At 46.3% G+C, this 576,716-nt stretch overlaps 1 protein-coding gene and 1 non-coding gene across 2 annotated transcripts; both read left to right on the top strand.

Moving 5' to 3' along the window:
* Nucleotides 1-42,463: 42,463 nt before the first annotated feature.
* On the top strand, nucleotides 42,464-433,094 carry LOC140691186 (protein sidekick-1-like). Its single transcript, XM_072954110.1, has 19 exons — nucleotides 42,464-42,614; nucleotides 43,712-43,853; nucleotides 107,020-107,187; nucleotides 119,281-119,387; nucleotides 121,471-121,618; nucleotides 245,255-245,388; nucleotides 351,657-351,768; nucleotides 352,400-352,590; nucleotides 359,620-359,703; nucleotides 362,830-363,024; nucleotides 365,094-365,210; nucleotides 366,317-366,484; nucleotides 367,315-367,417; nucleotides 369,295-369,471; nucleotides 377,796-377,932; nucleotides 394,776-394,923; nucleotides 395,805-395,945; nucleotides 400,418-400,599; nucleotides 433,027-433,094. Exons 1-19 carry the CDS (start codon nucleotides 42,596-42,598, stop codon nucleotides 433,038-433,040), a joined length of 2,487 nt encoding a protein of 828 aa, XP_072810211.1. The 5' UTR covers nucleotides 42,464-42,595; the 3' UTR covers nucleotides 433,041-433,094.
* Nucleotides 433,095-532,294: 99,200 nt separating this feature from the next.
* On the top strand, nucleotides 532,295-532,368 carry TRNAL-UAG (transfer RNA leucine (anticodon UAG)). Its single transcript has one exon. It is a non-coding gene; the product is annotated as a tRNA-Leu (tRNA).
* The last annotated feature ends 44,348 nt before the right edge of the window (nucleotides 532,369-576,716 follow it).

Genomic DNA, 576,716 nt, shown 5'->3' on the forward strand with positions numbered 1-576,716 from the left:
TGAGCTATGCCTGCTGAGAGCAGTGGGAGAATGCGGCTGCTATGGTAGGGTGACACCTCTTCCTTAGTGTGCATGTTAACAAATAGACCTACCCATTGTCCACTGAAACCCAAGTTTCAGCAACCAGCCACTGGGCACACCATCAGGTGCTTGTCTGGGGTTGGGAAATGGAGTGAGGTGGAACAGACTGTGCTATTCTGTCTCTGTCCTACCTGCTGCATATTGGTTGTGGCACCCTCCTCTGAGCCTCCTTGTCTGTAACTGGCTGACCTCTCGGTCAGTGAAGGGGGTTCCCAGGGTGAGGAAACCGTTCCCCTTTCGCAGTTCCCTCTTTCCCCAGGGGTGCAAGTCCCACTCTGATTCCTTTTGTTGTTGTTGTTGTTCCTATCATCCATCACGCTCTTTCTTGCAGCTTTGGTTGTATGAGATCTTCTGCCTGCGTTCAGGCAGAAAATTCTGCATGTAGACGTATTTTTGATGTGTTTGTGGGAGGAGGTAAGTTCTATGTTCATCTGTCTGTCATCTTGATCGCCAGTTGATAAAGTAGTTTTATTTTTACATTTTGTGAAATTTCCAACAAATAAACATATTTCTCCTGACAATTAAGTCTTATGGACAATGAGGTTTATACGGCATGTCTAGAAAGGTATTAGCATTTCATTTTGCATTTACCTTGGTTGAGCAGAACCAAAATTCTTATAACAATAGTTTATATTTGTTAGTTATTAAATGTTTCAAATTATTATTTAAGCAAAAATCTGTGAAAGTCCAACAGTTAAATTTCATGAAAACATTTTGCATATTTATTAATTTTTTCTCTATTAATAGCACTCTTTTATAGAAGTAATTCTCTTTTACATGCACCTCCCAATTTTTCCTCTGAAAGCACAGTAAACATCTTTGGTCCTTTATCTCTTTTGCCTCATTGCCTGTTTTCTCTGGGTAAAGTTCTCTTGGCTGCTCCTAAGGCCTACCGTGAATACATTTTCTCATTCATTCGTGGGATCATTACTTGCTAGCAGTCCGCACTTTGCTATATAGCATTTATATAATTTTCTTCCTGGTTCAAGGGTAGAAATTTGTAACAGTGTTGTAAAATCGCATTTTCAAATATGGATATACTATGAATTTACTTTAGTTGAGTAAAACAAAATTGCATTGAGATATGTTTGAGAAATACAGGTATCCCCTGCTTGCTGAAAGCTTGCTTTATGCCTCTTCGCATTTACAAAGGAACTATATTAGTACCTATTTTCACTAATTGAAAGAAATCCAAAGAGGATTTTCAGTTTTATAAAAACAGGCAATTACTTTTTTGCTTCATGCCATTTTGGCTTAAGAAAGATTTTATAGGAATGCTCTGTCTGCTCTACTTTTGGATAGTGAGGGAAACGTGTAATTAAAATTAAATTAAAATACATTTCCATTTGTGTCCAAGGTTATGATTCTAAAGGAACAAATCTACTAAACACAAACACTTTTTAAAAATTGGATCATAAGCCTTGCATGTCTTCTAATCATATACCTAATTGATATTTAAATTTAGTATGAGTCATCAGTAAAAGTTGAATTATACTTGATATAGTCTATTTACTAAGGCAGAATTACGTGCTAGATCTAAGATTTTTATCAGATAATGTTAAAATGAATATTTTCGGCAGCTGGAAAATTCTCTCCTCTGAAACAGTGCATTTGGTCTTGATAGACAAAGTTGGTGTTTTGATCAGATTCTTCTGTGCATTCTCATGTGAACCACAGAACTCACGCAGTATGAGGCATATCATTTAACACGGCCCTTGTTGATTCAAAAGAATCAGTGACACCAGAAGTGTTATTCTTTAAAACAAATGTGGTTTGATAAATCTTACTCATCTTTTTAAAAAATAATCATTATTTTTCTACATTTTTTATGAGAGTATAGTTGACATACAATCTTATCTTTGTTTCAGATGTACAACATAGTGATTCGGCATGTATATACATTACAAACTGATCACCATGTTAAATCTACTCTCTTGTCACCATACAAAGCTTCTACAACATTATTGACTATATTCCTTGTGCTGTGCCTAACATTTCTGTGACTTACTTATTTGATAATTGGAAGTTTGTCCTCCTTAATCCTTTAGCCACTTTTTCCATCCCCTACACTCTGCCCTCTGGCAACCACTGGTTTGCTCTCTGTATCTATGGGTCTGTTTCAGGTTTGTTTTGTTTTTTAGATTCCACATATAAGTGAAATTATATGGTAATTGTCTTTCTCTGTCTGACTTATTTCACGAAGCATAATACTCTCTAGGTCATTCACGTTGTTGCATAATGACAAGATTTCACTCTTTTCATAGCTGAGTAATATTACATTGTATATATACACCGTGTCTTCTTTGTGTGATACATTAATATTTCCCCACTTTCAAGATGTCAATATTAAGTCAGTATGATTGAAAAAGGACTTTGAGGTCCATGTAAACACTCTGTATAACAAGGGTATTGGAATTCAAATACAAGTCTTCTTAACACCAAGGCCAATATATTCTACCAGGTTAGGCTGTCTTTTTGACAGGGTGATCTCATGTTCTGTTTTCCCTGGGAGGGTCCCAGTTTACACGTGTCATCCTGTAATAATTACCAATAGGAGCCCCATTTCCCCTATAATTTTCTGTTTTGGGAGATAACTTATGTAGGTAGTCACTCTGTTTCTCAACCATTCAGTTATAGATTCAACCTTTTATAATAAACACATAACAGCACGTATTAAAATTATGAACATCTATATTTTCAGTGCCTGTTCTTCATCTCTGTGTCTAAAACTTGTGTTGCATTGCCATCCTTTTAGTACTTGCTGTATATACTGCTGCTGAAACTTTTAATGAATTTAACTTTTTCAGAAAATTAAGGCAAAGAAAAACAAAACACCTTTTTGCTTATTTTAGATATTAAATTTTTTTTGTGGTCCAAGTCCTAGTCTTCTGACTTCCCCTCGTTGGAGGAAAGTATTTCTCTTAGCATAGGAATTATGAGGTTTCCCTTAATAAAAGGGTGGGGAGGGTACCATTTGGCTGGAATAGTAAACACTTCATCATCTGTGTCTTTCTCGTGGGCACTAAATTCTACTGACATGAATGGGAAATACGGTATTGTGGGTTGAGGGTCTGATGGCACGTGGTCAATCAATTTAAGTTTATAAGAAAGAGATAGTAGGTCTACGATGGTCCTCCAGGGAAGCTAGATACTGCATTAATGTGCAGAACCAGGAGACAAGGAAAGAAAATGCCACCTGAGCTCCCACACTCTGGAAGCTAATAGCAGTTTCAGAAACTTTCATTATACTGTGATTTTGTCAAATTACCATGCCAACTGACAAAAAGAAAAGCCCCGAGGAACTGTTTCTAAGACTGATAACACCAGAGTTTGTTTGCCAGGTGGAATTCTGTCACAGAAGCTACGTGGGGCCAATACAGTTACTGGTTACCAGACTCCATTTTCTGAGTATATGTGCTTTGCTGGAGATGGGCAGCTTGGATCTGGATCTTACTTGCAAATGAGGATGCTGCTATGTTTATTTTGGGCAGTGGATGCTGATCATTGTGTGTATTACTTTAGTATTTATAAAAGAAGGTAAGAGGTTTATGTTATTTCATGATTGAAATGAGTGATGCACACTCATTACAATAAATTCAGAATAGAAAGGTACATTTCAAAAAGTGAAACTCTGCCAAATCCGTCTTTCCTCAGCATACCAGCCAATTATATGGACATAACCACTTAATATTTTAAAGTGTATCTTTCCAGAGATTTTCTAGGCGTATTTAATATATTAATAAATGAACATTTACCACCACTAAGATAAAATTTTAAAACATACTCTTTTCAACAATTTGCTGGGTCTTATTTTTGGTTGAGATTATATCAAGGGCTTTTCCGTGTCAGTATACACACACCTCTGTTGGTATTTTTAACAGCTGCACATTATTTCTTTGTTTGAATGTACTAGCATGTATATAACCAGGTCTTTTTCCTTTTAGGTTGATTTGTAGTTTTTTCCTTTTATAAACAGTTCTGTCTTGAACTCCTTGGTATATGTCTCTTTGCACACATAGACAGCACACATAGAGAGTGCATTGGATTGATCTTGCCAAACTGGCCTTCTGTTTACACTCCTGTCTACATTGTATGCAGTTTCTATCTGTCAGCCTTTGCAACTGTGTTAGTTTGACTTGAATTGTGGTACCCATTTTTGTTTACTTTACATTTTTCATTGTGGAAATGTGGTCAACCTTTTCTTGTATTCATTGCTCTTAGAAAAATGTTGAATGATGGTTCAGTGTTTAGACTTTGAAGCTGGATTGTATGAATCTCAACTCCACCATAAAATAGCAGCATGACTATTAACATGACTAGTAACTTCCCTGCACCTCACTTTTCTCCTCTATTAAGTAGAATGATAGTGATACTATTTACTTCCTGTTATTGTGAGGAATAAAGAGGGTAAAATATGTAAATCATTTATAATACTTTTATGATATAATAAACACATTATAAACATTTGCCATTATTAAATGTGGTTTTTAAGGGAATTGCATATTTTGTTTTTCTTTTTGCTCATTGTTTTCTGTTCAGTTATTTAATCTTTTTATGTAAGAGTTTGTTTGAAATGAGTTCTCCATCTCCCTTGCTTCTTGTAAATTTTAATTTCCTTAAGCAAGGATTATATCTTTCTGGATTTTAGATAACCAGCATATTTAAGTATTTTAGAAAAACTTCCATTTATTCGTTAATTAGAAATTTATTGATCCAGAACATTCATTTTTCAAAAATAAGATACCATTGCGAATACAGAAGTAAAAAAAAAATAAAAATAAGTCATCTTTGCTTCCCTGAAGGTGTAGAGTGGAGAGAGAATGAAGTTATTGCTATCTTGAAACAATGCAGTGAGTGCTATAATAGAACTAATGGAAGTAACAAAATGTTTGGGTGGGCCGAAGAATATATTATTTCAATGAAATTAGGGCATGGATAACATTCCAGTAAGATGGTAGGGTGTTTTTTGGAGGTATAACATTATTCTCTGATGATGATAGGAAAAACTCTCCGTTTGGCCATCTGGAATAAAATGTTTCGGTAGGACTCGATCCAGGGTTATTTTTATGTTCCCATGGACTCATATCTCTGAAGCACAAAAACTCTGACATCATTACTTGATGAAATATGGTCACAGAAACTAAAACCCCCTCAGGAAAGTGAGGACAAGGTAGTAATTAACTCCATGAGAACTTAAAATCACCAAGATCTGTAAAACTTCTTCCTGTAATCCTTTCAGGTATGGAGTTGATGGGATGTTTGTATGAACATTAGAGTTTTCTTAGCTTTTGGTGGCATTATTTTATTGATGGTTTTCATAGTCTGTCATCACCAGTTTTTACCATGATTTCTAGCAGTTTAGTTTTCTAAAAAGAAAAATAACATCCAAATTAGTGTGTATGCAGTTTATTTAAATCACTAAACACTTAAATTTTTGTACTACGTCAATATGGGTATAAACTCTCTTTCCTCAGTCTTGAAAAGTCTTTCTTAGGCTTGTAGTCTCTGTAAGCAGTGTTCTGCATGAGGTTAGAGATACATCTATTTTTTCTACCATTGTCTGAGAACTGTCTGACATAGTTCTCGGTAGTTTAACTTAGAATAACCCAGAATTAAAATATCTTAGGATCAAGTCTTCTTACACTTGGAAAGATAAAAAATGATGGTCAAATATATAATAAATGTTGTGATTTACAGAGTGTGTAACAAATAACTATACAAATAGAGAACTTAAATAGTAAATTTATACATACACACACACGCACGCACACATACAGATTTCTACATCCTTTTGTTTGGAATATTCTTTTGTTGTTGAGAATATTGTCTTCTCTTAGTCATATAATAATAAATTCACTTGCAGATTTCTATGTCTCAGAGGGGCCTCCATAAAATTACTTTACCTTATAACATTTCAGGAGATACAATGTATGTATCATCAAGGATATATTCCTATGAATGTTTTCAGTTAACTGAAAAATCCGGCTATCTCACTGCTGTGTTCTTCCAAAATGAGCTTTTTTGGAATGTCCTCTACTTCTTATCTACTAAAGGGAAGGAAAAGAAAAAAAAATCTCCATAAATTTGTCACAGGAATGAAGAAATGCAAGGTGACAGTCCAATATACAGCTTTAGCACTCTAGTCTTTGTTAGCTTTTAATTCATTTTGGTTCACAGCATGGCTGTCGACACCTCAACAATTCTTAAATTTCTCTTCTAGACCCTTATTTTCCAACATTAGATTCTCAGCACTCAAGGAGACTGCTCCTTGTTTCGAGTTTTGTAGTACTTATTTTTTTCCTGTATGTTGGGTACCATTATGTACCAGTTAACTTTCTGCAGTATGTGATTTCTGCTTGAGCACTCAAGGTAGGAGGACCAGAGGACACAAGGCTTCACAATGTTCCCAGTTCTGTCCTCTGATAAGTTATGGTAAGAAAAGTTATGACCAGATACCAAACAACAAAGTTGCAGAACTATTAATACAATTAATATGTTACAGGCTATGAAATCATTTATTGTCTGCCTAACTTTGTAAGAATTTTATAGAGAAACCATGATAGAATTTTGCTTACAGAAGTGCATGTTGGCCCTCCAATATATAAAAATATCAATTTTATACAAAGCATAAAGCATAAAATAGTATGTATTTTAGAAGAAAATCTAGAAGGTATTTTTATGTCCTTGTGAATAGGCAAAGATGGATAAAGTGATTGTGATGAGTTTATACAGAGAAATACTGAACAGCAATGCAAAAGAATTAACTATGGCTACATGCAACAACATGGACAAGTCTTAGAGACATTTTTGAGCAAAACAAGCCTGATACAAAAGTATATCTTTTATAATTCTGCTTATTTTGAAGCTTAAGAATAGGAAAAATTTGTCTGTGATGATAGCACTCATAATAGTAGTTACCTTTTAGGTATTACAGATGTGGAGTGACATAAGGATAGATTTTAAGGTGTTGGTAGATACTCCATTTCTTGATTCAGAGGATGTTACGTGGAGCCATCTACCTCATAAAAATTTCCCAAGCAGTGCAGACTCATGCTTTGTGCACTCTTCTTCATGTGTGTTCCAAAAATAAAATCACTTTGCAGTCTTCTTTTATTTTCAGCCTCCTTTTCCTTAAGTATGGAACTACATTTGTCTGCATGAGAAATAAGAAGTCTGTTAGAGAAAATTCCTTCTATGTTCAGGCCTGCTTGTAAGACTGTGCCTCCTATGTGACCGTGAGCATTAAATACCCCATTCCAGACCTGGTGAGAGCTATGCACTTTTGTGGCATAAAGCACTAGAACATCCAGTCCCAAAGATGAATTTACTGTCCTTTCCCTAAACTTCCTCTTTTTAAAACTACGTTAAGCCTTTTCACTTGTAATTCTGAGAGTTTCAGCTAACTCTTTTGGGTGATGCAGCATTGCCTTGCCTGACAAGCAATAAATTGGCTTTCCTTCCCCCCTCCCAGCTCCAGTGGTCTTAGCCTTTTGTTTGGCTCACACATTGAGGTTCCAAAAACTTCTTGTGGATCAGAGATTTTCCTTAAATCATTTTTAGTCACTGACACAAGATACCCAGAACTTTTTTTGAGGTACTGATTTAATAAGCTAAGATTGATGAAGTCATTTGATGAGCTTCTTTTTCTTCAGGCACAGTTTGGAGAAAGTAAACATCTTATCAGATGTTTTAGTATTGGAAAATACTCAATAGTACCTGTTTACAAACTTAGAATGGCTTTAATATTGTTACATACACTACCAATAGTTGATGTAACATGATTAATATATAGTAGTCACCAGTACAAGTCTTATAATTTATACCATTGCAAAATTGTTATACAAAATTTAATGTTTTCCTTAATATTGATACATTCTTCTTATGCCAGGACCACAAAGACATGCACACATACACACACACAACTAGTGTAAGAGTAATAGTATTGCTGATTGTGACCACATTCTTACTCAAAAACGGTGCTAGCTATGAAAAAATTTTGAGAATCCTGTTAATAAAAATTCATAAGGAATGAAAGATTTGCTTAATTTAAAGACATTTTCTATAATTTAGATTTCAATGGCATATTGGCTTGCTTCTTTTGAAGTTGTGCCAAGAGCCTGCATTAACATATTATCTGAGCCCAACAACAGCAACAAAAGTTAAAGATGAAAAGAGTCAGTAGAGTAATTGTTTAATCCTCAAAAAAGTTAATTTGCGTTTTTATATAACATATTGCTAATATAAAACAATTGATTGTCTACATTGACAATACCTTACAGCCAAGCCCTTGGCTTTAGTTCACGGCAATTACGAAGAAATAAAGCTTCAATCACAATGGTTTAAATTCACTGGAATCAGTTAAGAGGTGTACATTATTTTTAAATATGTTATTATCCCTGTGGTGTCAAATAACTAAAACAATTCTTGTTATTGTATTTGAATGTCACCTAATTTTAATGCTGTAGAACAACTGCACATATCAGTGAGAATTTTTCTCCATTGAATAATCCCATATTAATTAATGTAACATCATGATATTTTTCAAAATCCAAATCTCCCACAAAATGCATAAACAGGATATGTTGCAGGATAAAGAAACACTTAGTTTACACAATCAATGGTGTTGTTTTAAAAACATTACCATCGGAAATATTTATGTCATAAGAAGAAATATTTTCACCAAAATAACTCTACAACATTGAAGACCCCTCCAGTAATTTCACATAAATTTTTCTGATAAACCTTCATGAAAATGCTTATATCAAATTGTAGGGTCCCTGACCTCTTCTAAATCAAACAGTGTTAATTATTTGTGAACCATTGAGCTTCCTGAAGGTATTTCTTGGAAGAGTCATGCTTTTTGCTTTGTTTTGTAGTTAACATTTCAAATCACTCAGTTGTTACAGAAATAAATGTTCCTTATATTGCACAAAGACTATATGTGAATTCTGGACACATTTCAAAAAAATGATAAGTACATTCAATGTGGTCTATTCCTGTAAAGTAGATTTGTCGTAGTTTCTTTATTAACAGAGGCAGAAACTCCTGTTCAGTGGAGTTATATCAGTCTTTAAATATTGAGTGACAGTGGCCGTTTCACTAAGACCTAGCTCCAACATACAAGCTGAGTAACTTATCAGCAATTATACTTAGAAATAGTTTTCTACCTGATCTCACCTGTGCCAAAGTGAGTTATTACTATGCTGAGAACTGTGGAAAAGCTCAGTGATCTTAAGATAACTGTGTTGTCAAAAAGAAAAAGGAAACTCTGAAATTTGGAAAAGCCAGACAGTTGATGTCAAAATTTTACTCATAGGAAGAAACATACTTTCTTGTTTCAAACTCATAAACCCCCAATATATTTTTCCTCTCAAATTACCTTAAAATTATAACTTGAAAAATTAAAAATTATTTGGGAGAAAACCCAACTAATTAATAATAAATTTATATTAAAAGGAATCTTCCTGTAAGAATGAAAGTAAATCTTACAGGCTGAGATAATGTCAGTCATGTATACCTTAATGTGAATTTTCTCCAATCAGATGATTTTTCTCTTAAAATTGGTAGCATGTCCACTCTGTGTTCTTAATGTGGCCACATGGGGCACAGCATCTTTATTCCTTTTACTTTCAGTGTCACATGTTTCTCTGCTTCTAACAGTAAAAAACAAATATACAATAATTATGATGGTTAATACATATCTGATATATATAATATAGTATGTATTATATAATTATAATTATCTATAATTATATAATAATATATAATATAGTGTATATATATAACTATATAATATAGTTAAACTCTTTTTGAGTTAAAAAAAGGCAATGTTCCATTATCTGCAACTTAGCTTTTACAAATGAAGATTTTACAAGACCTACAGCTTGTTGAAAATCACATGTTTAAGGAAAGGGTTGCATCTGTGTAAGTATTTTATTCAAAACTGTTTTGGGGGGCACATACACCATAACAAAAACAAATGTATGCAAAGATGAGAAAATTAATTTTATTAGATGATACTCATTGTATTTACCTAATGATTTTACCTCCATCTGTTTTAAATGAAAGTTTGAAGATACTTGAAGAGAAAATTTAGATGCTTATGTTTAATGCATACATTTGCTTAAAATTCCTAAAGAGTTTGTGGTAGGCATTAATAATACTTTCAGATACTCAATTTTTTATTTTTGGAGAAAGATTACACTTGCTCACTCCTAAAGTTAAGTGTGTCCTGTATTTATTTTCAGTTAATATGGAAGAGTTTCATTTCAAAAGAGCAGGGGAAGCAGTCAAAATACTCAGAAATTTTTAGTCCAGTTCCTTAAATAACAAAATACTGCATCTATAACAATAGGGAATAGTCCTGTGCTATAAGTCTAATGTTCCAACAGTAAAATTTATGTAAAATACAATAGTTTAATAGTTACATGTTATTACTTTAAAAAATCTTAATATTTTATATCCACCGAGTTTCCATTGCCATGAATTCAATTAAAATATCAACAAAATATATTGTAAGCACAATGGAAAAATCACTAGTATTGAGACTTTGTCACTTAAATGAGAGAGAAACCATGGGCTATTTACAAAATAGCTGGCTGATCCTAAATTTATAGCTACTCTAAGATGGAATTAATAACTTGCCTCACATCTTGTTTGGAGGATAAAAACAGATAATGCATATGTGAGGCCTTGTATACTGTGAAGCATTATTATAGAAGTGTGAGGTCTTGTTTTCACCACTATTATACAGCTGTTTCAAGTGTTAAAATTAACATTGTTAATATAGTTTATTAGTGTAAGTTCAACTATTATCAGACATGCTTTTTAGATATTTTGCAGCACTTTCTACTTCTTTAAATAAATTGTGCATAAATTTACAGAAAAGAGGTAAAAATATAAAGACATCTGTCATCACTTTGAGGTAATTTTCAGCTTTTTTCAGCAGGTTTTTCCCTTACATGTGATTGTTCTGAGTATAATAGCAGGATTCTTCTGCTTAGATGTGTAGTTACTGAAAACAGCATTTGTTTTCTTAATTGAGATCTCCATCCAAAAAATGTTAGCACTTCTAGAAATAAGACCTTTTGTTTTGCTCTTAATCATGTAGCTGAATAAGTTAATTGTTCATGTTAGATGGGAGATAGGTGAATAATGTCTTTGGTAATAAGTATGTGTTTCTAACATAACCACACAATGAATACAAGAATTTGGGGCGTATCCCAATACACAATTCCATTCTGCTGTCTCAAAAGATGCTGATTTTGTTCTGAAGGTTTTTTGGTTTATCTTACATTCTCTTTTCCTCACTATCCCTCCTCTTCCTTTTCACTTTGTGGAAAAATGAGTGTGGCAGACTTTTCCTTAATAAGAAGAGTTACTTGAATATTGAGTCATCACAGCAACACTTACCTATTAACAGCCACAAGAGCATGGAATCCTGCTGTTAAAAAGTCTTCTCATTCTAGCTGTCACTCAAGAGATAAAAAGCCTTAGGAGATGTTTGATTTGTTTGAGACTGTTATGAGTCCGACAGATCTTTATGCTGTTGTTTTTTAAGTTACCAGAAGCTTCTTTAACAATAGAAATAATTGCTTTATGACCAGGAAATAACATAGGAAAACTTGGGGGAATTTGGATTATATTAGGAACAGAATATGGAATAGAATGTATATTTTATATTTTGCTCTGATGTTTTTATCAGGACTTTTTCCTGCATTGTCAGGTATTTTCTGAAGAAAGTTTGAAATAATAAAGAGTTGGAGTTTTTATGCTACTCATGTAAGTATGTGAATGTGATGTAGTGCAGTACACACACACACACACACACACACAAACACAAACACTCAGTAGGCAAAAGCCAAAAGCAGCTTTTGTTTTGGTGCTTTTTGTGAATTTTACAAAATAATAAACTCAAAACAACATTGATAATGTGAACTGGTATCATCAGTACCTTGTAAGAAGAGACTAGAGCATATTATTTGGGGCAGCGATGACCGTTAATACTGACACTGGAAGACAGGAACGTGAGGGCCACAATCAGTGTTTTAATGTTGGAATTGCCTGTTCACCTTTCACACAATTATTTTCCAAACGTAAGAAAGTATATAATATGTTAGGTTAAGAAAATACTTTTAAACAGGTTTCTGAGTAGATAGTATCATATTGATGCCACCAATTTTCTACCCTTCTTATTATCACTATCATTATCAATATTATAAACTTCTTCTAATTCATTTGACTTGTGATATGTCACCAAGATTTGTTTTGTACTATGTTTTCCAGATGACTTGAATATCAGTGAAGTTTAAGAACGGCATGCGAAGAAGTTAATGAGTTTATCCTGTAGTTTCATGTTGTACTACTATTGACTAGGAAGTTTACTTTTGGGTGGAATACATATTTGTGTTTATATGATAACAGTACCTGAAAGTTATTTGTGTTTTAATCTTCTAAACTGTGATATGCTAATATAATAAATATTACGAATTACCTAGACTTAAAGACAGAGTTAGTAGAATATGAGGAAAATCAAAGTACTCATGTTTTTCACTATGATGGAAGTCTCAGTTCTTCCCATTCTGCACTCTTTTCAGGAGTTCTGTGATATGCATGGTTATTTGACAATCTCAGGATTTCTGAATTTATGATGTGTCATCTGTGCACCATTTTGTTTGAATAACCCTCTTACCATATCATCAGACCTTCACAATAACATTCCAGGTGATTTGGAGTTGGAGTAAAGATGATTTATTTGACAGACGCTCGAGTTGATAATAAATACCTATAATTACTCAAAGATTGGCTGTTTGGCCAGTGCAAGTTTGAGGGTTGCTAGAGATGCTGAGATGAAGAGAGTAAAAGCAGAGAAGAAATGCAACTACGCCGGTCTCAAAGCAAGAGTATAAAATGTCAGGTTAGGAAAATAGGGCTTCTACAATAGTTTCCACATCAACCAGCTGAAATGTGACTGTTCAATGTTGAGTCTGTTAATACTTATTAAAATAAAAAGTTCAGTTCCTTGGTCATGCTAGCCACATTCCAAGTGCTCAGTGCCTTGGTAGTCATCAGACTAGTAGCTAACACAGTGAACAGCACAGCTGTAGACCATTGCCACCAAAACAAAATCTGTAAGACAGTGCTGGCAGAAATGAACCACTCATGCAGAATAAGAAACAGCTAGGATGATAGTCTTTCTAGCCCAGTTGCCTTTGTTACTGATCTGTAGTTCAATTAGAAAATTTAATTAAGTTCATTTGAATGTCAATAACAGTTTGAAATCTAACAGTGAATAGTTTTAAAATGATGATAATGATAATAATGATGATAAAAATAGTAGTAACAATATGATCATGTTTTATATTTTTAGATTTTTATTATATTACTGATTTATTTTATCTACACACTTAACGTATTTGCAATAATGTTTTTCATCACTCTATAATGTAATAATTATTCTAATGTCAATAGACGGTCAGATTAGTGATAATGTGATAATCTGGGCTGAAATTAAGTGTATGTAAAAAGAAAGAATATGCATAAGAATGCTAGAGTAACTACATTACAGTCAGACAAAATAGACATGAGAAAAATAATTACCAAAGATAATGAGAGAAATTACATAATGATAGTGGACAATTTAGGAGAAAGATATGTCACTCATAATTTTTATGCACCTCATTACAGAGCTTCAAACATGGGAAGCAAATATTTTTAGAATTAAAGGAAGAAATAGACAATCCCACAGTCATAGCTGTAGGATTTAGTACCCATTTCAGAGCAACTGATAGAAAAATTTGTCAAACAATCAGAAAAAAATGGAATATTTGAAGAGTACTATCAACCCCTCTATCTCTAATTGATATTTAGAGACCAAATGTAGAATTTATGTTATCTTCATGTGCACAATACGCATATGTGCATTTTCAACAATATGGAACATCTGCTGGCCATAATACAAGTCTTAATAAATTTTAAAAGGTTATTAAAATTATTTAAAGTATGTTTTATAATCATAACAGAAATAAACTGGAAATCAATCATAATATTTCTGGAAAAATAACCCCAAAATGGACAATTTTTTGAGACCTTTTATCAATCCAGTCTTTTGCAGAACCATTATACATAAACATTTAAAGCAAGCTTTTTCAATCAGAGATAGGGGATAGTTAAGAATAATTCCTGTTCCCTCTGTTATTTCCTCCCATGTGCTGACATGCAGGCATCTCTGGGACTCCTAAGATGATGCCAAACATCATTTTAAAACAATTTTAATGATTATTGTCATTTCAGTGCCTCATTTTCTCCAAAATATGCTCTTATGTTTTCATTCATCTTAGGGAAACCTTTGAAAACTTAGGCTTTGTATTTCTACTTTATATATCTCTAAACATGTAAATTTTCATGTTCAGTAAACATAAAACTGGTATGTATGTGTGTATACATATGTATAAACATCTGTACATTTTTCATGGATAAGGGGAAAACGTGACATCTGAAATAGTGACATATTACCCACAAAGGATTTTCTTAGAAATAGAAAATATTACTCTCCTCTGTTGAACTTCTCTTCAGGGATTGTAGTCCTCGGAGTTTGGGAACAAAATCGGAGAATCTTTGCATTGCATATTTTTTTTAAAAATAACTATTTTGGCATCGTAAGTGTTGCGTGATTTGTGCTTTTATCGTTAAGTCTTCATTGGGGGAATACTGTACACAACTGAATGCTTATGGAAAGGCCAGCAAATCCTGCACTTTAATATCTTGGATAATCTGTTTTCCATTGAGAAAATAGTTTCATATTCTTCCTTTTGTAATTGTACTATTCATTTTCTCTCATGCCCCTGACAGAAAGAAATCAAGAAGCAGTAACAACCTTAATTAAATACATTTTAAACGTAACTCTAAAAACTAGAGAGCACTGTTGAAGGTTTTCTTTCCTTTGACTTTCTCCTAGCATGCAACAAACAAGCAAGCAACTCTGAGAAACCAATCTTATGACTCAGTAATGAGAATCATTTTCAAATTTAAAATGTAGAACCACATTGTATACAGTAGTTTATACAACCATTCACCTCTGCACTTAGAAAATCCCCCTTTGTTAAAGATTTCACTTTTAAAAGTTGTATGTGTCAACCAAGTCTTCCTTACTTCATGGTATATGGGTCAGGCAAAGTGTTGCCTCCCACAGACTCTTAAAATGCTGAGATTACTGCCTATAACAATTTTCCAATTTTTCTCAAGCTTCCTGATTGCTGACTGACGCTGACTGACATTTTTGTCCCCTGACCTCCACTGCTGATATTTGCCTGCATTTCTTCTCTGACATCCTCTTTTCCCAAATTTAAAGCCTTTGTATTTTCAGCTCTATGCCTTTCCTCTCCCCCAATTAAAAAAACAATTGAAATCTCACTTTACTAAGGGAAGTATCCACGTGGGCCTCTTCTTCTTCCTTGGTTTTGAAATATTGGCAAAACTGTTTCTTCCCTTTTACCATGAAACTCTTACAGTTTCCCGCTTTTCACACTTTTAAACCATATTGAAGGAGACATACATGATTGTCAATCATATTTCTTTTATTTTTTAAATAATTGTCTCTTCATTTATATTCATCTTCTTAGAAACTAACTTGTAAATACTGTTAGATGAAAATATATAGAATAAAATGTCCTCCTGCTTTGCTCTCATTTGCTAATGTTTTCCTTTTGCTAAAATAGAATCTTAGAATGTTGAGTTGGAAGGCCATTTAAATATTACATTAGCTTTCCAGGTTATCTTCTAAAAGAGGAGCTGAAGCACAGGGCAGTTGGGCAAGTTGCTCAAGACTCTATAATTCTGGTTTCCTGAGCATAGATTTAAAATTCTCCTAATTTCCAAAAGGGACAGGGCCAAATGTGTGTCATCTAAATTATAATAACTAGAGCCTGACAAGAAAAAGGGGGCCTGGTATAGCTGAAAGGCCTCTTGGTTCTACCACTGACCCAGTGGATAACCATAGAAAACATAGTGTACTTTGCTAAGCTTCAATTTCTCTATCTTTAAAACAGAGTGATACCTACCTCACTGAAAGTAATAACTACTATGTGATGTAATGAAAGTGAAAATTCCTCACATGTAAGTTTTTCATAACTCATTCATAAATGGCGTAACTGGAAACATGATTTCTGAGTAATTATAATTGAATTTATTGTCACCTGATTAATTTAAACCTAAAATAGTATCTAAATGGATTTGACTAAGTGTCTTTGAAAATAGATTATTTGCTTTCTGCTGTTAGGCAGAAACCACATATATTCAAAAGCTACAAATTGAATTTTGGGAAAAAGAGATTTAGGTTGGTGTGTGCTGTTTGTTTAATAGCTGCATTATGAGGATGGTGTGACCTATACACCTAGTATACGTGGCCAGTATCCACAGTTCTAAGAATGAACATGAGGTGTTTACACCAGGCTCAGCCTAGACCAGAGTTACAAAGCAGAGTTATCTTGAGGCAATAGCTGTTACTCTGTGAAAAAGAGTTGTGCTGAAATCTGTAGAGCTTCAGCTGAGTTATAGAAAAAGAAATACCTTTATTGTATACTTGATATTTTGTCTCTGTCTTTGTTTTTGAAGTGCCTGGGAAACTCATGGGGAGCAACTGAAGTGGTGGTTCGTTGGAGTATGAACTGGTACGACAATTTTGGAAAACAATTTGGCAGTTTCTTAAAATGTTAAATATACGTCAACCACATGACACAGCCATTCCACTCATACATATTTACTCAAGAGAAATGAAAACATGCACCTACACAAAGCTTTTTAAACAAATATTTATAGAAGCTTTATTCAAAATAGCCAAAATAGAAAAAAAATAGGAAACAATTTAAATATGCATAAACAGGTGAATGCATAAACATGTTATGGTACTTTCATGCAATCGACTGATACTCAGCAATAAAAGTAAACAAATTATTGATAGATTCAACTACATAGCTGAATCTCAAAACTTTTAATATATGTATGTTCATGTATAACTCAAAAATTGTGCTGTACATTGGAAATTGACACAACATTGTAAAATGACTATAACTCAATAAAAAATGTTAAAAATTTTTCTAGGCTAAGCATAAGATGCAAGACAAAACAAAATAAATACTACATGATTCTATTTATTAAAACTTTAAACACTGCCAACTAATCTGTAGCAACAGAAAACAGATCAGTAGTTGCATAAGGACTGGGGGGATCTTACGAGGAGAGTTGATAAGGAGAGGAACAGGGAAACTTTGGGGAGTAACAGACTTCATTGTCTTTAGGATGGTTATGGTTTCAAATGAGTATATGTGTTTCAGAACTGATCAAATTGTTTACTTTAAATATATGCACTGTATTGTATATCAGTTATACTACAATCGAATACTGATACAAAAGCAAAAGTGAAGTGAAGATTTTTTTAAAGCATACAGAATATTATGAAGGGCCTTTCAAGTTGTTTTAAGCAATTTAGATTTTATCCTTGGAGAATGATAGAATCATTTAATTGAGAAGGCTGTTTTAGGTGTCTGGGTAAGAGTTAAGGTTGGCCTTGATTAGGGTAATAATGAGAGTGAAAATGAAGTAAAGCAGATATAAGCAAGATACTGCTTTCTATATTATTTTATCTTACCTTTATTTTTGGGAATATATCTTCAAAAAAGTCCTGGTCTTCACTTCCTAAAACACAGATAATTTGTAAGATTGTGTGTTACATTGTACTGCTTGTTAAATAATAAAGGTTTTTTTTTTTTCTGTTCGGGAACTGGTACAAAGATTATCTTGGAGTTCTCTGAATTATTTATTTTGCTATCTTTGACATGCTTCTTCATTATTAATATCTCTTGATCTCAGTGTCAATATTGATTTAGCTTTTTCTAGAATTCTATCATGTTTATTAGTGTCTTTTCTCAGTCATACTATTTTTATAATGTACACTGACATTCAATAAGTCTTAGCCATATAGTAATGTATCATGAAATTCCATGTTCAGAACTTATCATTGTATTTCACTATATTGTTATTCATACATGTGTACATGTATATGTATATATAATTTCCATGATACAGAAGTTATCAGCAGGGTTTTTTTCCTAAGTACTTATGTGTGTACAATATTTGCATGAAGCAATGAATTTTTAAAAATATGAATACCTTATTTTACTCCCTTATGCATTACCTTCTGATTGACTAGTATCTTCTGTAAATGCACACTTTCCTACTTTTTCACGTACTAACTAATCGAGGAAATGGAAAACCTGCCTAGATATTGCAGGCACATTAAGTCTTACCAAGAAGAAATGTCTCAAGCATCTCTCTGAATGAGAAAGCTCTCTGTTAGAGACAGCCATGCATACAAGTGATAAGAAATGGAAACTCTTGAAATTATGAATATATAAACTTCTCAGTTTTGTTGCCATGAGAGATTGAACTTAGTGTTTTCTGAACTCCACTTTCATATGGAACACCCAGAATTAGAAGATTGATTTAGATCATCTTAATCTCTTACATGTGTTACACAACTCTGCTTCCTTCTTCTTGTTTTCCACTCTGTAACCAGAGAATCCTTTCTACAGTACTTTGTGACTGTGTCCTTCCTGTGTAAATGTCTTCAATTCTTCTTTATTTTCTCAGAAAAATAGTCCAAATTCAGTATAAATGGATTCATTATCTACTCAGTCTCTTTTTCTGATTCCTTGTCACTCCTCTCCTCCAAGCTTTCTCCATTTGTAGTAGATGCTATAGTTGTGCTTGACGGTGCCCGAGGGCTTCATGCTTTCTTTCCCATTTCTCCAAGCCTTTTTCAAGGTTGTTTCCTCTTCATTTCTGCATGGATTAGTCTTTGTTTAAATTCAATTTGGGTGTTTTCATCTACTTAAAATACACTACCTTCAGGAGCTTTCTTTGACCCTTCTCATAAGACTGAATTGGATACCACTCTGTGCTCTCCCAAAGTCGTTTAGAAATAAATACTTATACTGTCTTTAAGTTGACTGTCAATTTATTGATCTTTCATAGACTATCACTTCCTTGAAAACTGAACTCTGGCTCAATAACCCAGTAACCATTTTTGATGCTTATTGGAACACACAGCATGTATAATTTAAGTTCTTTCTATTCACTTTTTCTTACGGTTTCTCATTATTCTTATTAATGCTGCCTCTCTTAAATTCCATATAATGAAATATTATTTTTGCTCTGCTAGCTGCTTTGATGAGTAATTTGCTTTGCATAGTTTTTGTCACCTCTTTATTTTCAAATTTTTTGTGTAGTTTTGTTTTGTGGATCTTTGTTAGCAGTATGTATCTGTATTAGTTATTTCTGCTTTCTGCTTGCTGAGTTGTTTTACTTGTTTGTTTAATCTAAGGCTGTTTTTAAAAATGATTTTCATCTATTTATATTTTTGATTCTACTAATATATTTTGATGTATGACTTTAATGTTATTTTATGCTTTATAATTACCACAATTTGCTTTGCTTCCTTTTCCTTTCCTTTATCTTACTGAATTTGTAAAGTTTCATATATTCTCCTTTCTGTACAGTGACAATATGGAAGCTGTGTACTATAGTTATGTTTTTCATGTATTTTTTAAAGTAATAACTAAAGGTACAAAGTTTTATATAGCTTCAGGGTTAGAGTAACATTAAATGGTTCTTACCTCAGCTCTCTACTTAATGATGCTTAAGAAGCCTAAAGCAGATGATTAGATTTTTGTATAGGTGCTATAAAAAGTGAACGTGTATTTCCATTTCTTAGCAAACAAAAGGAAAGCTAAAACATATTTAGGTTGATACATTTAATTATATGTGCTTTGATTAAACTGTTTAGGTTTTATACTGATAGTAGTTTGAATTTATTCGCTCTTTAATGGATAATTTTATTTATTGTAGAAAGCCCATGCGTAGAGCCATTTCCTTTTTGTTCTTTTTTCCCCCAAAGTGCTATAAACTCATACAGAATCTTGTAAACAACTCATGATTTGACAAGTCATATATTATAGTTTCTTTTATCCAAGCTGTTTTATTATATTAATGTGTCAGTTTCTTAATTCTGAATAAAGAAAAAGGAATCAAGTTTGAGAGCAGCATGTGGTATATTAAAAAGATTGTGAAACTTAGAAGTACAAAATACATTGTCCAAGGTTAAAAAACACACCCTTGCCAGAGCTGGAACATGAATCTAGCTCTTCCTGACTCTGTGTGCTAAACTTCATAAGCATTCTATGTATCCGTGGTTGTCTCTTCAAGTATATTGCAAAATTTCTTGTAAGTCGTGGCGGATTTTGTTGATCTATTAATTTGATCTTCAGGTACAAAGGATACGCATAACATGCTGCTTACACATACTATGTACTTATGCTCTTCTTCCATCTGTGTTTGTATATTTACTGACAACAAGCACAAGTAACAACAACTAGTGCTATTATTGCTAAGTATATTTATATGATAACACATCCTAGGGCTGAAATCAGTGCAATTAGGTAGGTACAAAGAAAAAAACTTCTATAATATTCTGTTGCTTGAATACATGCTGTTGAATAGCCTACTCTTCACTGCTTTGCCAGTGCCAACTTGTTTCTTTACTGGCAATGAAAACTGATAATGCTGCTGTTTGTAAAGCTTAAATAAGGATTATAATTAAGCTTTCAATATAATACATTATAATTTATAAAGTGCATTGAAATAGCTTATCTGTTCCACCCTCAACATCTAAAGACTATATAGAGCTACTAATTTTATTCTCATTTTACAAATATGCAAATAAGTTTCAAGAAACATTAAAACCTTATCAAGGTTATGTGACTGGAGAATGGCAGATCCTGGATGAACTCTTTTGGCACCCATGTCAGAATCCTTTTAATTTTTTTTAATTCTTCAGGAGAAATTAAAGTTAGTGATTTTTAATATGATATTAATATTGGATATTTTTAGAAACTTTATGAATCGCCATAGGTGAAAACATACTACTTTTTATTTAAATATTTTCTTGTTTTTTTCTTAGTAGAAACTCTGCTGAGACGAAGTTGACTTTACTCCCACATCAGGGCTAAGTTTTAATCTTGAATTAGCTTTTTGAATTAAATTATATTTAAAAGTGGCAGTGGTAAAATTTTGGTTAATAATTAATGAGAAAATTGTCCAGCAGGTGGGAGGTATTTGGTGTATAATTTACTCACATCTAAAATCAGATATACAAGGTGAAACAGCTTCTTTAAAGTAATGTTGTGTCCAAATATAATGCTTTAAACTTCTGAATCTTGTGATGATGACAGGCAGTCTGACCATTCAGGATAAAACTTTGGTTTTCAACTGTGTCTTTGAGTCCTCAGATTAACCAATCCTGTATTAACCGTACCTTGGAATCTGTGTTATGTGAGATTAGAGGCAGCCCTTACTGTTTTAGTCAGTTTGTGTCATAATTTCTCTCTAGAAATAAAGTAGTTATTGGGGGGAGAAAAAGATCAATGAGCCCTATGCAGCTGGAATAGTTCCTAAAAGTAAAATTTAATTTACTTTAAAGATTATCTACATAAGTTCAGTAATATTAATTATTGTTTATTGACAGAAGCTTCAATACTGTTACATTAATATCACTTGCCATAGCTAGTTTCCTCTTTCTAGGTGGTCGTACAATTACTATATTTAATTTTAGTTTGGTCTCTTAAAGTGCAAAATGTAAGGGAACCCAGGGATGAGATACTAAGAGTATTTGAATGGTATTTATCATTTATGTGACCAAAATATCTATATGTAAACCATATTAGATTGACAGTCATCTTCCTTAAAATATAGTTAGTTATGAAAACCTGAGAGAAAAAAGGAAGCACGTTTGAAAAATTATATTTGTTTCAACTCCCCAGAATTCTAATTTTAATTTACAGTTTGGTTCAAATTTGAAAGAATTGTTAGAGTCAAGTCTTCCAGTCTTGGCAGGTTTTTTTTTTTTCCCCTGACACATTTGGACTGAATTGATTGCAATTAGATTGCTAGTTAAAATGTTTTTCCATTGATTTTTAATGTGTGGGAGTGTATGTGGAAGCTAAACTTCTATTAAAGGAACTGAGAGGTGAAGGGGAGTGGGTGGGAAGTTAAAAGGAATTTTTCACTGTATGTTGAAGTTGGCAGCACTTAGAAGGTGTGGCTTTTAGTTTCACATACAATCTGGTACTCAGGAATGTTGCTGAAGATACATGCCTAATTTCTCTGTGAAGCCTTATGTATTTTAACCATTACTTTCTACTTTTTGTGCCCCTTGGATAATTAATTGTGATTTCATTCTTTATTTAATAACAAACTAAAGACATTATTTTCAAAGTTTGTGGATATTATTTGGTGTTACCATAATTTATGCCATCTATATATCCTTATTTCATACCAGCTTACCAGATTTTTCTGTCTCTGTTCATCTTTCCTTCTATGTGTTATGGTCATTTTTACTAAGGTTTTTATCTAAGTCTTATCCATTTATTGAAATTTTTAAATTATCTGGTTGTTTCTTTTGCTGTGTAGAAGCTTTTTAGTTTGATGTAGTCCCACTTGTCTATTTTTGCTTATTGGAGGAGGTCATTGAGAGGACGTGACAGATGAGTGACCCATGCAATTGGAGGCTCCTTACCTCTTCACTTGTCCTTGGAATGTGTGTTCCACCCACTGTTCCCACACTAGGAGCTGTTTCAAGGACATAGCACTGGAAGAGTAAGGTGTTGTTTAGACCACCTGAACTGAGTACATGACTGAACCCAGTTAAGGCTTCTGTATAAACTTTTAAGGTTCTGGTAAGCAGATGCAGAGATCTACTCATCTTGTGTCCATCCAAGCCCAAGCCTCTTATGTAAGTTCCCTTGCTCATTAAAACTGCTACCTACCAATCTGGAGTGGTCTGCCTTTTCCCTCAGTCTCCCTTTGCTCTCCATGTACAGGGGCTAGTCTGCAAAACAACATTACTTTTGTTGCTTTTGTTTTTGATGTCATACCCAAAAAAATCTTTGCCAAGACCAATGTCAAAGAAATTTTTCCCTATGTTTTCTTCTAGGGTTTTAAAGATTTCAGGTCTTATGTTTTAAGTCTTTAATATATTCTGAGTTAATTTTTGAGTGGTATCAAATAGGGGTCTAGTTTCAGTCTTCTGTGTGTGATTACTAGTTTACCCAACACCATTTGTTGAAGAGACTATTCTTCCCGCATTCAGGGTTCTTGGCTCCCTTAGCAAATATTAGCTGACTGTATATGTGAGGCAACCTATGGAATGGGAGAAGATGTTTGCAAACCATATATATTTTTTAAAAAATTGAAATACAGCCAATTACAATTTGTTACTTTCTAGTGCACAGCACAATGTCCCAGTCATGCATACAGATACATATATTTGTTTTCATTTTTTAAATGAAAGGCAAAACCCATCTATTTGATAAGGAGTTAATATCCAAAATTTATTAAAAACTCACACACTCAATAGCAGAAAGCAAACAGTTGGGTTAAAAAATGGGCAGAGGACCTGAATAGGCATTTTTCCAAAGAAGACATACAGACAGCCAACAGGTACAAGAAAAGTTGCTCAGCATCACTGATCATCAAGGAAATGCAAATCAAACCCACAAGTAGGTATCACTTTATACCTGGTAAATGACTGTTGTCAAAAAGACAAGTGATAACAAACTTTTGGAGAGAATGTGGGGAGAGAGCACCCTTGCGCACTCTTGGTGGGAATCTAAATTGGTATAGCCACTATAGAAAACAGTATGGAGGTAGAGATTCCTTACAGATTACCAGTAGAACCACCATATGGTCAGCACTCTCACTTCTGGGTGTATACTGGAAGGAAAAGAAAATTATTCACAATGGCCATGTGACTATGTGTCCATGTAAAGATGACTAGATTATACATATTTATAACACTGATATTTTATATATTGAATCTCTGAATGTACATATGCAATAGAGTATATTATTCAATCATGAGGAAGGAAATCATGCCATTTGTGACAATATAGGTGGATCTTGAGGGCATTATGCCCAGTGAAATAAGTCAAACATTATCTCACATACATCTCAGCAATGTTCTCCTAGGGCAGTCTACCCAAGCAATAGAGATAAAACCAAGAATAAACAAATGGGACCTAATTAAACTTAGAAGCTTTTGCATAGCAAATGAAACCATAAGCGAAACAAAATGACAACCTATGGAATGAGAGAAAATTTTTGTAAAAGATGAAACTGATAAGGGCCTGATCTCCAGAATATATAAGCAGCTCATACGACTTAATAAGAAAAAAAAACCCAATCCAAAAATGGGCAGAAGACCTAAACAAGCAATTCTACAGTGAAGACATGAATGATCAATAGGCACATGAAAAAATGCTCAGTAGCACTAATTATCAGAGAAATGCAAATCAGAACTACAATGAGGTATCACCTCACACCAGTCAGAATGGCCATCATTCAAAAGTCCACAAATGACTAATGCTGGAGAGGCTGTGGAGAAAAGGGAATCCTCCTACACTGCTGGTGGGAATGCAGTTTGGTGCAACCATTAAGAAAAACAGTATGGAGATTCCTCAAAAGACTAGGAATACACGTACATATGGTGCAGTAATTCTGCTCCTGGGCATATATCCAGAAGGAACTCTACTTCAAAAAGACACTACACCCCAGTGTTCATAGCAGCACTATTTACAACAGCCAAGATGTGGATACAGCCTTAATGTCCATCAACAGATGACTGGATAAAGAAGAAGTCATACATTTATACAGTGGAATACTATTCAGCCATAAAAACCGACAACATAACGCCATTTGCAGCAACATGGATGCTCCTGGAGAATGTCATTCTAAGTGAAGTAAGCCAGAAAGAGAAAGAAAAATACCATATGAGATTGCTTATATGGGGAATCTAAAAAAAAACAAAACCAGAAAACAAAAATACAAAACAGACAGACTCATGATGTACTGGTCTTAATTATTGTGCGTGTGTTCCAATCCCTCTGATTGTTTATAAGTTCCCTTAAGAGCAGAATGCATTTCTGATTCGTTCCCTAAAGGGTCCTCAGGGAGCAGATTTAATTTATTAAGTTAACGCAGGCACCAACATGATGTGGAATGACGGAGACTTGGGATTTGCATTTGAAAAAGTCACTGGAGTGGGGACTGGAGACCTGCGACAATCAGACAGTAAAGTCTGAGAGACAAAGAGGCACTAATGAGAAATGCAGTGGACATAGTTATGCCAACAAGGATTCCTTGCAACCCCTCAAAGGGCTACTGACCAGTCCTCTGATCCCCATCCTCACTGAACCTCATTTCTCTCCGCGTTTGTAAAATGGGAGGTTAGTGACAAAGTTCTGATCTCATTGGGAACAGAATTTGGATCATGTATGTAAAGCACATAACAGATTGCTTGACACGTGGTGAATTCTAAGTCAGTCTTTCCCTGTCCCCATTTTAATTCAGCTGAACTGAGAACCAAACATTGTAGGTGCTTTGTGATGGGGGGCATACAGACCCACGACATTTGCATTGAATAATTTCTCTCCATCTTTTCTAAGAAGAGAATCTGAGGTAATTTGAAATATAAGAGGTCGGTCCAAAAGAAAAGGAAAAGAAAACCTTTAGCAGTTCAATCGTAATTGTAAACAAAACTCTCCAGTGAGCAGATGCTTGTCAAAAAATTTCTGGAGTTCAGGGCGAATGAGGAAATGGCTAAGAAATGTCTTGAGAAATCACAATGAGAGGAAGGAGGAAAATGCTAGTTTTGTTCAGCCAAGCAAAGAGGAGATTCAGAAAGAAGTTTCACATGAGACACCTTTTGCAGGGTCATGGAGTCACATGGTGGAGGATGTTTATTCCATAAACAGAATTGTGTCTCGCAGCAATAAACACGAATAAACATTGCAGGCATGACCACGAAATTCAATTCACTGAAGGTCATGTTCCCTGATCCTCTCTCTCATTTGAAAACGTCTCCTCCTCTAAATGAACGTCCTCTCTCCTTAATGTGCACGTGGTCCCCTGGTGCACGGGGCTCTGTGCGGGATGCATGCTGCGGTGATTTATTCATGACTTACTTATGCATCATTCTCTGTAGATTATGAAGGGAGGACCATCTTGCTAACTTCTTTTTTTTTTAACCTTTTTAAAATTGAAGTATAATTGATTTACAATGTTGTGTTAGTTTCAGGTATATAGCAAAGTGATTCAGTTATCTATCTGTCTATCTATCCATCTACTTATCCATCCATCTATCTATCCATCCATTTATCTATCTCTCTCTCTCTCTCTCTCTCTCTCTCTCTCTCTCTATCTCTCTCTATCTATCCACCCATCCATTCATCTTATCTATCTACCTATCTATCATCTATTATTTTTTGGACTCTTTTCCACTATAGGTTATTATAAGACATTGGATGTAGTTCCCTGTGTTGTACAGTAAGTCTTTGTTGTTTATCTCTTTTATGTACAGTATTGTGCACATGTTAATCCCCAACTCCTAACTTATTCCTCCCCGCCTCACCTGGCTGTATTCAGTGTCACTGTTGTTCGTAGAGGTCACAGGCACACAGGAGGCAGCTGTGAATGAGTGAACACTGCTTCCCTGATCTGGCCACACTCCAGACTTCTCTGGGGAGCGTCTATATTGTGCGGATGCCCCGAGGCTTCCCCTGGAGGTTCTGATTTAATTGGCTTGGGTGGAAGAGCTGTCACATGGACTTTGACCAACTGTTCCAGTGATTTAAATGCATAGTTGGAGCTAAGGACCGATAAGATGCATTCTATAAATATACTATTCCATTGAACTACATTATTGCATCCTTTTAACCAATGACTACATTAAAGTAGGGAGTGTGCTAGGTATCAAAATGAGGAAGCACAGTCTTTGCCCTCGAAAAACTAACAATTTGGTAACAAGAGATCGGACAGTCATTCAATAACCACATTGTCGCACGATGATGGCAGACACACGTTCTCTCAAATATGCGCTGTGTGCCTGCCCCTGAGCCCCTGACAATTTTTATCGCACTTAACCCCTAAGAGCCCCCATGAAAAAGGCATGATGATGTTTATACCCATTTACAAGATGAGGACATTGAGGCTGAGTGAATGCAAGAGTTTGGACTTGACTTAAAAATTCTCTTAACACCTGGCCTTTTAATCTGGGGGGATACAAGCTTCCAAGTTTCCTTTTTAGAGTCTAAAGTACCACAGAAAGAGAAAGCAAATTAAGACAGTGATGGGGAAAGTCCTAACTGCGCTGGGTGTCTGCCCGGGACGAGGGGGAGCAGCGGTGTCTGGCTGGCAGCGTGATGGGCTGAGCGGGGCTGGAAGGGAGGAGGGGATGCGGACCCCGAGTCTGAGCTGGAACACACCGTGTTTCACAACAGAGGGAGGTGAGGGGCCAGAGTTTAAGAGCTTTGGTCTAGGATGAACGACCGGCAGAGAGTGACCCCCACTGAGGGCTTCCTGTGTGCTGTGCCCTGTTTTAAGCACTTTATGGGTACTGACCCAGTCCTCATAAAACCCTGTGAGGATGGAACCATGACCTCCATTTTACTGTTGACAAAACAGAAGGGGCGCCGTGGAGTAACTCGCCCAAGCCACCGTCGGTGAACCCAAGTGTGCATCCAGGCGGTGCTTTCTGGGCTGGCCTGGTTGGACGTGATTCAGGCAGGTCCCCAAAGCGAGCCGGGCCTATGTTTTGATATTTGGTGAACTGATGCTACGATGAAGGTCCCTCCTCTGAACCCGGAGCCGTCCTCAGTGTGGTGTTTGGTGGGCAGCAAGGTATTCTGGCTCCCCCTCCCTAAACACCGCCCTGCAGCCTTGTCCTCAGAAACTGAGTTTCTGACTGCAAAAAATTTTAAGAGATTTTAGAGACAGACATTACGTAAACGGCCAAAGTAGCAGCGGCTTGTTTCACTGTGTCTCCCTCCTACACAGAACTCCTGCCTCTGGGCTGTTCCCTTAGCACACCTCTGCGCCGCAGAGTGAAAGGGTCACAGCCTTCAGACGGTTGAGTTCCAGTCCCTTCCACCTGGGCAGACTTCCTTCTCACATGCACACACCACACACATGCACGCACACACAGCATGCACACCACACACGTGTGCACATGCATGAACAGACATACATACATCATGCACAGACACCACACACATGCAATGCATGCACATGCACGTAGACACACCACACACACGTGCAAATGCATGAACACATATGCACGAACACATATGCACAACCACATGTCGCACACCATGCACACACCACACACGCACATGTGTGCACATGCATGCACACACACACCACACAACACAACACACACATGCACACACATTTACAACACACACACATACACACTCCATGCAATGTACACACGTACACACCACACACACGCATGAACACACACTCACGCATGCACACACACACCATGCACACCACACACGTGCACATGCATGCACAGACATGCACACAAACCACACGCGCGCCATGCACACACACCACACATACCACACACATGCACATGTGTACACATGCATGCACAAACTTGCACACACTGCACAACAGACACGTACACATCACACACATGCACACACACCACTTACATGCACACACACACATGCACACAGTTTTTTTTCCTTCTCTTCCCCCTTCAACCACATGTAAGTGTGAACAAGTGTCCTCGTCGGGTACCCACCAACGTTCGTAGAAGAGTGGGTCTGGAAAACACTTCACCACAAGGTCCAGCAGAGGAGGGACTGGGGGTGGCTCGTTGACACTTATCACCCAGCAGAAGGTTACAGGAGGCGTGTCATGTGTGGCCCACTGCGGGGGCAGCATTTGGACTGGTTGTCTGGTCCACCTTCTCCTCTCCAGTGCGTCTTTATAAGGGGCTGCTGTCTGCCAGCCTCCCAGCACTGGTCTAGAGCCTTAGGGTAAAAAAGCAAAAAACAAAAAACCAAAAAAACCCCCAGCCATCTAAAGGTTTACAGGCGAGCAGGGGAGAGATTTTGAAAGGCAGAGATCTGCATATACAATTTCCTGACAGCTTTCTACGCTATGATCCTGGGACCATATTGTGGAATATTGTCAAAAGAACTCTTGAAGAAGCCAAACGGAAGGCATGCGTCCCTGGAAACCCCAGACAGGGAAAGTATGAAGGGGGTGTCAGGGAGCCCCATCCCCATTCAGTTTAGTTTGCTCAGCGGGTGCGGGGGTGGGGTGGTGACCACTCGCGTCTCTGCCATGAGACTTGGCCGCGTGTGAATTCCAGGAGCCCAAGTTCAAGCTGGGACCAACCTTGAACTTGGCAATGATGTGCTCAGAGCCACTAAGGAGATGAAACTAGAGAGGCGGGGGGTGAGCTCAGAAGTCCGTCTGAGCCGGCTCTCACCTCTGTACCCTGGAGGGCTGGAGCCCTGGTCTGCGAGGCTAGATTAGATTCTGCTGCTGCCTCTGGATCTTTCCAGAGCAGCCCATCTGCAGAAAGTCTTACTGATCTCCCTCCATCACATAGCACTTCACGCAACCAGGGTGATCGTCTCCTCTGACTCTTATCGCAAGCTCCCAGCTCAGTGACTCCCTTCTGGAGACCCATTCTTCTTGAACTGTCCAACCGCTGATGTGGTGAGTGTTGGCTGGAGCAGTCTGCAAGGTCCACATTTCTCCCTTCTCTGGAGGACCATGTGATTTCCATGTTGTCGATGACTTATCTATTTAAGCCTCCTCCCCCGTTGGTTCCAGAATGGACTTAAGACAGTTTTCACAAAGGAGAGGAGCTAAGAATGAAATTAGGAAATGGTACCACGGAAGCCAAGTGCAAACCAGAGGGGGAGATGTCAGGTCAGGTACTGGCCTGGAAATGCAGGCTCGTGGCTCTGTGGGTTTGCTCAGAGGAGTCCCAGAGTTGGTGCTAAGCTCCCGGGAGCAGCGTGTCTACGCTGCTGTCTAGGTGGTTGGTGGAAACGGGCACTGAGCCAGCTTAGGGCCATGGTAACCACACAGGACCGTGATGGAAACGCACACAAATGCCCTTACAGCTCTTCCTCCGTCACAACATCCTCCTTTTCACGAGTCAGCATCATTCTCCGAACATCTCCGTTCATCAGCCCCTTGCTTTATTTACATTCCCTTCCCTCCCCACGCAGATCCCTGATGATGCATTCCCCTCCCCGGTTCTGTATGGTGGAAATGGGCTCATACTGTGGATCCTTTTCTTCCCAATATTACCTTTGCTAGATTAATTCACGGGATGGTGCATTGTTCATTTGCTGTCATTGCTCTGTATTATTTCATTGTATGAACATAACACAATTTACTTCTCCACTTTCATGCCATGATAAAATAGGTGGGCAACTTTCCATTTGTGGATGCTTTGAATGCTACCTTGAACATATTTGTCCCTAACTCCCAGCAGTGATCTGGTCCCTGCACTGTATTTTATTAGATTCTGTGAGCCCCTGGGACAGGGGCAAAACTGTCTTATTATCTTTGAATTCCAGCACATAGCTCAGGGATTGACACTTCATAGACACTCAAAAACCCTTTGCTGAAATATCAAAGCTGAGAGGACAGCACGATATGGTGAGGAGTGATGTTAAATTTGGAGGCAAGAGCTTGGCGTTGAAGACCATCCTCCAGGGCTTTGCAGCCCAGAAGCCTCAGACAAGTCCTGATCAAAGGAAAAATCAGTGGTATTTCTTCCAGATTTTCACAAAGCTCCTTTCTGGCGAGGATGGCGTGAACTTGATCTTGGGAATATTTCCTAGGAGGCTCGCAGAAACTCATCTGAAAAACCTAACAGAGAGACAGAGAGAAGGGGGTGCAGATTCTTGGAGGTGGAGCATCTTGCTTTGACAGCTGGCAAACTTGTCTTGATGTTTCCTCTTGCAAAGCTCCCGTGCTTGGTGTCATCACTCCAGTGGAATCGTGATCAGAACAGTCACCCAGAGGCCCTTGCAGGGCGAGCACTGGGACCCTGGCAGGGGCTGGTGGTTCAAGCTATTCCGTGAGTCTTTGTTTCATAACTGACCATATCTGCCCTAAGGGTCTGGTGTTATGCCTGTTGAGTTCTGCTGGCTATTGTGAGTGAATTGGAGGGAATCAAGATGAGTTCTTCCCCACATTTCATATTCTTCTGGCTAACTTAGTGGCCATCTCCAGAAGGAGGCTGGACGGGATGATCTGTGGGTCTCTGTGGGCATCTCATTGCTCCAGCTCAAGTCTGCATCTGCCATGACGAATTCTGAGTAAACATTTGGCCAGTGCTGGTAAACCAAGTGGCACGTAGTGATGGGTTACCATCAGAGCCGGGCACCCGAGGACCCACTCACAGAGCAGAGCTGAGGCCCAGGCGGACAGTCCCTTCTCAATTTGCTTACACACTCCCAGGAGAGAGGAGCCAGTCCTGTCAGCTCAGTTTCCTTGGGCCAGTTGAAGTGAAACCAAGAATGGTCCACTTACCTCAGTCATTAAGGCACAAGAAGATCCACGCATTTGCCCGGGTTGGCTTCCAAATGCAAGCCATGATTGTCTCTGGTTTTTAATTCATCACGGGTTGTCCAGTCACTTCTGAGTCACTGTAGGACGGCTGAAGAACATTTCAGAAAACTGTTATACACTGAGCGGCATGGCAGCCCGTGGTTTGCTAAATTCTTATTCTTAAAGCATGACTTCATTCATGATGGCCAGGCTGGTGGATTCAAATACAAGTCTAGCATGTCTGCTCTAACAGCTTAAGGGGATGAAATGTGGAAACCCGTTTTGGCCTTTTGTCTCCATCACTTGCACAGAGCCCCTTCCTGGGGAGGACCGATCTCTGGGGATTTTCCCAGAATGCAGTGCTACTTGGCCCTTCAGGGATGGGGCACGAAGACTGTGGCATTCCTGGTGAACCACATGTGTGCTGTGGCACCGCAGAGGCACACCAGTGAGGAAAATCCTGCTAAACACACACAGAGCCCTGCTTCTTCCTGCCAAAATTCCAAGATTCATAAATGAAAAATACAGAGGGGTCCATTATCCTTAGTGTATTCACGACGTTAGAAGCGAGCTTCAGCCATCATCAGCTGTATCAGCTGGAAAAACAAACTCCAAAAGGTCACAGGCAGGTGGACTTTTCCAGAAAGTTTATGACTGTATTTAAGAGCTCCTGAAATTGACCCTAACTGCCAAGCTTGGAAAGGCGCGCTTGTCGAGAGCCCTCACTGCGTTCAAACAAAGCTTTTAAAAGGCACCTTGTAAGGTGCATGGAAAACTTGCAGGAGAAATGCCAACAGGCCTCCCAGAAGCCTTGGATTAAATGCCAATAATAAAGCAAAAAAAAAAAAGGGGGGGGAGCACACCTCTGTGGCCATGGGGGACTTGTAGCCAGAGGAGGAAAAGTTATGCTGCCTCGTCTTTGGCTAAAAGGAGCAAACACCAGTGGACGGGAAACAGGCAGATGGAAATGTGCAAATAAATGGAGAGGGAGGCAGACACTGGGAAGGCTGCATGGCCAGCTGTCCCCTGAAAGGGTGAGGAGGGAGCACGTGGAAAGGGGACTGGCCTCCTTTAGCGCTAATGGGCTCCTAAGGGGCAGACATGTGGGTAGACTGGAGGCCTCGTAATGCACAGAGCAGCTTTTTAGCCTCCTTGGTGGCTGTCACTCATTTTTAGTAATAAGCTGGTTTTCTGAGGCTCTGGGGTGCCTGCCAGTGTGAAGGGGGCTTCAAGGACCCAGGGGATGGCAAAAGCACATGGTCGCCAAACATGGAAAGGTGGCTTTTCCTCCAGCTACATCCCTCACTCCTTCAACTCTTCCAGGATATCCATGACCCAGTGGGCACAGCCCAGATCCCATAGGAATATGGGCAGAGAGGACCAGCATGGGGACAGGGTGACATCACAGGAGAGCCAAGGACAGAGCGCAACGTGGAATCTCAGGGGGGTTTCTGAGAAGAAGTGGTGTAACTTTGAAAGGCTCTACGCTGAGAAATTGGGTGGATATATTCACTGGCTACTTGACTTCTGCTTTTGTCTGTACACTCGGTGTTTCTTTCAGGCAAGATCTCCAGCTCCACAATGTGGGCACATTCCTGGGGGAAAGGGCAGAGCTGTGCAGAGCTCCGGGAAGAAGCCAACAGCAAGTACAGGATGGCACAGCCCAGCAGCAGGAAGGATGTCTTGTCACCTCCAGTGCATCCTGGGGAGGGTGGCAGGGGCCGTCCCGGGGTCTCCTCCACACCGTTGACATGAAGGGAGCTGGAGAGACGATTCCAAGACGAGCGTTAGATACCTCGTGGTTCTTCCAAATGCTCAGAATTTGTTTCCACAAGGCTCCGGAAGGTTCTGACTCTTAGAGGGAAGACAGGCAAGCCACTGACCTGCTACAAACATGTCAAAATCATGTGACATGGTGCTAACCCTGAAACTGGAACAAAGCTTTGACTTCCTCAGTGCCCCAGTTCAGTGGGTCTTTTGTGACTCATTGCTGGTGTGTGTTGACCTGGCCCAGTGTGACAGGGGAGCCCTGGGGGCAGGTACTGTGTCGGGACGGCTGCTCATCCTTCCCGGGAAGCGCTGGCCTTTTTCAGATCCCTCCAACCACATGGGGGAGGCTGGTGCCTGTTCGGGTTGACCTGCTTCGCACAAACTCCCTTGTTGCCTGGGGTAGGGGGCGCCATTCTGTTCGTTGGATTGTTAAATGAACCTGTGTAATTTGACAGAGCTGCCTTTGGCTGCCTCCAGCCAGCAGTTACGCCCACAAGCTAACTGCATCCCATGTTAGCGGGAAACCAGGAGAGCATCTGAGACGACAACTTTCCTGAACAACCCTTAATGCATGTCATTTTGCATCAGCATCCATTTACCACGCTTTCTGGTCCCCTGGACTGAAGCCCTGCTCCCTCCTGCCTCCCTCCTGGGAACCGAAAACCCTACTTGGGAAGACAGTTTCATTTGCTTTGGAGATTTCTGGAGAGGGGATTTCTGAAGTTCTTGTTATTTACTGTATAAGACTTTTTGCTTTTGCTTTGAGGAAAGGTAAGCCATGTTTCTCTTGTGTTAGGGGATTTATAGAACAGGGTATTTTTGTTTCCCTTTCCCCCCCCCCCAAAAGGGAGGCATGAGCCCTGCTCAGCTTCCAGGTAGACAAGCTGGTGTTAAAAAGAAAAAAAAAATCCTGCAATCTGACTAGAAAAGGATCTCATTTTTAAAATCGCCAGCCCTGAGTTAAGGCTCCAGGACCAAGGACAGAGGCATAACCTTCCAGGAATCCTGGCTACTTAGTGAGCAGTAGTTTTGGGAGGCAGAGGCCGAGGTCGGCCTGTCTTCTGGCTGGGAGGTGGGTGCAGCGCCAGAGAGCTGACAGCCCATGCAGGTGGCAGACATTTCACTGGCTCAGCTGATGCCTTGAGGTCAGCCTTGACCCCTCGGGTTTCCACAGAGAGCAAAGAGCCAACTCTTGCTCAAAGGGTCTAGCCTCATTCACTCTTAATAAATAAGTCCAAAGAGTGAATCTTCTTAAGCTTAAGGACCAGGTAGGACTAGGGTTTCCCTTTTGGAACCTCTTCCAGTAACCAGGGCCCCTCCACAATTCTGCTTTGAGTCTCAGGCATGTGTAGGACTTAAGGCCTGGAATCAAGCAGGTAGGAGAGATGGACTAGGACATACATGAGTTTATTCAACAACAGGCACTCTCTGATGGCCTCCTGCTTTACACATCATTTTTGTGAGAAGTAAAGTTTGATGATATGGGACATTACCCTTTGCAGCTGTGGTATGATCACTTAGAAACTGTTGGGGAAAAAATGATGATAATCCACTAATTATTTCAACAACTAATAAATTAAGTTGCATGAACATTTTCACGAGGATCTTTTGGCCCTCGTTGTTCTCTATCTAGGAAGGTCTACAAAAAAGATACGGTAAAAGGTGCCAATTTTCTTCAAAATACTCCTGAACTTTCATACAAACCCTTTAAATGGTAGATTTAAGGTCTTGTGCAAATTGCAAAGATTTAGAAACACAACAGAAAGGAACGTTTTCTGGCATGGTAATGTAAACAGAAGTGCAAAGTGGAAAATTCTAGCTCACTGAGCCCATTCATTTTTCTTTTTCTCTTTCCCTAAATAAAGGCCACAAATGCCTGCACTTTTTAATGCTTTATCCTTATGAAAGTGTCTCTCTACTTCTATCTTATTTCACGGATGTATTCATAAATTCCAAGAGAATGACATTAAGAGGGGTTATTAAAATCTCCACAGGACTGATGATTGAGCTGAGATCCAGAAATGTCAAGGAGATCGGCAAGGTGAAATAGTCAGTTGGTAAAAGGGCTGGGATGGCCACCTGTTGAGAAGATGGAGGTGACAAGAAAGCATGTGCTGGGAGAAGTTGTTTTTCACTTTGGAGTCACTATGTGTCCATCTGGGGCTTCTGGTTGCAAGCTATATAAATGGGCTCTGGTTTTGTTTCTTAAACATCACCAGAAGAATTCTGAGTTGCCCACAAAATTTGAGTAAAGAGCTGAATAACTTGGCCATAGGAAGGACAAACAAACAAACAAACAAAAAAGGAGAACAATAAAAAAAAAAAGCTTGTGTGGTCTTGGGAAAGGCAGGTTTTACAGAACCTCAAAGGCAAGGAGAGACTTTACTTAGGCTCTTAGGTAAGTGACATGATCTGGGCACCATCTCTCAGGGACATTCCTGCCTGCAGTGTGGATAACTGACTTGGGGACACACTCCTGGCACTATTTGAATAGTCTGAGTGAGAGACGTTGAGGGCTCTGGCTTCAGCAGTGGGGATGTGGAGAGGGGTGATGTCTTGGATTAAGGAGGGCACTTCAAGAAGGAAATAAGTGTCTGGAAACCACGAGACAGAATTCAAGCAGGGCTCTTGCCACCTCTCTATCCCCTGAGATGATGCCAAGCACAATTCCGATTTTGCACAGACACCTTCCTTGCTTGTGCCTAAGGTGGGGAATTCTTTGCACAGCCATAAGGTGAGGATTTATTTGCACAGCCGCAGGACGTCCTGCTTGGTGGCTGAAGGTCTGGAGATCAAGAATTGGGTCTTCTGCCACTTTGAGCTCTGGGGGCAGAACGAGAGCAGTGTGAGGGGTTGGGAGGAGATGCCCTGACACCCTATGTCTTTCTGCTTCTGGCAGATGGGGTGGACTTGTGGCTGACCCTCGGTACAACCCTCTCACCTCATCTGGGGCAAGGTTCTTTTTCTCCACTAGTCTAGAAGAAGCACCACAAACACTGTTAAAGTTTCAGAGAGGCTTTGAAAAGAGATCCTCCTGTGTTATGGCTTCTTTTTCCTTAGCGTAGGTCTATTTGATGGAAAAGGGACACGTGGCCCTTGATGCCACTTACTTGAACAGAATAAAGATAGTAACAGTTCTTAAAATTCAATCTACCTCCAAAGGGAAAGGAACAAAGTTATGTGGTGTTACTCAAGGTCCTCAGAAATTTCCCAAGGGTTCCCATGAAAGAGAAGAGGTGGGAGAGGTGGACCAGGGAGCTGGATTCTGACAACAGAAGAACTTAGAACATATTTTGGAGGACTCAGTTATAAGTACCCAAGAGGAGGAAGTGGTCACAAGGAGATAGTCACCAGTCAGAGCATAGGTTGGCTTGGAGATCCGTTGTTCTACTGTGTTTTCTACTATTTTCACAAAGCATGAAGGAGAACATTGGTGTTTGACTTTGGAAGTGCACGATGACTTACTCATTTGCTCACATGGTGTGTCCAGGTCCTCCTCTGCACTGCACCCTGTACTTGGAGCTTGGTTTGGAGCCTAAACCATGCTGGGGTCTGCTTGCATGGCACTTATGGTGCATTTGCATGATGACTTATTTTTAACATATTTCTAGGGAATTTAAGTTATAAAGTGTGTAACCCTTCAGTAGCTTTGTGACAAAATCAAAACCCAAGATGGCCAAGTAAGTGTCTAATTTCCCCACCACACCTGGGCATCTTGGCAGCCTTGCAAACCTCCATCTGTGATCTCTGCTCAGACTCAGCTTGTCCTTTGACTCTGCCCCAATGGGGCAGAAGGATGCAGAATCTTGTGTTCTTCTGCTTGAGTTGTCCACTCACTCCACTGCCCACCAGGCCCTCCCACCGTGTCACACAAACTCACCCCCTGTTGTGTCTCTGAGTGGCCCTCGGGTCCAGCCTCCTGGGAGGGAGTCACCTCTTGAACAGACGGGGCTCTTCTGCCGAGCGCCACCGGAGCCGTGCTGTGATTGGCCCATGGAAAGGGCAGGGGAGGCTGACTGGTCAGTGTGAGGATGGTGCTGTTCTTGGCCTGTAGAGGGCTATCTCCTAGCTGTATCCTCACCTGGTGGGGACAGAGAGAGAGAGAAAGAGACAAAGCTTTCTTGTGTCTTAAAATTTTTTTTTTTTTACAATTTTTAAAGGTTACTTTCCATTTACAGTAATAATGAAACATTGGCTACATTCCCTGTGTTGTACAATTCATTCTTGAGCTTATTTATACCCAATAGTTTACACCTCCCCCCCTCTCCCCGCTGGTAACCACTTGTTTATTCTCCATATCTGTGAGTCTGCTTCTTTTCTGTTACACTCACTAGTTTGTTGTCTTTTTTAGATTCCACCTAGAAGTGATATCCTATAGTATTTGCCTTTCTCTGTCTGACTTATTTCATTTAGCAGGATGCCCTCCAGGTCCATGCATGTTTCTGCAAATGGCATGCGTTCATTCTTTTTCAAGGCTGAGAAGTATTCCATCGTGAAAATATATACCACTTCTTCTTTATCCAGTCATCTGGATAAATGATAGTCATGCCTCTCCTTGTAAAGGCACCAATCCCAGTGAAGAGGGATACATCCTCGTGACCCAGTTACCTTCCAAAAACCCCACCTGATACTATCACACTGGAGATGTACATTTCAACACATGCATTTAGGGGGAATATGAACACTCGGTCCACAGCCTCCACCAACGGATTCACTACCAGAGCCACCCAGTACAAGTACTACAAGTCAGTGCTGGGGTGATTCGGATGCATCTGGTGAAGCAGTTGAAGGCATTACCGAGCAGGCAGGGATGTATTTTGGGGATAGACGATCCTTCTGACCTGCCCCAAACCACTGAAAATGATTGGAAGCAAAGCCTATCAAACAAGAGGTATATTTCTTGAAATTTCCTTTGAGGCCAATGTTAACCTTTGTGTTATTCCTTAATTCTTACGTGGCCATCTTGCTTTGGAGGAAGTTGGATAACCAGCATCTGTGCGGTGAATTTCAGAATGATGTCCCACGGGGCAAGGAGGTTCCTCTGCGGTGTACGAAGGAGTTTGGACCACGTTACGTGTCTCCTCTCGTTCTATCTAAACCCGGATCATTACCCACGACGAAGTGACCCTCACAAAAGGTGTGCTGTCAGCTTTCCCAATTAGTGTGTCCTTCTGCTTTTGTTTTTGAATTAAACTCTGCCGATGGTGGCACACGTACAGCAGAAGGTCCCTTTCTGGACTCCTCTGTTTCCCTTGATTGACAGTTTTCTTAGTTCAGTATGTGCATAGTGAAGATGAGAAACAGAGTGATGTCTGGTGCTAGTCTTAACAAGGGAGGCTTTGAGAGTTATTTTGATGGCTCCCTGAACTCTGTGAGATGTGCAGTTAAACTAGAAACAGTAATTGGTTAAAAAAAAAAAAAAAGAGCAAAGTGCCTGCTGCTACAGAAAATCTGGATTAGATTTCCTTCCATTATCTCACGGAAATCTCCCCTCAGCCCCACGGGTCATGTCTGGCCATTTTTGTTTATTAGAGAAGGGAGTTGATTCATTGAACCAGCCCTCAGAAACGTCAGTCTTTGTGCATGTAGGTGGTGTGTGCACATGCCTGGGTTCACACGCACATGCATGTGTGTGTGTGTGTGTTCAAGTGCATGCATGCACGTGTGCATTGTGCATGTAGGTGAGTGTATGTGTATATGGGTGTGCATGTATGTGCCCTAGTGTGTGTGTGTGTGTGTGTGCATGGGTGTATACCTATGGGAAAGAAAATGGTGCACAGGGACCTGTTGCCATTTTCCAATAAGGATATTTCCCCGCTGTGTTAAAAGAAAAAAAGAGATATCTTTGGGAGAACCCATATTGGACTCAATCTTGAACTGTAAGTCATCATTTAAAGGTCGGGACCCAGGTGGAAATCCAGCAAAGCTAAGAAGCAGCGGGTTTGGAGGGAGATTGGAGGTGGAATGTTTCCTTGGGTTCAGGAGCATCTATCACATGGCACATGTGTGAAGGGTCACTGAGGAGACCCCTGGGGAAAGGGGGGTGTGATACAGGCTTTGGAAGAGGAGGGGGCCCCTCAGAACTGGCCCTTCCACCCCTGTTAAGTGACTCGGGAGCCCCAGGGAACTGGGCAGTGAGTGATGGGGGCAGTGATGGAGCAATGGGGACACGCTTCACACCTGCCTATCAGGTGGACAGATGCTCGTTCCAGCAAGGTCACAGGCGCTAGGGGCCTCCATCCCTACCTGCCTTCCTCAGATCACAGCAGTGCGGCTGCTGACACCCCAGCGCTGCACTGAGATGCTTCAAGCATCCCCTGCTGAAAAGCCATCAAGTCCTCATTTACAAAGCAAGTTCTGGCAGTATTAGGAAATTGGGTCCCTCCCAGGAATCCAGACTTCATCAGTTCTCCGCTGGGGTCCTGTGCGAAGAATCTCGCCCTGGGCTCGCTGTGTTCCCGGGGATCTGGTGTTAGCTGATATCCGTATGAGCAGCAGTCCTGAGATCTCACAAAACCCCGTGGATCCCTGGTGCTTTCGAGCAGATAAATATAATGAAGAAAGATGTTTCTGCATGGCCAGGCAGCTTGGAAAAATGTTTACCCGCCCTTCAACACTTCAGCCTCCCTGGCCTGATTCTTGCTGTCTGAGCAACCGTGTGTCAGAGGCTTTGTCTCGGAGCTGGACAGGGAACCACTCAGGGCTGATTTTTTTGGCTTTTGTATATTCCTTTTCTTCTGTCTCATGTCTTCATGTCACGCTGGAAGACTAACAGTTCTCCCTGGAGATGGGGAGGCCTTGATGGGGTTTCAGGAGCAAATCCAAGACACAAAACGTCCAGTTTGAAGCATCTGGATAGTCGCTCGGGGTGTCCGCCGTGAGGGAGGAAGATGCAGGAGGTGGTGGGCTGTCCCCGCCACTCACCAGTCTGGGGACAGGGCTCTGAGTGCCAATCGTCATCTCAGATCTCACGAGAGCCACGTGGGTTACCTCTGTCCCACAGACCAGGGGACCGAGCATGGTCCCCCGTCCTTCTGTAACTCACCAGGGCCACACTTTTGCGTGCAAGTCCACTGAGCCCACAGCGGAGGTCACTGCCTGATGTGCGCTGGGCCCTGAAAACCCGGAGGAGGCAAGTCCTGTCCTAAGGGCTGACCCACATCCCGGCTCCTCGGCAGGTGGCTCGTCCGCTGGAAGGCACCTGGGATGCTGCGGGGCCGCGGACCAACATGAGCCAGACAGGGCAGGACCCGTTCCAGGGTAAAGGTGTGTTTTAAATCCTCAACGTCACAAACTGACACTCGGGATGTTCTATAAAACGTGTCAGAAAAGAAGAGAAATCCACAGACGCTGCATGTCCCTCTGGGCCAACGGTCCAGGAGAATGACCGGGCTAGGGTCATTTTGGCTATGCCTGCTTCAGCAAGATCCCATTTGGGGCTCTTTCAGCCTGTTTCCCCGGCCTCGGTTCTGCCAGAGATCTTTCTAGCTCGGAGCCGCAAGGGCAGGTTTTCGGTATCAGAGGACAATGACTGTAAGGTTGATACACTTCTACGCCTACCTCAAACCCCGGCCGAGGCCCGGAGCCTGGCCGTGACTCTAACCCACAGACACGGTGTGCACGTCCGGGCTGCAGGAACCCTCACACAGAGAGCCACGTCCTGCGATGGTGCTGGCGCATCCCTCCCTCTGGCCTTTCCAGCAGGAGGAACTCACGGAGGCTACAAGTGTTTGCCTACAACTCTTCCCACAGAGTGAAGGGGGAAGGATGCTCAGAGGTGCCCCCCCCCCACCAGGCACTTCTTCACAAGGGTCTGCAGACATCACGGCGACCCCGATGGCAGAGCCCAGGGAGCTGAACAAGACTACTCCTTCCAGGATGGGATCAGAGGGCCCACTGAGCAGTTGATGATGAAGATGGAAGGGTTCCCTCCACCCTCTCTAGAGGAAGGATGCAGGACTTACAGGCTCCACCAAGGAGGACCCCCTTCCATGGGGGGAGGACATGCCTGATGAAACCACCTGGACCACCTGTGCCCCACAAGGAATGGAAACAGCCAGAATGTCCATCCACCGGAGGGACTGGCTGTGTGGTCCTCAGGGCATCCACGCCGGGGGCACCCAGCATCCGTGAACAGCAACGGGGCAGCCTTTTAGGGGCTGATGTCTAGAGTCTCTCAGGAACGTTGTCAAAGCGATGAACCGGACATGAGCAGGTCGGCGTGTGCAGCCTGTGCTCTGCTCTTGTCAACCACGCACAAGTGCAGATAGGCACACGCGTCCCCACATGCTCCCGGTGACACTGTGGCCCCGGGAGGGCAGCATGATGACGGGGAAGGATGCAAGGTCACACCCCACTGCTTTGCCATTTGCACAGTGTGCAGGGAGCACCTACGGGAAGGCTCCGTCCTCTCTTTCCTTAGGCATTTTGCTCACGGATGCTTCTCCCTGGGAACGAGGAAGATGCAGGGAGGAGGGTGAGTGGGGCGCCGCGGTTAGGGCTTCAAGTCCTTGGATTGCAAGGAGGGACACCAAAACAACCCTTTTTAGGAAAAAACAAAACAAAACAAAACAGCAGCATCTCCTGGGAAAAATCGTCTTAATGAAATAGTCAAGCAAAATCACTTTTCAGGGACAGGTTGAGCTCAAGTGGCAGATCGCCTGTTTAACATACCAGAGGGCCTGGGTTCAATCCCCAGTACTGCCTCTTAAAATAAATAAATCTAATTACCTCCCTCCACCGCCACCAAAATAAAAAAAATTAAATAATACAATAACAAAGAAATAGTAAAAAAAGAAAAAAAGAAGAAGAGGCAAATTTTAGGGGGAAGGTAGAGCTCATGTAGTAAAGTGCATGCTTAGCATGCACGAGGTCCTGTGTTCAATCCCCAGGACCTCCGTTAACAACCACCGCAAAATATAAAATTTGTTTCTTATGGAGGATCACTTCAGAGCTGCGAGGGTTTAAAATCACTGGATTGAAACTTCTTTTCTAGAGGAACACAGCCAGCGCCGTGGGGCTGCGTTTCTTCAGGCGGCGCGGAGGGCAGCCTGACCCGGGGTCCTTGGAGCGGGCGCGGTGGCCACGCCCACTTCCTGGGGCGGGCCCTGCCTTATTCCAGTGGCTTCCAGAGAGGACGTACGCCGAAGGGGAGCGGAGCGGTGAGCGCTCTGTGTTCTCCAGGTCTTTCAGGGAACGTGGAGTGGCTCCTGGGGCCCCATGCAGGCGGAGTCACAAGAAAGGGGGTGTTGGAGCCATCGAGGGCATGGGTACTGCTCGAAAAGGTAGGCCCTGCGAACGGCTCCACGAAGCGGCGGCGGCGGCGGGCGGCGGCGGGCGGCGGCGGGCGGCGGCGGGCAGCGGCGGGCGGCGGCGGCGGGCGGCGGCGGCGGCGGCGGCACCCAGCGCGCTGCTGGCATCGCTGGGAAGGAACAAGGGCCCGGTTCCCGGCGCGCAGAGCGGGAGCGCTTCCTGACACGTGTCAGGGAAGTGGTCGGAGAAAGAGGGAAGGCAGAGGGGGCTCCGGTAAGGCGCCAGCCTGCCGTGGGCGGCGGCGGGCGGCGGCGGCGGCGGGCGGCGGCACCCAGCGCGCTGCTGGCATCGCTGGGAAGGAACAAGGGCCCGGTTCCCGGCGCGAGGAGCGGGAGCGCTTCCTGACACGTGTCAGGGAAGTGGTCGGAGAAAGAGGGAAGGCAGAGGGGGCTCCGGTAAGGCGCCAGCCTGCCGCGGGCGGCGGCGGGCGATGGCGGCGGGCGGCGGCGGCGGCGGCGGCACCCAGCGCGCTGCTGGCATCGCTGGGAAGGAACAAGGGCCCGGTTCCCGGCGCGCGGAGCGGGAGCGCTTCCTGACACGTGTCAGGGAAGTGGTCGGAGAAAGAGGGAAGGCAGAGGGGGCTCCGGTAAGGCGCCAGCCTGCCGCGGGCGGCGGTGGCGGCGGCGGGCGGCGGCGGCGGGCGGCGGCGGCGGCACCGGCACCCAGCGCGCTGCTGGCATCGCTGGGAAGGAACAAGGGCCCGGTTCCCGGCGCGCGGAGCGGGAGCGCTTCCTGACACGTGTCAGGGAAGTGGTCGGAGAAAGAGGGAAGGCAGAGGGGGCTCCGGTAAGGCGCCAGCCTGCCGCGGGCGGCGGCGGCGGCGGGCGGCGGCGGCGGCACCCAGCGCGCTGCTGGCATCGCTGGGAAGGAACAAGGGCCCGGTTCCCGGCGCGCGGAGCGGGAGCGCTTCCTGACACGTGTCAGGGAAGTGGTCGGAGAAAGAGGGAAGGCAGAGGGGGCTCCGGTAAGGCTCCGGCCTGCCGCGGCCAGAGGTGGGCCGCGTGAGAGCTGAGGGGAAGGAGCCAGCCCCGCGGAAACCCTGTGAATTCATGGCCCGATGGGTGTAAAGAAAGAAAAGACTTGCGAGGGGCGGCCGAAGTGCCCTGTTTCCGGAGGTGCCGTTCCCGAGGAAGCCTGAGTCAGCGGTCGTCGCCAGGAGCTGGCCTTCCCGGACGGACGAGGGGACAGAGCACCTTAAGAACCAGGGCCCGGTAAGGTTCCGTCCCCCCGGGGGGCTCAGAGCCGGGAGAGCGGGGCGGAGGGGGCTGAGGAGCAGGCAGGGCAGGATCATGAAAGATCTGCTGTATACTTGGCTGCTTTGCTGTTTGCCAAAGTTATGAGGGGTGACAAACTTTCTGAAAAGGGCCAGATAGTAAATATTTCAGACCTGTCAGGGAACATACATCTCTGCCAAATATTCCTTTTTTATTTTTATTTTTTTACAGTTCTTTCTTTAATTGAAGTAGAGTTGATTTGCAGTGTTGTGTTAATTTCTAGTGTACAGCATAGTGATTCGGATATATATATTCTTTTTTGTATTCTTTTCCATTATGGTTTATTACAAGACTTTGAATATAGTACTCTTGCTCTGCAGTGGACCTTCTTGCTTATCTATTTTATATATAGTAGTTTGTATCTGCAAATCCCGAACTCCTAATTTATTTCTCCCTTCCCCCTTCCCCCTTTGGTAACCATAAGTTTGTTTTCTATGTCTGTGAGCCTGTTTCTGTTTTATAAAGAAGTTCACTTGTCATATTTTAGATTCCACATATAAGTGATAGCATATATTTTTCTTTGACTTCACTTAGTATAGATAATCTCTGGGCCCATCTATGTTGCTGCAGATGGCATTATTTCCTTCTTTTTTATGGCTGAGTAGTATTCCAGTATTATTATTATTATTAATTATTAATTATTACAGATCTTTAAACACATTAAACCCATTTGTCACTTGCAGGCTGGATTTGGTCCACAGGTCAGCTTGCTAACCGCTGAAGAGAGTGGGAGGCATTGTAGACATTTAAGCAGGAAAGGACGTTATCAGATTTGTGCATTGGAAAGCGTACTCTGGTGGCAAGCAGTGTGGCAGAGATTTGGTGGGGCTGAGGTGTAGGGAGAGTTAGGTCAGAAGGGATGTGTAGAAGAAGACTCTAATCATGATGGTCCAGGGAGAAATAATGAGGGCCAGGACCAGAGTGGTGGCAGTGATGCCAGTGACTTCTTCATAGGTGGGCTGGATCACACATGCAGGAGTGAACGGGCATGTCGTAGTGCTACCTTTCTCTCTTCCTCCTTCCCAACTCCAGAAGACATCTTCTTGTCCACCTAGGGTGTGAGTGACAAGCAGAGGAAGGATACCTTAGCTTAAGTCCTGCTGTGTCCAGGCATAGCTTCACCCTGGGGGATGTGCCCATCCCTTTCCTGTGGACCCCACATGCCAGGTTCTCCCTCCAGCTGGTGGCAGCCATAGGAGGGCAGCTCCCATCCCTCCTTCCCCCTCCTCAGGCTTCACACTGGGCTATGCCTAGTCTCCTCTTCTTTGAGACCAAAGTCTCATTTTTCTCTTGAAAATAAGCATTTCCCCAGAATACCTCACTGTATGTGCTGCCTCCACTTTATTCTAATTGCCCTCAGTGCCAGGCAGCTCAAACCTGACACTTCTCACCCCGCTTCTTCTGTTTACTTCCAAGAAGAGTTTCCTGTTTCAGGTGTAAAAGATAGGACTAGGGCAGAGGGACCCCGGGCAGGGTGGAATCACATCTTATCCTTTTGCTCGGTGCCAATGACAGTGGCCCTCCTTGTGGGAACCGGGCTGTCTCCCAGCAGACAATTTGTGTACGTGGTCTTTGCATGTTTTTTGTCACTTAGATTTCTGAAGCTCCTCACCGATATGGGTCCCTTTTATCCCAGGCCCCATCTCGCCTCCCCTTACCTGCTAGTCCTCCTTTTCTCTGTAAGTGCCTCTTTCATCTCTTCAGGGTTAGCTTTCTCCCCCCAGGACATGAACACATTGTTTCCAGATTTTCTCTCTGTTCCCAGGGTAGAACTCTTGCCCTTTTTACTTGTGTTTTCTTCTCAAATACTTTCTTGCAATTTCTTGAATTATGTTTTAAATGGTGAGTTGCTCATTCTGGTCGGATTTGTTTTCAAATACTTCAAATATCTGTGACAACAGGTCACGTTTTCACTTTCCCCTTTTCTGCTTTTTTACTTGATAAAACTTTGCTGTTGTCTTTGGAGCTACAAGCGGCTCCCCTTCAGCAGTGCTTGGTAGGGGTGCAGGTCTCATTGTATTGACTCTGATCCTTGTTTATGTAACTTCGTTTTGAGCATAAGTACCCTCACTGATAGATCACTGAGCAATGTTTCCACAGAGGATGTCTTCTCCTTTTGCACAGCTCTCTGGGCTTTTCTTTATTATTATTAAACTCACGAAGCAGAGCTGTTACATTTAGCGCAAGTGTCCTCTGTTGTAGCTGAAGACATTCCCCTGTTCTGGATTCTTTGGAGGTCGCCTACCTCCCCTGTTCCACAATCAACCTCGGGACAGAACACATTTTCTTGGTTGCTTCCTGATGGAGACTGGATTTAAGGGGTAGAATCAGAGGAGCTGTGGTTTGTGCAGGCTGAGAATCCAGAAGTGGGTTCTCTTTCTCCATCCATGTGAAGCTGGGTCAGGCAGGAGGAGGCTGTAAGCGGCCTGCCTCTCCCCTCCCAACCTCTGGAGCTGACGCTGGGCTGAATCACGGTGGGCTGTGGGCCGGGAAGTACAGCTCTGGCTTTCCCTGAACTTTCCTTGTCCTGCTGAAAGATTGGGTTTGAGGCCTGCTGATTAGGGACTGTGGTTTTGCTGGTGATTTTTCTTTTCCAGGAAAGACCTCCAAGCTAAGGAGAAAGTGTGAACACTAGCTTTGCTTGGATGTGGTACTTTTCAGTGAAAATCAGAGCATTTCATCTTAGTATTTGCACCCTTTGCTCCCTCAGCCCCAGAGCAGCCCCTGCCTAAATTTCAGGCGTTCCCCAGGACAGCCGAGCCCCTGGGCACCCAGTGTGGGAATCTGAGAGACAGCCTGTGGGCTGCTTAGAAGACAGGGAAAAGGTATCCTGGGGCTTTGTAGCTTCAGAACTCTCTGCAGGGCTGCAGGGGTTTAAATTGAAAATCCAGTCCCTTACAGGACAATATGCATTTCAAGCAGAAAGGGGATTTCAGAGATCATCAAATCTAATGTCTGTTTCATAGATGTGGAAATAGAAACCCAGAGGGATTAAGTTGTTCGAGGTCATATGTTGGATGACCCCCAGAGCAGGACTTGAAACCTGGGTCTCCTGACTCCCAACCTAGTGTTTTTCTCGTGGAGGCATTCATATAGCATGTTTATATTTTGGTTTTTTAAATTATTATTTTTTATTGAAGCACAGTTGCTGTACAGTATTATATAAGTTATAGGTGTACACTATGGTTATTAACAGTTTTTAAAGGTTATACTCCACTTACAGTTATTTTAAAATACTGGCCTCTATTCCCGTGGTGTACCATATATCCTTGTGGCTTATTTTATATCTGATAGTTTGTACTTCTTAGTCCCCTACCCCTGTATTGCCCCTCCACCTTTCCTCTCCCCATCGCTAACCACTAGTTTGTTCTTTGTATCTGTGAGTCTGCATTTTTGTTATGTTCACTAGTTTGTTGTATTTTTTAGATTGCACATGTAAGTGATACCATGTAGTATTTGTCTCATATACTGCTGTTTAGATTGGCCCCTCTTTTTGTTCATGGAATAATTCATTTGTCTATACATTTTTGGGGGACTATCCCCTATATCCTATTGCTGTTCCAGACATCAGCTGTGACATCTTTGTGAGGTCACTTGTCATTAGCTGTATTTACTGGTGTTTCTGGTTTCATAGGTAACTTGAAGCACTAGAACCATAGTCTTTCCCAATTAGAACTTTTTATAATGGGAAAATGTAATTTAAAAAAGGTTTACATTTTAGTTCTAGTTCTGTTAGAAACTGCTCAATTTCAGATGCATTTCCAGGGGGCTTTCTTTCCCTGTTTACTGAGAAACATAAACTGTGCTGGGGGCATGATGGTCCTTGAGCTGTAGCTGTCAGGGTCTTCGCTGTCTACCCTCTGAATGACATGCTGTCTCTTGGGCTGCACGGAATGATCGAGGTGAGGTTGCTAGTGGGTGACCTGCTGGTCTGAAGCTGTTCCCTCCCACCTGCCTACTTTCAAGGGCTTTCCCAGATCACAAGAGCGTATCAGCCATCTGCTGGTCTAATCTGCTTCTATTCTGAGTTTAGGGAAACAAACAGAAGGCAGAAGGTGTAGGACCTGCAATGGAAGGTAATATTTTGGGTGGTGTCATAGTTAGGGGGTTGGGTTTACTATGAGTTAAAAGGCGACATGCATGCAGGGCTAGCTGATCACTCACCATCATGCAGTCTTGGCCTAAAGGCCTTTTCCTTGCCCGGTGCTGCATATGAAGGCATTTGCCCGTGGAGCATCTGGGACTTGGGTTTGCTGGGGTTGGCTCCTGGAATGTGGAGGTGCATGAGAAGCTAGCTGAAAGCCTAATGAATGGATTTCAGGAATTTCCAGGAATACATGTTCAATATGCCAGTTTGGTTGAAAAATGAATAAATACAACTTGTGGGAATGAATGAAACCGTTAGCAGAGCGTTTCTCTGTTGGCAGAGAATTTGCAGCGTATTTGCGCTTGGAGCCTTTGGGAAATAACAGAAACAAGGAGCGCCTTGTTAAGCACCCAGAACGTGCTGGGATTCTTTCTGTGTATCACACTAGCCTCTGCTTCACCACTCTGGATGCAGCACATAGATTGTTTCATTTCCAGTTTGTTGTTGTTTTTAACTCGACATAGTCCTTTGACTTGATTTTAGACCTGTTTCATGGCCAAAGCGTACATCCTGGAGGAATAGTTACCTTTTCTTTCCCTAAAACAAGGACAACAACAGTATACTGGCTGCATCTTGTATTTATAAAGTGACATTTCCACATCTGCCCTGTGCATTTCTGTTAGTCAAGTGGTTGTAAAGAAGGGAAAGATAAAAATGAAAGAAACGGGAGTAATTTAAGGAAAGAATAACTTCCTTTTTATTAGGTTGAACATGAAACCAGGTATCATATTTGTATAAATACTATGGAAAATATTTAACCTATTCATACAGCTTAAGTAACTAGCTGATAAGCTTTGTAGGAAAAGTCTGTTTAAATGCTCTCGTTAAATCATGCCAGGCAGTTTTTCAGATTCTCAAATATATAACCATTAGGAAGCTGAGGGACAGAAAGAATTTCTGGTAGACAAATACACTTGTTCATTGTAGAAATTGTTGCTCCTTTATATATCAGAGAGTGCAAAGCAAGTCAAAAAGTCAAAATAACAAGGTTTAGATGGAAGCCTTAATGATGCAATTTAGTCTTCGGTGAAGGCAAAGGTAAATTCCTTCAGCTGTTGGCTAGAGGGAATCGAAGGGCAGGATCTTTTAGGTTGGTCTCTGTCTATAAATAATACGTGAAATGATTAGACAGCAAAGGCTGAGGGGCCTGGGGAATGCAAACAGAACTTCTGGGAGACTGGCCAAACTGTGTATTAGGATAGAATTTAGCAGTGTTACATTTGTAGATTTCATCTTTGAGTGGCGTGATCTTATAGTTTATGCCCCAACCAGGAAACTTTGAGAGTGAAAGTGGACAGTTTGAATAACTATGGCAGGACAGTGTGTGCAACCCAGGACCAGCATGGGACACCCAGCACGTGTGGTCACCTTTCCTTTGAACCTTCCTTTATAGTGAATGATTTAAACACAGAGAATTAAATAGGCCATTATCTTTTTTTGGAGGGGCTAGGAGATCTTACGTACAATTTAAAGGGCTTGTACTGTTTCTGTTGTATCGAAGAAAAAATGTTTGTAAAACCATCAGACCATAAAATGTATAGCTTCATGTTATATTGTGTTATACATATTATATTATAAAATGTTAAAACCTTATTTGCATTTACCAAGAAGTGAAAGACTGAATACAACCTCATCCCCCACAGACAACCATTACTGCCTTTTTATCTACCAGTGTGGATTTTTCTTTATTAGGTAATCTATCGTCTGTCTACATACCTACCTGTCTGTCTATCTACCTTCCTATCTGTATTTTAACATAAAAGGGATCCTGCTCTACAAGTTGTTTAATAGCCTGATTTTTAGTCACTTTAATATTGTTAACTTGTTAACATTATTAATAGTATGGCTATCTTTCCTTTCAATAAGTGTTATTCTTAGTAGCTGTATAGTTTTTCATTAATTCAAAAAGTATTGGAATTTATTTAACCAGTCCCCTATTTATGTACATTTGTTTCCAATGTAGTATACACAATACTATGTTAAATGTTTGGGGCATATATACATTTTTTTGTACTTATTTGATTATTTCCTTAGAATTTATTCCTAGAAGTGAAATTGCTGGATTAGAGAGCATACACACACACACACACACACACAATATTATATATACCCATAATATATATATGTATATGTAAATATTATATATTATATTTATGTGTATTTTTCCAAGCATTAGTAATTAATTTCCCATTTAGTATGATTTTATAAATTTACCCATCCACCCTAAGAGAGTAAGAATTCCTGTTTAATCATATCAGGGCTAACAGTGGATATTAATAATTAAAAATTTTTTGCCAATCTGAAAGATACAAAAGAGCATTTTGATTTAATACCCATTTCTGTGATTATTAGTGAAGTGAAACATCTTTGAAACTGTTTATTGGACATCAGCATTTCTTATGTCAATTGCTTGTATCAGTCCTTTAGGCATGTCTGATTTTCATAGGCCTCAAAGAAAAGAATGCAAATCACAGCCCTTTAAGTCAGTTCTTCTCCGCATGTCCTGCTTATTAGCAGCATCACCTGCTCAGAGTTGGCCTTCACGTCTCTCAACTTCTCCATCCACTTGGACACCCAGTTATGGTTTATTTAACTTCTGAAATGTTTCTCAGATAGGTTCCTCTTCTCCATTTCTTCAATCACTGATCTAGTCCAGCATCCTTTCTTACTTTACTTTTGTCGGCTCTGAACTGGTAACCAAAGGCCACGGATTCCAATGCATCCGGAGGCAGAGCCCTGAGGCCAGGGGTCAAGTTTCCCCAGGTCCCATAAAAGTCATCATGATTAGACTGGCTGGGTTATTACTCATCTTTGTATCCCTGGTGCCTGACACATAGTAAGTACTTGACAAAGGATGAAATTGCTTTTCTCATCTCTGGTTTTTCTCATCTTCTGGATTGTTATCAGCATTCTCTCTTCAAAACACAAACATGATTGCCATTCTCTCCTCTTAAGAATTGTTGCTTGTGCCCCATTTACTGTAGCTGGATTTCTGAATCACAGTACTGTTTACATTTGTTCCAGATAATTCTTTAATGTAGGGGGATGTCCTTTGCCCTGTAGGGTGTTTAGCAGCATCCTTGGCCTCTACCTACAGATGTCAGTGGTACTCCTCCCCCGCTTTGGTGTAACAACCAAAAATGGCTCCGGACATTGACAAATGTTCCCTGGGAGACGGGAGTGCTGTACCAGATCACCCCTGGTTGAGAACCACAGGCCTGTGGGAAGAAGCCAGCACTGAGCATGTGTGTCATTGTGCTCTGCTACCTTTCCAGCCTTATGTACTGCCTCTCCTGAGCTTCCTGGCACATGCCGATCCCTTAACCCCTGTGCAGCTTCTCATGTGCTGGGTTGTCCGCCCTTCAGCGGTGAGCGAGCCCAACTGCCACAACAGACAGGGAAATGCGTGTTGGATCAGATGTGACAGTTTACTTTTGCTACAGCACTGTGGGGTTGAACACGTTGGGGAAGCAGCCTTCCATCTGTCAGTCCTTCAGAACCTAGAGGGGCTGAGGCTCTGCCATCCTTGAGACGCAGCTTCCAAGACAGCCCTGGGATCATCTCCATCCTACCTGACAAAAGAAGAAAAGAACACTGGGGAGTCCATGAAAGAGATGCTTATGGCCAGGATTGAAAATGGTACACATGCCCTCCACTCCCATTCAGTTGGCTTGAACTCAGTCACATGGCCACCCTTAAGTGCAAGGGAGGCTGGGACATGTAGTCTAGCAGATCGTGGATTTTCAGATCTGCCAGCACTTTCTGCCACAATCAGCTTACCAGTTCAGCAAAACCTTGATGGCCCAGCTCAACTTATAATTATGAGTTATGATCTCCCCATGATCTGTTTTATACAGTTTGCTTATACTAGTGTAGATTATAGTATGATTGGCATGGCCTAAAAATCATTTTTTCTCATTAACAACTAGGATAGTTCCTGGTACATGGTGGGTATATATCTGTTAAAAAAAGCAAATGGATGATATTGATCTATATAGTGTTTCATGGGAATGCCTCCACCACTCACTGGGGTTTTTTGTTTGTTTTCTGATCTCTGTTCCAGGAATCTGAAATACTACTACAGTTGTCTCACTAATAAAAAGGTGAGACAAGCTGATTTGCAATTTCTGGCAGAAAATTCAGCATCACTTGAGGCCTAGGAAAAGTGGAATGAAAGTCTGTCTTTCCTGCATGCCTCTTCTCCTGGTCTCCCCAGACCCCTTGTGCTATCTACAGACCACTTTTCCACCAGCTCCCCCATACTGTCCCCAGCCCCCTTCCATCCAGTTCCTGGGGCTCAGTGACTTAATCCTCCTACCAGAGATTTGCATTTAAAAAGGAGTGATTGTTAATCCTGAGGAATCATTGACTGATGAGTTAGTTATATTGGGAAAGAACTTGGGATCCTGATTCTGAAAGGCTACCTTTTTTTTTTAATCTACATTTGTAATTTGGCATTTTCCTAGGAAGCACAAGCTATAGTTAAAGGGAGAAAAATGCCTACCATGTATAATTCTAGAAAGATTTTTTACAAATGGGAATTTTGTACCTTAGAAGTAAACAAGTCTTCTTTTGAACACTGGCTGTGTAATTGCCAAGGTAAGCAGGAGTCAAGCCCTATGTGCCTGTGATGCCTGCCGTTCTTACTAACTAAAATGGGGTAGGAATGGAAGCATTTCTGCAATGAATGTTCAGGGGATTTGAGCACCCATTTAAGGCTGTAACCAGGCCAGAATTTCCTTTTTGAGGCCAAGCAGAATCTGGTCCAAAAACATGAGCACAACAGGACTGTTTCTGGTCATTTTTCTCAAATCCACCAGAGGGTTCCCACCAAATAGTCTGACAAACTTAGCCTGTATACTGCATCTGCAGGACAAGGGAGCATTTATGTAAAATGTACCCCCCAACCCCAAGTTACTTTGACAGTTGCAACCCTCACTTTGTTCTCTGCTCGGATTGACATCTGAGAAGGGAGACCACAACTGAATACCATTTTATAGATCCGTGTGATTAAAACCAGTTCTCCCTATAGGTCACATCGTGTATGAGAGGCACGGTTTTTGTCAAGAGACCAGCTACCAGCAGAAAGGGTTTTGATGCTATTGCTAGTAAGAAATTAGTAATTAGAGCCTAGGTCTGTTTTAAGCCAGCTTTATAATTATACTGCTTCTGCGGTAAGCCAGAACTTTGAGCCAAGGGTAATTTAGAAATTCTAGATCTGTATTCTTCTTCCCTGTTTCTTTAATGTTCATCTTTGCTGTCTCTCCATCTTCTGCCTTCAAACATACAATTTTCCTCCATTCCTTCCTCACCCCTGGCTCCTTGTTTCTGTGACCCTCTGTCACGAAAGGATGCATTCTGTTCCCCCTCATCCTGGGAGATCACGGGCAACAGTCAAGGCTGTGTATGAACACATCTAATTCTGAAACGTTTGCCACTTTTTGAGGGTGTCACCAGCTCAGGCTCCTAGTTTGCCTCTGGGATTGGAGGTTAAACTGGGGCCTTATCCTGTGTGCCCATGCAGTAACCTGTCTTCAAAGACTAGGACTACGCTGGAAATGACTTTCTCCATCTCTTGAGCTCTTCTTGGTTCTGTAAACTTTTTGTACTCAGAGCTCTTTTGATATAGAAAGTTTTATTAAATACTCAAAGTGAAAACCAGGGCTTCCCTGGGGAAAATTTTGTATCTCACTTGTGTTTTCCATCGTATTCTTTCTCCCAATTTTCTCCCTAAACCCTCCTTTCTCTCTCTTTTTTTTTTTTTTTGTGATTGTTTTTCTACACTTTTAAGCTTCATTTTGGGATGGTTAAAAAACAAAACAACACCTCTCGTAAGTACACCCTGAAAGCCTAAGTTTTCACTTCAGCTGAAAATCATCCAAAGCACATGCATCTCAGCTGAACGCTCCTCCAGCTGGCCTCGTTCTGCCAAAGACCCTTTTTCATACCTGACCGAATTTCTTTTGAGTATGGCTAGAATTATTATCTTTAGGAGATCACTGTCACCAAATTCCAGACCGTTCTTTTGCATGGCCAGAGAGGTTCCTTTGTAACTAAACTTGATCGCGTTTTTTCCTCCAGAATTGCCTTCTTCCTTCTTTGTTTCTTCCTTTGCTCTTTCTCAGTCCACCTTTGCACTCCTCCCAGGTAGCCTGATCAGCACTTAGCCTGTCTTTCCATCTCCGTGTGTCTCTGTCTCGCTTGTCCTAATCCTCAGCCGCCCGTGGTACAGAGGGGCAGCCAGTTTCCTTCGGAGGCAGCTGTTTCCCATTTCAGGAGGCTCAGCTCTGTGGCTCTGTTGATTGTCTTCTCACCTCTAGGTTCGGTCTGGCTTGTAGCGAAAACACAACTAGCCATTTTTGCTAAGACCTCCAGGGCCAGCGCCTGCACTGTCAGCTGCAGGCCCTCTGCGAGAGCATCCTGCCATGCAGATGCCACCGAAGTCCCCACAAGCCACACACCGCCCCCCGACCCGGGGGGAAATGACGGCAGTTTCCCTGAGGCCCGCTGGCAAGGAAACTGGTTGAGCGAGTTATTTCTAAGTGGCTTCTCAAATCTTCTCCTTGTTCTGGGGAAGGGAGTTAGATTGTCAGGGCCTGGCCCCTTGCCCGCAGACAAAGCCACACCCACAGGAATCCTGAGTGGAGAGGCTTGGAGGCTATTCCTTGGAAAACCCACAAGGCCCAGCTCAGCAGGGCTGTGCCTTGGTGCTGAATGCAACCAATTCTTGCCTGTTTTAAGTGAAAACATCCTGGGATGGGGAAGTGTGTTTTGAGAGTGGAATGTTTCGTAGTTCCTTGTACTTGGGGGGCAGCATGGTGTGTTAGTAAATGAGAGTGCGCCTTAAAAGTCTGCTCCTTTCGGCTCCCAGGCTGTGTCTGCTCAGGGAGCCCAGTGATAAAGATCATTGATATTTTTTCTGTAAGTAACTGAATCAAAGGGAAGCTTCCTTATCTGCATTGTCTGGATGCCAAATTAGGTTGCATACTTATTAACTCGTTGATAGTCTCAGCTGCCAGAGAGCCTTTTGCGTAAACACACATGTATATTTATACGGACTCGCATATATACACATATGTACGTATGCACACAAATATATAGGGAAGTTGTAAATATGCAGTCTTCCCCTTTTATATATATAAAAATGAAATCTTGTGTATGTCCGTCTGCCTGCATATTTAACCTGGCTCCATCATATCTGTACAATGGTGGATGTGTCATGTAACGTCTCTACATCCAGTTTGTCCATCTGTGAAATAAAGTAGTTGAGGTTTTTGTTTTTAAGCTGGTGTCTTTGGTAGGGCAGTTCTTCCACTGTAATCCAGCACAGTTCTGGGCATATGGTGACGCTCAGGGCAAAATGACATGCTGGTGTGTAACAGGAAATGTCCACTTCCTAACGTAGTGTTGAGTCCTAACATTCCATTATTCTGATATTTTTAGGGAGTTTTGTCGGGTCCTGGCAGCAAGAGGAGGGAAATGATCATCAGATCCTCATGCTTACATATGCTAAGAGTCAAGATAGAATACTGGGGATGGCAACTCAGCTGGCTTTACAAACAAGACCCGGTCAGGTGAGCTTCTTTTCCTGGAGACCTAGGTTGGCCTGCTAGGTTAAAGGCAGTGGACAGACTTCATCTGGCTTGACAGTGAGACTTTCGGCTCAGTCTTGGGCAACATGCTTATCAATAAACCTCAGTGGCAGGCCCCTTCGCCTCAAACCCAGGTTGCTGTGTTCACTGACCCCTGTGCACCATCAGCGTCTTCAGACACACGGCTGTTAGCTCACACATCTTCAATGTCACTCTCCACTTTAAATTCCAAGAGTGGCCTCTCAATTGCCTTTCTGCCGATTTTCAGGGCCCTCAGCTTAGCATTCAGGCTTCACTGGGTTTTTGGTCACCTTTTCCTTCCAGCTTTATCTCTAGGACAGACCCATCTCTCCAGTGAAAAGTCTTCTAGTTGTTTCACTCCTCCCTGTGACACTCCCGCTCCACCCTACATTAGTTCTGTGCTAGGGTTGCTGTGTGGCAAAGCTGGAACACTTCTCATGCAAAGCCAGTGTCTCCTCTGCCCCATCCTGACCACCCCTTTGAAGCCCAGATCGGGACCTGCCCCCTCCATTGAGGTGTTCCTGGTGGGCTTGCAGCAAGGGAACCTGCCTTCCTTGGATTTGTCCACCTTGGATTTGTCAAGGCATTTGTAGTCTGCATGACACTGTTCGCCCTTGTCCTCAAAACCTGGTCCCTTCAGAGCCCTCCTGGAGGAGCCTGGCAGAACCTGGAGGGTGTTGGAGGGACCCAGGGTGGGAATAAGAGGCTGGAGCCCGAGATGGCTGGGAGGGCTTAGAAGAAGTAGAGCTGCTTCACTTGAAGGAGAAAAAACAGAAGCTAATTTCATAAAAGTCTAAATATGTGATTAAGTATCCAGTCTGCATGTCCACTAACAGTGAGGGTAGGAAGACAGACGTGGTGTGCGAGGGGAGGCCACGAAACTTCCTCAGCGGCAGTGTCTTTAAGGTTGGCTCTGATGGTGTTGGTCAGACCAGAGACAGAAACTGGAAAATGTGCCTCACTCTCATGGTCCATTGTAGCCCAGAGACTTAAAGTTTTTAAATGTCAGGCGGATATTTGACTTGATAAAGTGAAAATTAAAAAACAAAAACATACTGGTATTTAGAAGTCATTTTCATAATCCCATGGAAATTTTCCTATGTTTCTCTTAAGCTGGGAAATGGAAGCAGTCTTCAAATTTGCATAGTTAACAGATCGTGTGTGAGTGTATAGTTGTTTATGGAATTAGTTATAAAAATGGAGAAGTAGAAGGACTGGACAAAGTTAAGATCTTTTATTATTAGAAATCACCTTTTTTGACTTGAGTTTTCTGTAACTTGACCATCAGGCAAATGACAGTCTTTGTAACCAGAGGGTAAGTTGGGCTGCGGGTCTCATTTCAAAGTGATTCCCCCTTCCTTTCCCTCTGCTTGTCTCTAGTCAAGGGTCATTGACCTAAATCTTCCATTCTGGCAGGGGTCCTTCTAACCCATCGGACTGGATTCTTGGGTAAAGTTTTTCTCCACCTCAGTTACTTTGCTTCCTTTTATAGGGAGCTCTCCTCTGAGATCAAAGGCAATCTATAGCAATTTATGAGAAGCAAAGGAAGTGGGAGAGGATGCTAAACTATTTTAAGTGGGGGTGGGGTCTGAAACGGTGAATCTGTCAGAATATCTGGCCTCTGCTGTGTCTGAGAGCTGGGACGAGGCGCAGCTTCTAGGTGTGTGGGGAGGGACATGCGAGTTTGCCCTGTGGAACTGGTTTTCACACCATCTGATCAGCGTCCCCAATGCTGACTGCATCCCCAGGTCACCTGAGCTCCTCTTGAATGAAGCAGATGACTGGGCCTTACTTAAATGATTTAACAGGTCCGCAGCAAGTCCAGTGCCTTACAGGTGTCCTGACAGCATGGACCCAAACAGCACGGACAGCCATTGGCCCAGGTCCCTGATACTCAGTGGGTTTCTTTGTTCCTCTTCCCGCCAAATGCACTTACATTTTTCAAAGGGCTCCAAGACAAGAACCTGATTAATCCTGACTCCAGTACATTCACTGGAGAAGAATAAAGGGGAAATTTACAAAAATGAGAAAGCTTCAGAATAAGACTACATTAATTATTTTGGAGACGGTTTTTCCTTCTTGTACAATTTTCAGAGGGATTTTGTAACACACGTGCACACACAGTCAGGGAGATGAGTAAACAGGAAAGAAAAGATTGACTTTTATTACTTGCTGGTTTAAACTTAAAATTTTTTTCTTTATATTTTGAGTTCTCCTTTTTTCCCCTTAGAAGATATCAAGCTGTTTTCAGGAAGAATAGGTGTTTGGTTTGGGGGGACGATGAAAAGCATGACATCACCATGCTATTTTGACAGAGTGAGAGAAATATGCCAGTTTTCCGGCAGATTCATTTGGTTCTGTGTACAGAGGAGCTGAATTGTGTCTTTTTTGAATTTGGCTTCACTTGGGGCTACAGCTCTTCATGGGAAGGATAACATTTATTCAGAGCTAATTTGTAAACTTCATTTTCAGTTTAAGGTCTAGAATCTAAACTGCTGTTCTGTCCTTACAGGCGGCAGCCCAGAGGCTCTGTGAGCATTTCAAAGAGGGTCAGATTTCCAGGATTCTGCCATTGGGCCCCAGTCTCTCCCAGCCCCCAGTTGTCTGCTTGATTTAGGGTGAACTGTAGGCTACCAGTTTGGAAAGCAAATCCTTAACCTGGAGTTTGTTGGACCAGAGATGGCCTGCTGAATGTGTCCAGCATGGACGGCTGGATAGCCAATGACGGGTAAGATCCTCAGAGGAGGACAACCTAAGACAGGCACAGCTGGCTGGACAAGAGATGGCCTACTCAGTGTGTCCAGCATGGACGGCTGGATAGCCAGTGACGGGTAAGATCCTCAGAGGAGGACAACCTAAGACAGGCACAGCCGGCTGGACAAGAGATGGCCTACTCAGTGTGTCCAGCATGGACGGCTGGATAGCCAGTGACGGGTAAGATCCTCAGAGGAGGACAACCTAAGACAGGCACAGCCGGCTGGACAAGAGATGGCCTACTCAGTGTGTCCAGCATGGACGGCTGGATAGCCAGTGACGGGTAAGATCCTCAGAGGAGGACAACCTAAGACAGGCACAGCCGGCTGGACAAGAGGTGGCCTACTCAGTGTGTCCAGCATGGACGGCTGGATAGCCAGTGACGGGTAAGATCCTCAGAGGAGGACAACCTAAGACAGGCACAGCCGGCTGGAGAAAAGGTGGCCTACTCAGTGTGTGCAGTTTGGACTTGGAATTGGAGAAAGAAGGCATCGCTCGGTCCTTGAGGCTGTATGAAGTGGCCTTAAGCTAAGTGAATGAAAAAGGAGCGAGGGAGGGAGAGAAAAGAAGGAAGGAGGGATGGTAGTGAGGGGAAGGAGGAAGATGTGCTTAAATAACTCATGAGTCTGAAGTCTGAGGTGGCTTGAGTGTTCAAAGCGGGCAACATTGGGCATTTAGGACAACAAGACAGAAATCACACCACAGGGCAGAGGCTGGCTTGGTGGGCAGTGACGGGCAGCCATACCTTTCTGTGTTGGTATTAAATGCTATCTTAGGATTGGCGCCATCACCCACTGGACTCCCGTCCCTAGGGACTCTGATTCCACTAGAGCCTGTCCTGGACGTTAACAGATGTTCCAGGGCCGTTTTCCCAGCTACTGGTGTTTGATTTGGGAAGCGAAGTTTACGTCTGGCACAGAAGAGAAGTCACACTCGCACAACGGAAGATAGCATTCCAGCTGGCAAAGCCCTTATGGAATGGAACCTTTGACTATGAGAACTATGACATCAACCCACTGGATCCCAGAGAGTGCAACCCGGTCATCCCCAGGTACCACGTGGCTCACAGCAGCCTCAGCTCCATCTGCACCACCAGGAACTGAACACATTGCTTCAGCCATGGCCAGGCTGGCCCTGTGCTGGCCAGCTCGTCCTGCTCTCTGCTCACTGTGTTGACCCCACAGCAGCCCAGGACCACCAGCACATGGAGCCGACCGCAGAGCTCACAGGCAGCCTGAGAGCAGTCAGTAAGTAGCCTTCTCTTTCGTGTGTTGCTGTTAAACCACATTCTCCCCGTCCTTGCTTCCCACAGCGGATAGCAGATTTATGGAAACAGTACACTTGAAAACACAAACAGCTTTGAAAATGATTCAGACAACCTCATGGTTGAGAGGCTCGTAATGGCTGATTATGGTAAAGTGGGATGTTCCGTCGCTCACTTCTTTCTCTTGCAGCTGATGACGGAGAGTAACTGTCTTGCATGAGATGGTTTCTGAGGCCCCTTCCAGCTCTCAAATTTTGTGATTCTTGGTCCTTCCACCAAATGTTCTTTGGTGCCACTGTTGGTCCCAGAATGATGCCAACTGGGCCAGGAGGCTGACTCAGTTGTGATGGTTTTTGAGAGGGAAAAAAGGTAGAGGAAAGAGAAAGGATGCAGCTGTAGCAAGATGCAGCATGACTGAAAATTCCCAGTGTCTCCCAGTGTGAGTTGGACAAATGCTGTTCGTGCCTCATGTGGGAGGCGAGGGCTGCTAATACCACCTCCACATCAAAACATAACTTGGTTTAGTTTACTTGTTATTTTAATGTGAAACGTATTCAGCCTAGAGTTCTTAGAATTTTTAATGAATGAGTTACCTATGACCAGCATTAACATTTTGCTGCATTTTCCCCTAATCCTTTTTTAATGTCTATCTGTCTTTAGAACCACCCATCCATCCGCTCACCCTTCCATCCATCCATCCATCCATCCATCGCATATGGCAACAGAAAAAGTGTTTATTTACGATGTAATTCCTAGTTTCCATAGCTGTTTTTTTCCCTTCCATGGTATAGTGCTTTTCAGAGTACTTGTGCAATATATAAAATTCTTAGCTATGAGCAGGATGAGTTTATAATACCTTACAGTGCAAATCACAACCAGGAAATAGAGTAGTGGTAAAGTATTACTAGAAAAATAACATTTTATTTACACGAGCGCATGAATAAACCATTCCCAGAGGGAGTGGGTTTCCAAGGATGCAACTTTGTGATTTATGTCTTTGTACAATCATGGTTTTACTGCTAATTTTTTTAAATTTAGCATTTAGCTCCGCTATAGCTGTGATGATATGCAGAACATAAAAGAAAACATGGCTCTTACCCTGCAGCATTTTATGTAACACCTTTAAAAGGAGGAGACACACGAGTTTACAAACATTGAACATATTTATATAGTTTCTGGCCAAAGGTGTTTTTACTTTATGAGGAATTTGTTTTATTTTTCACCTTGTAGGCATGTGCCCTTTTTCTAAGTGTGTTGTCTTGGCTCTTCTGAGGGTTTTTTCTTTCTTAGAGAAGACTCTCTTGGTTGCAAACTAGAAACTCAGCCTGAGCTGCTTAAGAAAAAGGGGATTTCATTGGCGACATCTTGGGATATCACACAAGAATGATACCTTGAAACTTGGCAAACTGAGGAATCGGCTCCAGGTCAGGAATAACGAGAGCCAAGTATTGGGAACCCCTCAGGTGCTGTCCTCTTTGTCATCATCTGTGTGCTTCCATTTCTATGCTCAGGTCCTCTTCCTCCTCCTCCTTTTTCTTTGTTTTACATCTGGATGGATTTTCTCTCTCTCTCTTTTTTTAATGTCCTACTTGATTCTCAATGAGATCGCCTTTCTCTTTGTATCTGAAACTCTGCTATCACCAGTCTTTGCACTCCTATTGCTTGTGAAATTTGTAGAATGGTCAGGTTTGTATTTTAAAAGCACAGTCTTAAGAAGAAAAAAGCATTTTGTTTGCAAAATTTCAAATAGTTTGGGAGAAACCAGAAGGAATGACTGTAGACGAGTTCGACTGTATCGGCAGTTGGGGTAAAAGGAAGAAGTAGCTTGGGCCAGGGTGGTAGTGTTGGAGATGGAGAGGGCAGAAGTAGACACACAGGGACAGAACTCGGTTGGATATTGAGGGTGAGTGAGGATATGTCTAAGGCGATGTCCTGGTTTCTGCCTTGCATGACGGGTTGATTAGGGCGGTCATTCACCGAGGTTAGACCACCTCGGTTTGGGCGGTATGATTGTGATTTTGCTTTTGAATGTATGAATGGGAGGTACCTTTGAGGCATCCGGACAGAGCTGTTAAGATGGTGTTTAGACATGAGTTTTGCAATCAGAGGAGAGTTTTTGGCTTTTGGTATAAACATTTGTACAGGTACTGTAGCATGTTGTTTAAGAGGATGGGCTTGGCATCAAATAAAGCTGACTCATAAAAGCTTGCTGTGCTTCCCTTGGGTTGGCTACTTAACCTTTAAGTGTTATTTCTCATCCCTGAAGCATAATTGTACAATTGTACCTACTCCATAGTTGTACCTACTTCACACAGCTGCGTGAGGATCAATTGATAAGATCACAGATCAGGTGTTCAGTACCTTAGCAAGTACACGGTATGCATCCAGTAAGTGCTAGGCGGTGGTATTGTTTACACTTCTGTGAACAGGAATCGTGCCTCGTTCACTTTGCCTTTTCTCATAATACTAGGTATTAATGAGCCACTGTAGGAAGGAATGGGAAGTGCAAACAGTGTGAACAGTTGTCGTGACTACAGTATGGTAATATTAACGTGGCATGAATTGAAGAAGGAAGAGGTTGGGTTGGTGGGAGTGAATTTAATATGAGGACCAAGAAAAGGCCATTGGATTTGTTGACTAGGTGGGAAATGTTAATCTTCTTGAGTATAATTGGACTAAAGTTGTAGGACTATGAAGCAGATTGAAGCTGATTGCAGAATGAACGGGTAGGGAGAAAGTGGAGTCAACAGGTGCGTTTTTCTCATACTGTTAAAATTCTCGAGCAAGAAAAGAACTATGAAAACATTTGAAGTGTGTAGTGTGTAGTAGAAAACAAGTGAAGTGTGTAGACAAAATGATCTTAAAATGCCTTGGGAGTGTTTATTTTTTCCAATTTGAAAACTGTTCTCAAGACTGAAAAAAAACAGGCTGTTGTCATCTGGCAAGATGGTAAGTAATCATCACAATTCTCTGAAGTGATCATTTCACACTTTCATATTTTGTGACTACTGGAGGCTTCTAGAAACACTGCTGCCAGAGCTGATGCAGAGGACTTCTACTCCCACCCTTGCTGCAGACACATCGAAACTGAGAACAAAAATCTAGCAAGGACAATGGCATTCCTGAGTGGGATAAACCAGGGGGTCCCAAGTGCCAGAAGTGAAGAGAGAATTCAAAGTGAAGGTATAATTGGGAGCTCAAGGCCTGTGGCGGTTTCAGATCTGGACGTAGACCCCAAGAGCTTGGTCCTGAAGGTCTCATGAAGGAACATGGCTTTAGGTCTTTATGCAAAGAAGGAAGATGGAGTTGAGGTCCTCCTGCGTAAAAACCTCAAAGGGTGTCTTATCTGTGAAAAGACTAGAAGAACCTTGTACACTGGGCTGAGGATGTGCAAAAAAAATGCTCTCTTCTTCATTCCCAAGCTGTATAAAAAACATGTTTTGTACTAAGTCTTACTCTTATGTTTGGTTATCTTTCATGCATAAAGTTCTTTTTGATGGAATCTAGAATTTACTGAATTAATTCTGAAGGCCATGAAATGTAATTTCTGTGAGTCCTACTCTTCCTGTGAGGATGCATTCTCTTTGTGGAAGCTGCTGCAGGGTTGATACAGTATTATTTATTTTCTTCCATGCACTTTTTGTACCTCTGTCTATAACCAACGAGAGAGAGTTGAAATAATGACATCTCACCAATTACTTGACTCCCACCAATAACCTAAGAATTGTGTGTTGCCATTTTACATAAAATTTAAAAATTAAAAAAAATATTGGGCTAAATATTATCCCTTCTGCCTAAGGATAAGGAATTTCTTTTCAGAGGAGGGAGGTTTAATGTCTTACAGGACTCAGTGTGAAATAGGATGGAGATGTGCCATCAGTCACAGTGCACACCAGACTGAGCTCAGGGCGCCTGCATCCTCTGCTCAGAGTTACCTGGTTTCCATGCACTGAGGGGATTTGGTTTTCACTTTACTTGTTAGCACACACTTAGACTGTCGTACTACAAATAAGTGAGAATTATAGGACTTGTTTAAGTTGGCCCTAACAGTAACACTGTCATCTTTCTGTGAATGGCTTTATTAGTGCATGTAAAGGTACTGCTTTTTACTCCTGTCCTGTTTACTGCAAACAAATTAATATGTGAACAGAGTTCTGAGTCATGACTCATTTTTCCTGGCATAGACCGATTCTCTCCTTAAGCCAAATTTAGCCAGAAAGGAAAAGCATCCTATTTCGGTGCATGCAGCAGTGAATTAAAGCAGTGCGTCTTCACTTACAGTCTCCTTAGACCTACTTGGAGACATTACATACCACACACATGACGTACTGTTAGTCATCAGCACAGCTGTCACAGCCATCACGGCATCTGTAAGGTCAATGTGAGTTTTCAGCTTTGCATGTAAGTATGTATACATACACATTCTTACCTATATATTACAATATAAAATTTTATGTATTTTTGTGTATCTCAATGTATATGTGTATCTCAATATATCTGTATATATATAGAGAGAGATGATACAGATAACAAATGATTTATTAAAGAGTTTGCAGATTTTAGGTTTCTTGTGCTGTTTAAATAAACCTACAATCTTTCAGTGCCTGGAACTTTTTTAACCTTTATGTTTTAGTAATGTGCATTTTCTTCCCTTTTCTAATAGAGCCTTCAGGTCAATGAATATACTAAAAATCAACGTATTATTGCAAAGTGAAAATTATGAGTGTGGCGCACATTATGAAGGATGGGGTCAGAGTCGTCCTCATGGCCACTTGGGTAAAGCTTTTATCTCACCCCCTCTCTGTCTTTAAAACCTTTCCTTGGTTATCACTGGATGCTTGTTATTCCTTCTCTGATTTTATTGGAATAGTATTATTTGAAATACTTCTTTGCCTGTCTATCATGTGTTTGGTTTTTCTCCGTCCTTAACACTTGATGGATGACGACTAAGAGTGAACCTTTGGAACGTGCAGGAATTCTCTTGTGCTGATCATGTCCATTTGACATGTGCTTTCTGAAACTCTCTTGTGGTCATTAAAATGTGAAGTAAAATTTGAAGTGCTTTGTGTGATATTAATATTGTTACTATGACAAGTAATAGTTTAAGAAAATATTTCTGGTAGAAACTCATGTTTCCTTCTATTTTCATGTTTTGGTATTTCTAGGAAATGTTTTCCTCTATTAAAGATCAGCTATTTATAATTTTTTTGCAATTCTGCTCTGGAGCCTAGTTGAAATGCACATACTAGCTTATTTTAAACCTTCCTCTATCATTCGTGATTGTTAAGTGAAAAGCTTAAAATAAATTGTGTAAGTGTTGGGTGGACTCAACCAGCTTTTAGTACTTTTGTTAGCAGGGTAGCAAAAAGAATAGCCTGTTTAAGGACCTTGCCTACTTTTTTTTAAATTGAAGTCTAGTCAGTTACTGGTGTGCAGGTCCTTACCTACTTTTAAATCATGCAAACTGAATTTTCTTTTTTGTTTAAAGAGCCTTTCCTTTTCATTCATTTGTATTTCATTTATTGTAACAATTGTTTGCCAGGAGTAGATGTTTTCAGGAGTTACATCCCAGCGAAAAAGAAAGTGCACGTCTATGTTTATAATGCAATATTTATTAATATAGGTCATATTACTTTAATGTATCAGTACCTGACGGGTATGTGAATTATTTAAAATAAGCATCTGTGTATTATTTTATGGTATTTGAAATAAAAGAAATGTTTAATGTCGATATGTAATACGATCTGCCAAGATTACCCTGGTCAGAGTTCTCAGATCCAAATGGGGGATCAGCTGCAGTGTTTCTGCCTTGTGTTATAGGTCAGGCAAGCCTGGAGTTGGACTCAGCCTTCAGTGACGTTTCCCTGCTTTTCGATGGCTTAATTATGTACATATTTATACACGATTATGTTAATAATTTTTGAGTCAGTTAAACTTCGAGCTCACTTTCATGCCTCCCCAGTCTCTCTCTTTTTTTTTTTTTTCCTGGAATTAAAGCTATCCAAAGCCCTCCCCCAGAAACATCAATTTAGCTGACCTCACTTCCCCCTGAATTTATTTGTTTTATATAATGGATAACCTTAAAAGAAAATTTTTCTTAAGGGAATTATTTAGACCTAGAAGTTGTGACTTCTGTTATCAATCTTTAAAAAACTGGTTTTATCAAGGTTTCAGTGTGATACAACTCCTAAATGTAGGATCTTACCCTTTCGGATCCTCCTGGTCCTGGAAGCTGAGGTCCCAGGCCCTCACAGGTGTTTGTTGAAGGAATGGTCACTGAGCAACTCCGCTGCCCCTGTTGGCCAGGCTGCTGCCTACCACTTCTCCCTTGCATCCAGGCTGACACAGTCTGAAAGGAAGGCAGAATTTGCTAATATGTCAGTTTTGTGATACACCTTTTTTCTTTGAAAGTAATTATTTTCACTTCATTCCCTGAGTCACATTTTAGACAGCTCCTTCCTGGTCCGTTGATTCCGAGCCATGTTTCTGAGCTGGGCTGACCACAGAGCAGGACCCCACCTCCCTCGTGGCTGTGTGTCACTGGTCTCAGCACTCATGCAGGTTGCTAATTAAGTCACTGCAGGGGTTGAGGGAAGTGAAAGACTTTGAAATAATCATCACATTCTCAGAACAAAGCAGCAGTGGTTAAATGAGCTTGAATAATTTTATTCTGATTGCTTACAAACCCAGAAATGAAAGGTAAGTTTGGATCTTACTGTTCCATTCATGATCTTCCTCATTTATTTGAAGGTGGTGAAGAAAGTATTTAATATAAGAATAAGGGATAAAATAAAGATTTAGTTTATGCTTATTTTAAAAAAGTATCATCAAACTAAAACATGTTAATTATAGAACATTTGGAAAATACAGAGAAATATGCAAGAAGGAAATTTAAAGGTACCCATGACCCTACCATCTAGAGGTATAGTTAATGGATTTCCTCTGGCCTTTTCCATTCATATTTTTTTCACAATTTATTGCTTTATATTTTGTAAAAGTAGCTGACATTTTCTGAGTGCTTATTTCATAGAAGGCAGTGAATTGAGATTGAGAGCTTTACTTGTGGAATGTATTTAATGTTCACTACAATCTATGAGACAGTTTTTTTTTTTTTTAGTGATGGATTGATTGGAGACTTAGATTTTATTCAGTGTCGTAACTAGAAACTTGAGAATCCCAGTCTCTCCAAGATGGCACAGATATGGTTCTCCCTTCCCCTCCCCACTAAATACCACTATAAGCCTTAGAAATAGTGCAAAAGGCTTAAAAGGAGGCCTCTGAAAGGTGGTGAGAAGCAGGCAAGCTGGTTGGGTCCTCTGGACTGGAGGAACCATATGATGGTAGGTGTATTGCATTCCCCAGCCAACACAAGAACCAGCGAGACCTGCGTTTTCTGATCCCTTCAACTAGCAACAGAGGCAGCTCAGGTAGGCATCTTCCTTTCCCAAATCAAACAGGAGCAAGCCTGACACCACTGGCAAGGGGGATCAGTAGAAGCCCCTCCAGGAGTCATCGGTCAGTCTCCTTCCTGTCAGGCCTGAGACAGTCCCTGTCACTGAGAGATACCTGAGCACTTAGCAGCTCCTGCAACAAGAGTTCTGCCACAACAAATGTCCCAACCAAGTAGCTGCTTTGTCCTCATGGACCTAAGATTACCCTTCCCTGCTCAGAGACATGAGCCAGCCGGGACACAGGTGAGGGGGTCCTGTGACAGGGAGACATGGTCTCAGGATGCTTCTTCCAGCCTCAGGACAAAGCACTCTCCTTCTCCCACTGAGAGACACCAGGTGGCTGGGCCTGGGGAAGCCCCTTCCATCCTCTTAGGAGGCTCCAATGGGAGCCTGTTGGCAAAGATAATGAAGCAGATCAAAGAACACTGCAGAGGCCCTGAAAATTATACTGTCATTGGAACCACAGCCCACAAACCTAGATGGGGTGACTGCCTAGAGAGAAAATCAGCAAGGATGTGGAAGGGCTGGACAGCACGATTGGCCAGCAGCCTGATGGCATTTCTAGAACATTCCACCCACAGTGGCAGACCACGGATTTCTCAAGAGATGGGGCGTTTGTCAAAATGGAGCATATCCTAGGCCTTAGATCAGACCTCGGCACATTTAAAACAACTGAACTCATGAAGAATGTGTTCTCTGACCACAGTAAAGTAAAACAAGGAATCCGTAGCAGAAAGACAACAGGTGGACCTCCAGACTGGTGAAAATGAGACAACATACTTCCAAGTAATACATGGGTCAAAGAGATCTTAAAGGAAATAAAAATAATAGAACTGAATGGGAATAAAAACACAGCTTATGAAAATATGCGGGATGCAGGTAATGCACTTTTGAGAGGGAAATTTATAGCACTAAAATTGTACATCAAAAATGAGGACTGGTCTCAAAAATAATCTAAGTTCCTACCTCAAGAAATTAGAAAGAGAGAAAAAATAAAAGAAACCCAAAGCAAGCAAAAGGAAGAAAATAATGGAGAGTACAAGTCAATGAAATTGAAAATAGAACAGCAGTGAAGCAAAAAGCTGGCTCTTTATTTAAAAAATCAACAAAATTGGTTAACCTTTAGCAAGACAGAAAGAAAAAAAGGGAGAAGACACAAATCACTCATATGAAGAATGAAACAAAGGGTAACACTACAGATCTGGAAGCCATTGAAACAATAAAGGACAGCTTTACGCCCATAAATTTGCCAACTAAGAAGAAAGAGACCAATTTGTCAAAAACTATAAGCCACCAAAATTCAGTCAAGAAGAAAGAGATAATTTGAAGAGTTTTATAACCATTGAGGACATTGATAGAGGATAGTGGCTGTGTTTACAAAAGGGAAACACCAGGAATCCTTGCGGTAATGGAAATGTTCTGTATTGGCTGTGGTGATGGACACATAAGCCTACACGTGTGCTGAAGTTGTAGAATTACACACACAGACACACAAGCACAAGTTTAACAGGGGACATCTAAGAGCCATTGGAATATGTCCATATCAAATCCTGACCCCAGTATCCTATAGTTTGGCAAGATATGGCTGTTGCAGAAAACCCGAGTAAAGGGTACTCAGAATATCTATAATTTCTTACGACTGTGTGTGAATCTATAAGCATCTCAATAAAATTTTCAATAAAAAATTTTGAGAACTTGTTACTTTGAGCTGGACCCTGACAGTGTGATTCCAGAACCTGTGTTCCCAGCGATCTGCTCTTCCACGTGATTCTGAGACACTGCATTGCTGGTAGTTTTACTCAGCACATGGGATTCATGCTGTGTGTAAATTTAAAAGCATGTGTGTACGTATGTCTGTATATCTTGTTTACCAGCAATGATCAATTTTAGGTAATAAAGTTTTTTTTTTCCTGTTTCTGTCACATGGTTTGAAAGTCTCATTCAGTACTGGCAGTTTAGTCCCAGCGACTCTTTAGGTTCCAAATGACATAAACTGGACGTGACCTGTCAGTTGTAACCAATTGAAGTTGCCAGTGGCCAATGGATGAGACCATTTTTGATTTACAGAAATGGGGATTTCATATAGCTCAAAGAAATTACTGGAGCACAAAGGATTTCTTGGAAGGATCTTGGAGTAGGTAATAGAGTCAAAGGAACTGTGGGGGTCTCCAAGGCTGGAACCTGGGACACAGTCCTCTTACGCATTTCTTATCTTTTTTTCTTAAACTTTGGGTCCTGCTGGAGCTGAGAATTCTCCGTACTGCCTGTGGTGGGATCATGGCAGCCTCTGGGTCTCATCCTGGCAGTCCGGAGGAAAGGGGACCTCCCTCTTGGATGACTTGTTTGAAAGGATCCCAGGGAAGGATGAGGTTAGCCTGGTTTGGGTCACATTCCCAAACCTTTCCCAGTCAGTGGGGTGGGGGCAGTGACAGGCACGGCCCAGCAGTGTGGACAGAGGCACAGAGTGTTGCTGTTGGTGGGGGGACCCAGACTCGGCTGTTAGAGTGACCACTGGGAACCAGGGGCTGCTGCAGGCCATGGCGGTAGTTATCAGAGCAAGATAGCTAAATAATAGTTAAATTGTGAATTTGGGAACAATTTAAAGTTATGCTTAGTTGTTACAGCTTTTGAGTTCAGTAGGTTTTTTCCCCTTCTGTTAACAACAAACCAATCTATATTAGAAGCAGTTGAAAATATTTTTAAAATAATATTTAAACAAGGAATAATATTTGTATGCTTCTCATATGCATTTTTATTAGGCAAATATGCATTCCACTATAAATTCATATAATCAGTTTTTGTTACTGTAGTTGAGGTCACATATCTAAGACTGTTTGAAAGCAGGCTTCTGATTAATGAGTGTTAGAACAATGGCTGAATGTTTTGAAGTTTTCTGTTATACACAGGATGCATTCTTTTCAAAATGCAAGAGTGAAAACAGAAAGCATGCCCTCTCCGGCTGAAGGTTCTCTCTGAAGCCTTGAGTCTGTTACACAGATGCTGGATGGAACTGTGATAGATACGTAGTTACTTTTATTAGTATTGCAAAAGTCAGCAGGGTGTACTTGGAAACAGACTCCCAAACGGTACAGAATAATGATTTTTGCAATTGAGTAATTTATTGTTATTACACAGTCCGACTTGTTAGCTCATCGGCACAAGAAGTGTCGGTTTGAACAATGCAGTCGTCTCCTTTGTAACATGGTAGTGGATGGCCTTGTCCACTCCGTTACCAGCATGGCTTCCATGAAGACCACTGTGAACCCTGGAAGAATATTTTCCATTTCCTGGAAACATTTTCTCTGCCAATGAATTTTTGTGTTTCTTTTGCTAGGAAACAAAAAGATGCACACTTTAAGTTTTTCTTTAGTGCCAGGACACGTTGGGGATCAATTTCGTGCCCAGATGTAGTCATTGGAGTCCTCCAATGTTAGCCATTCATTTGTACTCTTCCCTGATCCACTCCTGAGCATCTTGTGATAGCTTTTTCTTATCTGTCTGAAGCCCTGCTGTAAAAGCTGTGTCGTGTAAATTCACCTGTGTATCTGTTAACAATTTCTAAACTATTTAACAATCATAAATACTTGAACCTCCAAAGTAACCTGCAAAGTTTAAATAGAGATGACACTGTGTTTTTCTCCCTTTAAAAACTCACCTAAACAAAACAATCACAGACGTACTGAAATATCATCAACATAGATTGTAGAATTCACAAGGGAGGGGACTCTTGCTTTGTTCAGGCTGTATCCTAGGTCCCAGGGTGGTGCTCGACACTCAATAAATGTTTCAGGAAGACTGAAGCTGAATAGACTTAGAAGGTATCGAGCTCCTCAGAACTTGGAAGAACACAGAGAAGAGTTGTCTTGGCAGAAGAGAGAAGCACAGCCCCTGGAGAGCAGTGTGCAGCTCAAAGCCACCCACCACAATCTCGCTCCTTTGAAGCCTGGTGTTTTATCTTAAAAGCTCATACACACTTTAAATCCTACTTCATATTAGGAATGTTTGTTTTAGCACAAAATTATTTTAAATGTTATTTACCATAAAATAATATCATCCTTCTGAAAAATGCTCTGTGTGTCTCCTGAACACCCCTGACAAACCCGTCTCTGGGGTACTTGTCTTGCTGCTGAGATACACAGATATCCGGTTAATTACATTCTGTGTAAGCACTACCTGTGTGCTGATGACACTCGGATGTATGTCTTCTGGCTCTCCCCCTCAGTTCATCATCTTATTTATCAGCAACTCTGTCCATCCAGCTGGCTGGGCAGAAAGGTTGTCGAGTCATTCGTGGCTTGTTTCTTTCTCCTACAGTTTGCATCCATTCCATCAGAGATCACTGTTGGCTCTGCCTTGAGAACATGTTCTGAATCAGAGCACTGAACCACCCTGGCTACTACTACCAGACTGGCACCGTCACCTCTTAAATTAATCACACAAGGAGTCTGTTAGACTAGGTGGCTCTAATGTTGGTGGCCTCAGTAAGCAGACCAAAACCGAAGCCTGTGAATGCATCAGGGTGACAAAATCAAAATCAAAACACTAAGGGCAGCCAATCACAAATGGCCAGCTTGGCTTTGTTGTAGCCAGTCAAGTGGTGTCCCTGTGTCTGCCCCCCGGCCCATTCTCCACTTGGCAGGTTAGGTTGTGGTCTCACTCTGCACATCCCACCCATGTAAGCACAGTGAAGGCCGAGTCCTCTCTAGGCCCTGCAGGGCCCTGCTCGTACCTCACCATGACCTCACTCCTCCTGGCTTCCCGTTCCCGCCGCTCTGGCCTCCGCCCTGCTCCTCCAGTGCCTGAATTGCTACTTCAGTCCTTTGCATTTGTCAGACCTGCTCTTACCCCGGACATCTGGAGGGCTGGCTCCTACACTTGGCTCTTTACTCAGAAGTCACGTTTGTGGTGTCATCCTTCCTGTCTAAAACTTCACACCTGCCACCAAGCGTATCCCCCTTCCCCGCTTTATTTTTTTCTTGATACTTATCACATCTACATGCTATATATTTTACATGTTGAAGGTGTTTGTTGTCTCTCCCACCCTGTGACCCCTCCCCTGCAGAATACGCCCCTGGGTGTAAGCACGGTGAGGGTGGGGGAGGATGGTGTCTGCTCCAGAGCAGGCATGCTGGGAAGCCTTCATTGCTCCTGATCTGTCTCCAGAGTTACAGGACCCTCCCTCTTCACTCTCCCTCGCACTTGTTAGGGTCAGATCCCTAGCACACCCCTCACGGTGCAAAGCCTGCGTCCTGCCTTTAGGACACCAGGCTGCCTTAGTGTCGGGACACTTCTGGGCCGCCTCCCGGTGGCTTCTGCTGTCTTCAGGCATCGGGGGGAGCTTCTGGGGAGGAGAGAAGGACACCGTCTCCTTTCCGCTCACTTATTTACTCCCGTGTCTCAGGCGTGGGTCCACATGTCAGAGACCAGGCAGGGCTGTGGGACTTGGAAGTCGTGGGAGGACGACGCTCTGGCGATGACTGCGCTTCCCCCAGGCAGACGGCTCCTGCAGACACTTACTCATCGGGGTGTGCCAGCGTTTGTTTTCCTGAGTGGTAGTTATTGGCCCGGCATAATGCTTAGCACATAGTAAGTGCTCAGTAAATCATTTAAATCATTTATGAATCAAGACTGGGCCCCTGGATTTGAATTTGATGGCTTTGGTTCCTCCCTGTACAGTTTACACATAGCCTTCACACTTTATATTTTGAAGCAGCAGTAGATGTTATCAGAGGCCAAGCTACAAGGAGCCTGTGTTTCCTTGCAGAACACATTGTTTCTAACAAGAATGCTAAGTAGGTTTTCTGAATATGGGTTTAAACAAGATTCATTATAGGGCTGGCCTTGCATGTGGAACATATTTTTATAAGGAACCTGTAAGTTATGAGTATTTCACTGTCTTTTCAAAGTTTTCTTTTTAAGTTCATGTTTGCTTTCATTTTTCCCATTAAAATGGATTGAGAAAGATTAATATAACCAAAAAAATGCCAGTGGGGGAAATACAGAGAAACTGTGCAGTCGTAATAAATATTTTAGGTCTCCGGTTCTTAACAGCCTGCAGCTGTATTTACAGTGTTGGTCCAGGACGGGACGCGGTGCTGTGTCTAGCACGCTGCCTCTGGCCGCCATTCACCGGGGAGCAGAACTTGGATGCCGGGGAGCTGCACAGCGCCCTCCTGGGAGATGGTCCTAGCGTGAGGCAGAGCCTCTCGCAGGATTTCTGACCCTGTTGTATAGTTTCTAAAAATAGCTTGCCGTGATCAGCTTTGACCCTGACCTTTAAAGGAACATTTTCTGTTTATTCAAGTGAAACATGCTCATTGGAGAAAATACTTTGGTACATTCTTCTTTAGGTTTTACATGTGGAAAGTGGTATGTGAGCTCTCAGTCCCGGCCAAGATGGTAGACTAGCCTAGACTGCTGACTTCCTAGTCCCAGGACTCTGAGGAAGGAAGGACAGAAGCCCGGGGTGATGGGGCACTGGGAGCTAGCAGGGAAATGCGAGGCTCCCCTGCAGATCCTGAGGCTGCTCCATCTTTTGTGTGGCTGGGGAGAAGGTGGCTGTGCCCCGTGGGGGAGGTAACCAGAGGTGTCATGAGGGTCTGGAGGACAGCAGTTTTTAGTTATTCCTTTTAATTGTGCTAAAATCTGTGTAACGTAAAATCGACCATTTTAACCATATTTTAGCATACAGTTCACTGGCCTGAAGCGCATTCACACTAAGTTCTGCTTTCCCCTTTCCCACTCCTTAAACTTTATTTTCAGCCAAATTGTCACACGAGTAAGTATCTTCAGCAGTTCAAGGCCTTATAAAGCTTTCTGGGTGAAGACCCACCCTGAGATGTGTTGGGAGAAGCATTTAGGTGCGCAGGGTAATGAGCACACGGCAGCCTGAGCGGTGAGGGGAGCCTGGAGGAGCACACCCCTGGGCAAGCCTGGCAGTGCTACAGAGGACAAGAAAAGATACGATAATTTACTAGCGAGTTTGAGATCCTTTACTCAAGAGAAGACAGTCCATGGACTCAGGGAGCACAGTGGCTCACAAGCGGGGAGCATCATTGCTGAGGGCTCTGGGGCAAGAGGCGGGTTTATGGAACATTAGATGGAGCAAGAGGGAAAAAAGGCAGGGTTGACAAGGAAGCTGGAGGGTCCCTGGGAGGCTGGTGGGTCCTCATTTCTGGGGTCAGGTGAGTTAGCCAGGCTGGGTGGAGGACTGTGATTGGTGTGTGAGTTTCCTCGATAGGCATTCCTGTAAGGCATGATGACTCAGGTTTTGGTTTGTGATGTGGGCTGGGCCAAAATCAAGGACCAAAACAATAACTAAGTAAAAAGGATAGAGAGAGAATCTCTATAGACAAAATGACCCAGGACTAAAATTCTAGGCATTATCTGCATTATTGAGTTAAGGGGAAACCAGAGGGACTTGACAGTGGAGATAAATGAACGTTAGCACAGATTGAAAAAGCAGCCAGTGTGTGTACAGAAAACTAGCAGAAGAAAACGTGATCTCTCCAATCAAAAATAGGAAAGGTGGGTGGGATGGGGAAGAAAACAAAAAGTACATTAAATGGAAAATGTGAAAAAAGTGACCAGAATCTGCTAGGATAGTAATTTTGGTAAATGTTACTGGCTTGTCCATTATAAAGAGAAGCACTCAGGCTAGATGGAAAATCCAGATGCAAAAGTGAGTTATCTACATGAAATATACTTCAACAGAGAGGCAGAGAAAGGTTGAAAATAAAAGGATGGAAAGGAGATAGACCACACAAATAGGATCCAAGAGAAAGTAGCAGTAACTTAAAGCAAATATATTATAAGGGAAAAAGAGGAATTGTTAGAAAGAGATAAAAAGAACATGAGAACAGCAGGAACACAGGGAAGGTGCAGTCGCCAGAACGCAGGTGTCTAACACACAGCCCGAAAATACACCAAGCAACAGCGGACAGCGCTGCAGGGAGAGCGGAAATCAGCGACCGTACTGAAGGTTGTTAATACACTGCTCTCAGGAACATAGATCCTGCAGTCAGAAAGTAAACAGACATGGAGAAGACCTGAGCAACACAATTAAAAATCTTGCACTGTTAGAAATATGCCTAGAACTGTACACTCAGCAAGCAGAGAATGTGGCTTTTGGGGTCTCATGTGGAATAGGTATGTATTCTGCCAAAAAGGACCCTCAGTGATTCCCGAGGATGAAAGTGATGCATGTTAGGTTCTCTCCGTGCTGCGCAGTGGAGTCAGAAGTTACTAACAAAAAAGGGAGTGCCCCCACCAACAAAAGCCCCTGTGGTTACAGATTAAATAACACATTTCTAAATAACCCTTGGGTTAAAAAGGAAATTTTAAAATGAAATGGTACATTTAGAATTGAAAGACAGTGAAAACACTGAATGTCAGAACTGTGGGGTATAGTTCAAGCAGTGCTTGAAGGGGTTTTATCAGTAAACAAGAAAGGGTAAAAAATAAATGAGCCACACATTCAAGTCAAAAGTTGGTTTAAAAAAAAAACAACAAAACAAAATTCAAGGAAACCAGAAAGAGGGGAATAATAAAGGCAAGTACCTAAAGCAATAAAGCACAGAACAAAATAATAATAAATGATAAAGAATGTTGAGAAAATAAAAAACTAGACCTTTGAAAGACAGACCTTTGATAGACTGAACAGGAGGAAAGAATAAATGCGAGCAGGAGATGAGGAAACAGCTACAGAGCAAAAACATTTCCAATGAAAACAGAATTGAAACAAATATAAATAAATTTGCGGGGCAGGGATGGAAACTAAACAAAATTAATACCTTTTCAGGAAAAATATAAAATCTCAAAATTGTCATGAGAAGAAATAGAGAACATGGTTAGACCAATATATGCTTAAACCAATCAGGGAAGTAGTAGTGAAAGACTTTTTTCCCCAAAATCTCTATGGAAAATGGTATAGGTGATTTCTGGTAAAATTTAAGGAACAGTCACTTTTGATCTTTTACAAGTTGTCCCTGAAAACAGAAGGTAGAGAAGAAAATGCGCAGCGCATTTTATGAAGCTACTGAAATCATTATCAGAAAGTTTATTTCCTGGTTTCCTAGCTTCTTTCCAGAAGAAACGGTGTTCCCTCTTAGCGCTTCATACCCCTCTGTGCCTCTGTCTCAGCGATCATCTCGTTCTTCCTTGTATACAAGGTGCATACATTTTTTCCCTCACTAGAATTCAGATTCTTCTGACTATGGATGTTTCATCTTTGATCCCTAAAATGGTTAACATTCGAGGAGTTTTTGGTGAGGTGAATTGTGGCCATCCCCATTGGAATCCTTCAGGCTTCTTTCTGGTAAATATTCAGGATGTCCCTCAAGGGTATTCATTACCATGTTCCCAAGGGCCTCAGAAGCAATTTGCACCTGCAGTCTGTGGCAGAGAGCAGGCCCTTGGCAGACAGGGCCTGTTTTATAATTTATGACTCCACCTTTGGCGACATATGGATGTGGCCTTTGGCGGGCTCCCTGACATGAAATGCTTTTTTCCTAAATTGGCCTCATCTTGGAGTACCTGTGATGAGTAGTGCTGGTCACCAGAACCCTGCAAACTCCCTTCACATTCCAGCGAGTTTTGCTCGTACGCAGGAGCAGATATCCATTTTCTGTTGTTAATAAAATAGAAAATATTTTCCCCAAGGAATCACAAGCTGATTTATTATCATTTTTCACTATGCAAATAAACATGTATTCTTAGTTTCACTTGTCCAGTTTATTACCGAAGATTTAGCATGGCATGTGTTTTGTCTAGTACCATGTTACTACTGGCAGTTCTTTGGACCTTAATTTTCCCACTTGTAAAATGAATGAGTTTGTGTTTTTCATATTTGTTTACTTATTTAAAATGTATATGTTGCTTAGTTCTAAAATGCATTTAAAGTTGGTGAAAAGGATACAGAGAGTACAAAAACAAATGTGTCAGTTAGAAGTGAGGAAAACAAGGAAGAAGAAAAGTAGGCCCGCGGGCAAGAAGTGGGTGTGAGCTGACAGGACACAGAGCCTGGGCATGCGCTGGGGCTGTGCCCGATTTTAGCCATTTGCTGTGTATACAGCAGCCGACAGGGAAAGGGAATCCCAGCCAGTTGCCTGGTTCCCAAGGCTCATTGGATAAAGCAAGTTCTTTGTTTCAAAGAAGCATAGCGATCCATGATGCTAGGATGTTTTTTGGGTATGTTTTTTGAGAAGTTTGTTTGGGGGGACATTGTGGTTTAGTGAGCAGTGTCTCAGTGGCATCATTATGAAGCCTTAAGATGAGTCCCAAGGGAACCCAGTGTGGTCTCTCTCCACCTGGGCCATGAGGTTGCCCTAGGTGACCTCTCAGGCCTGGCAGTTCTCTGTGATCCGTTGATGAAGAGACCAGGGTGTTTGTGCACCCAGGACCATTGGCTCCTGCTTTGCATTTACTGAAGGAAATTTTCGCTCTGCCAACATGCATTACAAATTTGTTACTTTGGAGGAAGAATTTGACCTTAAACTTATTAGGGTCTGTTCTGTTCTTTGTGACATACAGTTGACACTTGGTTTACTTTTTGATGGGAACTGTGTCCCCTGGTGTGCCCTATGTGTGATAAACCAGCATCTTCCCTCGATGCTGCCTCCTTGAGGCTCAGAGAGCCCTTCTCTGCCTTTGACCTTGGGACCATCATTTTCTTCTGTCACTGCCTTGTCTTTACAATCCTGAATCATGGACAAAGGCTCCATCAGTTGAGAGAGGCGGGGGCAGAAACCATTGGCTCATCAGTCTCTGTGGCACTAGCTTCCACTTCATCCATTTGGTTTGGGAGAAGCCGTAGGCTGTTTCTTTCCTGCTTTGTTTTGTTTTTTTTTCTTTTTCGGTATCGCTTAATTAATGGTTCTGTTTCCCCAAACTCCTCTCTGTGTCTCCCGGGATGGTGAGGATTGCCATTTAATCCATCGCTCTGTGGAGGATCTCTCATGTTCCATCTTATCTGGGGGTAGTTCTTGTTTTCTAATGATACTTATATTTATAACAACATGGTCATTAACTTATGTCACAGTCACAGATGGCAGTGGCCTGGCTGTGTCCCGCAGCATGGCACACCCAGACTCGTGAGAGCTGTGCAATTTACTGCACCAGTGGGACCCCAGAGGCATTTCAACCTTTGCTCCACAAAGTGCTTTATTTCAATACAGAGTAATGTTCTTTATTTTGTTTGGTGATTTTTGTCAATACAGAAATGCTTAGAATTCATTATAATCCCAGTTTGCTTGCTAACTTTTCATGCATGCTTCTTTAATCTATGGTGATTTATATGTTTACCATCTCTAGTATGAATTTCTCTGTCAGAATGTGTACTGAGATATTTGTACTTACAGTACACTCATTTGTTTTACATTTTCCCAGGGAGCAAATACTTTATATTTTTCATATATATATATATTTAATGGAATTAGAATCCTCCTTTGAAATATTTATTTTAAAAATTCCAATTAAGTATTCTGTGTTATGCAATTTAATTTTGAGTTGGATTATTTACGTAAATGTAATTGCTGGAACATATCTCTCTCTCTGGACATAGAGGCATAAACTTATTTTTGGTACTTTATCCTACCGAGCTGCAAAATCTTGGTTTGGTGCTATTGTTACTGCAGGCTATCTTTTTTGTTAACAAAGTAGCTTTTTGTTCTAGAGTTTGTTATGAGGGAATTCCCAAGTTCATAGCTTTTGAAAATTGTTATTAGCTCATCAAAACCTCTTTTTTAAATAATCAGCTTTCCGAAATGCAAGGAGCCCACTGAACATAGCGTTCTTGGTAATAAGAGAACGGGATTAAATTTTTACCTTGGACAAGCAGTTCTAGTGTGAGTTATGAGGAAGTGTAAAATGACCTGTTTTCTTAATGTTGAGCTAAATCTGCTGTCTTTCTTTTAAGCTAATGGGTAGCCCTCTGCCTAGCCCTCAAAAAGCCACCAGTCTTTCTCTCTTCTCATATTATCCCCTGCTCTTGCCCAAGTAACTCCCATGCTATCCTAGGAAAATCTTTGAAACCTACTTATTGAGCGTCTGAGTACCGAGGATTTATTGGCTAACTGCCAATGCCTAACCATCAGAGAAAGGGCCCTCAACCCATTAAGCTGAACTTTCAGATAGCAAGAAGTGACTAGTATTTTTTATTCAGTTCAGCAAACATTTCCTGGGTACTTACTGTGTTCAAAAGACTGTGATAATAGGTGGACTAATAAGTCAGTAGCTCCTAATTTCAAGTGACTTTCATTCTTGCTTTTTTCTATTGCTTCACTAGACCTTGCTGACCTAAAACAACAAAGCAGCCTGTTACTTTACCAGCAGAATGGGTTTATTCAGTAACAGCAAAGAATTGTAATTCAGGACATGCGATCTAAGGCGAGCCACAGGCAGGTCTGGAGGACAAAGGAGAGGAACATTTTTAGAGGAGAAGAGGGGAGCTGGGAGGGGCCGTTACAAACAAAAAGTCCACCGGAGGAGACTGGGAGTTTCCACTGGCTGAGTCGTGAGTCTCTCATTGGCTGGACTGTTGCCCGGCAGGAAGGAATTCTCCCTTCCTCCTGCTGGGTAGTAAGGTAATAAAGTTCTCCCTGCTGGGATGCAAACATACATCTCCTGTTGTTTCTGTGATTGCTGTCGAGAAGTAGGGTGCCAGAGGTCTCCCTCCTGGTCTCCTGGCTCCAATTTAAATGACGTTTCTGTTTACTAGTTTGTTTAGTGGTATTTCATGTATTTTTGTAAAGAAGAGACTTTTAACAGATGACAGTCCTAGGCAAAATCCCTCAGTGGAGAGGACGTGGAGCCCATTTGGGATTAGACCCTCTAGACCCTCAGGGCTGACTGTGGAGGTGGCATTCCTGATGGACATCGAGACTTGGGTTTAGGGTCTGCATAACGTCTGGCTGGACTTAAGTAATTTCCCTCTGTATGTTCAATAAAGTGCAAAGACCACTGGCTGAGCATGGGATGGGGAGTGGCAGCTGGAATGTGTAGAAAGAGTGCAGATTAAATGAGCCAAACCTATGAAGGAGGGCATGTTGCTCATGGTGTTGAGCCCAGTGCCTGGCGGCTTCTGTACTCATGCTGCCACTGTGTTCCTCTCCTGTGAACTTTGCTCAGTGGAGGTGGATGGTCATGAGCCTATGGCTCCTCATGGAGCACCTGTCAGTGATGGGCAGGCACCAGGTGCACAGTGTTTCACTGTGAACTGGTCAGACCAATTCATTGCCCCCCAGAATATTAAGTTATGTGGGGGATTCAGACAAATGCAGGTGAAAGAGTGTGAGTGTGACAGTGGTGAAGAAGCATTCCCAGGAAGGGGTGTTTCAGCTGGAAGGTGGGTGGGAGCTGGTGAGAGCAGGAGGTGAAGCGGGCTGTGTTTCAGCAGAGGCTGCCCCCATGTGACCACTTGGAAGCAAAGGAGAGGGCAGAGCACCCTGGGCACAGGTACCTGCAGCCTGGATCAGCTGGGTAGGTCCTGCTGGGGCAGTGACCCCAGCTTGGCTGAAGGAGCCTGGGTTTCATTCCAGAGCAGTGAAGGAGCTGTAGCTTAATTCAAGTATCACTGGGGTCTGACTAAATACTCAGGGAAATTTCTCTGGCCTCAGAGTGGAGAGTGGCTTGGATTGGTGGAGTTGCTGCTGGAGAACCAGGAGGGGCAAAAGAGTGACATGAGCATGGACAGTGGGCTAAGTAGACAGTCAGAAAAGGTTGAGCCGAGGGCCATTCTCTGTTGGGCCAGTCGTGGGGATCTGTATTCTCTTCAGCAACAGGAAATGGGGTGGGCCCAGGGAGGGATAGGCATTAGGGAGCCAGTGTCACCGGACAACAGTAGGTCAGCTGTCCCCTGGAGAGCAGGAGCATTCACTGTGTGCAGCCGGGAAGAGGTGCAGCCACGCAAGGCTTTCAGTCCCACCCAGCACCTGGTGAATGAGTGTTTCTTCCAGGGCCAGACTTTGAGCAGGAAGAACAGTGGTCCAGTGCCCCTCTCCCCAGGGCTGGGCACCTTATCGTGATTAGTGCAGGACCAAAGCTAACGGAAACACTGAGTGCTTTCTGGGAACCGGCTGCCTGGTAGTTGCTGTGGCCACAAAACACTCTGATTTCTGTTCTTCCTTTTTCCTAAGGCAGCCAAGGACTCGAAGCCCCCCCCCCCCCGTTCTCTCCATTTTCCACCTCTTGTTCCAGTGCTTGTTACGAAGGGGAAAAAGAGAGAAACAGAGAAAGAGAGAGAAGATAGAAAAGGAAAGGAAAGGAAAAGAAATCTGACTGTATGTTATCAGGTCAAAGCTAGACACTGTGTGTTTTGTCTTTTTTGTGTGTGGCAGATTCATTAATTCTACATGCATTTATTGAACATTTACTAAAGGCAGGCTGTATTTTAGGTGTCATTTTCTGCAGATTTAGCATTCTGAAAATAGGTGTGTTGCAGGATTCCTAACAGTTTACTCTGATGAGTGGGTAGACTTGGCTTCACACTGAGGGCTCAGCTGTCCTTCTGAAGCAGACTCTGTTGGTCCTTGGGTTGATCTGGTCTGTGAATTACCATTTCTGCTGTTAACTGATGCCTGAACCGGGGTTTCAGGTAACCACTGGGGCCAGCATGCTTGCTGCTGGGAGTACATGGACCCAGGAAGGTTCCCAGTCTCCTTCCCACACCCTTGACCCTTGTCAGTGCTGGATGCAGGGTCCTACCACTTGCAAAGCATGACCTCCATTCCCCTTTGTACCATCCCCTCCCCTCCTTACTATCCCCTCTGCACACAAATTGCACGCAGCTAAAGCAGCTTCTAAGGTAGTTGGTGCAACACTGTATGGCCTGGCTTCATGAAAACCTGAAGGAAAACACTTCACTTAAAGTTATGAAACAAACCAGTGACTAAACCAAGCAAAGGGCTAAAGGGACACGTGTTAAAAAAAAAATGAAAGAAAGTTGGAAAGTTTGCTGAGATGAGTAGTTAGAGTTCTAGGATTAAGAGGAGAAGCAGTTATAAGGCTCACAAATTAATAATGTGAAAGGCACTTTCTCTGAAATAATTCAGACGTTTCCATAAAGAAAATGTCTGAGTGTGAGCTGTCATGTTGGAGCTACTTGGTACCTCATCGAGCAGGGGCATTATTTTCTGAGTTTCTGCTTTCAACCCCTTCCTAGTTGTTTGAAAGATCACTGCTTTGTACTCATGAGGAGCCCAAAGAATGTCTCCTTTGCTTCTTGGAGGACACAGCCTTTCGTCTGGATTGACGTTTGGCTTGTTAGGCTCTGGCTGCCACTGCAACATGCGACAGACTGGGAGGCTTAAACAAATGAAATTTATCTCTCACAGTTCTGGAGCCTAGAAACCCAAGATCAAGGTGTTGGCCAGTTCAGTTCCCAGGGACCATTCTCTTCCTGGCTGCAGATGGCTGGCCAACTTCTCAAGCAAGAAAGGAGAAGCACAGGCTCTCAGGTGTCTCTTCTTGTAAGGACACCTCGCACCATGGGAGCTCCCCACTCCCAGCTGAATCTGACCCTGATCACCTCCCAGAGACCTCACATGGAATTCCATCACACTGCGGGTAGGGCTTCAGCATACGATTTGTTTTAGAGGGAACAGAATCATTCAGCCCATATCAACATCTCATTTAATGTTTTTACTTAGGCTAAAAGAATACTATACATTTTCTGGAGAAAAAAAAAAACCCACAAAGGCTATAAATGGTGATTTCAGCCAGCTTTTGATTTTTCAAGATCAAGAAAAATAGATTTAGTGATAAACAATAAAATCCATTAAGAAAGAGCTTCAAAGGGACCATCTTAGGAGAGGCAATAACTGTCTTTAGAGAAGGTTTGGGGGCTCGACTTATTAATAGCAGTCAACCCCATCAAGCTTTCTTTGTTCTTTAAAGTTGTGGGAGTGAATTAAAGAGAAGCTTCCCAGTCTGTCAGGTGTCACTGATACCCAAAACACAATAGCATTTGTCTTGTTACAAACCAGGAGGCTGCAAATCTATTATTTATTTTTTAGTAAAAGTGCAGGCTCCAGAGTGAGGCCTGTGAATAGCCAAGAGAAACAGGAAATGCAGCCTTTCATCTCTGCTCTGTTCCTCCCCATGTGACCCCAGTCAGCGGCAATTCAGTGTGCCCGCTCCTCTTATGAATGTGTTTGTTTACCTGGACTGTGTTCAAAGGTAAAGAGAAGAGAAAGAGAAAAAAGGAAAATCACGAGTCTGACTTTACATTTCAGAGCAGAGTTAAAGCTGTCATTAGAGAAGGCTGCTTATCGTCTCCAGCTCTGGACAGAATTTTCCATCAAATCAGGTGTTCTTTGGGTCTCCCATAGGCCATTATGAATCATGTAGAATGATAATGCCGTGCTACCCAGACTTCTCTTTCATGTCCCTTGCCCCCAGGTAGGTCCCTTGGGGTCACCATTGTTTACAGAGCAGGCAGTGGCCTGTTCCAGGTGAAGGCGTCTGAGAGCACACCAGACACCCCAGTCTGACTCTGACCCAGTGCGGAGAATCCGGAGCAGGTACACTGCACACCACCTGCTTCTTCCTCAGGGGACTGAGCATAGAAGCCCCGGTGTGTGGCCGGGTGGCGGTGGTGACACGCAGAGATCCCTGGTCTTAGTACGGTGGTGTTTGAAGGAACTGATCCCGTGCATGTGTGCCATGCCATCAGCTCTCCAGCAGACACTTTTTTTCCTTGAATGTTTTTGTTGCTCTTTGTGAACTGCCTTACCAGCTTTCTCCAGTGGAGGTGACATCGCTCACCCCGGTGTGAGTTACACACGTCCTGTATGTGGCTGTGTTGTGTCTGCAGGAAGCCCACGTGTACGAACTAAAAGTAGCATTTCTTCATGGCCCGGAAACTAGAGCGTCTATGTTTATTTCCAGATGTTTACTTGACTCAGGAGGAAGGTGGGTCCTTGAATTGTACCCAGAGTCTGCAAAGCCAAAGCCCGCTGCCGTTTGCTGGGGCTGACTAAGCCTGCCTTTGGGAACCAGCACCTTAATTTCCCTGGTCGCTGCTGGGTGTCTGAGTGACGGGGAGACGTGGAGTGCATCCATTCGCATTTCCACACCTCAGACGGGCTTCCTGACTTTCCCCGGTGCCTTGACAGCCGCCTCTGACTTGAGTCCTGCTGTCTAGTCCGCCTCACAGAAACGGGGCCACACGTGTGTCCCCTGGAGCTGGTGGCACTGGGCCCCTCCACATTAAGTCCAGGCTCTTCCCCTGGGAACCCCAGGCCCCCTGCACACCTGCAGCCTAGCTTTACATTTCCCTTCCTTACACTCATCTACACATCCTCCTCTAGTCCCAGGAACATCACAGCCGGTCCTGTTATCTGAGCCATCTTACACACAAGGAAAAGCAGACGAGGGGAGACGGGTGCCTGGCCCCGGGTCCCCAGCCAGCAGGTCCTGGTGTCTGCTGGTCACCAGCTGTGGGACCTGGGCACCGTGCAGCCCTGCTGGGGCTTGGGGGTCCCCCAGGGTCCCTGTGTGCAGGAGTGGGACTCCACACTCCCCTGGCTCTGCCTCAGGTGGCCCATTCTGTGCAGTAGGCCCTCTTGGAGGATTCCCTCCCTCCGTGTGACCCCTGGAAGTCTTTCATTTTCTTGCTATTTACCCAAATCTATCTGCGTCGAACCCTGTGCCAAGAGCTTTCCATGTCTGCTCAGTCAAATTAAAGTGAAATAAACAGGATTTCCTTCCTGCAGTGGCCCTATGAGGACAGCAGTCTCTGTCACGAATGAGGAGACTGGCTTGCATGAAGTTTTTGTTTCGTACATCGTCCCTCCGCCTTGTTATAAGCTGCTTGAGGGCAGACAGTGGGATTTCCTCCTTTTCTGTGTGCCTAGGCGATGCAGAGGCCTGCGACGGCTGCCTTGGCTGATTCTGCTTGGAGGAGCACGGGAGCTGTTAGAGAAACGGGCAGAGGGAGGATGGGCCGAGGGCTGAGCGGGTCCCTCTGACGCGCCTCACGCTGGGGGTCGGGGGGGCTCCTTGCTCTTCCTGTGCCTCCCTTTCCTGGATGCATGTTAGAGCTTCCCCTTTGGCTATCAGTTTTCCCAAAAGGGGGCTTTATGAAAGAGCCGTCGGGTCAAGGCTCCACACCGACTCTGCTGGCAAGGAGGGAGGCAGAGTCCCTTTGGTCTCTGGTGGGCCTTCAGGCTTCCCCAGCCCAGCCTCCCTCCTGTTTCTCCAGCTTCTCTCCCCAGTTAGCTCTGTGGCCTGTGTGTGGCAAGGACTTCATCATCAAGGAGCCGTGTGGTGCCAGAGAGAATGACACACAGTGGGAGGGTTGTGGCAGATGATAAAGGACTCACATAGGCTACAGGTGTACACCCAGCGATTCCCAAGCCTGAGGGAACCTGCATTCCCAGGGTCCCACTGCTGTGACTCAGACGAAAGGTGACAGTGGGGGTGGGGTCATGGGGAAAAGACATTTTGATAAAGAAACAAATTGTAGATTGTGGACAAATTGGTGTAAACATTCTCCCAGCCTCGGGTTGTTCCTTCCATTTAGGCCCCGGCTACAGCCATGCGACCCGTGTATCAGCACGACCTTGTTTACAGCTCTCAGCCTAATGAGGATTACCATTTATGCCCAAGAGTATGTAAATTTGGCAGTTCTTGCTCTAAAATAACGTCCTCCATCTTTCCGGGAGTAAACTGCTTTCTTAGTAAACAAATTTTCAGTTTATTATGTTACCATTTTGAAACTTTCCTCTTCTTGTGCCAAATTGCTCTTAAAGGTGACTGATTCGTAAAGAATATTTTATTTACCTTGAAATCAGATTCTGTTTAAAACAGGTTTAAAACACGAGGAGAGCCGGCAATCTATTTCTGGAAACATGCGAGGAGCTGAAATGCTGGTGTCCACGTCCGTACTTATGTCTTCAACAGGTTGTTTCTATCCCGTTCATCGCACTTACTTCCAATTCATTCACTGAGGTGCTACTATGTGCGGACCCATCACTTAGGGCTCTCCCTGAGACACAGAAATGAATTTGCTGGCCTTTGAGCCTCTACAGTGTGAAAGGGAAATACTAAATAGGAGGTGGGGGGTCCTCAGTGCCGTCTGAGAGGTGTGGCGTGCAGAGGAGGACACAGGCGAGAAGACCATGGCCACCTGCAAGGTCGGAGGGAGCGGCGCAGAGGAGGTGGCATCTGGGGCAGCAGGTCTGGGCAGCAGCAGGTCAACAGAGGAGCACTCAGGTCCTGTGGAGCCCTGGGGGTCAGTCTGGTTGGAGTGAAGGCTAGACTTCAGCACTTTGTTAGGAAGTAGGCTGGAACCCCAGTCTGGGGTCAGAGAGCAGCCATCCTTCCCTGTCCCGGGAGGAACCAGGTGCCAGCGTGAAGTGGTTGATGATGGAGACATTGCTAAAGTTTGCACAGCAAGGGAAGTACATTGCTGTGAATAATTTTTTCAGAGTATGTTTTTATGAACCTAGTTTGGGGTGTTGGGAGAAGAAAAGGGTTCTGTGCTTGAAATTAGGTTTGGGAAATACATAGGTCTTCATTGTAAGACTTCTTAGAGACTTTAGTATGCTCTGTGGCTTTCTGGACAGGGGATGTATTTTGCACCATTTCAAACGTACGTGACATAGAACTTGAGTGGGACACAGACCAGGTGGGACCCTTGGCCTCGCCTTCTGTCTCAGGTGCTGCTGGCCCAGTTTAACCCGCGGCTGCAGCCCCGCTGGCCCTTCTGCCCAGCTCCACTCTGAGCTAGTCCCCGCTCCGCTTCTGGACTTGGGTGAAAGGCCCTGAGGTAGTGCTCCCTGGGGTGACTGAGGGGTGGGTGATGCAGCCTGGGCCTCCTGGGGCACTTAGCTTCTCAGAGGCGACCCTCGACCATGGGGGTTGGGAGCGAGCAGAGCAGGTCATTTTCCCATCTTTTCTCCCTCTGCAGTTTGCTCCAAGGTATGCTTTCTTCTGAGAACTTCTCAGAGAAGTTGCACGTGCCTGTACACATCCACCAGGTGCGCTGATGTGTCTCTGAGTCTGTGCCGTCACCACCACCTTGATGACTCTGCATCTTTCCTTGCCTCATATCTCTCTGTACTCTGCCCTGGCTCGCACTTCCCCAGAATGGCAGCATTTAATCCTTGCCTCAGGCTCTTCTTCCTGGAGGACCTGGGCAAAGGCAGAATCCCATGTTCACTGAGCTTTTGAGAACAGGGTTGCATTGGGCTCACTTTGAGAAACAGTCTGATGGTGCCGGGCTTGGGGCACCGAGCACTGGAAAGGACAGCTTCCCGGTAGCCCAGACAGGAGGGAGAACAGGCTGAGAGGAAGTGCCCAGTGGGAAGCTAAGGAGGTGACTCAGAACCAGGAGTAGCAGAGCCAGAGGTGAGGGCTGGGGGCGATCTTTCAGAGACGAGGGGTGAGAGGTTGGTGCTGTAGCCTGCATATGGTGGGGCAGGGGTTAAGCAGAAAAAGATAAGGGATAGGATGTCTTGGCATGGAAAGGAAGAGGAGGAGGGCTCTTGAGAGTGAGGACTGGCCCCAGAAGCAGGAGTGGACTGTGGAGCCACCGAGGCCACTTGAGGGAGTGGCTCGAGACCCCTGTTGTTAAATACGTGGACTCTGGGGAGTGGCAGGACTGCCATGGCACAGTGGTGCTGCCTCAGATGGCGTTACGATGGGGAGGCTGGTGGGGGCGGGTGGCTAGAAGGTGCATCCAGCTTGAGGAAAGTGTAAGATGGACAAAACAGGGAAGAAAGAAAACTGACAGCAAAACAGATTATAGCCACTCTTGCCTCTAAAGATGTGGTATAATGTTTGTTATCGGGGAAATGTCTGTTTTTCTCTTCTGCCTTCAGAGATTGGTGGCAGAGGGGTCAGAGGGAAGGCGGCCATTTCAGCAGAGCGCCGTTTCTTTGCTGCTAAAGGAAACAGAGTTTGAGGCTCTTTGTTCTCCAGGAAACAAGGAGGCAGCTTTGGATATGCAGATATGAGCACAGAGCGGATTGGGTGGGACTGGCCTGGAAAAAGGGCCCCCAGAGTAGAACACTGGCAGGTGTGCAGAGTCCTTAGGGAGGGCGAGGGCAGGGCCATGGCTCTGTTGCCCTGTCAGTGAAGTATGTCACGCATGGAAACACTTTGGACCAATGTTTTGGGCAGAATGGAGCAGAGAGAGAAAGAATTTGTCATGCCAAAAAAGAGGGGTGCCTTAAGTTCTGCTGGGTCAGCATGGACCACAGGACACAGGAGATGCAGCTGTGGGCCAGTAGCCATGAGCGGGACCAAGTATGCCTCGCTGATGCGACCTTGAGAACCTGCCTCTCGGGGACTAGCAGCAAAACTGAGGAGCGATTTGGACTTCCCACAGTATGTGGGCGAGGACGGCAGAAGCACTTGTATTACAGTGTCCAAGGACACAGTCACCTTTACTGTCATCTGGATGTTCCAGGGGATCTCCTCATGTTTGTGTAGGCAAGGGGAAGGCACTCAGTGGAGGCAGAGAGGCTGCCACTTCTGCAGAGAGGGGGTATGTGCCAGAGAATTTGTGAGAGAGTCAGTGTGATAAGGATTCCATAAGAGATTGTTTTTTTTTTTAAGCAACTGAGGGTCTGAATAGGGTTAGCTGGCATTGTAGCAAAGCAGTCAGCAGAGCTGCCTGGTGTGGTAGGAGGAAAAGGAGGACAAGGGAAGGACAGCAGGGCACAGTGCGCAGGCCAGGGCACTGGCGTGGTGGGCGTGGCTGAGCTTCTCCAGGGGGTTCTTGGGCATGTGTGAGGTTGTGATATGGGCCCAGACACAACTAAGTCCTGAAGCAAACTGCTCCTGGACCTAGGAAAGGAGTGTTTGAGAATTTAGCAGTCACACTGATGCCAGAGACCGAGAAGTGATGGAGTGGAGGAAGAAGATGGCCAGGACTGAGGGTCAGAGGTGGGTTAGAGAGTTTGAGATTTTCAGCATCTGCTGCTTGTATTAGAGCTCTCCAGGGAAACAGAACCGATGGGATGCAACAGTGGGAGAGGGAAAGGCAGAGACAAAGAGACAGAGGCAGAAACATAGATGGAAGAGGAGGAGGAGGAGGAGGAGAGAGACGTGAACATGGAGGCAGAGAAGTCCCACACTCTGCCATCTGCTGGCCGGATTCCCAGGAGAGCCAGTGGTGTATTTTGAGAGTCTGCCAGCCTCTGGGACTGTGGTGTAGATTCCAGTCTGAGTCTTAAGGCCTGAGAACCAGGAGTGCAGAGGAGAGAGGATCAGTGTCCCAGCTCTGCAGTCAGGTGGGGCAGGGGGCGAATCCAAACCTCCTCTTCCTTTTTGTTCTGTTCAGGCTCTCTAGGGACTGGATGACCTCCACCCACAGTGAGAAGGGCCATCTTTACTCAGTCCACTGGCTCAACTGCTGATCTCTTCCCCAAAGAGCCTCCCAGACACACCCAGAAACAGCATTTAGCCAGCTGTCCGGGCATCCTTTGGCCCCGTAAAGGTGACACATGAAATTAACCATGAGGCTCCTCCGTGACCTTCCTTGAATGGTCACCTACTTTTCCATGTCTGCACACCTGTTCTCCACATCCCAGTTATGCATGAGCTCCTCTGTGTTCTCTGTAGCTGACACAATGCATTCCATGTACTAAATGTTCAATAAAAATGTGTTGGATGGTTCATTGATCCAAAAAACTTATGTCTATGCCAATATACAGTTGCTCTTGAAAAGCTGTGGGTAGATCAATTCTTTGTAAATTGAATCCTATTTCAGGTGTACCAGGGAACTTCAGTATTTTGAGGAACCCTAGGTCAGTCTTTTGGGAACGCAGAGTCCTTTACTCTGTTATTCTCATTTTATAGATAAGGAAGCTGGTTTGCAGAGAAATTAAGTGACTTGTCACAATCTGATTTGCTGGCCAAATACAGGGTTCCATAAAGCTAAGTATACGTGTTATTTAGGTGGAGAGTGACTTGGTGAAAAGTCTGACTGTGGGGTTTACAGCATTGGATTAATAACATCATATTTTCAGCAGTACTTATCTTCAGTCCACAGAGACTTAGCAGATTTAGGTTAAATCATTATTTCAGGATGACACTAATGAATAAAGTCCATCCTGAACAGTTTTGCATTTTATGGCAGGTTAATAAATAAAAACAAAGAACAAAGGAACATTCAAACAGGAAAAGCCTCTGGCCGAGAAATTGCGCCCGTGAAAGACCCCTGACTCAAAGCACGGAGTTCTTCTTGGGCGACCTGTGTGAGGAGAGTGTGCGTGATGGACAGGTCCCAAGGCTGGGGTCCTGGGGGTGCTCCTGGATTCATTGCTGAGGTGAGGAAAGTCTTCTCAGCCATGACTTAATGCCAAGTGTGAGAAAGATGTTGAAAAAGATTTAATGAAGCCTTTTGGACACCTCACTGGTGATTGAATTATTAATTTTCACTTGATCGGGGCTTATCAGTATCTGGATCAGGCTGATTTCATTTCTTCTTGCTGTGTTCTAGAGTAAAGTAATTTATTAGATGAGGGAAACTCGAGACAAAAGCAAGATACTTTGGGTCGTTACTGTGGATGATCCAGCAAAGAAATAAAAGAGTCAAAGCATGCATTTGGTTTGCTCTCCTGTCTCCATGGTTCTTTTCACATGGCGTCTGCCTGTCAGAAGTGATTTTGAAGTTGTCATTTACTACAAAAGGAGCTGCCTTTTCATTTGGGACTTTAGTTTCCTGACATGGAACAGTGAGTCGGACATGAAGGGCAGGAGTTAATTTGTACTGATATTAGTTAACAGCTGTTGTACGGATACCAACGCGTTTAATATTCACAACAATGCGGGCAGGATTATGACCCCCATCCTGCAGATCCTGGGACTCAGAGGGGCAAACAGACTTGCTCACACAGTCAGTGTGGCCCTGGGCCACCAGGGCCTGGACTCTTCTTGGCCATCACCACCGTCTCCACAGCCGGAACGTCTCCTTCCGGTTCTTACAGGTGTTAACTACCGCCAGCTGCGGTGACCACTCTTCTTGGAAGACCATGTGATGTTATTCGCATGATGAGCCCTTGAATAGCTGTGCTATTTGAGTAATACGGAAAGTGTGGATAAATCGAATCTTTAGCTTCTCCAAATTCTCAGTCTTTGTGCTGATCAGAGTCTCCACTTTTCTGGAAGTATATGCTTCTTGATTTAATTATGTGGTGCTGTGCTGGGATGCACACAAAAGCGACAGTGAGTGGAAAGGCTGACTTCATGTTGGCAGAAGTATAAATACATCTTGGGGCGGAGGGGAAACGAGCCGTGCGTGGGCTGACACAGGTGCCGGCTGGAGCTGACCTGTGTGGCTTGCAGCAGGGAGAGGTTCTGCTTCGGGGGGACCTGACCAGTTCCCCACCTGTCTGAGTACTCCTGGGTGAAGCTGAACTTTAGCAGATTTGAAGCAGAAACGTATAGTCTTTCTGAATTCTAGTTGGTTCAACCTTTTAAAAAATGAGTAGATTTAGACTTTTCATCTTCTCTGTTTTCGTTTCCTTTGCCTTTCTTTTGATTGAAGTGTGAATGAATAATGCTAAAGACAAAACACAACAGAGAAGGCAGATTACGGGAAAATTGGAAAATCAAACTCTGTGGAACAAAGACTCTTTTTAAATTACGTAACAAATTTAACGAAATTTAATGAAGCAAATGAACAAATTTAATGAAGAAGTGAATTGACTATTTAAAATATTCTGTTTAGCTTCTAAAAAATGAATACTATTAGGTTTGAAGTCACTAAGTCACAGTGATTTCTTGCTTTAGGCAAGAGTTCTATTAATTAAAATGGAAAGTCTGAACATATTTAGGGGAAGATTGCTCATGTCAGATAACCGTGCGTGGTTATCTTTAGTTCCCTTAAATGGTTCTCAGCCTTAGCGGCACAATGAAATCACAAGGGAAGCTTGAAAAATACTGATACCTGGGCCCCAGCCCCAGACACTCAGATTTAATTGGTCTAGGGGGTGGCCTGGGTTTTAGCATTTTTTTATAACTCTCCAGAGATTCTAGTGTGCTTCCAAAGCTAAGAACCACAGCTATAATCACTCCTTAGTCACATCTGCTTGTTTCTTAAAAGGTAGGTTGGAGTATTTTCACATTTTACCTTTGGAGCTGTAAAATCCCGAGCAGGCGGCTCAGACCAACTTACTGGCAGTTCAGTGCTGCCCTTTATCTTCAAAGCCTTTGTGCTTTAGACAGCAGTTGCTGTAAAGATTTCCCTTCTCATTTGCAGCATCATAATACTGAGTGCCAGGACCTAAGGTTTTGAAATCTCCCAATTTTAAGCCATTCTGAGCCTGCAGGGCATGGCAGGACCAGGCTGTTAATTCTGCGCTTTCATCTGACTGACGGGGAGGATCACCGGCCACCTAGGGGAGGCCTGGCCATTATTAATTCCTTTCTGGACGTCCTTTATGTGCTTGCCCAGGGGCCTTGGCATTGGACATGTTGTGAAGGTCATAAAACTAAAGTATTTTGCACTGATTGCTTGTACTGACATTCAGAAAAAGAAATCACAGTGAAGGCTGGGGCTTCCTCCTTTGAAAGAGCATGCACTGAATGACTTTCCGGTGTCTGTTTCTTGGTGGAATTTGCTCTGGGCCTACTCTGCCCTGCTGGGTGAAAAAGGGTTAATGAGCATGCTGGGGCCACAGCTGCTGGAAGCTGTTGGTGATCTTTGCACATGGAAGTGTTGGGATGTACTTACATTGATGGCTTTTTTTTTTTTTGTATTTCAAACATGAAACTCATTTTTTTAAATGTTTGCAAAATTTGTGCAAAGAGAGGAAAATCTTTAAATGAGTGATTCTTAAACTTTAGTAAGCATATCAGGATGGGATTTAGTAAGCGGAGGATGGGGTCCAAAGTTTGAAAAGCACCGATTTAAATAAATTTCCCCCTAGGCTATTTTTCTCAGACACCCTGTCACAGATCACAAACAACTCTATTGATGGTGTTACGGAAATGACAGGCTAGTCAAGAAACAGGCACCACTCGGAGGGTTGGAGTACTCAGATGTATTACGCCAGCGGGCTCAGAGCGACTTCTGCTCGGAAGCTCTGAGCACCTCCAAGACGTGCGCATGAGGTTTTATAGGGTAAAGTACAAGCTTGGGGTATTTGGCCAATAGGCATGGAGCAGCTTTAGCAGCATTATCATCACAAAAGTGGAGGCAGGAAGGCAGCAAACCAACATTCCAGAGCCAGATATTTATCTTTGAAAACCCAGCTGGCTAGCAAGAAAACATAAAGAGCAAATCAACACTAATTAACTTAGATTTACAAGTTAGTACAGCAGAACTCAGATCAGTATTCCAATACTTAGACTTGTGAGTTATCTTGTTAGCCCAGCCCAGCTTTTCTTTCACAGTGGTTTCATGCAGAAACAAATGAATGTATTTTTACCATTTGTGGAAATTATAGTTTTGAAATTGGGAAGGACTGCATATTACTGTCGGCTCTATTTTTAGAAGTAATGGCGGAAATATTTCAACCTGATTACTGCCTGTGGAGTGAGGAATTTCTTAGTATTTGACTGATCACCTGCTGATACTTTATTTCCTTAGAGCTCCTTAAGTCATTATAAGAATCACCCAACAGTTTGAAATCAAAATGATGTCTTGCTGTAAAATGTCAGCTGTCATAAAAAGATTGCATGCCGTTTTGAATATAATTGCCAGTCCCTCTTACATGCAGACGTTTCAGAACAACAGAATCCTTGGAAAATGAGGAGGTTTTACCCAAGTTTCAAGCTTTGCAGATCTGAGGAACTGCCTTCTCTTTTTAGGCCTTTTAATAGTCCGGGTACTTGTAACTCCGCTCACTGCCCTTTTCTTCCTTCCTACCTCCTGGTCATCCTTGTGACATTTTAATGATGCTGTTTGTGTGTGGCTGCTGATGATTCTGCCCAGTGAAGCTTATTTATTTATTTTTTCCTAAGCTGGGGTTTTATCCTCTGTTTGCTTATCTTGGTGTTCTGGTTCCTTTCTGAGCCTCGACCAGACATTCCTTTCCAGGCCATTGTGTGGTGCACAGCAGGCTGCTGGAGCTGGGGGGCTCCTGCTGTGGAAGCCCTGTTTAGGTAAATGTCACTGCTCTTAGACGAAAAAGAACTTGGCTAAGTCACAACTTCAGAAGCAGCTGAGATGGCCTCATCTTAAATGTTTTATCTGGCAATTTGAAAGCATATGTTTGCTGTATGCTTTTGGAACACTGGCTCGTATGGCCCAGGGTTTTTTAACTCATTGCTTATCAGTATACTTGGGGTGGAGGTGAAAAGTAGCCGAGGGGGGAATGAGTAATCCAGAGTTGGTGCCCTCCCGCCCCTCTTCCCCCCACAGGCAGGCAGGGAGTGGAGGCAGGCAGTGGGGAGAGAGCTCATCCCAGCATGGTCGCTGCACCAACACTTGTTCTTACTTGTCTTTTTGATTATAGCCATTGCAGTGGGTGGCCTGGAACAGGTCTTCTCATTATGATTCTGATTTTCATTTTCCTAATGACAGATGCTGCTGAACATGTTTCATGTGCTTATTAGCTTAAATAAACTGTTGAGTGTAAGGACAAGTTCTTACTGTTACAGAGATAACACAGCTATTAGAAATGTCAGTTCTTGCTTTTATAAAGTTTGCAACCATGGCGAGAGAGGAGTTTTTAAGTCAAGCATACTTAATGAATGATACGTGATTCTCATTAACAGTAAGAAAATGTAATTTGAGATAAAGCAAAGTCATCTTTGCTTTAGAGTTTAGAATTTCATCGTTTCCTAATAGGTTTATGTGTAGAGAGATCATTTTGTTTGATTTCATCTGTACTTGCTTTAGTTTGAAAAACTGGTGGTTAGTAACACGGAAAATACCTTTTTTGCCACCACAGTGAGTTGCAATTTGTTCTCAGCAACTCGCAGAAGATTGGAGTCAGATGCAGCCAATTTTCTCCCAGTTGTGTTTTGTTTTGTTTGTTTTTTCATCTTGCCTGAATGATGTAAGCTTTCAATCAGCTACATAATAGTGGTTTTTCTGTAGGATAGGTGAGCTTATGTAATTTGTGTTATGGGAAATTGTATATACTCATTTTGATACCTCAGTTGGCCCTGTGCACTGGACGCTCCCTGCAGGAAGCATCTGGCTACGGCACTGATGATCTTTGACTGCTGTTGTGTGAATGCTTTCCTGCACGTAGCTTCGTCTGGGGTGAGGGGCATGTTTGTGTGTACATTTTATGGATTTTGAAACAGAAACATGAGCCACTCTGCCTGATGTAAAGCTTGCCAGCCCTAAGGTTGACGTTTAATCATGCAACTATATTTCTATCCACTTTTGGTTTCCATTGGAACCAGAAGGGCAGTGAGCCAACTGTATGGTGGTGGAATTAGTTAGGGACAGTGGTATTTGACTTTAACCATACCAATTACTATGTGATCTAGACTGAGTTACCTAACCACATTCTGTCTCAGTTTTTTTCACCTGTATAATGGGCGTTTAAAATTATGACCCATCTGATGGGGTTGTTGTGGGGATATCTGAGATATTATTTGTTCAGACATTCCTTCCTTGGTACGCAGTAGATGCTCTGTCATTGTCAGGTAGGTAGAGTACTGGCAGCATGAATAGAAGCTATCACCTTGTTGACTCCATGTGATTGGGAAGTAAGACACGTAAAGGGTTAAACAGCAATGGGAGAACTGGAAATTCAAGAGCTCTAGGCAATCTCATTAGCATGGCAGTGCAGGAGGGTGTGCCTTAGAGTGCTGGTGACCCCCAGAGTGGCCATCAGTCATTGCCTTAAAGCAGTTAGAGGCAGTAACTGAGAAAGAATTGTCTCTATTTCTGAGATGATGGATAGATGGCTGCCTTAAGGACTTTTGAGGTAAAATTTATAAATTCACACATATTAAGTGTACAATTTGGTGAGTCTTGACAGATGTATAACCTCATGCCACCACCACCTCAGTCTGGAACTGGAACGTTTCTGTCACCATATCAAATTTCCTTAGGTCCATTCCAGTCAGTCTCCATCCCTGTAAGCAACCATTTTTCTGATTTCTTTGCACATAGATTGATTTTACCTGTGCTTAAATTTCATAGTAAGGGAATCATATAATATGGGCAATTTTGTGTCTGGCTTCTTTCACCCAGCATAATGTCTGAAACTCCTCCACGGTGTTGACTTTACCGATTTGTTCGTTTTCGGTGATGTGCATCTCTGTTGTTTCCAGTTTAGGGTGTTATAATTAACCTTACTGTGACTGTCCATGTAAAATTACTCATGTGGACATTTGCTTTCTTTTCTCTTGAATAAATATCTAGACCTGGAATCTCTGGGTCATTGAGGTGTTTACTTTTGTAAGAAATTGCCAAACCTTCTTCCCAGGTGGCTGTGCTGGTTTTGCACTCTGACCAGTGAGGAGGGGGAGGGTTGCAGTTGTGACACATCTGTCCACGTTTGGTGTCTGTCTTTTCAGTTTGGCCATTATAGTTCCTACTGTCGGATGACATTACACACTTTCCTGTCTGCTCGTTAGCTATTCGTATTTCTTCCTCTGTGAAGTGCGTTTCAAGTCTTTTGTTCATTTTATTTATACCTTTTCATCTTATCATTGAGTAGTAGGCATTCCTTATATAATCTGGCTGTAAGTCTCTTCATGTATGTCACCAGAATATTTCCTCTTACTTTGTGGCTTTCATAGTCATTATCTTAACAGAGGATTTGTTTTAATCAATTTTTTGGATTTTGAGGTAATTATAGATTCACATGGAGTTCTTACACATCATACAGAGAGGAGCTGGGGGCCCTGTACCGTTGACTCAGGAGTAATATGTTGCAGAGTTATTGTTCTCTGTTACAGCCGGGTTCTGACGCCGATGCCACCAAGACAGAACATTTACATCATGACAAAGGTCCCTCATGTTGCCCTTTCATTGCCAAATCCCTGACCCTGGGAACCACTAATTTGTTTTCCCTTTGTATAGTTTTGTCATTTCAAGAATGTTGTATAAATGGATCATATGTGACCGCTGGGGATTAGATTATTTTCATTTGGCAGAATTCTCTGGGATTCATCCAGGTTGTGGTGCGTATGCATAGTGTGTTCCTTTTTATTACCAAGTAGTGTGCCAGGACAGACGACGGTTTGCAAAACCGTTCACTTTTTGAAGAACATCTGGATGGTATCCAGTTTTTGGCTGTTATCACTAGAGTGCTGTTAACATCTCGTACAGGTTTTTGTGTGACTGTCTTCATTTCTTTGGAATGAACGCTCAAGAGTGCAGTTACTGGGTTACACGGTAGTTATACGTTTAATTTTTAGCAGAAACCGCCAAATTGTTTTCTGGAGTGGCTGTATTACTTTGTTTCTACAGCAATGGTTGAGTGAGTCAGTTTTTTTTTTTTTTTACATCATCAGCATTTAGTGTTGTCACAGTTTTTGAATTTAGCTGTTTTGACAGATGTGTACTGATAACTCACTGTGGTTTTAGTTTGCATTTTTCTGATGGTTAATGATGTTGAATTTCTTCACGTGCATGCTTGTCATCTGTAGACCCTCTTCAGTGAAATATCTGTTCATATCTTTTGCCCAGTTTCTATTTGGATTGTTTGTTTTGTACTGTTGACTTTTTAGGGTTCTTTATATGTGTTAGATACTAGTCCTTTTTCATGTACATGGTTTGGACATATTTTCTCCTACGGTGTGCACATGTTTTCATCCTCTGCACAGGGACTTTTGCAGAATGAAAGTTTTCAATTTTCATAAGGTTCAATTTGTCTTTTTTTTTTCTTTTCTGTGTTGTGCTTTTGGTGTCATGTGTAAGACTCTCTGCCTAACTCTAGATTTTAAAGATTTTGTCCTTTAAAGAGTTTTATAGTTTTACACCTAAATTCATGATCCATTTTGAGTTAATTTTTACTGTAACATGTGAAGGTTGAGTAGAGGTTCATCTTTTTGTCTCTGGATGTTTAGTTTCTCCATCACCACTTGTTTAAAGGTTCCAGTTTCAGTTGCTCCATGGAATTTATTTTTCACCTTTGTCAAAAACCGGTTGGCTGTGCTTTGTGCTCGGCTTTTCCTAGGTCCTCCTGCCATTCCTGGGACACACCAGGCTCACTCGCACGTCAAGCCTTTGTTCTCGCTTTTCCTGCTGCCTGGAATGCTCTCTGTTGCCAAGTGCGTGACTCCCTTCCTTAGCTCCTTCTGATCCTCACCCAGTGCCACCTTCACCATGAAAGCTCCCTTATCTTCCTTGTAAAACTGCAGCCTCTTCCTCCAATTCTCTCCTCTCATATTTTTTCTATAGCATTTCTTATTTTTTCTTATTATTCCATATATGTGATCCTGGAAAATTCCTATGTTCTGTAAAATTGTACACTAATATAACAGAACCCAGGAGATCACCCAAAACCTATTGAACATTGCAGCCAGGACACTCAGGCAAAATAATGTTCCTAGTAACTTTCTTCATCAATTGGCTATTTTGATAAAAAGGAAGAAGCTGCCCAAGTTTATTTATCTGCACTTGCAGCTTCTCTGAATAGTGTGAAGTAGTGAGAGGCGAGGGGGTGTGCAGCAGCCATTGTGCACGCTAAACTAAGGAAAGCACTTCTTTAATTTTAGGGTAGTCTTGTTTATTGTTACTGTTGTTGCTAATTGTTTCCGTATAGTTTGAAGCCTTACTCTTTAGTAAGTGAAAAAGATGGTCTCTGATCACATTCCTCATTGCAACTCACCCTTCTGAAACTACCACTCATTCAGTTGTGGTGCAATATCAAGAAGAGTCACAATTACCTGAAAAGGCTGCTAAAACACTCCCTTTTCCAACTACTCATCTGTGGGAGGCTGGATTTTTTCATATCCCTCAATTTGAAACAACATAATTGCAAGAGACTAAATGCAAAAGCATATCTGAGAATCTAGTTTTGTTTTATTAAGCCAGACATTGGAGAAATTTGGAAAAAATATGAAACAATGCCACTCTTTGCAGTAATATTTTTGGTTCGGAATAATAAAGTTATTTTTCAAAAATATGTTTTTTATGATAACATATAATAACTTTAATGTTATTATTTTAAGTTATTAAATATATGAAAAGTTCTCAGTTTTGCTTTCTAATATGATGAATATAGGAAGCTGTAACTCACATAAACAAGAATTTTGGGGTTATCATGAATTTTTTTGTAAGTTGTAAAGGGGTTCTGAGACCAGAAGTTCTGAGAACCACTGCTCTAAAAAAAGCTGGTTTTGTTATTTTGTTGATTGGGAAACGCAAGTGTAGGAGGTTGAGATACCCAAGGCCACAGAGCTGGTCCGGGTGGAGCTGGGGCGAAGCCGGCAGTCTGGCTCCGGTGCCCTTGCTCTGAGCTGCTGGGATGCACGGGCACTTCTCTGAGAAACCCCGATGGTTCGTCGTAGCTTTGCTCATATCAGTGGGCCTTCTCTATCTGAATTTAGATATCCTTCAGAAGTTCTTTTCCCATGTAATTTTCTTGGTTTAAATGAAACCTTTACCGTTTAGGGATCTTTTGAGTCCCAGTATTTATGACAGTGCACATGTGACAGAGACTCACCCGTCACCATTGATCAGGGAAAGATAAATCTCATCTGAGTTTCTTTTCTTGGACATTATGGCCTTTTATTTAATAAGTTGGGTTTTTAGGATTATATGAAAGAAATACTGTACCATATTCAATAAAAAGATTGGTTATTTCTGATAACTCTTCTCTTATTTCGGTCAGTCATGCTTTTTCACTACAAACCATAGAAACGACAATTTAGTGCAATTCTACTTTGAAGTAAAATATTGAGAGCTGGGAGCTTATTTCAGTTTGGAGAAATAGGGGAATTGTTTTTATCCCACTGCCTCTTATTATTAATTTATATGCTGAAATAGATTAGCAGAGCGCAGGATCAAACCAGTACATAAATACAACCATTTATTGTTTCTCCCATCAGCTTCACTGTCGATTAATCTCTCTGAAAGCTTGAATGGTTTCTTAGGGGAAGATATTGGAAGGGCAGTTTTACCCCATGAGTTCCCTTAAATATGCTGTTAATTCGCATTGATTTTAGGGAAAACAGAGATAATCAGTTTGACTTCCCCCTGACTGAATGCATCGGCAAGCTGTTCACAGTACTGTTTAATGGAAATCTCCGGGACCCCTCCTGCTTTCCTGTTTTCACACGCACAGGCCCGAGTATCAGGAGAACATGCAGACAACTGCTCTACTCGGAGGAAATCCCACACTTGGCAGACGAACTTTTGAGTCCAGAATGATGAGATCTAGGCATGCACAGTGCCTGCTTTCCTCCGCCTCCTCCCTCTGACTACAGCGCCCCCCAGAGGACAGTGGGAAGAGGAGCGAAGAAGAGAGTCTTTTCCTTCCGCTCACCGTGTACTCAGGTGTCCTGGCCCCTGGCCCCTAGACTCTGTCCCCAGCCAAGCATAGCCGTCGCTGCCGCCCCCCAGGCCGTTGCTCACGTCAGAGGCCTCGGGTCCTGCTCCCTTTTCACAGCTGGGCCCGGGCACACACACACACACAGTTGTATCGGCTCATGAAAGTTCCCTCTGAGCTGGGATGAGGAGCGCATTTATCTAAAAAAATTCTCATCTGTACAAGGAGAGGGGCAGTTCTTTAACAAGACTTCCAAAGCCTTTGGCAGCCACCGTGTGGCTGCAGCAGCATGTGGAGTGATGTTGTAAGGCTGGAGCCCCAGCCCCGTGAGCCTGGGCCTGTCAGCATGCCCTGGGCTCCCTGGGCGCAGGAGCCCCTGCAGCGTCTGCCCCGGCTGCCACGCGGACCCCTCCGCCAGGGCCCCCTGAGCCCCTTCAGCGGCCATCTCAGACCTTTCGTGCTCTCACCTCCTGCAGTGCGAGTGGCCAGCCTCTTGCTCCCTGGGCCATGACTCCCCAGGGCAGGGACTGGCTGCATCCCCAGAGCCACCAGGAGACATCAGCGAACCGTAACCCTAACCCTGACCCTGACCCTAACCTTGAGGGTGATGAAGTACCTTTGTATTGTGGGGCAGGAGCTGCTGTGCACCTGTCTCATGCCTCCTCTTCAGCAGACACTGGGAAGATGTGAGGGTCAGAGATGCTGCAGGGCAGGGTGGTGACCCGACTCACAGACTTCCAGTCCTGCCCCGTCAGAGGTGCCTGAGGGAGGGGAGCAGTATGAGAACACCCTTCTGCTTATAGTCATCCTGGTAGGTCAGCTCTACTGTGTTTGACACCAGATCTAGATATTTTCATTCATTGTAGCCATCTTTCGCCCTGAAATTTCTGATACTCATTTATTTCACAAGGCAGCCATCGCAATCTATAAAGTGACATACAGAGAAGCTGGCTAATTTTTTTAAGACCCCTAGAATATGATGGGACATCCTACTATATTTGGAAATCTATCACTGGAAAATATTTGTAAGTGTTTCTGATAAGCGAGAAGACTGAAGCCTGAGAATTAGCTGGGATGATACAGCCGCTGTCTCCTCCCTTCCTCCTCCATCTCCTCCTCCTCCATCTCCTCCTCCCCCTCCTTCTCCTCCTCCCCCTCCTTCTCCTCTTCTTCCTCCTTCTCCTTTCTCCTCCTTTCCTGCTTCGTTTCAGCTTAACCAGCAAAGGGTTTACGTGGGTGGTCCCAGAAAGTGCAGACTGAACCAGCACGTCCTAAAGCACACGGAGGACTTTGTCCTAGGACAGTTATCTTAGAGGATCACCTTCAGCATGGCAGGGTCACCTTGCCATACTTGCATATTTAACTGTAGAAGAACATATCTGATCATATATTTAAATTTTGCCTCGGAAATCACGTTTGAAATGCACAACAGTTGTTTTAAAAAGATTAATACTACTACTGTGAGAAAAAGCAGCACCTCCTGTGAGATTGAGCTCCTGGCCTCAGTCGGTGCACGTAATGACCCGCCGGCAGCTGAAATCTGAACAACTGTATTTACCAGGAAAGGATCTCCTACCCACATTTTTCAGAATAGTGGTTCACAAATGATACATTATGCCTGGTGCTTTTGTTTCTCACTGGGGTTTGAAAAATAAAAACTTTCCCTTAGTGGTAAATTCATAAGCTTGGAGCATGAAAATGTTTGAATTTGATATAAAAGAAGTTTTGAAAGGAAGATTAGTGGCTTAGACCAGACGATTAGTCGCCCTGGGAAATTCAGCTGTCGAGAGAGCAGAGTCGAGTGATAAAGGGTCCCGCCCCAGCCGACTGCTCCCCTCACCCTGCGATTCCCGTCCCCCCAGCTGGAGCCGTGCCTGGTCCACATAAGTCTCACCCATCCTCCTCGGAGCGCGGGGGGCTCCCCGCTTCCACGCCCCCATCTGTGGTACAGTCGATTCTTATTATTTCCTTATTCACTGTCACTTTAAAATAGGGGAGAAGGGGAAGTCACCAAACAGATCACGATTGTCTGTTGTCCTGGCTGAAGCTCTCTCGTGGGCAGCATCACAAGAATCACTTGAAGTTTGACTTCCTTGGCACCTAATAGTTGATTCCTGTCTCTTCTGCCATGAAAGAGTGTCTGGTAAGACATCCTCCCGTTCCACTGGGAGCAGGTGGTTCAGACCCATGGAAGGAGAGCTGGGAGCCGAGGGGCCCGGTTCTGCTAAGGGACTTCTTGTCCCCCTGCTTCCCCGTGGGTGTGACTTGTCCTGTGGCAAGGGGCTCATGGCTCCATGCTAGGTGAGCAGGAGATTGTGCTCGTATTGGGCAGTAAAGTCCATCCACACTATGTCTGAAAACCTTAGAAGCCCATTTAGGGAAGAGACTTCTCCATCATGAAATTATGACGTCTTGCGAGAACGTTAAGTCCATTTCTCCCCGTTGGATGGACCTTAAATCTGTATTATCCAGACAGAGGAGACTCACTCTCTCATAAATGATTTTATGTTCTTTTTAAAAAGTATGTGAAAATGGAAATTCCACAGGTTTTCTCAGTAATTCAGTCAAGGTCTTATACTGTTCTTTGCGATAATACAGAAGCATACTTAATCTCTGCTCGCTCTTCCTGAGGAAGGGAAGCTCGTCAGTTATTATTTGGGAAAACACCCCACCCCCCGCCCGCCTCAGAGGGCGTCAGGGGGACCGTTGGCTCTTCCCCAGGTCAGCGTCTGATAATCCTGTCTCGGAGGTAACTCAGTTATCTCTGTCTTCAGGGATCCTTTCGGACTCTTTTCTGTTCCGTTTAAGGTATGTAAGATCACATGCCTTTGTAGGAGTGTGTGCAGACCTGAGTACTAATCCTTCTGTCTCCCTTTCTCTCCGCCAAAGCTCTTATGTTTTGTTACCTTTAAGCCCTCTTTTTTTCAGTGCCTACTCTGTGTGTTCCAGTGGTAAGCAGTGCTGGGCTCAGAGCGAGAACTCCGTTGTCCTCCCGCACACTGGCGAATCTATGATAAAACGCTTGTGCTGGTGATTTTAACGTGGACACTGAGGGTCCTCCCTTCTCCCTCCAGTAAATGGTAGTGTCTGTGCTAACCCTATTTCTGCAGGCATTGAGATCACGAGGAATTGGCTTGCCAACTATGCGAAACTATTCTTTAAGAAAAACTTTCTTCCTCCTCGATCGCACTGCCTGGCGTAGTTCGTACACGGTATAGGCATGTTTAGTGAACTGTGAAATCTGTGAAGATGGAATTATTACGGTGTCACTTATATTCCAGACTGGCATATATTAAATCGCTGGTGATCTGTCAGTTGTAAAACCAAATTCAAATTCTTGGGCGCCAATCGTGAAGCTTTTTTCTTTCAAAAGATGTATTTCTGACGACTCATTCTTGTAGGACGCTGGGACCATAGGAAGTAGCACTTCCTCTTCTACGGCTGAAGCTAGTACAAATGGCAGGGCATTAATACAGCTTGGACCTCAGTCAGTCCCAAGGTACCAAAGCTGTATCCACTGCAGTGCAGCTTTGCAGACTGTCTGGGCCATAAGCGCGGGTGGCTTTAGCTGAAGTGCACAGCAAAATGGGAAACTGGGCACACAGTTGACCATCCAAATCTGAGAATAATTCTGCTGAACTGTAACTTAGAGTGGCTGATGTGTGGCAGGAGCAGGTGGGACTTTTGGGACGGGACAGGGTTGACTGCTCCTGCCTTTGTGTTACATACTTGGGTCACAGCACCTGACACTTCACCATTTCTGCTTCCACGCCAGACCTAGCCTGTGACCTCTGTGGGGCACCAGCTGTCTTATCCTCGTGTTCCCAGTGCTGATAACAGCATCAGTGTGTGTTTGTTGAACAGAAAATTGTGTGGGTCAGACATCTGAGACTCCTTGACACCTCTTTCCCCTTCACTCCCACCTTCAGTCCATCATGAGATCTTTTCTGCCACCACCACTGTTTGGAGCATTTTCCTGAGTTTACTGCAGTGACCTCCTGACTGGTCCCCTCCCACTACTCTGGCCCCTCTGAATTCCTGCTCTATGCTGCAGCCAGAATGAGCTTTTAACTACACAGCCCCTTCAAAGGCTTTCTGCTGTCCTGTAGCAATAATAGTTCATCATCATCGTCGTAATTGTACTGACAGCACCTTTGACCAAGGCCTATAAATAGTGTGGTCATACAATTTAACATCTGCATGAGAACACTTTCAAATGTGCAGTGGGCACCGCTGAAACTCACACGGGGATGATGTGGAGATGAGATGAGTGTTTGCCTTGCCTGCGAGGCCCTGTGCCGTCTGGGCCCTGCTCACCCTGCTTCCATCCGCTCTCTCTAAACCTGCAAAACTCCTTGCTTCTCGGTCTTCTGTATTTCCCAAGCTTACACATCATGTTTGCTAACACCACAGGGCCTCTGCACGTGTTAGTGTCTGAGTATTTGTTACCTACTGAACTTTTAGCTCTTAGCTCCTGAGTGGCATCTCATTGACTAGGTCAAACCTCCTTATTATAGGCTCTTACTACACTCACAGATGCAATTTAACCATTTTTATTTGGATAAATACCAGTAAGAGACTGGTAATATTGTATTACCAGTATATCAGTTATGGAAGACAGTGATCAACACAATGGCAAATAAACTCTACATATTTAAATTCTATATATTCAGTACAGAAGAAACCAGCTATATGTCCAACAGTTTAACCTAAAAATATAGTCTCGATTTTACCACTAATACGCTATTTGATGCTTTATTTGCTGAAAAAAAAACCCAGTAATTTAATTTAAAAGTCCAGGTTAGTAATTCCACAAATTTATCAAAAATTGGAAGCTTGGATTCTTGAGGGAAAAACGTTTCTCTATTGAGAAACCTGTGGCATTTAGACCATAATATGTAGAAGGACTGGATTCTGGAACAGAGTATCTGGGGTTAAATCATCATTTCACCACTGCTGTCTGTGTGGCCTTGAGCAGGTTAGTTTCCCTGGGCCCCTCTTTGCCTGTTTGTGAGCTGGGTATGAAGATGGCATCTATTTTTAGGGCTTTTGTGAGAGTTCAGTAAGGTAACACCGGTAAAGCACTTGGACCGGTTTCCAGCACAGCGGACCCTCGGTGAATACTAGCTATGGCTGTTGTGTAATTGTTTCTGTATTTATTCATCCAACAAATAGACGTTCAGCTTCTCCCTTGTACCTGGCATTGGTGTAGGAATTCAGGAGCCATCAGGACGGGGCGTGGGGGCGTGCTGGGGGGAAGAGCCCTGTGGGCTGAAGGCTGGGAATGAGCGAGCTTTCTGGGAGCTGGGGCGGAGCGCCCTGGTGGGAAAGGGCCCCGAGCCAGGGAAGGGCTTAGCCTGGCTCAGAGTTGAAAGCAGAGCGAGCTGGAGTGTTTCTACCCGAGTAGAGAGGGTAGGAGGCCTGACAGGAAGCAGATTATGCAGGTGTGCCCTGGGCGTTTTATTAGAAAAATTAGAAGTCACCTAATTCTGTTTATTTTACTGATGAAGAAACAGAAACCCACGTGTCCTGATCGGGGTCATGTTGAGAATTTGTGAGGGAACTAGACCTGGAAGTAAGTCTCTTGTGTTCATACATTTTTTTAAAAAATTAAGGACACATCATGCAAAAATCGCACAAGGCAGACGTGGGATGACTTTCTGTGAATTTTCATGCTGTGAAGGTGCCCGTGGAACCGGATCGAGACAGAGATCTTGACCTGTTCTCCGTGAGCCACCCCCAAACTGATCCCCCACCACGCCTCCCCCCGGAGGTGACGCCCACCCGGGCTGGCTGCTGACACCACACGCTGGTGGTGCCTGGTTTTGCACCTGTGTGAACTTGTGGCTGGGAGCCCATGCTGTGAGCAGCCCCCCCCCCCCCCCCGTCTGGTTGCCTTCACTGCACGTGTCTGTGAGGTCCTCCTAGTGGGTGGTGGTGTGTGGGCAGCAGCTGCTTCTCTCCGTGCCTGCATGGTTTCCTCGCTGCGAATCCGTGGCTTCCCTGGGCGATAATCCCTGAAAGTCACTGAGAGAGACAGTGTGCGTAGAGTGGGAGCTGGACTGCGGTTCAGGGCACTTAGCATGTCTGCTCGTCTTGCGAGTCCCAGTTGCCGCCTCTCGCTAAGTGAAGCTTACACGAGGAAATGTCTCTGTCAGAGCCGAGGTACATACGCCCGACCGTTACTCTGAGAATACAGTGCCTGGTTGAAACCAAGGCTGGCACCAGCAGGGACTGCCCTGTACGCAGCAAACACGTGTTACTCACGAGTGGAAACGGCTTGGGTGGGTTGCCAGGCGCTTTCAGACGGTCCGCCAAGGAGCGCTCAGCCTTTTCAATGCTGTCTAAGGGACTGTACATTTCTAGGGGGTCAAGGATAATTTGCTACTTAATTGGGCCAAATGGCCGTCATTTCTACTTTTTAAAATTAGGTCTGTTTAAATAAGTGATTGATTGGGTGAATGCCATTCTCATGTGTATTTCATTCAATTTTTTTCTTTCTCTTTTTTCTTCAGTATTTCAGATGACGTTGTGCCATATTTTAAAACAGAGCCAGGCCTACCGCAGATTCACCTGGAAGGGAACCGCCTGGTTCTCACCTGCCTGGCTGAAGGGAGCTGGCCGCTGGAGTTCAAGTGGACACACAATGACAGTGAGCTCACCACCTACAGCAGCGAATATAAGTAATTGCTCGCTTAAGAATAAGATTCCGTTTCAGGCTGATGTGTTTAGAATACTTGCCTTACTGGCCATGATAGCCCAAGGGGGGAAATAGTGGGTTGAATCTGGAATGCATTAAGGATAAAGGAATGGGTCTGAACAGGTAATCAGCGTGTGCCTCGCTGTTCTGGTGCAGACTGTACGTACACTTAGGGTCTGTCCTTATATTTGCGGAAGTAGGCCCGCTAGTGAAGTCACCGGACCCAAAGCCGCTGCGGTCACGGAGCAGCGCGAACGGCGGCTGCTGCGCGGCACGTCTGCGCTCCGCGGCAGCAGCCCCGCCCGCCGGCGCTGTTCTGTCTGCAGAGCGTGGACGTTAAACGGCGCTCTTCAGGCCAGCGGCTCCTGGAGCTCTGATTAGTCCACAGAACGCTTTCCTGCCCAACTGTCAGGCTCGGGCTGGGAAAAGAGGGAACTTGGGAGGATGGGCACGAAGCTAGCATCGCTTTCAGCAGCAGCAGTGACCACTGACCCAGCACCTGACGTGAGCGAGGCACTGGGGACAGGACTGCATGCGGCGGGGGGCCCAGTGCAGGGGACTGAGGCGGGGGAAGCGGAAGATCGGGTTCCGGAGGGGGTGCAGCTTCGCCCAGGGAGCGTCAGGGCTGGCTTGCGAGCCTCTGCGTCTCCTTGCGGCGCTGGCGGCCTTTCCGCTTTGGTACCTGTTTGCCTCCTGTCTCTGCGAGGACTGTGCCCGAGGCTCAGCTCTGAGTGGGATGGAGACTTAGTGACTGCCTAACAGTCCAAGAGGCACAAACCAGCAACACCAAGCGCTCATTTAAATGAAATAAGAAAGAATTGGCCGTCTAGGGGTATTTTTAGGAGTAATGAGCCTCTCAACTTGGGGCATAGCTCACCATGCACTCTCTTCACTCAGAAGTTAGAACATGGGTGTGCACGGACCACATTCAGCCTGCTCAGAATGTGTATGTGTGTGTGGAGGGTGGTATTTTAAGGATCAGCTTAAAAACATACGTGGATGTATGCACAGTGTACGTTAACTGATTGCCAGCATTTAACACTTGTAAGGTTTCATATAAAAATCTGCTTTCTGGCTCCTTTGAGCAGTCAGAAGGCCTGGCCACCTGGGCCTGCAGCCCCACCCAGAAGTAGGCACCGGGCAGTGCTGCCCTTGGGTGAAGGCCCGGACACCCCAGTTCTCAGCTCTCCCTGCCGCCCCTCATAATGCCCTGCTGGATCTGCCCAGTTCCAGGCTGCACCTGCCCTTTGCAGACAGAGGAGCCGTGACCTCCCCTCTCATCCTGAGGCCCGCGCTGTCAGAGTGCCTACTGCTGTGGGAGCAGTTTATGCCAACGGTGACCAGCACGTTGAAATCAAACAGACCTTGGTTGGAGTCTCAGCTCACCACCAGTTAGCGTTAGCGCTGTGACCTGGGGAAAACCACTTTTAGCCCTACATGCAGTATCTGCAGAGTGGAGTGATCACACTTCATTCGTGGTGGTGTGAGCATGGAAAGGCTCTAATCTATGTAAAACAGAGTATTTTCTGGCCCACAAGCAATCTGTTAATAAATTCTAGGCAAGGTCATATTTTATTGTAATGTGACATGGGGCTCGGTTTGTCAGAATGGGTATAAAGAAAGCAAAAAGTGAACTTACAGATGAGAACCGTGATGAGCAGTGGGCTTTGATGGCAGACGACTTGAGTTCAGTATTTCTATTCAATTTATCATCTCCTTGACTTTGGGCAAGTTATCTGACCAGTTTGATCTTACTTTTGCCATCTGTAAAATGGGTGTACTAAAACCCACCTTAGGGGGTTCTCATGAAAATTAAATGATGTAATGTTTTATATGCCCCTGGAAGAAAGGTTTCAAAAGAATCCATATTGTTCTTCCTCATAAAAAGGAGTAGTGATGTGGGTGGTCTCTAACGGGGGTCTTAACCCTGGAGTACGTGGCCATGGATGGTGGCAAAGGGATTGTTTTCTCGATCTCCACTTTCCACGGGCATGTTTCTGAGATGGAGCTCCCTGACAACAGGCCTTGGTGTTGACACCTGCCGGTTCTCTTTTCACACCCGCTTTGTGTTGTTTCTTCCACTTCACAAAAGAAGGGCATGCCCTTCGCAGTTCAAGCCTTCCGTGGAACAGCGTGTGCAGGGTGCCAGGGCTTGGAGAGACCTGTCGTCCCGGAGAAGGGCTTCCTGCCTTCACTCCACCCACACTTCTTTTAAGGGCAGAGCCACACCAGACAGGGGTCTTTTGAGCAGTCCTGGGATTTTCTTAACTCAGATTGTTGTGTAGGTGGGCGGCAAGAGCCGCGCCGCTTTTTGTGAACCCCCTCATCTCTTCTTCTCCAGTATCATCAGAGTATATATTGTGCCTCAAGAAACGTTTTTGGGAACAAAGCCAAGAGGCGCTGACAAGAAATACCACAGGCGAGCACCTTGTTTTCTCCAGGTTGCAAGGGTGACGCCCCATGGCTTTCACCCACTTACACAGAGTAGAGTTAGAGTTTTCAAGATTTGTTAGAAAAGAGAAGCCAGTAGAGAGATGCTCTTCTCTGAAGCACCCTGGGCTCCGGCTCACCTGCCCAGGTGAGAAGGGCTTGGCGCGACTTCAGTGCAGATCCCAAGGTGGGGGGGGGGGTGGAAAGTTCTGTTATTTTCATCAGACCAGTGGTCTGTCTTGATGTAGGTGGAACATGCGCTACAGCAAAGTTTCTGCTTTGTGTTTTCTCATTCGTTCAGAAGACACTTTCATTAACGTTTGCAAAAAGATATTATTTGATATTCTAAATCCCCGGCCATTTTTATTACTTCAGTGTGTTTTGCTTGCTGGCTCGCGCCAGCCTCTTCTCTCCTTGTTTATTCATTTCTTCCGTGTACACATTAGATTTAAATGAACTGTATGCAGATATGTGATCAATACCTCCTCTTCTTTTTGTTGTTAATTCCTGTCCAGTTCTGTTCATTCTAATAGTAGATAACTTTCCATTCAGTAAAATGTAAAATAATTGGGGAAAAAAGCCACTTTCACTCCAGAGACATATTTCCTTTCTAAGTTTTTAATGTTTAATAATTAGTTTCCAAAACTTATAATACATCTATGTTGTTTTGATTAACTGTGTACTAATAATAATTACAATTGACATGTAATTCCAGAAGAAGAATTTTTAAGCTGTTAGAATCTTTTGGTCAAAGGAAATTCTTTTTAAATTGTTATTTTTTTTTCCCAGAGAGGTATGTTGGGTGATAACTATCTTCCAGACATAAAAATATATTACATTAGAATCAAATTCTGTGGGGCAAATTGATTGAATATGCAGCTTCAAAGAGTGAAAAGGAACAATATGAAAGTTCCATCTGTCAGAGAGTTTACTTTTAAAAATATATAATGTGAATATCAAAATAACTATATTATTTTGATTCCATTGGATACATTTAAAACAGTGGTGTGACTGCCTCATTTTAAAATGCCAAAACATACACTATACCATTATTATATATGCGACTACTCAAGCTTATGATAGAACAATTTTGGTGTCAACTTAAAAATAAGCAAGGAGATGGGGCTCTTTTTGTGTGGCTCTTTGCGCTGGTAGATTTCCCTGTTAACGTGACGCACCCTGGGTAATTCTCAGGAAGACAGAGCGTAGTTGGTTGCATTGAAGTGGGCTCGAGGAGGTGGTTTATTATAGACGGACCATGAAAATAAGGTAGACGCTCCACTACCATTTCACTAGAAACTCGTTAAGGAGAAATGGGTTATTCTGAAGCACAAATGGCCTGGGTTAGATGTGATAAATTATATTCCGTTCGCTGAAGGCTTCAGACAGTGAGATGGGTTATCAAGGGTCCATTGTATTTTGTCATCGTTTTTTTCAAGATATAAAACCTGTCTGAAAATCTCATGCTGTTTTTTCAAATTACTCTTTCATCTGCGTCCTTGCAATAAGCACCTTCAGCTGTCATATGTCAGCCTTCATGGGACTGCCGTCGGTCTCAGGCTGAAAACATGGACGCTTCATGAAAATGGTAGCTGTTTCCTCCCTGCAGCTGAGTGCCTGCTTCTCCCCTGCCCCACCCCCACCAGCCTTTGGTGTCAGTTATGAAAGTGCGAGCCCTAGAAAAAAGCAAATAGTATAAATTCAGCTTTTCCTTCTTTGACTAAAAAATAGCATTTCCTTTGCTGCCTGTGTTACAAACTGCACAGTGATTTTTGGTGAGTCTCGTCAAACGTTATGATGTCCACATTGGTGCTTATAGCCATGTTGAGGCCCGGGTGGCCATGCTGGGAAGGTGACAGTGGTTCAGTAATATAAACAAAGCTGTGTAGGCGTCATGGGCAGATGTGTATCCTTTTTTTTTTTTTTAAGAGAAACTACTTGCTCTCAATTATTTTCTACTTTGGGATTAAAAATGTTTTATAATTATATTCGAAGTATGTATATCTAAGCCAGGAATTTCTAGGACTTCATTGTTACAACAGAAGGAACAATCGGACACTCTAAACTGTTGAAAATCTTATGATCTCCTTATGTGGTCTGTCTCTGTGGCTCAGTTTCTACTGCAGTATAAATAGTAGAAATTTGATGGGTGTTTATTCTTTTTATTTTAGTTAAAAAAAGGAATAGTTAAGGGAAAAGTTACTTTTTCTTATGTCCTATAAAAAGACCAACATTCTACAGTATCAAAGTTTATTAAATGCCTGGGAATATAACCTTTATAAGAAACAAGCAGACCATGCATGAAGGAAAGTAGAAAACATCACTGAGAGGAATAAAGGAGAATTTAGACAGGAAATCTAAGCAACCATGAAACCAGGCAAAGTGTGTGCAACAAGGTTTGTACGAGGCAGGACATCAGGCAGCAAAGGTGTGCTGGCTGAGAGATGGAGGCCAAGGAGGTGAGTCCTGTGACTGCCCGCTCACTGCCCTCAGAGCATTTCCAGGCTGCGGCACAGAGAGGGAGGGCACAGGTGGGACCTGGGGGAGCCCCGGAGCTGGAGAGGGCCGAGGGTTCAGGGAGACCGAGGGCAGGGTATTGGCGAGGAGAGAGCTGCAGAGAGAGAGCGTGGGGCTCTGCAGAGGCTCTCTTGGGAGTGCTTAGCAAGTTATGCATCAGTTCATTCACGTGAGGCTACCCAAGGCCAGAAAGATCTGCCCGAGAGGTGGCGGCACTAGACCCCCACACTCACCTGGGCTCAGCAGCCAAACTGAAAAACCTCGTAACCCATGAAGTTGTTGGGTACGGTGTACAGGCGTGTCTGGAGTCTGTAGTGGGGGCTTATTAACCCTGGACCAAATAGGACTCTGGTCCTGCCTCAGACATCTTAAAAGCAAGATTGGAGAAGATCAGAAACTATTTCCAAGTATCTTTGCAGCATCAGAGAACAAAGCTCAGGAACATTTATAGAAATATGGAAGTAATCCAGCACCAAACAGGGTAAAATTCACAATGTCTAGAATCTAATCAGAGATGAGCAGGCATATAAGGAGGCAGGAAAGCATGACCTATAATGGAGAGAAAAATCAACTAATAGAAACCAAACCAAAGCTGACACAGATGTTAGAATTAGCAGAGAAAGGCAATGAAACCTTGTAACTGTATCCCACGTGATCAAAGTTAGAGACGTGAAAGATACTGAAGGGCAGAAAGCAGACTTCTAAGGATGAAGCCTGTGATGTCTGAGATGAAAAGCACGTTGGATGGGACTCTAAGCAGGTTAGACATTGCAGAAGAGAACATTAGTAAACTTAAAGATACAGCAAATGAAAGGCAAATAGAAAAAAAAGAGGAAACACCATTAGTGGATAACAGCACAGCTTCAGATGGCCTAACAAGTGGGTAGGTGGAATCCCAAAGGAGGCAGGGCTGGAAAAATATTTGAAGAAATACTGAGCAGTTTTCTCACTGATGAAAAAAGGACAAACCCGCAACCTGAGAAGCTTGGCAGATCCCAGTGGTGCAGTTACTAGCCAGTGCAAGAAGAAAAGAAAGAAGGAATAAAAGGCATCTAGATGTAAGAGAAGATGTAACAATGTCTTCCATTGAAGGTGGCATGATTGTCTATGTAGAAAACGTGACATCTTTTAAAAAGCTGCTAAATTAGTGTATGTTTAGCAATGTGATAGGGTACAAGATGAACATACAAAAATCAGTTATATTTCTGTATACTAGGAAAGTAAGCTGCAACTTATATTTACTTATATACAATTTATGTAACTATATGTGTGTGTAATTGTTTAAATAGCTTCAAAACTCAGAGATAATTCTGACACGGAATTTGTAATATTTTTACACTAAAAACTATAAAACAAAAACAAGCAAAAAACTAAAAAAGATTGCCTAAGAAAATAAAAGCAGACCTAAATGAATGGTCAGATATCCTGTGTTTAGATGTCTGCACACTCAGTATCACTGCCGCGTGGATCCCTCGGCCGTATCCTTTAGGCTTGAGACCCCAAGACAAAGCAGTTGCTTACACTTTGTCACTACGCCATGGGTTCAACTCCTCTACGTGGTTTTTGTTTCGTCTCGTTTTTAATCTGCTGAGCCCCCTACTTGTCAAGAAGGAAAGTCTGTTTAGCTGAGAACCCTTTTCTTAAGTGAAATGGAGCTGGCTGGTTTCATCGTCAGCCGGCCCGTGTGACTCCCACCTTGGTCTCCAGCCTTCCTGGCCTTCCTTAGGATTCTGCTCGCTGCCTCGCTCTCCATCGGTCCTGTCCTCTGGGAGCTCTGAGCTCACGACACCACCAGCAACAGGTTACGTTTCGGCTCGAATGAACTGGTCTTGCCCGTTTTGGCTACAGTAAGCAGAGTTCTTTATAGGCCCGAGCTGCTTACGGCTCAGGGTAGCTTTCTCTTCCTAGTGGCCAAGATCTGAATGGTTGGGACAAGGAGCGTGAAACTTAGAACTGAATTTTGGCCTTTCTTCTGTATCACATAGTTATATTTAGGAGCCCTGGAATTAGGAATTTCTCCTTCCTGAGGCGTCAGGTTCTTTTGTCTCTGTTTATAAGGAAGGGGGAAATAAACTGTTGAAGATAAAAGGGGATGGACTGTTCTCACCTCATTCCAAGTCAAAGTTTCCAGCACTGACTTCCAGGGCTTGTGTGGGAGGACTCCGTGGGATTGCATTTGACTTTGATCTCTGGTATTAGGACGGTGTGTCCCAATGCTTATATCCCTTCTACACAGTTGCAAGCTTTTTGTATTTGTATCTGAATTTAATTGACTATCTTTTTGACTCCATGTGGTTATAGCAGATATGATTGTTTCTGGAGAATTTCAGAAGGGGAATTAGCATTGAGCTTTTAAAAGTTCTTATTGGAGATGATTTGAATTTAGAGACTTAATTTCCATGTGATTCATTTGTCTAGGGATGATTGTGGAATCTAAGTGAAAAACTTTAGGCAGAATGACCAAACAATTTTGCAATGTAATTGCCGACAAATGCTTCCATATGAGACAAGTGAAAGCTTTTTAATTTGTTTCTAATTCATTTATGCTAATATTGTAATTCTGAATAGTTTAGGCCCTCTTTCCATTGTGTTTTGGTGTGGATAATTTTAACTGCGTGGAAACTAACATTTCCCCTGATACTTTGACCCTTCACAGAGTGGTCCTAAACGTTTTTTTAATGTCTCTAGAGAACCTGGCAATATAAGGAATTAAGTAACAGAGATGGAATAAAGGATTTTTACCTCTAAAAAATCAACGTCTTTCCCAAGGATTTTCTGCAGCTCCGTTCTCACTGACTGGAGAGAGCATTTTCCTCTGATGACAGATCTAGCAGACTAGTTCCAGTCGTGACCTCACGTTTCCTGAATTGTGAATTTCTCCTATTCTGCCCCTGACTTGATAATAGAAGGTAGGAACGAATTAAGAATGAATGACCCCAAACATTGTTCGTGCTGGAGAAAATCGTTTAAACCACAATCCCTGAAGGGTCTTAGGAACACTTCAGTGGCAACTCTTGAGATTCTGGATCGACTTTTGTGACTAGGAGTGAAGATAAAATTTAAAAGTGGTTACTCATGGTATATGGATAGCAGCCTCCACTTGATCCCTGGGGGCCTTGTAGCCCCCAGGTTTATATCCCCAGACACCTGTGACAGGTGCCACAGGTGCTGAGTCCACTCCCAGCAGGAGCCTGCTTATTGTCTCTTTCAATCTAATATACATTTTTTAGGCAAATAAAATACAGATTAAAGAACTTTTGCAAATACGATGTTCCCATCGGCTAACTTCCGTGTTTATCACATTGTTTTCTTTAACTTCATGCTAACTACTTTAACTCTTTTGAAAGGATTCAAAACATAGCCCTCAGCCCACCCAGCGTCTAGAAGCTGTTAGTGAGCTGGACACACCTTCAGAATGTTGTGCCTGTCTCTTTCTTAGTACGTTTCAGTCTACATCTTTTCATGTCACTCTCTGCTTGAGAAAACTGCCGGCTGTGGACACATAAGCTTTTGATTGTTGGCCACATTTTAAATTTCATATAGGAAATTTGTAATAATAAAACTGAAGATACAATTATTTATAATCTGGTTTTCAATAAAAAAGAATTGAAGTAGTTCCCAGAAGGATATGAACAGCTTAATTTTGTATTTTTTAACTCTTTTTTCACTTTAAAGATATGAGTGGGCTTTGGGCCGAGATATGAAAGTGTATTATAGAAAACAGATATTTTTATACCCACAAACAAAATGAAACTTGTGGGGAATTGCCTTACCTGGAGTAACACAAAATGAAGACGCCCACTAAACAAAAAATGCTTATATCTCATTTTAGTAGGTGTGAAAATTCTTTCTCCTGACTTGAGCTATGTTCCTGGCCCTCCTCCCCTCGAGGGAGAGGCTCCCCTTCTGGACCGAGGATGTGGTTTCGTCATCCTGAGCCACGGCAGGTGTCTGCAGACCTGCGTGCTCAGCCACGTGTCTCAGTCTTGTTGAGAAGAACTACATGACAGTAACTGTTCTAAAACCAGGTGCTATTTTGTCAGACGCTTTCTAAAACTTCCGTGGCTCACATCTGGAATGCTCCTTAGAGGAGGTTAGTTAGTCTCAGTTTGGGGTACTATTTATCATCCAGTGATTCTTAGAGGTTAACCAGGAGGCCATGATTTTTTTTAAAACAAGATGATTCAGTGAGGCATGATTTAGGTTTTTCTGTGACCATGGTGAGTACCTAGTAACTTCAGAAGTTTTTTTTCAACCAAAATTGTTTTGACTATGTTCCGGGGAGTTCTAGGACAAACTAAACAAACCGTCTCTTCTGGAAACAAAAAAGGGAGTTGTTGCCTGGACACTGGGTTCCTCCTAAATCACTGGGCTGACTGGACGGTGGGCAGGAACAGGGGGAGCTGAGCCCACCAGAGCTAGATCAGCCCTGATCAGTCCAGGAGCCCCAGGAGGTTCTGCTGCTGGTACCACTGGACCCTGGGTGCCGCTGCCTGAGCCACTGCCGCGTTCCCCTGAGCCAGGGCTCCCTGGGCCCCACCATCCCTGCTGTTGGACAGACTCTCCTGTGCATTACCAGCCCCAGGTCCCCAAATCCAGTGTGTGTGTCCGTGGTCACGGAGTGCCTTGTACCTGTGCCCTGGGGATGCAGGGGTCCGCCTCCACCAACACTCGTAGTGGAGAGTTCTCGGCACATGGTGGAGACCCCAGGCAGGCTGACGATGTCAGGTGTCCTCTCCGTGCACAGCTGCTCAAGCAGGTGTCTGTGGGCTGAAGTGGGCAGAAAGCTGCTTCCCAGACACGTTCTGGGGTCGCTCCCATGGCCCCTTCCGAGTGGCAGGTCAGGAGAGGATTTCTTCTACGTAGCAGAAATGGACGTTTAAACTGTTGGTTTTGTTGTGATTTTGTGTTCTGTTTTCTTGAATTTGCTATTCCTGATGATGAACTAGCTCTGGAAAACGTCCTGTTGGTCTGTCTTGATACAGTGAATTCAAACATTCCCTGCTGTGCTTATTTGAAATAGGAGCAGGCATTTTCTATATTTTAGTGGCATATGGTGCTAAGATTTTTATCATACTCTCTTACAAAGAGCCAGGAAACTTTCTCTGCTTAAAAATATGTGTTTATAAACAATCGGCTTGTAGTGAATAATCCCATCTGTTGGGTGAATATAATTTGTGTAGGAATTCCTGCGATAGGTGGAGTACTTTGCAGCTTTCGTGTGTGTGTTCTCCTTGGTGAGACATTAGACTACGGAGACAGCGCCGGGCAGCATAGACCTGATCTTCAGCTTTGTTTGTTTCTCCCTGTTGAGAGCAGAGCCGTTTTGTTAGAAGTGCGCGGGATTACCGTCGAAATGCGTAAGAATTTAAAATCTGTTCAGGGCACTGCAAGAAAAGACAAACGGAACGAAGAGCAATCACATAACTATCGTTATGGTGCAGTGATGAAACTGTGCCTGTAGTTTGTCAGATATGTGTTCCAGTAACTTGTGTTATTTCTTTTCCAAAAACTTTTGTTGACTTTGTTTTAACCTAGTCTCAAAACTCCTCCTCATTATCATCACAGTATATAATAATCAAAGCTGCTCATCCTTCTAGTCTTGATTGGTAATTTAAATAAATGGCATTGACTCTGTGTTTTCAGTTTAGTATTGTTCTGATTGTCTCTACCAATTAATGTTTTTGTTTGAGATGAGCCATTCCTCAGAATAGAATACAATTTTGAAGAATGAAACTCAGCAGTATTTTTTTCAGAAAACATTTTATTAATCTTGCCGTAGGATCTCAAGATGGTTATCAGATTATTATTTGCTGAATATTGAATGACCTGTATTCTCCAAATGTTTTATTCATTTAAAATGTTTATGCCGATGAGCTCCTTTTTCTGGTTGACCTATTGGATATACTTAAGTTAAAAGATGAGCAATTAGTTGAATGTAAGTGATTTCCAGGTACGCCTGGGGGCTGAGCAAATACAGCACACCACACTTGGGGCCTTTTGCTTGATTTTGTTTTAAGTCTCTCTGGTTATACTTTATAAGAGGAAGTATTTTTAAATTGAAGATATCTGACACCAGAGCACACTTTTCATAAAGGATAGCATCACTATGTTTTCTCTTTTTCAGAAGACAGTTATGGTTCTTTTTTTCTTTCTTAGGATAGACAGCCTCCCATGTGTGAACAGTATCCAGGACTCAAGCTTTATTCCTGATTTTTGAAGAACATTGTCTAGAAACCAATTAATGTGCTCTCCTAAGCAGTGTCGAAGGTTTGAGCTTCAGAGCTGTGGGACTTGCTTCAAGGGGTCCTTGCTTGTATCTCCTGATTGTTTATGGGTTTAAAAATATCCTGCATTATAAAACTAACAGGAAACCTAAACCAGCGCTTTTATGGGAACTGTGTCTTCTAACTACCCCTTTTTTCCCCTATAAAGTTTTACTGAAGTTTTTTAGAAAGGCATTAATTTGAGGAATGGTTACTTATGGTCACAGGAAAATGGCAAGTACAAATGAAATGACCTTTCAGTCATTCAGAAAAGTTTGTAAAGTTAATGTCAGGCCATACGTGGAGTAGGATGGGAAAGCACGTGGGCTGTTTTGGGCGCTGCCTGTGCCCTGCTGTGGGTGGAGAGGGGAGCTGTGCCGGGCAGTTGCTGCTTGCTCTGCCTTAGCGTCCTGTGTCTTGTCCTGCATTGTTGGCACTTTTATGCACAGTGGCACAACATAGTATGTGAAGGTTGCTTCCAGTTCTAGAAATAATTTTTAGAAAATTATGAGAGGTAGAATTATAAAAAAAATTGAAAGATCTAATTTTTAAGAGTAACGACATTTAGCTATTTAACATTTCTCATCCATTCAAGCAGTCATAAGTGACACCTGCTCCGTGCCTGACACAGTGGTACAGTGATGAACAAGGCAGGTCCAGGACCTAGCTTCACGTCATATTTGCAGCCTAGTTGGAGAGACAGACAGCAGTTAATAAATTGCAGTTGCAGTAATTGTGTTGGTCAGGGAAGGGCCACATAGATACTGATTACCGAAAATAAAATATTTGTTGAGCACCTACTGGCGAGATGCCAGCGCTGTCCAGATACGGAACCATTAACACTGCTTTTTGGTGTTTGGCAGGTATATTATTCCGTCTTTACAGAGGCTGGATGCTGGGTTTTACCGCTGTGTGGTTCGGAACAGAATGGGAGCGCTCTTACAAAGAAGATCAGAAGTTTACGTCGCATGTACGTGCACACTGGAGAACTCTGCAAGCGTTAAGTAGCAGGCAGCGTCTGTGGGTGCTGGCCAGTCGCCTTCCCCGTCCGTGGTGGGGACTGAGTTTCTGTCTCGGGTTCTACTGGGGTTAGGATAATCGCTAAAACTGATCGAAAGATAAGTAAATAGTCCATGTCCAGTGAAGATGAGGTAAAGGCCGCTGCTCCCAGTCCAGTGGATCCAGGGCCCGGTAAGGCACTGTGAGGATAAAAAAAGTGGACAGGATGCCTTCTGGCTTAGGAATTAGCTGCTCTTAGCTTTTATTTTTTTTCCGAATGTTTTTAAAATGAAAAATTAAGCCCAACTAGGTAAATCAGTTCACAATCAGTTACTTCCAGTTTTGCCTAGAAAGCCTTGCGCTGCACAGCAGAAGTGCGCGGACAGCGGCAGCCGCGCTGTCGGGCCGGGTCAGCGCTCCGCTCCGGGCCGGCGGTGGAGGGCGAAGCTCTGCACGGTGGCCGGGGGGCTCTCGGCGGGCGGGGGCTTGGGCCTGCCGGTGCTCTGTGGCGCGCGGGAGGGCAGGGGCCGGCCCGCAGGGCGCTCGGTGCCTGGGCAGCCCGGAATCCCTGCCGGGCGGGGCCCGCCGGGTGCGGCCTGTGGGCTTCGTTACGTTGTGAAACCGCCAGCAAAGCGGCTCTTCACTTAGAAGAAAGTGAAACGCGGTAGGAAAGGTTGAATCACACATGGCTCTGTCGCAGTGGATTTCGGGGGGCTCTAAAGAGCTCCGAAAGTGGGCCGCGCCGACAGCGGTGACAGTGCTTTCCCCGGGGCTGCGTCTGACCCCAGCTGAGGCCGCTGCGGCAGCGAAGCAGCCCCGGGCGGGCGCGGAGGCGCGGGCTGAATCACCAGGAAGGCGTAGCTTTCTGAAGGGCGGTGGTGAGGTCGCTCAGGTGAACTTGTCTGCAGAGGAATTCAGAACTTTCATTCAGCTGAGTAATTGAAAACATAACTCACAGATAAAAAATTACGGTCAATACCCAAAACATTTGAATACACTTAGACTTTATTACAATGCATTAAATTCTAGTTTTTAAAACTTGGACTTTGTCGTCCTTCATTACGCTTTCCTTGTTCCATCCTTTATCTCTAGTGCTAGGTTTTCCTCTCTCTTTTCTCCTCCTTGGTAACAGATTCCCCTTAATTTAAAATAGCCATGAACGTTTTCCTAATCTGTTTCATTTGTTTGTTTCATCTTTTTCCTAGAATATTAAACGCTGCTTGTAACATAGGAAATAATTTCTTTTGAATCACAAATCCATTGATAATAGAGATCTTTTATGGACTATACCAAATTTGCTTGAATTCAGACAAAAATACAGCACATATGCCACATTGGTGTGTGTATGCATGTATCTGTACCTGTCATAATGTGAAAATTTTCCAGAAATTTCACACAGTACTAATTTTTAAATTGGCCACTTATACCCACACTCTGATGGCTGGGTTTTCCCCTGAGATCCCAGTTTTTGAATGTTGTAAACCGGTAGCACAAAGACTGGGAGAAACCTACCTGCCCCAAGTTAAGTCAGTAGTGTGGGGTTTGGAGAACCCTCTAAAAACGAATCAATGGTTAAAAAGTATTTCTCCCAGAAGATCTCTTGGGGTCGTTCACCCCAGAAACGAGGAGGAGGCGCTGAGCAGGACAGTGGTGCCTGGGTGGCAGCCCCTGAGGAGGGTGGGAGCCGGGAGAGGCCTGAAAACGTTGTTACCACTTCTGAGAATGCTTCCTGTGGCGTGAGGATGCTTTTCAGCAATTTTCGTCACTGTTAGAATCAGTTGCAAACGTTTCACTGTATTGTTGCAGCAACACAGAGCCCAGGAGGTTCTGCTGAGTCACACGTGTGGGGGCCACTTTGGGGGCACGTGGCTCTGCCTCGCGTCCACCCCCCCCCAGAGCCGCCCGCACCAGCACTGTCGCTCGTCCCTCGTCCCGCTGCTTAATTACAGCAACAGCGGTGACTGTGCAGTAACATGCAGTTGCTTCCATCCTTGACCTCCCTCCCCCTCAAAAAGAGTTTTCTAGAACTTTAAAGGTCTGATTTTTCTCTGCAGATATGGGGAATTTCAAGGATACAGACCAGAGAAAAATGGTCTCACAAGGACAGGCAGCCGTTCTCAACCTCCTGCCCCTCGCCAGCTTCCCCAGGCCTCAAGTGACTTGGTTCCGAGAAGGACACAAGATTATCCCAAGCAACCGAATGTAAGTTGCTCCCTGCATTTACATTTAATACACAACTCACTGTGCTTGTTGACACCATTTACATGTTAAGCATATCAATTAAGCTTTGGAAAGAATGACCAAGCCTGGGAGACCTACCCCGATCCTTAGTAAAAGGCTATTTTCAGACTGGCTTGGAAACTTTTAAGCCCTTTAAGAAAATCGTCATGTAATGTTGCTATTCAGTTTGCTGCAGGCCCAACTAAGGCGCCCTGGAGACCTACCCCGATCCTTAGTAAAAGGCTATTTTCAGACTGGCTTGGAAACTTTTAAGCCCTTTAAGAAAATCGTCATGTAATGTTGCTATTCAGTTTGCTGCAGGCCCAACTAAGGCGCCCTCGCTCTTGCCGGCGCGGTCTTTTCCTCCTCCGAGCGCGCTTTCTGGGAGGTCGCTGTCATCCTGAGCTGGGTTAGCGCCATGCGCTAGTTTAATGAGCGCTGGTATTTACTTGCAGGGCTGTGGGTTCTTCCCTCTCTTTACTGAGCCGTGTTCGATACTTTCTTTGACAATAAAGCAGTGATGACTGCTTGCTTCTCTTTATCCTCTTACCCCACCGTGACAGTTTTATTTCCCTTTGTCTAATTAGTGGCTCGCCCACCTAGAGCAGAGTAGTCGCTTTGTGATTAGTTTAGCATTATTTCAAGGTGTTCTTGTCTGTGTTCTTGCCTGTCTCACATTCAAGGTATTATCTAAGGCCAAACAGTTTCTTCTTTTGGAGCTCTAAGTGATTGAAAAGAACATTTGATATATATTTCATAAGTGGACATTTTGCAATGTAATTTAAAGACAGTATGCCAGATGTAAAGGGTTCCAGGTTGGACATTGCTGAAAGAACCGTGAAATGCTGCAAGCTTGGGCAGAAAGTCAGATGCTTATGCCATCAGACAGTTGCACTCAAAAAAATATTCATGAAAAGAAAATGCTTTTGTTTTTGCTTTTTTCCCCAAAAAGATATGTGTAAGAATTTGCTGAATAGATTTTCAATGTACTTTCTCCCTGGCCTGAGCATCTATGCGGTTCCCTCTCTAAGCCCAATATGCCCACGCGTTCACTCAGGCATCCGAACCCTGCTTGAGCCAAGACGATTCTTAAGCTTATTTAGCAGGCGTTTCTACTTTGGTTATTGGAAACAGGAAAAGTATTGAAACATATAAACGCCATGTTTTAAAAATCTAACGAAAATACCAGTTACCTTCGAAAATGGGATGACTTCTATCCTTTTTCTTTATTTTATTAAAAGTTTCTGAGGTATCCACCTTTACATTGATTCCAATTACAGCAGATGCCTCTGGGGTTGGGGTGAGACAAAGATGAGGGATCAGTTTCTCGTTCTCATCGAAGACCGTTAGGCTGAAAGAAAAGGCAGCTGAGATGGGTTCTTGTGAAATATTCTGGAGGGCCTAGTGTCAGCCCGGGCGGCTGGGCAGCGTCAGGCTGAATTCGGGGGAAGAGTCACTCCTGGGGGCGGGGGGGTGGGCTGACTTAGGGCTTCTCTCAAACCCTGGAGTTTCTAATCAGTGTCAGTGTGGAAGAATTACTTTAACTCAGCAACAGATAACTATGTAGTAATTCACTTGTTGACTTGTAGTCTAGCTATATTCGTTAGGCAACATTTATTCAAGATGTTACAAAAGGATACAGACTGAAATAACAACTCTTAATTTTGCAAGCTTTGCGTTTTTTATTGGCAGATGCTTGCTGAAGACTGTTGACTTCCTGGTGAGCTAGTAACGCGGAGGGGCCGGCGGCGCTTTCCCTCAGTGTCGCACCACACAAGTGGGCCGCTTGCGGCGTGAAGCTACTGCGTTGATAGATCTCCAATCTCAGTAGAATAATATGCCGGTATAGGCTCTTTTAAGGGTTGAGATGAGGCTGCTTATGGATATTTACACGTTTTCAAGGCCCTTTAGTTTCATATTTTCCACCTCATCATCACCCCCACGTCTATTAAGTACCTGCCATGCAAAGTATCATAAATCAGGACTCACGTAGTTTTCTCAAGTTTATACATAAGTCAAAGGTACACTCCTTTCCACTTCTAGAAGTTCAGCGTTGGACCTCAGATAGGGGGCGTTTATGCGTTGCCCCCTCCCAGGCGGCTGGCAGACAAAAGTCGGACAGCGTTGGAGCACCTGCACCAGCAGAGGGATCATGTACAAGTGGAACGTCTGACTCAGCGTTCCACACCTGTTGAAACAGGTCAAGCCTCGCCACCGGCTGTTAACCTGGCGCTCTGAGGTCGGTCCCCTAACACAGGGGAGAGATGGAACTTGTCTTCGGGAGGGGGAACCTCATCTTGCCATCCCAACTCCCCTGTTTTTAAATATTATCCCATAACCTTAAAAATGTGACCTTTAGGCTCACAATTAAATGATTTTTTTTTCATTTTCAAGGAAACATTAAGTCTAATGTTCCTCAACTTGAGAAATTGGCTGAACAGCCTATTAACAATTGTAACTCCAGCTATGACTTCCTGAGCACCACTTTAAACACATCTCCTCTAACCTTCACAGTCGCCTTCCAAGGCAGGTGTAATTAGCCATCAGAATGAGGATCGGAGGTGTTAAGTGACCCAGCCAGGGGCACACAGCTGGCAGGTGGCCGAGCTGGGACTCAGACTGGGTCTGCCTGACTCTAAATCGCATGCTCTCCTCCGCATCCGGCTAATTCTTCTCTTCACTTTGTTTTGGGGAAACTTCTTCGTGCTTTTGATTTATTTTTTCCTTACACTACTTTCATCTTTTTTCTCCTTTTGGGGGCACCAGCTTTCAATCTGAAACACTATAGGTCAGCCTGGATTTGCCACGAGCCACATTCTTGCAGAGACACACGCCTGCGTCAGCGCCGAGCACGCCTGTGTGCGCCTTGTTTGTCCCTTCTGTGCTCACCCCTAACTCCAGGAGTTGTTGACAAAGGGAGGGCAGTGTGACCTTCCAGTTAAGGCAGGACTTAATGGAAGTCCCAGGCCTGGTGGGAGGAGGACACGGAGATGATCCCTGCACGGCGATCACAGGTGCCTTAGCGCGGGGCGAGGGGCAACGAGGGGTGTTGGGGAGACGACCATGCTCAGAACCCGCCCCCTCCCCGACAGCCTCCGTTCCTGAGCTGCGTGTTGTTGGATGACGAATAGACTGTGTCGGGAAAACAGCTGAACTCTGTCATTCCCAGGAAGGGAGTTGAAGTGAACGTCCCAGTGGTGGTCCCGAGCTGCTCCACATTCGCGAGGGAGAGGCTGAGTGGAACCCTGGCAGAGCTCTGACTGCAGCTTGGGCGCCTGCCTCAGTCACCCACGAAGCCTTTGTGGAGGGCACGCTGTGTGCAGATGCCGTCCTAGGTGGTGAACCAAGGATCCCTGTCCTCAGGGAACTGACATCCACCTGGAGGGAGGGAGGCGCCGGCCTGGCGTGCGGCGGTGCCGGCGGAGGCTGCGGGGCCGGGGCAGGAGGGCAGCGGGGCGCAGTAGGGAGGGGCGGCTATTTTAGACATGGAGCCCACGCAGACCGCTCGGACACTAAACCTGCGTGGATCCAGGGAGCGGGGTGGGGCGGGGCGCACACTGGTGAGGAGGGCACGTGTGGACGCTCAAGGTGGGCACGTGCCTGTGGTGTCTGAGGAGCGGCACGGAGGCCAGTGGGGCCGCTGTGGACCAGGGAGGGGCAGGAGACGAGGTCGTCCAGGTCCCTGGGGCCAGATTCCTGGGAGCAGGTTACTTGGCCAGGGTGAGGACTTGGGCGTCCGCGCTGGGCACCGGAGCGGAGCAGCGCCCAGCCCCACTCAGGGCTCTCCGTGGAGGGCTGTGTTAACAGTCAACTGTAGGGCGACAGAATGGGAAACCAGGAGCCCGGTAGGGGCTGCTGCAAGGACTCGGGGGCTCAGATCGGGGTGCTGGGGGCCGGGGGAGAGACTGGCCGGATGCTGGTGCATTGTGGAAGCAGAAACAGCCAGATTTCCTGCTGGACTGGACGTGACGTGTGAGAGGAGAGAAGCACCGGTAATTCCAGGAGCTTGGGGCTGAGCGACTGGCGGGATGCAGTTACCGTCTCCTGAAATGGGGAGACGATGTGGGGGGCGTGGGGGTCGGTGGTGGTGTCTGAAGTTTGTTTGGGCATGTCAAGTGCGATATGCCAGGAGACGGCCGAGAGGATCCAGTTGTGGGACAGTTGTGTGTATGTCAGACTGAGTGCTAGCAGAGAGGTCGTGGTTAGACTCGGGGGCTGCTGCTGTGTTGGTATTTGCAGGTCTTCAAGCTCTGGCGGGACTGTCTGAGCTGGTAAGTGAGGCCCGGAGGGTTCCATTGTATCAGGGAGGAGGCCCGTGGCTGCACGTCACACGGGACAACTGTGGGTAGGCAGGAAGGGAATGTGTGAGAGTGTTTCGAGAATTGCAGAACCAAGCCAGGAGAAGGGGAGGACTGGGCGGTGACCAGGAAGCAGGCCGACACTTGCTAGCCTCCCGGGGCCGTCCAGGCCCTGAGTCCTGGGACTCTTGGATGTTAGGGGACGTGTGACATGGCAAAAGGGTGAAGTGGCAGGAGCAATAGGGAGCTAGTGAGGTGGGAAGGGGGCACAGGAGGAAGACAGAGTCTCAGGACTGGAGCAGGTGACTCTAGGGTCTGTACCCGTGATCCGCACGTGCCAGCCTCCCTTCAGACTTCGGCTGGTGGCCGTCACCACCGAGCGCCGTGACAGCAGGCCCTGCCCCCCAAGCAGCCCTCGCCGCCCCTGGGTACTGACCGTCGAAAGCGTCCTTGTTTCTGTAACTCTGCCTGGCCTGGTGCTGTGCAGAGCAGGCCCGCAGCACTGGAAGGGCTCAATGACGAACTGAGCGAGTGTGAAGAAAAGGTGTGTGACACCTGTAAGCTCCCCACCAAGGAGGGGAAAAGGCGTGACGGGCCTCAGGAGAAAACGCCGCTGACGGACGAGAGATGCGTCTGAGACAGGCAGACGGCGCTGGAAGAACTGAGAGTAAGTCGTCCTCAGAACTCTGAGTAGGTAACTACAGGTTTTATTTATCTGAGAAGATGGAAAAAAATGCGTGTTTCTTTTTCTGGTTTGCTGAATCTGAGCAGTCGGTTTGCTGTCTTCGCACATCAAAGCTGGGAGTAGCCTTGTCTTATAAGCATAGTCTAGTTTGATAGTAAAATTGTTCTGGGTTGTTTCAGTTAAGATGCATGTTCTTTGTTTCCTTTTATTTCTCAAAATATGAAACGTGAATGTTATGTCGTGCGGCGTTTCTCTTACCTCCAGGAGGTAATTTATGTCGGCAGTTATCAGATTAGGACGCAGAAACTTGTTCTGTGCAATGCCATTCTTCTGCTTAATTGCCGGTTTCTGTGCTCAAACGGCACCGTGCAGCCGACCTGACAGGAATGCGTGGGCATGAGTGTGCTGGCCTGTGCTTCCCTGGGAAGGCGAGGTTTACAGATTAAACATTTCAAACCTCCAGCCAGCTTTGAGGGATGACTTGCCAGGAATGATCTGAATTGTGAAGTATGGGCAGTAAACAGCATGCCAGGTGACTAGAAACAGTCTGACTCGTAATTGTCCATGCTTAAATACCTGAACATCCATTACCGTATTACCAGTTCATTTCTACTGCTGCAAGAAAGATTTGTTTAAATGAGCACTTATATTGGAAGTCACAACCTAATGCTTGAAAGAAGGATGTCTGGTTGTAATAATATTTTTATAGTTAACTGGGCTTTCAAAACTATGCTTTTAAAATTTTTATATTATGTTTTATAGGCATTTTGTGACTGTTTATAGAGTATGTCTATACGTGTGAATTGAGCCATATTTGGTATAAGTGAGAAAGACTGGGATGTGTGGGCTCAGACCTGCTTCCACCGTTAATTCTGACCTTGGGCAGGATCACCCCGTGCTTTGCCTCCATTTCCTCCTGTCAGAATTGAGGAAGGTCAAGTGAATGGCCCCTGAGGTCCCTTCTGGTGTTCACACTCAGCGGTGCTCGGGAAGGTGCCCGTGGCCCCCCTTCTTCCTTCGCGCACCAGGGGTACTTGGTGAGTGCCTATTCTGTGCCAAGCACTGTTTAGCTGCCAGGGTCAGAAAGGGAATGAGGCTTCAAAGCTCCTGCCCTCCCCACGTTATGGTCCAGTGTGGGATTCTTTCAGGGATGGTGAAAGCCACAAGGGAGAGGAGCAGGGAGGGAGACAGGAGAGGGCTGAGTGGGAGGTGGCCCTCGACCTCGAGGGGCCAGGGACAGCCTCTCTTTGCAGCTGATGTTTGAAAACCACTTTATTGGGTTGTGATTTAGGTGCAGCACAATGCACAGAGCACACACACAGGTTGATGAACTTTAACAAGTGTGTTCACGGATGCCATTAGCACCCTAATCAAGCTCCCCGGTGCGGTTGTTACCCCGTGCCCTGCCCCACCCCCCCGCCCACTAGTCTAGTTTCTGCTACCGTAGGTTAGTTCACTTGTCCTAGAACCTTTTACAGAAGATGAAATCTTCTGTTCCTGCCCTCTTTCATTCAACACAATTCCTGTGATATGATCAAGGTGATATTTAATACTAAGAACTATTAATATTTTTGAGCAGGTGACACTGTTTTAAGTGTTTTCTCTATACCAATTCATTTAATGCTGCCAGCAGCCCAGCGAGTCTTGCTGTTACGACCCTCACTTTGCCGAGAGGCACAAGGACAGGAGGCGGGCGGCCAGTCAGCGTGAGCGCCTCTGGCCCCTGGGCCCACCCTGCGCAGCGCTGCGCTCTCAGGCTGACGCCTGACAGGTGAGGAGCCAGTGCTGCCCAGCCCTGGGGGTGAGCATTCTGAGCAGCTGGGCCACGTCCACACAAAAGCAGGAAAGAGCTTGCTGTACTTGCTGGACTGAGGGCCTGTGGTGGTCAGGGCATGGGGGAAAGTGGCAGAAAGAGTGGAAAGAGAAGAAGCCTGCAAAGGAAACAGATCCTGGAGGTGCCAGAATCTGGAAAGAAACCTGGATTTTATTCCATATACAGTGGGATGTTTTGGAAGTGTTTGTGGTTTGTTTGGGTTGTTTTTATTTTTTGTTTGAAATTTTTTGCAACTGTCGTAAAATATGCGTAACATAGAATTTACCATCTTAACTATTTTTCAGTGTAATTAGTGCATTAAGTGCATTCACACTGTTGTGCAGCCGTCACCACCATTCATCTTAGCACTCCTTCACCTTGCTTGCCAAACTGAAACTCTGTCCCCACTAAATAATAACCCCCCACTGCCCCAGCCCCGGCACTCCTCTCCTGCTTTCGGTCCCTGTGAGTGTGAAGCTGGTAGGTCCCTCACATAAGTGGAATCACAGTATTTATTTGCCCCCCACTTTTAATTAAACAGCATTTTGAGTTCATTGTGGGTTCCCCTGCAGTTGTCAGGGAGGCAGCACGCCCTTTGCCCAGTTCCCCCACAGGCTGAGCGCTTGCGGGCCTGCAGCACAGCTCGCGGCCAGGACGTCCATGTTGACGCATCGAAGCCCGGAGCACCTCCGTTCCCCCAGGACCCCTCACGTTGCCCATTTACTGCCACAGCACCTTCCTCAGCCCTCAGCCCCACCCAAAGCCCTGGCAGTCATAATCTGCTCTCCGTTTCTATGATGTTATCACTTGAGACAGTTCTGTAAGTGGAGCCATGCCGTCTTTAGCCTTTGAGGGTTGGCTTTTTCCACCCGGTGTGGTTCCCTGGCTTGCTCAGGTCGCGCTTCCTCCACTGTGTCATGTCGTTGTCCGTGGTGCTGACGCACCACGGCTTGTGTCTCCGTCCACCTGTTGAAGGACATCTGGGTTGGGTCCAGTTTTCCACCCTGTTATTAAAGCTGCTGTAAACGTCCATGTATGTGTTCTGTATGAGCATGTCTTCATTTCTCTGGGATGGATGCCCATGAGAGCAGTGACTGGCTGTGTGGTAGTTGCATGTTTAGTTGTTTTAGGAAAATGCCAGGCTGTTTCCAGAGTGACTGCACCGTTTTATGTTCCTGCCAGCAGTGTGAGTGGCCCAGTTTCTCTGCTTCCTCACTAGCATTTGGTGTTGTCACTGTTTTTTATTTTAGCCATCCTGATGGGTGTGTAGTTATAACTCATTGTTTTTAATTTACATTTCCCTAGTGGCTAATGATGTTGAACGTCTTTTAATGTGCTGATTTTAAAAAGGACCAAATAGGGAAAAGCTCAACTTCTTGAAGTGAAAAATACAATCATTTATTTAAAAAGTCCGTTGAATGGGTGAAGGAGCAGACAGTGTGCAGCTGAAGTGAGAAATATTGTTCTGGTGTGTCTGAGGAAATGCTCCGAATAAAGCACAGAGACAGAAGATGGAAAATACGGGGGGACAGGCAGGAGACAGGGGTGGCAGAGTGCCCAGCAGAAATCCCAGGAGAGCCCCAGCAAGAAGGAACAGAGAGGGCGGGGTCACGCTCACAGACGGAATTGTTGTGATGCTTCCTGCCAAGACGGGTCTGCAGAGCCACAGAGCAGAATGAGCTGCAAGTAGGAGAAATAAAAATAAACCCAAATCTAAGCTTCTTATAGTGTAAGTGTAGAACCTCAAAGACAAGAAGTCTTCAAAGCACCTGCACCTGTAAGCCAGGGCTCCTCAGCGAGCAGCAGTCAGATGACAGTTGACAGCAACAACAGAGAAGACGACAGCGGAGAGGATCCGGAATGCTGTCTTCACCACGCTGGGGCACAGCTGTCGCGGGGAGCGTCACATCCAGCGTGACTGCTGTCCAGTCGTGAAGGAGAAAGGAGGACATTTTCAGACTGAGAATTTACATTTCTGAGAACTTTGCTGGAAGACGTATTGAGAATGGGCTTGAGGAAAGAGAGTGCTGAGTCTAGAAGGAGACAGAGCGTTGGAAAGGTTGGTCTGCACTTTATTGTTTTCTCTCGTTAGGAAATCCTTGGTAACTGCAGTTTTAATATACTTAAAGAACAGAGAAGGAAGTGGCGACAGCGGGATGAGGTATCTCCGGGAACTTTATCGAGACTGGCTGCAGAGAAGTGGTGAGTCCCTGCTGTCAGGGGTTGCGTTTCTGTCAAGGTGGGAAATCACAGGATTCAGGCAGACAGAGTGGAGGTCGCTGGGCACGTTCCGGAAGCTGACCTCGTGCCTACTGCTTTGGGACAAAGGGTACATCACAGCCGGAGATCCGTTTCTAAGCAGAGGCAGGAGCCTGTGGAGCGGGGGTGGGCATCTTACAATTACTTGGTTCCATTTGAGTTGGCAATGTACTGTTTAACTGTAATGACAAGAGTTTAATATTCTATGTACCAATTTTTCATTTGAAAATAAAATACCACTTCATTTTACATGGGCAGATCCAGTGACAATAATGCATTTCTTCACAAATATGAGCCTATTACACACCTTAAGTCAGTTGTACATAATTGCATTCCACCAACTCTACATAATACTTTAATTAAAACTAGGATAATTAAAATACAGTTTTAATGAACAATAAATTCTGAACTTGCCAAGCCTGGAATGTGTTAGTGGAATCATACCTTGCTCTTTCTTTGCCCTTAAATCTGTATCCACACTGTGTCTTGAAATGGCAACAGTCATGAGCAAGAGGCATTTTTAATGCATTTATCAGTTTGTGCTAGTGAATAATGTGCTTCTTTATGACCGCCATGTATCTGTCTACCCTCCTTGCATGTAGTCAGTTGTTTGCTAATAATTATACCTAATCTGTAGAAGCAGAGAAAGGTTTCCTTTGTCTCCCCACGCCAGTTTTACTGAGCTATAATTGACATATAACATTGTTTTATTTGAGGTATACAACATAATGATTTGATACATGCGTATACCACAAAATTACTACCACGATAAGTTTAGTTAATATTCCTCACAACACATAGTTACAGTCTTTTTTCTTGTGATGAGAACCTTTAAGATCTCCTCCCTTAACTTCCTCTCGTACAGTACGGGTATTCAAGGCACCACGCTGCACGCCTCGTCCCCAGGACTTGGTACAAGGGGAAGTTTGCACCTTTGACACCTTCACCCGTTTTCCTCCCGTCCCCCGCCTCTTGCAGCTGCCAGTCTCTCCTGTTTCTGTGAGTGCAGTTTTTTTAGATTCCACGTATAAATGAGGTCATACAGTGTTTGTCTTCCTCTCGCTGACTTATTTGCCTTAGCACAGTTCCCTCAAGTTTCCCTTCTTTTTTGTGGCTGAATAATACTCATATAAACATTCATCAGTTGCTGGACAGTTATGTTGTTTCCACGTCTGAACTACTGTAAATAGTGCTGCAATGAATGTTGGGGGTACAGATATCTTTTTGAGATATTGATTCCATTTCCTTTGGATATATATTCAGAGGTGGAATTTCTGAGTCAAAAATATCTGTTCAAACTTTTGAGGAGCCCGCATACTGTCTTCCCCAGTGGCTGCACCAGTTTGCATTCCCACCAGCAGTGCAGGGGGCCCTTCCCTCCACGGCCTCACCACCACTTGCTGTCTCTCATTTGGTAGCAGCCATTGTAGCAGATGTGCTGTGATGTCTCGTGGTACTTTTGATTTGCATTTTCCTGACGATTAGTAATTTTAAGCCTCTTTTCATGTACCTGACTGGTTATTTGAATATCTTCTTCGGAAAAATGTCTGTTTAGGTTCTTTGCCCATTTTTAATTGAATTATCTCTTTGTCTTGAAGGCCCAGCACCTTAGCACAGTGCTTGGCCATACTACATAATTAATGTTCATTGGATGAAGAGAAAAGTATTTCTTGGGCGAATGGATAGATAGTACTTGGTTCATCCTGGGGAGAAGGTTTCGGACTGTGTACACAAGACTGAGACTCAGGAAATAAAGATCTGAGTCTCAGCTCTGTCTCTTAGTAGCTGCTTGACCTTGGGCAAGTCCTTGAACTGTCCCCAACAGCGGTGGTATGATGGGCTATCTCAAGTGGAGATCATGGTACCCACCCTACCAAGCGCTCGGAATTAGTGGTGCCTTGCAGGAGCGAACACGGGACAATGTGAGGCTCCCTCCGCTTCCCCTCCCCCTCCCTTCCTCCCCAGGTGAAAGCGTCCTTGGGGGTTTAAGCCGGTCTTCGCCCTGGCTGGGTAGGTAGGGAGGCGTTTCCACCTGTGCATCTAACGTATGCTTCATCACGCAGTCAGGTACCAGTGCCTTTTATGAGCTTCAGTGTCAGTGCTGCTCTCCCCAAATACAGGAAGTCATTCATTCATTCATTCACTCATCTGTTCGCTTAACAAGCACGTCACTGCACTGGTGTCACCCACGGAAGTCACTCCTGAAGCACCAGATTCCCTGTGAAGGAAATATGCTTTGGGCTGCGGCCACGGGGACACTGCTGGAGTGAGCAAGTCAAGAAGACGGCGCAGCACTTCCACCCGTGCCCTGGGCGTGGGCGTGGCCCTGAAGGGCAGCTCCTGGCGGCACTCCAGGAGGCTCCCGCACGTCTGTGGAGAGCCGGCGGGCAGGGTGGGACCCGGCGTGTGTGTGTGCTCTGGGAACTATCATGGCAAGCCTGGTCTCGTCTGGTCCTACCCCAGGGTGCTTACGCAGAAATCTTGGATACCAGTGTGAAGTTCTCCCGCACAGAGAAGAAAGGAAGAGGGAACCCCGGGAAGGAAGGGATGTGCTTAGATCTTGGAGAAGGTCACGGGGTGTCCCATTCCAGGGCATGCATGCACTTTGGGGTTGGGGCCGTGATGAGCTGTGAATGGGAGAGAGCTAAGGCAGTGGGGTCTGGGGCGGATCAGAGGAGGTCAGACAGATGGCAGGTGGCCAACTGAACTTGGCAGAAGTGCGGTAGAGTTGGCAGCCTCCTCCACGTGGTGCTCTCTTTGTGGGAAGAGGGCGGCCTTTCCGGGGGTGCAGTGCGCCGTGAAAAGTCCTGGAGATCACGTGTAGGGAGGCGGTCGGGGACCATAAGCAGGAGAGGTCCTGTATGCATGCCGCGTGTCTGAGGCGTGGATGGGCTTTGAGAGCCCGCGGGGCGTGGGAGAAGAGCTGCCTCGGAGAACCAGCTGTGCTCTCTCTGGTCATTTTCCGATTTGGGGCAGGTCTAACTTCCTGCTTGCGGGACTCAGCTTTTTCACATGTAAAATGGGGTGAAACCAGTCCTGTGGGGGTCTTGTGTGAGAACGCTTTGCTGGTTTGTTGGCTGGGGCTCTCGTGAGAGGAGGGAGCTGGCTGTCCGTGGGAGCACGGTGGTCCGTGGGGCAGGCACGTGATGTGCAGCCAGTGCAGACTCTGTGGGGAGACCTGCATTGCTCTGTCTTTCTGCAAGACTGCTCTAAATCTTCCTGGCATTCCAGTAAAGAAAGCAGAGGACGTCTTATCAGACCAATTTTGTGGATGACTGCGTGGTGGAAGAAAGTGGCTGCGTGATTTAAGGTCAAATCTCTGTTAGTGATAGAGCCAGGGATGGCGCTCGGCCCCTGAATAATGCCTTTCTGTTGTTTTTGTGAATGTTTATGACGAAGTTGATATCAGCTTGCCCCCAAGGGGGGTGATTTGGCAAAAGGGGCCCCCCGTGGGCATTTGCCACTGTTAGCCAGGTGCCCTAGGGCAAGCCTTTCACTTCTGTGGGACTCCTTTTCTTCATCTGGAAAGTAGAGGTGGTGGTAAACCAGCCTGCCTGCCTCAGGGACATTTATTTTCATGTGTAATTTTCAAATATGGTAACAGATACAGTAGCCTTCTGTAAATTACAAAGTGACATGTCTGTGTGACACAGAATCATTTTCTCATGAGGGCCCATTCTTCGCTGTAATCAGATCTGACCAAAGCCTGGTCAGATCTAATCGCTGGAGAATTTGCATCCAAATGACAGTTCCTAATGTCAGCATCATCAATCGTCCACTCAGCCTGTCAGTCAGTGGCTCTGGGGGTAGAAGGATCGATACAGCGATTCTGGCTCAGAAGGGCTCACCGTCTCATGAATGGATTGTAGCTAACTCACCGTAGCTCATCTTGTGTAGTTTTTTTTTTTAATAATAGCTTTATTAAGATGTAACACACCTATCATAAATTCTTTTCAAAGAATGTATCATTTGAACTGTGTAGTTAATTTGGTGTCTTAGTCTACAGTTGACCTTTGAACAGTACAGGGTTAATCCACATCGAACTTGCAGTTGACCCTCTGTATCCCCGGTTCCTCTGCACCTGGAGGTGCAGCCAACTCTGGACCCCAGGTAACGCTGTAGTATTTACTATTGAGAAATATCCACCTGCAAGTGGACCCACACAGTTCACACCTGCAAGGCTCAAGGGTCCAGCCTGCTCACAGAGTTGTGCAGTCGTCCCCACTAACAGAACACCTCCATTGCTCCGAAAGGAAACCCCGCACCCAGGAGCAGGGCTGCTCACCACCCCTTCCCCCACCCAGACCCTGACGACCGCTGATCCGTGTTCTGTCTCTAGGAATTTGTCCTGGACACTTCGCATGAAAGGAATCGTATATTATGTGGCCTTCTGACACCTTGTATGGTCTTTACTCAGTTGGCTTTTTTTCTTTTTTTGCCTTTTTTATGTTTCACTGATCATCGTTAAATATTTCATTGACTCTTTTTTCTTTTTTGCCTTTCACCAGTCACCATTAAATATTTCATTGGATTTTTTTTTGGGTAACTTTCTTGAGCTAAGTTCCACGTGGGTAAAGGAAAGACACTCCTTCATTCCTTTAAGAAATGCCTCCGTTGTGTCAGACAGTCTGGCAGGTACTGGTCTGATGCCACGAGGGTCCCTTTCTCTCAGAATTTACAGTCAGGTAAGGCTAAACAGGTGGAAAATGGGCGAACAAACAAACATACCAAGAGCCTCAGCCCTGGTCAAGGATTTGAGGATTAGGCCGAAATTTGAAGAGAAGGAGCCAGTGACATGCAGCCGTGGGGCTGGACGTTCTGGGTCGCGCACTGGCCAAGAGGCTGAAGTGAGGAGGAGCCTGGCGGTCTGAGACCTGAAAGAGAGCCGCGTGGGGACGGCGGGGGGCACACCCCAGTGACAGCAGGGCCGCGGCCACGTGGCTGTGGAGAAGCGGATGGGCTTTGTTCCGAGTGCAGTGGAAAGACACGAGGGTGCCGTGATCTGATTTGCTGCGAGAAAAATCCAGCTGCTTTGTGAAGAACGGACAGTAAGGGGCAACAGTGGAAACAGAATCCTCACCAGGTTTCTGCCAACATCTTGCCTGGCACTCGAGGTGCTGATAGCTCGGGTTAAGATGGGGCAGAGAAATGGAGAAAAGTGGCCAAACTAGAGTGTGGGTTAAAAGTAGAACCCAAGTTGCGGCACGCGTGGGTAATGCCAAGGCGAGGGTTGAGAGAAGTAGGCTCAGCAGGGCCTGCAGATGGACTGGGCGTGCAGTGGAGTCGGGCTTCTCATTTCTGATCTGAGCCCTGGGTACATACTTACCAAAATAGTGACAGCCTGGTAAGAGTGGGTTTGGGGTCCGTGCAGTCTGAGAGAGATGCGTCTGCACAGGAGGGCTGACTGGACAATTGATGTGCATGGGTCTGCAGCTCAGAGGAGAGACCTGGGCTTGGGGTACAGGGTTCGGGATCATCGGTACACAGGTGGCATTTAGAACCGTGAGAAGGGGTGAGCTCTTCTGGAGAGAGAGATTTCAGACAGAAGAGAAGCCAGCTCTGAGAACTCCAGCAGTTAGAGAAGGCCGAGAAATAAGATGCCCACAGAAGAACACAGACAGCCAGGAAGGGAGGAGGCAGCCAGGAGGGTCTGAGGCCATGGGCTCCCCCAGAAGAGAGCGTTTTACCTGATTCCAGCCCCACGTGGTCCGAGTCAACAAAACTCGCATTCCGAGACAAAGGAAATAAGGAGAAAGAGGGGGTGTGGGGAGAAAGAGGAAGAGATCATAGGAAAAGCCCTAGCAGGGCGGAGGAGGAGAAAAGGAGGTGTGAGGCAGAAAGGGGGCAAGTCGGCGGGGGGAGCCTGTCATTTTCTACCTTTGGGGTAAAACCCGCACATAATAGACTCCGTTCTGCAGCCTGGTTGGGAAGAGGTCCAGCTTTCCTCTCTGCCACAGCCATAAATTAGAAGGCCCTCTGGAAAAAATGTGCTGTGGACAGATTAGAAAGTTTGGGATCAAACAGCCGTAACAGCCTCGTTCATGCTTCAGCCAGGATGATTCTTCTTCATGTTTTAGCGCCTGGTCTTTATCACCGCTGACGGAATTGCACTGTTTTACCTTGGAAGGTTACAAATGGGGAGGAATCCTGAGAACTTACTTATCTTCGAGAGCATGAATCTTTTCCTTCTTCAGTCTAGACGTGCCCATTCATTATCAGACGAGGTAAATCATTATATCCAAGAGATAATTGATGTCCCTTGGTTTTATGTACAATGTATACTTTATTTTTATGGGCAGAGTCTCTAGTTTAATGCAGGAAACAGTTCTGCAAACTACCTGTGTTGCACGGTCTTAGGGGTTTCGATGTTGCCTGCGTGAAGTCTACCCAGTGCAACCCACTCCTTGCTCTCAGTGCGGTCGCTGGGAAATGCTCCCTGCCTGCCCCGACGGTCCAGGTCACCGATCGCCTGTGCTCGTGGGGCTCCGTCTTCCGTCTGAAACCTGAGTCAGCCAGGCGGTCTGCACCGCTGCTTCACCCTCAATAGTCTTACTGACTTTTTCTTACTTTAAGACTGGGTGTATATGGAGAGATCATAGTCCGTTTCGAAGCTGCTGTGTATGGGTTAATGTTACTGAATTAAATTTTAGTTAAATTTAAGAATTTGGTCTGTGGAGATGAATGTGAAACAGTACTTGTGCTAATTAAAGTCGGAGGGAAAGGGGGGTTGGCAGCCTGCCGATGGCTTGTCCCCGGCCGTTGGCTGTGAGTGGAACGTCCAGCTGTTTAGCGCCTGGCTTTCATCTGCCACACTCTGTATGAATTCAGATAAATTGTAAATGCCCCAGATAAGGTTTAGTCATTTCTTTGATCTTAGGATGAATTAAGGAATTGTGGCAATCATGAAAATTTTGAAAAGCATCTCATGGTTAAAATTTTAAAAAAACACTGCTTCTAAATATGTAGTGGAAAATGTCCTTGTTTAGCATTTCCTGTCATCTTGCTGTCCTCCCGAGTGTGGTTAGGAAGGGTGACACACACAGCCTGCGAAGAAGCCGTGTGAAATGGCGGCTGAGAGGCCGAACCCCGAAGTCAGACGGCCTGGTGCCACCGCTCAGTGGTGTGTGACCTCGGACCCGTCACTTGGTTTCCCTGTGACTCCACTCCATCTGCCGTGTGGCTGGTGTGATAATACCTGCCTTACCGAAGGGTAAGGAGCGCTTGTGCGAGGCTCGGGCGGGCCCCCGGCACGCCAGGGGCACCGTGACTGCTAGTGGTGCTCACCGCCTCGTCACTGTTCCTTATCCAAGTGGTTCAAACAGAGGGAGAGGCAGCGGTTGCATTATGCTCTTGGTGTCGGTTCCCTTCAAGGAAACCTTGCAAAGCAAGGTTGCATTTTGTATTTCTGGAGGTGTGAAAATTACTTCCTCAACCCTTCGTGTGAACAAAAGTCCAAGTGCACGGCAGTAGGTAAGAAGGAGCTAACGGAGCAGCAGTGGGATGGCTGCTGTGGGTGAGCTGTGGCCACGCTGTGCAGGCTTTGAGGGTGTGGTCGGATGCATCGCCGTACTCTTCAAGGAGATACCCTCTTTGGCTTCAGGAAGTAGGAAGCCCCAGAACGTGTCACGGGGTGAGACTCGGAGTTGGGGGCACATTTTTCCCATAGCTCCCTTGCCATGCTTTGTGCTTTAGTCCTAAAAGGAACGAACTGCTGACAACTCCCTAAGATTCCATTTGTCCATTTCAAGACCCTGTTGTAGCACGATGGTGACAGTGCCAGGAGCCGCTGTCCTCCCTGTGCCCGGAGGAAGAAGGGCGCCGACCAGGATGCCTGGGGTGGGAAACCCTCAGGCCCGGGGCTGAGGAGCTGAGAGCGGGCACAGCAGCGGGAGCTGTTTAGGACTTCGTGTCCCGCGGGGTCTCACAAGTGCAGTCACGGGGGCACGCATCCACACACATGTGCATGCTCACATGCGCACATCTAGGGAGACGTGTGTGTAAAATAAAACATAACATCTGTAAACACATCTGTGCGTGGTAGCCTAGATATGTTTGTGTGTGTGCATAACATCTGTCTCACACGTGGGTCAGGTAGACACCACACAGCTTGCACACATGTTTGATTTCACCTTGGACTTTGAAGGAATGCAGAATTAGATTATTTTAATTCAAATTAGCATTAATTAATATTCTCAAACTAAATAAAGTTGAGTCGAATGTTTCCATATTTTAAAGTCTGTGACAGTGGTGAGCAGGTTTGGGTTGGCCGCGTTTGAAGGGAGTGAGATTGGGATACTGGCTTTTGGAGCAAGACTTGTGGTGCTAACAGAACATCCTGGAGCAGAAGAGCGAGCATCCACATCCCTGTCCTCACGTGGTTCTCTTAGGGGGGTTATACAAAATGTAAGCTTACTTCATGCACAAAGTTTTCTTTTCCTCTTCTGAGTTTTTAACTAGATAAAGTATTTAGGGAAATTGAACTCATGCTTGTAACGTAGCTACTTGATTTGGGGCTCCTTCTCATGGTTCTGTTTGTTTATTTTCTGTGAAGTTCCCTTCTTAGAGGTTTATTCTGGAATTTGTTGTTTGTCAAAAACTACAACAAAACATTGGGTGAGTTAAGAGAATAAAGATTCCGTTTAGACCACACGTCTGGTGAAAGAGTGTGTGTAGGGTCACCCTCGTTCTGGTTTGCCCAGGACTGTTCCGATCTTCGCACTGGAAGTCCCCGAGTCCCCGGCAAACTAAGATGGTGGCTCACCCGACCTGTGGCTTATGGCTACCGAGGGTACAGAGTTCGCCATATAATTCTTACAGGTTTTCCCTGCTGGTGACAAGACTCTGCATCTATAGGGAAGCACAGAAAATAGAACAATAAATCTAACGTTAGCTAACTATCCTGTAAATATTAAGCAAGGCTTATTTGCATGTACAGAACGTAATTTATTTTCCAAGTAATAGATCATCGCCACCCCAGGAAGAACCTGGCATGCTTCCACAGGATGCTGGGCATCGTCACTCTGAGAAAAACTAACAGCAAGGTAGTCCCTCCCGGCCCCAGCACCTCGTCTTCGTCTCACAGAACGACAAAATGACCGCTCCACCGGCATCCTGGCTTATCTCCCCCTTCGTCTCTGTCTGCACATCCGTGCTCACTGAGACGTACCTGTTGATGTTAGCTCAGGGAACATTTCCCAGTTTGCCGCAGGGAGCCATTTTTCTTTCATCTTGGTGGAATGCTCGTGAAAAACACACATGCCTTGAAGGGGATGTAAAATACGAGGCGCGTCAGAGGGGGCCCGCCAGCCGCATCGCTGGGATGCTCTGAGTCATGGCAATTGTCATCATGAGAAATGCCAGCCTATTAACTGCCCCCACGGCTCAGGCAACTCCAGCCACAGCGTGGCCGTGGCGTGAAGAAGTGTAAGGAGAAAACGGACCACGTGTGTTCTTCTCTGGCGTGCACGTTGGATTCTGGTCGTCTTAGCGCCTTTACGCCTGTGCTTATAAGTCTGAAGGACAGAGGTGGGGTCATCCAGCTCCTGGGATGCTTGTCTGTCCTTCTGAGGAGACTTTTGTTTTTCGTTTCCTGAAATCCGCCCAAGTTCTCAAGTCTTGGCATCTTGCTTGTGGCTCTCAAAGGAACACTGCCTCCAAGAAACAGAAAGTGTTACTTTCCTATCTTCATGTTTGGAAAATGGCAACAATGTTGAAGGACCGTGTATTGTTTCCAGGAAGAACAGATGTGAGCCGTGACAGCAGCAGAATGATTTGGACCCTTGGAAGCTGGAGTAGGTTCTTTTGCCTAACCTGGAGATCTTTGAATTTCCATGGAAGGAGAGGAATGAATGAATGATCTGATTCACTGAGGAAAAGCACACCTTCTCTCTGACCGCTGCTGTTTCTCTCAGGCCTGCGGAAACTTGTGGACCGGCCCTTCCTCTGGGAAGCAGCTCCCGGCGTGAGTCCTCTGTTCTTCCCCAGCTCGTGTCTGGGTGCACGGACCCCCTTTCTGTGCCCACAAAGGCATCCACCCCATCTGCTCCTTATAATGATGCCCAGACCCCCTTTTCACCACGCTCACGACTGACGCCTGGCCTATGGGAACGCTTCGAGCAAGTTCTGCATGCTTTCTGTGCCAGAAGGAATAACTCACGTGAATTTGCACGTGATTAAAGTGGCGGCTAATTCTGCTTTTACTTTTGTCCCAACCCCTCCTGCCGTAAGTCAAGCCAGGAGGAAACCCTCTGCGGGCGGGACTGAGTTCCCTGCACTCCGTGTCTCCTGCACACAACACAGCGCACCCCGTGTGCAGGCACGCAGGGGTGTCTGCCAGCTGGATGAGTGAGTGGTGAAGGAATGAAGCTCGTCCTGTGTGTGACAGCCCAGAGGCAGCACATCTGTCTCCCTTCCTGGACACATGCTTCAGCAAAAGGCAGCACAAGGTGGTGCTCTGAGGTTACTCGGTTTGGGCGGTGCGATCCTTGGAGAAGTGGCCCTTGTCTGACGCTGACACCCCGGCCATCTGCAGTCTGTTCAGGGCCCTCTGGAGTCAGAGAGGAAGATGGTAAATGGTTTATTCCCAGTTCAAGTATTGAGTGTTGTTTGTGCTGTTTCCTCCCTCGAGTAACAGATTTAGATTGAGTTTTTTCAAATTCTTTTTTTAATTGAAGTATAGTCAGTTTATTACGTGTCAGTTTCTGGTGTACAGCGTACAGTTTCATAGCGTACAGTCTTACACATACACACACACTTCTCATACTCTTCTTCATTGTGGGTTACTACAAAATACTGAATATAGTAAGCCAGAAAGAGAAGGAAAAATGCCATATGATGTCACCTATATGTGAAATCTAAAAAAAAGACATAAATGAACGTGTTTACAAAACAGAAACAGACGTGCAGACGCAGGCTGAGATTTAGTGATGAAGGCAGTTCATCCGTTGGTTTCGCTAGGGAAGGGGCAGAGCAACTTGGGACACTTTCTGCCATCTCCCCAGAACTCCTCCCGCACCTCACCTGGTCATAAAGTTCGCCTTCTCACGGCCACCCCCTTCCTTCAGGCCACTGGCATGTGCTGCTGAGATCCCTGCAAAGCTCCAAACTGGTGTCCAGGTGTCCAGCTTTGTCCACCGTGGGCCCCCGGTTCAGTCTCTGCCCTGGAGGCTCAGGGCTCTCTCTGCAGGTTACGTGCCATCCCCGGCACTCCCACCTTAAGTGGTTTCCGTGGTCTTCAGGATGAAGGTAGGGTCCTCCTGGCAGGCTGCCGCCTGCCCCTGGCCTCCTCCCGCGTCTCCTGTCCCTCGACCAGACAGCCACGCGGACACCTTCCCCAGCTGCACTCGGCCCTCCTTGCCGCAGGACCCTTGCACATGCTGTTCTGCCGCCTAGAATGCCATTCTGCTGACTGGTTTCTACTTTTGGCTTCTGATTCCTCTTCCTCTGAGAGCACTTCCCAGGCTGCCTTTCTCAGCCCAGCTGTCCCACTGAGACCAGGTCAGTGAGATCTGTGTGTTCTGGCGGCCCCTGTGCTTACCTCTGTGGTCCGTCCTGTCAGCTGTAAGCTGTGATGGCCTGTTTGTTGGTTTCTGTCTACATCATGAGCTCCTTGACAATGCAGACCATGTCTGAGCCTCAGCTGTGTATCCTCAGGCCCGAAAGTAGCACCTGCTGTATAGTCAGTAACTGGTATTGGAGTGAAGGAATTGGTTGATTTATGACTAATGTTAATTTTCCATTCATACTTACCTGCCTGTTGAAGTACGTGTGTGGAGATAAAAAAAAAAATCAAAGAGCGAGAGCGTGCTTGGATGATGTCCGTGGGAGGTGCGCTGGTTTACTGTTCCCGGCTCCGGTCTTGTGGGCGAGATGAGGGGAAGTGCTCCCCTGCAGCCTGTCTGGTGGTGGTGACGGGTGCAGTCGCATCGCTCTTGTTCTTGAACTTGGAATGGAAATGGGTTTTTAATTTACTTTTCTCTTTGAGGACCCATGCTTTGTTACTTTGGGGTGCTCTTGTAGTTTGGGGAATTGTGTGGTGGGGATTTGTTTTTCCCATGAAGTGCTCCTAGAAGAAAAAGAAATGATAAAAGGAACAAAACTCCCTGTGAATTATGACACATGCAATTTCTTGTGCATGTCTCTCTACCCTCCAGGTTATTCTGACCTAACCGGAGGTGAACTCTCATTGGAGAAATACTTATCCATGAAGTCTGTACAGCTGTTCAAGCATAATTTTATTATAACTATATTATTATAAAAATGCATCTTTGGGACTCCGTAGCTTCTATTTTTTCCATTATTAAAATGATAGCATCTTTTTTTTTAAATGTGTAATACGTAGAACAGCGTTTTGGCCTTGAATGATATTTTAAAGGTAGTTTTTGAAAAACTGGGGCTAAATGAAGGACTGTAAGTCACTGACTCTCGAGAACTGGTGGTGCTGGTACCACAGGTGGGACGAGTGGAAGTGTCCCTGGCGGTGTGACAGCCGCTCACCCTGCCTCGGCTCTGGGGTGTTCCACACAAGTAAAGGTAGTTTAAGTTTTAACGTTCCAACAAGCTAAAAATCCATTACTCTCATTATTACTTTTTCAACTCAGATATAAAGGCACAGCGCATTGAGAGTTTAACAATCAACATATGTAAAGTGTCCCTTACCTGCTTTGTTTTATATGACCTAATTTGTTTCAGAAAAGCATCTCTGAAATCAAGATAAACGCAATACAGCAATATTAAGAGAAAAAATTAAACATGTGAGCTTTCCACTGTGACTCTCAGAGCTACGTCTGTGTTTCTCCTTAGACATTTCTGAATATCAACAAATATTTTACAAAATAAACCACTGTCCCCTTAAACCTGTTACTCTAAAATCTGCCTTCTTTCCCAGCCCAGCTCTACTATTAATGTCCGTGTTTTAACTGATGCCACCATATTTAATTATGAAATATACATAAATATGGGAAAGTGCACAAAACATAAATGTACAGAATAAAACATGACTATAAAACAGACACCCCCGCGACCACCTCTCATCCAACCTGAACACAACCGTGCCCCTCCCGAGGGCCCCTGTCCAGTCCCTGTCCCCCACCTCCCAGAAGACGTGACCTTGATGGCAGCCCCTTCTCGTGCTTTAGCTTTACTTTCTTCATGTTTTGCTTCTTTGTGGGGGGGTTATACAAATGGAATCAAACAGAATATATTCTCTTGTGTCTTGTTTCTTCAGTTTAACATTGTTTTTGAGATTCATCCACATCGTCGTTTGTGACTGTATCTGGCTCACACTCATTGCTGCATGGTTCTGTTGTACGATGGTGCCACGACCTAGCATTCTGTGGTTAACGGTCATTAATCGTCTTTGCAGTGATGGCTACAGCGAGCAACCCTGCTGTGAATGCAGGAGTCCCCCCTCATCTGCCGTTTCACTTACCCACGGTCCACAGAGGTCTGAAAGGATTAAATGGAAAACTCCAGAAATAAACCACTCGTGAGTTTTAAACTGCACGCTGTTCCGAGCTGTGTCTCAGTTCCGAGGTGAAATCTCTCACTGTCCTGCTCCCTCCCCCCCGCCCGGGATCCCCGGCTCCTGACACTCACTCCCTGACATCGTCGCGGCTGGGTGGTCCGGGACCACCCCAGGCAGATGACTGCCCTCCTGCTGTGCTGTCGGGGTCAGCAGTAGCCCGATGCCGCCCCCGGTGCCCTCCTCGTCCGCCTCCCTTCACCTCGGCGTGCAGGCTTCCGTGGTCTCACGCCGCCCAGGAAGAAGGCGGAGCTCCGCGCGGCGAGACGCTTTCAGAGACCGAGACACCACGCGTACATCACTCTTTACTGCAGCATGCGGTTACATCGTTTTATTTTATCTCTAGTTATCGCTGTTAATCTCGTGCTGTCCCTCGTGTGTAAGGCACGCTTTGCCGCAGGTATGTCTGCGTAGGAGGACGCGCACTGCGTGTAGGATGTGTCCGCGCGTTGAGGCGTCACTGCGGGTCTCGGACCCTCTGCCTGGCTGAAAGGGCAGCACCATTCTCGCGCGCGCCCCCTGGTGTGCGGGGCCGGCGGGGCACAGGCTGCGCCTGTCTTCAACCCCACCGGACACTTGGAACCGTTTTCAAAGTGGTTGAATAGTTTATGTTCCTGCCACCATCGCAGGAGTTAAAAGCTCCAACTCTTCGTCGGTTTTCAGATTTTAAACTATTTTGAAGCGTTCTCCAGCCTAGTGGGTGTATGGCCGCACTCACAGTGGCTTTACTTGCCATTCCCCTGACACTTAAGGAGGTCAGGGATGTTTCTGTATGTTTATCGTTGCATTTCCTCCCTGGAAGGAGCCTGCTTGAGTCTTCATACCTTTTGCCCATTCTCTCTCCTGGGTCGGCCACCTTTTCCTTACTGATTTGTGGGAGTTCTTCAGGGACACTGGGCGCCAGTCCTTTGCTTGCTGTATTTTCCACGTCTCTGGGGCTGGCCTTTTCACTCCCTTTACGGCGTCTGCTGATGAGAAGCTCTAGCTTTTACTGCAATTACGTTCATCAGTCTTTCCTCTACGGCACGTGCCTTTTGAGTCCCATTGAAGATGCCTGTCTCTGCTCTACAGCGTGAAGATACGCCTTTACGTTATTTTATGAAAGCCTTTGGTTTCGCCTCTTACACTTGCGTCCCAGCCTGTGGACCGCTGGCTTTGTCTGTGGAGTGAAGGGAAACCCCACAGTTTCTTCTTCCCTCCGCGGCCCTTTCTTCCTGTGCCCGCGTCATCCCCAGCTCTTATCACCTTACGACTGTCTGTGCCTCCACCGCCCAGTTCATGCTGCATTCTAGCTCACTCTGGTGACTGTATGTTCAATTAACCGCCCCCTCTGACAGTGTCACTTATTTCCTATGTGATTAGTTTTTGTCTATTTTTCTGGTATTCAAAGCTCCTCAAAAAAATCTGCTGTTGCAGTTTTAGCAAGAAGAGATAGCATCTCATCGGTTAAGATCAGCTGGCTCTCACGGTGACTCAGCACCACGTCCAGAAGGAGCTCCTCAGCTCTGCACATGCCAAACTGGGTTTTGGGGGGGGGGTTGTGGTTTGTTTTTCAGGTCTGAATTCTTGGAATTGATCCTGCCCAGAGGACTGGGACTGATGTAGGCGCCAGACACGCGCTTGCAGCGAGGACCAGCACATTCCAGCGACCATTGTGCTCATGTCTGTTTCCCAGGCCACCCCACTCCCATTGCCAGCGTATCCAGGAAGCCAAGCTGGTGTGACAGAATTGCGTTCTGTGCAGACAAAAGCAGCTAGACCACTTTAACAAATATTTATTCTGAGCTGTGGTGAGGCTAGACACTGTCCTATCTTCACAGCTGCCTACCTGGGTTTTTTTTTATAGGCATCCAGGTCATTGTCTTATTCTCTTTTGAACCGGACCTGAGAAATCCAGCCAAGTCTTTTTGTTCTTTCAACTTTTCTTTCCAGGCTACTTGCTGACCCAGCCTGGTGCTCCCCCCACCCCCAGGACTGCTCCCTCATCAGGAAGAGCAGAGTCCAGCTGGGTCAGATTTTACCACTATCATTATGAAAGTAGCTTTCTCCCCCAAGCTATTCTGTGTCCCATTGTCCCTGCAGCCCCTGCCCCGACCATGGATGTGTCTCCTACCTGCACCCGTCCGGCCTGTGTGTCATTGTCCCTGCAGCCCCTGCCCCCACCGTGGGCGTGTCTCCTACCTGCGCTGGCCCAGCCTGGGTCTCTTTAATCCTGCAAAACCCCTGGTGCTTTCGGCAGAGCAGGCCACTTGCTATTTTTGAAACACATCTGTGGTTTCTCAGTTCTTTACCTTTGGTTAATTATGTCATTTCTCTGCGTTACCCTGTTTCTAGGTCCATTAAATCTATAACTTAAAAAAAAAATCCTATCTGGAGTTTGAAACTTTCCAGTTCATTCCTTCTTCTCCAAGAAATGTCTCGCAGTGACACTTCTTGCCGAAGGGCAGAACCCGGGGACCACGTCTGAACCACACGGTTCCTTCCTCTGACCACAGCTGATTTCAGATCAGAGGTGACAGAGAAGTTAATCCATTGACTGATCCTTAGCTAATCAAAATCTTTGAAGAGAGCTGTGCTGAGAAAGCCAGACACTACGAGCCTGTAGATTGTTTCTGGAAAAAGCCACACATCGGGTGAAGTGGTGGGTCACAGAGGGCCGCAGTAAACAGAGGGAGCTGTTCTGCAAAGGGGGACGTGGGACAGGAGCTATCAGGACAGGGGACATGCATCATCAAGAGGACAGGACGTCACCTGGAGAAGAGAGATGAGTGGAAGCCGGCGCCCAGGTCAGCCTAGCAGTAGTCCCCGCCTGGGCCCTGGCGCTGCCTCCGTGAAGGTGTGGTGACGCGCGCAGACTGAGCGGCTCCCCGCGGGCGTGGGGTGCACGCGCGCCCACACAGGCCCCCATCCCGAGGGTGCGCGGTGAGCTGGGGGCCGGGGTCTATTCCAACTATTGAAACGGTGAAACATTTTCTAGGGGCGTCTTTCAGTATTTCTTTGAAGGAGTCCAAATGATTCCCTCCACATCTGCTTTTTTCTTTTTTAAAGGCTAAACATCTTTTTTTGAACTCCTTTTGGCTACGGGTCAGCTCCTGCTGACAGTAAATGAGCACTTTAGTACTGAGACGCTTTCTGGTAGCATCGGACCAGTTTGAAAGGTAGCGGGTCCCAGATCTCGGCGATGCACCAAGCTTTCCAGAAAACGAGTTCCCAAGGGGACCGCTGCTCTCCGCGCGCGCGCCCTGCAGACGGACGCCGACTGCGCCTGCTGGGCTGGCGGGCGGGACGAGAAGGGGCGTCGCCCGGACAGGCCCCGTGGGAGCGGAGCGCGGGCAGCGGGAGGGCTCTCAGCCGGAGGGCCGTGGGGAGGAAGCACGAGGAGAAGGAGGCTGCCCGGCGGAGGCGCCAGCCTTCGGCCTGGAGTCACGTGCGCCGGGGCGGCGCCTCCTTTCAGCCTGCCTTCCTCTCCGGGTGGTTCGCCCGCGCACATCAGAGCCTTGAGCTCCCGGTAACTTGTAACCGCAGGCTTAACGGGTCGGCACGAACAATGCTGGCGTGTTGCCGTCTGAGCGGTCCCACGTCGCCGTGAGAGGCCCTGGGACGGCCTTGCTCTTTCACCCCGGCTCCCGGCGCTCCGCCCGCTCGTCCTCCTGACGCGGCGGGAGCCCGCGTCGTACCCGGGGCCGCGCGGCGCTCCCGTCCGGGCCGCGTGCCCTGCGGCTGCGGCGCCGCCTCGGCACGCGGCGTTCGCTCCGGGGGAGGAGGACCCCAGTGCGGGCGCCGCTTGAGAACTAGGTCATGAAACTGGGTTCTAAGTCCCTCCCCTTGAGTATTAATACTATTGTTGATAAAACGATTATAGATTATTCTTAGAAACAAGAATAAAGCAATTTTTATCTTGTTAAAACTCAGAATCAAAATGTTATAAAGAATAAGGGATCATTTCAAGGAGCTTTTAAAGAGGTAACAACAGGGAAATTTGTTTGATCATAGTGTTTTTAAGTACTTCTGAAGGTGGGAAATCCATTAAGGCGCAGAAGAAAGAACAAGGAAGTATTTCTGGAAAGCACAGGCTGATCACATGCTGATTGAAGGGCTATCTGTGTACACACTGTGAGGTAAGAGACACATCACGCAGAAGTCCTGGAGAGGCAGCACCGGAAATCCACCACGACGACGAAGGGAGACGGGAACTGGAGTCCGGGGCGGACGGAACTGGGAGTGGCTGTTTACTCAGGTCAGAGCTGCTGTTTGGGGCGATGGACAAGTTCTGCAAATAGTGGTGACGGCTGCACAACTTTGTGAATGTACTTAATGCTATTAAACTGCAAACTTAAAAATGGTTAAAATGATGCATTATATATGTATTTTACCACAATTTTAAGGAAACAATTCAATGGAGGAAGAATCTTTTCAACAAGCAGTGCTTCAGCAATTAGACATCTGCAGGCCGCAAATGAACTTCTACCTGAATCTCACACCAAAAAAAAAAAAAAAAAAAAAAGGAAAAGAAAGAAAAATGCCCTGAAAGCACACCATGGCTGTGGCCGTGAAGTACAGCCTATAAGCTCCTAGGAGAAAGTCTCCAGGACTTAAGGGGTCGTGAAGGATTCTGAGACATGGCACCAAAAGCATGATTCATAAATGAAGAAAATCGATACATTGAGTTTCATCAAAACCGAAACCCTTTGCTCTGCGAGTGATGCTGGGAGGAGGATGACAAGGTAATCTGCAGGAAGTACTTGCAAACCACGTATCTTTTTAAGGACTTGTGTCTGGAATATAGAAAGAATTCACAAAATTCAGCAGTTAAAAAATCCATCTACAAAGTGAGCAAAAGAAATGATTAGACATTTCACCAAAGAGGATATTCAGATGTCAAATAAGCATATCAAAATATTTTCAGCATTATTAGCCATTAGGGAAATGCAAATTCAAACCACAATGAGATTTCACTGCACACCTATCAGAACAGCTAAAACCAGAAGTAGTGACTGCAATACCAAATGCTGTCAAGACAGGGAGAAACTGAACCAGTTCTGCATTGCTGGGGGACCGGCAAACCAGCTCAGCCCCCGGGAAAAACATACCCCTACCAGAGGCCCCCACAACCCCTGGCACTTCTTGGCACTTTTTCCAGAGAAATGAAGACCTGTGTTCAAGCAAATCTGTGTCCTCAGACATTAATTGCAACTTCGCCATGGCCAAATTTTAGAAATTTATTTGTAATTAGTTAAAAATTTGACACAAAACCAGTTCTTCAGGGGTGAATGATTAAACCAACTGTGGTGTATCTGTCACCATAGAACGTGACTCTGCACAAAGAAGAAATGAGCTCTTAAGTCAGGCCTTGACTTGAGTGGCTCTCAAGGACATTATGCGGACTGAGAAGCATCCGGTCTCAGGGTTATCAGCCGTATGATTCCATTTACGTAACATCCCCCATATGACACAGCCATGGAGATGGAGAGGAGACGAGGGGCTGCCGGGAGTTAAGAGACCCAGGAGGTCTGGGAGGGCAGAGGAGGGGAGAGGCGTGGGTGTGAATGCGGAGGCTAGCACGGGGGCCTGGCGGTGATGGATCAGCTCTGCTTCTAGACTCTGGTGGTGGTCACACAAATGATGCACACGGGCTAGGCCTGCACGAGACCAGTGAGGTCTCAAACTCAATAAGGTCTGGAAGTTGTGCCAGTGGCTTTTCTGAGAGTGTAGGATGGTTGTATCAGGTTTTACCTTTGGGAAAACTGGGCAAAGGGTACCTGAGACCTTTCTCTACTGTGTTTGTATCTTCCTATGAATCTGTTGTGGATTAAAGCCCATGGTTTTAAAACATGGCTGTGCAACTTAGTGAAGTATTACAAAGCAAATATTTGCAGAAGCAATGCCAATAAATGGAACGTCGCAGCCTCTGAGAAGCCCTGGGTCTGCCCTCGCCCGGTCTGACCCCCTCCCCTTAAAGGTGACAGCCATCCTGGCTCGTAAGTATGTCGAGCAGTTTGTAGTTCTTTATGCCACCTGAGTGTGCCCCCTACATGCTGTGATTTAGTTTTCAGACTTTACATGAATGAAGTCTTATTGTTTACATACTTTTTGTGTCTGCTCTCTTTCACTCAATGTTATTTTTATGAAATCCATGCTTGTTCTAGAAAGTAAACATTCATTTCCATTACCTTTTAATCATCCATTGTCTGCACACAGCACAGCGTGTTCATTCTAGTGTGAAGACTTTCGAGCTGTCTCCTGATGAGACTGTTGTAACCCATACTTATGAAAGTTCCCTGGTTTGCACACGTTTCTGGTGGGTGGGTTTTGCCTAGGGATGGAATTGCTCTGTCAAAAAAGAAATTTTCTCACGTTCATGAGGAACTGCTTGTTTTTCAGAATGTTCCTGTCTGGTCATCCAGTTTTTCCTCGAATGGCTTTTAACTTATTTTACTTATTTATAACATTTATGTATGACTTCCATCATTAGAACATAAGCTCTCAGAGTATTGTTTTGTCTTTTTTTTTTCTATTTTGTATTCCCAGTGTCTATAAAAAAAGCCTGAGACATAGCAGGCTGAACAAATACAGTGGAGTGTTTGTTGAATGAATAAATTGAATCCATGGGTGTTACATCCACCCCTCCCTTCACTTGAAGAAGGTTAAGACAAGTAGAGGTCCTCCATGTTTCTTTCAGCCTCCTGAGATCAGATGTAACTCGGAATTCAGAGCTTTCCGTTTTTGTATTTTGGAAAGCTGATACAGTTCATACACTGTACATCACCTACCAGCCCAAGTGCGACTCTGGGAACATTGCATAATCAAACGTTATCAGCGTCTCTGCACCTAAACTGACAAACCGCGGCGGGTAAGACCAGACTCTGAGCAGCCTCATGGCAGCTACAGTGATCGTTTGATGAGCAGAATGTTTAAGAATCTGCCTGTCAGACCACCTGAGGAAGCTCGTGGTGCTGAGAAGTACACGTCAAAATTTACAGAACTGTTTTCCCTTTCATTACAACTCTGTGGGGTGCTGGGTCACGAGGATACGATGACACTCACCTCACTGAGGAGGTCAGGTCGCCAGCAACGAGGCGCTTGCTCCAAGGGCCCTGAACAGCAGGGCAGAAGCACAAGCCTCGCCTTCTGGCGCTGATAGTTTTTCAAAGATGCTGATGCCGCAGCTACTTCTCGTTAAAGCGGCAGTTTTTGTGATTCATAAATTAGCATTTGCAGACGGGAAAAAGCTCCTTCATAATGAAGCTGTCATAAAGCACAGCGCTGTGCTGAGATTTGGAACAGCACTGATGGCCGCGCGCCCACCGAGGCCCAGGCGTGCGCCGGCCTGGCCGGGGTCGGCGTTCATTCTTGGCCGCAGGCAGCGCGCTGGCCCTGCGCTCGCCAGCGCCGCCCTCGGCCCTCTCGCCCTGCGCTCTCCTCCCCTCCGTCCGCCCCGCTCCCGCTCCCGCTGCCCCGGGCCGCCCAGCACGCCCAGCCCGCGCTCCCCGCAGGTCAGAAGAGGGTCTGAAATCCGCAGTCTGGGAGTCAGGTGCTCAACAGCAGATTTTCCTGGGAGTGATTTTCAGGCAAGGGGGCTACGGGTGAGGCACTGACCTTGACTGAGCTGCGCGAACGGACGAATGCAGATTTCAGTCTTGCCCTGGCTGGTGCTGCCTGTGCTGCCTGTCCCTCCGGCGAGGGCGAGGGGGGCCGTGTCCGGCGGTGCTTTTCCTCTCTGTGCTCTGCTGCTTTCCCAGCTCCTGAGGCAGCGCCCAGCACACCTCTGCCCTCGCCAAACGTCTGCTTAATAAACAAGTAACCATTCACTCCTTTTATCTTCAAGACGTATCTGCCTTTGAGCTCTGTTAAAAACAATTTCAGGCTGGAAGAAGCAGAAAGGGGGATTTTTGTGGAGTAGGTAGATTTTGACATGCCCTATGGGAGCATTTGTCATAAATTATTGTCATGATTTTTGTGTAATCCTTCCATTAAGGTTTAGGGAGCTTCACGAGGACAGGAAACTCAGCTGTGCCTGGCACAGGATAGTAATTCAGAGAATATTTACTTCAGGTTCTGCCAGGATGGAGTGGCCCCGCCGCCCCAGGTCCTTCCTCCACAGCTCAGAGTCCCTGGACGTGACACAACAAGCAAGCACAGGGCCCTCTGAAGGTGGAGAGAGGACTTTGGCACTTAAGGCTCAAGGTGTTGGTGAGCCCCTGAGTCTTTGAACTGTTGCCCATGTGTCCCGGACAGGGAGCTGCAGGAACTCTGATCTGAACCAGCAACACACGTGCACGCGCACACAAAGCCCTAAAGAAAGAAAAGGCTCTCTCTTCTAGCCAGAGGACAAGGAAAAGGGTGGCCTCCCGAAGTAAAGGGCAAAGTGACCTGTCATGCTCTAGCCAGACAGGAATAGGAAACCCCCCACCGGCCCTCCTCATGGGAAGGTTGGGGCTCCACCCCGGCCCCTCCCCACCCGGATAGGCAGGTGCTCTGACCTGCCCGTTAGGTGGTGCTGGCAGGACAGGGTAGGAAGCTGACCCTCCATCCTCTGCCCAGAGGACACAGGTGGTGCTGACAAAATGGCAAATGTAAATGCTAACGTATCAATAATTGTATTAAATGTAAAGGGTCTAAGACATAGATCTGTAGAGTGAACACTAAAAATATCCAACTGTTTATTGCCTACAGGAAGCTCCCTTCCAATGCAATGACACGGGTGGGCTGAAGGTAACAGAACAGGAAACCATCCGTGACGGAAAAGCAGGAGTGTCTATATTAACATAAACAGGGCAGTTGTGTTAGGTTCCAAGGACTACTGTAAGAAAGTACCACAAACCAGGCGGCTTAAAACAACAGAAAGTTATTTTCTTATGATGTGGAGACCAAAAGCCTGAAATCAAGGTACTGACACATCCCTGCTTCTTTAAAAACTGTAGGGGAGTCTCTCATTGCCTCTTCCTAACAGCACGACTGACAACGAAGAGAGAAAAGATACGCAGCACCAATATCAGAAATGAAAAGTCTTCAAGAATCAAAATGATAATAAGGAATAATGTGAGCAAGTCTATACATGTATATTTGATGACTGAAACAAAATGGACCTATTCCTCAAAAGGGAGAAAAAAGTCAGAAGTCAACCAAGATGAAATAGATAACCTGAATGGTCCAAAAACCATTAAGGAAATCAAATTTGCAATTAAAAACTTCTGAAAAAGAAACTTCCACGCAATCTCTAATGTCATTGCATTTGAAGTGAGTTTTATTGGAGAATTTAGCCAAACTTTTAAAGAGTTAACACCAATTTTACACAACCTCTTACAAAGAAAAGAGAACACTTTCCAGTTCATTTTATGAGGATAGTATTACTTTGATACCAAAACCAAATAAAGACAGTACCAAAGCAAACAAACAAACAGAAGCAACTAGACACCAATACCTCCCATACACTTAGTCACAAAGATTCTTCAACAAAATATCAGCAAGTCAATTTCAGTAGTGTATAAAAAGAATTATATATCATGACTAGGATTTATTCCAAGTTCCAGCATTTGAAAATCAGTCTATGTAATCCATCTCATCAGTAGGCTAAGGAAGAAAAATGTATCATTTATCAATTTATGCAGAAAGAGCTTCTGACAGAATTCAGCACCTATGTATTCCCGGTAAAATACTCATCAGACTAGGACTAGAGGGGGACTTGTAACTTCCTCAGATTGATCAAAGCATCAGAAAAAGAAACAAACAAAAAAACGCCCTGTTGCTCATCCGTACATCGCCGATGGGGATGTAAATGGCACAGACACTGCGGGAATACTTAGGCAGTTCTTTATAAATTTAAACATACAATTACATAAAGCCTGTCAAAGGCACTCTTGGGCTGCCTGAGAAAGATTCAGAGATCCCATTCATGGCAAGACGCCACGTGCTGACCCTGGCTTGGTGACAGGCAGAACTGATCATCACTCACCCCTCCAAAGGAGAAGGCCTCCTAGGAACGGTAGCCGAGGATGGGGCAGCAGCTTGTGTGTGGCAGGCAGGCTGAGGTTAGCCAGGTTTCTTGGGCTCCTTGTGGGCTGGCTACTTTGAATAATTTCAGTGGGCTCCAGGGCCTAGGGACCATCCGTGGCTGGCTGGTGGATGGCCCTGGAGCAGTTAGGGTGAGTGCAGAGTGGTCTGGAGTGTGAGAGCCCCATAGGAGAGGTGGTGGAGTGTGGACTTATCACTGCTCAAGAAATGGGAACTGACCGGCCTCTCGCCAGGTCCTCAAAACTAGGTCAAGATAGCATTTTTTAAAAAGAAAATGACTTCATATGGACATTTTTCCATAGAAACAAAAAATTATTTTCTCCTAAAAATCAGTACATGAATAGGCATAATCATCAAAAATTGAAAAACAAATGTCCCAGGACGGGATAATGAATGATTAAGCTGTGATATATCCATAATGTGGAATACTATGCAGCAGGGGAAAAGGAATGCACTATTGATATGTGCAGTGACTTGGACAAATCTTTAAGGAATTGGGTGATAAAAAGATTCAATCCCCAAAGGTCACATTTATATGACCATTATTGAAATGACAAAATTAATGGAATGGAGAACAGATCAGAGGTTGCCAGGTGTCCATGAATTAGGGAGGGGAAAGAGGCAGGCGTCACTGTAAAAGGGCCACTTGGGTGATGGAAATGCTCTGTATCTGGATGGTGTCCATACCTGGCCCAATTGCGAGGTTGGACTGTGGCTTTGCAAGCTGTCGCCCTGGGGGAAGTTGGGTGAAAGATACCAGGGCTCTCTCTGTATCATTTCTTACAACTGCATGGGAATCTGCAATTATCTCAAAATAAAAAGGTTAATTTAGATCAATACTTATGGTATAAATAAAGGAAGAAATGCTCATAGAACATTCCTCAAGGTATGTGTTGAACTCAGTTTGTATGCAGTGTCTTGGGGCAAGCCATCAGAAGGCTACAGGAAGGCATTCTGCCTCATAGATGCCTCTCCTGTCCCTTGGGGACAAAAAAGAGTTGGAGTCGTTTTCTTGTCCTTCTCAACGTGGATCGGGAGAAAGGAAAAATAGTAATTACAGTTTCTAACTTCAAATGCTTTGAAAATTCTGCAGAGACCACATCTTCCTTCTATGAACTGGGGTCAACACATTCAAACGCCCAGAAGAGCTTTGAGGAAGGGGATGAGAGGGGGCTGCGGCACCTTGGAAGATTAGCAGAGGAGGTTTTCCTTCCAAAGGTTAGATGACTTCCAAAAGGAAACTGCTCTGGAAACTGTTTTTAACTGCCTCAGGGCAGCCCGTGTACTAAGAGCTTTGAGACGATCAGTGCTCAGTGCGGTAATGATGGGGCCACTTGCCAGCTCCTTATGAGTGCTGTGTACACAAAGCTAATTGTATTATTACTACTTCAGAACAACTGAGGTTTTCTACATCTTTCTTAGGAGCGTTACAAACCTTAAAATCCTGGAGAGCAGTGCGGTTCACGGGCGGCTCCAGTTGGCGCAGCCTAGTGGTTTGAGAATCGGACCCGGATTCTCATCCTGGCTCTGCCAGTCCTGCTCGCATGGCCTTTGGCTCGCGGGTTAACCTTGGCTTCAGTTCTTTCGTGGAGAGTGAGGACTGAGCGGAGATGGTTGTATCCCTGCTGAAGGGGCCCTGTGCAGGGTGGACGCGGTGCTTGAGGACCAGCCGGCCGGCGGCGCTCTGCACGCAGGGCTCACTGCCGCTGCCGCAGCCTCCACGAGAAGCAGGAGCAGTCGTGGCGGAGCTGCATGCACAGACACGCTTCACCTCCGCTTCGGGCCCACGGCGTGACTTCTGGAAAGTCACTGAACTTCGCAGACCTTAGGTTCCTCTTCTAGAGTCTTTGCAGGGTGCAGTAGAGAATATGCAAAGTATCCTCCAGTCTTCACCTTCCTGGGTTCTAGGTGAGCTTGTGCGAGATAAAACGATAAAAATGACGTAGTGGTTAAAAAAAAACAGCAGCTGAAAGCAGCGACTGTGGACTCCTCCAGGCTAGACCCGAGCCCTGCCTCTGTTCCGTGTTTCACTCCTTGCGGCCCCACCGCCGGCCTTCCTGTGTGCGCCCCGCCCTGACCTGAGCTGTGATGGCTCTGAGACAGGTCTGCAAGCGGCAGCCAGCCCAGGGCGCAGATCCGGGTCCCCCACCGCCCCCAGCCTGTTCTGCATTTCTGTAAATAAGGCTTTGTGGGAATGTTGCCTCCTGTTCATCTGTGCGTTGTCTGGGGTCCTTTTCCAAACGTGTGAGCAGGGCTGGTCCTGGCGTCCGGGCACGCGTGGCCTGCAGACCCTCAGCTGCTTCCCGTCCGGCGCTTTATGGAAGATGGTGCCAGCCCTCCCCTAGGGCAGCCGTGCTGCTCCGTCCCCGGGCCCAGCCCCCCTTGTGGAAGGACAGAGGGGCAGGGATCCTGAGGACGCCGCGGACCCGCTGTGCTCGTCAGGACCCGCTTCCTCTCGTTCTCTTGTTATATGAGAAAGTAAATCTCATTTTAAAATGTCTTTTGCAGTTGTTAACGTGCTTGCCTGTGGCTCCGCGCAGTCCAACACTAGAGGCTTTCACTGTTTGTGAAACTTTGGACAAATTACTTAACTTCTCCAGGCCTCGGATTTCTTATGTTTCTCACATTTAATAGTAACAAGGATGAAGTCAGGTGCTAAGTGGAAGGCTTTTGCTCAGCCTCTTCCGCAGAAAAAGGAAGTAATTGAAGGGCATATTTTTATTTCCTGATGAATCCATACATAATTTTAAATTGCTTTAAGTCTGTGTCTATGCAGGCACACATTTGCCAAAATAAATACCTCTTACAAAAATCATGTTTTATTTTGAAATGTTTTGACAGCCAGAACATGTGTTTCTATTGCAAACAAAAATATTTCCAGTTTAGAAGTACTTGTTTTGATCATCTGTGTGGCAATGAATGTTTTTGCATTTGAGTTAAGCTACAAAAATGTTTTTGCCAAATGCTATTGCAAATATATTTGTCCATTTCTTAGAATATTACCTTGGAGAAGCACCCAGTGGCAATTATGCTCTTAGGGGAGATTTGCAGTTTATCACCCGCAGCAGATCCAACCTTTCGAAAAAGGAGGGAATGGCAGCTGGGGCGGACAGCCTGGTTGCGTCGTCTTGGCCGAGGCTCCAGTGGTATCCCCAGTGCCAGCTGGGTGAACTTGTGCGTGGTGATCGCCCAGGACCCAGAATTAAATGACATGTTATACTTCTGTCTCAAGCATCATACAATATTGATTTTTCTTTACTGTCACTGTAATGTTTTTCTTTGAAGGCCATGAGCAAATAACATTTTTTTGCCAAAATTATAATAATTCAGTGAGAGTGGCAAGGGTTTATCCTTTTATAATTCTCACATCGTTTCTCTTCCAAATTTTACATGTAGTGAATGAAAAAGTAGGCCCACTGGATAGCCCGTGTCTTTCGCTGGCATTTAGGATAAAAAGAAACCCAATAAATCATGTGTCGAGCAGTTCTACCCATATTGGGTTATGAGATCAGCATGTAACTTTTACAGATAAATCACCAGGCAGATGTCACACGATCGATCTTGTTGAGAAAGTGAGAAAGCACTTCTTCGTTTTAAGAGTCCATGTTAGTTTTAACCCCATATAACATACCAATATTTTTTCAAGTTGATTAGATTCTCCACTGCAAGGTCAAGATAAACTTTACATTAATAAAAGCCATAGGACTTGTCTTTGAGTTCCAAGAAAATTTAATTTAAAAGTAATACTTTGCATTTATCTAACACCTCTCATAATATGTAGTCTCAAAACACTTCAGAAATAAAATACACTAATATTTTAGCCTAGATTTATAGGCAATTCGGTGGGCTAGTGTTTCCTTACAAGACTGTGTGACCCACCAGAAATACTCAAATATAGTGGTTTGTCCCTGTCAGATGACTTTGTTCTTCAAGGAAAATTATCTGGAAGAAAATTTCTTCAACTTATGATAGAGAAATGCTTCTCTCATTTTCTTATCATTTAGCAGGAAGCTCACCAATTTCTCTCAGACAATTATACCAGTGTTTCAAACCTTAGAATTACCTATCAACATGAATAAATTCAAACATATTTGAAAACCAGGTAGAAATTCCTGAATTTCAGACGTGTGAGGGACCAAAAAACGGCTGAAAATTTTCTTTTAAGTTTTATGATCATCACAAAGCGGAGTGGAAATGTTGCAGAATCACAGTGTCTCGGGCTGTGGAGAGGTCAGGCTATTCCTTGGCGTGCAAACTGAATCACAGGCTTAACTGCGACCGCTTGGTCCACTCCAGCTGTGAAACCCACGAACAACGGTTTCCCAGCACTGCCAAGTGCCGGAAATGCCTCCAAACACAGGAGACCCTCTCCTCTCTTCAGGGCCCGTGTAAGGAGGCAGCAGTATTCACAATAGAGAGTGGAAGATAGATGGTCTCTGGTGGTGTAGTATTTTAAAAAGAAATAACAAGATTATTATCTGACGTGATCCATGTGAACTGATCTTATTGATTTTCCTGCCGTGACCTTGGTCATCAGACACCAGCACAAACACACATCTGTTACTGTCAGGTCTGCTCTCCGTTGTGGTCAGAATGTGTCAGAGAAGAAAAAATAGGGGCTGGTCGTGTTTGTTCTTGCCTTAATTAAGCAGTAAATCTTGGTTGTCTCCTTACTCATTCTTTTGACATGTGTTTAGCATGTGTTACAAGCCAGGTGACATGCTTGGCCATGGGGACGTCCTTGAGAAGTTGATGGTTAGAGGGGTTCCTCGTCTGCCAGGTTCACCAGGACCTGGCTTCTCCTTTCCTTCCTTCCTTCTTTCCTCCCTTCCTTCCTCCCTCCCTCCCTCCCCAGATCTCTCCCTCCCCCCTTACTTTTCTTTCATTTATTCGTTCACTCATCAGTACTTTTTCAGTTCCTACAATGTGCTAGGCACTCAGACTCTAGCTGTGAACACAGTAGTTTTGGGTCCTACTCTAATTTAACGTGTAATTGAGTGGGGAGACAGACGTTAAATAAATAATTGTATAGGTCAGTTTTGTTGCAATTTAATTCCTCTTCAGAGACTCCAAATAATTTCTGGCTTCCTTTTTTTTCTTAAAAATTTATTCCTGATTTTAAAACTTTATAGACAACTTAGAAAATTTAAGAATAGATCAAGAAAAATAACCTAAAATAACCCACCAACCCTAACAAAAGAACAAAGTAACTGTTCTTCACATTTTGATGTATTTCCTTCCGTTATTTCTTTCTCTTTGCGTGTGTGTGTGCGCGTTTTTACGTGCCCACATACATGCGCTGGGGATCACACTATACATTCAGTTTTGCTATTTCCTTTAAATGATGATTCAATAGTCAGAATTTCTCATAGTATTGAATACTCTTTTAAAAATGTATTTTAGAATTGCTGAACAATTTTTTCTTTTATTTATATACCCTGAATTATTTAGCTCTTTTTCTTTGGATTCATTTCAATTTTGTCCTCCCAATTTTTGTGTTATTTTAACTGATGCACTGATGAAAGTGTGAATCCTTGTGTCACTTCTGGTTACCAGCCCAGGACAGAATCTGGAACTGGAATTACTGGGTCAAAGGGAATACATCTGTGATGTAGCGTGTATCTACCGAGTGACATCATTGGTGACCCGCACCCCACCACCCCGTCTGTGCCTGCTCCCACCCCCACCCGCCCCCAGGCTGCCTGGCCCCTTCGTCTGCCCTGCCTGCAGCCAGTCACCGCTTCCTCTAGATCTTTGCAGCGTTCTGTTTATACCTTTCTGGGAGTATTTTTCATATTCGGTCTTGAATGAATTATGTGTATGCCTCCCCTTGCCCTCCGGGACTAGGGGGTCCGGAAGCCGAAGTCTGGCTGTCGCGTCAGTGTTTCACGTCAGGCAGGTGTGGTTTAGCACAACGCTGTCCCCCTGTGGACACTCTCAGCTAGACTGGACCAGTGGGTGGCCAACCCAGGCAAGCAGGGCTTAGCAGCTGAGTCCCGGAGACGGTGAGGTATGCGCAGCAGGAGGGCTGCCAGGTGCGCAAGTTTGAAATTACAGCCAAAGACCTGGGGATCTCTGCTTGTCACTGGCACTTTTAACATCGGTCTGGAAAGGGCGTGTGTATATTGATGAGTTGCAAAGGAAAAAAATCTGAATTTGGGAAAGTCCACGATTCTCTAGATGCTCTAAAGCACTCTCAGGAAAATAATACTCAGATCCCAGTGTGCTTGGCGTCCTGGGGAACTTTTTAAAGCTGCAGGCTTCTAGGCCACGCGTCCTGAGATTCTGCCTCCGCAGATCAGGCCCAGGAGGCTACAAGTTCACACGCGTCCTTGGTGATCGGCATCATCGGCACGTTTGTAAAGCCGCGCTCGGGGGAGCACCAGGACCCTTACTAGTGATGCCCAGACCATCTCTTCTGTGAACGAGAGGTTAAACACATGCACAGACACATGAGCGCACACCCCGCAAGAGAGGCATCTCGTGCTCTGGTGCTTCTCTGTGTGTCTTCCTATTGTTTCACCAAATTCTGAAATACTTTTAGTGCATAAACACTCTGCCCAAGAAAGCACATGCGGAGCTGGACACGTTAGAGACGAGGAGTGGTCATGCTGCACAGGTCTTCTGCGTAACTCACACCTCACTGATTACTAAGAGTACTTACCAGCACGTAATCTCAGCGTTCTGCTAAGGCAGCTGTCCTTTAAGGCAGCGTGGTCTACATTAGCTTTTCGCAGCAAATTAAACAGGTGTTTCTTTCTGAGAACTTGCACACCAAACGTCCTTATGGAAGTTGATTCTGTCATTATAATAGGATTTAATTATTTCTTTTCATGATTTAAAAAATTACACAAAACACATGCTCATTGTCACGTATTTGGTAAGTACAGAAGAGTATGAAGAAGCAGAGCAAGTCACCGGTGATCTTGTTTTCTGCAGGCAGTTACAGGCATTTGTTATGTTTCCATGTTCTTTTATGTGTGTTTTTCACTATAGAAATCTGCCTGGGTAAACTGTTTTGTAAACACTTTAAAACTTATATCATAGACATTTTCATTCATCAAGAACTTTTGTAAAAACTCATTTTAATGGTTGTGTGATGGTTTGTCACACTTAGACGTGGGATGCCACACTTGGATGTGAACATTCACACAAAATCAGAAATATCACACTTGGAGAGATGCACTGTCAGTGCAGTAAGTGTTTCAGCTAAATAACTTAATTAGCTGGGATTTATATCGTGTGTGCATTTTCCTTGTAAAATGGATTGGCTTATGTGAGTAATTCAGAGTCCTGAAAGGAGACAGAGCAGACAGGACCCAGGGCCAGCGGAGCCGGGGCGAGGGGGGCGCCTGGAAGACACAGGGGCGCGGCCGTCGTCAGCGCTCGGGGCAGCTCCCGCCCCTGACTCCGCTTTGCTCTCCAGCCTCCTGACGCGCTTCTCTGGCCTCCCTCAACCCTGCCCTTCCCTGTTGCTCCCTCTGACCTGCGCTTTCTCCTGGGGCCGCAGGGCTGTCGTTTCTGTGCATCCTCTGCCGGGCCCTCCTTTCCGTCCCTTCAGCCACCTCCCCGGGGGGTTCCTCTGGCTCCCCTGCTTTATCTGCCTCCGAGCGAGCGCTGGCCCCCGGCGTCCCGGCTGCGTTCCTCCCTCGGCCTCGGGGCTCGCGCCTGCCTTCGCTGCGGCCCTGGCTCAGCCCGCCCCCTCTGTGTGCCCCTCACGTCCCCGTGGCCGACCAGTGTGGAGAGAAGCCTGCGCTCATCTGTCTGCCTAGTTCTCATTGTCCTTGCCCGGGACTCGATGATGGTGCTCTGAAATGTATGTCCAGCTTTCTCCTTCTCTTCTCCCTCTTCCTTTGAATCGTCATCTATATTTAAGTTTATTCCAAAAGCAACAATAACTACATTTCTAATTCTTTGTAGGTGCTAACTTCTAGAATGGTGTTAAGAAAATTAAAGAATGAAAGAAAGAATATATTCAATTATTTTCTAATTTATTGATTCTCTAATTTTTTTATAATAGTATATTGAATTTAGAGGCTAAAATGTAATTATAAGAAAGTGATTGACTGTAAAGGAAGGACACTTCATTGTTTCTGACTTCCTAGGTGTCCAGCACTAGGACACCTCTAATGTTCACCATTGTAATTTCTTAAAGGAAACATAAATAACACAGTGTATGTGATAAATTAATTTCATATACAGGATAGCAGTGCTGAGTGAAGCTTCCGTTTAGAAATCCTTTGAAGACGCTGAAAGGGATATACATCCTCAGGCCCCTCAGTCTAAGAGCTGGAATGGGAAAGAAGTCTCTTGTTTTCCAGCTTTCCCTCATCTAGCTGTCTCTGACCAGTTCTTACAATAAAGTTGGATGGAGTGAAGGAAGGGGATTTAAACCATCCCTCGCTAGATCTGCTTTTGCTGTTACCTTTGGAAAATAACAGGAGAGATTGTGTGCAGGGCTGTGGATTTTAAATTGCTCGTCTGCTAATTATAAGAAAAGCCAAGATGCTGAAATTTGTGTCATGCTAATTACCCGTCCCTCCCTCCCACTGTGATTTACGGCGTGTCTTCGGGATGTCAGTTGCTGATCTGGAGCTTCTGCTTCTGCCTTTTCCTCAGCAATTAGGTTTCATCTTCAACTAATGGAATCGGGCAACGTGTGGCTAACATTATGGAGAATCTCTCTTCTGCTCTGCTTCATTAAGAGTTGACATGAGACCTTAAAAAAGGTTTTCTGGTTTTTTGTTCCTAAGGCCATGTGTATTAATGTAACTTTAATCCTTCCTTTTCTTAAATTATTATTGTCTTCTTACTCTTTGCCCCATAGAAGTTTTGACCATCTCCAAGTCATTATCTTTTGCCCTAAGCAAAACAGACGAGGCCCTTGTTTTCACTGCTGAACTTGGTGTGCAGTTCATCGTGTATCCATTTCTTCTTCCCACTTCACTCCCTAGTAGCTTTTCTGTTGTTGTTCCTCCGGCATTTCTATGTGCTAATGATCCTTGAATCCTATTTTGCTGGTCGTCAATCTGTGGAAGAGAAAGACGGACTGTTTAAAGAATCTTCCCAACTCATGCTCCTGGAGAGATGGAGAAGATGTACTTTCCTTATTTTTCCTGCTAAGTGCAGCGAACATCTGTGAACATTTTATATGAAAACCCTGAAAGGTGGAGAGGAGAAGCAGGTTGCCTGGGGGCCCTGAGGTTCAACGAATGACACATGGTGGATTCTCCGGGCTTTCTGCCTGCCTCGTATGTGTCGGACTGGGTGCCAGAGAAGCGGAAAAGCCAGATGCCAGTGGGCACAGACGGAAAAGCCTTCAAGAAGCCCTGCCCTTTCTAGGGGAAGGAAAAGAGGGGCGACCTTGCAGGATGAAAAACGTGTACACAACCACCCCTTTGCTCCGGCCAAACACAGCAGGAAGCACTGTGGGCACTCTCTAATGCCACCAGCAACGCCGAGCGGGGAGCCCAGGCTCCCGACCTCGCCGGGCTGGCATGGGACGCTTCACTCCCCGCCCCCGGGCCAGAGCGGTAGGGACGAGGGCTAAGTGTGTAGCCAAGACTTGCATCCCTTCTGAACAGTGATGAGTTCCCTCCTTGTGTTCCAGGGAGATCACCTGGGGAGTGGACTTCTGTCCCCGCCTGGTGCTGCTAAGGTGCTCCTCACTCCTCTGGGTAAAGTCGGAGGGGGCCTTGTTGGGAAGTTGGGATGTGCACTTCCATCAGTGGTAGCAAGGCACCCTTCCCCGACAGGGTCACTGGAGGCTCTGTAAGGAGCGGCAGGGAGGTATCAGCAGAGACCTGGTGGGGAGCAGTAATGAGGAGCCCTCCACCCCAACTCCCAGGTGTCAGTAGAGGCCAAGTGGGAGTCCTGGACTTCCACACACACGGGCACTAGCGAGGGGGAGAGCTACCCTTCCTCTACCAGAGCAGTGTTAGAAGAAGCCTGCATAAATAGATTTAAGCAACGTCCAGAATCTCATGGCATGAGATGCAGTGCCCAGGTTTCAGCTGAAAATAATTTGCTGTAACAAGAGCCGAGGATGTCTCAGCTTGAATGAGAAGGGACAACCAACACACACCAACACCAGCCTAACGCAGATGTTAGGAACTGACCAGCACTTTAAAGCAACAGTCATAAAAATGCTTCAGTGGGCAGTTATTAACACACTGGAAACAAATGAGGGAAAAAGAGAACATCTCATGGAAGAAATAGAAATCTCAGTGAAGGGAGAGAGGTAAATCACTACCGAACTGAAATTTTAGAACTGAAAAATACAACAGCTGAAATAAAAAATCTCAGTGGATGGGCTCAACAGCAGATGGGGAAGAGAGAAAAGAATCCATGAAGTTAAAGTTGGAACAATGGAAATTAGTTAATTTGAACAATAGAGAAATAGACTGAAAAAAAGAAAAGCAAAACCAGAGCCTCGCAGACTTCTGGGACTGTGACAAAAGACCTAACAATTGTGTCATCCCAGTCCCAGAGCAGAGAAGGAGGTGGTGGTAGAAAGAATTTTCAAATTTAGCAAAGCACATAAACCTACAATCCAAGAAGCTGAGTACATCCCAAACAGCATGGATCTAAAGAAATGTACATGTAATAAGAAATGTTTATAGTCAAACTTCTGAAACTCATGACAAAAAAAACTTAAGAGCAGCCAGACAGAAGAGCCCCTTACCTATAAGGGGAAAACAATTTGCATGTCATCAGATTTCTTATCAGAAATGATGGAGACCACAAGATTTCAGAACGTGTTTCACTTACTAAAAGAAAATGACTGTCAACCAATAATTCTGTACCTGGTGAAACTGTATGTGAGGAATGAAGGGGAAATTGAGACATTCTTAGATGGAGGGAAACCATGAGTATGTGTTGTTATAATACCTACCCTTGAAGAATGGCTAAAGGAAACACTTCAAAATCCAGAAATGATGAAGAAAAAAAAATACGAGGGATATTTTGAAACATCGGGAAGAAAGAACAACAGAGAGAGCACAAATAAGGATAAACAATAGACTTTTCTTTATGAATTTTCCAAATTACGTTTGATGGTTGAAGCAAAAAGTATAACCCTATAGAATGTTCACAGTGAATGTAGAAGAAATATTTAAGACAATCATATTTTACATGGGGGTAGGGTAAGGGGTTTAGAGACAGTGAGGTTTCTACACTTTACTCAAACTGGTAAAATGCTGACAGTAGCACACCATGATAAAGTTATAAAGATAAAATTTAATGCCTAGAGCAACCAATAAAAAGCTATGCAAAAAGATATATTCAAAAGCACTGAATACACCCAAATAGAATTGCAGAAAATTTCAAATAACAATCAGGAAGGCAGAAAAAGAAATCACAGAAATCAAAGATACAGAGAAAACCAAGAGCAAACACAAAATAAATGATAGACTTAAGCCCTCAAATATTCATGTTTACAATAACTGTAAATGGCTTAAATACACCAGAAAAAAGAGATTGGTAGGGTAGATTAAAAAATATCATAACCCAATTATATACTGTTTATAAAAAACGAATTTCAAAATAATGATATAGTTACACTGAAAGTAAAAAGATGTAAAAGATATGCCATGCAAACATACATCAAAAGAATTCAGGACTTGCTGTATTAACATCAGATAACATGGACTTCAGAGCAAAGAAAATTACTACAGACACAGAGGAACATAATGGAAAAGGGTCGGTCTACCAAGACGATATGGCAATCCTAAATGTATATCAAACAACAGAGCCATAGAATACATGATGTGAACACTAACGGAAATGAAAGGAAATACGTACGAATCCACATTTGTAGCTGGAAACTTAAACACCCCTCTCCTGATATTTGATAGAACAGATAGGCAGAAAATCAGCAAGGAGTTGAAGAACTCAGCCATTAACCAGCAGAATGTAATTGACATTTATAGGACATTTTAGCCCGAAACAGCAGGATACACGTTCTTTTTAGCACGCATTGAACATATACCAAGGTGGGCATTATCCTGGGCTACAAAAGAAACCTTAACAAATTTGAAAGAGTAGAAATCATACAGCATGCGACCACAATGGAATTCAATTAGACATTGATAACAGGAAAATATCCAAAGACTTGGAAGCAACACATTTGACCTGTAAATACCCATGGGTCAAAGAAATCTCATAAAAACAATAGAAAACATTTTCAATGAAAACTAAAATGCAACATATTATAATCTGAGGGACACAGCAGGCTTTAAAGCAGGCTGAAAGGGAATTTACAGCACTGAACGCTTCCCTTACAAATGAAGGAACGTTTCGAACCCACCCAAGCTCCAGCATTAAGGTAATAGAAAAACAAGAGCAAAAGAAACCCAAAGCAAGCAGAAGGTGGAAAATGACAAAGAAGAAACCACAACTGAAAACAGAAAAACAGAGGAAATCAATGAAAAATAACTAATTTTTTAAAAAAATTAATAAAGTGGACAAATCTCTGAAAGGACCGACAAAGGAAAATAAGGGCACCAATGACCAATATCTGGAGTGGAACGGGGTGTCACTGCAGGCATCAGAGGAAAATGACGGTGTACTCTGAGCAACTACGGCCATTTAGGTGAAACGAACCAATTCCTCGACAAGCACAAACCACCACAGCTCACCCAATATGAAACAATTTGAAAAACCCTATAACTAATATAGACATTGATTTCATAATTTTGAACCTTTTTAAAAAGAAATCTTCAGGCCCAGATAGTTGCACTGGAGAGCTGTACCGAACTTTAAACACACACCCCTCCCCCCAATTGTACCCAGTCTCTTCTAGGAAATCAAGAGGGTGAAACGCTTCTCAATGTTATGAAGTCAACATTACTTTAATACCAAGACCAGAAAACACACCCAAACACAAGAAAATTACAGGCCAATATTCCTAATAAATATGAACGAGAAAGCCCTAACAAATATAATTATGCTTTGTATTAAAAAGAATTATGCATCATGATGACATGGGATTTATTCCAGTTATGCAAGGCTGATTCAGGACGCAAAAACCAGTCCATGCAATCAGACTAACAGTCTACAGAAGAAAACTCGTACAATCATATGGGAGATGCAGGAAAATAATTTGACAAATAATTTTTTATGACAAAGTAGCAGCCATTCCAGGTCAAAACTACCAGTAAATCAGGAATAGAACCACTTCAACCTGAGAAGCACACACAGAAAACCTCCCGCTGACACTGTACTTAGTGGGGACACACTGAATGCCCTCCTGCGGGCTTGGTAGCAAGACGAGTGTGTCCATTCTCACCCCTCTTCTTCAACATGGTGCTGGAGTTTCTGGCCAGCTCGTAATGCGGAAGAGGAAATGAAGGCACACAGACAGGAAAGGAGGAAAAATAACAGTTCCTGTTTGTGGTTGGCATGATGATCTACATGAAAACAGCCCAAGGAATCTGTTTTTTTAAAGCTCATAGAATAAGTAAATTTAGCAAGGTCACAGGGTACAAGATCCACACACAGGTATCAACTGCTTTTCTATACAGTAGTGATGAACATATGGAAATTAAAATTTAAAATACAATACTTTTTACAATTACTTAAAAAAAGAATGCTTAGGTATAAATTTAACAAAACACATTTAGGACCTGATGCTGAAAACTATAAAATATAGCAGTGAAATCAAAGATTTAAGTATATGTTCCGTGATTTGAAAGAAGTCCGTTTTCTTCAAATTGATGTATAGGTTTAATGCAATTTCTGTCAAAATCCTGTTTTTTTTTCTGTAAGTATAGTAAAGATTGTTCTAAAGTATATGTGGAAAATCAAAGAAGTTGAAATACTTTTGAAAGAGAAGGATGAAGTGGGAGGAATCACTTTATCCAATTTGAATTCTTACTATACAGCTAAAGCAGTAAAAACGCTGTGGTGTCGCGCAGGGATGGACACATCCATCCATGGAGCAGAACAGGGAGCCCAGAAACGGACTGTCAGAAGTACAGCCGACGGATTTGTGACAAAGGCAGAAAGCAGTTCAGTGGAGGAAGAACAGTCTCTTCATCAAGTGGTGCTGGGAAAAAAAAAATTAAACCTTCACCTACACCCTACTCCTTATAAAAATATTAACTCCAGTGTGTTGGATGAAATGTTAAAAGTAAAACTATTAAACTTTCAGAAGAAAACATAGGAGGAAATCTCTGGGCTTTAGAATTAAGGGAAGAGATCCTAAACATGACACCAAAGGCAAAGTTCATAAAGGCAAAAATAAAAAACCCAATACATGGAATTCTTCAAATTTCAAGTTTTGCTCTTCATATTTCAAAACTTTTGCTCTGTTCAGGGAATGAAAAGACAAGCTGTGGACTGTAATAAAATGTTTGAAAGCCACATATTCTCTAGAATACATAGAGAATGCTCAAAACTCTATAATAAAAAATCTAATTATAAAATGGGCAAAAGACACGAAGAGACATTTCAAGAAAGAGGCTATGTGGACGGCAAATAAGCACATGGAAAGATACTCAGCACGGCTGGCCTTTAGAGAGATGCAAATTAAACCATGATGGGATGTCACTGAGGAGCTGCTGGAACAGCTAAAAGAAAAGGTGGGGGCAACACTGAATGCTTCCCAGGGTCTGGAGAAACTCGGATTGCTCGTGCACTGCAGGTGGCAAGGTAAAAGGATCCAGCCACTCTGGAAAGCAGTTCAGCAGTTTCACAGAAAAAAAATTAAACATACACTGACGGGAAGACTTAGGAATTGCACTACCAAGCATTCATCTCAGAGGAAAAAAAACTGTGTCCACACAAGATGTACGCCTGGATGTTCATAGAAACTTTACTTGTAATGGCCAAAGTTTAGAAATGGCCCCTGTGTTCTTCAGGGGCTGAATGGTTAAACAAAGCATGATACAGCCGTGCCATAGAGCACTTGCTCAGCGCTGTTAAGGCATGGACCATGGACAGTCGCAGCAGCTTGGATGGACCTCAGGGGAGCTGTCCTGAAGGAAGAAAAGCCTATCTCAGGAGGTTATATACTGCACGGCTGTTTATAGAATATTCTTGAAATGACAAAATTAGATACTTGAAGAACCGGTTAGTAAGTGTCAGGTTCGGGATGGTGTGGGGAAGGGGGTCCATGTCAGGGCTGTTGATGGTGATGGACTAGCCCTGCATCTTGGTTGTGGTGGCGGTGAAACCGGTGCTCATGTGTGAGTGGTACAGAGCTGCTCTCACCGGCTGCACAGTGTCCATTTCCTGGGTTTTCATGGCATTATATTTAGAGGTATTTGCTAAGAGACTCCAGGTGAAGGGTGCACGGCTTTCTTGTATTATCTTTACAACTTCCTCTGAATCTATAATTATTCCAAAAAATTTAAGGGAGCCTTCTCAGGTGTCCTTTTGAGAATAACTGACCCACTTGAAAACACTTTGAAATGTTCGTCATTGACATCCCAGACGGTTTGCCTTAATTGTTGTCTCATTGTGTTATACTTTTGTTGTTTTTGTTTATTCATTTGCATGAACAGATAGGTTCCTGTTTCTTAGAGTAAAACCTTTGTCTTGAAATTGGCCTTTTGCAAACCTTTCAGGGCTACTTTGCAGGATGAACTGAAGTTCTAACATGAAAGGAGAATTTACGAAGGTTAGAAACCCCAGGCTCTCTCCTCTTGATGTTTGTCTTCGAGGACCTCAGTGATCAACTCCGTCTCAACCTCAAGGGGACAAAGCATGTGCCAGATGCCCCAAAACTTAAACATTCTCTTTGGCTTTGTATTTTTTTAATTTGATAAATTAATTTTAAATTATTTGATATATTATTTGAGTATAGAGAACGAGATTTTATTAAAACTCTTTAAGCATTTTTTATTAAACTTGTTATTGCCTACAATGCCTTTTACCTTTTAAATCCTTTGGGGCAGGCAGAGAATTGATAACGCACTAGTTTTCCAGTGGCAGATTCTGTGATACTTACAGCACGTCCCATGCTGCGGTTAACTGTTCTGCTGTTCCGCACATACGTGCTTTGTCTTTCCACCTGGCTTCCTTACAGTGGGGTCGTGTGAAATACTCAGCATCCTTCAGAATGACCAGCGTGATGCAAGACTTCCATATACTGGACACATAATAACTTACTTGTTCACTGGTTATTCAGTTATTCCATGCTATTTTAATGTGACAGGAAAAAAAAGTCCATTGCCCAAATCTGATTGTTTTTTATGAAAGTTCTCATGTTGGAATTACTAAGGACAGAGATCTGACTGGAGTTGTTTCCAGTTTTAATATAAGAACAAGCTGTTTGGGGAAAATCTTTCTCTTCTGTCTCAGTGCTTCACAGTGTACTTTTTCTTAGTTAAGCAGAGTCTTTATACACTTACTGTTTGCTCTCACCTGCTGTGCAGAACACACACACCAAAGGCGGAGGCCGTGAGAGTGCCCGCACGTCCCAGCTGAGCCACAGCTGTGTCACTGCTTGACCTGCAGGGGCTCCCGGGCCATCCAGAGGGCAGTGCGGAGGCTGTGGGTCAGCGGTCCTGGCAGCTGACCCCAGTCCACTTTCTAGAAGACATCCTAGGTACGTTCGCACTGGCATTTCATACTTCCTGTTTTCACATTACCTGCACGATCACACGATCACATTACCTGCACGCCAAATACTGCATCATTTGTAAACACCTGGCTGGTACTTTTATTACTGTGGCTTCATGTAGTAATCGAGAGATTTTTCTCTAATATATAAAGTGCATTTGAAAGCTATTCTTTTACATTTATGTCAATTTCAGGCTTTAAATTTTACTTCCAGGCAACTCTCAGGAGGTGTTTTTGTGAATTCGTGACCTATAATTTGATAGCAATTAATATATTCTTGTTCAGGAGGTAGAATGTCTTTATATCGAAAAGTCTGAATTATGTAATTTCAGAAAGCTGATATACTTTCTCTTTTATCACAGCAAAGAGTATGATTTGACTTTTTAAAACAACAGAAAGATATTTCTATAGATTTTTGCGTATTTCCTTTTTTCTTTACAATGAGGACGATCTCCATTAATTTCAGAGGCTGTGCTCGCCGTCATCTCTGCTGTTAAGGACTGACTGAATCTGTCATTAAATATTTATTGAGCCCTGGGCTTACACTTCAGGGTTACGTCAGAGAGGAGACAAATTAGGTCCCCGGCCCCATAAAGTTTACATGGGAGAGACGGGCAGTTAACAAGGAAGCAGATGAATAAACAAGATAATTCTAGAGAGCTCTCCGTCATGTGAAGGAAACTGGGTGACATGTGCAGTCGGGGCGGTGGATGGCTTTGGTCGGCGGTCAAGGAAGTGTGCTTTAGGAAGCTGACATTCGCACTGATTCCTGCAGTGTCAGGATGAGCCCGCAAGTGCCCACCGTGAGAGCGTTTCAGGCCTTGGGGATGGCGGGCAGGCCCGGCGAGCTGGGAGCGAGACCGCTGAGAGTGTGAAGAGGTGGGAAGAAGTGAGTGCCGGAAGGAGATGAGCCGGTGGAGGGTCGCGGGGGTGGGAGTGGAGGGGAGGCAGGGACCAGCCCTGCCAGGCCGCTTGGACCACTTACATCCTCTGGAACTTTTTTCCTGTGTCAGTTTCTGGTGTGCAGCAGTGCCCCGGTCACACACATGCACACATACATTTGAGTCCTTTGGAATTTTATTCTGAGCACAGTGAGGCGCCATCAACCCTCTCTGAGCGGGTGCCACCTGGGCTTCTCTGCACGTGGCTGCTGTGTGGGAGCAGAGACCCAGCAGGGAGACCTGCCCCGGTGACCCTCCAGGAAGGTTGTCTTGGGCTGCTGTCCTTCGTGGCAGGTTACTCAGGCTCTCTAGAGCTCAGTGTCCTCATTTGTAAGTGACATTGTTGGCCGTATCTGTGTAGTAAGCTTCCTGCGAGGGTTCTGTAAGGAAATATACGTGAAAGGCTTCTGTTTAAACAGAGCAGGTGCTCAGCAGCATAGGAGCAATCTCTGTAGCCCGTGGTGGTTCTGAAAACGAGTAAGACATCTCGCTGCCTTCGGGGAGCACCTGGCAGTGGGCGTGCAGCCAGACCTGTGAAGTCCAGCAGTTTCACTGTCAGACATAGAACTGCTTGTTGAGTCTAAATGTGGCTAAACATACTCCGAGTGGCCCTGTGATTCGGCCCAGGTGCCTCACAGCTTCTGCCCCGTGGACCTTCCCTGGTACCACTCCTCTGGGCTCGAGCGCTGTTGCACGCCAGCCCCTGGGAAGGCGCAAACCCTCGCACTCAGGACCTGGAGTACTGGCCGTTTGTTAGTCTCCAGCCTGCCTTAAGGGGACAGAACCAACCACGTGCCTGGGGGATGAAGGGGTGCCAGGAAGCAGGCTGCACCCCCTGGGATGGGGGCAGGGGTCCAAGTCTGGAGGAGCAGGAGGTCTCGGGCAGCCGGAGGGCGCAGGGAGCCCCTCCTCCTGCTTGGGAAGTGTGAGCGCAGCCCCGAGACAGACACCTGCTTCAGAGCTGAGTCTGGCCGGTCGGCAGCTGGTGAAGGGGTTGCCTTGCTCTGCTAAGGAAAGTCGTGGCTTCTGCGCCTCAGAGCCCCCTGGGAGCTGCGGGCCTACGTAGGGTGCGGCTGGGGGTGTTGGTCTCTCCACGGCCAGAGAAATCCAAGTCCTAAAAGGAAAAGAGAGAGAGAGCGTTTCCGAAGAGCGTGAAGTGAGAAAGGCTCTGGGTGGGGGCAGACTGTCAGCGTTTTCCCTTGGCTTCCCCTCGGGGGTTTCTTCGTTCGTTTCCCCTGCTGTCCCAGACGTCTCCGGTGCCTTTCTCCCCGCACCGTCTTCCACGTTCAGTTGGGCTGGTCTCTGGTGTTTGTAACAAAAAAGAATCTTCCCAAGCATATGTCAGCCCCGTTAGAGCAAGATCCCCCCGGTCATCAGCGCATCGCACCCGCTTTCTGTCCCGGCATTTGGGCCCCTGATCATGGAGTCTGGACTAAAGCTTTCACCCGGAGGATATACCAGCTTTGAAAGCAAAACCACTCATAATTTAGTAGTTAATTATTGTTTAATTTTTTTATGCTAAGATATTATAGTCACAACCCATCACTTCTTGACGAGTCACACGGTCTGGTAACCTTTGTGACTAAGAACTAAACTGAGACCCAGGAGTCGGCAAAGCAGATGTTACACAGCCAAAATAAACACCGCATTAATTCATGGCTGGATTTAAAAGCGAGCCCCTAGGAACCTAATTCAAAGGCTGTTTCATCTCAGCCCACAAACACATGTGAAATATCAGATTAGAAATAGCGAGAGGCAGGTGTCCGGGCAGCAGCAAGGAGCGAGCCGGCAGCCCGAGAGCACCGGAGGGGATGGAGTATCGCGGAATGTGGGGCCAGGAGTCACAGCACATTCACAGCCACATCATGGTTGCAAATAACCCTGCAGACACAGCCCTGCAGAAGCAGCTCCGGACCCAGACTCAGAGGGGCTCTAGAGACCCACGAACTACAGACCAGGGGGTGGAGGCCTCGACTGTGCCATCTGTGAACAGACAGTTGCTTCACGTCTCTGAGTTTCTGTTCCCTGGTTGTAAAATATGAGGATGATAATGCCTGTTATCAGAATTAAACGAAGTGCCGTGTGTGAAAGGGGCTGTGGCACTGTAGAAGGGCAGCGTGAAGGTTAGCTTTTTCACTCCTTTTTCTTTCTGTTGATTAGCTATTTAATTATCGACGAGTCATTCACCGCCCCGAGACTCAGTTTCCTCCTAAACTGAGAGACTAATTGCATTTTATTTGCCCACTTAATACCAGTGAAATAATGCCCTTAAAGGGCTTTGCATTCCGTGAGTAATTACAGCAATCTGCGATTCTGTAAGCTTTGTGTTGCCGTGTGAGCGGGATGGCATTGTCATGACTACGCTGCGGAGCAGTGTACAAATTGTGAAGACGGTCCTGAGGCCTCGAGAAAGGTTAAATGTCAGCCAGCACACTTTATTTAAGAAGGAAGAGAACTACTGTATAATTAAGTTCAGAAAATTTTCTCTAAAATGTGACTCCAAAACAAGTTTCCATGCCTGAAGCATTGAGCATTGAATGTGTGGGAAATCTGCCTTTGTAGGCGATCTCGTTTCCCAGTTATGCCAGAATGAGTTGTTTTGTGTACGCCTCAGATATGGAGAGGTTCTAATTAAATGCACATTGCAATGAAATTAACAAGTGACACCAAGGTTTAGACTTTAAAACGGGCTTTGAGAGCGTGCCGTGTGGGCTTGGACTGATTATAATCCTAATCTCTTAAGTTGTGAATCAGTATTATGCAGCATTAAAACCCAATTAAATAAAAAATAAATGAAGACTCAAGTAGAGAGAACATTCATCTCTCAGTTGGTTCAAACTGTCAAATGATGACTTAAAATCTGTTAAGTGCTAACATCTAATTGTCCTTATTGTTCACTGGATTCCAAAATAATTGCACATATAATTAGTCTCAGTTAATGAGAGAGGTTAAACTACCTTATTCACAAGTATACTAGTTTGTCATAAATTGTTCAAATATAATTGCAGACTTAAGGTTTGATTTTATTTTTTGCAGATAAACTGCAGACTGTAAATGAATATATATATATAAATATATATAAAAATTGCAGACTGTAAATGAATATATATATATATTTTATATATATATATATGTATATATATAATATATAAAACTACTTACCAGAAATTTTCTTAAAAACTATTTGACCCAGTAGTTTCTGATCCATTCCCAGTGGTAAAAGGTGTAGACCAGGCAGGTGCTCCCCTCCCCGTGAGGCACCAGCCAAGACTGAGCAGGAACCCCACCAGCACCTGATGGCCCAGAGAAGCTTTCTCAGTCCAGATGGCCAGGCGCCGCTCACCTCCCACCCAGTGATGCAGGGAGGCCAGGGAAGTGCCTTCCGTCCCCACAGGTGGCAACAGCAGGGAGCCAGCGGGAGCCCAGCAGACCCTACAGAACAAAGGAGACGAGGGTAGCTCTGGGAAGTGAATTGTCGTTGAAGCTAGAGCTCACAAATAGTGTGTTTAACAGCCTGCCCACCACACCCCTGGATGCCCAGACACGTACATTGTGAAGTCAGGTGTCCCCCGCCTCTGGACCAGGGCCCTCGGGGACAGTTGGGTTTGAGCTGCAGTCGGGCCACGGCAGAGCGGGCTGCCAGCTTGCAGGACCTCCCACTCAACCCCTCTGGCCTTTGTCCCTCCACTCCCAGGAGGAGCTTCCCAAGGGAGAGTGGAGAGTCAGCCTAAGTGCTTAGGATTTACAAACCCCTTTCACCTTGAAATTGCGTTACAAGTTTTAAACTTCACGTTACTCCCTCGGAAAAGAAAGAAGTAACATGTAATATTCAGTTTCACACTCAGGAAACAAACAGCGTATCTGTTAGGAAAGAACCTGTGACTGTAATTCTGTCCTCAGACCTTTCTCAAGTGTTTGTTTTATTCTAAAAAAGCAGCCATATTCAAAATTTTGCTTTGTCCCTATTGGGCAATAAATTAAGAGTTCAAAATGAGACAGTAAATAAATTAGACCAAATAAACAAGTTGCCTCTGTGCACCTAGTTATAGACATAAATTCAGATAACTACCATTGAAATCAGAAAGCACTGTCCTAAAATATTAGAATAACTATTTTTATACCTTAAATACAAGCTTTTGAAAAATAACGATGTTTATTGGTAAAAGGAGACTTCTAAGGGCTGCTGCATGTCTCGACGATTCAACAAATAGGGCTGCTGAGAGAGATGACTTCACTTTATTCACAAGTTCGTAACAAAATTAGGAAAATCAGTGAGAGTATTTTATCTGTTTTGTTGACCCAATGATAATACAACTTTTCATCATAAAACCTGAATTTCAAGCACATGTCTTTTTCATTAGTGACGTGTGCAGAACTGGAAGAAGACAGTTTATGCGTTTATGTCCCTCCCGAGTCTCCAGGCCTGCAACACGGTGTGCTGGGGAGTTGTCCTGCTGCTGCACCACCACTGATCGTGTCTGAGCAGTGTCTATTTGCTGTGGGCCGAGGGGTGAGGTGAGGAGAAAACTTCCTACTGGTTGTGTTGGTACCTTCTAAGGGTCCTAACAGTGAGCTGTGTTAGGGCGGCTGTGGTGGCAAACAGACACAAACACAGCAGAAGCGGTTTTCTCTCCCGGAGAAGGCCAGGGTGGCCCTCCTGGCCCTGGCACTGCTCTTCCCCTGGGGGTTCCGAGACTCGGTGTTCCCTCCTGGGGCCCCGCCCTCGCCGCTGCCAGGCATTCAGCGGGAAGGGCAGGCGCACCTGCCTGGCCCGGGCCTGCCCCACCTCCCAGGAGCACGCGGCATTCCCAGCGGCATTCCATCACGGGAGCTCGGGGCAGGGCGCACCTGCTTGCAAGCGGGGCTGGGGATACAGCTCTGGCTGGGAGCGGCTTCCCCGGCGTAAGTGTGTGTTTTAGAGACAGAAGGTGGGTTCCGCCCCACTGCTGGAGGCCTCCTTCCTCCGGCTGTGTTAGCTCAGACCGCCCTCCTTAGCCATGTCCAGTTTCCCTGTATGTGGGCCGCCGCAGGCGCTTTGAAGAGCAAGGTTGTTCTGGAGAGCTGAATCCATTTTCAGTTGATACAGGAATTAATTTTTCTGATTAGAATGTTCAGGTGAGGAAGACACCTTCCTGAGCATTCTGAAAACGACAAGGAAGTCTACCCTTGGTCTGCCTGGAGAGGTGAAGGAATACAGAGTCTGAGGAGGAGAGTCTTTCAGGCACCACTTCTAGGAACTTTGCAAACTGAGATGCAAAACGTGCGTGCCTGGGCCTGGTCGAGAAGGAACTGCCCCTCCCGAGTCTCCAGGCCTTCTTACGTGCTGAAGGGGAAGGTCTGCTGACCTCCTTCCTGTTAAGCAGCCCTCTGGTCTTTTCTCCAGTTTGAAATCCAAAGATGACACAGGTTTTGCCAAATTCTGTGTTTAAAAAAAATAAAAGTTCCCTAATCATAATTACAGAAGAAGTGATAATTAAGGATCCCCTTAAGAAAGCATTAATACTATCAATAAAATTACTGTTGTTTCAGGAACATTAACCCATCCTTGCTACATTTTTGTTTTCTACCTAATAATATAAACCATACGTAGAGAAACAGGTGCCCAGGAGCAGAGAGGACAGCTGCACTGAAGACTTAATCAAAGCAGTCCTGGTGCCTGGGGACTCAGCCATCCAGAGGCAAACTTGCCCAAAGCCAGGACTGCTGGAGAGGAGAAAACTGCCCAGCGTGAGAGTGCACTGTCCTCTCCTTCTCTGCACCCGTGGTCAAGAGTGACATCACAATCTGCAACCACAATTTACTACCGTAATAAAGTTTCTAAGATGACTGTGGTGGGAATTCAACTGTATTGAGCAGTCAATTGATTCTGGGCTAAAACATGCTTACATTACAAAATAATGACTGGTTTGAGAAAAATAAGGTTGTATTCAGGCAGCAGTATCTCAGAGCAAGAGGGACACTGTTAAGATTCTCTCGGGGAAAAGAGACTGCTGATTTGCTAAGTGTGCTTGAAGTCACGTCACCTTACGTTTGCCTCCTGCTTCGTCCTCCCAGTATCCCAGGGAGACGGTGGAGCAGGAATCCCCACCTCACAGAGGAAGAGTCTGGGGATCGGAGGAGTCTCTGCTGAAGAGCGTTTGAGCCTAGTGCCTGAACCCAGTTTGCGAGAATCTTCCCAACACCCCAGGCAAAATGTGATAGCTGCTGAGTTGACAGACACTCTGTTTTTCAAAGAGTGGATTTAGAGGCCCGCTTACTAAAATCCATTAACTCTGATCAGCGTGAAGAATAAAGTTAATGCTTTTGGACATCAAGACAGACGGGGTGCACAAACAGTGAAGCCGGAAGCGGAAACGCAAATGTAGGCGTTTCTTACTTACAGGAAATCATTCTCTATGTCCTTGTGATGAGTTTTGTGGCCCAACTGTCTCTCTTCTACGTGTTTTCCGGTAAGGGAGTAAATGAATTCTTTGTCTTAGAAGAAGTTTTCTAAAATACTGGTTTAATTTGGTTTTATCCATTGCAATACAATTGCTTCTGAGTTCATTCTTTGTCATTTAATCGTCTCCAAAACTATAAATCAGTTTTTAAAAATCTGAACCTTTAGTTCAGGTTCAAAAACTTTAAACTATATGGATAGTGGAGAACATTAAACTCTGGGTTCTAGGGGAAATCACAGCTCGCTACAGCAGATTTCAGCAGTGACCTCAGAGCCAGCATATCTGGTTTCTACTTTTTTAGTAAAAGTTCTGCTACCTGGTCCAGCGCTGCCTTTCACTTGATCCACTGTGTAGTCAGCGAGGGTGTAAATCACACCAAAAGGTTTTCACTCGCCCACTTTGCTAGAGAGATTGGAAAGAAACACCATTGATACGTGCTAATCAAACTGTAATTGCCTGTCTCCACGATAAATAGATCATGAATAAGGTGGGTCTCCGACTGACACTCTTGGGACTGTATCTTTCAGCCTTTACAGGCATGGCATGCTCGTGACAGGAAAGCACGCTTGCTGTTTGAGAGACAACGTTTCCCTCTATTAAGGGGAATTGATTTTTAAAATTTCACTTGCATCATAAACAAGCACTGGAAAAAAGTGTCGCTCGCTGATTGTTTCCATGGCAGGTAGAGAAGCAAGTTACTTTCAGTTTTAAAAGCAACCTTGTTGCCGTATTGATTTAATCAGAGTTCTAGTTGTGTCTGCTGATCCATTGTGGAATCGGAATCCCTAAACAGAAAGTGGTTTCATTCCGTTGCTCTCTATGCTGAAAGGGAAGTGTGATGTTGGATTTACTGCCAATGTCTGCCATCACCCCGTCACCACCAGGCACTGAAGAAGCCTCTGCATTATTTCTGTGCTCGCCTAAGGCTGGCTCTGCCCCACCCATCCTTCTCATTTTGCCAAGGATAGCAGTTAAAAATGACTCATCCAGAATAAAACATATTAACTGAAGTCCATACTTCATTCAATTTTCCTTCCGTTTACTTGATGTCCCTTTTCTGTCCCAGGATCGCATCCAGGACCCCACATTGCGCTTAGTCACTGTGTCTCCTTTGGGCTTCTGCGTGGGGGACTTGGCTTGTTTGTGATGGCCTTGCCTTGACAGTTTTGTTTTGTTTTGTTTTGTTGAGAGGAGTTACTGGTAAGATATTTTGTAGAATTTCCTTTAATTTGGATTTTACTGATCTTTTCCTCATGGTTAAACAGGGGTTATGAGTGTTGGGGGGAGGACCACAGAGGTCAGTGCCATTCTTAGCACATCGTGGCCGTGGTTCCCGCTGTCAATGTGGTCTGACTGCCTGGCTCAGGTGTGCTCTCAGGGTTCTCCACTGTGAAGTTAGGCTGTGTTCCCCTTTCCATACTACTTCTTTCTATTTTAATTCTGCGTCGCCTGCGAGACTACCTTAGGATTCACCTCCTTCTAGATATCGTCCCTTGAGTTGACTGATTTTGTGGATTATAGGACCATAGACTTATTATTTGAAACAAGACTCATCGAGAACGGCACTAGAGGGGAAGGTGCGAAGGGCTCGCCAACTCTGAGCTGAGCGACCCAACCACGATTCCGTAACTCATCACAATTATAATCTCTTTAAGTTCATGGGTAAAACCTCAGAACTCCTCTAGCCCTGGAGAAGGGTCTTGTGACACTGAGATGAGGGGCAAGAAGACCACACAGTCGTGGGTTAGCAAACTCAGTGGCTGTTTCTAAGCACAAATGTATATTTGAGAGGGAGCCGGGGTTTCCAGAAAACCCCCTCGGCTCTGTCCGTTTGCTGGGATTCTGGCCAACCTTGGCCAGCAGGCAGGGTGCCTGACATGCAGTTCCGTCTGCCATAGAGGTTGACCTCCCGGGAGTCCCTCTCCCTGGAAGGCTGAGCTTTTAGTTATCCTGTGGTGTTCACTCTCATTTTATCTGAAAAACTCCCCTGTGTGAACTTCCAGGCAGACACCGTGCATCCTACGTCCTCTGTAGTCCCCAGGGCCATGCTCTCAGGCGTGTGTTCCTCAGGCCCTCTCTTCTCTTTCTACCACATGTCACGTTGTGGCCTCCTTAGTTCTCTCTGCTCCATGGAGACTGAGTGTTCTTCATCCCTCACACTAGCAGAATAGGCAGGCATTCTACCCAGAAACTCCAGCAGAAGTCCTTGTAGCTTAGAGGAGAAATGCAGTGCAAAACCACCACGAATTCCCGTTGTAACGACTACATTCAGGAGTTAATTTGTAAGTGTCAGCAAGACACATAGAAATCTTTGGTTCAAAGTTCAAAGGAAAATGGCTTGAGGGAGAGCATAGGACACCCTGGGCCCCCTGCCGTCAGCCCTTGGGCTCAGACGGCGTTGGGTCCACTTGACAGGGTGGCCCCTGTTGGCACCATTGTCCTTCCCTGGACGGTGTTTGTATGTATCTTAACATGGCTTCAAACTGCTTTGGGTATTAATGAAAGTTTGTATGTAAGGTCCAGTGAAATTAAGTGTTTTTTTTTTAAATCTTAGTGAATCTTTTACTATTTTGTTTTCATTTTAGAAGCAAAGTTAACTCTTATATATTCAGGTGTGAAATTAATCGTTAGCCCAAAGGAAAATAGACTTTCACAGAGGAACATACAGTTTTAACGGCTTGGTGTGGGGGTGTTCCCTCTAGAGCTACCTTCAGATATGCATAGATTCTGAGGTCGGGGGAGGATTATGTCCCTCAGGAGAGACTTGACGATGTCTGGGGACATTTGTGGTCGTCACGACTGGGTGGAGGAGTGCTATGGACATCTTGTGAGTGAAGCCAGGGTTGCTGCCGCACACCCAGCCGTGCATGAACAGCCCCAAGAGCAGAGAGCTGTCTCACCCACGTCAGCAGCGCCAGGGTTGAGCAGCTTCCCTGACTGACGGTGCTGCCTCCAGTTCTTGTCTGGGGCACTTTGCCTAGACCTGAGACATACTGTATATTTGGTTTGGTCTGAAAGATGGTAGATACAGCCCCGGAGAATGTCTGTGACCCCAGGTCCAGCTAAGAACCAGCCTTCTAGAATGTTCTAGAATGATTTCTAGAACAATGGTTTCCACTCAGCCTGTTTGAATATGAAGACCTTTCTTAATGACCAGAATTTTCAGGGAGTCTCATGTAATTGTTGATCTCTTATTATTCAAGAATGAAGAAAATGCATAATAATGCTAGCCTACACATGCACACACACACACACACACACACACACACACACACACACTCCTGCAATAGCTGTGAGTTAGTGAGCTATTTACAGTCATTTCTATCTTGTCAACCACAACATTAGAAAAACAATATACCTATGTGTCTGTCTGAGACCCATTATTTATTCAGGCTCCAGTGAGTGCCTGGGTGCGTATGTACTTGATGGCCCTGGAAGGGATCTTTGTCCTCATAGGGGAACGTGGCACACCGGATGGAGATCCCCTGTCAGTGAGGGTTCCTTTGAGCAGAGATGGCATGGTGGGTACTCACATCTGGAGCTGAACAAATGGTCAGTCCAGTGAGGGGAGTGTCTGCTCATGGTGGCGGGTGCTCTGCCATGCTTGTCCAGCCTCGTCGCCGGTCATTAAAGGACTCTGACAGTCGAGGCGTCAGGCTGCTTTCTCCAGTCTCAGGGGGAGTAGGAGCTCTGGAATGAAGCCCGTGGACAGAAGAGACTCCCGCCAAGACTCTGAATCTTCTGGGACCATCTGTGTCCACTTTTTCAGAGAGCAGATTGTGAAATGGCAGGAGGGTGGAACATGGAGGTAATAGAGATGTGAATGAGCTGATTCTAGGGAGGCAGCGAGAGGACTGGTGCCAGTGGGGAGAGCCCGTCGGGAGAGTAAGTGCCCTAGCAGTGGGTCTGAGAGGACGAGGTGACAAATGGCCTTGTTCTCTGGGAAGGCCGCCAAACATGTGAGAGTTGTGGCTTGGGTTCCAGATCTTAGATCATTTTTCCTTACTCACAAAATTAAGGTCCACATTCCTTCCAGGAAACTAGCAAAAGCAAACAGATCAAGAGGCGGCCAATTGGAAGAGTCTCAGATGTAGTAAGAGGGTGGCGGCGGGGAGAGGTTGTATAATCAGCTCTTTGGCAGCTGTACTCTACCACACTCTGGCCTCGAAGATTTTTGCCTTGGCTCCCAAACTTAGAGGCCTTTTCATGGCTGCCATCAATGTTTGAAATACAGAAACAGGCTTAAGGTCTTGGGAGAACCTCAGGACAGTTTTTATTTTGATGATTTTTCTTATCAATTTGTATACTTTACATTTCCATTGAGTAGTGTCTCAGTTAGCTATTGCTGTGTAACAAACCACCTCCAGAGTGAGAGGTTTCAAAGAATAACTTTTTGTTATTTCTCGTGAGTCTGTGGGTTGGCTAGGTGGTTCTGCTGATCTGGCCTCACCTATGGTCACCCATGGTCATGAAGAGCCAGGTGAGTGGGAGTGGCTGGTCAAGGATGGCCTCGGATGGGGCCTCACTTCTCCTCCATGTCTCCCACACCCTTCTATGAGGCTCAATGGGCATGTTTTCCCAGCAGTGGGTCCAGGAGAGAAAGAAATTCACAAGAGCTTTTCAAGCTTCTGCTTGTATCATGTTTCCGATGAAACCACTGTGAGGCAGGTCACAGACCAAGCTTGGGGTCCGTGTGGGAGGATGTTACTCCAGACAGGGAGGCAGATATGGGGTCAGTAATGCCATCACTCTACCAGAACTGGTGAGGTACAGGCAAGCTAGCTGATGGCTACTGGTGGTCAGCATGACTTTTTCTCCTGCATACTCTTTTATGTTCGGAGCTAAACATGTCATGTATTTTCATCTACCTAGTGGTTGAGATCCACCTTGGCAGGCATCTTGACTAGGCGTTTTAAGCTGATAATTTTTCTACCTCTTAGTCATTCTGTCACCTACATGGTGATGATAGAAATCCCAGGAATACGAACACCACGCTAACACGGCACGTTCAGAGGAACTAAATAAAAGAAGCCTGTAGGAAACAGAATGGAATCCCATGGAGAAAAACTTCCTGGTGATTTTGTTTTTAAGATAAAATGAGAAAGGAAGGAGTGTTTGTTAGCAGTGACTACACAGAGCTCCAGTTGGCTTTCTGGTTTTTTCTTTTCTTTTTTTCTTTTTTTGAGTAGGTGGTGCATAATGGTGAAGTGGGGGACTCCAGCCATGTGTGTGTGTTGTCAGTAGGGTGTGGGGAGACAGCTGGTTTTCAAATTGTGATGATCAAACGAATACAGAAGAGTTTACAAACACATGTGAATAATGAGTACATTTTTGCACTTTGTTGGGAGAGACCTGCCATGTTATTTGGAGCTTATTTAGACAGAATAAAGTGAAAGTTCCTAAAATTCCATGAAAAGACAGGGGAGATTTTTCTAAGATTTTTTACAGTAAGGTTTTACTTTATACAATTCATATTTACAGCATTGCCGTCAGCCCTCTCTCGGCCTTAATTATTTATATTTATGTATTTTGTTCAGTGCTAATAATTATACTTTTGTTTTCTTATTGGCAACACATTCCTCCTCTTTCTCCACATGAAGCGTTCATAGGGACTAAGCGACAGACACTAGCAGTCCTCGCAGTGGGTCTGTTTTGTTTGGTCGACTGAGGCACAGAGCGTCTAGGACACACTCAGTGAGATGGAACTGAGCGGCAGAGGGGACGTGGCATCTTCAGCTCAGGGCTCCGTGGCTGCCGGTGAGCCTTAGAAGGCAGCACTGCTGAGGCCGGTCAGGCTGTAACTTTCACTGGGACGTGGGCGTGGTGGCTACGGAGCCTTCACGTGCTGCTCTCCCTTTCTTACAGTGGCCACCTTACCTGCGTGGAGAAGGAGTTTATCTTGGAAGTTTTCCTGACATCTAGGGAGGCACGCCAGTGTCTAGCAAGTAATCTCAGGGGTTACAGGCTTGGATTTTGGTCATTTGTCTGCACTTTGGCAGGTGAATCCATCCCTGGGGCTCTGCATTTTTTTTCCTCAATTAAGTAAAACAGACATTAGGCAGGTCAATGATAAGCATAAAAGAGTTTGACAAATTTCTTGAAAAGAGGGTTTCTACGACTAGGAGCAGCTCTCTGTGCAAGGTGATGGGTCTTCACGGGGCAGGCTAATTCACTGCCTGGCCCGCTGAATCAAGCCCTGCTTCCAGGAAGACACCTTGCCTGAAGACCTCTAGCAGGATGACATGGAAACAGCTGCTGCGTCGGGAAGCCTTCTGAATGTGTGCGGCCAGACGGCCATTGCAGATTGCAGGGCTTCATTCAGGAGAGACTGTCTTAACTTGTCATTTCTCGGGACTGATATGCAGAAACCAACAAGTAATAGCAGTGACCTTCTGGCTGTCGTTGGATGCACTTGGCCTTCCCTCGGTTTCCCGGGTCTGGTGGTCAATGTGCTAAGCGTGGCTTCAGACGGTGGCTCCTGTTCCTGGCTTGTCTCTAGCTTCTCTGCCTTTTAATCTGGCCGAGACCTGTGTTCACCTCCACCCGTGAGTTCCCAAAGCCCCGTCTGCCCTCTGACTCCTGCTCCTTCCACCCTGTCCAGCGACCAGCAGTGAAGTGATTGTGCACCTGGCTCTCATGACAGGAAGGGACGGATGACAGCACAGTGAGGGGCCGGGGGTGACGTCCCTTGAGGCATCTCATCTCAGAGGCCTGTCCTCTCACCAGCCTTCCATGCACGATGGTGGTGACAGTCCCACCCCAGTCCTCATGGCCCGTAGTGAATGTTCTCTGGACAAATGTCTCTCAAATCTGAACACACATCACGGTCACCCAGGACACCTGTTCTGGGGTCCCAGCCCCGAGCTACTGACTCAGGATCTCCAAGGAGTGGCCCCAAGAGTTTACTTTTCAAAAGGCTCCAAGATGTTTCAGATGAAACTGCCCTGAGAATCCACTTCAGGAGCTGTTGGTCCAGACCGGCCAGCAGCCTGGGCCTCTGCCCTGGCTCCCAGTGAGAGGAAGGTTCCTGCACCCTTCATCTTCTTCATGGCAGGTAACGGGCATTAAGGAGCCACAGCTCACTTCATTTACCTGCGGTATCCTGCTGATACTTAGCAATAGCTGTTTTTAGATGTTGTTGTCTCATTGGCCCCTCGACTGCTCCTCAAACACAGAGGAGCCTTAGTGCATAATTGGTGCCCCGTGAGGAACAGAGGGAGAGATACCTGGTCTCCGAGAACTGCTCGAGAACGCCACTAACGCTGGCATAACTTGGTCAGAGGGGGTGTGGCGCTCCCCTCCGCACGCCAGGGCCACTTGGTTTTCATGGCTACTGGAGGTGCAAGGCTGTTGGTCAAGGATCCTGCTGTGGAATCAGGGGGAGGGATATGGGAACAGGCCGAGTTAAAACACCCAGAGTTTGCTGTTCTTAACAAGATTTGCCTGTTCTTCTGTACTAATCACTCCCTGGATTGTTGCAAGCCCCTGCTTACTTCCCAGAGTTCTGAGAAAGTTAATACTACGGTTTTTGCCAGTGTTCTCAACTGACTTGGTGGAGGAGTTGAATTTCCGAGGCTTTTGCTCTGCCGTTCCAGGTGCCTTGGTACGCTTCAATGAGGTGTGGACCCGGGGAGGGGCCCCTTTGTAGGGAAAAGCCGTCGGGGACCTAACCTCGTGGTTCACATGCCTCTGCCGCTCCCTGGGGCCCCTGGAGTAGAATCTCTGTGGCTTAGGGAGGGACACTGGCTTCCTTGGCCACATCTCACTGGACACCCCCCCGTCTCCTCCTACATACCAAGTACACGGTCTAGGGACTTTCTGAATCTGTGAGGAAGGCATGACGGAGTTTCTAGGACAGTCCTCCCCCCACCAGCCACAGGGCTGGCTGCGGCGTTTTAAATGTGTCCAGTCAGAGTCCAGGGCAACCCTGTCAGCCCCCTGTGTCGCCGGAGCTCTGAGGGGGGATGTGCAGCCCAGGTTGTCCCAGCTTCACCCGCGTGGGAGGTGTGCACCCCACTGGCGGTGCCGCACGTGTGCGTGTGTGCATGTGTGTGTGTGTGTGTGTGAAGCTAATGTTAGCTCTCCTCATCAGGAAAAAGCGAAAACAACTGTTTTTTTTTTTTACTATTCTATATTTCATCTGTGTTATTCTTGAATGTTGGATTTATATTAAACAGTAGTTTGCCCTAATTAACTTTAATATTACAGATTTGTACCTTTTGAACTCAGCATGCAGATTTATGCAAATTACATGAAGCTTTTAAGCCCTAGCATTTCCATTTACAATCTCACTTATCCCATGTCACTGTATCACTAACCCACCAAAGAAAGACATGAACCGTTGGGATGGACATGCTTGATAATCTTACTTTTACCACCGTGTAAACCAAAAAGCACGCAGCGCGCGACTTCCCAGAGATACAGGAATGTGCAGCTGCTGACCTAGAGAACCAGCCGACATCCCGGTCCCGTGGCCGCCAGCCCAGTGCCCCATCCACTTCCTCGAGCCACAGGCTGTGTGCCTGTGCTGGAGCGCACTTCCCTGTTGGCTGTGTTTATAGTGATTTCGTAATTAGTGCTTGAAAGCGAAGGGACAGAACAGTAATTTGGGGCAGTTTTGATTATGTTTTTGTATGTCTGGTTGCATTAAATCTTCTGACCCTCCTTTGTCCCTCCTTTCTCTCCGTTCGTCCTCAGTCTCTTCTGTATCTGCCCCAGTTCAGGATATAAAAGACCAATGCCCCTTTGATCAGAGTCACAGGGACTGGTTAATGGGAAGAGATCCCTGGAGAAATAGTCTAGAAAAAAAAATTTGTTGCAAACTAACAAACAAAAAAATCCCAGCAAACTGAATGTTTTCAGCTGAGGTTGGTTTTCTACAGGATGAATTCGTCTTCGTCAACATTAGTAAACTGCGTTGAGCTTTGGGATGACATGGCTTTTACGTGCTGAAAGGCATAGATCTGCTGGTGCACATGGCTTGTGTCAGGAAAGGCTGTATCAAGAAGAGTCTTGGGAGCCTTGACTAGGAGAGGAGGACTTAGACACACAGAGCGGGCAAGTCTCAATACAGAGGTCAGGGGGAGACTCCTGTGAGGGACGGGTTAAAAGAGGTCCCTTGTTAGGTTTACGCCTGGGGCTAATGGCAGGCGCACCTGGAGCTGGGGGAGGTCTTCTGGGCTTTTGGGTGACGTTTGGCCTGGCCTCTGCAGCCTGGCACACGTGACCAACAGGGACGCGCTCAGGTCTGGAAGTCCTAGGCCTCCTGACTCTCAGCACACCGCCCTTTCCCCTGCCCCCTTCCCTTCACCTCTGTTCTTCTGTGGCCTTCTGTTTCCAGAGCTAGAATTATCAGAGCGATGAGAGTTGACCTTTCTATTTAATTTAATTAACGGAGAGAGACCGAGCACCCCCAGAGAAGGCGGCAGCCGTCGTAAAACCCTCACGCCCCCCCGCCTGCCTTTATTTCCCCAGAATGGATGTGTTGGGATGCAGAACACCCTAACAGCTCAAAGTAACTTCAGCTGCAGACACTTACGACAGTTAACACCTGAGGGACCATTGCTGCGCAGCAGGAGTGTGCTCGGCGCTTGAGATGCACTAGTCCTTGTCAGCAGACGGAGGCAGGGGACAGGAGCAGGCGCATCGCCGCCGTCTGTCACGCCAGGAGATGAAGACAAGGGCGTGGTAGGAAAAGCGTCCTGCTTGGATAGGGCTGTGTGAGGTGCAGGGCTGGAGCTCTGGTCCCCATCACTTAGGGGCCACCTGTAGCCATGAGTGGGTCATGAGAGATGTCGTTCAAAATGGTGACCTTGTTCACCCAGAGTACCGACCCTGGAATCCCTTCCCCCAGGTTCATTATTCTGTGTGAAGAGGAAAACAACAACAAGACTATTCGTTAAACAGCTGTATTCAGACGGTCCGTAGCCTGTGTCCAGAGTCATCCCACTGGACACCTCAAGTCACTGCTCTCACCGTATTCATTGCAGTGGCCTCCAAACTTGTCCCTGCCCCGGGGTCCTTCTTCCTGTCCATCTGCTTTGAGTGCTGTTCCAAGGTTTCTCCGTGGCGTGGCCCCTCTCTTAATTCAGCTGTTTTCTCAGACATCACCTCCTCAGAAAGCTCCTCCTTACACAAAGTGTGTTCATTTCATTTCTCCAGCTGCTCCGAACCCCTGCCCTGCCCTGCGGTGGCCTCCTGCACGGCGCTGTCACTGCCTGTCCTTACGTCTGTCCCTGGAGTCGACCCTGTTAGAATGTCAGTCTCATTTGGGCGCGGATTTCATCTGCCAGGTGTTTAATAGGCATCCAGTAAATCTGCTAAATGAAGTAATAGTATAAATAAAAGGGAGAACCTGCTTCTGGAGGCCATGCTGTCCTCTTCTCCCCTGGGGGCTTCAACAGCAGTTAGTGACGAGGACTTGGTTAGCGTCAGATGCTGAGTAACAAGCCTTCTTGTTATGACTGTCTGTTAGCTTTATTAGTGTCTTAAAAGTGAACATTTTTATAAATCATCGATTCTCCTCTGTACTCTGAAGTTCCATGCCATTGCTGAACATAATCATTGGAATATTTTTGTCTGGTGTATAAATTATATCAGATTAACTTAGGGGAAGACCCTCTGGCATCTGGAAGTCTCTCAGCTCTGTTTCTCTGTGTTTTGTTGGAACATTACTCTCTGGGTACATAAATAATATATACCTTAAATCAAAATTATGCTATAAGGAAAATCCTAAAGTGTTACTGTTTTTAATTTTTTTAGATTAAAATAATAGAGTTTTACTCTTAATGTCCAGAATAACATGACAAGATCTGCTTCTGCCACTACTATTTATTCAGAAATAGCCATAGACTCACAAGAAGTTGCAAAAATAATACAAACAGAGCCCAGCTCCTCCCAGTGGTGACGCCCTGTATGCCGGTGATACAATGTCAAGACCAAGAAACTGGCCTGCATGCCGCCTGTGAACGCCACTGCAGACCATTCCGTTCTCACTAGTTTTAATGCCCGCGTTTGTTTTAAAGTATCTAGTAAATATGCTTAGACGTGGTACGTAGTAGCAACACTCTTGGAAAAGAAAAAAGAAAGAAACTGTATCATTGTTTGCAAATGATGTATTTGTCTTTCCAGAAGAATCCAAAGCAAATGATTGAAAACTATTAATTTGGAAGTCCTCGTGTGGTGGTGGTGAAGACCCGACACCCTGCAGCCGAGCTGTGTGGCTTTGGCTCGGCCCCACCGTGCACTCGCTGTCGTTCTTTTAGCAAATTACTTGGCCTCTCTGTAAAGGTTCTCCTCATCTGGAGAGGAGGAAGATAATAGTAGCCACCTCACTGAGTCATTAGGGGAATTAAAGAAAGTAATATATGTAAAGCCTTTAGAACTAGACCCAACATATAAAGGGTTAAATTACATGAAACGGCTGTTTCTGTGGATCAGAATGGCTGGATATTGGCGATGTTAAACAGTTTGCCCTGAAAGTAATGTGTAAATGTTTTATCTTACTAGTACTGTTACCCCAGTAAGAGCAGTCAGTAAGGGTGACTGGTCGAAAATTACATATTAAAAAATCCGAGGGCATCAGCTTCTAACATCACAGTATGAGGAGCTCCACTGACGCACTCCCCACGGAAACCAATGAAAGTATTTTAAAAACACACATTTAAAGCTTCCAGCAGTGGTCGTAAGGGGCAAGCAACAGATATAGAAATATCTATTCAAGAAAATCGTCAAAACTTCTATGAGGGGAGAGGCTGCAGAATTTGAATCAGGATTGCTCCTTCCCCCTCGCTCCCAGTTTAGGGGGATAGAGACTCCATTCCAGAGTCCCTCAGCCCAGATCAGGGCTCCTTATCACATTTGGAGCCCCAAGTTGCATTCCTGTCAACAGTCCCTTTTTCCACACCCTCTCCAGCATTTGTTATTTGTAGACTTTTTGATGATGGCCATTCTGACCGGTGTGAGGCGATACCTCATTGTGGTTTTGATTTGCATTTCTCTAATAATTGGTAATGTTAAGCCTCTTTTCATGTGCCTGTTGGCCATCTGTATGTCTTCTTTGAAGAAATGTCTATTTAGGTCTCCTGCCTATTTTTTGATTGGGTGGTTTGGTTTTTCTGTCATTGAATTGTGTGCACTCTTTGTATATTTTGGGAATTAAGCCCTTGTCCATTGCATCATTTGCCAATACTTTCTCCCAGTCCACAAGCTGTCTTTTCATTTTGTTTATGGCTTCCTTTCCCTGTGCAAAAGCTTAGAAGTTTGATTGGATCCCGTTTGTTTATTTTTGCTTTTGTTTCTATTGCCTTGGGAGACTGACCTAGGAAATCATCGGTACGATTTATATCTGAGAATGTTTCGCCTGTGTTCTCTTCCAGGAGTTTTACGGTGTTACGTCTTATATTTATGTCTTTAAGCCATTTTGAGTTCATGTTTGTGTATGGTGTGAGGGAGTGTTCTAACTTCATTGCTTTGCATGTGGCTGTCCAGCTTTCCCAGCACCACTTGCTGAAGAGACCATCTTTTCTCCATTGTGTGTTCTTGCCTTCCTTGTTGAAAACTAATTGACAGCAGGTGTGTGGGTGTATTTCTGGGCTCTCTGTTCTGTTCCACTGATCCATACGTCTGTTTTTGTGCCACCACCACACTGAAGTTTTGTAGAATTGTCTGAAGTCTGAGAGGGTTATGCCTCCTGCTTTGTTCTTTTTCCTGAGGATTGCTTTGGCAATTCTGGGTCTTTTGTGATTCCATATAAATTTTAGGACCATTTGTTCTAGTTCTGTGAAAAGTGTCCTGGGTAATTTGATAGGGATCGCATTCAATCTATAGGTTGCTTTGGGTAGTATGGCCATTTTAACAATATTAATTTTTTCTAATCCAAGAGCATGGGGTATCTTTTCATTTCTTTGAATCATCTTCAGTTTCCTTTATCACTGTTTTATTGTTCTCAGCATGTAAGCCTTTCATCTCCTTGGTCAAGTTTAATCCTAAGTGTTTTCTTTTTTTGATGTGGTTTTGAAAGGTGTTGTTTTAAGCACCTTTCTGATGCGTCGTTGTTAATGCAGAGAAGTGCAGCCGGTCTCTCCGCGTCAGGCTTGCGCCCCACTGCCTCGCCGGCTTTGCTTGTCAGCTCTGGCAGTTTCTGTGTGGCCTCTTTAGGTTTCTCTAGAGGTTATCATACCAAGTGACTAAGTCAGAAGGAGGAAGACAAATCCCGTATGATAGCACTTATGTGTGGAATCCAAAATATGGCACAAATGAATTTATTCACAAAACAGAAACAGACTCACAGACAGAAAACAAACTTATGGCGACCAAAGGGGAGCGGGGGTGGGAGAGGGGTGAATAAGGAGTTTGGGTTTAGTGGATACAAACTACTGTACACAAAATAGCTAAACAGGGTTCTACTGTGTAGCGCAGGGGACTATATTCAATATCCTGCAATACACCATAATGGAAAAGGATATGTATTGTATGTATAATTTTGAAAAAGAACACTTGTATGTGTATACACGCAGAAACTGAGAAATTACCCCAACTTGCTGCTCTGGTGATTTTCTGTGTGGTGGGAGGAAGGGTGCTTTTCATATTCTCCTTTATTTTCTAAAATGATTAGGTATTACTGTGTACTTAGGGAAAATATGTATTATTTCAGAAAAACAGGTTAGGTTTTATCTTCGGACACTGAAATGAATACTCATATATATTAAAATGGGCTTGTGCCGTGACATGGCAAATGCCCGTTAAAGGCGCGGAGTCTGGGCTAACGCTGGCTTTGTCCCTCCAGGGTCTCTCTCGTCACACACTTTTCCATTACAGACCCTTAAGTTCCAGTGTTTTTTTGTTGAAATATATTAATTTAATCTTCTGGATCTGGGAGAGAAACTGAAACCAGCTAGCCTTGGGCAATTGCTTTGGAAATTCTAATACATGTTCAGTTTCTTCATGCCTCATGTACTGAACTGTAAAAATTCTGGTTTTGTGACCATAGGATATCATAGGGTGAATTAAATCTCCTCCCTGTTTTATTTGACTAGGAGCAAAAACAAATCTTAAAATTCAAAAGTGCTTGGTGCAACCATATAATTACTTTACATAAACTCAGAATCTCAGCCACTGCGTGGTTTTATTTTCAATACACTTCACAGTATCATAGTTGTTTGGGTATGTATGATTTGTCATATCTAGACTTTTTTTTTTCTGTCCTACAGAAATTCACTAACAATAAGAGTATTCTGGTTTAGAATAAGTTTCAGTGCAGAAGAAAACCAAAAAACCAAGCCCTATGTAGATGGACTCGTATCAGCAATGTTTTGGCGGGTCATGTTGTCACTATTCCATGCCTCCAGAATTTGATCAGGCAGTCTACTGGACGTGCACTGAAGAAAGTTAGGGAGGACACCGCCTCTGAATCTGAAATAGGAAAACAAACTTTTAGTGCTGCCGTCTAGTCCCTTCCCCAGCCCCCGCTTGCTTCGGAAAGAGAAAAGGTGTCTTGTGTCCTTCCTTCCTCGTGTGCTGGACCAGGAGCAGGAGGATAAGTTTCCTCTTTGGTTTATGCATCGGGCTGGACTTCCAGAGTTCCAGTCTCCCATTTCCCGGTGGCAGTCACACCCCCAACAGCCCCCAAGGCTGGAGCTGCCCTGGTGTGAAATACCAGCAATAAAGGTTAATTTGGACCCCGTCCGTCCTGTAAAGCAGAAACAAAACCCCGCTTCTCCCGGCTGTGAACCAAAGTGCATTGCTTTAACTAGAGTCTTTGTTAGCATCAGGCGTTTTTCACACTTTTTAATACAAAGCTCATGCAGGCTTACAGACAAATGTGTTTAGGGACCAAGACGTGATTTATTTGCCCAGCACAAAATTGACCATGTTATTGAACGCAGTGGGCAAAAATGTTTTACTCTCGGAATATATGATTATTCTGACTGCTTCAATTAAAAATCACGTAATAGCATCAGTTTATCATTGCCAGGGAGGACCGGAGATTTAGCGAGACCTTGCAGGCTTCTCTGAAAGGAGGTGCTCGATTCGAGCAAAAGAGCGATTAGATGGGCAACAAGGAACTGGAGGAGGTGTTGCTTGCTTTGTAGATGCGTGACAAGCAAAGCGAACCATTTAATTTTGACGCCGACTGCCACGTGACAAGTCAAGTATGGACGTGCTTAAACAGGCGGCTCACAGGCAATGCTGTCTGCAAGTAAACGCTAGTGAAAGGAGAGATACTCAGTAGGGTCCTTTACGGGATAGAAGAGCTCAGTTTCTGCCATCTGGTCACACATTTCTCTTTCGTACCTTTTTCTGCTTAAATTATGGGAAGATGCCTGAATATGGTGGTGACCGCTGTCCCTCCTTTGTGTAATAATCTCATGTTCCTACGTGTGCAGAGCCTTTCCCTTCGGGAATTTGCTTTCTCCTCCTAGAGAGGGCCCACAGCAGTACTGGAGGCCCCAGCCTGCGGCCGGGTCCCAGAGGAAGGCTGAGCTGGTCCGCAGCGCTCCCTCTGGTCCCTGCGTGGCTCCCGACCTGAGGCTCATGCTTCTGATATTACAGAACATTTAGGCTCTCGTGAACTTGCAACTTAAATTTCAGTGGTGTTCCTGTGCATTTCAGTCTTCTGAAGGTCTGACAGTTCTCCGGGTACCGAATAAAGGGGCTGTAAAACTGGGATGAGGCCCCTTCTTCCTTCCTGTCCTGTAAACCTTGAAGGCGGCGCCTCCATTCATAGCTCATTGCCGCTGCACGGTTGCTCACCCCAGGATGCTGCGGGTAGCAAGCGAAGCATGAAGAGACCCCGGCCACAAGCGGGAGAGCTTGGGGGCAGGGAAGTGAGGGGCCGTAGGGGTGGCTCAGTCCCTGAAAGCCTGGGTGCGGGTTAGCCACTAATCGCCCAGATGGACTATTTCCCGGGGACTGAATCTCGGCCAGTGAGGATTTTCTGACAGCCATACAGCCCTCCTCTTGAAAGGGCCTTTTTCTTACAAGAAATGATTTAACATTCCCTTGCTGGCGGTGCTGAGCTCTGACCAGCCACAGCTCACAGGCGTTGGGAAGGGGTCTGAGGCAGGATGCTCATGGCGGCCCCTGAAGGGCCGTGCCCGGGCTGGGCTGGGCTGGGCTGCAGGTGGCTCTCCTCCTGTTTCCCCTGACGACTGCTCTCTTCTGAAAGCCCTGGGAAATTGTTTCCTGCTTCCATTTCCTTTCCTGGTTCAGTTGCACAATTTGTGTGGTTATATCTAATTTTAAAAATGTGAGGCCAATTTCCAGGGAGCAGAGGATGAGATTCTCTGCCAGCAGGAAGGAAGATTTCTTTTGCCTTCTGTGATTTACATTTCAAAACCACCTTTTAGGAGAAAGTTAACTAATGAACACTTTCTAAGTCTCTGCCTATATGATTGAACATGTCTCATGATGTTTGTTTTCATCTTGCCCAACCTGATGGTTGAGGCTGAAATGGACTCTGTTAACTTGTCTTCCGTAAGCTTTTAGTCACTATTATTAAGGATGGCAATCTATGTAATGAATTTATTAGATCAATTTATTTTAATCTTAACGCATGTTTAGGACTTCAAAGACCTCTTTCTTTTGACTTTCTTTCATTTAATTAGTTTCCCGAAAATCACAGTTTCAGTGCCTTCACTTTGACATGTGTTACTGTTCTGCAAGTGCTCCCAATACTTTTAATGCCACTTGACCTTAGGATTTTAATAGAATCAAATGCAAACAAGATGAGAAAACAAGTGTCATGGAGAAATTTTGTTACTGAGCATTGGGAAAAGTTTTAAACTCTTGGTCAGAGTATGATTCTGTGTTTAAGAAATCAAACACATGCCGGAAGACGCCTTTAGAAGCATTTCTAGAAACGGTTTTAGAATTCTAGCATGGATTCACATCACCTGGGATGACAGTCCTCCCTCAGTATCCACAGTGGATTGGTTCCAAAACCCCCACCACACCCTGCTCCCCTCACACAGATACCAAAATCCGAGGATGCTCACATCCCTTGTATAAAATGGCATAGTGCATGCGTGGAACCTATGCACATCCTCTCTTATGCTTCAGATCATCTCTGGATCACTCATAGTACCTAACACAATGTAAGTGCTATGCAAATAGTTGCAAATGCAGTGTAAGTGCTATGTCAATAGTTACCAGTGCCTGGCAAATTCAAGTTTTGCTTTTTGGAACTTCAGGGAATTTTTTTCTTCCAAATTTTTTTTCAGACAGAAATCTTTTTTTTAAATTTATTTTTATTGAAGTCTAGTCAGTTACAGAGTGTCAATTATTTCTGGTATACAGCATGACGTTTCAGTCATCCATATGCATACATATATTTGTTTTCAGATTCTTTTTCATTATAGGTACTGAATATAGTTCCCTGTGCTCTACAGAAGAAATTTGTTTTTTTACCTATTTTATATATAGTTATTAGTATCTGCAACTCTCAGATTCTCCATTTATCCCTCCCCACCCCTTTTCCCCCTGGTAACCATAAGTTTGTTTACTACGTCTGTGAGTCTGTTTCTGTTTTATAGTTTAGTTCATTAGTGTCTTCTTTTTTCTTTAGATTCTACATATGAGTGATATCATATGGTATTTTTCTTTCTCTTTCTGGCTTACTTCACTTAGAATGATGATCTCCAGGTCCATACATGTTGTTGCAAATGGCATTGTTTTATCATTTTTTATGGCTAGATAGTATTCCATTGTATAAATATACCACAACTTCTTTATCCAGTCATCTGTCAATGGACACTTAGGTTGCTTCCATGTCTTGGCTATTGTAAATAGTGCTGCTATGAACATTGGGGTGCATGTATCTTTTCAAGAATTAAAATTCCCCCTGGATACATCCCAGGAGTGGGATTGCTGGATCATATGGTAAGTCTATTTTTAGTTTTTGAGGAATCTCCATACTGTTTTCCACAGTGGCTGCACCAAACTACATTCCTACCAGCAGTGTAGGAGGGTTCCCTTTTCTCCACACCCTCTCCAATATTTATTGTTCGTGGACTTTTGAATCATGGCCATTCTGACTAGTGTGAGGTGGTACCTCATTGTAGTTTTGATTTGCATTTCTCTGATAATTAGTGATATTGAGCATTTTTTCATGTGTCTGTTGACCATTTGTATGTCTTTATTCTTCCAAATACTTTAGATCCACAGTTGGTTGAATCCGTGGGTGTGGAACCCGCGGATGTGAAAGGCTGTGTGATGTACCCTTTTCCTCTAATCCCCAGTTCTTAGAACTCAATGAATCCATTTCTTTCTGTGCATTTTTATTATTATGAATCATGACACCCATCTTCCAAAGCTAGAACCTTATTGGGAAACAATGTATGAAAAATTCAGGTTTGTTCCCTGTAAGTAAGTAGTGTGTCTGTTATCTTTATATCCTGGAATTCTCAGCAATTTTTTCTATCTAGTTTTTGTTCTTATCTCAGCTTTAAATTCCAGTTTTCCCTTACTGCTGTTCCCCAGCCTGGAGGGGTGGGCAGCATTAATGCTACTAGTTCTCTATCCAAATAAAAGGAGAGGGAGGCACTGAACTCCCAAGGAGTCTTTGAATTCTGTTGCTTTCAGATCAATAGGATGTCAGGGATGATGATCAAAAATGGGGAGAATCCGAGGTTGTCAGGCAATGTTTCCAGATGTGGGAATTTATAAACTAGTTATGATATCTGTATCTAGAAATACTATAATTTCAACAGTAATTTTGTAGTAATTTCTGTACTGTCTTTATAATCTGAATTTATGGGAATAAAAAATATCCAAACTGTCATTTTGTGAACTTGGTTTCTGAATTCTCCTAGAAACTCTGGCTGTTCAAACCGTGTTTTATGATAGTAAAATATCATTGTCAATTAAAAGCTAGAAAGAAACATCACAGTCAGCGTTAGAGGAACAAGGAATGCAGCTTTTCTAAGCGTAGAGTTAGTGCCACTTACTGAATCTTTATACCAAGAAAAGAGGAACGCAGGAGTGAGACGGGCGCGGCCCGGCCAGGCTGCAGGGGCCCGAGGCAGGAAGCTGCCTGCCGGCTGCTGCACCCTGAGCTTGCCCTCCCCTCTGGGAAGCTGGGGCCTCAGGGGCAAGCAGCCACCCTGAAGACCTGACATCACAGGGACGTTCTCAGGAGCCTGGCTACGTGCAGGTGACACCCGGAGGCTGGTGAAGCGGCGTGTGTGGGCCGAACACGACTGCCATGTGCAGGGAAAACATTTCAGAGGGCGTGTTCTGAAGTAGCTGGAACTGGGCCCTTTGGTATTTACTGTCCCCCCCCCCTTTTTTTTAATCCTTTGTACTATATTTAATAAAATACATTGATGAGAATTCAGCATCACCTGTAAAGTAAAATTTTGAAGGAAAGTAAAATGCAAAAATAAATTGAATGAATGATCTGATGAGGAAAGTCTTCCTGGAAGAGACTCACCGTTTCTAGGCATCCCTCTTGGCTTCGCGCTCAGGACTCCTGCCCAGACCGTAAATGCGAGTGACAAGGCCACACGGAGACTGGCTGTAAAAGACGTTTTAAATTAGCTGGCCACTCCGAGTCTGGGACGTTATGCCAGCTGATGGAGCTGGCTCTCGGAGAGTCTTTATTCAACCAAACTGAAGTTCTTTTCCTGAGAAATTTATATTACTTTTTAATACAATTGTCCTGGCTCATACGCCAAGGATTTATTTGTTACAATTGAATATTGCATTTTTAAGAAGTTTTCTTAACTTTGTTAATTCCTTCATCAAATTTGCTTGGTGCTGTTCTGTCCGAATAATTTAATTTTCCATCAGCTAATTGAGCCTGTGTAATATTTCCCCTGAGATTCAAACAGCTTGGCAAGCTGTTACAGGTGGTAGGAAAGAAAACACTTTTACAGGAAGCATTAAATGTTGAATTGTGGCGTGCAGTCATTCTACCAAGTCCTCGGAGGCACTTACTCTATTGTATCTTAAAAGAAAAGTCATCTTTCCCCCTGCATTCCCCTTCCTTCCTGTCTCCTCCTCTCCCAGGAAGTTCTTCCAGGATTTCTGACTGGAGTGACAGCAGGACCTGGTTTCTGAATAACTGGGGGAAAAAAAAAAGGAAAGAAAAGAAAAAAAATCCCTTGTCAGTGGTAACAATACACAGTGAATAATTCAGCCACGATGAAAGAAAGTCTCATTTGACAAGATTGTACCTATTTCACTGAGCAGCTAGTGTGCAAATAATGATGCCATTAGTTAGGGGAGTACACGGAGTTCAAAGGGGGCTGGTGGCTTTGAGGGAGAATCACAGCATAGCGAGCCCTCACTGGCCGCTTTCTGCTGTTCATGTGTTACACCTGGAGCGTCTCACGTTTGTCTAATTTCTGATAAGGCTTTGTTTCATAAAGTGGGTTGACTTCTGTGGAAGTAAATGAAAAGCAAAGAGAACAAACAGAGGCTACTGATTCAGCACTGGGCTCGCTCCAGTGAGGGAGCCCTGCCTTTGGCAGCGACGCAAAGGCAGGCTGAGGAGCGGGAAGGCTTCCCAGCAAAGAGGAAAGGGCTTCGGTGGGCCCTGCTGGGCGGCCTGGGGCCGGGGAGGCAGCTCACTAGAGGAGGGTGGACTCGGAGAGTGGTTCGAGAGTGTACGCGGCTTTGTCTGGCTGGACCTGGGCTGGGATGGGCATGGGGGGCAAAAATGGAGAAGTAGGCGATCACTGACCAAGTCTTGACCTCTCGGGCCGCGGGTGCAGAGGACGTGGTTCGTCCTCCGGGCTTCTCCTGTGGGTCGGGGCCCTGTTGTCATACGTGGTCTGCCTGTGCATTCAGTCTCTCACTTGTGCTGAGGGCTTTGTCTAGCCCTGTGTGAACCAAACCGACATAAGTGGGAGATTTGACATTAAGAAGGGTATTGAGGGAGAGACAGATTAGGAGTTTGGGATTAACAGATACACGTTACTCTGTATAAAACAGATACACAGCAAGGACCTTCTGTATAGCACATGGAACTGTATTCAGTGTCTTGTAATGAGCCGTAATGGAAAAGAATCTGAAAAAAATATATATATATACACGTACATGGGTAACTGAATCGCTTTGCTGTACACTTCAATTAAAAGTAAGAATAAGAAAAAAAGAAGGATATTGGGCTATTTCTAAAATGTACTTTTTCATTTGTATATAGCAAAGCTTACCCTTTTTGAAGGATGTAGTCTGATCACCACCACACTCTGAAGACCCAGGACACCACCTCCCGAAGTCCTCCCCTCACCCCGACCCCAAGCAGCCGCTGCTCGCATTTCTGACCCTGTGATTTTTGCCTTTTCCAAAATGTCATGTGAACGGATGTACACAGTTTGGAGCTGTTCGGTCTGGCTTCTTTCACGTATCATAGAGCACATGACACAGCCATGCTCTATGTGTCTCCATTGTTTATTCTCTTTAAAAAAAAAATCTAAGCTTTGGGCTTTATCTGTGTCCCAGCAGCTCTTCCCCTAGTGTCCTTGTCCCGCTCCGGGAGCCACCCAGGATCCCACGGTGCACGTAGTGGTCACGTCTTCCCAGTCTCCCCCGATCTGTGACAACTTCTCCGTCCTTCCTCACTTTCCGTGGCCTTGGCACTCCTGAAGGGTGACGTTTTGTGGACCACCCCTCCAGCTGTGTGTGTCTGATAGTTCCTCAGGATTAGACTGGGGTTGTGGGTTTGGGGAAAAACCCCTGAGGACAGATGCCCTTTTCATGACATCCTGTCTGGGGCTCATGGTATCCACAGGCCTTGCTTCTGGTGATGGGGACCTTGATCACCTGGGGCAGGTGCTGTTGGACCAGCTTCTCCCAGGTGTAGCTCCTATTATTTTCCTGCACTCAACTCCTGAAAGGTTTTTTCACATACTTACCAAATATGTGGTGCTTTCCCACACCAGTCTCCAGTTCTCTGACACCAGCAGGATGTCCAGTGATTCAGCTTGGGGCGCCGAGCCTCCGTGTCCTCTCCGGGTGTGCCACCCTCCCAGCATCTGTGTGCCTTCACCAGCCTGGAAGCTCTGCAAAGCCCTCAGCTTAGGGGTCTTTATGGGCGTTCCTTAATGTGGGCACAGTTGATTCAATCACTGGCCACTGGTGGTTAGCTCAGTCCTCAGTCCCTTTTTCCTCCCCAGAGATTCTGATCTGAGTTTCCAATCAAGGCTTGGTCTCTGGGCATCTAGCCCCCATCTCTGAGTTATATAGGACCCACCAAGAATCCCGTCTTTAGAACAAAAGGCACTTCTGTCATCCTTATCACTCAGGAAATTCCGAGTGTTTCAGATACTGTGTTGCCAGGAACCCAGACAAAGACCAGATGGGTATTTCTCTTTGGACCACAATTCCTTAGAAGCAAGTCAGTTGCTAGGTCCAGCCCACACTCAGGGAAGGGCATCCGTAGCGTGTGGGCACGTGTCAGAGCCTCCGCAGTGAGCAGCAGGTGTTCTGGGGAGACAGCTGGAGGCTTTGCGGGTGTCAGTCTCTCCTTAAACTTGCACTCTTCTGGGGATCTTTGTAGCGGCTCCTGGGGGGAAGTTCTGTCTCCCTCATCCCTTCTGTGTTTGTCCTTTGGAACTTCTGTAACGGAGATGTGTCCCTTCCCCCCGCTTTTTTGTTAGTCCAGTCATTTATGATATGATTGTGGACAAGTATTTGTTACTCCTTGGGTTATAATCCATCTGTTTTTAATTTGTAGCTCAGACTGTTCCAACGTTGGCCTTGGGAGCTTTTCAGATGGGCTTCTGTGTGTCCCTTTGTTTTTTTTTCCTTAGGGCTTCCTCTCCAGCTCCAGGCTCGTTTTGTGTATTACCTGCACCAGCCCCAGAATCAGCCCTTTCTTAAAGGATCCCCAATTTCTTTTATTGGAAAATGGGATTAGAAGCTGGGATCTGGGTGCTGGGTGTGCTTGCTGCTTCTAGGTGGTCACACTTCTGGGCCTCTCCGTGGACAGAGCTGGGAAAGAAACACACATTCTAGCCTGCACATCCACACAAGTCGCTCTCCCAGTGTCTGTCTGTCTGTATGGATTTTAAAAGAACCGTGAGTTCATGCCGGTCTCTCCGACCGTAATCCAGAACCACAGGTTTGTTCCATTTTCCATTTCTCACTTGTAACTTCTCTCTTTCTCTAACAAGGAGAAACCTATCTTCCGTTGTCCACAATTTATTTACTTTCTTAACCCTAGTGGACGTGTACACTGGTGTCAGAATTGCTAACTTGCACCCCCGTGAGAAGCAAATTTACCAACTAGGCAGTGTTCACGTGCAGCCCCTGTACCTTCTGCCGTGAAATAACCAGTCAAAGCACTGTTTCCAAAGCTACCTTCCCTTTTTCCGCACTCCCTCCAGTGAGGTCGTGTCACACATTTGTACTTCATTCATTTATCACAGTCTGAAGCCCATCCTGGCTGCTTCAGGGTTGTTTTCAGTTTGCAGACAGTCCAGTTCAGCCTTTGGTGTACTTCCTGTGCGGGTCACAGAGCACGGAGTTGTGTGCCCGCCACGCAGTGCCACACAGAACAGTTCCATCACCCTAAAACCCCTGCGTGTCCCCTGGTGCTCAGTCCTTGCCTCCAAACCCTTGCAACCCCTGAGCTGTTTCTGCCCGCACAGTTTTGCCATTTTCAGTATGTCACGTAATGGGATCTCTAGGTCTTGCCTCAGAAAATGCATTTAAAATGTATTCATGCTGTTGTTTGAATCAGTAGTTCATTCCTTTTGAAGTCGTGTTCCATTGTCTGGATGTATCACAATTTGTTTATCCATTCATCTGTTGAAGGATGTTTCGGTTGTTGGGGTGATTACGAGTGAAGCTATAAACACTGCCTGCATAATCTTTTGTGAACTTACATTTTCAGCCCCCTTGGGTAGATACCTAGGAGTGGGTCAGATGTTACATGTTTAATTTTTATGTAAGTGTTTGCAAAATGTTTGTCCAGAACATAGAATAAACAGCACCCTTCCTGAGCGAGCATTTTGATTGCCCGATTACATCTGGCTTTTTAAAGCTGATTTTTTTCCCCTTAGTTTCTCTGAAAAATCCAGTATTTATTCTGTTGATCAAGAACATTTTTCTTTTGATCCCTGCTTAGTGATCTGTTTGGTTATTTGGGGACACCTCTTCTGAACAAGAGAAGTAACATGTCATTTCATCTTGCCTTAAAAAAATAAGCCTAATCATTGTGCAGAGATGATAGAAAGAAAGATAGAAAGAAAGAAAGAAAGAAAGAAAAGAAAGAAAGAAAGAAAGAAAGAAAGAAAGAAAGAAAGAAAGAAAGAAAGAAGAAAAAAAGGAAGGAAGGAAGGAAGAGAAAGAGAGAAAGGAGGAGGCAAAGGCAGACGACGTCCAGGGTGTTGGTGAGAGTGGGGAGGACACAGGGAAGACTCAGGAGTGGGGGTGACACCAGCCTGACTGGGGTAAAAACAAGAGAGTTACGGCAGTGGCCAAAGGACACATGGAAACGGAAACATTAAAGTCGTGAAGTCCCACAGCACTGGAACACTGAGGTTGGATAATCTGAAGATTGATAACAAAAATCATAACAGTAATATTTAAGAACAGGTATGAAGTTTTCATATTTGCTTCAATTTTTAAATCGCAGAATGTGGAGCTTTTCCCTTTGACTCAGTGGTTTAAATCCAGCCCGAGGCAGGAGTAAGCAAATACTGCTTGCAAATGACAGGCCTTCAGCTACTATTTGAAATGCTTTCTTTGTAGTCAACTGTAGTCACAGAACATCAGCCGATGGCTGTGTATCTGAATATATCTTAGTGGGATTGTGTTCTTTTTAACCACAACTTGGCCACGAATTGTTGAAAGAGATTGAAAATATTTTTGTGTTGAATGATTTAGGAGTGAACACATGAATGTGTTTCTGATATTGAAATCTACAGTGTTCCTAAACAGTCGTTCATTCCCCTTAGATCAGTGGCTTTCAGTGGAGGTGGCATTGCCCCCTTGGGGGTGTTTGTGGGGGCACTTCTGGTGGTCTCGGGGGGGAGGACAGGAGCCAGGCTAGACCACCCACAGGGCTCAGGATGGTCCTGCGTGACCCAGGACGGTTCTGTGCCCTCGCCTTTCTCACGTCTCCCTGGATGTTTACAGAGGTTTAAAACAGACGGACATTCATCCTGAGCTGAGCCTGGCACTCCATTTAAAAAATAAACATGTAGTACCTTTGCAGCATTTTCATACACTGAAATTTTCCACAAATGCAATTACTGAGTAAATTGAGGGAAAATTGTGCTTTGTGTTGTTGGGAACTTTGGCGAGAGCCGTTCGCCGTTCCAGCAATGCTCTGGTGGCACCCGAGCTGCCGGCACAGCGCACCTGCGTCCGTCTTCATTTGTGGCCGTGGCGCGCAGACGCGTAACAGAGGGGGTTTGGGATTCACGGCGACAGACTCAGAACTGAACGGTTTTTTAATTTGTGGAGGAACATTAAGTGTGAAGATATCACACTTTAAAGGTTTAAACAAACCTTTGTTAATAAAAGTTTTTAAAATGTCATTTACTGTTATCCTCTTTACATTTTTCATTTTCATAATATGACCATATGAGATGTATCATAAGATTACATATTTAAATGACCAATTTGGAGAGTTGCCTGCTGCTTTTCAGTCTTACTCTGATACTAACCCCAGGAGTCTGCAAGCTGGGTTACAGCCTCCTGGTTCTTTCCCTCTTAAGGATCAGAGACCTGATCTGTCACTTGGTATGTGATGAGCATTGGAGATACAAGGTATATTTTCCGGGGTCCTTTGTTAGTGCCCCATCTCACGGCAGCGTAGTACATTATTCTGCCATGGCTTTAAAAATAAGCCTTGCTGTTCCTGAGAAGGTCATGTATTTCTTTTCATTCACTTTAGTAATGTGTAATTTGTCTTGGAACTTTATTTCAATAAATGTAATTTTCTCTTCCTTTTGCCGTTCACCAGTAGGCCTAATCTGTTATTGTTTAGCCTAACCATAGTGTTTTAGATTGTTTAATAGTTTGCCATTTTTATTGAGGTGTAAGTTATATATAGTAAAGTACACAGGTCTCAAGTATACAACTCAATGAATTTTCCTGATATTTTATTATAAACATTTTCAAACGTAGAAAGAATTACAAAGTGAGTGCCCTCATACCCGCCAGCTAGCTTCCGCATGTAATGTTTTGCTGTATTTGCTTCATCATGTGTCTCTCCATCGGCCCTGCCCTCTAAAAATTTTGCCACCAGTCCTTCTTATTCTTTGGTGTGTTTCGAAGTAGGCTGCAAACATCAGCACATGTACAGCCCCAAACACTTCACCGTGCTTATCATTAACTAGACGGCAGTATTTGTTTACTTTTCCCAGGTAAAATTTGCATACAATGAAATGCACAAATGGTAAGCATACCGTTTGATTCATTTTTACAACTGCATACATCTGTGTGCAGTGAGCCCTGACACGAGGGAGAATCACGACCACCCTGAACAGCTCCTAGGTGCCCGTTCCAGTCAAACCTGACCCTGACCCCTAGAGGAAGCCACTGTTCTGAATTTTTCCATCAGAAATTAGCCCTGATCTGGGATTCATGGGTGACCCTGGAAACCTTGAAGGGGGAGTGTGTGGCCAAAACTGTTTCTGTAAAATCACTTAGTTCTTACTTGCCGTTCTCCGTCGCATCCTCTTGAGTGTCCACTGGGGTTCTCCAGCTCTGCGTTGATTTTTTTGCACTGTGGTCTCATTGCTACTAGGTTCCACATTTCAGTGAAGATGAGCTAAGGAAGGAATAGACACTTTAAAATCTGTTTTAAGGCAGCATTATTCTCAGTCCTACTGGACAAAGTCATCCCTCTTTACAACAAATATTTACTCTTCTGCAGTGAGGCTCTTAGATAAAAACCAGCCTACACATATAATTTCAGAAAATCAATACAATGACCTCGCTTTGATGTAAAGGAGAATAAAAGAAAGTAATTCATAATGAATACGTATTTTAATATGTAAATTGAATGCAGAAGCAGATATGAGAATGCAGCCGTCTTCTCTTAAGTCAAACATTAAAGAGTTTTTCAAAAATGTAAAACAGTGCCATTCTTTTAATTTTTTTGTTGTTTTGGAAAATTATTTTTCATAAAATATGATGTTATATATGTTAATATATGAGGTTTATTACCATTTTTAATGAATTAATGAAAATTTAAGTGTCAGTTTAAAATTTAATGTGAGAAATAGACATAATCAACATAAATCAAAGCTTTTGAGGGTTCTCAATAATTATAATTTTAAGGGAAGGGGGTATGGCTCAGTGGTAGAGTGCATGCTTAGCACGCCCAAGGACCTGGGTTCAATCCCCAACATCTCCGTTAAAAAAAAATGAAAGTTAAAAAACAAACTAGTTACCTAGACACCCCTGCACCAAAAAAGCCCAAAAGTCATCCTTAGAAAAAAGGGATCATTAATAAATCCAAAATTGTAATTTTAAGACTGTGTGAGGATACTGAGACCAGAAGTTGGAGCAGCACTGGGTTAGCCTGAGCAGAGCATCATCTCAGTGGAATTATACAGAAGGTGTATGTTTTTGTCCAAGTTATTTACTCAGCATAGTGGCTTTGAGATTCATCCGTGTTGTTCGGTGTGCCGGGAGTTTGTTCTGTTTGTTGGTAAATAATACTCCATCGTTTGAATATACCACAGTCAGTGACGTTGTAAGTACGTACGTCAAAGTACCATGCGGACGGGAATATGAACTAGCGCCTCATCACTGCCCCCTGGCGGGGCCTCGTCTGACACCGCGGCTCTCAGGCAAGGACCCGAGAGAGCGGCCCTTCTGCGCCACATCCCGCGGTGCACGGTGGCCACTGCGGCTTTTTCTTCCCTTCTAACCCTGGCCCTGTTCTGGTGGCCACTCACACCTCTGCTCTTTCACTTTCTTGTGCTTTCACATCAGACAGCTTTTCGCCTTGTAGCCCTGCATCCAGACACGTCCGAGAAGGTGCAAGCACCTGACGGCTGCCTCCTGCCTCCCGTGTGCTCCCGCGTCGGCCTCGCAGACTGAAAGGCGTGGCCGCTGCCAATGGCTTTCCCTTTTCTCCTTTAGGTCACAGTTAGGGTATTGTATTGATTCTTTGAAATTACATGTAAAGGTGGGTTATTCTGTCTATCAATTTTAATTCAGAAAAATGGACATTATTAAATATTTCTTATTTAAAAAGAGGGGGTACGTTGGCTCCCAAAGGATTGAGAATACTTATTGGATTATATTTTAAGGTATTTATTTTCTTCTTAGCTCATCATTCTTGCTGAAATACAGAACCTAGTAGCAATGGCATTCCAGTGCAAATAATTAATCATTTGCTTCATAAAAACATGTTATTAATAAGTGTATCATTGAATTAAAAATGGCATTTTTCCAAGAGATGACATTTCTGGCCAGTTGGCCAAGATTTGCAGTGATGGTTAGAAATGTCATGTTTAAGGACTGGTATCTTGGTCTGTGTGCAAAATTCTAACATTGACTTATAGAAGACATTATTCCTGTGGTAAATGATTGTATTTCTCTCCTGGTACCTGACCCACGTTGGTCATACAACATAAGCGAGCTAGCTGTTCATTTTTTCCTCAGTCTGAACATTTCCTAAGTCCATGCCTCAGGAGTATTTTATTCCAACAAGTTAAGCCAGCCACCGCAAACTGCAAGTATGCTATCTTATTGTTCACCTTGGGAAGTAAGTAGAATGGGAGCTGCAGGTGAGGTCTCTGAGGTAAGACTGCCTTGATTTGTATCCTAGGTCTGCCAGACGTGTCACGTCTCTGTCTGCCTCAGTGTTCTTATCCGTTAAATGGGAGCAATAGTACCTACTTCATACTAGCCATTGCACCTACTTAAGAGGGTGTTGTAAATATTAAATGGAACAGTAGAATGTGAAACGGAATAGTGCCTGACTTTTAGTAAGTGATCAAAACCTTTTGGTTATTACTAGTTTTTGTTATGAATAATAAATGATAAAATTAGGAACTGTGTTCCTCTGGTTCAATTTTCGCCGTTAGTTCTCTCAGCAGACAGCAAATACCGACCGACCTATTCTGTGCAGACACTTGGGAACTGCAGGTATGAGTGAATAGTGGTTCCTCCTCAGCACGAGCTGACGTCACTGCCTCTGTGAAGGCATCCCCGAAAGGGGCTGCGTCTAAGTGCCACAGGAGGCGAGCAGCAAAGCGGTGGCACGCTGGGTTCCGCCTGCCGTCGGGAGCGAGATACCAGCAGCCTGTGAGCAGTGGGAGGAGGAAGAACCCGAGCATGCAGGGCTGAAAGGAGGTAGACGCAGTGTGCGTCCACTCGGGGAGGCTGTGTAGAATGGAGCAGAGTGGGCGGCAGAGGGTCCCTTCCTGCAGGTAGGAGAAGTCGGGGCGTGGACCGCACAGGCTGGATGGGCGGCTCGTGGGGAGCAGGATGGAGGGGCTCGTGGGTGGAGTCAGGAGTCCTGTCCTGGCTGCAGACGGACCCCTGTGCTCTGGGACCAGCTTCTGGGGTCTGAGCTGGGGTCTGGGAGGAGAAGGTTTAAAATTATTGCTGAGGAGAATGAGACGAGGGGTGGGAGTTAAGGCCCAATCTCTCTCTCTTTTTTTTTTTTAACATTTTTATTGATTCATAATCATTTTACAGTGTTGTGTCAAATTCCAGTGTTCAGTACAATTTTTCAGTCATACATGGACATATACACTCATTGTCACATTTTTTTCTCTGTGATTTATCATAACATTTTGTGTATATTTCCCTGTGCTATACAGTGTAATCTTGTTTATCTGTTCTACAATTTTGAAATCCCAGTCTATCCCTTCCCACCCTCTACCCCGCCCCCAACCCCAGTAACCACAAGTCTGTATTCTCTGTCCATGAGTCCATTTCTGTCCTGTATTTATGCTTTGTTTTTGTTTGTTTGTTTGTTTTTGTTTTTTAGGTTCCACATATGAGTGATCTCATATGGTATTTTTCTTTCTCTTTCTGGCTTACTTCACTTAGAATGACATTCTCTAGGAGCATCCATGTTGCTGCAAATGGCATTATGTTGTCGGTTTTTATGGCTGAGTAGTATTCCATTGTATAAATATACCACGTCTTCTTTATCCAGTCACCTGTTGATGGACATTTAGGTTGTTTCCATGTTTTGGCTATTGTAAATAGTGCTGCTATGAACATTGGGGTGCAGGTGTCATCCTGAAGTAGATTTCCTTCTGGGTACAAGCCCAGGAGTGGGATTCCTGGGTCATATGGTAAGTCTATTCCTAGTCTTTTGAGGAATCTCCACACTGTTTTCCATAGTGGCTGCACCAAACTGCATTCCCACCAGCAGTGTAAGAGGGTTCCCCTTTCTCCACAGCCTCTCCAGCATTTGTCATTTTTGGATTTTTGAATGACGGCCATTCTGACTGGTGTGAGGTGATACCTCATTGTAGTTTTGATTTGCATTTCTCTGATAATTAGTGATATTGAACATTTTTTCATGTGTTTTTTGATCATTTGTATGTCTTCCTTGGCGAATTGCTTGTTTAGGTCTTCTGCCCATTTTTGGATTGGGTTGTTTATTTTTTTCTTATTGAGTCGTATGAGCTGCTTATATATTTTGGAGATCAAGCCTTTGTCGGTTTCACTTGCAAAAATTTTCTCCCATTCCGTAGGTTTTCTTCTTGTTTTATCTCTGGTTTCCTTTGCTCTGCAGACCCAATCTCTCTTTTCTTTTTCGTTTGCAATAATTTGTTTTAACACAAAGTGGAATCTGTAGCATCTAAGCGTGTACACAGGGCTTACAGTGTGCAGGCCCAGTTCTGGCCTGGACACTTCACCTGTGCCGACTCATTTCGCCTCCTGGTGACCCAGAGAGGCAGGTAGAGACATCCTTCCTGTCACCGTGCCGCTGGGGAGCAGAGCAGCTGAGATGAGGCAGGAGACGGGGTCGGAGGAGAGGCTGGGATCTGACCTGGGCAGCTGGAGTCCAGAGTCTGCGTTAGTAGCTGCGATACGCTGCCTTGTGAAGCACAGCAAGGAAACAAGCTTTGGGGCGATCTGTAAGGCGCAGGAAGCAGAGCACGTCACAGAGCCCCTCCTCCAGGTCAGCGCTTGTCATGGGTGGCTTCTTATCAAAGCAGGGAGACAGTTTGTTGAACACGTTTTGAGCCAGTGACTGTTTTAAGCCATTTGCATTACTCCCCCTTGTTAATCCTCACAACCCTAAATGGTAGTACAGTTATTACCACCCCGTTCGCACACGGGGGAACCAGAAGCGCCTGTTTGCCTGAGGCCACGCAGCAAGCGAGCAGGGGAGCCTGGTGTCCCCTCAGGCTCCTGGTTGCCACTGACAGTCACCGATGTCCCACTGACTCTTTGGGCTGTTGGCTTAACAGCCAGCTTTTTCACTGCATTTACTGTTCTCTCTAAAGCAGCTGTGAAGGTGGTAGATGGCGAACCGTCCTCTGCTCCACCGCCTCCGTCTCAGCCGCAAAACTGGAGCTTTGAAGAATTTAAGCAGGACATAGATTTACCCTCCAGAAAGCGAAGGGGAGAGCCCCGCGCTCAGGGAGAACCCGGCAGCGGGCAGGCACCGTCGATTTCTCATGCTGACGGAGGACTTCACCATCATTTCTGAACCCTAAATGTCAAGGAAACTGTAAACTTCAGTAACCTGAAGACAGTGTTTCATTAAATAGCAAGTCTTTTTTTAAAAACCTTTTTCTTTTTTTGTATATGTATATTTTTATTGAAGTATAGTTCATTTATAGTGAGTCAGTTCCTGGTGTACAGCATAATGCTTCAGTCATACATGAACACACATGTATTCACTTTCATATTCTTTTTCACCATAAGTTACTACAAGATGTTGAATGTAGTTCCCTGTGCTGCACAGTATAATCTTATTGTTTACCTGTTTTATGTACATTAATTAATATCTGCAAATCTCGAACCACAGTTGGTCCCTTCCCACCCTCTTCCCCACCTGGTAACCTTATGTTTGTTCTCTATGTCTGAGTCTGTTCCTGTTTTGTAGATAAGTTCGTTTTTGTCTTTTATTTATTTAGTTTTTTTTAGATTGCACTTATAAGTGCTATCATATGGTACTTTTCTTTCTCTTTCTGGCTTACTTCGCTTAGAGTGATGATCTCCAGGTCCATCCATGTTGCTGCAAATGGCATTATTTTATTATTCTTTATGGCTGAGTAGTACTCCATTGTATAAATATACCACGGCTTCTTTATGCAGTCATCTGTCGGCGGACATTTAGGCTGTCCCCATGTCTTGGCTAAGGAGCCAGTCCTTGTTACAGGACTCTGCACTTCTGGGTCCAGCAGCAGCTCTGAAGCCGAGCCTGATGATTTGGCTCCCCAAGGCCTGTGCCACATGTTTGGAACGTCTGTCCAGTGCCCCTGGGTGTCCGGGGGGAGTGATATGCCCTTTCAGGCTCCAGTCCTTTGGCGCAGAGCACCGAGGAACGGACCAGAGGCAGTCAGCAGTGCCCGCGTTGTCTGAACCCCACGCCCCTCTCTCCAGTGCCTGTCCTCTGCCCCTCTCTCTGCCCGCTCCGTGACCCAAACTGTCTCTGTCTGCGTTTCCCACTCACCACCCCCTCTCCCCAGGCCCCGTCGGCAGACGTGCTGTGGGAATAATGCAGGCAGAATGAAGTGTTTTTCCAGGGGCCTGAGTTCCTGGTGGGCCTGCCACGTCGTGACCACAGCTTGTGTGTGTGCTGAGGGACGTCTGCAGAATGGTGGCGGTGACACCGCTTTCTCTCGGTGTCTGTGGCTGCCTTGAAGTCTGAACAGTAAAACAATGGAGCTTTTCAAATGGAGCTTTGTATTTTGAAATGACTGTAGATTCACATGCACTTGTGAGAACTAATACAGGGAAGTCCCATGTACCCTCGACTCAGTCTCCCCCAATGGTGAGATCTGGCGCAAGGGCACTGTAGCATCACAGTCAGGACACTGACATTGATTTAAAAAAAGTCTCCCTCAGATCTCTCAGAGTTACCTGTACTCATCCTGTGTGCGTGTGTGTTTAGCTCTGTGTAGTTGATCACGTGCAGGTTCGTGGAGCAGAGCTCTACCTCAGTCGAAGCACAGAGCAGCCCGTCGCCGCAACAGGAGCCTCCTGTTGCCTTTTATAGCTTCACTCGCCCACATTGACTCCCCCTCGTCCCCGCCACCCCCAGCAACCACTCACCTGTCCTCCGTTTCTATGATTATGTCGTGTCAATAGGTTATGTACACAGAGTCATATAGTATGTGACCTTTTGATTCTGGTTTTGAGGTTAGGCCTCAGTGTGAGTCCCTTGAGGTCCAGCTAGGTTGTGTGGATCAGCAGCCTGCTCACGTCTGTCACTAAGTAATATTCCACAGTGTGGACCCACCGGAGTGTGCTTAGTCCTTCACCCGCTGGGGGACATAGTCAGAGCCTCGGGCTGTTGGGAATCAAGCTGCTCTGGGCACGTGTGCGCAGGGTTCTTGTGAGCACAAGCTCTGGTCCCGGGGGTGAGCATGCACGGCTGTGCTTGCTGCGTCACAGGCTGGCTTCTCTTCAGTCTGATAAGAGATCACCAAGCTGCTTTCCGGAGGGGCTGCACTGTTTCACGTCCCAGCCAGCGCCGTGTGAGTGAGCCACTCCTCGGCGTCCTCACCGGCATCCGCGTCGCCACCAGTTCGTGTTTGGGCCCTGCTGTGTGTGCTGATGCCTCACTGTGGTCTGCATCGACCGGTGTGATTAAGTGACTTTTCTTCCTCATCCATTACTTTCAAATGTTGAACCAGCCTTGCTTGCCTGGTATAAATCCTCCTGGGTCGTGGTAGGTATAATTCTTTCTATTCATTGTTGGGCCCAACTTGCTAATAGTTTTTTGAGGATTTTTACACCTAAGTTTATGAGAGATATTTATCTATAGTTGTTCCTTTTTTGTGCCATCTTGGCTTTGGCATCAGGGTAGTGCTTGCCTCATTAAATTAGTTTGGAAATGTTCCCTTCTCTTCTGTCTTGATGTTAGCATAAAATTGGTGATAATTCCTCTTTAAATGTTTGGCAAAAGTCTCTAGTGAAACCATCTCATCTGGGGGCTCTCTTTGGGGGACCTTTTCTTTTTCACATTTGATTTCCTTAGTGACAGGAGTGCTCAGGTTATCTGTTTCATCTTGGTTGAGTTTGGTAATTTGTGATCCAGAGAGTTAGGCCACATCATTTACATCATCAAATTTATGGAAATGACAACTTTCAGAGTCTTTGTGCTGCTCTGTAGGTCTGCTTGGTGTGTCCAGGTCTCCTTCCGTCCTCTGGTGCTGGGTTGGGGGAGGGCGCGTCCCCAGGAGGGGCTGCTGCTGCTCCAGGTGGGGGGTTATTCTCGGGCTGGAGGGAAGGACAGAGCCTCTGACCCTGGGCTCTGGTTTCAGCTGGGTTCCCCTGCCTGTCAGGGTGGAAAGCTCCCGGGTTAGTGCCACCTGGCTGCCTGGAGCAGCCTCAGGGCTGGGGAGACAAGGAGGCTGCCCGGCCTGGGCACTTGGTAGAGATCCCCTTTGCCGTCGCTGCCTGGCCCCTCGTGGTGGGAGAGGGTCTCAGGCCTGGCTGGGAAGGAGCACCCTTCTGTGCAGGGGACTCTGGGTTGATGAGCCCCGGTCTGTGCTGTGGGGCTCACCTCTGTCGTCCGCCCAGGTGAGAGGTGAGCTCTCCTGCTGCTGTGCTGGGCCTGGGAGACAGACCCAAGCCTGAGCACTTCCTTGTCTTGTTGGGGTGGCTTGGGGCCGTCTTCCTCCGTCTGGGTCCCTAACTAGCCCTCCTTCCTGCTCACGGTCGTCATCTGTAATTGCTCCAGGTCCTCCTGGGCTTGGATGGGCTCGTCCACGTGTCTGCTGAGCCAGGCGGGGCTCTCGTACGACGGGAACGGCTGGCTCTGGCTGTCCCGGGAGGGCCTCAGCGGGGACCGCGGTGCGCTCCTCTAGGTGGTCTCTGTGGCAGCCGGCCAGCCCGGGCTTGTCTGTGTGGCCCTGGCACTGCTCGGGCCTTGGCCTGGGAGTTTCCATCAGAGCAAGTCACAGGGCAGCCCAGACCCGGGGGGGCATCGCTCCTCCCCCTGAGGGGAGACGCCCCCAAGCCCTGGCAGGGGCGTGGAGGCAGGGAGGGCGAGTGACTGAGTCCCCCCGGTGACAGATGCTCCTCGCCCTTCCTGTCACCCACGCCTGTGACGGAGCTGGTCTCCTGGCTCCGCGTCCTTCTAAGCTGCCGGGGTTTGGGTGCAGAGGCTGACATCCAAGGCGTTCCCCTGCTTCAGAGGACAGATTTGGTTTCTGAACAAACCAAGTGTCCGCCACCCCCTTGGAGAGCTCCGTCGCCTCAGAAATTTCTCTCTCTGCCAGGTTATTTCTTGACATTTTTCTTCATTTTCCAAGTTTTCTAAGAAAAATGTGCATTGTTTTTATAATCTAGAAATAGTTAAGATTTAGAGGTATTTTTTCAGATTTGTGGTCTTCTGAATCCTGCCCTTTGTCTAGCCTTTCTGAACTGACTTGCAGCATCAGTATTCGGATAACTCCGACCCTAGCACCCGACAGACCGCGGGGGCCCTTTTAGGTGAGACTGTTGGTTGCCAGCCCCGTGCTCGCTCCTCTAGGGGGACGCAGGCCCTGTGGCCCGGCCTCTCCGCGGGCCCAGCAGCCGAGGGCCTCTCCGGGGGGCTGGCTGAGGCTGGGCCGCACCCCCTCGGGGGCCCTGCCCACGCCCCCCCCGTTCCTGGAGAGCTTCGCCTTCACAACGTCCAGGAGTCAGCTGGGTCACTGCTCTGCCTGTGCTGGCTTTCAGTGACTGCAGGTCAAATCAGAGGCTTAGGGACAGTTCCAGGCGCCTGTTTTCAGGAGCCCCTCACAGCCTCTCCGCACTGTTTGAGCCTTCTTCAGGCTGTCTGGATTTCTATTAATCGAACCATGTGCCTTTGCCATTTTTCAGATCAAAGCAGGTGAGTGCTGGCTGCGGCACGTGGTCCAGTCCCCCGCGTTGTACCCGAAGCCGGGCAGCCGTGCCAGCCTCCCGGGAGGCCTTCCCGTCGTCGGCGGGTCAGACGGGCCTGAGGCTCCTCTGCCCTCGACGCACATGTTTGTCCTGGTCATTCGGGCTGATGTTTTCAAAGACGTTTTCAGCCTTCCTTAGCATTTTTATTTTATTTACTTATTTATTTTAATGGAGATACATACTGAGGACTGAACTCTGGACCTTGTGCATCCTGAGTGGGCGCTCTACCACTGAGCCATTTCCCTCTGCAGCAACATTTTTATCCTTTCCCTTTTTGCTGTTGAATCTTCCTGATCAGTCGCTGTTGTGTCCTTAAGGGGAATCACCTTTCGGTCGGCGTCTCTGGCCCCTCCCTCGGCCACAGCTAAAATGCTCGTGGCCAGGATTCACCCCGACCCGCTAGGCGTGGTCCTGGCTGTTGTCCTACCCAGGTGCCGTCTGCTTCCCTAGCATCCACCTTGCGTCAGGCGAGTGCCAGGCCCCCGGGTCACAAATACGATGGTGTGTGCTCAGTGGATGCTTGCTGAGTGAGTACCTGAGGGAGTGAGTGGGTGGTGCTAGCTCCGGCGGAGCTGCCTGTCCCCTGGAGAGAGGACCCACAACCGGCTTCAGTTCAATGCGTGGAGAACAGTCCTGGATGTTTGGACGGGGTGCTTTGTGAATACTGAGGAAACCTGTGTCTTCCAGGCACTGTACCCACAGTCTGCTTCCCAGTTACATCCTGAGAGGATGTGTGGTCAGATTTATGTGTGGGTAACTTAGGCCTCTGTTACTGTCACCCGGACAAACTGGGCTGGTCTCTTGATCTCACCTGGCATCTCCAGGTCCGCGTGATGAACCCAGCCAGGCCAGCCGTGCAGGGCGTCTCTGCTGTGCGCTCTCCCCACCCGTCTTACGGAGGCACCGCAGGCCCTAAAGGGGCACGTGACTGGTGTATGAACCACTGTGGTAGCAGCGTGGGTTTTAAGATGCAGTCACCGTGTACCATAGTTAATAATCATTGCAAGATACATTAATGGCCCACAGTAGATGACCTGAGAAGCAACCACTAGGGGAAAAAAAAAAGAGCGATTTTACTAAGAATTTTTTCTGAAAGAATTAATGCAGAGACCTAAATCATGTACCAATAAAATGGTTTCCTGGACAAGGAAGAATCTGGAAAGGGTATGTGGTGGAAATCGACCTTGGTTTTGTTGGTTTTGTCACAGAGACTTGAGGATGTCATGCAGTAGCCTTGCCTAACCTGCCATGTAGGGGAACTTCTCGAAATCTCCATGGTAACATGCTGAGAACCGTAGCACGCAGAGCAGCGTGCACCTGTGTGACCTCTGGTCCAGCGAGAGAGCCACATCCTTCCCCGAACCCCACTGGCCCGCTTTCCTCTCTGCTCTCCCAGTGCCTCAGACGCCCGCTGCCTTCCCGCCGATCGTGGTGATCGTTTTCTCTGAGTCTTCGCCGTTTTTGCTTGTGTTCCCTGCCTTGGCACTTGCACTGGAGATGAAGGTGTCACTGTGGGGCTGCACACCTTCTTTCTGATAAAGACACTGGAGACGTAAAATGAATGTTTTAGCTGCAGACCTGAACCAAACACAAGTGTGATCTGCAAGTGACTTCTGTCCCACCCTTCGTGTTCAGATGGCTGGGCACTGATTTGCCCTCATTAGTATGCTGCTTAATAGCCATCCCTGAGCCTCTTCACAAACGGTCTAGTGTTTGAATAAGACTTTATGGCCGTCAAGGTGTTTGCTCACAGAATCCAGCTTGATCCTCACCTGGCGAGGGAGTCAGGGCAGGTGGCGGGGGTGTCATCTTGCAGGTGAGGAGGCGTCCTCTGCCGGGGCCGAGCAAATCCACGCGGGGCTGGAGCAGCAGCGAGGTTCATGTCCCGATTCCTCTCGTAGCTGCCGGTGTGATCCTTAGCCAGAGGTCAGAGGGGGCATTCTGAGGTTTTGAGGGACCACCAGCTTCTGGCTTTTCATGCCATATCACAGTGTGTATTTACATATGATTTTGCACCAATTGTCTTAATCTTAGAAACTTTGCGGAAAGTTATCCTAAAAGTATTGCTAAAAATGTATTGGTAACTATTAAAGATGTGTCTCCGCTCCAGCAACCAATTCTCAGCAGAGAAAGGGTCAGAACGGGTGACGGGACGGGGTGACAGGACAGGGTCATTCAGTAGCTGGCATTTCCTAACATGGCCTAACTTTACATAAGTAGATTGAAATCCTTCTTGATTATTCTCTCATCTTCCCTTTAGGCCAGAGAAGTGTTTGTAATCTGCACACAAAGAAGTGAAATGGTGCCTCGCCTTTTCCACACCCTCACGACCACCGTCCTGGTAGCAGCCAGGGGTGTGTGATATGAAAGTCTCTCCACCTTCAAGCGAGTTTTGTTCTTCCTTTTAAGAAAGAAGGTTAATATTTAGCTGGAATTTTCTATACTAATGTTAGTCCGTATTTTTATAGCATTTTCCTAAAGAAATCATGAAAAAGCAAGATGATGATATATTCTAGAGCAAGGCCTCGTGACTGAGATTTTTTAAATAATGCCTTTGTTAAGTGTTTTGGACTTTGAACAAAAAGCCTTCTGAGAAACTCCATTTCCCATTGTGGTTCCTTAAATGGCTCGGCTAAAGCTCACATTCTTTATCTTTTCATGTCTGAAAAATATAGTCAGAGTGTTTTTGTTTCACCTACGAGTTGTTTCCACACATGAGCAGACCTGTGCTTGTGCTCTGACACTGTGTGTGTGTGTTTTGTGTTTCCTTACAGCCAAGCACATCACACGTGTTTTTAGTAGGTTGAAGTACATATATTCAGAGCAACCATGAATCTAGCATGATCCATAAATTAAAATACATTGCGTCCTAACAGAGCAGACTTGGCAGAATGGCTGGCTTTAAACAGAAGCTTCATCAAAGTGATGAGTGCGTAATTATTTAATGTAAACTGAATAAGGTTGAAGGGCCCTGCGGGGTCGCTTATTTCCAAGTGCCTCCATGATTGCACGTTATAGACCGTCTTTCCAGGAAAACGCTATTCAGGTGGGAGGCTAGCTGGCAGCGCCATAAAGTACCTCGATGGTTTCAGACTGAAGAGTCTGTTAGTTTTGTAGGTTTAACATCCTTGACACTTAATAGGGTTTGGGATTCCCGGGTGGCAGGCGCTTTTACTGCAGACACTTTAATTGAATGCCTCAGAGTAAAATGAAATTAACAAAGATGGTATTAAATTATGGATGTTCCTTTTTTATCATTTGGCTAAGAATTCTGCCGAGTTTCTCTTCTAATTATATTATTTCAAATTGACTGATATAAAAAATAAACACACTGTCTTTAAGACTACGTATACCGTCTGGTCCAGGAAGCCGCGTAGAGTGAGTATGGACTTGCGGTCGGCCAGGCTGCCTCTCCTGACTTCAGAGGGAGTTCCATCAGGGCCAGCGTAGTTTAAAGATGGCCTGCAGCAAGTCCCCACTCTCGGGGTGAGGGCCGGCCGGATCTGGCCTCTGGGCTGCAGCGACCAGAGCTGCAGATGACTGTAAAGCCAGACGGGAGGCGCTGAGCAGTAGGGGTGCTTGCTGGCGAAGTCCCGCTCCTTTTAGTGTAGCAAAAACAAATACCCCGTCCATTTCACAGTCATGGGCAAAGTTAGCCAGATCAGACTTGGTTTTCTTGAAGCCTCCGTGAGTGAAAAATAGTTTTCATGTTTGGATGTTGGTGACCTTAATATTACATCTCTCTCTCTCTCTCTCTTTTTTTTTTTTTGAAGTGCCATTTACAATGAAAGGAATCTTCTAACTGAAACAAAATCTGGGGAAAAGAATTATATAATTAAGAAGCCGAGGCTTAGAAAATGTGAAAACAGAAAACAAAATGCAGGAAAACATTACAAATGAAATAATTATTTTTTTGAGCAGACCATTGGTGTAAATGCTTCCTAAAGTAATTGTCTACTGGAGGGAAAAGGGAGGAGAAAACACAACACATTTGGGAAATTACCCAGTAAGTACAGGTATTTAACTTGAAAAATACAGCCGCCCCGACTGTGAGCTCCCTTCCAAGCTCTGAGTCTGAAGAGCGTGAGGGAAAAGGAGACAGGCTCTGAAAAACCCCCCAAAGCACTGCCGATTCAGACGCTGTTGTCCACAGTTGCTGCATCTTCATCCTGCTCATCACGCCACCATCCTGCTCAAACAGCAGTTCCCTCGTCTCACTCCCCACGCAGCATCGCGAGGTGACTGCTTGTTGAGTGCGTAAGGTGTGTGTTCAGACGCACGCAGTTTTAGAGCCCTGCTTACTTGGATCGCGTCCTGGGTCTCGTCGTCTGGCGGTGTCGGATGGCCCCGCGGCGGGCATGTAGGTCCTCCATGAAGGTGGTCTCTTTCCAAGTGGGGAGGCTGGCTCCGCCCTGGTGCAGAGAAGGCAGATGGTTCTCCTTAAGCACCTCCCGTTTTCCTTCCTTGGACTTCTTTCTGTCTGTCCATCAGCTTCTTTCTCTCTCCTCGCCTCCTCCCCTCCTGCTAGGGAATAGCATTTCTGGGCCGGACAGAAGCACGTCCAGGCCGACTTAGGTGCAGCCGCCGTTACACGTAACCCATCACTGGCGTGTCCGTGCTGCAGGTGAGGTCAGTTTTCCCATGGGCGCTGCCTCTGGAGTGGAGGGAGAGCGGTGCCCACTGATGTGGGCCACCTCTTCGCGGCCACCACTCGGGGTCTTTCTCCTCTTTCTCACCTAGATACGCACCAGATAGTTTTGGGTTCAGGATCTTAAGTCCTAGCCTAGTGACAGTCGTGTTTGTGAATCACGAAAGAGGGAGGAGGGTTCCTGTTAGCGCCCTTGCGAGCCCCGCCGCGTAGAAGAGTGCCGCTAGCCGCCCCCGTCCCCGTGCCGCGTCCCCGGCACGGACTGGGGGCCGGTGCCATCTGTTTGCTCTGATGACACTGCGTTTTATGCGATAAATACTTTCACTGGTCTTTATCTCTCTGACGTAATGAATGTTTGCTTGCACTAGGACTAGAGGGAGAAGGGGTAAGCGTTACAGTTTGCTTTTCTTTAAAAAAAATTCTTTGGAAAGTGCTTTTGAACTCGCGTAAGACGTGCCTGGTCTCTGCTGGCTCAGCTCCGCCCCCACACACGCTCGTTCCCAAAGGAGTCATATTACCCAACTCCGTCTTATTTTTAAAAATAACAAAGAAAATACAAGAAACAGCAGACAAACATGGCTCTCCTCGGTCGCTCAGGCCGAGCTGGCTGGGGGGGCCTCCGGTGCCCTTGAGTGGTGGTTGACATACACGTTGCTTCGTTGTCAGGTTGCACATAAGAAATGGGGCTTCCCTTAACAACACATTCATGATCATTAAAATTCTTTCATCCCAGAAAAGACTCCTTGCTGAAGTCATTTTTCAAAAATCCCATAAGGAAGGCTTTCCTGCCATGGAGCATAGTCCATAATCTTCTTTCTCCTTTTGCCCTCTTAATTTTAATTTTCTGACATTGGATGCTAATTATAATTGACAAAATTCTTTTTTCTAAATATAAGCATCTAAATTCTGATTAACCCCGGAAAGCGCAAAGCAGGCGGTTACTTCAGCTGCAGAAACGGGGTGTTTGTTTTGTTTGTGCGGCGGCACGGGCCCCAAGCCCAGCAGCAGGGGAACGCGACCGCCCTACGCACGGACCCGAGCCCCTCCTGCTGCTTCACCGGGTTGAGGAGCATCTTCTTACCCTAGAGATGAGCCTGCAGGAAAAGAGGAAATGAATACCTGGAGAAACTAGCTTTAAAGCATTCATTTTTCTAAGGCATTGTTGCAAAATCTCTTCTAGTTCCCTCAATTTCTGTATCTCAGGGATTCCCGGGAACCTCCTCATAGATAGTCAGAATCGTTCCTCTAGATACTGATTCTTTTTTTTTTCATTCGTTTTGTTTTGTTTTTTTCCCCTAAGCTGACACAATCCACAGTTGTCTCTTTTATAAATATAATACTGGCCGGTTCACCATAATACAGTTAACTCAGAGATGCGCTCTTAAAGCCCCTGTGAAGCTGACCTGCTTGGCAGAGCTGTGACGTACCTGCTCTCTGCGGTCCCTTGTACGTCCAGCGGCTTTGTGAAGTGCCACACAGAAGCATTCCCAAACATCAGAGGCCATTTCGTTGGGCCTTCCTCCCCAGGGCCGCTGCAGCTCTTGCTGCTGCCGGTGCTGGGCAGACAGACAGCCCGGGGCGGCCCTCAGCCATCTCAGACCAGGAGCGGAATGCGAGCCTGATGCTCACAGAGCCACCGGGAGAGACACAGGGCAGGCTCTGGACTGAGCTGGGGACTGATTCCCGGCATAAAGCCCTGGAGCGGGACTGCTCTGAGGACAGGGGTCCCCGGAACAGCGGGAGGGCAGGAGGTGGGCCAGCTCCAAGCCGCACCACCAGGGCTGGCCTCAGGACTGCACGCCCTCTGCCATATCAGAAGCAGGAAGCCCCGTTGTGACTGTGGCTCCAGGACAGAGCATCCCTGGTGCCGTCTCGGGCAGCAACACCCTCTGCCTCAGGGCACTTGGAACGTGAAAGACGGTCACCAGGAGCCCTGGAATCGCGGCTGCCCACACACCAGAAGCCCCCATTCTGCGCTTGGCAGGAGACGCAGCAGACTCGTGGACCCCTCTCCCCTCCTCCCTGCCTGCAGCAGTGCGTTAGGTCAGCTGTGAAGCCCCACGCGGCGCCTGCGGCGGGGCCTCAGGCAGGGCGGGATGGCCCAGCACCAGGGCGGGCGGCGCCGAGCGAGCAGCACACCTTCGCTTGCGTGCAGGGAGCTCCTGCAGGCGAACACGTCCTGTTGTGCTGTGTTTTCCACTAGGATCCGCGTGCGGCTCTGTTCTAATGTCATTACCTCTGTGCCTTCAGATCAGTCATACAGTATATCAGACAGAGACACGAGGACCCCTCAGTGAGCCTCGCTCTGCAAGGCGCAGCGCCTCCCAGTGTGGGGCTGGCGGCGGGCTCAGGCCTGGGTCCTCAGGCTGTGTGGGTCTCCGGTCTGCCCTGGGACGCGGCCGGGCTCCCGTGGGGGTAGAGGCGGAAGGGACCTGTTTCCAGGGCTCCCCCCCCTCTCTGAGCATGGGCTGTCACGGGTGGCTGTGTCCCACGGGTACCTGGGGCCTCCCTGAGGGAGGCCAGGCGTGGCCATGCACTGGACGCGAGGATGCTGCTTTCTAGGAAAGACCCCGAAGGAACGACACTGATGGCCCCTCGGGAAGTCTACTGACTACGAAAGCTAATGCTACTTCTAACTGCTTTTGCTAGTTTATGTACGTGTAAATACATGTTCTTAGGGAATCTCTGTTAAAGTTAATTATAATAGTGCTTTCTGTGTTGGGCATTTTAGAAATGTTGGTGAGGCCGTTCATATGTACTTTCTGAATTTGAAAAGGAAAGTGACAATGAGTAGAAAAAATGTACCATCTGATTTCTGATTGAATGTGGAACATTAACTTTACATCTTCCCACTCCTCTTCCTCAGGAACCCAATGAAATGTCAGGAAGAGAATTAGAAAGTATAAGCTACAAGGCAAGGGGGGCAGAGACAGAGACAGCAGGGACCCGAGGTGGGAAAGCGCCAGAGACCTTTGCGGGCAGAAAGCGTTTGGAGGAGCCAGAGCTGGATCCACAGAATGGAGACGGTTATGAAAAAGAGCTTGGGGATCAGTTTGTCCGTGAGCCCGGGAAAGACTCCAGCACAGAGGAGTGCCAGCACGGTGCGGGACGGAAGTGGCAGAAATGGTGAAGAGTCTATCTGTAGACGCTGTACTGTTTTTCCCACCACCACCCACCCCGACCCCAGAAAGCTGACCGTGAGAGACCCCAGGCTGTGGACACCGGGCACCGCAGAGGGCAGGTGGGAGGAGGTGGGGGGGCAGTCTGCCCACTGACTGCTGGACCCGCTGCCCACTTTCTGCCCTGCTCCCCACATACCAGCAACCAGGCAGTCACATCATAGCCTAGAAGCAGGGCTGGGCTGGTTTCCTCTGAAGAAGCTGGGTGAATGCAGAGGGAAGACTGCCAGATGCTTGTGTCGGTCGGGGTGACAGGAATCTTGCTGGGCACCTCAGCAGAGGGGATTTTGCGTGTGGTGTTGATCACACAGGTGCTGGGAGCCGGAAGGGAGGTAGTCCGGAGCTGGTAACTGTAGGAGCAGCCGCCACGTCTAAGGCTGGGGGGACCCGAGGGACGAGGCTAAGACCTGGGAACCCTGGGGGAGTCGGGTGGGGCTCAGATGGCCAGCAGGGAGGCGCCACCCGGCGGCTGCTGGAGGCTTGGAGGGGCACCGGGGACTTGGGCCGAGAGGGCAAGGGGGCTGGAGGCTGGAGCGCAGCTGCTCCTGGGCTCACTGCCTCGGCCAGCAGCCCCGACAGCTGGCAGCGGGAGAGAGCCCTGCCCTGCTCCTGCCTTCCAGTCTCTCAGGGCCGCTCACTGGCAAGATTGAACTGGGAGCCGCTCACAAGCAAGTTGGAACTAGTCTGCCCGCCCCAGCCCGGCATCATGGCACAGGGAGGACGATGGTCTAGGGGCTCAGTGAGCGTCCACACAGAGGTGGATGTCAGAGATGAGCCTGAAAGACTTGAAAGCGATGGTGTCCGGGAGGGGGATGGGGAGGTGGGGAGGGGAGGCGCAGGGGCTGCCGTGCCTTCGGAGACAAGGTCAAGCACAGCAGACCCCCCTCGTTAGCACCTTTGCTTTTCTTGGTTTTAATTACCTGTGGTCAGTCATGGTCTGAAAATGCTAAATGGAAAATTCCAGAAATGAATAATTCATAAGTTTTAAATTGCACAGTCTTCTGAGGACTGTGTTGAAATCTTGTGCGGTCTTGTTCTGTCCCGCCCGAGGCCCCAGTCATCCCTTCATGCAGCATCTCGGCCCTGCGGTCACTTAGGAGCGGCTTGGTTATCAGACGTACTGTCACAGTGTCCCAGGGCTTGAGTCCGAGGAACCTTATTTTAAATGGCCCCCCAGTATAAGAGTAGTGACGCTGGCAGTTTGGATAATCTCTTACTGTGCCTAATTTAGAAATTAAATTCCTTTATCATAGGTATGTATGTATAGAAAAAAGCATAGTATGTGTAGAGTTTGGTGCTATCTGCCGTTTCAGGTGTCACGGGGGTCTTGGGACATGTCCCCGTCGGTAAGACGGGACCGTTGTGTGGGGACACCAGCTTGAGCTTTCACAGCGGTCAAAGGAGCTTTGATTCCGGAGCCCCCCTTCTTAGGTTTGAATCCCAGCTCCACCCTCGCCTTTCTAGGAGCAGTGCCCAGCTCCCAGGGTGTTGAAAGGGTTATTTAGCAGTTGCAAATTGTAAAGTTGAATCATGTCTGGCGTATAGCAAACATTACACAAGTGCTTGTTAAATAAAAACACCTGGGCTGTGGCTTGTACCATTCAAGGCTGAGCTGCAGGGCAGAACCGGAAGTTAGGTGAGCAGGAACACGATGCCGGTAGATCAAGCCGGCTGGCGGAGCTACAGCTGGTGAAGCAGGAGTCCGGAAGCAGATTTAACCCCTGAGAAGTGGCCGGGATGATCCAGATGCCGGAGCGCCCGGTATTGTAAAGGAAACCATGTCCTGTGGACCGAGTCGCAGTACAGACAGGAGGAGGGGCTGACTTGGTGGCACCTGGTTGTTTGGAAGCTCCGCCAAGTCCGCTGGGCACGAGCCCAGAGCAGCACGATGTCCAGATCCTACCAGCTAACGGGACGAGGCTGCTGGGGTGATTCCTGCCTGGTCTTCATTCCTTCCAGGCTCAATCCGAGGCCGAGTGGGATGATGCCAGGAGCTCCCCTGGGTGGGAGGGAGACTGGGGAAGGTGGGGGCTCACACCAAGCGCCTTCTCAGCTGCAGGAAGCCTCTGGTTCTGTCTCTGTAAGGGGGTCAATTTTGAAGTAGACCTCAGTCAAGGGCACTCAGTCCAGGATGTGCTCTAGGGACACAATTCGATTCTGGATCCTTTGGCTAAAGAGGGCACAAAGCTTCCAGACACCTGGCATCGCTCTGAGACTTAAATGGACCCTAAACCAGGCTTCTTAGAGCTGCTCAGCTCCAGACCACCCTGGACCCCCCTCCATTCCCCGGGTGACCAGATCTGCCCTGCACCCCTTGGCCTCGGAGCACCTGGGGACTGGCCTGCATGTGTGTTTATTCCTTCCCTTCTTGCTTTCTCTTTCCCTTTCTTCTTCAGACATTTGTAGTGAACACTGAAGAATACATTTTTAAATTTTCCTTACTAAGATGTGTGTTCATGAAGGTACGCAATGTGTCTTGTGTATCTTTCAATTCACTGTTCCCCTGCCAAGCAGGCCCTGCAAAGAGATGACCCTTAGTAGCCGACAAATAAATGAATCACACAAACCAGGACTTTCATGCTCTCACTTTCTTTCCCACTGCCTCACTGAATGTCTGTCTTAGGGCCCTGAATATCTCTTCTCTCTCCTCCATCCACTTCCCCATTCCTTCGTCCACTCATTTATACACTCATACGTCCATTTATATCCATCCATCCATCCATCCATCCATCCATCCATCCATCCATTTATCTATTTATTCATTTATCCATCCTTCCATCCATGTATCCATTCACCCATGTATCCATTCACCCATGTATCCATCCATCCACCCCCCACCCCCCCCCCCATCCATCCATCCTCTTTGGTTCTCTGTACATCTCCCTCTAAGTGCATTTACTTAACATCAGGGCCAATGCTGGCTCCCGCTTAGGAGCTGATGCTCTGTGACTTCTGGCACACATTCCAGCCTAGCTTTTAACATAGAAAGCTTAATGAATGCGTTTAGTTGTAGCTTTGAAACAATGAAATGTTAACCTTGTAAAACTCAAGACTTTTATAAATGGGAAGGGAAAAGATTCATTTCACAAAATGCATAGAATTGTGTAGGAGATAATTTAAAAAAAGGTCAAAGGATTCCAGAATCCCCCAAATGGGATGATGATAAAATTAGTACCATTAAGAAAAATGATGTGCTGTTATGAAAAATATCTACCCAAATGTCCCTTTTTTAAAAAATTACAGTAACATATAAGGGTTTTAGGTTCAATATTTTGGTCTGTTTCTATAAAAGACAAATAACACATTTCTAAATATGAAGGCAACCCCTCCACTATTATCAGATCCTAAAAATGATACATTTACTTAGCTTTAAATCAAGTGTTCCTCTGAATACTCTTGCATTCCTCTGAAAACACATGGTCACTGTTAACAGAGCAATCAGATGCACGTAGCTGTCTTTCTCATGGACGGCGAAGCTGTGTGTTTGAAGCCCTGCACGCTCTCAGAGACAGTGCCCCGTGGCTGACCTGCTGGCCCCGCCCGCTTCCACGCCGTGGTGGTCTTGCTTGATCCTAAAAGCCTCCTGGGCCTCAGTCTTCTGGGCTCTTTCTCGGTGTGGACTTGAAGCAGACCCTGGTGCCTCTGCCCTTTCCAGCTCTTGCATCCTTCCCGTCTGTCAGTTCTATGGCTGTTGTCAGCAGCTAAGCAATCTTGTTTTTTCTTTAGATTTGGGCAGCTATAAACTGCATCTTTTCTAACCTCCGCTCCTCTGCCACTTAGCTGTTGGAAGTGAGGTCTGAAGAATAAATGGGGTGTCAGCTTTCAGAATACGGATCTCTAATGCAGTGCAGTTATTCTGGGATCACAGGAAGGGGATGGGCTGAGGCTGGGTGGGGGCGAGGGCTGGGGAGCAGCATTTCTGCACAATTGCAGTCACCTTGGAAAACGCAGCTGGATCTGCCGAAGCCTGATTAGGACCCCTCCCCATCTCTTAACAGGGGTGCCTGGGGACAGGGTCCTCCCTGTCCCTCTCCCCAGAGAGTACCAAAATCCTCTCCTTCTGAGGGTGCTCCCTGACCCCTGTGTTTGGAAGGGTCTTCCCGGACTGAGCACAAGCCACACTTGCCTTTTTCTTAATAAACATGCTGTCTTTATAAATTTACTCTAATATGTCCTTTGAGATCGTTTGATATCTTATAATTTTACCTCCTTTTAAAAAAAGTATAAGTTACTTTATATATCCAAAATAGTTGCGGGGAGAGTGTCCCGAATGCCTCACCAGCCCGCCTGGAGCTGCAGGCGTGGACCACCACCTGTGTGGGGCAGGCCCTTCCCGCCTCTCCTGTCCTGCGAGTGGTCCACAAGGTCCTGAGTTTTCTGTTTCACATTCCCATTTTAGCTGCTGCTTTTTAAAATTTTAGTATGATCTTTCAAAATAAAAAGAAAGATTTTAATGTACCACTGATACTTCAATAAGGCTGGAGTTTTTAAAACATAAAAATGAAGAAAATGATCAAAACAAGAAAAGTATGTACAGCGGGGGGCTAGCTTGGGGTCCTCCCACACTCCATGTCAGAGGTCAAACCAGGCTCCCCCGACTCGACTGGCCCAGGACACACCTGCTTTAGAGCCCTGTCTGTTGCCCTGCGTGAATTCTTGCACACTGAATTTGTCCTTTAAGAAAAGATCAATGGGCTTATCATAAACAATTATGATCGCTGTTTCTGCTGTTGCTCCTGTTACACTGTAAATTGTGGGCTCTGTCAGGCACTCTGCGAGTGTCCCCCCACCAGGGGCGTCTGTCTTCCTCTCCTCACGTGGGTGATGGAGCTGTAGTGAGGTCAGGTGGCTTGTCCAAGGTTGTGGCGCAGCTCACTGACTCCAGGACTGGACTCTGGGAGGCGTCAACCACGCCGTCCGATGCTGGCACACTGTGTGGGGTTTATGAGCAGGCACTTGGCTGTCCCAGCCCTGCGTGGTCCTCAGTGGGATAGCGAGCTGGGGCGGTGACTTTTCCTGGACAGGCACGCTGGACGTGGTGTCTTTAAATCAGTGCCACCTGGTGTGCCAGGCCAAACGAGACTTGGCTCTCGTGCACCACCGGCACCTCCTGTAGTGCTGCTGGGAGGGGTCAGGGCTTCCAGATCATGTTGTGAGCTCGGCAGAGAGGGAATTCGTGGGCCTAGAAGCAAATGAAAAGTGCACAGAACTTGTGAAACGGGACAGGGTTAGGGGGCGGTGTGTCTGTGAAGAGCAAATGGAGGAGGCCTGGCTGCACTGGGGAGTTTCCTTTTATCCACACTGTGTCTGGCTGCCACGTGTCTGTCCTTCAGCTGGCTTTCTCTCCCTTCTCTTACTTAGCAGGAGAAGTTAAATTGCATTAAATTGACAAGCGACACGGGTGTGCTGTAACCATCACGTTAGACTGAGAGCTGAGCTCTAACCCCACAGGTGCCCTTTCTGAAGCACCCGCTCCAGAAAGTAGGTGGTGTTCCGCCTACTTTCAGCCACGGCCACAGGATGCAGTCACAAGAATGGGTGCGGACGATCTGCATCCTTCCTTGAGTCACGTGGTAAGATCTGTGAAATTGACTGACGGTGCTCAGAGTAGCCTCAGTGAGGACGGTCAGTCTGAGCTCAGCTCTCATAGAACGTGTGTCTGGGAAGGTGAAGACTCAGCCCCAGACGCACACACAGACATCACGGGAGGGCCAAGGAGTAGCGCTGTCACCTTCGGCTTTGAAACTCACGGACTGCTCTGTGAGCTCAACCAGCCTGCTCTGGAAGCCGGCTGCAGTTCTGTGGCGTCTTTCCGTCTTCCGCTCTTGATTTTCTCAGAGGTTCTGCTTCTCGTGATGTGTGGCAGAGGAAGGAAAAAATGATGAAAGGGTTAGAAAACAGTTACGTAAAATGAAAGGGAGACTCGAGTTTGGAGAGGCTGATAAGGGGAGGGCGAATGAGGTCTTTAGGCATGCGTGGATGGGATGCTCACGGAGCTGGTACCAGCGCCCACAGATGGCCAGATAAGACGGAGGAGGCTTCAGCCGGGAGGGAGAGGTCTCCTTGGCCATGAGACAGAATTTCTTCACCAAGAAGGTAATAGAACGGAGAAGTGGGTCTCAGACGGAGGCTAGGCTTCAGGGCTGTTTCCCTGTTTGCACGTTGGGGACTCCGCTGGGAGCAGGGCTCCTTAAAAGTGGGCTGCACCTTGGTGCCTCCTTCCTGTGCAGTGCTGGCTCCCTTCACCCTCGGCTCCTGTCTCCCAGGGGGGGCCCCGCACAGAGCATTCCTGTGGGCCTGGCCTGCAGCAAATACCCAGGGTGCCACCGCGGCCCACTGTCTCCCCGGGACCGGTGGCCGTGTTGTCCCAGCACTTAGGCCACCCTCTGCACCTCTGGTTTTGATAAAAACAGTATTTGTGGCTTTTGTTTGCTTTCCTTGCTGAGCATCTTTTAAATGCACATTATTCACTTCTCAATCTTAAATGAATTTTGTTTGTTTTATACAGTTTTGCTAGTTTCCCTTTCAGTTTTCTTGTTTTTAGTTTTTAGGTTTAGATAAACCAAAATTATAAATGTTATGTAGTCAAGTTTATTAATCTCTTCCTTTCTTATTTTTATTACATAGTTTTACATTTAGAGAAGCACATTTATATTCAGCAATTAAATATATACTGACCTAAATTTTATTTTTGTTTTATAATGCTTAGTTCTTGCAATTTAATTTCTTTAAACATGTATTCACACATATTATCACTAAATATCCATGAATGTGATCATATGCATCTTTTTTAACAGTTCATCTTTTCCCCTTTTTCCTCTGTGCTTCCTTCCTTTCTTCTTTTTCTCTTTTCATCCAACCTATGTTAATAGCCTAACATGTACCTTTTCTTCCTTTTTTTGTATGGTCATGTGGTCCCACATAGACACGTGCAGGTACACACACACACGGTTTTTATTGCCACTGTCTGTAAAATGAGATCACATTTTGTCTGCATTTCTTTGTCACTTTTTGTGTTCAATGATACCTACAAAAAATCATTGAACTCAGCGTGTACAGTTCTAGTTCATTCTTGTAAGTGGCTTATGAAACTCCATGGTATGTGTATCAGAATTCATCAAGTCTTTTCCATCATTTCTGTTCCATTGGAAAATCTGAGTGGAACTTTATGTTGCTGTGTGGCATGAGGTAAGGATCTGAAGTTTTTTCTGAATGGCTAGACAGTTTCCCTGATGTTTTGTTGAATTATCCCTTCCTGTCCCATGATTTATAGCTCTCCTGCCAGTTCATGTTAACCGTATACATTCCATGGTCTGCCTTGAGGCTCTCTGTTCTGTTCAGATGCAACTTTTTGTTGTTGTTTTATTCAGTTTCATTTTAAAACACTTTTTGTTTTGTAGTAATCTGAGAGTTACAGAAGAGTTGCAAGTGTTCTCCCTGAAGTCACCGTCCCGCGTGACCACGGGACATTTACTGAAACTGAGAAATTAATGTTGTTCAGTGCTCTCTGCTCAGCTAGAGACTTTATTCACACGTGTCCAGCTTTTCTCCGAATGCCCTTCTTCTGCTCGAGGATCCAGCCCAGGGCCCATGCTGTATTTCCTCATTGCATCCCCTAGTCTCCTGCGGCCTGTAACAGTTTCTCAGTCCTGCCTTGTCTTCCTTGACCGTCACACTCTGGAAGAGCACTGACTGGTTGGTTTGTAAAACGTCCCGAGATTTGGGCTTGGGTGTCTTCCTGTGACAGGCCGGCATCCTAGGTGTGGGGAGAGGGTCCCAGGGAGATGAATGTCTCACCTCGTGTCAGGCCCTCACGGCGTCAGCAGCAGTCATCACGGAGACCTTCGTCTTGGTCCGCGAGTCGAGGTGAAGTCGGCCAGGCTTGTCCTCTGTGAGGTCAGCATTTTTCTTTTCTGTGCTCTGTTCCTCCAAGCCGGTCACAGTCCAGTCCACACCCGAGGGGAGGGTCATTGAGCTCCGCCTACGGGAGAGAAGAGAATCAAAGAATTTGTGGACATAAGTTAAAACCACCACAAACAATAAGTATTTGGGGTGGACCCTTTGAAGTTACATAAATACCCTGCTTCTCCTTAAAGTTTTCTCACCGATTTTAGCTTCATCGCTGGGTCCTGCCTGCATCAGCTGTTTCTGTGGGTTCCTAACAGTGAATTTTCATTTTCCTCTTTTCTTCTACATTTATTCATTCAAATTCTGTAAGGAAAATGCATCCTTTCCCTCTCAATTATCTATTATTCAGCCATTATTTATAATAGTATGGATTTAGCGCCGTTTAATAACTGGCAGGATAAATCTCTCATCTTTACTCTCCTTTTTAGAACAATGTTGAGGCTTATATCACTTTTTCATTCTGCCTATAAACTTCAAAAATGCTTATTTTCCATTTTTAGAAGGTTCAGTCCTTTAGAGTTCTTTAGAATTTTGTTAAACTTGGCAACTAATAGAAAGAAAGGCTGTTTTATGATCCGGGAATTCTCCCGCGTGGAAGTGTGGCGTGCCTCTCCGGTTTCCCAGCCACTGCGTTCTCCTGAGACCCCTTCTGGCCTCCCGGTCCCAGAGGCGTGTGAGGGTGTCTGACACCGTTTATTCTGCAGCTGGCAGATGTGGGCCCAGAACTTCTCCCTGCCCTCCTCTGAGTCTACGTGTTCTTCAAAATGGCAAATTTGGAATTATTCTTGGTGTCTATTTTAAAATGCACTTCACTGACTAAATTACTCTGACATGGATGCTTGGTGCGTGGGGCTTTTGTCTAGTTTATTGTACACTTTTCTTTCTTCCTTTTCTAGGTTAGGTTTGGTTTCTTGACGCTGTCAGGTGCAACAACATACCTTTCCCAGAGCTAAGTAACTATCTGGGCCCCTACCTGGGACGCGTGATGACCTTCAAATGTAGACAACAAAAAGCAGGCGCTTCCTGGCTAGCTGAGCGGGGACGTGGGTCCCGCAGCCTGCCCCCCGCCTCTCGGGCCGTGTTTTCGCGGGCTGTGTGAGGTGGCTTGAGCCTGGGTGCCTGCTCTCACACGGGAAGGAAGCAATTCCGTTTCCTTATTTTTTGCCTCTTGGAGTTTGAATGATGACACATGTGTGTCTTTATTCCCGTCCCTCGTCCGTGAAACCCCCGGCGTGCAGGCACGCTCACTGCGCTCGCAGTTTTCTTTTTTAAAGCAAAGTGCCGCGTGCTCTGCTGTCACACCCCGAGTGACGTGTAAAGGACAAGAGTTTTCAGTTTTTCGTGTGTGTGTTGTTCCTGCGTGCACAGTCACCGCGTCCCTGCATCAACAGAGAAAAGTGCTCTGGCCGTTGGAGGCGGCTCCCAGGCCAGCAGGGCTGCGGCAGGGCGGGCGCACCGGCAGGCCGCCCCGTTGGCGCTTCATTCGGGGGAGGCGTGTCTGTCAGTTCTCGGCTCCGGTTGAGCTAAGTCCCTTCAACATTCCTTTCATATCAACTGACCCCCTGAAATGTCCCATACTCAGATGTTTGCTCAATGAAAGGTAGTTTTCAGCAAACGCATTTTATTTTGCCATTACATCCCAAAGCACAGTTAAACCAGCCATGCCAAGCTGGCAGGTTTTGAGCAAAGGAAGACACAGATGCAGAAGATAACGTGACACACGTGACTATTATGAGGCATTATTGTGTCGTTCGCTATTTCATATAACAGGATCTTTTCTTAAATAGATGAAAGTAATATTTTATCACCATGACACTCTTTATTCCTTTTTCTTAATTTGTGATAGCTTTAATGAAAACTTTTCTAAAGTGTCTCTACTTTTATTTTGGAGCATAGTGCATATAATTTATTCTCTTTTCAATATCACTGCAAGGTTCTAATTAAAAGCATAAGTTCCTGTTCCCTGACCCTTAGAGTCTGCTGAGTTGTTCAGTCCTTTGTAAAATTCACTGACCGGCCTCAGCTCTGCATGTTGAGTGAGCAGAGCTACATTTATGTAGTTTATTTATTCCCGTTGCGGGTTGTCCGTGGGCTGTCAGCATCTCCATCTCTTTCCTCCTCCTTCCTCAGCCTGAGGGTCTGGTCACCAAGCTTGACCAAAGCAGGAAGCGGAACCTCAGAGCCATAAACTGCAGGACCTGAATTGGGAGTGTTTTTTTAAATTTTCTCTGGCATAGGATTTTTTTCCATTTTTAAAACTTTGTATTTTGAAATAATTATACATTCACAGATAGTTACAAAAATCATTCAGAGAGGTTCCACGTACCTCTCACCCAGTGTCGTATTTTACGTAACGGTGGTGCACTAGCCAGACCAGGAGCTCCGCGTCGGTATAACGTGTGTGTGAGTCTATGTTGTGTTACCACACGTGTGGATCTGAGCGACCACCACTGCTGTCATGGCACAGACCTGCTCCCTCGCCACAAAAATCTCTCTCCTGCTTCTGCCTGCTAGTCACACCCACCTCCCTCCCCACAGCGTCCCTGCAGGCAGCCACTCACCTGTTCTCCATCTCTATAATTGTGTGACTTCAAATATGTTATGTCAGTGCCATCATACAGCATGTGGCCTTTTAAGACTGGCTTCTCTGCTCAGCACAATGCCCTTGAGATCCACCCACATTGTGTGTATCAGTTGGCAGCTCCTTTTTATTGTCTATGTCGTATTCCCCAGCGTGGCCATAGCAAAATTCAACTCCTTACCTATGGAGGGACACTTGGGTTGTCTTCAGGTGCTGTGAGCATTTGTATGCAGGTTTCTGTGTGGCTTTAATGTTCATTTCCCTGGGGAAAGTGTCCGGGGGCACAGTTGCTGGGCCACATGGTGAATGTGTTTATGTTTAGCTTCTTAAGAAACTGCAGAGCAATTCCCCAGGGTGGCTGTGCCATTTCTACATTCCCACCAGCAATGGAGGAAAGGTGCAGTTTTTCTGCACCACATTTTAAACTGTAGCTGTTTTAATAAGTAAGTGGCAATACCTCAGCACACCCTGAATCTGCATTTCCTTCATGGTGAGTGATGGTGAGAGTCTTTCCATGTGCATATTTGCCGTCTGTAGGTCCTCGTCAGTTACCTGTCTCTGTGTGTCCTGTGCCAGTTTTGTAATTGGATTGTTTTTTTACTGTTGACTTTTGAGAGTTCTTTATATATTCTAGATGTGTGTCCTTTATCAGATTTGTGGTCTACAAATATTTTTTTCCCAACCGCTAACATGTCTGTTCCTTTACAGAGTTTTTCACAGAACACAAGTTTTACATTTTGATGAAGTCAAGTTTATTGACTTTTTTCATTTATGGATTGTGCTTTTTGGTGGCATGTCTGCTCCAAGCACTCGGTCGCAAAGAATGTCCCCTGCATTCTCTTCCAGAAATGTTATAGTTTTACCTTTTACGTATAAATCTATGATCTATTACGAGTTAATCTTTGCATAAGACGTACAGGGGTTAGGTCAAGGTTAATTCTGTTTTTCCCTATGAATGTCCAACTGGCCCAACCCAGTTTGTTAGACAGACTCTCCTTCCTCCACTGAAGTGCATTTTCACCTTTGTCAGGTCAGCCCTTCACCTTGTGTTGGTTTGCTTCTAGGCTCGCTGTCCTGGTCCGCTGACGCGTGTGTCTGTTCACCTGTCGATGCTGTGCTGTTCTGGTGGCCGTGCCACGCAGCGTGCCTTAACATCGGTGATGTTAGCGACTCCTCCTCCTTCTTCCTTCTTTTTCCAAATTGTTTTAGCCGTTCTAATTTCTTTAACTTCCCTGTTAACCTTAGAAAAGTCTTTCCTACCTCTACAAAAACGCTTCTGGGACTTTGACAGGAATCACGTTAGGTCTATAGGCCTGTTTAGAGAAAAGCAGCGTCTTTACCTTGCGGAGTCTCCCAGTCTGTGGAGTCGGGTGACTTGTAAGTTATCCAGAGCTTTGCGTCCTCTCCTCGGTGTTCCGGACTTTCTCACACGGGAGTCCTGTGCGCATTTTCAGATGCTTGCGTGAGTATTTATGCTGAGCGGTTACGAGTGGTGCTGTGTTTCTAACTCTGGTTCTGCATGCCTGTTGCTGTCATAAGGAACACAGTGGGTTTGTAGCCCCATCCCGCACCCTGGGGCCTTTGCAGGACTCACTAGTTCCTTGAGTGATTTTGTCCGTCTGTTTTTTGTAGATTTCTTGCTATTTTCTATGTAGAGTGTGTCGTCTGCAGGTTGAGACAGTCAATGTCTTCCTTTCTGATTTGTCTGCCGTCTTATTGGTGCCAAATGGTGCCCCTTTAGGGCAGTGGGAGCCGCTTCAGGCTGATTCCTGAGTCTTGACGTGACCTTGTCTGTGCGTGTTTCCTCCCTACACGATGCCAGAGGTTCGAGGCTCGTTTGTGCATTTCCTGCCCCAGAGCTGTAATTAATCATTGCCCCAAAAGGCACCAGCTCCATAGAAGGCATTTAGAGACCACGGTCTGGCTTTGGGGCCTGGAGGTAGCACTTTACACCCAGGTGACAGACGCCTGACCTCACAGCCCCTCTGGGGGTTGACCAAAAACCCCAGTGCTCTGGGACCTGTCAGAACATTTCCCAGGAGGGGCTCAGCAGTTCATTGTCAGATGATTAAATGAATGAATGCATTAATGAGCAAACAGATGAACGAAACACATCTGTGCTAGTCTCTGCTTGATGGCAAAGCAAAAAATATCACGCAGCTCATCCAGAACAGAAATACCGGCCAAGCAACTGAGATCACTACGAGTCTCTCTGAGAAGCACCGAATTCTGATGCACCACAGGCTTCACTTTGTGTCCTCTCTCCTCCCTCCTGGTGGCCTCCGAGTCGCCAGCCTGGCCTCTCTGCCGCCCTGCTTCCTGCAGGTCAGTTCCTGGGGATGGGGTGGGGGTCAGGCACTCTGCTCAGTGTGACGCCCCGAGGCCCCCTCCCGGGTCTCTGCTCTTCCGCCCGACTGCTCAGCGGGGCCCCGCAGGAGAGGAACAGAAAGATTATAAGTGCTTTTGATTGAAAGTCTTCTGTTTTAGTCCCATCACAGGTAAGTGAATACATGCCAGCATTCTGTCAGAGGAAGCTCCGACTCAGTCTTGCCGCAAACCTGAATCTGTCTGGGTGGCACTGGGAAGCTGAACAGTGACGGTGCCAGGCCCTCTCCTGGGCACATGCACATACTTTAAACTTGTTTTTTCAATGCACACAACAACCGTGTGAGCCCGGGAGGGAGCCCTCCCTTCAGAGATGAAGAAGCTGGAGCCCAGAGGGCTATGGTTTTCAGGGGTGTGTTAGTTTTCCGTAGTTGCCGTAACACATTATCACAAAACGTGGTGGCTTAACACAGATGTGCTCTCTTACAGTCCTGGGGGTCAGAAGTCCCAAATTGGTCTCACAGGGCTGAACCCAGGGTGTGGGTGGGGCTGTGTTCTCTGGGCGGCCCGGGGAGAATCTGTCTCCCGGCCTTTCCCAGTTTCTAGGGGCGCCTGCATCCCTTGGCTCGTGGCCCATCCCCCATCTTCACAGCCAGCAGCGTAGCACCGTCACTCCCTGGCTCTGACTCTCCTGACTCCTTCCCTGTGATCTCTGGGACCCACCCCGATAACCCAAGGCCATCTCCCCACATCAGGGTCCTTTACTTAGTCACGTCTGCAGAGTCCCTTTGCCATGTGAGGCAACGTGCTGGCAGATTCTGGGGGTCAGGACGTGGACATGCGTTGGGGCCATTGCTGTGCTGACCCAAAGGAGGTTCACACACCAAATACGGGTGAGGGTTGAGCTGCGAGTTCACCTCTTAACTCTCCTCCCAACAAAGGCAGCTTCTTCATCGGGAAACCCCAAAGGTCTTTACCCTCGTGTAGCTGGTAAGGGTTGTTGGCGATAGTCTTCTGTTCTGTTCAAAACCTGTTGCCTGAATTATTTGAATCGTTTGGGCCAGGGGGCTGGCTAAACACTGAGAGCGGCAGACCCGAGAGGCCTGTTGAGAAATGAGCCCGGGACCAAGGCAATACTTCACCACCTAAGGCGCCGGCAGGTCCCTGTGAGGCAAGAGGAGGGGGTCCGCTTTGTGCTGCTGTGCCGTGTTTGTCATGGAGATGAGCTGGAGGGACCTTGACAAGGGCTGGGAGTGGGGACAGTCCAGAGAAGTGGCCGCTGCCCTTTTTTCTATTTGTATCCACTTTCCTCGTTTTTACTTTCTCGGGGTGTCTAGGCGCTGTGAGTGATACCGCCCCAGCGTGCACGCTGCCATCGTCTCACAGGCGTGTTGTCACGGTTAATAATGTTTTCAATATGCTTAGACTTTCCCAAAATGGCCCTCTTTAAATTATTTATGGCTGTATTTCGGGCATCTCACCATTGACCCAGGCAAATCTGAAGTCGCCTGCTTGTTTTCTCATTTTAGACACATCCTAGTGCCCCAAACGAAGGGGTTTATAAAGCTTTTCCCGGGGAGTCCAAACTCGGTTGTTCTTGAGAAAAAACGTACCCTCGAGGGAAAAGCCACTTTCGCTCGTTGTCGTGACCGACGCCATATCCCTTGCTCCTGCCTCTTGTTACCAGGACGGGCAGCTGAGACCCCGCAGAGACAGGGCCTTCATGCAATAACCAAGCAGGCCTGGCTTCGGGACTCTCCCAGGACAGGACAGGGAACCCCTGCCTCCACCTTACAGATCTCAGAGGCACGGGGGCTCCCCGTGGGGATCCCGGCACCTCGTGGAGCCCTCGTCCCTGACGGGTGTGGATGCGGGGGACTCCCTCACACTCGGTGGCTGGAGCACCGCTCCTTCCCCGCACCTCCAGCCCCACCACCACCACCACGTGCCAGGCTCCGTCTTAGCCACTGAGGGGCCAGACTGTGTCCTGGAGAAGTGGGAGGAGAGAGAGAGACAGAGAGAGAGGAGGAGGGAGAGAGAGAAGCAGGCAGAGAGGGAGACAGAAGATAGAGCGTGATAAACAGAGACAGAAAGAGGCAGAGAGAGCGGGAGAGGCTCCTGAGGACGCGGTGACAGGTTGCCAGGAGGGTGGCTGCTGACGTCTGTCCATGGGTCTGGACAGAGGGGGTGGCACAGACTGGGGTCAGGGGCCTTGAGGAGAGAATACATGAGGGGTGGGCAGGGTGGCGAGGTCTGGGTTAGGGGCTCAACTCTTCCGTTTTCTTTGGGAAAGTTCTTTTCTGTCTGACAGTGACGTGGGGGTGATGAACATCTGGAGTGTGGGGTGTGGCAGGCGTGGTGCGAAGCGTTGTTTATTTACGCGCGATCTCACGTGAGTCTCACAGCATCACTAAGAAGCGGGGGCCTTTACATCCTGTCAGCAGAGGGGACAAGGATGAGGGCTGTCTGGCCGGCCAGCGGGCAGGCAGCTTGCTCAGTGCACACAGCCAGGAGCATCGGTGAGTGTGTAGGGGGGCTGGTCTGGATCCCAATCCTGGTTCCTCACCACCAGCTGCCAGGAGGACCCAAGGAGACAGTGCCCACTCAGCACCCCGCCAGGCCCACCGCCAGGCCCACCGCCAGGGCCCGGAAAGCTGGTTCTCGTCAGCACGGAGGAGGAGGTTCAGAAGGAGCCCCTGCGCCCTCCGGGACCTGCAGGCACCCGGGGAACGGGGTGGGCGGGGGAGCGGTGGGAGGGTCAGTCCTCCAGGAGGGAGACTGTCCAGGACAAGCCGGCTCACTCCAGCTGACGACACGGAGCACAGAGAGGCCTGTCAGAGCTCTGAGAAGAGTACCAGCGTCCTCTCCCGGCGGCGGCTCCCGCTCAGCGGGCTGGCTGAGCAGCGCCTCTGGGCGAAGGCCCGCGCGGGGTCCCTGGCGGGCTCCTCCCTGGACGGTGCGTTTACTCCACAGCGAACAGGGCTGCCATGGCCCTTCCTGAGAGATTGGTTTAGGCGCCCAGGACTTTAAATCGCTCCCAGCTTTGTTTATAGATTAGTTTCCCCCGTTGAAAATCTCTCATTTCCCCGTGTGTGTTTGCCAGCGCCACGGGCACGGCTACAGACCACTCCGGGGTCCGCTGGCCGAGCACACACGCTTTGCTTACACACGGTGCTCTTCTTTGCCATCCCGCTCGCTGCTCAGTGTCTCCCCTGGAGAAGGGGGTCCACTGATTCTGTCTGTGGTGTGTCAGCACAGTGGAGAAGGGGCCGGGGATCGTCCAGCGGTAAAGTCTTGGAAAGCGGGTTATGCCGTTGGTGCATTGGTTGAGTGAACGTATCTGAAAATGAGTCTTTCCTGGGCCTCTTTGCTAAATCATTACACTTTGGCTCCCGAGCAGATGGCTTTCAGGGTAGCAGCAGAGTCCGGTCGTTTATGACTTAGGTCTGAGAATTCAGTTGCCCGGCTGTGTGTTTGTACGGAGGTCTGTCAGCTAAAACTCCAGGGAGTGTTTGCTGCCTCCATCCCCTCCTCTGCGGCTTAGCTATCTGCTGCGCGGCACCCAGGAACCAGACTCAGGCTCACAGTCCCGGGAATGAGCCGACTCAGCCTCAGGCCCTTCACTGCCCGACCTGAGCTTCGTAAGGTGCGTGGTGTGAGTGGCACCGCCCCTCCCTCACAGGAGGAAGACCCAGGCCAGGGGCCCCAGGGAGCAGATTCCAGCCCTCGCTCCCTCCAGGCGGCCCGTGCCGAGCATTTCCAGGGCTCGTGTGTTGACGGAGCGCACTGACGGCTTCACCCTCAGGCTGTCTGCGGGGCTGCTTCCGGTGAACTGCAGGCAGCTTGTTCTGGTAGAAGAAGGAGGTGTCTTCTCCGTAGACCCTTTGGATCCTCACTTGAAGGCAGGCCCTGGCCCACTCCAGGCTCTCAGGAGCTGGGCTTGAGAAGGTGAATGAACGGTGAGCTCCGGCTCCTGTCTGCGTTTATTCAGAGACAGTGTCCCCCAGGCGGGGTGTCCCTCTCTGCCGCTGTCAGCTGGGTCACCAGGACACAGACCCCGGCCAGGCCCGCAGATGAGGGGAGCTGGGGTGCCGCCCTCCGGGAGGAAGCTGCCTCAGGGGAGCCTGGACCAGAGCCTCAGGGGGGAGGGGCGCTCGGGGAGAAGGGTCCGCGGGGGGGCGGGGGCCTTTCTTCCCAGGTCACCTCCGGAAGCGCCCGCGGTTCCTGCACAGCCACAGAGGCTCTGGGCTAGGGCACCGCTCTGTCCTCCTCGTTTCACTTCTCATCCTTACTTTGCTTTTCAAGAAGCGGTCGCCGGGCCCGTGGGAGCGGCCGGCCTGCGCGTCTGTGACGGAACAGCCGCCTGTTGGGCTTGTCTCCTCCTCCGCTAACTTCCGTGAAACACACAGTTTCACACGTTCAGGACCTCCCCCAGCTGCCAGGCCTTCTCGTGCCCTCAGTGTCCTCGTCCTGTGGAAGTAGCTTTGCGGGGTCAGTGACGGTATTCCCGGCTGCCTTCCCCAGACAGCGCCACACGCACAGCAGGCCTCCTACACGTTCATTGTGAGGGTCAGTCACTCCTCTCCTTGCCGGGGCTCTGCCGCCGGAACGTGGTTGCCAGCCCAGAAGGGAACAGAGCGAGTGAGGGCGAGTGCCTGGGGGTTTCCCCTTCCTGCCCCTTCCACACGTAGTCACTGCTTACGCACTGCTGTCCAGCGCGGTGTAAGGCAGACCCTGTGTGTATCGGAATCCACTGCAAATCCGAATGACGTTAGGGAGTTACCGCCTGAGAAGCTCCGCCCACAGCTTGCCCCCGTTCGTGTCTACAGTTAGGAGCTAGCAGTCGGTGTGGAAGAGTTAGAGCGGAGGTGATTTCTATACATTTAACTGTGTGTTTCCGTGCACTTGCCATCTTGAAATTAACAGTATCTGCCATAGAGAGGGACCCCTGCACGGCCTGAGTAGAAGTGCTTTGCAAGGCGCAGACCACGACGGAGCCCGAGCTGGGGGAGGGCTTGAGCGGCCCCTTCCCATCTCTGGCGTCTTCCCTCCTGGGCACCTGGTCCTCCTCCTCCTCCGCGGAAGGCCTGGACAGTCACGCGCTTGGGTTTAATGGCCGCCTTTCCCCGCGCGCTCGCCTTGCTGGGTCCATTGGCGCTGAACCGCAGTCCCATTTACTTTCTTCCTGGATTCCCCTGCTGAGCACAGCTCATCTTTTCTGCTGGTTTGAAATTGTGGGAAGCTGGTTTCCCCAATTCTACTTCACTTGCTTTTGAAATGTTCATGCTCCCAGAGCAAACGGTCAGCAGCAAGCGTTTACTCCTTGACTAGGTGAACTTGTCATTCCGGGGCCTTAACATTTATTGAGTATCCAGAGGCTCATTATGGCCAAAACCCCTTAGAAGCAGTTTTAGTTCTTGTAATTATACGAGTAAGGGAAGTTCGTCAGTTTTGAAGTCGTCGGCCTTGTACTTGCTGTTAAACTGGGAAGCCTGAGACCCAGACTATACTCAGAACACCAAGCCTCAGAACCGACCCGTTAAAAAGTCATTTCATTAAAATGGGGAATATCTTAAGTGGTATTTTTTTTAATTTTTAAGGACTTAAAAACTAATGTTCTGCGTTTTTCTACACTCTAATTTTTTAAAGATGTAGTTGAATGACAGTTGAAACTAATCAGAGTCTGCCCTAGCGTTTGTAATAGTAAAACCACAGACTCAGATTATGCTTTTATGCTTTATGGGCAAAGTTCTTATTTTACTGCACTCTTTACTGAATTTTCATCATAATGTATAAATCAACGTTTATATTACCATCCTGGTGAGTCTCAAAAGTGTCAAAGATCAAAATACTTACAATAACCAAAGACACTGTATCTTATTATGAGAGCCGAAGGATGGGTTACGTTGAAAGTTTTGAGGCTCATCGTGGAAGTTTTTTGGACGCCCCTGGAACTCCTCCCTTCCGGCCTGCAACTGCTTTTAAGGGAAAGTGATTAAAGCGTTTCCTGCTACCTCAGCTAGTCTGTAAATATATCGACCTAAGCTCCGTGGCACATGGGCAGTGTGTGGTCCAGGGCATGTTCCCTCCTCTCTGGCTCAGGCCGCGGGACTCCAGTGGTTGCTAACTGAACAGTGAAGACAGCTGCTGGGTTCTATCCCCGGGCATCGGGGTGACCGCACATCCTAACTTCGCCTCCTGGGCCCGAGCAGGCGCTGCTTCCGCCAACTGCACGTCTGGTGCTCCTGGCGTTAGGGTGCCTGCCACACCCCTGGAAGCAGAGGTTCTGTGTGGCAGGGGGGAGCACACTGTCTGCTCACCACTGCCCAGGCGGCCGGACTCGCACGTGACCCCAGCTGATACTCCGCGGGGCCCCGCCCCCGCCCCACACACCAAATGCATGAGCCCTGGGGTCTAGGCGCCCACTCCCTCCACGGGTGTTTCTGATCAGACGCCCAGTAGCTCCTTGGGCGATCTCGTCTTTTCTGAAATAGAGAATTCCTGTCTTGCCCACTGTCTCAGGAGAGCGTTGGGGGAACCAAGCGAGGACCCAGAGCACCTCGAGGGCGTGCGTTCGCGCCAGTCTCTGCGGGGCTGCAGCTCTTCCATTCAGGCGGGAGCAGCCGCCCTGTGCGCCCCCTGCGCTCACAGCCCAGGGGGCGCCCTCTAACGCCGCCTGCAGCCGGCACCCCTGTTTCCTCACCTGCAGCACATCTCACCCATCCCGGACTACTTCTTTCATTTTCTTCTGATTTTCTGCAATAGTATTTCATAGAATTCAAAGTTAGGATTATAAGATTTCATTCTGAAATGTAGAATTAAGATGGGGAGGACTATGGAAATGATTTTACATAAAACCATACATACAGTTATTTTAATAAAGTTAAAGGAAAATCTCTGGCTTAATACTGTAATTTTCCTGTAAAGTCAGTGTACATTTTAAATGAGTACTTTGGAATTACATTATAATAAAAGTCATGTAGTTCATAATCTGGGCAAATTTTTAAACTTTGCTACCATGATTTCTTAGCAAACCCTTTTATTCATTTTGGAAATTGTTCTTTTGATAACAAAAGTGGTATTTATTGTGGAAAGATTGAAAAAAATATTTTAAAAACAGGAGTCAAAAGGAAGTGACTTGTCTTTCCACCCAGAGCTGACCACTGTTGGCACTCCGTGTGTACACACAGAGAGGCTGGAATGGGGGTCATCTTTCTGTGCACGAGGGATACACACGTTTTAGCTTTTGTTTCGTTTTGTCTTGACCCCAAGTGGATGCTAGTTCCGAGTCTGCATCAGGACGTCTTCCTCTTCTAGTAGAAACCTAACTGAACGTACGCGTGAGTGAAGTCCATCGTCTCGCGGAACGGGGAGTCCCGAGATGGCAGGTGCGCGGGACGGCCTGCTGACCCCACCAGGTTCTCCGATCAGGGACCCAGTGCTTCGCATGCCCTGTGTCTTGCCACCAGCCTTCTCAGCTTCCCAGCAAGGTGGTTCCGCTCGCGGCTGTAAAACGGCCGCCGCGCACGTCTGGGCCGCGCGCGTGCTCGTTCCCGTCCAGCGGAGGGAAGGAACGCCCGAGCGCCCGGGGGCTGGAGTCCTGCCCGCCGAGCTGGTGGCCTGACTGGGGGTGGCCGCCCCCGGCGGCGAGGCCACCGGCCCCGGCCCCAGGCTGACCGGCTTATGCCGGTCTCCTCTCCTAATCGCTCGCAAGCGGGACTGGAGTCCCAGGGCCAGCGGACACGGGTTGGGGCCACTCCTCCACCCACAGCGCGGAATGGTGGAGACGCAGAGTAGGGGTTGAAACTCACCCCCAACGCAGCGACCCAACGCGATCACTGACTAATTGGTGAACAAAGGAACGGAAGGGTCGCAGCAGAGCGTCCCTGAGCCTGCTTTCTCACCAGTCCTTCGGGCTGTGGTCTGATCTGCTCTGACTCCTGGAAGTGCGTCCTTCCTCCTGCTTCTGCTGGCGCTGCCTCCCCTCGGGGTTGCCGCCCCCGGCCCGCGGGCAGCACACTGCCTCGCCCGCCAAGCGTGGTCCTTCCTGTTGGTCCGAAGGGGCAGCTTGGGTCCCAGGGCAGCTCCCCGTTGTTCGGAGCAGTGGCCAGGGTAGCCGACTTGGTGGTGGGGGTGGGGCCGCCTTCCTCACGCCACGTGGCTGCCGGGGGAAGGGGGCGTCACCACAGAACCAGGGGTTCAGAGCATGGGTGCTGGGTGCCGGCTTCCCTCTCTGTACAAAGTGTTCTTCTTAAGTGTTGTCACAATCTTCAGCATTCTGAGTTGGGTGAATGCTTTTAGGTATTTCAGTTCTCATTAAAAATCAGTTTCTTTTGTAGAAATGCCCTGATCAGAAAGAGCTGGAGAGGAGAAAAGAAGAAAGGCTTATGGGGATTTGGTCCTAATTAATCTGACGCTCTCTAAAGGGTGGACAGTTTTGTGGTGTTCTTTTTGGCAATAGATAGGTTTTTCTTCATGAGTTTTGTCTTAAAGTAATACAGAAATTTAAAACTAAAAGAAAAATGAGTTTAAAGGAGTAAAGTATAATAGATGTAAACTTTAATATTTCTATTCTTTATGTACTTTTTAATTTTCAGTACCCATGAAACAATGTCATAAATGATACAGAGAATTAATGGGCAGTTTTGGAGAGTAATTCTGAGAAATAATAGGCATATTTTAACTTACTATCGCAAAAATCAGATGTTAAAGAAAAAAGTTGTGATATATTCAGTTTTTAAATTGTACTATTAAATGTGTAACTTCATGAGTAATAAATATTCATATTTAATTTTAGGTGCCAGTGTAACATATACTAAAATAAAACGGAACAATTTCTATGGTTCTATAAAGCAGTCATAAATAATTATAGTAAAGCTTTTTTGAAATATTTTTATGGGACTAAAAATTGAAAACTTCTTAATAGGGAGATTTTCTAAAATGAGAAATGAGGTGAGTTAGTCAGAGAGACCTCAAACTGCAATATATCCCAGGGGAGCCCTGAATGAGCGATAACTTCTTAAGATAACCTTATAAAATGTATGAAAATCAAGAGGTTTTGAAGAAGCTTTTAGAAGGTAGCAGGAAGAAAAAGGTATTATACTAAAATTTCTCATGAGAAGTTAATTATTTTGCATGCTTTTTCTGTTACTAGATAGAAATCTGAGTTTATGTGAGTCTGGAAGGGCCACGACTGTCTGGGATTGAAAATGAACCGGTGGAGCTGTTGTCTGCGGGGTGACACAGCTGTGGGAGGTGACAGGGAGGTGGCACAGCTCCTGCTGGGGCCTCAGGGCTCTTCTGGTGTTTTGAACACGAGCGCATAGGCTAAGGGACATTTCGGTGCTTAGACTGTTTTCCCCTCGAAGCATGATTCACCAGCCAAGGAAAAGACTACTTACCTTTTGGGGTTTTGTTTGTTTTTGTTTTTGTTTTCTAACGGGTTCAACCCTACCCCCACCTCCTTAACTAGTGAAAAGCATACGGAACTGTGACAAGAGCAAAGGACACCACGGCGGCCGTTTGATTAAAGGCTGCTGGGATTTATGGAGCTTGTGTCTTTATTACTTTCCTCCTCCTTTTAAATAAGTAATGCAGTGAGTCTGCGTGTGGTGTGGTGGGCAGAGCTCCAGGCAACATGCGGGGAGACCTGGTCCTCCCTCTGGTGTGGCTACCTACTGTGTTACCTTGGACAAACAACTGAACCTCTCTGATCCTCAGTTTTCTCATTTCTAAGGAGAAGATTGGTGGGGCAAGTGTGTCTCAGAGAATCCTTTCCACAGTAGATTTGAGATATATGAGAAAGATTCAGGGATGATCAAAGGGTTTGTTGACCCCTCTGGGACCAGGGGAGAGAGTGGCGGTAAAGACCGTCCAGCCCTGGTGTTAGTGATTACGGGAGAGTCGAGTTGAAGGGGCCAGCACTCTGCCCGCTGGCAACTTTTTTTCTACCCGTCAGTCTAGAAATCCATATGCGAAGCCTCCAGTGAGGCTCCCTGGGAGGTGGAGAAAATCACAGAGCATTCAGTCACCCGGGGCCAGGCTTTGGGGGCCCAGCAGGATCGAGGAGCCCTGCCTTAAAGCAAAGGACCAGCCCTTCTAGAGTTACTTCTAACTCATCTTGGAGATTTTGAATTGTAACAAATCCTGGTTGCACACGTTCCAAAAGGCTGCCTTCCTCAGCACCAGGGTAGGTGCAGACGTGGAGTGCCTGAGCTCCCAGGCCAGCGCCCCGGGCCGGGGTGAGTGACGCGGCTCAGCCACCACCACCACCCTCTCGTCAGCCTGTGGGTTTGTCTTTGTCTTTCCAGATCTTCTTTTAACCTTTAAAAACACAAAACCAAAATCCTCTGGACATTCCTCTGAGATTGACGGAGTAAGTTAACGTGTGTCACACGTAGTTGTTCCGCGGAGGGGCCTCAGTTGATGCTGTCTTTTTTTCTCCAATGCAGAGCCATCACGCTGGAGAACCAGCTGGTGATCCTTGCGGCGACGGCCGGGGACGCGGGGGCCTACTACGTGCAGGCGGTCAACGAGAGGAACGGCGAGAACCGGACCAGCCCGCCCCTTCACCTGAGCGTAGCGCGTGAGTTCCTGGGCTCCCCGCGGGGCCCTGAAAGCGGGACCGGCCCCATTTAATTAGCAACCGCTGTCTCGTGGGGCAGTTTGCTATCAGTCTTACCGCTCGGGTAGAGGGGCTGTAGCTCAGCACTGCCCCAGCATCCACAGGTGCCTTCTTAGAAGTGGTGGGAAAGGTGAACACGTCTGGTAATTCTAAGTGCAAGATCGTATTCGTTTGGGGGATTAAAAAAAAACACTTTTGCTTTTGTACACTGTGAGTGCGTATGGTTTTTAACAACGTATTTTGGCTTATAAGGAGCCGTATCCAGAAGCTTATTTGCAACTCCATCAAGCACAGGATATGTTCTTTTAGTTTAATGATGAAATCTTTGAGAAAAGATATATACCAAGTTGTGTTAAAATTAGGAGTATGTCATTAGCATAACCAAAAGGCTGAATCGTGAGGAAAATATAATCACAGGTAAGTCTTCAGTTTATTTAAAAACATTTTAGTTGGAGAAAACTTAGTTTAAATATTTGGCCTTTGAAAGAAGGCTCCAGAAATTCTAATAGCAAGGGTTATACTGCTGGAGAAGGGGGAAGTGACCAGAGCAAGAACTCGGAGCTAAAGCAGATCCAAAGGAGGGCCTCAGTGGGCGTGTCACCAGGTGACTGCAGAGCCTCACGCTCTATGGTATGAACTGCAGTGGTTATGCTGTTGAGAAAGTACAGCTGGGAAATGGTCATGGTAAACGTCAAAATGTTCTGATCAGGTCATACAAGGGGGAGTTAAATGGGTCTGTGTGTAGAGTAGATTTCACCTTTTTAGAAACACCTGTCAGGAATGGCTTTCCCCTTTGGGTGGTGGCAAAGTTTTGCTTCGTACGTGGGATGACCGTAGTGTTCGCTTCTCCTGGTCCTTGGGGGCTAAAAGAACTACTGGGTGGGTGAGGCAAGCACTGGGCGCAGGAGACGGTGGCATTAACCATGCTGTCACCTGCCCCTCCCATCCTGCCATCAGCTCCTTAACTCCGAGGAGTGGACTCCTGAGCCCCTGCGCGGCCTGGGTGCAGACTTGGCTGTCAGCGTGGCCTATGCAAAGCTTTGGCCGGTTACATCCATTGATTAGGTGTAGGGTTCACCAAATCCAGCGCAGACCCTCTGAATCAAGAATCACAGTAGGGGGGAAAATGTGATTTATGAAGTTTTTTTCAATATTAATAATGAAAGATGGAAATTGTATTATCAAATAGATTGTGTTAACTGCAATGATTTCCAGCTTTTACAGTTAGATTCGTTTATTCTGTTTAGCAAATTGGACTCAGTACTCAGTTGTAATGTACCTATGGGGATAATCATGGGTCAAATTTGGAGGAATTCTGAGTCAGAAACAAGGAAATAGGCTTCAGTCTATCAGGAGAAGGGAACCATTCCACACATGCCCTGGTTAGCATGATGCTGACATCATGATGGTATGAGACAGTCTGCACCTGATAATTTCCAATGTGCATGCTCCACAAAGGCCAGTAGAAAATGAAGCTAGTACAGCGAATTTGCACGTTGCCGTGCTAATGCAATACCATGGGTTAGATAACTGGAATATGTAAATTTTTAAAATAATTTCATTGTCTCCTCTAACCAAGAAGCATCTTGGAAGCAGCTCATAAATATTATAATTAACTGCCTTGCATTTTGTTCCCCTGTATATTTTTATCTTTGCATTGGCACCGGATAAAAATGCGTCAAAGGTGAGATAGAAGGATGGACTTATTTTAAATCATAGGAGAAAACCTGCGTTCTGTTCCCTTAGCTGTTCTGTGCTTTTTATGGGGACCAGGTAACATGTGAGAAGTAAAGGTGGAGGAAACGGCCTCATTTTAAATCTTGGGTGAACCTGACTGTCGACATACTGGGTTTACCTAAAAATTAAATGGCACATGCATGCGTCTTCTCAGTGAAAGTTCTATTTTAAAAACCTCTAAAGATCAGAAGTCTGGGTAAGTCTGCAGAAAGCCCCAGAATCGTATGTTTAAATGCTGTTCCTTTCTGGGCAGCAGCGGATGCTGAAGGGGGGAGACTGTAGTTCAGGGCTTCCCTGCCAGCATCAGCAAGGCTGTGAAATACAGAGGGTGCCTCAGCTCCCCTGATTTTTATGGAATTAGATATTCTCAAGACCCATTCATGTTCGTGTATGGTTAGTAGTTGAAAGTGGATACCTTATAAGGTAGTAAGGTGCAGTGTGTTTTGCAGACTTAGGTATCTTTTTTTTCTGATGTGGGCTTCGTAAAAACCCCAAACAAGACTGATGAAAAATTTTAAAAACTTGCCAGCCAGCATTTCTGAAGAATCTAAAGATATTACAGCCCATTTATCAGTTAACAAAAGATAAATTTTCCCTTGGCATCAGCAGAGCAAAGTGGGGAGCCTTTCTGTAGTGAGCACCATCAAGGAGGTAGGGCCTGGAAATTAAACTCCTGGTGGGTTGCACTGTAATTAATCTAAACATGGAGAGTGCCATGTGGCCCACCTCTGTTTCCAGTCATAATAAACTGTTCCTCCTCCGAGCCAGCCTCGTGTCGAAGTGGCGTAGCACCCCAGGGCCGGCCCTGTCCCGAAACCACGCAGTGAGTGACGCACTGTCACCAGCTAACAGGAGGAAACAGATATTTTCCCAAACAACTGTGTACACGAGAGTTCAAAACCTCACCACCTTTTCAGGTGCAAAATATTTTGGCCCCACTTGAAGCTTATGAAAAGCAAAAGAGAAAGAAGGCTGAGATAAAAATAAATAAATTTTTAAAAAAGCATGACAATTAGAAGTGAAATGCAGCCCCACGCTGGTGCCGCCTGCTGGTCCATGCCCGCCTCGTAGATGGCGTCACTGTCTCCCAACATCCCCCCACACACATATGGTTAAGAAGGCAAGTGACAGAGTGTTCCGCACAGACGCTTCCTGCCGGGGAGGAGAGGACTTTCCTGAGCCGTCCATCCTCTGGCTCCCAGTGAAAGCTTGCCGCCACCTCAGGGATGGGTTCACTTTGAAGTTTTAATGTGACCTGAAGCCAGCAGATGTTAAGGACATAGGTGGACTGTGGAAGCATCCAGCATGAATTTTTCATGGCTGGCCCCGCGGCTCAGGTGCACAGCAGAAAGAGAGCGGGCTGACCTCGCCCCAGAGCACGCATTTCCATTCTGAGGTCAGACCCAGGCAAGCTTTCTAAACCTGTCAACGTGTTTTTGGTTTTCACTTTGAAGATTTTACTTTGAGTTAACTTGTGTGGATCAGATCTTTCAAACTGAATTAATATTGAATAAGAGTTTCTTTAAAAAAAAAGAGTTTAGGTTAGGGAGGAATTCTGCACGGCGATTAACAGCCATTGTTTAAATGCCATTGTACCTACCGTGGACACAGCATCCGCTCCAACGGATCTTCCAAATGTCCGGCGTAATGAGATTCTCTGCCAGAGATGCTGCCTAGAGTGGGAAAGAAGCGACTGCCTCCCTCCTGCCTGCTTTTTCCTCGTCTTTCATTTTAACGTCTCTTCTTCAAACAGCACTTGCAGCTAGGATATCATTTCAGCTGATCCTCCTTCAGGCTGGCAAACCCTTGCTTTAAACTCTGAAGACCACTTAACATTCCCTTGTCCTCTGTAATGCTAATGCAGCCGCAGACCTCGTGTACGGTTCCTTCGTAGTTGAGAGTGGATCCCTGAGAATGGTGCCTAGGAACAGTCATCGGGGGACTGCCCTGTAAAACAGGGCTCCGTGTGCCCGGATCCGATTCCATCCTGTTTCCTTAAGGAGGGGGGGGTGCTGGCATAAGCCCTCCGGTTGTTCTTTGACACGGATTGGATTCCCAAAGTCATAAGAACGGCTTGAAATGTTACTAAAAACCAGTCCACAAATGACCAAATTAGGATCCAGCTGTCACTTTATGGGTTAAGTGGTACTTTACTGCCAGGACTTTCAGAAACATTAACAGGAAGCATGCTTCCCGGTAGAGCCATGAGTTTACTCTGTCAGCACGTGCGGACCCGCCGAGTAGGGTGTGGAAGGAGGGGTGCCATGTGCTCGGCCCCGACCTCCTGGAGCTGGTCCTGGACAGAGCTGAGTCCAGGCTGTGGTCTCTGAAGCCTTGACCCCCACCCCTGATCTATGCCTCCTGAGCTGTCTGTCACTATCATGCAAAAGAGATAAAGGTGAAAAAAAAGTATCTTCAGTATCTTGCTAATCATGACAGTTTCATTCCAACTTTGGATCGTGCCTCGGGGCACAGTGATACACTTTGTGGACGGAAATCCCGGTTTTACTTGGTGTTCCTGGTCATGGTGAGTTCTCTGGACAAGTTCTTCCGACCTCTGAGCACAGAGGACGGGCTATCTCGGTGACCCGGCTGATGAGGAGCGCGGGGTCAGCGTTGCCATTTGTGTCGGTGCTGCCTGTTTGTGCTCGCCCTGTGAGTAACTCGGGCCCGCGGCTCCTTCCTGGGCGGGCGTGTCTACACCAGTATCTACACTAATGTCTACACTAGGATCCGGTCACGGACCCTGTGAGAGTTCGTGTGGCCGAAACTAAACACACAGGAATGTAAACCCACCTCCCGGGCAAAGGGGAAACCACAGCCTGCTGAAAAGTTCTGAAAGCAAACGGATGTATGAAGGCATCCTGCCCACCTCCTTGAAAATGAGAGTTTCTAGCTCTCCCTTGCAGCGGATGACGGGGCGCTCCCACTGATAGACTCCATCTGCAGAAAAGCATTAAAGATTAGTTTTCTTCTTATAAGGGTTCAATTAAAAGACACAAGTAAAAATGCCGGTTCTAATAGTTTGTTTCTGGACCCCAAATATATGTATATATGGTGAATGAGGTTCAGGGGTACAGCCGGGGATTCTCAACCAGACTTCAGTTAAAAATAAGAAAAAAGGAAGAACCAAGTGATTTAAAAAATAATGAGGCCATAACTCTCTTCCCGCCAGGACAAAACCGGGTTGTTTTTGTTGTCACTCGTGTTCTCTGCACCAAAGTCCCATCTCTCTCATTCCAAGCTGTCTGTCTTTCCCGCTTCGTGACTTATTTCAGCCTAATTTCACCCTTGGTAAATCTTAAGGTGTTGAGTTAAACTATGAATTATCATTTGCCCTCCGCTTTTGAACAAATCTGGGGCACCCCAGCTCTCCCAAAGTGGAGCTCTGCAGCTTGGGCTCTGGGGACGTTCAGGGTGCGTGCAGTTTTCCAGGAGAGTGAGCAGGAATGTCTAATCCTCAGGACATCTGTTTCCAGCTGCTTTCTGATGCTCCTTCTAGAGTCAGGTCGGCCTGAGGCTGCCCGAGTGTTGGGGGCTCTGCTCTCTTCCTGGGCACATGTCACCTTGTCCTGAGTCCTTACTTCAGGTGTTGTTTCAAAGTGCAGACTTCCAGGTGCCAAAGGGATGATTCTGAACATCCGTGTCAGGACTGAGGGAGTGAGGCTCTCTAATAACTGGGAAATAAACTGTTTTATACATTCGGTGCTTTCAGTTCCCTGCTGCCTACGTAATGGGGCAGGACTCAAATGCCTTGTCAGCTGACATGTTATTCCAAATAGTTTTTGGAGGTTGATTGCTCAGCATGGAGGGTCCACTTGCTTTAGGACAGGAAGACATTTCCAGCCCAGCCACAGTTTGGGGCCAGTGACCAACTCCACTCAGTCAGATGTGACTGGAGGAAGTGTGGCACTCCAGGTCATGTGCGTGAGAGCCCACAGGTGGCCTCCATGCTCCCCCTTCCCTGTGGGGGAGATGGTGGCTTTCAGATGAGTAGGAAAAAAACTGTGTGCTGAGCACTGAGACTTCAGGGTGTATTTGCTAAAGGAACAAAAAGCAGTCCGTCCTAACTAGTAAGCTCTGTGACCTTTGGTGTACTCGGAGGACGTCGAAGGATCGACAGGGAGTTCTGCAGCAAAACCTCCCTCATGCTCATCTGCTGTTTATACGAGGAAGGTTTCCAGCGGCTGTCTCTATGAAGGAGAGAAGCAGGGTTAGAACTAGAGCCGGCCTTGATGTCTGCCTCATGAGGGATGCATTCCGAGTGACTTTTTTCTTTTACGTGTAATATGCACCAAAACTTGTTACATGTGTATTTTTTTAATGGAGTGTGAATAATCATTGTAACAGTAACTGAATCCAAGACATCTTTTTAACCCCAGAGCCATACGATTGCTGGGAAATTTTAATTTATATACACATTCTTTCAGAGGCTATGACAGGGTGGTCAATAAAATACTTTGAATCATTAAATGTAATAAATTAAGATAAAATTCTGTGGGAGGGGTAGGATAGAAATAGAAGGTCAGGAAAAATAGGAATGATGTAAAATTTCTTTTTTTTTTTGGCAGGGGGGAGATAATTAGGTTTATTTATTTACTTTTAGAGGAGGTACCAGGGCTTGAACCCAGGACCTTGTGCATGTCAAGCATGCACTCTACCGCTTGAGCTATCCCCTCCCCTAAAATTTCTGACTGTTAAAAACTGGAGCTTGTTCATGTGCTGTTTAAGCAGGTGCTGATGTGCATCAAACCCTCAGACCTGCTCTGTCAAATATTTAGCTTCCTCTGGATACATATAAAACAGTGCTGCAATAGTGTATATTATTAAAATATACCATAATATTAAAATATTAAAATACACTGGAAATGTTATTCTTTGCAGTCCTGCAGGTCTATGTTGAAAAACTTTAGGTATCAACTTAAACGGTGGAAACGATACATAGTTTTAAAAAAAAATTTTTTCTAGGTAATATAAAAGCAAAAGCCGCTCCAAGCTGTGTTAGATGTGATGATAACCTATAAACAAGCTCACTGCTGAATGACCCCCCCCCCAGGGGAGTAGGCAGAAGGGCACCGACGGCCCTTGAGCTGGAGACAGGTGTTTCAGGAACCTTTTCCTTCTTAACTTGCACAGTAGCCCCCTGAGTTAGTGATCAACCCGTTTCAAATCTGAGGGCACCAGAAGGCCCTGAGAAGTCAGGTTATTGACCGAAGTCACAAGAGCAGGGAATGGGGCGTTGAGGGCTCACAACAAGGCTTATTTGACTCCTGACCCCTAGTTTCTCCTGTATAAAGGGAACAGCTTGTCCCCTGGAGGCCGGACATGCCCTTGGTGTCAGCATATGTCCGGATGAGGGAAGCCCGAGGCAGAAGCCCACCGCGGGGGACAGCAGCTGTCCCCCGAGCCAGCCCTCCCTCTGGATGGGAGATTCTCTGAGGGAGCTCTTCCCCACCCGGCCTCAGAGGAGCTTGGCTGTGTTTTAAAAAGTGACAGCTTCTGTTTTGATGCCAGAACCTTCCGCGTTGAACATTCAATCCAGGTAAAGCCAGTGCGTCATCCGTGCAGACACAGCTTGGAGGCTGGCCCCCTCTTGTAACCCCCATTTACATTTGGGTGGACTGGGAGCCAGACTCCACTCACCTGGACACAGATTTACTGGGAGATGAGACTAGGGTCAGGGCATCACCTTGCTGATGGAGCATCGTGGTGGTGGATTACAGCGTGTAATAGCTCAGTGGTGTCATTGCCAGTGATGCATTAGGCACCGCGTGGCCTGTCCCTGGGGCTCCCGGGCCCCACGTGCACAGCTCTGCTCCCTGCTTCACAGGCTGGCCTGTTGGGGCACCTGTTGCACAGTGAGCAGGCCACACCCAGGGAGGAAGGGGAGCACCTGGGCGGGAGAGGTCATTCGCCAAGCAGAGCTGACCAGTGGGATTTAGTAAATGAGCCATAAGTATTCATTTACTTCTCCCAATTATAGTATAATTATTTAAGGGCACAAATTATCATTCTGCAGTGATTTGCCTAATCAGATTTTTTACAATCTACTGAACAAAACTCAGCTTTAATAATTTCTCCAAACCAGCTCCCCGACTCCGGCCCCTTGTTAACCATACCAATTTAAATAACTATATTCAGATATTTAAACACAGGACTCTTTTAATTGTGGCAGTTTTAGCACTGGAAATAGAAGTAACTCAAATGATTTTTACCCTTGACTCTGGGATCCAGTTTCCTGACCGTAGACAACAGCCACATCCTACATTCAGTTGGCTGAGAACGTGAGATCATTTCACTGTAGGCTTGTAATATGCAAACATCACATTTCAAAACTTATAGTGCATGGAGAGTGACTCGACATTGTATCTTACTCATGCAGTAAACGTCTTTCCAGCTCTGATCACTTTGGATGTTACGTTTGTTGAAGTGCTTTGTCTGCTTCCCCTGTCACTGGAATTGATACAAAAAGAAATTTGTAGAGGGCACAGACAAGGGGGATGGAAAATTGAATTTTCCTTGCAGTCATTTTATGAACTCTAGCATCTATTCATGGCACATCCTGTCCGGGGAAATCCCAAACAAAGTAACAGCCACCAGCTGAGATGAGACCGCAGAACGAGCTGTGAGTTGCACAAACAGTTTTCTCCGGAGCTGAACCCAAATGATGCACCCCGCCCCAGATGCTTTCCTTTCCTGAATGAATTCAACAGGCCCAACCTGGTAATTAAGAAACACCTGTTTGGTTTCTCTTCCTTCAGCATTTTTGAGGTTTTCAAACTCCAGCTTGTGAGTTATTTATCCTGCAGACTTGTGTTCAATTGTTAAAACCACGTGGAGAGTTCTTCATCTGGTCACTGCTTTGTGTGTGAAGCGTCACATGTGGTCACCTTCTGTTAACAGCTCACATCTACCTTTCCCGCTCAGTCATAATGTTTTATTACCGATCACAATGAGTGATGTGCCTTTGGCTCTTAGAGAAGGCGATTATGGCAGGTAATTAAAATTGTAGGTCTTTACAAGGTGGGTGAGAATGTTAGATCAAGCCTTAAGAAAACCGAGTGAGTGTTTAAGTGGAGGCCACTTAGCGCGTGGAGGCCATCACCAAATCCCTCTTCTCCAAAGACGCTTTGTATCTGAGCAGTGGAAAAGAAGTGGAATATTATGCCAGGAGTAATAGCAGCCAGAAATGTATCTGAAGCTGTGGGCTCTCCCTGTGCCGTAACTAGCGCGCTCTCAGCAGCGGTCCCTGCCGGGGTCTTGTTGTGCCAGGCACCCTCTCACCTTTTGCGGTCTTCAGGAGTCTCCTCCTTGGTGCAGAGTCAGTCCCCACACTCAGGGCCTGCACGGGGCAAAGCAGGTCGTCGCAGAGCGTGCGCAGTGTGACGACTTCTTGTTTGTGGCCCAGGAGCTTCTAAGATGGATCCCGAGGACGATTATTTTACCTAGTTTTACAGAATCCTAAAACCGCGAGCCGGGAGTTTTCTGGCTCACCTTAGTTCTTGGCTTGAATGACCACCCGGGAAGCCCGGAGGCCGTCCTGTGTGATGTCCCCAAGGAGCAAGATACAGACAAAAACCCAGCAGAGCATGAGCTCCAGTGAAGGACTTGAAAGAATGCCTGCTTTTCCATTTCGGTCCCCAGCTCGGACTCGGGAGTGGGAGCAGCGAGGGAGTCAGTCGTGGCGACCCCTTCGGCTGGCCCGTGGGTGGGCTGCCGGGTGCTTGCTGTGCTGATGATCGCTTGAGTTGAGTGGTCCCATCTGGTGTTAAGCGCCCGGCCCTCTGCCGCGCCCCTCCCTTTCCCCGAAAGATACACGGCAGGCTGCCCCTTTGGGGTTGTACTCAGTCAGACGGGCTGTGTCACGCCAGGGTTTGCTCTCATCTGAGAAGGCTTCCAGCCCAGATGTGCTCCGGAGCTCAGCCTCCTCCCTTGCCATTCCTTCAGACTCCGGGGAGCACCCTGACTAGTCGGAATGACTTATGGATACAGCCCGCACACGGTGCTGACCTGTGGTGATCAACTCACGTGAGGAAGGTTCAGTGGTTCCACATTTCTTCCACCTACTCAAGAAGACATCTCCTGAATAGAGAGAATGACCTCAGAAAAAGTTATGCAAAAGTGTTACCATCATAAAGAAATATAAAATGAACAGGCAACATTTAGCACCTTTCATTTCTTTGTTCGTGTTAGTGATAACGTTAAAAAAAATGATGACAGTAAGCACGTTCTTGATACAAATCAAGGCCACTGTTGAGCTGACGTGAACTCTACTGGCGCTGAGACTATCTGGATCGTTTCCATGTCTCACTTCTCTACCGGAAGGACTGACGGTGAGCGCTGGCTTCTGTTCTGATGGGTTGGGACCCCTGCCGTGTTGGCATGGTGGGCATTATATATTTTGAGTGTCACCCAGCCTGGAAGAACGCTCAGGGTGCAGGAAAAGTGGTCTCACCGTCATCTTGGAAGCGGCTTGCGCGCTGACTGCTGTCCGGGCTCGCCCTCACCCCACTTCTGTGTCCGTCCTGCGCGTCTGAGGAGCGGCAGCCGGCGGTCCCCCCGTGTGCTTTCCTTTGGCTTTGGGGGCCTGAATATCTCATTTTCATTTTTGTTCCAAAGTGCATACCCCGCCCCCATTTAAAAAATTCAAATTTCCTTTCTGGTATTTTGTTCATCTAACATCTACCAGGCGTCCTGCTTGACAGCGAGGAAACTGAAATGGAACACACGGCTCTCGCCCGCCTGAGCTCCCTCCTTGCTCAGGAGGGGCGGGCAGGCCGGCGAACGCGAGACACACAGCGGCGTGTGAAACGCCAGGTGAAGCGGAGCTAGGTGGGAAGCGCGGAAGCACAGGGGGCGATTGATTCTGCTCTCGAGGCTGGAAGAGCGTTGTGAGCAGCACTCTTTCATCCCCTCTTCCGTTTACGGAGAGACGCCCCGCCAGTGCGATGGCTACAAAGAGGAGGTTCGGGGGGGACAGGGCTCCGCGTGACTGAGGGCCTCGGCGGCTGCGGGCCTGCATCCGCTCCCCTTGCTTTCAGTGCTGGTCCGCCTCCCCAAACCACGTCTCCTCCAACCTCATCCTGCTCAGCGTGCCGTCTCCTCTGCCAGAACTTACTCTCCACGCGGCCGGAAGACATGAAAACAGCAGGGACTCAGCAACACTCGCTCGGGGAAGGAGTGAAGGGCATTGGGAACCGAGGGCTTTGCTCTTTTCCATCTGCATTCTTCGCCCCTGCACATCGGACCATTATCATTACTATTTTTTACTGAAGTACAGTCAGTGCCAGTGTGTCAGTTTCTGGGGTGCAGCAGTGTCCCAGTCATGCGTATACACACGTATATTGGTTTCATATTCTTTTTCATTAAAGGTTACAAGGTGTTGAATACAGTTCCCTGTGCTCTGCAGAAGAAATCTGGTTTCTATCCATTTCTGTGGACAGTGGTTAACCTGTGCAAACCTCAGAGTCGGGACCACTGCTTTCACTCTCCTCTCCCCCCGTCTCTGTCCTCGGCCTCTCGGCACCTTCTCGCTGGCTGTGCCCTTGCTCCGCCCAAGCCCCTTCTCTCTGGGTGTTTACAGCTCTTCTGGGGCCTCCTTACCCCGGACGCAGGGCTTCTCCCTTGTCTAGTCCTTCTGTGCGATGATTTGTTTTGTTTTCCTGTTGTTTATTTCTCCTCAGAGGAATCACTGATTCTGTGACTTTAAGTATCATGTTCGGTCAAACGGTCTCTCCAGACATTTCTCAGCGTTCAGTTTTTGCCAAGTGGAAAGTTGGATGAATGATTTTAAGTCCACTCTGACTCTTAAATCCTGATTGTCTTTTCATTTTTAACCTTCTTTGTCTGGTTTATTAGGTGCCCTGAGATGGAAGGCCTGCCCCCATGCCATTCCTCAGTTATTGACAAGTTTGTTTGTGTTTGGTGACTTTGACCCTCTAGTCTCTGACGTCCTTCTTTATCTCTCTCTCCCTCATCCAAGTGATTACACGGCTCCTGGTGATGGGGGCAAAGCGTGCCCATCTGACCCAGTGATCGGGACATTGGGCCCTGAGGGAACTTCCACTTGGAAATTAAAGTATCCTGTGTCCTTCAGCTTCCTATCCCAAAGCAGGCTCCTCTCCTAAATTCCCTGGAAAGTCATCTCATTTCATACTTCCCAGCTCTTACCTACCCCTGAGCATGTAGCTAGACCCTGGATTCTTCCCGAACGTTTATCCATCCATCCACTGCGCTCCCATCCATCCGTTAACTCGTTCACTCAGCACGTATTTACTGAGTGTTCAGTCAGTGCCAGCTCTCTCCTGGGCCCTGACAATATGCCGTGGTCAAGGCAGACTGGTTTCTGCCATCAGAGCCCACGTTGATGAAAAGACCAACAAGCGCTTTTAACGTGGGCTGTCCTCAGTCTGGAAACGGCCATTTCCCCCACACCCCGAGTTTCTGCCACTTCCACTTCTAATCCTTTGCCTGCTGTAAAGAACAGGGCTGGTGGAGATGAGAGTAATATATGCAAAACGTGCATGGAAGCAACACTCCTCTGAGAGGAGTCCACAATAGTTCTTTTTTATATGACCGTTAGTGTAGGCTTATGGAGAGAAAATATGGAGAAGTTTCAAGAGATGGATTATTTTGGAAACAAACAGAACAAGTCCGTGGAATTATAGCTTCAAGCTAGAGCGTCGCTGTCCCACCAGCAGGACCCTCCTGCGGGCAGAAATGACAAGCGATGTGCATCAGTGCCAGGGCCCACGTTCTGGAGGCCGTGTGTCCACAGTAACTTACAAAGTGGGCTGCTCTGCGGATGCACTGTTAATGTAAGTTCCTCATCTTTAAGTCATTCAGTCTGTCACTTGTAGAAACTGATTTCCTTACAACTTACGTGTAAGTTACATACATAACTTATATACGTATACGTAACGTAACAGATGTGTAAGTGAAAACTCTTTGATTAGTCAGCTCAGGCTGCCAGGAAAGATATCCCAGATGGGGCAGCTCGAACAGCATTTGTTTGCGCACAGTTCTGGGGGCTGGAAGTTCACGATCAAGGTGCCGGAGGGTTGCTTTCTGGCGAGACCTCTCTCCCTGCTTGCGGACGGCCGTGTTCTCTGTGTCCTCCCTTGACCTCTCCCTCCCCGGAGGCAGGGGAAGGAAGAGAGGGAGGGAGAGATGGGGGCGTGGCTGGTGCCTTCTTTCTAGTAAGGACACCAGTCCTCTCGAGTTAGGGCCCCACCCCTATTATCCCGTTTTACCTTAACTACCTCCTCAGAGGTTCTGTCTCCAAAGACAGTCACAAGCGGGTCAGGGCTTCCACATACGAGTTTTAGGGGACGCAGTTCAGTCCATAACAGCTTCCTACTCCTCACTCCTCTCGTGGCTTCCCTCCTGAGGTATCACTGTAGACGACAAGTCCACGCCAGCCCTCTGTGGGATGCGTTTACTGCTTGACTGCGTTCCCTTTCTCCTGCACAGCACCTTGAGAGGACAGAAACCAGTGCCTACAGGTTGAGAGAAACTTCTCTGGCTTTAAAAGCCATCTGGTGAAGTGGCCACGCCGGGGCCACTTCCCCAGTGAGCCCATCAGAGGCCCTAGTCTTCCTGCGAGCACTCTGTTCTTGGTTTGGGGGAAATATTCACTGTGGAAGTTCACATTGTTGCAGGTTTAATGCCGTGTGAGGGGCAGGTGTTTGGAGTGGGGTGTTTGGTCTCTTTGTTCTTAAGATAACTTGGGTACTTGGATTAACAGACTTCCTTTTTGGAGAGAAATGTTTCTGACTCTGATGTTGGTTCTGACATTAGCTGAGGTGGGACGCCCCATGAAAAGATCAGCAGGACCCCTAGGCAGGGCCGCTGCTCTCCTCTTAGCACCGTCCGGTTCCCTGGCCCAGAGGCTCTATCTCACTTTTTGCCTCTAAGGCGGCTAACTTACACCTAGAATTCTATTGGTTCCCTGAGCTCACTTCTGATTGATTATTTCCTTCACTTCTGATTGATTACTACTCTCACTCCTGATTGGTTATTACTCTCATTTCTGATAGGTCCACTTCCCTAACTTCTGATTGGTCCATTTGTAGTACTTCATTTGCATGGAGCTCACTCCTGATTGGTCTATTTCTACAAAGCTTGTTCCTGGTTGGTTAACTTCTGTTGTACTTTATTTGCATATGATGTCGCAAAGTGTAGAACTGGCAGCCTATAAAAGGCCTGTGTAAACCTGCAGATGGGGTCCAGAGCTTGGAGTGTTAACCTTTCTGGGCCTGCTGGTGTAATAAACGTGAGTTCTCCAACCCTCCGAGTGCTGCTTGGTTTCTCGTCTGGATCCAGGTTGCTGTCACAACTGAGCTGTAACACCCAGCTGTAACACATTTTTCTGCAACTAGCTACTGCTCTGGAAGCATTTGAGGTGAGACCTGTGAGCCAACACAAGTTTCTGTGATGATGGAAATCTTCTGTATTTGTACAGTACAGCATGGTGGCCGTCACCTGCATGGGGCTAGTGAGTCCTTGGAACGTGATCCGTGTGATTGAGGGAGAGGATGTTTAATTTTGTTAATTTTGATTCATTTTGGACCCTCATGTGTCCCGAGGTCACCATATTAGGCAGGACGGTTCTTTACGCATTCAGAACGCTTTGTGTACAAAAGGAACTCTGGGTGAAACCACCCATGACCCATCTTTGATCTCTGTGAGCTCCTGGAATTGTCTCCAGTGGTGGTCAGGGCTGGTCCCGACCATCAAGACTTTGACTCCAGGTCCCTTTGCTTGCGGGAGCAGTTGCGTGCCTCAGGTCTCTTTACCGGAGGTGTGTGGTTGTGGAGTGGTGTGTGGTTGTGGAGCAGTGTGTGCTGGGCCGGTAGGATGAGTCATTCCTTTGGGGTAGTTGCACTGCACACCGTCAGGGTCTGTAATCAGCTGTGTTAATGGTGCCCCAGAGAAGTGGTCAGTGCGTGGCCTGCGTGCTGTACACAGCCAGTGCTGATGCTTCATTCCAGCTATTTACGGAAGACCTCTTGTGTACCAAGCCTTGCGCTCTGCATCGGGCAGGAAGGGAAACCAGGGGTGAGAGGTCATGGAGTTCAGTAGGTGATTAAGATGAGCACGTGGGCCGTGACCCAGAGCAGCACAGCTCACCATGGAACCCCGGGGGTGGGGCCCCGCCAGGTCTGGGGGAGTTGGGAAGGTTCCCTGGGGGATTGAGGCTGAGCTGAGACCCCGAGGGGGAGTAAGATGTGGTTGGCTGAAGAGCTGAGGAGGAGGACTCCCCAGTAAGGGGACAACAGCACCTAGAGTCAGCAGACACGCTCCCCCCACGGACTGACCGGGCCAGCTTCCAGGACAAGAGCAGAGCTAGCTGGTCAGGAAGTGCGAACAGCCTCTCACAAGCAGGAGGGTGGGGAGCTGGTGGGGCTGGCCTGGGCAGAGGCTGCTCCTATCCGTGTGCTTGCTCATCCCTCCAGCGCCTGGCTGTGCCTAACGGGGACTCCAGCCAGGGGCCATTCATTTTCGTGCTGGCCCCTTCTCATTCTTAGCAGAGAAACCTTGGCTATGCCCAGTCTCCGTCAGACACGCAGTGAAAGTTGGAGAAGGTGGAGAGAGTCTCTCGCTGCTCGGTGGGTGGAGCCGTTTCTGCTGCCAGGCTGCTTGGTCCCTGGGGGTGTTAGTTTGGGAAAGGTCATGTCAGCTCCGCTCCCCACTAACGGAGGGGTTAGTCCAGCTCCAGGATCTTCAGATCAGGGATCAGTTACTCCAGGGTCCCCAGGGATGGACAGGTTTCCGGGAATCAGTTTCTACATCCCAAAGGGACGTGTGTCTTTTTGTCCAGACTGACCTGCCTGAGGGCATCTGCAGGACAGGGGCAGATCCTCCAGCTCCCTCTCGCACGGGCTCCCCTCCCACCTCACAAAAGCAAGGCCTTCCTCCCTCAAATCCCAGTCTGTCCTTAGTGTACTGCTCTGAACTGGTAGGCCCTCCGTTTGCCAGACAATGGGCCATTTCCAGCCCTGGGGTCAGTGCTGAGAAAGTGGATGCCTGTAGTAACTGGGGAGGAGATCCTCCTGCAAGTCAGGTGGCATGTAGTTCTTAGTTCTCTACAAAAATTAAAGGAGGACCTAATCCACTTGTCAGCCTACAGATCATGAAAAAGAACGTTTGACCATAAACTGCTGTGTGGTTTGGGGCGTAGGCATAGGAATAATGTCAAAGTGACTGACAACTCCCAGAACAAAGCTTCCACCCCCACCTACTTCGTTATGAAAATAAGTTTTCGCAGTGCATACATTTATGCAAGCAAAAAATAGAGATAAAATTGATGCTGAATGCTTTCTCATTTTAGCTAGAATAATATCCACCCATGAATGTGTGACCTAATTAAAAAGAGAACCGTCCCACTCATCTCACTAAGAGATGCATTGCAACAGAATTTTACTTTTTATTTCAATCGGGATCTTTCAAAATTTGTAATGATGTATGTTGGTTTGATTATTAAATGTTCATAATAATTATAATGGATAACCAACCCAGACTTTTTTTTTAACATTTAGAGTTTCAGGATCATAGGAATTTGGAAAAAAATAATGAAATAGTTATCGTTTCTTAAGTAGAGGAGTCTGGTAGAAATAAAAAGACTTGCAAGCATAATACATGTTACAGTAAATAAAATCCTGCCCATGGATGGAAGGAGAAAAGGAACAATGTAGAATTCCTAGGTATTAAAAGGAGGTTATTTTTAATTTTTTATTGAAGTACAGTCAGTTACAATGTGTCCATTTCTGGAGTACAGCACAGTGTCCCAGTCATGCATATACATGCATATATTCATTTTCATATTAAAAAGATATTTAAATGAATGATGGCAGGTATCATTTCACAAAGGAATCTCCGTTCCTTTAGATGCACTTAAAAGAGTGATCTGAAGTTTTGTTTAAAATACGCAAGAGATTAAATGTAACTACTTAAATGTAAGCTTCAAATATGTGAGGGGCATATAGTTTTTCAAAATTCTTTAATGGTTGATACGGGCAAAAATACATAAAGCCCCAGTTCAGTGAACGTGGTAATGAGAGGTCTGTGCTTGGCTTAGCGGTGACACAGGGAAGGACGTGCTGGCAGGGTGGACCCCTGACTGTCCTACCGAGGGTGCCTGGACGGTGGGAAATGGGGAATTCACCGACAAACAGAAGCTTGCATGGAACTCAGGGAAGTGCTGGGCCGATATATTTGGCAACAATCATAGGAAAAGTGACAAAATATTTGAAATACATGACACTGTTCCTTAACCCTAGATGCCCGTGAAAATCACCTGGGCTGGTTCAGGACTTCTTAAAAAGCACCTGGGTGATTTTCTGTATAGTCAGGGCTGCCGATTATTGGGCTAAACTCAAAGTGTTGTCCTTGGACCAGTGATTAGCACATCCTCTTGGGAGCTTGTTAGAAATGCAAGATTCCAAGCTCCATCTCAATGCTTCTGAATTAAATTCTGCATCTTAGCAAGATACTTAGCTGATTCATGTGCACAGCAGAGTTTGAGGAAAGCAAGAGTTCTGACAAGTTCCTGGGTGATCCTGCAGCTGGAGGTTGAACAGCCAAGTTCTCGAGTGTTGCTGCTCAGAGGTTCCAGGGCAGAGTTACGCAGTGTGACCCAGGGCCGCAGCATCCCCTTCTGGACGCTGGCTGGACAGGCAAACTCTCAGAGTCCTACACAGGCCTACGACCGGAGTCCCTGGGGGTGGGGTCCTGGAATCTGGGTCCAGCAAGCTCTCCAGGTGACCTGGTACTCACTAAAACTTGAGCAGGACTGCCCTGGAGAGACCCTACACGGCCCTCTGAGAGCTCTCAGCGTCCATGTAATTCAGGGAGTTAATCTAGGAGTTTGCTAACACCGGGAGGGCCAGCTTACTGACACGGCTGCTGCTGACCCTGTCATCACAAGCTCCCCCGTCTCTGAGCCCACGGGCACCCGTCCTGCCATGGGCCCTGAGTGCAGGAGTGCCACAACCGGGAAAAGTCACCTAAAGACTACGGAAGGTCTGGGTCACCCTGCCAGATCAGCAACCCAGTCCGGCTGATGTGCTGGCCAAGGATGAGGCACCGCACCTCTTTCTTCCTCGCTCTGCATCACTGGACTCACGCTCCCTGACAACCCTTAACCCGAGCTCAGAGAGGGCGTGAGTCTGCACAGCAAAGAGAATGTGGTATTACTGCAGCTACAGCTGAGAAATGCTGTGGCGTGTGTGGGGCCCAGCTCAGAAGGTGTGCATCAGCCAAGGGGGGAAGGCAGCCCAGCCTGCGCGGCCGTGGGGAGAGGATGCCCTGAGCACCTGCCCAAACCCCTCACTAGTCAGCGTGGACCCGGGAAGGTGAGGGGCGAGCCCGCAGCCCTGCGGTGCTTAATGATGGAGAAACCGCAGCCCCTCGTGGCCGGGCCGCTGGTGCTTCTGACTGCTGGGTGCTGGGCCGGCACTGAGTTAACTGGCTTATGCATTCATCTCCAGCTTAGTGGGGGGCCCAGCGCCACCCCAGAAGGGAGACCAGAACCACTTCCCCTGACTTTTTGTTCCCTTGTATTTACTCCGGATTCCACGTCGCGTGGGCTCCGCTTGCTTTGTGCTCTGGACCAGGTTGAACAGTCTGGCTTCAGACTGTCTTTTCTGTGACTACAGATGGGATATGATTTATTAACTTTGTCTCTAGCTATTTTTTTTAAAAAAGGAGCTTTTACTGTGGAGAAGAAATTGTTAAAATCCGATCACCTGCAAAATAGAACTTGGCTCTTTTGCCTCCAAATTAACTAAAATCAACCTGTTTTCAATTGGTGATATTCCTTCATTAGTTTTAATTCATTTTTCAGCACATCTGATTTTTTTATTCATAATGCTTTTGATGAAAATTAATTAGTTTCTGTTAGAACTGAAACAATATTATCACAGGCACCCAGACGTTGTTATGCAAAGGGCCAGATGGTAACGCTGGCCCCGGGGTGGACAGCACGAGTCTGTTTGTTAGAGAACCCACCTCAGATGAAGCCACGGAGGCTGCTGAGACTCTGGCCTCGGTTTTCCCAGCTGTGAAATGAGTTTGCAGCAGGTGAACTCTGAACTTCTGCTTTATGAGCCCAGCAAAGCTAACGCACTGCCAGAGAACAGAAGCGGGAAGAGCCTGTGCCAGGCTTACGCGGACGTTACGCTGATGAAGCTTTTCTCAGCCCAACGCAGATGACAGTCAGACTTCCAGCCAGTGCGGCCCCCGGGGGCAGGGGCCCTCTCTCAGGACAGGACGGGCAGGAGACGGAGGAGGGGAAGAGGCCCCTTCAGGGGCCAGGCCCGCCCCTGCGGTCACCAAAACCTGGGCAGCCAGGCTGTGCTGGCTGGCTCTCGGGACACGCCCGCCCGCAGTCTGCACCTTTGCTGATCTTGGCCCCCAGGTGCTCAGCTTCCTGCAACGCGCTCGCTCTTGCAGCAGATACCGTGAAACCAAATGTCACCAAACCAGAGAGAAACCCACTTCTTCAGCTATGATTTCAACAGGGGCGATTGAAAGAGAACCACTTAATGCAGCTCTCCAGCCTGAGTCCCACACGCGGGGCGTCGGGACAGCCTAAGGCCTTGGAGGCAAAAGTCAAACCTGCTTACCTATCATGTTCCTGATTAAACAAGGGCCTTAATTTTTACAAAGTGGGCAATTTTGTATTCAAAATCCAAGGAGTAAAAAACCTCCTGGATGAATCCAATCATGACTTACCAAATGTGCTTCCCCTGCCCCCAGCAGAGTATGTGTTTCAACAGAACATCCGTTACCACACGAGGTACTGAGGATGAGCTGTCTGGGTTTTAACGGCCGGCCCACGGAGGCAAAGCAGGACAGCTGTCAGGGCGGCTGCAGAGAGCCGCGGTCTGAGAGCCAGGGTGGGTCCGAGTGCTGACCCAGGAAGTTCTCCGGGACACGCCAGTTGGGGCGCGGAGGGGGAGGGGAGCTGAGTTGGGAGGCAAAGCTACTTCAGGCTGGAGGGTGCGCAGAGGGTAGAATTGTCACCTGAGACTATAAATTGTTAGCCAGAGCCATCAAAAGAACGCGGGGGAGACCAAGCTATAGGGCCGGTCGGGTGGCCGGAAATCTGCACGTGCCGGGCGAGCCGGTAACACTCAGACACGGATCACAAACTGGCCCGGGAGAGACCACTCCGGGGTCCGTGCCCTGGGGCAGCGGCCTCCCTTCAGCGTGCACGCGGGATTCTCTCTTCACACATTGTTTGCTTTCTTTGTAAAAATAATTTTTCACAAGTGCAGACTAGTCAATTGGAAAGAAATTCCACTTGCAGTGAATATTTATTCAACACTTAGCAGGTTGCTGCTCTCCAGGCCCCAAAATAATAAAAGTGAAAGAACGCATTTGAGTGAAGAGGGGGAGTACTGGGTACGTTTAGAAAGTGGCTGTGTTGTCAGGGTGAACAGACTGAAGCTGCGGTTTCTGGAAGAAGTTCAGTGGCGGTGAGATGTTATTTGAGCTGCTCCCCTATATACGTAACTTACAGAAACTCAGTTTAATCATTTTAGACCATATTCCCAATTACTTGAAGAAGGGTGGGTTTGCATTCCTTGAGAACACGTGCGTATTTCTGTTTGAAGTAAATGAGAGTGACTTGCAAGTAGCAGGAGGAAAGAGAGCCCCAGAAATTTTATTAACTCTGGGTTTTAGGTTGCTGATAAATGACACTTTCTCTTATTTCCATGAACTGAATAATAAAAGAGCTTATGTGGGACACACGCCGGGCCACATGCGTGTGTGCGTGTGTGTGCGCGCACACACACACACAGGAAATGAAAGATGCACTGGCATGCCCCTTGGGGTCTCCCGTTAATATACCATTTAACAGGATCTCAATAAAGATTTCCTTTAAATTATGTTTATCACATAAAGTAAGTAGAGTATAAGGTGTGAATTCCAAATGTGCTAAGGGAATTCTCTCATTTTGAAGAGAGAAGGACATTTGTTTAAGGAATTTAATTGTCTACTGATAGGTCATTTTAGAAAATAACGTAATGCGTTCTCCTTCCATCACTGTCGGGGCTCAGGTGCACCGCTTTCCCCAAGGCCCGGCTCCCAGTGCGCCCCTCTCAGCACGCTCCTTCCTGAGCCTTTAAGGAAAAGGCAGCCGGCGTCCACTCTGTAAATCCCTTCTGAATCTCTGTGTATTGACTCCTCTTACTTGCCCCCGGCCTGTTCCAGAAGGGTATTCCTGCATCTGTTCGGGGTTTTTTTTATTTTTTATTTTATTTATTCATTTATTTATTTATTTATTTGCTGAAGCCTAGTCAGTTACAGTGTGTCCATTTCTGGTGTGCCGCATAGTGTGTCAGTCATACACATACGTACATATATTCACATATTCGTTTCCACGTTCCCTGCTTCGGGTCAAGCCCCGAGCCCCCTCACTTCCCGGAGCCCATCTCCCCCAACGACTTGGCCCTGTTTTCTCCTTTCTCCATCCACCCTCCTCTGGACGTCCGCAGGCAGACGCTGCCCTCCTCCCCAGGCAATCCAGTCTTTGCCGTGGCTGCAGTCGGACGACTGCCCTGGCTCCTTTTCCTCGGCCTCCTCCCTCGGTGGCCCTCTTTAGCCTGCTGAGGCTGGCTGCTTCCTGTCTGGCCCCCGCGCACTGCCCCGGGCAGGTGGAAGGTGACCTTTCCTCTCCACATCTGGGGCTCCCTGCAGGTCCTCAACCCCCCACCCCCGCCCTCGGGACAGGGCTGGCCGTATCTTTGCACCCCCATGTTCCGGTTTTCCAGCTCTGTGGCACCTCTTGCTCAGGAATTTTCTGAGATGCTTTCTTTTCTGTCCTCCCGTTAAAATGTGTTTTGTTGTTGGGAGCTGCCCGCACCTTACCGTTCGTTTCTGTTAACATGGCTTGCTTATGCCCAGAACGTCCAAGTCAGCTTTTGATTTTGAGCTGTGTTGCTGGATCTCACGTGGGTCACGAGGTCCTGTGGCCTCCTCAGACTCCGCGTCAGCATAGCACAGCTTCCCCGCCATCTTTTCCCTCCTCCCCCAGATCAGCACGCCGTTCCTCTGCCGTGCTGCTCTGCACAAATGCCCTGCCTGGAGTGCCCTTGCCCCCCCACCTTCTGCCTGCACATCTGCAGGATGACTCGGGCATCCCCTCTTTTCTGAAGCCGCGTCCAGCCCTGGGCTCACTGGCGCCTGGCATGGGGCTCGTCACATCGTGCAGTGCAGCGGCCTCGCCTGCAGAGGGTTGGGCTCCTTTCCAGGCAGTGCCTTCCTTTGACCGCGCACCCTTCAGTCAGGCACGGCGCCCAGTGCAGAGCTGGGGATGGAATCAAGAGTCAGATGCCAAGAAAGTAAACATCTTGGATAGGACGTTTGTTAGGAAAATTGGCTTATCGGTCTTTAGAAAGAACACTTTTAGGAACATTTGCTTAGTTTGATGCTATATTCACCAATTGAGAGGGTCATTTTTGACTTCAGAAAATATCACAAGAAAAGATGAATTTGGAAGATCTTTTGACCCTGAGGCTGACTGGTGAATTTCAGCTTAAAGCAGGATGCAGGACTCATTGTGATGGATGGACCTGGTGGGGCCGCAGACACCTGTATCACCTCTGTGTTATTTTCCTAATTTGATGGTAGACAGTGATGTCGCTGACTGCAGCCGTTGACCGCATCCCAGTGCACGGCCTGTGGGTGGTGGCCTCATTTGTTTGTTTTCTTTTCTTGCATTGTACCTATCCATGTAAATTTCAAAAACTCAAAGATAAATCTGTTTCAAGAAGCTGTGCCAAGCTCACACAGGGAGGGGTAACAGAAAAGTGGGCAGACTCTAACGATGAAGGCGCTGGAGGCACCACAGTGAGTCATTTGCCCGAGCAGAAGGAGGACTCGGAGTGTGGAGTGACGCGGCGTCTTTCCACAGGTTGAGAAGGGCCTGGGGGCACAGGGGAGTTCCTGAATGTCGTCTAGTGAGTTAAAGCACGGAGCCCTGCCCTCCCACGTGAGGTGTGCTACCTTCTTCCACGGTGCTGCCCTGTGACAAAAGCCAGGTGGGAGAGATGGCACATTGTGGAGTGGGGAGCGCCAGGCTGGAGACGCGCCACCTGCTTTGAGTCTGGCCGCCCCGCGGGCTGGCGTGCGGTGCTGAGCCTCCCCTCTGTCTCACGGAAGCAGCAGTGACACCTGGTGTTTGTAAATACACGCAGCACGGTCATAATAGTGCCTGGCGTGCAGTAAGGTGATACTGGTTCTAATTATCATTGTTAATTGTTAATTGTTAGGTAAAGTGACACTTATTAGTGTCTGAATTAATTATCACATATATTTGCTTTATTACTAATTAAAATAAGATATGTTTTTTAGTTTCTAAAAATTGAATTCTAGACCAAACCTGATGGACCAACTGAAAAAAAACCCACATGTGCATTATTAGTAATTCAAAATGACTACCACTAGTAACGCAAAATTATACCATATATGTTGGAATTTTCACTTGTTAGAGTGAAATTTATTTTATTAAGATGCATTTAAAGCTTGTTAAAGCGGAGAAAGCTGCTGTCTCCCGCGAACGCTGAGCTTTCAGGAGGCAGTGTCTCTCGTAGACGTGGTGTTGTGGTTTTTTTAATTGAATTATTTGGTGACATTAACATTTTAATGAAGAAATTATCCTACTTTCATACATCTTAAGAGACTGATATTTAATTTCTGCTTCATGTTAATAATGTTGTAAGTATTTAACATATTTTAAGTCTCAGTTAAAACTAATTTGCACTTCGTGTTTCCGTAAAGACAGAAGCATAATGTGTGTCTTGTCGCATGTGTTTATATTCTTGCTTTGTCGCCAGCACCCCCTTTAATGGAGCTATATTTTGAAAATATGAACCCCAAGGGGGTAACCATTTAGATAAGCAATACCCTTGATGTAAGAACTGCCAATCATACAGGTGTTGTGAGGATGTGGCTCATTCTCGAGGCGAGAGCTGCTGGCATCAGGCAGTCGGTGCATGTGGTTTGGTGGCGAAGCTCAGGATGCCTGCTCACAGACCTTAGTAAACGCCCCTGGTGGGGGGCCGCTGTGAGCACAGAGGGAGTGCCCTTTGGGAAAAGACTGGACATTGAGACGGCTAAATGGCTTTGCACACCCCCTGGAGGAAGAAAAATAGATTTAAAGTGCAATTATTAAACAATAAGACCTATAAATAAAGGAGTGCATTCTTATATCCCCCGCAGATTTTGACAAATAAGAGGAAATTATATTCCTAACAGAAAACATGTGTCTGAAGCATATTGGAGCTGTGCATTGTGAGGGTGCCCGTGGGGCGACCGGGAGTTAGCCTGGGTGAACACAGAGAGAAGGAAGGGCTGGATCAGAGGGTCAGGCCCCCAGGTGGAGGACGGGCACCGCTGCGAGTCCCCAGCCCCTCGTGTTTGTGGTGAACTGTGTCCAGGGCTGTGGGACGACTCTTGCTGTTTTCTTGGGGTTATTTAATCCATTTTGGAATTCTGGTTACAAAAACAGTTCGAGCTGACATCCTGTGGAAGCGTAGAAACCTGACCAGCCCAGAGGGACGGACGGGGTGAGGTCTTTGAGGGACCACTCGTGTGTTCCGCAGATGTGGTTACGGCGCTGTCACCAGCCATCACCGCTGGAAACATCCGTTTTATGAGTCTGAAAAACGTGAGAAAGGTACTATTTGCTTTAAAAAATGTTTCTACAAATTTACTTTTAAAACATGCTGTTTAAGCAAAGAAAAACGTAAGCTATTCTTGAAACGCCGTTTACCTTTGTCATAGAGTCACCCACCCCAGAGGATCAACCCCTGTGAAGGCAGAATGTTAACCTGCGGTCAGCTACCTTGCGGTTACACTGACTGGCTCTGTCTTCCTACTGCGCTGCGTGGATGAGGGGCGTTCGCCATTTGGATGGTGCCCAGTGTGTATGTTGATTTTGCTGGTTGGAACAATGGAAGGAAATCTCTTGTTCAGACTAATCTTGGAAACAGTTTGCAGCCCTGAGTGTGGATTCTGGAGTCTGTTCATTTAGTTAACAATTTTGGATGGCATTTATTAAGTGTCAGCTGTTGGAGGTACAGAAATAATCATGACTGTCCCCAAGGACCTCACAATCTAGTCTGTCTTGTGTTTTACAATCCTTGTTTTTTTTTAATCAAGTGAATTTGAGTATTGAAAGGTAGTCTACAAAAATCTGTGATTAGATTTTGTATACATGCATATGTATGTATATATCCCATTTTATTTTTTTAAAAAAATAAAGCTTAACAAATTTCTTAATTCAAGAATATGGAATAGGGATTATAACTCTGAGGAATAAAATATTTGTGAATGACCTAGTAAATCTCACTTTCTTAAAAAACTTGTTGGAGCCAAATCTGATGGATGCCAGAGGAGCAGGGGTTCAGATCTCGACTCTGCTCCTTGCTAGCCTTGTGGCTGCGGGAGGAAAGGTGAGAACTCACTCCTGAGACGTGATGTGGGTAAGCACCCTCGTCACCAGCGCACTCCCTCCCTTCTCCCGCTGCCGTGAAGGGACACAGTAGGTAGTCTGACACGGGTTCCCGAGGACTGAGACGAGCCTCCTCTGTCAAATGTGAGTAAACACCTTACAGAGTGCTAGCTTGTTCAAATTTAAACAGATAATTTAGATAGAGCTCCTAGAACATAGTAGACATGCAATAAATGTAATTTCCCTTCTTACTTCCTTACCCACATTCTCAATATATACACTTATTACCAGTACCTGCTATTAACTGCTCAGGATGATCGGATTATCACAAGGAGCCTGGTGACCATGTCCCACGGTGCCGGCAAAATCTTGCAATGAGAATGGAATGCATATTGAAGAAATATGTTACTCGTGAAATTTTAAAGTCACGCAATGGCACTTGAGAGCCTGTATTTATTAGAAAACGTAAAAGTGACAATTTGGATTCATTCTGCAATATTTTCTTCTGAAAGTATAAGAAGAATATCGGAGGGGTTTCAGGTCAAATGGCAGACTATGATTCTGCCATCGCCCCTTCCTCTCACTCTAAGTAATAGAAACAAGAACAAAGAGATGGATGGATGGATGGATGGATGGATGGAGAGAGAGAGAGAGGGAGAGAGTGGATAAACAGGTAGATGACAGGCAGGTAGATAGGTAACACAGAAAAGGGGGAAAGGAATGTGTTGTGAGGAACTCCTGAAGAGAAACAGCAAACAAGAGTAGGTTGAAAGGAAACCTACAAAAGGTGGGAGCAGCGCTGAGGGAGGAGACCCTGGGAGCAAGATGGGGCCCGGGCGCAGACGCAGGGCGATGAATGATCTCCGGCAGCTCACCTACAATGTCTCCCATGTGTGTGGTGCTTCCTCACTCCTCCTCTGCTGTGACCACAGAGGTCTTTGCCTGCAGGTGAGAACTGAGTACTGGGGGTTTGAGTCAAAGAGAGAGGTCTGCCCTCTCGTGAGCCAGGAGGACTGTGAGAACTTCCTCCCAGAAGGTGATCTAGATAAGCACCCTGGTCAGCGCACGCTCGTCCCCTCTCACTGCAGCGCAGAGATCCGGCAGATGTGCTGCCGCGGAACCTCAAATACGGAGATGAGCCCAACACCAGGAGTCACGAGGCCACTGAGAAACTCCATGAGAAAGACACACCAGTCTCAACAAAGAATGTTGATGCAAGGAAACATCTAGGAGAGCCAGTGAAAAGGAAGACACGTTTACTACTTTAGGGAGTATAGAAGAAAACTTTCATTAGTGGAACACTGGAGATCCTGCAAAGTAAAGACTGATTGTTGAAATAAAAATTCAAGAGACTGAGGAAAAAGTGAACACAGCTGGAGAGTCAGCCTGGGAGCCCCCCCAGGACAGCAGGACAAGCCTCGAGATACTACGTGGGGGAGGGAGTTAACAGTTGTAGAAGATAGAGCCAAAATTTACCCAGTAGCAAACTTTATAATAAGATAATTTAGCACATAGTTATGTGTAAAGAAATCTTAAGAGAGTTTTCATAAAGAAAACTTTGTCAGAAAGATGAAGGGTTCACTGGGTGCCAATAAAAACAAATAAACCTCCAAACACAACACCCTACAAGATCCTGGAAAGAAAAGTGAAATACTCCCAGTGACGGTTCTGAGGGAAGGCAACTCTGAGTGGAGCACTCTGTGCTGTCTTTCAACCGTCAGAATAAATGAGGACATTTGCCAGCATTCAGGGTCTCAGCCATTCACCATGTGCAGAGACTCTGAAAGAGTCAATAGAGGGTGCTCTCCAGCAGCAAGAAAACTATGTGCAAATGAAGTAACAATGAGTAAAGGACTTGTCACACTTACTGTTAATCTAAATGATGTTTATTGTTGATGCCATCAAGATAGAACTAAAATTCTAAGAATTATCAACAGTGGACTATTGGCGGGGGAGGGTACAGCTCAGTGGCAGAGCGCATGCTTAGCATACACAAGGTCAGGGTTCGCTCCCCAGTACCTCTGTTGAATAAAAAATAATAATGATAATTAATAAAGTAAATAAATATTACCTCCTCCCAAAACACTTTTTTAACAAATGAGAGTATTGGAAGTACTGGGAGTTTGAGGAGAAGAGAGATGGAGTGGGGAAGAAATGAAGAAAAAGTATACTAATACTGGGAGTTTGAGGAGAAGAGAGATGGAGTGGGGAAGAAATGAAGAAAAAGTATACTAATTTTTAGGAGAATTGTGGAACATAGCTATGTAGGTCTTATACCGTTTGCAGCAAATTAAATTATAGTCTTAAAAAAAAACACTTATGTTTGAGCCCAGCAGAACACCTATATATTTAGTGTAAAATGCAACTCAGAAAAAGTCTGCCTTAACTTAGATGGTGCCTTGTAATTTATTGTAATGGAATTTCCTGTAGCAGAATTTTATTTTAAATCAGTTCTGGAAATACGAAAACATAAAAGAAATTGTGTAGTTACCTTTTGGTGTTTTTTAAACCTAAATCCATAGGTAGCTAACTTAAATTCATGAAGATAATCATTATTTTTTAAGATAATTATTTTTGTGTATTAAAGATAAAACTACAAATTGCCCAATATGCCTTCATAAATAAATTCTGTGGAATAAAAAAAAAAAGAAAAAGTATACTAATTTTTAATCTTGTTCAGGAGAAGGGCATACTTCTTAATTAAGTCTAGCTATGAGGGAAAAGTAAATTTAAGTAAATGTTAAAATTTCAAGGGCAATCACCAGAAGAATAGAAATTGAATCCATAGCTTCCAAGCCATTGGAGAAAAAAAATAATGGAATGAATTAGATTAATCCAAGAAAGGACAGAAAAGAGAATTAAAACAAAAAAACAGAAACAACTAAGAATCGTGGCAAAATAAATATATAACATATCAGAATTTGTCCAGATTAGTAATCTCAGTAAATGTGACTGATTTAAACCCCCCTGTCATAAAAGACCCTGTAAGTAAAGGTCACGGAGAATGAGACACCTCGAGGAAAAGCCCCACTGGACGGAGGCGACCAGCCCAGCACCCCGCTGCCCCCGGGGCCAGAGACACATCCCCCAGCCGAGTCCTCCCCTGATGGGTGAGCAGAGCGATGGGGCTGGGGCTGTATTTAGCAACTACATTTGGCGGATGGGGTTACACTTGGTAACTAAAAACAGCACACGTGTTCATTCCTGCTCCAGTATCATGGTGGTGGACTCTCCTGTGGCGAAATCCACTCACCAGTCAGGTTACTTTGGACTCAGGTAACACAAAGTCTCAACTCAAACTGGTTTCTGTCAGGAAGGTGAATGATGATCCTGCTTGGAGTCCGAAGGCAGAGCCGGGCTGGGGGAGGCCCGTGACGCCACGCGGCCGCAGATCCTGGCGCCCCCTCCGCTCTGCCCACCGGGCTCAGCGTCCCCGGCGTGAGCTCCAGCCCCAGTCCGGTTCCCCTTGAAGCTGCGAGGGGACTGCTGGTGGCAGCTTGGGGCTTCGGGCCTCCTTGTTAGTTAGCAGGAGAGGGGGTCACACCGTGAAAACTCCTTCCCTTTGTCTCGTTAGCCCAGCTGCAGTGGCAGCCTCCAGGGCAGAGCCCTGTGCTCAGGGACTTGGACTGATTTCAGGGGCCGAATCAGTTTTGACGCGTCAACCACAGTGCCCGTGACACCTCTCTCACACTGTACTTGTCAAAATAAATTCCAAATAGATCCAACACATAAGTGTAAACCTCAAAACCACTAAAGCCTTAGAAAATGTTGGTGTAGGAAAGACCTTTTTAAGAATCAAAATTTTAAAGCAATAAGAGAACTGATAAAATATTTTATTGCATCAGAATTTAAAACCTCTGTATAACAAAAGATCCTGTAAACAAACTTAAGAGACAGAGAGACAGACATAGTTAATCTACAAAGGCTTAATATTCTAGAGGTAATCTATGAAAAAAACAGACAACTCAGTGGAAGAACGAGCAAAGCCCACGACAGGGCAGTCAGGAGTAAATGAACGCGTATTGCCAGCAAACTTACGAAAAGATGGGCACGCTCGCTTTTAATTTAGGAAATCCAGATTCAAAAAAAATATAAATTTCCATTCATCAAATTGCTGAACATTTGAAAAGCTTGATACTTTCCAGTGTTGGGCAGGGTACAGGATAATGGAATTTTTTAAAGCTGTTAATTGATGTATAAATCACACAGCCATTTTGGAGAGCAGTCAAGTGATGTGCGTGTGATGACCAAGCCCCGTGCTCTATAACCCTTCTTTTCGCTGCTCTGAGAAATAGTTGCACCTGATCTCAAGAAGCCCCCAGAAGGATGTCTGTACCGGAGTCAGCTGGAAGCTGTCCTGACGGGCTGGCCAAGCAGTCTGTGTGTCCAGTGTGCTCTGTTAGGCGCAAAGGTCGAGGCAGGAAAGGGTGCTGATCGGATGTCCCTTTCCCCTGGTTACTTGTCGTATTTTTTTGTTGTTCAGATAAAATCTGCTGACTGTTTCCTTTGATGTCTTTGTAAAAGGCAAGCGTCCCCCGTGCGTCTTTGCTCTGGTGCGTCCCGAGGGTTAGTAACCACCCCATGGGCGTCGCTGGGTTTGGGGAATGCTTGTGCACTTCAAACGGAGGAGTTTTAGTTGGTCCCCTGCTGCTTGGGTGGCACCAAAAAGAAATGGAATGAGTAATTTGAACACAAATGGGAGAAAGCAAGACTCATTTCCATCCCATGGAGAACTCGAATGTCTTCACCAGAAGGGCTGTCTGTTAACTCGGTGCTCGTTCAGAGCCTTATTTGGGGCTAACGCTTCTTTATAAGATGCCTTCATGCGCCCGAAGTAATTCACAGAGATTGATTTGTAAAACATTCTGAATCAATTAAGGCTTTAATCAGCAAAGAAGCAAACTTCACGTGGCTTGTGGACTAATTTTACCGTCTCCCATCAGAGTGAACCTAAGCTGGAAAAGGAAAACAATTACGAGAATGCAGTTATCCGTACTGATTCGCGGCTTAGAAGAGCTTGTGCTCATCTGTCCCCGTGGAAAGGTGGGGGTCTTCAGTGGAAAACAGCCCCAGCAGCGGCTGGGGTGCTGGGGCCCTACCGGGGTTCCAGGCACCGCTTATGCAGACCTACTGGGAGTGAGGTTCACTGAGCATCCAGGAGACTCGAGAGATAGCTTTAAGTGACGCAGCATAAAACAAAGGCTCCTGGGTATTGTGTTGTATAAACATTTTTGAAAGCAAGTTTCCAAAAGCCTCCTTGCCAGCAGTGACGGGAGCCTTCCCGCACAGACATCTCATCAGGTGTCTGCAGATCCGCCCACTCACACGATGAATAGGAAACTGGTTTCCTTTATTTAGACCAGCTCTCATCTGGGGCTGCATGTCGGAACCCCATGGGGAGCTTTGGAAAGCCCCAGAACCTCCCAGACCTACCACCTCAGACTGTCGGGGAGGCCTCCAGGCGGGGCACTCTGTGAAGCTCCCCGGTCAGGCCAGTCTGCAGCCAAGACGGAGAACTGCTGGTGGATACCGCGCATCCGGGGTGGGGCAGTCTCTGCGCTGTGAGGGTGGAGTGACCATGTCTTCGCAGAACACAATGATTTTTGGCAATCTGTTCTTTGCAGTGAAGGGTATGTGCTAAGTGTATAGCTCCGGGAACTTGTGTGCCTTATCAGACCTTCCCCATCTTTATGAATCAGGAAGAGTCCTTTCTCAGGCACTTCCTAATTCTTGATATGGCAAATGTGGTCATCTGAATTATTTCTTAGGCAAAGCTTGGAGAATCAGTGACTTTCAGTTGGCTCTTGCTGACCTTCACCAGAAGTGGCATCCTTTTCTGACAAAGATGGAGTTTGAGATGCTGGTTGTGTCTCTGGGCACCCGCTCTCAGCTCTGTGTCCCAGAGCTCCTGAGAAGGTGGGCAGAGATGTGCTGGTGAGAGTGCCCGCCTGTCCTCCATCACCCGCAGACAGGCACCTCCGCCTCACACTGCAATGTGCTATGTGGCACTGTGATCTGAACACTCAGAAGGAACACGGCCACTGTTGTCACTCCCCTGCTGGTCTCCTGGGGGCCTCCAGATAAATGGACTTAGCAGACAACTCCCTCTGAGAGAAGTTCTGAGGGAAACTTTCCTCAGCATTCCGGTCAACGTCTCAGTGCCCCTTTCAGCACCCTGTTGCCAGGCAGGTCCTTATTTTTAAAAGCTGTGGTAAAATATACATACCATAAAATTCACCATTTTAACCATTTTTGAGTATACAGCTAGTGGTTGAGTGTATTCAGGTTGCTGTGCAACCATCACCACTCTCCATTCCCAGAACGTTTCATTGTCCCAAACTGAGACTTTGTGCCCATCACACACTGACTCCTGTTGTCCCCGCCGCCCCGCTCCACTCCGCCATGACGTTCCTCAGAGACGTGGAGTCATACACTGTTAGTCCTTTGGTGTGAGGCTGCTTTCGCTTAGCAGTGTTTTCAGGCGTCATCCGTGTTGCAGCATGGGTCAGTTTCTTCCTCTTTAAGGTGGATTAATACCCGGAGTATGGATGGACCACGTTCTGTTTACTTGTACATCCATCGCGGGCACCTGGGGTGTTTCCACATTGTGTCTGCTGTGAATGATGCTTCTGCGAACATGCGTGTGCAAATATCCGTTCAAGTCTCCGTTTCCAGTTCCTTTGTTCATATGCCCAGAGGTGGGACTGCTGGATCCTAGGGTAATTCCACACTTTAACTTTTCGCAGAAGCTCCATACTGTCTTCCGCAATGGCTGCACGTTTCACATCCCCACCCGCAGTGCCCGCAGGATCCAGTTTCTCCACATCCTTGCCAACACTTCCTTTCTGGTTTTTTTTTTTCTTCCCGGTAGACATTCTAGTGGGTGTGAAGTGGTTGTCTGGGACATTGTTAGTTAGTGCACTGTGTCTGGACCTGGCTTACCTCTAATATTTTTACACGCAAGGAAGATACTCTTTTCACGTAAAATGTGGGGAGGGGCCCCAATAACTGTGGAGAGATACGCAGCAGTTCTCCATGTGCAGCCTTAAACTCGCCCAGACTGGCTGCAACGCCCGCGACCCCCAGGGCCTGCCTCTTTTCTGGGTTCTGCAGTGTAAGTCACTTCACTCTTTAAAGGTATCTTTTTAAACAGTCACTCGAGTTGTAACTTCCTGTCCATTCTTTTCTTCCAAATATTTGTGGTGTCGCCTCTCCTGTTTGCTTTGCACTTGCAGACCAGTAATTTTTAAAGTCTTTTTCTGTCATTTTTGAAGGGTTTTGTGAGGGAGAAAGCAAATCCATGCGAACAATCCTTATGGGTTGAGGAGCCCCACAAACAATCCCCCCTCTTCCCTGTTGAAGGAAATTCGGCGTATTGAAGACTACGACAAAAGGGGAAGGCAGAGAGGAAGTGAAAGTGTTATCTTTATACTAATAAAGCAGATTTTGGAGATGTGGCCGGAACCTGCAGGAAAGTGGGTTTTCCAACAGCCAAAGCAGAGTTGAAGTTAGCCGCTCAGCCCTGGACGGCCCTGGACGGCACAGGTGCGGGTCCACGAGGAGTGGGCGGAGCAGGCCAGGCACTCCTCCCTGGGAAGAGGAGCTGAGGAGGAGGAGCTAAGCTGAGAATACCTTGTCTATTTATCTTCCCCAAATCCACTGCTTAGCTAAGTGCCATGTCCCCCAGTGAGAGGGCAGAAGGACAGACCAGGAGGAGAGGTCTCTCTGCAGAGACGGGAACAAAAGGGGGCAAGAAGCATTGCCCCTGGGAGGAGCCCTCCATGTTTAACGGATTCTGCTTCACTCCTACTTGAGCTGCTGGCGTCCGGGGTTGCTAGCTTTGACCACGTTTTCCATCCATTTGTGCAGCTGCCCACCCCTCAGGCCTGAGGTGCATATTTTCTTGATGGGAGTAGGAAGTACCCTGGGCTCCGGTGATGGGGAGAGAACTGTGTCAAGGAGGTGAGATCCCTGGGGAGCCACGTTGGAGCCTCTTCCATGAAGCGGGTAGGAGAGGGGGAGGGGAGGGGTGAAGGCAAGGGGTTGGATGCACAGGGAGGGCTCCCCTGAGGGAGGGAGGTGGAGTCAGCCTTGAAAGAGTGAGTCTGACAAAGGGGCAATGGAGCAGGGCGTGTCACCCTCTCCCTTTGAAGGGTGCTGGAAGGGCAGGAGCAGTGAGACCACAGGTCCAGAATTTTTGTTGACACAAAAGTTTTTTTGACACAAGCCATTGATAAAAGTTTCTGTGTGCAGGAAGAAAGGCTGGGACAGCCCCCAGCGAGGAACTGGGTGACGGTCACCCCAGTTCTCAACACACCAGTTCTAGGGCTCGTCCACGTAACCCACGTGCAACCCACGATCCTTACCACCACTGGTATCTTCCCAGAAATTATTCTGAGTTTCACAGGGGAAGGAAGCCTCTGTAGCTATAAGTGAGCATATAAATATGCACTTGAAAAACAAAGAACAGCACTAAACAAGGCAACACACACCTGAGAGACTCAGAGGCCTGCTTGAAAGGAAAGGGAGCCACGGTGAAATATCGGAAGGCAAAGAGAACAGAACGTCGTGGTTGCACTTCACTGGCTGAGTTAGATGTTTTAAAATGTCTGACGCAGACCCGTTGTGATTGTGGAGAGGCTGATTTCCGTCACCCGGCGCAACCAAAGCAGGACCTTTCTCAGGTCTCAAACCACTTCGAAAGGCTGATTCATGCACGTATTCATTAAATTGGTAAAAACTGACTGGGCATCCTGACCTGCCTAGACCTGTTCCAGGCTCTGGGAGGGCACAGAGGGCAGGACAGAGGGGACCCTGCTCGGGTGAGGCCATTTCGGAGAGGAAGGCGGATTGCAGACAAGTCCGCGAGCGCCTCAGGGCAGCGCTTCCAGAGGCTGATCTGCGCCGTGAATGATGGCAGGGGCAGGGAACAGGCATGGGGGCCTGAGGGACTGCTGGGTTTGGGGAAGGAAGCCAGAGTGGCTGGATCCCATCTCCCTAGCAGGAGCGTAGCTGAGGTGTGAGCGCTGTGGACCCGCTCTCCAGAACAACACACACTCTCACATGACGTCTCGGCCCATTCCAGGGAGCCTGGCACGCCCAGAATCCAAGGGCCACAGTGAGTTCAGGAGAGACCGAGCTCTGGTTTGGGGAATACAGAGACCACGCTGGTCGGTGGGGAATCACACCGTTCCCTGCGCGTGGGAGCCACGTGCCATGTTACAAGGGTGGTGACAGAAGGGAAGGTGTGGGAGAAAGGATAAAGGGCCCACTGTGAAGGGCTTTGAGTTCCCAGCTGAAGAGTTTGAAAGGCCCCGTGGGTCATGGGACCTGGGTTGCCAAGGGGGTGAATGGCTTGGAGTCCACAGCCCTCAGCTCAGTGGCCACGACGTGGCGGTGTGGCTGCAGGTTCCCCGGTGGGTTCAGGTCAGAGGATGCAGCCATCGCCTCCTTCCTTTCTCCTCCTGCAAATTAACAAGGAACAGGCCGCCGCTGGGGGACTGCAGACGGGGCTGTCGCCAGTGAGTTCTCATTCCTGGCGCTGATGGAAAAGTCCTGTTTGTCCAAGTGATTACAGAACTGAGGGAAATTAAGTTTCAGCCAAACACAGAAAAAGGATGTTTGGTGAATTTATCGTGTTGGATTAAGATGAAATAAGAACTGGTCTTGGTCAGTCAGTCTTAAGGGATGAGTTCAAACTGACTGAAGAAAAAAAAAACTTCACTGAAAGCACGTTAAGAAATTAGTATTTGATTACTTTGGTGTGAAGCTGTGTAAATGCAGCTTCTTTTGATTCAGACATTTTTAAAAACTTAAAATGCACTTTTGATCTCTAGGTTATTTTCCAGCTTTGAGATAGTGGGTTTTGGGGTTTTTTTTAGTGAGAATTTTCTTTGGAAATAACAGCGTGTTTTACTACTTAGCTGTCATCCGTCAGCTGTGCATGGCTTCCCAGGGCACTGGCGTGTTCTGTTTTGTTTTTCTTTCATGGAAGAGATAAATGTTTTCTGGCAGACCATTACTTATCCTTTATATCTTTCTAGAGATGAGCAAAGTTCAGAGATTATATAAAACCTCTCATAAAAACCTGATTTCATAACTCGAGAGTAATTTTGGTTTGATTGTTTAGAAGAATGTTAATCCTGGCAGGTTTAGCTGCTGTGATGAAGGATTGCAACTCCAGGGCGTGTAAAGTTGGGAAGAAAAGCCTAAACTGATGCGGCGCAGGTCAGCCTTACAAACTGGAAGGAGCTCTAATCCAGTCACCTGACAATTATGCACCAGGAATGCTGTCGTTTATTGTTTATTAATGAACCATCAACAGACCTGTCACCAATCACTGACTGTGAAAAAAATCACTGCTCATTTTATTTCAGTGACTGGGTGCATCTGAGCAGGGAGATCTGTCCCAGGGAAGCACTGTGATTATTAAATACCATCAAGCAGACCCTTGATATAATGAGATTAAAACTGTCTGTACAGAGGAACTAGACTTAATTAAAAAAGAAATATGAAAGGAAAGCCACCTTCTCAAAGTGGGCTTTACACAGACTGGGTGACGTCTGGCTGATGATTTGGCTCTTTTTGTTGAAAACACAAATGCATTGCTAGTAGATGAAATAAAATACAGGGAAGACCTCACAGCCAGATGACGTAGCAGGCTCTGCTGCCGTGGTCACGCCCTGCTCTTCCGTCTGTACTTTCCTTCCACAGAAATTCACTGTCTGCGACGATGGTAAACAGTCTAGACGCTCCCCCTGGTCTCAGAACGAGCAGCAGTGTAAAGCTACGCTCTGGCTTACCGTCCTTCTTCAGAAACCAAGAGCACCTCTAAGGGCCCGGGAGTTCCACGTGGCACAGCACGTGCCGTCTTCTCCAGGACAAAATGGAAACTGCAGGCACTGCTGTTCACCTACACACATAGGAGTGTGTTCAGGAGCTGCTGTTTATAAAAAGGAGTTTATAGAAAGGCATCCTGTTAGCCTTCAGAGGGAGAAACAGCCACGTGGCTTGCTTCTGTTGCATCGTATTGTGAGATGAATAGTGATGTGTACGCTGTCATTGCTGCTTAAGAAAATGCGAGTTACTGCATCACATCGTTGAAAGGCAGTAATAGAGAAGGGAAGCGTGAAGCTGATTGACACGTCTCATTGGGGGAAACAAAGCTAATTCTGGTGACTCTTGTAGGGGATTCTGCTTCGCTGCAGAACATTGTCAGTAAAAGATTTCTTTAAAAAAATAAGCGGAAACTAACACAGTGTGCTTTTTGGCACAGCTGTGTTGTTCATTCCTCTACGATTTCAATCAGGGGAGCAGAGCCCAGAGGGAAGGGGGGCGGCCGGAAGTCAGGGTTGGCTCTGAGCTTTCCGAAGCCCCCTTCTCCTCATCTCGAAAATTTTTTCTCCTCCCACACACTCAGCACTCCACAGGCCAGGTGGATGTTCCTTGCCAGTAAGAAAACATAGGCACGCTGGTTTTGACTCTGAAATGTAAGATTTTGAGACCTCACCTCGGGGAGGATGTTGGTTGTGGCGGGCAGTCACCTGGGCATGAGAGTTTCAAGCTGCCCAGCAGAAGGGAGAAGGGCTCGCGTGAACGGTTAAGATAAAAAACCAACATAACGCATTGCAGGCAACCTTTAACAAACCATGTTTGGGTTCCTTTTGTTCCCACAGGGTAGAAAAAGAAAATGCTGTTTAAATAATTTTATTTGAAAGAAATGCCATCTGATATTTATCATTGCCTGAGTATTACAACTTCAGCGTCTCATGGATTTATTTGGGATCATCCATCTAAGTGTAACGTAAAAGGTTCTTTGTAAATGGAGTACTGTCATTGTGTCATTAGAAGCAAAAGTGGTCAAAATACTAAAAGACATTTAAAAATGCATTGGTCTCTAATACAAAGCCTTTGTCAGCACTCAGAAAAGTTTAGGCAATGCTGTATAAATCTTTGCTTTTAAGACCATAAAGATATTACAATCTAGAGGCGAGAGTTTCTGTGAATTTTGACATATTAAACTTAACTCTCTCATTCTATAAATTTATTCCAATATATCAAGTGACTGCCATTTCTCATTATTTTTACAGCTCTTTGCCCCTTTTAAGCTGAGGCATTTGACCTTATGTGCCAATTTCCAGGGGAAGATGATGGCTAGCAGGAGCAAAACAAGTGCTCCGCACGAGCGTAACTGTTACTCTGAACACACAGGACTTAGAAGGATGCAGTCACTTCTAAGTGACTTCCTTTACTTCTTGTCTCTCACTGTCATTTCAAAATGCTCTCCTTAGACTAGTCTTTCCCTGACCCCCTGGGGGAAATCTCCAGCAGGTGTCATTTGCCTTTTTTTTTTAAAGAAATTAAACTTTTAATTTTAAATCAGATTAGATTTATAGAAGAGTTGCAGTTAGTACAGGAAGTCTTGTATACACTTCATGCAGTTTCCCCTAACAGTAACACTTGATGTAACTGTAAAACATCTATCAAAACTGAGAAATTAACATTGGGACTTTACCATTAACTAAAATGCAGAGTCAATTTAGACTTCACCTGGTTTCTCACATCCTTCTTCCATTGCAGTACCCACTCTAGGCTGTCATGTGGCATTTAGTTGTTATGTCTCCCTAATCTCCTCCAAACTTCAGTAGTTTCTCATTCTTTCCTTGTTTACATGATCTCGACCTATTGGAAGGGTCAGTTATTTTGTGGAGATTATTTGATTGGTATTGAATTGAATTTATAGATCAAACTGAAGAGAATTTGACATCTTCACAACATTGATCTTTTTATCCATGAATATGGTATACCTCTCCATTTATACAGGTCTGCTTTGATTTCTTTCATCAGTGTTTTATAGTTTTTAGCATACAGATCCTGTACATATTTTGTTAAATTTATGCCTAAGTATTTTGTACCTTGTCTTTTTTGTTTGTTTTTGGTGCAAGTGTAAATGGTGGATTCTCCCCCCCCCAACATTTCCGTTGCTCACTGCTGGTATACAGGAATATAACTGACTTTCATATATTGATATAGTACCCTGCCATCTGGCTAAACTCACTTATTCTAGCTTTTTCATAAATTCTTTAAGAGTTTCCACATAGACAAATCATCTCATTTGTAAGTAGAGAAAATTTTCTCTCTTGCTGTTATTCAATTTGTACAATGGCCTTTTTCTGCCCTCTTGTACAGGTTAGGACTGGATAGGATGTTGAGTAGCAGTGGTGAGAGAAGATGAGTATTCCTTGTTCCTGACCTTAAAAGTCCTCAGTCTTTCACTCTGAAGCATGATGTTAGCTGTAGGTTTTTTATGGATATCCTATGTTTGGTTAAGAAACTTTCCTTTTTTTCCTACTTGTTGAGAGCTTTTATCATGAATGAATGTTGAATTTTATCAAATTCTTTTTCTGCATTTATTAATATGCTCATATGGTTTTTATTATCTAGTCTGTTAGTAAGATAAATTATGTTAATTGGTTTTTGAATATTGACTCCATCTTCCAGTCCTGGGATAAAGTCTACTTGGTAATAATATATTATTCTTTTGTACACTTTGTATATTTCTGGATTCTTTTTTTTAATGTTTTGTTGAGAGTATTTACATCAATATTCATGAAAGATATTTATCTGTAGTTTGCTTGTAATGTGTTTTATCTATTTTTGGTATTAGGGTAATTTCTGTAGAGTTGGTATGTCTGGAAGATTCCACTGGTGGTACTTCTGGATCTGGAATCTATCTTTCTTTCTTTCTTTCTTTCTTTCTTTCTTTCTTTCTTTCTTTCTTTCTTTCTTTCTTTCTTTCTTTCTTCTTTCTTTCTTTCTTTCTTTTTGCTTTTTAATATTTCAGCTACAAATATAACTTTGTTAATAGATATAAGACTATTCAGGTTATGTTTTTATTCTTGAATGAGTTTTTGTAGTTTGTTTCTTTCAAAGAATTGGTCCAGGTCATCAGAGTCAACAAATTTATTGGCATAGAATTGTTTGTGGTATTTATTTACTATATTTTTATTGCATACAGTGATGTTCCCTCTCACATTCCAGTATTTGTAATTTGTATCTTCTCTCTTTTCTCTCAGTCAACCTGCCTAGATGTTTATCACTTTTGTTGATACTTAAAAAAAAAAACTTTTGGTTTCATTGACTTTATACCTCTTCTCTGACAACTTTTATTATGGCCACTATAGAGTCTACAGTATACATTTTAAAATAATTTGAGTCTGCCTTCAAATAACATTATACTGCTTTATATATAGTGTAAAGATCTTTTGATGGTATATTTCCAATTCTCCACTCTCATCTCTTTTACTATTATTGTCATAATTTACTTCTGAATATGCTATTAATGCACAATATGTTGTTGCCATTTCAGCTTTAAACAGTCAGGAATCTTTTACATTACTTAAAAATAAGAAAGACGTTTTAATTTACCTTCATTTATTTCTCTGTTGATGCTCTTTGCTTCTTTGTGTGTATCCAAGTTCCTGACCTATAGCATATTCTGACTGAAGAATTTTCTTTCATGTTTCTTGTACAGTAGGCCTGCTGGCAATAAATTCCCTGAGTTTGGGGTTTTATTTTTGTTGTTGTTTGGTTTGGTTTTTGGTTTGGGGCAGGAGGGGGTGGAGGGCGGATTGCCTGAAAAGCTCTTTATTTCTCCTTCACTTTTGAAGAATATTTTCATTTGGTACAGAATTCTGTATTGACATGTGTTTCTTTCAGCATTCGATTGTCATCGTGCTTGCCTCATTTCTGATAAGAAGCCCAGTCTACTTGTTATGTTGTTCCTCTGTAGGTAATGTGTCTTCTTTTTCTCCTGTTTCCTTTAAGATTGTTTCTTTGTCTTTGGGTTTCAGCAGTTTGACCGTGATGTGTAGACGGGAGGTTCTGTTTTGTTTTTACGCTGCTTGATGTTCTCTGAGCTTCTTGGGTCTGTGTGTTGGTGTCTGTCACTGATTTTGGAAAGTTCTTTACTGTTATTTCTTCAACCATTTTTTCTGTGTCTTCTCTTTCCTTCTGCATTTAGGATTCCAATTATGTTAGCTGATATTCTCCCACAAAAATCAATGCAAAATAAATTAAAAATGCAAAATAAAGTTCTTGTATGCTTTGTTTTGTTTTACTCATCTTTTTTTTCTTTTTTAGCATTTCAGTTTGAGTGATTTCTATTCTCTCTTAAAGCTCAAGAGTCTTGTCTTTCAAATGTACTCATGAGCCCATCAGAGGCATTCTTTATCTAAATACTGTGTTTTGGATTTCTGGCCTTTCCATTTAATTCCTTCTTATGGTTTCTATTTCTGTGTGTAATTACCTATCTGATCTTGTATGTTATCTACCTTTTCCATTAGAGCCTTTAACATATTAACTATAGTTAATTTAAACTCCTTGTCTGACGGTTCCAACATTTACATCAGATCTGAGTCTGGTTCTGATCACTATTTTGTCTCTTAATGGAGTTCTTTTTTTGTTTTTGGGATTTTTTTGGTATGCCTTATAATTTTTTTGAAAGCCAAATATATGATATAGGAAAGGAGAAACTGAGACAAATTTTTTTTTATGCTTGGAGATAAGCATAGCTTTTCTTCTGCTGGGCCTTTAGTGTGAGGGTTTGTGTTAATTTAGTCAGGGATTGGGCTGGGTTTAAAGTTTTCTGTTGCTATGGTTACCCTCGTTCTACTGGAGGCTTCAAATTTCTCTATTGATATCTTGTGTTTATGATGTGGGTTGACTTTCCAGAGAGTTTTTCGGCTCCTACTTGTCTTTGAGCCCCCAGCTTGTCTTTGGGATTTTCTTTGCATTGCTTCCCAGAAGGACTCTGTCTCTTGCAGCTCCCCTAGCCATGTCCCTCAGTTATTTTTACTCACTGCTTTTTAACATGGGGTGGTGGGGTGAAGGGGCAGGGGGCATTTTCTCATGTTCCGATCCAGCCTCACTCTTATGCAGGCCCTGTGGACCTGGGACTCAGGGCTGTGGCCCTCACGAGGGTTCCTGCTCCTCCCCTACATGCCACGCTGGCCTGGCACGAGTGGGAGCTCCCTGCCCCACCAGGCACACCTCGTGGGACCCCACAGTGCTCTCCTGCCACAGTTTTGTTGCTCTTCTGTTTTGAAGGGGCTCAGGGAAGACGGGGGGCAGTGTTGATGGTGCCTGCCATTTCCCTCTCCCTGGCGCTGAGGTTCCCCCAGTGCCTGAAGGCCATGGTTTCGTTGTCCTTCCCCCTGCAGTTGGGGGTTTGTTCTTTAGGGACAAGAAGGGGGGGTCTGGTGGAGTTTCAGCAGTGGCCGCTGTTCCCCGCCCCCAGGCAGTACCAGGAGGGGAGCTTCCTTAGGACCCGCACCGACCTTCCCCGTGTGCACCTTGTAAGGCTCCTGGAGGAACACTTTGCACTAGACTGTTGGCACATTTCCGTCCGTGGCCCTTAGGACTGCACACTCACGCTGGCCCACACTGGGCCTCAGACAAGTCATTAAAACTTCTAGTAGAATCTTCCTGTGGGCTCCAGTCCCATCGCTGGTGTCTGTCCCAGATAAGCAAATGCTCAGGTCCTGTTTCTCCCTGGAGGCGCCTGTCTCCTCTAGACTGGGAGTTGGTTGTTTGCCCTGCAACTTCAGTTCTTTGGCAGTTTCAAGAAAAGTCGCTCGTTTGCACTTTGCCCAGCATCCTTCTTGTTGCAATGGTGGCGGTGATGCTCTTTCCAGCTCTTTACGTGTTGGAGCTGAAACCAGAAATTTGCTCTATCCAGTTTCTGCCATTTACCTTTCAAGTCTCTCTCAGGAAAATACACAGTCCTTTACTCCCTTTAATGCCCTGGATAATCCTTGTTTCAGAAATTAAACTGTCCGGCAAAACACAGAGGAGACGCTCTGGAAGCTGCTTGTTCCCCCGCTCTTCTCGGGCTCGTGTGGAACCGGCGCAGTGGGGAAGAGGACCGAGACCGGGTTTTGCCGGACCCTCCCCATTTGGAGGTGGAGGGACAGAGGGAGGAGAGATTGGCCCGAGGTCGGGACGGGGAGGGGTGTAAAGAGAGGATGCAGGGAATTCCGACTTCACTAGTGCTTTCTTGAAGGGGCGTGGGGCGTGGGTGTTTAGAGGCAACGTTCTCCGGTGGCTCCTGAGACCTGTTCATGCTGGCGAATGACCTTCTGCAGATTCCTCAACGTGGAGCAAGCCGTCTCCCCAGCCTGTAGGCCCTCCCTCAGCCCCCTGGCGTCAGGCGCTGCGCTGCTGCTCCTTTCACTCTCCAGGGAGCTCTCTAGGGCAGGGTCGAAGGCGATGCCAGGCTGGCTTGTACGTGATCCCCGGGAAACTCGCGCCTTTGCAGCCCCGCTGCCGTGGGTGAAGGCCGTCCCTTCCCAGGACAGCGAAGCTGCTGCAGCAACTGAGCCAGGCACTTGCCTGGAGAGACTCTGGTGTGACTTGGACACCAGCCTGCTGCTTGCCCTCAAACTGCCAGGGACACATTTCCAAACTGCCAGGGATCTCCTGAAGCCTGTTTCATTTGCCATGAGATGCACTGGGGAAAGGCTTAGATTCCCAGCGTTCTGACAACTTGCTCCAAAACTTCTTTCTGATCTCCAGCTTTTTTGGCGCTACTTTTCCCAGCCTGCTTCAGGTCGGAAATTTGTGATCGGCTGAAAGTTGCAAAACAAGTTCTTGACATCCAGGGTTGCCGGTCTTGTTTTGAGGCTCTGGTGGGATCACTGTGGGATGTGGAAGGAATCACGACTTGAATGTCCTGGGGTCTCCATAGGGACCAGGAAGAGCCTAACAGACACATCCTCTTGCCAGCACGTCTTCTGCTGAAGTGATGCTCTTAGTGACTGGCCGCAGGACTTTACCTTTTCTCTGGGTGTAATTTTTGTCATTTTAAAAGGTGAAAACAGATGACTCATAATATCTTCAAGTTTAAGGTATTGAAGATTGCATTTAAGATTGAAAAGCTCAAAATACAATGTTATAGTAGATCTTAAGTGGCCAAAGGAGGGACTGTTTTGAAGGGACATGGATACTTACCTCTTCTTTCGACACAGGGGCACTTTTAATCAAGTGACCATGCTCATGCGTGACGTCTCTGAGGCCAAGGTGGGATACAGAAGTGCATTCACCAAACCTTAGCATTTTAATACTTTACTCTGTCCCCAAAATAATTTTTGTGGGTTGAAATATATCTTAATATTAATGGAGATTTTTAAAAATGAATTCTATATTGTTCTTTTTGTAAGCCAAAGACTTACTGGATGAGGTCAATAACCTCTCTTTCTCTGCGCCTCTGTTGGACTTACGTATAAATTTCAGTTCTTGTATTAAGAAGTAACATGTTCATAGATGAAAGAGCACAGTTAAAAGATCCAGCTTCAGAATCAGAGAGAATTAGAACCAAACTCTGGCTGGAACAGACCCCTAACCAATCAGAGCGAGTTCTGACTGATCAGAGTGGTCGCCTGACCCCTCCAGGAGCCCCCGCCTTTTAGGCTGTTCTGGCCGCTAGCCACTGGGCGTTAGCCCTTCTCTGCCCTCCCTGCACTGGGGAGTCAGCCTCTGAGCCTCAGTTTCCTCCAGGTGTGGGGACAGTAATCTCTGTCTGAGAGCTGTTGTGAGGATCAGCTGAGGGACAGTGGCTCCCTGCACGTAGCAGGCCCTCACAGAAGGCAGCCGTTATGACGTCAGGTGTCAGGTCTCTCAAAGAGAGCAGAGGCGCGCTCCTCAGCTGCCTCCTGCCTCGTGTACCTACCTGCGCCTTCCTGCGCCCGCGTCATCTGGGGGCGGCCATCCATTAGAGACGTGAACTCTGTCTGATGGAGACGTTTCTCTATTTTCCAGGTAAAAATCTTTAGGTGATTTTCCCTTTTTTATTTTGATTATAAAACAATGAGAAATTACAGAAAAGTATGAAAAAGAAATGTAAAATTACCTGTAAGTTCTCATATGGAGTTAACTGCTGGCAATTTTGGAAGTAACACACTTCCAAAATTTTTTTCTGTGAAAATATACAGATATGTACAGGAATGGTATTATACCAAATATAATGCCGTATAACCTCCTTTCGTTTAATGCCGTGTCACAGACATGCTTCCACGCCAGAGCATAGCATCGTCATAGAAGGCCATTATATGGATTCTCTAAATTAAATAAATCTGGAGTAATGTCCGTCAGTGGACATTTCAGATTACTTCCGGTGAACTGCAGTGATCTCCTTTATGCATGTACCTTGTCATACATACGTGGGCTTTTTCTTAGAATACAGTCCAAGAGGTGGGTTCACTGGGCAGAGGGAAAGCATGTTTTAAATGAGACAAGTTGCCATTCACTTGACTTAGAACCTGGCGGCTCTAAGCTATCCTCCCATGAAAGCATGTGCAACATCCATCTCTCAATATTTGGGAGTTTTAGGATAAAATAAAATATTTCTATATTCTTTAATAAGACCATTTTCTTCACATTCTCTCCCTAAAATTAAATAGAATTTTTAAAGAATATCTTCATGTTAAGATTTTTTTTAAACTCAGTTATCTAAAAAATTAACAAAATCTTTTAACTGCCAACCAAATCCTCTGGTTTAAACTACTAAACCAGGCTGTCCATTAAAACGGTATCCATCAGAATCAGAGTGGGGTCTTAACACCGTCGTGGAGAATCGCCTCTCTTTAGAGACGACCGGAGTGTGGTCTGAAGTCGGAGGGCTGAGCAGGTTGTCAGCTTTCCTGTTACCTGCCCTCCCTTTCTGGGAATAGTTACCGTTTCACTCCTGGAGGAAATTTTTTTTTCTCCCAACTTCAGGGCTGCCTGTGACTGTTAAGGAGTTTTTTCAGCTGAGTGGATTATTGCAGAGTAAACACACCTGTGTCATCGCCACTCAGGTCAGGATCAACAAAATAGTTTTATTAACATTTCCTGATACAGGTGACTGTAATGAAAACTGTGTAATTGTCCTGAAGATTCCTTGGACTCTAACATCTACGTCAGACCGTCAGCAATTTCTCTTCGGGAGAACGCACCTGATTGGTCTTCCCTTTTCTGTTCTTCTCTGGGAACAAATAATTCTCAGTATTCTGTGTGTTTACGTAACTTGCCTAGCTTTTAGATTATCCACAACATCAGAAAAGCGTGTAATATTCTTACTCTTTGACAATGAAACCAAACCACGAGACAGTAAGGGCAAAAGATGGAGGTATGCATGTGACTGAGTGCGCTGCTGTGCGTCCTGGCCAGATACCAGCTGTGAACAATTTGGCACAAGTTACTACTGGGTACTAACCTTGTGCTTGTAGATAAAGGTGGAGGCACAGTCATGAATCCTGTGCTTTGCGTCGGGGAACCTGGTGGGGGATGAGATGGGCTGGTGAGATTATTCGGTGCAGCAGCCGGTCCCTGAGGCCTGGGAGGGAGCGCAGCCACCTGCCTGCGGATGCAGATCCATCGGCTGCAGGGGCCACGGCTCCAGACTCCTGGGCGGCATGTCCTCCCCCAGGTGCCGGCTGTGCCTTGGATCGCAAAGACCCGGGAAGGGCAGAGTCGGCCTGGCCCCCAGCTCCCTGCTCCCAGGCTGCGTCCCCAGCCTCACGCCACCTTTCCCTGAGTGTTCAGGATCAACACCCGGTTCAATCCCGTAGCTTGGTCCACAGCTTTCACGTTATCTTTCTTTCTTGTGGTTAACGTACCATTTTTCTTCTCTTCTTTCCCACACAAACACCGCCAGGCCCGCACTGCTGCCCATACGTGGCGAAGTCACAGCCTGGTCGGTAGCAGAGCGGAGCGGCGCTCTGATTAAAGTGATTAAAACTGTACACAGCATGCGTAATTCACCTCTGCGCGGCTGTCACTGCGGGCTGATGCGCGGAGCCGATCTGGTATCTGTCTGTGGCAGCCGGCGTATGCTACACGACCATTTTTTTTTCCTGCAGAATTTTAATCACTTGAAATGAAGAGCCAGGAGAGAGAGATCAAGGCTGTATTAATCCTCTCAGTGGCTTTATAAGCTCCCTTCTATTCTGCTGCTGGCGATCAAGAAAAGTAATGCTGCCTTCATCCGAGACGCCAAGGTCAGTCATCTCTGTGCCCTTTGGTGGCAAAGGTGCCATCAGGAAGAGATTTAACGAACGTGGTTCTGGCCACGCTTTGCGGGGGAAAAGGGTGTGTTCCATGACCCCGGGATGGTCAGGCGCGCCCCTGTTTCAGGCACAAATCATTTTTAAATATTAGCCCCATTAGAAAGACGTTACTAAACAGCTGATGGGGGCTGCAGCCTGGCAGCGAAGGGTGGCTGGAGAACCGGGGAGAGGAGGCGGGCCGCCCCGGTGACGGGTCAGGCGGCCCTGCGGGCACTCGGGCACCTCCCTGGGGTGCTGCCAAGACCAAAATACCAGTGCAGTGATGCACAGGTGTGTGGTGACATTTAAAAACAATGCCCTGTTGTTTTTGCAAGAACGAGTGGACAGGTGAACAACAGAACTCCTTTCAGCTCAGCAGCACCTGAGCTCGATTCCCAGCTGGCTGCGTGCTGTGCCTTCCATCCGCTCCCTTTCTTCCATGGTTTTCTCCAAAACATGTTCCCTGGGCCTCGGAGACATGACAGGAGCTGACACGGCCTCAACAGAAGGTCACAGACCAGGTGGCCGAAGGCAAGGCCCGCCAAGCCGCTGCAGCCCCTGCAGCCCTGCCCGTGGTGGTCCTGAGCCGCGCTCGTAGGAAGTCGCTCTGCATCGCAGTGGGTTGTCCTGGTGAGGGAGGGGCACCCACGAGGTCCCCACGAGGTTCCTGGGGTGATCAGAGAGGGGTGGGCAAGGCGCTGGCTGCTCACCCTCAAGGACAGGGGAGGGAGCCTCGGCTCTGGGCGGCAGGGCTCCAGGGCGGTTCAGGGGGGATTCTGAAGGGAGCTGGCACACTGGCGTGGCTAACATTAAGTGGCTTTTAAATGTATCTCGAAAATGTTAGGTTTCCCTTTTCCTCAGAGGTGGCTGTGCAGTCTCCCTCCAGGGTAGGAGCTCGGAGCTCTGCTCTGCCCCTGGACCAGCAGAGGGGCTGGTACAGGCATTCTGACCCGGGGTGGGCAGAGAGGGTCAAGGGCAGTGCTAACCCGGACACCACTCCTCTCCAGGCTTGGACCTGCCTTCTCTCCTCTGTAGTCTGGCTGCACGCTCTGATTCCACCCTCCCGGAATTTGTGCGTGAGCTCCTTAAATGCCTCCGCCTGACTCAACTCTTTCAGGGTTTCTGATAGCCCCTCCTGGCCTGGGGTGACACTCAGCCCTGCCCGGCTGAGAGCCGGAGAGCCGGTCTGGGATGTGAACAGCATCGCAGGGGCACGTTCTGCCCACTTACTGGAGCAAACTTTGTGACTTAGGCACCACTGATGTCACTACTCACAACGGAACCTCCTTTTTCTTACTGAAGCAGCCTTGGCAAGGCCTTTCCTTGGACCCACTTCCTTAGCAATTCATTTGAGCCGTTGAAATGAATGAGAATGAACGTGAAAGAAAACATTCTATGATTTAGACTTTCTCTACTTCCCGAGTTCCTGTATTGATGTGGAGAACAGTTCAGTTGTAAATACCTAGGAGATCGGTCTGGCTTTTGCTTCCTTCAAGTGTAATTTCTGCCCTGGACTGTCTTCCCGTTCCTGTGGATCAGAGCATGTGTTGGCTGGAGGGGTCGCGCCGATGTGACTGACCCTCAGAAGAGCCTGGAACATGGGAGTGGCCGCTCTCAGTCACCGGCGTGACTCGCGGAGCCCAGGGAGCTTCTGTGCGGTCCACAGAGCCCGGGGGCCCAGGACGGTGCCAAGAGGCTCCAAGCATAAAGCAGATGTCGCGGGTGGCCAGCGGGCAGGGCTCCCGGCCCCCCGACATGCACACTTCATCCAGCATGACCCCCACTCTCCTCTGTTTTCTATGTTGAGCTTCCTCCTAGGATTTCTTTCAGGAAAAGAATGTTTCTTGAAAGTTTTGGAGCGTGCACAGCCCTTTCTATGTAGTCCTTTGCTCGGTCTCTAAAGGAATTGATAGAGGACAGGGTTGGTCTCCTTGATAAGAACCTTAAGGAAGGGGTGTATGTGAGGAAGCTCTCTGGGGAGGTGCTGTGGGTCCATCTCCCACAGGTCAACCCAGGGGGGTGTGTGTGAAGACCTTGTTATTCCAGGCTGTCTCAGGGCAAAAATGAATTCCCAGAACTCACCCTGACGGCTAAACCAGGGCTCCTGGGGGCCAGGGGAAGACTGAGGACCCCAGATCATGAAAGCCTTCCATCTTCCTTCTAAGAACTTCAGTCTTTACCTTGAGGACAGAACCAGAAATCTCAGTGATACCCTCCACCCCCGTTCCCTCTGTCCAGTTAGCAATCACACTGCCTGGCAGTGGAGACCTGGGTCCCGGGTCCTGTCCCTCCCTCCTCTCTGCTCCCGCTGCCCCGGACCTGGTCTTCCTCCCGACGGAATGCCCTCCTCGTCCCCTCATCCCGGCCTCTGCCCATTACTCAAGCCCCACGCAGCCTGAAGAACCCTGCTTTTAGAAAATAGATGCCACCAAGCCCCGCTTTAAGAACACTCCTCACTTGCTTCCCGTGCCCGATGGAGCCCAAGCCTCATGACCAGGCTCGCAGGCTCTTGACGAGGCCACAGTCTCGTTCCAGGGGCTCCTTGGTTGGCAGAGGCCACGCATGTTCCCATCCCGCTGGGCAGAGGCTCACTGAGGGCCCCTGCGTGTGCATCCCGGCGCCCTGCACGTGAGAGGTGTGCTGTGGGTTTGACCAGCCTCCACTGGTCACTGGCGTCCTGTGTCCTGGGCACCTGACCAAGGGACATAGGCCTCTTGTTAACTCCTCATGACAACCTGAAGCAGCAGGAGTGGCTCGCGCCGTTCCTTAGATGAGGAGACAGTCTCAGGGAGACTCAGAGCCTGTCTAACTTTCTTGTTATTTCACAGCCTTTCAGCAGGCAGTTTGTGAGCACCTGTTGTGTGCCAGGCCGTGCTGGGAGCACAGATGCCAGAGGCTGGGGAGGCCCCTGGGATGGGGAGGCGGTGGAGGAGCAGCCAGACTGCTCTCCACTTTGCGTGAAGCCAGGGGCTTAGTCTCCAAAAATAAGGGCACCTGTGGTGTGCTTCGAATTTCCAATGGAAGAGGCAACCTTCCAACTCCCAGGAAGCCGCTGAGCCTGGGTGTGGGGGCGTGTCTGCTGGTGACAGGCCTGGGCCTCAGGGCCTGGGGTTGGGCAGGTGAGCGCTTGTCCCCTCTTCTCACCGCTGGCCCTGTCAGTCTGAGTGGGAAGATGGGAAGGGGCGGGAAGGAAGGCGCTCTCCTGGGCCTCGTGGCCCCCAGGCTGCTCTGGCCGTGGCCCTGGGGCAGCTCAGGTTCACCTGACCCTGGTGCGCCGGAGCCTGAGCCTGAGCCTGCCCCAGGTGACATGGCAGCACTGGGAAGGTGGGTGGGTGGCCGGACGTGCTGGGTGGGGACAGCCGTGCGGCTGGTTTCCCGGGAGAGGCGTGGGTACCCGGCAGTTCCCCAGGGCCGGCCCTTCGTGCGTTCACTTCTGCAAACTGGCTGAGGCCCTCCAGTCTGGGCTAGCCCCCACCCCAGTACGGCAACTGGGGGCTGGCTGCACGGGCGAGGGGTGGGACCTGCTCAGGACACATCCCTCACGCTTTGTGGGGAACGCAGTGCAGACCCCTGATGCTTGTCCCCTTTATCTGGGCGTCTCTTGTACATAAGCTTTCTGTGTGGGTGTCAGTTACTGGGAACCTGCGATGGCCTCTGTATCGAGTCCCCACCACCCGCCTGCCCTCCCAGCCCACCTCCACCCCCCGGGGTGCCAGGGGCATGTCCATGTGCCCGCTTTCCCTCCTGAGCTGGTGAATGCCACGGCATCTATTACCATGTCTTCCAACAGGATGCATGCTGCATAATTATCGAGTTACTCCGGCCTAATTCATTTCCCAGATTCCGCAACACCAACCTGCATTAGTCGTGCAGCTTCATCGGCGCCTGTCCTCTGTCTCGTTTCCTCCCGGAGTTCATGATAAATAACAACAATAATAGCACGTGCTCGCATCTGTTAAGCACTTTCTGGAGACGGGCGTTCCGCAGGCTGTTCTGTTGTGGATTCTTCCTCTCGCATCCTACGCGGAGTTCTGGGTCTTGAATGTCTAGAGGGGTCCCCGAGACAAGGACTGCAGTGCAAGTGGCTTGTCCAGGAGGCGACGCTAGGACAGGAGTGACGAGGAGGGATTGGAGGCTTATTATCAGGCACGGCTGTCGGTGGATGGCCAGAGCTGACCCCCTGGGGGACACCCCCCGGAGCCCACGCAGAACACGCACCGGGTAGTTACCACATCTCAGGGGTGCAGGAGGGGGCTGCGCCGTAGGCAGGGCCCCTCAGCGAGGTCCGCTGGGCTCCTGGGCCGGGGGCGCTGCCTCTCAGGGACGTCTGGCCCCTGTGCGGGGAGGCCAGGCAGGCCCCAGCCAGCTGAGAAGCCGTCCGGTGCGGTGCGGGCCTCGGGAGGCAGCCAGTGTGTGCTGCCGGGGGGGGCCCGGAGAGGGCGGGCGAGGGCGGGCATCTTCCGCGTGGGGCATTTTCCTTCCACAGACAGCAAGCTGAGTCTTGGTGGGCCAAGTAGCTTGCTTTGGGTGACTCCTGTAAGTCATTTATGTTCTTTTCTCTGTGAACGCTCCCCTCCCTTCCTGCCAATCCAAATATTTACCGTGCAGCTCCGCTCCACAGCGCTGAGCTTGGTGCCCGCCTCTGTCTGGGTTGGCGTCTTTTCCACTGGATTCTGCCCCAGAGTTGCTTGTCCAGGTGCCAACCCTACTTGCCACTCTGAAGAGGAACGACAGATGCGGCTGGGCAGATCTTTCCGTGGAGGGCTGTGTTTTCCCATTGGAACGCCGTATTCTCATTCCATTGGGAAGTGAGTCGGCTGGGTTCTGCTGCTGCTGTGAGCAAGCTCATCGTCTCAGCGGTTTAACGCAGCGCGGGTTGATTTCTCACCCACGTTCACTGTGGGTCCGCTTGGTGGTTCAGGGCGCCGGGCTGCTTTGGCCTCGTGGCCTTGTGGCCCCCTGGCCCCCAGCGCATCAGGGCCCGGGCAGGTCCCAGGAATGGCTGGAGACTCCTGCCTGGGCATTTCACTGATGGTCCTGCAATGACGATGCCATTTCTGTTTCCATTTTATTAACCAGAGCTTCTTAAATGGCCCCACTCGTTACCAGAAGGCTGGGAAGTGCAGCCTTCTGTGAGCCAGAAAGGGAGGAGGGACGGCAGGGTCTGAGTGAGGCCTAGCCAGAGAAGTAGTGGTAATTAAGCGATCAGGATGCAGGCCTGCCTGGGGCATTTCCTGGGATTTCTGAGAGGCTGGGAGAGTTTTGCCTTGGGCTGTAAATGTGTGTTGCTCATTAATTCCTCAGAAATGCCCAGAGCCGAGGCTGCTGTTGCTAATAAGATATATTTGTTTGGTTATTTAACAAATCAAAAGACCATGTTGTCATTTTCCCCTGGTCCTGATGGTTCATTGAGTGGATGAGAGAGCCCCATTTTATGCATCATGTTCCTTGTAACATCTTTTTCTTTGCTATCCCTCCAAGTTATGCTTGGAAATAAATCTTCTTGGCAATAAATATCATCATGGGATAATAATCAACAGTTGTTCTCACAGCTGTTTTGAAACCTAAACAACTAAAAAATGCATTTTAATGTTTATTTTAATACCCTTTTTTCTTCCTAGCAGCTGATGTGAGATCTGCTGGCCTTGGGTCCTGCACATTTTTATTTACACTTGGTGTATTCTCTTCGTCTGGTGGCTTTACAGAAAAAGTGACAATATATGATTCTTGCCACCTTCACACTAAGGTGTACAAATGCTTTCCACGTGTTTTGTTTTGTTTTGTTTTGCTTTTTTAATGTGATTCAGCCAAAGGGAGACCAGCAGATTTGGGAAGAGCTCGAAGGTGTTCTACTTAAGCGAATAGCTGACGCCTGACTTTCTTTTTTCATCAGATTGACAGATGCCACGCCTTCTGCCTGACTGGCACAGATCTGGTTTGATAAAGGAGGAAATGGTATCTTTACAGTGGTGCCCAGGTTGTCCTCACTCTTGAGAAAACCGTGGACATGAGCCCTTGTTCAGAGGAAGGATGACCCGCCACTTAACCTGGCGCTGTTTTCACAACGTTGCCCCACCCCACAGGCTGGTCCTGGCCCCGGGGATGGAACCGGCAGCAGCTTCTACCCTGAGCAGAACAGGACTGGAGCCGCACCCCGCCTCTGGAGGGCTTACGCTATTAGGTGCCCATCATGTGAGGTGGATTTACAAAGGCTTTAGAGGCCCCAAAGAGAAAATGCACCCAGTAAATCAATGGTGATGCATTCACAGACTGCTACTGAAGCCATTGTTCACAGAATGTAATTCCTGGATAATGACATTTTGTACAGTATATCATCACAAACCAGTGGTACTATCACAGAGTAGAAGCAGCTCTGATAAATTACCTACAAATAGGATCTCAGAATTCTAGCGCAGATCTAATTTGAAGCTAGCAGTATTTGTGGAGCAGTAGATTTCATTTTTGCATCGTACAAAGGTACAAAAAAAATCCTGCACGTATCGTGAGCAGCCAGTGTTTTCCATGATAAGCGACTGGTACAAAATGGGCAAGATTTTCACGTCTTCTGACTCTGCCTCTTCTTACTCTGTATGATAAGCTCTGTTCACTTTAGTTCTTGTATTTTATCTAAAAATGAATCTGTGAGCACTTCTGAAAATCGCAAGCACTTTAAAGGAACTATGCAATTTGGTGTTTTTAAAGTAGAGGTATGGGAATAGCATAATTTTGTTGCCATTAATTTTTTAATGAGATGTATTGATACTCCTTTAAGATCATGACAGGTCCATCCGTAGCCCTGTTGTCCTGTAGGACCTGGAAAGTCAGACACCCAGCAGGAGCTCTTAGCCTCTGAAGTCTGATAAGAATTGAGACTGAGAGTGATGTCCAATCAGTGCCTCTGAGACCCAGTCGAATAATAGGATCTCTGAGCATGGAGCCGTGTGTCATTGAACTTTTCCATACCTCTTGATGCTAGTACAAGTGCCTGGTGTCCAAAAGCACTCGCACTGGAGAAGATGGCAGGGAGACGCTGGTGGGAGGTAATGCTCTCTGTCCTGTCCCTGGCATCCAGGGACCAGGCATCCACCTGGGCTCTCCCGGGACCCTGGAGGGAGCGTGGGTGACACAAGGACAACGGCGCTGTCGCTGCTTTAGAACTCACTGCGGTGGTGTCCGAAGGGGCACGTCACACAGCCTTGTGGACCATTCCCACCACAAGGTGGTGACTGTGTGTGCTGTTTCAGAGGTAGCTCGGCTCCTGTTGGTCTTTCTCCCAAGACTGCTGGCCAGCCTCTCATCAGTTTTTGTGAACTCCTGAGAACCCTGGGAGACCTCCCACTCCTCCTTGCTTTGATATAGCCTGAACCCCACCCCCAGTGACTGAGCAGGAGTATGGGTGTGACAGTGCCTAAGTGCTCACAGCAGAAACTTGCAGGGTGGTCTGATCTCCCACTTTAAGACGACTCCCAGACATGCCCCTTGCTCAGTCCTGTAGACAACTGGCAGCCAAGCCGGGACTGGAATTCTGTTGTCTTGACTCTAGATATCGTGTCCTTTTCACTGGCAGAAGGTCCAGTCGGATGTTCTGGAGACCTGTCCTGTTCAGTGTGGCAGCCAGTGGCCACACGTGGCGACGGAGCACGTGAAGTGTGGCCCATCCGGGTTGTGACACGTGGTGCCCGAAGGCTGTCACGTTTTGGGGGTGTAGCATCAGAAAAGGGAGGCTGTCTCGTATTCATGCTCTCGTGCTGCGTCCAGCGCCGCTCGGGACTGCGTCTGAGGACGGGTGACACGAGGCTTAAGAAACAAAGAGACAAAGTAAAGAGCAAAGATGGGACCAGGGGACTCAAGGTCTTGTGGATCCAGAGTCCTGAAAACCTGATCGACATCATATTTATTAGGAGTAAACAGCGCAGGAAAAAATGCGATCAGAGAGGTGGGGCTTTAGACGTTCCATGCGCTGAGCACTCAGTTCTGCTTGCTGGCTAGCTGATTAATTTCAGGCCCATCTCTTCCAGGAACAGCCACCCTCCTTGGGGTGTGCAACGTTCTGAGTCTATCCTGTGATTGCCCCCGGGACATCTGGAGATAGCGAGTACTTCCCCGGGGCTAAACCACCTGCTTCCATGCCGGAACCAAGTTCTGTTCATGGGCGATCTGGCTTTCCAGGCCCGTCCGTTGCTTTACCCTAAGGAAGTACCTGCCCTCCTCCGTGCCCTCACGGTCAATCTCAGGATCGCCCCTCACACGTTTTCTTTAGTGTAATGCGTGCTATAGGTCGTCTACTGCGTAAACGATTAAACAAAGCGAGCGTGTGCGTTCTAAGCAAGTAAGTGTGAATGTGATGTTTTAAGCTCGTGGGAATGTAGGTGCGGCTTATTTCCCAGCATTCTTGTGTCAATCACATGTTTGAATCATAATATTTTAGACATACTGGATGAGGTAGAGTGTATTTTTAAACTCTTTACGATTTTCTTTTTATTTTTTCATCGTGGCTTCCAGTAAATTTAAAGTTACCTGTGTGACTGGAGCTCTATTTCTGGTGAACCAAGCTGCTGAATACAGTCATAAGAGGGGAAGACATCTGAGCCGCTAGGGGCAGCGAGTCTGCCGTAATTATGCTTCCATGTAAGTCCGTTTCTGCGGTGGTAATAGATACTGTGCTAATTTCAGGGCCTTACAACAACAGACACTCCTCACCTGGTCAGCTGGGGCTCCACCGGGCTTGGCCCAGCTCGGCCGGTCTCTCTGTGGGCCCAGCGCTGGCGGAGTGGCCCTGCTCTGCGCTGTGGTCTCTGCCCTGCAGACGCTCCAGCAGACGAGCAGAAACACCCAGTGCCTCTCAAAGCCTCGGCTGGGCTTGGGCACACTGCCTCCTCCTCTGATGGTCCACTTGTCAAAGCAGCCGCATGCCCAAGTCCATGTGGCGGGGGCAGAGGGAAGACACCCTGCCTGCCGGGAGAACACAGCCTGCCCGAGCAGGGAGATGAGGAGTGGCTGCGAGCGCCAGATTCTGGGGCACATGCGCTCACTCTCCCCCACGTGAAAGAGCATCGCACGTTTACAGTGTCAGGCAGTCAGGGTCCACACTGTCTGGCGCAGCCCCTTGACCTTGAACCAAAAGGCTGGTTAGCTGCTTCCCCTCCAGCCCCACCCCACGCCCCAGTCTTCAGTGGTGGAGCAAAGACCAGGTAAGTCAGTAACACTCCCATTTGGGAGAAGGCCTGTTGGGACCCCCCCTTCTGCCCCCAAACAGTCCATCTCAGTCCTGACATCCAGCTGGGCAGCTACTTGTGGGGGGCTCCCCCGCTGGGCCCCGGGCAGGGAGTAGGGGACATTCTTTGATTAGGAGAACTCCTGGGTCTGCCGTTTGTGTGACTCCGGGCCCGCCCTCTGGAGGTGGCCCTCACCTCTTGTCCTCCCTGGCTCCCTCAGAGGAAGTCGCTGGAAGAGACGCCTCTCTGGTGGCGAGCAGATACCTTGCCTTGTTTCGTACCCATAAGGTAGATGGAGGCCAAGGACCCTTTTAGGTCTCAAATGCTCAGTCTGTTGTAATTCAGGTTCAAAGTGGAAACCGTTGCTTGTTTTCAACCCGTGGGTCCAGTCAGCTCCCTGGGCGCGTCGCCCTCGGCCACTGTCCTCCCTCCCGGGCTCTCTACACTCAGTCACGGGGGCTTTGAGCTTGCGGTGCTTCCGAGAGACGCAGTTCTGGGTCCCTCTCCCAGGGACACTCTGTGCGACTGAGAGATCCCACTGGGGCCCTTCCACAAAGGGGGTTACAGTCATTCCTTTGATTTTGGTCTTTGCCAGGAGGCTAAGCCTTAATGGCCAATAGTTCCATTTTCAGATCCTTCAAGTCCTGGAACATTTGAGTTTTCTACATGCCCTTTCAGGTGCAGAGCGGTGAGTTATTTTATTTTATTTTATTTTATTTTATTTTATTTTATTTTATTTGACAGGGGGGAGCTTTAGTCCCTGTCTAGGATGTGACGGCATCTTGTCACACCAGTAACATTCTGAAAACGAGTTTAGTAGGTGCATTTTCCACCTTCTCAGTTCTCACAGGCAACATCTGTTGCCAGATGTTGCAGGACCGAGTACATGGGTCCTGGAGCCCTGTCACCTAGACCCAAAACCGGCACCTTAGATTCCAGCTTTTTGTCATGGCAGCTCCGTATCTGTGTTCCATTTCTGCGTTAGTCAGCTTTCGCTGCGGTAGGTAATAGCCCCCAAACCTCTGTGGCATCCGACCACCCGCGTTTATTTTCCACCTGAGAGCCCCATGCGTCAGCTGCAGCCCGGCTGAGCCTGGCCCCACGCTCCGCGCCTTCTCAGGCCAGTGCTGCAGCCGGGAGCGCAGGGCTCCGGGCTGGGGCGGACACCACGCTGCCTCACAAAGCCTCTGCCAGGACCTGGCCCGTGTCACCGTGTCCCACCAGTTACGTAGGGCCTTCCAAGTTACGGGGTGGGAACTTCATGTCATGATAGGGGCAGGAGGAGGCAAGCATTTCTGAACCAGTATAGACTCCATACAGAACCCCGAAGGGAATCAGCAAAACAGCTGTTACACCCGAGGCCGGCGACTTCTCTGTGGGCCTCAAGTTCCTCTTAACTAGTAACAAAGGTCGTAGCTACCTGTAGACTAGAGACACCTCAGGCTGCCGTCAAGGACGATGCGTTGGGCCTCTGCCGCCCCGCTCCATCTGGCCCGCGTGCCATGTCCGTGGGAGCCTGGGCTGTGGCAGGAAGCATGTAGGTTTAGACTCAGGCTGACGTGAGTTTTAACTCCATTCCGCCATTTACCAGATGTGGAACACACCATCTTAAACTCTCTGCATGGTGAAGTAAGTCACAGGTCGCCGGTAGGGTTACTGCTGCTGTCCTGAGGACCAGCTCTCTGGTCCTCACGCCTTCCGGGTCCTCCGTATTCTCCGGGCTCAGCCCCTCCGTCCCCTCAGACACACTGTGGGCAACTACTACCTCACCATCTACCCGTCTTGGGGGTCTGCTTCAGCGACCGGGGCTATGAGGTGGAGGAGTGGCAAGTGCCTTCGGGGTTGGGGTTGCTTTCCCAGCGGCCACCGCACCGCGGATGTCTCTAGCCATGTCCCCGGACCTCCCTCTCCTGTCCCCTTCCACTGCCTCACATCGCATTTATCCAACCCTGCCTCCTGGGCCACCCCCTTGCCACTGGAAATTTGTTGTCTGACTTCGATTTTCCGGGGCCAGTATTAAGGCTTTTCCAGGTTTCCCTTCGCCAGGCCTTAGCATCCTTGCATCATAAACCATTCATTTATTCTTGGCTTTAGCGTTCATTTCTTATTCCCCAGCGTTCTAGCTTAGTGATCTGGAATAGTTATCCTGCTGAGTGGATCTCGGAAAGAGTTAATTTTATCAAACAGGGAAAGAAACTTGAACAATTTCCTGAATTTCCTGGTCTTTTCAAGTGGAGAGTAAGAGGGGAAACATATTATTTTTCCAAAATGTGTGAAATGGTCTCTTATTTCTTCACTTATATTTAAGGCAGGGATTGATCCTCTCAGCCTTTACACGGACACATCAAGTTGACTGCGATTATTTTTTTTAATTACTACCTTTAGATATCAAGCTAACCGTATCAGCATTTGGAATGAATATAAAATACCCACAGTATTTACATAAAACTCAGTTGTCTTAAAGGGAGCATAGCGGAGGAATGCAAGACGCACCTGAGCAGGGGTATTAAGAAAACGTGTTCTCCGAGCATCACGTGTGTTGGCCGCGGAGGCGGTGCCGTCTGGACACGCGCCCTGCGCCTCCGTCCTGCGCCCCCTCAGCGGGACCGCCAGGGACGTCCCTGCTGGCTTCTCAGCGGCCAGGCGTTGCAGCGATGCTTAAGGTACGAGAATAAATTCACTGAAACACGGGGACTCCTTAAGCAGTGTCTCCCGGGACCCCCCCTCTCAGTATGGCCAGGAGTGTTTCAGGTCCTTTATGCCTGGAGCTTTTCGTGCCTTCCGTCACTGGAGTTGGACCAGTTTGAGGAAGTATGTATCATAAATAATGTCTGGAACATTTTAATATACTGCAGATAGTATTAAAAGTCAAAGCTTTCATAAAATTTAATTTACTTCTGCCTGTAACTTAAATCCGGAGCGGTTTGAAAGCGTGCTTGGCTCCTGCTAAGTTCCAGCTTCCCCTTCGGCCTTCGGGGGTCGAGGCTGCCCGGCTGCTTGGTGACCCCATGCACGGGAAGCTCTGGTTCCACTCTGTCCCAAGACCACCTTGCAGCCTTGGAAGAGCGGCACCTATGTCCCGTTCCCCACCACTTCCTCTGCCTTCCCTGGTCTAATTTGTTTCTGAAGGTGCGCGCAGTGGCTTCTAAGGGCCCTGATTTGAGGTCTTCCTTCCTCCCTAATGGAACTGCTCAATGCCCTGAGTACCTCTCTAAGCACTGATAAGGTCCATCCCAAATTTTTGATCTGTTGGGTTTTCATTTTCCTTTATGACAAAATATTTTCTAACAGCCTCTGTCCCTTCTCCTTTGACCTATGGGTTATTTATGTGTGTCATTAAATTCCAACTGTTGGGGATTTTCCAGATATCTTTCTGTTACTGACTTCTGATTTAATCTGTTGTGGTCAGGGAACATACTTGGCATGATTTTAATCCTTTTACATTTATTGAGGTTTGTTCTATGGCCCACGATACTTGGGCACATGTTCTGTGTGCACCGACAAAGAATTTATATTTCACCGTTGTTGGCTGGATGTTCTGTAAATGCAATCAGGTCAAGTTGGTTGCAATGCTGTTTAAGTCTTCTATGTCTTTACAGACTCGCTAACTCCTTTCAAAGAAGTTTTCTGAATGAGAAGCAGCAGTCTTTTGTGTTTACTCACATACTGACCACGTTGGGCTCCCGTTTCCTTATCTCCACCCAGCTTTCTGTGTAGCGTCCTTTTCTCTCTCCCCAAGGCTTTGCTTTAGCCCTTCTCGCAGAGCTGGTCTGCTGGTGATATGGAGTCTGTTCAGCGCCCGGCGCAGGGAGAGCAGCAACTCTTTCTGGCCTTCATGGTTTCCTTGCACAGACGACAGGTGCAGGCCAGCGCCCTTCCAGCAGGAGACCGGGGTGGAGTGGGGGGCCTCCCGCGCAGACCTCCGGCTTGTGTGTGCACATTCGCCTCCTCTTGGGCTCAGGTCCACAGGCTTTATCCTCCTTGGCCTCCACAAACTCACAAGTCCATCTTGTCAACTCAGGAGGTCCAAAGGGGTGTGTCCAGGTCCCCCGCCTGGGCCGGACAGCCTCGCGGCCGTGAGCCAGGGCCACCTCGCAGCTTCTCTCCCTCAGGGATCAGTGCCCTGCACTGCCCGTGGGCCAGCGTCTGAAAATCGTCGTTTCCTCTGCTTCATCTGCTTTTCTGGCTGTTTAATTTAGGTGGGGAAATCTGATTCTCCTTACTCCTTCACAGCTGAAAGCAAAATCCTTTTCATCCACTTTTTATATAAAAACCTTTTAATTGTGGTGAAAAATACATAACATGAAATTGACCGTCGAAGCCATTTTTAGTGTACAGTTCAGTGGTGGTAAGTTGGTTCGCATTGTCGTGCAGCCATCACCAGAAATGTTTTATCTTCCCACCTGAAACTCTATCCCCATGAAACACTCACTCGCCCTCCCCCAGCCCCTGGCCCCCACCCTCTGCTTTCTGTCTCTGTGAATCTGACGACTCTGGATCCTCACATGAGTGGAATCACACAACGCTTGCCCTTTGTCTGACGCATTTCACTGAGCATCACCCTCAGGGTCCCTCCGTGTTGCAGCAGGTGTCCGAACGTACTTCATTTGAAAGGCGACATTTCCATTGTGAGGCTGGACCACATGCTTTTTCATTCATTTGTCCATAGACAGTTGGGTTGCTCCCACCGTTTGGCTCCTGTGGACACACCATCGCTCTCTACGTACTCTCGCTGCTCCATGAGGTTGTTAAAATCCATCATACGTTGACAGCCATCTCGCCATGTTGTGCAGTTTGTTTCTATAGGTGTGTGTGAGTACATATCTTTATACAATAATTCTCAGGGGAAGAGGAAGAGATAAGTGCATATAGTTCATTAAACAGCTTTGGTCAAATTCCCCTTCCTTGCCACTCTCAGTTTCTTTTTCTGTCCTTTCCGTCTCCTCTTTATCACCCCCTCTCCTCTTTCCCTCCTTCTCTCTTTTCTCTTTCCTTTCTCCTCACTCTTGGCTTTTCCTTTCCTAGCCTGCCCTTCCTAGCCCATCTGTTTCCCTCTCTTCCTTCCGTGGAGGTGCGTGCACTGGTTCCATGAAGCCACCGTGCGCACAGGACCAGTCGCCATGGTTGCCATGCCGACAGCACACACAGGGAGCAGCGCACGTTCCAGGAGCGTCAGTGACGGCAGCCTGAAAATGAACCAAGTGCAGATACAGCACTTCAGCCGTTCAGTGAGAGGTTACTGTTGGCTTGTGATGCCTGGGGAGGCTGCCCTCAAGTGCTGACAGTTGACTTGAGTCCTAAGAGTTGGGCTCAGCAGGGCTTATCAATGGCGGCGAAGGTGATCCAGGTTAAAGGAATGATGTGAGCCAAAGCCATACCCCTGTGCTTTCCCATACAGTGACCTCTCTGTCATTCAGATCCCTTCTCCAAGAATTCTTTTCAGCTAACTTTTTAAATTTCCATGGAAAATTATATATGCCTGCAATAATTAAAATTGGGCCATGAAAATCGAGTTGTTTCTTTCTCGTGTGCTTTGCCCACTTTTCGAATGGTTCTAGATGTTGTGTATTGCAAATATTTGTCCAGTTTTATCATTTGTCTTTTGATTTTACAGGCTATTGTTCTTAAGAAAATAATTGCTCCTGAAACAAGAGCATAGCCCTGCAGTAATTCTGACTAATGATAAGTCATCTGAATTAGTAAAAAGTTAGAATGACTAATTTAGAATTTCAGTTTTATTGTGTTAAAGGCACTTAACATTTTGCCACCCTTGATTGTCAAACGAAGTCTCAGCAATTAGAGCCCTTTGGGAACACATTTTAATAAATAGATGGTGATTTTTATCACAGTGAACGTTTTTCATTTATGAGTGCAAAGAATTTTATTCCTGACATCTTGTTGATTGGCTGAGAAAAAGTTTTATTTTACCCAGATGTTGTTGTTCTTAGCCCAGTGCCTAAATGAATTATCATAAATTCTGAATTAGTGGTTTTGCAATAATACAGCAAGCCAAAACACTCCATACGTACCTCCTTGTTATTATTCTATCAGTATAGTTCTGGGTTCTTGTTGGTTTCAATGTTAATCGTGAGACATTTATTAAAACGTATTTCCTGTGATCCTCCCAGATTTACTGGCAGCGTCAAGTGGGGCAACGTGTGAGGCCTGTCACCTCCTGGGCCTGGTGCTGAGAGACCCCCAGCTAGTCTCGAGTGTTTCGTGCCTCACCCTCAGCTCCCGGCAGAGATCCTCTGCTTTAAGACGCTCACAGGGCTGTCTCCTTGGCACGTCTGCCCCGCCCTCCTCTGTTTAAGGCTCTCTCTTACAGGATGTCATCTGCTTACAAATGAACGGAGGCCTGAAGTCCAAAGGCCTGTGTGCAAATCCCGTGTCTACCTCGTACATGTGCCTTGAGGGGGCGCTCATTCTCTTGAAGCATCATTTCCTTGTCTGTAAAGTAACGGAGTCACCCAGGATCCCACCCATAGAGGACTGTAGGGGGCACTGAATGAGAGCGCAGGGGAAGCCCTGAGCTCTTCTGGTCCAGACAGGGTGCCACTGCCTCTGCTGTCCAGGCCACCTTGCTCGCAGACTCGTCGGTGACATTCCTCCCTGCACACCAGCACTTCCGTCACACTCAGCCGTGCCCGGTCCATATGCCCCGCTCTGCTGCGTCTCTGTTTTTGCCGCCGTGTTTCCCTCTGCCCTGAACGCCTTGTCCACCGTCAGACGTCTTCAGGTGGCAGTGCAGGCTGACACGCATCCAGGGGACGGTCCCTGAGCCCTGCGCCTTGCCACCCAGGCCTCATGCACAGCTCAGCTGCGGGAGCTGTTGTATCAGACCGCAGCTCTTCCCCGAGTCCTGGCTCCCTGGTTCGCACTCTGCCTCACCATGTGAATTGTTAAGAATTCAGATGGATTCTTTTAGTAAAAGAATTAACTGTAAGTGTCACCCTCCCCGGCCCCCTCCTCCTCTCTTTGCTGAGGGAACCATTACCTGAATTTGCTCTTATTCCTTCTAATCTATGCTTTCCTGTTTTCTTACATAGTTCCCTCCCAATAATTCTATAGAACCTAGCTTGTGTTTTAAAAATTTACATAAAGACTTCCATTTCGTAGTGGTTACCCTCAAATATTTACCGCACATTTTAGACCTACCAGAGTCTAAACTTAGACAGCAGGTTCCGAACAGAGAGGGACCACCTTCACGGCCAACCAGCCTCACGTCTACATCTCACGTGTTTGTGGGCTCCTGCTGGCTCTGCCTTGCTTTTGATCCCCAAGTGAGTTACAGTAATGCCACAGAGTGACTTTCCACAGTTAGCGCCCATTCAGATTCCCCAGCCGTTCACATGTCACTGCTCCTCCCACGCCTGCCTCCTGCTGGGCTCGGGTCCTCCTTACAGAAAGAGGTGCCTTCTTGAGAAGTCATTTTCTGGTGAAAGTCTGAAAATGTCTTTGTTTCGCTTCACTCTTTTGTTCTCCACTTTTGTTTTGGCAGAATTTAACCTGCAGAAATGTTAGGTGATAAAATGTGGATCTAACACCCTCCACCTAGATTCACAGGTGATAGTCTTTCTCTGCTTATGGTTCCTCTCTCTCTCCACGCACGCACACACACACACGACGCACTTTTTTCAGGTTTAGTCTACTTGAGAATCTGTTGCATACATTCCCCCTAAATGCTCCGGCATCTGTCAGCTGTGAATAGGAGCGTTCTCCTCCGTGATCACAGCAGAACTGTCGCTCATTAAAACTTAACATTGATCTAGCACTGTTATCTGATATATATCCATATCCAAGTGTCCTTAATTATAACGATGAAGAACTTCATCACTTTTCTCGGTCCTGGCATCCAATCAAGGCTCATTCATTATGCTGGTTCTCATGGCCCTTCATCTCCTTATCCTTAATCTAAGAATTCCTGGCCCTTTGTTTGCCTTGACGTTGACATTTTTGAAAGCCCCAGTCTAGTTGTTCTGTAGAATGTTCTTCAGTCTTGAGTTTATCTGATTGTTTCCTCTTTATTGGATTCAGGTTAAACATCTTGGTGATACTACGCAGTTCTCAGTGCAGCACATCAGAGGTCACTCAATGTCTGTTTGTCTCATTATTGATGGTTTTTGGTTAAAGGATTATTTGGTTAAATGGAGGCCAACAGATTTTGCCACATGTAAGGGTGCATTTTTCCTTTGTAATTAATTAAAAATCTGTGCAGTGATGCTTTGCAACTATGTGACTATTCTGTTTCCCGAAGGTTTTAACATTTATTGTTGACTCTTCAATCAAATATGCCATTCTGTGTTTTTTTTTAATTAGCATTCTTCTGTAAAGAACTGCTTTTCATTCTCCATCCCTCCACCTTTTAAATAATTTTAGAATGGACTCCTGTGTTCTTTGTATTAACTCAACCCATTCCAGTATAATCCTTCAGTTACTCATTTTGATCCTCAAATTGTTGCCCCTTTGGCTGGAGGGAGTCCACTCAGTGTATCTCCTGTATCTTTCCGACATGTCCTCATCTGATTTTGAGAGTTTCTCAGTTTCCGGCACAAGAAGGTGCTCACCTTATGTTTTCCCTGCCACAGCCCTGGAATCAGCCGTTGTTCCAGGAAGTCATGGCTCCTCTGAGTAGGAGATGGTATTTAGCAGCCAAGACCAGGGAGCCAGGTGTGCTCATCACTGCTGAGGCACTGTTGCTTCTGGGCTCTCTCAGGAGACAGAGCAGGGAGATATATGTATGTATTACATGTAATACATGTAAAAAGTATCTCCTCCTCTGTCCACTGAAAAAAATTATATCTATATTATATGTTATATACATGTACTTAAAATCATGCATTTATCCTGGCACTTCTAAATTTCAGTTTAGTGTTGCCATCACAGGGTTCTTTCTCCCTTCTTCTTGTTACATATTTGTGTCTCCTGTATCCCACAATGAGCACTGATTTCCGACAGAATTATGTATTTGTTCATTTTCTGAATCCTATAATTCACAATAAATTGTTTTGGACTCGCTGTACCAATACCACTGCCTACTTTAAAGTCACCAAGTGCAGTTCAGGGTTTATCAGACTTTATTTGTGCTTTAACATTTTTGTGCATGGAAGATATCCCATTGAGGGTTACAATCAGATACCGGGCTTCAGATTTTCTCAGATTAATTCTTTGTTTTTCTTCTGTGTATCATGTTAGCTATTTGATACACAGTTAGGTTCATTAGTTTCTGTCTGAATGAATTGTAGGAAAATTTTTCTGTCGTTATTAATTTAATAGCATATTTTTGGATCTGTAATCATTAGCATATTCCAAAAGTTCAAAGTCCATGAAAAGAGACACTGAGAGAAACCTAATCCTGTTTCCTGTCTGTGTTACACCCCATTCTCAGCCATGCTCCATAAACAGCCTTTTTCCTAAGCTTCTGGTATGTCCTTTCTGTGTTTCTTCTTGCAGAAATAAACATATACCACAGAATGGGAGAAAGTATTTACAGGTCATATACCTGGTAGTCTATTGTCCAGAATAGGTGAAGAATTCTTACAATTCAGCAATAAAAATACAGATAACCCAGTTTTTAAAAGGACAAAGGATTGTATTTATTTGTTAGTTTATGTTGAAGTATATTGACCTACAACACTGTTAGCTCCAGATATTCCTGTATGTTGCAAAGCGATCACCACAGTAAGGCCAGCTACCATCTGTCACCAGAAAACTTACTACAGTGGTACTGACTGTATCCCCCAGACTGTGCCCTTTATTCCCGTGACTACTTTATTTTGTAGCCGGCAGTTTGTACCTCTTAATCTCCGTCACCTAATTCCACTTATCCCCCACACCCCTCCTGGAAACCACCTATTTGTTCTCTGTGTCTATGAGCTTGTTTCTGTTTTGTTTGTTTTATTTTTTTGATTCCGCATGTGAATGAAATCAAATGGTATTTGTCTTCCTCTGACTTACTTCACTTAGCATAATGCCCTCTAAGTGCATCCATACTGTGGCAAATGGCAGGATTTCATTCCTTTTTATGACTAATATTCCACTGTACGCATATACCACATCTTCTTTTTTTCATTTGTCTGTCAGTAGACACTTAGGTTGCTTCCATTATTGGCTATCGTAAATAATGCCACAGTGAACATAGGGGTACATATCTTTTCAAATTAGCGGGGTTTTTTCTTCAGAAAAATACCCAGAATTGAAATTGCTGGATCATGTGGTAGTTCTATTTTTAACTTTTTGAGGAAATTTCATACCATTTTCCGTAGAGGCTGTACCGGTTTATGTTCCCGCCAATCATACATGACAGTTCCCTTTTCTCCACATCCTTGACAACAATTGTTGTTGTCTTTGATAATAGTTATTCTGACAGGTGTGAGGCAATATCTCATTGTAGTTTTTATTTGCATTTCCCTGATGACTAGTGATGTTGAACATCTATTCGTGTGTCGGTTGGCCATTTGTATGTCTTCTATGGAAAAATGTCTATTCAGGTCCTCTGTCCTTTTTTTAATTGGGTTATTTGTTATTTTGAATTTGCATTGTATGAGTTCTTTGCATATTTTGGATATTAACCCCTTATCAGAAATATAGTTTGAAAATACTTTCTCCCGTTCATTTGGTGGCCTTTTTGTTTTGTTGGTGGTTTTTCATTGCTGTGCAAAAGCTTTTTAGTTTGATTATACTCCCATTTGCTTGTTTTTGCTTTTGTTTCCATTGCCCTAAGAGATACATGCAAAAAAAAATATATTGCTAAGACTAGTGTTGAAGAGCATACTGCCTGTGTTCTCTTCTAGGAGTTTTATGGTTCAGGACTTACATGTAAGTCTTTATTCCATTTTGAGTTTATTTTTGTATATTGTGTGAGAAAGTATTTCAATCTGTTTCTTTTGCATATAGCTGTCCAGTTTCCCAGCACTATTTTTTGAAGTTTCCTTTTTCCCACTATATAGCCTTGCCTCATTTGTTGGAGATTAATTGACCGTATGTGAATGGGTTTGTTTCTGGGCTCTCTGTTCAGTTCTGGTGATCTATGTGTCTGTCTTCATGCCAGTACCATACTGTTTTGATGGCTGCCACTTTGTAATATAGTTTGAAATTAGGGCAAGTGATACCTCCAGCTTTGTTCTTCTTTTTCAAGATATTTTTGGCTATATAGGGTCTTTTGTGTTTCCATATAAATTTCAGAATTATTTGTTCTGGTTCTATGAAAAATGCCATTGGTATTTTGATAGGGATTGCATCTTCTGTAGATTGCCTTGGGGAGTATGGACACTTTAACAGTATTAATTCTTCCAATTCATGAGCACAGTATATCTTTCCATTTGTTTGTGTTATTTTCACTTTCTTTTATCACTATCTTTTATCTTTCTTTTGTTACAGTTTTCTGAGTGCATATCTTTTACCTTATTGTTTACATTTATTCCTAGGTATTTTATTCTTTTTGAAACAATTGGAAATTGAATTTTTTTCTTAGTTTCTCTTTCTGATAATTCATTGTTAGCACATAGAACTGCAGTAGATTTCTGCATATTAATTTTGTATCTTGCAACTTTATTGAATTCATTTATTATATCTAATAATTTTTGGTATCTTTAGAATTTTCTATATATAGCATTATGTCATCTGCAAACAGTGACAGTTACTTCTTCCTTTCCAGTTTGAATTCCTTTTATTTTCTAATTGCTGTGGCTAGGACTTCCAATACTATCTTCAATAAAATTCTTGAGAGTGAGCATCCTTGTCTTGTTCCTGACCTTAGAGGAAATGCTTTCTGCTTTTCACCGTAGAGATGATGTTAGCTGTGGGCCTGTCGTATATGGCTTTGTTATGTTGGGGTATGTTCCCTCTATATCCACTTTGTTGGGAGTTTTTATCATAAATGAATGTTGAATCACGTCAAAAGCTTTTTCTGTATCTTCATTGAGATGATCATACGATTCTCATTCTTCAGTTTGGTAATACCTGTATCACATGATTGATTTGTGAATATTGAACCGTCCTTGCATCCCTGGGGTAAATCCCACTTAATCATGGTTTATGATCCTTTTACTGTATTGTTGAATTTGGTTTGCTGATATTTTGTTGAGGATTTTTGCATCTCTGCCAAAAACAAAAACCAAACAAACAAAAAAACGGAGGATGTTCATCAGTGATGTTAGTGTGTAATTTTCTTTTTTTGTGGTTGCTTTGTCAGGTTTTAGTATTAGGGTGATGCTGGCCTCAGAGAATGAGTTTGGACATTTTCTTTCCTCCTCAGTTTTCTGAAATGTTTTGAGAAGGGTAAGTGTTAACTCTTTTTTAAATGGTAGAATTCACCCGTGAAGCCATCTGGTCCTGGGCTTTTGTTTGTTGGGTAGTTGTTGTTGTTTTACTGATTCAGTTTAATTACTGGCAATCAGTCTGTTCATGTTTTCTATTTCTTCCTGATTCAGCCTTGGGAAATTGGGCATTTCTAGGAATTTACCCATTTCTTAGAAGTGTCCATTTTATCAGCATGTAATTGTTCATAGTAATCTCTTATAATCCCTTGTATTTCTGTAATGTGGGTTACAACTTTTCTTTTCTCACTTATGATCTTATTGATTTGAGCCCTGTCTCTTTTTTTCTTGAGAAGTCTGGCTAAAGGTTTATCAATTTTGTTTACCATTTAAAAGAACCAGCTCTTAGTCACATTGATCTTTTCTATATTTTTAGTCTCTATTTTCATTCATTTCTGCTCTGATCTTTATTATTTATTTCCTTTTACTAACTGTGGGTTTTGTTTCTTCTTTCTCTGCTTACTTTAGGTGTAAAGTTAAGTTGAGATTGTTCAGGTTTCCTGATGAAGGCTTAAATTGCTGTAAACCTCTCTCTTAGAACACCTTTTGCTGTATCCCATAGATTTTTGAATCGTTGTGTTTCCATTTTCATTTATCTCCAGGTGTTTTTTGATTTCCTCATTGACTTCTTCAGTGAACCATTGATTGTTTAGTAGCATGTTGTTTAGCCTCCCTGTGCTTGTGGGGTTTTTTTGCAGTTTTTTTGTGTGTCATAGATTTCTAGTCTCATACTGTTGTGGTCAGAAGAGATGCTTGATATTTCAGTCTTTTTAAGTTTATTGAGACTTGGGGTTTTTTTTGTGGTGTTTACTGTTTATTTTTTAGTCCTTTTAAAAATACTTACTTTAATTGATTCATGGGGATACATTTTTATATTTTCCAGATTATGAAGACATTTTACAAATACTCTCTTAATCTTCAACTTCTTTCCAGTGTAACTTTTTGCCTTGAGGTTTCTGAACCATCCCTCAAGCCTGCTTTCCAGAGTGCACCTTCCTTCTTTTGGTCAGTGCTGTAAATAACAAGAGAGTTTGGTCTCGTTGACGGTACCCCTCTGAAAATGGTGGGGACCACGTATTTAGCATCTTGGTACCCTCAGAGCCTAACACCTGTCCCAGCACCCAGGAAACTTCAGGGAAAGTGAGTATAGAATGAACATTCCTCACACTGCTGAGACCCTGCCCTCTCTGAGCCTCCTTGCTGCATCCTTGACTTCTGTTGAGGCTTGTTTTGTGACCTAGCTGTGATCTATTCTGGAGAATATTCCATGTGCACTTGAAAAGAATGTGTATTCCACTGCTTATCTATGTCTGTTCATCTAGTCTAATGTGTCATTTAAGGTCAGTGTTTCCCTATTGATTTTCTGTCTGGATGATCTGTCCATTGATGTAGATGGGGTGTTAAATTCCTCTACTATTATTGTGTTACTGTCAGTTTCTCCCTTTAGGTTTGTTAATATTTGTTTTATTCATTTAGGTGCTCCTATGTTGGGTGCACATATATTTACAATTGTTATAACTTCTTGTATTGATTCCTTTATTATTATGTAATGTCCTTCTTTGTCTCTTGTTGCAGTTTTAAAGTCTATTTTGTCTAAGTATTGCTACTCCAGCTTTCTTTTTATTTCCATTTGTGTGAAATACCTTTTTCCAACCCCTCATTTTCAGTCTGTGTGTGTCTTTAGATACTGAGTTTCCTGAAGACATCGTATACATGGGCATTGTTTTTTCAGCCATTCAGTGACTGTGTTTTTTGATTGGAGCTTTTTGTCCATTTCCATTTAAAATAACTGTTGATAGCTATATACTTACTGCCATTTTGTTAATTATTTTCTCATTGGTTTTGTAGTTCTTTTTGTTTGTTTGTCTTTCTCTATTTTTACTCTCTTCTCTTGTGATTTTAATGACTATCTTTAGTATTCTGTTTGGGCTCCTTTCTCATTTGGGGCATGAATCTCTTTAAAGATTTTCAGTTTGTAATTACCATGAGGTTTATATATAAAAACAAAAGCATATTATATATATTATATATATAATTATTTTAAGTTTATGATCTCTTAAGTTCAAATGTCGTTCTAACTACCCTGCATTTTCCCTCTCCCTCAGCCCATGTTTAATGTTTTTACATTATTTTTTATGTATTTTTCTTTTATAACCCTTTAACTATTTATTGTGGATATAGTTGATTTTATGACTTATATCTTTTAACTTCCTGCTAGCTTTTTTTTCCTGCTAGCTTTTTAAGTGGTTGATCCACTACCTTTACTAATAAGCTTTTTCTTTTCATAATTTTTACATTTGTAGTTCTGGTCTTTTCTTTTCCACTTAGAGAAGTCTAAATATTTCTTACAAAGCCAGTTTAGTGGTATTGAATATTTTAAACTTTTGTTTGCCTGTAAGACTCTTTCATCTCTCCTTCAAATCTGAATAATAGCTTTGCCAGGTAGAATATCCTTGGTTGTAGGTTTTCCCCTTTTATCACTTTGAATGTATCATACCGTTCACTTCTGGCCTGCAGAGTTTCTGCTAGAAGTAAGCTTATAGTTATATAAGAGTTCCTATTTTCATAACTAGGTCCTTTTTCTTTAGTGCCTTTAATATTCTCTGTTTATCTTTATTTTTGCCATTTTAATTACAGTATGTCTAACTGTGGACCTCTTTGAGTTCATCTTATTTGGGACTCTCTGTGCTTCCTGGACCTGGATATCTGTTTATTTTCCTAGATTAGGGAAGTTTTCAGCTATTATGCCTTCAAATAAGTTCTCTGCCCCTTTCTCTCTTCTCCTTCTGGGACCCTTATAATGCTAATGTCAGTATGCTTGATGTCCCAGAGGTCTATTAAACTGTCTTTATTTTGTTAAATTCTTTTTTCTTTTTCCTGTTCAGCATAGGTGATTTCCACTATTCGGTCTTCCAGTTCAATGATCTGTTCCTCTGTGCCATTTAATCTACTGTTGATTCCTTCTAACATTTTTTTTTTTAATTTCAGTCATCACCTCTGTTTGGTTCTTTTTCATATTTTCTGACTCTTTATTAAACGTTGTCTCACTATGTTCTTCCATTCTTCTCTCAAATTCACTGAGCATGTTTATGATCATGACCTCGAGCTCTTTGTCAGGCTGATCGCTATCTCCACATCACTTAGTTCTTCTAAGGTTTTATCTTGTTCCTTCGCTTGGAACACATTCCTGTCTCCTCACCTTGCCTAGTTCTTTGTCTTTATTTCTATCTATTGGCTAAATCGGTTACATTTCCTGATCTCAGAGAAGTAGCCTTATGTCAGGGACATCCATGAGGCCCAAGAGCACACTCCCGCTGGTCATCAGAGCTCTGTGCTCTAGGGGGCTGCTGGGCCCTTGGTTGTAGTGGATCCAACTACTGTCAGCTTGCTGGTAGATGGGGATGGCCCCTGGCCCAGTTGGCTGCTAGGCCCTGCCTCTTGTAGAGGCTGCTAATAGGCGGGTCCTGGTCCCAGCACAGCTGGCACTGAGCCCCAGGGTGTCCCAGGGCTGGTATCAGCCCACTGGTGGGCAGGGCCAGGTCACAGGGTGGCTCGCTGCAAGTCATGTAGGTCTGAGGTTAATGCCAGGCTGCTGGTAGATGGGGCCAGGTCCTGGACCCACCTGTTTGGGGGCCTGGGTCCTGAGGCAGCTGGCTGTAGGGAGGGCCTAGGGCTGGTGCCAGCCCTTGGTGGGCAGGGCTGGATTCCTGCATGGCTCACTCCCAGCCTGAGGGGGAGGTTTCCAGGGCTAGTGCCCACCACTACGGGGGCAGGTAAGACCCAGCACTAATAGGCTAGAATTTGGACTCCAAAATAGTGCTTGCCAGCACCAGCGTCCTGGGGGTAGGTGGCTACTGCCATCTTCTGTGCCCCAGGCAGTGTCCCTGTTGCCTTTTGTCTCTCTAGGAGGTTCTCCAAGATCAGCAAGTGGGTCTGACCCAGGCTCTACAAATTGCTATCTCTGCACTGGGTCTTGGAGCAAGGGAGATTTTGTGCATGGCCTTTAAGAGCAGAGCCTCTGTCTCCTACAGGAGGTTCTGGTCTTTTTCATCAACAGTTCTGTAAATAGTTGTAATTTAGATGTGCCCATGAGAGTAGGTGAGCTCGGGGTCTTCCTGCTCTGCTATCTTGATCACCTCCATAAAAAGATTTTAATAGAGAGCTCTCAGAGAAGATAAACACGTGGCCATTAAGCACATGATTAAAAGCTGAACACCATTAGTCATTAGGAAAATGCCAATCAAACCCCAAAGAGATACCTCTTCACATCCACTAGGAGGGCAGTTACCATTTGTTTTTAAATGGAAAATTGCAAATGTTGGTGAGACTGTGGAGACATTGGAACCTTTGTGTTCTGCTTATGGGGATGTACAGTGGTGCAGCTGCTGGGAAACTACTTCCACAGTTCCTCAGAAAGTTAAATATCGAGTTAACCATCTGACCCAGCAATTTCACTCCGAGGTATAAACACAAAAGAACCGAAAACCTGTTCATCCAAAAACTCATAGACGAAAATTCTTAGTAGCATTATTCACAAAAGCCGAAAGGGGTAAAATACCCAAGTGTCCATCAGCAGGTGACTGGCTAGAGAAAACGAGGTATGTCTGTGCAGTGAGACATTGCTCAGCCATAGAAAGCGCTGAAGTACTAGTACGTGGTGCAGCGCGGGTAAACGTGCTCAGGGAGAGAGGCCAGGCACAAATGCTCACACCCTGCGGGATTCCGGTGGCGTGAAGAGAAGCCTGTGTAGACAAAAGGTGGGTGAGCGGTTGCCAGGGGCTCAGGGGCGGTGCGTGGGCAGTGGCTGCTGGAAGATTCGCGGTTTCATGGGGGGGGTGGTGGTGTGCTCTGGAATTAGGTGGTGTTAATGGTGGCAGAACCTGGTGATAATAAAAACCACTCAATTGTACACTTTAAAATGGTGACTTTTGTTGAATTTTATCAATAAAAATATAAGCATATTTATATATATACTCATGAGCACCTTGTTTTGTCTTTAATAAATGTCCTAGAAATCAGTTCATAGGCATCGTCGCCTCCTTTTGCGCAGCAGCTTACCTGTTCCTTGTGCTGTTGCTCGTTCTGCAGTCTGCTACGTGTTGACATTTAAATTTGTCTCAGTAGTTTTCGGTTGTAAGTGATGCCACGAGGCGTGCTCGCGCTGTGTCTGTGCCCCTGGAGGCGAGTTCCCTTCAGTCTCGAGTGAAGTCCGGGTGTGTGTGAAGGCCTAGGCTGACACTTTAATTTCTTTCAGCCCTTTGCCGCTGTCATTCCATTTTCTTTCAGCCACTTCATTTTTCTGATAAGGAATCTGCTTCCAGTTCAATTATGCTTCTGTGGGTACCTTTCCCTGTGGCTGTTTTCCAGATTTCCCCCTTGCCTTTGCCGTCTGCAGGTTCACTCGGCAGTTTATTTCCTTCTGCGTAAGAATCGCTCTGTTTCGTAGATCTGAGGAATCATGTCTTTTATCAATTCTAAAACTCTCAGGTGTTTTCTTTCCTCTGACCACTGCTTTTCTTCCTCTTGTTGCCGTCTTTCTAGAACCCCTCCTTAAGCATACTTAGGACCTTCTTATTCCCCCTTACTTTCGCTCGGCGTCGTTTTCATAGTTTCTCTTGACCTGCCTTTGCCATCGTGCTCCGGGAGAGCTTCTCGAGCTCCCTTCCGTTTGATTATTTCCACTTTGGCTCTGTCTTACCTGGTATTTATCCTCACCTCTGAATGTCGAGTTTCAGTGGCGGTATTTTTCACTCGTAGAAGTTCTGTTGGCTACTTTTTAAATTTGCCTTTTCTTTTCATGACACTTTAAAAATTTTGTGAGCGTTTCCATTCTTCCTCTTACGTTTAATAACTGCAGACTCCCGTCTTTTGTAGCCTCTCTCCAGTGACTCTGTCGCCGCCTGCTCGTGCGTGGGGCGCTTACCTTTCACTCTGGGGGCCGGACCTCGTGTGGGTGCGAGGCCTCAGCTTCTTCAGTGACCAGTTCTGCCCGGGCGCCGCAGCACGTCAGTATGGAGTGGTGGTGCAGCATTTGTGTCATTGTCCCCCTGGTGTTGTTGCTCTGGAACTGGTTTAAATTACGTTTTCAGATCAAGGAGCCCTACGCAACATGGGTGATATTTCTTTGTCTTCTTGAGCTTTCTTATTTCCTGGCATATACTAATTGTCTTCATGTTTTTTCCGTCAGGCTTAGCTCTGAATTTTAAATTTTTTTCTTCTATTTCACCTAGAATTTTATGTGCTTATAGCAGAAATGGGGTCTATGATTGCTTATTCTGCCATGTAGCTAGAGTCAGAAGTCTCGTGTGTGTGTGTTTGTGTAGCTGTCTTTTTAACACCTTTATTGTGGTGTGAGTACAGTAGACCACGCATGTTTTAGGTACACGGTTTGATGAAGTTTGACAGGTGTGCACAAGCAGGAGAGCTGACATCGCCGTCCCTCCCCAAGAGGTGCAAACCTCAAATTCCCAACTGATCCCTTCCCACCCCCTTTGGCCCCTGGTTGCCGTAAGTTTGTTCTCTATGTCTGTGAGTCTATTTCTGTAAAATCAGAAATCTTTAAATAGACTTTTCTTATTGTAGTAAAATGTACATAACATAAAATTTGCTGTTTTAACCATTTTAAGTTTACAATTCAGTGACATTAATTACATTCACAGCATTGTCCAACCATCGCCAATACCTGTTTTCAAAATATCTTCATCACCCTGGACCGAAACTCTGCACCTGTTAAGGAGCACCTCTCATGCCCTCCTCCCCACCACTTCCGGGAACCGCTAATCTACCTTCTAGTTCCATGAATGTGCGTATTGTAGACATTTCATATAAGTGGAGTCATGCAGTATTTGTCATTTTGTGTCTGGCTCATCTCGCTTAGCCTAATGCTTTCAGGGTTCATCCCCACTGCAGCAGGTGTCAGAACTTGGTTCCTCGTTGTGGCTGAACACTGCTCTGTTGAGTGAACGTCCCACTCTTTTCTTCATCCACCTGTTGACGTGCACTCAGTCTATTCCCACCTGTCAGCTGCTGTGAGCAGTGCTACAGTGAATATTTGCATCAAAGATCTGTTTCAGTCCCTGTTTTCAGTCCTTCGGTGTATATACCCAGGAGTGGAGTCACATTATAGGTAATTTTATGTTTTAAAAATAGATTTTTAGCAAAATAAAATAGATGACAAAGACGTGGCACGTGAACAGCAGAGGCAGTGAGGGGCTGCTGTCAGGCGGCCTCCGTCTGGGTTAGCGCTGATGGCAGTCACGGTTAAGACCAGTACCTTGTAGCCCTGGAATTGCCCCGTCATTGCCGCTCGTCTCTCAGCCGTGTACCCCGTGTGCATCCAATGTGATTTTCTCTGGAACTAAAATAACTTGACTGAGCGAGTCCATGTACATGTGCGGCCCGTTTTTCACTGTTGTTTCAGGAGGGATGGCTTGCTTGTCTAGGGTTTGGGGCGGTATTGGATCAGTAGACACTCCTTCCTGCTTCAGCATCACTCCCTGGCCTTTCTCATCACTTCTCCGACTGCTGCTCACTTGCCGTGGATCAAGTGTCCGCAGTGCGCTCGGTTCTCTGGGTCTTCGCGAGGGAAGCAAATACGGAGGGGGGGACTGCAGTGTGGTGACGTCCGCGTCCCTGCCCCGTGCCGCCCACTGTGTGTCTCACACACTCTGCACGTGGGGCTGCAGGGAACAACCCGCACAGGCTCCCGACGGGACAGAGCTGGTCGCACAGGTGGTGCCACACAGATCGTACAGGCAGGGTCGGGGGAAGCTGCCCGGCCCAGGTGACGATCTCCTTGGTCTAGCTCCCCACTGTGACCCAGCCAAGGTGACGCCGGCAGATCCCTTCCTAGACCACTGGCCAGATGGCCACCCACAGTCGTGTCAGCTGTGAGTGGGAGGTGGGCACATGGGAACAGCGTAGTGACTGACGGGGGCACCCGTAATGTCCAGTGTCCGGATAGCCTCTATCCATCCGCTACCACTGGCCGTGAACTCTCTCTTCCTTCCTTTAAACACGCTGGCAGCGAGTCACTTCGGCCACGTATCGCCCCGAAGTCTGCACGGGTAGCTGTCTTTTTCCTCCAAATCACTTTTAATATATTTTCAGTGTCAATGGGGAAATCATACTCTTTTGTCAGAGAAAACATAAGCGTATTTTACCTCTGTCTTGCCTCGTGTCTAGCACAGGAGTAAGGAGAGGGCAGCATCTTGGGGGGGCCTGGGAGGGAAAGAAGCCGTTCTTTGGATATCTGGGAATGAGGAAGGGATGCGCCACACTTGGAAGCCGTGGGGTGAAGTCTCCGCAGCGGGGGGCGTTCTTCCCGCAGAGGGGTCCTCTCGGAGCTCCAGGCGGTGCACCGGGTGCGAGAGGGAGGTGCCATGTGGACGGCCTGGCTCTGCTCGCGGGGATGGTGGGGGGGAGTGGATTCAGGAGGCCGCCCCTTGGCTGTGCCTCTCTGCGCATTTCCTCTTGGTTCCCCCAAAACCCTTTATCCCTGGAACTGGCTGTAAAGTGAGTAGGGGATTTCTCGACACAGGTAACGGAAGGCTCTGGTACAGACTGTCTTCCTACACAGCTGGCCCACCTCAGACTGGGTTTCTCTCCATGGCTGGCTCTGCTGTCCTCCAGTTTGGCTCCGTTCTCAAGCTCTCAGGTGGTGACCCGATGGCCACCAGAAACTAGTCTTAAATCCCGCCTTGGCCGTGGGGCTCATGCCGCGTCGGCTCTGTGGGTGACGCTGGCGGCCGGTGTCAGGGGTGGCTGGTGGAGCAGGGCTGAGCCTCGACCCCCCCTGCTGTGGCCCCTCCTTAGGCTGGCATGGCCACCAATGGACTAATTGACCTTGAATGCGTTAGTGTGTCCCCAGCTCGCTCTCTCGAAGATGGTAAGCTCGGGAAACCCCGAACGGGGCAGGACCATCCGTGTGGTCCCTGCGGTGCCTGGCGCAGCGCCCTCCAGGCACTGGGAGTGTGCAGATGGATTTGTTCTGTGTGTGCTTTGCAGTGAGGTTTCTGTTACTTCCAAGAATAAGCAAATACACATTTTCTGGGCACAAATATTTTAAAATGTACTGCAGAGAAGGAAGTTCAGTGATTAAAGAATCCTCTCTTAATTCCCATGATCTATGGCTTTGTCTTTCTGCAAACCTGATTGGCTTAAAGTAAGCCACCTCTTCATACGTCAGTCAGCCCCTTTGGATAAGAGTTAAATATAACGGCTTGAAACACGGCCCTGAAGACATCACTGAGCGGTAGGGATCATCGCACGTCTACACCCCGGGAAGTGAACCTCCTACAGGAGAGGTAGAGGCCAAGCGAGAAGGTCATTTAAAATGTATAAAAATAATAAAAGCGTCCACGGACGGAAAGGCTGTCGGAAGGGACTGAGAACTTCTTGGTGACGCTGATGTGGGAGGCTTGTGTCTCTTTGCGGGGAGGACAGTGACCCGTGGTGCCCACCCCGCCGCCTGCTGCCTCGGCGCGCGGCCGCGTTGTTCCTGGGCGGAATGTGCAGAGCTCTGGGCTCCGCGCTCTCCCCAGCACACGCGGCCTCGGCGGGGAGAGTCCGAGCATTTCAGAGAGAGACGAAACAAAACCGGATTATTCCACCGTGCTGCTGCGTCGCACGATGCTCTGTTCAGGATTGTCTCTTGTGAGGCACCTTCTCCAAACCGCTCTCTGTGCGTAAAGGCCTCTGTGTTGGGGACGTGCCTGTGCAGGGAGCGCAGCTGCGGGCGGCAGATCGTGCAGATTCTTCCAGTGGGGGGGCCTGTTTCCTGAGCCTTCTGGACGGAGCCTGAGCTCCGTGAAGTCACTGAAGTGTTGGTTGGCTGTTCTGTTCTGTTCTGACGCTCCCGCCCTGGCCTGAAGCCTCCCCAGCCTGTGAGAGGGCTGCCTTGCACCCCAGCGGGGTTTTCTGCACAAACGTGCAACCTGGGCACATCGCGCTGGAGGGTGTGCGGTGAACATCTTTATTTCTGCACTGCCCTGCGGTCTTAGCAGGAAGTAGCCCTCGAGGTTAATTTCTGGAACGCAGGTCACCTGAGAGCCCAGCTCTTTGGCCCTTCTGCCTGAATGGCTGATGATTCTCCCTCGTGTATCCATCATGATCGATTATCCAGAAAAACTGATTATTCAGGTTGTTAAATCGCCAGTGAGTCTGGATAATCGACATCTGAGCGTCTTCCACACGAGACACCGGCTGTGGGCACTGTGGCTTCTCCAGCGCCTGGGCCTCTCTGTCTGGGGGCCTGAGTGCACCTCTCACAGTGGCCCGCTCTCCTCACGCTGGTTTGAGGGGTTTTTCCAAGATGGGGGCCCTTGATCTGGGGGAACTGGGGTGGCCCAGCCATGGAGCTTGTGTGGAGCTGCGCTTTTCTAGCCAGGACAGAAGTTGGGAGGACAGGCGTACAAAAAATGGGTCAACTTGAATGTCGGAACACGGCCTCACGCAGCCACTGCGCTGCAGGGTTCCTTCCCTGCCTGAGGAAGAGGGGGGCTGCAAACCCACGTGTACCGGACCCCAGTGCCGGCACAGACGGCCCCCGACCTATGATGGTTCGACATACAACTTCCTGACTTTAGGATGGTCCAAAAGTGATGCACGTGCAGTGGACACCGCATCCGAATTTGGATCCTCCCCTAGGCTGGTGTCAGGCGGCAGGACCCTCTCCCTATGCTGGGCGGAGCTGCGGCTCCGAGTGAGCCGCTCCATCACTTGGATAACAACCGACACGGTCACAATCATTCTGGACCTGGCGGCCACTCTGGTTTTCATTGTCAGCACGGTATTCAGCCAACGACAGGAGAGACTCCGCGCACTCTCATAGAACAGGTTTAGTGCGGACGACCTTGCCCAGCTGCGGCCAGCATACGCAGGCTGAGCACGTTTGAGGTCGGCGAGGCTGAGCGCTGCTGTCCGGCAGCTTCCGTGTATTCACTGCATTTTCGGCTTAGATTTTTTCAGCTTAGAGAGGGCTTATGGGGAAGTAACCCCATTGTAAATTGAGGGGCGTATACTCCTAATGAGCTGAAGTGGCGGCGACAGCACATGGGCCACCTGCCCAGCTCCTCAGCTGCTGCGGGACCACTGCTCCGTCTCCCATCCTGTATCAGGCACTGGGGGAGGGGGTCACACAGGATGTGAAAACAAGGAAGGTGAGCCAGGCCGGGCCCGGCCCTGGAGGAGCCAAGGGGGAGCCGTCAGTGCCCTTCCGCGGGTATCATGTTAGTGGCCTACCAGAGGGTGCGAGTGAACGACCTGAGAAGCTGGATGAAGACTCACCTAGCGGTGGAGACGTGCCTTGAAGGATGGGTAGAGGCAGCGATTCGGAGACTAGGGAACGTCCCAGGTTAAGGGATCAGTGTGAGCGAGGGACTGTGGGTGGGGGTGTGCAGGGCAGGTACCCCACCCCTGGGAACGAGAGCGAACAAGTGAGGCCACAGAGGAGCTTGGGTGGGTTGGAGGCTAGTTCTGTGGCCTCGTGGAAGGGTGTGAAGACCAGGAGCTCGGTGATGACGGCTGTTTCAGGAGGACAAATCCAGCAGGTAAAGGTGGAGCTGGAGGGTCAGCTTCTAAACTGTGTTTAACCCGTAGGAAGTGAAGCTGCCTTTATTTCTTCCAGATTTTGCCTTCATGCACTAAGGTGCATATCGTGGATTCTGAGAGGAGGGGGGTTCCTAAATTCATATGGCCACAAAGCCTCTTTTTCACAGTAACTGGTGAGGCCCTTGGTGTTTTTGCACAAACAAATAAGTACAACAGGAGTGTTGCGCAGAACACGGCTTCAGAAACACTGCATTCTAGAGAGGGACTGAAGCAAGAGGAAAGGCCAGTGAGAGGGCCTGACGCTTCCCAGGGCAGATACAACAAGTGCTCGGGCTTCAGCGAGCTGCAGACGGCAGAGCCAGCCCCAGACCCGGGCCCCCCCACCCCCCCGCTGCAGGACGCTTTCGGGAGTGAGCCCAACCCCTCAGTCAGGCCCAGAGGACCTTCTCCACAGCCAGCTCTTCATGCCTTTTATTCCCAGAGCTCTGAAGGTGGAGGAGCTAAGACATCCTTGACGTGATTCTGCTTCTAACAGACTTCCCTTGGAAGTACTTTCCCGCCCACACTCGGCTCACGTGTACGTGTGCACACAGATGTACATGCATGCGTGCACGCGCGCTCGTGCACTTCCACACTTCCACACACACCCTCTTTCTGCCCTGAGGGTGTATGGTCGCCACTGGAAGGTGAGAAGATTTAGGGCTCGCAGAGTCTGATCAGACTCTCAGTAAAGCGGAGACAGCTTCTTTTTAAATTCTAGTTTTCTGTTTCAAGGCCCAAGAAAGTCGGTTTCCTGGGCCTCGTGTGGAACCGTAGCCTTGTAGGCGTCCCCTGCTAGGCAGAGACAACACGGCAGTATTCCCTGGTCCGGGGCTCAGATCAGCTGCCCCAGGTGCCGCCTTCCCACCCCGAGCTCAGGGGAGGATCAGGGCTTCCAGGAGTGGTGTGGGCCCACGTGGCTTCCATCTCCGCACCGTGCTGTCTGGGGACCCTCAGGAAGCACTTGCGTGTCACTCACATTGTCCGCAGGAAATGACGTCAAATGAGCAGTTCTATTGAAAGAGCTGGCCCGATTTGCCCTCTAATAATTTTCCACACCCCTGGTTTCTCGCAGATACGTCCACACCACTCACAGTGTTACGTTCTACTCCTTTTCAGATTGATCTGCTGGCATAGCATTATTCTATCCATTATTATTACAACATCCAATGCAATTACCGTTAGCCCATTAACTCGTAACTATTACTATCATTGCTAATATAGTGACTGTTAATGAGATATGAATAATTCATGCTATCACTAATATAATACTGTTATTAACTACTTTCCGCCTCGGATCATCTGTCTTCACTGCCTCATCTGCCCCCTCTCTCGTCCCCCTTCCCCCTGCCTCGCTTCACAAGCCAGACAGCCCTGGGTTCCTAGTGGGTCCTTGGTCAGGCTCCCCTCCCGGGGACGCAGGGATGTGTGTCGGTGACCAGCGGACGGCCAGTTCGCCTGCAGAGGCAGGCCCCAGGGTGGCCTGCGGGTGCTGCAGCCCACGGGGGCGCTCCAGGGCTGCTCTCGTCTTTCAGTCCGATTTTGCCTTTGTTGACACCACAAGGCCCACCCGAAGTCATGGGGCAAGAATCAGAGATGGGTCACGTGCTCTGCCCCCCCCCCCGCCATCCAGCACGGAGTGGGTGGCAGCTGGAGGGGATGGGGAGGCGGGGCCGAGGGGCCAGGGCAGCTTTCTTACTCCTCCTGGTAAACTGACAGACTTGGTAGAAAGTACTGATAACATCAAGGCGCTGCCCAGAATATCCCCACGTGCTTTGTGCCCATAGAGTCGGTTTCTGAGCAGAACGTCTGCTTCTAGAGCCCTTAAAGGCGCTGCTCCATCCACTGACCGTACGTGTACTGGCTCCGCGGGGCAGTTAGAGGCTGCTGGCCTGCAGGGGCTGGCAGTCCAGCTGAGGACCGCACGGTGGAATTCACTGGGACCTGCCACATGTCGGGGCTGCACCAGACGTGGGCTGCACACACCCCTCCCGTCGCAGACACGGGCTTGGACCCAGAGAGGTCGCAGTCCTCCCAGGAAGAGACAAGCAGGCGATTAGAGATGTGATCAGTGCCGCCGATGCCAGAGCAAGCACGGGGGCCCTGGGGTTGCCACGGGGGCCCTAATGAGCCTGGGGGAGGTGCCAGCTCTAAGGAAGCTTTACGGAGGGGACGACAGCTAGCTGAGCCTTTTGGGATGAAGAGGCTGCGGTGGAGAGGGCCAGGGGAAGGGCAGCGCAGGCAGATGGAGCCAGTGCGGCGGCAGGGAAGGCGCCCCGGCATGGTGATGACTTCGCGCTGGCTGGTGGCCAGGCTGTGTTTGGGGAGGTGGCAGAGTGGCGGTCTGGGCGTCAGTAGGGGAAGCGCGCTGTGCTCACTGAGACTTCCAGGCTTGATTCTGTGGGCGAGCTAATGCGTTAAGGGTCTAGACCTGGGCATGCTGTGAGATGCTGGCTGTGGCGTGCGGACCAGCTTAAAGGAAGGCTTTTGTGACACATGGGATGCGATGCCGTGAGGACCTGAGCTATGGGCGTGGCAGTGAGGGTGGGGACACGGGGGCGTACCTGTGCGTTTGGGGGAGAATGTTGAATCAACAGGACTCATGGGGCTAAAGAGAGGGGCGTGTCTTTTATGACTTGCCAGCTTGAAACTTTTTGATTATTATCACACTTGCTATGGTGATTTGTGATCGCTGATCTGTGATGTCATTGTCATTATTTTGGGGCGCCATGAGCCACACCCACATAAGACGGTAGACTGAATCGGTAAATGTTGTGTGTTCTGACTGCTCCACCGGCTGGCCCTTCCCCCATCTCCCTCTCTCTCCTCGGGCCTCCCTCTGCCCTGAGATACAACAAGATAAAATTAGGCCAGTTAATAACCCGACAGCGGCTTCTAGTGTTCAGGCGACAGGAAGAGGCGCAGGTCTCTCACTTTGAATCAAAAGCTGGAAACGACCAAGCCCAGCAGGAGGGCCCGTCAGCCGCCCAGACAGGGTGAGAGCTGGGCCTCTTGCACAAAACCCAGCCCAGCTGCACATGGTGAGCGCAGAGGGAAACTCTTACAGGAAGTTAAAGTGCTGCTCTAGGGAACACGCAAACGGCGAGGAGGCAGAGCAGCCTCACTGCTGGCATGGAGAGCATCTGAGTGTCTGGAAGGAAGGTGAGACCAGCCACGATAACCCCTGAGCCCCAGCCCGACCCAGAGCAAGGCCTGAGGCTCTTCTGTTCTGCGAGGGCTGAGACAGGTGAGGAAGCTACAGAGGAAAAGTTCGAAGTCAACAGTTTACTTCATGAGGTTTAAGGAAAGAAACCGTGTCTATAACATGAAAGTGCAGGCGGAGCGGCCGGTGCTGACGCAGAAGTGCAGCAGGTTCTCCAGAAGGTCAGCTCAGACCGTCCATGAAGCTGCCACGCCTGACAACAGATTTCAGTGTGCAGGAAGCAGCCTCACACTGGAGGAAGGTGCCACCTGGAACTTCCATAGCTAGAGAGGGGAAGCCGATGCCGGACTTAAAACTCCACAGGGTGGGCTGACTCTCGCTAGGGGCCAGTGCAGCTGGTGGCCTTCAGTGGAAACCAGCTGCCATCCCGAAAACCCTAAGACTCTTACAGATGCTATTTAATCTGCTCTGAAGGTGCTCTGTTAGTGCGACAGCAAAGCCTGGGTGACAGCACATCTGCTTACAACGTGGTTTCCTGAGCATCTTAAGTCCGCTGTAAGGTCTGCTGCTCGGTACAGATTTAGTCCGGAATATTACTGCTCATCGACTTGGCACCTCGTCACCCCGGAGCCCTGAGGGAGAGGGACACGAGATTAGTGCTACGTGCCTGCTGACACAGCGTCCGTCTCGCATTTTGTGGATCAAGGAGTAATTTTAAATTTCAAGTCTTACTATTTAAAAAATGCGGTTCATAAAGCTGTAGCTGCCGTAGACAGTGATTCCTCTGATGGGTCTGGGCAGAGTCCATCGAAAACCTTCTGGAAAGAATCCACTGTTCTGCGTGCCATTCAGAACATTTGTGATGCCCGGAAAGAAATCAAAGTATCAACATTGGCAGGAGGCTGGAAGGAGCTGATTCCAGCCCTCGTGGATGCCTCTGTGGGGGTCCAGACTTCAGCGGAGGAAACGGCTGCAGACGTGGCGGGAACAGCCAGAGAACTGGAGGTGGGGAGGGGCCTGAAGACGGGCCTGCCTGCTGTAGGCTCACGACGGAACTTTCACAGATGAGGACTTGTTCTTACAGACGAGCCAAGAAAGTGGCTTCTTGAGATGGAATTTACTCCTGGTGATGATGCTGCAAAGATTGTTACAGTGAAACAAAGGATTTAGAATATTGCAGATGCTCATTGACAGAGGAGCAGCAGGGTTTGAGAGGATTGGCTCCAGTTTTGAAGGGAGTTCTGCTGTGCGTAAACACTGTCAGACAGCAGTACACGCCGTAAAGGAACCATTCGTGAAAGGAAATCAACTGGTCAATGTGGCGAACTTCATTGTTGTCCAGTTTTAAGAAATTGCCACACGGCCACCCCAGCCTTCAGCAGCCACTATCCTGATCAGTCAGCAGCCACCCACGTTAGGGCCAGACCCTCCACCAACAAAAAGATTACAACTCACTGAAGGCTTAGATGGTGGTTACCATTTTTAAGCAATAAAATATTTCTTATTAAGGTACTTACACTTTTTAGACATAATGCTATTGTACAATTAATAAACTACATCGTAGCATAGACATAACTTTTATATGCACTGGGAGATGAGAAAATTCATGTGACTTACTTTATTGCAATGTACCCTTGATTGTGGTGGTCTGGAACTGAACCCCACAACATCTTGCAGATCTGCCTCTGTGTGCTTCATACAAATTAAAAATTAACACGTATTTGCAAACCTTGTGACCAACAAGGGGTTAATTTCTAAAATATACAGCTCATACAACTCAATGTCCAAAAAACAAACAACCTAATCAAAAAAAAAAAAAATCTTGGGCAGGAGACCTAAATAGACATTTCTCCAAAGAAGACATCTAGATGGCCAGGAGGCACATGAAAAGATGCTCAACATCACTAATTATTAGAGAAATGCAAATCAAAGCCACAGGGAGGTGTCACCTCACACTGGTCAGAATGGCCATCACCAAGAAGTCTATAAATAATAAATGCTGGAGAGGGTGTGCAGAAAAGGGAGCCCTCCTAAACTGTTGGTGGGAATGTAAATTGGTGCAGCCACTGTGAAAAACAGTATGGAGACTCCTCTAAAAAACTAAAAATGGAGCTGCCACATGATCCAGCAATCCCACTCCTGGGCATATATCTGGAGGAAACTCTAACTTAAAAAGATACATGCACCTCTGTGTTCACAGCAGCACTATTTATAATACCCACGGCACGGAAGCAGCCTAGGTGTCCACCAACAGATGGCTGGAGGATGAAGGTGTACATATATACAGTGAATATTATTCAGCCGTAAAAAGGAATGGAGTATTGCCATTTGCAGCAACATGGACAGACCTAGAGATTATTATACTAAATGTGGTGATACAATGTTATAAATCAACTACACGTCAATTTAAAAAATAAACATATTTAGGAAAATCAGATCATACTGTAGGTACTATCTTGCAGGTGATTCATTTAACACTGTATTATTTATACAATGTTAACTATCTACTCTGTCATTTTAAATAGCTGCCTAGTTTCCTTTTGTAAGCGAACATCATAATTCATCAACCTAACTGTCAATCACTGGACGTTTAGAATGTTTCCAGATTTTCACCATTATAGCAGAATGGTGAGCATCCTTTTAGCTGCATCTTTGTGAATATCAAAATTATTTCTTTACAATAAATTTATACAATAAATAAAATAACAGTGGAGCTGTTATTTTAAGGGTGTTCTAGTCAAGCTTTTTAATCAAGCAACAGACACCCAAACAAATGTGCTCACTCCAGTGTGAAAATGGGGGAAGGGGGTTCATATGAGCAAAATGAAACGGGAATCTCACATAGCCCAAGAACAAGGTGCCTCCAGGCCTCCAGAGACTGCAAGTGCAAGCTCCGGGGGTCCAGAGGACTCCCAGCTCCTCGGGGCCAGGTGGCCCTCATCTTTGCCCCTCTGTGCCTCTTGGCTCCCTCATCTTCTTGACCAGCCTTCTTTGCTTGCTTCTTTGCCAGCAGACTCAGTTTTATACACGGGCGCTCAGCTTCAGTGGCCGATAGTCGTCTCTGTCCCTTGTTAGAATTCTTGAGCAGGTAAGCCTGACTGGCACGTTCCTACCAGCCATGAGTCCCGGCCAGTTGACTTGTGCAGCCGTGCATTTGGGGGTTGAGGGTGGGGTTTCAGTCAGCCTGTGCTGGTGAGCGCTGACCACGGGTGTCTCCTCCCAACTCAGCGTCACTGATGGCATAGTTGTAGCTTTAGATCTGCACAAAGGAAACTGGCAAATACTTCAGATCAGGGCCAGTTGTTAAATGTTTATCAGAAAACCATGGGTGTCACATGGAGTAAAGCTATCGGACTCCTCAGAAAACGTGTGGCCGGTGATTGACGCCTGTAGGATGTTTGTGATAAACTCAATTCCATTAAAATTCTGTAGATGCTACTCCATTCTGTTGTAGCCTTTGATGCGGAGAAGTCTGGAGGGTTTGGGTTTCCCTTTTTGTTCTCCTTGCGTTGTTACCTTGTTTCATCCATCTGGACGCTTGCAAGTTCTGCTTCTCCGTGAGCCCCGCCGTTTTCCTGGGATCGGGCTGTCGGGCTCTCCCCTCCTCGGTGCTCAGCGGGCCTTTTCACTTGAAGATGCTCATCTTTGTTCATGTCAGGGGATTTTCTCAGCATTGTTAGTCTGAGTAGCGTCTTTCTTTCCCGCACTCTGCTTTCCCTTCTGGAGCTCCTGTCGTGCTTCCGCTGGAACTCGTGGGTCAGGCTTCCAGTCCGCGTCTCTACTCCTCGGAGCTCATTTGATCTATTTGCCATGAATTTTAGGAAGAACCCTCAATTCCAGGCAAATTCACTGATTTTATTTTATGCACCACCCGATCTGTTCTTCTGGGTTTGTATCGCTTTTTTTTTAATTTTTGCAATTGTCTTGTCATCTAAAAACAATCTTTCTTTCCTTTTCATATTTATAGTATATTACTGACTCTTCTCAGTGCGTTTTTGATTTGATTCAGATTTTCTGATTCATCTGGATCAGTTTGATTCAGCAATTCCTGAAGCGTTCTCTTTCATACCAGATGTTCCTTCGCGTCTTTAAAATAATCCCTTTATTACGGCTTTTCCATTACAAGCTTTATCATTAGGGTTACGTAACTTTTATTTTGCCACAGTAATGAGTGTGTAGACTGTAGTGAGGTGGCTACAGTTCAACCTAATTGGATGCAGGGAGTTTTATTCCAGGGCTACAGGACTTCTTTCCCATTTTTAGAAAAATAATCCGTAAGTTGCCAGGACCCTGCTTCTCTCTCACCTGTACTTACTGTGCTCGTGAAATTCTCAGAGCGTGGGAGGCCCCAGACCGGCAGGGCAGCGTCACCTGGAGCCTGGTAGAGATGCAGATCTCAGACCTCACCCCCGTGTGCGGAGTTGGAACCTGTGGGGTCGCACCTAGAAATCGGTGCCTGAACGAGCCCTGCACGTCATTCTGATGCCCATCAGTTTGGGACCTGCTTACCTACCCATTACTCAGTTTTCCTCCATAGCAGGTCTAAGTGAGGTGTCAAGTCCGTGTTCGGCCCTTCATCCAGCATCTGCGCCTGTCCTGGGCCCGTCCGTCAGCCAGCCCCACAGACCACTCAAGACAGAATTCCGCTACTCGCTGTTACAGGCAGTAATCCATCTGCCTCACCTTTGGTTTTGCCCTGCTTGCCTGTCTGGACGCACTGGGGTCACTTTAGAGAAATCTGATCGGCAGTGAAAGCAATGCCCTCTCATTGCATAAGCAGACTGGATTTGCAGGTGTGTTTCTTCGTGGGAATCCGGCTTCAGTTGATGTCTTTAGGTGGTGGAACCTGTGGTCACGACTGAGGTTCCTACCTCAGTTAACAGATGATGCCTCCTCACCACAGAGCTCCGGGAGTGACCCTTACAAGCGAGCACATGCTTTGCTTTCCCTTGATGGCTGACAGCAGCTGCTGCGAGTCCTCAGGAGAAGAGGATTTGGTGACAAAAACCAGCCTGATGTTGCAGCAGGAGGAAAAAATAGGAAACTGATGAATTATCTGTCTACTTGCACCTTCAGAAATAGGTTAATTGTTTCAGTGACTGGCTCTGTCTTGATTAGGAAGCATTAATAGCAATTAATGATATAACTTCAAAAAAGGTATAGGAAAATTAATAGAATCCTCAGCTAACATAAATTATTGCCATTATCTACTGCATCCAGAGCCATTAGGGCCGCCGCGCTGGCTGATTAAAGTGCAAGGGAATTTTGGGGTCTGAATTCCCTAGAGAACTGAACAAATCTTTTCTTTATTTTTTCAGTATAAAATTCCCTGTAGTGAGCTAATAACATTATTTAGTTTAAAATGTCTCAATTCTATGCCTTAATTAAAAACCTTTCACCAGTTAATTTTATTAACACATGCACATTTTATCTACATGTGCAAATGTCATTTGATTACGATGACAAGACTTTTTTAACAAAAAAAAGAAACTGCTAAAGTGTGGCAAAGAACAGTTCAGGTGAAGAAATAGGAAACTGCAAGACGGCTTTGCGCAGCAGTGGCGGCAGAGCACGCTTCCTTTGGGAAGGGCCGTAATCCGGAGAATGAGTGGGTGGCAGCAGCAGCGGTGACGACGCAGGTTGCACACGCCCTCGCTCTGCCCTGGGCCTGGGTTCCAAGCCTCACGTGCGGGCTTCTTTTATCTTCACCTTTACAGCAGCCTTTGAGGTAGGAGGCCTTGTCCCACTTTACAGAAGAGGAAACTGAGACTCAGAGATGGACAGGAACTTGCCCAAGTCTGCACAACACGGGGGGACGCTGAGAGTTAGACCAGGCGGGGTGGCTCCCCGTGCGTCCTCTCAGTCACTCAGCCAAACTCCGTGGCGGTTGTCTGCCTTCTTTTAAGATGAGATTTGCCTCTCTCGGCCCAGCTCTGCCCCGTCTGGTACTCCTCCTCAGTGTCACCAGGACACAGTTAGACACAGCTGTCCTTTCCAGTGTCAGCCCTAGACATGCAGGCCTGTTCCTCAGGGGAGTCTGGCTGCTTCACAGTTGTATTATGGACTGGCAGCCAGCACCTTTACCTTCACTCTTGGTCAAGCTGTGATCTGGGCGAAGTTGGCTTATGTTCACCCTCTTATTTGTCCTTAAAGACTTGCCACCAAATTCCATCACTCATTACTGAGACTTGATGGGCCCGTCTGTGTGCGTCTTGTCCAGAGGCTTCGGGACTTTACAGAAGTTGACCATTTGCCTGGCCTGAGTGTGCTGGGTTGAACAGCAGTGCACTCGGTAGACCAGGCACCCTCACCTGTCCACTTGCCACGATGGTTTTATGTGTCTTTCTCAAACGTTTCTAGCTCGTTCCTTCTTTTCTGGAGATCCAGCAACCAGAAGAACATTCCAGATTTGTACCTTAACCTGTAAGGACCATACAAGTAGTGCCATGTTCCCCTCATCCCCAGGAATGTGTCTGTAGGTTAATCTCGGGTCTGTTGGCATTTTTAGACAAAGCAACAGAACTGTTCTAAATTCCTTTGAACAAAGTGTTTATTGAAGTGTTACCTTTGGCCATGTATTCTGTGAGGGCCATATGGATTTGGAAGGAGGAGTGGGCGTGGTTAGGGAAAGTGCCAGAGCTGGAGGAGTGTGATCTGGCCCTCGCAGGATGCTTGTGGAGCTGGATGGCCTGTGAGGTCATTTGGGGATAGGTGGGCGTGGGGGGCTGGCAGGGGCCAGGCACGGAGCGGGGCAGCAGACCGCACAGACCAGGCAGCGAGGAAACCAGCCTGACTGGGGCTGGGGGTGGTATTGGAGGGAAGTGGGGCCCACGGTTGGGTTATTTGGGTGGGGATGGATTAGAGAGGTTCTTGGAAGCAGAGTGACTCCGTCAGTGTAGACAGAGGAATGCTGCACTAAAGACGACTGAAGTTTACTTCGGACTCACGTTCCACCTGCAGCCCAGGTTCCATGCGGGAGAGGGGGCTGCCCTGTAGGGGACTCGGAGCCGGGCTGGCGGAGGTGCGGCTGTTACGGGATGTGAGCACCTCCACAAGGGCCTGGGGGCTCGGGGTGTGGGGCGGGCATCTCGCACCTGCATGTCAGTGCATCTGCTTGGAGATGACGCGGTCCCTTCCATTCGCATTTCAGGGGCCAAAAGCAGTTACATGCAAACTTGTACATATACCTAACTCAAGGGGTCAGGGAAGGATCCACCTCTTGTGCCCGGAAGGAGACGAGAACTCAACGTATTGTTGAGCCTTGATACTGTCTCCCACCCCAGACAGAGGGCATAGACTTGGGTTGGCAGGCACTGGAGCGGTCAGCAGGGTCTGAGTGTGAAGAGCCTGGGTTCTTGGAAGACTAGCCTGAGTTCAGCAACTGGAATGACCACTCTGGACGCAGGGTGTCTCAGCCTTTCCTCTTAAGGGCTTTTATCTCTGCTGCTCGGCGTGGCCACACCTTGGACCTCTTCACTGGAGTTAGGACGGGGCAGTAGTTAAGAGCACACATTCCGGCCGTAAAGCCTTGGGTTCACATCCCAGCTCTGCCCTGTGACGTTGGCAGAGAGGCTACCTTGTGAGTCTCAATTTCCTTATCTGTCAAAATGGGAATAATAAAAAGTATACCTAACAGTGGATGCAAATGGAGTGGCTCAGGGTCCGGCCTGCACTAAGCAGTTAATAGCTGGGCTGTGATTCTTACAGTCTCTGAAAATGTTCCACCATTGGGATCTTTAATTCTATTCGCAGTCTTCCTTCTCTTCCAGTTTCCGTGCACTTCGCCTTCTTTATCTGATCAACACTTAGCTCGCCTCTCCTGCCCAACTTATTAGCCTTCTCTTAGCATCCTTTCCTTCCTACACACCAGGGTCCACGTTTTAATTATCTCCTGTGGCATCAATCTGCCCTTGGCCTCCAGCATACTCAACCTGCCGAGGCTCAACTCGCCTTCCACCTGCTCCCTTCTCTGCAGAACTGAAGTTCCACCAGACTGGTGTTTTCTAGAATCTGCGGAGGTGTCAGTGCTGCACAGAGGTCCTTGGACTCATCCCAGGTTTCCTCCTGACTCTTTCTCCCGTAGTTGTCCTCAGTGGTGCCGCCTTCCACCTCCCCACCCCCTCCCCCAGGACTGCTTCCTGCTGAGTCACGCGTGAGAAGACAGAGTGTTTTTATGTGTTTTCTTTTACGTAACTGATAAACATGTGAATGTAATCCTAACTGAAGCGTAAGATCACTTAGCACAGAGCTTCTCAAATTGGACAGGCATTCACATCACCTGGGCAGCTTGTTAATAGTTAAGTCCTGATTCGGTAGGTCCAGGGTGTGGTCCGGGACTCTGCCCCTCTAGCCATCTCCCAGAAGAGGTCTGCACTGCTGGTCCCAGCTCCACTTTGAGGGGAAGGAGTTGGCTCACGCATATTGAGTGTCTTGAGTCATCATCATGTGCTAAAAAGTATGATCTTTTCCTTCTAATGAGGGAGAGCTCAGCTCCCAGAGCATGGCCGCAGCACAGGCTTCACGTGGGAGCTGAAAGATCTAGAATCTCAGCTCCACCCGGATCTGCTGATTTGGAATCTGCATTTGAACAGGATCCCCAGATGACCTGTGTGCACATAAAAATTTGAGAAGCACCAACTTAGAAGATACAAATAAAAAGGTCTTAAAAACATTTGTAAAACTGTATGTGGTTTTTCAGTGCTTTGGAGACTGAAAACGCTGATGTCAGATTAAGCTAATTAGTGGGTGGGTTGAAATTAATTAACCAGAAAAGGCTCTCTGCGGAAAATAAAGCTTGTACCAGGTTTGGGAAAAAGAAAAGTGTACTTAGAAATGTATTTAAGATTTGTATTTTTACATCACCTAGAACGCCTTCTCTATAGCCGTTCTTAGGAAAGCCCAGTTGTAAAAGAACAGTGCTTTCTGCATCTGTCTGACTGAATTATTTTTTTATTCCATTATTTTTCTTTATGTAAAGAACAGCAAATATGCATATATAGAATTATTTCTTCCCCCTTTCCTACCTCAAAAGCAACACATCATCTACACCGTTCAGCACTTTGCTCTTTTCACTTATTAGTACGTCTTAGAGCTCTTTCTGTCTCAGTCTAGAAAGAGCTTCCTCATCATTGTTTTCACGGCTCATAACGTCTAGGAGCACAGATGTGGGTGTCACCATATAGCACAGATCCGGGTGTCACCGTACAGCACGAATGTGGGTGTCACTGTATGCTTTGTTTTCAAAATGTTTAGAAGGCCTTTTCCCAACAGTAACCAACACTTACATGTGGGAGGTCCTACACCCGGAGAATAATTATTAAATAAATCTGTGTTAAATTTCTACATCTTTCTACAAACGGACTCCTTCAGGTAGCCACCACTTGTTTCATTTGGGGTTATTTTAGGCTAATGTGTCTTTCCCAAACAGTAGTTAATTTTCAAAATAAAGGAACAGAGCACTTGTAATCCAATAGGTTTTTTAAGGACTCAACCAAAGGCAGCTCCCTCTTTTGGGGGAAATGATTATGGGGAAAATCCTTGTCTGATATTCAGGCGTGTGGGACCAAGTCTAAGCTCCTTAAACCTCTCCCTCCCTCGGTGAGCCCCACCGTGCATCGCACATTGGCGTGCTGAGTGATCCCCTGCTGGCTAAGGAGGCGCCTTCCGAGCCCATCCCTCTCTCCCTCTGCGCGGCTCAGGGGGCGTGCCACAGCTCAGAGGGCGTGCCACGGCTCAGAGACAAGGTGTTCCGTGGGTAGAACAGGACTACGTCAAATTTTTAAATAAATAGATGACATCCTCTTATTGGAAGTTTTGGGAGAGTTTTGGTGGAGGTGCCCGTTGTTTAATGATTTGCCATAATTACTTTTGGATTTCCTATAAATTCTCTATCAGTCTATCGGCGCTGTCTCGCGGGAAGCTGTCCACCCACGCGGCTTAAAACGGCACAGGGTGCTAAGCGTGTGAACACACTCTTAGAGCTCGTTTGTTTGAATTGATAGTTTGCACTGCCCGGATCTGCTGAGTAATCAGCGACCTTCCACATTTTAAAGAGGCCCGCACTGACCAGCCTCTTCGTGCATTTGAACAGTCACGTGGGTGGGTTTAGGACTTCACTTTTTATCCATCTGCCCTCTGGTCTGTGTGAGCAGACTGCTCACGTCTGCCAGGCGTGCTCTCGGAACACTCGCCGTAGTCTGTCTGTAAGCCGCTCTCTTAAGAGGGGTCTCAGCTGTGTCCTTCACACGCAGCTTCTGTTCCGTGCTCTGCCCCTCTGTCTGTCGTCAGCCTTAGAGTTATTGCTGCTGTTGATTTCAGACCAAAATATAAATGAGATTGTGTTGACATTTTTTTTAAAACCTTTGCTTCCTCGCAGATTGAGTAGAGAACCAGTTGGTTTAAATAGATAACCTTGGGTCATGTCGGCAAATGTCTTGTTCTAGCTGAGTGCTCCGTGCTTGCGCTGTGGGACTGACTTTATTCATTTAAAGGAAGTTAGGGCAGACAGGAAAAGAAATATTTCCTTCTCTGAAGATTTCCTGATTTGTTGGTACCTCTGTTGTGACACCCAAGGGTAATTCTGATGCAGCAACTCTCGCAAAAAGAAAAGAGATGGGAAACAGAAGAGGAAATTCCTCACGGTGATGAGTTCTCATCCTTCCCTCAGAGCCGCAGTGGGCCCGGCTCCGTCTGTGCTCCTCGTCGGCGACAGTGACCCACCTAATTCCCAGAGACAGACGGGCAGAGAGTGCACACGTGAGACGAGCCAGGACCCACCTTGTGCTCAGATCACGCGGGCACCACTCTCCAGCCCCTCGGGGTCCAGGCTCTCCCCGCAGGGTGAGGACTCTTCCCAAGGAACTGAGCCCACAGCCTGTCCTGGCGCAGTGGCAGCGGTCAGCCCGCCGCCCGGCCCAGGGTGCAGCCCTGCCTGGCCCACGTGGAGAGGCGGTGGCATGAAGGCTTCACTCCCTCTCCGGACAGAAGTGCTCCTGGATCCTAGTGTCAGGAAACAGGACGCGGTTCTCTTCCTGGAATTCGCTTGGAGCAAATATGGGCAAAGGACTTGGTTAGCCAGCAAGCTGTCCACTCACTGATGCTGTTCTGGAACATGTAGGGCTCGCAGTGGCTTGATGCTGGTTAGGCTAGAAATCCTGCAAGATTCTCTGTCTCACAGTCTGCCCACTTCTAAGATGGACTGAATACAAAAGTGATGACCTAGCCCGCAGCAGAGGAAGGGCTCGTCCATGTATTTGTTACCAACATCTGCGTTTGAAGTGGGGATACAGAGGGAAAGAAAGCGGTTGATGAAATGTTTCTTCAGTTCTGGGCATAACCACCTTTCAGGATTTCAGTTTTATGAAACACTAAGCATGTGGGTGAGAGGTTTTATTTGGTTTGGGATGTCTAGTTTGAAAAGCTCTAGTTTTATTTAGGACGTCAGTCCTATACAAACAAAAAGAAAAGTTACCTGTTGGTCTGTGGGGCGCCCCTCCCGGTGAGGTGCTGAAACAAGTATTGGCCGCTCTGGTCTCTGTGTTTTCACGTGGCTGGGGGAGGTGTAAAATGTGAGGCTTGCCATTTTACGTTGTTCCAGTCAAGCAAAGTCTTCAAAAAGTCACAGCCCTGGGCGTGTTCCCCGGCGGCGTGGCTTCTCTATAACGAGGCTGTGAGTTTGCCTTGAGCTCTGGTTGCCACGACTCCCAGGCTGTGGGTTGGACGGCGGAGTCGGCAGCCGGGCAAAGCAACTCCAGTTCCGTCTGGTTTTGTAAAGATCTTTACTGTAGTTGGGGGGGCGGGGGGGCGCCGTTGCATTTTTCCAGATGTATTCTGCGGAGCAGACAGTGACCCCCGTTCCCTCTGATTTATCTCCTTTTCTCTTTTTTCTTTCTCCCATGTGCTCAGAGCATTTGTTAAGGTAATTTTCTGTTTTCCCCAGGGACTCAGGATTGAATTTCTTTGTTGCTGGTTTTATCTGTTAGAGGCACTTGTCTCGTTACAGTTTCTATCTGTGAAGCACGCTGTGTAACGAACACCCGATCTGCGGCGGGATCCGAGCCTGGCAGAGTCACACGCGTGTCTCGGGGGCAGGGCTGTGCGGCTCTCCACGAACTGACGTGCAAAACTCCTGTCTTGGGAAGAGATCTGATTCTCTTAGGAGCAGATATTGGCTTCTATTTGGAAAGTGTGAAGTCAGGCTCATTCGATCTGGCAGGCAGCTGTTGGGCGTTCCTGTTTGCCAGAGGCTCTGAGGACGACAGGGGTCACGAGGGTCTCTTCCCTCAGGTTTACAAGGGATGGGGCAGATGTGTGCGGATACAGACACCCTTGTCTGAAGGAGACAGGCCTGGCCTCACTTGCCCCCAGAAGCACAGCGTGTGAGTTCAACAGAGACGTGGGTTAGTTTATTCAGAGGCGACCCCAGGAAGCCGGGCAGAGGCGCGGGCAGAGGGGGCAGGGAAGGGACAGACACCAGTGCAGGGACCTCAGTGAGCTCCTGGCCTGGGTGCCCCAGGGAGCCCCAGGGAGACCGTATAGAAGCCACTTTCCGGTGGCTTGCCGGAGGGGAGAAAGCTCATGCTTTATTTGCTGAGAACAACTTCCCGGGACATTAGTGTACAGGCATCCTGGCTCACCTCCCCACCTCCCCGTAGGTCAGGCCTGCCCCTGGCCAGAGAAGGACGTCGGTGGGAGCTGGCAGCGCTTGCCGAGAGCCGTGGCTTTGTACGGGGCCCGGGGCCGGGGCCGGGTGTGGGCAGCACCAGCTGCACAGGGATGTTAACCAAGTGGGAAAGGGCACTGCTTACCCCACGGACATAAACCTGAGACCCAGAGCTGCCAAACTCCTGGAAGGAAAGATGGGGAGAAGCTTCATGGCCTTGGATTTGGCAGTGATTTCTTAGATGTGACACCACATCACAGGCAGCAAAAGAGAAAATATGTGAATTGGACTTGGTCAAAAATAAACGCTCTGTGCCTCAGAGGGCACTGTGAACAGAGTGAAAAGGCAGCCATGGAGTGGGGGCGATATTTCTAAATCACCTCTCTGGTAAGGGATTAATCCTCAGAGAATGGAGAACTGCTACTCAACTCAACAACCAGACAGCCTGGCTTAAAAGCTGAGCGAAGTTGACACAACATTGTAAACTGACTCCACTCCAATAAAAACAATAAAAAGAAATGAGCCAAGACTAGAATAGACATTTCTCCAAAAGAATGAAATGAGAACATTCTCTAACACCACATACAAAAATAAAACTCAAACTGGATAAAAGACCTAATTGTAAGGCCGGATCCTCTAAGACCCCCAGAGGAGGACGTAGGCAGAACACTCCTGGACACAAATCACAGCACCTCCTAAAGGAAAGGAAATCAAAGCAGAATAAACAAATGAGACCTAATTAAACTCAAAGGATTTTGCACAGCAAAGGAAACCATCAACAAAACCAAGAGACAACCCACTGAATGGGAAAAAATATTTGCAGATGACGTGAGTGATAAGGGTTAATATCCAACATCTATGAACAGCGGCGCCAACGTCACTAACCATCAGGGAGATGCAGGCAACACTGCAGTGAGGTCACCTCACCCCTGTCCGACGGCCACCATCAGAAAGAACACGGATGACAGGTGTTGGCGAGGATGTGGAGAAAAGGGAACCCTCGTGCGCTGCTGCTGTGTAAATTGGTGCAGCCACTGTGGAAAACAGTATGGAGTTTCCTCAAAAAACTAAAAATAGAACTGCCGTATGACCCAGCAGTTCCACTCCTGGCTGTGTATCTGCAAAAAACAAAAACACGATTCGAAAAGATGCATGCACCCCAGTGTTCATAGCAGCATCATTTACAGTTGTCAAGATATGGAGGCAAGCTAAGTGCCCATCAACAGATGAGTGGATAAAGAAACTCCGAGACATAGATATATGTGTGTACCTTATACATACACACAGTGGAATACTACTCAGCCGTTAAGTGAAATTCTGCCATTTGCAGCAACATGGATGGACTTGGAGGGCATTACGCTGAGTGAAATAAGTAAGGCAGAGAAAGACAAATACTGTATGAAATAATTTAATGTGAAATCTAAAAATCATAACAAAAAAGCAGCAGACTCACAGATACAGAGAACAAACTAGTGCTTCCCAGTGAGGAGGGGAGGGGGCGGGACATAAAGATGGAGGGAGTGGGAGGTACAGACTGCTGGGCATAAACAGGCTCAAGGATGTATGTACAACAGAAAATATGGCCAATGTTTTGTGATAACTGTAAATGGACAGTAACCTTTAAAAATTGTATGAACAGGACAAAATACCTTTTAAAATAATAATAAATAAATGAAAACCGAGCGAAGATAACAACAACATTTCTCCAAAGATAACACACAGGCAGCCAACAAACGCACGGAAGGATGGGCCACGTCGCTGATCATTAGGGAAACGACAGCCAAATGGGATCCCACTTGCCAGGCACTAGGGTGGCTATTTTGAAAAGAACCTAAACAAAGGAAAAATAAGTGTTGGCGAGGACGTGGAGAAATTAGAACTCTTTTTGCATTGCTGGTGGGGATGTATAGTTGCACAGCCACTGTGGACAGTGGTATGTTGAGTCCTCAAAAAATTAAACACAGTTAGCATACGATTTAGACCCCAAAGAACTGAAAACAGAGGCTTGAACAGACATTCACATGCCCATGTTCATAGCAGCATCATTCACAGTAGCCAAAAGGTGGAAGCCGCCAAGTGTTTATCAGTGGATGAACAGAGCGTGGTCCATCCACACAACAGGACATTAGTCACACTTCAAACAGGATGAGATTCTGACACGTGTTACGTCGGTGAACCCTGAAGACATTACACTAAGTGAAATAAGCCTGTCACAACAGAACAAATACTGTCTGATTCCGCTGACATGGGGTCCCCAGAGTAAGATTCACAGAAGCCGAAGGCAGCACGCGGGCGGCAAGGGCTGGGGAGAGAGGCAGGAGGAATGGCCGTTTAGGGGGGACAGAGTCTCAGTTTGGGAAGATGAAGGAATTCTGTAAAGGGATTGTGGTGATGGTCACACAACCATGTAAATTACTGCCACAGACCTGCACACTTAACTATGGTTAAAAGGGGAAATTTCATATTATGTATATTCAACCACAGTTTTTAAAAAGTGTGCCACAGGTACCAAGAGGAAAGATCACTTTAACTGAGGGCCCGGGAAGCCTTCCTGGAGGAGGTGACCAGTTCCCTGGGATTTCAGGGGGCTGCAGAGGAGCAGCAGGGAGGGGTAGGTGAGAATGGAGAACACTGCTGCAGGCAGGGCGCTCAGGTCCGAGGAGGGCACAGCACACCGTCAGCGTGGCTCTTGTCCTCTAGGCGATGGCGTTCTGGTCATTACAGACAAGATCAGATGTGGCTGTGATTCCTCCACCCGAGTCCGCCAGCTGCAGGGGTGTTCTGCCTGCAGCTCTGCCAGCCTCTAAGTGCTTTGCGTCTCATTTGAACTTTGAGAAAAATTTTTTTCCTTGGAAGTCCTCCAGCTGGGGGTGGAGGGGACCAAGGCTTCAAAGGCCCCCCCAGGGGGTCCTGTGGTTCCCTGCTGTCTTTGGTGATTGCCTCAGATGGGCACCACTGGCCAGGGGGCTTGGGCCCCATGCCCAGATTTGCATGTTTGGCAGAATTACTTACGGCCATTTCTCATTGAAGCCAAGAGTGACCTTGTGCCAAGGAACATTCTCAATAATTTCAGAGCACCTTTGGAAAATTGACCTAACCTCATGAAAAATGCCCTCTTATTCTTCAGCCCCATGCAAACTGTATATAGTCCCAGTTTATCTATTGTTAGGGTTCTTCTACTATTAAACAGTAGATGATGTGTTTATGTGCTTAAATAAAATGCGGGTCATCGCTCTTGTCCCTCTCATGAGCTGTTTGGATCACTCCTGCGTCCAGTCAGTGCGGTCCTAGACCCACGTGCCTGGTCTGTGGTTTACCAGCTCACGCTCGTCCCCGAATAAACAAACACATGCAGAAGCCTACTGTAGAGCCGCCTTTTATCACATTCATTCTTCTCTGCCTGGTAGAAAGCTGATGAAAAGACATTTTTTGTCACGTTCCATTCATTTCCAAATGTGCGAGTTTTCAAATATGTTATAAATGAGAAGAGAAGGGAACTGCTGGATTGTTTGTCAGACTGTCATAGTATTTTATTTATCGCCTCCTGTCAGTAGAGAAGTCCAGGAGTGTATTGAGATAAAAATGGAAGTCCATGTAAAGATAAAATTGTAACTGGGAGGTACTGCTGTATTTCTCCCATTTTTCCTTCCCTCCTCCTGTTGGACAGTAAACAAAAAGAAGTGAGGCCGCTGGCGCACACTCGTCTGGAGGGAACAAAGGCTTTGTCATCGGGTTTGCCTACACGTGCTGCCCCCAGCCCCGGGCGCCCCTCACTGCCGCTCACTGCGCCGCCGTGACCGCTTCGGGGCTGTGACTGGGTTCCGGCGAATGAGCGATAAAGGACGGGGAGGTTTTCTCAGACACCAGCACACACAGCAGCTGTGTGTTTGCACGCCCACCGCCCCCACCCAGGAGCCGGTGAGCAGGAACCGAAGAGGGAACTTGGAGAAAGTAAGAGATGGGAGGCACTTTCTGTTTCGTGATTACGATTTTTCCAATCAGGAGAAGAATCATGCTGTTTAGTTCATTTTTCACGATAAAGCGCATCTTCCAAGTGCCCAGGTTGTGCCTTGAGAAACTCTCCTTTTGGAATCTGGGGGGTTGACCTGGTCCGCCTGCGCCTACAGCCCTGTCACTGTAGCACACAGGAACACAAACACTGATAATCATTTCTCCGGGTCCTCGGGGGTGCCACATAATATGTACACACACAGACACCTCCTGGTCTCGTTAGAAATACGTACCCTGAAGGGCTCAGCCTCGTAGGAGTCGCGCTGTCAAGACACCGGCTCCCCGCGGTGGGGAGAGATCAGACACACCTGTTGAGATGCTTTTTCATAGGTTCTTTTTTGAAGGAAAGAAGGCTGCATCTTTTTAAATGAGCCGTTGAGATCTTTGGAAGGAGGAGTGTGGGGAAGTGTGTGCAGACCGCTCCCTCCCTCTGAGCCGTGAGCTGGGCTGCAGGCCTCCCCCAAGGTCCACACTCCCAGCCCCACATGCCCGGCACACAGGCCCAAGCATCTTCGGGGCGTCTGTGGGAAGGGGTCCCTGGCAGAAGAGGGGGTGAAACCCCAGGGCAGAGCGGGGACTGAGGGCCTCCTCCCACATCCACCGCAGTGTTCACACCTCCAGGTCCTGCGCCCCATCTGCGTGCCAGGTTCTCTGTGACGTGTGTCATGTACACATACATTCACACATCAAAAATGAGGGTCTGAAATGTGCACTCCTGTTTTTAGCGGCCCTGTGAGATGGACATCGTTCTGCAAATTAGGAAGATGAAGTTCAGAGGAGTAAAGTAACTTGCTTCCAGTTGGGAGCCAGGGCATCTCCACTGGATTCTAAACTCATATCTCTTCCTAACTATACTTCTGAGCTGCTGGCCGTGTGAGAACCTCATCTGGAGTAGTTGGGGGAGGGGAGAGGAGCTTGAAATGGAAGGGACCAAGGACTGAGGTGAGGCAGCTTCCAGGGGCCTGGCCGGTCCACATGTCCAGGTTGGAGCAGGTGAGAAGAAAGGGCTGGCAGGCAGCAGCAGGCACGTGAGCAGGGCCAGCACTGCCTGCGCACAGGGTGGGGCTGTCCCACGCACGGACAGACGCGAGCCAGTAACTGGGACGTGGGAAGAGGCCTCGTTACAGGGACAAGAGTTGGGGAGGGCTGAGAAGCTGCGACTTGGAGGGTGTTCACAGCCAAGCAAGTCACGTTCCTGGCTTCAGGCCTCAGAAACGATTCCAGACTCCACCCAGGGAAAGCGCGGGGCTCCGTGGAGGGGACCGGGGGGGGGCCTGCAAGGACTAAGTGCTGAGTGTCCTTGTGTCTGGCCTGCGTGCTGGGGCACAGGGCCCTGTGGGACACATCCCCCTGGTAGCCCACACGGGACTTGCCCACTATGCTCGGAGCCCAGGAGAGCCCAGACCAGCTGGCCAGGGCAGGAGCTGAGACCCCGGTGAAGGAGACTCTGGTCATCAGCCCACAGGCGTGGGCAGTTTGCCTTGCCTTTTTTTTTCACTATGAAGAGAGAGAGAACTGGTTTTTACTCCTGCCTAGGAGCGTGACCCCAAACCAGTGGTCTCAGCTGCGGGCCATCCTGCAGCACAGTGGACGTCTGGCAGTGCCCAGGGCTGTTTGTTTACATTGCACCCCAGAGCTTATGTATCTTACAACTGGGAGTTTGTGTCTTCTGACTGCCTTCACCCATTTCTTCCTCCTCCTGCTCCTCGCCTCTGCTAACCACCAATCTGTTCTCTTGAGTTCCACTTTTTTGATGCCATGTAGAAGTGAGGTCATACAGTATTTGTCTTGCTCTGATTTATGATAATAACTTGGCATAATACCTTCTGGGTCCATCCATGTTGTTGCAAATGGCAGCGATTCCTTCTTTTTCATGGCTGAGTAATATTCCAGTGTGTGCACCTACCACACTTCCTTTGTCCATTCCTCTGCTGATGGACACAGGTTGTTTCCATGTCATTGGTGAATAATGCTGCAGTGAACGCGAGGATGTGGATATTTCTCGGAGACCCATCTGTTTCCTTCAGATATACAGTTGACCCTTGAAAAACACGAGTTTGGACAGCATGGGCCCATTTTTTAAACAATGCAAAACAGTTTTATTTGCATGCATAACAGTGAGGGTTAGGGCCCTAGATGAAAAGGAAGGCAGTCTTCTGTCAAATGGACAAGATCAAGGTCCTTAAGTAGCTGACGCTGGGACCGGCTGGATGGGACAACCTGCCGTGTTGCTTCAGAGGCATCCAGTGGTAGTAAACACGACAGTAACTACACAGTCTGCACTAGGTGGAGCCTCAGATGTGGAACTGCATATACAGAGGAGCCATGTATACGGAGGAGCCATGTATACGGAGGGCCAGTACAGTTACATGTGGATTTTCACCTGCTGGAGCGTCGACACTTTGTCACCCCCATGTTGCTCAGGGGTCAACTGTGTACCCAGGAGTGGACTGGTGGGTCATATCGCAGTTCTATTTTTAATATGTAATTTTTGGAGGAATGGGCAGCTTTCCAAAGAGGTGATAGTGTGGATAAGACATGTGAGAGAGCTTTGGGAGCAGAGAGGCAAAGACTGAGCGTGGAGGGGTGCCCAGGCTGCTGATGAGCCTTGAGACCTGTGAGAACCCCACCTACAACAGGTGCAGAGCCAGATTCCCTTACCCCTGGCCCTCCCATCTCACAAACAGTAGCTCCCCCCTCGGCCCCAGTCCCACAGTCACCCCCAAGTCCAGTCCATCAGCAACTGCGTGCCTGTGCCTTTGAGAAAAGTCCCAGATCTGGTTCCCACCTCCATGCACGAATTACTGTGTCTTGCACGAGTGCCTGCCATCACCTGGCTGGTCTCCCGTGTCCTCCTTTGCCCACTGCAGTCTCCAGAGTTTTTATTTTATTGTATTTCTCTCTCTTTTTTAAAATTGAAGTATGTATAGTCAGTTTACAAAGTTGTGTCAATTCCTGGTGCACAGCATAATGTCTCAGTCATCTGTGTATATACGTGTATTCCTTTTCACATTCTTTTTCATTATAAATTACTACTAGATATTAAACGTAGTTCCCTGTGCTATATACAATGGAATACTACTTAGCCATAAAAAAGATTAGAATAAGGCCATTTCCAGAGTTTGATTCTTTTAAGACAAGGTCCTATCCTCTCCCCCCTCTGCCCTAGACCCTCCAGTGGCTTTCAGATGTGCGCCAGCTGGTTCCTTCCCGCCAGGTCTCGTCCACCAGCTCCAGCCACTCCCGCGGCTCCGACGCGCGGTCTGTGTGACTTGCTGGGTACCCTCAGGCTGCCCTCCCACCCAAGCCACTGTCTCGATCACAGGGAAGCGGGCTGTTTTCCAGTCATCCTACTTTATCTGCAGTAATTCCACTGCTTAGCATTTCAAGTGGACTTTGAATTTTTTTTTTCTGTTTGAGAGAGTTGATATTTAAATGTACTTTGTAATTAAATGTAAACCAGGCAACTTCTCCCTGCTCAGCCTCTTTGGTGATTAAGGGGTTCACGCGGGAGAAACTGACACGGACTGTGTGCCATTTCCCTCGGCTGAGATCTTTGTCCCCCGGACCACAGAGCATTTGCCTCTGTGCCTTTGAAGCTGCCTGGTGCCTGATGGGCTGACCTCAGCCGAAACCCTGCCAACCACCTGAACCAGCCTGGGAAGCGTGCCCCTGAAAGAGCGACAGGAAAGTCTCAGAGAGGGAAGTGCTGGGGGAAGGAGCATTCTAGCTAATTTAATTCGGGGCTAACCGAGCACAGCCAAAGTTCTACGAGGAGGCGACGTCACATGACGCTGGGCCTCAATTTTCTCATCTACGAACAAGGAATACTAACAGCTCCCTTATGAGCTTGTTGCCGTCACGGGGCAACACGTGTGAGTGTGAACATGCGGCGAAACGCTAAGTGTCCGGATAGGAGCTCAGTGAAGCGGTTTCCTTCCCTCTTTCCCATTTGTTCTCAGTCTTCTCGGAAATGATTCTTAACACGCTGGCATATGGTAGCTTTGAAATGGCTTTTTAATGCGGAACACTGAAGGAGAGGGCAATTCTCCTGGTGGTGGTGGTAGTGGGTCGTTATTATGGAATATTTATGAAAAATCAACCAACCATTGAGCATTTGTTGGGTGCCTGTTATATCTTAGATTCTGTGGGAACAGCAGAGATGAAGTGGTTGCTTTATTCTTTCAGAAATGCCCAGATAGTCTTCTTTGCATTTTTTCTCCTAAAAATTGAATATGGGGGAAAAAATTGGTAGAAAAGTCAGCTCGGCAGGTTAAAAATGCACACCCGTTACCTCCCCTCCCTTAAAACAGGAGTAAAAGCCCCTGAAATGCGGTGAAGGAAGAAGAGACTCAGGCCCACGTGACGCGGAGGGCGAGTGAGGGATGAGCCCAGGGTCTGTATGGAGGGGTCGCGCCCCCGGGGGACACTCTCGGCGTGGGGACACCTGGCGCGGGCCTGGCCACAGAGGAGCGGTTCTGATGTAGACCACAACCCGGGGGTTAGGCAGTGCCTTGTGTCTGGAACGGGCCGCTTCCTGCCTCGCACGGCGTGCAGAACACTCCGCGGCTGAAGTGAGCAGACAGATGGACGGACAGAGAGGCAGGCGGGTTAGGGTTCTTCTCCACTGAGAATAAATGACTTCGGACCAAAGGCCTCTGCACTCCGGGGACCAGGGTCCCTTCGGAACAACACTGGGCTCCCCGCCTGACTGAAGCAAAGCTGCCAGTTGCCGAGTTAAATGTTCCCATTTTGGGGGCATGGTCTGGGGGGTTCTGTTCCGTTTCCAGCCTCCCTGTGCTGTTCTTTGTAGTCCGTGTGCACGTGTGAATTTGCCTGAAATGTAAAAACAGGTTTGTCTTTAAGAAGCAAGTGTGCCAGCGCTGTGTGATCTGATGAACACTGTCCTCACCCCTGGGAGAGCTGGGTGCTGGGCACCTCCGTGAACTTTTACTGAAGTGTTGTTCCCGCAGTTTCCATAGAAAACGCGCAGGTCCTGCCGCCCTGAGACCCAGCTTCGGTCCTGCCGTCCTCGTTTCCTTGAGTCAAGGTCCCTTTACCAGCACGTGTGTATGCTGGGTGTGTGGCAGACACACTCTTTTTAGGGCCTGTTCCATTTTCTGCATCTCGTGTACCTACTTCTCCAACAGGTGTCACATGTGATTCATGCGTCATGAGAAAGAACAGAGGAGTCAGGGTCCAGAGGCTCGGGGGGTGAGAACAGATGGACGTATACCAGCCGATACTGAGCTGGTCACTCGACTTGTCCTGTTGACCCTGTGGGGCGAGGGGGCTGGACCTCGTGTGATGGTGCGGGCTGCGTGTGTGATACAAATAAAAGTTACTGTTCCTCGTGAGTGTCCACGCGGAGCCTCTTCCTCTTCCCCCCCCCCCCCCGATGGGGCTGGTGGGTCGCACATCCCCCAGCTGCTGCAGACGCCGCTGCTCTGTCTCGGGCACGATCCAGTCCAGGCTGACCGGCCGGGGACAAGTGCCGAGCATGGGCTTCCCGTGCTGCGCGGGGGCGGAGCGGTGATTAGTGCCCAGTTAGCACCTTGCCGGTGCCCTCTGCGTGCTCCCCGCTGCTCTCCTTCGCTTCGCAGAACTATTTGCAAATATTAGCTTCTCAGGTCGTTTCTCCTCATCAGCGACTTTCGCAGGTGACAGGCAGGCGTTCATCTGATTGGCATTCCGCCTTTGTCCTCCGTCTCCTCACGAGCGTGTCTGTTCTCCAGCATCTCCTGGGAAACCTGACGACCGGACCCACGAGCCCTGCACTTCTGCCAACGGAGAACGTTGCAGGGAAGCTCTCCAGGGAGCCCTGCGGGGTCGGGGGAGGTGAAGGCTGCCTCCTGCTTTCCAGGGACCTCCGGGTACCCGAGAACTGGCCTCACGTTGTGGAATCGATGTTTATAGGTTTAAAAACATTGATTTGTTGGCTCTGCCCGCATCAAGCTTTTTAATTTTTTTTTTAATTCACATGAACCTTTAATTCAAAACCATCACAGACAGCTTAGGCAGTGAAAGCCAGAACACAGAGCAGAGGCAACCTGGTGTCAGTAAGCAGTCAGTCCCCCGTCTCCGTGCTGTCCTCCCCCGATGGCCCTGACTGCACTGCCGGCCAGCTGGGGCCTCCCAGAGTTGTCCCACTGCTCCCGGTGGTGGCAGGTCCCTGCGGTGTCAAGTTCTACAGCAAGCGTTTTGCCTTTGCTGTGATGTCAATTCATTTTTACTTCCAATCTCCTCCGTCTCCACCCTCTGTTGAAATTCCTGATCTAGAAACGTTGGCTCAGTCTTCACTTTCCGTAAATAAGCAGCAGTAATGTGCGCTGTGGGTAGTTGGTTTTAACATTACGTGTACTTGCGACAAAAGTGGCAAAAAATAGTGTCGTGGTGTTTTTTCTCCTCCCTTGTCACCAGAAGTATGAGCTAAATTATTTATAGTTTGAAACTCACACAACAGAGCTGGATTCAGGACGGTTAAGCTCCTTTCCTGGAAAGAACTGCGCACCTTGTTAGCAGAACGTGTTTCCTCCGGGATCCCACTCGGGCCCCAAGAGGGGACACGCGTGCCTGGGAGAATGCCCGACGCGTGAAAACTTCGTGAGGTTGAGTGGACTTGAAAGTAGTGGGTAGACAGACTAGGTAACTCCGTGAGCAAACTCTTAGATCAATTAAAAAAAATAACAAAGCCAGCAAGCATTTTGGAAAATGCGCAGCAGCTGAATGCAGCAGGAGGCGCAGCAGGAGGCTCTGGGTGCTCTCGGGCTCCCGTCCGGACATCCGCTCCTGGGCTGTGGACTCCACCCTGGGCTCCTGCAGCCGGGCAGAGGCCTCGAGGACACTGAGGGCTCCCAGGGGGCGGGTCGCTAGACACTGGGAATCCTGTCCACCGGCCTGACGGGATTCCTGTTTGTCACGCGTCCAGTCCTCAGACTTCCTGGTACCTTGGAGAGGAGTTCCACGGGCTTTTGTTTTCTCTGCCACAGGGGATGTCGGCGCTCCTGAAGCCACGGCCCCTGTCATCGTGGTACCCGTGCGCAACAGGAGTGTGGTGGCCGGGTCCAGCGAGGCCACCTTGGAGTGTGCGGCCAGTGCCAGGTAGGCCTGTGTGTGGTTTGCTCCTCTGCCCTGGGGGTCCTGTTCCTCCAGCCGGGTGTGTGTGCAGCATGCTTGGGAGGACAGGGACGCCGTGTGCAGACTTGTCCCCGAGCCCCGTTCTGCCATGTCTGTGCTGACTGCAGCATTTGCGCTGGAAAGCAGTGCTTTTCCACGTGGCGTGGGGCATGGTGGGACGCCTCCTCCGAGATTCCCACCGAGGAGGGGAGAGGCGCTGGGGTGTCTGGCCACAAAGGGAAGAGTTACTCCTGTCCTCTGCGGTCCTGGGTGTTCTCGGCCCAGTTAGCGCCACCGTCACCTCCTAGGTAGCCGTGTCCCCGAGCAGTAGTTATTTTCGACATTCTCTTCCTGAGCAAATGGAATCGTTAGCACTTATGGTCCATTGCTGCTGCAATTAGCTATCCTTGCTCAATAGCCCTTGAGCAGAATGCGTCGCGGATGCGCCATCGGGGAGGGAGCTCTGTCTGGATTGATTTTTAAATGTCCGTTGTTCAGCCTACCGTGGCTCCTGGTAGAATTAGCTTCGTCAAGCCCGTGCTGAATGCCTGAAATTATTACGATTGCCATCAACATGATCCACAGTCATGGTCCCTGACACCCTTCCTCCTCACAGGCCTCTGGAGGAGCTGAGTGTGACCTGGAAGAGAAACGGAGTGACAGTCACCAGCGGGCTCCACAGCTTTGGGAGGCGCCTCACCGTCAGCAACCCGACCTCAGCGGACACCGGGCTGTACGTCTGCGAGGCGGCGCTGCAGGGGAGCAGCTTTCAGCCAGCCAGAGCCAGCGCCTTCCTCTCTATCATAGGTAACGCTCCCACGGACCGCAGTGTGGCTTCCTGGGGGTGGGGGCAGCCCCAGCACCAGCCATGAAAACTACCTAGTTAACACCTGTATTTCACTGACTTAACCTTTAATTCAGCAAATGGTGGTGTGGTTGAACTTACCTCCCAAATTCTGCCTTTTCTTCCTTCCCAAGAGTATAAATGCATTGAGTCAAACAGTCGATGTTTTGAAAATGTGCAAGAAACAGTCTGAAATCTTCCAGCCGTAGAGCTTGGGAAATAGAGTGCTGGCATCCGGGGCGTGTTGCCCAGCTTCCTGTGCTGGTGTTCCCGCCACAAGGCTCTCCTGTAACTCTCGTTTGGCTGTTGTGATATGTGTTCAAAGATTAATCTGTTAGCACTAGTGTTTACTTTTTGACCCAGAAGAAAGTCAGAAAGTCTTGGATGTTACCTTTCGGTAGATTAAGAAGTGAGAACAGAGATGCCCCTTAAACCAGGGAGAAGGAGGAGCCAAAACTAGGCCCACGAGAGCCGCTCTAAGTGCTGGAAAGTATTGGTGTTCAGGAAGCGTGCGTTGTCCAGTGACTCAGGGGACCCGCCGTCTGTTTTCAGATTATGATAAGATTGCATTAAATTGTGGGGCCAGGGCCTTTATTTCTGTCATTTTTTTCTGCTCCTGTAATACTTCCAGGCCTCTGACGCGGCTGCGATCACGACCGCAGTGACCTGTCTAGCAGAGTGGTGGCCACTGCAGATAAGAGCTGCCCTAGAGGGCGGTCGACTCCAGGAGGGGAATCTCTACTTCTGTCCCCTCCTCTTGGCGAGTAAGGGGGATGGAGACCGGAAAGGTCACAGGCGCAGAAGCCCTTGGGGAGGTAGCTCCTCGCAGGACGTGTTCTGCAGTTTGCCATGTGGCCAGTTTCAAAAAGATAAAGCCTTGTGTTTTCATCAGAAATTAGCAAGAGTGAGAAGAAATACTGCATAAAAGGCACGTGTCACATGCCTTTAAATCACTGGGAAGTGGTTCTGTGGCCTGAAAATGACTCTGTCAAATTCACGTGATGCGAGCCTGTCAGTCCCTCTGAAAGACGTGCACAAATTTTAAAAGCATCAGAAGAAGCCGGTTTCGAGTCGCAAATCACTGTCGATTCTCTGCTGGAGACCCGAGCTGGTTCTCAGCTGCCTCTCTCGCCCGTACTGAAGAGACATCAAGACGTAAATACGACCTTTCCGTGGGGGCGAGCTGCAGCTCTGTGAGCGCAGCACCTTTCAGACTGAACCCAAATTAAAGCGGGTGACGTGTAAATGTCAGGTAGACAGGACTAAACCGTGTAAAAACATCCTAAGGTAGTTTAAATAAGAGAAGAAAATTTATCTCTCTGTAAACTGGAACTTGTGTTTCCATCATAATTCCTTTTTAAAAATATTTAAATCTATCACACGCACTTGGCTTTCGCATCTGCAGGTGAATTCCAGGGCCGACTGCGTCTGTCTTCCCCTGAGCTCCCTCTCCCCGTGATCTGGCTTTTAAAGCTACACGAACGCACGGGCTTCTCTGTGGTGTTGATTTAAATCCCCTTATTCACGAGAACCTGCTGTGACAGGTGGGATTTTGTGGGTGAATCATCCAGGGAAAGCCTGGAGAGCCTCTGTTGATGCCGAGTGACCTGGGGGATTAGGACCCCGAGCCCTGCGATCATGGAGGGGGGTGTCCCAGGACACACGGTTGGCTCTCAGGTCACAGCGCGGTCCCCGGGGGACCATGAGAAGGGCTGTGGGTGTGAGCACACAGATGCGAGACAGCAGACGCACCGGCTTCCCTTACCCTGGCTTTGCACTGTGGAGATGGGCGGGCGAGCCCGGCTGTTTACCGCCCCCCTCCCGCCAACCTCCTGCCATGTTGGTTACTGTCTGAGGGTCAAACAGCACCCAGGGGCTGACTGGGCCAGCGTGGCACCTGCCAAAGGGCCCGTGTGACCCTCCCCACACAGGGACATGGCCCCTGGGGCTCGCCGTCCACCGTCTCCAGCACCTCATTCTCCACCTGCTCTGCATGGAATTTGCTGCTGTTTTCTCAGCCATCTTCTGACCTGCCCGTCCAGTCCCTGCACGATGACCTCCCACCCCCTACCCCACACCGCACGCGGCAGGGCCGATGCCCGGCCTCCCAGCGCGACTCCAACCCCCCTCCCCGCACAGCCTGAGTGTCTGTTCCCTTCTGTTTCCTACCTCTTCTGGCCCCTGCAGCCGGGGTGCCCACCAGGTGGGCTCAGGTCTCTGGGGAGGCCCACCCAAGACTTTGACTGTCATCTTTCAGACCCGTGAGCGCTCTGGGAGGAGTGGCCTCTCCCCCGGGCCCCAGCTCCTCTGCTTGGTGGGTCCGCGTGTCCCTCAGGACTCCTCTCAATTGTCCCCACTTGCTTCTATGACTCTCTCGGACCTTCCACCCTGGAGAGGAGTGACGCCGTCCCCACTGCTCTTCTGCAGGGAGGGGGCACACTGGCAGGTCGGGGATGCTCCGCGCGTAACGGGATGGGCTCTGGAGGCAGGACGGGGTCAGGTTCTCACGACACCACCCTTTGCGGGCCTCGGAGGCCACACTGTGAACGTCCATACTGCAGAAAGGGACTCCAGTCGGATGGTGAGGACTGTCTGAAGCGGTGTGGGTCACAGAGGACTGGAGTGGCAGCCATGGGAGCTGTCGGCGGGACCCTGATGACACGTCGCACTGTCTTAGTTACCTACCAGCGATGGTTGCCTGACATGTCCCCCACGTGGGCCCGCTGCCCCTGCAGCCTGGGCAGCCCGCCGTCCGCGGAGGCAGCGCTCCTCTCTCAGGGTGAACGAAATGACAGAGCCTCTCACCAGTGCTGCGGTGGGAGCCAGCGGGTCCGTCCCCACCCGGGCCATGGGTCTGGTCCCACGCAGAGCACAGCCTGCACACGCGTGTCCTCCTCGCGGGCGCATTCCGTGACCCGCTGCCTCCTTCCCTCCCACCCAGACCCCCGGCGGGCAGAGTGACGACTGTGCAGAGCTTTCTGTCTGTCTCAAGTCTCTTCTGACTTTTTATACACTCGCCACTCGGAAACTCCCATCTCTTAAGTGCTATTAAAACAGCAAGTGACATCTCTCAGCTGATACCAACACCGCTCCCGAGAAGTTGCTCTCCCAGAGCTGAGCACCTCTTACAAGCTTGTTCCCGACACGGGTTCCTCCCTCTCCCTCGTTCTCGCCCTCCCTGCTCCCACGCCTTACAGGGGCGACCCCCGAGGCCCCCACTGTTCCGGGAGTGCTTGCTGGGGCTGCGTGTTGGCGCCATGCTGGGCCCTGGGGCGGGGGGGAGGGTGGTCCCCGGCACCGGGCTTGTGCGGAGGACGGCCCCTTGGCTCCATGGTCCAGCACAGCGAGTGCAGGGCCCCTGGGCCGTGTGGGGCAGGGCTCTCCCAGCACCGCGGGAGAGGGGCCCCCACAGCAGCTCAGGCCGGAGGAGAACCCTGCAGGGAGCACAGCCCTCTCCTCACGGAGCCTTCCGGCCTACCTGCTGAGGATGAACCTAAGATGTCTTTCTTTCTGATGATTTTCACGTACGACCCGTATCAGAAGCACCCAAGCTTAGTTACTGGTGTCTCACCGCGATGGTGGAGCTTACCTGGGTGGCTTCTTATCGCTAAGTGAAGCTCCAAGTAGAGATGTGGCAGAGCTGTTCCTGAAAGAAAAAGTAAAATCGTGGGCGGCAAACCCCAGACGCTGCTGGATGGCCCACTTCTGGATGCAGCCTGGGTAGCTCCCGGCTCCCTGAGGTGAGCAGGGGCGCGGTGCAGGGAGCTCTCCCACAGGCCGTCTGCTCTCCAGGCCCCCTCCAGCCCTGCCTCCCCTGCTGCCCCACCTGTCCTTCCCGGGCGGGCGTGGCACGTGGGGGCACGAAGTGGAGGTGCCAGCCGGGGTGGGAGGGAGGAGGGCCTGCAAGACGAGTGAGACGTCTGTCTCTCCGCCCCTACGGGAGTGTAGGGTCCCCGGGGCTTTGGTGATGTCCTCCACAGCTTCTCCGGGAGGTGGTTTCCAAGTGTCTTCTCTGAAATTGTGCCGGGGGCTAAAAACAGAGATGACCAAGGCAAGTTCTTCCCTGGAGAAGCCACCAGTGTGGCAGGGAGACCAATGTGGGGGCGGATGACGCAGATGAGGGTCCTCGGCACCGAGGGGCCCGTGGCGGGGCAGACCCAGCCCGAGGAGCCGGGCGGCTCTGCGAGAGAAGGGATATGAGGACGGGACTTGAAGATGGAGCCGAATTCGCACACAGGGCAGATGGAGAAGGACGCTCCACACGGAGGAACTCGGATGAGTGGACGGCCGTCGTGTCGCTCTCGTGCGGAACGACACCAGCTCAACAGCTGGAAGCGACCGGTGTCCCGAGGCCAACAGCAAAGCTGTACTGGGCCGGGCACTCACCTGGAGGCTCTGGGAGAGTCCACCCTGCTCTGTCAGCGGCTGGCAGTTCACGTGGCCGCGGACCAGGATCCCCTCTGCTTCTTGGCCGTTGGCTGGGTCATGGCCGGGTTCTCGAGACCTCAGCATCCCCGTTACAGCCTCCTTCGCCTTCACAGCAGCAGCGGCAGCCAAGTCCTCTCGGAACGCCCCTCCTGCCATCGCTCCCGCTTCCAGCTGGAGAAGGTTCTCCGCTTCCAAGGCTTCCAGTGATGAGGCTGGGCCCACGCAGCTGATCTAAAATAAACTCCCCATTTTTAGGTCGATAACCTTAGTCATGTTGGCAGGGTCCCCCCTGCCGTGGAGCGTGTTACAGGGAGTACGGAGCGGTGACGTGTGCCAGGCGCCCAGGGTGACGCCTGGGTGGGGATGGCAGTGCTCGGAGAGGCGTGGTCATGGCTCGACCCACGGTCCCTGAGGCACCTCCAGCCCCAGGGCCAAGCCTTGGTCAGTCGGGCCAGCCTCTGGGCATTGGGTAAGGAGTGCCCATGGTCTCTGGCCCCAGGGGGGACCCTCCCTGGCACGTGGGGAGGCCCCGGGCACTGCCGATCAAGGAAGAGCAGCACCAGGACGTAGGCCAGGGCGTCAGACAGCATTAGAGATGCATCCCTCGGGAGGTGTCTGGTCCTGAGACGTGGAGCATTTATGTGTGTGGATTTTCACCATCGAAGTGTAACTCCTCCCAGGTGAATGTCAGGGGAGCTGTGCTGAGGGGAAACAGGCTACATGCTGCACGGTTCCACTTGTGTAGTGTTCCCGGAGAGCCAGCGTTAGAGACGGGAAGCAGGTGAGGGGTGGGCAGAGGTGCAGGAGGGGCCCGGGGCGGAGTGGGCGTGGTGGCAGAGGGCAGCCTGGAGGACGCTGGGGGGGGCACCCGTCCTGCACCCTGATGGTGGTGCGGACGTGCAGCCCTGCACGAGTGGTGACAGTGCATGGGTCCAAACGTGCACACACGTGCACATGCACACACACAAGTAAGACGGGGAGGGTGAGCGCCGCGGGCCGCCCGTCTCGCCCGCAGCGTCTTGGCTGCGACGTTGGACTGTGCTTCGGCAGATGCCGCCGCTGGGGAAGTGAGTAGAGGACACCTGGGGTCTTCCTCTGTTGTTTCTCACAACTGCCTGGGACCTTCCCACGATCACAAACTAACATGTTTAATTTGGAAAAGGAAAGCAGTGGTCAGTCACAGCCAGATGCTGACACTTCACTGACCTCGCTTCTGCTCGCACCCCTTCAGTGGGATCGCGGGGCAGATCCTGGCTTCAGAGTCCACTGATGACTCGGGGCGGGGCCTGCGCGCGAGGGCCTTGGCGGCGGGCAGCGTCTGCGCAGTTAGAGCACAGATGCCACCGCGCTCCCATGGTTACCGAAGAAGATGCGTGAGAGCACGTGAGTGTGCGATGAAGACCAGGTCAGAGAGAGAGAAGCTGACTCTTCTCCGTGCCTCCTGAGGCCTGGTCTGTGCCCACACGACCAAGGAGGGGCCCTGCCTCCATCTAGTGAACTTGCAGCCGTGGCCCCGGCCAGAGGGGCTCATTGCACAGCGTGTTCCTGCTGGAGCGATGCCGGTAGCTCAGGAGTGGGACCCAACTCCTCCAGCAGAAGCCTTCAGCCTCGTCTCCGTCACCCTTTCTTTGAGATGCCACGTGTTCATGTCTCTTTTTCCTCTGTTAGGTCCCGCCCTGTTTGAAACATACAGTCGATACAGGAGGCATGCCAGCCTGTATCACCCACGTTCGACACACTCACAGGGACAGCAGACCACCTGGAAGGCCGCGCCCAGAGAGCAGCTGTCCCACAGCGAGTGGGCACAGCGCTCTTTTGTCATCGTGGTAATGACATCACTGCCACCGTCACACTCCTGAGCTTGGCCGTGCCACTGTTGAGTTCTGCTGCAAAAACCGAGAAAAACACTGCAGTTCACTCTCTGAGGAAGTTCATTGCTTGACTCAACCACTGTTTTGGTGGTTGGTGAATGGGCGAGCGGGGTACCTGGAGACGGGCAGTGGCCGAGTCTCCTTTGGCTCTGAAGAGGGGCCAGAGGCCCGGTCTCTCTCTTCTCTTCGCTGTTATTCCGTATTCCACTAAGTACTAAATCTGCATTTTGGAGAAGAGCCGTGAAGACCTTAACCGATGTGTGAGTGGGCCGCCCTGCTCCCCGACGCAGGCCGGGCGCCCGGCGGGGGCGCTTTGCTTGACGTGCGCCGTGAGCTGTGGTTTGGTTTAGACACTGAAGCAAACTAGCCTACAGAACAGGGTGCTGTAAATATAGCCTTCATGACCCTCGTGGGACGGTCCTTCTACGTGTGAATTAAGATACTCCATGATTCAGGCCCGTAAACCGAAAAGTAGCCATCGCCCTGAGCAGTAATTTGCTTTCTGAAACCTTAGACTATAAATTGCGTTTGGCCTCGGCTCACTGAATTCGGAGTTTGTGTGCACGCTGGTAACTAATGAGGTTTGCCGAAAGAGTTTTTAAAAGGAGTTCAAACTCTCTTAGGCCATAAGGGTCTTCTGAAATATGCCAGTCTTTGCTTAGCGGCTGTTTTGTTTTTCTTTCCTGGTTAAAGAGCCACCGTATTTCACCGCTGAGCCTGCGAGCCGGATGTCGGCGGATGTGGGAGAGTCCGTGGACCTGGTGTGCGGAGCCGCGGGTGAGTGCGGGTCGGCTGCGGGCAGGCCTGGCGGGGCCGCCCTCTGTGTGGGGGCACGCTGGCCGCGATGCTTAGAGACGGGCCTGTGGCTCGGTCACTGAGCATGTGACCTTGGGAAGGCACCTGGCCTCGCTTAGCTCATGTTCCTCACCTGCAAAGCAGGGACAACAGCATTTACCCCCGGGAACAGCAAGGAAGTCTTAACCCCGCCGTCCCGGCAGAGGGACGGCGTCTTGACCCCTCAACTCCCTTCAAGGGCTCGATCCTGCAGGATCGTGACCCCCCAAGACCTGGGGCAGGAAGCCCATTCTCACCACGGGGTGACTGGGAACAGCGAGCACTCCGCTCTGCGAGAAGAGAGGTTGTTTTCAGTCCTTTGGACAGGAGCTCTTCCCGTTTCTCTGCCTTTTCCGCTTTGGTGGGCGTTTCCACACTTACTCAGGGAATTCTGCTGCTTGTCCGCATGCCTGCCTCGATCCCTGCAGCGCGCTGACCCCGACTCGTGTCCCACACACCGGCCCTCGTGCCCAACGCCCCAAGCTCCATTAGCATCAGTGCTCTGGAGTTTGTCAGGAAATGAAAGCACCTTTTGCTGTTACACTGGTCTGTCTGCAGGGTGGGTGTCTGCTTCTAAGAGCTTGGGGGGTAAGGATGACTAACAACTCTGTGACTCTTCAGAACGGCTCCGTCAGAGAGGTGACTGCCTCACTGCACACAGGAGCACAGACCCTTAGACAGCAGAGCTAAGTGACGTGCTCAGGGCGCAGAGCCAGGAAGTGGAGACACGTGTGAAGTCGGCACCCAGGGCCTGGGGTCAGGAATTGCTCCCTGACCACTGGATGGGCAGCCTCCCAGGGCCACGTGGTGCTGGAGGCCAGATCCGAACCCACATCCTCCAGCTACCAGAGTGGGTGCTGAGGCTGCGACCGCTGGCTTCTCCCTGAGAGCCAAGGCTCCGGGACCTGGAACGAACCGATGATCGGCGGGTCCATCCACATCACTTTTCATTTCTGGAAAGAGGTGGTGGTGCCGCTCGGAACAGTGGCCCTGAGACCCTCCCTCTCTGTCCTCCTCCTGCAATGGCCACTCCTGCCAGACGTGTTTCCTTCGTGCTCCTGGTCCCCAGCCCCTGGCCCCTCGCACGGCCGCTGTTACCCATCTGCTCCAGCAGGACCTCCCGGGGGAGGTGCAGGAGCGGCAGAGAGAAGAGTGATGCGAATTTTAAGTGGAAATATTTTCCTTCCTGTGGTTGCATTGTTCTCGCTTCGGTATAAACACCAGCTTTTTAAGGCCAACAACTCTGTGAAAGTGAAGCTATAAAATATTTAGTGCGCTTATATTTTAGAAGCGAGAGTCCGCAGTGCCGCGGGATAAGATTTCTGTTCATGACATGAAAGTGCCCCGAAATGGAAATACTCCCAGTCCTCTACATGCTAACAATTGTTTTTCAATAAACGATAATTTTAAGCTCCCCCCTTGACAAGAGAACGCTCTTTCTTGCATGATTTCTGCAGAGTAAACTGCTCATTAAAGACAGGCTTATAAATACGTGCTGATCGGGTCTCTCAGTGTGCTGTCGGCATCATGTAATTTACTGCTTTCTTTTAATTTTGACAGTGAAGCTATAGCAGCGTGCGAAGTGGTTGTTCTCTATGAAAGCTATATCATGTAATTGCTATTATGAGATTTTACATGAATCCATTATGCTTTTACCTTGAAATGGATTTTTTTTAATTTCCTGATTTAATGAAAAGTGACAGGAAACATAATTAAGGCAAAGAACAGAATCTAAGAATACATTATCTTGAGATATTCCACAGCAGTAAGTTTATTTATTAAAGAAGACGTCCTACACCTGCACAGGGTCTGAAGGCAGGGACGGGGGTGCCTTTCACCATGAATCGTGTCAAGAGGCTTTATTTTTTCATTGTGTATTAAGGGAAAATTAGGCACGGAACTATCTGAGATCCAGATGTTCTGCACTTCTCCGTCAGCCCCACAACAAGCACACTGTGTCCACTGTGGCTCAGGACCCTCGTCTTGCGTGCCTTGGTCCAGTTTCATGGACGGCCTCTCTTGTCTGCCCTCTTCGGTGGCCTGACCCTCCTTGGCTTCAGGAAGAAGGAGAAGGGGACGGTCTGGCTACCCAAGGCTCCCGGAGAGAGCCCGAGAGGAGGAGCCTGCGTTTCCCTCGCAGTGAGGCCACCAGGGAACAGTGCGTGTGTGTGTCACCACCTGGCCGTGTGCGCTGACCACAGCCACGTGGGGGGTGAGCGCCCTCTGCTCTCGGGCTGGGGACAGCCCCTTCCTTTACAATTGGGTCCTGCCCTTATGACCTTGTCCTTGGTCCACCACATACGCGCCCCCCCAAACACAGCCTCCACTCCTTCCAGGTGGCTAGACCATGCGCGGCTCCCGGCTCCCTGAGCCAAGGCCTTAATCTTCACTGTCACATCGTCAGGATGAGGGTGGGGCACTGGGGACAGGAGCTGGGCATGGAGCCTCAGTCTGACTCTGTCCTCTTGGTCACAGTCTTGGCCGAGATCTTGGCTCCCTCCCCTCCTGGGGGGCAGGACTGGAGCCATCACCACGTGCTGAAGCAGCGTGGATCTCAGGCCATGGCAGCTTCCCCACCTCCACGTCTCACACCTCTCTGTCTCCTCAGCCATAGCCAGACGCATCTCATGCGCTGGTCACTCTATGCGTCGCCCGCTCCCCAGCCCATCACTGTTGTGTTAACCGGTGATGCCCAGCCCCTTAGACCGTGCTGTGTGCTGGGTACTTGGAGTTTTACATGTATTGACCCAGTTAATCTTCACATCAGCCTTGGAGGTCACCATGACCACATGCTTCTCGGCGTGAGGAGACAGAGACAGGGTGAGGTTCAGGGCTGGGGCGTCTGCAGCCCGGGCACCCAGGGGTGGCTCCACTCTTTCCTTCGTGCCTCTCGATGACTTCTTCACATGAGCTGAGAAAAATGGCACCTTACAGGGAGCTCGAAGGGCCGCCAGATGAGAAGGGGCCCATTGAGATGCTGCCGTCTCAGCCTTTGAAACATTTCACTTCAGTCCTCACGTAAGGAATTCCTGACGTTTTTAAATGCCCAATTCTTCCCACTCTGCGCAGGGGTCCCTCCTCCTGCCCTGCAGTGGTACAAGGATGCTGTGCCCGTCAGCGCACTTCGGAACCCTCGCTACCAAGAGCTCCCCAGCAGGGGACTGCGCATCCAGAAGCTGCGTCCCGAGGACTCTGGGATCTTCCAGTGCTTTGCCAGGAACGAGGGCGGGGAGATCCAGACCTGCACCTACCTGGACGTCACCAGTGAGTACTGCCCGGTGGCAGAGCCAGGCCCCTGAGTGACCCTCACACCCCGGCTTCCCAGCCTGTACCCTGTAGACACACGAGAAAATGCTCGTATCTGCTCAGCCCCCGAGGTAGGCAGACAGGGTGCTGTGGCCGGAGGGGGCCCGCAGGAAGGGCCTCACCTCAGGCACCATGAAACCCACGTGTGGGTCCCCTGTGGAAGCTTCCCCGACGCCCGGGAGCAGCGGACACACCAGTGGTCCCCATCCCAGGCGTCCCCCACCCCTGGCTCCTCTGGCTCTCGATTTCCCTCGCACTTGAGGGCACTGCTCTACTGAGAAGCAGGATCAAGTCCCCGTTTTTCTGGACGAAGCTCTGCCCTTTTGTGCTTTTCCCCATCTGCTTAGATGCTCTATTTTAGTTCTATTGAGCGATTATAGTTCTTCTGTGAGTTTCTTTTATTATCCCATTAACAGAAATATTTCGGCTCTCCATCTGAAAAGTAGAATCAAGGTAAAGGTTTTCATCATGTCTGTGGGTTTCCATTTTAGTCTCCCACAGTCGTAATACTGTTCTAACACAGAGCAGGATTTGGTGGCTATGGAACTCCCCCTTTCACGTTTGCCCTTTCATGAGCCTTTCGAGAAAGCAAGTCACTGTGAGTGTGTGCATGGCCAGCGGCCTTTGTCAGCCGGAACTGTTAAATATTAAATACTTAATATTTAACAAAATATTTAAAGATTCATGCATGCGTTTTGGTAGACTAGGGGCCACTTCCTTGAACCTTGCCCTGGGGTCGAATTTCTCCTTCACTGTGGAGCCTAGGAAACCAGGATTGCTTCAAGCTGCAGAAATAAAACTGGGAACTTCAGCCGGAAACTGAGTCTTATCAATTAGAATGGCTTAAGCCTATCTTGGACCCGTGGGGCCAGGGTGCTGTGGGGCGGGAAAGGGCGAGCCGCTTCTGTGAAGGGCCAGATGGCCCCAGCTTTCGGCTTTGAGGGCCGTGCTTTCCGCGGCCACCACGCACCTCTGCTGTCGTAGCCTGAAGGCAGCGCAGACAGTTCTGAGCCCATGGGCCCGGCTGTTCCGTAGAATTTACAGAATTTGGCGACAGGCTGGATTTGGCCCGAGGTGGTGGTTTGCAGACCCTGCTGCAGTGAGAGGCCCAGAGCAGACCACCTGATCTCGCTCAGCCTCAGTTTTCTCAGCAAAATGGAGAAATGGAATCCATGCAGGGTCTTGGGAGGCTGGTCTGGTAAATGTAACTGAAAGTGCTACTTAACCTGGTTACCATGACAACTGGAGAGCGAACAAATAAACAAGTGGTAATGATAATGCTACGTTACCTGTTTCTAAGTACAGGGCTTTGCAAAATGGATTCTTTTTTTAATTAAAGCACCTCTAATGAAAGAAAAATGTAATGTGGAAAACAATCATTGTTCGGTCACTTAGCAAGCGTTTACTGAGCATCTTTGTCAGTTCCTCTGGGACAGAGCCCTGGGGAAGGCGAGGAGGGGCCTGTGAGGTGTCGTTACAGCCTTCCCTGCGCCCCCAGTGCCTGGTGCAGACGGGGCTCAAGGGGACGACAGGAGCCTCGAGACCAGAGGGGAGGCCCCTGTGTCTCCCAGGTGGGCACGGGGATGTGCTGCGGAGGGGCTGCCCGGCGGGGAAGAGGGGGCGGGCAGCTGCATCCACTGTGTCCCACCCGCCTCCTCTGCTGGCGGCGGCAGCCGAGGCTCCTCAGGGCCCCACACAGGACCTGGGAGGTCTGGGGCGCAATCGGGGTCGGGGATTTCGGGTGTGGTCGTGGGCAGCATAGTCCAGGCTTGGCTGAGCCCTCCCTGATGCCAGCTTGTACGCTGTCTCACAGGACCGCCTGTCTCTTTAGGTCGTAAGCACAGACAGGCAGTTTCGGAGAGACGAGAGTGAAGGTCCCATCACTCCTAAAAGGCTCCACTGTTTATGGCTGCAGTTGTCTCTGTGACCAGCCCCACAGAAGCCCGTGTGGACGCGTCCACCAGGCCGGCAGAGCGTTTCTCGGGGACAGTACACTGACTGTGTCACTCCTCGCCCCCTCTGCCTAGATGTTGCTCCAGCCTTCACCCAGCTGCCCGTGGACACCACGGTCACTGACGGGATGACGGCCGTCCTGAGCTGTGGAGTGTCCGGGGCTCCCAGGCCCGCCATCACCTGGAGGAGAGGTAGGCGGCTTGCGCCTGGGCGGGCCTGGGAGGTGAGCCGGTGGGCCGGGGGTCCAGTCCGTCCCCCTCACTCCCGTCCGTTCAGTGAAGAGTAGACAGCTGTGGACTGAGTGCCTGCCGGGTGCCGGATGCCAGAGGCATGGTGTGGGGGGAGTCAGACGGGCAAGGCCCCCTAAGCTTCACGGAGCTCTTGGTCTAGGAAACATGTTCCTTTAAATGTGCGAACATCACCCTCCTGTCGACCCTTCATCTGGTGCCTTCGGCCAGTGGGCTCCTTACGACGCCAGGTTCTGGGTTCCAGCCGCGGTCTCCCTGTGTGTGAAATGAAGGCGTTCTTCCCTGGTAATATTCAAAATTCAGGATCATATCCTTTTTCATTTTGAGAAAGATGCTTCTGGCACAGGATCGTCTGGTCCTCCAGAATCTGACACGCATTCCGGCTGTGTCTTCAGACCCTGTGAAGCGTGCTGGTGTGTCCCAGGCCCTCTCTCAGCTCCCACAGTGCCGTCTACACGTCAGGCACACCTGTCACCGGCTGGACAGCACACGCAGTCCATCCTTAACAAATACCAGCTCAGCTGGGTTTGTTCCCATACAGATTAACTTGTCGTCCTTGGAGGACCAGCTCTGGGTCTAACGTCAAAATGTATGTCTTTTCACACCCAGGAGACCGCCTGGTGGCTCCTCGGCTCTCACGGGTGTGGCTGGTGCTCTGGACCACGGCTTTTAGACAGAAAGACCTGGGAAGCTTCTGATTCATCAGGAGGGGACTCTTTAATACCTTTTCTTTTTTCTTTCCTGATTTAGAATGTAATAATCGCTTTATAAAGACATTTTCAAATGCATACAAACACAAAGAAAGCCCGCAGTCGCCCAGCGGTACCAGTCACACACACAGACCACCGTTTGTGTAGCCCGATCTCAGTGTTGGATGGTTGGGATGGTCTTGGTTTCTGTTGCTCTAACTGACGCTGAAGCAAATGGCTTTGGTTGTTTCTGCGCACAAGGTCGGCACTTTCTCCTGGTGACGTCCTCAAGCGGCTCCCTGGGGGTGCGGGCACAGCCCTGCATTCCCTCACACCCCCGTGTCCTCTGCCTTTCCTCAGGAAACCGCATTCTGGCCAGTGGCTCTGTGAGGATCCCTAGGTTCGTGCTCCTGGAGTCTGGGGGTCTGCAGATCACCCCCGTCTTCATCCAGGATGCTGGCAACTACACCTGCTACGCAGCCAACACGGAGGGGTCCCTGGACGCGTCCGCAGCGCTGACCGTGTGGAGTAAGGACCACAGCCCCATGGGACCTTCTGTTAAAGATGGTTTAATCACCGTGTCGTCTGTGCTTGGGGAGCCTCCGTGCGCTCGGACCCGCTAATCTAATCAGAGGAGAATCGTCATTTTTACAACTAATTTATAGAAATCTGCTGAGTAATTAATTTTCCAGCTTCTGAAAGAGTAATTAGAAAATGTATTCAAAGATTTAGTGGGGATGTTTCAGGAAAGAGAGAAGATTAACTTTTTAAAGTCAGTAGGCAGGGATATTATCCCAAACTAACTCGAGTAACAACTGATAGGCTGGCTAGCTGTGTGAGCAGCACATAAGAAAACCGGATCAAGAATTAAAATCAGACAAGACCCTGCACCTCAGAGCACCCGCTTTCCTGCCCGATTCCTGGGAGCAGTAGCGGCCCAGCACCCCCAGACTGTTAGGTGCCAGTGACACGGCACCCATGACAGCGCCTCGCAGAGTGAGCGAGCACGGGGTGGGCAGTAGGAACCGCCAGGATGGTGGCGGTCTCGGGAGGGAACCGGTGCTTCCTCGGCACGTGGGACCCGTTGGACCTGCATGCAGCCCTCCCCTCGTTTTCTTCCCGAGGGTCCAGAGGTTCTGGGATGACCCGAGAGGGCGAGACTGACCTGCTCCCTTGGCCGGGATGTGGGCGGGCTCGCGCTCAGTTCCCTGAGCCGTTCTGAGCGCTTCCACCACGCTCGGGTGGCCAAGATAAGAGACAAACAGGAGGTTTTGATGTTAGATGAGCAGTTCATTACCCCCCAGGGGAGGAGACTGCCAAGCGTGCAGTCTTGTCTGAGTTGTGTCTCGTCTTCCCAGATCGAACGTCCATCGTTAACCCTCCGGAGGACCTCGTGGTGATTAAGGGGACCACGGCCACGCTGCACTGCGGAGCCACGCACGACCCCCGTGTTCCTCTCCGGTCAGCTGGGTCGATTACAGCGTTTGGGGTTCATTCGTGTGCTGTGAGCTGGGGGCCTGAAGTCGCGATGAGAAGGGGGAATTGGGGAACTTCGATTGCAGCCACGGAGCCCTGGTTTTGGTGTTTGACGGTCTCGGGTCCCATCATTCATCACACAAATCCCATTTTCCACTCCGGCCTTATGTATTATTTACAGTGAGCCGTGTTCCACTTCATGACTTCAGTGTGGCTGTCCGTGATTTTTCTGCGAGGTTAATACACTATCTGCAAAGCGTACTTGTCAGAGGCCGATACTTAATGAGAGAACGATCTGGAGGGACTGGATGGGATTGCGGTGGTGTTTGCGCTGGGGCTGCGCTGGGCCCCGGGGGCTCTCTGGTCCCGGGGTGGCGTCCCCGTGCCCTGGGGCGAGGGGGCTCCACGTGGGAGAAAGGCAGCGTCGCTTATTCAGCATGTTTAGGGGAGACGCGTGAAAAGGAGGGACCTGGTGCCGTGGGGGCTCCCTGTGGGGCTCGGGACGCCCAGTCCTGGCTGGACTTGGACTGGGAAGGTCACAAGGAGGAATGTGGCAGTCCAGGGAGACACCTGGCAGCAGACACAGGCGGATGCTGGGGGCGAGCTTCTCACGGTCAGCCGGACGGTGCAGTCCAGGTGCCCTCCTGCTTTCTGCAGCACCTCGCCTGGCGGAGAGGGCGGTGACTGCAGGCGCCTGCGTCACCGGATTCCGACACTAAGCCGTTTTCTCTCTTCTTGGGCAGGAGTTTGGCAAGTCGTTAATTTCCCCGCTCTGCCTGCCTCTCTGAAGCTCCCCGGAGCTCAAAGTCCAAGTCTGGTTTAGTTAGCAGAATGTCGAATGAGAAACCAACCAACCAACCAACGAGTGAGGGATTGCCTGGAGAATCCGGGACTCTGGACGAGAATGCGCTCGTTTCTCAGTGCCTAGGGAGTGTCGCCGAGAGACTAAGCGAGGACAGACGGGGCGGTTTTCTGCTTCTCTGAGGGCCCACAGGAAACCCCCTTGGATTGTTGGGGTTTTCACGTAGCTTTTACATGTGATTAAACAGACAGAAGTGTCGCTTCCTCCCTGAGAGGAATCAGCCTGCTCACCCTTGGGCGCCCCCAGCCCAGGGTCCTCTGCCCCACCCAGCAGGGGCCCTGAGGGATGAGGGAAGCTGGATGCCGCCCCCAGCGAGCGCTCCATCCACTTCCTCACGCGCAGCCAGTCCCGCCCTGTCTGGGGACTTGCAGACACGGTTTGTAAGTGTCTGCGCCCTGGGCGTATTAAGCCTTTAGAGAACGGGGCACATTTTGGAAAGAAAGCCCTCACTGTCACCCCATCTAGCAGTGACATCCACAGGCTAGATGGGCTTTTAATCGTGTGCACATTTGAAAAGAAAAGTGTAAAAACGTCATCAAGAATTCAATGAGAAAGAAATGCAGTTTTAGGGACAAGCTGCCGGAATGGTTGGATTTTAAGAAAACACGTTTATGGGGTGTGATCTGTTTTTTTCAGGAGTTGGGTAGTTCCACCCTGGGGATGTTTTTAACAGCCCTTGCCTCCCATGCAGGCGGCACCCTTGTCCTGCCGGAGCAGGAGGTACAGTTGTCACAGTGACAGGTGTGACCACGGCTCACAGACGCCCCGTCCTAAACCCAAAGACAGATGAATGTTTACACTTATCTTCATCGTCCCGTTTTAAGTTCAGCATCTCTGTATTGTGGCCAAGACATCTGGTTGCTTTTTTTTCAAGTTATAATTCACACGTCGTAACGTTCACTCTCTAAAGGAGCACGAAGTTCAGTGCTTTTTACTGTGTTCACAAGGTCGTCAGCTGTTCGCTTTTTAACAGACTCGGGCCTCTCTGTTTGGCCCACAGCTACGTCTGGAAGAAGGACAGCGTGGTCATCACCCCACCCAGCAGCTCCAGGATCGTGGTAGAGCAGGACGGGTCCCTCCTCATTAGCCAGACGTGGTCAGGGGACATCGGAGACTACACCTGTGAAATTATTTCTGAGGGCGGGAACGACTCCAGGGCGGCCCGCCTGGAGGTGATGTGAGTATCGCGGCTGCCAGGTGTCTACCTCCTCCTGGCCCTCACCGCCCCGCCCACGTGACCGTCAGTTAGCCGTGTGACACCCACACGCGGCCCAAGCCAGCAGTCAGAGGCCACGGCCTTGGGCCTCACAGGCAAGTACACTTATCTATTTGCTTTTGAAAAACGGTGCCCAGCCTGCCCGAAGTTCCCCAAGCACAGACGTACAAGAGTAAAACCCGCAAGTGGAGAAGCAGGGCAGGGCCGGGGTCCGGGTCGGGGTCCAGGCCGGGGTCCAGGCCGCCGCCCTAGCCGATTCAGGGCGCACGGGGCCCTTAGAAAAGGCAGTTCTGAGTGGCTTTCCTCACTGCTCTCTGCCCACCGCAACCCAGGCAGAATTCTGCAGACAAAAGTCAGTCCCTGAAGGAGACTCTGATCGCTGTTACAGGGCCGTGTCTCATCTGCCTTTGAACCCCCAGGCACAGGCCGAGGGGATTGAAGAAGAAAACTCCTGCTTGGTGCTCAGCACGAGTCCCCTGTGTTTGTCGCACACAAACGTGAGCAAGCAGCTTTCCGGCAGCCCCGCATGTGGGGTTTGACGGGGGAGCCACGTGCAGCTGCGAGCCCAGAAAGGCAGCCGTTGTACCCCTGGGACCTGGGAGAGCCTGGTTCCTCCTCCAGGCTGGTCTCTGTCCAGGACGACCTTGTTCCCTGCAGAGATCACCCAGTTAGTCACGACGCACAGGTGCCCGTGGCCCAAGAGCATCGGCTGGGGTCCTGGTGCTGTAGCCGCACAGGGGTCCTGACTGTGCCTGGAAGGATTGGGCTCCCTGTCCCCTGCCTCTGGCCACTGGACCCGCTGACCTCGGGCTCTTCCGGCCTCCTGGGCCCCCGGTCCCCCTCCAGGGCGCCTCGGCCTCCGCTGCCTCCACAGCTTGGCCTGGGTCCTCTGTCATCTCCCCCAAAGGGTGCACCCCCCCGAGGAATCAGCACAGGACCCCTTCCTGCCAGCGGGACATGGATGTCCCACCCCCGCCAGCACTGCCCAGGCGGGGAGAAGCGCCTGTTTCTGTGAGCCCTTCCCTCGCTGGGCGGCACGGTGCGTCCCGGGTGCCTGACTGTCGGGTGCCCCTTGGGCGCTTGGTGAATACAGGTCGGGGGCTGAACGAACGTGCGTCTGTTACGGGCCCTCAGCGACCGTCCCAGCGACTCTGCTCACACCCTGTGTCTTCCCTTAGGTGCCCCCACGCCCCAGGCCACCCCACAATCCAGAGCCAGGCGCACAACCCTTGCTCAGCCCTGGTCCCCTGTCTCTCCTCTGTCCTTAGCTCACGTTGGGGATCTTTTTAGAAAAATGTTGATCTTGTTGGCGTCCGTGACCGGTGAATTCACACAATGCACTATGCTGTGCACATTTTTAAAACTCCCTTTGAGAACTCTCAGATCGTCCATCATGGGTACCAAATAAATAAGTGTTAGCATTTCATAAAGACTGTCACAGAAGCCAGACCGCGTGCTTCCAGCATAGTGCGCTCTTTTCACTCCGCACGCTCTTTACGCTCTGCTGGTTTGCACGTCTCCCCTGCTATTCGCTTATTTGATTTCCTCTAAGTAAAATACATTTTTTCCAGCAAGTACTGCTGTTTCTATAAAATAATAGGTTTTCTGTAATGGTAAACGCCTCATCACTAAATACAGAAATACTTGCGGGCTTGTGATTCAAACCAGTTTAGGCACAACTGGTTGCAGGACTGATCTGGGAGGCAGAGCCATGTGAACTGCCGGTGTAGCAAGCGTCCATTCTTCCAAATCTGCACGAACGGGGAAGGCTGTAGGTCAGAGCGTCGTGTGTCTGCAGAACCAGCACGGCCCTAACTCTGCGGCCTCGGTAATGACAACAGTAGTAATAGTCACCACTCGAACGTTTGCAGGGCAGTTTGTGCTTCTCAGAGAATTTTCAAATCAAGCTTGATCGCATTTCCCTGATTTACTCAGATGATGGGGAAAAAAATCTCATATCGCAGAAGTGACTGGAGGTACTTACAGCAAAATAGTGGCCTTCAAAGGAGCCCGGAAGCCTGCTTCCTCGGCCTCCCCACTTGAGTTAAAAGCTACTTAGTTAAATATAGAAATTAGGGGCGTTCAAGTGGGCTTTCCAGAAGTAGGCCTTCGGTGGCTTGCTTCTGCTCTCCGCCTGTCTTCTCGGGGGTTGGCGCCCGGAGCCCTCTCTGCTGTACAAGCCGGTGGCGGGCACATCCCGGTGCCCCCAGCACCCCACAGGGAGCAGTCGCCGTCCCCACCCCTGGGCGAGGCTGGACCAGGGGCCCCTCCCCAGTTCTTACTGTGTGACTTGGGGCAGGTGGCCTCACTCCTCAGCCTCGGTTTTCTCGCCTGTGAACTGGGCACCTTGTCACTGGGCAAGTGAGGTTTGAATGACCGGGAGCCTAGCCTGGGGGTGGGGGACACTCAGGCAGTCACAGCTATCATTACACCTGATGGTCTTGTCCCAAATGTTCCTCCTCCTGTCAGCGGGACCCCCACCTCCACAGCTGGGCTGGGAGATCTGTCTCCTGTCCTACTGTGTCTTGACCAAGTTCTCATGACCGTCTGAAAAGCAAGGCCTGTCTGTCTGCTGAGCGCCCAGCCCCAGGGCTGGCGGGGGCTTGTCAGGCCCCCGTCGCCCCAGGCAAGCCCTGCTCTGCTCCCTAGGTGGCCCTGGGCCTGGGTGCTCGGTGCCCTGAGGAGTGGTCGGCCTCACCCCTCCCGAGAGGAGAGGCGTCTGTGGTCCCACGATGCGTCCAGCAGATGGACGACACGGGCGGCGTCGTGCTGGCCACCGGCCGTGCTGGGGTGTCTTGGCCACTCGTTGGCCAGGGCCTGACGGGAAGGAGCTGGTTCCGGGCGACCCCCACTCCCAGAGCTCCTCGCTGCACTGAGCACACCGGAGGGTCCAGGCTCTGAACGCTTTATGGGTTGACTGTTAATCACTTGAAGACCCAATTAGCATCTTTCCTTCTGAGATCAGAGACAAATCCTGCTGACATGCCGAGCACAGAGAAGAACCTAATCCAGGGGCCGGCACGCAGGCGCGGACCCAAGGCGGCGGGAGAGACCTCTCCGAGTAGAACTACCCCTGACAAAGCCACGGCGAGGCGCTGGCACGCAGCACGGTTTCTCAAGGGCGACCGGGCCCTGTCGTCTTCGTCCTCAGAGCGAAGGCCGAGGAGACGGGTTTGACCAAGTCACTGTGCACGCGTCAGCGAGGCAACGGGTTTTACAGGAAAGCACCCAGCGGAGCCCCTCCCGCCAGCTCGGTCCCGCGACCGCAGCCTCGCCGGCCGCCTCCCCCGAGCCTGTGTCAGAGCCGCTTCCCTCAGGCACCCCGCGCCGGCCTCCCCGCGCGCTCCGGGTTTTGTCCGGGCTGGTTTCCGACATTGCCGTGCTGTCCTCTGCTGGACAGTGACTTCTCTAAACTACCGAGTGACTCAGCACGGGCCTGGCCCCGCTGTCCTCAGATCTCGCTCGTTTGTCTCCCCGTCTGCACGCCACCATCCGTGAGTCACTCTGCTGATCACCTCCTTTCAGAGCTGGCGGAGAAGTGCCCAGACACGGTCTCGTCCTATTAGGTGTGAGTCTCTGAAATGGATCCGGGATACATTAAAGCCTCACTTATCTGTGGATGGCTGAGTCAAGAATTTCACAAAGCTGAATCTTCCAGATAACCGAAACTTACCATTTAAAGAAGGAGGGCCCGTTTCCAGTGTATGTTAAACAGTTCTTTGCATGCGAAACCGGTAATGGTGAACACGAGAGCGATCCTTGAGGGTATTCCCATGTAGGGAGACTGGAACTAGGAGAAAGTCCGCATTTCCTTCCGGCTCTGAGTCCTGTGGTGCATGCAAAAGCCGCACTGGGCCTGAGCCGTCCTCCTGGACGTGACGGTGGACGGCGCTGGGCAGCGGTGGACAAGCGTTCGAAGCTTCTTGCTTCTGCATGTGCCCCGGCACCTCGGTTCCTGCCCGCAGGGTCTCCAGGCTGCTTTGCCCTTGCACCTCCCCAGTCTTGTCGATCTTTGTAAGCATCTTTCTCCCCCGTCCGCCCTAGGCTCCTGGCTACCATTGTTGCTATTTGCAGGCCGACTTCTGCAGCCCCCGTGGGCTTCCGCTTGGCGGCTTTCCCGGGGCTGGGAGGCGGGAGCTCAGAAACCACTCCTCCGGGACTCCCGCGCTGGGTCAGGGCTGGGCAGGTGGGTTGTGCCGAAGTCCAAGGACTCCAGCGCTAAGGCCCAGCCAGGGAGGTTGCCCCGGGGGACCTCCAGACGAGTGCCAGCGACCAGCCCACCAGTGACATAGCGCTCCGGCCCCCAGGAAAAGGCTGCCGTGTGCCCTCCCTCAGGCCCAGAGAAGCATGAGCTGAGGTGGGGTGTAAACCGCGGTTCTCCTGGCCGTGGGACGTTTAGGCTTCAGATAGGGACCCCGGACAAGGTGCAGAGGGGCGGTGGTAGGCCCGGGGCCACAGCATGACTTTCCTACTGTCCGCGAGGAGCCTGTCCCTTTCCGGCCTGCCTCCCCCCACGTCCTGCCATCCTTGAGAATGAGATGGCCCCCCTGCAGGCCTTGTCCCGAGCCAGCTGTGTGCCCCCACCTCTGGCTCCTGTGTGCTTGCTCGGACTCCGATGTGCATGCCTGCTGCGGCCACCTGCCCCCTAACTTCTGACCAGCTTTTGTCTTGTGAGCTGTCCCCTCCTGACGTCACACCCACCATCATCTGATGTTTTATCTCCAGGATGCTTTCTAATGAGCAGCCCTTGGGGTCCCTTTCCAGCCCTGGAAGGTCAGTGACACACAGATAAGACAGGAGTTTCAAACTCGGGGGTCCCTTACTTGCCTTCCTCCACGACCCAGTGCAAACCCTGTGCTCCCCCCCACCCCGGTGCCCCCAACCTCCCCCGGGTCTTACCTGCACCCTTAGCAGGCCTGGCCCCTTCCTTGTCCTCCTCCCACCCTCACACCTGCCAGGTGTTAGACCCCCACCTCCTCCGCAGGGTGCCCAGCGCGGCACAGTCCCCCAGCCACCGCGTGACTCCACGGCAGCTGTGAGCCCTGGGAGGGCAGGGCTGTGGCAGCCCCTGCCCCGTGCCCCCGACCTGTGAGGCTCAGGACGGGTTGCTGGTTCATCCCTCCTCTCCTGTGTGGGTCACTTCTCCACCACCCCACGTTTCGCTGTGTGCCCACTCCAGCCCCGTGCCCGGCCCTGGTGGAGGGAGAAAGGCTACAGCAGAGAAGGACGCGGATCACAGTCCCACACGGTGCCCTGGGGTCCCTGCGCCTGCAGGGCTTCGTGATACTCGTGGCACTGAAACATCTATAAATTGCAGTTCGAATCAGGAGGTGGAAGTGACTGGTTCTGCTCGAGAGTTAGCCAAGGGTGACAGGGAGGCCTGGGAAGTCCTCATGGAGGAGAGAGCTGGACGCTGAGCTGGGTGTTCTGATGCAGGGACCTGCAGTCCACAAGCCTCTCCTGGGAGCACACAGGGAGCTGGGAGTCATCAGCGTTGAGGCCGGGACGTTCTATGCTCTCAGGAGAGCCCCCGGCGTGGGGATGGGGCTGACGAGTCGGGGCCTGGGGGGAGCGGCACGACTCCCGACAATGTGGAGGGTCCTAAGTGCGCCCCAGAGGCAGCAGGCAGGGTGTCAGGGTGGTCAGGGCCCTGGGAGGCTAGACTGTGGACGGAGCAGGGGGGTTGGTGGTGTGGGCACTTCTGGGGGACAGCACGTAGGATTCGTGACTCACTGGACACGTGTGTGTATAAGGGTGGACGGCGGCTGGGAGTGGAGGGTCTGGAGGACAGCCACTGACTGGAAGGGCGGGCTGGCAGGTAAACGCACGAGTGGTGGGAGGACTGACCCACGACTCGTCAACCCCCAGAGGTAATCCTCTGAAACGTCCCATTGGACCTGCTTCCTGCCCCTGTGAGATGCCACTTAGGACCTCCCCGGGCCTTCTCTGCTTCACACAGGTCTTTTCCAGCTGTGTGGTCCTGCCTCTGCTCCCAAGGCCTCGGGCCACACGCGCATCTCTCCTCCTGACTTGGCAGAGGGACGGCGGTGGCCATCAGGGAGGCTCTTTGAACACCGGCAGTGTCCACAGGTAGCACATGGCCCCGAGCACCAGCCAGCCCTGGCGGCCTCCGAAGTCCACACTCCTCAGGTCAGAAGATCTTCCCCACCAGGGCAAGTCTCCACAGTGCAGTTCTGATGCTGACTGGCTGGAGTTAGCACAGACCCCGCAGAAGGGACTGTCCCCAACTAGACTGTCCGCACTCCACACACCAGCCACAGGCTCCTGGCCTCCCGGGCCCCTAACGGACTCACTGATGTTTGGGCCTCCTGCTGCCCCCAGTTCAGCAGGTCCCTGGAACAACTCAGTCCAGTGCTCGCTTATGACCTCAGTCTTACCATAAAGGGTAAGAACCAGGCCCAGACAAGTGAAGAGGCGCCCGGGGCCCGGTCTGGGAGGGCCCCAGGCACGAGGCCTCCACGTCTTCCAGGTGCGTCGCCCTCCTGGACACACGTGTCTGATCTCCACCCAGGAAGCTCCACTCAGCTTGGTGTCCAGCTTTTACTGGGGCTTCATTCCATGGCCGTGCTGGACTGAATCATTGGCATGTGATTGACCTCAGGCTCTGGCCCCGACCCCTCCACTTCCCAGGAGATCCCAGTCGGGCTGACATCCCTGGCCCAGAGTCCAGCCCTCTGATCACAGGGTTGGCCTGTCCAGCGTGGATACCCGCTCCCGGCACTATGTAGGCCCCCCGTCCCCGCGCATCCTTTAGCTCAGACTCGGCCCCTGAGGGGCCGCCGTGAATAGCAGACGCACTTCTGTCACTCAGGACAAAGGCCAAACTTGTCTTACTTGGATATGTTTTTCCTCATTGATCCTCAGTTTGTTTTCAGGTAGGACTGTTTCAGCAACTTTGGTTTGGTTGCAGAACAAACGAGTTCCAGCAGAAAACAGGGCTTGTGGAAAAGACGGTTTCGTTCCTGGCGTTTCCCTGTATCGGCGTCCGCTGGACGTCTGAGGGAGGTCCCGTTATTGGAGAACTCAAGTAGAAACAGCAGCTCCTTTTCAGACTTAAAACTGAATTTACAATTAAAGAGAAAACAAGACAGCATTTCAGGCTCCAGTTTATTCTTCATTGTACTGATTTAAAGTCGCTGTCTACGTTAGAAATACGAGTTTGTTTATAAATGGCGTGCGTGGGCTAGAGAGAGCTGTGTTTCTCAGGTAGCAGCAGCACGTAACCGCTTAATAAATTTCAAAGAGTAATGAGTACATTTTTTAAATTAAAAATATCAAGTATAATTATGGCTTTTTGTGCTGACCTCCGTGCACCAGCAGGGATTGGTGTCTGAGAGAGACCAAGAGCCAGTGAGTGGGCGAAGCGGGTCGCAGTGGGCGTCCCCCTTCCCAGCACTCCTTGTGAGGGCAGAAGCCATTCCTAACGGCCAGAAAACAGGGTCCTGCTCCCGGATCACGGGTCGTAAAGGTTAAGTACGGGGCTGGGCAGCTCGCGGTCGCAGGCCCCTCGGCAGTAGAAACCAGGCAGCTGGATTTCGAAGTTTCATCCCCAGTGAAGCCCTGCGAGGGCCTTTCCTGTTAGTAACTTCTGTGCAGAACTTACTTGCCTTGATTGTGTCCCCATTTCATCGCCTTGCTGGTGGGTGATGTACTGTTCTCCATGGGAGTCCAGTTAGGGCTTTCCCCACATTTCCCTTTCAGGGCTTCTCCCAAACCTGCTCTCTCCAGCAGAAGACAGCCTGACCGCAGAGCCACACGCTCGCAGCCGTGAGGCGGCCCTGTCGTCCAGGAGCGCGTGTGGGCACGGTGGCCGGCGACGCCCAATGGCTGGTGGCGGAAACTTACACCGTGAATCACAGCACCCCCGACCTGTCCCTATCCCTGTTCCAGGGCGTGCTGCACTCCCACGAGCAGCCTCTAGCCGTAAAAACAAATTGTTGGCCAAGTTTTCTACATTAAATTATACGCTGTATAAAATCAGCACTCCCCACCCATTCCAGTGAGAGGCATCGTTTGTGTAGTCCCTACCAGAGGGATTAAATCAAATTACGTTTGGAAATTGTTCTTTAAAACATTGTGAACAGTAAAAGGTTTTTTTGTTGGACAGGGGAGTAGTTAGTGTTTGTGTTTGGGGCATATTTGATGTTCTGCATTTTCCAAACATCGCACCCCAGGACTGGAGAGGATGGGCCGGGAGGCCAGCCAGCGATTCTGACGTGTGTGTTTTGTTTGTTTCTTTTTCTTTTTGTTCCTTTGTATCCAAGTGAACTGCCTCACTCCCCTCAGAACCTCCTGGCCAGCCTGAATTCCTCCCACAGCCACACCGTGATGCTCTCCTGGGTCCGACCCTTTGATGGAAACAGCCCAGTTCTTTATTACATCGTGGAGCTGTCTGAAAACAGTAAGTAGCCAAGTCAAATGGTCACCGTGGACAGTTGTCAGATCTCTCTCTGCTCTCAATTTCCTTAACCTTTACTTCTGACTCAGACCCAGAAAGACGAGGGAAATGTTAGGATGCTTCACAGAGTTTCAGATGAAAACCGCGGCTCTGGCTTTGGAGAAATTAAAGGGCGGCGTGGGGGGCCTGGGCGGCGCAGCAGAGGGAGTGCGAGCGGGATCCGGGTCGAGGCCCCAGTGGCCGCGCACACAGGGTGCCGGGCTCAGCATAGTCCCCCGAGCGAACTCGGAAGTGCGTTACCTGGGCCTCCACTGGGGCTGATCTGAGGGTCAACAGTGCAGTAATTAACCTCTCCCGGAGCTTGTCTCCGGCGCAGACACGGTGCCAAGTGATCAGTGGGCCCTTCTTCCCTCGCCGTCCTCAACCTCTCGGCAGCGGTCAGCAGCATCCTTCATCCCAACACTCTCCTCCTTGGCGTCCCTCCAGCCCCACTGGCCAGCCCTCCCTCCTGTCCCCTGCTGCCCCTTGGGTCACCTGGTCACTCCTCCCTGCTCTCCCAGGACCTTTTCCTAGTAAATCTCAGGAGTCCCTGTGATTTCAAGTGGCATCTTTTCCTGATCTTTGATATCTTTATCTGAACCTCTGGTATCACACGTGGAACCCAGCCACTTCTCTCCACTGGTTGTGTCACAGACGCCTCCGACTCTAATTCTTCAAGGTGTGTCTTTGGGCTTTTTTAACCCTAACTCTGTTCTCGCCTCGTCACTGCGGCCATTCTAATCTCGTTGTCAGCACCCTGGGTGACTTCTGTGTCACTCGAGCCAGAAGCATGGAACAGCCCCTCTCCCGACCCCACGCCGGGCCCTTCGTCTGCAGAGTCCTTCCCTGGGCCTCCCCCAGGGTGCAGCTGGCCAGACCACAGGTGTCCGGGCCCTCAGGACAGTCAAGCTCCCCGGGCCGGCAGCTCACCTCATCCTGCCAGTGGTATGAGAAGTGGGTCCGGTTTCAGGATAGCTGGGAGTGGTGCTCCTGCAGTGTCCCCTCCACCCAGACCTGACTGTCCTGCTGGGCCTCATGGGCACTTGGCACTGCTCACGGCCCCGGCAGAGACACCAGGGCTCTGCCGCAGGTCCTCCCGAGTGACCTGTACCTCTTCCTCTGGGACTCAAGGTGTGTCTTTGGGCTTTTTTAACCCTAACCCTGACCCTAACCGGGACTCCCTCAGCGCATCTCCTGATTACCTCTCATCCTTCCCTTTCCTCTCACATGACAGACCCCGTGCTGGTCGCCGCGTGCTCAGACCACAGCCGACACCGCGCCCTCATTTCATAGCTGAGGAGACAGACGTGTGGGTGTAGGTCCCTGGTCCAAGGCCCCAGGAAGTCACCGGGGAGGATGGGGCTCTGCCGAGGTCACAGGAAGTCACCGGGAAGGAGGGGGCTCCACCAAGGTCACAGGAAGTCACCGGGGAGGAGTGGGCTCCACGTGGTGTCAGCACCTGGAGCCGGAGCTCCCCCTCATCACCAGGCTGCTGCAGAGATGTTTGGGGGGCAGACCCCCCTCTTGTGATTTAGCAGTGGGTTTGGGGTGAATGTGGACCCAGGATGGCACTTGGTTTCCGTCTCTGTGGGGGTTAAAGGAAGCCACTCTGTGAACCTCCTTTATTTGAATTGGGCCCCCCACCCCACCCCCACCTCCACCCCCAGCCATGTCAATGTTCTACTTCTGTGTCCTGGTTCTTAAATGTTCAGCCTTGGCAACACTGGCTTCAGATTTGAGCACATTTTGGGCCAAGGTGCGGGGGTCCAGGCCCTCACTCCCCTGCCACGGTCATCTCTGGGGGCCCATGTGGCCTCTTTCCTCAGGGAGGGGCAGGGGCATGAATGGAAATCAGCCAACACACACCTTGGCTGTAGCCCAGCGGCTCTGGTCAGAGATGGAGGGGTTGGCATTATTTACTGAAGGAACTTCTCCTGAGAAGGTAAGGTTTCCCTGAGGACGTCAGGGCCATGGGGCTCATAAGAAAAACAGGACTTGACAGTAATGTGTACAGAGAGCAGGGCTCCTGCCATCAGGATTCCCACAGAGATGACCCCCACTGGGCGTCTGTCTCCTTGAGGGCAGGACTGTGTTTTGCTCATCTTGGGACCCTCAGCAGGTCCTTGGAGATGAGCAGGACCTGGATCTCAGGTGGAGTCCCCTGGTGATGGGCCCAAGTTATAGTCATAGACCATCCTTTCCCCGGTCACACAAAATAAGGCGTTGTTTCAAGTGCCACGCCAGCTACTTTCTCAACCCACTCCGTGATCAGTTGGCTCTTTCAGTCAGACCTCTTGCCTAGATAAGAGACAGGTTTACGTCCAGCCATTCATTCCAGCCAGCCAGCCATTCATCCATCCATTCACCAAGTCCTGATGGTGTCTGCCCCCTCCAGGCACTCGGCTGGGTGCTGAGAGGATCGGTCTCAACCTGTAATGGCAGGGACCGGGTCAGGACCATGGACACATCCTGCCGCGGCTGCTCCCAAGGGAAACCTACAGGGTGCTGTGCACAGGCAGGACCGGGAACCGAGCGACAGAGGGGAGACCTGGGCTGGTGGAGGACCAGCAGCAGCATCGACAGAGGCCGCTGAGGGAAAGCTCTGAGGCATGTCTAGACACAGCCGACTTTCAAAGTGACTGCGGCTTGCTTGCGGGGCTGGGCCAGGACACGGCTGGGGGTTGTGCAGTCGCCTGGGGACGTTCTCCCTCATGGTCGATGGCCCAGCCCACATACCGCTTTCCTCCGTATCTCCGTGACCCACGGCCCCACCACGTCCAGGCAAGATGGATGTTTCCCTGCCAAGGCTCCTCTACCAGGATATGTATTTCCCTGTGAGCATCGGTGTACTTGTAATAGTCACTGGTTTATGTGTGGGCCTTCCAGAGAGCCCAGGCCCTTCCGGGGGTGGGGAGGCATGAGCCAGGATCTTTGTCCTGTATCAGCACAGCAAGGGCCTGGCACATCCTGGGTGTTTCTGTGGGTGAGCAGCGTCCCTCTCACTGCAAAAGTGACCGAGGGCACCATCAGCCCCTCATCTGCCCCTGGTCTCCTGCTAGACCTGCCTGCAGCTGGCCGAGGCTCCAGCTTCCTTTCCTTGAGAGCCTCTGTGGAAGAATGTGGAAGAATCTGGAATGTTCTACACTGTTGTCACTGTTGCATCAAGTGTTATTTTCACATGAGGAATTTAAAGTGGCTGAGACGGTCGTCTCCTGGCCGGTCCTGACTGCAGTCATGCAAATCCAGACTGGGGCCTGGGCCCGATCAGCCCGGGCTGCTCCCCACCGATGAACTGTGTGTCTTCCTGTCATGAAGATAGCAAGGCCAGCGCTGTCTTCCAGGCCAATGATCCGGTGTTTATTTTTACTAGGAACCAGTGCCCGTAAGAAGCAGCCAGACATCCTGGCTAATCACGGTCAGAGAGAACAGCCAGCAGAAGTACACTAACATGGAAATCACGTTTGGCCTCCTCTCTGTGCTATGCAAGTGGCCGGTTCTAATAGCTCCATCCAGCGGTCCCTTCATCCAGCTACTTGGGGTCTTCTCTGCAGCCAGCGCCTCCTGGCAGGCTGATTAGGATGCCGTTCCCTTGGGGACCGTGGGTCTGGCAGGGACCAAACTGGCTGGGGTAGTGGCAGAGGCAGGCGCTTTGTGGCACCTGTGCTCCCGACAACCCGAATGCCAGCCGCTACAGCGGGGCCCCGTCAGAGCGTCTATGGGGCAGAGCCCTGGAGCTTGTGCTGAGCGTCTGTCCATGCGCTTGACCGGGGTCGAGCCCTTCATGGAGGGTGCGTCTGGCCCTCTGCAGGCATCCTGTAGTCCTCTGTGAAGCCGGCACTTCTCTTGTTCCAAGTGTCTCTGCAGTAAGCTAAAGAGGGTGACAGGGGCTTAAAGCCCGGCCCAGGGTACAAGCCTGCTGGGCTGAGAGCTCAGAGGGTCAGGCCGGGTGGGGCAAGGGGAGCCGAGGGCATCCCTGTGTTGGGAGACAGCAGGGATTCTTGATATCTTCACAGCAAGGACGCCTACACAGGCTGAGAATTCTGTTGCATAGCAAAGGAATCTGGCCCACTCTCTAAAATGTTTGTTGAGTTTGAGCAAGAATAACCTTTAAGATCATTATGATCGCAAAAGGGGGAGGACTGCCAGAAAACACTGGTGAGAGACTTGGCGGCGGACCGACGCGCAGACCCCTGGGTATCTCCGCTAGCAGCCTCAGGGTTACCTGTTCTCTTCACTGTTCTCGAGCCGTTTTTGCAACTCTAGATGACAGAAAACTCGTAGTGAGGCAGGTGATGCTTGTCCTTGGAAATGCCCGTAAGTCGTGTCCCGGTTGTAAGCGGTCTTTGCAGTCACTGGTTGCTGCTCTGTAGCTGTTGGCCGGCTTTGCATCTGCTTGTGGATTCACGCTAGCATTCCTGACAATCAATGCGTGTGTGTGGTTTGAATTCTCTCTTGATACATTGTAACATCTTACCAGTTCTTTCATGAATTAATGGCAAGTCAAGTCTTCGACGTGTATTTATTTTATATTTGGATGAGAGTCATGATTTTACCTTTTCAAAAATCTTTCCTTTAACACAAGTGAATTGGCATCATATAGTGTTAGAAGCGCACATCCTCCTCTAATACAGGTTTCCATGGTAACCCCGATATTTGGGAGAGGCCATCTCTGTGTCTCAAACTAGTTCTCAAACTGAGCCTTTCCTCGTTTCTATGAGTTTAACTAAGACGTTTTGCTGCTAAAGTAGAATGATCTTAGTCTTTTACCACTTAGAAAAGGTATGTCTTTTTCCCATTAATTTTTTTAAAAATCTTAATACGTGTCTCCTGGTAAGTACCACAGCTAGCAAGCACACTTGTATGAAAAAATCGGAGTATTTCATCTTATCTAGTTCTACTGTTGGTTTTTAATAAGTATGAGTGTTCATAGTGGTGGTTTTGCATTAAACCTTGTAACATATAAATTGAATTAAAGGAGGAAAAACCTTGGTAACTTTTTATGATTAAAGTTAGGTAAGCTCATTAATTTAAAAAAATGTAGAAATTATTTAGGGCACCTAGAACAAAAATACTCCCTGCAGTCCGTCATGTGTGGAAAGCCCGCCCACCGGCGCCGTCCGTCTGCCCCACCGCCGCCAGGGCTCGGCTCCGTCGCGTAATCCTTCCGCCCTGTCAAGCCCCCCCCCCCCCCGCTTCTGTCTCGGAGAATCACCCCACCTGCCCGACTCCCGTTCACGCCAGCCCCTCCTCTCCCTGAAGCCGTGTCATCACCCTCCGAAGGACACACCACTTCGCAGCCCTCACCTGCTGGACGCCTCTGCCCCTCCTGCGCTCTCGTCACCCTCCCTCGGCTTGACTTCTGTCTCCCTCCCCATCCTCATCTCCCAGTTTTCTCTGGCGCGCCGTTTTCTGGCTCATCTGACTTCATTTCCAGTCCCCCCTCAAAGTGTTGGTTCGCCTTCCTCGGGACACCGGGCTCCTTGCCCCGCGGCTCCCGGGGCCCACCTCCCGCCGGGCTGCAGCCCCGGGCGTGTTTCCAGCCCGGTCCGCGGACTCCCGTGCGCACGTGCCCTCCGGGCCGCTCCACCCCGACGCCCGCGGCCTCCTCCGACTCCCGCTGTCGCAGTGGAGCTCAGCACCCGCTCCCCGAAGTTGCCCCTTTCCAGGTTGGAAACAGGTGCCCTCCCTGACTCCTCACCCTTCCCCGCCGCCACGAAGCCATCAGGACATCCGGGCGGCTTCTCCTCGCACGTTTCCGGTCTCTGCCCTCGGCAGCCCCGCCCCTCCGGCCGTCCAGTCCCGCCGTCCGCGGGCCGCCGGCGGGGCTCCCTGCGCGTGCGCGAGTGGCGCTCCGGCCTGAGCCCCGGCAGGGACTCCGCAGAGCAGGGGCCCCGCGGGGCCGGGCAGGACCTCGAGCGCCTGCAGTCGCCGTTGGCCCCCACACGTGCTTGTGCTTTTAGCAGCCCGGAGACTAGCCCCTGCCACCTTCTAACCTGATTGCAGCCCCGATTCCCTCCTGTGCAGGAAGCCCCGCGCGTACAGAGTAGACGCCAGGCTTCTCAGCATGGTGCACAGCGCGGGTCGTCATCTGACCGCCGCCTGCCGCTCCGGGTTTATCTCCAGACACACATGCTCTGCTTTCCATGCCTGAGCAGCAAGGCTCTGCTTGCAGTTCCCCCAGCGCCCAAAACTTCACGACTGCACCTCCGCTCGTGAGCCTGAGTCATCTCCCCCTTCCTGCCCTTCTGGCTTCTGGCAGCTGCTTTGTGGCATCCCCTGTGTGCACTGCCCCTAGTCTCCTTGGGGAGGCGCAGTCCCCATCCTCCTCCTCCTCCAGGAGGTGTTGTCCCCGGGCTCCTCCTCCAGGAGGCTTTGTGATCAGTCTCCTCCTCCAGGATGCGCTGTCCCCAGGCTCCTGCTCCCACATTCCAGGCAGCAGGGCTGAACTACGCAGCAGGCAGAGCCGGCCCTTAGAGCACCAGCAAAGGCAGGACACCGAAACTTAATTAAATGTCCTGAAGGAGACTCATAATAATTTTTCCCCACCCCAAGTTTGCAAAGATTCGTTCCCCTGTGTGTTCACTCAGAGATCTGTGGTTCTGAGCCCACGGTCGCGTCTGGTCGCTACTTCACTTTGCGTTTCTTGGTCGCTGGTACTGCTGAGCACGCTCTTCCGAGCTGCTTGCTTCTTGCGCCGCCTCTGCTGGGATCTGTCAATTTCCTTTCCCCTTTGTTCCTATCAAGGCCTTAGGGGTTCTCCTGTCATTTGTGACAAGAAGTTTTTCAATTTGCTTTTTGCCCTTAATTTTTGTGTATTACTTTTTGACACACACAAGTGTTTGATTTTTATGTAGTAAATCTTCTGATACTTCCCTTTACGATTTCTTCCATCACTTTTATGCTGGGATATTTCAACACTATCAAGCATGAAACACATGCTTTTGTAAATTTTCATCTTGTTTGTAAAGTTTTACACATTTAACTCTAATTCATCTGGAATTTAGATGTATGTATCCTAACATACTTTTTTTTTTCCAAATGACTCCATTCTCCCAGCAGTTGGTTGAGTAATCCGTTTATTTATGGGTTTCCTTGTTCATACACAAAGGCGACCTGTTTATGTGAAAGTTTGTGCGGTTTGTTTGGATCTGTTGATTCACCATCTGTTTTCTTGCCGGCGTGATGGTATTTTGATGGCTTTTAGGAACTGATAAGGTCGTCCCCTCATCCTCTCAGAACTTTCGTTAGTTCTTGTCACCTGTTTATCCTTCCAGAAAAAAAAAATGAAATCATTTTGTCAGGTTTTGAACATCATCACATGGACTTTGTAATCATGTTAAGCCTGTAAGTTTGGTGAGAACTGACTTCTTGGTGAGTCTGCCTTCCGGCCCAGAAAGCAAGATGCTCCTTCATCTCTTTCGCTGACTCGATACTGCTTAGTGAAGCTGCGGGGCCTTCTCCGTGGGCTCTGCGCCTTGTTTGCAAGGTTGCCCTGAGATTCTGTCTCACTGCTGCTGTGGGTGGGAGTCTCTTTCCGTTTCATCTTCTGAATTGTCGTTTATTGTTGGACTGTAGGGCAGCTCTTGGTGTTTAGCTGTTTATTATCACTCTAAACATTTTTCAGTTGGTCCTTTTAGTTTTCAAGGCAGACAATCCTAGCGTCTCCAAGTGGTAAACATCTGTTTCCTTTTGCTCTTATACCTTCCTCGGTTGGTCAGAATAATTTTTAAAAGTAATTGGCATCCACTTAAAAATGGAAAGTCTACTAGGATTTTATTGTTACATACGATCTTGATTTTTTTGTTGTTTATTGAGATATAATTTGCATATAATGAAATGCAAAGATCTTAGGTGAATTTTGACAAGTGTGTGTGTGTGTGTGTGTGTGTGTGTGTGTATACACAGCATGTAGCTCACACCTGAAATAAGATACGAAACATTTTCAACATTTCAGAAAGTTCCCTGTGTCCCTTTCTGGTCTGTCTTCCTCCTTCTCAGGCAGGCGCGCACCTTTCCAACTTCCATCTCCAAAGATGGGTTTTGCCTGTTCTCCATCTTCATACAAGTGACATGATACTGATTTGAGGCAGCCTTTTCTCTTCATGTGATACGTTCCTCCCATGCCTGGTTCTTAGTATTTTTTAAATATATGTAGGGAAATTTCTTCTTTCTAAGCAAGTTATTTTTAAAATAACTAAATATTATACCCTGCAACGTGTGCAGGCAAATCCGTTGTGTGAGTTCCTGCAGGTTTGCAGCTGTGACGTGCACTGCTGAGGTCCTGCCGCTGGGCCGGCTTCCGAGCTGATGCTCTGAGAGACTTGGTCACTGTCATGACTCGAGGCTCCTGAGCCCTAAGTTTGAAATTCATGTCTTTTTCCTTAACTTAGAAAGAAACACCATCTTCTGTAAGTTACTACCGTACTTCTTCCTTCTGAAGACAAGCTGGAAGAACTGTCGGGCTGGAGGCTCGTTTCTGCATCCCGCTGTCACACTGTCACACAGAGAGACGTCCGTGCAGGGGCGGCGCTGCTGCCAAGGGACGCCTGCTTCTCCCGAGAGACTTGTGACTTCCTCCGGAAGCCCTGCTCTCCAGTGTGCCGCGTTGCTCCCTTAGTCACCAGGAGGCCCGGCGCAAACTTGGCACTCAGCCGAGCTCCTGAGTCATGCCAGGTGTCAGGGCATCTCTGTCTTCTTCTCCGTAATGATTTCAAATTTATTTTTAATTTTTATTTCATCATCCAACTTTATGCATATTTTCCCTTTAGAAGATCTTTAAGTCCTCTCTAAAAGTAGGAGATCTGACTTTCTGTTTCTACACACACACACACACACACACACCGCCAGCCCGCAGTGCTGCCAGCAGAGGCCTGAGCGATGTCGCGGGAGGCAGAGCCTGGTGGGCTGACCTGCAGAGACCGAGCCGGCGGTGCTGTGTGCGCAGCTCTGGTCCTGGCGGAGGTTTGGAGGCCGCGTGTGGGTCGAACCCACAGTCAGGAGGCCCGGCCCCTTGGATGCCAGAAGCTGAGCTTGTCACAGCCTGTTCTTGGCTTCACTCTGGCACGTTCCTTAGCAGGGAATTTCATTTAGTTCCTGAATTCTCTGCTCTTCCGTTCTTAACTTTGAGGGCGGAACTTTATGCGTCGTGACTCTGCCCCTGCGGGTGTTCACCGTCCCTCTAGAGACGCATATGGCAGGGATGCCTTCCCAAAGTGCGGATTTCAACCTGTGTTCTAAGTGTCTGCTTTTTGGGGTTTTGTCTCAGGCAGAAAATCCCCACCCACTTCCTGCTCCCCTTGGACGGTCTCTGAGTGCTCTGTGTCTCTGTCCCCCTCAGCCATCCTCAGGGGAGGATGGCCCGTCCCTCCCATGACCTCAGTCTCATCCCCCAGGGTGGCCACGAGTAGGTCTGAGCCACAGCATTCTTTCAAAGTTGTGCTTCAGTTCACGCACTTTCGGTGTGTGTAATGGCTCAGTGGGATCATGGACGACCTCGCGGTCTTCTTTCAAGAGTGCGGCCTCTTCTGAAAATGTTACGTCTGCCGGCTCAATCTTGCCATCCTGCGGTGCCACGACAAGTTAGATGTTTCTCGTTCTTCTAATAATTTTTTTTCTCTATAATCCTGCAGAATGAGCTCACTTAACCTTTGCCAAACTAGCTATTATCTGTGCTTCTCTTTCAAGTTCAAGATGAGCTATGAATAAACCAGGGGAGGCTGTTCCTGGGCTCCGAGTGTGCCGTCTCTGAGTCCTCACACCCAGCCCCGCGCGGGGACAGAGTCCAGGCCTCCCCCACGGCCTCCCTCTGCGGAGGCTGAGGTGCTTTGCTGTCCAGGCTTAGAAAATCTGTGTCTCTGTCGACATGAGGACCATAATCCGCGGGTCCGTTAGTATGGAGAAGCAGACCTTATCCACTAAGCTATTTTCAGTAACTCATTGAGCTGACACTGAAATGTAGGTCAGTCTCTGAGAAACTTGAAAATAATTGCACACAGTGCTTGAAAACCCAGGAGGACAGTTGAAGAAGCAACTGGAGATTGGACCTGTGCTGGTTTCGTTTTGTTATTTTTTTCTCATGCTCTTTATTTTCCTGACTTTTGTTAATGGGCGTGTATTACTTTTCGGTGGCGTGGAGACGGCTGACCTCATCTATCCCTTCCGGGATTCAGCACTCTTGGCGGGGGGGGGGGGGGCAGTCCAGGTCCTGTACAGACTACGTGCAATGTTGGAGCTCTTGTCAAGAAAAACGATTCAAAACTGAAAGGCGCCTGCCAGGGCCTGGGGCAGGGCCAGTGCAGATGCAAGCCCAGAGCCCACAGTCCCGTGGAGGGACCACGAGAACCACCCGAGGGCCACCACCAGGGCATTTGGTGACTGCTGTTTGTAGCCCGTGGGGGTTCCAGCCCTTTGCTTTCACTCCACCCCAAAGGCAGCAGGTCCCCAAACACTGAGAGGTTCGAGTGAGCCAGGTTTGGGACAGCCCGTCCTCCAGGGCTCCTGCATTGAGAAGGGTCACGGTGGCTCAGCTCCAGGCTCTCCGCACCCAGCTGGTGGGTGCGGGGTGTACCCGGTGACCTCACACTCCAGAACCCCGTTTGCACCTGTGCAGGACACCCGGACTCCCCAGTGTGTGTTCCACAGCGCACGCCTCTCCTCCGGTGCACACCACCCCATTAACAGACTGGCCTCTTCTCTCGCTGAACGCGTCATCTGAGAACAGTTCAGGTTAACAGAGTAATTGTGGAGGTCGACAGCGCCCCCACTCCCCATGCTCAGCCCTCTGCTAACACCTTGCATCAGTGCGGCGTGCTTGGCACAGCTCACAAACCAGCGTTGGCGTGTGAGCCTCCCCTGAAGGCCGCTCTCTGTGCAGATGTCCTCAGCGTTTGGCACCCGTCTTTCCCTGGCCCGGGACTCCGCCGGCCCCACACTGTGCTCAGCTGGCTCATCTCCTCAGGCTCCTCTCGGCAGGACAGTTTCTCAGGCCTACCCTGGTTTCAGTGCCTGGACGGTTTCGAGGCATGTTGATCGGGTATTTTGTAGGAAGTCACCCAGCTGGGACTTGCCGGATGGTTTTCTCATAGTTGGACTGGAGCTATGGGGTGCGGGGTGGAAGACCACCAAGGTCAAGTGCCCTTCTCATCCTAAGAAACCCAGAGCACTTACATCAGGGTCCACACAGCCTGCCCCGTGCAGGGAGGAGAGTCCTCGTGAGTGTGACCTTGCTGGACACTCGAAGCTGGGGTCCAGGAGCATAGCCCCCTCTGAATCATCTCATGACCACGCCCCAGCCTTCCGGCCTGGACACTCGTCACCTACAAGGAGTCAGAACAAAGTCGCTCTCATCTGGGAATTTCCACCAAGGTGGAAGGATCAGACCAGAATCTCTGCCTCCCTTTCTCACGTGTAAACCAGGTGCCTGTGGCAGTTAACGGGCGCAGGTGAGTCGCTGGCGGTGCCTGGGGCGGGACAGGTGCTTTCCTAGAACAAACTAGAACAAACACGTACTGAGTTTCCCCTGTGTGTCCGGCAGGCTTCTGGGTGCTGAGGGTCTAACGGAATAAAGTGGGTTTGCTTGGAGTTTATCTCGTAGGTGGCTGTGTAAACGGGTAGCCGTGGTTATTACAATACTTGCAGTATTTACATTGCAGGAGGGCACACTGTGCAGATGGTTGTAGCCAAATCGGCCGTGGAATTAGAATTAGAAAAATGATAAATCTGCGTCTTAATTTTCCACTTGCCTTACTCTCTAACCGGGGGAGAGGTTTTAATGAGAGAGTGTTCATTCTCATTCACATAAAAAAGCACAAGGTACAGAATCAGGGGAACCCCATTTTTTCAGCTGCCAAATGTGCAGTTCCAGGCAGTGGTGACGCTCAGTGCTGGCAATGTCGCGACGGAAGTCACTTCCTGAGACTTGTTTGTTAGGAGAAGCACTCGGTACGCACAAGGGTATGGAGTGTGCGTGTTTCAGTTTCAAAACCGTTAACATTTTACCATGTTTGTTTCTTCGTTCCCCACTTTTTTGCTTGAGTGTTTTAAAGGACATCTCAGATATTTAGTCCTTTTGTCCTTAAGTGATTCAGCAAGTAGCTCAAAAGAGGGCATCACCCCTAACGAAATTAATGGGACCCTCAATATCGTTTTATACCCGGTCCATGGTTAAGCGTCTCTGATTTTTTTAAAGTCTTTTCACAGTTGATGTGCTTGAATCAGGATCCCAACAAGGTCCACCTGTTGTGGCGGTGGTTCTGTCTCTTACGTCTCTTAATCGGCTTTCCGTGTTTGCAGCCTCCACCTCCCTCTGCCCCGAGCTCCTGCCGGGTGCAGAGGCTGGGGCACCTGCCTGGAGAAGGCCCCAAGCCCGGGAGCGGTCTGCTTCCTTCCTCCTGCTGCCACGTCATTGGTGCCTGCATCTTCTTGATCCCACAGAGACATTCAGCTTTTGGTTTCGTGTGTTTCTTGGAGAGTGTGTGTGTGTGTCTGTGTGTGCGAGTACTCCCCAGGTGTTGGGGTACCTGGCACCTCCTTTCTCCAGGGGACACTTGGGGCTCGGCTGCTCTGCTCTCAGTGGTATCAGCCCCACCTGGGAGTCCAGGCAGGCACGGCCTGCAGGACTTGGGCGAAGTCACTCAGGCTCCCTGCTTCTTGCTTTCTCAGTCTGTTAAAAGCAGAGGTAATACCGCCTCCCCAGGAGGACTCAGGTGAAAACGCTTCAGGGCTGCAAACGGCCGTTCGCGTTGGGCACTGATAATAGCAATGGTTCTTCTGTCAATGAAGAAAATTTTCTTTGAAAAGTACTTTCCTTCCTCAGGTACTTCTAATTGCGATAATGGTAATACTTTTTTTTTTATCATTGGAAAAAGCTTCCAGTTCATTTGCAAAGATTGAAAGCCACCAGCTTTTTAGCCCACAGGCAGTGGAGGCAAGATGAACGCCTCGTGGTTTCTGGGTGCTTGAAGCTGTAAGAGATGAGTGGTGCCTGTCTGTGGAGCAGAGGTTTGTTTAATAGCCTGACTGGGGAAGACAGAAATTCCTCAGGCTTCCAGATCCCAGGGCTGAGGGGCATCCCTGAAGGGGAGGGAGTAACTATGGAAAGTTCTCTGGACTGGTTGCCTTCATCAAAAGGCTCTCCCGCTCCAGCCCGAGACAGGCACCTTGCATTGAGCACTCTTTCCCTAGGACTGGGAGAAGGATCTTGTAAAGGGATTTTGCTTGTTCATTGTCAGGAACAGACTTGCTATTTAAACGTTCACAGTCCCCAGCAAGCTTGCAATTCCAAACCGTGTGAATGTGCAAATCCTTCCCAAACCGCTTTTTTCTGGGAGGGAGGTAGTTACACACCAGAGTGCCCATGAGATGGATCGATCATTTGTATTAGTTTTGAGTTTAATCTCTCTTCCTGCCAGATCTTTTATCTCCTAGATAAGAATCGTATAGTTGGAACCGGAGAACTCAGCAGGGCCCCAAGGTCCAGAGCAGATTAATAGGTCCTGTGGTCAAATCAGAGTGGGCAGCAGATCCCACAGGCTTTCAGGTGCTGTTTACACTCCGCGTGAACAAGTGGCCGAGAATCCGGGGATCGCATGGGGCGGGGTCTGGGAGGGCCGAGGGGGCTTGGGGCTGGAACGCTGCGTCCGTCTGCCCGTCTGTCTGGGACGCTCTCTGCCCCCGCCCGTGCGATTAGTGGGTGCAGCCAGTGGGTTCAACTGCCGTCCTTTTGACCTTGTCTCTTCCTGAAATTGCTGTTGTTCTCTGTCCCCGACGGAGCAGGTGAGCTGTTCACTTACAGACACTGAACTCTGCAGGAAGAAGGAGATGGAAGATAAGTTTTACTGCGCGCTGTGACAGTCAGGGACAGGTGGCGCTCTCGAATTAGCATGATCAGTGACTAAGATTCAAAGGGAAGGTTTACAGAGGCATGGGTGGAGGGCAACCAGGTAACCTGGTGTCACCCGAAGGTCACAGGGGCCCAGAGAGAGATCATGCAGAGCTGCCCCCACCCCAGAGAAGAGCAGGAACCTTTGGGTGAAGAGCACAGATAGTCTGGGGCATCGCCAGTGACTGTGAAGGACCCCACCTGGCCAGGCAGCCCCCCAGGGTGCCGAGCGGGAGGGGAGGGTGGAGGTGGAGGCGGGGTGAAAGCAGGAATGTCCGGCCAGAGTGTCCGCGCGTGACGTTATGTGTAAATTCCACCATTTAATAATCTGAATTACAGCAAAGTACACATGATAAAATTCTCCAACTCGGCCACTTTCACGTGTACGGTTCAGTGCGTGCACAGCATTGTACAACCGTCTCCAGAATTCCTTTCATCTTTCAAAAGGGAAACTTTGCCCTCTTTAAACAATACCTCCCCAGCCCTCCCTCCTCAGCCCCTGGCAACCACCATCTACATTCTGTTTCCATGAACTTGACTCCTCTAGGTGCCTCATTCAAGTGGGATGACTTAATGTGGAATCACACAGTATCTGTCCTTCTGTGGCTGGCTTATTTCACTCAGTGTAATGTCCAGAAATTTCATTCATATTGGAGCAGGTGCCAGAATTTCTTTCCTTTTCAAGGCTGCATAATATTCCCTTGTGTGCATGGACCACGTTTTGTTTACTCATTCATCTATCACTGGATACTTGGGTTGAATCCACCTTTTGGCTCTTGTGAATAATAATACTGTTGTGAACATGGGTGTAGCAGTAGCTCTTCCAGACCCTACTTTCAGTTCTTTGGGGTCTATATTTTGAAGTAGAATTGCTGGATCTTATGGGAATCCTATGTTTAACTTTTTGAGGAACCGCCATACTGTTTTTCATAGTGGCTGCACCATTTTCCATTCCCAGCAATATTGTACAAGAGTGCCAACTTCTCCACATCCTTGCCCACACGTTATTTTCTGCTATTGTTGGCAGTAGGCATCCTAAGGGATGTGAGGTGGATCTCTGTGTGGTTTTGATTTGTTCCCCATTTTGGGGGGGGGGTAATTAGGTGTATTTTATTTATTTGTTACCTTGTACACACTAGGCATGCGCTCTACCACTGAGCTATACCTTCCCCTCTTGTCCCCCCATTTTTATAGAAGAAGCAGAAACAAAATGGAACCATGGTAAGTGGACAAGCTCAAAGTCAACGTTGTTTCCTACTTTTTTTGCTACGTACCAGCCATCTTCAGCATGCAAACTGTATTTCCCTTGGAGCGTGACTTGGTGTGGCCCAGGTTCCCACAGACCAAGTGCAGCCACACTGATACCCAGGAAGCCGCCTTCATCTTCTGTGTTGACAAATGGCTCTCTCCTGAAGGGAGCCTGCTTACAAAGTCAGATCACCGTGAGCTGTTTGAGGCTTCTCGAAGGGTCTCAGACTCCCAAAGTGAACACAGAAATGGGGTGGGTTTTCTGTAGTTAATTGGAGATGCACACGTTGCATTTTCTAAGGAAGCATAAAGAGAGGGGGCTCTCATCAGCTATGGGACCACCTATATCACCGTGAGGCGCAAGCCAAGAGCACTCACGCCCAGCTGGCAGTGAGGACTGCATTCCCAGAAAGCCATTTTTGGAAGCAGCTTTATTTGTAATAATTAGAAAGATTCGGCCTTCGTGGCTCAACTGGCACCACGCTTCAGAGCAGCGTGACTTTCTGCTGAGGACTCCTGCTAACAGACTCTGACTCAGGGGTGGACACCCCGTGTGACCGTCCTCAGGAGGTCCTCTGAGAATCTCTCTTCATCTTGGAGCAGTCAGTGGCTGCGTCCTCACCCATGAAGACCCCGGGTGCGTTTCCGATGAGCCCCGGGTGCAGACTTGTGAGTCCCCACCGTCAGGCCACTGGGTTTCTGCAGACGTGGCTGTGATTTTGTGCGGGTGGTGCAGAGCCTGGCGTCAACTGCAGGCTGAGCTGGGCGTCGTCCGACTCCAGAGTGAAGTCACACATCACCTCTTTCTGAAAGGGGTTTCTGTGCCACTTCCAAGGAACAGGAAAGACGGCCCGATTTCCACAGGACCCTCCCCCACCCCTGATGTTTCACTTCACTGGTAACTTGAAAATGCAGTTTAGGGTCATAGCAATTCCAAGTGGGAACTGATGGTGGGTGCCAATTCATCCCAGGGCATCACTGGGCCAAACGATGGGGCAGAAAGCGTGGCTAAACTCCACAAAGAGAGAGCCCTGCAAAGGTGGAGGAGCGAGGCAGAGCCTCCTGAAGCCTTGCCATGAGAGCCTGCTTGTCTGCCAGAGGCAGTCTTCCGCACCTGCCGGGAAGCTGGGAGGAAAGATAGCCTAACGCACTGTGCATTCCATTCCGCGTCCCCAGTCAGAGCCGGGCAGGGGCGTGGCGGGATGTGGGCCGCACGCAGATGGTTCACAAAATTCACAGCCCATCTGTCTTTGTCAAGCTCATTTCCTCTTTTATTAAAATGTTAATGAATATAGTTTTTATTTATCATTTGGTGACATGTGCAGCATCCTTTTCCGGGAGACAAATCTGCAATCTGCCTGCCCACGTGAGCTGACAGAGAACTTCCCGCTACACATGGAACGCGGGAAGGAGGAATATTTGGGTTCCGTTTTAACTGCCTTATGCAGGTCAAACAAAACATCTCTTTACTCGTTGACAACAGCATGGGGGGGGCGGGGGGGCACACTGGACCCCGAGTTCCAAGCCAGGCTCCCTGGTGACTGGCCCCAGGACCGTGGGCCTTGGCTTGCCCGCCTGTCCATCTGCCTCACTCAGCAAGTGAGTGAGGAACGCATTTGCACTTACTTCTTACCATCCACTTGCTTGCAGGGGTTTGACTTGTGTTGCTCCTTCTTTCAGACTCTCCGTGGAAAGTGCATCTGTCAAACGTCAGCCCCGAGATGACAGGCGTCACCGTGCGTGGCCTGACCCCGGCCCGCACCTACCAGTTCAGAGTGTGCGCCGTGAACCACGTGGGCAAAGGCCAGTACAGCGCCGAGACCAGCAGGTGCGTGGACCTGCGGCCCATGGCAGGGGCACCGGGGGCGAGACCCAGCATCGGGTTCAGTGGAGGGGGCCAATGAGAGTGTCAGCCTCTGTCCCTTCATGATGTTGGGAGCCATGAGCGGGAAAGATGTAACAGAGAAAGCGCAAGGGGTCGCCGGGCGCCCTTCATTGCTGAGGGCAGTTTCTCCACCCCCCGGGTGCCCCGGCCCAGCCGACACAGATCGCTCCCGATAGCACAGCCCTCTGTGCACCTGCAGTTAGGAGCTTGCCACGGTGCCGTGCCCTTCACGCTCCCTGACTGCCCACAGGGTGGGTCCTGGTAAACACCTAGCAGGGTGTCAGGAGGGACGCAGAGTGAGTTCCCATGTCTCCCGGGTGGTCCCGATGCCCCACCGCCCCTACCCCACCCCGGGCGGGTGGCTGCCATTCAGATGTGCCCTGGGGAAGTGCCCACCCCCACCAACCTGAGCTCTCCTGGGGCTCGAACAGTAGGCTGGCTGAGAGAGCCAGATGCTTTGTTCACACTGGGGAGTTTGAGATGGGAAATACTGAAAGAGCCAAAGAAGACAGTTTGGAAGGAGGTTCGGACTCCAGCCGTGAGCCAGCTCGCTCAGGCTGGTGATCCCCTGGGATGGTGCTCCCCGTGGGCTGTCCCAATGGAGCGGGGTCACTCCTTGTCTTCCTGGCGGGACTGATTCCCTGCCATGTGGATTTGCTGTGACTGTGTCATGCCTGTCCCTTCAGTCCGACCGGCTGGGTGTTTTGTTTTATTCGTCACTCAATTTGGGTGAACGGCTCAAGGTTCAGCCAGGTGGAGAAGGCAGACAAGGAGCCTTTGCTTCTGGGCTGATCTCTCGTCCCCTCCCCGTCTTTTCTATTTAGGTTGATGCCACCTGAAGAACCACCCAGTGCTCCCCCAAAAAATATCGTGGCCAGTGGGCGCACCAATCAGTCCATCATGGTCCAGTGGCAGCCGCCCCCGGAAACAGAGCACAACGGGGTGCTGCGGGGGTACATCCTCAGGCAAGTGGCCAGTGGCTGGCCGGCCTCACTCTGTCTTCATAAAGAGCCAAGTGTCTGTTCGCAGAGGTCACACACTCACATGTCTGTGGGCGCCCAGCTGTAATCAAGAGACGCGGGCCAGTTGTCAGGCCCGCGCCTCTGGGGGGGTGGGGACTGTGGCAAACTAGAGTGAAAAGGCGACTGTGGGTGGCCTTGCACCTCTGGCCGTGATGTGTGCACAAAAGACACCAGTATCAGTGGTTGCATTTTGGTGGAAGCATGGACAGGAATTTTACGGGTGGGGAGCAGGGTCTGCTGTGCACTGTAAATCCTTCTCCTCTAAGTTTTTACCAAGGACATGCATTATTAAGTGTAATGATGTTGAATTAATAATAATGCAATTGATTTAATTATTTGCCTTCTTTTCCCCCATGCTAGTATGTTATTCAGAATTGCCAGGTTGTCCTGTGTTTCAAACGAATTAGACAATCTAGTGTTTTTGGAGGAAGGGTAGAGCTCAGTGGTAGAGCATGCGCTTAGCAGGCACGACGTCCTGGGTTCAACCCCCAGCACCTCCGTTAAAAATAAATAAGTAAATAAACCTAATTACCACCCCCTTGCAAAAAAAAAAAGAAAATTAATTAAAAAAATTTTAAAACCCAGCTCTTTACATGCAGTCTCACAGGTCTGAAATGTTGGGGATGAAGTCATTATGTTTTGAAACACAAGACAGGCCAGACTCACAGCTACAGGCCGACGTGGCCGCAGGAGCGGCCGGTTTGCTGTCTGTGCCTGAGAAGGGGGGTCGGGTGGGATTTGGCTTCTGAGGACGCTGAGTGACTAGCGCTCGGCTGGGTCGACGGGAGGAGCCTCCTTTGGCAAAATTTCTGCTCATTTTGAAATTGCAGTGAAAGTGATCATTTCAGTGGTTTGTCAACACAAGTCAAAAGAAAACAGTAAAGCAGTGTTAAAAGGATGATTATTAAGTCTCTTCTAACGCACGGTCCAGCGGCGGGCGCCAGTCTGCTAAGGGGCCGTGTGCTGTGGCTCCTTTACCAACCCTGCACGGCAGGAACCCGGGCCTCCGAACGCCTAGCCCCGGCGCGTCCATCAGCGAGCACGGGGTTCACGCAGGTCTAAGTGGGGAAGTGCAGGGTCTCAGGCCCCTGTGAGAAGGCGCGCGAGAGCTGCTTCTCGAGCTCCTCCGGCTCGCGCAGGGAAGGCGGCTCATCAGCACGTGTATTAGGTCGTCATCCCGTCATTGTTTAATGCGTGTTTATCTGTCACACGCAGTATTTGCCTGTCCCAACCAATTCCCTCTCCTTTCAAGTTCTTCCTCAAGCGGATGAATTATCCTGCGAACGTGAACCAGATCATTCCTGAGCGCGGCCGTCCCCGGGGCTGCCCTGAGCCCGCACTCGGGCCCCTCCGGTCTCCGTGTCCCCAGCTGTGCGGCCCCATTTCAGACCGCGGGTATGTCCCCCCGGGCAGGGGGTGCCTGTGGGCCCCACTCCTGTGGATGCTTCCGGACGATCCCCAGGTTCCCTCCGGAAAGCCGCCTGCTGCTTCCCGCCGCTGATGGCTGTGGTCTTCTGTCGTGTTCGTGCCCTGGGTCCGTGCTCATCCCCTAATGAAAATAATTGGCCTCCGCTCTCGGACCAGCCCCTCCACGCTCTCGTCACCCTGGCGGCTGCTGCCCTTTATTTGAGCACACGGGAGGAGAAGTTTCCTTAGGCTCCAGCCGCCAAATAAGGACTTTAAAAGTCAGCCCACAGAGCCAGGCTCGGGCGTGGAGCTTAATAACCAAATCTCTCCGATGCCACGAGGCCCCATCAGGGACAGCACATTTCTCTATCTGGTGGGATTAGTCCCGGTAAAAGGATTTTCCATGATGGTGTCAGTTGAGTCGGCCCTGGAAAAGAGGGCACCTGTATCTGCAGGGGCTTAAATCACGAAGAGCCCGAAGAGGAGGGCGCCCTCCCCAAGGCCTGTGAATAGCAAAGTTTTCAGAAATTAAAGACCCATGCCAAAGTGAATTTGCTGGGAAACATTTCCGAATAATCCTCTGGTCTGCACATGAGCTCTGTCTGCAAGCGTGTGTCCTCCCGGACACAGTCTGCCTGTCAGACCAATGGCACAATCCGCACAGGAACAAAATGGAAACGCATCGCCGCTGTGGCGCTGGCCGCGGGAAGGAGTCAGAGTGCGCGTGTGGCCATAAAATATTTACAGTAATGGGCAGGGTGTTTCTCTGAGAGGAGCCCAAGGGTTATGTCCTTTAAAAACATTCTCTTGTTTATGTCCCTGTAAAAAAATCATCCTGTTCTGTCTGAGCCGGTCTCCTGGGCAACGCACGCGGCAGCCAGAGGACAATGCCCGCACTTCCATGACTCATTAGGACCTCCGCAGACACCCCGCGCCTGTTACAGAAGCACCCTGAGCTGCTGGTGAGAAGGGCCGGCGGCCCGTCTCCGGGACGTGGATTCCGCGGCCGGCTTGGCACGACCACATCCGGGGGCCCCGGGCGAAGGTGCAGGCGAGCTTGGTTTCTTGTAACTCGAGGGTCTCTCTCAGCAAACTTCCTAGAAGAGCAGTGTTTCCAGAAAAGGAAATATTGAGGGGGGCGCTTCACATGGTCACAGCTCCTTTGCTCCCACTGTTGCATTTCATCCTTGCAACAGCCCTGTGAGATGCCGTTTTTATTAAGTCATTCGAGGGAGGAGGAGACCCAGGCTCAGAGACATTAGGGATTGGCTTGAGATCACCCAGCTCAGAAGGCCTCCTCCCAGCCTCAGTCTTCGGGAACTGCTTTCTTTGCTTTTCCCTGGAATGTGCATCATATAGTGAAATGAGTGCTTCAGAAGCGGTGACGCCCAGCGTGTGTCATGTTGGTGGCCCATGGTCCTGGGTACCAGTCACGTGGCAGGTGAATCGGGGCCCAGTGTGGGCACGGAGCCAACATTTACCTGTTTCAAGTGGCTAATGGTCGCGGTGCCGTTTATTTTAAAAGTGTGTTTTGTAGTTGGGGAAATGTCTGGCATGTGGGTTACTGCAGAGCAAGCCTTTCTGCTGTTGTCCACGGCCCGGGGAACAGACCATCAGGCTAGAGGAAGGAACCGAACCCCACCGCCAGCGGCACCCACGCCTGCTCAGTGCAGCAGGTCAGAGAAGGCCTGCCGACCCGGCAGGGTCGGGGTTGGTGGAAGAGGAAGTGGACGTGGGCTGTTACGTTCACTTTCGTCTTTGCCGATCACAAGGGACACTGACCGTCCAGCACCCGGCGCCGGGCACACTGCAGTGGGAGGCCGGGGAAGCCTGGGCCTCTGTGCTGCTCACAGGTTGCCTGCTGACGATCATTTATTTTCCTGCCCAACAGGCCTTCCCGCATACAAGGGGTCTGTAGCAGGAAGGGGTAAAAGCTCAGAAAACCCTGATTTTCACGAAGAACCTTTCCTGCTGTGTTCGTACCTCCCGGTGCATTTCCAGCCAACATTCTCTTTGCAGGGGGCTGTTTCCCAGTCCAGGCCTGGATTTCGGGGTCTTTTTCCTTTCCGAGGATGGCAGCCCTGCTGACACCCTGGTCCAAGAGGTGTGGACCGATCGGTCTCCTGCTGCTTCTCTGGTTCTGTCCTCCGTCTCCTCCCTTCGCCCCGGCACGCAGAGCTGCGTCTTCCCGAGGCAAGAGCCAGTTTTAGGTAGAAATAAGATGCTTCAGGGAGCGGCATGATGACTGAGGAGATGGCTCCCAGTGCACAAGCCCTGCACTTTACCAGGGAACGAAGGAACTTCTCCAAATGAGATCATGGGAAAACGTCCGCTACTCAGAATAACGGGACGGAAGTCCTTTCGTTGTACGAGTAACGATTTCCCAGCTGATACATTTTCTGTGTCCAGAGCCGTGTGTAACTGTTTTAAATAAATACAACTTTAAATCTCTGCCGTTATTACACCACAGAGCGTACCACACTGCACTCTCAGAGGTCCCCTAAAAAGCAGTTCGTCACGCTCAGCGTGGGATTGGTATTTTAGGAGTGTGAACACCTTGTAAAGCCACTCCTAACGCCAGGACTGCATGAACAAATGCAGCTGGGAGCTCGCCCCATGGAGACCGAGAGGCTGCGTGCTTGCTTCTCTGCCACATTTCACGGTCACAGGAGGAAGGGACCGTGCCCCCTGATTTACAGCGACACCCCGGCAGAAGCCACATCTGGAGTTTTGGTGCTGAGTCACCATACTCCCCGGACAACTTAGACTTAAAAAGCTATCATTTCCCCTGAACCTTAACAGTTGAAACGTCAGTTCTGCCGGGCCCCACGCTCAGCACCACGGTGAGATTAGATTACACCTCTTGTAACAGTTGATGTAAACGGAGTGGTGTCTGGGGCTGACCTCTCGGCTTTCCTTTTATTACTTCCGTTTTCCTCTGACCACGTTGGGTGACTTTGGGTAAAGTCAGGTCCTGGCTCAGGTCACTTCTCTCCGGTCTGACGCAGGTACCGCCTGGCTGGCCTCCCGGGGACGCACCAGCAGAGGAACATCACCAGCCCGGAGGTCAGCTACTGCCTGGTGACGGAGCTGATCATCTGGACCCAGTATGAGATTCAGGTGGCTGCGTACAACGGGGCGGGCCTGGGCGTCTTCAGCAGAGCGGAGACCGAGTACACCTTACAAGGCGGTAAGCTTGCTCTCCCTAAGGCGGCAGCATCTTCGCTGCGGGGCAGGGTTTGCAGAGTTTAATTGGAGCAGGTTAAAAATTGAGACGGAGGGTTTGGTCCTCTGGGAAGGAATTAGGAGATTAATCACGTATTTAATCTCTCCATTGATTCCAAAACCATCGCAACACTGTAGAAGGAAACGTGCTGTTGTAACTGCTTTTTTCTGGTCACTAAGGCCAGGACTTTAAGTAGCCCGCTTGTTCTTGAAAAGTTCTGTGGGGTTGAATTCTGTCGATTTTTTTCTAACGGGATAAGAGTGTGTTTTGCAGTAAAGCTGGCCGTGGAGTCCCGTGTGAAACTGTGAGTGGTTTTCAAAAGAGGAAGATTATTCTAAATAAATTTTGCTGAGTGAGGTAACACAGTCCCCGGCCATGGAGCTTGCAGCTTGGTGTTTGCCCCGAGCCCTGCTTTGGTTTTCTTTTTCAGTTGCTCAAGCAATTTACTGGATCAAGAGAAACTCCTCCCCCCCCCCCAACCCCCCCCCAAAAATGACCAGGCAGAACGTGGCGAAGACGTGAGGCCCAGCACCGTTACTTTCAGGCTTTCTAGAGCTTCTTTCTACCGATTCAGGAAAGCTTCAGCTTTCTGCCGACTCTCCAGTGCTTTCTGAAGGAGCTGCGTTTCGGCCCTGGGGAGGGCGTGGCACTCCGATACACCTTCCACGTCCGCATTTCACTCCTAATGCTCTCAGCAGTGACAGACGGACCCTCCCTCTCTCGACACACCCCCGTGTGCCCACTGCGGCCCAGAGCCTTGCCCGGGGAGGCCCTTCGCCCTGAAACCCTACCACCTGCTTCCACTCAGCAGTCTCACCCTCCCCAGGCTCGCAGGTGCGATTTTATTTGCTTAGGCGTTTTTATTGCTACCAGGCCTTAACCTTTGCCAGACGAGGAGGTTTCTAACTGCCCGCCTCTCTCCCCAAGTCAGGCCGGAGCCCTAACGTTCCCTCATACTACGCACTGTTATTATCGCCCCTTACTGATTGGCTGTCTGCTGTCGTCCGTGAGTCCATAAGTCCTCCTGTGCAGATGAAGTGCAGTCAGCTCCGCGTGCACAGGGCCGGGCAGAAACACTCAGCGTGCAGGATGACGGGGGTGGGGGCTGGTTATCTGCCAGCAATTCCGGATCACTCTCTGGAAAGTGGAAATAGCTGAAAACCTGGACAGTTCATGTTTGCTTTAATTAGTCTGTTTAATAAAATAACAATCAATTCGGAAACACTGAAAATGACAGCTACTGCTGTTAATGAGCCCCTGTTAGTACTAACCGCGTGGCTTCCTGGCGCTACAGGCGCCTGTGCGTTCTGGGCGGGCAGAGGGGAGAGGGGCCGCGAGGCTGCGGAGCTGGGCCTTCATTGCTGGGGAGCCCCGGTGACGTGACAAAAATGCCGTGTTAGGAGGAGGGACCCGCTGGTGGGCGAGGCCGGCGGGGAGTGAGGGTGTGGGCAGTGACCCGGAGACAGGAGAGCGCTCCTGTGACTGAGAAGTGGTGAGCCCCAGTGCCCCTAGCCCGAAGCTGGCGGGAATGAGGGCACAGGGTGGACTTGGGGGTCCTTTGTGGTTTCTAAAGGCCTCACGTATACTGGGTCTGGTGCGCCTCCAGCCTGTCCAGCGTGCGGGTGGAGCCCTCGCCCAAAGCCTCCCGTCCGGGGGACAGGGGGCAGGGCGGGGGAACTGGGCAGGGACTGGGCGGGCCCGGGCCCCGCCCCTTGCTTGGATTGCCTGCAGCTTTGGGGTAGAGCAGGACACACTGTTTGCTGCTGCTCACACACTAGGAAGCTGAGTGCTCACCAGCTGAGGTCTGAGGTCGCTTGCTGACCGCCGGAGCAGCGCTAGCAGCAGGTCCCCTGAGTCCGAGCCGTGTGTTCTGGGCGCCGTTGGCACCTCTGATGTCACTGGGGCTCCCCGGGAGGTTCCGGCCTGACAGGGCAGCCGGGCTGCCCAGGCTTGTGGGTCTGGATGGCAGCTGGGCCGCTGTCTCTGCCCAGAGCATCTGTGGACACTTGCCACCGGTGGGTGAGGACCTGACTTCCTCTAGCTCTTTGTGCAGGTAAGGCTCCTACTCTCTCTCTTTTTATCTGGTCCTGAGCTGAGGCTCCCCTGACTGATGCTCCCCTGACTGATGCTGGGTGTGTGGTTTCCGCGTCTGCCGTCAGTCCAGGCAGCGGGGTGGCAGGTGTTGGAGCCCAGGGCCCCTGGCAGGTCTCAGGAGCACTGGGGACGTGCTCACCACTCGCATCCTCGCTCACCACGGGGCGCTTCTGCTCTGACGTCTCAGAGACCCCCCGTGTGTACCTGATGGCCGCTGTGGTCCCCTCCCAACCCGAGCGTGGGCGCGGGAAACGCGCGTCCCTTTGGGGGATGCAGCCTGTTTCTCTGTGCGGGATGTGACTTCCTGTGTGCTCTGTGTGGTCACCGTGGAACGCGCTCTGTCATTTGATGCTCTGCTTCCAGGCACTGCCTGGGCCCTCGGTCACCACAGAGCTGCTCCAGCTGTGACGGCCCTGACACTTCCCCAGGAAGCACAGCCGCCCTGCCCCTCTGTGTGGGGGGCGCACCTGAGCCCAGGACAGACCCGATCAGGGGCGAGTCCCTTGCTGACCACGGCGTTGGGACCCTGGCTCTACGGCTAAGTACTTGGCAGGTGTCAGGAGGGCTGCATGGCGGGGGAGGCGGCTGGGCGAGTGTGAGGGAGCACTGACCACAAGCCTGGCTCCGGAGTGGATGGCTCCGTCAAACGGATCAAAAGCGACCTGCCTAGAAGGTGATACACGTGGAAGAAAAATGGCGACAGTGAGGAGCCAGGACTAACTTAGGGAGACGAAGAGGGGGCTGGGGTGCTTGTGAGACGTCTGTGCACACACATGTGCACACACACGCACGCACATACACACCCACACACCCTTCTGTGCCCGTGGCCCTTTCCCAGAGTCCGTAAGGCCTGACTCGTACTATTTACTACTCATCTGCCTTCAAGAAACGCATGAGCTTTCCCGAGCCTCTGCTTTTCCCGTCTGTGAAGCCGTGCCGCTGCTGCCTGCCCCGCTGCCTCCGGGGCAGCTGTGAGGAGAGAGAGGCGGGACACGTGGAAAGGCCCCGGAAACGCTGTGACCCGACTCCCCTGCAGCCTGTAGTCCTCCTGCTCAGACGGTGACCAGTATCTCCTGGGGCATTTGAATGTTTCCATCATGAGACAGAAAGAAATTTGGGGTCAGCTTCTCTGCCAATAGTAAAATCAAGAACACAGACATTCGGGAATTGATGTGAGTGCCTACTGTGTGCTTGGTGCTGTGCAAGGGGCCCCGGCACTGAGAGTGGAGGGGACGCTGGTCACAAAGTCACACCGGGGGACTGGCAGCCCTGCCCGGAGCAGAGACTAACCCTGGTGCAGCCAGGGCGAGGGCTGGAGCCACATCCGGCCTCACTCCTGGGTGGCTGCTCCCCGCTCCCCCACAGCGTCGGCACTGGTGACGTGCTTCAAAGGCTCGCCGGTCAGGACGCTCGAGGAACATGCTATCGACGTGAAGCCACCTTTGAAAGGGTTGTTCTTGGGCTCTGCGTGGTGGGACCGCATCAGGAGAGTGAGTGTGCAGCCGTCTGTATTGGCTGGGAATGGAGGAGCCCAGTTGCTAGAAACAGACCCCAAATAACAGTAGCTTAAAGGAAATGGAGGTGTGTTTTTAATCCTTCTCACACCAGAGTGGGCAGTGGGCTCTGTGGAGTCCTAGAGGCAGCTCCTTGGTCACCAGCACATCAAGCTCCTCCTTTTTGCTTTGCCATCTCTACGTTTGCCTCATGGGCACAAGCTGACTACTGTGGTACCAGCCATCACGTCTACATTCTAGAAGGAGGAAGGCACAGATGTGCCTTGAGGCCAAGTAACCTAGGGTGCCCGCCTTTGAAGGACTTCCTTGGAATTCCCATCTGCCGCTGACTTACGCTTACCATTCGTGGGCTGTCTGCGCCAGAGAGCTGGACACCCATGTGTCCTTCATTAAGGAAGGAAGGGGGAAAGGGCAGTGGATGGCAGCTAGCAGTCTCTGCCCCACCTGTGACAGTGGCTCCTGCCGAGGGTCAGACCCAGAGGTTGCATAATTTCTAGATACAAACCTGTGACAGCCCGTCTCATGGCTGCCCGGACAGAGTGCCTCACAGTCCTCCACAATCAGCCATAGCTGCAAACCACAGCTGCCCTGGACCCCTCGGCCGCAGACTCCACCCTCAGCGGCTCCGCTCGGGCCGCTGCTGGCTGTGTCTTCCGCCGGGAACCTTCTCAGGGCCCTTGGCGTGTCCCAGGGCCACTAGCAGCCAGCGCTGAGAAGCCTAGGGGCTGAGCCGGTCCTGGAAGCTGAAAAGGGAGTCGTTAAAATGCTTGTATATTAAAGGGAACAGGAATGACTCCTAGGGTTCATTTTTTGTCAGCCTAATTTGGGAAGTTATTGGAATGAATGTAAACATAATTCTGGAGTCAATCAGGAGACTGAGGAGGAGCCGGGAGGACTCGGCCTCAGAAGACTGAAGCTTCTGTCCAGCCAGCCAAATTTTCCTTCCCCCCCCTTAGCCTGGATCCAGTGGGGAGGGAGATGTAACTTGTCTTGACTTGGGTAAGGCTCCTCTAGAGAAGGTCTGGGGAGCCGGGGGAGCCGGTGCGGCTGCTGCTCGTGGGCAGGGACCGCGGTGCACAGGCACCTGCAGGAGGGCTTCTGAGTGACGCAGTGTCGGCCCCGGGAGGACTGCGGGCACGCGGGCTGCTCTCACGGATGCCAGCCAGCAGCAGGAACGCAGGGACGGGGGGACCGCGAAGCTGGTGCCCCAGGAAGGGAGCGTCCTCCAGCTCCTGCAGCCCACGTTCTTGGTCTCAAATGCACCTCCATCAAGGCAGCTCCTGAAGGAAGATGAGCACATTATTCCACCTTGATACCCGAGGTGATCTGAACCCACATCCACCTGCCACACACCCTGTGTTTCTTTTCAGCCCGTTTATCACTGAGATGTGTTAAACCCCTGGTGCATCTGCTCCGGCTCTCTGCAGTTCTCAGCGTGACGAGTGCCTGGACCCACAGCGGTTATTTAGCCCAGACTTCCTCAGCTCCCCAGCGTGTCATACCCTGCTCACCCCCATCCCTCAGGGCCTTGCCCGCCAGTCCCATTTAACAGATTTTATGAACCCAGCCTCGTGACCTTTTCCGCTCTAGGATTTTAAAATGTGACAGATGCACTTACACATCAAGCGGCAGAACTGGAACACAGCTCCAGCCAAGGGAGCACTCCAGGGGCCGCCGGGGGACGTGTCCCTCGCCACAGCAGCCGGGGCCGGAGGTTCCAGCAGACGTGGGGCCCACTTGTCAGATCTCCACTGTGATTACCCAGAATGAAGTGGAAAACAGCTTACTGGAGAATTCTTTCAAACCGCTTCCAGAAATCAGTATGTTTTGGGTTTCAAGTGGAAAAAGCCATCGAGTGTAAGTTCTGCATACATGAACACCCAGGGTAATTACCAGCATTTTTCTCACTGCCAGCGTCCACTTCAGCAACTTTCTAATCACCTGGCGCAGGAGGAAGGGACGGGACTGTAGTCAATGAAGCAACCAGTGCTTCAAGTTCGATGCTGATGCTGGGTTCAGTTCCCCGTCAGTTTTTGTTGAAAATTGTTCAGCTAACAGTGAAAGACACGTGAAAAAGTAACATCCCCCTGCGGTTCTCAGTGAACCCGAGTGTGGGCTCCTATGCACCATGAGGTGTGGGTGTAATAGGGGAGGGTTCTGTCCTCAGAGGAGCCAGCGCAGATTAGCAAACATCTCTCCCTTCCTAAAATGTGCCCATTAAGATGCAGCTATGTTCAATTTCTTGTAATAACATAAAATGGAAAGGAATCTGAAAAGAAAAAATATATATGTGTATATGTATAACTGAACGCTTTGCTGTACACCTGAAACTAATATTGTAAATCAACTACACTTCAATAAAAATTTTTTTAAGTTTTAACACCCCTCCCCCGCAAAAAAAGATGCAGCCATGGGGGGAGGGTATAGCTCAGTGTTAGAGCACGTGCTTAGCATGCACAAGGTCCTGGATTTTAGTAAATAAATAAACCTAGCTCCCCCACCCTGAAAAAAAAGGAAAAAAATTTTAAAAGATGCAGATGTCAGTTTTCTCATAAAGGGTCCAAAGACAAATGATACTATAAATTATCATTTTGAGCACACCAAAGTTTTACTCTTCCCAGTTTTATATATCACGTTTCTTCTTAACTGGTATTTTTGTGTCATAATGATTTATTCTGGTTTCAGAGCATTACCTTCTAATGAAAGGGAAATATTTATTGTTTAAAGAGAAATGGAAAAAAAAAAAAAACTTTGGTTATCCACATTTCCAAAACCTTAGAAAAGCCCCTGAAGGTTCACTTGGGTTTTGAAAGGTTTTCTAGAGCGAGGAGTGTAAGTGAAGCCTCTGCTTGCGGGCCGTGTTCTCACCTCATCTTGGGAAGTTCTCAGTGTGGCAGATGACGCCCGAAAGATGTGCTTCTCAACCCGTAAGACTTCCTTCTGGACCTCAGGCTGCACCTGCGGAGCAGGATCGCGTGTGACGCTGCCAGCGCCACCTCAGGCGCTGCGTGGGAACTGACCCCCAGGTGCGGGGCGCTCCGTTAGGCGTGGGCTCAGTTGCCGTCTGCCCCTCAGCCCCTGCCGGGGGACGGCTGAGTCCCAGCCCCGGATCTGCGCCGGGAAAGGCTGGGCGAGACTTCGCCCCCCAGCTGCCGCGGGAGACGCACGGACGAGTCAGGCCCACCTGGAACGACGCGGCCGGCACGCTCCCCTGTGGTGTATGGACTCGTCTGCCCCCCAGCCTGGGGGCGCTTGGAGGGCAGGGGCCGCTCTGATCTGCCTCATTCGTAGCTGCATCCCCATCCAAGCACAGCGTCAGCGAGCACAGCGTAAGTCCATGTCCGTCTCCGCGCCCCGCGCCCCGCGCGCGCTCCCCGGCTCCGCCGACGCCCGGCCGCCTCTCCCGGGCCTCCTCCTCGTCCCTCGGCTCTCAGGAAAGCCAGGCGCCTGCCTGCCTCGACCCACGCTGTACCTGCCCAACTAAAAGCCGGCCCCAGATGCTTTCGCCTCGATGCCTGGCACATGGAGAACTGGGAAAAATAAGTTCAGAAGGGACGCACAAAGCTTTTTAAGTGGTAAGATAGTTTCTTATGCAGGCTGTTTGAGAAAGATTATTTGTCCCAGATTTGTTATCCAAATTAGATGCAGTGAGAACATTCAGCTAAATCGAAACTGCTGGAACCACAGCCACACGGGAACTCGGCCGCAGCCGGCGACAAGCCGGAGTCAGCCACACTGCCCGGCACAAATTGTGATGTGTCTGTCCACACAGCAAGGTGTCTCCAGTGATCCCTCCACATGATGAGCTGCTTCTCTCCAGCTGGAAGGCATTTCATTCTGTGGGGTCCCCTGGAGAAGTAGATGCCCACGAATTCAGGGTCGAAGCTTCGTCCCTGATACTTGAAATCACGTACTTTTAGGATAGTGAAAACCCAGTGTGTGGTTGTGGGGAAGACGTGGGGGTCCAGGCGCCTGTGCATGGTGTGGATTTGCTGGGAGCAGCCGTCCTGCCAGTGGGTCCACTCCCAGCGAACGGAAGGCGAGCAGAGGACGAGACACTTTTCTAGGCAAAGGGGACCCTGAGTGTTCACGGGCCAGGCTGCTCACAGCCAGGAAGACCGACCTTGCCCTGGAGGGTGACGAGAGATGAAATGCTATTGCATAAGGCACTGAGGTGTCATGGCTTATCTATGATAGATAAGATAGCGTTTCTTTTCTATTCTTTTAAATTGAGGTATAGTTGATTTACAATGCTGTGTTAATTTCTGGTGCACAGCATAGTGATTCAGTTATACATACATATATTCCTTTTCATAGTCTTTTTTATTATAGGCTATTACAAGATATTGAATATAGTTCCCTGTGCTATACCATAGGACCTCACTGTTTATCTATTTTATATATAGTAGTTTGTATCTACAAATCCTGAACTCCCAATTTATCCCTTCCCACCCCCTTCCCTCTCTGGTAACTGTAAGTTTGTTTTCTGTGTCTGTGAGTCTGTCTCTGTTTTGTAAATAAGTTCATTTGTGTCTTTTTTTTTTTTTTGGATTCCACATATGAATGATATCGTGGTAGTTTTCTTTGTCTGGCTTACTTCACTTAGTATGACAACCTCCAGGTCCATTCACGTTGCTGCAAATGGCATTATTTTACTCTTTTTTATGGCTGAGTAGTATTTCGTTGTATAAATATACCACAGCTTCTTTACTCAGTCATCTGTCAATGGACATCTAGGTTGTTTCCATGTCTTGGCTATTGTAAATAGTGCTGCTGTGAACATTGGGGCTCATGTGTCTTTCTGAATTTGAGTTTCTGGATATATGCCCAGGAGTGGGATTGCTGGATGAGAGGATATACACCCCATGTAAGATAGTGTTTCTTTACTAGGTGTGCCCAAGCAGATTAGAATATAGAAATTGTGTGGGACAAATATAGTGTCATTCTGTGCTAAACTAACCCAGCTACTTTTACAGCATTATCCGTGGGCTGTTAGCATCTTTAGCTTGGATTTGCATCAGTCTGATCTGGGGTATAGCAGGAGGCAGACGTCAATCACTTTCCTACCACAGAGGCTCGGAGGCGCATGCCCCCCTGTCCCCTGAGACCCCTGCCGGAGGCGCATGCCCCCCTGTCCCCTGAGACCCCTGCCGGCACATCACAGTGTCACGTTATTCATTTTATTTGACGTGTCGTCAGTCTCCCGAACATCAGGTAGCTCCATGGTCAGGGCAGGTCTCTCTGGATTCACCACCATTTTAAACTGACTCTGCCATTTGTGTCCCTTGCAGAGAAGATGAGTTGTGATGATAGATGTGAATTTACTTGGGATGCTACAGATACACTCTACACAATCTGTGTAGGACTGTTTGAGGACTTGAACAAAACAGCAGACATAAAAACAGCCAGTGTCTCTTCAGCTGCAGAGGACGGGTCAGGAGCAGTGTTTGGCCAGCGTCCTCTCAAATCCTGTGTGCTGTAGGCGCGGCAGGAGTCATTTCTGGAAGGAAAGGTGGCAAAGAGGCCTGTGGGGTCGAGTGACTCACTAAGGGTCACCTTTGGTCACTCAGACTGGGCCACATACTACCAACCTCATTTTTGAGGGGAGAGTTACCGAGTCCATAGGTCCAAATACTGTATTTATTCTGTAGCCTGATTTCCACTCATTCATTCATTTATTAATTCATTCGACAAGCACCCTCATGGCCAAGATGGGGAAATACAGGTTGAGCGATAAAATAATTAGAGGATTCCTAGGGCTCAGCTCTGCCCGAATCTGCAATTTACCTGGCGGGACACCGCTTGGAGGGTGACTGCGGCTGTGAGACCCACCGTTGTTCTGGGCTCATCCTGGTCCACACATTGCCAGGGACAGGGAGGGAGTGGAGGCAGCGTGGCTGTCAAATACGCAGGTGTCTCAGCTGAGAGGGGGACTCGTATATTCCACCCGAATCAGAAATGAAGAATAAACTGCTCTGCTGGACTGATGGCTGGAATCCAGTAGAAACATAAAAGGGGTAAGCCAGCCGCCACGTTTACAGACACACAGCCAATCACGTGGCTCGGGGAGGGGACGGGACTCGCCAACGGTTGCCATAGAGAGTGGGGAGGATAGCTGAGCGCGGCCCCAGGGAGAGCTGTGACCGTCATCTCTGCCTCCCTTTCGAGATGACGCGTTTCCAGATCCAGGCAGAGCGTAATGCCCTGGGGCCCTGTTTGGCCAGATGCCCCTTGGAGCTTTGAGGTCAGCTCCAGGTGCCTCCCAAGGGGTGGCCGGCCCGGGAGGGCTCTGTAAATCCCCTGTAAAGGAAACAGCCCGGCTGGACACTTCTGTGGTTTCCCAGTGGTCTGACAGGGGCTCGGAACAAGGATTGGCCAACTCAGGAGACAGACGGGCATCGGCGGGCAGTGGCTGCAGAAGGAGAGGCTTCAGTTCAGCTTCAGGAAGATGCTGTGTGGGGTGTGGGGGCGGGCGGCTTGCAGACAGGGTGGTGAACCCAGGACCTCGGGGTTGGGTAGGGGTGATGCCGCCTCCCACGTCTGCAATCCTTACCGTCGGCAATACGGCCGTTTGTTTGGTCCTTGCCTCTATGTAGCTTCGCAGAAGAAGCGTTCTTGACCCAAACCCTGGTTATTATAACTGCATAGGACAGAACCATGAGTCTGGCTTGACCGCACGTGTTTGAGAGCCTGTCCCCGCCGGCGTCTCCCCGGCAGTTCCTGCGGAAAGATTTGGTACAGGAACTGACTCCTCCCTACCGTCCTCCACCAGGAAATCCATGCTGACCTTCACTGCAGCGCTGACGACCTGGAACTGTAAACGTCTGCTTCCCTCACTAGACCCTGAGCTCCTGACGGCAGGAACCTTGACCTTAGATTCATTTCATAAAGACAGTGAAAGGGCCTGGTTTGGTAGCAGCGGGCCACCGCATGTCGTACATGTGTGTGTAAACTGACCCATGCACACAGGCGTGCACCTGTCTGCACATACACATGTGTATACACATACACGTGCGTGTGTGCACATACGTACATGTATATACATACACGTATCCACATGCATACACATCGGCATGTCATGACCAGACATACAGTTGGCTTCTCTGTATGTAAATGAAAATCTGAGGCCAAAATAAGAAGTCTTATAAACTGAACTAGCGCCTGTGACCGTGTCATCAGTTTGTAACCTCACATCACAGAGTTTCTGGGGAGGGAGAAGGAATAAAAGTTTGCCAGCTAATTGCAGTATTGCTCAGAGTAGAGAACCAGTAGTTTGTACCCCCCAAAATGAGAAAACTTAGGTCTGTATAAACGTGTTAATGTGTGTGTGTGTGTATATATGAACATCTGAGAAAAATGCAAACCTTCTTAATTAACAAAAGAAATCAAAAACAGAGAAAACAAAGCAGAGCCCACGGTGAGGCAGACTTGCAGGTACACACACATTCACGCAGAGGCTGGCAACAGGGGCACGTGTCGTCATAACATCCTTGTAACAGGTATGCTTCTATGCAATATGACAGAACTGAAGCCAAATTTATTGCTGGTGTCAGTAAATGTACTGGACTTAACTAGCCTGTAAAATAGAAAGATTTCCAGATGGGCTAGCAAAGCAAAATCTATCTCCAGACTGTAAATAAGAGATACCTAAAAGGGAGAGATTGAGACAGGCGAGAAGAAAAGGATGGACCAAAGACACACACATACAAATACAAAGAGAGCAGGGCTCAGAATCTTGATATCTGACCAATAGAACCTCTCTATATACAGAAATTCTAAAAAGACAGTATTTTATAACGCTAAAAACTACAATTCGCAGTGAAGAAGTAACAATCACTTATGTACCTCGGAACACAGCATCACTTTAAATGCAAATAATAGGAGATGCAAAGAAAAAAGAGGGACAGTAATAAAAGGAGACTTTAATATGCCTTCCTGAATCCAAGACAGATGTAGACAAAGTGCAAAGTCAGTAAATACCTACATGCACAATGAATAAGGTAGAACTTACACACCAGCTCTGAACCCTGGTCATAGAAAATACACCTTCTCTACAAGTGCACAGGGAAGATTGATGAAAACGGATCATGTCTTAGGTCACAAAAAAGTCCCAAACAATTCCAAAGAATGTAAAGATTGCATCAAATAAAAAAAGTTGCAAACTAATTTCACTTTCTGAAGATTGATGCAAAAATGCTAAAAATAATCAAATAAAATTCAACAGCATATGAAAAAATAGTTGGTCATATCCAAGTGGGGTTTATTCCAAAAATGCAGTTTAGATGTCTGCCAATATTCAACACTCATCCCTGGTAAAAATATGTAACAAAATAGGAATTTATCGACATTTACTCAGTGAGGCAAATGTTGTATGCCCCTCAGCCCCTGAGTCTGTTTTCTCAGTTGGCTTACTGGGGAGGCACTGCAGGAACCGCAGGCAGGCTGAGCACTGTCTCCTCAGCTCTATCCTGGTGCAGTGGGGCGTTCACCAGAGTGGACGGGAGGAGGCACCTAAGGGCACAAGGGCCGAAAAGGAAGGAGTAAAACTCTCTACCTGCAGATACTAAGATTTAATATCTGGAAACTCCAAAAGACCCAGTGGAGAAACTGCCATAAACAGTGAGACGATTTATCAAAGTAGCAGGTTACAAAATCAGCATATACACACACCAGACCTCACAAGTACACATAAAGCACTCCTGAAAGTTAGAATCAGAGAGAAGATCCCACCTACAACAGCAAAGTAACATTAGAATGGAAAAGGTAAGAAAAAAGAAAAGAAAAGAAAAAGAAAGAAACCAGGGGATCATCTTAGCAAGAAATAGCCAAAACCTATGAAGAAAACCACAAAGGTTCCTGACAGTCACAAAAGTTGACATAAACAAATGGTTAGACGTACTGTGTTCTTGAGTCAGAAGACGTCATCACAGTGATGTTAGTGCTCCCTGTGTTAATTTACAAATGTCACATGACCACAATGAGAACAACATCAGAATTTTTTTCCTGGAGCTAGAAGAGTTGATTTTAAAACTTTATTCAGGAGAAAATGAGCACGAATAGCCAGGAAAATCCTGAAAAGCAATGAGGGCAAGTTGATCCTTTAGGTATTAGAACGCATCATAAAGCTCTGTAACTACAACAGGGCAGTATTGGTGCATGAACAGATGCGTGAACAGAATAGAAAATCCAGAAACGGACCAATTCCATATAGAGATTCAGCTTACAATAAAGGCGACATCTCAAAAGGACTGTACAAATATAGACCTTTGACAGGTGGTATTGAAATATGGAAAAATAGAAACATGTGCAAGGATGCATTCCAAGTGGACCAGAGACACCAATATCACAAAACATGAAACCACAGAACTACTAGAAGAAAACATCAGTAGATTCCCTTATGACCTGGAAATGGTAAAACTTCTATAACTATAACTCCAAATCTAGATGCAATAAATGAAAAGACTGATAAATTTAACTACATAAAAAATTTTACCAGCTAGAATATTCTGTATGCAAAAAAAAAAAAAAAGAAATACAATAATTAAAGGGAAAAAGATAAATGGCAAACTGGGGGAAATGTTTGCAAGTCATGTTCCAGACAAATGGTCAATAGTTTTATATTTAGAACTAAAAGAGAGAAGAAAAAGGCCAAAAACCAAAAGAAAAAGGGCAAGAAATAAGAGAATTAACAGAAGTTCACATGGCCCTTAACCCCATGAAAAATTTTGCCCTTAACAAGAGAAATACAAAGGGAAGCCAGGTGGAGACACCATTTCTCACCTGTCATTCTGGTAAATAATTTGAGAACTTGACAATCCTCTGTGATAAAGCCTGAAACAGATTATCCTGTTTATTGCTACCAGGAAGGCACCACCATGCAACCAGTAGTTAGTTCAATCAGCACGCATGAACGGAAGCTTCAGTAGTGGGGGAAAGTTTAAGGGACAGGGTGATAAAAGCGGTATATGGCCTGGACTGGTTCCCACTGCTCCACAGGACATTAAGGGGGAGATAGGATTGTAGTGGACTGGGAGGCAATGATGTAGCAACAGCGATGTCCTGGTTTCCACCGCTGTACTGTGCTTAGGTGGTGAGCATCTTTGCTTCCAGGAATTGTACGTGACCATATTTAGGGGTGATGGGGCTTATGTTGGTAGCTGACTCTCAAACAGTTTTGAAAAAAACCTTGTATAATTTCAGATTCTTTGTAAGTTGGAAATATTTTTAAATGAAACTTCTCTTTAGCATTTAAAATTTTTCTAACTCTTACTTAAAACAAACAAAAACTGATGCAACTTCTAATGCCAGTCCCAAGCTGAGGTGTACACCCTCTGACACACCAGCTCCCCTTGTAGAAGTTTATTCCAAGGATACACCTGCAAACAGGAGGAAAGACGTGTACAAGACTGTTCACTGCAGCACTATTTGTGACCCCATGTTTGGAACCTACCAAAATGCCCATCGTTATGACACTGGCGGAATAAACTCCAGTGCATCCACACAGTGGACAATATGCAGCTAGGAAAAAAAAGGAATATTTCTAGAATGGAAAAGGAGGGGAGAGAAATAGAAATTAGGCTTTCATTGATTTTGAAACCATGTAAATATATTTTGTCTATTCATAAAACCAAACTATTTGAAAACATTTATAAAAGAAATTCTAAAAAACTGAAGGCAAACGAAACAAATGAACACAGCTGTATATTGAGTTGGTGGCTTAGCTAAATGGAAACCAATTATTTCAAGTAACTTTAAAATGTGATCTTCGACTGTCCATCCCTAGCACAAAGCCAAACCCCCAAACTAGGGGGAGAACAGGTCCCAAACTGCTTTCAGCTGCCATGTTTGTGGCAGTCGTGGTCGGTTCAGAGGCACAGTTATGTGAGTTTTGTGAGATAAAGCAAGGAAGTACCGTGTGGATGACCTTGGGGACTGAAATTTTTGGCTAAGTTGAAACCCTAAGTTGGAATCGGTAGTATGATGAGAGAAAGATTTTTTTCGTAAAAAAGAATTTCTTGTAAAACAGCCTAGAAATAAAATCCAATCCAGTAGCATCGAGCTTTCCAGTAACCAGGAAAGTAAAAGGCCTTCTTGGATAAACAGATGATTCCAGGTCAGGAGAGGGTGATGTGTCAGGTCTAGCCATTGCCTCAAAGCACAGCCTTTCAGACGCCAGTGAGGGCTCGTCTGAAAGACGCCTGTGCCAGCCTGGAGGGGCTCCCGCTCGTCAAAAATGGGGAAACACGAAAATCAGCAATACTAAACGCCAATGAATTCAAACATTCCAAATACATTCAGCCCATGGATTCATAATAGTATGTATTTTAAAAGCCTCCTTGGTCATCTCTGGAAAATGCTAGGGCAGCTATTAAGTACTGAATTTGTATAAAACTTCCCCATCAAAAATCTCAAGATTTCCAGTGAGAAACTTGACCTTGTTGGGTGAACGTAACTTATTCAGTGTCTGGGTTTATTCTTGAGATGGCACCATTCAGATACCGTCGAGACGTTTGATGACGACTCCTCAGATGTCTGACAGTAACTGCTGGTGAGGAAGGGTTTGCGCAAGTGGCAGTCACGGTGCCTGAGCAGCATTTATTGCTTTCTCCCCCAGTGGAGAGAAACGTCTTTCTTGCCATTAACCAGGATGTAGATAATTCAACCTCTTTAGATTGTACTTTAAGGATGCGGTGTTTCTTGAGGCTAAGAGTTCTTCCTTTTATTTCTTTGACAAATGTAATGTCAAACAGTTTTTGCGATAATGGATTTGGAATCTGATCAAATGTTTTTCACATCAAGTATTTAAAAATAACGGGCATTTCTCTATATCTACACAGATACTGCTGCCAGTCTTAATAACTTCCCTTCAGAGTTTAAACACCGACTCCTTTAGAATTATAAAACTGGTTATGTATCACTCGTGAACAATTTTTAGCTCTGTAGGAAAGCTGAATTTTTGCTTTGAATCTGTACATTTTACATATGCGTGTTAGTATGCATTCACAGGGTCTGGGAAGTTCTCTGTTGTGTCCGTCCAGGTGCTGAAAGTGTCAGTTAAGTAAGCCATTTTTGGTGCCAATCACTTTTCCTTCAAGAAACCTTCATGGTGAGACCCATTCACCAAAAAAACTAATAACAGTGATAATAATGCTTTGTTCAGTTCACACTCTTACAAAACTCTTCTTCTGGGCAGCTGATAGACTTCAGTTTGAAATTGAAATAGGAGATCAGAAAGTTCCATGTTTGAGTAACACAGTTAGAAGATGAACGGTGGTATGTCAGATGACCCGGGGACAGGCCTGGTCCAGACCCTTCCATCAAAATGTCTCCATCACAGGTTGACGGGTCCTGGGTGTAGTGTCAGCCTGAATCCTTCGGAAGAAACCCTTCTGTCACAAGTGGTGTTCTGGCTCCGCTTCGTTCACAAAGCAAAAAACCAGACGGGGCTGTGGTGTCTTGGATTTTATTAGATTTACCGTCTGACAAAGTCATTTAATGAGGAGTTCAGGCATACAGGCCCCATTACAGAGAACTCTGTGAATGAACAGTGGAGTTCTTGAATCTCAGGCTTTTCAGATTGAATTTTGCCATAAAATCTTTTTTTATCCTTTGCATTTTTAAAGGTTAACTATAGTTGACTTACAATATTGTGTCAGTTTCAGGTGTACAACTTCAGATTCTTTTCCATGACAGGTTCTTTTACAAGATACTGAATATAGTTCCCTGTGCTGTACGGTAAACCCTGGTTGTTTATTTTGTGTATGTAACACTTTGTATCTGCCAATCCCAAACTCCTAATTTATCCCTCCCTTTCCCCTTCCCCTTTTGGTAAGCATAAGTTTGTTTTTTATGTCTGTGAGTTTGTTTCTGTTTTGTAAATAAGTTGATCTGTGTTTTTTTTAGATTCCACATACAGGTGATATCATATAATATTTGTCTTTCTCTCTCTGATCCAGTTCACTTAGTCTGATGATCTCTAGGTCCATCCATGTTGCTGCAAATAGCAATATTTTATTCTTCTTATGGCAGAGTAATATTCCACTGTATATATATGTACCATATCTTTTTTATCCTTCATCTGTTGATGGACATTTAAGTGGCTTCCGTGTCTTGGCTGTTGTGAATAGTGCTGCTGTGAACATTGGGGTGCGTGTGTCTTGTCAAATGAATTTTCATCTTTTCTGGACATATGCCCAGGAGTGGGATTGCTGGATCACATGGTAGCTCTATTTTTCGTTTTTTTAAGGACTCTCCAGACTGTTTTCCATAGTGGTTTCACCAATTTACATTCCCACCAACAGTGTAGGAAGGCTCCCCTTTCTCCACACCCTCTCCAGCACTTATTATTTGTAGACTTTTTGATGATGGCCATTCTGACCTCTGGGAGGTGATATCTCATTGTGGTTTTGATTTGCATTTCTCTAATAATTAGTGATGTTGAGCATCTTTTCATGTACCTGTTGGCCATCTGTATGTCTTCTCTGGAGAAATGTCTATTTAGGTCTTCTGCCCATTTTTTGATTATGTTGTTTGGATTTTTTTATATTGAGTTGTATGAGCTGTCTGTATGTTTTGGAAATTAAGCCTTTGTCAGTCACATCATTTGCAAATATTTTTTCCCAGTCCTCAGGTTGTCTTTTTGTTTTGTTTATGATTTCCTCTGCTGTGCAGAAGTTTATACATTTGATTAGGTCCCATTAGTTTATTTTTGCTTTTATTTCTTTTGTCTTGGGAGACTGATCTAAGAAAATACTACCACAATTTATGTCCAAGAATGTTTTGCCTATGTTCTCTTCTAGGAGTTTTATGGTGTCTTGTCTTATATTTAAGTCTTTACGCCAGTGTGGGTTTATTTTTGTGCATGGTGTGAGGGAGTGTTCTAACTGCATTAGCTTACATGTGGCTGTCCAGCTTTCCCAACACCACTTGCCAAAAAGACTGTCTTTTCTCCATCGTATATTCTCGCCTCCTTTGAAGATTAATTGACCGTAGGTGCGTGGGTTTATTTCTGGGTGCTCTATTCTGTTCCATTGATCCATATGTTGGTTTTTGTGCCACTACCACACTGTTTTGATGACTGTAGCTTTGTAGTATTGTCTGAAGTCTAGGAGGGTTATGCCTCCAACTTTGTTCTTTTTCCTAAGAATTGCTTTGGCAATTCTGGGTGTTTGTGTTTCCATTTACATTTTAGGGTTTTTTTTTCTAGTTCTGTGAATAATGTCCTGGGTAATTTGATAGGGGTCACATTAAATGGGTATATTGCCTTAGGCAGTATGGCTATTTTAACAATATTAATTCTTCCAATCCAGGTCTTTATACCTTTCTGTCAGCACTGGTATATGAAACGTAATAAATTTGTCCTCTAGTATCTCATTTACTCCCAGCGTCCATTTAGCAGCTTGTGTGGCGTGGGGTGCACTGCAGTGCCCCATCCGATCAGTTCCTCTGGGTGACACGCCATCTCCAGTGCCAGCGTCTGCCCCTCCTGACACTGCTGCTGCCAAGGGGAACTGCCCCTCCCAAGGGAGCCCTCCCACAGGTCAGCCTGTGACTGATGGCCGGCGGCTGCTGGGGGCACACAAAACCTCAGCCCCCTGGCCTCAGTTTAGGACAGCCCAAAGGGGCATCCCTGCTCAGGAACCCGCTGTGGGGTCAGCGAGGCCTTACTGGCAGCTCTCCTGCTGCCCTGTCCCGGCCTCCTCTCTTCCCTGCAGGTATGTCTCCTGAGCCCCCATACAGCTTCTGCAGAAAACTCTCCACGGCCAGAGTCTACTTCCAGGCACTCGGTCTAGGACAGGTGTGTTTTTCGCAATGTAATGTTCTAAGCATTTCTTTTGAGGGAGTCAAACTCAAACTATGTACCAAGTCCAGTTACTAACATTAGTAGCCATCAGTCAGCAATGGAAGCTTTTCTGATTTCATAATCTTCCGGACTATGTGTCTCTGGGTCATCTGACATGTCACCTGTGTGGCGTCTAATGGCATCCTTCAGAAGTGGTACCTTGCCTGTTTCCTGTCCTTCACTGGTTTCAGACACGTGGCTGACAGTTTCCACACAGCCTGGTAAGATGAGGGAGTCTGCAGTTGGGGGAGTTTAGATTCCAGCTGTTAAATGCAGGACATTTTAACTAGCTCCTTGGACTCGGTCGATATAGTTGTAACCGAACTCATAAATTCCTGTCCTTCTAATTTTGTGCCTGCAGACAAGTTTCCCAGTTCTCATCTTTTTGTGTAAGATCCATGCTTTGTGCAAAGGTGCTGGCATTACTTACCTGGCATCATCACTTCATGTGATCCTTTTTCCATCAAATACCAAGTTTAGGCTGAAGAAGATGATTGGGACACACAAATCTGCATCCTTACCATCCTTAGTATGTTCCCTGGTTAGAAATGTTTCTGCTCTTCCGACTTAGTGTACCTGGTGATGTTCCTCTAAGCACAAGTTGTTCGTTATGGTGGGGAAATGTGTCTTTATGCATATAAAATACTATTAATTCTATTGACAGATAATTTTAATAAATATTTATATATTTAAATATAAAGTACAATAAAGTGGGCTGATGTATATATTGACTTCAAAAATCAACTTTTCTAAAAGTTCTGTTTGCACAGATTCTTAAGAAAGTTTTCAAATAAATCAGCTTGAAAAAATTTTTAAATGAAGCATACAGGAAGCAATATTGACATATTCCTTTTTATTTAATTAAAAAGTAAAATTCTGAAAAATGCATGACATGTAATAATTATGTAATCTCTAATCCAAAATATTTCAAAAAGTCAGTTTGAAGCTGTGAAGTCCAATAGTCCTTTCTAATGAGTTGATTTAATGATGTAGATTATTATTTTTAAACTTTTTAAAAATTTTTCTAAAAATGATTCATTTTGAAATTCCATCAAGAAATAGATCTCACTGAATTTACATCACTACAGGGTGCAAGGAAGGGAAGGAGGGAGAAGAAAAACTTTTAATAATTCTTTCTCGGGGAGCACCTAGTACCAGAGAATAATCATAAACACAATCACACGTGCCCTCTGTATGCGACCAGGTGGAACTACTACCAAATTAATTGAAAAAAATAGGCACACGCACTGAACAACAGAAGTTCACTGATGATAAGAAACTGGCAACTAAAGTGAGACTCAGCTTGACCAGCTGGACCAGTGAGGGGTCAGGGAGGGTGGGGCTTAGCCGGCTGGACCAATGGGGAGTCACGGAAGGCGGGGCTTAGCCGGCTGGACCAGTGGGGCACCAGGGAAGGTGCAGAGGCTGCGTGGAAAGTGCAAAATAGTAACTGGATTCGGAAGGTCTACAGAACAAGTGGTAAGTATAGTCTTTTTTAAATGGACTATTTTTAGAGCAGTTTTAGGTTCACAGCAAACGACAGGGGATACAGAGATTTCCCACACCCCACCCCCAACTGCGGTGCTTTCTTACCCTCGATGAGCCTACGCTGGCCTCACCCAGACCCAGTCCACTTAGGGGGTCACTCCCGGTGTTGGACGTCTGACGGGCGTGGACGACGTGCCCACCGTGCCGGCGTCGCACAGAATCGTCTTCTCGCCCTAGAAGTCCCCCGCGCTCCGCCTGTGCCCCTCCCTCCCCTCCCACCCACCCACTCACCCACCACTGATCCTTTGTCTCCGGTTTAGCCTTTCCCAGGAGGCCGTGTGGGTGGGCTCTCAAGCTGTGTGCGTAGCCTTTTCAGATCAGCTGCTTCCACTTAGCAGAACACGGTGCGCACGTAGAGTTGTCAGATGCACGAAGTTTGAAATTACATTTCAGCACGTATCAGCTTTTGAGTGGCTGTGAACAATGGCTTACCACTATGAGAAGCTGACGGACATCGGTCTCTCCTGGCACAGGTGTCGCCCCTTGGAGGCGCCCTGACGGCACCTCCCTACCTTCAGTGACTCCTACTCGCCACTCCAAGAAATCCACCCTCGGGGACCAGAAACAGCCGTTGTTTTCGGTTGCAAATGTCTCCATAAGGAATGAGACTCCGGTATCTGAACCCACCCTCGTGGCTTGCCTTTCACGTAACCTGGTTGCTGGGTGCCCCTGCGTGCTGGGCGCGTCCCCACAAGCTCCTCGTCCTTGCCGGTCCAGTGGGTTCAGGCTCTGTCGGGCTTGAGACAGAGGACACTCCTGGATCTCTGCTGGGGGGTTTATCTGGTGAAAATGGATTTATTTTTTGAGCAGTGGAAATCACAAAAGAGCATAGCACCTGTGTCTGCCAGGCTCCTTCAGGGCCTGCAGTTCCAGGCTGGAAGGAGTGGCACTTCAGATGCTAATGATCTGGAGAGAAAAGGCCTCCAGGGCAGCAGGAGGCCACCCCCCACCCCACCCCCACCCCCGCCCAGGACCCTGGTGAGGGCTGAGCCCTGCTCTGCGCACGTGGGCGCCACCTCCCAGGGCCTGGCGTGGCAGACTCGCCCTGCCGTCCCCAGGAGGGCAGGGTCACGCAACCCTCAGTAATGAAGCCCTTTCAGCCACAGCAGCTCCTGTATTTGAGACGCTGTCGGGAAGGGTTTATGGGCTGTGGGCCTCCTTCTCACTCGAGGGGATTTTAATCCCATTGTCCACAAATTTGTGAGTCACTTCTGATGACAATAATTAGGGAAAAAAGAAGTTGAAGGAGCTGAGACTAGAAGAGGGCTAAGAATTGGTGGTTTTCGGACTAAAGCTGAGGGTGGGCATTAGAGCTTCCACGCTGTGACTTTGGGGCTGCAGCGCCGGTGCCAGGCCCTGGGGCCTCGGTGTGGAGACGCCCCGGCCGAGCAGCTCTTGTCTCTCGGGGCTGCGCGCGACCTCGGGCAATGAGAGGGGGGAGGGATTGCCTCTGACCTGGGCCGCCCGGGGCGGGATGCACGGCGGGAAATTACTGCTCGTTTAGTTTATGCAAAACGCCATTTTCTTAGCAGGGTTTGATCGGTGTGCTCTTTTTAGAGAACAGTAAACTTAGAGGTTGAGGGCAGTGCCGTTGTATCATATCTCGTGGTTTGGGGCCTGGGAGTTTGAGCTCGGAGCGGCGGTTCCTTGTGCCGGGTCAGTTGGCAGGTGGGCTGGCTGGTGGCTGGGGGTCAGGGGAGGGAAGGTGGATTCACTCCCGCGTTGGTGCCTTAGCTGGGAAGGCCCTAAGGCCGGACACCCTGGGACTGTCCATCAGGGCACCAGCACACAGCCTCTCCAGCATGGTGGCCTCAGGGTCGCTGGACTCCTTACATGGGCCCCCAGGGCTCCCAGAAAGGATGGCTCTAGAGAGAAAGTGTGGAAGCTTCTAGTTTATTAAGGCCTGGACCTTATTCTGTGGGTCAGAATAGTCCCAGAGCCTGCATTCAGGAGGTCCAAACACAGACACCACCTCTGGATGAGAAGAAGCATCAAAGAATTTGCAGCATTTTTAAAGTTGGTTTTATTGTGGCCTAACTTACAGAGTAAAATTTACCCTTTTTAGTGTACGGTTCTGTACGTTTTGACAAACACACACAGTCCGCAATCACTACCACGGGGAGGACAGAGTATTCCTGTCACCCCCGGAGTTCCCTTGCACTGCCTCCTCTGCCCCCAGACCCTCCGCCCGCCCTCGGCGACCGCCAGCGTTTCCTCCCCTCCGGCTTTCCCTGTCACAGAGCATCACACAGACGGAGCCTGCAGCCCCCCCGAGGTGGCCGCCTTCCCTTAGTGTAACGCGTCTGAGGTCCGCCTCTGTTGTTGGCGAGAGCAGTACTCCGTCCGCGGCCGGCCCGCCGCGTGCCTTCCTCTCCTCCAGCTGAAGGGCTTTGGGGGTGTCGCCAGTTTGGGGTGATTATCAATAAAACTGCTGTGAGCGTTGCATGCAGGCTTTGTGTGACCGTAAGTCCGCACTTGTGTTGCAGAAATACTTCGAGCCAGGCCGCTGGGTCGCATAGTTAGTGCGCGCTCACCTTCGTAAGAAGCCACCAGGCTCCCGGGTGGACGCTGCATTTTGTACTCCTGCCGAAAATCAGGGGAGCTTCCGTTGCTTCACGTCTGCGCCAAAACGTGGTCGTTGTTTTCTTCTAGCTCTTCTGATAGGTGTGTAGTAGGTTCACATCAACTTCCCTGGTGACCAGTGATGTTTACTGAGAACCTTTTCATGGGTTTATTTCCATCATTATATTTTCTTTGTTGAAGTAACTATTTAATTCTTTCTGACAATTCTCTGAGTTTTTGGTTTTCTTATTACTGAGTTTTGAAAGTTTTTTTATGCATCCTGAATAAAAGTCCTTTATTGGATGTAAGTCTTGTAAAGTTTTTCTTTCAGCCAATAGCCTGTCTTTTCATTTTCTTAGCAGCCGTCTTTCACAGAGAGGAAGGTCGCTGCTTTGATGAAGTCAGACTTACCAGTGCCCTTCTTTTATGGATGGCGCCCTTTCCACGGCTAGAAATCTTTGCCTGAGCCAACATCACAGACGTTTTTCCCTAGAAGTTTTAAATGACATTTAGGCCCATGATCCATACCCATTTGGAGTTAGTTTTCATGTATGGTGTGAGGTATGGATCCTTTTTTTTTCTTTCTCTTTTTTTCTTTTCTTTCCTTTTTTTTTTTAGCATTTGGATGTCCGTTTTTTTGCAGCACCATTTGTTGAACAGACTATCCTTTCTCCGTAGCGTTGCCTTTGTGCTTTTGTTAAACACCAGTTGGTGTGTATGTGAATAATTCTGAATGCTCTGTTTTAGTGATCAGTGTTCCATCTCTTTCTCCAAGAACCCTTTGTTCTGATTACTGTAGATCTATAGTTAGTTTTGATATCACGTCGTGAAGATTGTCCAATTTTGTTCTTCCTTTTTCAAAATTGATCTGGATATTCTAATTTCTTTGTTTTTCCATCTCAGTTTTAAAGTTAACTTTTCAATTTCTAAAAAAATGCTAGCTGCAATTTTGATTGGGATTACAGTCAGCCTAGTGATCAATTTGGGGAGAAATTACAGCTTTATTATATTGTCTTCCAATCCATCAATATGATATGACTCTCCCTTTATTTAAGTTTTTTTATTTTTCATCAATTTTCAGCATAAAAATCTTGTGTATGGTTTGTTAAATTTATATCTATTTCATGTTTTGATTGTTATGTAAGTGGTACTAAATTTTTAACTTCAGTTTCCAATTGTCTGTGGCTCATGTTTAGAAATATATTTGGCTTTTGTGTTTTGGTCTTACATCCTGTGATCTTGCTGCCCTCAGCTGTAGGAGCATTTAGCTGGTAGGCTCAGGGATTTCCTACATGGACAATTGTATTATCTGAATAGAGAGAGGTTTGTTTTGCTTTGTTTTCCTTTTCAATCCCTAGGCCCTTTCTTTTTCTTGCATTACTGCCCTGGTTTGCGTTTTCAGAATAGAAATGGCAAGAAAGACAACTTTGCTTCATTTCTGAGCAATCAGTCTTTTACCTTAAAAAAGATGTCAGTTGTAGGTGTTTTACAGGTGCCCCTTAGTAAGTTTAGTAAGTTCCTTTTAATCCTTACCTTAAGGGTTTTTTAAATCACTATTAGATGTTGAACTTTGTCAAATGCTTTTTCTAAATCTGTTAAGATGATTTTTTAAATTTTATTGATACAGTGAATTGCTGTGATTGATATTCACACATTGAGCCACCCTTGCATTTGTAAGATAAATTCCACTTGATGAGAATAAATCATGGTTTTTCCATGTTGCTGAACTTTATTTTCTAATATTTTATTCAGGACTTTGCGTCTGTTTTCTGAGGGATGTTTGTCTGTAGCTTTCCTTTCCTTTAATGACCTTTTCTGATTTCGCTGTCAGGATGGTGTTTTAGAACGTCTTTTATTTCTTCTCCGGATGCCTGGTGGCGTTAACCAGTGACCCTCGCACGCTTGGCGTCTGCTTTTCCGGACGGCTCTAATTCTGTGCTCAAATGCTTGGTGGGCGTTCGTCTGCGCGGGCCGTCTGCGTCTTCCTGAGTGGCTTTTGGACGCATGTTTCTTTTAAGGGATTTGTCCATTTGATCTACGTTGTTGGATGCATGAGCAGGAAGATGTTCAGAATGTTCTCTTCTTCTTTTAACATCAGTAGGCTTCACCGGGGCCTCACCTGACACTGGTGATGCTGGTCGCCTGTGGCTTCTGCTCATACACAGTCAGTCTGGCTGGACGTGTATTGATCTTTACGAGGACCAGCTTTTGGAGTCATTGATTTTCTCCATCATTTTTCTGTTTTTATTTCATTGATTTCTGCTCTTTTTCTTTACTCTTTCTTCCACTTTCTTGTTTGGGGTTTAATTTACCGTTATAGATTCTTAAGTTTCGATTCTAATACAAACATCTAAATGCTGTAAATTCCACTCTAACCCTTCGGAATCCCCCAATATTGGTATGTTATGTTTTTCACTTTCATTCAGTTGAAAATACTTTCTAATTTTCCGTGCGATTTCCTCTTTAGCTCATGCGCTGTTTTGACGTGTGTTGTTTAATATCCAAGTTTTTAGGGATTTTCCACGTATCTTTCTGTTGTTAGGTTCGTTTAATTCTGTTGGATCATAAAGCATACTTTTTGTGATTTCAGTGATTTTTAACTCGTTTAGGTTAGTTTTACGTGACGTATATATTGCAAATATGCCCCTCTTGGTTAATTTCCACGTGTGCGTGAAAAGAACGTGCAGTGTGTTGTTGTTGTTGTTGGATAGGTTTTTAAGTAAAACTTGGAGGTCAAGGTACTAGATGGTTGTTCAGGTCGTGACGATTCTGACTCATTTTTTGTCTGCTTTTTTGTTGTTGAGAAAGAAGAGTTGGAGTCTCCGACTGTAGTAGTTGATTTGTTAATTTTTTCCTTTTAGCTTTGTCAGATTTGCACCTTGTGTTTTGAGGCTCTGTTGCCCACCCGTTTAGGACCGTTGAGTCCTCGTGGTGAGCAGATCACGACAGCATCATACAGTGTCTGATTTATCACTGGTTTTCTTCTTTGCTAAGATTTTTACTTTGATATTAATACAGCCACTCCAGATTTATTTTTTTGGTGTTTTCATGTGTTTTTTCCATTCTTTTACTTTAAAGCTGTTCGTATCTCCATACTTCAAGTGGGGTTGCTTTAGACGCCGTATCGTGGGGTCTTGCTCTTCGTCCAAGTGGTGATTGGTCTTTTATTGGCCTGTCCAGACGGTTCACACTTGCTGCCACTGTTGGTATGATGGAATGAGAATCCACCGTCTTGCTAATTCATTTCTGTTTGTTCCTCTCTTATGTTTTCCTTTTCTCTCCCTTTTGCCTGCCTGCTTTCTGATTCATCTGGTATTTTTATAATTATATATTTTTTTCACTCTTGCCCATTTATATCTCATTTTCAAAGCTGTTTAGTGACTGCTCTGGAGTTTAAAATATATATCATTAATTAATTACAATTTATCTGGAAATCTACTATGTATCGTGTAGGAAGATCACATGCTTAGCATGCACGAGGTCCTAGGTTCAATCTCCAGTGCCTCCATTAAAAAAGTAAAAAATAAAAATAAAAATGTTTTAATTAAAACAGAAGAATTTTAGCGGAATGTTCCCAGTTGTGTGATGCCCGTTGTCTCCCTCGTGCTCTGTCACAGGGGAGCCAGCGCTCACGCTCTCGTCCCCGGAGAGGTCTGTCTTTTCTTATATTGCAGACAGCCTGGTTGCCCTATGACCGCAGCTTCCTTGGGGGCTCAAGGAAAGTTAAGATGCTATAGTCTGTGCAGCCTTTCCTCGTTCTGGATGGATGTGACGTTCTTGCCAACTCTCTGCATTGAGGCACAGCGACCCTGTGGCCGTCTTTAGCCCCCAGACTTGGGGTGGGTGCTGAGTGAGAAGTGGGGTGGTTTTCTCAGTGACTCACAGAGCGGGGACAAGAGATACCACAGCCGGAATCAAGAGCAGGTGGGAAAGGGGGCGTGAGTTGGAAGAGTGGACTGGAGGGGCTGGGATGAATCGTGGTTTTCCGTCTCCGCCCAGTGCGATGAGCTTCTCAGAAGAGCACGATGAAAGGTGTGGTGATTTTCAGCAGGACCACGCTCTGTCCTCACGTGCTTTGTGCCCTGGGACTCTCGTCTTTCCTTCTGTTCCTTGAGCTGAAGGATCCCTTGGGCTTCTGCGTCTTTGCTTTGAAACAGGTTCCTAAGGCTCCTAGAGCATCCTGCCCTCAGTCGGCTCAGCCGGTGGGCGGCACCCTCCCCCAGGCCTTAGAAAGCCAGCCCCGCCATGTCGCTGCCCTTTTCCAAAAACTATTGGTTCCCCATTGCCTACCGTGCAGATTGTCAACCAGCGTGTGTGGCATACGAGGCAGTCTCCAAAGTGGCCCATCCGCTTCCCCCTCCGCCACACCCCGTGTCCAGCCATGCTCGCTCCTTTCACCAGGGTTTCATGGCCACGCGCCATTGCTCACTCCATTTTCCCAGAGGCGAATGCTTTTCTCAAGGCCTTTCCCTCTTCAAAGTCTGTCCTTCCTTCCAGAGCCAGCGGGAGTGTCCACTGATCCAAAGCCCCGACTCTTTCCTGGGGCGCGGGTGGTGGCTCTGCCCTGTGTTCACCAGAGGGACTCGCCTGTTCCAGCTACATGAGCTCCTCCCGTGGAACGAGCCCTCCTTGGAGGCAGGCCCCCGGGCCGGTGTGTGATTGGGTTCAATAGCTGTTCAATACAAGAAGTGGAAAATTTTTTACAGAGTGGCTCCTGTGGCAGACAAAGAGAAATTTAGTTTTCAAAGGAATAAATTACATATGAAAAGGAGTGGTTTTTTCATGTAAAGGATCACTGGGCTTGAAACACAGTGATGTGTAAAGGGAGAGGCAGATTTCTAGATGTAACCTTGCCTTGCTCTCAAGTGCTGGGCAGCTGAACGTAAAACCAGGGCAAGCTTGTTCACTCCCCTGGTCCACCTCTCCCACCTCTTCTGTTTCATGGGAACCCTTGGGAAATTTCTGAGGACCTTGAGTAACACCACATAACTTTGTTCCTTTCCCTTTGGAGGTAGATTGAATTTTAAGAACTGTTACTATCTTTATTCTGTTCAAGTAAGTGGCATCAAGGGCCACGTGTCCCTTTTCCATCAAATAGACCTACGCTAAGGAAAAAGAAGCCATAACACAGGAGGATCTCTTTTCAAAGCCTCTCTGAAACTTTAACAGTGTTTGTGGTGCTTCTTCTAGACTAGTGGAGAAAAAGAACCTTGCCCCAGATGAGGCGAGAGGGTTGTACAGAGGGTCAGCCACAAGTCCACCCCATCTGCCAGAAGCAGAAAGACATAGGGTGTCAGGGCATCTCCTCCCAACCCCTCACACTGCTCTCGTTCTGCCCCCAGAGCTCAAAGTGGCAGAAGACCCAATTCTTGATCTCCAGACCTTCAGCCACCAAGCAGGACGTCCTGCGGCTGTGCAAATAAATCCTCACCTTATGGCTGTGCAAAGAATTCCCCACCTTAGGCACAAGCAAGGAAGGTGTCTGTGCAAAATCGGAATTGTGCTTGGCATCATCTCAGGGGATAGAGAGGTGGCAAGAGCCCTGCTTGAATTCTGTCTCGTGGTTTCCAGACACTTATTTCCTTCTTGAAGTGCCCTCCTTAATCCAAGACATCACCCCTCTCCACATCCCCACTGCTGAAGCCAGAGCCCTCAACGTCTCTCACTCAGACTATTCAAATAGTGCCAGGAGTGTGTCCCCAAGTCAGTTATCCACACTGCAGGCAGGAATGTCCCTGAGAGATGGTGCCCAGATCATGTCACTTACCTAAGAGCCTAAGTAAAGTCTCTCCTTGCCTTTGAGGTTCTGTAAAACCTGCCTTTCCCAAGACCACACAAGCTTTTTTTTTTATTGTTCTCCTTTTTTGTTTGTTTGTTTGTTTGTTTGTCCTTCCTGTGGCCAAGTTATTCAGCTCTTTACTCAAATTTTGTGGGCAACTCAGAATTCTTCTGGTGATGTTTAAGAAACAAAACCAGAGCCCATTTATATAGCTTGCAACCAGAAGCCCCAGATGGACACATAGTGACTCCAAAGTGAAAAACAACTCCTCCCAGCACATGCTTTCTTGTCACCTCCATCTTCTCAACAGGTGGCCATCCCAGCCCTTTTACCAACTGACTATTTCACCTTGCCGATCTCCTTGACATTTCTGGATCTCAGCTCAATCATCAGTCCTGTGGAGATTTTAATAACCCCTCTTAATGTCATTCTCTTGGAATTTATGAATACATCCGTGAAATAAGATAGAAGTAGAGAGACACTTTCATAAGGATAAAGCATTATAAAGTGCAGGCATTCATGGCCTTCATTTAGGGAAAGAGAAAAAGAGAAATGAATGGGCTCAGTGAGCTAGAATTTTCCACTTTGCACTTCTGTTTACATTACCATGCCAGAAAACGTTCCTTTCTGTTGTGTTTCTAAATCTTTGCAATTTGCACAAGACCTTAAATCTACCATTTAAAGGGTTTGTATGAAAGTTCAGGAGTATTTTGAAGAAAATTGGCACCTTTTACCGTATCTTTTTTGTAGACCTTCCTAGATAGAGAACAACGAGGGCCAAAAGATCCTCGTGAAAATGTTCATGCAACTTAATTTATTAGTTGTTGAAATAATTAGTGGATTATCATCATTTTTTCCCCAACAGTTTCTAAGTGATCATACCACAGCTGCAAAGGGTAATGTCCCATATCATCAAACTTTACTTCTCACAAACATGATGTGTAAAGCAGGAGGCCATCAGAGAGTGCCTGTTGTTGAATAAACTCATGTATGTCCTAGTCCATCTCTCCTACCTGCTTGATTCCAGGCCTTAAGTCCTACACATGCCTGAGACTCAAAGCAGAATTGTGGAGGGGCCCTGGTTACTGGAAGAGGTTCCAAAAGGGAAACCCTAGTCCTACCTGGTCCTTAAGCTTAAGAAGATTCACTCTTTGGACTTATTTATTAAGAGTGAATGAGGCTAGACCCTTTGAGCAAGAGTTGGCTCTTTGCTCTCTGTGGAAACCCGAGGGGTCAAGACTGACCTCAAGGCATCAGCTGAGCCAGTGAAATGTCTGCCACCTGCATGGGCTGTCAGCTCTCTGGCGCTGCACCCACCTCCCAGCCAGAAGACAGGCCGACCTCGGCCTCTGCCTCCCAAAACTACTGCTCACTAAGTAGCCAGGATTCCTGGAAGGTTATGCCTCTGTCCTTGGTCCTGAAGTCTTAACTCAGGGCTGGCGATTTTAAAAATGAAATCCTATTCTAGTCAGATTGCAGGATTTTTTTTTTCTTTTTAACACCAGCTTGTCTACCTGGAAGCTGAGCAGGGCTCATGCCTCCCTTTTGGGGGGGAAAAAAAGGGAAACAAAAATACCCTGTTCTATAAATCCCCTAACACAAGAGAAACATGGCTTACCTTTCCTCAAAGCAAAAGCAAAAAGTCTTATACAGTAAATAACAAGAACTTCAGAAATCCCCTCTCCAGAAATCTCCAAAGCAAATGAAACTGTCTTCCCAAGTAGAGTTTTCGGTTCCCAGGAGGGAGGCAGGAGGGAGCAGGGCTTCAGTCCAGGGGACCAGAAAGCGTGGTAAATGGATGCTGATGCAAAATGACATGCATTAAGGGTTGTTCAGGAAAGTTGTCGTCTCAGATGCTCTCCTGGTTCCCCGCTAACATGGGATGCAGTTAGCTTGTGGGCGTAACTGCTGGCTGGAGGCAGCCAAAGGCAGCTCTGTCAAATTACACAGGTTCATTTAACAATCCAACGAACAGAATGGCGCCCCCTACCCCAGGCAACAAGGGAGTTTGTGCGAAGCAGGTCAACCCGAACAGGCACCAGCCTCCCCCATGTGGTTGGAGGGATCTGAAAAAGGCCAGCGCTTCCCGGGAAGGATGAGCAGCCATCCCGACACAGTACCTGCCCCCAGGGCTTCCCTGTCACACCGGGCCAGGTCAACACACACCAGCAATGAGTCACAAAAGACCCACTGAAATGGGGCACTGAGGAAGTCAAAGCTTTGTTCCAGTTTCAGGGTTAGCACCATGTCACATGATTTTGACATGTTTGTAGCAGGTCAGTGGCTTGCCTGTCTTCCCTCTAAGAGTCAGAACCTTCCGGAGCCTTGTGGAAACAAATTCTGAGCATTTGGAAGAACCACGAGGTATCTAACCCTCGTCTTGGAATCGTCTCTCCAGCTCCCTTCATGTCAACGGTGTGGAGGAGATCCCGGGACGGCCCCTGCCACCCTCCCCAGGATGCACTGGAGGTGACAAGACATCCTTCCTGCTGCTGGGCTGTGCCATCCTGTACTTGCTGTTGGCTTCTTCCCGGAGCTCTGCACAGCTCTGCCCTTTCCCCCAGGAATGTGCCCACATTGTGGAGCTGGAGATCTTGCCTGAAAGAAACACCGAGTATACAGACAAAAGCAGAAGTCAAGCAGCCAGTGAATATATCCACCCAATTTCTCAGCGTAGAGCCTTTCAAAGTTACACCACTTCTTCTCGGAAACCCCCCTGAGATTCCACGTTGTGCTCTGTCCTTGTCTCTCCTGTGATGCCACTCTGTCCCCATGCTGGTCCTCTCTGCCCATATTCCTATGGGATCTGGTCTGTGCCCACTGGGTCATGGATATCCTGGAAGAGTTGAAGGAGTGAGGGATGTAGCTGGAGGAAAAGCCACCTTTCCATGTTTGGCGACCATGTGCTTTTGCCATTCCCTGGGTCCTTGAAGCCCCCTTCACACCGGCAGGCACCCCAGAGCCTCAGAAAACCAGCTTATTACTAAAAATGAGTGACAGCCACCAAGGAGGCTAAAAAGCTGCTCTGTGCATTACGAGACCTCCAGTCTACCCACACGTCTGCCCCTTAGGAGCCCATTAGCGCTAAAGGAGGCCAGTCCCCTTTCCACGTGCTCCCTCCTCACCCTTTCAGGGGACAGCTGGCCATGCAGCCTTCCCAGCGTCTGCCTCCCTCTCCATTTATTTGCACATTTCCATCTGCCTGTTTCCCGTCCACTGGTGTTTGCTCCTTTTAGCCAAAGACGAGGCAGCATAACTTTTCCTCCTCTGGCTACAAGTCCCCCATGGCCACAGAGGTGTGCTTCCCCTATTTTTTTTTTTTTTTGCTTTATTACTGGCATTTAATCCAAGGCTTCTGGGAGGCCTGTTGGCATTTCTCCTGCAAGTTTTCCATGCACCTTACAAGGTGCCTTTTAAAAGCTTTGTTTGAACGCAGTGAGGGCTCTCGACAAGCACGCCTTTCCAAGCTTGGCAGTTAGGGACAATTTCAGGAGCTCTTAAATACAGTCATAAACTTTCTAGAAAAGTCCACCTGCCTGTGACCTTTTGGAGTTTGTTTTTCCAGCTGATACAGCTGATGATGGCTGAAGCTCGCTTCTAACGTCGTGAATACACTAAGGATAATGGACCCCTCTGTATTTTTCATTTATGAATCTTGGAATTTTGGCAGGAAGAAGCAGGGCTCTGTGTGTGTTTAGCAGGATTGTCCTCACTGGTGTGCCTCTGCGGTGCCACAGCACACATGTGGTTCACCAGGAAAGCCACAGTCTTCGTGCCCCATCCCTGAAGGGCCAAGTAGCACTGCATTCTGGGAAAATCCCCAGAGATCGGTCCTCCCCAGGAAGGGGCTCTGTGCAAGTGATGGAGACAAAAGGCCAAAACGGGTTTCCACATTTCATCCCCTTAAGCTGTTAGAGCAGACATGCTAGACTTGTATTTGAATCCACCAGCCTGGCCATCGTGAATGAAGTCATGCTTTAAGAATAAGAATTTAGCAAACCACGGGCTGCCATGCCGCTCAGTGCATAACGATTTTCTGAAATGTTCTTCAGCCGTCCAACAGTGACTCAGAAGTGACTGGACAACCCGTGATGAATTAAAAACCAGAGACTATCATAGCTTGCATTTGGAAGCCAACCCGGGCAAATGCGTGGATCTTCTTGTGCCTTAATGACTGAGGTAAGTGGACAATTCTTGGTTTCACTTCAACTGGCCCAAGGAAACTGAGCTGGCAGGACTGGCTCCTCTCTCCTGGGAGTGTGTAAGCAAATTGAGAAGGGACTGTCTGCCTGGGCCTCAGCTCTGCTCTGTGAGTGGGTCCTCGGGTGCGCGGCTCTGATGGTAACCCATCACTACGTGCCACTTGGTTTACCAGCACTGGCCAAATGTTTACTCAGAATTCGTCATGGCAGATGCAGACTTGAGCTGGAGCAATGAGATGCCCACAGAGACCCACAGATCATCCCGTCCAGCCTCCTTCTGGAGATGGCCACTAGGTTAGCCAGAAGAATATGAAATGTGGGGAAGAACTCATCTTAATTCCCTCCAATTTGCTCACAATAGCCAGCAGAACTCAACAGGTGTAACACCAGACCCTTAGGGCAGATATGGTCAGTTATGAAACAAAGACTCACGGAATAGTTTGAACCACCAGCCCCTGCCAGGGTCCCAGTGCTCGCCCTGCAAGGGCCTCTGGGTGGCTGTTCTGATCACGATTCCACTGGAGTGATGACACCAAGCACGGGAGCTTTGCAAGAGGAAACATCAAGACAAGTTTGCCAGCTGTCAAAGCAAGATGCTCCACCTCCAAGAATCTGCACCCCCTTCTCTCTGTCTCTCTGTTAGGTTTTTCAGATGAGTTTCTGTGAGCCTCCTAGGAAATATTCCCAAGATCAAGTTCACGCCATCCTCGCCAGAAAGGAGCTTTGTGAAAATCTGGAAGAAATACCACTGATTTTCCCTTTGGACAGGACTTGTCTGAGGCTTCTGGGCTGCAAAGCCCTGGAGGATGGTCTTCAACGCCAAGCTCTTGCCTCCAAATTTAACATCACTCCTCACCATATCGTGCTGTCCTCTCAGCTTTGATATTTCAGCAAAGGGTTTTTGAGTGTCTATGAAGTGTCAATCCCTGAGCTATGTGCTGGAATTCAAAGATAATAAGACAGTTTCGCCCCTGTCCCAGGGGCTCACAGAATCTAATAAAATACAGTGCAGGGACCAGATCACTGCTGGGAGTTAGGGACAAATATATTCAAGGTAGCATTCAAAGCATCCACAAATGGAAAGTTGCCCACCTATTTTATCATGGCATGAAAGTGGAGAAGTAAATTGTGTTATGTTCATACAATGAAATAATACAGAGCAATGACAGCAAATGAACAATGCGCCATCCCGTGAATTAATCTAGCAAAGGTAATATTGGGAAGAAAAGGATCCACAGTATGAGTCCATTTCCACCATACAGAACCGGGGAGGGGAATGCATCATCAGGGATCTGCGTGGGGAGGGAAGGGACTGTAAATAAAGCAAGGGGCTGATGAACGGAGATGTTCGGAGAATGATGCTGACTCGTGAAAAGGAGGATGTTGTGACGGAGGAAGAGCTGTAAGGGCATTTGTGTGCGTTTCCATCACGGTCCTGTGTGGTTACCATGGCCCTAAGCTGGCTCAGTGCCCGTTTCCACCAACCACCTAGACAGCAGTGTAGACACGCTGCTCCCGGGAGCTTAGCACCAACTCTGGGACTCCTCTGAGCAATCCCACAGAGCCACGAGCCTGCATTTCCAGGCCAGTACCTGACCTGACGTCTCCCCCTCTGGTTTGCACTTGGCTTCTGTGGTACCATTTCCTAATTTCACTCTTAGCTCCTCTCCTTTGTGAAAACTGTCTTAAGTCCATTCTGGAACCAACGGGGGAGGAGGCTTAAATAGATAAGTCATCGACAACATGGAAATCACATGGTCCTCCAGAGAAGGGAGAAATGTGGACCTTGCAGACTGCTCCAGCCAACACTCACCACATCAGCGGTTGGACAGTTCAAGAAGAATGGGTCTCCAGAAGGGAGTCACTGAGCTGGGAGCTTGCGATAAGAGTCAGAGGAGACGATCACCCTGGTTGCGTGAAGTGCTACGTGATGGAGGGAGATCAGTAAGACTTTCTGCAAATGGGCTGCTCTGGAAAGATCCAGAGGCAGCAGCAGAATCTAATCTAGCCCCGCAGACCAGGGCTCTAGCCCTCCAGGGTACAGAGGTGAGAGCCGGCTCAGACGGACTTCTGAGCTCACCCCCCGCCTCTCTAGTTTCTTCTCCTTAGTGGCTCTGAGCACATCATTGCCAAGTTCAAGGTTGGTCCCAGCTTGAACTTGGGCTCCTGGAATTCACACGCGGCCAAGTCTCATGGCAGAGACGCGAGCGGTCACCCCCCCACCCCCGCACCCGCTGAGCAAACTAAACTGAATGGGGATGGGGCTCCCTGACACCCCCTTCATACTTTCCCTGTCTGGGGTTTCCAGGGACGCATGCCTTCCGTTTGGCTTCTTCAAGAGTTCTTTTGACAATATTCCACAATATGGTCCCAGGATCATAGCGTAGAAAGCTGTCAGGAAATTGTATATGCAGATCTCTGCCTTTCAAAATCTCTCCCCTTCTTGGCTGTAAACCTTTAGATGGCTGGGGGTTTTTTTGGTTTTTTGTTTTTTGCTTTTTTACCCTAAGGCTCTAGACCAGTGCTGGGAGGCTGGCAGACAGCAGCCCCTTATAAAGACGCACTGGAGAGGAGAAGGTGGACCAGACAACCAGTCCAAATGCTGCCCCCGCAGTGGGCCACACATGACACGCCTCCTGTAACCTTCTGCTGGGTGATAAGTGTCAACGAGCCACCCCCAGTCCCTCCTCTGCTGGACCTTGTGGTGAAGTGTTTTCCAGACCCACTCTTCTACGAACGTTGGTGGGTACCCGACGAGGACACTTGTTCACACTTACATGTGGTTGAAGGGGGAAGAGAAGGAAAAAAAATTGTGTGCATGTGTGTGTGTGCATGTAAGTGGTGTGTGTGCATGTGTGTGATGTGTACGTGTCTGTTGTGCAGTGTGTGCAAGTTTGTGCATGCATGTGTAGACATGTGCATGTGTGTGGTATGTGTGGTGTGTGTGCATGGCGTGTGTGTGGTTTGTGTGCATGTCTGTGCATGCATGTGCACGTGTGTGGTGTGCATGGTGTGTGTGTGCATGCGTGAGTGTGTGTTCATGCGTGTGTGTGGTGTGTACATGTGTACATTGCATGGAGTGTGCATGTGTGTGTTGTAAATGTGTGTGCATGTGTGTGTTGTGTTGTGTGGTGTGTGTGCATGCATGTGCACACATGTGTGTGTGTGGTGTGTGCATGGTGTGCGACGTGTGGTTGTGCATATGTGTTCGTGCATATGTGTTCATGCATTTGCACGTGTGTGTGGTGTGTGTACGTGCATGTGCATGCATTGCATGTGTGTGGTGTCTGTGCATGATGTATGTATGTCTGTTCATGCATGTGCACACGTGTGTGGTGTGCATGCTGTGTGTGCGTGCATGTGTGTGGTGTGTGCATGTGAGAGGGAAGTCTGCCCAGGTGGAAGGGACTGGAACTCAACCGTCTGAAGGCTGTGACCCTTTCACACTGCCTCGCAGAGGTGTGCTAAGGGAACAGCCCAGAGGCAGGAGTTCTGTGTAGGAGGGAGACACAGTGAAACAAGCCGCTGCTATTTTGGCCGTTTACGTAATGTCTGTCTCTAAAATCTCTTAAAATTTTTTGCAGTCAGAAACTCAGTTTCTGAGGACAAGGCTGCAGGGCGGTGTTTAGGGAGGGGGAGCCAGAATACCTTGCTGCCCACCAAACACCACACTGAGAACGGCTCCGGGTTCAGAGGAAGGACCTTCATCGTAGCATCAGTTCACCAAATATCAAAACATAGGCCCGGCTCGCTTTGGGGACCTGCCTGAATCACGTCCAACCAGGCCAGCCCAGAAAGCATCGCCTGGATGCACACTTGGGTTCACCGACGGTGGCTTGGGCGAGTTACTCCACGGCGCCCCTTCTGTTTTGTCAACAGTAAAATGGAGGTCATGGTTCCATCCTCACAGGGTTTTATGAGGACTGGGTCAGTACCCATAAAGTGCTTAAAACAGGGCACAGCACACAGGAAGCCCTCAGTGGGGGTCACTCTCTGCCGGTCGTTCATCCTAGACCAAAGCTCTTAAACTCTGGCCCCTCACCTCCCTCTGTTGTGAAACACGGTGTGTTCCAGCTCAGGCTCGGGGTCCGCATCCCCTCCTCCCTTCCAGCCCCGCTCAGCCCATCACGCTGCCAGCCAGACACCGCTGCTCCCCCTCGTCCCGGGCAGACACCCAGCGCAGTTAGGACTTTCCCCATCACTGTCTTAATTTGCTTTCTCTTTCTGTGGTACTTTAGACTCTAAAAAGGAAACTTGGAAGCTTGTATCCCCCCAGATTAAAAGGCCAGGTGTTAAGAGAATTTTTAAGTCAAGTCCAAACTCTTGCATTCACTCAGCCTCAATGTCCTCATCTTGTAAATAGGTATAAACATCATCATGCCTTTTTCATGGGGGCTCTTAGGGGTTAAGTGCGATAAAAATTGTCAGGGGCTCAGGGGCAGGCACACAGCGCATATTTGAGAGAACGTGTGTCTGCCATCATCGTGCGACAATGTGGTTATTGAATGACTGTCCGATCTCTTGTTACCAAATTGTTAGTTTTTCGAGGGCAAAGACTGTGCTTCCTCATTTTGATACCTAGCACACTCCCTACTTTAATGTAGTCATTGGTTAAAAGGATGCAATAATGTAGTTCAATGGAATAGTATATTTATAGAATGCATCTTATCGGTCCTTAGCTCCAACTATGCATTTAAATCACTGGAACAGTTGGTCAAAGTCCATGTGACAGCTCTTCCACCCAAGCCAATTAAATCAGAACCTCCAGGGGAAGCCTCGGGGCATCCGCACAATATAGACGCTCCCCAGAGAAGTCTGGAGTGTGGCCAGATCAGGGAAGCAGTGTTCACTCATTCACAGCTGCCTCCTGTGTGCCTGTGACCTCTATGAACAACAGTGACACCGAATACAGCCAGGTGAGGCGGGGAGGAATAAGTTAGGAGTTGGGGATTAACATGTGCACAATACTGTACATAAAAGAGATAAACAACAAAGACTTACTGTACAACACAGGGAACTACATCCAATGTCTTATAATAACCTATAGTGGAAAAGAGTCCAAAAAATAATAGATGATAGATAGGTAGATAGATAAGATGAATGGATGGGTGGATAGATAGAGAGAGAGAGAGAGAGAGAGAGAGAGAGAGAGAGATAGATATATAGATAGATAAATGGATGGATAGATAGATGGATGGATAAGTAGATAGATAGATAGACAGATAGATAACTGAATCACTTTGCTATATACCTGAAACTAACACAACATTGTAAATCAATTATACTTCAATTTTAAAAAGGTTAAAAAAAAAAGAAGTTAGCAAGATGGTCCTCCCTTCATAATCTACAGAGAATGATGCATAAGTAAGTCATGAATAAATCACCGCAGCATGCATCCCGCACAGAGCCCCGTGCACCAGGGGACCACGTGCACATTAAGGAAAGAGGACGTTCATTTAGAGGAGGAGACGTTTTCAAATGAGAGAGAGGATCAGGGAACATGACCTTCAGTGAATTGAATTTCGTGGTCATGCCTGCAATGTTTATTCGTGTTTATTGCTGCGAGACACAATTCTGTTTATGGAATAAACATCCTCCACCATGTGACTCCATGACCCTGCAAAAGGTGTCTCATGTGAAACTTCTTTCTGAATCTCCTCTTTGCTTGGCTGAACAAAACTAGCATTTTCCTCCTTCCTCTCATTGTGATTTCTCAAGACATTTCTTAGCCATTTCCTCATTCGCCCTGAACTCCAGAAATTTTTTGACAAGCATCTGCTCACTGGAGAGTTTTGTTTACAATTACGATTGAACTGCTAAAGGTTTTCTTTTCCTTTTCTTTTGGACCGACCTCTTATATTTCAAATTACCTCAGATTCTCTTCTTAGAAAAGATGGAGAGAAATTATTCAATGCAAATGTCGTGGGTCTGTATGCCCCCCATCACAAAGCACCTACAATGTTTGGTTCTCAGTTCAGCTGAATTAAAATGGGGACAGGGAAAGACTGACTTAGAATTCACCACGTGTCAAGCAATCTGTTATGTGCTTTACATACATGATCCAAATTCTGTTCCCAATGAGATCAGAACTTTGTCACTAACCTCCCATTTTACAAACGCGGAGAGAAATGAGGTTCAGTGAGGATGGGGATCAGAGGACTGGTCAGTAGCCCTTTGAGGGGTTGCAAGGAATCCTTGTTGGCATAAGTATGTCCACTGCATTTCTCATTAGTGCCTCTTTGTCTCTCAGACTTTACTGTCTGATTGTCGCAGGTCTCCAGTCCCCACTCCAGTGACTTTTTCAAATGCAAATCCCAAGTCTCCGTCATTCCACATCATGTTGGTGCCTGCGTTAACTTAATAAATTAAATCTGGTCCCTGAGGACCCTTTAGGGAACGAATCAGAAATGCATTCTGCTCTTAAGGGAACTTATAAACAATCAGAGGGATTGGAACACACGCACAGTAATTAAGACCAGTACATCATGAGTCTGTCTGTTTTGTATTTTTGTTTTCTGGTTTTGTTTTTTTTTAGATTCCCCATATAAGCAATCTCATATGGTATTTTTCTTTCTCTTTCTGGCTTACTTCACTTAGAATGACATTCTCCAGGAGCATCCATGTTGCTGCAAATGGCGTTATGTTGTCGGTTTTTATGGCTGAATAGTATTCCACTGTATAAATGTATGACTTCTTCTTTATCCAGTCATCTGTTGATGGACATTAAGGCTGTATCCACATCTTGGCTGTTGTAAATAGTGCTGCTATGAACACTGGGGTGTAGTGTCTTTTTGAAGTAGAGTTCCTTCTGGATATATGCCCAGGAGCAGAATTACTGCACCATATGTACGTGTATTCCTAGTCTTTTGAGGAATCTCCATACTGTTTTTCTTAATGGTTGCACCAAACTGCATTCCCACCAGCAGTGTAGGAGGATTCCCTTTTCTCCACAGCCTCTCCAGCATTAGTCATTTGTGGACTTTTGAATGATGGCCATTCTGACTGGTGTGAGGTGATACCTCATTGTAGTTCTGATTTGCATTTCTCTGATAATTAGTGCTACTGAGCATTTTTTCATGTGCCTATTGATCATTCATGTCTTCACTGTAGAATTGCTTGTTTAGGTCTTCTGCCCATTTTTGGATTGGGTTTTTTTTTCTTATTAAGTCGTATGAGCTGCTTATATATTCTGGAGATCAGGCCCTTATCAGTTTCATCTTTTACAAAAATTTTCTCTCATTCCATAGGTTGTCATTTTGTTTCGCTTATGGTTTCATTTGCTGTGCAAAAGCTTCTAAGTTTAATTAGGTCCCATTTGTTTATTCTTGGTTTTATCTCTATTGCTTGGGTAGACTGCCCTAGGAGAACATTGCTGAGATGTATGTGAGATAATGTTTGACTTATTTCACTGGGCATAATGCCCTCAAGATCCACCTATATTGTCACAAATGGCATGATTTCCTTCCTCATGATTGAATAATATACTCTATTGCATATGTACATTCAGAGATTCAATATATAAAATATCAGTGGTATAAATATGTATAATCTAGTCATCTTTACATGGACACATAGTCACATGGCCATTGTGAATAATTTTCTTTTCCTTCCAGTATACACCCAGAAGTGAGAGTGCTGACCATATGGTGGTTCTACTGGTAATCTGTAAGGAATCTCTACCTCCATACTGTTTTCTATAGTGGCTATACCAATTTAGATTCCCACCAAGAGTGCGCAAGGGTGCTCTCTCCCCACATTCTCTCCAAAAGTTTGTTATCACTTGTCTTTTTGACAACAGTCATTTACCAGGTATAAAGTGATACCTACTTGTGGGTTTGATTTGCATTTCCTTGATGATCAGTGATGCTGAGCAACTTTTCTTGTACCTGTTGGCTGTCTGTATGTCTTCTTTGGAAAAATGCCTATTCAGGTCCTCTGCCCATTTTTTAACCCAACTGTTTGCTTTCTGCTATTGAGTGTGTGAGTTTTTAATAAATTTTGGATATTAACTCCTTATCAAATAGATGGGTTTTGCCTTTCATTTAAAAAATGAAAACAAATATATGTATCTGTATGCATGACTGGGACATTGTGCTGTGCACTAGAAAGTAACAAATTGTAATTGGCTGTATTTCAATTTTTTAAAAAATATATATGGTTTGCAAACATCTTCTCCCATTCCATAGGTTGCCTCACATATACAGTCAGCTAATATTTGCTAAGGGAGCCAAGAACCCTGAATGCGGGAAGAATAGTCTCTTCAACAAATGGTGTTGGGTAAACTAGTAATCACACACAGAAGACTGAAACTAGACCCCTATTTGATACCACTCAAAAATTAACTCAGAATATATTAAAGACTTAAAACATAAGACCTGAAATCTTTAAAACCCTAGAAGAAAACATAGGGAAAAATTTCTTTGACATTGGTCTTGGCAAAGATTTTTTTGGGTATGACATCAAAAACAAAAGCAACAAAAGTAATGTTGTTTTGCAGACTAGCCCCTGTACATGGAGAGCAAAGGGAGACTGAGGGAAAAGGCAGACCACTCCAGATTGGTAGGTAGCAGTTTTAATGAGCAAGGGAACTTACATAAGAGGCTTGGGCTTGGATGGACACAAGATGAGTAGATCTCTGCATCTGCTTACCAGAACCTTAAAAGTTTATACAGAAGCCTTAACTGGGTTCAGTCATGTACTCAGTTCAGGTGGTCTAAACAACACCTTACTCTTCCAGTGCTATGTCCTTGAAACAGCTCCTAGTGTGGGAACAGTGGGTGGAACACACATTCCAAGGACAAGTGAAGAGGTAAGGAGCCTCCAATTGCATGGGTCACTCATCTGTCACGTCCTCTCAATGACCTCCTCCAATAAGCAAAAATAGACAAGTGGGACTACATCAAACTAAAAAGCTTCTACACAGCAAAAGAAACAACCAGATAATTTAAAAATTTCAATAAATGGATAAGACTTAGATAAAAACCTTAGTAAAAATGACCATAACACATAGAAGGAAAGATGAACAGAGACAGAAAAATCTGGTAAGCTGGTATGAAATAAGGATATATAGATGGCATAAATTATGGTAACACCAAATAATATCCACAAACTTTGAAAATAATGTCTTTAGTTTGTTATTAAATAAAGAATGAAATCACAATTAATTATCCAAGGGGCACAAAAAGTAGAAAGTAATGGTTAAAATACATAAGGCTTCACAGAGAAATTAGGCATGTATCTTCAGCAACATTCCTGAGTACCAGATTGTATGTGAAACTAAAAGCCACACCTTCTAAGTGCTGCCAACTTCAACATACAGTGAAAAATTCCTTTTAACTTCCCACCCACTCCCCTTCACCTCTCAGTTCCTTTAATAGAAGTTTAGCTTCCACATACACTCCCACACATTAAAAATCAATGGAAAAACATTTTAACTAGCAATCTAATTGCAATCAATTCAGTCCAAATGTGTCAGGGGAAAAAAAAAAACCTGCCAAGACTGGAAGACTTGACTCTAACAATTCTTTCAAATTTGAACCAAACTGTAAATTAAAATTAGAATTCTGGGGAGTTGAAACAAATATAATTTTTCAAACGTGCTTCCTTTTTTCTCTCAGGTTTTCATAACTAACTATATTTTAAGGAAGATGACTGTCAATCTAATATGGTTTACATATAGATATTTTGGTCACATAAATGATAAATACCATTCAAATACTCTTAGTATCTCATCCCTGGGTTCCCTTACATTTTGCACTTTAAGAGACCAAACTAAAATTAAATATAGTAATTGTACGACCACCTAGAAAGAGGAAACTAGCTATGGCAAGTGATATTAATGTAACAGTATTGAAGCTTCTGTCAATAAACAATAATTAATATTACTGAACTTATGTAGATAATCTTTAAAGTAAATTAAATTTTACTTTTAGGAACTATTCCAGCTGCATAGGGCTCATTGATCTTTTTCTCCCCCCAATAACTACTTTATTTCTAGAGAGAAATTATGACACAAACTGACTAAAACAGTAAGGGCTGCCTCTAATCTCACATAACACAGATTCCAAGGTAAGGTTAATACAGGATTGGTTAATCTGAGGACTCAAAGACACAGTTGAAAACCAAAGTTTTATCCTGAATGGTCAGACTGCCTGTCATCATCACAAGATTCAGAAGTTTAAAGCATTATATTTGGACACAACATTACTTTAAAGAAGCTGTTTCACCTTGTATATCTGATTTTAGATGTGAGTAAATTATTCACCAAACACCTCCCACCTGCTGGACAATTTTCTCATTAATTATTAACCAAAATTTTACCACAGCCACTTTTAAATATAATTTAATTCAAAAAGCTAATTCAAGATTAAAACTTAGCCCTGATGTGGGAGTAAAGTCAACTTCGTCTCAGCAGAGTTTCTACTAAGAAAAAAACAAGAAAATATTTAAATAAAAAGTAGTATGTTTTCACCTATGGCGATTCATAAAGTTTCTAAAAATATCCAATATTAATATCATATTAAAAATCACTAACTTTAATTTCTCCTGAAGAATTAAAAAAAATTAAAAGGATTCTGACATGGGTGCCAAAAGAGTTCATCCAGGATCTGCCATTCTCCAGTCACATAACCTTGATAAGGTTTTAATGTTTCTTAAAACTTATTTGCATATTTGTAAAATGAGAATAAAATTAGTAGCTCTATATAGTCTTTAGATGTTGAGGGTGGAACAGATAAGCTATTTCAATGCACTTTATAAATTATAATGTATTATATTGAAAGCTTAATTATAATCCTTATTTAAGCTTTACAAACAGCAGCATTATCAGTTTTCATTGCCAGTAAAGAAACAAGTTGGCACTGGCAAAGCAGTGAAGAGTAGGCTATTCAACAGCATGTATTCAAGCAACAGAATATTATAGAAGTTTTTTTCTTTGTACCTACCTAATTGCACTGATTTCAGCCCTAGGATGTGTTATCATATAAATATACTTAGCAATAATAGCACTAGTTGTTGTTACTTGTGCTTGTTGTCAGTAAATATACAAACACAGATGGAAGAAGAGCATAAGTACATAGTATGTGTAAGCAGCATGTTATGCGTATCCTTTGTACCTGAAGATCAAATTAATAGATCAACAAAATCCGCCACGACTTACAAGAAATTTTGCAATATACTTGAAGAGACAACCACGGATACATAGAATGCTTATGAAGTTTAGCACACAGAGTCAGGAAGAGCTAGATTCATGTTCCAGCTCTGGCAAGGGTGTGTTTTTTAACCTTGGACAATGTATTTTGTACTTCTAAGTTTCACAATCTTTTTAATATACCACATGCTGCTCTCAAACTTGATTCCTTTTTCTTTATTCAGAATTAAGAAACTGACACATTAATATAATCAAACAGCTTGGATAAAAGAAACTATAATATATGACTTGTCAAATCATGAGTTGTTTACAAGATTCTGTATGAGTTTATAGCACTTTTGGGGAAAAAAGAACAAAAAGGAAATGGCTCTACGCATGGGCTTTCTACAATAAATAAAATTATCCATTAAAGAGCGAATAAATTCAAACTACTATCAGTATAAAACCTAAACAGTTTAATCAAAGCACATATAATTAAATGTATCAACCTAAATATGTTTTAGCTTTCCTTTTGTTTGCTAAGAAATGGAAATACACGTTCACTTTTTATAGCACCTATACAAAATCTAATCATCTGCTTTAGGCTTCTTAAGCATCATTAAGTAGAGAGCTGAGGTAAGAACCATTTAATGTTACTCTAACCCTGAAGCTATATAAAACTTTGTACCTTTAGTTATTACTTTAAAAAATACATGAAAAACATAACTATAGTACACAGCTTCCATATTGTCACTGTACAGAAAGGAGAATATATGAAACTTTACAAATTCAGTAAGATAAAGGAAAGGAAAAGGAAGCAAAGCAAATTGTGGTAATTATAAAGCATAAAATAACATTAAAGTCATACATCAAAATATATTAGTAGAATCAAAAATATAAATAGATTAAAATCATTTTTAAAAACAGCCTTAGATTAAACAAACAAGTAAAACAACTCAGCAAGCAGAAAGCAGAAATAACTAATACAGATACATACTGCTAACAAAGATCCACAAAACAAAACTACACAAAAAATTTGAAAATAAAGAGGTGACAAAAACTATGCAAAGCAAATTACTCATCAAAGCAGCTAGCAGAGCAAAAATAATATTTCATTATATGGAATTTAAGAGAGGCAGCATTAATAAGAATAATGAGAAACCATAAGAAAAAGTGAATAGAAAGAACTTAAATTATACATGCTGTGTGTTCCAATAAGCATCAAAAATGGTTACTGGGTTATTGAGCCAGAGTTCAGTTTTCAAGGACGTGATAGTCTATGAAAGATCAATAAATTGACAGTCAACTTAAAGACAGTATAAGTATTTATTTCTAAACGACTTTGGGAGAGCACAGAGTGGTATCCAATTCAGTCTTATGAGAAGGGTCAAAGAAAGCTCCTGAAGGTAGTGTATTTTAAGTAGATGAAAACACCCAAATTGAATTTAAACAAAGACTAGTCCATGCAGAAATGAAGAGGAAACAACCTTGAAAAAGGCTAGGAGAAATGGGAAAGAAAGCATGAAGCCCTCGGGCACCGTCAAGCACAACTATAGCATCTACTACAAATGGAGAAAGCTTGGAGGAGAGGAGTGACAAGGAATCAGAAAAAGAGACTGAGTCGATAATGAATCCATTTATACTGAATTTGGACTTTTTTTCTGAGAAAATAAAGAAGAATTGAAGACATTTACACAGGAAGGACACAGTCACAAAGTACTGTAGAAAGGATTCTCTGGTTACAGAGTGGAAAACAAGAAGAAGGAAGCAGAGTTGTGTAACACATGTAAGAGATTAAGATGATCTAAATCAATCTAATTCTGGGTGTTCCATATGAAAGTGGAGTTCAGAAAACACTAAGTTCAATCTCTCATGGCAACAAAACTGAGAAGTTTATATATTCATAATTTCAAGAGTTTCCATTTCTTATCACGTGTATGCATGGCTGTCTCTAACAGAGAGCTTTCTCATTCAGAGAGATGCTTGAGACATTTCTTCTTGGTAAGACTTAATGTGCCTGCAATATCTAGGCAGGTTTTCCATTTCCTCGATTAGTTAGTACATGAAAAAGTAGGAAAGTGTGCATTTACAGAAGATACTAGTCAATCAGAAGGTAATTCATAAGGGAGTAAAATAAGGTATTCATATTTTTAAAAATTCATTGCTTCATGCAAATATTGTACACACATAAGTAATTAGGAAAAAAACCCTGCTGATAACTTCTGTATCATGAAAATTATATATACATATACATGTACACATGTATGAATAACAATATAGTGAAATACAATAAGTTCTGAACATGGAATTTCATGATACATTACTTTATGGCTAAGACTTATTGAATGTCAGTGTACATTATAAAAATAGCATGACTGAGAAAAGACACTAATAAACATGATAGAATTCTAGAAAAAGCTAAATCAATATTGACACTGAGATCAAGAGATATTACTAATGAAGAAGCATGTCAAAGATAGCAAAATAAATAATTCAGAGAACTCCAAGATAATCTTTGTACCAGTTCCCAAACAGAAAAAAAAAACCTTTATTATTTAACAAGCAGTACAATGTAACACACAATCTTACAAATTATCTGTGTTTTAGGAAGTGAAGACCAGGACTTTTTTGAAGATATATTCCCAAAAATAAAGGTAAGATAAAATAATATAGAAAGCAGTATCTTGCTTATATCTGCTTTACTTCATTTTCACTCTCATTATTACCCTAATCAAGGCCAACCTTAACTCTTACCCAGACACCTAAAACAGCCTTCTCAATTAAATGATTCTATCATTCTCCAAGGATAAAATCTAAATTGCTTAAAACAACTTGAAAGGCCCTTCATAATATTCTGTATGCTTTAAAAAAATCTTCACTTCACTTTTGCTTTTGTATCAGTATTCTATTGTAGTATAACTGATATACAATACAGTGCATATATTTAAAGTGAACAATTTGATCAGTTCTGAAACACATATACTCATTTGAAACCATAACCATCCTAAAGACAATGAAATCTGTTACTCCCCAAAGTTTCCCTGTTCCTCTCCTTATCAACTCTCCTCGTAAGATCCCCCCAGTCCTTATGCAACTACTGATCTGTTTTCTGTTGCTACAGATTAGTTGGCAGTGTTTAAATTTTTAATAAATAGAATCATGTAGTATTTATTTTGTTTTGTCTTGCATCTTATGCTTAGCCTAGAAAAATTTTTAACATTTTTTATTGAGTTATAGTCATTTTACAATGTTGTGTCAATTTCCAATGTACAGCACAATTTTTGAGTTATACATGAACATACATATATTAAAAGTTTTGAGATTCAGCTATGTAGTTGAATCGATCAATAATTTGTTTACTTTTATTGCTGAGTATCAGTCGATTGCATGAAAGTACCATAACATGTTTATGCATTCACCTGTTTATGCATATTTAAATTGTTTCCTATTTTTTTTCTATTTTGGCTATTTTGAATAAAGCTTCTATAAATATTTGTTTAAAAAGCTTTGTGTAGGTGCATGTTTTCATTTCTCTTGAGTAAATATGTATGAGTGGAATGGCTGTGTCATGTGGTTGACGTATATTTAACATTTTAAGAAACTGCCGAATTGTTTTCCAAAATTGTCGTCCCAGTTCATACTCCAATGAACCACCACTTCAGTTGCTCCGCATGAGTTTCCCAGGCACTTCAAAAACAAAGACAGAGACAAAATATCAAGTATACAATAAAGGTATTTCTTTTTCTATAACTCAGCTGAAGCTCTACAGATTTCAGCACAACTCTTTTTCACAGAGTAACAGCTATTGCCTCAAGATAACTCTGCTTTGTAACTCTGGTCTAGGCTGAGCCTGGTGTAAACACCTCATGTTCATTCTTAGAACTGTGGATACTGGCCACGTATACTAGGTGTATAGTTCACACCGTCCTCATAATGCAGCTATTAAACAAACAGCACACACCAACCTAAATCTCTTTTTCCCAAAATTCAATTTGTAGCTTTTGAATATATGTGGTTTCTGCCTAACAGCAGAAAGCAAATAATCTATTTTCAAAGACACTTAGTCAAATCCATTTAGATACTATTTTAGGTTTAAATTAATAAGGTGACAATAAATTCAATTATAATTACTCAGAAATCATGTTTCCAGTTACGCCATTTATGAATGAGTTATGAAAAACTTACATATGAGGAATTTTCACTTTCATTACATCACATAGTAGTTATTACTTTCAGTGAGGTAGGTATCACTCTGTTTTAAAGATAGAGAAATTGAAGCTTAGCAAAGTACACTATGTTTTCTATGGTTATCCACTGGGTCAGTGGTAGAACCAAGAGGCCTTTCAGCTATACCAGGCCCCCTTTTTCTTGTCAGGCTCTAGTTATTATAATTTAGATGACACACATTTGGCCCTGTCCCTTTTGGAAATTAGGAGAATTTTAAATCTATGCTCAGGAAACCAGAATTATAGAGTCTTGAGCAACTTGCCCAACTGCCCTGTGCTTCAGCTCCTCTTTTAGAAGATAACCTGGAAAGCTAATGTAATATTTAAATGGCCTTCCAACTCAACATTCTAAGATTCTATTTTAGCAAAAGGAAAACATTAGCAAATGAGAGCAAAGCAGGAGGACATTTTATTCTATATATTTTCATCTAACAGTATTTACAAGTTAGTTTCTAAGAAGATGAATATAAATGAAGAGACAATTATTTAAAAAATAAAAGAAATATGATTGACAATCATGTATGTCTACTTCAATATGGTTTAAAAGTGTGAAAAGCGGGAAACTAAGAGTTTCATGGTAAAAGGGAAGAAACAGTTTTGCCAATATTTCAAAACCAAGGAAGAAGAAGAGGCCCACGTGGATACTTCCCTTAGTAAAGTGAGATTTCAATTGTTTTTTTAATTGGGGGAGAGGAAAGGCATAGAGCTGAAAATACAAAGGCTTTAAATTTGGGAAAAGAGGATGTCAGAGAAGAAATGCAGGCAAATATCAGCAGTGGAGATCAAGGGACAAAAATGTCAGTCAGCGTCAGTCAGCAATCAGGAAGCTTGAGAAAAATTGGAAAATTGTTATAGGCAGTAATCTTAGCATTTTAAGAATCTGTGGGAGGCAACACTTTGCCTGACCCATATACCATGAAGTAAGGAAGACTTGGTTGACACATACAACTTTTAAAAGTGAAATCTTTAACAAAGGGGGATTTTCTAAGTGCAGAGGTGAATGGTTGTATAAACTACTGTATACAATGTGGTTCTACATTTTAAATTTGAAAATGATTCTCATTACTGAGTCATAAGATTGGTTTCTCAGAGTTGCTTGCTTGTTTGTTGCATGCTAGGAGAAAGTCAAAGGGAAGAAAACCTTCAACAGTGCTCTCTAGTTTTTAGAGTTACATTTAAAATGTATTTAATTAAGGTTGTTACTGCTTCTTGATTTCTTTCTGTCAGGGGCATGAGAGAAAATGAATAGTACAATTACAAAAGGAAGAATATGAAACTATTTTCTCAATGGAAAACAGATTATCCAAGATATTAAAGTGCAGGATTTGCTGGCCTTTCCATAAGCATTCAGTTGTGTACAGTATTCCCCCAATGAAGACTTAACGATAAAAGCACAAATCACGCAACACTTACGATGCCAAAATATTTATTTTTAAAACAAATATGCAATGCAAAGATTCTCCGATTTTGTTCCCAAACTCCGAGGACTACAATCCCTGAAGAGAAGGTCAACAGAGGAGAGTAATGTTTTCTATTTCTAAGAAAATCCTTTGTGGGTAATATGTCACTATTTCAGATGTCACATTTTCCCCTTATCCATGAGAAATGTACAGATGTTTATACATATGCATACACACATACATACCAGTTTTATGTTTACTGAACATGAAAATTTACATGTTTAGAGATATATAAAGTAGAAATACAAAGCCTCAGTTTTCAAAGGTTTCCCTAAGATGAATGAAAACATAAGAGCATATTTTGGAGAAAATGAGGCACTGAAATGACAATAATCATTAAAATTGTTTTAAAATGATGCTTGGCATCATCTTAGGAGTCCCAGAGATGCCTGCATGTCAGCGCATGTAAGGAAATAACAGAGGGAACAGGAATTATTCTTAACTATCCCCTATCTCTGATTGAAAAAGCTTGCTTTAAATGTTTATGTATAATGGTTCTGCAAAAGACTGGATTGATAAAAGGTCTCAAAAAACCAAAAGTTTGAAATTCACTTAACTGGATCATTTCCTTTGTTTTTTCCAACATTTGTTATTATAAAAAACTTCAAATATATAGAAAAATTGAAAGAAGTTTATGGGAAATACTCATATGCCCTCCACCTACATTCTGTAAGGAAAACTCTACTACACATGATTAGCACACATCTCTCCAGCTATCCATCCTTGTATCAACCCATTCATTTTTTTAAATTTCATTTTTCCCATTTCAAATTAAGTTGTAAACATCAGAACACTTACAAATGTAGTATTTAGATCCAAAGTTTACTTTGTAGGAAGTATTTAATATGTTCAATTTATTTATTAGACATAAGAACAATAGGTTTTTTTTTTTCACCCAGTGTCAGTATGTTAAGCTATATAGGACAAGGAACTTTTCCACTTCATCTAAGTTGTCAAGTTCTCATGAAATAAAGTTGTTAATAATGTTTCCTTATTATCCTTTTGAGAATCTTTAGCGATAATCTCTTTTGTTCTTGATACTGGTAATTTGTGTCTTCTTTCCTTTACCACGATGAATCAAAGTTTAGGCTTTATCGTTTTTATAAATATCTTTTCAAAGAATGAAAGTTTGGTTCTGTTAAGATTTTTTTAAGTTTATATACTCTCTCTTTCATTATTGTCTAAGACTTTATTCTTGTATTCTTTCTACTTACGTTAAATTTGATTTTCTAAACTACTTAGGATAGAACTCTAGGCCACTGACTTTAGACATTTCTTCCTTTCCAATTTAAGCATCTACAGCTATAAATTATCTTCTGGGCACTGCTTTAACTGTATTCCACAAAGTATGATATACTGTTTTTTAATTATTACTTGTTTTAAGATTTTAAAATTTTCTCTTTGGGTTTCAGATTTGAGCCATGGATTACTTAAAAGTATTTTTCAATTGTCCATTTTGGGGTTATTTTTCCAGAAATATTATGATTGATTTCCAGTTTATTTCTGTTATGATTATAAAACATACTTTAAATAATTTTAATAACCTTTTAAAATTTATTAAGACTTGTATTATGGCCAGCAGATGTTCCATATTGTTGAAAATGCACATATGCATATTGTGCACATGAAGATAACATAAATTCTGCATTTGGTCTCTAAATATCAATTAGAGATAGAGGGGTTGATAGTACTCTTCAAATATTCCATTTTTTTCTGATTGTTTGACAAATTTTTCTATCAGTTGCTCTGAAATGGGTACTAAATCCTATAGCTATGACTGTGGGATTGTCTATTTCTTCCTTTAATTCTAAAAATATTTGCTTCCCATGTTTGAAGCTCTGTAATGAGGTGCATAAAAATTATGAGTGACATATCTTTCTCCTAAATTGTCCACTATCATTATGTAATTTCTCTCATTATCTTTGGTAATTATTTTTCTCATGTCTATTTTGTCTGATTGTAATGTAGTTACTCTAGCATTCTTATGCATATTATTTCTTTTTACATACACTTAATTTCAGCCCAGATTATCACATTATCACTAATCTGACCGTCTATTGACATTAGAATAATTATTACATTATAGAGTGATGAAAAACATTATTGCAAATACGTTAAGTGTGTAGATAAAATAAATCAGTAATATAATAAAAATCTAAAACTATAAAACATGATCATATTGTTATTACTATTTTTATCATCATTATTATCATTATCATCATTTTAAAACTATTCACTGTTAGATTTCAAACTGTTATTGACATTCAAATGAACTTAATTAAATTTTCTAATTGAACTACAGATCAGTAACAAAGGCAACTGGGCTAGAAAGACTATCATCCTAGCTGTTTCTTATTCTGCATGAGTGGTTCATTTCTGCCAGCACTGTCTTACAGATTTTGTTTTGGTGGCAATGGTCTACAGCTGTGCTGTTCACTGTGTTAGCCATTAGTCTGATGACTACCAAGGCACTGAGCACATCCTAGCTGTTTCTTATTCTGCATGAGTGGTTCATTTCTGCCAGCACTGTCTTACAGATTTTGTTTTGGTGGCAATGGTCTACAGCTGTGCTGTTCACTGTGTTAGCCATTAGTCTGATGACTACCAAGGCACTGAGCACTTGGAATGTGGCTAGCATGACCAAGGAACTGAACTTTTTATTTTAATAAGTATTAACAGACTCAACATTGAACAGTCACATTTCAACTGGTTGATGTGGAAACTATTGTAGAAGCCCTATTTTCCTAACCTGACATTTTATACTCTTGCTTTGAGACCGGCATAGTTGCATTTCTTCTCTGCTTTTACTCTCTTCATCTCAGCATCTCTAGCAACCCTCAAACTTGCACTGGCCAAACAGCCAATCTTTGAGTAATTATAGGTATTTATTATCAACTCGAGCGTCTGTCAAATAAATCATCTTTACTCCAACTCCAAATCACCTGGAATGTTATTGTGAAGGTCTGATGATGTGGTAAGAAGGTTATTCAAACAAAATGGTGCACAGATGACACATCATAAATTCAGAAATCCTGAGATTGTCAAATAACCATGCATATCACAGAACTCCTGAAAAGAGTGCAGAATGGGAAGAACTGAGACTTCCATCATAGTGAAAAACATGAGTACTTTGATTTTCCTCATATTCTACTAACTCTGTCTTTAAGTCTAGGTAATTCGTAATATTTATTATATTAGCATATCACAGTTTAGAAGATTAAAACACAAATAACTTTCAGGTACTGTTATCATATAAACACAAATATGTATTCCACCCAAAAGTAAACTTCCTAGTCAATAGTAGTACAACATGAAGCTACAGAATAAACTCATTAACTTCTTCGCATGCCGTTCTTAAACTTCACTGATATTCAAGTCATCTGGAAAACATAGTACAAAACAAATCTTGGTGACATATCACAAGTCAAATGAATTAGAAGAAGTTTATAATATTGATAATGATAGTGATAATAAGAAGGGTAGAAAATTGGTGGCATCAATATGATACTATCTACTCAGAAACCTGTTTAAAAGTATTTTCTTAACCTAACATATTATATACTTTCTTACGTTTGGAAAATAATTGTGTGAAAGGTGAACAGGCAATTCCAACATTAAAACACTGATTGTGGCCCTCACGTTCCTGTCTTCCAGTGTCAGTATTAACGGTCATCGCTGCCCCAAATAATATGCTCTAGTCTCTTCTTACAAGGTACTGATGATACCAGTTCACATTATCAATGTTGTTTTGAGTTTATTATTTTGTAAAATTCACAAAAAGCACCAAAACAAAAGCTGCTTTTGGCTTTTGCCTACTGAGTGTTTGTGTGTGTGTGTGTGTGTGTGTACTGCACTACATCACATTCACATACTTACATGAGTAGCATAAAAACTCCAACTCTTTATTATTTCAAACATTCTTCAGAAAATACCTGACAATGCAGGAAAAAGTCCTGATAAAAACATCAGAGCAAAATATAAAATATACATTCTATTCCATATTCTGTTCCTAATATAATCCAAATTCCCCCAAGTTTTCCTATGTTATTTCCTGGTCATAAAGCAATTATTTCTATTGTTAAAGAAGCTTCTGGTAACTTAAAAAACAACAGCATAAAGATCTGTCGGACTCATAACAGTCTCAAACAAATCAAACATCTCCTAAGGCTTTTTATCTCTTGAGTGACAGCTAGAATGAGAAGACTTTTTAACAGCAGGATTCCATGCTCTTGTGGCTGTTAATAGGTAAGTGTTGCTGTGATGACTCAATATTCAAGTAACTCTTCTTATTAAGGAAAAGTCTGCCACACTCATTTTTCCACAAAGTGAAAAGGAAGAGGAGGGATAGTGAGGAAAAGAGAATGTAAGATAAACCAAAAAACCTTCAGAACAAAATCAGCATCTTTTGAGACAGCAGAATGGAATTGTGTATTGGGATATGCCCCAAATTCTTGTATTCATTGTGTGGTTATGTTAGAAACACATACTTATTACCAAAGACATTATTCACCTATCTCCCATCTAACATGAACAATTAATTTATTCAGCTACATGATTAAGAGCAAAACAAAAGGTCTTATTTCTAGAAGTGCTAACATTTTTTGGATGGAGATCTCAATTAAGAAAACAAATGCTGTTTTCAGTAACTACACATCTAAGCAGAAGAATCCTGCTATTATACTCAGAACAATCACATGTAAGGGAAAAACCTGCTGAAAAAAGCTGAAAATTACCTCAAAGTGATGACAGATGTCTTTATATTTTTACCTCTTTTCTGTAAATTTATGCACAATTTATTTAAAGAAGTAGAAAGTGCTGCAAAATATCTAAACAGCATGTCTGATAATAGTTGAACTTACACTAATAAACTATATTAACGATGTTAATTTTAACACTTGAAACAGCTGTATAATAGTGGTGAAAACAAGACCTCACACTTCTATAATAATGCTTCACAGTATACAAGGCCTCACATATGCATTATCTGTTTTTATCCTCCAAACAAGATGTGAGGCAAGTTATTAATTCCATCTTAGAGTAGCTATAAATTTAGGATCAGCCAGTTATTTTGTAAAGAGCCCATGGTTTCTCTCTCATTTAAGTGACAAAGTCTCAATACTAGTGATTTTTCCATTGTGCTTACAATATATTTTGTTGATATTTTAATTGAATTCATGGCAATGGAAACTCGGTGGATATAAAATATTAAGATTTTTTTAAAGTAATAACATGTAACTATTAAACTATTGTATTTTACATAAATTTTACTGTTGGAACATTAGACTTATAGCACAGGACTATTCCCTATTGTTATAGATGCAGTATTTTGTTATTTAAGGAACTGGACTAAAAATTTCTGAGTATTTTGACTGCTTCCCCTGCTCTTTTGAAATGAAACTCTTCCATATTAACTGAAAATAAATACAGGACACACTTAACTTTAGGAGTGAGCAAGTGTAATCTTTCTCCAAAAATAAAAAATTGAGTATCTGAAAGTATTATTAATGCCTACCACAAACTCTTTAGGAATTTTAAGCAAATGTATGCATTAAACATAAGCATCTAAATTTTCTCTTCAAGTATCTTCAAACTTTCATTTAAAACAGATGGAGGTAAAATCATTAGGTAAATACAATGAGTATCATCTAATAAAATTAATTTTCTCATCTTTGCATACATTTGTTTTTGTTATGGTGTATGTGCCCCCCAAAACAGTTTTGAATAAAATACTTACACAGATGCAACCCTCTCCTTAAACATGTGATTTTCAACAAGCTGTAGGTCTTGTAAAATCTTCATTTGTAAAAGCTAAGTTGCAGATAATGGAACATTGCCTTTTTTTAACTCAAAAAGAGTTTAACTATATTATATAGTTATATATATACACTATATTATATATTATTATATAATTATAGATAATTATAATTATATAATACATACTATATTATATATATCAGATATGTATTAACCATCATAATTATTGTATATTTGTTTTTTACTGTTAGAAGCAGAGAAACATGTGACACTGAAAGTAAAAGGAATAAAGATGCTGTGCCCCATGTGGCCACATTAAGAACACAGAGTGGACATGCTACCAATTTTAAGAGAAAAATCATCTGATTGGAGAAAATTCACATTAAGGTATACATGACTGACATTATCTCAGCCTGTAAGATTTACTTTCATTCTTACAGGAAGTTTCCTTTTAATATAAATTTATTATTAATTAGTTGGGTTTTCTCCCAAATAATTTTTAATTTTTCAAGTTATAATTTTAAGGTAATTTGAGAGGAAAAATATATTGGGGGTTTATGAGTTTGAAACAAGAAAGTATGTTTCTTCCTATGAGTAAAATTTTGACATCAACTGTCTGGCTTTTCCAAATTTCAGAGTTTCCTTTTTCTTTTTGACAACACAGTTATCTTAAGATCACTGAGCTTTTCCACAGTTCTCAGCATAGTAATAACTCACTTTGGCACAGGTGAGATCAGGTAGAAAACTATTTCTAAGTATAATTGCTTATAAGTTACTCAGCTTGTATGTTGGAGCTAGGTCTTAGTGAAACGGCCACTGTCACTCAATATTTAAAGATTGATATAACTCCACTGAACAGGAGTTTCTGCCTCTGTTAATAAAGAAACTACGACAAATCTACTTTACAGGAATAGACCACATTGAATGTACTTATCATTTTTTTGAAATGTGTCCAGAATTCACATATAGTCTTTGTGCAATATAAGGAACATTTATTTCTGTAACAACTGAGTGATTTGAAATGTTAACTACAAAACAAAGCAAAAAGCATGACTCTTCCAAGAAATACCTTCAGGAAGCTCAATGGTTCACAAATAATTAACACTGTTTGATTTAGAAGAGGTCAGGGACCCTACAATTTGATATAAGCATTTTCATGAAGGTTTATCAGAAAAATTTATGTGAAATTACTGGAGGGGTCTTCAATGTTGTAGAGTTATTTTGGTGAAAATATTTCTTCTTATGACATAAATATTTCCGATGGTAATGTTTTTAAAACAACACCATTGATTGTGTAAACTAAGTGTTTCTTTATCCTGCAACATATCCTGTTTATGCATTTTGTGGGAGATTTGGATTTTGAAAAATATCATGATGTTACATTAATTAATATGGGATTATTCAATGGAGAAAAATTCTCACTGATATGTGCAGTTGTTCTATAGCATTAAAATTAGGTGACATTCAAATACAATAACAAGAATTGTTTTAGTTATTTGACACCACAGGGATAATAACATATTTAAAAATAATGTACACCTCTTAACTGATTCCAGTGAATTTAAACCATTGTGATTGAAGCTTTATTTCTTTGTAATTGCCGTGAACTAAAGCCAAGGGCTTGGCTGTAAGGTATTGTCAATGTAGACAATCAATTGTTTTATATTAGCAATATGTTATATAAAAACGCAAATTAACTTTTTTTGAGGATTAAACAATTACTCTACTGACTCTTTTCATCTTTAACTTTTGTTGCTGTTGTTGGGCTCAGATAATATGTTAATGCAGGCTCTTGGCACAACTTCAAAAGAAGCAAGCCAATATGCCATTGAAATCTAAATTATAGAAAATGTCTTTAAATTAAGCAAATCTTTCATTCCTTATGAATTTTTATTAACAGGATTCTCAAAATTTTTTCATACCTAGCATCGTTTTTGAGTAAGAATGTGGTCACAATCAGCAATACTATTACTCTTACACTAGTTGTGTGTGTGTATGTGTGCATGTCTTTGTGGTCCTGGCATAAGAAGAATGTATCAATATTAAGGAAAACATTAAATTTTGTATAACAATTTTGCAATGGTATAAATTATAAGACTTGTACTGGTGACTACTATATATTAATCATGTTACATCAACTATTGGTAGTGTATGTAACAATATTAAAGCCATTCTAAGTTTGTAAACAGGTACTATTGAGTATTTTCCAATACTAAAACATCTGATAAGATGTTTACTTTCTCCAAACTGTGCCTGAAGAAAAAGAAGCTCATCAAATGACTTCATCAATCTTAGCTTATTAAATCAGTACCTCAAAAAAAGTTCTGGGTATCTTGTGTCAGTGACTAAAAATGATTTAAGGAAAATCTCTGATCCACAAGAAGTTTTTGGAACCTCAATGTGTGAGCCAAACAAAAGGCTAAGACCACTGGAGCTGGGAGGGGGGAAGGAAAGCCAATTTATTGCTTGTCAGGCAAGGCAATGCTGCATCACCCAAAAGAGTTAGCTGAAACTCTCAGAATTACAAGTGAAAAGGCTTAAGGTAGTTTTAAAAAGAGGAAGTTTAGGGAAAGGACAGTAAATTCATCTTTGGGACTGGATGTTCTAGTGCTTTATGCCACAAAAGTGCATAGCTCTCACCAGGTCTGGAATTGGGTATTTAATGCTCACGGTCACATAGGAGGCACAGTCTTACAAGCAGGCCTGAACATAGAAGGAATTTTCTCTAACAGACTTCTTATTTCTCATGCAGACAAATGTAGTTCCATACTCAAGGAAAAGGAGGCCGAAAATAAAAGAAGACTGCAAAGTGATTTTCTTTTTTGTAACACACATGAAGAAGAGTGCACAAAGCATGAGTCTGCACTGCTTGGGAAATTTTTATGAGGTAGATGGCTCCACGTAACATCCTCTGAATCAAGAAATGGAATATCTACCAACACCTTAAAATCTATCCTTATGTCACTTCACATCTGTAATACCTAAAAGGTAACTACTATTATGAGTGCTATCATCACAGACAAATTTTTCCTATTCTTAAGCTTCAAAATAAGCAGAATTATAAAAGATATACTTTTGTATCAGGCTTGTTTTGCTCAAAAATGTCTCTAAGACTTGTCCATGTTGTTGCATGTAGCCATAGTTAATTCTTTTGCATTGCTGTTCAGTATTTCTCTGTATAAACTCATCACAATCACTTTATCCATCTTTGCCTATTCACAAGGACATAAAAATACCTTCTAGATTTTCTTCTAAAATACATACTATTTTATGCTTTATGCTTTGTATAAAATTGATATTTTTATATATTGGAGGGCCAACATCCACTTCTGTAAGCAAAATTCTATCATGGTTTCTCTATAAAATTCTTACAAAGTTAGGCAGACAATAAATGATTTCATAGCCTGTAACATATTAATTGTATTAATAGTTCTGCAACTTTGTTGTTTGGTATCTGGTCATAACTTTTCTTACCATAACTTATCAGAGGACAGAACTGGGAACATTGTGAAGCCTTGTGTCCTCTGGTCCTCCTACCTTGAGTGCTCAAGCAGAAATCACATACTGCAGAAAGTTAACTGGTACATAATGGTACCCAACATACAGGAAAAAAATAAGTACTACAAAACTCGAAACAAGGAGCAGTCTCCTTGAGTGCTGAGAATCTAATGTTGGAAAATAAGGGTCTAGAAGAGAAATTTAAGAATTGTTGAGGTGTCGACAGCCATGCTGTGAACCAAAATGAATTAAAAGCTATCAAAGACTAGAGTGCTAAAGCTGTATATTGGACTGTCACCTTGCATTTCTTCATTCCTGTGACAAATTTATGGAGATTTTTTTTTCTTTTCCTTCCCTTTAGTAGATAAGAAGTAGAGGACATTCCAAAAAAGCTCATTTTGGAAGAACACAGCAGTGAGATAGCCGGATTTTTCAGTTAACTGAAAACATTCATAGGAATATATCCTTGATGATACATACATTGTATCTCCTGAAATGTTATAAGGTAAAGTAATTTTATGGAGGCCCCTCTGAGACATAGAAATCTGCAAGTGAATTTATTATTATATGACTAAGAGAAGACAATATTCTCAACAACAAAAGAATATTCCAAACAAAAGGATGTAGAAATCTGTATGTGTGCGCGCGTGTGTGTGTATGTATAAATTTACTATTTAAGTTCTCTATTTGTATAGTTATTTGTTACACATTCTGTAAATCACAACATTTATTATATATTTGACCATCATTTTTTATCTTTCCAAGTGTAAGAAGACTTGATCCTAAGATATTTTAATTCTGGGTTATTCTAAGTTAAACTACCGAGAACTATGTCAGACAGTTCTCAGACAATGGTAGAAAAAATAGATGTATCTCTAACCTCATGCAGAACACTGCTTACAGAGACTACAAGCCTAAGAAAGACTTTTCAAGACGGAGGAAAGAGAGTTTATACCCATATTGATGTAGTACAAAAATTTAAGTGTTTAGTGATTTAAATAAACTGCATAGACACTAATTTGGATGTTATTTTTCTTTTTAGAAAACTAAACTGCTAGAAATCATGGTAAAAACTGGTGATGACAGACTATGAAAAACCATCAATAAAATAATGCCACCAAAAGCTAAGAAAACTCTAATGTTCATACAAACATCCCATCAACTCCATACCTGAAAGGATTACAGGAAGAAGTTTTACAGATCTTGGTGATTTTAAGTTCTCATGGAGTTAATTACTACCTTATCCTCACTTTTCCTGAGGGGGTTTTAGTTTCTGTGACCATATTTCATCAAGTAATGATGTCAGAGTTTTTGTGCTTCAGAGATATGAGTCCATGGGAACATAAAAATAACCCTGGATCGAGTCCTACCGAAACATTTTATTCCAGATGGCCAAACGGAGAGTTTTTCCTATCATCATCAGAGAATAATGTTATACCTCCAAAAAACACCCTACCATCTTACTGGAATGTTATCCATGCCCTAATTTCATTGAAATAATATATTCTTCGGCCCACCCAAACATTTTGTTACTTCCATTAGTTCTATTATAGCACTCACTGCATTGTTTCAAGATAGCAATAACTTCATTCTCTCTCCACTCTACACCTTCAGGGAAGCAAAGATGACTTATTTTTATTTTTTTTTTACTTCTGTATTCGCAATGGTATCTTATTTTTGAAAAATGAATGTTCTGGATCAATAAATTTCTAATTAACAAATAAATGGAAGTTTTTCTAAAATACTTAAATATGCTGGTTATCTAAAATCCAGAAAGATATAATCCTTGCTTAAGGAAATTAAAATTTACAAGAAGCAAGGGAGATGGAGAACTCATTTCAAACAAACTCTTACATAAAAAGATTAAATAACTGAACAGAAAACAATGAGCAAAAAGAAAAACACAATATGCAATTCCCTTAAAAACCACATTTAATAATGGCAAATGTTTATAGTGTGTTTATTATATCATAAAAGTATTATAAATGATTTACATATTTTACCCTCTTTATTCCTCACAATAACAGGAAGTAAATAGTATCACTATCATTCTACTTAATAGAGGAGAAAAGTGAGGTGCAGGGAAGTTACTAGTCATGTTAATAGTCATGCTGCTATTTTATGGTGGAGTTGAGATTCATACAATCCAGCTTCAAAGTCTAAACACTGAACCATCATTCAACATTTTTCTAAGAGCAATGAATACAAGAAAAGGTTGACCACATTTCCACAATGAAAAATGTAAAGTAAACAAAAATGGGTACCACAATTCAAGTCAAACTAACACAGTTGCAAAGGCTGACAGATAGAAACTGCATACAATGTAGACAGGAGTGTAAACAGAAGGCCAGTTTGGCAAGATCAATCCAATGCACTCTCTATGTGTGCTCTCTATGTGTGCAAAGAGACATATACCAAGGAGTTCAAGACAGAACTGTTTATAAAAGGAAAAAACTACAAATCAACCTAAAAGGAAAAAGACCTGGTTATATACATGCTAGTACATTCAAACAAAGAAATAATGTGCAGCTGTTAAAAATACCAACAGAGGTGTGTGTATACTGACACGGAAAAGCCCTTGATATAATCTCAACCAAAAATAAGACCCAGCAAATTGTTGAAAAGAGTATGTTTTAAAATTTTATCTTAGTGGTGGTAAATGTTCATTTATTAATATATTAAATACGCCTAGAAAATCTCTGGAAAGATACACTTTAAAATATTAAGTGGTTATGTCCATATAATTGGCTGGTATGCTGAGGAAAGATGGATTTGGCAGAGTTTCACTTTTTGAAATGTACCTTTCTATTCTGAATTTATTGTAATGAGTGTGCATCACTCATTTCAATCATGAAATAACATAAACCTCTTACCTTCTTTTCTAAATACTAAAGTAATACACACAATGATCAGCATCCACTGCCCAAAATAAACATAGCAGCATCCTCATTTGCAAGTAAGATCCAGATCCAAGCTGCCCATCTCCAGCAAAGCACATATACTCAGAAAATGGAGTCTGGTAACCAGTAACTGTATTGGCCCCACGTAGCTTCTGTGACAGAATTCCACCTGGCAAACAAACTCTGGTGTTATCAGTCTTAGAAACAGTTCCTCGGGGCTTTTCTTTTTGTCAGTTGGCATGGTAATTTGACAAAATCACAGTATAATGAAAGTTTCTGAAACTGCTATTAGCTTCCAGAGTGTGGGAGCTCAGGTGGCATTTTCTTTCCTTGTCTCCTGGTTCTGCACATTAATGCAGTATCTAGCTTCCCTGGAGGACCATCGTAGACCTACTATCTCTTTCTTATAAACTTAAATTGATTGACCACGTGCCATCAGACCCTCAACCCACAATACCGTATTTCCCATTCATGTCAGTAGAATTTAGTGCCCACGAGAAAGACACAGATGATGAAGTGTTTACTATTCCAGCCAAATGGTACCCTCCCCACCCTTCTATTAAGGGAAACCTCATAATTCCTATGCTAAGAGAAATACTTTCCTCCAACGAGGGGAAGTCAGAAGACTAGGACTTGGACCACAAAAAAAATTTAATATCTAAAATAAGCAAAAAGGTGTTTTGTTTTACTTTGCCTTAATTTTCTGAAAAAGTTAAATTCATTAAAAGTTTCAGCAGCAGTATATACAGCAAGTACTAAAAGGATGGCAATGCAACACAAGTTTTAGACACAGAGATGAAGAACAGGCACTGAAAATATAGATGTTCATAATTTTAATACGTGCTGTTATGTGTTTATTATAAAAGGTTGAATCTATAACTGAATGGTTGAGAAACAGAGTGACTACCTACATAAGTTATCTCCCAAAACAGAAAATTATAGGGGAAATGGGGCTCCTATTGGTAATTATTACAGGATGACACGTGTAAACTGGGACCCTCCCAGGGAAAACAGAACATGAGATCACCCTGTCAAAAAGACAGCCTAACCTGGTAGAATATATTGGCCTTGGTGTTAAGAAGACTTGTATTTGAATTCCAATACCCTTGTTATACAGAGTGTTTACATGGACCTCAAAGTCCTTTTTTAATCATACTGACTTAATATTGACATCTTGAAAGTGGGGAAATATTAATGTATCACACAAAGAAGACACGGTGTATATATACAATGTAATATTACTCAGCTATGAAAAGAGTGAAATCTTGTCATTATGCAACAACGTGAATGACCTAGAGAGTATTATGCTTCGTGAAATAAGTCAGACAGAGAAAGACAATTACCATATAATTTCACTTATATGTGGAATCTAAAAAACAAAACAAACCTGAAACAGACCCATAGATACAGAGAGCAAACCAGTGGTTGCCAGAGGGCAGAGTGTAGGGGATGGAAAAAGTGGCTAAAGGATTAAGGAGGACAAACTTCCAATTATCAAATAAGTAAGTCACAGAAATGTTAGGCACAGCACAAGGAATATAGTCAATAATGTTGTAGAAGCTTTGTATGGTGACAAGAGAGTAGATTTAACATGGTGATCAGTTTGTAATGTATATACATGCCGAATCACTATGTTGTACATCTGAAACAAAGATAAGATTGTATGTCAACTATACTCTCATAAAAAATGTAGAAAAATAATGATTATTTTTTAAAAAGATGAGTAAGATTTATCAAACCACATTTGTTTTAAAGAATAACACTTCTGGTGTCACTGATTCTTTTGAATCAACAAGGGCCGTGTTAAATGATATGCCTCATACTGCGTGAGTTCTGTGGTTCACATGAGAATGCACAGAAGAATCTGATCAAAACACCAACTTTGTCTATCAAGACCAAATGCACTGTTTCAGAGGAGAGAATTTTCCAGCTGCCGAAAATATTCATTTTAACATTATCTGATAAAAATCTTAGATCTAGCACATAATTCTGCCTTAGTAAATAGACTATATCAAGTATAATTCAACTTTTACTGATGACTCATACTAAATTTAAATATCAATTAGGTATATGATTAGAAGACATGCAAGGCTTATGATCCAATTTTTAAAAAGTGTTTGTGTTTAGTAGATTTGTTCCTTTAGAATCATAACCTTGGACACAAATGGAAATGTATTTTAATTTAATTTTAATTACACATTTCCCTCACTATCCAAAAGTAGAGCAGACAGAGCATTCCTATAAAATCTTTCTTAAGCCAAAATGGCATGAAGCAAAAAAGTAATTGCCTGTTTTTATAAAACTGAAAATCCTCTTTGGATTTCTTTCAATTAGTGAAAATAGGTACTAATATAGTTCCTTTGTAAATGCGAAGAGGCATAAAGCAAGCTTTCAGCAAGCAGGGAATACCTGTATTTCTCAAACATATCTCAATGCAATTTTGTTTTACTCAACTAAAGTAAATTCATAGTATATCCATATTTGAAAATGCGATTTTACAACACTGTTACAAATTTCTACCCTTGAACCAGGAAGAAAATTATATAAATGCTATATAGCAAAGTGCGGACTGCTAGCAAGTAATGATCCCACGAATGAATGAGAAAATGTACTCACGGTAGGCCTTAGGAGCAGCCAAGAGAACTTTACCCAGAGAAAACAGGCAATGAGGCAAAAGAGATAAAGGACCAAAGATGTTTACTGTGCTTTCAGAGGAAAAATTGGGAGGTGCATGTAAAAGAGAATTACTTCTATAAAAGAGTGCTATTAATAGAGAAAAAATTAATAAATATGCAAAATGTTTTCATGAAATTTAACTGTTGGACTTTCACAGATTTTTGCTTAAATAATAATTTGAAACATTTAATAACTAACAAATATAAACTATTGTTATAAGAATTTTGGTTCTGCTCAACCAAGGTAAATTCAAAATGAAATGCTAATACCTTTCTAGACATGCCGTATAAACCTCATTGTCCATAAGACTTAATTGTCAGGAGAAATATGTTTATTTGTTGGAAATTTCACAAAATGTAAAAATAAAACTACTTTATCAACTGGCGATCAAGATGACAGACAGATGAACATAGAACTTACCTCCTCCCACAAACACATCAAAAATACGTCTACATGCAGAATTTTCTGCCTGAACGCAGGCAGAAGATCTCATACAACCAAAGCTGCAAGAAAGAGCGTGATGGATGATAGGAACAACAACAACAACAAAAGGAATCAGGGTGGGACTTGCACCCCTGGGGAAAGAGGGAACTGCGAAAGGGGAACGGTTTCCTCACCCTGGGAACCCCCTTCACTGACCGAGAGGTCAGCCAGTTACAGACAAGGAGGCTCAGAGGAGGGTGCCACAACCAATATGCAGCAGGTAGGACAGAGACAGAATAGCACAGTCTGTTCCACCTCACTCCATTTCCCAACCCCAGACAAGCACCTGATGGTGTGCCCAGTGGCTGGTTGCTGAAACTTGGGTTTCAGTGGACAATGGGTAGGTCTATTTGTTAACATGCACACTAAGGAAGAGGTGTCACCCTACCATAGCAGCCGCATTCTCCCACTGCTCTCAGCAGGCATAGCTCAGCCACTGTGAGCTCTGGGAATATGCCAGTGCTGGTGGGTTCCCACATGCTGAGTCAGGCTAAAATCTGGGCCAATTCCCAGCAGGTGCCCAACTTCAGCTAATTTACATGTATGGCAGTGCCTGGGGGAATGTCCAAGCTGATTACTAGTGATCCTACAGCTAAGGCTGGCCTGGTGCCAGCAGCAACAGGTTTTCTGAGCACTCAGATGCAGAAGCAAGGCTGAAATTTGAGCTGATTACAGGTGCCTCCACAGCAGAAGTGTGTCCAAGGGCAGTGCAACAGATTCACAAAACCATAAAGAAGACAACACAAGCATAATATAAAAGACAACCACCAAATCACAAAAAGAAAAAAAAAGCAAAAGAAAGGAACAAAGAGGAAGTACAAAATCAACTGGAAAACAAGGTGTAAAATGGCAATAAACACATACCCATCAATAATCACCTTAAATGTCAATGGACCAAGTGACTCAATCAAAAGATGTAAGAGTGGCAGACTGGAAATTAAAACAACGGCCTACAATATGCTACCTACAGGAGATCCACTTTAGGGCAAAGGACACCCACAGAATGATGAGGATTGAAAAAGATATTTTATGAAAACAGAAATAACAAGAAAGGGGTAGTAATAATCATACTAGACAAAATAGACTTTAAAACAAAGGCCTTAAAAGAAAGGCAAAGAAGGACACATTATATAATGATAAAAGGATCAATACGAGAAAAAGATATATTTGTTAACATATAAGCACCCAATATAGAAGCATCTAAATACATAAAACAAATCCTAACAGACATAAAAGGAGAGAATGATGGGAATATAAAAATACCAGATTTTAACATCCCATTGACATCAATGGACAAATCTTCCAGAGACAAAAGCAATAAGACAACAAAAATCCTAAATGACACAATAAAACAGGTAGAGTTAATTGATATTTCCAGGACATTACAGCGAAAAGAAAAGAAAAAAAAAAAGAATACATTCTTTTCAAGCACACATGGAACATTCTCTAGGATAACCACATTCTAGGACACAAAACAATCTGCAATAAATTTAAGAGGACAGAAATTATTTCAAGCATCTGTTCTGACCACAATGGCATAAAACTAGAAATCAATCACAGAAAGAAAAGCAAGGGGAAGAAAATTACATGGAGACTAAACAACACGCCACTGGGGGGGGGAAGTCAATGATTAAATCAAACAGGAAATTTAAAAATATCTTGAGACAAATGACAATAACAACACAACCTTATAAAATCTATGGGATGCAGCAAAAGCAGTCTTAAGAATGAAGTTCATAGTGATACAGGCTTTCACAGAGAAATTATATCCAACATACAAAGAACTCATACCGATCCTTCTCAAACTCTTCCAATAGACTGAGGAGGACAGAACATTCCCAAAGTCATTCTATGAAGCCACTATCACCCTGTTACCAAAACCAGACAAATATCAAAAAAGAAAGCTACAGGCCTTTATCTCAGATGAATATAGATGCAAAAATATTCAACAAAACATTAGCAAACTGAATTCAACAAAGGATAAAAAAGAGTTGGACTCATCCCAGAATCACAAAGATGGTTTAACATATGCAAATCAATCAATGTGATACACCACAACAACAAAAGACAAACAACACATGATCATCTCAATAGATGGAGAACAAATATTTGATAAAATTCGACATCCATTCATGATAAAAACTGTCACCAAAGGGAACATATCTCAACATAATAAAAGCTATTTATGACCAACCCACATTCAACATAATACTCAATGGTAAAAAGCTGAAATCCTTCTTGCTAAAACCTAGCACAAGGATGACTACTCTCACCATCTCTATTCAACAGAGTACTGGAACTCCTAGCCACAGCAATCAAACAAGGAAAAGAAATAAAAGGGATCCAAACTGGAAAGAAGAGTTAAATTGTCATTATATGCAGATGACATGATATTCTATACAGAAAACCCTACAGACTCCACACAAAATCTATTAGAACTGATAAATTCAGCAGAGTAGCAGGATACAAGGTTAACATAGAAATCTGTTTCATTTCTTTACACTAACAATGAAATGTTAGAAAGAGAAAGTAGAAGAGAAAAAAAAAATGTTTAAATCACATCCAAAAAATGAAAAAGTATCTGGGAATTCAACTGACCAAGGGGATAAAGGACTTATATGTTGAAACTATAAAACATTGATAAAGGAAAATAAAGGTGATTCAAAGAAAGGGAAAGATACCCTATACTCTTAGACTGGAAGAATTAACAGTGTTAAAATGGCCATACTACCCAAAGCAATCTAGAGATTTAATGCAATCCCTATCTAATTACCCAAGACATTTTTCACAGAACTAGAAAAAATAATCCTAAAATTTATATGAAACCATGAGATGTAAAATTGCCAAGGCAATCATAAGAAAAGAGAATAAAGTTGGAGGCATAAACCTCCCAGACTTCAGACAATACTACAAAGCTACAGTAATCAAAACATCATGGTATTAGAACAACAACAGACTTATCAATCAATTGAACAGAATAGAGAGCACAGAAATAAACCTATATACCTATAGTCAATTAATCTTCAAAAAAAAGAGGCAAGATTATGCAGTGGAGAAGACAGTCTCTTCAGCAATTGGTATTGGGAAAGCTAGACAGCCACATACCAACAATGAAGTTAGAACACTCCCTCACACCATACCCAAAAATAAACTCAAAATGGCCTAAAAAGACTTAAATATAAGACGTGACACCATAAAACTCATAGAAAAGAAGATAGGCAAAACATTCTGTGACATAAATCCTAGGAATGTCTTCTTAGGTCAGTCTCCCAAGGCAAAAGAAATAAAAGCAAAATAAACAAATGGGACCTAATCAAACTTATAAGTAAAGGAAGTCATAAATAAAAGGAAAAGACAACCTACAGACTGGGAGAAAATATTTGCACACAATACAACAAAGTGCTTAATTTCCAAAATTTCAAACTAAGTATCAAAAAACAAACAAACAAAGAAACAAACAACCTAATCAAAAATGGGCAGAAGACCTAAATAGACATTTCTTTCAGAAGACCTACAGATGGCCAATAGGCACATGACAAAATGCTCAACTCTGCTAATTATCAGAGAAATGTAAATCAAATCTACAATGAGAAATCACCTCATGCTGGACAGAATGGATATCATCAAAAAGTCTACAAATAAGAAATTTTGGAGAGGGTGTGGAGAAAAAGGAACCCTTGCACACTGTTGGTGGGAATGTAAATTTGTGCAACCACTATGGAAAACAGTATGAAGGTGCCTTAAAAGACTGAAAATAGAGTTACTATAAGATCCAGCAATCCCACTCCTAGGAAAGACAAAAACTCTAATTTGAAAAGATACATGCACCCCAATGTTCACAGCAGCGCTATTTACAACAGCCAAGATATGGAAGCAACCTTAATGTCCGTATGTCCATTGACAGATGAACAGATAAAGGAGATGTGGGGGGTGTGTGTGTGTGTGTGTGTGTACACAGAATTACTCAACCATAAAAAACAATGAAATAATGCCATTTGTAGCAACAAGGATGGACCTAGAGACTATCATATTAAGTGAATTAAGTCAGAGAAAGAAATATCATAAGACACAACATTTATTTGTGGAATCTAAAAAAGTGATACAAATGAACTTATTTACAGAACAGAAACAGACTCACAAGCATAGAAACAGTCTTATGGTTACCAAAGGGGAAGGGGCAGGAGCGATATATTAGGAATTTGAGATTAACAGATACACACTAATATATATATATATATAGAGAGAGAGAGAGAGAGAGAGAGAGAATAGATAAACAACAAGAACCTACCATAAAGCACATGGAACTATATTCAATATCTTGTAATAATTTATAATGGAAAAGAATCTGAAAATGAAATATATACTTATATATGTACAAACACATGTATTTATAAAAAGCTGAATCACTTTGCTGTTCACATAAAACTAACATTTTAAATCAACTATACTTGAATAAAAAAATTTTTAAAGAAAATTATATTTACTAGTTGAAAATAAATAGCAATCTTACAAAAAGTCTGTTCATAATTAATGGTCTGGAGACCTATGTAGTATCTAATACTCAGTTGCAATGAAAGACATACAAAACAATGAACTTGACTTATTCATTTGATTTTTCAAAAACATTTCTTATTGTCTTCCACCCTACACTTATCCATTATCATCAAAATAATTTCATAAATACGTAAGAATATCATCTGAGTACCAATATTTCTACAGAATGTTTAAAATAAAATTCTATAATTTTTATAAAATAAATTTGTTATGTGCCTGTAATCACTGCAACATATAAAACTATTAATCATATTTTATAAGTTCAACTAATATTTTTTATTACAGTATTTACTTTAATGGAGCTGTTTGTGGTTAAAATATAATATATAAAAATCAAAATTCATAAGTTATATTGTATTTTTAAAAATTCAAAACACAAATCCTCAAAATATAAGTAGAAGCCTTAAAAGAAAAAACACTAGTATCTGAACTTAAAAAGTCATCTTCATTGCAGCGTATTAATTTTTTTAACCTGACCTTAAGGACATTCCACAGTCATATGGGCCCCATTAAATATACAGCAGGTGTTCAGAGATTTGACTCTTCATTATATAAAGAGCAAGAAGTACCTGAGCCAAATAAGCCATGGGACTTCACTCTCTCCCTGACCATATGAGAATTTTTCCCATGGCCAAATTTGCCTTTTGGAGCAAAAGTGACCCTGAACAGAACCTTTTCAAATACACAGGCTTGGATAAACCACTAACTAAACTAAGAATCCAAAACAAATTGAGCTTCAGTTCTACTGAGGAGAATTCATGCCTGGCTTCTGATGATTATATTATAGGATGATCGGCTAATTCCTTTTGTGTATGTTTATTAAAGCCATGTCCCTTGGGAGTCCATACTGCCATCTTCCCTGTGACAAGACTTAATATGGCAGGGAGGAGAGGGCAGTTACAAGACTTCTCTGGTGGCTACCAGTTTCCCACAACCACCTCAACACAGTGCTCACTTCGGCAGCACATATACCAAAACCACCTCAACACATGACTTAGCCAGGGCCGAGCAAGTGTTCCAACCTCTTTCATTTCAAGCCATAGTGTAGCACTGAATCTGAGGTAGCCTTAACCAGGGAGAAAAGTCGACCCTGGAATGCAGAGGTGACCAGGTCCTGGAGCAGAGCATGGCTGGGATGGTGGTGGCCACTGTTGGTGCTTACTCAAGCAATACATCAAAAGCAGCTCAGACCTCTGACAGTGGCCACCCCACTACAGCCAACAAGGCTGGGGTCAGTAATCAGCTGTAAAGGACAGAGGGGACTTGCACCTGAGGCCACATCAGAGCAGAGCCAGGGAAACAACTGCAAGCACCTGCTCAGGCAGCACACTGAGACAGCTCAGACTTCTCTCTGAGGCCAACAGGAGCTGAGAGAGCACTTGCTTCAGCACTCTCTGACTCTGGGGCAAGGGTCCCACTGCTGAAAGAAAGGAAAACATGCACTTAAAGAGAACAGATCCAGTGTGGCCTAGTCCTGAAAACTTCTGCTCTAGCAACTTGGGATCAGTTGCTCCCCTGATAAGGCAGGGAAAGTCAATGCGCAGAGGGGGAAAACATGCCTTAAACATGGCTTCAGCTCTATCCTCTCCATCTCTAGGCTCAGCTCCCACCAAGGTAACATTTGGTAGCACATCCTAAGGAAAGATGTAACACAAAGAACTGGAAAGATACTCTGTGCTCTTGGATTGGAAAAATTAATATGGTTAAAGTGGCCAGACAACCCAAATCAGTCTACGAATTTAATGCAATCCCTATCAAAATACCCATGACATTTTTCACAGAAGTAGAAAAAATAATCCTAAAATTTACACAGAACCACAAAAGACCCAGAATTGCCAAAACAATCCTGAGAAAAAAAGAAAAAAGCTGGAGGGATCACTCTCCCAGACTTCAGACTATAATACAAAGCTACAGTAATCCAAACAGCAGGGTACTGGCACAAAAACAGACACAAATCAATGAAATAAAATACAGAGCCCACAAATTAACCCACACACTGGTGTTCAATTACTCTATGACAAAGGTGGCAAGGACATACAACAGAGAAAAAGTCTCTTTCATAAGTTGTGCTGGGAAAACTGGACAGCTACATGTAAAGAATGTGATTAGAACATTTCTTCACATGGTATTAAACTCAAAAGCTGAATAATAAAACCCAAAATGGATTAAAGATTTAAATTTAACACCTGAAACCATGTAACTCCTAGAAGGGAATGTAGGCAGACACTCTTTGACGTAAATGGTAGCAATATTTACTTGGCTCTGTCTCCTAAGGCAAAAGAAATAAAAGCAGTAACAAAAAAATGTAATCTAACTAAACTTAAAAGCTTTTGAACAGCAAAATATGTGATTTCCATTGATGAAACAAAAAGAAAACCCACAGAATGGGAGAAAATAGTTGCAAATGATATGACCAACATGGATTAATATCCAAAATATATATATACAAGTCAACATCCAAAAACAAACAAATCGCCCAATCAAAAAAATGGGCAGAAGACCTGAATAGACACTTTTTTAAGAGACATACAGATTGCCAACAGGCACATGAAAAGATGCTCATCATTGCTAGTCATCAGGGAAATTCAAATCCAAACCACAATGAGATTATCACCTCACACCAGTAAAAATGGCTATCATCAAAAAGTCTACAAAAAAACAAATGTTGACAAACATGTCGAGAAAAGGGAACCCTTGTACACTGTTGCAGGTAATGTAAATTGGTTCTGCCACTATGGAAAGCAGTATGGAGGGTCCTCAAAAAATTGAAAGTAGGTCTATCATATGATCTAACAATTCTACTCCTGGTTATATATCCAGGAGGAAAAAAAAACAAAACTAAAAGTGACTTGAAAAAATATTGCATCCCAATATTCATAGCAGCACTATATGCAACAGTCATCCCAAGTTGGAAGCAACTCAAGTGTCCATCAACAGATGAATGGATAAAGAAGATGTAGTACATATACAGACAATTACTCAGCCATGAAAAAAAGGGAAAACTTTGACATTTGCAGCTAGACAGATGGACTTAGAGAATACTATGCTTAGTGAAATAAGGCAGAGAAAGACAAATACTGTATGCTATCACTTCTTTGTGGAATCTAAAAAAACAGTACTAGCAAATGTATATAACAAAAGAGAAACAGACTGAGAAATACAGAAAACAGACTAGTGGGCACCAGTTGGGAAAGGAAAAGTGGAGCGGCAAGATATGTGAAGGGGATTAGGAGATACAAACTACTATGTATAAAATAGATAAGCAATCAAGATGTATTGTACAGTGCACGGAATAACAGCCGTTATCTTCTAATAGCTTTTAATGGAATACAATCTGTAAAATTACTAGATCACTATGCTGTACACCTGAAACTAATAGAATGTTGTAAATCAATTATACTTCAATAAAAAAAAACTTGGCAGGGGAAATGGCCAAAATTTAACATAAAAAAAGTGTACAGATAACTCATAAAATAAGATAAAATGTCCCTTATTGTTAAAAAAAGTATTTAATTATACTCACAATTTGAACTAAACCTACACAGTGTGTGATTCTCATCTCAAAAACTGGCAAAAACAATAATACTCTGAAAATGTAATCTGTTGTCTAGGTAAAAACAAATCCTCCTATATATTGCTGGTGGAAATGCAAACCAGTGCAAAAACTTGGAGTACAATTTGACAAAATTTATCAAAACTACATATCCACTTGCTTTTTAATTCAGCTATCCTACATTTAATAACTTACCCAAATATATATACACACAAGTTCATTCACTGCAGCACTGTATGTAACTCTAACATACTGGAGACAACCACAACAATGCCCACACATAGCAGAGTGGTTGAATAAAAGATAGTAACTATACATTATAAAAAAAAAGTGTGCAGTTTAAAACAAAAGGAAAGAAAGGAAGATAATCTCTGAACTGACAGGAATTGATTTCGGGTTTAATTATTACAGGAAGGAAGGAAAGGAAAAATATTTTAATGAAAGAAATAAGGGGAAATAATAAATGTACATGCATTTGCTTATTTTTGCAAACAGAAACATAGGATGGATAAATCAGAAATTAATGAAATGAAGTTTATATGGCAAGGGATCTGTAAGGGTCTACAGGGGTGTGCTTAGCAACTGGGTGGAGAGAATTAGAGAATAAAACAGGTTAGATGGAATCAGAGGAAGCATACTGACACTACCCTAAATAAGTCTTTTTATGCATTTGTGACTCTTACAACTCTGTTAATATTATACAAATTCAAATAAATAAATACATAAAATCAACAAGGATGGAGTTTAGAGGCCAACATGGAACAAAAAGAAATGAACCCAGCTGTACTGAAGATGAATAATATAACTCATTGAAGGGGCAGGGGAAGAATCAATGTAAATAACCTTGGAAAACAATATTTTGAATATGCTCTCAAAGGCTAAGCATAAAAAAGAACTACACACAAATACTGTACACTAGTTGGTAGGTTTTTTATTACAGGGACATGGGTTAGTAATTTTGAAGCTACTTTATGTATATTTTAGGTTGAGCAAACATATACAAATGTAATACACAATAAAGGCCATATTTCTCAGTATTATAAAAAAAGAATTGTAAGAAAAAAAACTATTATTGGGAGAATGTGCTCCTCAAATTGAATGAATAAAAAGATACATCTGGGATACAGAAATTCAACACAGATGTGACTCTAGGAAAATCACAGGGATACAGGGAAGGAGAAACACAAGGGTGAGAACTGTACACGAGGCGGAGTGGTGGACCAGTGCAGACAGGAGAAGAAGGGCTCCAGGACTCCAGGAAAGATGTCTGCAAGAAAAAAATGGACATGTTGGATTATCTTATTGAGAGGAGTTTTAATCTCTAGTAAAAAGATGTGAACAAATTTTTATTAGAGAAATAGAGAACAAAACATATGAAAAATGAGGCTGTTTTTAACTCCAGTAAAGTCAAAAGGACACACTGAAAAGGACAAATACTCATAATTTTGACATTATGATTCTCAATAGCAATTTAGGATGCAATATGATCATGAAGCATAATTTTTAAAAAATAAAAGGAAAAAAACTTCAAACCTACAACTTCATGTCCAGTTGAATTATTATTTAAAAGTCAAGGCATAATAAAAGTACTTCCATGTATTCATGGTTTCAGAGGATTAGTCTCATCAAGATCCACAGTGAAGACACTTTTAGATGAAGTTCCCAGATAAGGGAAACAAGTTGAGAAGATATGGGGAAAGACAAGGTATGTAATAGTAAACAATAAGCAATGACTTTTCAATTAAGGACAAGTATCATAAAATTGAAGAGTATACAATTTTAAGTTAGCAGAATAAAATTTCATCTATTCAATGGTAAGCAGAAATAAACAATGACAGAAAAGTTCAGTAAGTAGAAAATTTACAAAAAGATGACAAAAGTAAGTTCTAATATAAAAGTAATTACTATCTATGTCTATCTCTCTATCCGTCAAACTCACCCACTAAAATCTAGAGGTTTCCGGCAGAAAATAAAATGAAATAATGTCAAGCTGAAAAAAAGAAAAAAATATTGAATTGTATGTGGTTTCAAGATACACATATTAAAAACAAAGATAGAACTGAAAAACAAAGAGATGCAAAAATAAAGGAAAAAAGACATAGGCAAGAAGGAGCCAAAATCATGCCAGAATAGAAATCTTAATACCTAAAAAACGACATAACACTGTAAGAGACAAAGAGACATCATATGCTGCTTAAAGGAACAACAGGGCAAATTGATAAAACCACCATAATTATATAAGTAACTAAAAATTCAGCCTCAAAATATATCAAGCAATAGCTGGTATAGTGGGAAGATTTTAACAAATCTAGACCAAAGTTTGGGCAAACCATGTACCATGAGCCAAATCCTGCCAGCCGCATATTTCTGTAAATAATGCTCCGGTGGGACACAGTCACATGCATATTCACATGTTGTTTATGGATGCTATAGCACTACGACAGAGTTGAGAAGGTGTAACAAGGATTTGGCCTATAAAGTCAAAAATACTTATTGTCTGGTTCTTTACAGAAAACGTTTGCCAACCTCTGAAATAAACAATTCAAATATTAACTTTAAGCTCATAGATATTTATCGAATTCCATACCCAACAGCCAGAGAACACACATTCTTTTGAAGCACATAAAGAACATTAACAAAAAGAGCCCATACTCTAAGTCACAAAAAAAACCTTGAAAAAAAGCAAAAAATAAAATTTTCAGTATCAGAAATTTAAATTATTCTTTTTAACATAATAACAAAAAAAACATTGTGTGAAACCAAATAACGTACTATAAAATAACTTCAGGGTTACAAAAAAAAGGAATAAATAATTAAGTAGAGACTAGTAGTGATTGAAGTTCAATATATCTGTGGCAATAAATGAAGACAAAACCAATTAAGAACAAAAAAAGGTGACTATTCAGAAATTGCTATAGCAAAAGAATCAGCTACCATATCAATTTTGTAAAGATTTCAAATGTATTGACTCAAAATTGTTCATAGTACATCTTATGTTATTTTTAAAAATTTATTCCACCTGAAATTTTGCTTTATTTTTCCATATGATTGCTGCTAAATTATGTCTTGCCTTTTCTCTCTTAATCAGTGTTCCTGAAGTTTTGTTTATATCATTAGCCTCTAAAAAAATTTTTTTTTAATTACTGATGCTATCTACTCTTTTTCTGTCATTAATTTTTGTTATGTTTTTGTTTTTACTCTTCTACTTTCTTGGGTTTATTCTGCTGGATTTTTTTCTCTTCAGAATTCTTGTTACATGTTTAGCTTGTTAATTTTTCATATTTTCTTTTAAAGTGCATGTTATTTAAATTTTCTTCAAGATTGCAGATTTTACTGAGTAAGATGGTAACAAACAAAATAAAGTAGCCTCTTCATTTCTGTGCTGAACCAGATGCAGCATTTTTGTACTTTATTATAAAGGTTTTTTTTTTTTAAATCCATTCTCTTTTTATGGACATTCTGTAGCCTTGGGAAGGTTCCAGAGCATCATTACACCAGTTTCTCATAAAAGTACACAGCCAGTAGGTAATATAAATTAGTACTCCATACCCACATTTGAGGTAACAATTTTTCATTAATGTGATATTTTGAATCTCTATCAGAATTTTCTTAAATAAAGGATCCTTAAAATGAAAACAACAAAGAAAGAAAAAAGAGAAAAAAACAGAATCAGATAATTCAAAAACAAGAAGGAATTTTCTGACCAGTTTCTTTGTTTCTTATTTTGAAATATGGACAGTTAAGATCATCTGAGAAATGCACAGAAAAGTAGGCCTGCTGAACAGAAATGCAGTTCAGATCAGGAAGACAGAGCTGTATTCTACTGTTACAGGCTTCTTGATTTGAAATAATGACTATCTCTTACTAACTGTGTTACCTTTTCAGTCAGTCACTACGGTTCTCAAAGGCTCAGTTTTATAATAAAAATTATCATATTTCCTAGCTCATTGTTGTTTTAAGGATTAAATTAATCCATATAAAACATTTGTTTGAGTATTTGGCAGAGGGTATCAGTCAATAAGTGGTAATTATTATTATTTTTATCACCCCATATTAGTACAAATAAATCTATATAGACCAAGCTGACAGTAATTTGCCATCTTTTAGAATTTCTTGAGTGGCCTTATCTATCCTATATTTATAGGTAGGAAGGCAGTGGTGAAGATTTTGGACAAAACTCTACACAACTAACTTCCTGCCTATAAATTCACAGTATTCACTATCCCAATAGTCACACGTGTCTACTGAAATTTAAATTAATGAAGTTACGTAAAATTTCAAATTCTTCTCTCTAGTTACACTTGCCACATTTCACATGCTTGATATTCATGTGTGGTTGATCATTACCACACTGGATCTTACCAAAGCCTCCATGGGCAGTCCTAAGAGAGGGAGGCACAATGTTAAGCTGAGCCAATCGCATTCTCATGGGAGACTGACTTTTGAGTGAAGGAATATCGAGGCTGGAAGCAGTCAGGGACAAGCCCCACTGTTACTAATACCTTAGAAAGAGTGCACAAACTTCTGATGCTAGGTGTGAGTTGTCCACTTTAGCCTGCCTTTCCAAAGTATGGGTGTAGAGCAATTTCCTAAATTCTTCAATGTTCTCTGATAAGTAATAAGGCAAAGGAACTCTACTTAAGTTGAAAGGTCTTTCAATGTGTTGTTTTACTTTTAGTGTTGCTTATGATGCTTTTCAGCTGAAAAAAAATTCTGATCTTTTTATTAGGTGAAATCTATTATTTTTTCACTTCTGAGATTAATAGTATGCTTAGGAAATCCTACCCACTTTCACAGTTGTAAAATTTCTTCTAGTCCTGGTGGAGGTTCACATTGTTTATGTTTGTTTTACTTCTACACGATTAATTTCCCAAAGTGGTACTGCTGAGAGTGTGTGTTTATTTTATTGTCTTAACATACAAATAACGGTAAATAACTTAAACCATGTAGAAGCTACAAAATGGCAATAAAGTTCCCTGACACCCCAACACACAGTCCTGCAGTTCCCTTCCCTAGAGGAAAACACATGTATCAGTTCTGTGTGGCGTACTTCCCAGAGATAATTGCTTCTTTTTTCGGTATTAAGTTTAGATTTCTAATCAATTTCTAATTTATTCTATTTAGTTTAAGGCAGAGTTGCTTTTTTTTCCAGACAGACAGCCAATTATCTTAACTTCATTTATCTACAAAATAGCCCATTATTTCCCTAAGGATTTGTAAATGCCAACATTTTCATATTCCAACTCCCTCTTTACATCTAAGCCATTTTCAGTCTTCTCTTCCATACCACTGACCAATCTATTTTTCTATTCTTACACCATTTGTCAAATATTTCTAAAATTATGTGTGGAAAGATAGAGTAAGATAGAATTAAAGAGAGGTTTAACAAATAAGGTAATTTTAACAGCTGGTTTTGTGGCAAGGCCAAGCTCTTCTTACTATCTTTTCAACCTCACTGTGTCTAGAGGACCTTTGAATTGAATTTGTAAGATCTATTTAATATCCATTGGAAATTGGTTTAGGATTAGTTTGAATCCAGAAAATCATTAAGGAAAATGTATTTTCTAATAAAAAAAACTATGCAATATACACATAAGTACTTTTTCAAAATTGTAAAGAGCTACACAAATTACTATTACCAATTTTTGAAACTGAGAAGGAAAAAGCTAAGAATTAACTGTTAGAGCATGCCTGATACAGGACAATTTTCCTTTTGGCAGCCTACTGAATACCTCTTGTGATTACAAAGTAGCTAAATTGAATTGCAAGACTATAGTTAATAAAAGGATATAGATTGAATTTCAAAAGAATGACTACATTAAAAATGTAAAAAATAAACTTTCAAACTTGGATTTTCCCCACTCATATCATCATGATGTTGTCATATCTTCATAAGTATTGTTTTAAAAGTCATGTAATTGATTCTGTGTTGTTGTTGCTGGTATTGTGTGCGTGTGGTGACCACACGTATCTTCATAAACTTTTTCCTCTCTCACCACTTCCAAGCAACTATCTGAACTACTTAAAAATGTTTTCTTTCTTAGTTTCTCCACATGTGAAACAATTTCCCTATCGACCTGGGTATGATTTCCATTAGTTTTGGGAAGCCTATCAAATTCCAACAATTTTTCACATTCTGATCAAAGGGTACAACTAAATAGATAATTAATAATGGGATAAAAAAAAAAGCACTTAAACAGTACAGTATGTGTAGGATACCCAGAGTGTAATAAATACTATCCCCATGGAAGTATTATACAAAAATCTAGTAAATGTTCAAAACTAAATACATTTATGTATTTGGCTTTCAATTGGCATTGAAAATTGTTTGGTTATCAACTGACATTGATAAATGTCAGTTAATTCATTTATTTGTGGCTTGAGGAAAAACAAACGGTTCTGCCTTCGTGGTCTAAGTGCCAACAACAAAGGTGGACTGTGGGTGCAGACTGCAGCTTCTGGGTTCTCCTCCACCACTGGGCTTAACAAAGGCCACTGCAGACCACAAGTAAGCAGAGTGCAATGCTTTTGATACTAACACTGCTACAGGACCAGTGGCCTAGTTTGCATTGAAATAAACGTCTCCCCAGGTGACATGAGACAAATCCTTTGGCCATCCTCCTAAAAGGACTGTTTTACCACTTCTTAAATGAGACTACTGGAACCAGTATTACAATTTTTCTTATCACCTATTTTATCAATTTTTGAATTCAATTCACAGAATACTTATCTTTGAGTTTTAGTTTCATGTATAATATATAGCACTTCTTAAAACATTTCTTTTAGATGTCTCAAAAATATCTTAAGATCAATAGGTTTGAAATTCAATTTATTAACTACTTCTCCAAATCTGGAACAACAGAATCACCAAAATAAAGGTAGTCTGTAACTAAGAGTTATCCTTCTTCTCCTTAGCATCACATCCAGTTAATCATCAAGTCCTACCAATTTTGCCTTTTAAACACCTTTAGAATCCATCTATTTCTCCCAAGCATAATTGTGAGCTTGCTAACCCAAACAGATCTCAACCTTCATGGTGTCTTTTTTTTTTTTATTCATTCTCGATTTCATCTCACCCCCCACTAGCTAGTTATTTCCCTACAGCTAGATTTTCCTTCTTTCAATATGCAAATCTAAAAAGTGCCCTCCCCATGCCCTCTTAAACCATGTCATTGGTTTTTCACTGGTCTTAATATAAAGAGATCGATGCACAATATGCTCTACATGACGTTGCTGAAGTTTACCTCTCATTCTTCATATTATTCCATGAGCCCCTGAAGTTATTCTCTGAGCTCCAGTTACCATTGATTATTTGCATATGCTTTTCTTTCTGCTTACAACTTCTGTCTGCACCTCTTTCCCCACTGCAAACTTAAGTCATCTAAAATATCACTTCTTCATAGAAGTCTTTACTTACACACATCCTAGGTCAGGTCCATCTGATATATATATCACAATTCCAGGTGACTTTTCTTCATAGAAATACTCAAGCTACAGTTTTATATCTTATTCTGTGACTGTTTCATTGAGATATTGCTCTCATGTAGATGCAAAGAGGGGAGAAACTATGTCTACTTTGCTCATCATCATACCCTCAGCTCAGTGCCTAGAAAAGCAACAGCTATTCACTAATTGCTTAATGAATAAGTAAATACACTGGGTCCCCCTCCCTTACAGCATACACAAAAATAAACTCAAAATGGATCAAAGACTTAAACATAAGACAAGATACAATAAACCTCCTAGAATATATAGGGAAAACATTATCTGACATACATCTCAAAAGTGTTCTCCTAGGGCAGTCTACACAAACAATAGAAATAAAAGCAAGAATAAACAAATAGGACCTAATTAAACTTATAAGCTTCTGCACAGCAAAGGAAACCAGAAGTAAAACAAAACAACAACCTATGGAATGGGAGAAATTTTTTGCAAACGATGAAACTGACAAAGGCCTGATCTTCAGAATATATAAGCAGCTCATACAACTTAAGAAAAAAACAAACAACCCAATCCAAAAATGGACAGAAGACCTAAACAATCAATTCTCCAAGGAAGAAATACAAATGATCAACAGGCACATGAAAAAATGCTCAATATCACTACTTATCAGAGAAATGCAAATCAAAACTATGATGAGGTATCACCTCACACCAGTCAGAATGGCCATCATTCAAAAGTCCACAAATGACAAATGCTGGAGAGGCTGTGGAGAAAAGGGAACCCTCTTACACTGCTGGTGGGAATGCGGTTTGGTGCAGCCACTGTGGAAGGCAGTGTGGAGATTCCTCAAGGGACTGGGAATAGACTTACCATATGACCCATGAATCCTGCTCCTGGGCATACATCCAGAAGGATCCCTACTTTAAAAAGACACCTGCTCCCCAGTGTTCATAGTAGCACCACCTGCAATAGCCAAGACATGGAAACAGCCTAGATGTCCATCGACAGATGACTGGATAAAGAAGATGTGGTATATTTATACAATGGAATACTATTCAGCCATAAAAATGACAACATAACGCCATTTGCAGCAGCATGGATGCTCCTGGAGAATGTCATTCTAAGTGAAGTAAGCCAGAAAGAGAAAGAAAAATACCTTATGAGATTGCGCATATGTGGAATCTGAAAAAAAAAGAATATAAATACAAAACAGAAACAGACTCATAGACATAGGATACAAACTTGTGGTTGCTAAGGGGTTGGGGGGGGTGGGAAGGGATGGACTGCGAGTCCAAAATTTGTAGATACTGACAGGCATATGTAGAATAGATAAACAAGATTATACTGTATAGCACAGGGAAATATATACAAGATCTTGTGGTAGCTCACAGTGAAAAAAATGCAACAATGAATATATGTATGTTCATGTATAACTGAAAAATTGTGCTGTACACTGGAATTTGACACAACATTGTAAAATGACTATAATTCAGTAAAAAATGTTTAAAAAATGTATGGGCATTTTGTATATTAACATAACATTATCTCGTCAGTTAAACTCCACACCCACAAATCTCTTTGAGATGAGCCCTTTTTTACCTTGAGGTGTCTCTGAGACTGCTATCAGACAGCATTCTTAAGTGACTTAGATTTGTTTAACAGAAGATCTGCAAGGAATGCCCTTAAGATACTTAGGAGTTCTTTTGTCTCTTTGGAAGATCAGTTTTGATCTATCGAAGGTCCTGAGAAAGAGTTTTATAGCCACAGCACTGGCTCCATATTTACCCTGAGATGTTTTCTCATCTCAGTTTCGTATTTTGGCATCCTGGATTTGATCTTCAGCCTGAGGTCTTTTGTTTTTGACAATGCTCTGCTGTGAGAGAATGGAGATGAAAAATAGTTTTATTTTCAAATCCAACATGTCCTGGATGCTTTATATTTCCTTTAAATTGTCTTTAAACACTGAATGGTTCCTTTTATACAACATTCTGCTTGGAAATCTCTTTGACCAAATCCACCAGTGCGTTAAGTTTATTTTTTATTTTCCATGTCATTGCAAAAACAATTGCATTGCAAAAAATCAAACAAACAAAATGTTGCTAAACTGTCTACCACTACATAGCAAGGGTCATCTTTTTTTCCCAGTCCTGTCCTTTTCCTCAATAGCTCCTCAAGGCTCTTTCATCTCTATCAAGCAAAGAAATCACAGGCCTGCCCAAGTTTGAGGGGAAGAGAGCAGGGAGGTCTTGATGGGGATTAGGCAAGGTCACACTATAGAAGAGCAAAGGAGATGGGAGGTACTGAGGCAGCCACCTTTGGAATAACCACTCCACCACATCTATAACAATTTCAGTGCTTGTGGGCACGTGAGGTTTACCAGCAGATACAAAAGGCCCATGAGAAGACACTCTCATAGGATAAAACTAGTGACATCGACTCCATATTGGGAGCAAAAATTGAATGATTGGGCTTGTCCCTCCTGCATCTTCTAAGAATGATAATATCTTATAACATTAAGATACTGTAAGATAGTGTTGTTTTGGTGAAGGCAGAGGAGGAATACTGTAAGGAAATGGTAAAAAGTAGAAGGTAACATTGTTGCAGAAAAACGTGTTACAGCTAGGTGTTACAACTCGGTTGTGACAGCAACTTGGATCCTGGTGAGACACCAAGCAGCAGCACTCAGAGAGCTGGAGAACTCAGGTTTATTACACCAGTGGGCCCAGAGGAGTTAACATTCCAAGCTCTGGAGCCCGGCTGTAGGTTTACACGGGCTTTTATAGGCTGCCAGTTTACACTTTGCAACATCATATGCAAATAAGGTATAACAAAAGTTGATTAATTAGGAACAAGCTTTGTAGAAATGGACCAATCAGGAGTGAAGGAAATAACCAATCAGGAGTGAAGGAAATAACCAATCAGGAGTGAGCTCAGGGAACCAACAGAATTTTAGGGGTAAGTTCCACTTTCCTAGAAGTAAGCTGTTTCAGAGGCAAAAAGTGAGACAGAGTCGCTCAGCCAGGGAACCGGATGGTGCTGGCAGGAGAGTAGTGGCCCTGCCTGAGGTTCCTGCTGGTCTTTTTTATGGGGCTTCCCACCTCAGCATGAGCTCCTGAATTTGCTAAAATAACGTAAGCTAGAACAGACTTCGCTTTTCTCTTCATTGCTTTGTATCTCAAGGAGTCCACAGCCATTAAATAAAGGATCCTACATTAGGAGAAGAGCTCAGTGGACACCTTTTATCATCCCATGTTTGTCACCTACTACACGCTCATATTTCAATGTTTACTTTATTAATATCTAATAAACATCAATATTGTGCCATTTACTGTACTTGGTACTAGGGCTATGAAAAATATGGTTCTTGACCTAAGTTAGCCCAGAGTGATGGCCAGAGAGAAATCTGTGAACAAAGATTTTTAATATACCTGGATAATTTCTAGGTAAGAGTTTTGTTTTTAAGCAGCTAAGGAAAGGTAGAAAGGTCAAGAAAGATTTAACTCTAAGGTAGGAGGCTGGCATATTGTTGATAACTGAGTTAATTCATGAAAAATAAAAATTAATTTCCGGTAGAAAGGTAGACTATATAAACAACATTCTCGGTGGGAGAAATAACAAATGCAAAAGCATAGAGTCATGAAAGGGCTTAGCTTGTTTTAAAAAGGATGAGAATTCAATTTGACTGGAACATAAGAGTCCTAATGGAAAGTGAGAGATGAGGCTGGAGAAGGCTGGAGCTAGATGGCAGTAGACCTTGTGCACAGCTTTATGAAATTCAGTGTTTGTTTTATAGGCATTGAGAGGCCATCAAAAGTCCTTAAGCACAAAATGATCAGGAAGATGACCCTGCTGGCAGTGAGAGAAAAGGAAAAGACGAGGTGGCAGAAAGAATGCTTGGGAAGTTGATGCAATATTTCAGGGGAGAGAAGAGCAAGCCTTATTCCAAGACAGTGACAGTGGAGTTTTAGGGAAGGGGGCAGGTTCAGAGGCTTATTCTGAAGCATTTGGAGACTGATTGGCTGTGAGAAGCAAAATCATCACGGCTTCTATCTTGGGAATCTCGGGGACAGTGATATCACTGATTGAAAATTAGAATACAGTGAAAGAAATGAATCTGTAGAAGGACAGGGTGGAAAGGTAGAGTTCAGTTCTGCCTGTTGTTAGGTGCGTGGTGCCTTTGGAATATTCAAAAAGGGATGTCCATGACATCACTGGAAGTATGGGTCTGGTTGAAACTGAAGGGGAAGCTGAGATCGTGGGGGTTCTCATATTTTAAATTATGCAAGTCTGGGGACTTGGGATTTGTTACTGTGCTAAAAGTGAGCATGACAGCTATTGACAAGCCTTTGCTCAGTTTTGAACTCAGGACTCTTTCAACATTTCCAAAGATTCAACATGTCTTCTTGGAGAACATTTGAAGAGGGCTTGGGGACCAGCTGGTAATAGGGATCCACAGATGACTGGTGGATTGAATTGGAGTTAAAGCCAGTCCCCCAGTGATATGTCTCTGACTGAGCCACTGATGTATTATTTATTAAAAGTACCCCCATTCACTTCCTAAAGGAAGAGATGTCTCATACGAAAGATACATGCACATTAAGGATGAGTAGCAGAGTCCAGTAATGAAAGGAAAAGATAATTTATCAGAAACTCCCAGCTAATAAGAATAACTACCCCTGAGCACAAAACGCAGCTGTGAGTTTTCTGGCAGCCAAGGAAAGGAAGCAAACATGATGGGTTTATTATTATTCCTTGAATTAAATGCTAGGGAAGCAGATTGCCCCTCTTATCAGGAGGGAGAGTCTGTTTCCCTACATTTAATTCAAGGAGAAACTCAAGAAACAATAATGTGAAGAACATCTTCAAGACCCACCTTGTAAAAGACCAAATATCCTTCTCTGTGTTGTTCTCTGGTTGAAGCTAAGCTCATAAAACCCAAAGCTCAAAGCTAAGCTCAAAGCTAAGTTCGTGGTACAGTAAATGGCACAATGCCGATGTCCGTTAGATATTAACACAGTAAAGTCTGAAATATAAACATATTTCTAATTAAAACTAAGCTTATAATCTCCTCACTTAGATATTCATTTTCATTTTTCATGAACTAATTCATAATTTTTTTAAAGACATTTCTGCAAAAATCCAGTGTGGTATCATTTACCCCTTGCTAATCCGCTCTTTTTGCCTCTTCTGCAGAAAAGCCATTCAACTGACAGAAATGGGGAAGTTTAGCTCCAGGGACAGCAGACCTTGGGGAACAATCCAGATTAGTGGGGAAGAATCAAATTCCAGATAAAGTGGAGAAAAAGCGTTTTCAGATTGTGTTTAAGGAAAAGCTGAAAAAACCAGAAAACAACAAATTATGAGACAGCAGCCCCTCCCTGGCTCAGGAAGCAAGGTTGATAACTTCGAGGGTTAGCTGTTGCTTAGGGCTTCTTACAGCTCTATAAAATAAAATAAAATAAAATAAAATAAAATAAAATAAAATAAATTTAAAAATGGAAAAGCTGTGAGAGGATGGATTGCTTGAGATAGAATCAAGGAAAGGGAGTTTCCAGGAGTTCGTCAGTCAGAAGTCCCTGTAGGTCAGGTGTTCTGGGCAAGACGCGAGCACCATGGGAAGTCACAGCTCCACAACACAGTGAGCCCCAGCCCCTCCTGATTTGCCTCTAGTTTCCAGACCTGCACCCAAGGTGGAGGAGGCCTGGCCATGGAGTACAAGCGTCAGATATGTCGGTCACCTCCCCTGTACCAAATTCAGTCGGTTGGTAATGGCTCCCTCAACACCGTGTTCAGAAAGTTTCTGAGGCCCCATCCAGGCCCAATAGGAAAAGGTATCATTATTAAATAGAAAAGTCTGTCATAGCTGTGGGCTCAGAATAATTGATAGAATTGATTCCTATACTTAATATTAATGTGACAATCCACATTCATGTATTAATGGTCATAAATACAATTAATCAGTATAATGAATATTAACATATTTGCCAGCCTTGATGTTAATGTAACAGCAACAATTGCACATGGGTACTTTTCATGGACTTCAGTGTGTTCCCTTGTCCCAAACTCAGGTGTCAAAGCCCCAGCCTCCACTGTGACTGCATCTGGAGACAGGGACTTTAAGGAGGTAATTAAGCTTAAATAAGATGACAAGGAAAATCCTAATCTGATGGGACTCAGAACATGAGGAAGAGACACGGGAGCTCGCTCTCTGTCTCCACACGGAGAAAAGGCCACGTGAGGACACAGCGAGAAGGTGGTGGTCTCCAAGCCGGGAAGGGAAGCTTCATTAGAAACCAACCCTGGCAACTTGATCTTGCTTGGACTTGTGGCTTCCAGAACCGTGAGAAATAGATTTCCATTGTTTAAGCCAGCCAGTCTGCTGTATTCTGTTCTGGCAGCCGGAGGCGATGAATGCAGTACTGAATCAAGTACCCAGGGACAGTCTACGTTGTCAGAACAGAGCTGCAGAACGATAAGAGTTGCAACTAACCCTAGAACACCTCCTCCAGCTCCACCCAAACCTTTTGATCCAGAGGAAAGGAACTGGGTGGCCTGAGGTTAATAACCGTCAAGTGTCCCCTGAAGGAAGCACCCGTTCCTCCAATATACATGTTTCTGGGTGAAAAGACATAATACGGGTTAAAATGTGTAGACTCTGGCAGGATTTTACAAACTCCAACTTTTTCGGGGTCCAGGGAGATAAGGTAAATGAGCGAAATCAAACATGTATGTGGCAACCCTTGGAGGCGGGGATTATGGTGATCTGGAAAGTGAAGTATGTGTTTGTGTGTGTGTGTGTGTGTGTGTGTGTGTGAGATGGGTGTGGGGAAGACCCTGCCTACACATCTGTGGCTAAATTCAGCCAATTGGCAATTGACTTGCCATGTCTGGAAACAGTGGTTAATATGGCCCTCGGACAACCCCTACCCGTGTGTTGCCTACATATTTTGCAGAAGGATTGAGGTGAGTGCTGCAGCTGAAAATGCTTGCAGGGGTCAGTGAAGAGGAGCCCCGCACTCGTGAACTACCAAATGAAGAGGAGGCAAAGGTGATGTTCAGCTGTGAGCATTAAGGGGGTCAAACCACACCGTCTTCTCTGGGGAGTTCATCCCGGCTCTGCAACGTGGTGGAAGTTCCCAGATTGTTCACAGGCGGAGCCAAGATTGGTCCCCAAAACTGCTTTGGACTTGTTCATAAGCTTGACCAAATTTTCAATGGAAAGTTCAGGAGTTCTAACCATCTAATGGGAGGATGAGATGGTGCTGACTTGGAAATTTTGAATTCCTGCTTTTACTTCACTATTCCTGCTGAACACACTTAATTTTGGCCAGGACCTGGGCTTCCCCAGCCCACCAGGACGAGCTGGCTAGAGGAGGGCTCTGAAAGTAATGAAATGGATTGCCCTTTTGAGTAGAGGTAGGCAGTCACGTCCATCTGGATGCTCAATAGCTTCTGCCGAGTATGACGATTTGAATTTAGCACAGTTGCTATCGAGCTGTTCTGTCTGAGGCTAATTGGCCACCTGGTTCATGGCCATGCCTCTAATGTCAAGAAGACTGTATGATCAGTGCGTTAAAAGCTACTTGGCTCCTTGTCTGGCAGCCAGCATCCTAAGTACCTAAGAGTGAACTTAGTAGGTGATGGTTACAAAACAGGGAAACAGGACCCAGCCCCGCTCTCGGTTACCTAAGGGCAAAATGTGCTCAGTTAGAGCTCCCTTCCTACCCAGTGCCACTTAACTTAGCACCGTGGCCTTTGAGGAGGTGACACCCGTCTCATTTCCCAATGCAAATCAGGAGGGGAAGGTGTCAGCTGTGAGGGAAAAATACCCATTAAATGTGTACAAGCCGCCAGACTGAATCATGAAGCCAAATGTGTTTCTGAACTTGGCATTATTTTAAAGGCTGAAGTTCGGAATTGCATCAAATGAAAGTTTGTTTAATTCTCAATTAGGGATTGTTTTTATGCCGTGTCAGTGGCAACGGGGAACTTTTATGAGCTGCGCTACTGATTGAAACGATGCCTTCACTGGGTGTTGATTGAGTGATCTTTTGATTCCCTCCTTATTAACATGCTAATGGTTCGGGGTACAGCCCCTCTCAAAGGCGTCTCTTCTTCCTACGATGGATGTCTCTGACCTCGCACTGTTCTCCCCAGAGGCTGGGGGAGGAGGGGTGTCTGGGGCTCTTCAATGGCCTCATTAGCATAGCGCAGCTCAACTCCCAAGGGTGATAAATTTAAAGAACATGGAACACAATTAGGAAGATTTTTAAAAGGTTACAAACGGTAGGCGGGTTCTGAGAATGTCTGGCTCTCCATGTCAAGGGCATCTAAGTCAGTCCTGGGAGCAGCTGGAGCCCAAAGGCCAGGCCTCTCTCTCTGCTGGCTGGATTTACATAAGCTTGGAAGATATTTTCAGCTTCCTGCTCTCACTTCTCTTAATATTCTCCGCTTCTCTGTCTCACAAAGGGGGAAGGCTGCAAGCTTAGGATGCTGAGCTTTTGGTCTTCAGAAGTTCTGATGTTGTTTCCTTTTTCAGATCTTCTGGGGATAAGCAGAAGCAGAAATTGATGCAAAAGTGTCAGGCACCCGTTCTTAAAGCCGGTACGTGCGGGCACCGGGGGAGGGTGGGGTCGCTCCTCTGTGGGGCGATGTCTGCTTCCTTAAGATTTTTCATTTTAAAATGAGATGAAATACACTCAAGTGCCTGGCATAGTACCGAGAAATATTTTGTTTTCTTTTCTTGGCTCTCTCCGCTCCCATCTGAAAACAGTCTAATTGGGACTCTGAATCAAGGTAAAGATCACAGGAATCTTGGGATGGAAAACATCTATTAATATTCATCATTCATTAAAGCAAGCATTTATTGTGCAACACCAACTTGCTAGGCATCGAGCTCGGCAGAATTCAAAATGATGAAAGAGTAAGACTGAGACACTTCCGGTCGTCTAGGAGCCCATGTGCGCGCATGCGTGCGTGCGTTCACGTGTTCATGCATAAGGGGGGATGGGGGTCTTGTGCAAGCTGTGGCCTCATGGAGGTAACCAGTAAGTTCATCCTATTCCTTTGCATCTCCTGTCCACAAAGATCAAAAGAACCAGAGACTCGTGGGGCCAAGAGAGCCTGTTCTGCCCTGGCAGCCTGGGCGCGTGGTCCTGATCCTGCCTCCGAGCGGCTGTGTGATCTTGGGCGAGTCACCGTCGCCCAGCGAGCTTCAGCTGTGCTGGAACGCAGAAGGCTGGCCGCAGGAGACAAGCTGGAGAGGGCATGCCCTGTATAAACGTATCCTCAGTGTTCGTTTTGTGGACTGATTCGAACAAGGTGATGGACAGAACTCTGCCCGGGCGGTGAGCTGTGGGTGCTGGATGAGATGCTGTCAAGGTTCCTCCAGCACTCCAGAATTCAAAGACACTAAACCTTCTGTCACTCTGCCCTAAGCTGTTCCCGGTGGCATTAGTCTGCCATAGCCGGTAACTACATGTATAAAATAACATGACAACATAAACCTTTAAAACAGAGGGTTTTTATTTCTATGACGGTGACCCACCCGCTCTTTGAGAAAGTATTTGATGAAGCATCCAGTTACAAAGTTTGGATGACCCATGGATAGAATCCGCCCTGGATCTAATGTCAGAAGGTCCAGAGCATCCAGTGACCTGGTTTTCCCACTTCTGCAAGGTTGGGTCGTAGACCCTCATCCCTGCCGGCATCTATTCCAAAGCCCATTTGCTCATTGGATGTGCTATGTGCGAACACTGTGCTGAAGGCATGTCCCTTGATGAGGAAGACAGATGTGGGTACTGACCTCCAGGAGATGTTTCATTTCTTACCTGCATCAGCTCTCCCCAAGGCCATCCTGAGGTCCTCTTTTGCCCTGAATTTGGGGACTCAAGACTTCCAAGGGTCTTTGGGGAGGAGTCTGCCCCAGGAGTCTGGCCTCATGGCAGGTACTGTCATCCTAATTTCTGACAACAGTGTGACAGAAGGGTCAGGTCCTGGAGATCGAAAAGGTTTCCCCAGGGAGACATGGCCCAGTTCGCACTCTTGCGGGTCAGGAAATGTAACCCAGGTGAGGCAACTTTGAGGGTGCCCAGCAGAGGGGCCCACTGGGGCTGAGTCTATCTAATTTGCTTGCCAGGTGGTGCATTCACATGCGGTCTGCTAGCAGGGGTGACCTTTTCTAGTTTGCACAAGAGAGCCTTATAGGATAGCCCTCTCTCCCCTCCTGTCTGTAACTTAGGACTGAAATGGATTCTTTCCCTCACCCCTGAATCCCATATTCCACACCTTTTCACAAATTGTCCCGTGTTGGACAAGGGGTAGGAAGAAATTGGAGGGCCCACCAAAGCAGTGTGGGCAGTCGGGCGGCAGAAGGTAAGGCTTAACTCCCGGCCTCCTGTAGCGCTGTCACAGTCCCTGATTCGAGAAAGAACAATGCCACACACAGACACACCAGCATATATGCGGGCTCGCACGCACAAGATACCCACACACACACTGATGGACACGCATCAGCTCACTCAGGGCACACCCGGACACACTCTGTGCTAGACACTGGTTGCATCGCCCAGATTTCCCATTAGTAGCACTGGACTCATTTCCCAGCTGCTGGGAGCGCAGCCGTCAGCCCTTTGCACACGGCCTCGCCAAGGTCACACTTCCTTCCAGGGGCAGCTCAAATCCACTGACTGACGTAGGAGGGGAGTGGCGAATGGACCCCTGGCCTCCTTGCCCCAGCTCCCGGGGAAAGCACGTGAAGGTGGGCCGTGACTCTTGCTCCTTAAGCCTTCATTTGTTGGCCTTGTTTTCCAAATGTCTTCATCCTTTCATTGTTCTCTAGCCACTCTTCGTCCTTCCCCACTAGCTTTCTTCCACCACTGCATTCCCAAGGCCCAGCCCAGCGCCAGGCACGTGGCAAGTGCACAGTTCTGTGCTGAATCTTGGAATGAGTGAAGAAGCAGGATGACAGAGCACCAGCAGGGGCCCCACAGGAGATGCCACTACCGGATGGGAGGTTAGAACAAGTCACCCTGAGAGTCTCTTTCAATCCAGACGGTGAGGCAGTGATTCTGAGAACTGATGAGCACCGTTTCCCAGCAGAGGAGGACAAGATCCCCTCCATAAACTTTTTTTCACTTCCTTGCATTCCCTCCCGACTCCCTTGTCCCGCCCATGCTTCCCATCTCCCTGACCCTCAATCCGCATATCCCATGAGTCCAGGTCCTGCTGACTGCTCCCCCACTTCTCCTGTGACTCCATCCCCCATCTTTCTGTTCCCACCTCCCTAGTTGAGCTCCTCCTCTGGGTCTCTGGTCTGCCCCCTCCTGTCCAGTCCCTGTACTGCAGCAGAACCTCGACTCCATCTCCTGCCCAGACCCTTCTCCCTCATGTCGCACACGTCCCTCACGAAGCCCTTTAAGACCTTCCCAGCTTCACCTCCCAGCACTCTGCTTGCACCCCACGTGTCCAGTTCTTCATGAACACTGTGATCTTCTGCACCCCACCCCTTTTCCTTTCTGTTCTCTGGGCCCAAAATGCTGTCTTGCAGCTTCCTTGCCCACTAGGTTACTCCTACTCACCTCAAGGTTCTGATGAGCATGGTGTCTCCCAAGCCCCAGGTCTGGCTGGCGCTCCTCCTCTGTGCTCTGCCAACACTCGCTGCCTCCTCTGTCCATCCACGCTACCCTGCTGTCTTGTGACCATTCGTCTTTGTGGCCGTATCCCCTGCAGGGACAGTATTCAATTTCTCTATGTGTCCTAAGCAGATGGTACGACATCTGGCATATAGTAGAATCTCAAGAAGCCTGGAACAAATGAATGAATGAATGAATGAATGAATGGTCATATGAACGCTCCTCCCCCTTTACCCTCTTTTGAGAGTCTTCCGGTGGGACAGCTCCTTATCCGTTGATGGGGGCCAGCACCAGACTGCAGGAGGGCAGCAGGTGGGCATGGGAAAACCCTCTGATACCCTAGATTTCTTTTCATTCATAGGAAACCATGAATACTTAAGAGAATCTCAGGTCCCTTGACTTCTTTCTACCTCTGTCATCTGAACAGTGACCTCAGGATCCCCTTCCACACTGGTTTCTCTTCTTGGGCTTGAGTTGTGACGAGGGGGCATCAGGCGATAACCCTTTGGAATTCCCACATTCTTCCTCTCCCTCTCCCTCCTGCCCACTCCCCTCTCCTCTCTCTCTGGACCAGCTGCTAAGTACTCAGCCTCTGGCTTGCATGACAAGAATTCTGTCATCTGAGTCTCTCCGATTTCTGCCAGATAACTGTAGATCACTTCAAACATCCTCTGAGCTCCATTTGCAGTGTCCAGCAGTGAGCACCTCACCGAATCTTTATGCAACAGATCCCTCCCCGGGGCTTTCTGTGGAAGGCCAATGAAGCATTCACTCCAGAAGCCACAGAATTTCCAAGATGCCCACCCAGCAAGGACAGGTTCTAAAGGGGACACACACAGGTGCACTCCCAGAGGACCCCAGGTAGTCTAGGAACCCCTGCCTGTCTCAGAGTGATTGACAGAACCTCACGAACTCACCTAGTCCATTGCCTGCTCCCAACCTCCCTCAGTTTCCCATTCAAGGCTTTCATTCCCTTCACGTGCTATTAGTTGGATTTGTACTTGTAATTAACCTAGATTTTTCATCTTACAATTGCTTTTATCTTCATTTTTTCTTATAGGGCAGGACCTACACAGGACAAAATCGTGCACTAGAAGTTTAGATCCATGATTCCTCCATCTCCCTTCTTTCTGAGCCGTGCTATGTGACTTGATGTTACCCAGGGACCATTTATTTTTGGAGGAATTAATTCATTTCCATGTATTACTGACTTAATACCCATCAATCACTCCCAGGACCTATTTTATCTGAAGAAGGGAGAAGAGAGTTCAAAACATGCCTAACTCAAAAGCTTTCCTCCCCAGTGGTGGAGTGGTAGACACTGACCTGCCCAAGAGAACTTGGGGCAAGTGGACTTTATCAGCTCTACATGGAGCGTACATATGGCCTTAGAATCAACGTCATAGAATGTTAGTGCTGGAAGAGAAGGTTGAGTTTATCTCGTCCATCATCTTCTTTTTGCAAATGAAGAAACTGAGGCCCAAAGAGGCCTTCACTTAGTCACTGGCAGAGTCAACATTCAAACTCAGTCTTCTGTTTCCTCCTCCAGTGCTCCTTCCACTGCAATAGCTACTAACCTTCCTGAGCACATACTACATGCAAAGTATCATCCTAAGCTCTTTCCAAGTCAGAATGAACTTATTTAGTCTTGACAGCCTGTAAGGAAGGTGCTATGACTATCCCCATTTTACAGAAGAGGCAGCTGAGGCCCAGAGAGGTTAAGGAGATCAGTCAAGGACATGAGTGAGGAGGTGGCAGGGCTTCTGCTCTGTTGCCACAGCTTCCTCAAATGTATTTCAGTGACTCCTTTGAAGCCCTGTTGTGGCATCCATTTCCCACCACTTTGCATCCTTTCTCAGATATCTGTGCCTTCTTACAGCTCCAAATGCATCCTGCATCCCCCAACCCTACCCCTGCATTAAAGGCCACCAGGACCTCAGAGAAAACCCTCGTTCCAGGCAGGAGGTGCTGCTGCTCGCTGACAGACCCACCTGCCTGCACCCTTTTCATGTGGTTGGTTGTCACCAGGGCTGTTATTAAAGCCAGAAATAGGATCCGGAGCGCTTCAGTCCTCCTCCAGACTTCTCACCCAGGAAGTTCCCACACGCCTGTGATATCACAGCGCTCCTGCTCCCCCTCCCGTGACATCATCCACACACCCCAGAACCTCCCCTCCCCCAAGTTTCCACCTGCCCAGGCAGGAGACACAGACTGCTGCACACCCCAAGACAATTTTTAATCATGAGATGCATGAAAAAAAATCTTTCTCCAATCAGGGTCAGGAACTATCCATTCCCACCTGCCTCTGCCCTCCCAATGCGGACAGTCCATTCTGGCTGCACGTGTCAGCTTAGCATCTCCCCAGGAGTGAGGTGAGGCCTTCACATGCTACTCTTTCTCAACCCATCCCCGCCTCCTCTTCATTATAGAACCAGCTGAGATCCTTCCACGCTGAAAACTCCCACACCCACATGGCATCTTAACTCAGCTGTGTGCTTGTCTGGATGTGTGTCTTTGTGTGTGTGTGTGTGGCCAGGGTGCAGACCTGTAGGAGACATGGAATTGGTCCATCAATGGAAACTGGTTTAAAATAAACTAAGTTCTCAGGCCCAGGATGGATACTCGCACCAGGTCCAAGTAAGCCTGTGGCCTTCCCCCCGATCTCCGGAGCAGTGAGGGTCTGAGTGTGGTCTGGGCATCAGGAATGAGGAATGAATGGCCAAGGGTCCAGGGTTGTATTCTTTTTTTTTTAAATATATATTGACTTGATTACAGCTTTCAGAAATGGGATCCAGAGCCCCAGATAGGACCTGTTGTCCCTCAACTTTTTTTCCCACTGCTGTATCCATGCAGTGTCACTTCGGTGCTTGGTGCTGTGCTGGGTACTGAGTGTACACACGGGGGAGAAGGGGTCACACACTTTAATTATATGACAACTCACGTGTGAGGCAAAATGAGCTCTGTTATCTGTAATGAGTCTAGTCTTCTTTTCCAGAAAGAGTGGGAAAGGGTGGGAAAAAGTAACCACAGGTCCAGTCTGGTTTAGAGCCTGAGCTCCTCCAATAATGCCGTAGTCCTTTTAGGAAGTGCCGGTCTCCTGAACGAAAGGTGCTCCGTCTCTCATGCTGTTCCTTTTTCTCCCTGTTCCTCCCCTAAGATTGAGGAGGGAAGGAGGGGGCTTTATGCAACCTTGTGGCGGAGGAGAAGTTTCAGATTTCTCCAGTTCCTTTAGCTCCCCAGAGCCACCCTCTTCCCCTCATGGCTGGTCTTTGTCCAGCCATGGCCCAGGGTCAGAAGCCAAGTCTGCATCTGTGTAATTTATGAGCTTGTCTCTCTGGATTTGGTCAGAACCCATGCTTCCCTGCCTCCCCAGGCACACTGGCTGCACTCAGGTTCTGTTGGTGCTGTGGACTCCCCAAGGTCAAGTCGTGACTCCTATTTTTGAGAATCTACCCACAGCTGTCCCTCATGTCCATGGTGACCTGCTACAGGAAACTCCACAGAGGACGCTTGGCTCCTTCTAAGTCTTGTCTTTGCCACCCAGGAGCCAAGGGTGGTCATGAAAGCCCGACTTTAGGGTCTCCCTCTGCCCACTCGTGCTGTGGTCTGTTCCACCTGCAAGGCGGCTTGTCTGTCTGTCTGTCTTGTCCAATGTCATCACATGTTGAAGGGCAGGCATTGGCTTATTTTTCTTTTTATCAGCAGACTCTGTTTCGGCACCGGCATATAGTTAAAGCTCAGTCCATTTTTATTGAATGAATGAACGAATGAATTGACCCTGTTTGGCTGGGACTGCGTATTATGAAGGCCATTTAGCATCCTTTGAAGAAAATTAGTATCTCAGAGGGAGATGACAGATGTTTCCAGAGCAGATGAAAGAGGAGTTGACTCTAAAAGTAGCTAACTTTTGTTGAAAAGTTACTGTGGGTCAGGTACTGTGTCAAAAGCATTTCAAAGCCATTTCCTCAACTGAACTCCAAAGCAAATCTTTGAGGTAAGTGGGCAGGTTTCTGTTGTTGTTGTCATCATTTTACAGACGAGGAAACAGGCCCAGAGACGTTAAGTCACTTGACCCAAATCACACAGCCGGAAGTTGGCTTGGACTTGAAACCATCACCTGAAGCCCTGAGCTCTCTCCTTTCAGCCTAGAGGTGGGCCTCCCGGGACTTCAGGACCTCTTAAAACTGTGAAAAACCCCAACAGGAAAGAAATTCTGATTTAACGGAGCTCAAGAATCAGCAGAAGTCCGAGTCCCAGTTTAGAAAGTAAAGAAGAGACAAATATAAACCCAAGGAGGGACTTCTGCAAAAACTCCATGCCCTAAGGAAAATCAGATAATTTATATGTTCTAGCAGCTTCCATCCTATGAGATGAGCTAGACCTACATGCCATTGAGTCTCTTTATGTGCAGCCGACTGGGAACTCAGGATAATGGATCCTTGAACATGGCTAATGCAGGATGGAAAAGCATCTTTCTCCTCTGGGGCTGGCGATGTAATTTCATACTAAATTTACTGTGGTTTATGTAATTCTTTTCATTCACACCAGAAGGAGTTTCTTTGCTGCTTCCCTTTTCAGAAACTTGAAGACCATAGATCTTTGCAAAGTGGATTTTTAAAAATAAAACAGAGAAGAAAAGATTGAACCAGAGAAGCTCCCAAGTTTCCGGCCTTCTGCCTGGACCAGCTTCCTGTGCGTCCTTTCCAGAACTGCTGCGGTAAATGTTACTGCAAGAGCTCTGGCTCTGAAAAGCCCAGGTCTTCCAAGAAAGCAGTCTTCATGGAGGAATTCTGCAGCTCTCTTTCCTCTGGGGAGGTTGGAGGGGCCAGAGGTTGAAGGAGAGACAGAGAGAAAATTGCCCCATCAGTGACTTTCAGGAGGATGTAGCCAGATGACAGAGTCCTGGACGTCATCTCCCTGAGTCTCTGCTTTTTTTTCACTGTTGGTCTCCTGAGCCACCTCTGATTCCTTCAAAGACCCTTACTGACAGTCTCCAGAGTGTCCATGCTCCTCTGTCTACTGGAAGACTCTGCCTCTTTCTGCTCCTCCATGAAGGCAAGCCAGAGCCAGGAGATGGGGCAGAGGAGGGGCCATTAAATGTACAAGAGGGCATGAATCCTGGCAGCTGGGATCCTAGACGATCTGGACGCTGGTCCTTTTAAAATCCTCACTACTGCATTCCCCAAACTGGGAATATTGATCTTGAGCTGAATTTAGAATAAAATTCTCCTTTAAATCTCACAGAGCCCTCTGAAGCATCCTCCTGCCCTTTTCCCAACCTCATCCCATGCCATCACCTGCCACAGTGATTTCTGCTTGTCTGAACAACCCAGGACCTTCCCTGCCTTCATGGAAACTGTTCCCTTGACTTGGAATGCTCTGCTCTGTACTCCCCATCAGCTGGCCCCTCAAGCTTTCCGTGGGAATCGAATTGTCTTATCAGAGAGGTCTCCTCGACCACCCTTTCTACAGCAGGTGCTCCCTTCTCATTCTCTTTTCCCTCACATTTTTAATTTCCTTCATGGCCTTTTGTACAAGACATGATCTCCTTTATGTGTGACTTGCCTATTGTCTGCCATGTCCTGGAATGTTCCCCAAGGGTGGAGACCACGTCTTTCTTGTCTCTGCTGAATCTCCAGTGCCTGGCACGAAGCTCACGCTCAACCAACATCTCTCAAAAGATAACTGAATTCCAGTTGTCTAAGTGCACAGGGACTGTGGGGTCCTTGAAGGCAGGGGCTTTTTTCTTCTCTGCATGCTCAGCACATGGTGTGGTGCCCGGAGCAGAGAAGACTCGGGCACCATCTACATATAAACAAAATTGCCCCCCTCATTCCATATCAGAGCCATCCTGCTCTTGATTCCTGCAGAGGAATCCATCGGATTGGCCGGAACCAGGAAGGCAGAGCTGGCTAGGCAGGTAGCGGGCCCCACATGCGTGTCAAATTGCCAGGTGACTTCATCTCCAGATGAGCTGGAAAGAAAGTGATTTTGTCAACAGTCACAGCCCACTGAATATTCTCTGGCATTTATAATCATTGTCCTACAGCTGTACAGTAGTTCCTTTCCCGTGCCTGCTCCAGAGAGCCGGGGTTGGCTGCTGGGTTTTTGTGAGGGTGTTTCCCCCTGCTCGTGGCTGGGAGGGGCTCTGCAGAAGCTAGTTGGGAGTACCTCGTCCAGCCTCCTGGGTGCTCAGCCCCTCCATTCCTCCAGGGGCAAGGAACACAGCATCTCAAGAGGCAGAGCCTCCTGTCCTGCACAGCTCTGGGGGGATCACAATGTCTTGCCCAGGAGGAATCCAAAAAGTCCTTCCTGTGACTTGATCTGTTGGTCTAGACTCTCCCAGCTGGGACCACCTTCTGAAGATGGCCCTGTAGACACATGGGATGATACTGGGTCTTTCTGTCGCCCCAGTGATTGTTCTACCCTGGTGACACTTTCCATTTCTTGGATGCTGCAGTTCATCCCTTCTTTCCCTTGTGTCCCAGGCTTCAGCCTGTTCCCTCCTCTCCAAGAGGACCTCTGCCCACTCTAGATGGCACGTTCTTGCCCCAAATCCAGTCAGTAGGAAGTGGGAACCCAATCTCTCAAACTCCCTTTGCTGTGTTTCAGGTACCTTCCCCACTGCTAGGGCTGCAGAAGGAAGGAGGAGTTACTTTGCTTCCTTGACCAGGGGTGACCAAGAAACCAAAAATGATGAATTTGTTGAATCTGATCATCTTTTTGTACATCACGGTCCCCTGTCTGTAGCTGCCTCTCTTGCCAAGATGATAACTGAGAGCTTCATTGAGGACTAGGTTTTACTTTCTTGAGGGTGGGGTTTGTAACACTCCCCTTTCCTCTAACTCTTCCTTCTTAGGTGCCTCACTCTGGAATATATTGTTATTAGGTGTGCCGTAGTCTCAGGTGGGCAGTTGGCTTCTCCAAGCTGCTTTAAATGGGGAAGCATCCAACCCTTGCATTCATCTCTAAGCGATCGCATCACTGCAGGGATTTCCCGGTAGCCCCACCCTCCTCTTAGGAGAGGTTAGCAGCCCAGATCCCCAGACCATTCTCACAAGCCGTGGTCTCAAGTCCCTTCTCCAGCCCGGCAGCTTCCCTCTGCTCATTCTCCAGCCCAGCAGTGTCAGGAATAGTAATAATGGATTGATGCTCTGGGAGGGCATTATTGTGGCAGATTAAGCCAGCACATAACAATACCCAAATCCTGCCTTCAAGCAGTCTCTTACCTCCACAGGTTGGTTTGTTTGCTTATTTTTCCTTTTTTAATAAACTAAACTCTTTTTTTTTTGCAAAAATTGAGATATAATAGGTTTCTGTATTAGTCAGCTCAGGTTGTCATAATGAAAAATATCATAGATGGGGTGGCTCAAATACATTTATTTCTCACGAGTCTGGAGGCTGGGAAGTCTAAGATCAAGATACCAGCCAGTTGGTTCCTGGTGAAGGCCCTCTTCCTAGCTTGCAGGTGGCTGTTTTTTGCTATGTCTTTGCATGGTGGTGGGTTGGAGGAGGTGGAGAGGAAGAGAGAGAAGGGTCTTCTTATAAGCTCTCTTCATATAAGGCACTAATCCCATCGTAAGGACCCCACCCTCATGACCTCATCTAAATTTCATTGCTGCAAAGGTCCCATCTCCAAATACCATCACATTGGCCTTGGGGGTGGTTAGGGCTTCAGCATATGAATTCGCAAAGGGCACAATTCCAACCACAGTATTTTCCAGAAGAAAATATAAGTGTAGGTGTAGCAAAGAGGAGAGTTATTGTTAGTTAGTGGACTATCCCCAAACCCCAGAGCAGAGCTCAACAGAGCTGGGCCAACACAGTAGAGAATTCCTTTGGCCAGGCCTCAGTCAGAGTCAACCTAGAGCCAGAATTGGAGCAGCCCCCAGTCTGCCTGGCTCTGGGCCTTCTCAGTGGCCACAACTGAGCCTCAGGTCTTAGCCTTCAACAGGGGAAATGGCAGCTCCAACCCAAAACACAGCACCAGGAGAAAAGGAGCAGAGACACAAGACAGGTGGTTTCTCCTGATGTGAAGAGCAGAATGGTCTTGGCCCCGTGGCCCAGGTCTTCTCAGGCTGCGCCAGTGGTCCTGGGCCCGAAATCAGTCCCAAGACAAGAGGAGGAGGAGGAGGAGAGTCAGAGGGAGAGATGGCTGCGGCAGGCCCTGGTCAAGAGAGTCGGAAGTCAAAAAGGGAGGGACAACACTCATGTGCCTGGACATGCTAATGTTTTTTGAAAGTTTCATCCTGTTAAAACATGACTCAATTAGGTGCCCTTGAATCTGACAATCCAAGTTGGGGGTGGGGGACATTTGGAGCAAGGGCCCAGCAATCTAGTCCTCTCCCAAACTCTACTTAAAACAGTGTCACCCGGAACGGTGCACAGGCTTCATATTTGGTCATTTTTACTTTTTCTTAACCTAGAGTCAAGGCGCAATAAACATGTATTTATATAACTCAAGGTTGCTTTAGATCTCTTAGCAGATCTCTGTAACGCAGTGTTGGAGTAGTCTGAGTTTATATGTGTTCCACCAAACCCCCAATTAGGTCTCCCATGGACTGCTTTCAAGTCTGCTTCCCCACCCTAGAATTCTAAAAATGGTCATTTGCACCCACATTTGGGAGTTTGCATTTATTTCTGCTAAAGGTTATCATGTTGCTTGTGGCCCATCATTGAAACCCATCAACCGGGTTCTGAGTTGTCATTTGCTGCCCTACATATGAACTATGTCTGCCCTCTCCATGAGACTCTGAGAGATTTTTCACCACAGTGTCTCAAGAGTTGCTGTTCAAACTAAAAACGTCCTAATTAGCATGCATCCAACTGCCTCCTTCACTTCTTCCAAAGCAGAGCTCAAAGCTAAACTCTCCCAGGAAGGCTTCCAAGATTAAAGGGGGGCAGAAATGAAGCTCCTTCCTTTTAGGACAAGGGGAAAGTCCAAAGTCCACAGAGCGCCAGCTCTGAGTGGCCTGGGGCTACTCATGGATTTCAAAGGGGGAAGCTCCATTCTTAGAAATGATGAGGACAGATTGTCAAACTGCATAATGTTAACTGTGCTGCTTCTGGGGAGAGAGGCTTTGCGCCTTCAGATGCGAGGTCTCCTAGTGGCCCCCCAAAAAATACACTCACCCCTGCCTCCACGCCAGCTTTCCTGGACCAGTAACCTCTCCCAGAGGTAGAATGAGAAATGACCAAAAATCATCTCGGTGAGCTCCCAACGCCCAGCCGACAATCAGAAGGAGCAGCTGAATCGAGGAACAGCTGGAATATCCTAGCGCAAGGAAGGCACTGTAGTTTGGAGATCAAGTCCTCCGGGCCCCGGGTTCAAGCCCTGGCTCTGCCACTCCTTTGTGCTTTAGCCCTGGGCACACGCTTCAGCCCTGGGCGTGCGCTTCTACTTTGTAGCCTTCAAAGTTTCCTCATCTGCAAGCTGAGACACCTTATGGTTCCCACCTCTAGAGGATGAAGTGACATAATGACCGCAAAGCCCCCCATTTAGGGTCTGTCCCCTGGGAGGCGCTCAGTACGTGATCACGTTCATCACTCTTAATGCCACTTTTCTTGGCTCATCTTTGATTAGACACATGTGGGAAGTCTCGGCTATTGGCACCAATTTCCCACTTGCAAGCATGCTGGCCGCAGTGTATATTTAAAACAGAAGTTTTATTAAAAGCGCCAAAGATCAATAAGCATTAGGTTATGAAACCAGCGAATCAGTGCTGCTCACTGAGCTGCCTTTTACCATCTCAAAGCGGCTGCTGTGAATCACCTTCTGTTTCAGTTTATTGGTTTATAAAAAGCTGGACAAACTTAGTGGCTTAAACAGCAAGGATTTACTGTATCTTTGTGATCCTGAGAGTTGGCCAGGCTCAGCCAGGCCGTTCGACTCCACGTGGTCAGAGTCCCTCATGCAGCTGCTGTTTGCTGGGGGCTGGGATGGGCTGGAACAGCCCCGGTGGCTCCACTCACACCTGGTACCTCAGCTGGGGGTGGCTGGAACAGCAGGGCCTGGCCGAGCCATTCTTACTCCCCACGTGGCCTCTCTTCATTGAGCGGTTTAATGTGACTTTCACTACACGTTGTCTGGACCCCAGGAGGGTGAAAACAGAAGCTGCAAGACCGCTTAAGAGTCTTGGAAGTCATGCGGCATCTCTTCTGATGTACTCTGTCGGTCAGAGCAAGTCACAGGATGAGCCTAGATTTAAGGGAAGAGGATTTGGACTCTGCTTCCTGAGCGGAAGAGCAGCCCACAGCTACAGGGTGGGGGTGGTGGTTATCGGTGGGCATTTCTGCAGCCAACCTACCTCACCCTCTTGCTCCAGTTTCTATCCCAGCCTCTTTAAATGGACCTGTAAGCAGGTGCTACCTGGAGGAACCCAGCTGCGAGCTCTGGCCCCACTGCCTCCATTCTCCCATCTCACCGGCCCTTCCTCCTGCTCTTGTTCCTCCGTCCTCCCCGCACAATGTGCCCCTTCACTGTGGCTCTTCATGCTCACCTTGGGCTGAGAGCCATGGTGACCATGCCTCCCCAGGCATCCTTCAGGTCCCCTCCCTCCTGCCCTCCTAGAGATAACCAGTGATCAGACTTTTGCGGTAATCACTTACTTACATTTAACCCCCTTTTCCCCCCAATCATGCATCTCTTAATACTCTAGTTTATAGAGTTTTTTGTGTCGGGCTTGTTTTGATCAGCCTTCTATTTATGAGATTCACACGTAGTGTGGCTGGAGTTCATTCATTTTCACTGCTGTATCAGTTTCCTTTGTATGGAAATACTGCACATGATGGTCCTTTGGGTTGCTTCTAGTTTGGGGCTGTAACAAACTGTTCTAACCATTATTAAACACATCTCTTGGTGTCCCTGTGGAATCGCTGGGTCACGAGGGTCTACACATGCTTCAAGTTTTAGCAGAAATGCCAAATTGTTCTCCCAAAGGGTTATAACAATGTTCACTCCCACCGCTCTGTCTGAGTTTCCTTTGCTCCACTTCTTTGCCAGTATTTATTATGGTCATTTCATTTTAGCCATTCCGGGTAGTGCTCTGTGCTTCAATTTGCTTATTTTTCTGTTTCACTGATTGCTAATGAGTTTGACTCCCTCTTCGTATGTTTATTAGGTAATTGAATATTCTTTTTGTGATGTTCTTATTGGTGATTCTTCCTCATTTTATCATCAGGTTGTCCATCTTTTCCTTATTGATTTGTAAGACATCTTACATTGTGGATGTGAGGTCTTTGTCAGTTACATGTGTTATGAAATCTTTCCCCACGTGTGCTTGCCTTTTCACTTTCTTATTGCTATCTTTTGCCGAACAGAAGTTCTTGATTTAATGTTGTCCAATCCATCAATCTTTTCCTTTATTTAGTGCCTTTTTGTGTGTGTCTTTTTCTAGCAAGGTATCTTTCACCACCACAAGTTTACAAAAATATTCTATATTTTCTTCAAGAAGCCTTACAGTTTTTTGTTTCAGATCTAAGATTTTATGTCTTTTATCTTATTTTAATAATGATTTGGTTGTGTACAGTGTGAAGGAGGGGTCAAGTTTAAAATGTTTTCCCAAATCCAACTGATAGGGGAAATTATTTCTTGACAAAAACATCTTTTCCCCTCTGCAGTGGTGACTTTGTCAAAGGCGGAATGCCTCTCTAGCTGTGGGTCTGTTTTGGGGCTAGAGGACTATTTTATTCCATTGGTCTATTTCTTTGTCTTTCTACCTCACTTGTATTCCTCACTGTTATTAACCAGTCGGATTTTATATGTCTTGCTTTACGGCAGAGCAATTCTTTCCACATTGTTCTTTTTTCTACAAGCATCTTGGTCTTTCTTTTTTCCTATGAATTTTTAAACCAGCTTGTCAGATCCACAAAAAACAAACAAACAAACAAAAATTTTTGTAGTTTTGATTGGGATTCCCCTGATTCTTCATATGAATTTGGAAAGAATGGACATCTTTAGAATGTTGAGTCTTCTACTTCATGACCCATTCCCATCTATTTATTTATTTAAAGGTCTTTTTTCATTTCCTCCAATAATATTAGAAGAGATTTCTGCATAAAGGTCTTACACAACTTTTGTTAGCTTTATTCCTTGATATTTGGTTCTTTTAATGATATTGTACATGGTATCATAGATCTTAACTTTTAAAAATTTTTTTTGAATTCCATCCTTTCACTAGATAGAAATCAATTGATTTTTGTATATTGACCTTGTATCTGTAAATACAATTTGCAGATTCTTTATGGTTTTTTAGATATGCAAGAACTCTTATTTCTTCCTTTCTCATTCCTATGCCTTTTTTCCCCTAGCCTCACTCTTCTGCCTAGAATCATCAGCTCATATTAGCTAGAGATGCAATTGGCTGACTAATTGTGCTGTTCAAATCTTTCATTCTCTATTTCAAAAGGAAAGCTTTCAACATTTCATCATTAAGTCTGATGTTGGTTGGGGGCGGGTGGAGGGGGCAAAAAAAATGTCTGATGTTTGTTATAGGCTTGTTGTAGATTTACTTGATCAGGCTAATGAGGTCTCTTCTATTCCTACTTCACTAAGGGATTTTTGTTTATTTTCATGAAGAATGGATGTTGAATTTGATTGTTTTCTCTTTATCTATTAAGATGAACATACAAATATTCTCTTTTGTTCTGCTATTGTGAATTAGGTTGACTGAAGTTTTTATTTTATTAAACATTTTTATTGAGTTATTTTAAAATTTATTTTATTTTATTTATTTATTTTTTAAACATTTTTTTTAATTGAGTTATAGGTTGACTGAAGTTTTAATGTTAAACTAACCTTGCTTTCCTGGAATAAATCCAGTTCAATCTGATGCATTATTCTTTTATACATTGCTAATTCCATTTGCTAATCTTTAGTGCTTCTGTGTTCTGAGTGCATTTGGCCTGCAGTTTTCCTTCTCAGCATGTTCTTGTCAGGTTTGGTATTAAATTATGTAGAATAAGCTTCATAGAATAAGTTGAGAATCATTTTTCTCTGGAAGAATTTATGTAAGATTGGCATTTTTTTTCTTTCTTAAACATTTCACAGAATTCATTAGTGAAGCTACTTGGGTCTGGGAACATTTTCCTTGGAGGAGATTTTCAATGAATTATTTACTTTCTTAAATAATTATGTGATTATATTTTCAATTATTTTATTTTGTCAATTTTGGTAAGTTGTGTTTCTTCTAGGACTTTCGCCCTTTCAATCATGTTTTCAAATATATTGGCTACTCATCCTCTTAGTCTCTCCTTAAAGTTTGTATGAAATGTAAGGATGTGACCCTCAGTCCTGACATTGGTACCTGCTCTTTCTTTTTTTCTTGATCAGCCTTGTTGAGGACTTTTCAGGTTTATAACTCTTTTGAAAGAACCAGCTTTTGTCTCTGATTTTCCTGTCCATTTCTGTCTGTTTCTATTTCATTAATTTCTGCCTTTATCTTTTTGTAGTTGTTACTTCCTCCCTCTTACTCCTCTTACTTTCTTAGGTTTTAATTTGTTGGGGTTTGTTTCTGACTTGTTGGACCTGTTGGAATGATTACTTTTATCACTGATTTTTAAAAAATTCTCATTTCTATTAAATGCATTTAAAGTATAAATTTCCCTTTAAGCAATGCTTTAGCTGCATTCTGTTTCAGTATGTCATATTCTTATCTTGCAATTAAAATATTTTCTAATTTTGGTGTGATTAATTTTTGAACTATGGATTATTTGAATGTATATTTTAAAGACACATACAGCAAGTTTTGTTATCATTTAATAATTGATTTCTAGCTTAATTCCTCTGTTGTCCAAGTATGTATTCACAATTTTGATTTTTGAAGTTTATTGAGACTTGTAGCTCAATATATGATTAGTTTTGCAAATGTTTCACAAACACTGGAATACATTTGTATTCTTCAGCTTAGGGGTACAGTGTTTTATTTCTCCATTAGTTCAAATCTACACTTTGTGTTGTTAAAATATCTCATACTCTTACTGATTTGAGGGGCTGCTTTTCAATCAACTACTGAAAGAAATGAGTTAATATCTTCAACTATGATTGTGATTTATCTATTTCTCTTTTTAACTTTTGCTTTAAATATTTTGAGGCCAGATGTGTATGTATTTAGAATTTCTGTTTTCTACCAGGTGAACTGAAACTTTGATCATTATGATTTTTTTTTTTCACTTAGGAACTTCTTTAGCCTTAAAGTCCACACTGACTGATAATAATTCAGTTCCACTAGCTTCTCTTTGGTTAACATTTGCATAGATAATTTTTCCCATCCTTTAACTCTCAACTTTCCTGTAACTTATGTTTTAGATGTGTCTCTTATGAACAGCAAATCATTGGAATTTTTAAAATCCAGTTGACAAATCTCTGTCTCTTAATTGGAACATCTGGTATATTTACATGTAATAGAGTGGCTGCTGGATTTGGGTTTAAATTTAGTGTCTTACCATATGCTTTCTATTTCTCTGCCTGATCTATCTTTTGAGCTTTTTTTATTCTTTTTCTTTTTCTTGCCCACGTTAGGGTAGGGTTTTGAAGGTACATTAAAAAGAAAACATTGAAATCTAAAGTTTACAATTCCATGGAATTTTCACAATAGTTTACACCCATGTAATCTCTACCTAATCAAGACAGAGAATACGTCCATCACCCAGAAATTTCCCTCATGTCTCTTACCAGCCAGTCCCCTCCCTCCACCCAGTACCACCTGCAACTTTCTTAAAAACAAACAAAAAAAATCTATCAACATAATTTTTCTTGCTTTTGGAATTCATTTGAATGATACTCTTGTGTCTGGCTTCTTTCACTTGACATCATGTTTTTGAGATTTATTCATGTTTGATGTGTATTGGTAGCTTGTTTCTATGGCTGAACAGCATCCCACTGTATGACTACATTGTAATTTGTTTTTCCATTCTCATATTGATGGACACTTGGTTTGTTCCCAATTTGGAGTTATTATCAATAAAGCTGCTATTAACTTTCTTCTACAAGTGTTTTTGTTAGAGTGTGTTTTTATTTCTACTAGATAAATGCTTAAAAGTGGAGTTTCTAGGTCATAGGACAGTCCATTTTATAATAAGCTGCCAAAAGTTTTTCTAATGTGGTTGAATCATTTTATACCCATTTTATATTCCCACCAGCAATACATGAAGATTCCCGTGGCTTCACATACTTATTTGATATTATCAATCTTTTTCAATCAATATCAATTGATACTATCAATCAATATTTGATATTATCAATCTTTTTCATTTTAGCCATCCTAGGAGGTGTGCTGTGGTATCGCATTAGGGCTTTTATTTGCATACCCCTGACTACTAATGACACTGAGCACCCTTTTAAGCATATGGTTACTGGGGAAACAAGTTGGTTTTGGCATAGTCTGTAATTTAGAAATTGATAACTAGAACTGTAGAGAGTTAGAAAAAGGTACAGTTTTTGAGGATGAGAAAGACCAGGACTCAGATTTTGCTTGTGATTTTGTTTAAACACTGTTCAAGTTACAAGGCTGAGGGCTATGCAATTTATATACAATACTTCATTGTTCAGATTTTTTTAAAAGCACCTGCCAAAGACAGGGAGTGTGCTCAGAAGATACGAATGTGAATTCAAAGCAGCTCCTCCTGTCAAAGGAGGAATGTACAGAGCAGTGGGGGGAAATAGACATGCTCAGTGCAAAGCTATCTGGTGAAATCACTTTCTGTCAGTAGCAACTGCTGTGTAGCAAATTCTAAGAAAAATAACTGCTAATCTGGATTCACACTAAACTGATACGTACAAAACATCAGATAATGAGTATGTCATAGCCCATCTGGCTTCCCTTTTGTCCTGGCTACCAGGAAGGTCAGAACTGAAGGTGAGGCTCAATCCCAATTGTTTCTAATGTTGCCTCTCTCCTTTTGCAACATGATTTCCAATTTTCTATTTATAATTCACCAGTGTCTCATTGTAACATCTTAAATGCTAGTGAGGAGTAAATTGGGATGGAATGATGAATAGAAGGTATATCAGAAAGCTGTTTGATCAATTCAAGTTGAAAGCATTGCTCAGGATTCAGCTGGGTTGTTGCACATCTTGTCTGCGTGGCTGGGCAGTGCCTGCTGAGAACATGCCTCTCCTACAACCGTGACCGCTGCAACTGCAGCTGCTGATAATATTACTACTAATGACAGTCAGAGCTGGACTTGACAGAGGGCAGTGTACAAGGCACAGAGATAAGGCTTCAGTGAATCGCTCCATTTCATTTTTACAATAACCCTGTGGTGAGGGTGTTATTATCCTATCCCAGTTTTAGAGATGAGGAAACTTGGAGAGGTTGACCTACTTGCCCAGATGATGCTAACGTCACAGGCAGCTCCCTTCCAGAGCCCCTGGGCTCCTGCATGAGGCTTTTGGTGCACATGGGCTCATGGAAAAGATGGACGAATGGACTTTAATGATGACTCAGTCTGGTCTAACCCTCTTATTTACTCAGAGGCTTTCCCTGGCAAAGCCCAGGGATCCTCAGAGTCCCACAAAGGATGAGCTGAGATCCTCCCCACCAAGGTCACCATTCCCGGTGCATGGAATTCCATCTTTATAAATATTTTTATTCCTGGACCCTGAATCCTGAATCTATTCACAAAATAGATTGTACTTGTGTTCACAGTGACCTGAGGACACTAGAGAATGGACCAAAGAGAGACATTAAATTCTGGTAGTTATTTCAAAATGTTTGATAAGTTTGCGATGATGCACAAAGCACAAATCCCTGGCATTATTAAAACCCTCTTGTTTAAAAACTTCAAGAGATATATCTAATAGAAAAAATAAGGGCAGTGTAGTGGGAAAGGGAGGGAGATACAAATATTCTGATATATATGTCAATCAGAAGCAGGAAGGGGTGAGGAGGGTATAGCTCAAATGGTAGAGCTCATGCTTAGCATGCATGAAGTCCTGGGTTCAATCCCCAGTGTCTCCTCTAAAAATGAATAAAAGAAATAAACCTGGTTACCTCCCCCACCCAAAAACAAAGGAGCTTAAGAAAAAGAAGCAGCAGCAGGAAGGGGGCTCACATGTATTAAGCAGCAGGCTTTTTGGCTGCATTGCCTCCTGTAATCAATCCTCCCTCATCCACCCATGTGGAGTAAGTATTATGGGGAAGTGAATAAGACCAGAGATCCTGGAGTCTGATGGCTCCCACCGCTCGGTGAGGAACCTTGGCAGGTGTGCATCCTCTGTGGGTCTTGGCTTCCTCATTTACAAAATAACAGAAGAACTTGCCACATAGTGTTACTGCGAGGACTGAACAAGATGTACATCACCGTGTAAGGATGCGGTAACTGAAGGCTCTCTCCAGTGCTGAGTCTCGGCCAGAAGAACCCAGTGCATCCTTGTACTCGTTGTGGCAGACAGAGGAGGGGAGTCAGGGCCGACGGGGAGGGGTTGCAGGAGGGGAAAGGTTTGGGGGCCCCAGGAAAAGGAGTGCAGCTGGCAGTGCTGGGGCCCTGGGTAGCTGGTGCCTCGAAAGTGATGAGTGGGCTGTCATATTCCAAATCGAAAGTGATTTTGGTAACATTTAATAGTGGTTTTCTCTTTTTAAAAAGTCTCTGCTTGTCAAATAAATTATATGTGTGTCAATCCTATGGCAGCTTCATCTAGAATTTGTGCTGACTTTGTCTCTGTGATTAGTTGAAATGTTATTAGTTTGATATTGTGTACCAATTCCAATTTTAGAATTTCTGCAAATTTGTTATGAAGCTCTTTTTTTTCTTTTTCCTGGTCTGAACTGTCACCCAGCAGTAACTGAGCTAACTTGATACGTCGTTATAGATCTGGTTACTTTACTGGTAAAGAGGAACTGTTTTGGGGGTTCCAATTTGTCATCCCATTTCCAGGTCCTGGGGGCATTCCTGGTTCTCATTTCCTTGGCTGATGACCCACTAGTGGGCAAGTGGGGATCTGGCCGCCCTCCCCAGGGCCAGCATGGAGTGGAAAGTAAGGTCACCCAGGTGGGAGTGCAGACATGGGCTCCATCCCGATTGACCCTTCCTGGCCAGATGACGTTGGGTACCTCCCTTCCCCTCTCTGAGCTTCAGTTGATTTCACTTTCTGTGAAACAAGAAGGTTAGAATCCTTGATTTCACGTGTTTCCCGAACTCTACAACTTAGGGTTTGTGTGTTCATTTGCAGAAGAGCCTGGCCCAGCTGGGCAAGCTGTCTGCTCCATCAGGCGGATTTGGAAGGAGACAGTGTGCAGCTTGAATGGTGGCAGATAAATGTCTTGGAGAATAAGCAGGGCTTGGCATTATAGTCAGATGGCACAGGCTGGGAGCGAGTGGGCAGGGGGTCTGGGAAGGGACTCAGTAGAAAGAGGGGAGGGTAGGCAGAAAGGAAAGAGGAGAGAGAAGTAAGAAGGTACCAAAATATTTTGGACTGAACCACAGCAAGAGAAATGGCCCGGATGCTGAGGGAATTGAGAGGGATGGGGTGATGTGGCCTTAAATCAAAGGGTGGAGCGAGGCTGGAGAGGGTGGAGGATGGTCACAGGCAGGCAAGTCTTCAGGGTGCTCAGCATGGCCTTGAGCAAATTATTTCTCCTCTTCAGTCTCCACTTCCATTTCTACACAGTGAAGCAGATAATACTTGAAAACCCCAGTTCCAACCTGGGAGTGCCCGGGGCCACTGTGAAGTGTAAATGAGGTAATGTTGTGAGTGAAGGGTACATGAGCTTTTTACTAATGGTCTCTATTTTTATTATTTGGCCAGAAAAAAAAAATCTCATAATAATAGAGGAGAGAGAGAAATGGGACTAGACCTGGGGTCCTCAGGAGGGGCCTAGGAGACCCTAGGAGTGCAGGTTCTCGATTTAGGGAGAGGGAGAGGGTTTCTGAGGATCGGAAGCCAAGCCTACGATAAGTGTGTAGGACCCTGGGAACCCCGGGGAGCCCCCAGGAAACCCTGGGGGCCGGGCAGGGGACAGCAGTAATGACCAAGACTGAATTTCCTGCAAGCCAGTGTTCAGGGCCGGAGTCCGGTGAAGTCAGGTTTAAAGAGAAGGAAACTGTGCAACTAGCTTGCACACCTGAATCTGCAGAGTGAGACTCACGCCCTCGTTTCACTTATTCCAACATACGGTGTTACTGTGTGTGAAGGAGGAAAAGAAAAATCCAGGAATGATGAGCTTTAGAGAGGAGGAATAAAATTTCAATCTGCATTTCATAAAAGAAGAGATGCAGAAAGCAAATCCCTTACGAAGAACCATGTGGCTCACTTAACTCTTTCCTCCGTGATCCCTGGGGCCCCAGGTTTGGGAAGGCAGTGCCTTGCGGGAGCAGGCTTTTTTCTCACTTGAGCGAGAGGCTGAGCTCCTAAATGTGCCCGCTTATCGGATGGGGCTGATGTGCCCTGTCCCCAGGCTCACTTGAGGGCAATCTCCCTACCTCCCCACAACTGTGCTGGCCTCACCCGGCCAATGCCTATCTTAATTACACGAGGACCTTGGGGGACAAATGCATCCACCGCCCAGGCTCTCCAGTGGAGGGATGGGTTCAAATAACAAGGTGTCCAGGAGACTCCTAAAGCCAGCTGGGTGACAGAGGACAGCTGGGGGTGATGGAGAGGGCTTGAGTATAGAAGAAACTGAAAATGGTGAGACTTCTGTGGGGAAGGAGGGAACCACATGTGGAGGGAGAGAGGAGCAGACAGGGACCAAGGAAATTTACTTCCCAATTGGGAAACCCAGGGAGAAGGACAAGGATGAGGATGTGTGTGCAGCCTGAGAAGCCAGGTCCCACAGTTGATCTTAGTAACAGGTCCCCCTCATTGCGCCTCCCCCAGGCTCCAGGTCCTGGGGACCACGAAGACACAGACCCTTTGTCCTGGAGGTCACCGCTGTTTGATGGCTTTTGACTGTGCTCTGTAGAGCCCTGGAGCTCTCTGGAGGTGTCTCCGGGGACCTTGTGAAAGTCAGGGAGGAAGGACAAGGGGTCAGCTTTGGAGGAGGAGGGGGTAGAATGAACTCCAGGCCCCACCACCTGGATTCAGCAAAGCTGCTACAATCTTATCTTTTTTTTTTTTTTGGTGCATCGAGGTTTTGTGGATATTTTATTTGGGGAAAAGTTCCTTTTTTTGTTAGAGAAAGATTTTAAAGTCAGTCTGGCAATATGGTCATAGGATAAAATGCAGCCAAAGGGCTTTCTCTTCAAATATTTCAAGGCAGTTGGTAAGATGACACTATTAGGAAAATAACCATCAGCTGAAGTCTGGCGTATCCCTGGCTGCTGCATTCGGCTGGAGACACCACTGAGGACTCTGGATGATGCTGTGGGATTGGGAGGGAGGGAGTCTGAGGGCTGCTGGCTCTTCTGCAAAGCACGTCCAGGCTTCCTGCCCCACAGAAAGAAAGAAAGAAAGAACGCAGGAGGGCTGGACACGCATTCTTCCCACGGCTGAGCCTTTGCTGCAAGCCTGAGGAATTCCCAAGGCTCCTACCTGCACCGTGAACTTCATTAAGTGCCTCGTGATAATTTTCTCAGTTCCTCCTCCACGTCCTTCCTTGCACTTGACCCTCCAGCAGCCCCAAACTGATGGTGGTTTCCCACCCACACTGTGCCGTTTTAAAGCCAATTAATGAATTAACTTCCTTATTTGATCTCAATACCTGGAAGTCCCCTTTCTCTGCTCTGTTCTGGGGTTGTTCCAGCAGAGCCTTTGCCTCTTCCAAGAAGCTTTCCATTTTCATTTACATAAAGTTAATGTGTTGCTCTTTGGGCTCCACTCCTTTGCCTTGAACTAAATTCGATTTCGAATTAACTACCCAGCTATCAACTGGAATCTCTTTACCCCTTAAAATCAGAGTGAAGTTAATTTTTCCTCATATTCCATGACCTGTAGGAAGCTAAAGCCATTCCCAGGGTATTGACCGACCCTCAGAGGAGTGGGGAGAAGTGAGGCAGGATATTGCAATTAGTATAACCTACAACTTTAGGTTTCAAAGTTTTCTTAATTTATGCTACTTATTCGTATTCTAATCTTGCGCATGAAATTTCCAGTTTACAGAGCTAAAACGAAATTGTCTACTATACATTGAGCACTGCACCAATTCTAGATACAAAGGTTGAGTGGGACATAGTTCATGCCTTTCAGAGACTCACAGAAATAGTGTGAGAGACAGACAGCCAAGTAGATAATCATAGCAGTATGAGCCATGCTATACTAGAGACGTGGGGACCACTGGAAGTTCTATGGAGGTGATGCTTAGATCTGTCTGGGAAGTCAGAGGAGGCTCCCTAGAAGAGTTAATTTTTTAAAAAAATCTACTTTATTGAGGTATAATTTGCATGCAACAAAATGCATCCATTTTAAGTATACGTACTGATGAGTTTAGATAAATTTGTGTATCTGTGTAACCATAACCACAATCAAGAAACACATCATTCCCATCTTCCCTCCCTCTTCCCCGTCCTTCCTTCTTTCCTTCTTTTCTTCCTTCTCTCCTTCCTTGCTCCTCCTTTCTGGGTCGTTTTGGTGAGTCCCAGAACCTTGGCCACTGCTGACTATGAGGCTAAATTACTTCTCTACTCTCAACACTTCTAATACCAAACTGTGGGTTTTCCACACCAAGTAATCCTCCAGTTCTCTGTGGATATCACCCAGGCATTTAGTTCAATTCGATTCTGGCACTAAGCACCTGAAGTCAGCACAGCCGTAAGTTTAGGGGCTCAATCCCAAAAGACTAGCTCCCCATTTCAGACAGTAATCACAAGTAGTGGTTCCCCAGGTTACCCACGACTCTGTCTGACTTGGTTACAGATTAGTGGTTCTCACCACCCCCTCCTCAGTTTCAATAATTTGCTGTAATGACCCACAGAACTCAAGGAAACAGTTTACTTATGTTTACTGATTTATTGTAAAGGATGCAAATGAACAGCCAGGTGAAGAGGTATGTAGATCAAGGTCCAGAAGTGTCCCAAGTGCAGGAGTGTCTACTTCTGTGGAATTTGGGGTGCTTTCCCCAGCTGCACGTAGATCCATCCACCTATCTGGAAGCCCCCTGAACCCCACTGTTTAGGGGTTTTGTGGAAGTTACAATATATAAGCACAGATGACTAAATCACTGGCTATTGGTGATTGAACTCGATTTCTACACTGTCTCCCCTCCCTGGGGGATGGAGATGGGGATGGGGTGAAAAGTTCCAACCCTCCAATTACACGGTTGGTTCCTCTGGCGAGCAGCCCCCAACTGGAAACCATCTAGAGACTCCAGCCACCGGTCTTCTCATTAATATACAAAATGACACTTATTACTCTGGGGATTTCAAGGGTTTGGGAACCTCTTGTTTAAGGAACCAGGGACTAAGACTAAATATTAAAACAAAAGATACTCCTATTCAGGAAATTATAAGGGTTGAAGGGCTCTGTGTCAGGAACCAGAGACAGGGACCAAATACATCTTTCTTATTATATCACAGCTGGGCACAGGTCTGCCCAATCATAGGGTCTATTTCCTGTAGTGCTCGGGTCAAGGGAAGGGGTGAAGGGACCCAGGGAGCACCAAGTGATATCCTTACTTGGAGTTTATATACAGAGAGGTGCTCTCTTTGCTCCAGGGTTCCCAAGCGAGCAAGATGAAAGCCAAAACTGTCTGTACACAGACCACAGGGGACGGTCTACCATAGATGGGGAAGCCCGCCTACAGCAAAGAGAAGGACGTCAACATGTAGAGCAAAGCTGAGCCTCAGGAAGCCAAGAATGATGATGACACAATCTGGGTCTCTGGGTCCAGCCATGCCTGAAGCCAACTCCACTCTTACTTCCCAGTTATGTGAATCAGCCAAGTGCCCTCCCCTCATCTAGCTTAAGCTGGCAAATCTCATTAATTTATGGGCACGCAGGTGACACTTAGTAGCCCTGCCCTTAGATTCTGGAAATGGTTCTCATTTGGTGCCCATAGTCCTGTAGAGGTGAACACATGCCTAATTTTTTGAGAAATCAATATACATTTGTAGGCTAAGGCCATATTTTGAACTTTTCTTTCAACATCAGATATGGATTTTCGTTATGATAAGCAATGAAACTAACATGTAGTTGCTCATGTTCGCTTTCCTTTCTAGCCCAAGTTGTTTGACGGACAGCATCGGAATAAACCAATAAACTCAGATTTCACTACTGAACTCCCTGTGAGATGTGATGGTTGCCCTCATATTTCCATCAACCTGGGGGAATCTGCCACTTACAGTTAGCCAGGTGTGGAAATGAGGTGGGGAGAATCTATGCATGTCAATCCAGTTAGGTTTCCAGTAGAGGGTTCACGAACCCATTCAATTCAATCATCCATTATTCATCAGTCGTCTTTTAGTACAGACTCAGAGACAGAACTGAGTGTTGGGGATACAAGCCAGACACATATCTGTCCTCACTAAGCTTATAGCCCAGTGGAGGAGGCAGAGCGCGGCTTGCACTGGCCTGGAGGAAGCACTGGGTGCTAAGGAGAACAAAAAAGAAGCACCTAACTCAGCTTTCCATAGGAAGTGGGTCAGAAGAGCTAAAACGTGAATGATGAGTGCAAGTTGGCAAGACATAGATGCTGGAGTAGGGGAGATGGAGGCAGCAGAGGAGCAGACAGACAATAGTTAACAGATAAGAGTTCTTAGAAGAATGAACAACATTGTAAAGCCTTGGGGCTAAGACAGATTTTTTGATGCAGCCATGATGGAAAATAGTATGGAGTTTCCTTAAAAAAAAAAAAGAATTACCATATGACCCAGCAATCCCACTCCTGGGCATTATCTAGAAGGAACTCTAATTTGAAAAGATACATGTACCCCAATGTTCATAGCCAAGACAAGGAAGCAACCTAAATCTCCATTGACAGATGACTGGATAAAGAAGTTGTGGTACTCATATATGCAATGGAATACTACTCAGCCATAAAAAGAATAAAATAATGCTATTTACAGCAACGTAGGTGGACCTGGAAATTATCATAGTAAGTAAGCCAGAAAGAGAAAGAAAAATGCCATATGATATCACTTATATGTGAAATCTAAAAAAAAAAATGAGACAAATGAACTTATTTACAAAACAGAAACAGACTCACAGACATAGAAAACAAACATGTGGTTACTGGGGGAAAAGGTAGGGGATAAATTAGGAGTTCAGGATTTGCAGATACTAACTACTATATATACAACAGATAAACAACAAAGTCCTACTGGATAGCACAGGGAACTACATTCAATACCTTGTAATAGCCAATAATGAAAAAAAAGAATACACACACACACACACACACACACGTATAACTGAATCACTCTGTTGTACATCAGAAATTAACACAGCATTGTAAACTGACTATATTTTAATTTTAAAAAGATAAATTAATAATTAAAAAAAGAAAGAGAGTCTTGGGGTGGCCAAAGTTTTCAGCATAAGGAGACAGAGATGAAGCTACAATGGCTCTTTCTTCTCTGCTTAAATGAGCAGCCACGTGGCCCTTCATGGCACCAAGCTTGGGGAGTCCCCACATTCTCCAGTCCCAGTGTCCACCGTGGGGATGTAGGGAGCCCCTCCTTGGTAGTAGAGCATCACATTCTGAATAAAACAATAAGAGAATTGAGTTCAACTCTATCTAGTCTGCAGCCTCACTTCTCTTTCCCTGCTGAAAGGTTTACTGGCTCACCTGTCAGAAATGGATGCTGAGAACAGGAGGGTAGAAGGATGTTGCCAGGGAAGCTGGAGCAGATTAGGCAAAGTCTAGAGTCAGTTTCTGGTAGAAAAGTAGCTCCCCGACTCTGGCAGTAAAGAGAAAACAGGATGAGAGGGTGAAAATGGTGAGCTCATGCACCAAAAGGTCAAGGGTCAAGGTCTAGTGCTCATTTGAGAATTAGACATTCTTGGGCTCAGATCCAGGCTCTTCCTTGGATTGGCTGTATGGCTTTCTTGCTCTCTTTGAGTTTTCAGTTCATGGTGAAACGGGAATATATGAAGATGAGATCATCATATGTGGTACCCAATACATGGTATGTGTCTGGTAAACAACAGATCCTGGTTTTGTATAATGTAGGTGTCATCAGATTGTTGTGAGAATTAAATGATTTCATGCTCTGTCCATAAGAAGCACAAATGTTAACTATTACAACTTTTATTGTTGTTGTTATCTGAGATAGCTGTATGTGGAGAATTCCTGAAGCCTCCCATCTTACTCTAAAAAGGCAGAGATGGGAAACAGACTTTGGCATGTAAGGCAAGCAGGGTTGACAAATAGGTTCATCCCATGTGCCAGCTGACCAGGTAGATAGTGGCTGCCTGGAATGTGTATCAGGTATGCATCTGAGGCCAAATTTGGCTCAGCGGGAAAGAGCACTGTGATCAATTAGTGATGTCTGTTCTGGGTGGCCGAGGGGGGTCACACCAGCACGCATGCTATACATTCATCTTCTGTGAAGTGAAGTATCATTCTAGACAGTTGATCTGGGGGCCTGCAACAAAGGGCCAGGTCTGACCTTGTCCGAGCGTGCCAATCCCCACTTTTTCCGTGTTTTACTCCCAGCACATAATTGAGACATGGCCAAAGCCCAGCTCCAGCTGCCTTTTCCTCAGGAAACTTTGGCTGGCATAAATTGTGACCTGTAAATCCACCATGTGGATGACACAGGCTGTGTGCCCAGCCCAGGCTCTGGGAGCGGCAGAAGAGGAGGGAGTTGCTTAGTGACATGATACAAAGGGTGTCTTTGATTCATCGCCCAGCTCCAGCCCCAAGCCCATGGCCAGTAGTGAGTAACGGCTGCAAATGGGCAATATAACCCCGCTAAAAATGTCACTTTGCTGTAAAATGTAAATGTTTAACATCTAAACACGCACATCGACTCTTAAAATGCCTAGTGCTGGGTGCCTTTTTTTTTTTTTCATTCTTTTAGAAAATCTTTGCCTTCCATGGTGAGAGATTTCAATGCGTGATTTACACCCTTGGTTTGTTAAATTGGTGCCAGCTCTTGCCCCAGCTAGGGCAGCAAAGGAGGAGATTTCCTTTCTAGCTTGCCTGTTAATGCAGAGTATTAAATATACAGTGCAGTTCTGTCCCCAGCCGCCGTTCAGAGGTGATATGAACTCTGAACATAGGAGGATTTCATTTTATTTCCAATTATCCTGGACTTCAAAATATAAGATTGTGTCATGGAAGGTCAAGAAAGACCAAAAACAGCAATAAAGAATATTCATTGGGAACTCTCTCCTTTAGACCTGTTCGTCCCCTAATTCTGTCTCATGGGTTTGGGACTAAGACTCCAGGCAAATCAAGGGTATGAGTGATTCAGTTCTTGGGACTGACTCCTCTTCTCTCAAAACAGTCCTAGTGAGGGTCATCGCAGTAGCCGGTCTGGGCCTCCTGTCGATTAGTCCTTGGACAAAGTGGACCTTGAATAGCAAGTAGGTCAAACCTGAGAGGTGGTCTGGGCAAGCTCAGAGCTTGGTGTGGAAGACAGTGTGTCGTGGGGACCCCTGGGCATGGGGACACATGGATTCCAGTGGCGGTTTCACCCTAATTTTATCCAGTTTCTATTTCCGCTACAGCCTGTGGTTTGTTGGATTTTCCTTTGGTGTCTTGATCACAATAAGCACTTACTATATGTTTGTTTAATTAATATAGTAAGTAATAAGTAAGCAACACAGGAAAACCCAGCATTGGCCCAAGAGATTAGGCCTGGTGTTCCAGCAAGTGGGTTTTCCGACCTCAGATCAGTCTCTTAACCTTTCTGTACACAATGTCATGTTATTCTTGTCATATATTCTTTGGAAGTAATGAAGGTAAAGGTGGTTATCCTTAATTTACCAATTAGGCATGGAGGTAAACCAGAGAGTTTACGAGGTTTGATTTTATTTTGTTCTGTTTTTTGATATCACATTGAGCCAGTGATAAAGCCAAGATGAAAATTCTGCTTTGTTGGTTTCCAGTCTCATTTTTTCACACCTCATCACACTGGAAGTGTACACCCTGTGACGCAGAGCATGCAATCATCAGGGCCAGCACTAGGGGGACCCAGGGGGAGCCTAGGGCATTTGCGAGACCCTGAGAGTGGGAACCTCCCTCAATGTAGTGCCCTGGGAGCCTGGTTTGCTTCAATCTCATTGCACTCCTGGTGATCACACACGTGGAAGCATGAACGAAAAAGTGTGTGAAAAAGGATTCTGCAGAAAAACTCAAAAGAACTAATTTTCTCCCTGCCTGGTACCTGAATGTCAGGACTCTTGGAACAGAAGATTGGGAAGGACTTGCTATTTCAGGCTGATTCAGGCTGATTCAGGCTGAGTCCAGGAGGTTCTCTCTCCACTTTTCCTAACAGAGTAACTGATGACACTTGCCAGCAGCCCTTGATCAAATCTGCCTGCTCAGAAGATGGATGGGACAGAGGACAGGAGCTTCCTGCCTGGCTGATCAGGGAGGTTTGCCACCACCAGGGTCCTTGTATTAGGACACTTTGATCACAGTGTTTGAAACCATCTTTGACATAAATGGAAATTTATTCGATGCATACTGAAATGTCTTACACAAAGACATTTAACAGAAATTTAAAATTTAAGAGACATTAAAAAGAAAAGGGCCTCAGGAATCATTGAAATTGGGGACTTAAATGACTCTAGGAGTTCTTCCATCTCTAGCCTCCATTTCTTTCCTCTCTTCTGTGATAAAGGGATTTTAAAAAATAGCCATTGGGAATGCTTAAGCCTCACATCCTGTATCGCATCATCAGCAAAGAGTGACCTTTGTCCTTTACATCCAGCTTAAAAAATCCCAGGGAAGGATTCTGATTGGCTTAGATTGGTCAGGTGCTCAGATCACTTAATGACCTCAGACTCAAAGTCACATGAAACCAATAAAACATCTGGGGCCACCCCCTGCATAAGAAAGCCCTGCATAAGAAAGCTCTGACATAGAGTGGAGATCCTTGTGAACTGGACAACCAAACACACAGTGTTTTCCGTAGCCACACACCATGATCAGCGATGGTGCAAGGCTAGATTCTCTACTTCATGGCACCTAGCGCAGCAAGGCTTCCAAAGCCAAAGCAGGTGGAGGTAGTTACCTACAAGAAGTACATATTCTGTAGTCTCTTCTGAGAGCCTCTGTATCCTTCCCCAGGAGCCCCACGGACACTTCAGTAGGAACTGGTTTGCTGAGTCAAGCACACTGATCAAATGGCCATGACGACCCTTCTCGTGAACTTCAATATCCTTTTTTGGAGAAATAGTATAAAGCTCTGACTTATTTCCAGGGATGAGGTTGTGAAATTCAGCAATCCTTGTGGGAATTGTTTGGCTCCAAAGCCTAGCATCTGCTGAGGCGATCCTGCAGAGTTTCCCATCTCCCCAGCAAAGCGAGAGCACCTGCCTTCGCATCAGTAAAACCCTTCATTCCCTAAGCTGATGTTCATCTTGCTATTTTCAAGGAAAATGACAAGCCAGACCAAGCTAGCAGCTCCACAGAGCACTTCCAGTCAGATTCATGCTGCTGCTTGTCTTAATTTTCCTTTAAAACCAGAGGGTCAAGAACAGTAGGATATGTTCTCCCAAGCTTGGGTTCTTGGGGTTCGGTGGGTGGGAACGGCATAAACTCCTCTTTGGAGGAATGTGCTCAATGAACCCAAAGAAGGAATATTAGAGGTAGCATAATTTTCTGGAAGTAGCACAGATTTATTTTTTAAAGTTATTTACATTTCAAAAGCAGAAATATTTGTTGGCAAACTTGGGGAAAAGAGAAATTCACCCACAGTTCTTGCACAAGCACTGTTTTCAATTGGTTCTTCTAGTCTTCCACATAAATAGCTGTACGTGGTCTGTGCATGACGCATAAGACAGTGGGCATGAAGTGACTGGACCAGTGTGCCAGTGAGCTCCTGCTGCCAAGGAGATGTTTACGGCACTGGGAAGAATGCATGATGGAAAGCCATCTTCAGGTTGAAACTTAGTAAGGAAGTTACACTTCTTGTCAAAGGAATCTTAGCTACTTCCTTCTTCTGGGAACACGTCTGAAGACCAAGGAGAATACAGATATATAAACAGTGCCCAGGGTAAAGAGGAAAACCCATTCCTAGGATTAACAAATAAAACAGGCACCCAGCGTGTTACAGATCATTTTGTAGAGAAATCAAATCTTCTGGGTAAATCAGCTGGTTCTTTTTTTTTAATTAACATTTTTTATTGATTTATAATCAGTTTACAATGTTGTGTCAAATTCCAGTGTAGAGCACAATTTTTCAGTTATACATGAACATATGTATATTTATTGTCACATTTTTATTCTGTGAGCTACCATAAGATCTTGTATATATTTCCCTGTGCTATACAGTATAATCTTGTTTATCTATTCTACAATTTTGAAATCCCGTCTATCCCTTCCCACCCTCCACCCCCTTGGCAACCACAAGTTTGTATTCTATGTCTATGAGTCTATTTCTGTTTTGTATTTATGCTTTGTTTTTTTGTTTTTGTTTTTTAGATTCCACACATGAGCGATCTCATATGGTATTTTTCTTTCTCTTTCTGGCTTTCTTCACTTAGAATGACATTCTCCAGGAGCATCCATGTTGCTGCAAATGGAGTTATGTTGTTGGTTTTTATGGCTGAATAGTATTGCATTGTATAAATATACCACGTCTTCTTTATCCAGTCATCTCTTGATGGACATTTAGGCTGTTTCCATGCCTTGGCTATTGTAAATAGTGCTGCTGTGAACATTGGGGTGCAGGTGTCATCCTGAAGTAGGGTTCCTTCTGGATATATGCCCAGGAGCAGTTCTTAAAGACTCTACTTTGAAAATGGCTTAAGCAAAGACTAGAACTTTCTCTAATAAGAAAAGAAAGTCCCTGCAGAGTCTGACATAGCTGCGCAGACAGGATGGGACACACGGAAGAGGATCTACAGTGCGTGGAATGAAAGGGGTTGAGATGGTGCCAGGCAGACTCTGTTCCGTTACTCTCACTAATCTCACACTAATGTTTTGAAGAGGAATTGGAGACTTGTAGCTTTGTAGTGTGTGAGTATCTATCATAAGCAATTTGGTTTAGAGATTTTAACAATTTCTTTCATAGTCTTAAGGAAGTCCTTTGTTAAAGAACCCTGCAGACATGAGCATATACTTAATTCAGGTGAATTATATTCAGGCATCCACACTAGGTAAAAAGTGCGCACTCCTCTCACCCCGATGAAACCGCTTGAACAAAATTTCATTCTAATGTGGGGGGCTACCTGTCAGGTTCTGCTGGACTAGGCAGAGAGGCTAGCACATATTTTTGGAAATATTTATCTGAAGCTCATAAACCTTAAAAACCTGTTGTGCTAAACCTCATAGACAGCTCCGCTGCCTGTGATTCTTGGCATCATTAATTTCCACTCTCCAGTCACTGCTAAAATATGAGAGAAGGCCCAAGAAAAGACAAATTTCATAACTATACATATGTACACATAAATATACGTACAACTATATGAACACTACCAGCTGTGAAGAAGAGAGGAATTAAGAATCACAACCGTGGGGGAGGGTATAGCTCAAGTGGTAGAACGCATGTCTAGCGTGCACAAGGTCTTGGGTTCTATGCCCAGTGCCTCCTCCAAAAATACATAAACCTAATTACCTCCCTCCCCCCGCCAAAGAATAAATAAAGAAAGAATCACAACCATTTGGTGCCTGATCTGTCTCCAGCTGGAAATATGGCACATCTGTTGGGGCTGGAATGTTCAAGATAGTGTCTACATGTACATGACTGGTAATGTACACATTTGTACATGTACAATGTAGGTATATATGTATATATATATTTATATATTCATGTAATTAATGTAACTAATGTAGTTAAATTTAACATAATTTATACAACTACTATCGTCAGCTTAGATACTTGTGCTGGGGTTATTCTGTTATTGTGGGTTGAAATAAAACTAATACATATATATTTTTAACATTTAGCTCTTTATCTCTTCTGAATTATTTTTTAAGGACACTTACTTCCTGCATGAAAACTTCGGATTTCAAAGTCTTGGTTCTGCTTGCCACATAAACCACGTGATCTTGGTCAAGTTAATTCACTATGTTTGGTCTCTAAGTTGAAGGGATTGAGATTTATGGTGCTTTCAAGATCTAAAATGCTTTGATCAGCGGGACTGCCATGCTGCACAATTCCAGGACACTAATAGCATCATAGGTTCATCCTGGTGTTGTGCAGTGTGCATCCAAACAGACCTAGGCAGGGGCGCTGAGTGTTTTCCTTTCCTTCATAAAACCCCTCCCCTGAAATGTCTTGATTACATGGCTGATACACACTGGATTTTCTTCCAGACTGATGACATCTCCGACAGAAACCCTCATTCAAGGTAAGTTACTGATCTGTTTCTTCCAGGCCCTGCCCCTCCTCACTATTTTTGTAGCTAACTAATTGTCTTCTTTCAGTGGGAAGATGTCTGGGGTCTCACCTTTCTCCCTGCTGACCACTTCTGCCCTCTTAAGATCTATGGAAGTTTCTAGGAAAAGCACAAGTACCACACGAATCTAAAGCAAAGCCTCTTAAACTTGAAGAAATCCCTGGAGATCCTGTTAAGACACAAATTTATGGGCCTCTAACCCTAAGAATTTGATTCAATAGGTTTGGGGTTTAGCTTCAGAAACTGCATTTCTCCCAGGCTCCCAGTTGACAACGATGATGTCGATGACACTGCATTTTCAGTAGAAGTGGTCCAAAGCCATCTTAGTAAAGACTGACCTTTGAAATTGAATTTCTGCTTCTTTCCTTCCCTACTGGTCCCCTTTCCCAATTGGCCTCTAGGTTGGCTGTGCATGTAAAACACCTCTCTATGGGGTGGGAGCAGAGCATTTCCTGCTTCTGAGGTCAATGTTGCTTAAAGATTTCAACAAGCACCACTGCACAATGGTCTCCCACCCCCTCACAACGGGAGAGCTCTGTCCTGGTGGACTCGCTCCAGCTAACCAGCTGTCAGCGCTTTTGGCTAATGGCTCCTTGGTGGGGCGGTTTCCTGAGGCTGCTGTTAATCCTGCTATTTGAAAAGAGCCAAAGCTCCCAGGACAGCAGTTTTCAAGCTAGATGCTTCTGGTTTCATGAAGTTAGATTTGGCAAAAGAGGTGGAGGCCACAGCATGGAGGTGTGTGGAAGAAACGGTCCTGGAAGAGATGGGCCAACATCCCTGGGTAGCCCTGTATTGATCTCTGTTTCTGCCGGAGAACCCACTCTTCTCTCCCACGGCTGTTTCTGGTCTATTTCAAATACTACTAGGCCCCTTTTCAGTCTGAACCCGAGTTGTGGAACTTCCTTATTCAGGAGAAATCTGGTGTAACATCTACTATTGACTGTCTGGCTTGTCTTCATTTCCCATCTCATCCAGTTTCTCCATCCCAAGGAGAACCTTGATTTTATTTATTTTTCCACTCTTTTCATTCAGCCATATGCTTCAGGGGAGGCCTGCTCCATCCTCAGACACAGTTCTGGTTGCCCTAAGCCAGTCGTGGTGGTCTCATTTCCCATAATGCTTATTGGTTTGCACATGAGCATGGAAGGAAGTCTGTCGGAACGATTTTCTCTCCTAAGAGAGAGACATTGGAAGAGAGATAGGAAGAGATCTCTTCTTCCTTTACATGCCAGTATGTCTGATATGATACCGGAACTGGGTAACTATCTTGTAACCATGAGAGGAGCCGGTCGGAGGAGAAAGCTGACATGCTGAAGGTGGAAGAATATCAAAACAATAGAACTTAGGCTTCTGAACCACTGAATCCTCCAACCTTGGACTTCTGCTTAAGAAAAATATTTTATTGCTTGTCACTTGTCCCTTTGAATCAGGGATGTCTTCCACTTAGAGCTGAGAAAGCTTGATAGCACTGCTTAAGTTTTCTATATCCTTACAGATTTCTTGTCTACTTATTCTGTAAATTATTGAGAGGGGAATTAGAATTTCCCATTATAATTGTAGATTTGTCTACAATTCTATCAGTTTTTGATTCATGCATTTTTAATTTCTGTTATTAGGTGCATACCTGTTAAAATTATGTCCTCTTCATGAACTGACCCATTTATAATTATAAAATGAACTTTTCTTATATCTCTGTTAATATTCTTTGCAGTGAAGTTTACTTTGTCTGAAATTAATATAGCTATTTCCTCTCTTTTGATTAGTGTTCCCATGATATACCTTTTCTCTCATTTTTATTCTTAATCTATTTTATGTCATTAAAAAGTGAATTTCTAGTAGGCAGCATATTGTTGGGTCTCACTTTTTTTATTCAATCTATCTCTGCCCTTTCATTGGAGTATTAGACCTTATTTAATACGATTATTGGTACAATTAGGTTTACCATCTTGATATTTGTGCTGGAAGCACAAGATTCTCTTTTACTTTTAACAGGAAGAAGGTGTAGTCAATTTAAATGAATCAACAATATGCAACTGGCTAGATGAAATGGAACATGTTGCGATTATACTCCCTCAGCTAAACGTAATGAAAGCCATCTATTTGTATTAACTTCAAATTATAAGCATGAGAGGAAAAAATCAAGCTGTGGCATGATAGTCACATGATGATCCCATCTGGGTAAATTTTAAAACTACACACAATGGTATTATTTATTATTATGTTTAGCTAATACGACAAGTGACATGAAAGGACATACGTCAAATGAATTGTGATGGTTATCTGAGGGGAATGCAAGAAGAACGGTCGACAATGATGCACCATCTTTTCTTCAGCAGTTACAGCAATAACCACAATGAAAATACTTGAAGAAAACATGACATACTATCCCTGCCTCTCTTGGGAAGTTCACTATGTAGACCCAAGAGTCTAGCCACCTAAATGAGTCAAGGGTTATGCCAGAGGAGAAGTTTCTTTATTGGGCAAAACTGATGATTTGCCCAAACGTTGGGAATCTGGTTAGAAATGAGTCTTGTTTTGAAGATTCATTTGCATGAAACTCTGTTTTGTTTTATTTCACAGGCTATGCAGCAGATCAGGCAATGAAGTAACATTTAATAAAGATGCAATTTATATCTCAGTGATAAAATATCCATTGTCTTTGTCTAGTAAAAGCATCTTTTTCAAATGTGAGGTGGGTTTGGAGAGGCTGATGGAGGTGAGGCTGCAGTCCCCCCAAGTTATCCTTTGGCTTTGCCACTGATTACACATGAATCAAGTGTTTAGGGAGCACAGAAGAGATGGGCACCAGGATCATGACCATGACTATGAGGTTTCAAAAGGAAGTGGAAAGGCATTCGAGATACTAAGAGCTATTTGAGCATCAAAAGGTGGCATCAGCAGAATAACTCTCTCTTTCAGTGGTTTGCTCCCTTCCCTTCATTTAACAGGGAGACAGACTTGGGGGACCACACTTAACACATAGGGGGCAAGAAATTCTCCCCTCCCCTCAAAGTGGGGCAGGAACCCTGAAGAAACAGGGTTAGGATGACCTCATCACAGATAACTTGAGTTGTGGGAATCCCAAAATGTAGGAGGAAGGAAAGCTTCTCTACCTGAAGCTAACTATTTTAAAAAATTGTTTTCTAGCCACAGTGCAAAGTTTGATGCTGAGGTTAATGGTGTCTAATTAGACAATGTGATTCAGAGGCTAAACTTAAAACTGATATCATCCCCAAAAACAGGCGTCATCTTCATGGTGCGTAGAAACCACCAGCTACTGAAAAGAGTTTCATTTTTAAAAGCTACCCCACTATTTTAGGAACTGAGATCATTGAAACTGCAATGAATTAGCAAATTTTATCTGTAATGATTGAGTGCCTACTCCCACCACTCCTTCTCTGGGAAGCATTATGACTTTATGGTAAACAAAATGTTTGAACATTTGGTAAGCTATGCACCATAAGCTGATTCTTCTCAATGTTTTGCCAAGAAGGTGTCACAGTGGATCATGAAGCTGGTGAATGTTGGGCAAAGTTTTAGGGTGAAGGGAAAACATATCCTGTTTTTCCTTTAGAGCCTTTGCCTAGAGTTTCCATCAGCTTTCTTAGAAAAAAAATTATCTTTTTGTAAAGATAGAGTTGTGAACAGAAGAAGCTACAAGGTTTCGTAAAGCCCACCCTCCTTCTGAAGTCAGATACCTAACTTGTCAAGACGCATCAGTGTAGGGAGAGAGAAATAGGAGCATCAGGATTTGTCCTCTTCTAAACCTTCCCACTCTTTGGGAATTCCAGCCCTGTTCGTACACCTCTTACATGGTCCTGGGAGGCTACAGAGAATGTCTCAGAAGCCTAACAAGGTTTCTACAAGCTGGACTTCTTAATCCCCCTGTAGTAGGACAGCATTTTCTTCATAGCCTTCTTCTAAAGCTTCTCCTGGGGTCAAGTTGTGTTGACTCAAACTGAAGGCCACTACTGCAGCTGCTATTGGCTCATTGCAGGAACCCCCTCTGCCCCGCCCATCCCATGCTATAGAAACTTGCTACCAGCTGCCTATACCTCTCTAAGGCCAGTGCAGATACTAGTGAGGGTGCATTTCATGATCATGATCATTATCATCATTCTGACTTCTTCCTTTACAGCAGGATCCATCCCCCAGAGTTGGGGCATGGATTCCAAGGGCAGATGCAGGTCCGAACTCAGAATTGTTCTGCTCTTATGATTCCAAAAGTCATCTCCCCTTGACTTTCTTTTCTTTAGAGTGAAGTCTTCTGGTTAGAAACCTCTTGGTTCCTCATAAGCAGACCTCTGGTGGTCCTGAGGATCCTTCAAGGTGCCTGGATATGCCCCTATCCTGAGCAGAACAAAATTTAACATTGCATTCAATTGTTCAATGGTTCAAATCTTTTGACAAGAAAGGATACTCACTGGGGAGGTGGGGTAGGGTGGTTTTTGAGATTGGAGAGAAGAATTATGGTTGGACTTGGCAGGAAATCATTGAAGCTGGAGGATAGGGCTAGGCTGGGATGGAGAAAAGAGAACGCTGGGTGAGGAGGCTGATTCCAGAAGGCAAATCATAGGATATGGAAACCAAGATTGCAGTAGACTTAAACAAGATGGAGTAGACTCCATCTCCTCCCTCTTGCTTTCTCTCCATCTACCAAAGCAATACTTCACTAGGCCCATTGAGTTGGACCCTCTTCCCTTGCTACCACTTCATCCTTCAGATCCCTTCTTTCAGTCCAAACTTCTATTTCGCCATCGAAGAAAACTAGTTGATTAATTCTCTCTGTAGCATTAATGACGAAAGAAGTCCTAAAATATACCTCCTTTGTAGGGGAGTGGATTTGGGTCCATCAGCAGGCCCAAAGGGAGTCAGTCTGGGCCAGTGGTACTTCTGGAAGTTCTTCTGAGCAGATGCCTGGGACTCAGATCTACCCATCAGGGGCCCCAAGCTCCAGCAAAACCTACCCTCGGGCTCTCTGAGAGGCTGCTCCCCAGCGTGGGCTTCCACGCTGAGAACAGTTTCAGGGGATTATACAAAGCTGATCACACTCTCCAGGCAAAGCCTGTAAATGTTGTTATTTATTCCCTTAAATAACACCTCTCATCATCCAAAGTGCTTTGGAAATATGCACTGCAGGTATTGGGGGCTGAAGTAATTCTTTATCATTAATTATTTTTCCCCTTGGCTGCTTATATTAATCCCTTGAAAAGACAAAAAAAAATGCACTCAGCTTCCTTGCTGAATTAGCCACATCACCTGTTGGACCCGGTGGAATGTCATGTTCAATGCTGGGTCTGTCTGAGTTTATAGGGTTGACCAAAGGGTTAAGTAGAACTTAGGGGTCTGGGGAAAATAATGAATGTTAAATTCACTTCTTAATGGCTGTGATCCTTTTGACCAAATAGAGGAAATAGAGACTCCTCCAGGGAGCCTCCTCTGAGCTCTGCCTTGGGTAATTGGAGTATGTAGAAAACCAAGTTCCAAATTCTTTTATACTTAACTTACACTGGCTGTTCTCCTCCCAGGGAATTTGGGCCCTCAGGAGCTGGGTCTGAATGAGTCTGAATTCAGACCTTTTGTAAAGTTCCAGTGCAAAAGAACTCAAAGATTTGAGGTGGAGAGAAGGATGAAAACTGTGTATCTAAATGAGAGGGACTGGATAAGGAAGATGTGGTATATTTATACAATGGAATACTATTCAGCTATAAAAATGACAACATAACACCATTTGCAGCAAAGTGGGTGTCCCTGGAGAATGTCATTCTAAGTGAAGTAAGCGGAAAGAGAAAGAAAAATACCATATGAGATCACTCATATGTGGAATCTAAAAAAAAAAAAATTAGCATAAATACAAAACAGAAACAGACTCATAGACATAGAACACAAACTTGTGGTTGTGGGGGGTGCGGGTGGGAAGGGACAGACTGAGAGTTTGAAATTTGTAGGTACTGACAGGTATATACAGAATAGATAAACAAGATTATACTGTATAGCATAGGGAAATATATACAAGATCTTGTGGTAGCTCACAGTGAAAAAGAATGTGACAATGAATATATGTATGTTCATGTATAACTGAAATATGTATGTTCATGTATAACTGTATAATGAAAAATTGTGCTCTACACTGGAAATTGACACAACATTGTAAAATGACTATAACTCAATAAAAACAAAAAAATGTGTATCTCTCCACTATCACCCGGCAAATATTCAGGGGACATACGTAAATGTGCCACATGGACTGTTCTACCAATGATTGATGGTAGATTTCGCCAACAGTCAATACTGATGTTAGAAGGAAATACAGTGAATTCCAGGATGGTGTGGGCAGGTCTGGTAGGTGTGAGTCCACGGAATGAGGCTAGGAATGAGAGCAGATTTTGGAGGAGAAGGAAGAGAAGAGGACAAGAAAGAGAAGGAGAAATGAGAGGAAGATGAAAAGAAAGGCTAGCCATCCTTTAGCTCCTTCTATAAACTAGGCTCCAGATGAAACCCTCCAGACACCTGATCTCATTTACACTTCCTGAGTGAGGTACTTAATACCACTGCATTGAAGACAAGAGAACTGAGCTTAAGTAACACGCTCAAAGTCACCAGCTTGTAAGTGGGGGAGTAGTTAGAATTCAAATCCAAGTCTGTCTGATTCCAGAGCCCACGTTCCAATCCATTGTATATATTTAAGTCCAGGTGAGAAGGTAGCAGGAGCCCCTTTTAAGGTGAGACCTTAAAAGGTGGCTAGGATTTCAGCAGGTGAAGGGAGAAGGGGTATTTCAGGTGGACGCAAAGCCAGAAAGGCAGAGAGCTGAGAAAGTGCAAGGTGTGTTTGGCAGTGGTGGAGACCTGTTTAGCCAGGGTGCAGGATGGCCTCTTGTCTATAATGCCTGTGACGTTTGGCATTTCAGGTTTCTGCAGAGTGAAAATAATACCAAACAAGTGTTGTGAGGATTCAATGAGATGAATCACTTAGCAGAGATCCTGGTGTTCAGTAAGTGGTCATTCATTCATCCATCCAACAAATATTTATGGAAGGTCTATTATTCATCAGGCAAGGGGAAAGGTCTGTCTGAACAAGATCAACCCAGTTTTCACCCTTATGAAGCTTGTATTCTAGTAGGAAAGGGTAACATGGAATCTTTGATTGCACCATGAAATCACAACAGTGGTAAGGGTTTCAAAAGAGAAGTATGAAGTACTTCTAACCCTTTATGGCAAGGAGGTTGAGCTCAGAAAAGAGATTAGGAATTACCTAGGCAAAGTGAGTCTGTGTGTATCCAGGTCATGTTAGGGTTTATTCTGAGCAATGGAAAGCCATAGAAGTTTCAGTAGAGAAGTGACATGACCATATCAGACATGACCAGTTCTTATGACTAATAAATGAGAGAAGTGTGCTAGGCTCATGGATAGGCAACCACTGAAAAATCTTGAGTAACAGAATGACACCACCAACAGAACAGTTTTTAATAAACTTATTCCTAGAGCCTTGCACACAAATAATTAGCAGAGGAAGAGATGCAAGCTACAGAGGTCAGTTGGAAGCTCTTGTCTAATATGAGTTGATTAAAGTCTGAACTACACCACTGGAAATGAAAACTGACAGGAAGAAACAAACACAAGACATATTTTTAAGGGAGGAATGACAAGATTTGAGCTCTCATGGAAGTTGGAGGTGAAGGAAAGAGAAGAAGAAAAGACAATTGGGGAGTTTCGATCCTGGATGACTGTAAGGATGAGAATGTCACGGCTGGAAATAGAAAAGTCAGAGGAAAGAGTGACTTGAGGGGGGAAGATGAGTAGCTTCCATTTTTAACACGTTGAGTTGGGGATGACAGTCTGTACTGAGAAGCACAGAGGGACTTGCATGTGCATCCAAGGAAGATTTGCTTAATTGGCTGGCTTTGTAAGTGGGGACCAGGAGCTGCTGAGAGAGGATGGCTGGGGAATGGCCTTTGGAAGTCACCTTCCACCAGAGGAGCAGGTAAGAGCCAAGCTGGGGACCCAGTCAGTTAGGGAAAGAGAGAGGCAGAGAGCACCACAGGCCCCTCCCACTAGGAGGGCAAAGGCAGAAAGTCAGTGGAGGGGCAAGCGGGGCAGGAACTCAGGAAAGGCTGGGGGAGCACGGGGGAGGCCAGATGCTGCCAGGGCCCACCAAGGTAGGCAGGGAGGGGCGGGGGACTTGAAGACTGAGGATGGAATGCTGAAGTGCCCCTTTCATTGCAGTCCTGGAAGCCCCAGTCCTTTGGCCCTTCTCGGCCCAAAGCCCCTGGGCTGAGTTTCAGTGAGAAGTCCCGTACTGCCTGGGGGGTGAACACGGGGCTGGCTGCATCACGTGTGGGGCCTGTTGCAGAATAAAAGTGTGGGGCCCCCTTGTTAAAAACCAGGGGGAAAAGCACTGTTAAAGAGTCTGAAATATTGGGGGAATGGTATAGCTCAGTGGTAGAGTGTGCACTTAGCATGCAGAAGGTCCTGGGTTCAATCCCCAGTACCTCCATTAAAGTAAATAAATAAAAACATAATTACCTTCCCCCCAGAAATTAAAAAATAAAATAAAATTTGAAATTTTCTAAGATACAAAACTTTTCCCTGTTTAAAGTTTTAAACTATACAGCTTTTCTCTCAATCTGTCATGGTGTTTTTTATCTGCTCTTTAATGTTGCAGTCTCTTGGGCATGAGGACAGTCTTAGCAAGTGTGGACCCTCCCACGTGCCTGGGGCCCCACCTGGCAGTGACTAGGTGTGCAGGCATATGTGTAGCATTTAATCTTACATTGAAGCAGAAGACTGAAGACTTTACTAAGAGCTTGGAAAAAGTAAAGATAGGGGCATGAGAAGAAGCAGTTAGACCTTCAGAAGGCTGTGGGATACTGGTTGAGGTGACACTGAAGATTGTGCCATGTCCTTCTATGGAGACATTTTTCCTCCTAACCCAAAATGAAGCTCAATCCTAGTTAAGAGCCAGTGTTGAGCTAGGCAAGCCCCAAATAACTGAGCAGAGTTTGGGATTACAGGGTACAAATGCTTCAGAAGATGGTCCAAACCCAGAATTGGCAGATACATAGTGAGCACCTAGACTGGCCTGTGCTATGTGCTAGAGGAGGGTGCGGGAGAGTTGGGGATCAGAGAGGGACATGACTGCATGCTGCAGGACCCCTGAGCAGAGGTGAGGCATGGGAAGAAGGGACTAGAGATATGGTGATGGCCAGGGGTGGGTGGCCATGTGCCATAGACTCTGGGGTACAAATCCCAGCTCCTCCACTTCCTGGCTGTGACTTTAGGCAAGTTATTCAACTTCTCTGTGCCTCCAGTTCCTCATCTGTAAAAGGATCATTACAATCATACCCAGATCAAATGTTTGTTGTGAGGACTAAATGACTCATTTGTTATAAGGCACTTAGAACCACATCTGTTACATCGTAGGCACCATATTTTAGCAAATGATTTGGTGGATACTGGAACTGGTCCTAGACTCAGTCACGCTGGGAGGCGACAGCCCAGGTGGCCAAAAATAAGAAAAAGAATTCCCAGTCTATAACTTGTATTTTTGCAGAAATAATAATGAGATGATAGCTTGTAATTTCCAACAAGTTTTACATTCTCGTTCGTTTTACTGCTCTGCATTCTTTCAGCCCACAGCTCCCTCCACCAAGTCGCATCTCAGCTTCTGCCCTCTGATCCGTCTTTCTCTCTGTCTCCTTCCACGGTGGCCGAGAGAATAACCTCCCGGTACTGATTGTGCCTCAGTCACTGTCCGAGGTCCCTGGCTGCCGTGCATTGAGATCCATGGACATCTCTGCACCAAAGCCATGCTTCCCTGAGCTGCCCCCCACCACTGACTGCATGTGACCAGGATGCTAAGGCAGACTCATTCCTAAAAGACAAGGCACCCCTTTGTCAGCCAATTTTGCCCAAGGACTTTCAATGGCTTGTCTGAACCTTCCTTAGACTGCAAGGCAGGCCAGACTAGGGTGCTTCCCTCCACCTTCTTTCTTTCTCCTTCTCTGGAGCCAGACCTGCCCTGGGATGACACCTTCCCTTGGCTTGTCCAGTTCCCTCCTTATTTCTTCTCCATAGGCATTTACTTAATGAAGTCCACACATTTAATCCCATCTTGGTGTCTGCTTCTCAGAGGACCTGAACTAACCTCCACTCCCCATCTTAATTTATCACATAGATAACTCAGCCTCTCTAGCTTTGTCCTTCCTCAGGGTCCTCACAGTGATTCAGCATCACTCAGGTGTAGGAGCTAGACTGGTGCAGAGCCTGCCTCATAGTTAGAAGGGGTGAGAAACTGAGCCAAGCTCACACCATCTTACTCAGTCCTGAGGGAAGAGTTTACTGGGAATATTTACTCACTGACACATGTTTATCCTGGAACTAATAACATCTGTGAGCACTTTTTGGCCTCCTGTGTGCTAGGTACTGGGCCAAGAACTTTACTTGCATCATTTCACTTAATCCGTGACACAGTCCTGATATTATTACCCACACTTATGAGATGAAGAAAGCATTATTGACCAAGATGCCATAACTAACGTATAAGTGGTGGAGCTGGCTTTGAACCCAGCCTGCTTGACCCCAGTGTCTGTAGTTTCAATGAGTGTGCTGGGACCCAGAGCAGAGGCAGAGGCAAACTCTGGGGCCATGGGACTGAGAGGAACATGGAAGAGAGGCAGCCAGACCACAGCTGGGGGCAGCCCCACCCCATCTCATGGAGTAGGCTTACTCCCAATGATGGAGAACGACCTGAGCTCAGGGCATGGGCCTTGCTGCCCACCTGGAAGGTGATAGCTTGCGAGAAGGGGGTATCAAGAAAGGGGAAGCTGGTGGAAAAGGGGCAGAGGGATCTGCTGGAGAGTATCCAGTGGCATCCTGAATTAGATCATAAAAAACAATTGTGCTCAGCAGGGTATGTGCTGTCCAGGTTGCCTGGTGATTCAGAGGTTCTCTGCCTCACAAGCCCTGCTCAGGCAGTGGGGTGAGGGGTCTGCTGTAGTGGGCAGTGCCCCAGCCTCTCTGTTGTCTGTGAGAAGGTAAACTGGCCCAGCCTGTCCATCTTTGGCACCTCAGCAGCTGTGAGAGACTAGAACACCCCCTGGAGCCAGACAGAGCCAGGCTCCAATCCAAGCATGACCACCCATGTGCTGTGTGACCCAAGCCACAGTCCTTCCCTCTGACACAGAAATAGTGCCAGTACCTTCATGTTAGGTGGTTGTGAGGATTAAATAAAATAACCTCCGTGCAGTGTTTGGCATGTGATAAACACTCAAACATGTTAGCCCTGTTTCATTATTTATTGTCTTCATTATTACCCTGCCTAAGAGAGGACTAGAGGGGCATCCAGGGAAGGGAAGGAGAGCCAGGCTTCTGTCCAGAGACAGCAGAATGGCTGTGTTCCCAACACTGAGTTCTCCTTTTGTCTCAGTCTTCCTTGCAGTTCAGGGCAGCTACTACGTGATGAATTCAGGCCAATGGGAAGTGGGCAGGAGTGATGCACACACCACTTTCAGGCCTGGCCCATCAAAACCTCCCACACGTGACCCTTTGCCTCCTCTTCCCATCTTGTGCTGACTTGCCGGAGCAGGGAAGAGCCTGGGCCCCTGCATGAGTGTGTGGAGCAGAGCCCTCCCGCCACCTTCCCCGAGCCCTGATGAATGAATCGCCAGGTGAGGGAGAAACAGCCTGATTATGTTAAGCCCCCTAAGGGTGGGGGGTTACCTGCCATAGCAGCCAGCCCACCCTGTCTGTCACACTCAGCCAAGCCACCATGATTTTAGAACTGTCTGTGGCTTTCAAGTCCCCCCTGCTGATCAGGGGCAACAGCTTTTAAAGGGGCGTTTCAGGGACTTTTAGGCAGAGAGAGGGGGCTACGTGCACAGCAGCACGGTTGGCTCTGATGGTCATCTTGAAATAGGTCATGCAGTGGTCTGATTAGCATCATCCTGATTGTTGTAAGTACCGTTCATCTTCAGTTCCAGGGCCGGTTTATTTCCATTTTTTTGAGACCAGTTCTTATAACTGTGGCAGTTTATGTCATGGCCGCAGTCTGGCCACCATGCTGTTAACTTCTTCCACCCTGTGGGGATTTCAGTGTCTACAAAACAGCTCAAAGAATATGGCTCAGAATATTATCTAGAGCCTTTGAGGAGGAACTAAAGTTCCTTGAGTTTGCTTTAAGACTAAACTATTATTATTTCGTCTTGTTTGACTGTTTTCCTTCGTTTTTACATTTGCTCATTTCTCTGATTAATTTTATTCTTTGACTAAAGATTTTCTACAGACAAGAGACAGGCAGAGGAAAAGGATGGGGAGGGGAGGTCGGTCCTGGGAAGGGTGCATCGGGTCCTGCTCAGTTAAGCATGTAAACCCCTCATCACAGTGCTGTGTGAAAAGGGCTATGATCCTGGTAGAACCCAAAGGAGGGGCATCTACGTCAGCTATGGGAAATCAGAGAAGACTTCTTGGAGGCTGTGACCCTTGGTAGCCACATACAACTTTAGGGTAGCCTGGTTTGTTTGTTTTACTTCTAGCCTCGATCTCTTCATCTAAAAAAAAAAAAAAGGGAATGGAGTTAATAACTGAAATTACCATACAGAGCTGTTGGGAGGATTATGTAAGCTAAGTCTTGCGAAGTGCTCATCACAGTGCCTACCCCTAGCTCAAACTAAGTAAGTGTAAACTGTTTTGCTCTTATTTTCTGGGGTAGAAAAGGACTGTGGAGATCGGAAGTCTCTGTGGGGCTGAGATACCACCAAATCTGGGACTGGATTTTAAACTTCTTCCCTTTGGTTAGTTAATGAATATGATGTAGGCTGCCTGATACAGCTGCCCCGCAAAAGCTGCTGGGGGTCGGGAGGGTGTGTGTGTGTATGTGTGTGTGTGTTGGGATGCAAGTGGGTGTAGCTGGTCATTTAGGAAGGGAGGGAACACACAACACAGCAGTGCCCGTCTGACAGCAGAGACGGTGCCTGCCTGCCTGGCTCCCAGGGGAGCGGGAACCCGCCCAAAGGTGGGTGGAGGGGGGGGCGCACGCACAGCGCATCCCATCTTGAGCCCCCGCTGCCCCCACTCCCGCATCTGCGGCCGGCACAGCTGACATTTTCCAGTCTTGACTTCATTTTCAGTAAGACTCGGTGCTTTCCTAAATTTTTGTTCTCTCTTCCTCTCCCCCTCCTCTCTGCTGCCCCAGACAAATGTGCCTCTGTGTTTTCTACCACAGGCCCACGGTATTCCGCAGAGCTGCTGGGTCTAGCGGTACCTTTTTAATTCCCAGCGCTTTCTCAGTTCTAGCATCTCTCTCCCTTTCTCCATTGAAAGGAAAGTTGAAAAAAAAATCAAGATTGCATATGATCTGAGCAAGAGGAAGACTCAGGTAAACAAGGGGCAGAGTTCAGGGATCAGCGTGCATTCCCTGAGCTCTAAGGGTAGAAACAGGCGGCTGGGCACCCCTGAGCAGCCAGGGCAGGGGCTCAGAGCACACCCTCTATGCTGAGTCCCTAGAAATTTCTACTGAAGGGTCTGTCTGCAGGTATCCGTTCCAGGGGGAGCAACAAAGAAAACGTGGGCCAGCCCAGTTTGCTGCTCCCGGGGTCCAGACAGACATGGGTTTTGTTTTGTTTTGTTTTGGAGGGGGAGGAGGTAATTAAGTTTATTAATTTACTTCTTTATTTTTAATGGAGGTAGTGGGGATTGAACTCAGGACCTTGTGCATGCTAATCACACACTCTATCACTGGGCTGTACCCTCCCCCATCCCCCAGACAGACCTGGTTTTTTGGTTTTTTTTTTTTTTGGTCCTTAAAGCACTTCAGAGGCAGGGAGACGCCCCAGCCTCCTCACACCCTGCTCTCGCCTCTGACAGATAAGAAGCTGGTTTCTCTTCTGTCTCCTCTCTTCTTCCTCCCTAATCAAAGTGCCTCTATTACCGTAATTGTCATCATGCTGGCAATAGCCACAGACGCATTAGCGCTGTCCTCCCAGTCCAAACACCCTCTCCCCAGCTCTCCCCTCCCTCCCTCCAACACCTGCCTGTCAGCTCTTTTCAGATCATCGTCTTCAAAGATTCACAAAACCAAAGGAGAAGACGTTTGGGGGTGGGGTGAGGAGAGAGAGAATTTATTTCCGTCTGTCACAGCACTCTCCCAACCAAATAAAGAAATATAAATTGTGTTTCCTCTCACCATCTGTGGCCACAGCAGCCAGCTCGGGGAGGAGGGAAAGCAAAGGAGAAGAAAGGCAGAAGGGGCGAGGCTGGCTGGGTGAGGGGTCCCCGCTGTGGGCAGCCCCTCTACACAGGATTGGAGCAATCTCCCAGATTCTCCAGCTAGGGGCTCACCTCTCCCTTGTACAATAACATTGCTAGACATTTCTGTTTGGAGGGGCAGGAGCTGTGCATAAAGAGGTCAGTGGGAAAGCCACACCACCTGCCGTCATGGTGGGCAGTCTGACTGGGGAGGCAGTGCAGCGGCCATTGATGGGAAGTTCTCAGCCTTAGGGCATCACGGGCTGGAGGGGCCTAAGCCAGGGGAGGTGTTTTCCCAAAGGGAGTGACAACCAAGCCGAAGCTTGAGGACGAAGCCAGGAGAAGACAGCCAGGCAGAAGTGCAGGTTTGAAAAGCCCCCCGAATGCATGGGGGGTGCTTGGCAGACTGGAGGTGGGAGAACAGTGAGGGGGTGTCGCGGCAACTAGGCAGGAGATGATGGGGCAGGTGAATGGCCATGGGGATCAAGAGAAGAGAGAGAGGTAAGAATCTCCTGGGAAGTTGAACCACGAGGACTCCGTGAGCGATGGGAGGTAAGGTAAGGCGCCTGGACGCTCGGCTGGGGCAACTGTGTAAACGGAAGTGTCATTCTTTGAGTCAAGGAGTACAGTGTGGGGACAGGTTTGGGCGTGGGGACAGTTGTGAGTCACAGATGATGCTTTCAGTTTTGGCCACTTTCAGGCTGCGTTGTCTGTGGCCAGCCTAGTGGAGTTGGTCAGCGGGCCATCAGATGACTAAAAACCAAGACCACTGGCTCATTTCAGGAGGCAGACACGGGGTCAGTTCATCTGCACTTGGGAGTTTGAAATCCTGGTCTAGGTCTCTTTACCCTGACATCCCTGACATCCCAAGTCAGGGTTGGGTGCCTCTCCCGGCACTCCCACACCTCCCTCCCTCCCCTGCCGTAGGCCCCCCTCTCAGGTGGCTGGAAGGCTAGAGGTTTGGGTCTAATGGTCTGTTTCTCTTACTAGATTGTAAGCTCCATGCGGGCAAGGACTACGTCTGTCTTGTTGGTTGTATACCCAACACCTGTCATATAAAGTTCTCACTAAGGAGTGTCTGAATGAATGAATGTATGAATGAATGAACGAATGAATGATCTTGCCATTGGAGTGTCCGTCAGCGAGGGACAGAAATTATGCTGAATCTACCAGAGTCCTGTCTCCCACCTGCACCTCTTCAAGAGTTCCCCAGCCAGACTCCGCATCTCCACTCTTACTTATCTTTAATCTGTTTCCCACTCAGCAGTCAAAGAGGTCTTTTTAAAAATATAAGCAGAATCATGTGACCACCTTACTCTACACTCTTCAAGGCTTTTCACTGCCCTGAGAATAAAGACAAAAATACAGGGGTCTGCACACTCTGGCCCCCACCCGCCTCTCCAATCTCAGGCCTTGCCGCCCCACCTTCTCTCACTCTGCTCCCATCACACGGGCATCCTTCCCGTCTCTGAGCATTTGTACGCTCTTCTCTCTGCCTGCAAAACATCTTCCCTTTCCCTTTGCTAGGCTTGTGTTCCAGGTCTTTGCTGGTCCCACATTCTAAATAAGACACTATCCCACTTTGGGTCTCTCCTAGTCCTCTGTCCTTTCCTTCACGAGCCAACACAAGGGTGAATATAGCATTCCTCTGTTTAAAGTCTGTCCCTGTCTTGCACTGAGAGCTCCTTGTCCGCCTGGTGTCTGTTACAGGGTCTGGCATGTACTCCGGGTTCACAGAATCTTTGATGAATGGGTGATGAACGTGTCAGTTTGGGTGTAGACAGGGAAAGAGGCCAGGGCCGCCGTCTTGTACTAGGGAGCCAGAGGCCTTACCAGGTCAGGTGCATGAAGGAGGTGGAGGCCTTTCGGGTATGCAGTCGTCCGTTAGTGCACCTCAGCTTTTATGGAGCGCCTGCTGTGTGTCAGGGGCTGCGCTGGACAGTGGTGACTCAGTCGTGCATGAAGCCCACAAGATCCCTGACCCTTGGAAGCTGATGTTCGAATACACAGAGGAGGGGTGCTGACAGTGAAGCAGCCGACAAAGCAAATCATGAAGGGCTGGGGTTCACACACAGAAGGCGTGAGATGCTGCCGGAGAACGTTGATTCAGGAGTGTTGGGGGTGGAGCCTTGCTGACTGAGGCGTCTGGGGGCCTGGCCTGAAGATGCCCGGGAGGAGCTAAGCCTCCTGCCCTTGACCTCCCTCAGCCTGACCCTGACTGAAGGGCACTGTGCTCTCGGTCCCCTCCTTCCGGGCAGCAGCTCCACCCAGTGCCTCACCGTGCCCCCCAGGACAACTGCCCTGCGGCGGCCTCTGTGCCACCAGCCTCCGTGGAGATGGGGAGGGAGAGAAGCCCAGGGAGGCAGGAAGGGGCGAGAAGACAGAGCAGCGGCGGGCGGCCATCCCCGCGGGCCCGGGGGCGGGCGGCGCCGTGCGGCCGGGACGGCTGGGCCAAGTCTCAAGGTACTCAGCCCCTCCGGGCCTCGGTTTCCTTCTTGGGTGTGGGTACAAATAGCGAATGTTCAGCGAGTCCTTTCCCAGGCTGGTGCCGCTCTACGGACTCGGCACGAATGCTCACACTGGGTCCTCACGGCAGCCTCGGGAGATGGGGCTGATCTTCCCTATAAACTATGAGGGACCGGCTTTCGTAGAGTTAAAGGCATGTGTCCAGGGTCACCAGCCAGCAGGGGGAAGAGCCAGGACTACAGTCCAGGCAGTCCGGCTCCAGGACCAGCACGCTTGGCATGAATGCCTCCCTTGGTGGGGGCTTGGGAATTGAAATGAGACGTTGCAAGTAAAAGGCCTGGTGGGCACACGTCACCTCCCTGCGTTGACCCTGGTCGGAAGTATTTGCCCTCTGCCCTCTGCCTGCTCACAGTTTCTTCATTCCAGGTCCGTTCCTTGGGTTTGGCCATTGCCGGCTCCAGAATGGACATCCTCAAACGTTTGACTCATGGGCTCCCTGAAAGAAACGAGAAAACCCAAGTACTGCCTTGCATATTTTCAAGCTGACATTGAATAGTTTTTACATCAGAGGTTCAAATCGTTTCATAAGATGCTGCGCCCAGGCTCTTTTGCCATTTTATAATAAAATTGCTACAGCATTCTTTCAGATTTGTTGGAAGGAAACTAAATATCACAGCAAGTTCATCTTGAAAAACAACAGCAGCAGCAACAGAAAGCTCTCCAACAGCACGGAAATTCCCTTTCTTCCTTTTTCTCCTTGAATTCCATTTCACTTTCCCACAGAACTTTACTGTAATATTATACACTCTTATACTTGAAAGACTCTCATTGATCAACATGTCATATATACACTGAAAGTAATTTTTAAAAATTCCTGTGACCATAGAGCTCTAAGTGGTATTTTTCTTCAAATTAAAATGTTATTAAAATAATTAGTATTATATAATAATTAGTATTATATAATTATTATAGTATATATTAAATACTTAGTATACTATAATTATATATAGTATAAAATAATTAGTATTATAACTAAATAATTAGTATATATACTACTATTAAAATAATTTGCTTATATAATTATTATAAAATAATTAGTATTATATAATACTAATTTTTAAAATACTTAGTATTATATAATTAAAATATTATTAAAACAATCAGTATTATATATTACATAATTAGTATTATATGTATTATAAAATAATTAGTATAATATAATCAGTATTCTATAAACATACTGTGTTACAAACATACACATATAATATTTTAGTGAAATACTAAATATGCAAAGCAAAATCTTTTGGAAAACTCTCTCACAATCTCAAAATCTCAAAACTTCAAAAAAAATCTCAAAATCTCAAAAATCCTTTGCACGATGAATTTGTGTCCATGGACGCATGTAGATTAGTGTTACTACACAAATGGCGGAGGCAGAGGATGTGCTGAATGACAAGTAAGTGGGGGGCTTATCAGAGCATATTTATTAATGATCGTTGTTAATAGCATTCTCTGCAATAGGACCCACAATATATTTTCATTAAATTCATCTAAATCTCACGGTAGGAACGAATGACTGAATAGAAAAGTGGCTGGCAACAAGATGGAGATGGTGCCCAAGTGTGATGGCTGCCCCTTGAGTAAATGTTGCCATGACCTGAAGGTGCTTTATTGAGCAGTCGGACAGAAGGGTGGGACTTCTCACCTTCTCCTTGCAAACATGCAAAGTGTGGAACTGAGAGTCAATCACCAAGTTCTCTCTTGAGAATGGTCAGCCCACAGACCAGATGCCTCATCAGGAGACTGATATTTCCCATCTAGCTTTTCATAAACCTTCAACATCCTAATTCTAAGCTGTGTAGCACCTTGCCGTGAATTTGTGCCCTGGATGAAACAAAGCTGCCTTCATATCTCCTACTGACCGTCTCGCCGCTCTTTGCTTGTGAGCTTGTCCCTTGGGAGTTGGGGATGGAAGAGGTAAGGGTTTTAAATTCAAACTCATTGTTCCCATCAGCCTATGAATTCCAAACATCCCAACATACCATACCTGATCCTTCCCAGAAATATGTGTAAGGCAAGGAAAGATGGGAGCCCCTGGAAAGTTTACGGTGCCTTGAATTTAAAGTTTTGTGGACACCAGCTGGGGCAGGTACTTGGAGTGACTCTTCCATCTCTATTTCACACTCGTATTTGGAAAGGATGAAAAGCTAACAACTGCGCTTTCGGTGCTCCCTTGCACATAGGATGGGGGTACTGGGAATTTCTGCCATTTGATGCACTTGTGTGGAATTTGTAACGGGAAAGTGAGACAGAAGCATCCTTCCTGGGGCTTCTGATGGTCTCCCCTGGTCAGGAAGGTTGAAGGTTTTCTGCAGCAGTTTCCAGTGTTTATTCTCCCACTTTCTGTGTGTCAAACAACAGCCATGGGCATTGGCAACTTCCTGACCCACTCTCTAATTCCTGGGTCACAGCTTCGGGGTCCCAAGTGTAGTTTCCTGGTGTGCAGTGGCTGCTCAGGCAGTGATGGCGGCTCCTGCCCCAGATGAACTTTGAACCGATGGCAGCTCAGAGGCGCTCTCTGCGGACTGGTCCTTGCTGTTCTAGTAATCATTCCAAGGGACCCAGCCAAGAATCTGCACTTGCAGCCTTTCCAGTGATTTTGTGAGTACCTAGCTCCTTACTCTACGTTCCTTCTTGCTTAGAAAGGTTTCTCTTTTCTGAGCTAATGCCTGACCGATATATTGAGTTTTGAATTGTTGCTTTTCTTGATGCTCTGGAGGTGGTTTAGCTTTGCACAAGTCATGCATCAGAGGAAGATTTAGAACAAGCCAGAGGGATGCTTCTCTTTTGTAAAGTGGGAGCAAGGCGACTGTGAAAGGGGATGTGGGAAGGCAGGAACAGTGTGGCATCTCAACAGGAGGCTCGTTCCCTGGAGACCAGCTTTAGGAAAGGGTGTGTTGGGTGAAGCAGAGGTGGAAATTGACTCTCTTCAACGTACCCTTCAGAAAATCGTCACGTATGTCTAGATGTACCCTAGTTTGGAGAGTCAATGTTCTTTGAAAAAAATTCTCTAGGAAGTCTTACAGGAAAACTAAGACACTCAGCTGTCAGTCATTAACCCTCTAGTGTGAATTGGTGAGTTAATGCTGTTTCTAAGGAACCAATGTCTATGATTTTGATTTGGGGCTTGGAGGAAGGCAGGGAACAGAGGTAGTATTTGACGACGCAAATAGAGCATCAAGAAACCAAAGGGTGACGAGTGGGAGGAAGGGAGGCTCAACAGTAGCTTTTATCAGAATTGTACTTGACTAGTTAACTGGTTAACTGCGATGCTGAGCGTCTGCCCAGTGTCTAGGACAGAGGAAGCTGTGCTCAGACAGAAGTTATCCAATGAACAGCCATCTAACGGCGTGAGGCTGACACTACCCACTTCCAAACAACATTTAGAAGACATTCAATGAGGGACAGCCTAGTGTAGCAGAAATGCTGGCTTTGGAACCCCAAAATCCGGTTCCAGGCTGGCTGTGTAGCCCTGGGGAGTTGCTCCATCTCACAGAATTTTTTTCTTTCAACAGAGAAAAAGGAGATTGCAAAGGTATCTGAATCATGGGATTGCTGTGAAAAGTACATGAAATCGTGTAGGTGGAAGAAACACTTAGTACCTGGGAGGCACAGTATAGCGAGTATGGTCTTGTTTGGAAATGTGTATCTTTTTGTGTATGTTTTGTTTTTAAAATATATATGCTACTCAAAGTTAGTAGAAATTGATGTATAACTGTTTAAACAGAGTTTTATTTCTATAGACAGCAAAACTGAGCCCAAAAGCAATTCTTTGTCTCCACTGAGACCAAAAAAATACAGTTAGGCTGAAGTTAGGGCAAGCGCAAGGGAGGTACAGCAAAAAAAAAAAAAAAAACTTGACATGAATGTTATAAAGCCTGGGGCAGGTGACAAGGAGGGCTGCCGGCTTTCCTCCCTAATGGCCAGGCGTCCTGCCGGGGTGCAGAGAACGAACCAGAAGACTCCTCAGTGGTCCTTTTCCCCGCAGGCTTCTTGCATGGAAGGTCTGAGTGTCTCCGCTGCCAGTGGCCAGAGCTAGTTCCTCGGTCCCAGCTTACCACATCGCACTCACTCGCTGTCCAACAATCAGGGTAATTAAACCACTTGATGTTCGATGCAGGACCGACATCAGAGCTCTTGCTCTCCGTGGAGACATCCACAAATGTCTGATGGCTTTAAAAGCTTATAAAAGCCGTTATTTGGTCGCTTCCTCTGTTTGAGCCAGGGAGTGGCCTGTTCCCTGTCTGGCCAGGCTTTAGGAGGCAGAGGCAGTCAATAACATCCACCCAATGCCTGGCCCACCCAGTGGAAGACAGACAGACGGACAGGGAGGCAGACAGGCAGGCGGGCATGCAGGCACCTGCCATTTTAGCTTATTTGCATCTTCCAAAAACAACTGAGAGTAATGTTAAAATTAGATGACACTAAAGGCAGTTGGAGTTGAGGAAATTAGTTGAATGCTTCCTCGATAATTGTCGGTGGGGATGTGAAGGGTGTGCTGTACCTAAGAGCAGCTGATAATAAACAACTCGGGAAGCCAGAAATAAACACCCCGCTCTTGTCTCTCTTCTGCCGCTCAGAGCCTCCTTCTCATGTCTGTCTTTTCCCTGCTCTTTTTCTTTTTAACTTTTTTCTTAAGGACAGAAGCAAAAGTGACCACCGATGTCCACTACCCTATGACATAAGACAGCCTTTGACCAGAGCACATCCCATGGTATTTACTGACTGTCCAGGCTCTGAACTCAGCCCCGTGGAGGAGCCAGATGTAGACCCCGCCCTTTCAGGGATGGAGCAGCGGGATGAGATATGCATAAAAATAACAATAGATCAAGATAAAAAGTAACCAAAGTGGCATAAACAAAGTGCTATGGGAGCACAGAGGAGAAAACCATAGGAGAAACTTCCTACTGAAAGTGTCCTCTGTACCAGACCTGGAAAGGTGGGGGCGGTTTGGATGTCACAGTGTCGAACAGAACACAGGGTGAGCCAATCGGTGGCTTGGTTTGAATGGCTCTGGGGTTGTGTTAAGAGGAAATGAGGCTATAGGACCAAGCAAAGTCTCCCAGGCAGCAATCTCTCAATGTGACTTCTAGTGCTGTCACAGATTTGTTCGTTAATCTGCAGGAAAATGTCATTCTAGAAGAAATTTTCAGTAAAATTAAGTTGCTTTACGCAAATGTGCTTATCTAAGGCAGAAGCTGATTTTTAAGAAAGAGGAAATAAGGCTAGAATGAAAGAGCAAAACTAAGACATGGGGGCCCTCAGTGCTGGGCTGGGTCATGAGAAGGAAGCTATTGACAGGCAGGGCGGGCAGGGCGGGGGGCTGTTGAAGAATTCTAAGCGTGAGGACAAATTTGGAACTGGGCTTCGGGAAGGACTCTCTGGCAGCCAGGTCCAGGATGGCTTGGAGTGGAAGAGAAAAGAAACAGGGAGAGAGGGAGGATGACAGCCTGGGGAGGGGCAGAGGGGTTGGAGACAAGATGTCCAAGGCAGTCTTGGCCACTACCTGAATATTAGGCTGCCTGAGTCCCAACTGCCCACAGAATAAAGTGTCCACCTCTTCGCCAAGCCTCCCACGATCATCTCCAGCCTCCTTTTCACTTCCTCATCTATGTTTTGGTTTCAGCAACCTTGTTCCCGCCACATTTCCATCCAGCACTTTGGGGCCAGCCTGCATTTTCTCACCTCCATGCTCTGCAGCTAACCGCATTTCCATCCTCTGTCCTGCCCTATCACCAGTATCACGTCGTCCGTGATGACTCCATCTCTAAACACTCAGAGGGGCGAGGAACGACACCGACAACCCCAGGGGACGAGGCCGTAAGCGCTGGTGCTGGAAGTCTCTGGAACGGACGCACGTGTGTGGCAGGGGATGTGCAGGGTGGAGAGCCCAGCTCACCCCCGCAGGGACGGACTGAGGAGCCCGGCTTGTGTCTGCTCTGCCTCCTCCCGTCTCCTCCGTCCCATCCCAAGTAGATTGTTCTTATCGTGCTGACAGGAACGGCTGCTCCTCTCTGCTGGGTTTCAGCAGATGATAAAAGACAGGAAGATTGTACCACGTTCTCCAAAAAGGCCCCCCCCGGGGGAGAAGGAGGATGTTGAGCAAGGGTGATTGATTTGCTTAGACTATGATGAGTTATTTAGGGAGAAGACAGAGGGGCCTGGAGAATTTGGGGAAAGAGAGAGTGAAGAGAGAAAGGGCAGGAAAGAGAGCAGACCCTCGTCCCACCGCTGTGTGGGCTCTGTGCCCTAGACCGGGGCTCCCCCGCCCACATCTGAACAGGAGGCAGCGACCAATTAACCAGCAGCCCCCAAGAGACCTTGGGGAACAGGAGTCCATGGCTGCCTTCCATCACAGCAGGGACTGTTCCAGAGGTCTCAATGGAGGGCACTCTCTATGGAACCAGCTGCCCTGAAAGGACTAATGCATTGCATGGGGGTGGGGTGTCAGGGGACCTCCAGTGTAAAGGAGGAGGAGTCAACTGCACTGAGAGGAGCCTGGCCTGGGCGGGGGCAAAGGTCTGGGGACACCTGCTCTCCACCGCTGGAAAAGCAAATGCCTTCCCAAGGCAGCATCTGCAGGGCAGAGCGGCACGGTGGGGAGTAGGGAATCAAGTTCTCTGAGAAGCACTGGCTAAATGATATAGAGTATGATGGAGCCTCTGCTCCAGACATCAGAGTCCGCTGGAAACTCTCAGTCAGGATTTAGCCTGGAGAGAGAGGGGGCGAGAGAGAGAGACAGAGAGACAGAGGCAGAGGAGGGAGAGAGAGAGGGGGAGAGAGAGAGAGAGAATGAATGAATATGCTAATGGAAGCAAGACCTAAGAAGATAAGGGGCAGATGGGCACCAGGGCCCACTCTCCGAGGAGCCCAAGATTAGTAGATTTATTAGAGCCATTCCTTCCCCTCCCAATTCATACTTTGGGAAATACTATCTGGAGAGGAGATGGCTGATGTGGAAATCTTGTGCAGAGGAGAGCGGGGAGACCAGTGCCACGTCCCCTCCCCACTCCGGGTCCGAACCAGAGGCTGTGGCTCAAGTTGCCAGGGGAGAAACTCAAGTTCGTGAGAAAGAAAAGGAATCACTCCACAGAGATAACGTGAGATTCTAGGAGGGATGAGAGAGAGGCCCTGGGGGCACTTCCTTGGAGTCCTTTCAGATCCCCAGATGTGCCTGGCTGTAGGGACTGGCTGGGTGAGTGGCAGAGAACAGATCAGTAGCCTCCAGCTGCAGGAGTTTCTTCTTCTGTCTCCTCTGGCTTCTCAGATCTTCTTCTTGACAGCACGAGCCCCTGGAGCCTGAGGGGTAGCAACGTCACTCTGTAAAGGGGAGTCATTGTTTCCACAGACCTGGTCCTGGGGAATGGTGACAGTGACAGAGGACAGCAAAGATCTGGAAGGGGCTGAGGTTAAACTCATGGTCCAGGGAGGGCATGGACCACACTCCACAGAAAAGATCCAGGGTGAGAGGATGCGCCCAATGAGAGAAATGGAGGAGGTAAAGCACAGGTGGGGGACCTGGGGAAAGAGAGTTGGAAAAGAGGAATTAGAGAAACTGCCATATAGAAAAATGGAAGAGTCATTCTTTCTTCAAAACACATTAGTGCCATCTGGCAGAAAACTGTGATAATAAATACATATTTATGATGGCTACAAGTATGAGTGATACCCCTTTGAGTTGTGCAGTGCGCAACCTGAGTAACTGTATTCTGCAACTCTGCGGTTGGTTACAGTAGGACTGTGGAGAGACAGATGAGTAAACAGGGATTTTAGAATGCTTTCCTCTGTGTGATGTGATTTATGTTCCCCTTTGCCATTTCTTCAAAGACCTTCAGAGGGGGAAAATGACACTGATTTTTCACAGCTTTTGGAGTTAAATTTGTTTTTTTTTTTTTTTAATGTGGCACTGTAGGAAACCAGGCCTTAAGGCTGAAGCCGTATGGCTCAGATATATTTGTATGACACTCATTTGCCCACACAGATAACAGGATGTGCGTTCCAGAAATGATGACAACTTGGCCTCAGTGTCAACAGTAATCGGTCGAAGGTCCCTCTTCTGTCACGAAGGCCACCGGACAAGGGGGCGCTTCTGCCTCTGGCCTGCAAGATCTCTTATGCACATGTCTGAACCAAACTCAGAGAATAGAAGTCACACTGACCTGAGGATCCAAAGCCAGCTAGGAGAGCTGATTTAAAACCAGGCTGTCGAGACAAGAGTGGAGAATCCGAATTACGAAGCCAAAATGAGTGTAGGAGGGTCTTGAAACTAGAAAAGCTGCAAATCAGATGGGCAGGAGGTGCTGGAAGGATTCTGAAGCCATTTGCTGATGCCTGCGGGGATCTTCTGGACTTTCCCTGCATGGGCACGGGTGAGCTGGGTTCTACTGAAGAGGTTTTGCGGGGACAAACGTGCAGAGGAGAGCAGCAGGGCTGTGCGTGTCCCCCTCACTCCTGCTGAGGAGGTCTGTCTTGCTACCACAGACCTCCTGGAGGTTTTCTCCGGGTGTGTGTGTAGGGGAAGCAGGCTGGCTAGAAATGCTTTGGGAGCAGATGTAGGGAGAAAGGCAGTAGCACTCAAAATTGGTTGAGAGCATCAGTCTGCTGGAGGCTGGCCCGAGTCATAGCCCCTGAGGCTCTGAGACCTTTCACCCTTAACCCCCGGTTCCCTTAACAAGGTGAGGGAGAGGAGGACACTAGAGAAGGGGTCAGAACTATGAATCTCACCAGCTGGCTAAGCAGGATTATCGTCAAGTAATAAATCTGGGGCCGGGCATGTTTACGAGGCTCTCGGAAGCTGCAGGAACAATATCATTTAGAAAACATTTACGCTCACAAGGCGAAGGCAATCCCTCCCCCTTTATTTATGAGGCATGCTGGGTAATTAAGTGAGAGCTGGGAAGGAGGAGGTTGGGAGAAGATCACCCCTAAATAATCCTGCCTGCTGAAGCCACCATCTGGGCTGTTGTACAGGAGAGATGGTCCCCATCTGGTCGGAGAGGTTTTGAGCAGTGCCTGGATCCTGGGGCCAAGGAAGAAATACCCATGAAACATACATGGATGCGCACAGACGGGATCTGAGCTCCTGGAGGGTAGGGACCATGTCTTATTCCTTAATAGATCCCTGGCATCCAGCACAGTGCCTGGCATACAAGAGCTGCTGAATGCATGGTGTTGAATAAATTCATTCATCCATCCATCCAAGAACAATTGAACGAATGCTACCAGATGCTAGATACCGTGTGCTACACACTGCTTGGTAACAGTGAACAACAGACAAAGCTGCTGCCTTCACGGAGCTTACAGTCCAGCAGGGGAATCAGGCATTGAAAAAACAACCACTCAGATGATCATTCCTCACCTACTGTAATTAAGGAAAAAGGAAACAAAATGGAATGAATTAGCAGTCATTAGGCATTGTGCCTCTCGTGGCCAAGTTATCACAAGGAAGCTTGGTAACTAACTCGAGGCCAGAGCAAAAGCAGGTGTTCTTCTGGCGTGAAAAGGTTCGAAAGTTATGTCGGCAGGAGGGCTGTGGCTCGGGGTTGTTTCAAGTCACTGTAGTTTAGGGCAATGTGTTGTGCAGCAACAGACAACTGGAAAGAAATTCCCAATGCAGGAGGTCCTTTCTGCTGGAGTCCTGACTTGTCTGAGCACCTAGCAAGCTCTGAGCAGGAGCCGGAAGCTCCTTTGTTGAAAACCATTTCACTGAAGCCATTCCCAATACTGTAGGGATAGGGGCCAACTCCTCCAGCTCACCCGCTGGTGACCCAGGATATTAATGCCCCTTCTGGGCGCATCCCCGAACCTCCCTGGTCTCGGCGACCAGCATGCCAGAGCCCCCAGGCCCGGTTGTCCTGGCGCTTGGGTGCCTCCAGCCTTTGCTGCTAGAGTGCGCCCTGGGGGAGGGTACGGGGTCCTGTGAGGACAGGAGGCTGGGCTCAGTGCCAGGTGGAAAGAGATGGCTGGGGAGGCAGAGAGCAGCCAGAGGATGCTGGCCATCTCAGCAGGCAGGGGCCGGGGAAGTTGGGGGCGGGGTGGGGGGAGGTTAAAAATCACTCAGAACGTATGGCTTTAGAGAGAAGCATTTTATGCCATTAAGTAATACCAAGTTGGGCTTTATGAGTGAAGTGGAGTCTATCTTTAAGAATTAAAAAAGGCATTTACCGCCAATTTCTGCTTAGTGCTTTACTTATGCTATTAAGCTTCCATTTCACGCACAAATGAATTATGCAGGGAACGCTGAAGCTTAGTTTCAGTAGGCGAACGGTGCCCGAGCTAGTGCCTTCTTATTACTCTGGTGTCGGTGCACAAAAGGGATGCTGGATGCAGCTCTGGCAGATTAACAAACTAGCCCTGCTGCTTTTACCCAGAATGTTGCCAAACTGTCAGGGAGAGTCTAACATCCCGGGGTTGAGAGGTAGCAGGGAGGGAGCCGGCAGCTCTCGGAGCCGCCCCGGCTCCACTGCCTCCTGAGTAAGCTCCCGGGGTGGGGGGGACTGTGTTCTTTTCAAGGTGCATGAGAAGCATGTCTGAGAGTTGAGGGGGTCCCTCGCTCAGAAGCAGCCCCAACCAAGGGTCCTCAGTGTCACCATTTTGAGCAGAAGCTTATCAACTCCTAGGTAGGAGGGCAGGTCCCATCAGAACCTCTGATTCCTTTTTCATTTTTATTTATTTATTTATGTTAAATTGACCTCAAGTTGACATACAACATTATATTAGTTTCAGGAACAACATAGTGGTTCCACATTTGTATACATTACGGATCGATCGCCATAAGTCTAGCAACCATTTGTCACCATACAAAGTTGTTGCGTTCCCTATGCTGTACATTACATCCCTGTGACTTGTCTGTTTTACAACTGGAAGTTTGTATCTCTTAACCCCTTTTACCTATTTTGCCTACCCCTCGCCCCTCTGGTGCCCACCAGTTTCAGAACCCCTGATGTCTTAAGGAATGACTTCAAGCTCTTTCCGGCTCAGAATCCCGGGGTGCGTGCGTACGCACCCTTCTCTGTTCTTAGGGATACTTTTATTTTTTTTAATTTATTTTTATTTTTATTTTGTTCTTAGGGATACTTTTAGAATCACAGACCCAGACCTCCTTCTCCCCTCACAACTGACGAGCTTCTCACCCTCGGCTTTCAAGTAACATGGTAGGATAGAAAACCTGTACGACCTTTCTCCCATCTTATTCAACAATTCCCCCCACATCTTAGTTTATCTTACTAACTCTGACTTTAGAAAGAGTAAGCAGGAGATTTATGGTCCAATTTTAGTGGTTCCAAATATCTCCCCGTCTGGGCTTACACATTGTCTAAAATTCTATCGTTTGAGAGTTAGCGCTCTGAGTGAGGGTGTGGCATCTCCAGGCATCCTCTTTCAGATTTCAAAGAACCCCAGCCATGGTATCACATGAAGCCCCACTACCCATTAATGTTCCAGTTCTTCTCAGCAGTTGGGCCTCCCATGCCCTCAGGCCCACAGGTGTGATCCCTGCTTCACAGCACCTGCACCGCTGTCTGCCTTCGCCAGGTCTGCCCCCTGCTCCCCAACCTGTACCCAACAGCTCCAGCTTCTGATCTCCCAATGCCACTTCCCTATTTGTGGCTTTGCCTCACATCTCTGATGGAGCCTTTGCATTCTTTCTCCACCACAGTTCAAGATTTTCCCCTAGCCTGGGTACCACCTGGCTGGTCACCTGGGATCATGTCTTCCTAAATGCTACCCATACCTGCCAGGCCCTTGACAGGGCAGGAGAGCCAGCACCTTAGGACTGATGAGCAGGTTCTGAAGGAGGACTGAAGGGCCCTGGGACAGGCCTGCTGGGCCAGAAACCCCATCAGATGGAGCTTTGGGGGCAGTCTCGGGGGTGTAAGAATAAGCACTGGGTGGGCTGGGCTGGGGGAGGAAGTGGAGGTGGAGACTCCACAGGCCATGCCAGGCTCTCCACAGTACTGCTCACAGGCAGCCCCTTTACTTGTCATCCTGGCTCACACCCCTTGGCTCCTAGTTACCAGTGAATTCTAGGACAGTGACTGACTCCAGAGGGTGGCAGTTGGAAGGGTCCTTCCTCGTGCAAGGCCAGAGAGCAGAGAGGCCAAGGGCTTTGACCAGGATCACCAAGCCATTGAGTGGCTTATCTGGACTCTGCTGCCAGTGTCCCGGCTGCTGTCCCTCCTGTTTGCCGTCCCTGTTTGCTCTCGGGTTGCTGGATCTTAGTTCAGCATCACTTCCAGGGAGAAATTCATGTGGACAGCAGCCCACAGCGGCGCTGAGGGACAATAATGACTACGGAGAGGAGAGACTCCTGAGCTGCCTGTCGGGACCACGCCCAGATGGCAGGGGGAACTGGGCTCTGCCAGTGACGGTGAATCAGTGGATCTGACAGCAAGATGGGGACATTTTGTGATAAATCAATTCCTATATTCTCTGTATGGCTTCTATCTTGCCCAGAAACAGTCCGTGCAGCATTTCCAGTGAGGCAACCCCTGGGAATCTGAGTTGGATTGTGGGCATTTATTCATCTATGTCATCAACATTTTGGGGCACCAGCAGTGTGCCTGGCTCTGTACCAGATACTGAGGATCCAACAGTAAACAAGGCAGACCAGGTCCCCGCACTCAAAGACCTCGATGTTTGATGATGCATGATGAAGGGTTTAGACAAATTGAATAGGATACAGATCAATGAGTGCGATGAGATAGAGAAGGTCAGAGTGTGATGATAAGGTGACCATACAATTGATTGACCAAACCTGGATACTTACAAGAGTAAAAGGGTGTGCTGTTAATGGTATGTCAGAGCAACGAGTGCCAACCAGGGCTGAGAGGGGCAAACTGGGACATCTGGCCACCCTAGGTATGGCAATAAAGAGGAGGAGAAAATAAAACACAGTAAGGGGTGGAGACAAGGGAAGGCTTCCAGGAAGAACGGACCTATGAGCTGACTTGAAATAACTTTAGTACAGTGACGATTCCCAGAATACGTTTTGACAAGAAAATTAAGTTTGTTTCAGAGATTCAGAATCCAGCCTTATTCACCTTCCCCACTGGACACACAGCTGCTTTTAGTTTATCTAAGTTCATCCTCTCCCTGCAGGCATCCCCCTGCCCACAGTCAAAGGGTCTTTCAGTGAGCTTTTCCCGCATCAGTCCTTCAGGGAGCAAAGCTGTTTCTGGACAGTACCAGGCACAAATCGCAGTTACAGAGGCCCCCTGACCCTCCAGGGCGATTCGAATCTCCTTTTATGCAAGACCAGGAGTGGTCAGAACAAAACTTCTTTACCAAATACCTGACAATGTAAGTTTTTCTACCTGCTCAGCAAAGTGTTTACAGTCGGTTGAATGAACTCTTTCCTGTAATTTTTTTCTAAGGTGAAACTTCTCATCGCTTTTCCTCTCTTCTGTCTCGTCTGCCTTTTATGTTTCTGGTTCGCAAGAAATGTCCCAGGTGTTTCCCCCACTGCTGTCCTGTCTCCTGTCACTCATGTTCTGACCCATTGCCATATTAGCATTCTCCAAACCCACATCCTCCATCCATGGGACATCCTCATCCATGGTGAAAAGAGAAGAAAACTGAAATACAGGTACTAGTGGGGAGAGAGGGGCCACTTGCTGAAGTGACCTGCTAGCTTTCAAACAGAATTATCCATCAGTTAAGCTCCTGAAGAGGCGTAACTGGCCAGGGAGCTGTGACCATAGCTACAGGGAACGAGGAACGAGAAACAGCTCCAGGGAGTCCCCTCGGAAGCCACAGGGGGTTACAATCTGGTGGAGAGAGCCAGGGGCCAGCAGATGTCACGGGAAGACAGTTACAGCAGCCCAGGGCTCTCATTGTCTTAGGGAAGCCTGGGCCATGTGCCTCCCACACCCAGACTGCTTTGATCTGGGGAGGTCTAGGGTGTTTCTGAGAGCAGCAAGGTCAGGGTCAGAAATAAGCAACTTTCACTCACGTAACTGTCTCACCAAACCCAAGAACACTTTCAGGTCGCTATTTATAATTACTCTTGTTTTGATGGTTAGCTTTATAAATAAGTGAGGCAGGGTCCCACCGCGTTTCATGGCACGTTCCTTCACACAATTGAAATTAAGAACAAATATAAAATGGGTAAACAAGTTTATGCTGTAGAGCACAGGGAAATATATTCAAAATCTTGTAGTAGCGCACGGTGAATAAGAATATGAAAATGAATATATATTCATGAAAATATTCATGTATGACTGAAGCATTGTGCTGTACACCAGAAATTGACGCATTGTAAACTGACTAGACTTCAATTAAAAAAAAAGAACAAATAAAAGTAAAGTGTTGGTGGAGTGGGATTTGCTGTCAGGGGCTTCAGCGGCTGCAGCCGGGGGTGTGTGTTGGGTGGAGGGGAGATGAGGGGGATGGGACGGGATGGAGATGGAGGAATCGATTCCAAGAGAGACAAAGAAGACAACCATAGGGGAAGGGGCTTTTGAATAAAAGAGAAAGACTTTCATATACATCATTAAACTCAGAAAGTACGCACAGCCCTAACCAACACCTCGGGAGGTTGTGGAAGCCCTTCCCCCACTAAAGAAGATGTTCTAAGCAAAAAAGGTTTTTCCTGAGGTTTTTGCATCTGAGTGTTGTCCCTTCCGAGGAGCCCGTGGTTGGAGGTCTGTGCACGCACAGTTAGAAATGAAGACGGAAGGTGGAAGAGGCAAGTGGCATGACTGATGGATCCTATTTGGCCAAAGAAGTTATCTTATGTGTATTCGACATTGGGCAGCTGTAGACAGACACTGAGGAATCTCCATAATCTGGCATCACCTCTAATGCTCAAAAGAGGCCTTTCTGATGGATGCCAGACTGAGGGACAGAGAAGATGATGGGGTGACAGAATTAGGTGAAAAGGAAGAGGCTCTAGGTCAGGTCAGGTCAGGGACAGTCCCTGCCTCCTCTTCTCTGGGCCACCGCCCGACCCCCACCCCCCTCACCCCAGCAGCGGCCATTACCACCAACCTTAGAAAGGGAGGTTGGTTGTTAACATCAACCCCACAGGGCCATTACATCTGAATGTTGTATTAAAGCTTTGTATCTGTGTACAGTTTATTCCCAAATGCGAGAGCTCAGTTTTTCTCAACTCATCCCTTTGAGTGCCCTAACAACATACCACTTATAAATTATAAAGAAAAAGACCAGTTGGAATGGCCATCATTAAAAAGCCCACAAACAATAAATGCTTGAGAGGCTGTGGAGAAAAGGGAGCCCTCCTACACTGTTGGTGGGAATGTAGTTTGGTGCATCCATTATGGAAGACAGTATGGAGATTCCTCAAAAAACTAAAAATAGACTTACCATATGATCCAGCAATCCCACTCCTGGGCATATATTTGGAGGGAACTCTAATTCGAAAAGATACATGGACCCCCAATGTTCATAACAGCACTATTTGCAATAGCTACAACATGGAAGCAACCTAAATGTCCACTGACAGATGACTGGATAAAGAAGATGTGGAATACTACTCGGTCATAAAAAAGAATAAAACAATGCCATTTACAGCAACATGGATGGACCTGGAGATCGTCATTCTAAGTGAACTAACCCAGAAATGGAAAAAAGAATACCATATGATATCACTCATAGGTGGAATCTAAAAAAAGAAAAAAGAAGACACTAATGAACTTATCTACAAAACAGGAACAAATTCATAGACACAGAAAACAAACTTATGGTTACCAGGCGAGGAAGGAAGGTGGGAAGTGATAAACTGGGAGACCAAGATTTGCAGATGCACACTACTATATATAAAATAGACAAATGAGTTTCTTCTGCATAGCACAGGGCGCTCTGTGTTCACTACCTTGTAGTAAACTATAATGTAAAAGAACATGAAAACAAATATATGTATGTGTATATGTGACTGAAACATCATGCTCTACACCAGACATCGACACATTGTAAACTGACTACACTTCAATTAAAAAGTAAAAATAAAAATCATTTTAAAAAGTACCCCGATAAAATAGACCAGGTTTTTGTGCCACTTGCAAAGGTGTGTCCAAACAGTAACTACTCGCGCGAGAAGGAGCTGCCCTTTACAAACACACCTCACGTATTGACAGCAAATGCAATTTACCTTTGGTTTCGTGTCAAAGGCTCTGACACTTATTAAATTACCAGCATGAAGTAGGATCAGGATGAGGAACCCCTGGCAGGGGTGTTAACACCAACAGGAGGAGGGTCCACTCCAGCACAAGCTCCCCCCGCCCCCCGCGGGTGTTCCCAGCTGGCACGGAGTCGCAGCCAGCGTCAGCTGCTGGTCCTTAAGCCAGCATCTCTGTCAAACTTTAGGGTCAAATGGGGTGACTGTGGCCTCGAATATGAAGGATTTAAACAATTCAGACCATCATTTCTGGTTTATTCTCCAGACTTGTGTTTTCTGCGGAAGGGTTGATGGCTTGGGTTTACGAGAACCAATTAACACAAGACAGATTCCTGGAGCTGTGAAAATGCATTTTCCTGTCCTCTCCTCCTGTCCATCCCTCCCTCCCTCCCTCTCCCTCTCTGGATCACTTTCCCCACCTCCTCTTATCCTGCCCTCTCTTTCTCTCTCTCTCTCTCATAACACACAACACAACACAACACAAATATCCTTTCTCTTGCCATAACAATCAGACCATTGTGGACTAGAAAATGAGTGTGTTCAATCTAAACACAAGCAGAAGTAGGGGAAAGGTTTCTAAAGGGTGTAAGTCCTCAGGCTACCTGAGTCACGTGCAGCACATCAGCGCTGAGAGCATCCTTGGACACCGTCTAGCTGGCCAGTTTCCTTTTACCACTGAGGAAGCTGAGCCCCAAAGGTGAAAATTAGTGACACGGGGGTTCTGTGACTTCCTCACTCTCCTTGTCAAAGAAGATGGTCTCATTCACAGCCTTCTTAAACCCCTCCATCTCTAGCTCAAAGCCACACTCAGGGTGGTGTTCTTTGCACCCACACTCGGCACATGCCCCAAGAAGACCACCATGCCCACCTACTTTATTCATTGGAAGCCACGGTTTTCTTTAAAGGACAGAACAAAGGGCAAGTACAGTCCTAGATCAGATGGTTAACTTTCCGAGATGCCTCCCTAAAGATCACCTGGCCTTCACGTGGCTGGGATCTAGAGTGGTGACATGACCTGAACGATTCTCATGGCCGGCGAGCAGAAGCCAGGTGGGACCGGGTCTTCTCATTCTTGAACCCTTGATCTTCTGCTCCGCGTGTCCCTGCTCCACTGTCTGTTGGAACCTCAGCTCCAGCGTAAGCTCTGTTGCAGCCTCAGAGCAATGAAACCAGAGCTCCTGGCTTCCGGCCACAGTGGGTGATGAGGGGAAGGGAAGTGGAAATGGAGGAGTGCGTGAACAGGCGTCCCAAAGGGCCAAGCCCCGAGCCCCAACTCCAAATCTCTCTCCTCTGTTTAACACAACCCCCCGCCAGCAGAGGAAAGCCATGGTGAGGTCACTGCATTCCTGGTGGATAAAGAACGTCTTTGTCCACTCCTGCCAGGCCCCTGGCTCCGGGCTGACTCAGGCTGGCGGGCTCCATCTGAACATTCTCTCCCTGCCGAAAAATGCGCATTCTCAGAATCTCAGGACACACATGACCATGGAAAAGTAAGTACACACAGACCCACAGAGGCGTACACACACACACACACACACACAAAGTACATCAAACAGCGAGGCGTACACATAGCTGACAGCCCAGCTGTATCTCCAAAAGAAGATCCCAAAAGTGCTTGACTTCACCTGTATCAGTGTTTTGGGGGCTTGATCATTTCCAATTTCCTCAATTTCCCTTCTCTGGAAAAAGGGAATAAGACTACTTACTTTGAATGACTGTTGTGAGAATTAGGGAGAAATATAAAACCCCTAACCTAGTGTCTGCCTCCATAAAAATATGATTTTTGTTCCTGTAATTGCTGGTTGGGGCACCTTTCCAGTTCACAATCACCTCTCCTTTCTCTGAGAATTCCCTTCCTGTCCAGAGACGTGTGTTGGTCAGAGCACCACTGACCAACTTGATGGGAACAGTATGCCATCAGGAGGCCTGTGACCTAATATGGGCCAGCTGGGGGCTCTTCTCTACAAATTTAGAAATGGGGCCAAGAGAGAAGTCATGCTTTCCAGGGGGACCAGGGCTGTATCAGGCAAATGCAAAGATTCTGCATAACCACATTGCACAGTGTTCTCTGGTACGCCGAGGAAGCAGCTCTGCAGGTCCCAGAGGAGACACAGGGAGACAAGCAGGGATGCAGAGGTGGAAGAAGGAGGGTGCTGGCAGCACCCAGCCCCCAGCTGGGGCCCAGATACATCCTTTCTCTGGCTGCCACCTGCCAACCCTGTAGCCTAACATTCCCCTTCTTTTCCTTAAGCTAGCTTGAGTTGGTTTCTGTTACTTGCAACCAATTAGTGCTAACTAAAAAGTGATGGTGATGATACCACTCCGATGATGATCATATGCACATAAAGATAGATTTCTTTTTAATTTGGGGCTGTAATTAGGTTTGTTTGCTTGTTTGTTTATTTATTTGTAAGTTTTTTTAATGGAGGTGCTGGGGATTGAACCCAGAACCTCATGCATGCTGAGCATGCGCTCTACCACTAGAGCTAGGCCCTCCCCCAGAGATAGATTTTTATCTTTGACTTGAGTTTCCACCAAGCTATTTTCAAAAATGTGCCTCTGTGCTCCTCCTAAAAAGACAGTGATGTCACATCCCCAGGGCCATGGGCAAACCCTTGCCTAGGCCCCTGTCATTAAGTATGAGGAAGAAGGTTGGTTGGGAGTGAGGATAAAGCCATCTGTCTCATTCTCTTCTCTCTGCCTGAAGCCAGCTTCCTAAAAATGGATTGGTCCTTTGGAGCTCTGCCATTTATCTTGGGCAAATAACTTAACCGTTCTGAGGTTCAGTGACATTTAAATAATAATGATTATTGCAAATAGTTGTATGTAAAGACTCAGACACAAAGTTGAGTAACTGACGAGTGATACCTATTATTATTAAGCTTCCCCCTTATAAGCAACATCCACACAATTTCCCAGCACCCATTTCCAGGTTCCTTTAATACTTACCGCGCTCGGATGTAAGAGAAAGGGCCCTTTCCTTGCCCTTGGCTGGTGTACTGCACTTCTGGCTTGAGAGGGCTGGTAAAGGCCCTACATGGCTCCATCGAGACCACCCTTGGCCGGGACTCCCCTCTTCTTTAGCTTTGTTACCACTACTCATCATTTTACTAGGTACTCTGGGAAGATCCACAAAGAGCCCAAAGTAGAGTATGTGGTCCTTCCTACCCTCCAGAAGCATATAATAAGTGATTTTTTTAAATAAAACAACATAAGACACCAGCCAACGTGGCACAAATGAAGTGTCTGTACACTGCGAAGGTACTGAGGAGAGGGGTGAGCAGATTAACCACTCTCTGAACCAATGCTTTAAAGACAAGGCATGAAAGAGCTTGAAACGATGATAAGGAAACTGGAAGAGAAGCAACAAGAGTTCAGAACATCACATTTCCACCAGTTCTGTGATCCCCCCCCGGCACTAAGAAGTTTGGGATAAGGAAAGGAGGAGGGTGCAGGGCTGGTGATGCAGGTTCTCAAGTCACCTGACTGGTAAAATCATGCGAATGAATGAGCGGTTTCCAAACTTGGCTGCACTAGGGGCTTTAAAAATGCGGAAGGACGCCCCGCCGCATTCCAGAGAACCTGATTTTGAGGTGGGAAGCCCCATAAAAAAAGACCGGCAGGGCCACTACTCTCCTGCCAGCACTATCCGGTTCCCTGGCCCAGAGGCTCTATCTCACTTTTTGCCTCTGAAGTGCCTTGCTTCTAGGAAAGTGGAACTCACCCCTAAAATTGTATTGGTTCCCTGAGTTCACTTCTGATTGGTTATTTCTCTCCCTCCTGATTGGTCCATTTCTACAAAGCTTGTTTCTAATTAGTCAACTTTTGTTATACCTTATTTGCATATGATGTTGCAAAGAGTAAACTGGCAGCCTATAAAAGCCCGTGTAAACCTTCAGCCGGGGTCCAGAGTCTGGAGTGTTAACTCCTATGGCCCCGGCGGCATAATAAACCTGAGTTCTCCAACTCTGAGAGTGCTGCTTGGTCTCTCTCCCAGATCCAGGTTGCTGTCACAACTGAGCGGTAACACTGAGGTGTAACACGTTTTTCTGCAACAATTTCATTGGTCTGGGGTGCTGCCTGGGCATTGGGATTTTTAAAAGCTCCCTAGATGCTTCTACAGCACAGCCAGGTCTCGGAATAACTGCCCCACGGAATGAAGATAAGTGGGCTCGAAGCTGGCAGACTTCGTGAGTTTTCTCTGTTGATGAGAATAAGCTGAGTGTGAAAAATTGGGTGATTTGCGGCCAAGGGTGAAGGAAGTATCCTCATAAGCGACCCATCTCTCCTCCCTGGTGTCTGATTTCACCCCTTGGAGTGAGGTAAGTTCAGGCATCCTTCCATCACCTCCTCTGTTGCCACGCTGCTCAGACCCCCCAGGCCGATGCTCACCCGGTCAGTGCCCGAAGGAAAACTTCCAGTGCCTGTGGCCTCATAGACCATTCATTGTAGGAGAAGGGAGGTGAAGCCCAGCGGAGTGGGCGGTACGAGCCTTTGCTGGCTCTCAGCACAAAGAGAGGGTTGGTAACTGCGCGTTTCCGAAGTTCCGATTACAGTTTTTCTTCACTGAAGCTGCTCCCACTGACTAGTGTCTTGGCACATGGTGGGTGGGGGAGGGGGAAGGAGAAGCAGGAACAAGAGTCGTTGTTGTTTCAAGCCCGAGGGAGCTCGGGGTAGCTCTCTGACTATAACTCACTCCAGGCTTCGATGAGCACACCCAGAGAGCTACAATCTTTGTGTTCTGAGTCTGTGTCTAGACTTCGGCTAAGCTGTAATCAGTGCAGGCTATGTGTGACGCTCGCTGTGCTACAGGTGAACGGATACAAGGCAAGTATAGAGAGCCCTCTGCGATGAGGAAGACACACTGTGAAGCGGCTGACTGTGCATCGCTGGTCCTCTCAGGTACCACCCCCGCACCTGCACACACGTTTGACCGCAGCGCTCCTGTGGACATTTTGTATGACCTGGGTCTGCCATGTCCCCTTGGAGAGAGGTATTTGGATAAAGGTTGAGCCCCTGACCCGAGCTGGGCCAGTCAGAGGCTTTCCCGAGGAATTTACGAGAACTCACTCTCTCCATATGGCTGGGCAGGCAACTCGGGAGCTACTGGTGGCCATTTCCTGCTGGAGGACCAAGCAGAGAAGGATGAAACTCACAAAGTAACCAGGGTCACATCTCCTTCTGGCATCAGTCCCCACCCAAGACCCAGATACACCCCTGTCCTTGGCTTCTACGAGACATTTGTATAACTTCTATATAATAAGAAATTCTTTTAAAAGTTAAGCTGTCAAGTTGATTTTTGTTATTTAGAACTAATACTAAAAATTTGCATTTATATAGTATTTACGCTATACCAAACACTGTTCTAAGTACTCTATGTATATAAACTCGTTCAACTTTGACAACATCCTTATGAGTTAGGTATGGTTGCGATCTCCGGTTTAAGGATGAGGAAAATGAGGCCCAAAGACAGTAACTGAGTTGCCTAAGATTTCACAGACCCAATGGTATAAAATTATACAGGCCTTGTGGGTTCACGGTCAGACTCTGCTTACAACCTTCTCATGCAAACTTCATCCAGAGACAACACGCAGGACACAGTTAATATCAACGAGAGGCATAGGACAAAGTGTCCAAGTAGCCCCAGTTTAGAAAGGGCGTGGGCAGCCATAGTGGACCAGGAGAGCTTCCTGGAGAAGGGACCAGAATAAAGCCCCTCCACGTGGAGAGGGGAACGACCAAACAAAAGGAGCTGGCAGTGAGCCTGGCAGGGACCAGGACAGCGAAGAGCCTGGCCTGATGGTTGCCGAGGCTGTTAGTGGCTCCTGAGAGTCACACCGAGGGGGCCGGGTGTGGTGTGGCCCAGAAGTCTGGAGCCGGGAGATGCTCCATGCCTGTGCATTTTGGGAACATTCCCTTCTGTTGGAAGATCTGGTGGAGGCAGGCAGCCTGGTGGAAGGCCCTGGCAGCATGGAGAAGACTGATCCCTGTTTTGGTTCCATTTCCAGACATGTTCTGGCTTGCCTCAGAGCCTCAAAGACCACGCTTGTGTTTCTTCTCTCTTTCTGCTTAAAGTACCTGCAGTCCAGAGCAGGGAAATATCTAGTCCACTGGTCAGTTGGTCATGAGGCTGGAGCCCACTGTGAGCTCAGGACTGGACTGAGTTCCCCAGAGAGAGAGGGGCAGGCCCCACCCCAGGCAGGAGAGCCTGCCGGCAGATTCTGAACCACACCCCCAACTGCACAGCCACGTCCCCAGCCTGCTTTCAGAAAAATAAGTACTCATCTCTGAGAAATACAGAAAAGGACAAAAAACCCATGATGCTTCAAAACTCTTTTCTGTGGTGTTTGCATAATGTGAACCTTCATGTGCTCAGGAGGCAAAAGATGGGGGGAGAAAAAAAAGATCCATGACTGAGCGTAAAGCATTAAAGTAAAAAATGGATTTCAATAAAACATGGCATAAAAACAAGAAATAACTGTAAATGGAGTTGAAAGCAAATGACATAAAACTCCAGCACAAGGCTGCTCATTGCCATTCTGGAAACTTTACTTCTCACAGCTGCACAGCCATCAGGATTCAGGGTTGTTTTTCTTTTTCCTTTCCGCCTCTGTGAATTTATCATGTGTGGTGATGTATGACATCCATGGGTTTCACTTCACACAGCTTCTGCTGCCCGTCTAAACCTCAGGGGACCGGGGCTGGACAAGCGTCCAATCCTCCCCAGGGAAATCCAAGGAGAGGTCAGGGCCAGCACTGAGGGAAGGACCTTCCCTGACTCTCTTGTCCTCAGCCTCCTCGCCCATCAATAAAGAGCCACAGCATCCCATGTGGTCTCTTCTCCAGTGGGCCCCTTTTCCCATCAGCAAAACAGAAGCCATGGTCCCAGACCAGAGAAGGTTCTGGGGGGAACACAGCTGAGGGGACTGTCCTAAGGGGCATTAGCTCCACAGTCACTGGGTTCCAACCAAGTAAAAGCAGGGTGAGGATAGGCTGGGGGAGTGGCCCAAAGTGGCAGAAAACTCATAGCATCACTGCAAAGGCAGCCTGGGACCTCTCCAACCAGGATGAGTTTTGCAGGGGCGTGAATACAAAAGCTGGAAGCCTTGGGGATTGGCCTGATACTCAGCTCCATCAATGTTCCTTAGATAATCCTTAAGTTCTGGTTGGACATCTTCATCATCTTCTGGAAGACCCTGCCCTTGCTTCTCCCAGAAATCAGCCAGCTGGGGCCAGGCCCAGCGGCTGTCTCATTTCTAACTATCAGGGTTGAAGGAGGTTGCAGTTAGATGGTTCTGTAAAACCTCTCCCCACCCCCAGAGTCTATGACTACATCTTGAAATTGTTCATGTTAAATGTTGCCTTCTGAAGTCATTAGTGGTAGAAAGATTGCCATTTTGAGAGTGAGTCTTACCTGTGTTATCTCCTTTAATTCTCATCCCAAAGCTAAGAGGTGGGCATGATTGTCCTCATCAGACATATGAGGACACTGAGTTAGGGGAAACTGCCCAGTGAGATGTCGTGGTTGGAAGCATGACGCGCTAAGCTCATGAACCTGAATTTAAGTCTCATTTCTGCTTCTTCTTGCAACAAAACCTTGAGCAAGACACTTAACCCCTTGCAAGGAATAATGAGTTGGTACCCAAGACGAAGCCCCTGGTGCAGGATAAGGACTTCGTTAATGGTAGATGCCTATTCCTGAAGTAAGTAACTTGCCCAGGGTCATACAACTCCCAAGAGCAGCTGAAGCAGAACTCAAGCCCAGCCCTCTGTCTCCCAAATCTATGCCCTTTTTATTAACTTACACCCTCTCTCAAGTGAGTGCAGCCAGCAAGCTATAAAAATAACCATTTACTGATGATCAGTTCTTTGCTAGGTACCAGGCTGGGCACTTTACACAAATAATTCCATTCCACTTTTGCAACAGTGATGAGGTAGAAGCCATTATTCTCCCTACTGTATAGATGTGGAAACTGAGGAAGAACCTCTAAGCCGCCCTCTGTGCATCTTTAGCCAGTATGTGATGGGGCAGAACTTGACCCCTGAGTCCCCTGACTCCAAAGTCAGACTGGGAATCTCTGCACGTCTTGCCTTCTGGGTACGATATTTTTTCACCTCTGCACTGGACACTCTGCTACGTCCTGGAAACACTCAGAAGTTAAGTCACCTGGGGTCTCGTCATGCACGAGCTGTTCCTGAGTGGGGTGGAAGCCAACCTAAAGGTAGAGATTCTGTGGCTTTTCTAGATTTGGGAGCTTTGTGGAGTGTTGCCCAATTCAGAAGCCAGCTGAGCTCTCCCAGCTCACTCAGCCCCTCCAGACAGGGACATTGGAGACATGCCTGCCCTTCAGAGCCTGGGGTCTGTGCTTGAGCAGTGGATGATGGATTTCCCCCATCGCCATCCTCCATCGCCACCCATCTGAGAGTGAAGCCAGCAGATCACGAGTCTTAACGCAATTGCTCAGCCGGCATCGCGGAGTTAAGTGCTGGGCTAGTGCGGGTGGAGGAGGGGAAATGGGACCGCCACTCAGGGAAATGCTGTGTCAGAATCCTATTATTCCCCAAATGAATGGTGTTCACTGTATCTGCTTCGATATTACAATACAAATTCCACCGCTCAGTTACTCCAAGCAGGGGACCGGCTTCTCCCTCCCAGGAGCACGGATTCACCTGCCACCAGCGACGCTTCGCTGAGAATGGAACCCTGCCCCTTTGGCTGACTGAGTGAAGAAGTCCAGGAGGCCGAGAACATCCCCGGGGGATGGCGGACGTTCGGCTCCTGCCAGTGATGCGGAGATGCCGGGCTAGGCAAGGCCTGCCAGGCTCGGAAATGAGAAATGCCGCCCGCGTCAAAAGAAGAGCTTTTGAAGTCTCAGCTTTCATCTCCCTATGCCCCCCACCCCCGACCAGAAGTGACAGGGAGGGATGAAACGCAATTTATTCACCAGCCCGGGAGGCTCATTTCCAAATACAATAGCTGTGCCAGGCAGCAGGCCTTCCCCAGAAGAGACCAAAGGGAAGAAAGAAAAACCCAAGAAAAAAGGAAAGTGTCTGAACGGGTCTGAATCAGGCCATTAGAAGACAGCTTTGCAGGGTGACCCGCTGGGCCACAAAGCAAGCTGAGGCCCTGCTGGGCGCCTGGGACACCTCTGCTCTGGCCTGTCTGGAATAAGAGAGTGGCATCCTTGGGGACGCTGGCTCCTGTGTGACGTTAGAAATAAGGTCACTGGTTAGGAACAAGGCTAAAGGCACTGGGCCGCAAAGGAGTCAGGCCTCAGGCAAGAGTCCCAGCACGTCAGCCACATGCCCAGATCCGGGGAGGCCCCTCGCCCCGCCCGAGGCAGGCAGCCGGAGACTCTGGGCTGCAGGGATGTTGCGTATGAGGGAGATTCTTCCGGAGTCACTCCCAAGGCTGCAGAGAGCAGCCACTTGGCCTCTCTGAGCCTCCGTCTGCTCCTCTGCATCCTGCTGCTTTAGGATGAAAGGAGGTAACACGTGTAGAAGATACCAAAATGGTACCTGACATTCAAAGGGCGTTCGTGACTTTTTTTTTTTTAACTGTTCCTCTTCCTAGAATGCCTGACCCCATCTCACCTTCCTTCTAGTTCTCTGGGAAAACTTTGACTTTACCTTCCCAATCTCCGTTTTGGCTTGCCTGATTCCCCAGGGCAGCCAGACACAACTTCATCCCTGATGTCGTCATGTCTGTCACAGCTTCCATCACGCTGGGCAGGTGGACACCAACTGCATTCATATTTTGGCGAAACAACACCAAATGTTAAAATCCAGATTGGGCCAATGCCCAATGTCACCATCTTAAAACAAATGTCCAGAATTCAGGAAAAAAATCTGAAATATTACCACCACATAATTATTATTATAATTGTGTACTAAAAATTTTAGCAGTCAAAGTTCAGAAGTTTGACATTACAGTTCAGGAACAGTCCTGCTGCAGTCCTGAACTCAGATGGCGTTCATAGTTTCAACTGAGATCAGCCAGAGACCAGGGTCATTTAGAGTATGCTTTGGTTATCTGCGATACATTTTTTTTTCCTTCATATGCATATTTTTTATTAAGTCTTGACACAAGATGGCTTATCATGGACATTGCTACACATGAGCTTTGAGGTTTTCCTCTTCATAAAATCCCAATGTTGACATATTACGCTTAATTCAAACTCTGAAATATGAAGACTTTGCAAATAGGAGGGACTCATGGTCTAAATGGACTTTACAAATGAAACACTGAATACAAATTTTAAAGGTTATTTTGTTTAGTGCTATGAATGCTAATACACCAAAACAATTCTACTAAAGATAAGAATTATGATATAATCTAATCTCTACATTCAGCTGGTATTATTATTATTTAAATTTTTTTACAAATATTTCTGTGTTCAGAAAGGACATAAAGTTCTCTAGCTAACACACTTTCAATTTCCTTTTTATTTAACCCTTCGAAGGTTCTGAATAACGTTTTTGCACCAAAAACTATCAGCTTTCAAAATGATTGTGAATTGTTGCACCGTTTAAATCTCGCAGTAATAAATATATACCTACCCCTACACCGATGGATAGTTTCAACATAAAAAGTACATAGGAGACTTTTTTCACTTCCATTTTCATATATTTTATAACCTCCATCCCTATAATTCAAAAGGAATGTGTAAATAGAAACAAACCTTATTGGAATAATCTGTATTACTGATACCACTAATTGACTTAATACGTGAGGAACCTGTGTGGTGGGAGTAGTCACACAAAAGTGTGAGGCTGTCAGAAATGACGCTGAACTAGGCATTGAACCCCCAGTCTTCCAGGTCTCAGCTTCCGTGCACGGCACCACCTCTCTGTGCAGAGGGTTTCCAGGTACTGAGCGCTCTTCCAGTCAATTGATGTCCTCTGTCTTGGACCAGCTTTGTTCATATGATCATTGGCCACTCCCCCAGGGTGCAATGATTTTTATGATGTCTTTCATTATGGCCAAGGTCGTCTCCGTACCTAATGACCCATCCCTCTTACGCTCTCTTTCCTCACCCGTTTCCTGGAAGGTACCTCGGATGGCAGTAGAGCTCCCATTTCAACATCCTGCAGTGATGCTTTTAATTCTCTGCAGCAGAATCACCACCATTACTGTGCACCCTTGGCTAGCCATCCAGTTTCACAGTTGTTTTCAGGCACACACTGGAAGAACATCCAAACCAAGTAAACAGCCTCCTTGCTGATCATCAGCTGAGATGGTTTGCAGTGCGTCAATCAGCCAAGGCACACAGAAGGGTCTTTAGAGATGTTTTCATTGGTTGAGAGCCCATGAGAACTTCCAGAATTAAAAAAAAAAATACATTTCAACAGCTGAGTTCCGGAGAAACATATATATTTCCAAGAGAGTGAGCATTAACAGATAATGCCTTTTGCACGTGTCTTTGTCTCCATCAGACTGGAAACTCTTTGAACGGAAAGGCCAAGTCTTTATCTGTCAATGCCCAGCTTTTAAAGCAGAACCTGCTCTATCACAAGAGCTTAATAAACATGAGACAAAACGTTGAATGATGGGGTGAGGAAAGTGTCAAAGGGAACCATGATGCCCCACCCCAGGTCACCTCTGGGGCTGGAAAAGCAGCTTCAGTGCAGCTCCCCGGCCACCTGCTCCAGTTCTGTTCTGTGGATCCAGCTGCCTGGTCAGCAGAGCAAGAGCTGAAAAGAACTCGGGGATGCAGGGTGGAAGGAGCATGGCTGGACACAGGAGGAAAGGATGAGATGCAGATTCCTCCACACAACTTGGAGAAGGGTCCCCACTCAACAAGACCCTCTCTATCTCTCCGGGCCAGCAGCTCACCTGGACCCTGAACTGGGCTGAGTGCCGTGGCCCAAGGCCATGCAAGTGGCAGGCAGCACCCTGGGAACTCTGGGGTCCCCCCTCCCAGAGCTCACAGTGAGGGGCACAGAATAACCCCTCTCTCTACCCCGCCCCGCCTCTCCCCCTCCCGCTGCTGCTCCGTCCCACCTGCCCTGCCTCCATCAGCCACCCTCCAGGACTATTCCATATTTAACTCTCTAAGGCTCATTAACTACAGAATCTCTAACTTGGCCACCACACCAATTCAGAGGAGTTATTTTTGGGCTACAGTTATCCTTCCTTTTGAGTATTAATTTCCTTTAACACTTGCCCTATTAATCACTTTCACAATGAAATTAAGACAGTTATTTTAATGAGGTAATGGGTGACAAAGAGGGGACGATACACATTTATTACACAGCAGGCCAGACGTCTTGATAAAAGTCAGCCTCGTCTATTATGTATTAGGTGGGAATGTGCTTCCAGAGGGTCAAGCTGAGGACTGTTCTGTTTCACTGATTTCCGTGCACCCATTTCTGTCAGGGTTGCTGTGTCCGTGCTTCCAGGGCCCATAAGGTGGGGTGCCAGTCACCGAGAGTGGAGGGTTATTATTTTCCCCTGGAATCCGGCAGCAGCACCAGAGGATGCTGCCTGCAGACGCCAGCTCCAGCCCCTTCCCTCTGGAAGACAGAAAGAAAATCTACCTTCTTTCTTCTGCCTTCATCCTCTTCATCCTCTTCTTCACTTCCTGCATCTGCCATCCCTCTGCTCCTCCCCATTCTCACATCACCTGCCCCTTTCCCTTCTCTGCTGACCTCCTCTTCCTGTCCTTACCGCATCTAGCCAGGGAGGACCACAGTACAATTTGTCTGTATATCATTTCATACCCCACCTTGTATTTTATCTACACCAAGATGCCTCTTTAAGGTCCCTGACATCTCCCACTTGACCTTGTTTTTTCTCTACCCCACCAACCTGGGAGTTATTGTGCTGATCTAATAGTGGGGTCTCTGGCCATGTGCACGGGAGAGACATCTAGGTCACAGAGAGTGGAACTGGCACAAAACCCAAGAATCTTGGCTCTTCCTCAGTCATGAGTAACGGTAGCTGGGAGCATCTGTTGCTTCCTTTTCTCACCCAGCTCTCCAATATTTAGCTCTCCCATCAGCTGGAATTCATGCAGAAATTCTTCTGAAAAGGCAGGCCCACTCCTCTGGCTTAAAAGTGTAAGGGGATCCAGCCATTCCACTCCTAGGCATATACCCCCAAAGAATTGAAAGCAGGAATCCTAACAGATATCTGTACACCCATGTTCATAGCAGCAGTATTCACAAGAGCCAAAATGAGGAAACAATTCAACATGGATAAACAAAATGTGGTCTGTACACACAACGGAGTATTATTCAGCCATAAAAGGAAATGAAATTCTGACATGTGCTATGACATGGATGAACTTGAAGTGAAATGGTCCAGGCAAAATAGACAAACATTGTATGATTCCACATATATGTGGTAAGTAGAATAGCAAACTCATAGAGACAGAAAGTAGAATAGAGTTTACCAGGGCTAGAAGGGAGAATGGAGCTTAATGGGCACAGAGTTTCTATTTGGATGACGAAAAAATTCTGGAAATGAATAGGGGTAAGGATTGCACAACATTATGAATGTATTTAACACCACTGAATTATGCACCCAAAAACTGTTAAAAGTAAAATCTTATGTTATTGCTGATTTTGCTACAATACAAAAGTGAAAAAAAGCAGAAAGGGAAAGAGAATTAAAACTTTTAAAGAAAACTTGTTCCTAAATATGTTAACCTTTTTTCATGATGGAATACACCACACACTCAGAAAAGTATACAAAATAGATGTATGCATCTTGATGATTTATCACAAAGAAAACTTTGTTGTAACCACTCCCCAGGTCAAGAAATAGAACATGACTGGTCTCCTAGTAACTTTAAATATTGTAGTTAAAAAAACAAACAAACAACCCAATTCAAAAATGGGCAGAATATCTAAATAAGCAGAATTGTTCAATGAAGACATACAAATGGCCAATAGGCACATGAAAAAAATGCTCAGTAGCACTAATTATCAGAGAAATGCAAATCAGAACTACAATGAGATATCACCTTGCACCAGTTAAACGGCCATCATTCAAAAGTCCACAAACAATAAATGCTAGAGAGGGTGTGGAGAAAAGGAAACCCTCCTACACTTGTGGTAGGAATGTAAGTTTGGTGAGGCCATTGTGGAAAACAGTATGAAGATTCCTCAAAAGCTAAAAATAGATTTACCATATGATCCAGCAATCCCACTCCTGGGCATATATCCAGAGAAAACTCTAATTTTAAAAGATACCTGCACTCCAGTATTCATAGCAGCACTATTTACAATAGCTAAGACATGGAAACAACCTAAATGTCTATCAACAGATGACTAGATGAAGCAGCTGTGGTAAATTTATACAATGGAATACTACTAAGCCATGAAAAAGAATAAAATAATACCATTTGCAGCAACATGGATTGACCTGGAGGTCATCATTTTAAGTGAAGTAAGCCAGAAAGAGAAAGAAAAATACCACATGACATCATTTATATGTGAAATCGTAAAAATAAAATGACAGATGAAATTATTTACAAAACAGAAATAGACTTACAGACATAGAAAACAAACTTATGGTTACCAGGTGGGAAAAGGGGTGGGAAGGGATAAACTGGTAGTTTAAGATTTGCAGATACTAACTACTACATATAAAATAAACAGTAAGTTTCTACTATATAGCACAGGGAACTATATTCAGTATCTTGTAGTAACCTATGATGGAAAAGAATATGAAAAGAAATATATGTATGTATATGTGTGACTGAAACATGTTGTACACCAGAAATTGACACAACATTGTAAACTGACTATACTTCAATAAAAAAATAAATATTATAGTTTAGTTTTGCCTACTGTTTAACTCTATATAAATGAAATCATATATGCTTTTGTATTATAGTTTCTTACATTCCCCATCCTGCTTCCCTCACTCCGTTCCAGTTTCTCCTGAAAGCTTTTCCTTAATAAATCAGTTGTAAAAGAATCCTTGTCTCAGGATCTGCTTCTGAAGAACCCAACTTAAGAGAGGCACCCAGACCAATGAAAACTCTGGCAAATGATCTTAGACCAGCTTTTCCCTTCTAGAAGCCCTGGTTTCCTCCACTCTATTATAAAGGAATCAAATGACTGATTTCAAAGATCCAAAAAATCATTTTGTAGGTGAATTTATTACAACATTTTTGTATAAAATTATGATGATATTAATGCTCCTCCAGCCCAGTCATAACCAGTGAGAATGAATAAGTCCAACCCAGATCCCAGATTCTCAGAAAGATCCCTCTCAAATCTACCTGCCCCATCCCTGCATACGGATGGAGGCCCCCAGACCCTGTGTGTGTGAGTGTGTGTGTGTGTGTGTGTGTGTGTGTGTGTGTGTGTGATCTCACATGCCTATGGGTTGGGGAAACGTGAACTGTTAAGCAAATCAATATTGTAAGAAAAAAGAAAAAAGGAAGTCGACTTCCAGAAATAGACTCAGGGAAGCTGCTGGTAAAAGAACAAGAATTTCATATGCTGATGTGCATGGCAAATGTGAGCTGTTCTGCCACAGCCAGTCTGTGATGTTGACAGGAGCTGCTTGAGGACCACAGGCACTCTCCTGGATCTTGTGCCATCACCTGCATGCCGTGTGCATGGCAACCATGTGGATAACGAGCTTCCACAGCTGACCACCTCTCACCCCCACAACAGCCCTTCAGGCTCCCTGTGCCTTTCATACCCATGAGAAAAACTAAAGCTCAGAAAGGTTAAGAGACTTACCCAAAGTCACAGAGCCAGTAAGGGGAAGAGCTGAGTCTGAAACCTGAGCCTCATGGCTCTAGGTCTCAAAGAAACGGAGAAGAGGTAGGAAGGCTGACTCAGTATAGCCAAAGTGAACACTGTTGAAAGTTTACTGTGTGACAGGCCCTTTACCTGTCTCACCCCACTGAGGCTCCACAAGACCAGGGCCACTATTAACCCCACTTTACAAACAAAGAAAGTAGGATGTTGAAAGTCTTAGTCACTTGACAGAAAGTGGCCAGTGGAAGAGGTGGAGTTCAAACCCAGTTAAATAAGTATGCCTCCCTGCAGACCTAAATCAGAGACACAGTTCAGAGGAACGTATGAGAGTACCTGGGGCTTGAAATAGACAAGATTCTAGTGAGACAAGGGTTTGGGGCAAAACTCAAATGGATAATATGGAGTAAATTTCAGGGGCTTTGCTATAGGTAGTTTTGCCCCAAAGCCAAAGATGCTTATACAAGACTCAGAAAATACCTCTCTACAACACACGTACACACACACACACACACAGAGTGGAGGGCCCTGGGTAACTGAAAGAGAGAAATAGACCTCTGATTGAGCAGGAAAAATGTGTAATTCAGGGCGAATGAAGAGTGAATGAGCAAAATTGGGCAGGGACTGCAAAGGTCTTGTCTGGAAGAGTCTGCTAACTGGACAGAGGGTGAAACAAGTGACAGATTAATGCTTTAAATTGATGCCAGGTTAACTGAAGATGGAGAAACCTGGTACTTGTAATCACGTAATCTGCACACATCTTGTACCATCAACACTAGTAAAAGAGATGTGCTCTTGCATGGCTGCATGGGATTGGCTACTAAATGGAAGAATTAAAGACCCCTGCAGAGAAGTACAGGACCCCCAAACTTCCATCTCAGGCATGGCCAGGAGAGAAGATCGCTCCCTTGTCTCCCTCAGGCAATGGGGGCAGGAGACTTGTGAAAACAGCACACAAAGCCAGCCTCTCAAATCCATTCATCCTATATTCAAATTCACTGTTTGTTATTCAACAAACATAGAGTATCTACTATATCCCAGAGCCTCTGTTAGCTCTGGGAGCCTGACAGTCAACAAGTCAGATATGGCCTCTGATTCCGCAGAGCTTAGTCTGGTGGGGAGGCGAAGAGGTGAGCCAGCATCACTGGAGCACGTGGAGTGATCAGGGTGCTGGGATGGGGACACCTAGAAGGGCAACTAGCCTAGGCTGGGGTCAGGGAAGACTTCCTGAAGGGGATAATATCTAAACTGGGGTCTGAAGGATAAGGAAGAGTAGGTTGGTGAATTGGAGGTAGAGAGTGTTTATGGTGGGGAATAGAGAGTGTCCTGGACCGAGGGAATAACACACAAACACATGGAGGTATGGGCACTCATGATGCACTGGAAGAGCTAAACGTGTCTGAATGTGAGTGAGGCACAGGGAATGAAGTGAGAAGAGATAAGATATGAGGCTGTGGAGCTGGGAAGAACCAGACGGCAGTGAGTCTTCCAGTTAAAGAGTCTGTTATAGACTGAATTTTATCCCCTCAACCCGCCAACCTCTTAGTGACTCAGAATGTGACTGCATTTGGAGATAGGGTCTTAAAGAGATTATTAAGGTCAAATGAGATCCTATGGGTGGGCCTGAATCTAATCTGACTGGTGTCCCCACAAGAAGAGGAGATTTGAGCATCCAAAGAGATACCAAGTGTGCACAGGCACCAAAAAGATCACTGAGGCCACAGCAAGAAGGCAGCCACCTGCAAGCCAAGGAGAGAGGCCACACAATAAATCAGAACTGCTGACACTGTTTTGTGGGACTTCTATGTTGACTACTATACCGAGTCTTCCAATCCATGAACATGGTATGTTTCTTCATTTATGTAGATCCTCCCTGATTTACTTTGTCAGCACTTTATAGTTTTCAGCATGCAAGCACTGTACATGTTTTGTTAGATTTATACCCCAATATTTCACTTTTGAGCAATAGCAAATAGTATTGTATTTTTCATTTTAGTGTTCACATATTCATTACTCATATACAAAATACAATTAATTTTTGCATATTTTCTTGTATCTTGCAATCTTGTTGAATTTATTAGTTCTGGGCGGGAGGGGGGTGGTTTAGGTTCCTTGGGATTTTCTGTACAAACAATCATGTCACCTGCAAATAGGGACAGCTTTGCTTTTTCCTTTCTGAGCTGTGTTCCTTGCATTTTTACTTAAAGCAGGATTTTTTTGGTATCATGTTATGTGTTACATTATGAGACTTTGAATCTCTTTTAAACTTTGTCTAAAGCTGACTTCCTCTGACACTACTCATCTGGGGGAGAGAGAGACTCCTTGTTACAGCCAGATTGGGATGCAAATCCAGCTTCCCAAGTGATCTCCACTGACACTATAGTGGGGTGGGGCTGGAGGAATAAAATTCCCGTCTCTCTTTTGGGCCTTCTTTGACACCACAGGGCAAGGGGGTTGAAGCACCCCATGACAGCCTGGAGAGGGTAGGAGTCCAGGGTCCCCACTCAGCCTTTGCTGGTGAGGGTGGGGGATGGGCCACAATTTTTCCTGCAGCGTTTGGCTAAAGTAGAGAGATTACTCTCTCAAGATTTCTGTCTTGCTAGACTGCCCTTCTCCTGGTCCTTTGGCTGGAGAGAGCAGGTCTTTGGGGGGCTATCTTGCCAGACTCATTGGTATTCCGAGCTGCCAACTTCAGTTCCAAGCCTGGGATATAGAAAGGAAAAGAGAAACCCAGAGAACTCACCTCCCTCACCTCTGTCTTTGTCCTCAGGTCCCAAGGCCCCCAATGGTCTGCTTTCTTCTCTCCACCTTTTAGAGCCAAGAACAGGAGAAATGTTTGTTTTATATAGATTGTCCAGGTGTTTAGTTGTGCTTAATGGAAGGAATAGGGAAAACTGTGTCTACTCCATCTTCCTGGAAGCAGAAGGCACTTTTAAGGCCACTGGTGCTTGTACTCAGTTACAGAGCTAACCCTGCATAAACCCAGCTCAGATTCTTTCCTCCTTGGCTGATCTCACAAGGTTCCCTCTCTCAGGGCCACAGGGGTGAGCTGAGGGAGGGTGCGGCAGGAGTGGGTGCCCTGGGGGCCAGGCAGATCCCTTGTGCCCTCCGTCCCTGCTTGTCCTTGATCCTGGATGCACCACCTCCACCTTACAGTGGATTGTAGCTGGGCCTGCCTGACCAGATGACAGACAAGCTCACAATGGTCAGTTCCAGCCACATCGTCCCTTGACGTCTCATGGGCAGGTACCCCATTTCTATAGACCTCATACCGTACCAGGAGCCATTTTCCATGAGGCATATGGTCCAGAACCCCAGGGCCCTGAGTTGTGATTCTCTCACGGGGACTTGCCACAATCTGCACATGGTATCTTTTCAAACCATCACTGAAACCTTGGACACAGAAGAGTTTGCTAGGCTGTGAGACCCTAATGGTACCAGCTACAGAGGGTTTTTCCTGCTCTGGGCCTCCCTTGAAGCCAGCAGTCTTCCGCGTCACCTGGTATATGGGATAGAACAGTCCCTAGGGGTGGGATGTGCTGATTCCAGAACTCGAAGAGGCTCAGCAGGTGTTTTGTTTCCATCACTGTGACAGGAGGTTCAAGGTCCAATCATTGGTCCTTTACTTTGAAGGAGACGTCTAAGGACTACGTCCCTAAAACTATGGATTTGACAGGGCCCTGGGTCTTCACTCTGGGGCACGTGTGCTGTGCCGAGGCCTCCAAGGATTCCTCAGGAAGGGCGTGACTTGAACCAAAGCAGCTCTGTGTGTGCAGCTGAGGCAGATCCGAAGGAGCTGACAGCGGGGGACTCACTGCCCACTGTGTTCCCCAGAGATGGACCACAAGTTCCGTCTTGAATGAGACTCAGGCGGTGCAGTGTGGTGTCTTCCATCCCCACGAATCTCATTCATCCTCGGGACAGCAGTCCCTCACCGTGGGATGTTCCCCATCTAACAGGTGAGGAGACGGAGGGCTGTAGAAATTAAATAAATGAGCAGAGACTCAGGCAACCTGAGCGCAGAGCCCAGCAGAGAAAGTACCCAGGACAGTCTGGCTCATCTGCTTGTCAGCTAAACAGAGGTTCGTTATTGTTATCATTTGCTAAATAATTTGCTGCACAGCGCTGACAAGTGACTGGCTATTTGAGCAGGAAGCACTGACTTTGATCCTAGGCAAGGTCCTGGGGAATGAAAATAGATCTGCGGTCATGGGGAG

The sequence above is a fragment of the Vicugna pacos genome, chromosome 33 (assembly GCF_048564905.1).
Source record: "Vicugna pacos chromosome 33, VicPac4, whole genome shotgun sequence".
In the NCBI taxonomy this organism is placed as follows: domain Eukaryota; kingdom Metazoa; phylum Chordata; class Mammalia; order Artiodactyla; family Camelidae; genus Vicugna; species Vicugna pacos.

Coding starts and splice junctions, on each gene's coding strand:
- LOC140691186 (XM_072954110.1), top strand. Junction 366,485..367,314: donor CGCAGCGCTGACCGTGTGGA/GTAAGGACCACA, acceptor TCGTCTTCCCAG/ATCGAACGTCCATCGTTAAC. Junction 395,946..400,417: donor CTGCGGGGGTACATCCTCAG/GCAAGTGGCCAG, acceptor GGTCTGACGCAG/GTACCGCCTGGCTGGCCTCC.